Here is a 471,326-nt window from a genome sequence, read left to right on the forward strand (position 1 = left end):
TACAACTATACACAGCCGTAGCTAGTACGTTTCTCCCCATCCCGGCAGAACATCGCCTGTATTTATGCGAATCTCTCGAGAAAGACCCATTCATCGAACACGCTATAAGCGCAGTGAGCTGTGAGTTTTATCATAGATTCGGAATGTTCTTAGCTCCGTTCACCACAGCTTTAATAACGGCTAGGTATTGTCAATTTAAACATACGTGCCCACTTAATAATATAAATGGAGACACAACAGATTGCGGAAACACAATCACAACAGGTGACACCACAGATTGTGAACGAGGAACAACAGATTGTGAACACACAACAGATTGCGGAACAACAAGTGAATGAGGAACCACCACCAGTGAATGTGAATGCACCACATGTGAATGAGAAAACAAAAAAACAACCCAGAGTTACTAAGAATCCTTTAAAAATAGCCGCAGGAAGAAAGGGAGGGCTGGCGCGCAAAGCAAAATTAATAAATAATTCAAATATTAATCTGATTAAAACATGGGCACTAGTAGGAGCTGCTGGTATAGCGGCTGTATGGTTCTTTTATAAGACCCGAGAAGAAAAAACGTCACCCCCGCCGCAACAACAAGTTCAATTAGAGGTTAGTCCTCATATAATGCTATAAGAAGCATGACTACTCCAGCTACAGACGGTAAAATGTTGGTAAACGCGACGTATCATTCAGCGGTGGTCACTGGCTTGGCCATTGGCTATGCCCGTATGGCTAAAATGATTACTAAAGCCACACCTCCCAAGCTAGATTTTAATGGATATGACATACCAATGATGGTTCTGGATATTGGATTAGCTATGGCAACGAAGGATATGCTCATCAAACAAGGACTTATCCCGGAAGACATAATGAAGTAATTAAACATTTGAATATTTATATTCATATAAAGATTTGAATATGGCAACAATTGCGATGATGGTCGGTGGAGCTGTTGTTAATGCTCTAGCTTTTTCGGGGAGTAATTATTTATTTTCCAGTATGAGGGAATCAAACGCTAAAGAAGTTGAAGAGGAGAGTAAACGACATAACGAAGCTTTAGAACAATACCAAGCAGCCCAGTTACAATATACACAGCAGAGAATGAAGAGATTAGACTTTATTCATGAACAACTGATTAAGGAAGGACATTCAATTCAAACGTTTAAGGATGTCGAATCTGCCATGCACGAATACTTCCTCGTTTATGGGAAAAAACTAGACCCAATACCAAGACCAACAATGAGTCAGTTTTATACACCGTCAGAGGAACAAAAGAACCGAGAGGTCACATTTATTATTATTGGATTGACTTCTCTATTGATTTTCAGCTATACCATGCATAAGTCAGAGTGACAGCTGTGGCTATGCATAAACCATGACCTAGTTTAGAGCGATCTATAAATAGCATAATCAATATCTCACAGTGTAGCTGTGATTTGCATTTAGACAAATGATATGATAGATGTATATACCATGAATAACTGCAAGTTTACACTCATGGGAAAGACTACCCTTTGTAACCGACGCTGTGTTGATTTTTTTTACTGCGGCATACACAATTATTACATCAGGCGCGGAAACATTAACTATACGTGTTCTGTATGCGGGATAGGGGTCAAAGGTCGTTATTGTTTATGTAAGGAACACGGTGCTGATAGGGTCAGGAACCAGATTATTTATGCTAGGAAGAGAGATTACATCAATGAGAGGAATAGGTTGGGGAGAATATGTATTTAGATATATGAAAACAACCAATTAGACATTTGTCTCATTTTGCATATACCATTCAACCACAATGGTTTTTGTCAGAGAATTAAAAGCTATGGCAAAGCAAAGTGGACTGCGTGGATATTCTCGTATGAGAAAAGCTGAATTGATGGATTTACTCGGTTTGGAATACAACAGACCCCAGACTGTTAGAGAACTCAAAGTTCGAGCGAGAAACAGTGGGCTGAGAGGTTATTCTCGAATGAGAAGAGCTGAATTGATCGCTTTACTAGATAATAATCAACCTATTGATAATGATATTCAACCTAATAATGATGATAATCAACATAATAATGATAATGATAATCAACATCAAGAATTAATATTTGTACCCACATCCGCCGGCGTTGGTAAATATCTAAGAGGTTGGAAGATGGATATTAATTCCAACATGGATGTTAACGATATTAAACCCATCATATCGAGTAAAATTAACGAGGAATTAGATGATTTACATAGTATAAAATACCAGCTGACAATTAAAATGACATTGAGTAAAAGTAACACAGACGATAGCACCGAATATACCGAACCATATTTCCGTAGCAATCAAGAAGTTATAACCGAATCCGATACTATAAACTCATCATTAGATACATCAATTCAGAGGATACAGGAAACTTTAGAACGCTGGACTAATAGAGGTTCGGGTTGGGGTGTTGATAAAATCGATAGTTTATATTTAGATATAGCAAATTATATGCCTTTCAAAGGTGGATCTTATATAGATTTACCTCCGTATTATAAGAATAAAAAAGCCATAATTAACGTAAAAAATAAATCCGATGACTGTTTAAGAATGATGATAAGATCTGCATTGTTCCCCGTAGACAAAAATCCGGATAGACCTTCTAGCTATCCCCAAAACGATGGACTCAACTTCGATGGTATAGACGAACCTACACCAATATCTCAAATTGATAAGGTGGAAAAGCAAAATAATTTAGCTATAAATGTTTTCGGACATTCTAAAGGAATTGTTGTACACAGGATAAGCTCCGCTCTGGAAAATATCCCCAGAATCAATTCATTTCTGATCGAAAAAAATGGTAAATATCATTATACGTGGATAAAGAGTTTAAACAAGCTATTATACGATCAAACTAAATATAAGGGAAAGAAATATTTCTGCGAAAGATGCCTGCATGGGTACAGCAGACAAGATCTATTAGAAGCGCATAAAGAAGACTGTAGAGGTGTTGGACAGAATGCTATCAGGATCGATATGCCTAAAGAAGGAAAAAATATATTAAAATTTGAACATTATTGTAATCAAATGCCAGTACTGTACGTAATTTACGCCGACTTCGAAGCGCTTATCAAACCCATAGAAAATACCAACCATAGCAATACTGATAATAGTTTTACGTACAAAACTCAAGAACATATTCCTTGTGGGTTTGGATATATAGTTGTAAGGTATGATGGGAAAACAAACCCGCCCGTGATTTACAGAGGTCCCGATGCAGCGGGAAAGTTCCTAGAATATCTACAAAATGAAGAGAGAATAATCAGGGAAAAATTATCGTGTAAGAAACCCATGCGTATGACGAGGGATGATTGGAGGGTCCATAAGAAGTCAACGAGTTGTCACGTTTGTAATAAACCCCTGGATGGGGATTCCGTAAGAGATCATTGCCACGTCACGGGTAATTATCGGGGAGCCGCTCATAACGAGTGTAACTTGAAACTAAAAATGAACTCTCAAACAATACCCATCCCCGTTGTGTTTCATAGCCTTAGGGGATACGATTCACATCTCATTATGCAAGCTATCTCAAAGACCGACGGTGGTTTAACGTGCATTCCTAATAATATGGAAAAATACATATCGTTCTCGTTGACTAAACCTATACATTATAGGGACAAGGATGGGAAATCTAGAACAAAGCAAAGTAATGGGCTTAGATTCATAGACTCCGTACAGTTTCTGTTATCTTCCCTGGACAATTTAGCTAATGCGAACAATCCCGATGACTTCGCGATAACAAATAAATATACCGATAAGATAACTCGTCATTTGTTGCTGAGAAAAGGTGTATATGCTTACAAATATATGGATGATTGGTCTAGATTCGAAGAAACTGAATAACCACCCCTCGAATCATTCTATAGTAACTTAACAGAATCTAGAATAACAGATGCCGATTATGAACACGCTCTGACGGTCTGGGATAAATTAGGTTGTAAGAATTTAGGCGATTATCACGATCTGTACTTAAAAACCGATGTATTGTTACTCGCCGATATATTTGAGATATTTAGAAAGACATGTTTCAAACAATATGGCTTGGACCCGGCATGGTACTATTCCAGTCCCGGACTATCGTGGGATGCATTGTTGAAGAAGACCGGCGTAGAACTAAAACTACTCACAGATTACGATATGCACTTGTTTATTGAGAAAGGATTAAGAGGTGGTATATCGATGGCAGCTAAAAGGTATTCTAAGGCTAATAATAAATTAGTGGAAGGATACGATCCCAGTAAACCCGACACGCATATATTATATCTCGACGCTAACAATTTGTACGGATGGGCTATGAGTCAACCTTTACCCACGGGTGGTTTTGAATGGGTCAATGATATCGAAGTGAATGATATCAATAATATCGAAGTGAATAAAGGGTACATACTAGAAGTTGACTTGGAATATCCAAGTTCGTTACATAAAGACCATAACAGTTATCCGCTAGCTCCCGAAAGATTAATGGTTAATAAAGATTGGATGTCGGAATATCAACGCTCCTTGATGGGTAATAGTAGGTTAGCTAACGTAGAAAAACTCGTACCAAATTTGATGGATAAGACAAAATATATAGTTCACTACAGAAATCTCCAGTTGTATCTATCGTTAGGTATGAAACTTAAGAAAATACACAGAGTTCTAAAGTTTGATCAAAGCCCTTGGATGGAGCCCTATATAAGGTTGAACACAGATTTAAGAAAGATAGCTACCAGCGATTTCGAAAAGAATCTGTATAAGCTCATGAATAACTCGGTATTTGGTAAAACTATGGAGAATCTAAGGAAGCGTGTTGATGTTAAATTAGTCAGATCTGATGAGGAAGAAAGACTCAGGAAACTTATAGCCAGTCCGGCTTTTAACAGAAGCAAGATATTCGATAACGACTTAGCCGCGTTGCATATGCAGAAGAGTAATATAAAATTCAACAGACCGGTGTACGTCGGTATGAGTATTCTTGACTTGTCAAAACACTTAATGTATGACTTTTATTACAACGAACTTAAGAAGCAATACGGCGATAGATGCGAGGTGTTATATACCGACACAGATTCTTTGTTGATGGAAATACAAACCGAGGATGTGTATAAAGATATGGCAGAAAAAATAGATATGTACGACACGAGCGATTACCCAAAAGATAATCCACTGCACAGCGTTGTAAATAAAAAGGTGTTAGGTAAGATGAAGGATGAATGTGCTGGGACCCCTATAGCGGAGTATGTGGGATTAAGACCTAAGATGTATTCTATAAAGAAGTCCGATAATGGAGAGATAAGAAAAGCTAAGGGCGTTAAGAAGTATGTTGTAAAAAAGCATATCAAACACGAACAGTATAAAGAATCATTATTTAACGGTAGAACGTTCAAACACGAGATGAACTCTTTAAGAAGTTACAATCATAGGATAGATGGATTAAGAATGAACAAGACATCATTATCCCCCTTAGATACAAAGAGATGGATTGATAATGATGGTGTAAATACCTATGCTTATGGTTATGGTGGTAATACCGTACCGTCGGGAACTATGAACAACTCTTCTCGTACAAATGCCCTACCCGGTCCATCTTGAAGATAATAAAGAATAGGCTCTCCTTCTTTCGTAACCAATTGACTAATGTTATACGTCTTAAGGGACCATATGGGATCGGTTGCGCGACGTAGGCCTCCTTCGAGTTCACCTGCCTGGTATGAATATCTTACCCTTACTCTATCCGGAAGTTTTCGTTCTTTGCCTCTCCTCGGTGCTGAAGATTCGGAAGTCACGGATTTCATTTTAATAGCATCGGATGGTTTCTTCCCTATTAATCTCGTTACTTCATTATTCAGCGCTGATACAACGGCTGATAATCGTGTCACCCATTCGGTTGATCTCAATCGCTCGGATTTCATTTCGATCCCATACTGATAGCCAAACAAACGTTCCGCTAATGTCCTGTTAAATCTTTCGACGATAGCTTGACTGCGGTGGGCCTCTCTTTCACCACGGACGATTTTGACATCGTTCTTTGTTAACAGTTTAGTTACCGATCCCATAAACTCGCGACCGGGATCTACTTGAAATAGCTTAGGCCATTTTAGCGGTCCGCGTTTATATATGCGACTCAGTGCATTAGCTACTTCTGTTGAATCTTTCGATGTTAATGGCTCAGCCTCTTTGTATCGACTAGCCACATCCACAACGGTTAAAGCGTATTTATACGTTTTGCGTTTTACCTTATCGTGGGGAAGAAACAAGAGGTCAGCCTGATGAACTTCATTCGTTGTAAAAATATCAAACTTCTTCCTCGGTATATAACGCGGTGCTGGTAAATATATCTGCCACATCGCTTGTTTCTTTAACCAATCCTTGACCACATCTTTAGATACCTTAGCCGCGGTGGCTAATTTTTTTATTGCTCCTACACCTTTCCAATATCCTCGTGGGCTATAGTAAATTTTATCCATTATTAATTAATATTGATGTTTCGTTTAATACAACTGATGACTATCGTTAAATCGCATAATCATTTTGGCATAAAAAATCCCCCCTGTAGTAGCAGTATAGGTATATAAATCCGGCTCCAGTGGAAGTGAGCCAGAACCCCTATTACCTATACTACTCCTGTCAGGGGGCACGGGTGGCCCAGTCGTCTAAGGCGCCGCGATTCGCTGTGCAGAGTTGCGTCCCTTGGGCACGCCAGAAACCTATGATTGTGGGTTCGAATCCCGGTCCGCCCCAATTATGTTTCTAGGTTTGTCAGCACCATACCCGTGCTCGTGGGTTTCACCGAAGTGGTAAACGTCTGAGACCTGCATCACTTCGGGCTTTCCTCCCACATTAAGATGACACGCCGCGATATGACTGGAATAATGTTAAAAGCAGCGTTAAACCCAACTCACTCACTCACTCAATGACCTGTCATGTATAAAACAGTCCCCTTCAGGTCACCAGCATTCACTCACTCAGTGACCTGTCATGTATAAAACAGTCCCCTTCAGGTCACCAGCATTCATTCACTCTCAGTGACCTGTCATGTATAAAACACTCCCCTTCAGGTCACCAGGATTGATTCACTCACTCAGTGACCTGTCATGTATAAAACAGTCCCCTTGAGGTCACCAGCATTCACTCACTCAGTGACCTGTCATGTATAAAACAATCCCCTTAAGGTCACCAGCATTCACTCACTCATTCAGTGACCTGTCATGTATAAAACAGTCCTCTTCAGGTCACCAGCATTCACTCACTCACTCAGTGACCTGTCATGTATAAAACAGCCCCCTTCAGGTCACCAGCATTCACTCAGTGACCTGTCATGTATAAAACACTCCCCTTCAGGTCACCAGCATTCACTCATTGACCTGTCATGTATAAAACAATCCCCTTCAGGTAACCAGCATTGATTCACTCAGTGACCTGTCATGTGTAAAACAATCCTCTTCAGGTCACCAGCATTCACTCACTCATTCAGTGACCTGTCATGTATAAAACAATCCCCTTCAGGTCACCAGCATTGATTCACTCAGTGACCTGTCATGTGTAAAACAATCCTCTTCAGGTCACCAGCATTCACTCACTCACTCACTCACTCAGTGACCTGTCATATATAAAACACTCCCCTTCAGGTCACCAGCATTGATTCACTCACTCAGTGACCTGTCATGTATAAAACAGTCCCCTTCAGGTCACCAGCATTCATTCACTCTCTCAGTGACCTGTCATGTATAAAACACTCCCCTTCAGGTCACCAGCATTCATTCACTCAGTGACCTGTCATGTGTAAAACACTCCCCTTCAGGTCACCAGCATTCATTCACTCAGTGACCTGTCATGTATAAAACACTCCCCTTCAGGTCACCAGCATTCATTCACTCAGTGACCTGTCATGTGTAAAACAATCCTCTTCAGGTCACCAGCATTCACTCACTCACTCACTCAGTGACCTGTCATGTATAAAACATTCCCCTTCAGGTCACCAGCATTGATTCACTCACTCAGTGACCTGTCATGTATAAAACACTCCCCTTCAGGTCACCAGCATTCACTCACTCACTCAGTGACCTGTCATGTATAAAACAGTCCCCTTCAGGTCACCAGCATTCATTCACTCTCTCAGTGACCTGTCATGTATAAAACACTCCCCTTCAGGTCACCAGCATTCATTCACTCAGTGACCTGTCATGTATAAAACACTCCCCTTCAGGTCACCAGCATTCATTCACTCTCAGTGACCTGTCATGTATAAAACACTCCCCCTCAGGTCACCAGCATTCATTCACTCAGTGACCTGTCATGTGTAAAACAATCCTCTTCAGGTCACCAGCATTCACTCACTCACTCACTCAGTGACCTGTCATGTATAAAACACTCCCCTTCAGGTCACCAGCATTGATTCACTCACTCAGTGACCTGTCATGTATAAAACACTCCCCTTCAGGTCACCAGCATTGATTCACTCACTCAGTGACCTGTCATGTATAAAACAGTCCCCTTCAGGTCACCAGCATTCACTCAGTGACCTGTCATGTATAAAACACTCCCCTTCAGGTCAACAGCATTTATTCACTCAGTGACCTGTCATGTATAAAATAGTCCCCTTGAGGTCACCAGCATTCATTCACTCACTCAGTGACCTGTCATGTATAAAACAATCCCCTTAAGGTCACCAGCATTCACTCACTCATTCAGTGACCTGTCATATATAAAACAATCCCCTTCAGGTCACCAGCATTGATTCACTCACTCAGGGACCTGTCATGTATAAAACAGCCCCCTTCAGGTCACCAGCATTCACTCATTGACCTGTCATGTATAAAACAATCCCCTTCAGGTAACCAGGATTGATTCACTCAGTGACCTGTCATGTGTAAAACAATCCTCTTCAGGTCACCAGCATTCACTCACTCATTCAGTGACCTGTCATGTATAAAACACTCCCCTTCAGGTAACCAGCATTGATTCACTCAGTGACCTGTCATGTGTAAAACAATCCTCTTCAGGTCACCAGCATTCACTCACTCACTCACTCACTCAGTGACCTGTCATATATAAAACACTCCCCTTCCGGTCACCAGCATTGATTCACTCACTCAGTGACCTGTCATGTATAAAACATTCCCCTTCAGGTCACCAGCATTCATTCACTCTCTCAGTGACCTGTCATGTATAAAACACTCCCCTTCAGGTCACCAGCATTCATTCACTCAGTGACCTGTCATGTGTAAAACACTCCCCTTCAGGTCACCAGCATTCATTCACTCTCAGTGACCTGTCATGTATAAAACACTCCCCCTCAGGTCACCAGCATTCATTCACTCAGTGACCTGTCATGTATAAAATAGTCCCCTTCAGGTCACCAGCATTCATTCACTCAATGACCTGTCATGTGTAAAACAATCCTCTTCAGGTCACCAGCATTCACTCACTCACTCACTCAGTGACCTGTCATGTATAAAACACTCCCCTTCAGGTCACCAGCATTGATTCACTCACTCAGTGACCTGTCATGTATAAAACAGTCCCCTTCAGGTCACAAGCATTCACTCAGTGACCTGTCATGTATAAAACACTCCCCTTCAGGTCAACAGCATTTATTCACTCAGTGACCTGTCATGTATAAAATAGTCCCCTTGAGGTCACCAGCATTCATTCACTCACTCAGTGACCTGTCATGTATAAAACACTCCCCCTCAGGTCACCAGCATTCACTCACTCACTCAGTGGCCTGTCATGTATAAAAGAGTCCCCTTCAGGTCACCAGCATTCACTCACTCACTCAGTGGCCTGTCATGTATAAAACAGTCCCCTTCAGGTCACCAGCATTCACTCACTCACTCAGTGACCTGTCATGTATAAAACAGTCCCCTTGAGGTCACCAGCATTCACTCACTCACTCAGTGGCCTGTCATGTATAAAACACTCCCCTTGAGGTCACCAGCATTCACTCACTCACTCAGTGGCCTGTCATGTATAAAACACTCCCCTTCAGGTCACCAGCATTCACTCACTCAGTGACCTGTCATGTATAAAACAGTCCCCTTCAGGTCACCAGCACTCACTCACTCACTCAGTGACCTGTCATGTATAAAACAGTCCCCTTCAGGTCACCAGCATTCACTCTCACTCAGTGACCTGTCATGTATAAAACAGTCCCCTTCAGGTCACCAGCATTCACTCACTCACTCAGTGACCTGTCATGTATAAAACAGTCCCCTTCAGGTCACCAGCATTCACTCACTCAGTGACCTGTCATGTATAAAACAGTCCCCTTCAGGTCACCAGCATTCATTCACTCAGTGACCTGTCATGTATAAAACACTCCCCTTCAGGTCACCAGCATTCACTCACTCACTCAGTGACCTGTCATGTATAAAACACTCCCCTTCAGGTCACCAGCATTCACTCACTCACTCAGTGGCCTGTCATGTATAAAACAGTCCCCTTCAGGTCACCAGCATTCACTCACTTACTCAGTGACCTGTCATGTATAAAACAGTCCCTTTCAGGTCACCAGCATTGATTCACTCACTCAGTGACCTGTCATGTATAAAACACTCCCCTTGAGGTCACCAGCATTCACTCACTCACTCAGTGACCTGTCATGTATAAAACAGTCCCCTTCAGGTCACCAGCATTCACTCAGTGACCTGTCATGTATAAAACACTCCCCTTCAGGTCAACAGCATTTATTCACTCTCAGTGACCTGTCATGTATAAAATAGTCCCCTTCAGGTCACCAGCATTCACTCACTCACTCAGTGACCTGTCATGTATAAAACACTCCCCCTCAGGTCACCAGCATTCACTCACTCACTCAGTGGCCTGTCATGTATAAAACAGTCCCCTTCAGGTCACCAGCATTCACTCACTCACTCAGTGACCTGTCATGTATAAAACACTCCCCCTCAGGTCACCAGCATTCACTCACTCACTCAGTGGCCTGTCATGTATAAAACACTCCCCTTGAGGTCACCAGCATTCACTCACTCAGTGACCTGTCATGTATAAAACAGTCCCCTTCAGGTCACCAGCATTCACTCTCACTCAGTGACCTGTCATGTATAAAACAGTCCCCTTCAGGTCACCAGCATTCGCACACTCAGTGGCCTGTCATGTATAAAACAGTCCCCTTCAGGTCACCAGCACTCACACACTCACTCAGTGACCTGTCATGTATAAAACAGTCCCCTTGAGGTCACCAGCATTCACTCACTCAGTGGCCTGTCATGTATAAAACAGTCCCCTTCAGGTCACCAGCATTCACTCACTCACTCAGTGACCTGTCATGTATAAAACAGTCCCCTTCAGGTCACCAGCATTCACTCACTCAGTGACCTGTCATGTATAAAACACTCCCCTTCAGGTCACCAGCATTCATTCACTCAGTGACCTGTCATGTATAAAACACTCCCCTTGAGGTCACCAGCATTCACTCACTCACTCAGTGACCTGTCATGTATAAAACACTCCCCTTCAGGTCACCAGCATTCACTCACTCAGTGACCTGTCATGTATAAAACAGTCCCCTTCAGGTCACCAGCATTCACTCTCACTCAGTGACCTGTCATGTATAAAACAGTCCCCTTCAGGTCACCAGCATTCACTCACTCACTCAGTGACCTGTCATGTATAAAACAGTACCCTTCAGGTCACCAGCATTCACTCACTCACTCAGTGACCTGTTATGTATAAAACAGTCCCCTTCAGGTCACCAGCATTCATTCACCCCTTTAGTGAACTGTCATGTATAAAATAGTCCCCCTCAGGTCACCAGCATTGATTCACTCACTCAGTGACCTGTCATGTATAAAACACACCTCTTCAGGTCACCATCATTCACTCACTCACTCAGTGACCTGTCATGTATAAAACACTCCCCTTCAGGTCACCAGCATTGATTCACTCACTCAGTGACCTGTCATGTATAAAACACTCCCCTTCAGGTCACCAGCATTGATTCACTCACTCAGTGACCTGTCATGTATAAAACAATCCCCTTCAGGTCACCAGTATTCACTCATTCACTCAGTGACCTGTCATCTATAAAACAGTCCCCTTGAGGTCACCAGCATTCATTCACTCACTCAGTGACCTGTCATGTATAAAACAGTCCTCTTCAGGTCACCAGCATTCACTCACTCACTCAGTGACCTGTCATGTATAAAACAATCCCCTTCAGGTCACCAGCATTCACTCACTCACTCAGTGACCTGTCATGTATAAAACACTCCCCTTGAGGTCACCAGCATTCATTCACTCATTTAGTGACCTGTCATGTATAAAACAGTCCCCTTGAGGTCACCAGCATTCACTCACTCACTCAGTGACCTGTTATGTATAAAACACTATCCTTCAGGTCACCAGCATTGATTCACTCACTCAGTGACCTGTCATGTATAAAACAGTCCCCTTCAGGTCACCAGCATTCACTCAGTGACCTGTCATGTATAAAATAATCCCCTTCAGGTCACCAGCATTCACTCACTCACTCAGTGACCTGTCATGTATAAAACACTCCCCTTGAGGTCACCAGCATTGATTCACTCACTCAGTGACCTGTCATGTATAAAACACTCCCCTTCAGGTCACCAGCATTCACTCACTCACTCAGTGACCTGTCATGTATAAAACACTCCCCTTGAGGTCACCAGCATTCATTCACTCACTCAGTGACCTGTCATGTATAAAACAGTCCCCTTCAGGTCACCAGCATTCACTCACTCACTCAGTGACCTGTCATGTATAAAACAATCCCCTTCAGGTCACCAGCATTCACTCACTCACTCAGTGACCTGTCATGTATAAAACAACCCCCTTCAGGTCACCAGCATTCACTCACTCACTCAGTGACCTGTTATGTATAAAACAATCCCCTTCAGGTCACCAGCATTGATTCACTCACTCAGTGACCTGTTATGTATAAAACACTTCCCTTCAGGTCACCAGCATTGATTCACTCACTCAGTGACCTGTTATGTATAAAACACTCCCCTTCAGGTCACCAGCATTGATTCACTCACTCAGTGACCTGTCATGTATAAAACAGTCCCCTTCAGGTCACCAGCATTCACTCAGTCACTCAGTGACCTGTTATGTATAAAACAGTCCCCTTCAGGTCACCAGCATTCATTCACCCCTTTAGTGAACTGTCATGTATAAAATAGTCCCCCTCAGGTCACCAGCATTGATTCACTCACTCAGTGACCTGTTATGTATAAAACACACCTCTTCAGGTCACCAGCATTCACTCACTCACTCAGTGACCTGTCATGTATAAAACACTCCCCTTCAGGTCACCAGCATTGATTCACTCACTCAGTGACCTGTCATGTATAAAACACTCCCCTTCAGGTCACCAGCATTGATTCACTCACTCAGTGACCTGTCATGTATAAAACAATCCCCTTCAGGTCACCAGTATTCACTCATTCACTCAGTGACCTGTCATGTATAAAACACTCCCCTTGAGGTCACCAGCATTCATTCACTCACTCAGTGACCTGTCATGTATAAAACAATCCCCTTCAGGTCACCAGCATTCACTCACTCACTCAGTGACCTGTCATGTATAAAACAATCCCCTTCAGGTCACCAGCATTCACTCACTCATTTAGTGACCTGTCATGTATAAAACAATCCCCTTCAGGTCACCAGCATTCACTCACTCACTCAGTGACCTGTCATGTATAAAACAGTCCCCTTCAGGTCACCAGCATTCACTCACTCAGTGACCTGTCATGTATAAAACAGTCCCCTTCAGGTCACCAGCATTCACTCACTCACTCAGTGACCTGTCATGTATAAAACACTCCCCTTCAGGTCACCAGCACTCACTCACTCACTCAGTGACCTGTCATGTATAAAACACTCCCCTTCAGGTCACCAGCATTCACTCACTCACTCAGTGACCTGTCATGTATAAAACACTCCCCTTCAGGTCACCAGCATTCACTCACTCACTCAGTGACCTGTCATGTATAAAACAGTCCCCTTCAGGTCACCAGCATTCACTCACTCAGTGACCTGTCATGTATAAAACAGTCCCCTTCAGGTCACCAGCATTCACTCACTTACTCAGTGACCTGTCATGTATAAAACACTCCCCTTCAGGTCAGCAGCATTCACTCACTCAGTGACCTGTCATGTATAAAACACTCCCCTTCAGGTCACCAGCATTCACTCACTCAGTGACCTGTCATGTATAAAACAGTCCCCTTGAGGTCACCAGCATTCACTCACTCATTTAGTGACCTGTCATGTATAAAACAATCCCCTTCAGGTCACCAGCATTCACACACTCACTCAGTGACCTGTCATGTATAAAACAGTCCCCTTCAGGTCACCAGCATTCACTCACTCAGTGACCTGTCATGTATAAAACAGTCCCCTTCAGGTCACCAGCATTCACTCACTCACTCAGTGACCTGTCATGTATAAAACACTCCCCTTGAGGTCACCAGCATTCATTCACTCACTCAGTGACCTGTCATGTATAAAACAATCCCCTTCAGGTCACCAGCATTCACTCACTCACTCAGTGACCTGTCATGTATAAAACAATCCCCTTCAGGTCACCAGCATTCACTCACTCATTTAGTGACCTGTCATGTATAAAACAATCCCCTTCAGGTCACCAGCATTCACTCACTCACTCAGTGACCTGTCATGTATAAAACAGTCCCCTTCAGGTCACCAGCATTCACTCACTCAGTGACCTGTCATGTATAAAACAGTCCCCTTCAGGTCACCAGCATTCACTCACTCACTCAGTGACCTGTCATGTATAAAACACTCCCCTTCAGGTCACCAGCACTCACTCACTCACTCAGTGACCTGTCATGTATAAAACACTCCCCTTCAGGTCACCAGCATTCACTCACTCACTCAGTGACCTGTCATGTATAAAACACTCCCCTTCAGGTCACCAGCATTCACTCACTCACTCAGTGACCTGTCATGTATAAAACAGTCCCCTTCAGGTCACCAGCATTCACTCACTCAGTGACCTGTCATGTATAAAACAGTCCCCTTCAGGTCACCAGCATTCACTCACTTACTCAGTGACCTGTCATGTATAAAACACTCCCCTTCAGGTCAGCAGCATTCACTCACTCAGTGACCTGTCATGTATAAAACACTCCCCTTCAGGTCACCAGCATTCACTCACTCAGTGACCTGTCATGTATAAAACAGTCCCCTTGAGGTCACCAGCATTCACTCACTCATTTAGTGACCTGTCATGTATAAAACAATCCCCTTCAGGTCACCAGCATTCACACACTCACTCAGTGACCTGTCATGTATAAAACAGTCCCCTTCAGGTCACCAGCATTCACTCACTCAGTGACCTGTCATGTATAAAACAGTCCCCTTCAGGTCACCAGCATTCACTCACTCACTCAGTGACCTGTCATGTATAAAACAGTCCCCTTCAGGTCACCAGCACTCACTCACTCACTCAGTGACCTGTCATGTATAAAACAGTCCCCTTCAGGTCACCAGCATTCACTCACTAACTCAGTGACCTGTCATGTATAAAACACTCCCCTTCAGGTCACCAGCATTGATTCACTCACTCAGTGACCTGTCATGTATAAAACACTCCCCTTCAGGTCACCAGCATTGATTCACTCACTCAGTGACCTGTCATGTATAAAACAATCCCCTTCAGGTCACCAGTATTCACTCATTCACTCAGTGACCTGTCATGTATAAAACACTCCCCTTGAGGTCACCAGCATTCATTCACTCACTCAGTGACCTGTCATGTATAAAACAATCCCCTTCAGGTCACCAGCATTCACTCACTCACTCAGTGACCTGTCATGTATAAAACACTCCCCTTCAGGTCACCAGCATTCATTCACTCAGTGACCTGTCATGTATAAAACACTCCCCTTCAGGTCACCAGCATTCATTCACTCAGTGACCTGTCATGTGTAAAACAATCCTCTTCAGGTCACCAGCATTCACTCACTCACTCACTCAGTGACCTGTCATGTATAAAACATTCCCCTTCAGGTCACCAGCATTGATTCACTCACTCAGTGACCTGTCATGTATAAAACACTCCCCTTCAGGTCACCAGCATTCACTCACTCACTCAGTGACCTGTCATGTATAAAACAGTCCCCTTCAGGTCACCAGCATTCATTCACTCTCTCAGTGACCTGTCATGTATAAAACACTCCCCTTCAGGTCACCAGCATTCATTCACTCAGTGACCTGTCATGTATAAAACACTCCCCTTCAGGTCACCAGCATTCATTCACTCTCAGTGACCTGTCATGTATAAAACACCCCCCCTCAGGTCACCAGCATTCATTCTGTCACTCAGTGACCTGTCATGTGTAAAACAATCCTCTTCAGGTCACCAGCATTCACTCACTCACTCACTCAGTGACCTGTCATGTATAAAACACTCCCCTTCAGGTCACCAGCATTGATTCACTCACTCAGTGACCTGTCATGTATAAAACACTCCCCTTCAGGTCACCAGCATTGAATCACTCACTCAGTGACCTGTCATGTATAAAACAGTCCCCTTCAGGTCACCAGCATTCACTCAGTGACCTGTCATGTATAAAACACTCCCCTTCAGGTCAACAGCATTTATTCACTCAGTGACCTGTCATGTATAAAATAGTCCCCTTGAGGTCACCAGCATTCATTCACTCACTCAGTGACCTGTCATGTATAAAACAATCCCCTTAAGGTCACCAGCATTCACTCACTCATTCAGTGACCTGTCATATATAAAACAATCCCCTTCAGGTCACCAGCATTGATTCACTCACTCAGTGACCTGTCATGTATAAAACAGCCCCCTTCAGGTCACCAGCATTCACTCAGTGACCTGTCATGTATAAAACAGCCCCCTTCAGGTCACCAGCATTCACTCATTGACCTGTCATGTATAAAACAATCCCCTTCAGGTAACCAGCATTGATTCACTCAGTGACCTGTCATGTGTAAAACAATCCTCTTCAGGTCACCAGCATTCACTCACTCATTCAGTGACCTGTCATGTATAAAACACTCCCCTTCAGGTAACCAGCATTGATTCACTCAGTGACCTGTCATGTGTAAAACAATCCTCTTCAGGTCACCAGCATTCACTCACTCACTCACTCACTCAGTGACCTGTCATATATAAAACACTCCCCTTCAGGTCACCAGCATTGATTCACTCACTGAGTGACCTGTCATGTATAAAACAGTCCCCTTCAGGTCACCAGCATTCATTCACTCTCTCAGTGACCTGTCATGTATAAAACACTCCCCTTCAGGTCACCAGCATTCATTCACTCAGTGACCTGTCATGTGTAAAACACTCCCCTTCAGGTCACCAGCATTCATTCACTCTCAGTGACCTGTCATGTATAAAACACTCCCCGTCAGGTCACCAGCATTCATTCACTCAGTGACCTGTCATGTATAAAATTGTCCCACTTCAGGTCACCAGCATTCATTCACTCAATGACCTGTAATGTGTAAAACAATCCTCTTCAGGTCACCAGCATTCACTCACTCACTCACTCAGTGACCTGTCATGTATAAAACACTCCCCTTCAGGTCACCAGCATTCACTCACTCACTCAGTGACCTGTCATGTATAAAACACTCCCCTTCAGGTCACCCGCATTCACTCAGTGACCTGTCATGTATAAAACACTCCCCTTCAGGTCAACAGCATTTATTCACTCAGTGACCTGTCATGTATAAAATAGTCCCCTTCAGGTCACCAGCATTCATTCACTCACTCAGTGACCTGTCATGTATAAAACACTCCCCCTCAGGTCACCAGCATTCACTCACTCACTCAGTGACCTGTCATGTATAAAACAGTCCCCTTCAGGTCACCAGCATTCACTCACTCACTCAGTGGCCTGTCATGTATAAAACAGTCCCCTTCAGGTCACCAGCATTCACTCACTCACTCAGTGACCTGTCATGTATAAAACAGTCCCCTTGAGGTCACCAGCATTCACTCACTCACTCAGTGGCCTGTCATGTATAAAACACTCCCCTTGAGGTCACCAGCATTCACTCACTCACTCAGTGGCCTGTCATGTATAAAACACTCCCCTTCAGGTCACCAGCATTCACTCACTCAGTGACCTGTCATGTATAAAACAGTCCCCTTCAGGTCACCAGCACTCACTCACTCACTCAGTGACCTGTCATGTATAAAACAGTCCCCTTCAGGTCACCAGCATTCACTCTCACTCAGTGACCTGTCATGTATAAAACAGTCCCCTTCAGGTCACCAGCATTCACTCACTCAGTGACCTGTCATGTATAAAACAGTCCCCTTCAGGTCACCAGCATTCATTCACTCAGTGACCTGTCATGTATAAAACACTCCCCTTCAGGTCACCAGCATTCACTCACTCACTCAGTGACCTGTCATGTATAAAACACTCCCCTTCAGGTCACCAGCATTCACTCACTCACTCAGTGGCCTGTCATGTATAAAACAGTCCCCTTCAGGTCACCAGCATTCACTCACTTACTCAGTGACCTGTCATGTATAAAACAGTCCCTTTCAGGTCACCAGCATTGATTCACTCACTCAGTGACCTGTCATGTATAAAACACTCCCCTTCAGGTCACCAGCATTCACTCACTCACTCAGTGACCTGTCATGTATAAAACAGTCCCCTTCAGGTCACCAGCATTCACTCAGTGACCTGTCATGTATAAAACACTCCCCTTCAGGTCAACAGCATTTATTCACTCTCAGTGACCTGTCATGTATAAAATAGTCCCCTTCAGGTCACCAGCATTCACTCACTCACTCAGTGACCTGTCATGTATAAAACACTCCCCCTCAGGTCACCAGCATTCACTCACTCACTCAGTGGCCTGTCATGTATAAAACAGTCCCCTTCAGGTCACCAGCATTCACTCACTCACTCAGTGACCTGTCATGTATAAAACACTCCCCCTCAGGTCACCAGCATTCACTCACTCACTCAGTGGCCTGTCATGTATAAAACACTCCCCTTGAGGTCACCAGGATTCACTCACTCAGTGACCTGTCATGTATAAAACAGTCCCCTTCAGGTCACCAGCATTCACTCTCACTCAGTGACCTGTCATGTATAGAACAGTCCCCTTCAGGTCACCAGCACTCACACACTCACTCAGTGACCTGTCATGTATAAAACAGTCCCCTTGAGGTCACCAGCATTCACTCACTCAGTGGCCTGTCATGTATAAAACAGTCCCCTTCAGGTCACCAGCATTCACTCACTCACTCAGTGACCTGTCATGTATAAAACAGTCCCCTTCAGGTCACCAGCATTCACTCACTCAGTGACCTGTCATGTATAAAACACTCCCCTTCAGGTCACCAGCATTCATTCACTCAGTGACCTGTCATGTATAAAACACTCCCCTTGAGGTCACCAGCATTCACTCACTCACTCAGTGACCTGTCATGTATAAAACACTCCCCTTCAGGTCACCAGCATTCACTCACTCACTCAGTGGCCTGTCATGTATAAAACCGTCCCCTTCAGGTCACCAGCATTCACTCACTTACTCAGTGACCTGTCATGTATAAAACAGTCCCCTTCAGGTCACCAGCATTCATTCACTCACTCAGTGACCTGTCATGTATAAAACACTCCCCCTCAGGTCACCAGCATTCACTCACTCAGTGACCTGTCATGTATAAAACAGTCCCCTTCAGGTCACCAGCATTCACTCTCACTCAGTGACCTGTCATGTATAAAACAGTCCCCTTCAGGTCACCAGCATTCACTCACTCACTCAGTGACCTGTCATGTATAAAACAGTACCCTTCAGGTCACCAGCATTCACTCACTCACTCAGTGACCTGTTATGTATAAAACAGTCCCCTTCAGGTCACCAGCATTCATTCACCCCTTTAGTGAACTGTCATGTATAAAATAGTCCCCCTCAGGTCACCAGCATTGATTCACTCACTCAGTGACCTGTCATGTATAAAACACACCTCTTCAGGTCACCATCATTCACTCACTCACTCAGTGACCTGTCATGTATAAAACACTCCCCTTCAGGTCACCAGCATTGATTCACTCACTCAGTGACCTGTCATGTATAAAACACTCCCCTTCAGGTCACCAGCATTGATTCACTCACTCAGTGACCTGTCATGTATAAAACAATCCCCTTCAGGTCACCAGTTTTCACTCATTCACTCAGTGACCTGTCATCTATAAAACAGTCCCCTTGAGGTCACCAGCATTCATTCACTCACTCAGTGACCTGTCATGTATAAAACAGTCCTCTTCAGGTCACCAGCATTCACTCACTCACTCAGTGACCTGTCATGTATAAAACAATCCCCTTCAGGTCACCAGCATTCACTCACTCACTCAGTGACCTGTCATGTATAAAACACTCCCCTTGAGGTCACCAGCATTCATTCACTCATTTAGTGACCTGTCATGTATAAAACAGTCCCCTTGAGGTCACCAGCATTCACTCACTCACTCAGTGACCTGTTATGTATAAAACACTATCCTTCAGGTCACCAGCATTGATTCACTCACTCAGTGACCTGTCATGTATAAAACAGTCCCCTTCAGGTCACCAGCATTCACTCAGTGACCTGTCATGTATAAAATAATCCCCTTCAGGTCACCAGCATTCACTCACTCACTCAGTGACCTGTCATGTATAAAACACTCCCCTTCAGGTCACCAGCATTGATTCACTCACTCAGTGACCTGTCACGTATAAAACAGTCCCCTTGAGGTCACCAGCATTCACTCACTCACTCAGTGACCTGTCATGTATAAAACACTCCCCTTGAGGTCACCAGCATTCATTCACTCACTCAGTGACCTGTCATGTATAAAACACTCCCCTTCAGGTCACCAGCATTCACTCACTCACTCAGTGACCTGTCATGTATAAAACACTCCCCTTCAGGTCACCAGCATTCACTCACTCACTCAGTGGCCTGTCATGTATAAAACAGTCCCCTTCAGGTCACCAGCATTCACTCACTTACTCAGTGACCTGTCATGTATAAAACAGTCCCTTTCAGGTCACCAGCATTCACTCACTCACTCAGTGACCTGTCATGTATAAAACACTCCCCTTGAGGTCACCAGCATTCATTCACTCACTCAGTGACCTGTCATGTATAAAACAGTCCCCTTCAGGTCACCAGCATTCACTCACTCACTCAGTGACCTGTCATGTATAAAACAATCCCCTTCAGGTCACCAGCATTCACTCACTCACTCAGTGACCTGTCATGTATAAAACAATCCCCTTCAGGTCACCAGCATTCACTCACTCACTCAGTGACCTGTTATGTATAAAACAATCCCCTTCAGGTCACCAGCATTGATTCACTCACTCAGTGACCTGTTATGTATAAAACACTTCCCTTCAGGTCACCAGCATTGATTCACTCACTCAGTGACCTGTGATGTATAAAACACTTCCCTTCAGGTCACCAGCATTGATTCACTCACTCAGTGACCTGTTATGTATAAAACACTTCCCTTCAGGTCACCAGCATTGATTCACTCACTCAGTGACCTGTCATGTATAAAACACTCCCCTTCAGGTCACCAGCATTGATTCACTCACTCAGTGACCTGTCATGTATAAAACAGTCCCCTTCAGGTCACCAGCATTCACTCTCACTCAGTGACCTGTCATGTATAAAACAGTCCCCTTCAGGTCACCAGCATTCACTCACTCACTCAGTGACCTGTCATGTATAAAACAGTCCCCTTCAGGTCACCAGCATTCACTCACTCAGTGACCTGTCATGTATAAAACAGTCCCCTTCAGGTCACCAGCATTCATTCACTCAGTGACCTGTCATGTATAAAACACTCCCCTTCAGGTCACCAGCATTCACTCACTCACTCAGTGACCTGTCATGTATAAAACACTCCCCTTCAGGTCACCAGCATTCACTCACTCACTCAGTGGCCTGTCATGTATAAAACAGTCCCCTTCAGGTCACCAGCATTCACTCACTTACTCAGTGACCTGTCATGTATAAAACAGTCCCTTTCAGGTCACCAGCATTGATTCACTCACTCAGTGACCTGTCATGTATAAAACACTCCCCTTCAGGTCACCAGCATTCACTCACTCACTCAGTGACCTGTCATGTATAAAACAGTCCCCTTCAGGTCACCAGCATTCACTCAGTGACCTGTCATGTATAAAACACTCCCCTTCAGGTCAACAGCATTTATCCACTCTCAGTGACCTGTCATGTATAAAATAGTCCCCTTCAGGTCACCAGCATTCACTCACTCACTCAGTGACCTGTCATGTATAAAACACTCCCCCTCAGGTCACCAGCATTCACTCACTCACTCAGTGGCCTGTCATGTATAAAACAGTCCCCTTCAGGTCACCAGCATTCACTCACTCAATCAGTGACCTGTCATGTATAAAACACTCCCCCTCAGGTCACCAGCATTCACTCACTCACTCAGTGGCCTGTCATGTATAAAACACTCCCCTTGAGGTCACCAGCATTCACTCACTCAGTGACCTGTCATGTATAAAACAGTCCCCTTCAGGTCACCAGCATTCACTCTCACTCAGTGACCTGTCATGTATAAAACAGTCCCCTTCAGGTCACCAGCATTCGCACACTCAGTGGCCTGTCATGTATAAAACAGTCCCCTTCAGGTCACCAGCACTCACACACTCACTCAGTGACCTGTCATGTATAAAACAGTCCCCTTGAGGTCACCAGCATTCACTCACTCAGTGGCCTGTCATGTATAAAACAGTCCCCTTCAGGTCACCAGCATTCACTCACTCACTCAGTGACCTGTCATGTATAAAACAGTCCCCTTCAGGTCACCAGCATTCACTCACTCAGTGACCTGTCATGTATAAAACACTCCCCTTCAGGTCACCAGCATTCATTCACTCAGTGACCTGTCATGTATAAAACACTCCCCTTGAGGTCACCAGCATTCACTCACTCACTCAGTGACCTGTCATGTATAAAACACTCCCCTTCAGGTCACCAGCATTCACTCACTCACTCAGTGGCCTGTCATGTATAAAACCGTCCCCTTCAGGTCACCAGCATTCACTCACTTACTCAGTGACCTGTCATGTATAAAACAGTCCCCTTCAGGTCACCAGCATTCATTCACTCACTCAGTGACCTGTCATGTATAAAACACTCCCCCTCAGGTCACCAGCATTCACTCACTCAGTGACCTGTCATGTATAAAACAGTCCCCTTCAGGTCACCAGCATTCACTCTCACTCAGTGACCTGTCATGTATAAAACAGTCCCCTTCAGGTCACCAGCATTCACTCACTCACTCAGTGACCTGTCATGTATAAAACAGTACCCTTCAGGTCACCAGCATTCACTCACTCACTCAGTGACCTGTTATGTATAAAACAGTCCCCTTCAGGTCACCAGCATTCATTCACCCCTTTAGTGAACTGTCATGTATAAAATAGTCCCCCTCAGGTCACCAGCATTGATTCACTCACTCAGTGACCTGTCATGTATAAAACACACCTCTTCAGGTCACCATCATTCACTCACTCACTCAGTGACCTGTCATGTATAAAACACTCCCCTTCAGGTCACCAGCATTGATTCACTCACTCAGTGACCTGTCATGTATAAAACACTCCCCTTCAGGTCACCAGCATTGATTCACTCACTCAGTGACCTGTCATGTATAAAACAATCCCCTTCAGGTCACCAGTATTCACTCATTCACTCAGTGACCTGTCATCTATAAAACAGTCCCCTTGAGGTCACCAGCATTCATTCACTCACTCAGTGACCTGTCATGTATAAAACAGTCCTCTTCAGGTCACCAGCATTCACTCACTCACTCAGTGACCTGTCATGTATAAAACAATCCCCTTCAGGTCACCAGCATTCACTCACTCACTCAGTGACCTGTCATGTATAAAACACTCCCCTTGAGGTCACCAGCATTCATTCACTCATTTAGTGACCTGTCATGTATAAAACAGTCCCCTTGAGGTCACCAGCATTCACTCACTCACTCAGTGACCTGTTATGTATAAAACACTATCCTTCAGGTCACCAGCATTGATTCACTCACTCAGTGACCTGTCATGTATAAAACAGTCCCCTTCAGGTCACCAGCATTCACTCAGTGACCTGTCATGTATAAAATAATCCCCTTCAGGTCACCAGCATTCACTCACTCACTCAGTGACCTGTCATGTATAAAACACTCCCCTTGAGGTCACCAGCATTGATTCACTCACTCAGTGACCTGTCATGTATAAAACACTCCCCTTCAGGTCACCAGCATTCACTCACTCACTCAGTGACCTGTCATGTATAAAACACTCCCCTTGAGGTCACCAGCATTCATTCACTCACTCAGTGACCTGTCATGTATAAAACAGTCCCCTTCAGGTCACCAGCATTCACTCACTCACTCAGTGACCTGTCATGTATAAAACAATCCCCTTCAGGTCACCAGCATTCACTCACTCACTCAGTGACCTGTCATGTATAAAACAATCCCCTTCAGGTCACCAGCATTCACTCACTCACTCAGTGACCTGTTATGTATAAAACAATCCCCTTCAGGTCACCAGCATTGATTCACTCACTCAGTGACCTGTTATGTATAAAACACTTCCCTTCAGGTCACCAGCATTGATTCACTCACTCAGTGACCTGTTATGTATAAAACACTCCCCTTCAGGTCACCAGCATTGATTCACTCACTCAGTGACCTGTCATGTATAAAACAGTCCCCTTCAGGTCACCAGCATTCACTCAGTCACTCAGTGACCTGTTATGTATAAAACAGTCCCCTTCAGGTCACCAGCATTCATTCACCCCTTTAGTGAACTGTCATGTATAAAATAGTCCCCCTCAGGTCACCAGCATTGATTCACTCACTCAGTGACCTGTTATGTATAAAACACACCTCTTCAGGTCACCATCATTCACTCACTCACTCAGTGACCTGTCATGTATAAAACACTCCCCTTCAGGTCACCAGCATTGATTCACTCACTCAGTGACCTGTCATGTATAAAACACTCCCCTTCAGGTCACCAGCATTGATTCACTCACTCAGTGACCTGTCATGTATAAAACAATCCCCTTCAGGTCACCAGTATTCACTCATTCACTCAGTGACCTGTCATGTATAAAACACTCCCCTTGAGGTCACCAGCATTCATTCACTCACTCAGTGACCTGTCATGTATAAAACAATCCCCTTCAGGTCACCAGCATTCACTCACTCACTCAGTGACCTGTCATGTATAAAACAATCCCCTTCAGGTCACCAGCATTCACTCACTCATTTAGTGACCTGTCATGTATAAAACAATCCCCTTCAGGTCACCAGCATTCACTCACTCACTCAGTGACCTGTCATGTATAAAGCAGTCCCCTTCAGGTCACCAGCATTCACTCACTCAGTGACCTGTCATGTATAAAACAGTCCCCTTCAGGTCACCTGCATTCACTCACTCACTCAGTGACCTGTCATGTATAAAACAGTCCCCTTCAGGTCACCAGCACTCACTCACTCACTCAGTGACCTGTCATGTATAAAACACTCCCCTTCAGGTCACCAGCATTCACTCACTCACTCAGTGACCTGTCATGTATAAAACACTCCCCTTCAGGTCACCAGCATTCACTCACTCACTCAGTGACCTGTCATGTATAAAACACTCCCCTTCAGGTCACCAGCATTCACTCACTCAGTGACCTGTCATGTATAAAACAGTCTCCTTCAGGTCACCAGCATTCACTCACTTACTCAGTGACCTGTCATGTATAAAACACTCCCCTTCAGGTCACCAGCATTCACTCACTCAGTGACCTGTCATGTATAAAACAGTCCCCTTCAGGTCACCAGCATTCACTCACTCAGTGACCTGTCATGTATAAAACAGTCCCCTTGAGGTCACCAGCATTCACTCACTCATTTAGTGACCTGTCATGTATAAAACAATCCCCTTCAGGTCACCAGCATTCACTCACTCACTCAGTGACCTGTCATGTATAAAACAGTCCCCTTCAGGTCACCAGCATTCACTCACTCAGTGACCTGTCATGTATAAAACAGTCCCCTTCAGGTCACCAGCATTCACTCACTCACTCAGTGACCTGTCATGTATAAAACAGTCCCCTTCAGGTCACCAGCACTCACTCACTCACTCAGTGACCTGTCATGTATAAAACACTCCCCTTCAGGTCACCAGCATTCACTCACTCACTCAGTGACCTGTCATGTATAAAACACTCCCCTTCAGGTCACCAGCATTGATTCACTCACTCAGTGACCTGTCATGTATAAAACACTCCTCTTCAGGTCACCAGCATTGATTCACTCACTCAGTGACCTGTCATGTATAAAACAATCCCCTTCAGGTCACCAGTATTCACTCATTCACTCAGTGACCTGTCATGTATAAAACACTCCCCTTGAGGTCACCAGCATTCATTCACTCACTCAGTGACCTGTCATGTATAAAACAATCCCCTTCAGGTCACCAGCATTCACTCACTCACTCAGTGACCTGTCATGTATAAAACAATCCCCTTCAGGTCACCAGCATTCACTCACTCATTTAGTGACCTGTCATGTATAAAACAATCCCCTTCAGGTCACCAGCATTCACTCACTCACTCAGTGACCTGTCATGTATAAAACAGTCCCCTTCAGGTCACCAGCATTCACTCACTCAGTGACCTGTCATGTATAAAACAGTCCCCTTCAGGTCACCAGCATTCACTCACTCACTCAGTGACCTGTCATGTATAAAACAGTCCCCTTCAGGTCACCAGCACTCACTCACTCACTCAGTGACCTGTCATGTATAAAACAGTCCCCTTCAGGTCACCAGCATTCACTCACTCACTCAGTGACCTGTCATGTATAAAACACTCCCCTTCAGGTCACCAGCATTCACTCACTCACTCAGTGACCTGTCATGTATAAAAAACTCCCCTTCAGGTCACCAGCATTCACTCACTCAGTGACCTGTCATGTATAAAACAGTCCACTTCAGGTCACCAGCATTCACTCACTTACTCAGTGACCTGTCATGTATAAAACACTCCCCTTCAGGTCACCAGCATTCACTCACTCAGTGACCTGTCATGTATAAAACAGTCCCCTTCAGGTCACCAGCATTCACTCACTCAGTGACCTGTCATGTATAAAACAGTCCCCTTGAGGTCACCAGCATTCACTCACTCATTTAGTGACCTGTCATGTATAAAACAATCCCCTTCAGGTCACCAGCATTCACTCACTCACTCAGTGACCTGTCATGTATAAAACAGTCCCCTTCAGGTCACCAGCATTCACTCACTCAGTGACCTGTCATGTATAAAACAGTCCCCTTCAGGTCACCAGCATTCACTCACTCACTCAGTGACCTGTCATGTATAAAACAGTCCCCTTCAGGTCACCAGCACTCACTCACTCACTCAGTGACCTGTCATGTATAAAACACTCCCCTTCAGGTCACCAGCATTCACTCACTCACTCAGTGACCTGTCATGTATAAAACACTCCCCTTCAGGTCACCAGCATTCACTCACTCAGTGACCTGTCATGTATAAAACAGTCCCCTTGAGGTCACCAGCATTCACTCACTTACTCAGTGACCTGTCATGTATAAAACACTCCCCTTCAGGTCACCAGCATTCACTCACTCAGTGACCTGTCATGTATAAAACACTCCCCTTCAGGTCACCAGCATTCATTCACCCCTTTAGTGAACTGTCATGTATAAAATAGTCCCCCTCAGGTCACCAGCATTGATTCACTCACTCAGTGACCTGTTATGTATAAAACACACCTCTTCAGGTCACCATCATTCACTCACTCACTCAGTGACCTGTCATGTATAAAACACTCCCCTTCAGGTCACCAGCATTGATTCACTCACTCAGTGACCTGTCATGTATAAAACACTCCCCTTGAGGTCACCAGCATTGATTCACTCACTCAGTGACCTGTCATGTATAAAACAATCCCCTTCAGGTCACCAGTATTCACTCATTCACTCAGTGACCTGTCATGTATAAAACACTCCCCTTGAGGTCACCAGCATTCATTCACTCACTCAGTGACCTGTCATGTATAAAACAATCCCCTTCAGGTCACCAGCATTCACTCACTCACTCAGTGACCTGTCATGTATAAAACAATCCCCTTCAGGTCACCAGCATTCACTCACTCATTTAGTGACCTGTCATGTATAAAACAATCCCCTTCAGGTCACCAGCATTCACTCACTCACTCAGTGACCTGTCATGTATAAAACAGTCCCCTTCAGGTCACCAGCATTCACTCACTCAGTGACCTGTCATGTATAAAACAGTCCCCTTCAGGTCACCAGCATTCACTCACTCACTCAGTGACCTGTCATGTATAAAACAGTCCCCTTCAGGTCACCAGCACTCACTCACTCACTCAGTGACCTGTCATGTATAAAACACTCCCCTTCAGGTCACCAGCATTCACTCACTCACTCAGTGACCTGTCATGTATAAAACACTCCCCTTCAGGTCACCAGCATTCACTCACTCACTCAGTGACCTGTCATGTATAAAACACTCCCCTTCAGGTCACCAGCATTCACTCACTCAGTGACCTGTCATGTATAAAACAGTCTCCTTCAGGTCACCAGCATTCACTCACTTACTCAGTGACCTGTCATGTATAAAACACTCCCCTTCAGGTCACCAGCATTCACTCACTCAGTGACCTGTCATGTATAAAACACTCCCCTTCAGGTCACCAGCATTCACTCACTCAGTGACCTGTCATGTATAAAACAGTCCCCTTGAGGTCACCAGCATTCACTCACTCATTTAGTGACCTGTCATGTATAAAACAATCCCCTTCAGGTCACCAGCATTCACTCACTCACTCAGTGACCTGTCATGTATAAAACAGTCCCCTTCAGGTCACCAGCATTCACTCACTCAGTGACCTGTCATGTATAAAACAGTCCCCTTCAGGTCACCAGCATTCACTCACTCACTCAGTGACCTGTCATGTATAAAACAGTCCCCTTCAGGTCACCAGCACTCACTCACTCACTCAGTGACCTGTCATGTATAAAACACTCCCCTTCAGGTCACCAGCATTCACTCACTCACTCAGTGACCTGTCATGTATAAAACACTCCCCTTCAGGTCACCAGCATTGATTCACTCACTCAGTGACCTGTCATGTATAAAACACTCCCCTTCAGGTCACCAGCATTGATTCACTCACTCAGTGACCTGTCATGTATAAAACAATCCCCTTCAGGTCACCAGTATTCACTCATTCACTCAGTGACCTGTCATGTATAAAACACTCCCCTTGAGGTCACCAGCATTCATTCACTCACTCAGTGACCTGTCATGTATAAAACAATCCCCTTCAGGTCACCAGCATTCACTCACTCACTCAGTGACCTGTCATGTATAAAACAATCCCCTTCAGGTCACCAGCATTCACTCACTCATTTAGTGACCTGTCATGTATAAAACAATCCCCTTCAGGTCACCAGCATTCACTCACTCACTCAGTGACCTGTCATGTATAAAACACTCCCCTTCAGGTCACCAGCATTCACTCACTCACTCAGTGACCTGTCATGTATAAAACAGTCCCCTTCAGGTCACCAGCACTCACTCACTCACTCAGTGACCTGTCATGTATAAAACAGTCCCCTTCAGGTCACCAGCATTCACTCACTCACTCAGTGACCTGTCATGTATAAAACACTCCCCTTCAGGTCACCAGCATTCACTCACTCACTCAGTGACCTGTCATGTATAAAACACACCTCTTCAGGTCACCATCATTCACTCACTCACTCAGTGACCTGTCATGTATAAAACACTCCCCTTCAGGTCACCAGCATTGATTCACTCACTCAGTGACCTGTCATGTATAAAACACTCCCCTTCAGGTCACCAGCATTGATTCACTCACTCAGTGACCTGTCATGTATAAAACAATCCCCTTCAGGTCACCAGTATTCACTCATTCACTCAGTGACCTGTCATGTATAAAACACTCCCCTTGAGGTCACCAGCATTCATTCACTCACTCAGTGACCTGTCATGTATAAAACAATCCCCTTCAGGTCACCAGCATTCACTCACTCACTCAGTGACCTGTCATGTATAAAACAATCCCCTTCAGGTCACCAGCATTCACTCACTCATTTAGTGACCTGTCATGTATAAAACAATCCCCTTCAGGTCACCAGCATTCACTCACTCACTCAGTGACCTGTCATGTATAAAACAGTCCCCTTCAGGTCACCAGCATTCACTCACTCAGTGACCTGTCATGTATAAAACAGTCCCCTTCAGGTCACCAGCATTCACTCACTCACTCAGTGACCTGTCATGTATAAAACAGTCCCCTTCAGGTCACCAGCACTCACTCACTCACTCAGTGACCTGTCATGTATAAAACACTCCCCTTCAGGTCACCAGCATTCACTCACTCACTCAGTGACCTGTCATGTATAAAACACTCCCCTTCAGGTCACCAGCATTCACTCACTCACTCAGTGACCTGTCATGTATAAAACACTCCCCTTCAGGTCACCAGCATTCACTCACTCAGTGACCTGTCATGTATAAAACAGTCTCCTTCAGGTCACCAGCATTCACTCACTTACTCAGTGACCTGTCATGTATAAAACACTCCCCTTCAGGTCACCAGCATTCACTCACTCAGTGACCTGTCATGTATAAAACAGTCCCCTTCAGGTCACCAGCATTCACTCACTCAGTGACCTGTCATGTATAAAACAGTCCCCTTGAGGTCACCAGCATTCACTCACTCATTTAGTGACCTGTCATGTATAAAACAATCCCCTTCAGGTCACCAGCATTCACTCACTCACTCAGTGACCTGTCATGTATAAAACAGTCCCCTTCAGGTCACCAGCATTCACTCACTCAGTGACCTGTCATGTATAAAACAGTCCCCTTCAGGTCACCAGCATTCACTCACTCACTCAGTGACCTGTCATGTATAAAACAGTCCCCTTCAGGTCACCAGCACTCACTCACTCACTCAGTGACCTGTCATGTATAAAACACTCCCCTTCAGGTCACCAGCATTCACTCACTCACTCAGTGACCTGTCATGTATAAAACACTCCCCTTCAGGTCACCAGCATTGATTCACTCACTCAGTGACCTGTCATGTATAAAACACTCCCCTTCAGGTCACCAGCATTGATTCACTCACTCAGTGACCTGTCATGTATAAAACAATCCCCTTCAGGTCACCAGTATTCACTCATTCACTCAGTGACCTGTCATGTATAAAACACTCCCCTTGAGGTCACCAGCATTCATTCACTCACTCAGTGACCTGTCATGTATAAAACAATCCCCTTCAGGTCACCAGCATTCACTCACTCACTCAGTGACCTGTCATGTATAAAACAATCCCCTTCAGGTCACCAGCATTCACTCACTCATTTAGTGACCTGTCATGTATAAAACAATCCCCTTCAGGTCACCAGCATTCACTCACTCACTCAGTGACCTGTCATGTATAAAACAGTCCCCTTCAGGTCACCAGCATTCACTCACTCAGTGACCTGTCATGTATAAAACAGTCCCCTTCAGGTCACCAGCATTCACTCACTCACTCAGTGACCTGTCATGTATAAAACAGTCCCCTTCAGGTCACCAGCACTCACTCACTCACTCAGTGACCTGTCATGTATAAAACAGTCCCCTTCAGGTCACCAGCATTCACTCACTCACTCAGTGACCTGTCATGTATAAAACACTCCCCTTCAGGTCACCAGCATTCACTCACTCACTCACTCAGTGACCTGTCATGTATAAAAAACTCCCCTTCAGGTCACCAGCATTCACTCACTCAGTGACCTGTCATGTATAAAACAGTCCACTTCAGGTCACCAGCATTCACTCACTTACTCAGTGACCTGTCATGTATAAAACACTCCCCTTCAGGTCACCAGCATTCACTCACTCAGTGACCTGTCATGTATAAAACACTCCCCTTCAGGTCACCAGCATTCACTCACTCAGTGACCTGTCATGTATAAAACAGTCCCCTTGAGGTCACCAGCATTCACTCACTCATTTAGTGACCTGTCATGTATAAAACAATCCCCTTCAGGTCACCAGCATTCACTCACTCACTCAGTGACCTGTCATGTATAAAACAGTCCCCTTCAGGTCACCAGCATTCACTCACTCAGTGACCTGTCATGTATAAAACAGTCCCCTTCAGGTCACCAGCATTCACTCACTCACTCAGTGACCTGTCATGTATAAAACAGTCCCCTTCAGGTCACCAGCACTCACTCACTCACTCAGTGACCTGTCATGTATAAAACACTCCCCTTCAGGTCACCAGCATTCACTCACTCACTCAGTGACCTGTCATGTATAAAACACTCCCCTTCAGGTCACCAGCATTCACTCACTCACTCAGTGACCTGTCATGTATAAAACACTCCCCTTCAGGTCACCAGCATTCACTCACTCAGTGACCTGTCATGTATAAAACAGTCCCCTTGAGGTCACCAGCATTCACTCACTTACTCAGTGACCTGTCATGTATAAAACACTCCCCTTCAGGTCACCAGCATTCACTCACTCAGTGACCTGTCATGTATACAACAATCCCCTTCAGGTCACCAGCATTCACTCACTCAGTGACCTGTCATGTATAAAACAGTCCCCTTCAGGTCACCTGCATTCACTCACTCAGTGACCTGTCATGTATAAAACAGTCCCCTTCAGGTCACCAGCATTCACTCACTCAGTGACCTGTCATGTATAAAACACTCCCCTTCAGGTCACCAGCATTCATTCACTCACTCAGTGACCTGTCATGTATAAAACACTCCCCTTCAGGTCACCAGCATTCACTCACTCACTCAGTGGCCTGTCATGTATAAAACAGTCCCCTTGAGGTCACCAGCATTCACTCACTCACTCAGTGACCTGTCATGTATAAAACAATCCCCTTCAGGTCACAAGCACTCACTCACTCACTCAGTGACCTGTCCCTCCAAGTCGACCTGTGCACCACGTGCCACCACGGCTGTGTCCCTCCAAGTCGACCTGTGCACCACGTGCCACCACGGCTGTGTCACTCCAAGTCGACCTGTGCACCACGTGCCACCACGGTTGTGTCACTCCAAGTCGACCTGTGCACCACGTGCCACCACGGCTGTGTCACTCCAAGTCGACCTGTGCACCACGTGCCACCACGGCTGTGTCCTCCAAGTCGACCTGTGCACCACGTGCCACCACGGCTGTGTCACTCCAAGTCGACCTGTGCACCACGTGCCACCACGGCTGTGTCACTCCAAGTCGACCTGTGCACCACGTGCCACCACGGCTGTGTCACTCCAAGTCGACCTGTGCACCACGTGCCACCACGGCTGTGTCACTCCAAGTCGACCTGTGCACCACGTGCCACCACGGCTGTGTCACTCCAAGTCGACCTGTGCACCACGTGCCACCACGGCTGTGTCGCTCCAAGTCGACCTGGGTCGTGTTTGATCTGCCTCAACACAGTCTTGAAGGTCCACGAAACAAGTTTATATTTCTTTGTTCAAAACACTATCAGTAAAATAGCATCAGTTGAGCAACTCCAACATCCTTGAGTATCAAGTGCATAATATCTCTCAGTTCACACAGCTATGGTCTCTGCTAAAACTGTAACAAGATCATGATATTATAACAATAATAACGTTATATTAACAAAGTCTTGGAAGGAGAGACTTGTGTAACTATTTAAGAAAACATGACAATATTTTTTCTTGTTGTTTCACTAACTTGCAAGTATGGATGTATATAAATTTCTTTAAACTGCCCAAAGTATCGACACAAGTTATCCGGCGGACAAATTTGCCCCGTCTTTATTTCAGGGCGAATCTAAAAGCCTCGAGTGAAGCTCTGAGCAACGCGTTTCGTCTATCTCCCTACACAGGTATGCTATAAGTTCGATAACACTTGTGTCCCGTAATGTCACGTGACCAAGCTTTGTCGTTGTCAAGCTCCGCTGACTGTAAGTGCCTGGTGGATATCATATGTGGGCAACAACATATTTCAGTGTGGCCGTGTATCCGGGATATATACTGAACAACAAAAGTTGTTGAATAAGAGTTAATACAAAGTTATGCTTTTTAACAAATCTGAAACAATTTCGGTTTGCAACAGATAAAATACTCGTGTAAGTGTTCAAATGGTTTAATTTGCCATACTGACTTCAGAAAATGCGTGATTTCATAAAAAACATGAACATGCCAAAATGTCACTTTCCAACAATTAACACCTGTTGTGCGATAGATTACTTTACAGTTAACGTTAAATCCCTGTACTGTTAAGCAATGAACAGTTCAAAATCAACTTCGAACGTATCCCGGACTAACTGATAACCGTTTTGAACAGTCTAAGATGAGTGTGTATTGGTCTCCGTTACGGTAAGACGTTCAGTATACTGCTATTTTACCAATAATTACACCCCTCGAACGTATCCCGGACTAACTGATAACCGTTTTGAACAGTCTAAGATGAGTGTGTATTGGTCTCCGTTACGGGAAGACGTTCAGTATACTGCTACTTTACCAATAATTACACCCCTCGAACGTATCCCGGACTAACTGATAACCGTTTTGAACAGTCTAAGATGAGTGTGTATTGGTCTACGTTACGGGAAGACGTTCAGTATACTGCTACTTTACCAATAATTACACCCCTCGAACGTATCCCGGACTAACTGATAACCGTTTTGAACAGTCTAAGATGAGTGTGTATTGGTCTCCGTTACGGGAAGACGTTCAGTATACTGCTACTTTACCAATAATTACACCCCTCGAACGTATCCCGGACTAACTGATAACCGTTTTGAACAGTCTAAGATGAGTGTGTATTGGTCTCCGTTACGGGAAGACGTTCAGTATACTGCTACTTTACCAATAATTACACCCCTCGAACGTATCCCGGACTAACTGATAACCGTTTTGAACAGTCTAAGATGAGTGTGTATTGGTCTCCGTTACGGGAAGACGTTCAGTATACTGCTACTTTACCAATAATTACACCCCTCGAACGTATCCCGGACTAACTGATAACCGTTTTGAACAGTCTAAGATGAGTGTGTCTTGGTCTCCGTTACGGGAAGACGTTCAGTATACTGCTACTTTACCAATAATTACACCCCTCGAACGTATCCCGGACTAACTGATAACCGTTTTGAACAGTCTAAGATGAGTGTGTATTGGTCTCCGTTACGGTAAGACGTTCAGTATACTGCTATTTTACCAATAATTACACCCCTCGAACGTATCCCGGACTAACTGATAACCGTTTTGAACAGTCTAAGATGAGTGTGTATTGGTCTCCGTTACGGTAAGACGTTCAGTATACTGCTATTTTACCAATAATTACACCCCTCGAACGTACCTCGGACTAACTGATAACCGTTTTGAACAGTCTAAGATGAGTGTGTATTGGTCTCCGTTACGGTAAGACGTTCAGTATACTGCTATTTTACCAATAATTACACCCCTCGAACGTACCTCGGACTAACTGATAACCGTTTTGAACAGTCTAAGATGAGTGTGTATTGGTCTCCGTTACGGTAAGACGTTCAGTATACTGCTACTTTACCAATAATTACACCCCTCGAACGTATCCCGGACTAACTGATAACCGTTTTGAACAGTCTAAGATGAGTGTGTATTGGTCTCCGTTACGGTAAGACGTTCAGTATACTGCTACTTTACCAATAATTACACCCCTCGAACGTATCCCGGACTAACTGATAACCGTTTTGAACAGTCTAAGATGAGTGTGTATTGGTCTCCGTTACGGGAAGACGTTCAGTATACTGCTACTTTACCAATAATTACACCCCTCGAACGTATCCCGGACTAACTGATAACCGTTTTGAACAGTCTAAGATGAGTGTGTATTGGTCTCCGTTACGGTAAGACGTTCAGTATACTGCTACTTTACCAATAATTACACCCCTCGAACGTATCCCGGACTAACTGATAACCGTTTTGAACAGTCTAAGATGAGTGTGTATTGGTCTCCGTTACGGGAAGACGTTCAGTATACTGCTACTTTACCAATAATTACACCCCTCGAACGTATCCCGGACTAACTGATAACCGTTTTGAACAGTCTAAGATGAGTGTGTATTGGTCTCCGTTACGGGAAGACGTTCAGTATACTGCTACTTTACCAATAATTACACCCCTCGAACGTATCCCGGACTAACTGATAACCGTTTTGAACAGTCTAAGATGAGTGTGTATTGGTCTCCGTTACGGTAAGACGTTCAGTATACTGCTATTTTACCAATAATTACACCCCTCGAACGTATCCCGGACTAACTGATAACCGTTTTGAACAGTCTAAGATGAGTGTGTATTGGTCTCCGTTACGGTAAGACGTTCAGTATACTGCTATTTTACCAATAATTACACCCCTCGAACGTACCTCGGACTAACTGATAACCGTTTTGAACAGTCTAAGATGAGTGTGTATTGGTCTCCGTTACGGTAAGACGTTCAGTATACTGCTACTTTACCAATAATTACACCCCTCGAACGTATCCCGGACTAACTGATAACCGTTTTGAACAGTCTAAGATGAGTGTGTATTGGTCTCCGTTACGGGAAGACGTTCAGTTTACTGCTACTTTACCAATAATTACACCCCACTGTCTGTACCTTTTTCTGAACTAATGTGGATGCAAGAACACAAAACTAACACTCGCATCAACAGGGTTTATTGCGTGACGTTTGACTGTTTACAGTTTATACGCGGAGCCATGGCCTTGGAACGAATGGTGACGAGTCGGTGACGAGTCGATAACGAGTTGAAGCGTCGACCAGTTGATGGGGTTAACTACAATAAACAATAGCTTTCTGTAAATTCAGAAAATAATTACCAATTTTCCTAGTATTTAACACATTCAAAACTACATCCAAATGAAGCAATAAATACATTGACTACATTGAAATTATGCAAAATTACCAAGCACACATTTGCAAATATAATGTAATAGTTGTGTGAAATATCTAAACAATTTTGCACTAAATTAATATACTACTCAAAAGAAGTTAAGGGTCAAATAATTTATTGTCTGTAAAATTTCAGATTTCATATGCTTGTGTTAATAAAAGACACAGTAACAGTTGCCAATCACTGCTGCACAAGAGCGGCAAAATCATTCAACAGTGGCGACATCGGTACAAACGGCCGACCACTTGTGAATAACAGGGGGTCAAAAACACACGTCACACAGAGTAATGCCATGTCAATAGCGAGTAAAACCGCCCCTTGCGCCTAAGCATGCAACACATCGTTGTCGCATACTGTCAATTAAGCGTTGAAAGAACTGTTGGGGGATAGCCTGCCACTCTGCTTGAAGGAATTGTGTCAGTTCTTGCAGATTTACAGGTTGACGTTAATTGTTTGCCACACGTCTACCCAACTCGTCCCAGGCATGTTCAAGCGGTGCCAAATCTGGTGAGTACGCTGGCCAATCCATTCGTTGCACACCGTTTTGTGCCAAGAAATCAGCTACCACCCGAGCACGATGAGGTCTGGCATTGTCGTCCTGCAAAATGGCGCCACGTCAAATTTGACGAAGTGCAGGAAGAACAAGGGGTTGAATAATCTCGTCCCTTTACCGGATTCCTGTCACATTACCCTGAACGACGTAGAGAGGTGTCTGACGTTGACGTCGGCAAACCGTTCCCCAGGACGACGATAGACACGAATCCTGGCATCGTTGAACTGCAGCGCAAACCGGGATTCGTCTGTGAAGAGCACTCTCTGCCAGTCAGGACGTGTCCAGCGTCTGTGACGTCTACACCAGTCTGCACGTGCTCTACGATGATGTTGCAGAAGAGGTGGCCGAACTGCTTGGTGCCGTGGCCGTGACCGCATGTTGTTTGCCGGTTACGGATTGTCTGGTCAGACACTTGGGTTCCTGTTGCAAGGCGCAGTTCATCTCTAAGATGTCTTGCTGTGACATTTCGTTGACGCAATGCCAGGTTTGTGACATACCGGTCTTCACGTTGTGAAGTTGACCTGGGTCTTCCAGAACGAGGGCGATTCTGAATGGAATTGGCCACTTGAAATCTCTGCCACAGTCTACCAATCACAATTTGGCTACAACCGATTCTCTGGGCAACATTTCTCTGACTCAGACCGTCCTGAAGCCATGCAATGGCTCTTCCACGATCAACAAGGCTTAGCTGACGTCGATTCATGTTCAACATTCAAGTCGGATGAAACATGTGACTTGTACAGAATCGTTCGCGGAATTTAAGCAAAAAACGGCACATGATGCACGTGCATTTCATTAATGATGAGGCAAGGATGAGTAAATGTTGTGTTCGATCGCCGTGATCGACGTCACTGGATGTGAGTTTTTGTTAGATTTTGACATTTCTCAAAGCACCCGATGCACCCAGAAACTCGTTCAATCTCCATGATTTGCACACGATCCTTCAATTTGATTCGCGTGTCTTCAATTCTTTTCAAAACATTTCTCAAAATACAACCAACTGGGTGTACTCAATGATTTACATTTTCATACTTTCGAAATGGTGTGACCCCTAACTTCCTTTGAGTAGTATATTTTGTCATATGTACAATTTCAGGGTGTTCAGAAATAAACATAAAACCAAACAATGAAAGGGAAAGGTACTCACATGTGTCTCTACATAGTTCAAATATAGCAGGCAGTAAGGTGAGAACCTGGCAGCATGGAGGTCCAATACACACTGGTGAGCATGTGCTTCCAAATGCATGAGCTTTGAAGAGGTCGTGGCGTGACCTGTGAGCTTTGACATTGCACATGAAGGTTAAGGTCACGGGGCAGTGGAGCGTTACTGAGAACATGTAAACATTGTATACGCGTATCTTAGAACTGGTAATTATTACCTGGAAATTGAACTTTAGAACATTAGTGTAATAATAAAGTGTCTTAATCATTGGACCATCATCGATGAATAGTTAAATCAATTGTAATGATTTTAACTTGATTTCATGTCATTTTACAAGCACTTCATACTTTGAAACATTAGGAAATCTTGCATCTAAAATTACCACACACAGTGAAAACGTTAGACTTTACCGCATATGAAGTGAAAACGTTAAACGTTACCGCACAGAGTGAAAACGTTAAACATTGCCACACACACAGTGAAACCGTTAGACCTTACCGCACATGGAGTGAAAACATTAGACTTAAGCGCACATGGAGTGAAAACGTTAGACTTTAGCGCACATGGAGTGAAAACGTTAGACTTTAGCGCATATGGAGTGAAAACGTTAGACTTTAGCGCATATGGAGTGAAAACATTAGACTTTAGCGCACAGAGTGAAAACGTTAAACATTGCCACACACACAGTGAAACCGTTAGACCTTACCGCACATGGAGTGAAAACGTTAGACTTTAGCGCATATGGAGTGAAAACATTAACACGCTCAGAGTAAAAACTCGGAGACAAATTATATTATTTATAAACACAAACTGTATATGCTCTTAAGATAAATTCTTGCATCTTGGACCACAATTACGCAACCACGGGAATAACGTAGAGCTAATACACAGGAAACTATGGCTGTGTGCTTTTTTTTAATGATGCTGACCTCGTGATAAACAACATTCACGCGACTGTTTTCAGTATATCGGGCGAAACAGTGTGTTATATATGTCAGTTTATCGGGCGATACAGTGTGGTATATGTCAGTACATCTGGCGATACAGTGTGGTATATGTCAGTACATCGGGCGATACAGTGTGGTATATGTCAGTACATCTAGCGATACAGTGTGGTATATGTCAGTACATCTGGCGATACAGTGTGGTATATGTCAGTATATCGCGCGATACAGTGTGGTACATGTCGGTATATCGGCGATACAGTGTGGTACCTGTCGGCATATCGGGCGATACAGTGTGGTATATGTCGGTATATAGGGCGATACAGTGTGGTATCTGTCAGTATATCGGGCGATACAGTGTGGTACCTGTCGGTTTATCGGGCGATACAGTGTGGTATCTGTCGGTATATCGGGCGATACAGTGTGGTATCTGTCAGTATATCGGGCGATACAGTGTGGTACCTGTCGGTTTATCGGGCGATACAGTGTGGTATCTGTCAGTATATCGGGCGATACAGTGTGGTACCTGTCGGTTTATCGGGCGATACAGTGTGGTATCTGTCAGTATATCGGGCGATACAGTGTGGTATCTGTCAGTATATAGGGCGATACAGTGTGGTATCTGTCAGTATATCGCGCGATACAGTGTGGTATATGTCGGTTTATCGGGCGATACAGTGTGGTATCTGTCAGTATATCGGGCGATACAGTGTGGTATATGTCAGTATATCGGGCGATACAGTGTGGTATATGTCGGTATATAGGGCGATACAGTGTGGTATCTGTCAGTATATAGGGCGATACAGTGTGGTATATGTCGGTATATAGGGCGATACAGTGTGGTATCTGTCAGTATATCGGGCGATACAGTGTGGTACCTGTCGGTTTATCGGGCGATACAGTGTGGTATCTGTCGGTATATCGGGCGATAAGGTGTGGTATCTGTCAGTATATCGGGCGATACAGTGTGGTATCTGTCGGTATATCGGGCGATAAGGTGTGGTATCTGTCAGTATATCGGGCGATACAGTGTGGTGTATGTCGGTATATCGGGCGATACAGTGTGGTGTATGTCGGTATATCGGGCGATAAGGTGTGGTATCTGTCAGTATATCGGGCGATACAGTGTGGTGTATGTCGGTATATCGGGCGATACAGTGTGGTGTATGTCGGTATATCGGGCGATAAGGTGTGGTATCTGTCAGTATATCGGGCGATACAGTGTGGTATATGTCGGTATATCGGGCGATACAGTGTGGTATCTGTCAGTATATCGGGCGATACAGTGTGGTATCTGTCAGTATATCTGGCGATACAGTGTGGTATATGTCAGTATATCGGGCGATAAGGTGTGGTATCTGTCGGTATATCGGGCGATACAGTGTGGTATATGTCGGTATATCGGGCGATAAGGTGTGGTATACGAGATTCTACCCATTGTCAGTGTACTGTGACCTAATGTGACCTTCAACCTTCCAGCGCCGCAGAGGCTGCTTGTACGTGCTGTTTACTCCAAAGGGAGCTGAGAATGAAATTCGAGCGCACACTGATCCAGTGACCGGGGCAATGAAAAGATCTATCATGGTTTAAGCGCATTTGAGCGGTTTTAAATTGGAAAGTGCGCATTACAAATTCATGATATAATAATGAAACCGTCCTCCACGCAGAGTGGTCGCTTCTTGCTAACCCATAGTTCAATCACACAGTCCGTGGCAGCTACCTATGTACAAAGTCTACTGCACTTTGTTCTCGTGACCTAAGAAGTTAACAAAAGACCTTTTCTCCTTCTTTTGAACGTTTTGAAACGCTTTTGATTTATGGATTACTGGCCTTCCCCCTAATCCCGAACGATCGCTGTAATCCCCCGTCTATACCCGGCGCCCCATAACGGCACATAGTAACACTGATACGTCGTGCGGAAGGTAGTCTCGCCGCGAGGGCCAGCTGCAGCGAACTTTGTCGGACGGCAGAAAGTAAACAACTGTAAGTGTGGTGTGACAGTCGCTCTGTAAGTGATTGTGAACTGGAATCATCACAGAATGTGACGGCGATGTCCCAAGGAGTAGCCGGAGATAACGACAGAAGTGTTGAAGTGTGTGTTCGTTTCCATTGATGTTGCCGACAGGATGCCATGTTTCGGCTCAATGGACGGGGCACAGATCGATTAATCCAAGTGATCGACACAGATCGATCTGTACATGGTTTTTTTTTATCTGAGTGTTAAACGTGTGATGATATCATCAGAGTTGTGAGCGTCGTTTACTGAGCTGACAACGTGGTGGTCAATTAAAGCGTGGAGTGTGTGTTACCATAGTGATGCCGGTGGGAGTATGTACGCCGAGGGAAGGGCTGGATGCCCTGGAGAAAGGCCTGAAGACGCTTCGACGGTCGCGGGTACGTAGCTCAACTGGTTCAATGGTATATAGTGTGTGTATCTCACATACTTTCATACATAGTATACATGGTGTATGAACATAGTATATAGTGTATGTATCTCACATACTTTCATACATAGTATACATGGTGTATGAACATAGTATATAGTAATAATTAAATAAGTGGAGTAAGATTGAACACAGTTTTAGTGTTATTCAGTTAAATGGCCTGATGAGACTCGTACGTGGTGTGAGTTGAAAGCGCTAGTCAATTAAAACTGTGTTCAATCTTACTCCACTTATTTGATTATTACTATATTGTGCCTGAGAGTTAGAACTTTACTGTGCTTTAGGTATATATATATATATATATATATATATATATATATATATATATATATATATACTCTTAAAAAAAACAACTTGACACTGACTTTCAAAATGTAATATAATGCGATTGTTTCAAAATAGGACACAGAAACCATAATTGAAACACTGTTTGGAGATCAATGTACACAATGTTCAAAACATTAATCGTGTCACCTAGACAGACACACGTACACGATGCAGCTAATGTCACAGGGGTACATACATTGCTATTTGTATATATGTATCATGTTTGGGAGAGGCATTCAGATAAGCAAAATTTGCTTGTTTGCCAATCCCTCCACTTTATGGAAATAAATATGTTTATATCACAGGGGTACAGAAAATGTCAGTATCGGTTGTGCCCACCTCGTGCATCAATCACCGCTTGACACAGATGACCCATAGATGCAATCAAGTAGTCAATAACACGCTGTTGGATGTGCTGCCATTCATGCTGAAGTGCATCAAGAAGCGCCGGAAGTGTTTGGGACGTAAGGCTGTAGGATCAAGTCTCTGTAATGCACACCTGTCAATGCACCTGCCACATGCATGAGAGGCGTCCTACCACCGTGATGAATTCCGGCCCATACCATGACACTCCCGCCGCCAAATGGGACAACCTGCTGCACACAGTTGGGGGCGTAACGTCTGTAGACACGTGCGCACCCATCAGCACGTGTGAGTAGGAAACTGGACTCGTCAGTAAACAGTACATTTCTCCACCTTGCACGTGCCCATCTAACCCTCTGTTGGCACCAAAGCAGACGGTCCGCCAGATGACGTGGGGTCAATACATGACGTCGAACAGGTCTTCGTGCAAAAAGTCCAGCCTCCCTCAGTCTGTTGCGTACCGTTTGATCTGATATTCTGCGTACCCCAGGGATCTGTGCGGTTGTAGCCATGGCTGTGATAGTGCGGTCTCGGAGGTGTCGCAGCCGGATGTATCGATCTTGTGCTTGGGTTGTCACCCTTGGTCTTCCTGACCTTGGTTTGTCGTCAAATCTGTTGGTGTTGTTGTATCGGGTCCACAGTGCGGAGATTGTCTGTCTGGATATGCCAAAGTGCCTGGCCACTTCTTGCTGAGTTGCTCCAGCTTGTAATCTCCCAATGGCGTTGTTCCGTTGAGCTGCATTCAGTCTTGGCATTCTGTCACCGCCTCAACTGCCACATCATCTTTCTGTTTGACTTACATGTATTTGGTTCTCATTAAATGTAATTATTTTAGATATTTGGCAAAAAGTGGTTTTACATCTATGTCAAGTTTCTTTTTTTGAAGAGTATATATATATATATTTACATATGTATTTATGTAAATATATTTAGTTTAGGTATATATATAATACCTACATACGCTCTTTAATAAACATATTACTGATTGCCCTCGTCATGGTTGAGGTATAAATGTTTTAAATGATTAGAACATTATTTTTTATTTATATGTGTGCACATCTGATAATGTCATTGGCACAACTAGGTCGGAAAGTTGTTCATCAAGGAAATAAAATGCTGTGCTGCCCACAGAAAAAACATAGAAATAACATCAGTCAGGTCATCACTAGGTTGTCATCAGTCAGGTCATCACTAGGTGTCAACATCATCAGTCAGGTCATCACTGGGTGTCAACATCATCAGTCAGGTCATCACTAGGTTGTCATCAGTCAGGTCATCACTAGGTGTCAACATCATCAGTCAGGTCATCACTGGGTGTCAACATCATCAGTCAGGTCATCACTAGGTGTCAACATCATCAGTCAGGTCATCACTAGGCGTCAACATCAGTCAGGTCATCACTAGGTGTCAACATCATCAGTCAGGTCATCACTAGGTGTCAACATCATCAGTCAGGTCATCACTAGGTGTCAACATCATCAGTCAGGTCATCACTGGGTGTCAACATCATCAGTCAGGTCTTCACTGGGTGTCCACATCATCAGTCAGGCCAACACTAGGTGTCAACATCATCAGTCAGGTCATCACTAGGTGTCAACATCATCAGTCAGGTCATCACTAGGCGTCAACATCAGTCAGGTCATCACTAGGTGTCAACATCATCAGTCAGGTCATCACTAGGTGTCAACATCATCAGTCAGGTCATCACTAGGTGTCAACATCATCAGTCAGGTCATCACTGGGTGTCAACATCATCAGTCAGGTCTTCACTGGGTGTCCACATCATCAGTCAGGCCAACACTAGGTGTCAACATCATCAGTCAGGTCATCACTAGGTGTCAACATTATCAGTCAGGCCATCACTAGGTGTCAACATCATCAGTCAGGTCATCACTAGGTGTCAACATCATCAGTCAGGTCATCACTAGGTGTCGACATCATCAGTCGGGTCATCACTAGGTGTCAACATCATCAGTCAGGTCATCACTGGGTGTCAACATCATCAGTCAAGTCATCACTGGGTGTCAACATCACCAGTCAGGTCATCACTAGGTGTCAACATCATCAGTCAGGTCATCACTAGGTGTCAACATCATCAGTCAGGTCATCACTAGGTGTCAACATCATCAGTCGGGTCATCACTGGGTGTCAACATCACCAGTCAGGTCATCACTGGGTGTCAACATCATCAGTCAGGTTATCACTAGGCATCAACATCATCAGTCAGGTCATCACTAGGTGTCACAACATCAGTCAGGTCATCACTGGGTGTCAACATCACCAGCCAGGTCATCAATGGGTGTCAACATCATCAGTCAGGTCATCACTAGGTGTCAACATCATCAGTCAGGTCATCACTGGGTGTCAACATCATCAGTCGGGTCATCACTGGGTGTCACAACATCAGTCAGGTCATCACTAGGTGTCAACATCATCAGTCAGGTCATCACTAGGTGTCAACATCATCAGTCGGGTCATCACTAGGTGTCAACATCACCAGTCAGGTCATCACTGGTCGTCAACATCATCAGTCAGGTTATCACTAGGTGTCAACATCACCAGTCAGGTCATCACTAGGTGTCAACATCATAAGTCAGGTGATCACTGGGTGTCAACATCATCAGTCAGGCCATCACTAGGTGTCCACATCCCCTTTGGGATTCAAGGGTAGAACTGGTTATGGTTTTTGACTGAAGTTGTCAGGCTCAGATTTGGCTGGTATGCCACAGGGTCAAATATTGTTGCTGATGCTTTCAGTCAATGGTTTGATAAATCGTAAATTCTGGCTTGATTATATGAAGGCTGCCATGATACTACTGGAATATTGCTGATTCTGATGTTAGGCCACATTCACCTGACTCATGCCAATATGTTGAAGTGTGATGTATAAGGTGTACCTATTGTCAGGTGTACCTGATATCCCTTGTGTAGAACAATATTCCTGATATCCCTTGTGTAGTACAATATTCCTGATATCCCTTGTGTAGTACAATATTCCTGATATCCCTTGTGTAGAACAATATTCCTGATATCCCTTGTGTAGTACAATATTCCTGATATCCCTTGTGTAGTACAATATTCCTGATATCCCTTGTGTAGAACAATATTCCTGATATCCCTTGTGTGGTATAATATTCCTGATATCCCTTGTGTGGTAGAATATTCCTGATATCCCTTGTGTAGTACAATATTCCTGATATCCCTTGTGTAGTACAATATTCCTGATATCCCTTGTGTAGAACAATATTCCTGATATCCCTTGTGTAGAACAATATTCCTGATATCCCTTGTGTGGTATAATATTCCTGATATCCCTTGTGTGGTAGAATATTCCTGATATCCCTAGTGTAGTACAATATTCCTGATATCCCTTGTGTAGTACAATATTCCTGATATCCCTTGTGTAGTACAATATTCCTGATATCCCTTGTGTAGTACAATATTCCTGATATCCCTTGTGTAGTACAATATTCCTGATATCCCTTGTGTAGAACAATATTCCTGATATCCCTTGTGTAGTACAATATTCCTGATATCCCTTGTGTAGTACAATATTCCTGATATCCCTTGTGTAGTACAATATTCCTGATATCCCTTGTGTAGTACAATATTCCTGATATCCCTTGTGTAGTACAATATTCCTGATATCCCTTGTGTAGAACAATATTCCTGATATCCCTTGTGTAGTACAATATTCCTGATATCCCTTGTGTAGAACAATATTCCTGATATCCCTTGTGTAGAACAATATTCCTGATATCCCTTGTGTAGTACAATAATCCTGATATCTCTTGTGTGGTACAATATTCCTGATATCCCTTGTGTAGTTCAATATACCTGATATCCCTTGTGTAGAACAATATTCCTGATATCCCTTGTGTAGAACAATATTCCTGATATCTCTTGTGTGGTACAACATTCCTGATATCCCTAGTGTAGTACAATATTCCTGATATCCCTTGTGTAGTACAATATTCCTGATATCCCTTGTGTAGTACAATATTCCTGATATCCCTTGTGTAGAACAATATTCCTGATATCCCTTGTTTAGTACAATATTCCTGATATCCCTTGTGTAGAACAATATTCCTGATATCCCTTGCGTAGTACAATGTTCCTGATATCCCTAGTGTGGTATAATATTCCTGATATCCCTTGTGTGGTACAATATTCCTGATATCTCTTGTGTGGTACAATATTCCTGATATCTCTTTTGTAGAACAATATTCCTGATATCCCTTGTGTAGTACAATATTCCTGATATCCCTTGTGTGGTATAATAGTCCTGATATCCCTTGTGTGGTACAATATTCCTGATATCCCTTGTGTGGTACAATATTCCTGATATCTCTTGTGTAGAACAATATTCCTGATATCCCTTGTGTAGTACAATATTCCTGATATCCCTTGTGTGGTATAATATTCCTGATATCTCTTTTGTAGAACAATATTCCTGATATCCCTTGTGTAGTACAATATTCCTGATATCCCTTGTGTGGTATAATAGTCCTGATATCCCTTGTGTGGTACAATATTCCTCATATCCCTTGTGTGGTACAATATTCCTGATATCTCTAGTGTAGAACAATATTCCTCATATCCCTTGTGTAGTACAATATTCCTGATATCCCTTGTGTGGTATAATATTCCTGATATCCCTTGTGTGGTAGAATATTCCTGATATCCCTTGTGTGGTACAATATTCCTGATATCCCTTGTGTAGTACAATATTCCTGATATCACTTGTGTAGTACAATAGTCCTGATATCCTATGTGTAGTACAATATTCCTGATATTCCTAGTGTAGTACAATATTCCCGATATCCCTTGTCGAGTACAATAATCCTGATATCCCTTTACTGTAACAATATTCCTGATATTCCTAGTGTAGTACAATGTTCCTGATATCCCTTTACTATAACAATAATCCTGATATCCTTTGTGTAGTACAATATTCCTGATATCCCTTGTGTAGAACAATATTCCTGATATCCCTTGTGTAGTACAATATTACTATAGTAGAACAATATTTTTTTATGTCCCTACAGAACAACAATATTCCTGATATCCCTTGTGTAGTACAATATTCCTGATATCCCTTATGTAGTACAGTATTCCTACTTCTGTAGTACAATATTACTATAGTACAACAATATTTTTGATGTCCCTACAGAACAACAATATTCTTGATGTCCCTATAGTAGAACAATATTCTTGATATCCCTATAGTAGAACAATATTCTTCATGTCCCTTTTGTTGAACAATATTCTTGAAATATGTCCATTTAGTAGAACATTATTCTTTATGTCCCTTTTGTTGAACAATATTCTTTATGTCCCTTTAATAGAACAATATTCTTTATGTCCCTTTAGTAGAACAATATTCTTGATGTCCCTTTAGTAGAGCAATATTCTTGATGTCCCTATAGTAGAACAATTATCTTGATGTCCCTTTAGTAGAACAATATTCTTGATGTCCCTATAGTAGAACAATATTCTTGATGTCCCTATAGTAGAACAATATTCTTGATGTCCCTTTAGTAGAACAATATTCTTGAAATATGTCCCTTTAGTAGAACAATATTCTTGATGTCCCTTTAGTAGAACAATTTTCTTGATGTCAAGATAGACATAATTTTATGGATCACAACTTCTTTAATACTGTGAAGGGCGACGTTTCGGTATAGATCCTTATACCGTTGTCAAGCAAGACTGAATGAGGTAGATAGATATTTTGGAGATTTTACGAGCGCTTCAGCCTCTGGCTATTTCGCACTCGGGGCAGACGGTTCTTATAAAATATAGAATAGTGGGAATAAATATAAACGTCTAGCCCAAAAAACTGTAAGTGAAGGGGGATAAAGTAATGAGAAGAGGGGTTTAGGATTTAGTGGCCATAGAGAGCCGTAGAGAGATAGTAAAGTTCTACATTAGCCAGGTTTATTGGGTTATAGTTACTAGGATAGATAGAGTGACAGAAGTAATCAGTTAAGCTGATGTATAGCTACTATTAATAGATAGATTAAATTAAAACAAATCAAGGGGGGAAAAATAATGAATAAATATGAGTAACCTAAGTTAGAAAACGGGGGCCTAGCGCGGGGGTGGGTGGTGGGGGTAAGGCTTTGTGTCGGCGTGATTGGTAGTGGGCTTGTTTGTGTCGGCTGATGGTGGATGGCTGGTTAAGCGGCTATAGAGTTACTGAGTATGGGTATAGGAGTTTGTGGCGCGGACGTCGGAGTAGACAATCCGCGCTATAGGTTGAGTGCGCGGACGTCATTGTAGACTATCCGCTATAGAATTTTGAGGCGCGGACGTCGTAGAAGACAATCCGCGCTGAGAATTTCGATCCCGATCCGAATCTATAATTTTGCTGTTTATGTTAAAGTTACTTGCTGAGTTTGTTTGGGAGGGTCTAAATTTTTTCTATTAGGTTTGTGTCTTTAAGGAAAGTGGCTATTTGTAGGTAAATCGCTGGTGGGTTGTCGGGTTTGAATAGCAGTGTTATATTATTGTTGTATTTGGGTGGGAGTGAGTTGTAAAGTGTTTGTTGTTGTTGTTTATATTTACTGCAGGTGGTGAATATATGTTTTATGTCTTCTGTTGTATTGCAATGAATGCAGTTTGGGCTTGTATGTCTGTTTTGTTTGTGTAAGGTTGCGTTTAAGTTTGTTTGGTTACTTTGTATTCTGTTTATGGCTTTGTCTGCTAAAATGGAGTTTGTGTAATTTTTGCATTTTGTTGTTGGTTTGCTGAATAGTGTTTTGATCCATTGGGATTTACATTTTTGAATGTTATTGCTAAAGTTTTGTTGTATTATATTGTGTTTTATTAGAGTTTTTGTTTCGGCTTTGCTTGTGTGAAATTGTAAAGTGGGTGTTTGGTCATTAGTTGCTGTTTTTGCTGTTTGGTCTGCAATCTGGTTGCCTGGTATGCCTGTATGGCTGGGTATCCATACTAATGTTATTGATTTGTTGGATGTTTTGAGTTTTGTATGAGTGTTTATTATTTGTTTGATTAAATCGGGTCTGCATTTGGAAGATTTGTCTGATATTTGTTTAATTGAATTTAGTGAGTCAGAAATTATGATAATTTTGTTATAGTTTGATGTTTCTGCCTGTTTATAGGCTTGTAGAATGGCTAGTAGCTCTGCTGTGTTTGTATGTGAGTAGTTTGTATATTGGTATTTCTTTGTGCTTTGTATGGGCTGTGTTGTGTGGACACCCAGCCCTGTTTTTTGGTTTTTGCTGTTGTATGATGCATCTGTATAGATGTGTGTGTGTTCCGGCCAGTTGTCATGAATATAATTAAGTGATATTGTTCCCTTTTCTATATTTGTGGGTTTGATATGGTTGTTTAGTAGTTTGGCTAGGGATATGTCTATTTCGGGGGGGGGGGGAGGTCAAGAATATAAGTGTTGTCTGGGGGTGAGTGAGTTATGTGTCCTAGATTGTGTGTTTTAATGAGATTTTGCAGGTGTGTTATGAAGGGTGCTATATTTGTCTTGTTTTTGAACTTTTTGAGGGTTGCTGGTCTTGAGTTTTTGTATTTGTGTAGTATTTCGTTGTAAATAGGGTTTTGTTGTGCCCCAGCCCAGTAATTGAGTATAGATTGATGTCGTTTGAGTTGAATTGATGTAATGCCTGTGATGATTTGCAGTGTATTAAGGGAGGTGCCATTTCTAGTCCCCAGGGCTATCTTGAGGGCCTTATATTGTATTGAATTGAGCTTTTTTTCCAATTTATCTGTTAAAGAATGGAGGACCGGAGCGGCATAGTCTATTTTTGATTGAATAAGGGTTTTGTATATGTTTAATAATGTTTGTTTGTCAGCTCCCCAGTGAGAGCCGCTGATGGCTCTCATTAGATTAATATCTTTTTGGCAGGAGTTGACCACGTTATTGATGTGGGGAGCCCATGTGAGATGTTGGTCAAATGTGACTCCAAGGAATTTTGCTTCTTTTTGAAATTTAATATTTTCTTTAAGGAGTGTAAGTTTGGGTGTTAAATTTGTCATGAAAGTTTTTTTGAAGACAATGCCGATGGTTTTTTTGGTGTTAATTTTGAACCCCCATTGGGAAGCCCAGTTTTCTATTTTCGCAAGAGTTGGTTTAATTCTGTTTTCAATTTGTTTTATGGATGTTGATGACGACCAAAATGATATATCATCAGCGAATTTAGCTGTGGTGGTTTTTTTTGGGGCAGATGGGAATATGTCATCAATCATTAGATTAAATAGAGTGGGGGACAGGATGCTTCCCTGGGGGGTGCCATTTTCAAGAGTGTGGGGGTCTGATAGGGTGTTGCTTGATTTAACTGTTATGTTTCTGTTATTTAGGAAAGAGTGAATGAAATTTAGAATTCTCCCATCAATTGCTTTATTTATTAATTTTTGAATTAGGCCTTGTTGCCAAACCATATCAAATGCTTTAGAAAAGTCTATAAAAATGGCCACAGTGTATTGTTTTTGTGCTTGGGCTGTCCTAACATCATGTTCCAAATGTAAAATATGGTCTAGGGTCTGTCTGTTTGCTGTAAAGCCACTCTGGTCCTCTTTTATCAGGCTATTGTTTTGTATTTTATGCTTTAGTCTGTTGTTTATTACTGTTTCCATGATTTTACATAGGTGAGATGTGAGAGAGATAGGGCGGTAGGAGTCAGGGTCATTTGGGGATTTCCCTGGTTTTAGGATTGGCACCACTAGAGCATTTTTCCATGTTTTGGGGAGGTGGCCAGAAGTCCAAATCTGATTATAAAGTTGAAGTATTAATTTTTGAATTTTGATGGGGACATGATTTAGAATTTTGTAACTTATATTGTCTAATCCAGTGGCTGGGGCTGTGTTTTTGTTTTTTAGGGCGTATTGGAGTTCGTGGATGTTAATGAGTTTGTTTATTGCGAGATGTGAGAGTGGAGATCTGTTTTGAAATGCAGGTTGTGTGTTTATTGTGTCTTGTATGTGTTTGGAGTGGTTGGCGGAGCTACTTACGGTCGAAAGATGGGCGGCCATGGCATTGGCTTTTTCTTTATTTGTTTTAAGTAAGGGAAAATTGGGCGAGTTGGAGGATTTAGCGATGCCTTTTATTGCTTTAAGTTTATTCCACAGAATTTTTGAATTTTGTTTGCCCATCTTCAAGGTTGATGTAAAAGTTTGCCAATGATTTCTTTTTGTTGCCATTATTAGTTCTTTGGTAAGATTTCTTTGTTTATGGGCCAAATGGAGTTTAGTTCTATCATGTTTTGCCTTATTAAGAGCTTTTTTCCTGAGTTTTCTAGATTGAATAATTTCAGGGCTCCACCATGGTACTGTATTATGTGTGGGTTTTGTTTTGGTTGTGGGAATGCATTTAATGGATATATTGTATAGGGTATTGCTTAGATTTGAGTTGAAGGTGTCGATGTCAGTGCTATGTATATTGTGGGGGTCTATCTGGTTGCATAGTATATTGAACTCCTGCCAGTCAGCTTTGGTAAAATTGAATTTAGTTTGTGTGGGGTTGTCAGAAGTGGGGTTGGGGTCAGATATGGGTTTATTAGAAGGAATGTTTATAGAGATTTTTATGGGGAAATGATCACTACCCCAGGTGTCATTGTGGGGGTCCCATGTGAGTTTTTGAAAGAGTTGGGGGGTAGTGATAGATAAGTCTACTGCAGTGGGGGATTGTAGGTGGGTAATAGGAATTCTAGTGGCACTATTGTCGTTTAAGCTAATGAGATTTTTGGTGTCTAACCATTCAGTTATATATTTTCCAAATCTATCTTGGTAATTTTTAGTGCCCCACAGTGGGTGATGTGCATTAAAGTCTCCTAGAATGAGGGTATTTGGGCCTATAAATTTGGAGAGAACTTCTAAATCTTCAGGTTTCAACGGTTTGGTTTTAGTGTGGTAGCAGTTAATTACAGTTATTTTAGTGTCATTAATAGTGATGTTAGCTGCCAGGACTTCTAGGTTAGGAGTGGGGATGGGTAGTTCTGAAAACTGGATAGTATTTTTGATAAACAGCCCTAACCCTCCATGGGGGGGGCCTGGTTTATTGGGTGGTCTGACTCTATCTTGTCGAATGAAAGTGTAGCCCGGCAATTTGAAGGCTTTTTTGGGGGATAGTTTTGTTTCTTGTACTGCTATTACATATGGGGCAATTTTGTTTAGGGCAATGAGGGCCTTAAGTTCATGCCCATTAGTATTGAGACCATTACAATTCCACTGTAAAAACACCATGTTCTGATTTGTAGATTTTGTGGGGATGTTAAAGCCAAATGCATGGTGCTATGGGGCTAATTTGGAAGAGGGGTTTGGGACTAATTTAGCTTGTTATTTGAGAGCTCTTATTGCAGTTTGGAAGTGATGATATGGTTTTTGGTATAGGTTAGACACCAAAGCTATGTTGTGGATTTTTTTGGGGGAGGGGTTTTTAATAAGAAGAATTGCTGACAGGAATTCTATGATTTTGTTTGTGTTGGAGTGAAATTTTTGTGGGGTGATTGGTTTGGGTGTGGTGGACCTGAGTGATTGTATTTTCTGTGCGAGTAGTGGTTTTCTAGCTAGATGTGCTTTGGCTTTGTGTGTTTTAGACTGGATTTGTAGTTGGGTGGCTAGAATTGGTATAGCAGATCTGAAGAGTGTGTGAATGGGGGTTTGGATGGGTAGGGAGACAGGTTGGGTTGGAGGTGGGATGGACAGGGGGAGGGGAGTATGGCTGGGTTGTGGGGGGGGTAGGATGGAGGGGTGGGGGGTAGGGGTGGGTAGCAGGGGGGTGGTGGTCTTGGGGAGGGTGTTGTATGTTGTGGGTGGGGGTACTGGTTGAAGGGGCCGTGCCTGTGTTGGGTTGTCTGTGTGGGGTGGGGCAGTGTTTACTGCTTGGGTGGGTGGGATGGTGTTTATTGGGTGGGGGAGGGTCTGTTGGGTTGGGGCTGGAGTGGAGAAAAGTTGTTTACGTTTGGACTGGGTGGGTCGGGTCTGGGTGGGGGGAATAGGGGGAGGGAATGATGTGGAGGATGCTGTATCTGATATATCTTCATAATCTGGAAGGCTGTTATATGTTTGTAGTATTCTGGCCGGTTTAGGTAGATGTTCCTGTTTGATGTGTTTGTTGAGCCGAAGGATGTGTTGTTGTTTGAGTGGGCAAGTATTTTGTGTGGCTGTATGTCCCTCGGTTTCGCACTGTATACAGTAGGCCGCCCATGTGCACTCTGGGGTATCGTGTCTGAGGGACCCACATTTCTGGCACATGGACGGTTGTCGGCATGTAGCTGTGGTGTGATTATATGAGTGGCATATGTTGCATTGTGGAGGGTTTTTTCTTATTGGATTGATTTTGTACCTAAGTGCCCCGAAAATGATGTGTGTTGGTAATGTGGTGCTCTTAAATGTAAGGAAGATAGTTTGTGTAGTGGTTCTGCCTGGTATGGGTGTTCTGTTGTTAATGCTTTTGTAGTCTGTGATTTGGGGTTGTGTGTGTAGTTGATTTGCTGTTTTGATGTATTCTAGTATGTCATCTTGTGTATCCCTATGGTCTATGTATATTACCCCCTGTATAGATGTAAGCCATTTTGGTGTTTGCCATGTAATGTTTAGACCGTCGATGATTGTTTGTCTGCGTGCTTGATTTAGTGTGTCTTGTGTTGGGAAGGTGATTTTAAACCCCCTGCCGCATCTGTTAATGTATTTGTATGTTACGTGTACTTTTTTCAGGCAGAGGGCGAATTTATTGTTGGAGAAGGTGTCGTTGAGTGGTGTAGTGTTTGTTGAAAAAGCCAATAATATAAGTTTGTTTTGTTCTGCTGCTGGAGATTGTTCGGATGTTGATGTGGTTGGGGGTGTTTGCTTGGCACATGTTTTCTTTGTAGTGAGTGAGGATTCTGCTGGGGATTGGTGAGGTCGTTTTGTGGGTTTTGGAGATGGGGGTTTGGGGGCTGTTTTGGATTTGGTTTGCTGTGTTTGGGGATGATGGGGGGGAATTTGGGGTTGGCTGTTGGGGGATGTGATGCTGCTATGGGGTTGATTGAAAGAGAATTCTTGAAAATCAATACCAAAATCGAAGGGGACAGGATTTTGGTTGTGTGTGGGTGTAAGTCCCGGGAAGTGGGTGTCTGAGTGTATGGGTGTTGTGAATATGGAGTCTGTATGGGGGGATATAGGTGGGGGGGTGTTGGTTGACATGGTTGATATGAACAAGGTAATGGCAATATAACACAGGGTTGAGTTAGATACTATCAGTAGAATATAAAGAGAGAATATATAAATACAACAGTTACCAGAAAATCTAGAAAGAATAGAGGGGAGAGGGAGATGATAAAGGCACTTATCAAGTTTGTCCTTGGGGGTCGCCCTGGGGGGTCAGTCCCTGGCCAAGATGGCCGCCGACTGCCGGCTTGGTATAGTTTTGCTGACTGTTCCCACTTGGGGTGTTTGTTCGATATCCCAATTTAGGAGACTACGTTGCTCTGGGGCAGTAATCTGTGTGATCTTTGATTTGGTATCCGATATGGTGTTTACTCCATAATGGTTAGAACTAGAATGGTTGTGTGTGTATGTTGTGTGTCAAGCAAGACTGAATGAGGGACATAATACAGAATATATATAGTAGGTGGAGGATTAACAGTAGAGGATTAACAGTGACAACAATTGCATACATGAGTGAGATAACATTGGTAGGTGTGACAACAAAGGGATGATGCTGTCACAACACGATGGACAGAGAACACATAGGTGGAAGCCAATAGGGACATGAAGCCAATAAACAGGATTAGTGATTATTGTTTGATGAGTTCATAGTAGGCGGATGGGATGAAATAGCCTTGATCTCTGTTGATTGATGGCTTGTGGCGGCGACTGTGGACTGCTTCTGTTAGTTTTCTTTTAGTGAAATCATGGAGGTTGTAAAAAAACCCCTAACATTGACAACTCAACCAACCCCGCCCAAAAAGCAAATAATCTCGCCAACCACTTTTCGGCCGTTAGCAGTAACACCAACTTCAGTAAAAAATTCCAAGATAAACTTAAAACAGAAAACAAACCCACAAAAGAACCAAACAATAACAATCTAGAAATAAATCAACCCTACACAATGGAGGAGCTCCTCTACGTAATCCAAAACAGGAAAAAGGGCACAGCCCCAGGATTAGACCTAACTTCTTACCAAATAATTAAAAAACTCCCCCTAAAACTACTCCAGGCACTACTCAAACTATACAATCTCATCTACCTAAACGGACAGGTTCCTACTCCCTGGAAACAGGCCCTAGTCATACCAATCCCTAAACCTAATAAACCAGCTAATCAAGCTAACTCATATAGACCAATATCCCTAACTTCAAACTTATGTAAAGTAATGGAATCAATGGCTAAAAATAGATTACAACATTACTTAACCCAAAATAACATCATAAACCCAGATCAAAGCGGTTTCACTACTGGCCGCTCAACCCTAGATAACCTCACCCGACTAGAACAAGATATTAAGACAGGACAGCTAAATAAACAATATACCACAGGCATCTTCTTAGACTTCTCTAAAGCTTTCGACATGGTATGGCACGATGGGCTAATACAAAAACTTAAAAAAATAGGACTCAAAGGTCAGATAATAAACTACATCCAGGACTTCCTAAACAATCGTAAAATAACCGTGGGTATAGACCAAACTCTATCGGACCAATGTCCCCTAGAAAATGGTACTCCACAGGGCAGTATCCTCAGCCCCACCCTCTTCAATATAATGATAAACGATCTATTCGAGGGCCTATCCCCTAAAGTAAACACATCAAAATTCGCGGATGATGGAGCCATCTGGATCCGCACTAAAAGCATGAACATGGTCCAAAATTTACTCCAAAAATCTCTTAATAAAATACAACAGTGGGCTGACAAATGGGGCTTCTCCCTTAACTCAGAAAAAACAACAGGAATAGTATTCAAACATAAAAACATGAAACCCGCCTCCCCAATCCTCCAGCTAAACAATCAAACAATCAAATTTCAAAAACAAACCAAATTCTTAGGACTTATTTTCGATGAACATCTCACCTGGGATGCTCACATCCAAAACCTAACAACTAAATGCAGTAAAGACCTAAACACCCTAAGATGCCTAACTGGTTCTAACTGGGGAGCATCCAAAGATACCCTCCTCTCTCTCTACATATCACTAATTAGATCAAAACTAGACTACGGCTGCGCCATATACAACACCCTAAACAACTCTCTATCTAAAAAACTTGACTCAATACAATATCAGGCTCTCAAACTAATTACACGCACCCAACATGGCACCTCCTACACCTCACTTCAGGCCTTAACAGGAGAAATGCCACTAAGTCTACGCAGGGAACAGCTAAGCTTAAATTTCTGGGCCGCGTCCCAATCAAACCCTCTCATCCAAAACTTAATAAACCAAAACATCAGCCCCAAAAACCAAGCTCTAGCTCGTAAACACCCCTTACTTACCCCAATATCCCAAAGAATAACAAACTACCTAAATGAACACCAAATTAAAAATCTTAAACAAAACTGCAAACAATCAAATATCTTCACCCCTAAACTTAAAATACCCAAAATAGACACAACACTAGCTAGCCAAATAAATAAACTAACCGACCCAAACATAGCTAAAACTACCACACTAGCATACATACACGAAAATTGGCCAAATTGGTGTCACATTTACACGGACGGATCCTCAGATCCGACCTCCAAACACACAGGTTTCGGAGTCCATACCACACAACCAACTAAAACCACACAATCCTTCCGACTCCCAAACAACCAATCAATATTCACGGCAGAACTAATGGGCATGGCCTCACCCCTCCATAATCAAGAATCCAAAAACCACAAAAAAATCCTAATACTTACCGACTCCCTAAGTGGACTGCAAGCCCTCCAAAACAAAAATACCAAAAACCGACCTAAATTAATAAATCAAATACTTAAAAGCTCCAACGACCTAACTAAGGCAGGCAAACAAATAACCTTCTTGTGGATACCCGCCCACGTAGGAATATACGGTAATGAAAACGCCGATAAAGCAGCTAAACTATCCCTCAAAATCCCAGAAATAAGCTTAAACTTACCCATCTCAAAATCAGAAATTAAAATTGTAAACAAGCAAAAAATCACCAAAAAATGGCATAACCTATATCTAAACTCAAATAGCCAAATCAAAAAAGTGCTCAGCAAACCACTAACCAAACCAAAAATTCTCCATCCATCAAAAAAAATCGACAGAGTAATCACTAAACTCCAAACAGGACACACCAACCTAAATAACCACCTAAAATTTTTTAGAAAACACACTACAGGTAACTGCCCACACTGCAAACAACCAGAAACCCCAGAACACGCACTCATCCACTGCACACACTACCTAACACATCGAACCGCATTACAAACCACCCTCAATCTAAACAAGGCTCTAACTCTAGAAGCAATACTAAACCCACAAAATAAAGTAGAAAACTTCAAGGCCTTAGGCGTATTCTTAATCAAAACGGAACTAATAAAACGCATCTAAAAACACAATAACTCACCAAATCAAAATCACATAAACAAACAAACATCCACCATACCCAGCTCCCTTAGTTCTCCTCCCCAATCCCATCGGCATCTATTCCAAATCTCAAAATTCCCAAATTCTATATAAGCAACCCCTAAAACCCCCCTCTTGGGTTGCACAGACCACCTTCGCCCCTTTCGGAAACACATTAAATGGCCTGGCCGGGCCCGTGTGCGAAATACGCATCAGTCGGAAAGCGCACGTTAAATCTCCAAAGTAAGTAAGTAAGTATGGAGGTTGTTGGCGAGGATCTGGACGTTGTCCCAGTTGATGATGTGATTGGGACCGTTGATGATATGGTCCGAGATGGCTGATTTGCTGTCGGATTTAATGGTTGAGGTTTTAGCTATTTCATTCTGGTGTGGATTGGGCGGGATGTTTCACCTACGTAAGATTGTCCACAGTTGCAGTCAATTTTGTAAACTACACCTTTAGGCTCTTGGGGTTTGGTTGTGTTCCTGCCTTTGGCTCTTAGCAGGGTGTTGAGGGAGTTGGAGCTGGTGAAGTGGGTGTCGATGATGGCTTGCTGTTTGAGGAGGCGGCTGATGATGTGGGAGGCTTTTCCTATGAATGGGAGGGCGATGCGGAAGGGCGCTGGTTCGGGTTTAAGGGCCGCAGGTCTGGGTGTGGGATGGAGTACAGAGGCGATGACTTTGTTGACGAGATTTGGTGGATAATTGTTGAGGTGGGTGAAGACTCGGCGGAGGTGTTCGATCTCAGGTTTGGGGTCAGCAGAGGAAAGGTTGATGGCTTGTTTGGTGAGGGTGGGGATGATGCCAGTCTTGGTTCTAAGAGGGTGGTTAGAGTTGAAGTGGATATACTGGTTGGTGTGGGTGGGCTTCCGTTAGACACTGGTTTGGATTCTGTTTGAAGGGCTCGAACGTATATAAACAGAGCAGCCAAGGATAAAAATGAAATCATATCAATGTAAGAAAATAGAAATCATATCAATACAAAAACAGAAATTACGTGAACACCAAACGCACAAAAGATATGTGTACCCTACTCACACACAGGAGTCCCAAAGAGGGACAGGTCAGCCGAAATTGCTTAGGCAGATGGCGACCTCTTAAACACTTAATGCAACAACAACCTCATTCAGTCTTGCTTGTCAACGGTATAAGGATCTATACCGAAACGTCGCTCTTCACAGTATTAAAAAAGTTGTTATCCATAAAATTGTGTCTATCTTGTCATCCGTTAACTTCTAAGTAATGCCTATCAAACAATTTATTCTTGATGTCCCTTTGGTAGAACAATATTCTTTATATCCCTTCAGTAGAACAATATTCTGGATGCCCCTTTAGTAGAACAATATTCTTGATGTCCCTTAAGTAGAACAATATTCTTGATGTCCCTTTAGCAGAACAATATTCTTGATGTCCCTTAATAGCATTTAGTGATTAGAACTAAATGCCTTTATGTTAGGCTTGGCACAGTTGCTGATATTATTACAGCGAAATACCTTCATTCCGTGCGGCTACGTGCCGTTTTGCATGGTGCAATCGTCTCTGGCCTAGATCCGCTCTTGGCACGTCCGGTAAAGGAGCGTTTGTTTATATTTTCTATGACCTGTTGTAGCGTGACATCAGCTCACGCAGCACTTGCTCTCCAGCTTTCAGCCGTACAACACATAGTTATATTCGCGCATTCATCTATAGTTCGTTGCACCCACCCACCCACCCTGTTATCCTTAATTCCAAGTTATTCAAGCTTTGCAGTTGTCAATTGGTGGAATTTTACTGGAGCATAATGTTTGTATATAATGATGTTGTCATGAATAAAATGTTGCGGATGGGCGGGGTGCTGGTGGACTGCATTACAAGTTACATTTGGCGTCTTGGGATACATCCCAAATTATAAATTATTTAGGATAGGGTTACCCGCTTTACAGCAGGAACCAATTTATCCATTCTGCTTTACAGCAGATGGCTTAGAGTCCGCTTTACAGCGGATGGTCAGCTTGGCAACAATAGTTGCCCTCGCTCATGGTTTTTGCAATGGTACTTGCCTGGCAGCGATAGCTGTATAGCAACATGGGTTGCTTGGCAACGGTAGTTGCAGGGCAGCGGGCGCTGCATTGGTAAGCAACATGGGTTGCTTGGCAACGGTAGTTGCGGGGCAGCAGATGCTGCATCGGTAAGCAACATGGGTTGCTTGGCAGCGGTTGCTGCAGTTGGGGTTGCTTAACAGGGGTTAAGCTCATTGACGTAGTCTACCAGTACCTCCACATCTGCGACCATTTCATCCAATAATATCTCTTGTCTTAATTTGAAGCTCCGCTATCATGCATGATGGCGGAGCCTGTCATAATGGAGCCATGTCCTTATATAAATAGAACAATATTCTGGATGCCCCTGACTACACTACAGATAATCTTATTACCACCATCCATGTCTATTTGGTTTCTCTACTTCCAGCGTATACAGCACGATTGTCTTGAGTCTAATATGCAATTTTTCAACAATGTTAATATTGTGTGTTTCATATATTCTGCTGTGTCAACTGTAAATTCTATAACTGTCCGGTGAAATAGTGTACCCGTGTCACAGTTACAGCTGGTCTGCAGTGTTTGATTTGTCCATGTGTTGGGCAGTTCACTCACTGCTGCCTGTATTGTAGAGGCAAGTCCAACAACTGTCCGGTGAAATAGTGTACCCGTGTCACAGTTACAGCTGGTCTGCAGTGTTGGGCAGTTCACTCACTGCTGCCTGTATTGTAGAGGCAAGTCAACAAGCCAGCAGCAATGGAGTCCCATACTTCCCTTAGCAAAACCATTTTGTTTTGTTTGAGCTTAAGCTTAAGGAGGTCTTTATGGCTTTCACATAAAGCAAATGTTTACTGTGTGTTTACTTAACAGTGAACACACATGAGACCGGGGTAGAAGGGCAATGGCTGTTTGTCCTTGCTCAGGTTACCAGTTATCTGTGAAAGCAATGGTTTACGCCTATGTAAGGTGGGCACTGACAACGTCTATAATAGAAACCAATACCACACTTGTAGAAACCAAATATCTCTTGATGTTGACGAAACACTTGACTGAAAATGTTATTATGTGTAATACACACGTGGATAATTAAATGTCAGTAGATCTATTGGCAGACTTTTTATGGCCTCCAGTATTTTCTGGAGATATCTAAATGTCATCTAACATACCTAACCCGGTGACCTGCCCTGAAGGAAGTGCATATGGTGTGTCAGTTCATGACACAAGTGAGGAACCATGGTGTTCCACGTATCAGTGCATACATACATGCATAGTTTGGCTCCTGCATGGTGCAGGTGTCCCGTGTACTACCAGCAATCAGGTGTCCCATGCACTACCAACAATCAGGTGTCCCATGTACTACCAACAATCAGGTGTCCCATGTACTACCAACAATCAGGTGTCCCATGTACTACCAACAATCAGGTGTCCCATGTACTACCAACAATCAGGTGTCCCATGTACTACCAGCAATCAGGTGTCCCATGTACTACCAACAATCAGGTGTCCCATGTACTACCAACAATCAGGTGTCCCATGTACTACCAACAATCAGGTGTCCCATGCACTACCAACAATCAGGTGTCCCATGTACTACCAGCAATCAAGTGTCCCATGTACTACCAACAATCAGGTGTCCCATGTACTACCAACAATCAAGTGTCCCATGTACTACCAACAATCAGGTGTCCCATGTACTACCAACAATCAGGTGTCCCGTGTACTACCAACAATCAGGTGTCCCATGTACTACCAACAATCAGGTGTCCCATGTACTACCAACAATCAAGTGTCCCTTGTACTACCAACAATCAGGTGTCCCGTGTACTACCAACAATCAGGTGTCCCATGCACTACCAACAATCAGGTGTCCCATGTACTACCAACAATCAGGTGTCCCATGCACTACCAACAATCAGGTGTCCCATGTACTACCAACAATCAGGTGTCCCATGTACTACCAACAATCAGGTGTCCCATGCACTACCAACAATCAGGTGTCCCATGCACTACCAACAATGAGCTGTCCCATATACTACCAACTATCAGGTGTCCTATGTGCTACCAACAATCAGGTGTCCCATGTACTACCAACAATCAGGTGTCCCATGCACTACCAACAATCAGGTATCCCATGCACTACCAACAATCATGTGTCCCATGTACAACCAACAATCAAGTGTCCCTTGTACTACCAACAATCAGGTGTCCCATGCACTACCAACAATCAGGTGTCCCATGCACAACCAACAATCAGGTGTCCCATGTACTACCAGCAATCAGGTGTCCCATGTACTACCAACTATCAGGTGTCCCATGTACTACCAACAATCAGGTGTCCCATGCACCAACAATCAGGTGTCCCATGCACTACCAACAATCAGGTGTCCCATGTACTACCAACAATCATGTGTCCCATGTACTACCAACAATCAAGTGTCCCTTGTACTACCAACAATCAGGTGTCCCATGCACTACCAACAATCAGGTGTCCCGTGCACTACCAACAATCAGGAGTCCCGTGCACTACCAACAATCAGGTGTCCCATGTACTACCAACAATCAGGTGTCCCATGTACAACCAACAATCAAGTGTCCCTTGTACTACCAACAATCAGATGTCCCATGTACTACCAACAATCAAGTGTCCCATGTACTACCAACAATCAAGTGTCCCTTGTACTACCAACAATCAGGTGTCCCATGCACTACCAACAATCAGGTGTCCCATGCACTACCAACAATGAGCTGTCCCATATACTACCAACTATCAGGTGTCCTATGTGCTACCAACAATCAGGTGTCCCATGTACTACCAACAATCAGGTGTCCCATGCACTACCAACAATCAGGCATCCCATGCACTACCAACAATCAGGTGTCCCATGTACAACCAACAATCAAGTGTCCCTTGTACTACCAACAATCAGGTGTCCCATGCACTACCAACAATCAGGTGTCCCATGCACAACCAACAATCAGGTGTCCCATGTACTACCAGCAATCAGGTGTCCCATGTACTACCAACTATCAGGTGTCCCATGTACTACCAACAATCAGGTGTCCCATGTACTACCAACAATCAGGTGTCCCATGCACTACCAACAATCAGGTGTCCCATGTACTACCAACAATCATGTGTCCCATGTACTACCAACAATCATGTGTCCCATGTACTACCAACAATCAAGTGTCCCATGTACTACCAACAATCAGGTGTCCCATGCACTACCAACTATTAGGTGTCCCATGTACTACCAACTATCAGGTGTCCCGTGTACTACCAACAATCAGGTGTCCCATGCACTACCAACAATCAGGTGTCCCGTGTACTACCAACAATCAGGTGTCCCATGTACTACCAACAATCAGGTGTCCCATATACTACCAACTATCAGGTGTCCCATGTACTACCAACAATCAGGTGTCCCATATACTACCAACTATCAGGTGTCCCATGTACTACCAACAATCAGATGTCCCATATACTACCAACAATCAGGTGTCCCATATACTACAAAGCATTAGATATCCCATATACTACAAAGCATTAGATGTCCCATATACTACAAAGCATTAGATATCCCATATACTACAAAGCATTAGATGTCCCATACACTACAAAGCATTAGATATCCCATATACTACAAAGCATTAGATGTCCCATACACTACAAAGCATTAGATATCCCATATACTACAAAGCAGTACATGTCCCATGCACTACAAAGCACTAGATGTCCCATATACTACAAAGCATTACATGTCCCATATACTACAAAGCCTTAGATGTTCCATATACTACAAAGTATTAGATGTCCCATATACTACAAAGCATTACATGTCCCATGCACTACAAAGTATTACATGTCCCATGCACTACAAAGCATTACATGTCCCATGCACTACAAAGTATTACATGTCCCATATACTACAAAGCATTAGATGTCCCATGCACTACAAAGTATTAGATGTCCCATATACTACAAAGTATTAGATGTCCCATGCACTACAAAGCATTAGATGTCCCATATACTACAAAGTATTACATCTCCCATGCACTACAAAGTATTAGATGTCCCATGCACTACAAAGTATTACATGTCCCATATACTACAAAGTATTACATGTCCCATATACTACAAAGGATTACATGTCCCATATACTACAAAGTATTACATGTCCCATATACTACAAAGTATTACATGTCCCATATACTACAAAGTATTACATGTCCCATATACTACAAAGTATTAGATGTCCCATGCACTACAAAGTATTACATCTCCCATGCACTACAAAGTATTACATGTCCCATATACTACAAAGCATTACATGTCCCATGCACTACAAAGTATTAGATGTCCCATATACTACAAAGCATTACATGTCCCATGCACTACAAAGCATTAGATGTCCCATATACTACAAAGCATTACATGTCCCATGCACTACAAAGCATTACATGTCCCATGCACTACAAAGCATTAGATGTCCCATATACTACAAAGTATTAGATGTCCCATATACTACAAAGTATTAGATGTCCATGCACTACAAAGTATTAGATGTCCCATGCACTACAAAGTATTAGATGTCCCATGCACTACAAAGCATTAGATGTCCCATGCACTACAAAGCATTACATGTCCCATGCACTACAAAGTATTAGATGTCCATGCACTACAAAGTATTAGATGTCCATGCACTACAAAGTATTAGATGTCCCATATACTACAAAGTATTAGATGTCCATGCACTACAAAGTATTAGATGTCCATGCACTACAAAGTATTAGATGTCCATGCACTACAAAGTATTACATGTCCCATGCACTACAAAGTATTAGATGTCCATGCACTACAAAGTATTAGATGTCCATGCACTACAAAGTATTAGATGTCCCATATACTACAAAGTATTAGATGTCCCATATACTACAAAGCATTACATCTCCCATGCACTAGAAAGTATTAGATGTCCCATATACTACAAAGTATTAGATGTCCATGCACTACAAAGTATTAGATGTCCCATGCACTACAAAGTATTAGATGTCCATGCACTACAAAGTATTACATCTCCCATGCACTACAACGCATTAGATGTCCCATATACTACAAAGCATTAGATGTCCATGCACTACAAAGTATTAGATGTCCCATGCACTACAAAGCATTACATGTCCATGCACTACAAAGTATTACATGTCCCATGCACTACAAAGTATTAGATGTCCATGCACTACAAAGTATTACATCTCCCATGCACTACAAAGTATTAGATGTCCCATATACTACAAAGCATTACATGTCCCATGCACTACAAAGTATTAGATGTCCCATGCACTACAAAGCATTACATGTCCCATGCACTACAAAGTATTAGATGTCCCATGCACTACAAAGCATTAGATGTCCCATGCACTACAAAGTATTAGATGTCCCATATACTACAAAGCATTAGATGTCCCATATACTACAAAGCATTAGATGTCCATATACTACAAAGCATTAGATGTCCCATATACTACAAAGCATTAGATGTCCCATGCACTACAAAGTATTACATGTCCCATGCACTACAAAGCATTACATGTCCCATGCACTACAAAGTATTAGATGTCCATATACTACAAAGTATTACATGTCCCATATACTACAAAGCATTACATGTCCCATGCACTACAAAGTATTAGATGTCCATATACTACAAAGCATTACATGTCCCATGCACTACAAAGTATTAGATGTCCATATACTACAAAGTATTAGATGTCCATATACTACAAAGTATTAGATGTCCCATGCACTACAAAGCATTAGATGTCCCATACACTACAAAGCATTAGATGTCCCATATACTACAAAGCATTACATCTCCCATGCACTACTAAGTATTAGATGTCCCATATACTACAAAGTATTAGATGTCCCATATACTACAAAGCATTAGATGTCCCATATACTACAAAGTATTAGATGTCCCATATACTACAAAGTATTAGATGTCCCATATACTACAAAGCATTAGATGTCCCATATACTACAAAGTATTAGATGTCCCATATACTACAAAGTATTAGATGTCCATATACTACAAAGCATTACATGTCCCATATACTACAAAGTATTACATCTCCCATGCACTACAAAGTATTAGATGTCCCATATACTACAAAGTATTAGATGTCCATGCACTACAAAGTATTAGATGTCCATATACTACAAAGTATTAGATGTCCATGCACTACAAAGCATTAAATGTCCCATATACTACAAAGCATTACATCTCCCATGCACTACAAAGTATTAGATGTCCCATATACTACAAAGCATTACATCTCCCATGCACTACAAAGTATTAGATGTCCCATGCACTACAAAGTATTAGATGTCCATGCACTACAAAGTATTAGATGTCCATGCACTACAAAGCATTAAATGTCCCATATACTACAAAGCATTACATCTCCCATGCACTACAAAGTATTAGATGTCCCATATACTACAAAGCATTACATCTCCCATGCACTACAAAGTATTAGATGTCCCATGCACTACAAAGTATTAGATGTCCATGCACTACAAAGTATTAGATGTCCATGCACTACAAAGCATTAAATGTCCCATATACTACAAAGCATTACATCTCCCATGCACTACAAAGTATTAGATGTCCCATATACTACAAAGTATTAGATGTCCATGCACTACAAAGCATTAGATGTCCATGCACTACAAAGTATTACATCTCCCATGCACTACAACGCATTAGATGTCCCATATACTACAAAGTATTAGATGTCCCATATACTACAAAGCATTACATGTCCCATGCACTACAAAGTATTAGATGTCCCATGCACTACAAAGCATTACATGTCCCATGCACTACAAAGCATTACATCTCCCATGCACTACAAAGTATTAGATGTCCCATGCACTACAAAGCATTACATGTCCCATGCACTACAAAGTATTAGATGTCCATATACTACAAAGCATTACATGTCCCATATACTACAAAGCATTAGATGTCCATATACTACAAAGCATTAGATGTCCCATGCACTACAAAGCATTAGATGTCCCATATACTACAAAGCATTAGATGTACCATATACTACAAAGCATTAGATGTCCCATATACTACAAAGCATTAGAAGTCCCATATACTACAAAGCATTAGATGTCCCATGCACTACAAAGCATTAAATGTCCCATATACTACAAAGCATTAGATGTCCCATATACTACAAAGCATTAGATGTCCCATATACTACAAAGCATTAGATGTCCCATATACTACAAAGCATTACATGTCCCATGCACTACAAAGTATTAGATGTCCATATACTACAAAGCATTACATGTCCCATATACTACAAAGCATTAGATGTCCATATACTACAAAGCATTAGATGTCCCATGCACTACAAAGCATTAGATGTCCCATATACTACAAAGCATTAGATGTACCATATACTACAAAGCATTAGATGTCCCATATACTACAAAGCATTAGAAGTCCCATATACTACAAAGCATTAGATGTCCCATGCACTACAAAGCATTAAATGTCCCATATACTACAAAGCATTAGATGTCCCATATACTACAAAGCATTAGATGTCCCATATACTACAAAGCATTAGATGTCCCATATACTACAAAGCATTAGATGTCCATATACTACAAAGCATTAGATGTCCCATGCACTACAAAGCATTAGATGTCCCATATACTACAAAGCATTAGATGTCCCATGCACTACAAAGCATTAGATGTCCATATACTACAAAGCATTAGAAGTCCCATATACTACAAAGCATTAGATGTCCCATATACTACAAAGCATTAGATGTCCCATATACTACAAAGCATTAGATGTCCCATATACTACAAAGCATTAGATGTCCCATGCACTACAAAGCATTAGATGTCCCATATACTACAAAGCATTAGATGTCCCATGCACTACAAAGCATTAGAAGTCCCATATACTACAAAGCATTAGATGTCCCATATACTACAAAGCATTAGATGTCCCATGCATTACCCTGAATCAAGTCTACCCAGTCACTGTTGACCCGACAAGGGAATGCCTCGTAGATTATATTGTCCGAGTCACCTGTCAGTTTAGGGTTCCCCATTGATTTTATGTCATAACAAGTGTATTTCAGGGGGAAACTATTGAACACCACGCCTGTTTAACAAGCAAGAGATTAGTGGTGTAATATTAACATGGCTTTCTATTTACACTGATTGTTTTTTACAAATCTGGATGACGTCATGGTGCATCCTGTTATCTGTGTGTCATTGTGTTTGTGAGAAGATTCCTCCACACCTGTGGGTGAGAAGCCCAGTTTAGATAACTGGTATCAAACATATGTGTGCGATCGAATTCCAGGTCTGTGATTAGTTACCCCATGATTATGACCTAAGGTCAGATTATCACAGACGTCTTTCATGATTGTAAGTCATTGTGCTTTCTTGTGCTTCAGTCGATTTCACCAACATCTGTGGTGCAACTTTATGGTTTTAAAGTGTTTAATAAATGTTCTATGATCTTATCTAATTAGGAGATAACCATACTGTGTTTTCAATGTAGAACTAGGTTACCTGTATCTAATTAGGAGATAACCATACTATGTCTTCAATGTAGAACTAGGTTACCTGTATCTAATTAGGAGATAACCATACTGTGTCTTCAATGTAGAACTAGGTTACCTGTATCTAATTAGGAGATAACCATACTATGTCTTCAATGTAGAACTAGGTTACCTGTATCTAATTAGGAGATAACCATACTGTGTCTTCAATGTAGAACTAGGTTACCTGTATCTTAATAGGAGATAACCATACTGTGTTTTCAATGTAGAACTAGGTTACCTGTATCTAATTAGGAGATAACCATACTGTGTCTTCAATGTAGAACTAGGTTACCTGTATCTAATTAGGAGATAACCACACTGTGTTTTCAATGTAGAACTAGGTTACCTGTATCTAATTAGGAGATAACCATACTGTGTTTTCAATGTAGAACTAGGTTACCTGTATCTAATTAGGAGATAACCATACTATGTCTTCAATGTAGAACTAGGTTACCTGTATCTAATTAGGAGATAACCATACTGTGTTTTCAATGTAGAACTAGGTTACCTGTATCTAATTAGGAGATAACCATACTACGTCTTCAATGTAGAACTAGGTTACCTGTATCTTAATAGGAGATAACCATACTGTGTTTTCAATGTAGAACTAGGTTACCTGTATTTTATTAGGAGATAACCATACTGTGTTTTCAATGTAGAACTAGGTTACCTGTATCTAATTAGGAGATAACCACACTGTGTTTTCAATGTAGAACTAGGTTACCTGTATCTAATTAGGAGATAACCACACTGTGTTTTCAATGTAGAACTAGGTTACCTGTATCTAATTAGGAGATAACCATACTGTGTTTTCAATGTAGAACTAGGTTACCTGTATCTAATTAGGAGATATTCATACTGTGTTTTCAATGTAGAACTAGGTTACCTGTATCTAATTAGGAGATAACCATACTATGTCTTCAATGTAGAACTAGGTTACCTGTATCTAATTAGGAGATAACCATACTGTGTTTTCAATGTAGAACTAGGTTACCTGTATCTTATTAGGAGATAACCATACTGTGTTTTCAATGTAGAACTAGGTTACCTGTATCTAATTAGGAGATAACCACACTGTGTTTTCAATGTAGAACTAGGTTACCTGTATCTAATTAGGAGATAACCATACTATGTCTTCAATGTAGAACTAGGTTACCTGTATCTAATAAGGAGATAACCATACTGTGTTTTCAATGTAGAACTAGGTTACCTGTATCTAATTAGGAGATAACCACACTGTGTTTTCAATGTAGAACTAGGTTACCTGTATCTAATTAGGAGATAACCATACTGTGTTTTCAATGTAGAACTAGGTTACCTGTATCTAATTAGGAGATAACCACACTGTGTTTTCAATGTAGAACTAGGTTACCTGTATCTAATTAGGAGATAACCATACTGTGTTTTCAATGTAGAACTAGGTTACCTGTATCTAATTAGGAGATAACCATACTATGTCTTCAATGTAGAACTAGGTTACCTGTATCTAATTAGGAGATAACCATACTGTGTTTTCAATGTAGAACTAGGTTACCTGTATCTAATTAGGACATAACCATACTGTGTTTTCAATGTAGAACTAGGTTACCTGTATCTAATTAGGAGATAACCACACTGTGTTTTCAATGTAGAACTAGGTTACCTGTATCTAATTAGGAGATAACCATACTGTGTTTTCAATGTAGAACTAGGTTACCTGTATCTAATTAGGAGATAACCATACTGTGTTTTCAATGTAGAACTAGGTTACCTGTATCTAATTAGGAGATAACCATACTGTATTTTCAATGTAGAACTAGGTTACCTGTATCTAATTAGGAGATAACCACACTGTGTTTTCAATGTAGAACTAGGTTACCTGTATCTAATTAGGAGATAACCATACTGTGTTTTCAATGTAGAACTAGGTTACCTGTATCTAATAAGGAGATAACCATACTGTGTTTTCAATGTAGAACTAGGTTACCTGTATCTAATTAGGAGATAACCATACTGTGTTTTCAATGTAGAACTAGGTTACCTGTATCTAATTAGGAGATAACCATACTATGTCTTCAATGTAGAACTAGGTTACCTGTATCTAATTAGGAGATAACCATACTGTGTTTTCAATGTAGAACTAGGTTACCTGTATCTAATTAGGAGATAACCATACTGTGTTTTCAATGTAGAACTAGGTTACCTGTATCTAATTAGGAGATAACCATACTGTGTCTTCAATGTAGAACTAGGTTACCTGTATCTAATTAGGAGATAACCATACTGTGTTTTCAATGTAGAACTAGGTTACCTGTATCTAATTAGGAGATAACCATACTATGTCTTCAATGTAGAACTAGGTTACCTGTATCTAATTAGGAGATAACCATACTGTGTTTTCAATGTAGAACTAGGTTACCTGTATCTAATTAGGAGATAACCATACTACGTCTTCAATGTAGAACTAGGTTACCTGTATCTTAATAGGAGATAACCATACTGTGTTTTCAATGTAGAACTAGGTTACCTGTATTTTATTAGGAGATAACCATACTGTGTTTTCAATGTAGAACTAGGTTACCTGTATCTAATTAGGAGATAACCACACTGTGTTTTCAACGTAGAACTAGGTTACCTGTATCTACTTAGGAGATAACCATACTGTGTTTTCAATGTAGAACTAGGTTACCTGTATCTAATTAGGAGATAACCATACTATGTCTTCAATGTAGAACTAGGTTACCTGTATCTAATTAGGAGATAACCATACTGTGTTTTCAATGTAGAACTAGGTTACCTGTATCTAATTAGGAGATAACCATACTGTGTTTTCAATGTAGAACTAGGTTACCTGTATCTTAATAGGAGATAACCACACTGTGTTTTCAATGTAGAACTAGGTTACCTGTATCTAATTAGGAGATAACCATACTGTGTTTTCAATGTAGAACTAGGTTACCTGTAGATTTAACTGCACTTAATTGAATTTGGAACCGAACGCTCAGCATGAGGCATGGGTTGAGTCCAGTGCTTTGAGTGCGTTATCGATCTGAATTATGGAGTCACCAAACAACATATGGCGCTGTATATACTCAAGCGGTTTATTTACACCGTAATACTTCACTCAAACATTATGACGTCATATTATAGTAACTGCATGTGTGCATTTTGTAACCTGTAATTGTAGATATTATTATTCAAATATGCCTACAGACAATGACTGAAAAAAAGTAATATTCTATGAATATTAGCTTCTGCAGTGATGCGGCCATCAAACCAGCTGTTTCAATCAGAGGGGGTTATTGTGATTTAATAGCCTCTGAATGACCAATCAGAATCGAGTAAATTCCAAATTCATGGTAAAATGTGCATTATCACCATCACCTTTGATAATCAACAAATATGGCTCTTTCGTTACTCATGACTGTTATGTGCTAAGTATTAATGTGCCATTGCGATATTCAAAATATACTACTCAAAGTTTGCTAAGGATCACCACCTTAAAAGTTATATTTCAAATTTTGTGCATCTGTTGAAATAGCCAAAGACATTATTGCATGAAGACATGTTTAATGAATAAAAGCCTGTGAACACATATGTGAAACTCTCTGTAGCGGGTATTTGATCTACATGATGTGTTCACAGCCTGGCACCGTCGTAGTATGCTCCCAATAAATGTCTGGATGACAGTAAGAGCATTATGTGTCGTGAGAGGGTGATCTGCAGCTGGTTCCACATGTGTTCGATAGGGAATAGGTCTGATAACCGGGCTGGCCACTCCATGTGGACAATGGTCTCATACTCAAAATAGGCATGAACGACCCTGGCACAATGAGGTCGTGAGTAATTGTCCATGAAGATGAAGTCCTGTCCGATTGCTCCCCCATACGGTCTCATCCCTTCCAGGGTGCACCTGTCATCGTGCCCAGCTGTAGGACATGGAGATTGGTTCTCCCAGCTCTACTGATCCCACCCCAAATCATGATTGAGCCCATACCATATTGGGTATGTTTGGCTTCGTTGGAATCCTGAAATCTTTCTCCTCGTTTACATCTCATTCGGGCATGATGATCTGTGAAGTCCTGAAAGCATCTTAATTCATCAGTGAAAATAACTGGAACGCAGTCCTGGTCTGTGAAATTGACATGAATGCATGCCCTCTGTGACCGGAGATCAGCCTCACAGTGTGCTTGTGCCTATCATTTACCTTACAAAATTACTTTTGCATATATACACAGGCAATGTGAAAAGGCACCTGCATGCAAACTCTTAAGACCTGCACATTATGCTCAGTAACCACAGTAGTTGTGTGAGGGAGCCTTTCATTTTATATGTTTCTCTGTTAGATGATGACCCTGAATGAGTTCAAGGACATGTATGGTGCCATTGAGCGCCATCACCATGACCTCAAACTGGCCCATCTTACAGGGAAAACCCAGGACCTGATGTAAGTGTGCTTGAAGCCAGGACCTGATGTAAGGGTTTGAAGCCAGCGCCTGATGTAAGTGTGCTTGAAGCCAGGAACTGATGTAAGGGTTTGAAGCCAGGACCTGATGTGAGTGTTTGAAGCCAGGACCTGATGTAAGTGTTTGAAGCAGGGACCTGATGTAAGGGTTTGAAGCCAGGACCTGATGTAAGTGTTGGAAGCCAGGACCTGATGTAAGGGTTTGAAGGTAGGACCTGATGTAAGGGTTTGAAGCCAGGACCTGATGTAAGTGTTTGAAGCAGGGACCTGATGTAAGGGTTTGAAGCCAGGACCTGATGTAAGTGTTGGAAGCCAGGACCTGATGTTAGGGTTTGAAGCCAGGACCTGATGTAAGGGTTTGAAGCTAGGACCTGATGTAAGGGTTTGAAGCCAGGACCTGATGTAAGTGTTTGAAGCAGGGACCTGATGCAAGGGTTTGAAGCCAGGACCTGATGTAAGTGTTGGAAACCAGGACCTGATGTAAGGGTTTGAAGCTAGGACCTGATGTAAGGGTTGGAAACCAGGACCTGATGTAAGTGTTGGAAGCTAGGACCTGATGTAAGGGTTTGAAGCCAGGACCTGATGTAAGTGTTTGAAGCCAGGACCTGATGTAAGGGTTTGAAGCCAGGAGCTGATGTAAGTGTTTAAAGCAGGGACCTGATGTAAGGGTTTGAAGCCAGGACCTGATGTAAGTCTGTGTAAAGCCAGGACCTGATGTAAGTCTGCTTGAAGCCAGGACCTGATGTAAGTGTTTGAAGCTAGGACCTGATGTAACTGCTTGAAGCCAGAACCTGATGTGAGTGTTTGAAGCCACGACCTGATGTAAATGCTTGCAGCCAGGACCTGATGTCAGTGTTTGAAGCTAGGACCTGATGTAATGGCTTGAAGCCAGAACCTGATGTAAGTGTTTGAAGCCAAGACCTGATGTAAGTGTTTGAAGCCAAGACCTGATGTAAGTGTTTGAAGCCAGGACTTGATGTAAGTGCTTGAAGCCAGAACCTGATGTAAGTGTTTGAAGCCAGAACCTGATGTAAGTGTTTGAAGCTAGGACTTGATGTAAGTGCTTGAAGCCAGGACCTGATGTAAGTGCTTGAAGCCAGAACCTGATGTAAGTGTTTGAAGCCAGAACCTGATGTAAGTGTTTGAAGCTAGGACTTGATGTAAGTGCTTGAAGCTAGGACTTGATGTAAGTGCTTGAAGCCAGGACCTGATGTAAGTGCTTGAAGCCAGAACCTGATGTAAGTGTTTGAAGCCAGAACCTGATGTAAGTGTTTGAAGCTAGGACTTGATGTAAGTGCTTGAAGCTAGGACTTGATGTAAGTGCTTGAAGCTAGGACTTGATGTAAGTGCTGGAAGCCAGAACCTGATGTAAGTGCTTGAAGCCAGGACCTGATGTAAGTGTTTGAAGCTAGGACTTGATGTAAGTGCTTGAAGCTAGGACTTGATGTAAGTGCTTGAAGCCAGGACCTGATGTAAGTGCTTGAAGCTAGGACTTGATGTAAGTGCTTGAAGCTAGGACTTGATGTAAGTGCTGGAAGCCAGGACCTGATGTAAGTGCTTGAAGCCAGAACCTGATGTAAGTGCTTGAAGCTAGGACTTGATGTAAGTGCTTGAAGCCAGGACCTGATGTAAGTGCTGGAAGCCAGGACCTGATGTAAGTGCTTGAAGCTAGGACTTGATGTAAGTGCTTGAAGCTAGGACTTGATGTAAGTGCTTGAAGCTAGGACTTGATGTAAGTGCTTGAAGCCAGGACCTGATGTAAGTGCTTGAAGCTAGGACTTGATGTAAGTGCTTGAAGCTAGGACTTGATGTAAGTGCTGGAAGCCAGGACCTGATGTAAGTGCTTGAAGCCAGGACCTGATGTAAGTGTTTGAAGCTAGGACTTGATGTAAGTGCTTGAAGCCAGAACCTGATGTAAGTGTTTGAAGCTAGGACTTGATGTAAGTGCTGGAAGCTAGGACCTGATGTAAGTGCTTGAAGCCAGGACCTGATGTAAGTGCTTGAAGCCAGAACCTGATGTAAGTGCTTGAAGCCAGGACCTGATGTAAGTGCTTGAAGCCAGGACCTGATGTAAGTGCTTGAAGCCAGAACCTGATGTAAGTGCTTGAAGCCAGGACCTGATGTAAGTGTTTGAAGCCAGGACCTGATGTAAGTGCTGGAAGCCAGAACCTGATGTACAAGTGTGTCCCTCTGTTGCAGGGATCAGGCAGAGCGGGACACCAGGTTCTACCACATCCTTGTCCAGATGCTGAGTGAAGTTAAGGAGTAAGTGATCTCTGAGTAGTTGTGTTCAGTTTACATTGCTCAGTGACCTAGCCACTATCTATAGGATGTGGTGAACTAATGCTGTTTTGTGCTACCGTTGTGTGAATATGATGTGACCTGTTCCAGGGTGAAGTCTGGCAAGCAGCAGGAGAGTCTGAGGAAGGTGTACACATGGTATCTGGCCAACAAGCATGTGCTGTACTCCGGTCCGGTCAGTCACTAGTCCACCAGTCTGTCACTAGTCCATCAGTCAGTCACAAATCCATCAGTCAGTGACTAGTCAACCAGTCAGTGACTAGTCCACCAGTCAGTCACTAGTCCACCAGTCTGTCACTAGTCCACCAGACTGTCACTAGTCCACCAGTCTGTCACGTGTCCACCAGTCTGTCACTAGTCCACCAGTCTGTCACTAGTCCACCAGTCTGTCACTTGTCCACCAGTCTGTCACTTGTCCACCAGTCTGTCACTAGTCCATCAGTGTGTCACTAGTCCACCAGTCAGTCACTATTCCACCAGTCTGTCAGTTGTCCACCGGTCTGTCACTTGTCCACCAGTCTATCACTAGTCCACCAGTCAGTCAGTTGTCCACCAGTCTGTCACTAGTCCGTATGTCAGTCAGTTGTCCACCAGTCTGTCACTAGTCCATCAGTCAGTGACTAGTCCACCAGTCTGTCACTAGTCCACCAGTCTGTCACTAGTCCACCAGTCTGTCACTTGTCCACCAGTCTGTCACTTGTCCACCAGTCTGTCACTTGTCCACCAGTCTGTCACTAGTCCACCTGTCTGTCACTAGTCCACCAGTCTGTCACTAGTCCATCAGTGTGTCACTAGTCCACCAGTCAGTCACTAGTCCACCTGTCTGTCACTTGTCCACCAGTCTGTCACTTGTCCACCAGTCTGTCACTTGTCCACCAGTCTGTCACTTGTCCACCAGTCTGTCACTTGTCCATCAGTCTGTCACTTGTCCATCAGTCTGTCACTAGTCCATCAGTGTGTCACTAGTCCACCAGTCAGTCACTAGTCCACCTGTCTGTCACTTGTCCACCAGTCTGTCACTTGTCCACCAGTCTGTCACTTGTCCACCAGTCTGTCACTAGTCCATCAGTCAGTGACTAGTCCACCAGTCTGTCACTTGTCCATCAGTCTGTCACTTGTCCACCAGTCTGTCACTAGTCCACCAGTCAGTCACTAGTCCACCTGTCTGTCACTTGTCCACCAGTCTGTCACTTGTCCACCAGTCTGTCACTAGTCCACCTGTCTGTCACTAGTCCACCAGTCTGTCACTAGTCCATCAGTGTGTCACTAGTCCACCAGTCAGTCACTAGTCCACCTGTCTGTCACTTGTCCACCAGTCTGTCACTTGTCCACCAGTCTGTCACTTGTCCACCAGTCTGTCACTTGTCCACCAGTCTGTCACTTGTCCATCAGTCTGTCACTTGTCCATCAGTCTGTCACTAGTCCATCAGTGTGTCACTAGTCCACCAGTCAGTCACTAGTCCACCTGTCTGTCACTTGTCCACCAGTCTGTCACTTGTCCACCAGTCTGTCACTTGTCCACCAGTCTGTCACTAGTCCATCAGTCAGTGACTAGTCCACCAGTCTGTCACTAGTCCATCAGTGTGTCACTAGTCCACCAGTCAGTCACTAGTCCACCTGTCTGTCACTTGTCCACCAGTCTGTCACTTGTCCACCAGTCTGTCACTAGTCCATCAGTCAGTGACTAGTCCACCAGTCTGTCACTTGTCCATCAGTCTGTCACTTGTCCACCAGTCTGTCACTAGTCCACCAGTCAGTCACTAGTCCACCTGTCTGTCACGTGTCCACCTGTCCTTCACTAGTCCACCTATCTATCACTTGTAACAAGTTGGTGATGTAGTTGTGCTTTCTCCTTGCAGCACTTCGGTCGTATCTATCAGCGACAGGCAGCGCAGGAGGTGCTGAAGAAAGCCACTTCCCCTCGAAATCCCCCACCTAGTCGTGACAGCCACCGCGTTGGCAGTGAGAGGAGCAGGTCGTCCTCACAACGCTACGCCAATATGGCCAATGGGCGCTCCACTAATCACAGCTCACCAGAGAAGGTGCGTCCTACTAATTCTACAGTGTCAGCATGTGGGGGCTGCAATGTACTTGTCTGTGTGTTAGTCCTGATTTAATGTGTGTTAGTCCTGATTTAGTGTGTGTGAGTCCTGATTTAGTGTGTGTTAGTCATGATTTAGTGTGTGTGAGTCCTGATTTAGTGTGTGTGAGTCCTGATTTAGTGTGTGTTAGTCCTGATTTAGTGTATGTTAGTCCTGATTTAGTGTGTGTTAGTCCTGATTTAGGTTGTCTGAGTCCTGATTTAGTGTGTTTTAGTCCTGATTTAGTGTGTTTTCGTCATGATTTAGTGTGTGTGAATCCTGATTTAGTGTGTGTTAGTCCTGATTTAGTGTGTGTTAGTCCTGATTTAGTGTGTGTTAGTCCTGATTTAGTGTGTGTTAGTCCTGATTTAGTGTGTGTTAGTCCTGATTATGTCTCCCCCAGAATGGAGGGAGACATATTGTTTTTGGCACGGTTCCCGTCCCGTCGATTTAGTGTGTGTGAGTGTTGATTTTAGTGTGTGTTAGTCCTGATTTAGTGTGTGTGAGTCTTGATTTAGTGTATGTTAGTCCTGATTTAGGTGTGTGAGTCCTGATTTAGTGTGTGTTAGTCCTAATTTAGTGTGTGTGAGTCCTGATTTAGTGTGTGTTAGTCCTGATTTAGTGTGTGTTAGTCCTAATTTAGTGTGTGTTAGTCCTGATTTAGTGTATGTTAGTCCTGATTTAGTTTGTGTGTGAGTCCTGATTTAGTGTGTGTGAGTCCTGATTTAGTGTGTGAGTCCTGATTTAGTGTGTGTTAGTCCTGATTTAGTGTGTGTTAGTCCTGATTTAGTGTGTGTTAGTCCTGATTTAGTGTGTGTTAGTCATGATTTAGTGTGTGTGAGTCCTGATTTAGTGTGTGTTAGTCCTGATTTAGTGTGTGTGAGTCCTGATTTAGTGTGTGTTAGTCCTGATTATGTCTCCCCCAGAATGGAGGGAGACATATTGTTTTTGGCACGGTTCCCGTCGGCGTCGGCGTTGACGTTTCCACCGTTTCCGGACCATAACTCAGAAACTGTTTAATATTTTTTCGCGAAACTTTGTATACACATTAACCCAGCACTGAAGTGGTGCCTTTTGCTATTTAGAGATTTTTGACATTTTTATTTTCTCTCGTTTCCATGGAGATAAGTTGAACATAGGCTCTGAATGGGGGTAAGCTTGGTTTCCGGACCATAACTCGGAAACCGTTTAATATTTTTTCGCGAAACTTTGTATACACTTTAACCCAGCACTGAAGTGGTGCCTTTTGCTATTTAGAGATTTTTGACGTTTTTATTTTTTCTCGTTTCCATGGAGATAAGTTGAACATAGGCTCTGAATGGGGGTAAGCTTTGTTTCCTGACCATAACTCAGAAACCGTTTAATATTTTTTCGCGAAACTTTGTATGCACATTAACCCAGCACTGAAGTGGTGCCCATTAGTTGTTTGAAATTTCTAGGAGTTCTATTTTTGTCTCTGTTATTTAGTAATGGAGGGTGGGAATGAAGAGATGGGGTTTAACGTGAAGTAAACGAATGAATGCGGGTTAGGGGAGTGGGGGGAGACATATGTTTTTACGAGTAAAAACACTTTCTAGTTTAGTGTGTGTTAGTCCTGATTTAGTGTGTGTGAGTCCTGATTTAGTGTATGTTAGTCCTGATTTAGTGTGTTAGTCCTGATTTAGTGTGTGTTAGTCCTGATTTAGTGTGTGTGAGTCCTGATTTAGTGTATGTTAGCCCTGATTTAGTGTGTGTTAGTCCTGATTTAGTGTGTGTTAGTCCTGATTTAGTGTGTGTTTGTCCTGATTTAGTGTGTGTTAGTCCTGATTTAGTGTGTTAGTCCTGATTTAGTGTGTGTTATTCCTGATTTAGTGTGTGTGAGTCCTGATTTAGTGTGTGTTAGTCCTGATTTAGTGTGTGTTAGTCCTGATTTAGTGTGTGTTAGTCCTGATTTAGTGTGTTTTAGTCCTGATTTAGTGTGTGTGAGTCCTGATTTAGTGTGTGTTAGTCCTGATTATGTCTCCCCCAGAATGGAGGGAGACATATTGTTTTTGGCACGGTTCCCGTCGGCGTCGGCGTTGGCGTTTCCACCGTTTCCGGACCATAACTCAGAAACTGTTTAATATTTTTTCGCGAAACTTTGTATACACATTAACCCAGCACTGAAGTGGTGCCTTTTGCTATTTAGAGATTTTTGACATTTTTATTTTTTCTCGTTTCCATGGAGATAAGTTGAACATAGGCTCTGAATGGGGGTAAGCTTGGTTTCCGGACCATAACTCGGAAACCGTTTAATATTTTTTCGCGAAACTTTGTATACACTTTAACCCAGCACTGAAGTGGTGCCTTTTGCTATTTAGAGATTTTTGACATTTTTATTTTTTCTTGTTTCCATGGAGATAAGTTGAACATAGGCTCTGAATGGGGGTAAGCTTTGTTTCCTGACCATAACTCAGAAACCGTTTAATATTTTTTCGCGAAACTTTGTATACACATTAACCCAGCACTGAAGTGGTGCCCATTAGTTGTTTGAAATTTCTAGGAGTTCTATTTTTGTCTCTGTTATTTAGTAATGGAGGGTGGGAATGAAGAGATGGGGTTTAACGTGAAGTAAACGAATGAATGCGGGTTAGGGGAGTGGGGGGAGACATATGTTTTTACGAGTAAAAACACTTTCTAGTTTAGTGTGTGTTAGTCCTGATTTAGTGTGTGTGAGTCCTGATTTAGTGTATGTTAGTCCTGATTTAGTGTGTGTTAGTCCTGATTTAGTGTGTGTTAGTCCTGATTTAGTGTATGTTAGTCCTGATTTAGTGTGTGTTAGTCCTGATTTAGTGTGTGTTAGTCCTGATTTGGTGTGTATGAGTCCTGATTTAGTGTGTGTTAGTCCTGATTTAGTGTGTGTGAGTCCTGATTTAGTGTGTGTGAGTCCTGATTTAGTGTGTATGAGTCCTGATTTAGTGTGTGTTAGTCCTGATTTAGTGTGTATGAGTCATGATTTAGTGTGTGTGAGTCCTGATTTAGTGTGTGTGAGTCCTGATTTAGTGTGTGTGAGTCCTGATTTAGTGTGTATGAGTCATGATTTAGTTAGTATGAATCTGACCATGGTTTTATCTCCACTTTGTTGGGGAATGCAAAAGTATGCATGAAACTTATCATGTGCATGTTATGTGTGGCAGTGATTACAGTTTACAAGTCAGTGCAGTTCCTGCAGAGGGATTCCCTAATGGGTGGAGTCCAGTGGCAGATATCCTGTGTGATACCAGCTTGTTGGGAGGCATTCTTCGATTGTAGTCACTTTGTGGAGGGGTTATTGTGAGGCAGGGTTGGTCATGAATACTCAGATTTGCTGGCAGCACTTTCAACAATTGCACAAATCAGGGCATACAAATATGTTAATTGCAAGGTCTCGGGTGAACGCACTGGCTGTGTGTGAGACCGAGCCATTGTATGGTGTGGTTACTACTGGTTCTACACTACTGGTTCTACACTACTGGTTCTACACTACTGGTTCTACACGGCTATGTCAGCCACCAGTCCAGAATGTGGTGCCTCTTCACTTCACACATTCAGTGTATAAACTTGACGTGTGATACAACAAACTGTGAGGCTGTCACCCACTGATGGGTTCAGTTAGACATGATATATACTTGACGTGTGATACAACAAGCTGTGAGGCTGTCACCCACTGATTGGTTCAGTTAGACATGATATATACTTGACGTGTGATACAACAAGCTGTGAGGCTGTCACCCACTGATGGATTCAGTTAGACATGATATATACTTGACGTGTGATACAACAACTAACTGTGAGACTGTGACCCACTGTTGGGTTCAGTTAGACATGATATATACTTGACGTGTGATACAACAACTAACTGTGAGACTGTGACCCACTGATGGGTTCAGTTAGACATGATATATACTTGACGTGTGATACAACAACTAACTGTGAGACTGTGACCCACAGTTAGATATTATTCAGATGTCTTTCATCCCCCCCGTATGGAGATCCTGTCTGCTCCTCTCATCATCGACCCCTGTATATGTCTTTCTGTATGGAGATCCTGTCTGCTCCACTCATCACTGACCCCAGTAGATGTCTTTCTGTATGGAGACCCTGTCTGCTCCACTCATCACTGACCCCTGTAGATGTCTTTCTGTACGGACATCCTGTCTGCCTCACTCATCACTGACCCCTGTAGATGTCTTTCTGTACGGAGATCCTGTCTGCTCCACTCATCACTGACCCCTTTAGATGTCTTTCTGTATGGAGATCCTGTCTGCTCCACTCATCACCGATGTAGATGTCTTTCTGTATGGAGATCCTGTCTGCTCCACTCATCACCGATGTAGATGTCTTTCTGTATGGAGATCCTGTCTGCTCCTCTCATCACTGACCCCTGTAGATGTCTTTCTGTATGGAGACCCTGTCTGCTCCACTCATCACTGACCCCTGTAGATGTCTTTCTGTACGGACATCCTGTCTGCCTCACTCATCACTGACCCCTGTAGATGTCTTTCTGTACGGAGATCCTGTCTGCTCCACTCATCACTGACCCCTGTAGATGTCTTTCTGTATGGAGATCCTGTCTGCTCCACTCATCACCGATGTAGATGTCTTTCTGTATGGAGACCCTGTCTGCTCCACTCATCACTGACCCCTGTAGATGTCTTTCTGTATGGAGATCCTGTCTGCTCCTCTTGTCACTGACCCCTGTAGATGTCTTTCTGTATGGAGATCCTGTCTGCTCCACTCATCACCGATGTAGATGTCTTTCTGTATGGAGATCCTGTCTGCTCCACTCATCACCGATGTAGATGTCTTTCTGTATGGAGATCCTGTCTGCTCCTCTCATCACCGATGTAGATGTCTTTCTGTATGGAGACCCTGTCTGCTCCACTAATCACCGATGTAGATGTCTTTCTGTACGGAGATCCTGTCTGCTCCACTCATCACTGACCCCTGTAGATGTCTTTCTGTATGGAGACCCTGTCTGCTCCACTCATCACTGACCCCTGTAGATGTCTTTCTGTATGGAGATCCTGTCTGCTCCACTCATCACCGATGTAGATGTCTTTCTGTATGGAGATCCTGTCTGCTCCACTCATCACCGATGTAGATGTCTTTCTGTATGGAGATCCTGTCTGCTCCTCTCATCACTGACCCCTGTAGATGTCTTTCTGTATGGAGATCCTGTCTGCTCCACTCATCACCGATGTAGATGTCTTTCTGTATGGAGATCCTGTCTGCTCCACTCATCACCGATGTAGATGTCTTTCTGTATGGAGATCCTGTCTGCTCCACTCATCACTGACCCCTGTAGATGTCTTTCTGTATGGAGATCCTGTCTGCTCCACTCATCACCGATGTAGATGTCTTTCTGTATGGAGATCCTGTCTGCTCCACTCATCACCGATGTAGATGTCTTTCTGTATGGAGATCCTGTCTGCTCCTCTCATCACTGACCCCTGTAGATGTCTTTCTGTATGGAGATCCTGTCTGCCTCACTCATCACTGACCCCTGTAGATGTCTTTCTGTACGGAGATCCTGTCTGCTCCACTCATCACCGACCCCTGTAGATGTCTTTCTGTACGGAGATCCTGTCTGCTCCACTCATCACTGACCCCAGTAGATGTCTTTCTGTATGGAGATCCTGTCTGCTCCACTCATCACCGATGTAGATGTCTTTCTGTATGGAGATCCTGTCTGCTCCACTCATCACCGATGTAGATGTCTTTCTGTATGGAGATCCTGTCTGCTCCTCTCATCACTGACCCCTGTAGATGTCTTTCTGTATGGAGATCCTGTCTGCCTCACTCATCACTGACCCCTGTAGATGTCTTTCTGTACGGACATCCTGTCTGCCTCACTCATCACTGACCCCTGTAGATGTCTTTCTGTACGGAGATCCTGTCTGCTCCACTCATCACTGACCCCTTTAGATGTCTTTCTGTATGGAGATCCTGTCTGCTCCACTCATCACCGATGTAGATGTCTTTCTGTATGGAGATCCTGTCTGCTCCACTCATCACCGATGTAGATGTCTTTCTGTATGGAGATCCTGTCTGCTCCTCTCATCACTGACCCCTGTAGATGTCTTTCTGTATGGAGACCCTGTCTGCTCCACTCATCACTGACCCCTGTAGATGTCTTTCTGTACGGACATCCTGTCTGCCTCACTCATCACTGACCCCTGTAGATGTCTTTCTGTACGGAGATCCTGTCTGCTCCACTCATCACTGACCCCTGTAGATGTCTTTCTGTATGGAGATCCTGTCTGCTCCACTCATCACCGATGTAGATGTCTTTCTGTATGGAGACCCTGTCTGCTCCACTCATCACTGACCCCTGTAGATGTCTTTCTGTATGGAGATCCTGTCTGCTCCTCTTGTCACTGACCCCTGTAGATGTCTTTCTGTATGGAGATCCTGTCTGCTCCACTCATCACCGATGTAGATGTCTTTCTGTATGGAGATCCTGTCTGCTCCACTCATCACCGATGTAGATGTCTTTCTGTATGGAGATCCTGTCTGCTCCTCTCATCACCGATGTAGATGTCTTTCTGTATGGAGACCCTGTCTGCTCCACTCATCACCGATGTAGATGTCTTTCTGTACGGAGATCCTGTCTGCTCCACTCATCACTGACCCCTGTAGATGTCTTTCTGTATGGAGACCCTGTCTGCTCCACTCATCACTGACCCCTGTAGATGTCTTTCTGTATGGAGATCCTGTCTGCTCCACTCATCACCGATGTAGATGTCTTTCTGTATGGAGATCCTGTCTGCTCCACTCATCACCGATGTAGATGTCTTTCTGTATGGAGATCCTGTCTGCTCCTCTCATCACTGACCCCTGTAGATGTCTTTCTGTATGGAGATCCTGTCTGCTCCACTCATCACCGATGTAGATGTCTTTCTGTATGGAGATCCTGTCTGCTCCACTCATCACCGATGTAGATGTCTTTCTGTATGGAGATCCTGTCTGCTCCTCTCATCACTGACCCCTGTAGATGTCTTTCTGTATGGAGATCCTGTCTGCTCCACTCATCACCGATGTAGATGTCTTTCTGTATGGAGATCCTGTCTGCTCCACTCATCACCGATGTAGATGTCTTTCTGTATGGAGATCCTGTCTGCTCCTCTCATCACTGACCCCTGTAGATGTCTTTCTGTATGGAGATCCTGTCTGCCTCACTCATCACTGACCCCTGTAGATGTCTTTCTGTACGGAGATCCTGTCTGCTCCACTCATCACCGACCCCTGTAGATGTCTTTCTGTACGGAGATCCTGTCTGCTCCACTCATCACTGACCCCTGTAGATGTCTTTCTGTACGGACATCCTGTCTGCCTCACTCATCACTGACCCCTGTAGATGTCTTTCTGTATGGAGACCCTGTCTGCTCCACTCATCACTGACCCCTGTAGATGTCTTTCTGTATGGACATCCTGTCTGCTCCTCTCATCACTGACCCCTGTAGATATCTTTCTGTATGGAGATCCTGTCTGCCTCACTCATCACTGACCCCTGTAGATGTCTTTCTGTACGGACATCCTGTCTGCCTCACTCATCACTGACCCCTGTAGATGTCTTTCTGTATGGAGACCCTGTCTGTTCCACTCATCACTGACCCCTGTAGATGTCTTTCTGTACGGACATCCTGTCTGCCTCACTCATCACTGACCCCTGTAGATGTCTTTCTGTATGGACATCCTGTCTGCCTCACTCATCACTGACCCCTGTAGATGTCTTTCTGTATGGAGATCCTGTCTGCTCCTCTCACCACTGACCCCTGTAGATGTCTTTCTGTACGGACATCCTGTCTGCCTCACTCATCACTGACCCCTGTAGATGTCTTTCTGTACGGACATCCTGTCTGCTCCTCTCATCACCGACCCCTGTAGACGTCTTTCTGTATGGACATCCTGTCTGCTCCTCTCATCACCGATGTAGATGTCTTTCTGTATGGAGATCCTGTCTGCTCCACTCATCACCGATGTAGATGTCTTTCTGTATGGAGATCCTGTCTGCTCCACTCATCACTGACCCCTGTAGATGTCTTTCTGTACGGACATCCTGTCTGCCTCACTCATCACTGACCCCTGTAGATGTCTTTCTGTATGGAGACCCTGTCTGTTCCACTCATCACTGACCCCTGTAGATGTCTTTCTGTACGGAGATCCTGTCTGCTCCACTCATCACTGACCCCTGTAGATGTCTTTCTGTACGGACATCCTGTCTGCCTCACTCATCACTGACCCCTGTAGATGTCTTTCTGTATGGAGACCCTGTCTGCCTCACTCATCACTGACCCCTGTAGATGTCTTTCTGTATGGAGATCCTGTCTGCTCCTCTCATCACTGACCTCTGTAGATGTCTTTCTGTATGGAGACCCTGTCTGCTCCACTCATCACCGATGTAGATGTCTTTCTGTATGGAGATCCTGTCTGCTCCTCTCATCATCGACCCCTGTAGATGTCTTTCTGTATGGAGATCCTGTCTGCTCCACTCATCACTGACCCCTGTAGATGTCTTTCTGTATGGAGACCCTGTCTGTTCCACTCATCACTGACCCCTGTAGATGTCTTTCTGTACGGACATCCTGTCTGCCTCACTCATCACTGACCCCTGTAGATGTCTTTCTGTACGGACATCCTGTCTGCCTCACTCATCACTGACCCCTGTAGATGTCTTTCTGTATGGAGATCCTGTCTGCTCCTCTCATCACTGACCCCTGTAGATGTCTTTCTGTACGGACATCCTGTCTGCCTCACTCATCACTGACCCCTGTAGATGTCTTTCTGTACGGACATCCTGTCTGCCTCACTCATCACTGACCCCTGTAGATGTCTTTCTGAATGGAGACCCTGTCTGTTCCACTCATCACTGACCCCTGTAGATATCTTTCTGTATGGACATCCTGTCTGCTCCTCTCATCACCGACCCCTGTAGATGTCTTTCTGTATGGACATCCTGTCTGCTCCTCTCATCACCGATGTAGATGTCTTTCTGTATGGAGACCCTGTCTGCTCCACTCATCACCGATGTAGATGTCTTTCTGTACAGATATCCTGTCTGCTCCACTCATCACTGACCCCTGTAGATGTCTTTCTGTACGGACATCCTGTCCGCCTCATTTATCACTGACCCCTGTAGATGTCTTTCTGTATGGAGACCCTGTCTGTTCCACTCATCACTGACCCCTGTAGATGTCTTTCTGTACGGAGATCCTGTCTGCTCCACTCATCACTGACCCCTGTAGATGTCTTTCTGTACGGACATCCTGTCTGCCTCACTCATCACTGACCCCTGTAGATGTCTTTCTGTATGGAGACCCTGTCTGCCTCACTCATCACTGACCCCTGTAGATGTCTTTCTGTATGGAGATCCTGTCTGCTCCTCTCATCACTGACCTCTGTAGATGTCTTTCTGTATGGAGACCCTGTCTGCTCCACTCATCACCGATGTAGATGTCTTTCTGTATGGAGATCCTGTCTGCTCCTCTCATCATCGACCCCTGTAGATGTCTTTCTGTATGGAGATCCTGTCTGCTCCACTCATCACCGATGTAGATGTCTTTCTGTATGGAGATCCTGTCTGCTCCACTCATCACCGATGTAGATGTCTTTCTGTATGGAGATCCTGTCTGCTCCACTCATCACCGATGTAGATGTCTTTCTGTATGGAGATCCTGTCTGCTCCACTCATCACCGATGTATATGTCTTTCTGTATGGAGATCCTGTCTGCTCCACTCATCACCGATGTAGATGTCTTTCTGTATGGAGATCCTGTCTGCTCCACTCATCACCGATGTAGATGTCTTTCTGTATGGAGATCCTGTCTGCTCCTCTCATCATCGACCCCTGTATATGTCTTTCTGTATGGAGATCCTGTCTGCTCCACTCATCACCGATGTAGATGTCTTTCTGTATGGAGATCCTGTCTGCTCCACTCATCACCGATGTATATGTCTTTCTGTATGGAGATCCTGTCTGCTCCACTCATCACCGATGTAGATGTCTTTCTGTATGGAGATCCTGTCTGCTCCACTCATCACCGATGTAGATGTCTTTCTGTATGGAGATCCTGTCTGCTCCACTCATCACCGATGTATATGTCTTTCTGTATGGAGATCCTGTCTGCTCCACTCATCACCGATGTAGATGTCTTTCTGTATGGAGATCCTGTCTGCTCCACTCATCACCGATGTAGATGTCTTTCTGTATGGAGATCCTGTCTGCTCCTCTCATCATCGACCCCTGTATATGTCTTTCTGTATGGAGATCCTGTCTGCTCCACTCATCACCGATGTAGATGTGTTTCTGTATGGAGATCCTGTCTGCTCCACTCATCACCGATGTAAATGTCTTTCTGTATGGAGATCCTGTCTGCTCCTCTCATCATCGACCCCTGTATATGTCTTTCTGTATGGAGATCCCGTCTGCTCCACTCATCACCGACCCCTGTAGATGTCTTTCTGTGTGGAGATCCTGTCTGCTTCACTCATCACCGACCCCTGTAGATGTCTTTTTGTATGGAGATCCTGTCTGCTCCACTCATCACTGACCCCTGTAGATGTCTTTCTGTGTGGAGATCCTGTCTGCTCCACTCATCACTGACCCCTGTAGATGTCTTTCTGTGTGGAGATCCTGTCTGCTCCACTCATCACCGACCCCTGTAGATGTCTTTCTGTATGGAGATCCTGTCTGCTCCACTCATCACTGACCCCTGTAGATGTCTTTCTGTACGGAGATTCTGTTTGCTCCACTCATCACCGATGTAGTTGTCTTTCTGTGTGGAGATCCTGTCTGCTCCTCTCATCACAGACCCCTGTAGATGTGTTTCCGTATGGAGATCCTGTGAGCTCCTCTCATCACCGACCCCTGTAGATGTCTTTCTGTATGGAGATCCTGTCTGCTCCACTCATCACTGACCCCTGTAGATGTCTTTCTGTGTGGAGATCCTGTCTGCTCCTCTCATCACCGACCCCTGTAGATGTGTTTCCGTATGGAGATCCTGTGAGCTCCTCTCATCACCGACCCCTGTAGATGTCTTTCTGTATGGAGATCCTGTCTGCTCCACTCATCACAGACCCCTGTAGATTTCTTTCTGTATGGAGACCCTGTCAGCTCCTCTCATCACCGACCCCTGTAGTGGGCAAGGAGTGATTCAGGGTCCATTGTGTGCCTTCATTTCTTACTGAACTTCACTGACCCCTGTAGATGTCTTTCTGTACGGAGATTCTGTTTGCTCCACTCATCACCGATGTAGTTGTCTTTCTGTGTGGAGATCCTGTCTGCTCCTCTCATCACCGACCCCTGTAGATGTGTTTCCGTATGGAGATCCTGTGAGCTCCTCTCATCACCGACCCCTGTAGATGTCTTTCTGTATGGAGATCCTGTCTGCTCCACTCATCACTGACCCCTGTAGATGTCTTTCTGTGTGGAGATCCTGTCTGCTCCTCTCATCATCGACCCCTGTATATGTCTTTCTGTATGGAGATCCTGTCTGCTCCACTCATCACCGATGTAGATGTCTTTCTGTATGGAGATCCTGTCTGCTCCACTCATCACCGATGTAGATGTCTTTCTGTATGGAGATCCTGTCTGCTCCACTCATCACCGATGTAGATGTCTTTCTGTATGGAGATCCTGTCTGCTCCACTCATCACCGATGTAGATGTCTTTCTGTATGGAGATCCTGTCTGCTCCACTCATCACCGATGTAGATGTCTTTCTGTATGGAGATCCTGTCTGCTCCACTCATCACCGATGTAGATGTCTTTCTGTATGGAGATCCTGTCTGCTCCACTCATCACCGATGTAGATGTCTTTCTGTATGGAGATCCTGTCTGCTCCTCTCATCATCGACCCCTGTATATGTCTTTCTGTATGGAGATCCTGTCTGCTCCACTCATCACCGATGTAGATGTCTTTCTGTATGGAGATCCTGTCTGCTCCACTCATCACCGATGTAGATGTCTTTCTGTATGGAGATCCTGTCTGCTCCACTCATCACCGATGTAGATGTCTTTCTGTATGGAGATCCTGTCTGCTCCACTCATCACCGATGTAGATGTCTTTCTGTATGGAGATCCTGTCTGCTCCACTCATCACCGATGTATATGTCTTTCTGTATGGAGATCCTGTCTGCTCCACTCATCACCGATGTAGATGTCTTTCTGTATGGAGATCCTGTCTGCTCCACTCATCACCGATGTAGATGTCTTTCTGTATGGAGATCCTGTCTGCTCCTCTCATCATCGACCCCTGTATATGTCTTTCTGTATGGAGATCCTGTCTGCTCCACTCATCACCGATGTAGATGTCTTTCTGTATGGAGATCCTGTCTGCTCCACTCATCACCGATGTAGATGTCTTTCTGTATGGAGATCCTGTCTGCTCCTCTCATCATCGACCCCTGTATATGTCTTTCTGTATGGAGATCCTGTCTGCTTCACTCATCACCGACCCCTGTAGATGTCTTTTTGTATGGAGATCCTGTCTGCTCCACTCATCACTGACCCCTGTAGATGTCTTTCTGTGTGGAGATCCTGTCTGCTCCACTCATCACTGACCCCTGTAGATGTCTTTCTGTGTGGAGATCCTGTCTGCTCCACTCATCACCGACCCCTGTAGATGTCTTTCTGTATGGAGATCCTGTCAGCTCCACTCATCACTGACCCCTGTAGATGTCTTTGTGTACGGAGATTCTGTTTGCTCCACTCATCACCGATGTAGTTGTCTTTCTGTGTGGAGATCCTGTCTGCTCCTCTCATCACCGACCCCTGTAGATGTGTTTCCGTATGGAGATCCTGTGAGCTCCTCTCATCACCGACCCCTGTAGATGTCTTTCTGTATGGAGATCCTGTCTGCTCCACTCATCACAGACCCCTGTAGATTTCTTTCTGTATGGAGACCCTGTCAGCTCCTCTCATCACCGACCCCTGTAGTGGGCAAGGAGTGATTCAGGGTCCATTGTGTGCCTTCATTTCTTACTGAACTTCAGTGGGAGGTTAATTTAGTTGATATGACAATAAGCTTGAATTTTGGTTGGCTGGTTGGTTAGCTGTTTGGTTGGTTGGTTGGTTGGTTGGTTGGTCAAGTGACCATTTACAGATAGCGTACACATTAGTCTTCATCTGATTTTGTTACCATGGTAACATACAGTAATTCTATTTTGTTTCCAGCAACCTGCCACTTCCAGCTCGCCTCACTCTCCTGTTGCCTATAGCAACCAAGATGGTGACTTTTCAGACACAGAGATGGACTTGGAGTTGGCTGGGACTCCCATGAATGACAATGATGGTCTTACTGAGAACATCCAGGGTGTCCACACCCCGGGGGTCCATGACTTTCCCTGCGAGACCCCCTCCGTCCGCTTCACCCCTCTCAGGGAACAGGTACGTCCTGTCTCATCCTTATTACAGCTGGTTATACCTCATAGTTATCAACTGGCTATACCTCATAGTGATCAGCTGACTATACCTCGTAGTAAACATCTGGTTATACCTTGTAGTTAACATCTGGTTATACCTCGTAGTTAACAGCTGGTTATACTTCATAGTTAACAGCTGGTTATACCTCGTAGTTAACAGCTGGTTATACCTCATAGTTATCAACTGGCTATACCTCATAGTGATCAGCTGGCTATACCTCGTAGTTAACATCTGGTTATACCTCGTAGTTTACAACTGGTTATACCTCGTAGTTACCTCGTTATACTTAGTAGTTATCAGCTGGTTATACCTCTGCTATACCTCGTAGTTAACATCTGGTTATACCTCGTAGTTAACATCTGGTTATACCTCGTAGTTAACAGCTGGTTATACCTCATAGTTATCAACTGGCTATACCTCATAGTGATCAGCTGGCTATACCTCGTAGTTAACATCTGGTTATACGTCGTAGTTAACAGCTGGTTATACCTCATAGTTATCAACTGGCTATACCTCATAGTGATCAGCTGGCTATACCTCGTAGTTAACATCTGGTTATACCTCGTAGTTTACAACTGGTTATACCTCGTAGTTACCTCGTTATACTTAGTAGTTATCAGCTGGTTATACCTCTGCTATACCTCGTAGTTAACATCTGGTTATACCTCGTAGTTAACATCTGGTTATACCTCGTAGTTAACAGCTGGTTATACCTCATAGTTATCAACTGGCTATACCTCATAGTGATCAGCTGGCTATACCTCGTAGTTAACATCTGGTTATACGTCGTAGTTAACAGCTGGTTATACCTCAGAGTTATCAACTGGCTATACCTCATAGTGATCAGCTGGCTATACCTCGTAGTTATCAACTGGCTATACCTCGTAGTTAACATCTGATTATACCTCGTAGTTTACAACTGGTTATACCTCATAGTTATCAACTGGCTATACCTCATAGTGATCAGCTGGCTATACCTCATAGTGATCAACTGGCTATACCTCGTAGTTAACATCTGGTTATACATCGTAGTTAACAGCTGGTTATACCTCATAGTTATCAAGTGGCTATACCTCATAGTTAACATCTGGTTATACCTCGTAGTTAACAGCTGGTTATACCTTTTTGTAAAGAGCTGGTTATACTTAGTAGTTATCAGCTGGTTATACCTCAGCTATACCTTGTTGTAAACAGCTGGTTATACCTTATAGTTAACATCTGGTTATACCTCGTAGTTAACATCTGGTTATACCTCGTAGTTAACAGCTGGTTATACCTTTTTGTAAACAGTTGGTTATACTTAGTAGTTATCAGCTGGTTATACCTCTGCTATACCTTGTTGTAAACAGCTGGTTATACCTCGTTGTAAACAGCTGGTTATACCTCGTTGTAAACAGCTGGTTAAACCTTGTTGTAAACAGCTGGTTATACCTTTTTGTAAACAGCTGGTTATACCTCATAGTTATCAACTGGCTATACCTCGTAGTTAACATCTGGTTATACCTCGTAGTTAACAGCTGGTTATACCTTTTTGTAAACAGCTGGTTATACTTAGTAGTTATCATCTGGTTATACCTCTGCTATACCTTGTTGTAAACAGCTGGTTATACCTTGTTGTAAACAGCTGGTTAAACCTTGTTGTAAACAGCTGGTTATACCTCATAGTTATCAACTGGCTATACCTCGTAGTTAACATCTGGTTATACCTCGTAGTTAACAGCTGGTTATACCTTTTTGTAAACAGCTGGTTATACTTAGTAGTTATCATCTGGTTATACCTCTGCTATACTTTGTTGTAAACAGCTGGTTATACCTCGTTGTAAACAGCTGGTTATACCTCGATGTAAACAGCTGGTTATACCTTTTTGTAAACAGCTGGTTATACCTCGTAGTTAACAACTGGTTATATCTCATTGTTAACAGCTGGCTATACCTCGTAGTTAACAGCTGGTTATACCTCGTTGTAAACAGCTGGTTATACCTTGTTGTAAACAGCTGGTTATACCTCGTTGTAAACAGCTGGTTATACCTCGTTGTAAACAGCTGGTTATACCTTTTTGTAAACAGCTGGTTATACCTCGTAGTTATCAGCTGGTTATATCTCATTGTTAACAGCTGGTTATATTTAGTAGTTATCAGCTGGTTATACCTCGTTGTAAACAGCTGGTTATGCCTTGTTGTAAACAGCTGGTTATGCCTTGTTGTAAACAGCTGACTATACCTCATTGTAAACAGCTGGCTATACCTCGTAGTTAACAGCTGGCTAAACCTCGTAGTGAACAGCTGGTTATACCTCGTAGTTATCAGTTGGCTATACCTCGTAGTTAACAGCTGGTTATATCTCATTGTTAACAGCTGGTTATATCTCTTAGTTAACAGCTGGTTATACTTAGTAGTTAACAGCTGGTTATACCTTGTTGGAAATAGCTGGTTATACTTTTTTGTAAACAGCTGGTTATACCTCGTAGTTAACAGCTGGTTATATCTCATTGTTAACAGCTGGTTATACCTCTTAGTTAACAGCTGGTTATACCTTGTTGCAAACAGCTGGTTATACCTCGTAGTTAACAGCTGGTTATACCTCGTAGTTAACAGCTGGCTATACCTTGTTGTAACAGCTGGTTATACCTCACATTCAACAGCTGGTTATACCTCTTAGTTAACAGCTGGCTATACCTCTTAGTTAACAGCTGGTTATACCTTGTTGTAAACTCGGCATAGCTAGCAGTTTACAACAAGGTATAACCAGCTGTTAACTAAGAGATATAACCAGCTGATAACTATGAGTTATAACAGCTGGTTATACCTTGTTGTAAACGCCTGGCTATACCTCGTTGTAAACAGCTGGCTATACCTCTAAGTTAACAGCTGGTTATACCTTGTTGTAAACAGCTGGTTATACTTCTTAGTTAACAGCTGGCTTTACCTCGTTGTAGACAGCTGGTTATACTGTAAACAGTTATACCTCGCAATTAACACTTTGTGTTTCAGTCCACAAAAATCTCTCACACTCACGCTGGTCTACCCAAGCGGATGGTTCATTCGGTGGCGAGTATGGTAAACCCCCACGCCCACCACTCACTGACCCTCCCCCCTGAGGAGGATGGGGACAGACAGGGTGAGATGCATCTTTTCTTTCTCTGGTTGCTGTAGCTGGTACTCCTCTCACTATCTTGTTGGAACACAGACATTGGATAATCTTCTGTTTTGATGGCCGGGTGAACTTCATGTCTAGATTGTATAGAACTGATGGGATTCTGGGTTAGAATAGGTCCCCAGCAATCTATGCTGGTTGTAAGAGGTGACCAAATGGATCAGGGTGGTCAGACTTGGTTGATTGCATGTCATTGCAGCCCAATGCTGTGCATCGTATTAGCTGGAATATTGCTCATTGCTGTGGTAAAACAACAACGAACATGCAAACATGCAAACATGCAAACATGCAAACAAACATACAAACATGCAAAGAAACAAGCTCGTACAGAATATTCTATAAGTCATGTATTTTTTTTTGTTCTGCAGGAGTGAGTCGAATGTTTCAGCGGCCGCCAACGGCGCCAGTGCTGAGTGAGGACATCCTGCAGAGCTGGAAGAACTTCAACACGGAGGTGGCCTACACCCAGGACGTCGTCAGTCAGTGCTTTACCCCGCTTTCCTCTGTTTTACTCCACTTTCATCTGCTTTCTTCTGCTTTACTCCGCTTTCCTCTGCTTTCCCCCACTTAACTCAACTTTACTCTAATTTCCTCTGCTTAACTCCTCTTTACTCTGCTTTCCTCCGATTTCCTCTGCTTTCCTCCACTTAACTCAGCTTTACCCTACTTCCTTCTGCTTAACTCCCCTTTACTCTGCTTTACCCTGCTTTCCTCTGCTTTACTCCACTTTCATCTGCTTTCTTCTGCTTTCCTCTGCTTTCCTCTGCTTAACTCCTCTTTCCTCTACTCTACCCCTTTCTACACCACTTTACTCCTCATTATTCCGCTTTACTCAGCTTTCCTCTGCTTTACTCTGCTTTCCCCCACTTAACTCAGCTTTACTCTGCTTTCCTCTGCTTTAATCCGCTTTCCTCTGCTTGCCTTTGCTTTACTCAACTTTCCTCTGCTTTCCTCCACTTAACTCAGCTTTACCCTCCTTCCTTCTGCTTAACTCCCCTTTACTCTGCTTAACTCCTCTTTCCTCTACTCTACCCCTTTCTACTCCACTTTACTCCTCATTACTCCTCTTAACTCTGCTTTCCTCTGCTAAACTCCTCTCTCCTCTACTCGACCCCTTTCTACACCACTTTACACCTCATTACTCCTCTTAACTCAGCTTTACTCTGCTTTCTTCTGCTTTACTCCACTTTCCTCTGCTTTCTTCTGCTTTACTCCACTTTCCTCTGCTTTCTTCTGCTTTACTCCTCTTTCCTCTGCTTTCCCCCACTTAACTCAGCTTTGCTCTAATTTCCTCTGCTTAACTCCTCTTTACTCAGCTTTCCTCCAATTTCCTCTGCTTTCCTCCACTTAACTCAGTTTTACTTTGCTTCCTTCTGCTTAACTCCTCTTTCCTCTACTCTATCCCTTTCTACACCACTTAATCCTCTTTACTCCGCTTTCCTCTGCTTTACTCTGCTCTCCTCTGCTTTACTCCCCTTTACTCTGCTTTACCTTGCTTTCCTCTGCTTAACTCCTCTTTCCTCTACTCTATCCCTTTCTACACCACTTAATCCTCTTTACTCCGCTTTCCTCTGCTTTTCTCTGCTCTCCTCTGCTTTACTCCCCTTTACTCTGCTTTACCTTGCTTTCCTCTGCTTAACTCCTCTTTCCTCTACTCTACCCCTTTCTACACCACTTAATCCTCTTTACTCCTCTTCCTCTGCTTTACTCTGCTCTCCTCTGCTTTACTCCCCTTTACTCTGCTTTACCTTGCTTTCCTCTGCTTAACTCCTCTTTCCTCTACTCTACCCCTTTCTACACCACTTTACTCCTCTTCCTCTGCTTTCCTCTGATTTACTCCTGCCACACCCATGTCACACTGTGAGTAACCTCTTAGATTTGTGTTTCCCAGAGGCTCCAGAGAATGACCTACCTGAAAACTTAAACATTTGACAACATTATCTGTACTTGCAGTCTCAGCAGGCTTACATTGTTGTGTTAGGTGAGATGGGCTTTTTCTTCTACAGGTAAGCTGGAGTTTGTTGGACGGAGTGGGACGCTGTGTGATGTAAGATACACGGCGCATGAACACGGCGAGATGCCCGAACTGCACACCAAACAGTGTCTGCAGGGTGTCCAGCCAGACGGTGGGTCATAGGGGGATAGTGTCTGTAGAGCGGGGATAGTGTCTGTAGAGGGTGGACAGTGTGTACAGGGTGGATAGTGTCTGTAGAGGGTGGATAGTGTCTGTAGAGGGGGGATAGTGTCTGTAGAGGGTGGATAGTGTCTGTAGAGGGTGGATAGTGTCTGTAGAGGGGGGATAGTGTGTACAGGGTGGATAGTGTTTGTACAGGGGGATAGTGTCTGTAGAGGGTGGATAGTGTCTGTAGAGGGTGGATAGTGTCAGTAGAGGGTGGATAGTGTCTGGAGAGGGGGGATAGTGTGTACAGGGTGGATAGTGTCTGTACAGGGTGGATAGTGTGTACAGGGTGGATAGTGTCTGTACAGGGGGATAGTGTCTGTAGAGGGTGATAGTGTCTGTAGAGGGTGGATAGTGTGTACAGAGTGGATAGTGTCTGTAGAGGGTGGATAGTGTGTACAGGGTGGATAGTGTCTGTACCGGGAGATAGTGTGTGTACAGGGTGGATAGTGTCTGTAGAGGGTGGATAGTGTGTACAGGGTGGATAGTGTCTGTACCGGGAGATAGTGTGTGTACAGGGTGGATAGTGTCTGTAGAGGGTGGATAGTGTGTACAGGGTGGATAGTGTCTGTACAGGGGGATAGTGTCTGTAGAGGGTGATAGTGTCTGTAGAGGATGGATAGTGTGTACAGGGTGGATAGTGTCTGTAGAGGGTGGATAGTGTGTACAGGGTGGATAGTGTCTGTACAGGGTGGATAGTGTCTGTACAGGGGGATAGTGTCTGTAGAGGGTGATAGTGTCTGTAGAGGGTGGATAGTCTGTACAGGGTGGATAGTGTCTGTAGAGGGTGGATAGTGTGTACAGGGAGGATAGTGTCTGTACAGGGGGATAGTGTGTAGAGGGTGGATAGTGTCTGTAGTGGGGGGATTGTGTCTGTAGAGGGTGGATAGTCTGTACAGGGTGGATAGTGTCTGTAGAGGGTGGATAGTGTCTGTAGAGGGGGGATAGTGTCTGTAGAGGGTGGATAGTGTGGATAGTGTCTGTAGAGGGTGGATAGTGTCTGTAGAGGGGGATAGCGTATGTAGAGGGGGATAGTGTCTGTAAAGGGTGGATAGTGTCTGTACAGGGTGGATAGTGTCTGTACAGGGGGGATAGTGTCTGTACAGGGTGGATAGTGTCTGTACAGGGGGGATAGTGTCTGTACAGGGGGGATAGTGTCTGTAGAGGGTGATAGCGTATGTAGAGGGGGATAGTGTCTGTACAGGGGGGATAGTGTCTGTACAGGGTGGATAGTGTCTGTACAGGGGGGATAGTGTCTGTACAGGGGGGATAGTGTCTGTACAGGGTCGATAGTATCTGTAGAGGGGGGATACTGTCTGTACAAGGTGGATAGTGTCTACAGGGGGATAGTGTCTGTACGGGTTGGATAGTGTCTGTATGGGTTGGATAGTGTCTGTACGGGTTGGGTGGTGTCTCTACAGGGTAAGTGTCTGTACAGGGTGGATTGTGTCTGTACAGGGTGGATACTGTCTGAAAAGGGGGATAGTGTCTGTAGAGGGTGGATAGTGTGTACAGGGTGGACAGTTTCTGTACAGGTTGGATACTGTCTGTACAAGGTGGATAGTGTCTACAGGGGGATAGTGTCTGTACAGGGTGGATTGTGTCTGTACAGGGTGGATACTGTCTGTACAAGGTGGATAGTGTCTACAGGGGGATAGTGTCTGTACAGGGTCGATAGTGTCTGTACGGGTTGGATACTGTCTGTACAAGGTGGATAGTGTATGTACAAGGTGGATAGTGTCTACAGGGGGATAGTGTCTGTACAGGTTTGATAGTTTCTGTAGAGGGGGATAGTGTCTGTACAGGATGGATAGTGTCTCTACATCACCTTATGTTTGCAGATGCAGGAAGAGATGAGAACAAGCTGCTGCAACAGACACTGGAGGAGTTCTACCATACCACGGACGCCTACTACCCCACCAGCCTCCCCAAGTACCGCTCGACACGCCACAGACCCCCTCAGGGCATAATGCCCAAGTCAGCCCCCACCCCACACGACAGGAAGCCGGCTAGTGCCCCACAGCTGGGACGTCACTTCCTGCAGTACGAGAGGTGATTACAAGCCTGTAACAATGCCCTAGATCGTGACTGAACAGTAGTTCCTTATGCTGAATGCTAATGTCATTAAGATGTCTTGTATATATCAAAAGGTTTTGTAATAAAGAGTCTGTATAATATCTTCTTACAGAGGTCACAAGTGGCCAAGGCTGCAGTTCATGTGCAGAGTTACGTCCCTTGCCCTGATTTTGTTTTGTTAAGTAACTAAAGACACTTTATATTCATTATAAGGTCCACAGTTTTGGCGACCGTTCCCTCTGATTTGTTTTCTTACAGGCCGCCGGAAGTGGAGAGTGACACCAACGTTAAGTTTAACATGTTGGTCAATCTAGTGGATGCAGTCGGCGGCAACATGGCCGCCCACAAGGAGAGGGTAGGTGATCCTGATGATCTGGGCTACTAGGTCCAAAAACTGCTAGTTCTTGTGTGATGCTGGTTGTCCTACGTTCTCTTGTTTTTATGGAGGGCTATCCTGTGGGAAACCATGGCCAGGTTCTCTGTATTCCATGCTTGTTGTTTTAGCCCTGACCAATGACTGGTAGTTGGGTCACACTGTGTGACTTGGCTGACTCTCAATGGACGCTGATCATGCTGTCAACCACACTCTTGACTAAGGTGGCCATGACTGGAAAACTGTTTTACTGTGGCTTGAAACATGGGGCAGCTGGTGACAGCTTAGTTCCGTAATACTGTTAAAAAATGGTACTTGTTGTTACCATGCCTCTCCTTCTTGCCTGGGTATCCATGTTAAACTGTGACATCGTATCTCAGTCGACTGGCACTACAAAACCGCCTTAACCACACACACATGCATAATCACCTCCCCTCCCCTTACCACATCAGCACCACCTGAAAATCCTATGCTAGCTGTCCATAAAGAAACTGGAGTAAAACTCTCTCTCACTCACTGTCCTATGCTAGCTGTCCATAAAGAAACTGGAGTAAAACTCTCTCTCACTCACTGTCCTATGCTAGCTGTCCATAAAGAAACTGGAGTAAAACTCTCTCTCACTCACTGTCCTATGCTAGCTGTCCATAAAGAAACTGGAGTAAAACTCTCACTCACTCACTGTCCTATGCTAGCTGTCCATAAAGAAACTGGAGTAAAACTCTCTCTCACTCACTGTCCTATGCTAGCTGTCCATAAAGAAACTGGAGTAAAACTCTCACTCACTCACTGTCCCATGAATTTCTGCAGTCTGTGTCATGCTAGTATCATTCCTCCTCCAGGTGGCGCCCCGCCCACAGCCAGGGTTCCGACAGCCGTCAGCTACAGGTATCCCATCAACCCCTGCTGTGTCACGTCCAGCCACCTCACGACCGGGGAAGAGACCATCTCGGCAGTACAGTCCATCGGCTCGCACCAACACCCCAGTGTAAGCTGACTTCAGTGTTGATGACACCGTACACTACAGCAGGATGTGTAAGGTGTTTTGCTCATTTGGGCTGTGAACAGGTCACTTGAGTCACATCCTATTACGTATAATGTATGGCTCAAAATGCCTATTTACATAAGAAGCATTGTTCTCATTCGTGCTTTAACAGGTCAAGGTCACCTGAATCACAGAACCTGGAGGTAAAAGGTCTGCTGATGGATGAACCAAGGTCAGAGGAGCCGGTGGAGTCAGGACTGCCGTTGAGGTCGGTGTCCGCCATTGACTGGCGGGGGAAGATAACTCCGAACACTGTCAGATACAAGTTAGTATTCGCAAGTTACTATTAGTCTGTGTGGTGCTGTGGGAGTTATGGTCATTGGACTACTAAGATACCTGAGTCGGAAAGCTGGAATCATCTGTTTTTTTATTTAATTCCTTACAGTAATAGGCAGACTCTGCACCAAATCATGCTTCTCCTCATCTATGTTAGTTGATGCACTGTCCGTGTGTCTGTTGATGTAGATGGGGCAAGACCAGGTTCGGAGGTCACACATACATGAAAACGCTGCAACGACCAAGGTCCATGAGGTCAGCCGGCGCCTCGTCAGCAGGAAGTCGACCGAAGACGGCGCCGATGCCAGCCAGACAGAAGTGGAAGACTACAGATTGGGTGAGCAGATGGAAACAAAACACACTGGAACATTAGTACTGGACATTTTTTGGAGATTTTTATCCCTGCACCCGGCATATAATGTGGGGTATATAGTCGATGCCTCATCTGTCTGTCTGTCCGTCCTTCCATCTGTCCGTCCGTCTGTAATCATTTTGTTTCTGGAGCAAACTCAAAAACCGTTCAATATTTTTTAACAAAACTTGGCAGATATATCAAACAGATCCTGAAGTGGTGCATTTTGCTATTTAGGGATTTGGGGCATTTTTATTTTTTTCGAATTCATTGGAAACGTTTTTGAAAGGTGGAGGTAGGTCAGATGATTTGTTCTTTAGAATTTGTGGGTGCCGGGGGGATTTGTCACCTTCTGATGACTCTTGTTGATTTATTGTGTGGAGTAATAAATTCTATATTGCTTTCATTTTTGTTTGTGTTTGCAGTAAATATTTACCTTTAGTTAATCTGCTTGATGTGTTGATGTTCTGTCCAGTCAGCATGTGAAGCAAACAATGGTATCTTACAGACAAATACTGCCACGCTGCGTGACGCCAACACTCGTATTGCCCAGGCAGCCAGTCATACCACGGGCTCCGTCGACCAGCATGCCCTCAACTCCATGATGGTCATACAGCACCTGCTGGGGTCAAGTGACACGCCGTATGTATACTGTGATCTCATGACGTAACACACACCTGTGCTGTGTCAGGTGAACAAGGTACCTGATGACATAACACACCTGTACAGTGTCAGGTGAACCAGGTTCCTGATGACATGACACAACACACCTGTACTGTGGCAGGTGAACCAGGAACCTGATGACATGACACAACACACCTGTACAGTGTCAGGTGAACCAGGTACCTGGTGTCATGACACAACACACCTCTACTGTGTCAGGTGAACCAGGTACCTGGTGTCATGACACAACACACCTCTACTGTGTCAGGTGAACCAGCTACCTGGTGACATGACACAACACACCTGTACTGTGTCAGGTGAACCAGGTACCTGGTGTCATGACACAACACACCTGTACTGTGTCAGGTGAACCAGGTTCCTGATGACATGACACAACACACCTGCATTGTGTCAGGTGAACCAGGTACCTGGTGTCATGACACAACACACCTGTACTGTGTCAGGTGAACCAGGTTCCTGATGACATGACACAACACACCTGTACTGTGTCAGGTGAACCAGGTACCTGGTGTCATGACACAACACACCTGTACTGTGTCGGGTGAACCAGGTACCTGGTGTCATGACACAACACACCTGTACTGTGTCAGGTCAACCAGGTTCCTGATGACATGACATAACACACCTCTACTGTGTCAGGTGAACCAGGTACCTGGTGTCATGACACAACACACCTCTTCTGTGTCAGGTGAACCAGGTACCTGGTGTCATGACATAACACACCCGTACTGTGTCAGGTGAACCAGGTACCTGGTGTCATGACACAACACACCTCTACTGTGTCAGGTGAACCAGGTTCCTGATGACATGACACAACACACCTCTACTGTGTCAGGTGAACCAGGTACCTGGTGTCATGACACAACACACCTCTACTGTGTCAGGTCAACCAGGTACCTAGTGTCATGACACACCACACCTGTACTGTGTCAGGTGAACCAGGTACCTGATGACATGACACAACACACCTGTACTGTGTCAGGTGAACCAGGTACCTGATGACATGACACAACACACCTGTACTGTGTCAGGTGAACCAGGTACCTGATGACATGACACAACACACCTGTACTGTGTCAGGTGAACCAGGTACCTGGTGTCATGACACAACACACCTCTACTGTGTCAGGTGAACCAGGTACCTGGTGTCATGACATAACACACCCGTACTGTGTCGGGTCAACCAGGTACCTGGTGTCATGACACAACACACCTGTACTGTGTCAGGTGAACCAGGTACCTGATGACATGACATGACACAACACACCTGTACTGTGTCAGGTGAACCAGGTACCTGATGACATGACACAACACACCTGTACTGTGTCAGGTCAACCAGGTTCCTGATGACATGACACAACACACCTCTACTGTGTCAGGTGAACCAGGTACCTGGTGTCATGACACAACACACCCGTACTGTGTCAGGTGAACCAGGTACCTGATGACATGACACAACACACCTGTACTGTGTCAGGTGAACCAGGTACCTGATGACATGACACAACACACCTCTACTGTGTCAGGTGAACCAGGTACCTGGTGTCATGACACAACACACCTGTACTGTGTCAGGTGAACCAGGTACCTGGTGTCATGACACAACACACCTCTACTGTGTCAGGTGAACCAGGTACCTGGTGACATGACACAACACACCTCTACTGTGTCAGGTGAACCAGGTTCCTGATGACATGACACAACACACCTCTACTGTGTCAGGTGAACCAGGTACCTGGTGTCATGACACAACACACCTCTACTGTGTCAGGTGAACCAGGTACCTGGTGTCATGACACAACACACCTCTACTGTGTCAGGTGAACCAGGTACCTGGTGTCATGACACAACACACCTGTACTGTGTCAGGTGAACCAGGTTCCTGATGACATGACACAACACACCTCTACTGTGTCAGGTGAACCAGGTACCTGGTGTCATGACACAACACACCTGTACTGTGTCAGGTGAACCAGGTTCCTGATGACATGACACAACACACCTGTACTGTGTCAGGTGAACCAGGTACCTGGTGTCATGACACAACACACCTCTACTGTGTCAGGTGAACCAGGTTCCTGATGACATGACACAACACACCCGTACTGTGTCAGGTGAACCAGGTACCTGATGACATGACACAACACACCTCTACTGTGTCAGGTGAACCAGGTTCCTGATGACATGACATAACACACCCATACTGTGTCAGGTGAACCAGGTACCTGGTGTCATGACATAACACACCCGTACTGTGTCAGGTGAACCAGGTACCTGGTGTCATGACACAACACACCTGTACTGTGTCAGGTGAACCAGGTACCTTGTGTCATGACACAACACACCTGTACTGTGTCAGGTGAACCAGGTACCTGATGACATGACACAACACACCTGTACTGTATCAGGTGAACCAGGTACCTGGTGTCATGACACAACACACCTGTACTGTGTCAGGTGAACCAGGTACCTGGTGTCATGACACAACACACCTCTACTGTGTCAGGTGAACCAGGTTCCTGGTGTCATGACACAACACACCTCTACTGTGTCAGGTGAACCAGGTACCTGGTGTCATGACACAACACACCTCTACTGTGTCAGGTGAACCAGGTACCTGGTGTCATGACACAACACACCTGTACTGTGTCAGGTGAACCAGGTACCTGGTGTCATGACACAACACACCTGTACTGTGTCAGGTGAACCAGGTACCTGGTGTCATGACACAACACACCTCTACTGTGTCAGGTGAACCAGGTTCCTGATGACATGACATAACACACCTCTACTGTGTCAGTTTTTGAAGCTCCATGCAGGGTTTGTTGTTTGTGTCACTGACAATCTTCCCTCTTTTTCAGGCGAGGTTCACTGGGTTCATTGCTAGACTTTGATGATGTGAGTACTGTCTGATTCCGTAGAACTATTGTGAAGAGGGTAGCACTGATGTGGGAGTACTGTCTGATTCGGTAGAACTATTGTGAAGAGGGTACCGTTGATGTGAGAGTGCTGGGAGTGGGTGGTGGTTTGAGGGTACCATTGTTGGGAGAGTGGTAGGTTGAGGGTACCATTGATGGGAGAGTGTTGGGAGTGGGTGGTAGGTTGAGGGTACCGTTGATGGGAGTGCTGGTAGTGGGTGGTAGTTTGAGGGTGGAGGGATGATCAGGGTGGACGGGATGTGGTTGAGCGATGGAGGGATGATCAGGGTGGATAGGATGTGGGTGGATGGTGTAAGGTTAAGGGGTGGATGGATGATCAGGCTGGATGTGGGTGGATGGTGTAGGCGAGGGTATAGTGGTATGAGGAGGGTACATGGGTGGATGGTGTAGGCGAGGGTATAGTGGTATGAGGAGGGTACATGGGGTGTGTGGGTGGATGGTGTAGGCGAGGGTATAGTAGTATGAGGAGGGTACATGGGTGGATGGTGTAGGCGAGGGTATAGTGGTATGAGGAGGGTACATGGGTGGTGTGGGTGGATGGTGTAGGCGAGGGTATAGTGGTATGAGGAGGGTGAATGTGGGTGGATGGTGTAGGCGAGGGTATAGTGGTATGAGGAGGGTACATGGGTGATGTGGGTGGATGGTGTAGGCGAGGGTATAGTGGTATGAGGAGGGTGAATGTGGGTGGATGGTGTAGGCGAGGGTATAGTGGTATGAGGAGGGTACATGGGGGGTGTGGGTGGATGGTGTAGGCGAGGGTATATTGGTATGAGGAGGGTACATGGAGGGTGTGGGTGGATGGTGTAGGCGAGGGTATAGTGGTATGAGGAGGGTACATGGGGGGTGTGGGTGGATGGTGTAGGCGAGGGTATAGTGGTATGAGGAGGGTACATGGGGGGTGTGGGTGGATGGTGTAGGCGAGGGTATAGTGGTATGAGGAGGGTACATGGGGTGTGTGGGTGGATGGTGTAGGCGAGGGTATAGTGGTATGAGGAGGGTACATGGGTGGATGGTGTAGGCGAGGGTATAGTGGTATGAGGAGGGTACATGGGGTGTGTGGGTGGATGGTGTAGGCGAGGGTATAGTGGTATGAGGAGGGTACATGGGTGGATGTGTAGGCGAGGGTATAGTGGTATGAGGAGGGTACATGGGGGGTGTGGGTGGATGGTGTAGGCGAGGGTATAGTGGTATGAGGAGGGTACATGGGGGGTGTGGAGGTATACAGCAGGCCAGGATGTTTTCATGCAACAAGATAGAAATATCTTATGTTAGCACCATACACTGCTACATGGACTTTGAAGGTCAAGGATGTTCACAGCTTGTTTACCAGCTCTGGTTAATGCTGTTGCACTTCTCTTGTAGGAGTTTTTCAAGAACATCCGCAACTGTTCCCCTGGCTCCATTGGTAACGCTCCTGGCTCCATGGGGAACGCTCCTGCCCTGGAGTATCTCAGCTTCATCACTTCCCGACAGGAGCACCCCAACAGAGGTGAGTGAATCTTTGTTGTAGCTTGGCGAGTGTGTTTTAGCTTGGCGAGTTTGTTGTAGCTTGACGAGTGTGTTGTAGCTTGGCGAGTGTGTTGTAGCTTGACGAGTGTGTTGTAGCTTGGCGAGTGTGTTGTAGCTTGGCGAGTGTGTTGTAGCTTGGCGAGTGTGTTGTAGCTTGACGAGTGTGTTGTAGCTTGGCGAGTGTGTTGTAGCTTGGCGAGTCTTTGTTTTAGCTTAATCAGTCTGTCAATCTGTCAATATATAGTACTATATATATATATGTATGTACTTGTGATTACTTGTGTGTGTGTGTGTATATATATTGTACTATATGTATAGTAATGTACTAGGTAGTGATTACCGGAGTCTGTGTATATATATATTTTTACTATTTTTATTCTAATGTGCTTGTGATTACTGGTATGTGTGTATATATATATTGTACTATATATATACTAATGTACTAGGTAGTGATTACTGGTATGTGTGTATATATATATATATTGTACTATATATATACTAATATACTAGGTAGTGATTACTGGTATGTGTGTATATAGAGGTTATCATGCGAGTGTGTTTGGGAATGGTAAATATCCTGCATTAGGAATAAACATTGTATTTAGCGAACCTTGGCGAGCTAAATACATAGTGTTTATTCCTAATACAGGATATTTACCATCCCCAAACACACAAGCGTGATAACCTCTTTATCATATAATGTCACTCTTTAATTCTGTGCTTCTAAATCGCTTTCCCTCTCTCACAAACATTACCGCAACATTGTGAGTTTTCCTGGAATGCGCGCATTAATATTTATTTCCTCACAGGGTAAGTGATGTGTCAGTCGGACAGTGACAGTAGCCAATATAGTTCCAACTGAAATCTGTTTCTTATACAGTGGCGAAGCAACATATACGCAAAACAATTGTTTTTACTTGCATTTCGCAGCAATCCATCAGTCTGTCCGCTAGAGTAACTGCCCTTTGTCAAAGGGTAGCTACTCTAACCCTAGTCTATGAGACGTCACGGCCACGGTCAGACGTTGTTGACAGTCGGCTGTCCTGTCATAACGTTAAGAAGTGTAGTCAGATGTACACACAGCGACAAAACGAAACAAGGTAACAATTCAAACATATTTCAGCCAAATCCAACTATTTTAATTTGGGGAGAAGGTTTTAAGCCGCAGAGGTCTACAAGCACAGATATGGCTACTGATCCCGCTTGGCTAGTCCTCGTGCCCTCGCAAAATAGTTTCGAAATTTATATCTCCAAAGTTGCCAAAACGTATAAAATGCCTTAGCTACGTCACAGTTAGACACTGATTTTCAGTATATTAGACTGATGAGGGCGACGCCATGTTTGTTTATAAACAGTGAAAGTAGTCATACTTGACCTTTGATATTTGCATATGACCCCAACGGATATCGTTTTTATCCGTTGGCTTTATCCTGCCGGGAAACCTACCCATTATATGATAAATATATATATTGTACTATATATATATACTAATGTACTACGTAGTGATTACTGGTATGTGTGTGTATATATATATATATACTAATGTACTAGGTAGTGATTACTGGTATGTGTGTATATATATGTATTGTACTATATATATACTAATGTACTAGGTAGTGATTACTGGTATGTGTGTATATATATATATTGTATTATATGTATAGTAATGTACTAGGTACTGATTACTGGTGTGTGAGTGTGTGTATATATATTGTACTATATGTATAGTAATGTACTAAGTAGTGATTACTGGTGTGTGAGTGTGTGTGTATATATTGTACTATATATACTAATGTACTTGTGATTACTGGTGTGTGAGTGTGTGTATATATATTGTACTATATGTATAGTAATGTACTAAGTAGTGATTACTGGTGTGTGAGTGTATATATATTGTACTATATGTATAGTAATGTACTAGGTAGCGATTACTGGTGAGTGTGTGTATATATATTGTACTATATATATACTAATGTACTCAGTAGTGATTACTGGTTGACATATACATTGTACTACATGGTGATTACTGGTGTGTGTGTGTATATATATTGTACTATATATATACTAATGTACTCAGTAGTGATTACTGGTTGACATATACATTGTACTACATGGTGATTACTGGTGTGTGTGTATATATATATTGTACTATATATATACTAATGTACTCAGTAGTGATTACTGGTTGACATATACATTGTACTACATGGTGATTACTGGTTGACATATACATTGTACTACATGGTGATTACTGGTTGACATATACATTGTACTACATGGTGATTACTGGTGTGTGTTTGTATATATATATATTGTACTATATATATACTAATGTACTCAGTAGTGATTACTGGTTGACATATATTGTACTACATGGTGATTACTGGTAGATACAAGTTTACTTGTGGCAAGTGACGTTGTAGGGCAATTAGCCGTTTCTGAAAGGGCTGTGTGTGCATATGAGGTGATACAGTCATGCTGTAACATTGTAACATTGTCTGCTGTGTGGTCAGCCAGGCATGCAATAGGCTTGCTAGTAGATTAAGGTGATTAGGCCAAGAGATCATGTTTGGTGTGTGTGTGTTGGGGGGGGGGGGGGGGGGGGGGCTACTCAGCCTGACTACCAGGGTCATGGAGGGAATTACCTGGCTGAGATTGTCCACAGGTAATACAACAAACAGGTACAACAATTACTTAATACCGTGTTTATTAGAATTAAGGTATTAACACAGGTAGCTGGTCAGTGGGAGAGAATGTCTGCCCGTAGTGGTGTGTGTTGTGATGGAAGGCTTTTACTATATGTTCATGGAGACTTGGTGATATCAGTGAGGATCCATTGCTCCGAGGTAAAGATTGTGTGTCAGGATGACATGCTCTCATGTGGTGTTGGGGTCAGTGTCCAGGGTAGTGGTGTTGGGGTCGGTGTCTGGGGTAGTGGTGTTGGGGTCAGTGTCCAGGGTAGTGGTGTTGGGGTCGTTGTCCGGGGTAGTGGTGTTGGGGTCGGTGTCTGGGGTAGTGGTGTGGGGGTCGGTGTCCGGGGTAGTGGTGTTGGGGTCAGTGTCCAGGGTAGTGGTGTTGGGGTCAGTGTCCAGGGTAGTGGTGTTGGGGTCGTTGTCCGGGGCAGTGGTGTTGGGGTCGGTGTCTGGGGTAGTGGTGTGGGGGTTGGTGTCCAGGGTAGTGGTGTTGGAGTCGGTGTCCGGAATAGTGGTGTTGGGGTCGGTTTCCGGGGCAGTGGTGTTGGGGTCGGTGTCTGGGGTAGTGGTGTGGGGGTCGGTGTCCAGGGTAGGGGTGTTGGGTTCGGTGTCTGGGGTAGTGGTGTTTGGGTCGGTGTCCGGGGTAGTGGTGTTGGGGTCGGTGTCCGGGGTAGCGGTGTGGGGGTCGGTGTCCAGGGTAGTGGTGTTGGGGTCGGTGTCCGGGGTAGTGGTGTGGGGGTCGGTGTCCAGGGTAGTGGTGTGGGGGTCGGTGTCCAGGGTAGTGGTGTGGGGGTCGGTGTCCGGGGTAGTGGTGTGGGGAGGGCACTAACAATTGGCCAGGTTGATGTATCTTTTCTGTGGCTAGTTTTGTTACAGTAAATCAGTTTCATTGCTGAATGATTGGGTTCACATCCATCAAAGGAATTGATCTTGAAATCTGTGATGGATTATTTTTCAGTTATATTATTATCAGCTAATGTTTTTGGAGGTTTGTTTGTTGTTATTTACAGGGAGATTACTTACAGAGTTTGCTCTTAATGTGCTACTTTTCTATTCAGATAATTTCATATCATTTCAAATTTTAGACAGTTCTGTGCACTTACGACAACCCTCTTCTGTGCTTATCCTTGACCCTTGACCTGTGTACTATATGACCACCCAGCAAACAATTCTACGTTGTGACAACGTTGTGAGGTTACAATGACACAATACAAATCTGTAGACTCCCAGATTTGTTGCTACAACGTTGTGTGTAAACCAAAATACAACCAATTATGCAGAACATTTTTGCAACATCTATTTCTTATGTTGTAAAAACGTTTAATGAAGATGTTGCGATGATGTATGTTTCGCATATGTATGGCTGATAATACAACCAATGCAGGATGTCGTTACAATGTCCACGTCCTACATGATGACAAGGTATATCTCACGCTTTAAACATAGTTGCTCCCTTAAACAACCCTGGCATGTCCACGTCCTACATTGTGACAAGGTATATCTCACACTTTAAACATAGTTGCTCCCTTAAACAACCCTGGCATGTCCACGTCCTACATGATGACAAGGTATATCTCACACTTTAAACATAGTTGCTCCCTTAAACAACCCTGGCATGTCCACGTCCTACATGATGACAAGGTATATCTCACACTTTAAACATAGTTGCTCCCTTAAACAACCCTGGCATGTCCACGTCCTACATGATGACAAGGTATATCTCACACTTTAAACATAGTTGCTCCCTTAAACAACCCTGGCATGTCCACGTCCTACATGATGACAAGGTATATCTCACACTTTTAACATAGTTGCTCCCTTAAACAACCCTGGCATGTCCACGTCCTACATTGTGACAAGGTATATCTCACACTTTAAACATAGTTGCTCCCTTAAACAACCCTGGCATGTCCACGTCCTACATGATGACAAGGTATATCTCACACTTTAAACATAGTTGCTCCCTTAAACAACCCTGGCATGTCCACGTCCTACATGATGACAAGGTATATCTCACACTTTAAACATAGTTGCTCCCTTAAACAACCCTGGCATGTCCACGTCCTACATGATGACAAGGTATATCTCACACTTTAAACATAGTTGCTCCCTTAAACAACCCTGGCATGTCCACGTCCTACATGATGACAAGGTATATCTCACACTTTAAACATAGTTGCTCCCTTAAACAACCCTGGCATGTCCACGTCCTACATTGTGACAAGGTATATCTCACACTTTAAACATAGTTGCTCCCTTAAACAACCCTGGCATGTCCACGTCCTACATTGTGACAAGGTATATCTCACACTTTAAACATAGTTGCTCCCTTAAACAACCCTGGCATGTCCACGTCCTACATGATGACAAGGTATATCTCACACTTTAAACATAGTTGCTCCCTTAAACAACCCTGGCATGTCCACGTCCTACATGATGACAAGGTATATCTCACACTTTAAACATAGTTGCTCCCTTAAACAACCCTGGCATGTCCACGTCCTACATGATGACAAGGTATATCTCACACTTTAAACATAGTTGCTCCCTTAAACAACCCTGGCATGTCCACGTCCTACATGATGACAAGGTATATCTCACACTTTAAACATAGTTGCTCCCTTAAACAACCCTGGCATGTCCACGTCCTACATGATGACAAGGTATATCTCACACTTTAAACATAGTTGCTCCCTTAAACAACCCTGGCATGTCCACGTCCTACATGATGACAAGGTATATCTCACACTTTAAACATAGTTGCTCCCTTAAACAACCCTGGCATGTCCACGTCCTACATGATGACAAGGTATATCTCACACTTTAAACATAGTTGCTCCCTTAAACAACCCTGGCATGTCCACGTCCTACATTGTGACAAGGTATATCTCACACTTTAAACATAGTTGCTCCCTTAAACAACCCTGGCATGTCCACGTCCTACATTGTGACAAGGTATATCTCACACTTTAAACATAGTTGCTCCCTTAAACAACCCTGGCATGTCCACGTCCTACATTGTGACAAGGTATATCTCACACTTTAAACATAGTTGCTCCCTTAAACAACCCTGGCATGTCCACGTCCTACATTGTGACAAGGTATATCTCACACTTTAAACATAGTTGCTCCCTTAAACAACCCTGGCATGTCCACGTCCTACATGATGACAAGGTATATCTCACACTTTAAACATAGTTGCTCCCTTAAACAACCCTGGCATGTCCACGTCCTACATTGTGACAAGGTATATCTCACACTTTAAACATAGTTGCTCCCTTAAACAACCCTGGCATGTCCACGTCCTACATGATGACAAGGTATATCTCACACTTTAAACATAGTTGCTCCCTTAAACAACCCTGGCATGTCCACACATATATTATTCGACCCCTATAACAGATTTTCTTGGTGTGACATAAATTTAATTCGTTCTGTTGTATGTGGAGTCCTAGATTTAGTCTTCATTTGTTCCTGTAGATGATCTCTGCAATATAAAACAACACAGAATCAGTCTACTTGTTCCTGTAGATGATCTCTGCAATATAAAACAACACAGAATCAGTCTACTTGTTCCCGTAGATGATCTCTGCAATATAAAACACAGAATCAGTCAACTTGTTCCTGTAGATGATCTCTGCAATATAAAACAACACAGAATCAGTCTACTTGTTCCTGTAGATGATCTCTGCAATATAAAACACAGAATTAGTCTACTTGTTCCTGTAGATGATCTCTGCAATATAAAACAACACAGAATCAGTCTACTTGTTCCTGTAGATGATCTCTGCAATATAAAACACAGAATCAGTCTACTTGTTCCTTTAGATGATCTCTGCAATATAAAACACAGAATCAGTCAACTTGTTCCTGTAGATGATCTCTGCAATATAAAACAACACAGAATCAGTCTACTTGTTCCCGTAGATGATCTCTGCAATATAAAACAACACAGAATCAGTCTACTTGTTCCTGTAGATGATCTCTGCAATATAAAACACAGAATCAGTCTACTTGTTCCTGTAGATGATCTCTGCAATATAAAACAACACAGAATCAGTCTACTTGTTCCTGTAGATGATCTCTGCAATATAAAGCACAGAATCAGTCTACTTGTTCCTGTAGATGATCTCTGCAATATAAAACACAGAATCAGTCAACTTGTTCCTGTAGATGATCTCTGCAATATAAAACAACACAGAATCAGTCTACTTGCTCTGTAGATGATCTCTGCAATATAAAACACAGAATTAGTCTACTTGTTCCTGTAGATGATCTCTGCAATATAAAACAACACAGAATCAGTCTACTTGTTCCTGTAGATGATCTCTGCAATATAAAACACAGAATCAGTCTACTTGTTCCTTTAGATGATCTCTGCAATATAAAACACAGAATCAGTCAACTTGTTCCTGTAGATGATCTCTGCAATATAAAACAACACAGAATCAGTCTACTTGTTCCTGTAGATGATCTCTGCAATATAAAACACAGAATTAGTCTACTTGTTCCTGTAGATGATCTCTGCAATATAAAACAACACAGAATCAGTCTACTTGTTCCTGTAGATGATCTCTGCAATATAAAACACAGAATCAGTCTACTTGTTCCTTTAGATGATCTCTGCAATATAAAACACAGAATCAGTCAACTTGTTCCTGTAGATGATCTCTGCAATATAAAACAACACAGAATCAGTCTACTTGTTCCCGTAGATGATCTCTGCAATATAAAACAACACAGAATCAGTCTACTTGTTCCTGTAGATGATCTCTGCAATATAAAACACAGAATCAGTCTACTTGTTCCTGTAGATGATCTCTGCAATATAAAACAACACAGAATCAGTCTACTTGTTCCTGTAGATGATCTCTGCAATATAAAGCACAGAATCAGTCTACTTGTTCCTGTAGATGATCTCTGCAATATAAAACACAGAATCAGTCAACTTGTTCCTGTAGATGATCTCTGCAATATAAAACAACACAGAATCAGTCTACTTGCTCTGTAGATGATCTCTGCAATATAAAACACAGAATTAGTCTACTTGTTCCTGTAGATGATCTCTGCAATATAAAACAACACAGAATCAGTCTACTTGTTCCTGTAGATGATCTCTGCAATATAAAACACAGAATCAGTCTACTTGTTCCTTTAGATGATCTCTGCAATATAAAACACAGAATCAGTCAACTTGTTCCTGTAGATGATCTCTGCAATATAAAACAACACAGAATCAGTCTACTTGTTCCTGTAGATGATCTCTGCAATATAAAACACAGAATCAGTCTACTTGTTCCTTTAGATGATCTCTGCAATATAAAACACAGAATCAGTCAACTTGTTCCTGTAGATGATCTCTGCAATATAAAACAACACAGAATCAGTCTACTTGTTCCCGTAGATGATCTCTGCAATATAAAACAACACAGAATCAGTCTACTTGTTCCTGTAGATGATCTCTGCAATATAAAGCACAGAATCAGTCTACTTGTTCCTGTAGATGATCTCTGCAATATAAAACAACACAGAATCAGTCTACTTGTTCCTGTAGATGATCTCTGCAATATAAAGCACAGAATCAGTCTACTTGTTCCTGTAGATGATCTCTGCAATATAAAACACAGAATCAGTCAACTTGTTCCTGTAGATGATCTCTGCAATATAAAACAACACAGAATCAGTCTACTTGCTCTGTAGATGATCTCTGCAATATAAAACACAGAATTAGTCTACTTGTTCCTGTAGATGATCTCTGCAATATAAAACAACACAGAATCAGTCTACTTGTTCCTGTAGATGATCTCTGCAATATAAAACACAGAATCAGTCTACTTGTTCCTTTAGATGATCTCTGCAATATAAAACACAGAATCAGTCAACTTGTTCCTGTAGATGATCTCTGCAATATAAAACAACACAGAATCAGTCTACTTGTTCCCGTAGATGATCTCTGCAATATAAAACAACACAGAATCAGTCTACTTGTTCCCGTAGATGATTTCTGCAATATAAAACAACACAGAATCAGTCTACTTGTTCCTGTAGATGATCTCTGCAATATAAAACGCAGAATCAGTCTACTTGTTCCTGTAGATGATCTCTGCAATATAAAACAACACAGAATCAGTCTACTTGTTCCTGTAGATGATCTCTGCAATATAAAGCACAGAATCAGTCTACTTGTTCCTGTAGATGATCTCTGCAATATAAAACAACACATAATCGGTCTACTTGTACTACAAGTACAACATTTTCCCTTACGCATACAAATAATGTATTCATTCATAGAAAGTTCCAAAACTTCTATTTCAGTATTAGTATTGATATTAATTTATATGAATATTTAAGAATTGACTTCAAAATGCTTTTGCGTAAATTGAAGAAACACATATACAGGTAGACACACAGTTTAAATTCACTCAAAAGATTCTTAAACCACCAAGCTAAATAAATTCAAACAGATTCTTAAACCACCTTTTTAATTAATATATGTAATTATATTATCCAATAATGTAATTATGTTACTGAAAACAAGAAAGGGCTGATACAACTCTCTGACATTTAATATGCCATTTTGTTTCATGACATATTGCATGAGAATAGAAACAATTTATTGATCAAGAACAATTACATAAAGTAATCCAGATCCAGAGATGCACAGCAGTCTTCATGCAGTCCTTTTTGCAAGATGGTGTCAATGGCATGAGGAAATTTTAAAGTAGTTTTACTCACCACAAAATCAATGCTCTGTCGATTGTGAGTACTCTCCTGAGATGTTCCCTTTCGACGTGAAACAGTTGATCTCACGCCCACACAAAATATGGGCAGCCAAATGTTTGAATGTAACTGCATGCAATCTGTAAACAGCTACTAACAAATGATATGAAGTTTGTGTTACTCACATAGGGCTCTTAGTAGACATATATATATGTAGGAAATTAAACTTATGGGATATTATAAGTTGTTTCTTGTGCGTTATTACAACGTTGTGTGGTGTCTGATGCACAACGTTCTCACATCGTATTTGTGCAACGTTGTAGTTATGTGGTGAAATAACATTATACTAATGTTATCATGTTTAAAGTAGTTTTAAAGAATGAAAATCCAAATGCTGAATAAAAAATGAAAGTAATGCATTACCTCCTTGGTTTTCTGACGAAATCAAGCTGGTTTTGATGAAACATTTCCATTCCAATGACTATCGTTTAGCAAACAGTAGTTACAAAAACATTGTAGGATGTCAAAGGCACAACGTTCTCACAACATATTTTTGCAATGTTGTAATTACGTTGTGAAATAACGTTCCACTGCGACGTAATTAATACGTTGTGGAAACGTTACATCACAACGTTACCAATCTACAACCTTACCACAACATTGTAAAAACGTTACCAATCTACAACCTTACCACAACATTGTAAAAACGTTTCCAATCTGCAACCTTACCACAACAGTATAAAAACGTTACATCACAATGTTACCAATCTGTAACCTTACCACAACATTGTAAAAACGTTACATCACAACGTTACCAATCTGCAACCTTACCACAACATTGTAAAAACGTTACCAATCTACAACCTTACCACAACGTTGTAAAAACGTTTCCAATCTGCAAACTTACCACAACATTGTAAAAACGTTACATCACAATGTTACCAATCTACAACCTTACCACAACGTTGTAAAAACATTACATCACAACGTTACCAATCTGCAAACTTACCACAACATTGTAAAAACGTTACCAATCTACAACCTTACCACAACGTTGTAAAAACGTTACCAATCTGCAACCTTACCACAACGTTGTAAAAACGTTACCAATCTACAACCTTACCACAACAGTGTAAAAACGTTACATCACAACGTTACCAATCTGCAACCTTACCACAACGTTGTAAAAACGTTACCAATCTACAACCTTACCACAACAGTGTAAAAACGTTACATCACAACGTTACCAATCTGCAACCTTACCACAACGTTGTAAAAACGTTACCAATCTACAACCTTACCACAACATTGTCAAAACGTTACATCACAATGTTACCAATCTACAACCTTACCACAACATTGTCAAAACGTTACATCACAATGTTACCAATCTACAACCTTACCACAACGTTGTGAAAACGTAACATCACAATATTACCAATCGCCAACCTTACCACAACGTTGTTAAAACATTACCAATCTACAATCTTACCACAACATTGTCAAAACGTTACATCACAACGTTACCAATCTACAACCTTACCACAACGTTGTGAAAACGTAACATCACAATGTTACCAATGTGCAACCTTACCACAACGTTGTTCAAAGGTTACCAATCTACAACCTTACCACAACGTTGTAAAAACGTTACATCACAATGTTAACAATCTGCAACCTTACCACAACATTGTAAAAACGTTACATCACAATGTTACCAATCTAAAATCTTACCAGAACATTGTCAAAACATTACATCACAACGTTACCAATCTACAACCTTACCACAACATTGTAAAAACGTTACATCACAACGTTACCAATCTACAACCTTACCACAACGTTGTGAAAACGTTACATCACAACGTTACCAATCTACAACCTTACCACAACATTGTCAAAACGTTACATCACAACGTTACCAATCTGCAACCTTACCACAACATTGTGAAAACGTTACATCACAATGTTACCAATCTACAACCTTACCACAATATTGTAAAAACGTTACCAATCTGCAACCTTACCACATCATTGTAAAAACGTTACCAATCTGCAACCTTACCACAACGTTGTAAAAACGTTACCAATCTACAACTATACCGAAACGTTGTAAAAACGTTACAATCTACAACCTTACCACAACATTGTAAAAACGTTACCCATCTGCAACTTTACCACAACATTGTAAAAACGTTACATCACAACATTACTAATCTGCAACCTTACCACAACGTTGTAAAAACGTTACATCACAACGTTACCAATCTGCAACCTTACCACAACATTGTAAAAACGTTACATCACAACGTTACCAATCTGCAACCTTACCACAACCTTACCACAACATTGAAAAAACGTTACATCACAATGTTACCAATCTGCAACCTTACCACAACGTTGTTCAAAAACATTACCAATCTACAACCTTACCACAACATTGTAAAAACGTTACATCACAACGTTACCAATCTGCAACCTTACCACAACGTTGTAAAAACGTTACATCACAATGTTACCAATCAACAAACTTACCACAACGTTGTTAAAACGTTTCCAATCTGCAACCTTACCACAACAGTATAAAAACGTTACATCACAATGTTACCAATCTGTAACCTTACCACAACATTGTAAAAACCTTACATCACAACGTTACCAATCTGCAACCTTACCACAACATTGTAAAAACGTTACCAATCTACAACCTTACCACAACGTTGTAAAAACGTTTCCAATCTGCAAACTTACCACAACATTGTAAAAACGTTACATCACAATGTTACCAATCTACAACCTTACCACAACGTTGTAAAAACATTACATCACAACGTTACCAATCTGCAAACTTACCACAACATTGTAAAAACGTTACCAATCTACAACCTTACCACAACGTTGTAAAAACGTTACCAATCTGCAACCTTACCACAACGTTGTAAAAACGTTACCAATCTACAACCTTACCACAACAGTGTAAAAACGTTACATCACAACGTTACCAATCTGCAACCTGACCACAACGTTGTAAAAACGTTACCAATCTACAACCTTACCACAACAGTGTAAAAACGTTACATCACAATGTTACCAATCTGCAACCTTACCACAACGTTGTAAAAACGTTACCAATCTACAACCTTACCACAACATTGTCAAAACGTTACATCACAATGTTACCAATCTACAACCTTACCACAACATTGTCAAAACGTTACATCACAATGTTACCAATCTACAACCTTACCACAACGTTGTGAAAACGTAACATCACAATGTTACCAATCGCCAACCTTACCACAACGTTGTTAAAACATTACCAATCTACAATCTTACCACAACATTGTCAAAACGTTACATCACAACGTTACCAATCTACAACCTTACCACAACGTTGTGAAAACGTAACATCACAATGTTACCAATGTGCAACCTTACCACAACGTTGTTCAAAGGTTACCAATCTACAACCTTACCACAACGTTGTAAAAACGTTACATCACAATGTTAACAATCTGCAACCTTACCACAACATTGTAAAAACGTTACATCACAATGTTACCAATCTAAAATCTTACCAGAACATTGTCAAAACATTACATCACAACGTTACCAATCTACAACCTTACCACAACATTGTAAAAACGTTACATCACAACGTTACCAATCTACAACCTTACCACAACGTTGTGAAAACGTTACATCACAACGTTACCAATCTACAACCTTACCACAACATTGTCAAAACGTTACATCACAACGTTACCAATCTGCAACCTTACCACAACATTGTGAAAACGTTACATCACAACGTTACCAATCTACAACCTTACCACAATATTGTAAAAACGTTACCAATCTGCAACCTTACCACATCATTGTAAAAACGTTACCAATCTGCAACCTTACCACAACGTTGTAAAAACGTTACCAATCTACAACTATACCGAAACGTTGTAAAAACGTTACAATCTACAACCTTACCACAACATTGTAAAAACGTTACCCATCTGCAACTTTACCACAACATTGTAAAAACGTTACATCACATCATTACTAATCTGCAACCTTACCACAACGTTGTAAAAACGTTACATCACAACGTTACCAATCTGCAACCTTACCACAACATTGTAAAAACGTTACATCACAACGTTACCAATCTGCAACCTTACCACAACCTTACCACAACATTGAAAAAACGTTACATCACAATGTTACCAATCTGCAACCTTACCACAACGTTGTTCAAAAACATTACCAATCTACAACCTTACCACAACATTGTAAAAACATTACATCACAACGTTACCAATCTGCAACCTTACCACAACGTTGTAAAAACGTGACATCACAATGTTACCAATCAACAAACTTACCACAACGTTGTTAAAACGTTACATCACAACGTTACCAATCTACAACTATACCGAAACGTTGTAAAAACGTTACCAATCTACAACCTTACCACAACAGTGTAAAAACGTTACATCACAATGTTACCAATCTACAACCTTACCACAATGTTGTTAAAACGTTACATCACAACGTTACCAATCTACAACTATACCGAAACGTTGTAAAAACGTTTCCAATCTACAACCTTACCACAACATTGGTAACGTTGTGATGTAACGTTTTTACAATCTACAACCTTACCACAACGTTGTAAAAACGTTACTTCACAATGTTACCAATCTACAACCTTACCACAACGTTGTTAAAACGTTACCAATCTACAACCTTACCACAACATTGTAAAATGATTACATCACAACGTTACCAATCTGCAACCTTACCACAACATTGTAAAAACGTTACATCACAACATTACCAATCTACAACCTTACCACAACATTGTAAAAACGTTACCAATCTACAACCTTACCACAATGTTGTAAAAACGTTACCAATCTACAACCTTACCACAACATTGTAAAAACGTTACCAATCTACAACCTTACCACAACATTGTAAAAACGTGACATCACAATGTTACCAATCTGCAACCTTACCACAATGTTGCTAAAACGTTACCAATCTACAACCTTACCACAACATTGTAAAAACGTTACATCACAACGTTACCAATCTGCAACCTTACCACAACATTGTAAAAACGTTACATCACAACATTACCAATCTGCAACCTTACCACAACGTTGTGAAAACGTTACCAATCTACAACCTTACCACAACATTGTCAAAACGTTACATCACAACGTTACCAATCTGCAACCTTACCACAACATTGTCAAATCTTTACATCACAACGTTACAAATCTTCAACCTTACCACAACATCGTCAAAACGTTACATCACAACGTTACCAATCTGCAACCTTACCACAACCTTACCGAAACATTGAAAAAACGTTACATCACAATGTTACCAATCTACAACCTTACCACAACATTGTAAAAACGTTACATCACAACGTTACCAATCTCTGCAACCTTACCACAACGTTGTAAAAACGTTACATCACAATGTTACCAATCTACAACCTTACCACAACGTTGTTAAAACGTTACATCACAACGTTACCAATCTACAACTATACCGAAACGTTGTAAAAACGTTACATCACAACGTTACCAATCTACAACCTTACCACAACGTTGTAAAAACGTTACTTCACAATGTTACCCATCTACAACCTTACCACAACGTTGTTCAAACGTTACCAATCTACAACCTTACCACAACATTGTAAAAACATTACATCACAACGTTACCAATCTGCAACCTTACCACAACATTGTAAAAACGTTACCAATCTACAACCTTACCACAACGTTGTAAAAACGTTACCAATCTACAACTATACCGAAACGTTGTAAAAACGTTACCAATCTACAACCTTACCACAACATTGTAAAAACGTGACATCACAATGTTACCAATCTACAACCTTACCACAACATTGTAAAAACGTTACATCACAATGTTACCAATCTACAACCTTACCACAACGTTGTTAAAACGTTACATCACAACGTTACCAATCTACAACTATACCGAAACGTTGTAAAAATGTTACCAATCTACAACCTTACCACAACGTTGTAAAAACGTTACATCACAATGTTACCAATCTACAACCTTACCACAACATTGTAAAAACGTTACATCACAATGTTACCAATCTACAACCTTACCACAACGTTGTTAAATTGTTACCAATCTACAACCTTACCACAAAATTGTAAAATCATTACATCACAACGTTACCAATCTGCAACCTTACCACAACATTGTAAAAACGTTACCAATCTACAACCTTACCACAATGTTGTAAAAACGTTACCAATCTACAACCTTACCACAACATTGTAAAAACGTTACCAATCTACAACGTTACCACAACATTGTAAAAACGTGACATCACAATGTTACCAATCTGCAACCTCACCACAATGTTGCTAATACGTTACCAATCTACAACCTTACCACAACATAGTAAAAACGTTACATCACAACATTACCAATCTGCAACCTTACCACAACGTTGTAAAAACGTTACCAATCTACAACCTTACCACAACATTGTCAAACGTTACATCACAACGTTACCAATCTACAACCTTACCACAACATTGTCAAATCGTTACATCACAACGTTACCAATCTACAACCTTACCACAACATCGTCAAAACGTTACATCACAACGTTACCAATCTGCAACCTTACCACAACATTGAAAAAACGTTACATCACAATGTTACCAATCTGCAACCTTACCACAACGTTGTTCAAAAACTTTACCAATCTACAACCTTACCACAACATTGGTAACGTTGTGATGTAACGTTTTTCCAATCTGGAACCTTACCACAACGTTGTAAAAACGTTACATCACAATGTTACCAATCTACAAGCTTACCACAACGTTGTTAAAACGTTACATCACAACGTTACCAATCTACAACTATACCGAAACGTTGTAAAAACGTTACCAATCTACAACCTTACCACAACGTTGTAAAAACGTTACATCACAATGTTACCAATCTACAACCTTACCACAACGTTGTTAAAACGTTACATCACAACGTTACCAATCTACAACTATACCGAAACGTTGTAAAAATGTTACCAATCTACAACCTTACCACAACATTGTAAAAACATTACATCACAACGTTACCAATCTGCAACCTTACCACAACATTGTAAAAACGTTACATCACAACATAACCAATCTATAACCTTACCACAACATTGTAAAAACGTTACCAATCTACAACCTTACCACAACGTTGTAAAAACGTTACCAATCTACAACTATTCCGAAACGTTGTAAAAACGTTACCAATCTACAACCTTACCACAACATTGTAAAAACGTGACATCACAATGTTACCAATCTGCAACCTTACCACAACGTTGTTAAAACGTTACCAATCTACAACCTTACCACAACATTGTAAAAACGTTACATCACAACGTTACCAATCTGCAACCTTACCACAACATTGTAAAAACGTTACATCACAACATTACCAATCTGCAACCTTACCACAACGTTGTAAAAACGTTACCAATCTACAACCTTACCGCAACATTGTCAAAACGTTACATCACAACCTTACCAATCTACAACCTTACCACAACATTGTCAAATCGTTACATCACAACTTTACCAATATACAACCTTACCACAACATCGTCAAAACGTTACATCACAACGTTACCAATCTGCAACCTTACAACAACGTTGTGAAAACCTTATATCACAACGTTACCAATCTACAACCTTACCACAACGTTGTAAAAACGTTACATCACAATGTTACCAATCTACAACCTTACCACAACGTTGTTAAAACGTTACATCACAACGTTACCAATCTACAACTATACCGAAACGTTGTAAAAACGTTACCAATCTACAACCTTACCACAACATTGGTAACGTTGTGATGTAACGTTTTTACAATCTACAACCTTACCACAACGTTGTAAAAACGTTACTTCACAATGTTACCCATCTACAACCTTACCACAACGTTGTTCAAACGTTACCAATCTTCAACCTTACCACAACATTGTAAAAACATTACATCACAACGTTACCAATCTGCAACCTTACCACAACATTGTAAAAACGTTACCAATCTACAACCTTACCAGAACATTGTAAAAACGTTACCAATCTACAACTATACCGAAACGTTGTAAAAACGTTACCAATCTACAACCTTACCACAACATTGTAAAAACGTGACATCACAATGTTACCAATCTGCAACCTTACCACAACGTTGTTAAAACGTTACGAATCTGCAACCTTACCACAACATTGTAAAAACGTTACATCACAACGTTACCAATCTACAACCTTACCACAACATTGTCAAATCGTTACATCACAACATTACCAATCTACAACTATACCGAAACGTTGTAAAAACGTTACCAATCTACAACCTTGCCACAATATTGTAAAAACGTTACATCACAACGTTACCAATCTGCAACCTTACCACAACATTGTAAAAACGTTACATCACAACATTACCAATCTGCAACCTTACCACAACGTTGTGAAAACGTTACCAATCTACAACCTTACCACAACATTGTCAAAACGTTACATCACAACGTTACCAATCTACAACCTTACCACAACATTGTCAAATCGTTACATCATAACATTACCAATCTGCAACCTTACCACAACGTTGTGAAAACGTTACCAATCTACAACCTTACCACAACATTGTCAAAACGTTACATCACAACGTTACCAATCTACAACCTTACCACAACATCGTCAAAACGTTACATCACAACGTTACCAATCTGCAACCTTACCACAACCTTACCACAACGTTGTAAAAACGTTACATCACAATGTTACCAATCTACAACCTTACCACAACGTTGTTAAAACGTTACATCACAACGTTACCAATCTACAACTATACCGAAACGTTGTAAAAATGTTACCAATCTACAACCTTACCACAACGTTGTAAAAACGTTACATCACAATGTTACCAATCTACAACCTTACCACAATGTTGTTAAAACGTTACATCACAACGTTACCAATCTACAACTATACCGAAACGTTGTAAAATTGTTACCAATCTACAACCTTACCACAACATTGGTAACGTTGTGATGTAACGTTTTTACAATCTACAACCTTACCACAACGTTGTAAAAACGTTACATCACAATGTTACCAATCTACAACCTTACCACAACGTTGTTAAAACGTTACCAATCTACAACCTTACCACAACATTGTAAAAACGTTACATCACAACATTACCAATCTACAACCTTACCACAACATTGTAAAAACGTTACCAATCTACAACCTTACCACAATGTTGTAAAAACGTTACATCACAACGTTACCAATCTGCAACCTTACCACAACATTGTAAAATCAATACATCACAACTTTACCAATCTACAACCTTACCACAACGTTGTTAAAACGTTACATCACAATGTTACCAATCTACAACCTTACCACAACGTTGTTAAAACGTTACCAATCTACAACCTTACCACAACATTGTTAAATCATTACATCACAACGTTTCCAATCTGCAACCTTACCACAACATTGTAAAAACGTTACATCACAACATTACCAATCTACAACCTTACCAGAACATTGTAAAAATGTTACCAATGTACAACCTTACCACAACGTTGTAAAAACTTTACCAATCTACAACCTTACCACAACATTGTAAAAACGTTACCAATCTGCAACCTTACCACAACGTTGTAAAAACGTTACCAATCTACAACCTTACCACAACATTGTCAAAACGTTACATCACAACGTTACCAATCTGCAACCTTACCACAACATTGTGAAAACGTTACATCACAACGTTACCAATCTACAACCTTACCACAATATTGTAAAAACGTTACCAATCTGCAACCTTACCACATCATTGTAAAAACGTTACCAATCTGCAACCTTACCACAACGTTGTAAAAACGTTACCAATCTACAACTATACCGAAACGTTGTAAAAACGTTACAATCTACAACCTTACCACAACATTGTAAAAACGTTACCCATCTGCAACTTTACCACAACATTGTAAAAACGTTACATCACATCATTACTAATCTGCAACCTTACCACAACGTTGTAAAAACGTTACATCACAACGTTACCAATCTGCAACCTTACCACAACATTGTAAAAACGTTACATCACAACGTTACCAATCTGCAACCTTACCACAACCTTACCACAACATTGAAAAAACGTTACATCACAATGTTACCAATCTGCAACCTTACCACAACGTTGTTCAAAAACATTACCAATCTACAACCTTACCACAACATTGTAAAAACATTACATCACAACGTTACCAATCTGCAACCTTACCACAACGTTGTAAAAACGTGACATCACAATGTTACCAATCAACAAACTTACCACAACGTTGTTAAAACGTTACATCACAACGTTACCAATCTACAACTATACCGAAACGTTGTAAAAACGTTACCAATCTACAACCTTACCACAACAGTGTAAAAACGTTACATCACAATGTTACCAATCTACAACCTTACCACAATGTTGTTAAAACGTTACATCACAACGTTACCAATCTACAACTATACCGAAACGTTGTAAAAACGTTTCCAATCTACAACCTTACCACAACATTGGTAACGTTGTGATGTAACGTTTTTACAATCTACAACCTTACCACAACGTTGTAAAAACGTTACTTCACAATGTTACCAATCTACAACCTTACCACAACGTTGTTAAAACGTTACCAATCTACAACCTTACCACAACATTGTAAAATGATTACATCACAACGTTACCAATCTGCAACCTTACCACAACATTGTAAAAACGTTACATCACAACATTACCAATCTACAACCTTACCACAACATTGTAAAAACGTTACCAATCTACAACCTTACCACAATGTTGTAAAAACGTTACCAATCTACAACCTTACCACAACATTGTAAAAACGTTACCAATCTACAACCTTACCACAACATTGTAAAAACGTGACATCACAATGTTACCAATCTGCAACCTTACCACAATGTTGCTAAAACGTTACCAATCTACAACCTTACCACAACATTGTAAAAACGTTACATCACAACGTTACCAATCTGCAACCTTACCACAACATTGTAAAAACGTTACATCACAACATTACCAATCTGCAACCTTACCACAACGTTGTGAAAACGTTACCAATCTACAACCTTACCACAACATTGTCAAAACGTTACATCACAACGTTACCAATCTGCAACCTTACCACAACATTGTCAAATCTTTACATCACAACGTTACAAATCTACAACCTTACCACAACATCGTCAAAACGTTACATCACAACGTTACCAATCTGCAACCTTACCACAACCTTACCGAAACATTGAAAAAACGTTACATCACAATGTTACCAATCTACAACCTTACCACAACATTGTAAAAACGTTACATCACAACGTTACCAATCTCTGCAACCTTACCACAACGTTGTAAAAACGTTACATCACAATGTTACCAATCTACAACCTTACCACAACGTTGTTAAAACGTTACATCACAATGTTACCAATCTACAACTATACCGAAAGGTTGTAAAAACGTTACCAATCTACAACCTTACCACAACGTTGTAAAAACGTTACATCACAATGTTACCAATCTACAACCTTACCACAACGTTGTTAAAACGTTACATCACAACGTTACCAATCTACAACTATACCGAAACGTTGTAAAAACGTTACATCACAACGTTACCAATCTACAACCTTACCACAACGTTGTAAAAACGTTACTTCACAATGTTACCCATCTACAACCTTACCACAACGTTGTTCAAACGTTACCAATCTACAACCTTACCACAACATTGTAAAAACATTACATCACAACGTTACCAATCTGCAACCTTACCACAACATTGTAAAAACGTTACCAATCTACAACCTTACCACAACGTTGTAAAAACGTTACCAATCTACAACTATACCGAAACGTTGTAAAAACGTTACCAATCTACAACCTTACCACAACATTGTAAAAACGTGACATCACAATGTTACCAATCTACAACCTTACCACAACATTGTAAAAACGTTACATCACAATGTTACCAATCTACAACCTTACCACAACGTTGTTAAAACGTTACATCACAACGTTACCAATCTACAACTATACCGAAACGTTGTAAAAATGTTACCAATCTACAACCTTACCACAACGTTGTAAAAACGTTACATCACAATGTTACCAATCTACAACCTTACCACAACATTGTAAAAACGTTACATCACAATGTTACCAATCTACAACCTTACCACAACGTTGTTAAATTGTTACCAATCTACAACCTTACCACAAAATTGTAAAATCATTACATCACAACGTTACCAATCTGCAACCTTACCACAACATTGTAAAAACGTTACCAATCTACAACCTTACCACAATGTTGTAAAAACGTTACCAATCTACAACCTTACCACAACATTGTAAAAACGTTACCAATCTACAACGTTACCACAACATTGTAAAAACGTGACATCACAATGTTACCAATCTGCAACCTCACCACAATGTTGCTAATACGTTACCAATCTACAACCTTACCACAACATAGTAAAAACGTTACATCACAACATTACCAATCTGCAACCTTACCACAACGTTGTAAAAACGTTACCAATCTACAACCTTACCACAACATTGTCAAACGTTACATCACAACGTTACCAATCTACAACCTTACCACAACATTGTCAAATCGTTACATCACAACGTTACCAATCTACAACCTTACCACAACATCGTCAAAACGTTACATCACAACGTTACCAATCTGCAACCTTACCACAACATTGAAAAAACGTTACATCACAATGTTACCAATCTGCAACCTTACCACAACGTTGTTCAAAAACTTTACCAATCTACAACCTTACCACAACATTGGTAACGTTGTGATGTAACGTTTTTCCAATCTGGAACCTTACCACAACGTTGTAAAAACGTTACATCACAATGTTACCAATCTACAAGCTTACCACAACGTTGTTAAAACGTTACATCACAACGTTACCAATCTACAACTATACCGAAACGTTGTAAAAACGTTACCAATCTACAACCTTACCACAACGTTGTAAAAACGTTACATCACAATGTTACCAATCTACAACCTTACCACAACGTTGTTAAAACGTTACATCACAACGTTACCAATCTACAACTATACCGAAACGTTGTAAAAATGTTACCAATCTACAACCTTACCACAACATTGTAAAAACATTACATCACAACGTTACCAATCTGCAACCTTACCACAACATTGTAAAAACGTTACATCACAACATAACCAATCTATAACCTTACCACAACATTGTAAAAACGTTACCAATCTACAACCTTACCACAACGTTGTAAAAACGTTACCAATCTACAACTATTCCGAAACGTTGTAAAAACGTTACCAATCTACAACCTTACCACAACATTGTAAAAACGTGACATCACAATGTTACCAATCTGCAACCTTACCACAACGTTGTTAAAACGTTACCAATCTACAACCTTACCACAACATTGTAAAAACGTTACATCACAACGTTACCAATCTGCAACCTTACCACAACATTGTAAAAACGTTACATCACAACATTACCAATCTGCAACCTTACCACAACGTTGTAAAAACGTTACCAATCTACAACCTTACCGCAACATTGTCAAAACGTTACATCACAACCTTACCAATCTACAACCTTACCACAACATTGTCAAATCGTTACATCACAACTTTACCAATATACAACCTTACCACAACATCGTCAAAACGTTACATCACAACGTTACCCATCTGCAACCTTACAACAACGTTGTGAAAACGTTATATCACAACGTTACCAATCTACAACCTTACCACAACGTTGTAAAAACGTTACATCACAATGTTACCAATCTACAACCTTACCACAACGTTGTTAAAACGTTACATCACAACGTTACCAATCTACAACTATACCGAAACGTTGTAAAAACGTTACCAATCTACAACCTTACCACAACATTGGTAACGTTGTGATGTAACGTTTTTACAATCTACAACCTTACCACAACGTTGTAAAAACGTTACTTCACAATGTTACCCATCTACAACCTTACCACAACGTTGTTCAAACGTTACCAATCTTCAACCTTACCACAACATTGTAAAAACATTACATCACAACGTTACCAATCTGCAACCTTACCACAACATTGTAAAAACGTTACCAATCTACAACCTTACCAGAACATTGTAAAAACGTTACCAATCTACAACTATACCGAAACGTTGTAAAAACGTTACCAATCTACAACCTTACCACAACATTGTAAAAACGTGACATCACAATGTTACCAATCTGCAACCTTACCACAACGTTGTTAAAACGTTACGAATCTGCAACCTTACCACAACATTGTAAAAACGTTACATCACAACGTTACCAATCTACAACCTTACCACAACATTGTCAAATCGTTACATCACAACATTACCAATCTACAACTATACCGAAACGTTGTAAAAACGTTACCAATCTACAACCTTGCCACAATATTGTAAAAACGTTACATCACAACGTTACCAATCTGCAACCTTACCACAACATTGTAAAAACGTTACATCACAACATTACCAATCTGCAACCTTACCACAACGTTGTGAAAACGTTACCAATCTACAACCTTACCACAACATTGTCAAAACGTTACATCACAACGTTACCAATCTACAACCTTACCACAACATTGTCAAATCGTTACATCATAACATTACCAATCTGCAACCTTACCACAACGTTGTGAAAACGTTACCAATCTACAACCTTACCACAACATTGTCAAAACGTTACATCACAACGTTACCAATCTACAACCTTACCACAACATCGTCAAAACGTTACATCACAACGTTACCAATCTGCAACCTTACCACAACCTTACCACAACGTTGTAAAAACGTTACATCACAATGTTACCAATCTACAACCTTACCACAACGTTGTTAAAACGTTACATCACAACGTTACCAATCTACAACTATACCGAAACGTTGTAAAAATGTTACCAATCTACAACCTTACCACAACGTTGTAAAAACGTTACATCACAATGTTACCAATCTACAACCTTACCACAATGTTGTTAAAACGTTACATCACAACGTTACCAATCTACAACTATACCGAAACGTTGTAAAATTGTTACCAATCTACAACCTTACCACAACATTGGTAACGTTGTGATGTAACGTTTTTACAATCTACAACCTTACCACAACGTTGTAAAAACGTTACATCACAATGTTACCAATCTACAACCTTACCACAACGTTGTTAAAACGTTACCAATCTACAACCTTACCACAACGTTGTAAAAACGTTACATCACAACATTACCAATCTACAACCTTACCACAACATTGTAAAAACGTTACCAATCTACAACCTTACCACAATGTTGTAAAAACGTTACCAATCTACAACCTTACCACAACTTTGTAAAAACGTTACCAATCTACAACCTTACCACAACATTGTAAAAATGTGACATCACAATGTTACCAATCTGCAACCTCACCACAATGTTGCTAAAACGTTACCAATCTACAACCTTACCACAACATAGTAAAAACGTTACATCACAACGTTACCAATCTGCAACCTTACCACAACATTGTAAAAACGTTACATCACAACATTACCAATCTGCAACCTTACCACAACGTTGTGAAAACGTTACCAATCTACAACCTTACCACAACATTGTCAAAACGTTACATCACAACGTTACCAATCTGCAACCTTACCACAAAATTGTAAAAACATTACCAATCTACAACCTTACGGCAACATTGTGAAAATGTTACATCACAACGTTACCAATCTGCAACCTTACCACAACGTTGTGAAAACGTTACATCACAAAGTTACCAATCTACAACTATACCGAAACGTAGTGAAAATTTGTGTTAGCTGGGCAGGCTCTTGCATCAGCCTGCAAGTCTTGGAGATCATTGATTTTGTATCTTAAACTGATTGTTGATAAATGATGTTGTCATACAGTGGTAGTATACAGTTATATTCAGGTGTGTTGACCCACTGGTTTTTACTGTCATAGTGTACTTCAGAACATGTCCTTTAAGCTTGGTAAGAGAATGGGTTGAATTGGTTGAGAGAATTGGTTGAGAGAATAGGTTCAATTGGTTTTGAGAGTGGGTTGAATCGGTTGAGAGAATAGGTTGAATCGGTTGAGAGAATGGGTTGAATCGGTTGAGATATTGGTTGAATTGGTTGAGAGAATGGGTTGAATTGGTTGAGAGAATGAGTTGAATCAGTTGAGAGATTTGGTTGAATCAGTTGAGAGAATAGGTTGAATTGGTTGAGAGAATGGGTTCAATTGGTTGAGAGAATGGGTTGAATCGGTTGAGAGAATGGGTTGAATTGGTTGAGAGAATGGGTTCAATTGGTTTAGAGAATGAGTAGAATCGGTTGAGAGAATGGGTTGAATTGGTTGAGATAATGGGTTGAATTGGTTGAGAGAATGGGTTGAATTGGTTGAGAGAATGGGTTGAATTGGTTGAGAGAATTGGTTGAATTGGTTGAGAGAATTGGTTGAATCGGTTGAGAGAATTGGTTGAATCGATTGAAAGAATGGGTTGAATTGGTTGAGAGAATGGGTTGAATCGGTTGAGAGAATGGTTTGGAATTGGTTGAGAAAATGGGTTGAATTGGTTTAGAGAATGAGTTCAATTGGTTGAGAGAATGGTTTGAATTGGTTGAGAGAATGGGTTCTATTGGTTGAGAATGGGTTGAATTGGTTGAGAGAATTGGTTGAATCAGTTGAGAGAATTGGTTGAATCAGTTGAGAGAATAGGTTGAATCGGTTGAGAGATTTGGTTGAATCAGTTGAGATAATAGGTTGAATTGGTTGAGAGAATGGGTTCAATTGGTTTAGAGAATGAGTAGAATCGGTTGAGAGAATGGGTTGAATTGGTTGAGATAATGGGTTGAATTGGTTGAGAGAATGGGTTGAATTGGTTGAGAGAATGAGTTCAATTTGTTTAGAGAATGAGTAGAATCGGTTGAGAGAATTGGTTGAATCAGTTGAGAGAATGGGTTGAATCGGTTGAGAGATTTGGTTGAATCAGTTGAGTGAATAGGTTGAATTGGTTGAGAGAATGAGTTCAATTGGTTTAGAGAATGAGTAGAATCGGTTGAGAGAATTGGTTGAATCGGTTGAGAGAATGGGCTGAATTGGTTGAGAGAATTGGTTGAGAGAATTGGTTGAATCGGTTGAGAGAATTGGTTGAATCAATTGAAAGAATGGGTTGAATTGGTTGAGAGAATGGGTTCAATTGGTTTAGAGAATGGGTTGAATTGGTTGAGAGAATGGGTTGAGAGAATGGGTTGAGAGAATGGTTTGAATTGGTTGAGAAAATCGGTTCAATTGATTTAGAGAATGGGTTGAATTGGTTGAGAGAATGGGTTGAATTGGTTGAGAGAATGGGTTCTATTGGTTGAGAATGGGTTGAATTGGTTGAGAGAATTAGTTGAATCAGTTGAGAGAATTGGTTGAATCAGTTGAGAGAATGGGTTGAATCGGTTGAGAGATTTGGTTGAATCAGTTGAGATAATAGGTTGAATTGGTTGAGAGAATGGGTTCAATTGGTTTAGAGAATGAGTAGAATCGGTTGAGAGAATGGGTTGAATTGGTTGAGAGAATGGGTTGAATCGGTTGAGAGAATTGGTTGAATCGATTGAAAGAATGGGTTGAATTGGTTGAGAGAATGGGTTGAATTGGTTGAGATAATGGGTTGAATTGGTTGAGAGAATGGGTTGAGAGAATGGGTTGAGAGAATGGTTTGAATTGGTTGAGAAAATGGGTTGAATTGGTTTAGAGAATGGGTTGAATTGGTTGAGAGAATGGGTTCTATTGGTTGAGAATGGGTTGAATTGGTTGAGAGAATCAGTTGAGAGAATGGGTTGAATCAGTTGAGAGAATGGGTTGAATCGGTTGAGAGATTTGGTTGAATCAGTTGAGAGAATGGGTTCTATTGATTTAGACAATTGGTTGAATTGGTTGAGTGAATTGGTTGAATCGGTTGAGAGAATTGGTTGAATCGGTTGAGAGAATGGGCTGAATTGGTTGAGAGAATGGGTTGAATTGGTTGAGAGAATAGGTTGAATCGGTTGAGAGAATCGATTGAAAGAATGGGTTGAATCGGTTGAGAGAATGAGTTGAATTGGTTGAGATAATGGGTTGAATTGGTTGAGAGAATGGGTTGAATTGGTTGAGAGAATTAGTTGAATTGGTTGAGAGAATTGTTTGAATCGATTGAAAGAATGGGTTGAGAGAATGGGTTGAATTGGTTGAGAGAATTGGTTGAATCAGTTGAGTGAATTGGTTGAATTAGTTGAGAGAATGGGTTGAATCGGTTGAGAGATTTGGTTGAATCAGTTGAGAGAATAGGTTGAATTGGTTGAGAGAATGAGTTCAATTGGTTAAGAGAATGAGTAGAATCGGTTGAGAGAATTGGTTAAATCGGTTGAGAGAATGGGCTGAATTGGTTGAGAGAATGGGTTGAATTGGTTGATAGAATTGGTTGAATCGGTTGAGAGAATTGGTTGAATCAATTGAAAGAATGGGTTGAATTGGTTGAGAGAATGGGTTGAATTGGTTGAGAGAATGGGTTGAATTGTTTGAGAGAATGGGTTGAATCGGTTGAGAGAATTGTTTGAATCGATTGATAGAATGGGTTGAGAAAATGGTTTGAATTGGTTTAGAGAATGAGTTGAATCGGTTGACAGAATGGGTTGAATTGGTTGAGAGAATGGGTTCAATTGGTTGAGAGAATGGGTTCTTTTGGTTGAGAATGGGTTGAATCAGTTGAGAGAATTGGTTGAATCAGTTGAGAGAATGGGTTGAATGGGTTGATAGAATTGGTTGAATTGGTTGAGAGAATGGGTTCAATTGGTTTAGAGAATGTTGTGAATCGGTTGAGAGAATTGGTTGAATCGGTTGAGAGAATGGGCTGAATTGGTTGAGAGAATTGGTTGAATCGGTTTAGAGAATTGGTTGAATCGATTGAAAGAATGGGTTGAATTGGTTGAGAGAATGGGTTGAATTGGTTGAGACAATGGGTTGAGAGAATGGGTTGAATTGGTTGAGAAAATGGGTTGAATTGGTTTAGAGAATGAGTTGAATCGGTTGAGAGAATGGGTTCAATTGGTTTAGAGAATGGGTTGAATTGGTTGAGAGAATGGGTTGATTGGTTGAGAAAATGGGTTCAATGGGTTTAGAAAATGGGTTGAATCGATTGAAAGAATGGGTTGAATCGGTTGAGAGAATGGGTTGAATCGGTTGAGAGAATGGGTTGAATTGGTTGAGAATGGGTTGAATCAGTTTCTAGAATGGGTTGAATCAGTTTCTAGAATGGGTTGAATTGGTTTTGAGAATGGGTTGAATTGGTTGAGAGAATGGGTTTAGAGAATGAGTTGAATCGGTTGAGAGAAAAAGTTAAATTGGTTGAGAAAATAAGTTGAATCAGTCGAGAGAATAAGTTGAATTGGTCCTATCGAATATCTTAACAATTAAGATTTGACTTAAAGATTCCCTCCATGGTGTCCCTGAGAATGGGTTGGTCGTGTAGCCTAACACTGTCCAGTTGTCCAGGAGAATAGGTGGCATCTCATGGAAGTTATTTGTGTTGTTGGGGTTGTGTGGGTTGTGGGGGTTGTGCTCTCCAGAGAGTAAACATGACGTCCATTCATTGTGTGGCAGTGTGGATATGTCTGGGATGTCGTTACATCATGGATTCTTGGACAAACCAGAACCAGTCCACACAGCTGGTGTACTGAAGACCTACAGGAGGGCTGGCCGGGGCACAAACACTGACTGTGTTGAAGATGGATCATGGGTGGTGGCATGAAGGGCTTGTTGACAGCTGGAAGTGGTCCTTCGGTGTTTACTCAGGTCAAACATGGCTGTGTCCCACGTATGTGTGGGGGTATGTCTGAGGCGGTCAGTGATGGGAAGTTCACTGCAACAATGCCTAGACTAGCTACAAGCTCTGTTGAGGAGGCAGCGCTCTGTGGAGTCACACATGAACCAGAATAGTCACTTGTGTCACATGTTGTTAAGCTGTTTGACCGACAAGTCGTGACCTTTAAACTGGACCCAGGAGAAGTAACTCGTCTGTCTGAATCTGTATGTCTGGATGTCTGGATGGATGTCTGGATGGATGTCTGGATGGATGGACGTCTGGATGTCTGGATGGACGTCTGGATGTCTGTATGGATGTCTGGATGTCTGGATGGATGTCTGGATGGATGGACGTCTGGATGTCTGGATGTCTGGATGGACGTCTGGATGGATGTCTGGATGTCTGGATGGATGGACGTCTGGATGTCTGGATGGATGTCTGGATGGACGTCTGGATGTATGGATGGATGTCTGGATGTCTGGATTGATGTCTGGATTGATGTCTGGATGGATGTCTGGATGGATGGATGGATGGACGTCTGGACGTCTGGATGGATGTCTGGATGGATGGACATCTGGATGTCTGGATGGATGTCTGGATGTCTGGATGGATGTCTGGATGTCTGGATGGATGGACGTCTGGATGTCTGGATGGATGGACGTCTGGATGTCTGGATGGATGTCTGGATGGATGTTTGGATGGATGGACGTCTGGATGGATGGATGGATGTCTGGATGGATATCTGGATGGATGTCTGGATGGATATCTGGATGGATGGACATCTGGATGGATGGACATCTGGATGGATGGATGTCTGGATGGATGTCTGGATGTCTGGATGGATGTCTGGATGGATGTCTGGATGGATGGACGTCTGGATGTCTGGATGGATGGATGTCTGGATGGATGGACGTATGGATGTCTGGATGGATGGACGTCTGGATGTCTGGATGGATGGATGGACGTCTGGATGTCTGGATTGATGGTTGTCTGGATGGATGGATGTCTGGATGGATGTCTGGATGGATGTCTGGATGGATGGATGGATGTCTGGATGGATGATGGATGGATGTCTGGATGGACGTCTGGATGGATGGATGGATGGATGTCTGGATGGATGTCTGGATGGATGGATGTCTGGATGGATGGATGTCTGGATGGATGATGGATGGATGTCTGGATGGACGTCTGGATGGATGGACGTCTGGATGGATGGATGGATGGACGTCTGGATGGATGGACGTCCACAGATCATGTGATGCCAGTTTGTTCGATGGCTGCCTGATCCGGCTGTGTGTATAATCTAGACACATTGTGACACCTACAGGATCAATGCGGTCCGGGTAGCTAATACTCATGCATTGATTTTCGGGCTCTAAATGTGTGGCCATCGACTTTGGCAGATTAATGTTGTGTCATTTACAAAACACTGCAGCTTCTAAAGGTTTATGCATAATGGTGATTTTGTACCACTGTTTGTGATTCTAGTTGCTTAGGTTGGCTGCTGGTTGCTGTTGCTGACAGAGTGATGTGGAAAGGCTCTGTGTGTTCAGTTTATTTTAGGGACAGGTTACATTATGCTGGATGCTAACACTGTCTTGCATAATGGGAATACTTTGAATATGGTGAATATTGGGATGATTGTAAATACTGTGAATATGGTGAAAACTGTTATTTCCAGAACACCATCAAATGATGTTACATGTATGCTAATTGTGTCATTTTGACAATTTTCATTGTTTAATAAAATCCCCAAGTATTTATTATCAGCTGTCGTGACAAGACAAAATGACTGCTTTATATAGCACTGCCTAACGATGATAAACGAGCTGGAATTATATATGGTGTTTTCTGTCTCCAGATCGAGACCTGAACAACAGCAGTCAGCCCCGGCAGACAGATCACCACAGTCTCGAAAACAGCCTTGCCACGGAGTGAGTGTATATTGTGTTGTGTCCTGTAGTAGCGGGCAAGGCTCTGGTCGGGGCAGCAAACACAGAACAGGCTACTGGGGTGTGAGTTGACAGCCTTGCCACGGAGTGAGTGTATATTGTGTTGTGTCCTGTAGTAGCGGGCAAGGCTCCGGTCGGGGCAGCAAACACAGAACAGGCTACTGGGGTGTGAGTTGACAGCCTTGCCACGGAGTGAGTGTATATTGTGTTGTGTCCTGTAGTAGCGGGCAAGGCTCCGGTCGGGGCAGCAAACACAGAACAGGCTACTGGGGTGTGAGTTGACAGCCTTGCCACGGAGTGAGTGTATATTGTGTTGTGTCCTGTAGTAGCGGGCAAGGCTCCGGTCGGGGCAGCAAACACAGAACAGGCTACTGGGGTGTGAGTTGACAGCCTTGCCACGGAGTGAGTGTATATTGTGTTGTGTCCTGTAGTAGCGGGCAAGGCTCCGGTCGGGGCAGTAAACACAGAACAGGCTACTGGGGTGTGAGTTGACAGCTGACTTTATTTGCAAATACACTAGTTGTTTCTGAACTCGCGAAAAGAAATGCGAACCACAGAAACATATAGAAAAGTATGTACGTTAAGAACTCCAATGCATAAACAGTTCATCCAACTTAATATGCTATGCATACTATAAACATTATTTATACTTGATATTTTACATTAATGTAACAAACATGCTGAGCAGTAGTAACACTTACCCTTGTGGTTTTAAGCCAAATTACATCTAAAAATACTTAAGACGGTTACATAAATACCGCCTCTACAAATTGCCATGATATCAACATAATATGAACACAATATACACAAAATATACACATACCTTACCACTGTGTGGCAATGAGCTGGCAACTATGTTAGCGTTGGCAGATCACAGGCATCGTAACATCGATTTCCATATTCTAGAAAAATTGAAACAATAAGGCCGCATAAGAAAAAGGAAATGGCCAATAAAATTAAGAACATGTAAAAAACATACATACTGCATTCACACATGTAGTTAGATGGTATTTAAGTAATGATTGATAGTTAAATTTGATTATGGATTTAGTTTAGATTTAACTAAAGTGTTCAACAAATTAAGAGGGAAGGTATAGAATATCTGAAGATATCGAGATAACATGTATACTTATTATGAAGTACTAGTTTATGTTTAAAACTATTTTCAGTTAGACATATATAGATATATATATAAAAGATGTATAATTACCAATCAATGCATTACCTTAATGCATCTAATTCATAAAACTAAATACACAGACATATCTACAAGATACATAAATATGAACCAAACACAAACTAACCTTATAGAGATCCTGAACACAACAAATATATCAGCCACTGATTTGAATGCAATCCACAGAACCACTGATTTCCTTCAAGTGTAAGTGACCAACTAATTTAGCAAAGTCAGCTAAAAACAGAAGAAACCTTTTACTTACATAATACAGAAGCTGGAAGGAAAACAAAGCAAGACGCTTATGCTGTTGGTGACTGTACAGGTGAAAGTGGCTATTGTTATGTTAGTAGTTATGTAAGTACTGGAGCTAGTCTAATTGTTGTTGTTTTTATACTGCTCAATTAATCTAGCTTGAGAAAGAAACAGGCTAAGCAGAAACAAGACAATTAAAAGACTTTATTAAAATATTTACAAAATCAACTCGGCCACATGTCCTAACCCACACCAAACATTAACTCAAACAGCAGTCCACTCTATGCCACACTTTACCACAACACAACACAACACAAGACACCCGAACCACACAAAACAATGCATCTGAACAACAGAACACATTTGAACAACACAGCACAACACTTCTGAACCACACAACACGTTACAACACATCTGAACCACACAGCACAACATGGCATATCTGAACAACAGAACACATCTGAACCACACAGCACAACATGGCATATCTGAACAACAGAACACATCTGAACCACACAGCACAACATGGCATATCTGAACAACAGAACACATCTGAACAACAGAACACATCTGTACAACAGCACACATCTGAACCACACAGCACAACATGGCATATCTGAACAACAGAACACATCTGAACCACACATCACAACATGGCATATCTGAACGACAGAACACATCTGAACAACAGAACACATCTGAACCACACAGCACAACATGGCATATCTGAACAACAGAACACATCTGAACCACACAGCACAACATGGCATATCTGAACAACAGAACACATCTGAACCACACAGCACAACATGGCATATCTGAACAACAGAACACATCTGAACAACAGAACACATCTGAACCACACAGCACAACATGGCATATCTGAACAACAGAACACATCTGAACAACAGAACACATCTGTACAACAGCACACATCTGAACCACACAGCACAACATGGCATATCTGAACAACAGAACACATCTGAACCACACATCACAACATGGCATATCTGAACGACAGAACACATCTGAACAACAGAACACATCTGAACCACACAGCACAACATGGCATATCTGAACAACAGAACACATCTGAACCACACAGCACAACATGGCATATCTGAACAACAGAACACATCTGAACCACACAGCACAACATGGCATATCTGAACAACAGAACACATCTGAACCACACAGCACAACATGGCATATCTGAACAACAGAACACATCTGAACAACAGAACACATCTGTACAACAGCACACATCTGAACCACACAGCACAACATGGCATATCTGAACAACAGAACACATCTGAACCACACATCACAACATGGCATATCTGAACGACAGAACACATCTGAACAACAGAACACATCTGAACCACACAGCACAACATGGCATATCTGAACAACAGAACACATCTGAACAACAAACACACCTGAACCACACAGCACAACATGGCATATCTGAACAACAGAACACATCTGAACAACAGAACACATCTGAACAAGAGCACACATCTGAACAAGAGCACACATCTGAACCACACAGCACAACATGGCATATCTGAACAACAGAACACATCTGAACCACACAGCACAACATGGCATATCTGAACAACAGAACAGATCTGAACCACACAGCACAACATGGCATATCTGAACAACAGAACACATCTGAACCACACAGCACAACATGGCATATCTGAACAACAGAACACATCTGAACAACAGAACACATCTGAACCACACAGCACAACATGGCATATCTGAACAACAGAACACATCTGAACAACAAACACACCTGAACCACACAGCACAACATGGCATATCTGAACAACAGAACACATCTGAACAACAAACACACCTGAACCACACAGCACAACACATCTGAACAACACAACACAACATGGCATATCTGAACAACACAACACATCTGAACCAAACAACACATCTGAACCAAACAACACAACATGGCATATCTGAACCACACAACATATAACAACACATCTGAACCACACAACACAACACTTCTGAACCACACAACACAACACTTCTGAACCACACAACACACCTGAACCACACAGCACAACATGGCATATCTGAACCACACAACACATCTGACCACACAACACAACACATCTGAACCAAACAACACAACATGGCATATCTGAACCACACAACACATCTGAACCACACAACACAACACATCTGAACCACACAGCACAACACTTCTGAACCACACAACACAACACATCTGAACCACACAACACAACACTTTTGAACCACACAACACACCTGAACCACACAGCACAACATGGCATATCTGAACCACACAACACATCTGAACCACACAACACCCAATCTGAACCAAACAACACAACATGTCATATCTGAACCACACAACACATCTGAACCACACAACACAACACATCTGAACCACACAGCACAACACTTCTGAACCACACAACACTTCTGAACCACACAACACAACTCATATGAACCACACAACACAACACATCTGAACCACACAACACAACACTTCTGAACCACACAACACAACACTTTTGAACCACACAACACACCTGAACCACACAGCACAACATGGCATATCTGAACCACACAACACAACACATCTGAACAACACAGCACAACATGGCATATCTGAACCAAACAACACATCTGAACCACACAACACATCTGAACCACACAGCACAACACATCTGAACAACAGAACACATCTGAACAACACAACACACCTGAACCACACAGCACAACATGGCATATCTGAACAACACAACACACCTGAACCACACAGCACAACATGGCATATCTGAACAACAAACACATCTGAACCAAACAACACAACATGGCATATCTGAACCTCATAACACATCTGAACCAAACAACACATCTGAACCAAACAACACAACATGGCATATCTGAACAACACAACACATCTGAACCAAACAACACAACACATCTGAACCAAACAACACAACACATCTGAACCAAACAACACAACATGGCATATCTGAACCACACAACACATCTTAACCAAACAACACAACACATCTGAACCAAACAACACAACATGGCATATCTGAACCACACAACACATCTTAACCAAACAACACAACACATCTGAACCAAACAACACAACATGGCATATCTGAACCACACAACACATCTTAACCAAACAACACAACATGGCATATCTGAACCACACAACACAACACATCTGAACCACACAACACAACACTTCTGAACCACACAACACAACACATCTAAACCAAACAACACATCTGAACCACACAACACATTTGAACCACACAACACAACACATCTGAACCACACACCACAACACATCTGAACCACACAACACAACACATCTTAACCACACAACACATCTGAACCACACAACACAACACATCTGAACCACACACCACAACACATCTGAACCACACAACACAACACATCTTAACCACACAACACATCTGAACCACACACCACAACACATCTGAACCACACAACACAACACATCTTAACCACACAACACATCTGAACCACACAACACAACACATCTGAACCACACACCACAACACATCTGAACCACACAACACAACACATCTTAACCACACAACACATCTGAACCACACAACACAACACATCTGAACCACACAACACAACACATCTGAACCACACAACACAACACATCTGAACCACACACCACAACACATCTGAACCACACAACACAACACATCTTAACCACACAACACAACATGGCATATCTGAACCACACAACACATCTGACCACACAACACAACACATCTGAACCAAACAACACAACATGGCATATCTGAACCACACAACACATCTGAACCACACAACACAACACATCTGAACCACACAGCACAACACTTCTGAACCACACAACACAACACATCTGAACCACACAACACAACACTTTTGAACCACACAACACACCTGAACCACACAGCACAACATGGCATATCTGAACCACACAACACATCTGAACCACACAACACCACATCTGAACCAAACAACACAACATGTCATATCTGAACCACACAACACATCTGAACCACACAACACAACACATCTGAACCACACAGCACAACACTTCTGAACCACACAACACTTCTGAACCACACAACACAACTCATCTGAACCACACAACACAACACATCTGAACCACACAACACAACACTTCTGAACCACACAACACAACACTTTTGAACCACACAACACACCTGAACCACACAGCACAACATGGCATATCTGAACCACACAACACAACACATCTGAACAACACAGCACAACATGGCATATCTGAACCAAACAACACATCTGAACCACACAACACATCTGAACCACACAGCACAACACACCTGAAATACACAGCACATCTGAACCACACAACACAACACATCTGAACAACACAGCACAACATGGCATATCTGAACCAAACAACACATCTGAACCACACAACACATCTGAACCACACAGCACAACACATCTGAACAACAGAACACATCTGAACAACACAACACACCTGAACCACACAGCACAACATGGCATATCTGAACAACACAACACACCTGAACCACACAGCACAACATGGCATATCTGAACAACAAACACATCTGAACCAAACAACACAACATGGCATATCTGAACCTCATAACACATCTGAACCAAACAACACATCTGAACCAAACAACACAACATGGCATATCTGAACAACACAACACATCTGAACCAAACCACACAACACATCTGAACCAAACAACACAACACATCTGAACCAAACAACACAACATGGCATATCTGAACCACAGAACACATCTTAACCAAACAACACAACACATCTGAACCAAACAACACAACATGGCATATCTGAACCACACAACACATCTTAACCAAACAACACAACACATCTGAACCAAACAACACAACATGGCATATCTGAACCACACAACACATCTTAACCAAACAACACAACATGGCATATCTGAACCACACAACACAACACATCTGAACCACACAACACAACACTTCTGAACCACACAACACAACACATCTAAACCAAACAACACATCTGAACCACACAACACATTTGAACCACACAACACAACACTTCTGAACCACACAACACAACACATCTGAACCACACAACACAACACATCTGAACCACACACCACAACACATCTGAACCACACAACACAACACATCTTAACCACACAACACATCTGAACCACACAACACAACACATCTGAACCACACAACACAACACATCTGAACCACACACCACAACACATCTGAACCACACAACACAACACATCTTAACCACACAACACATCTGAACCACACAACACAACACATCTGAACCACACAACACAACACATCTGAACCACACACCACAACACATCTGAACCACACAACACAACACATCTTAACCACACAACACATCTGAACCACACAACACAACACATCTGAACCACACAACACAACACAACACATCTGAACCACACACCACAACACATCTGAACCACACAACACAACACATCTTAACCACACAACACATCTGAACCACACAACACAACACATCTGAACCACACAACACAACACATCTGAACCACACAACACAACACTTCTGAACCACACAACACAACACATCTGAACCACACAACACATTACAACACATCTGAACCACACAACATGTAGCAGGGGGCGTGGAGTTATCCCACAGATGACATCCTTACCTTGTCAGCTTGCTGACGGGGTTAACCTCTTTGGTCATGTGGACAAGGCGTCCGACCTCGGATAAGAAGGTCCATGGTTTGAATCCCATCACGGGACTCAGTAATTGTATGGCCGCAACATTGGCACCCAACGTGGGGTTGAGCACGTTCATATTAAGTTTGAGCAAAATAAGCCTCAGTACCCTACCATGCGGACCGGGACGTGCCTTCTGTTGACGGGGGAGTATGTAGCAGGGGGCGTGGAGTCATCCCACAGATGACATCCTTACCTTGTCAGCTTACTGACAGGGTTAACCTCTTTGGTCATGTGGACAAAGCGTCCGACCTTGGATCAGAAGGTCCGTGGTTCGAATCCCATCACGGGACTCGGAAATTGTATGGCCGCAACAAACACAACACTGTAACAACACATCTGAACCACACAACACAACACATCTGAATCACAAACTAGGTAATGTTTTGAGAAATAGGTAATATGTAACAATCCCTATCATGAATCAGTGCACTCACGAATATCCAGCACTTTGTTCTTGTTGACTTTCCAAATGATTGCCAGAATAGTGTTGGAAGTTGGCCAGATTTAGCCATCGAATCCACATCTGGCAAATAGATACAATGCAAATCAGGTTGTAAACAGCCTCAAATCACCTTCCTGTTGCTCTAATATAGGTATAGTGAGGCTTCTAGAGTAATGGATACTGGTATGTTTGTTTGCAAGGGAGGTAACTCTAAATCACACTTTGGGTTATGATCTGTGGCCACAACAGCATTAGACATTGTACGTGTGTAATGATAAGTGTTAATGTCAACAGAAGTCCATTAATCTATATTAAGTAGTCATACCCAAGCAGTTTCTAGCAGCTAAGCCAACGAGAGTGCTCTCCCTTGAGTTCTTTTGAATGGGCTGAAGAGGAAGATGAACAGAAAGTTGAAAAAAAACTTAGAAAAATTTGAGCAGTACTGTGTTCCCAGAAAAATGTGACATTTGAGAGATACAAATTTTTTACATGTTCACAAAAGGCAGACCAGACAATAGATCAGTATGTTAGTGAATTGCAACAAAAAGCTAAATCTTGTGAACTTGGACAACTCAAAGACAGTTTGGTTAGAGACAGAATAGTGTGTGGCATGTACAACAGTGCTTATCGAGAGAAATTACTGCGTGATGATAGATTAACTCTTTCAAAAGCAATAGACACATGTCATGCTGCAGAAATGGCAAGTTGTCAAGCTAAAGAAGTATGTGAAGATTGTGCAGTTCATTACATAAAATCCAAACCAAAGTCAAAACCAAAACAGAAAATGAACTACAAGCAAACAAGTAAACAAGAAACAGTAAAACAAGAGCTTTGTGGACGGTGTGGAAGAAATCATACCCCAAAACAGAAATGTCCAGCATCTGGTCAAAAGTGTTTGAAATGTGGTCTTCTCGGACATTTTGCTACACAATGTAGATCTCATTCAGGTCGATCCCGACGTGTCTATGATGTTGATGCAGAAGCATGTGATTATCCACCAGAAGATAATTCTTTGTTGATGTTGTGGATACAGACAGTCAGAGGGTCTCTTACTCAAAGGCTTGGATGATGTCACTTGACATAAATGAAACACAGGTACCCCTCAAACTTGACAGCGGCTCAGACATGAACCTCATCAGCTTGTCACAGTGGAATAAACTAAAATACCAGCCACCATTAGAACCTCCTAAGATGAGCCTAAAAGCTTATGGTGGACTTGACATACCTGTTGAAGGACAGGCAGAGCTCACAGTCACCTACAAAGGTAAACCATACAAGACTGTATTCATGGTAAAGCCAGACAACAATAGATGTATCCTTGGTGTGGAGGATTGTGAGAGACTGAACTTGGTTCGTAGAGTTTACGAAATCAATGTTGATGAGAAAAATTTGAACAGCCAGAATTCTAAAAAGCCAGAAGATATTCTAAGTGAATATCAAGATGTATTCACAGGGCTTGGATGCTTGCCTGGTGAACATACCATAACAGTTGACAAAGAAGTCACACCAGTCATAGAAGCTTGTAGAAAAGTGCCGTTTGCTCTCCATGATCAACTTAAAGAAGAGTTGAACAGAATGAAATCACTTGGAGTGATCACAGAGGTTACAGAACCTACTGAATGGGTTAGTTCGATGGTGATTGTACACAAGAAACAAGGGAAATTGAGAATATGCCTAGATCCTCGCAATTTGAATCTAGCAGTTCAGAGAGAACACTTTAAACTCCCAACTCATGAAGAAGTGATGTTGCAGTTTGCTGGTGCTAAAGTGTTTAGCAAGCTGGACGCCTCCTCAGGCTTTTGGCAAATGAAGCTAGATCATGCCAGCTCAATGCTGACAGCATTCAACACACCATTTGGGAGATACCGTTATCTCAGACTCCCATTTGGTATTTCAAGTGCGCCAGAAGTGTATCATCGACCATACATCAACTCTTCGAGCACATTAGAGGTGTAGACACCAGTATGGATGACATGATCATCTTTGGTAAAGACACCAGAGAGCACAACGAGCGACTGAAAGCAGTACTTCAGAAGTGTAGAGACAGTGGTCTGAAATTGAATAGAGAGAAATGTTAAGTGGGTGTCACAGAGCTTACCTTCCTGGGAGATAGAATTTCTGCTGATGGACTCAAACCAGACCCTAACAAGGTGAAAGCCATCATGATTCTTCAGAAACCCACAGAAAAGAAGGAACTGCAACGGTTCCTTGGGATGGTTAATTACCTAGGAAGGTACATTCAAGACCTCTCAACAAAATCAGCACCACTTAGGCAGCTGTTGGAAAAAGACAGTCATTGGTCTTGGTCTCATGAACAGGACAAATCATGGGAAGAACTTCGAAACCTCATCTCACAAAGACCGGTTCTTCAATTCTATGATACCAAGAAACCCATCAAAGTGTCTACAGATGCATCAAAACATGGACTTGGTGCCATACTGCTGCAACAACATGAAGATGCATGGATGCCAGTAGCATATGCGTCAAGGGCGATGACCACTGCAGAGACTAACTACGCACAGATCGAGAAGGAAGCACTAGCAATGTGTTTTGGAGCTGAACGGTTCACTCAATATGTGTATGGGAGAAAGTTTCTCGCAGAAACTGACCATAAACCACTGATTCCCATCTTCAAGAAAGCTCTGAATGACTGTCCTCCACGCATTCAACGTTTCCGTCTTCGCATGCAGAAATATGACATGGAGGTAATGTACACTCCTGGTCGAGAGATGTATGCAGCAGATACCCTGTCAAGGAACTTTTCTAGTGATCAATCACCCACCAGTACAACTGAAGCAGATGTACAAATGTATGTTGACAGTATCTTGTCAACAGTGCAGGTGTCAACCGACAGATTTGCACAGATCAGAGCAGAAAGCAACATAGATCCAGAAATGACAGCTCTAAAAGCAATCATCTTGTCAGGTTGGCCTAATGAACATTCACAGTGCCCAAGAAACCTGGATGATTTCTGGAATTATCGAGATGAACTTTCATGTATTGACGGAGTAGTCTTCAAAGGCAACCGCATCATCGTGCCCAAAGGTATGCGGAAACTGATGTTGCAGAAAGTACATGCAGGACATCTGGGTCAAGAAAAATAAGAGAGCTAGAGAAGTTCTATTCTGGCCTCGAATGAATCATGACGTAGATGTCATGGTAAGTGGATGTGAGACGTGCTTGAACTATCGTCATCGTCATCAACCTGAACCACTATCACCTCACCCAGTAGCTGCTCAGCCATGGCAGTATGTCTCCACTGATCTTTTTGAACTCTACTCAAAAGACTATCTATTAGTTGTGGATGCATACTCTAACTTCCAAGAAGTCATTGCTTTGCCAAATCAGTCCAGCCAAGCCGTTATCAAAGCACTACGATCCATATTTGCCAGTCATGGTTCACCAGTTGAACTGTTCAGTGATAATGGACCATGTTATGCGAGTGCAGAATTTGCAGATTTTGCTGTTGAATGGGACTTTAAACACTCTACATCTAGTCCTAAATACCCCCAGTCAAACGGTCTTGCAGAACGCACAGTCCAGACTGTCAAAAACATCATGAAAAAGTGCATTGACAGTGGTGAAGATCCTCATCTAGGACTGCTCGCCTATCGTACCATACCTCTAGCTGGTAGTTTCTCTCCGTCACAGCTGTTAATGAATCGGACAATCAGGTCCAATCTCCCACTGAAGAAAGATCTCCTTCAGTCAAGTACACCTGATCCAGATCAAGTCATCAAACACAAGCTGGTTTCGAAAGAGGAACAAAAGTACCACTTCGACCAGAAAGAATCTCCTCTACCTCTACCCCAGTTAGAACCAGGTAGCAGTGTGAGAGTGTATCAAGACACAAGTAATGACTGGAAAACAAAAGGTGCAATAGTGCAAAAGGTAGCACCAAGATCTTACGTTGTGCAAACAGAGGGAGGTGGAAGACTGAGACGACATCGCTGTGATCTCCTCCTGACTCCTCATGACAACACACCTCGCATTACAACTAACCAGCCTGCAATAACAACAACAACTACAACTTGCTTGACAACTCCCGAAGCACATCAGAGTGGTACTACAACACGATCTGGCCGAGTCATCAACAAGCCATCTCGTCTGATCGAAACCGAGTGATGTGTGAATTCTGAACTGTTAAAGTTTCATGTTTCGGAAGTTGATTTTCAGTAGACTAGGTTTTTGTCAGAGACTTTAATTGAGTTTAGTTTAAGTTCTAAAGTTAAGAGAATGGCAAGCCATCATAAATATGCAAACTGAATGACAAGAAGAGACACTCATCAGGAAGGAACTGAACATGATCAATTTGACATGATGTGTCATTTTAAGCACTCATTGATAAAAAAAGAAAAGAAGTTAAACTTATCTATTGTTGATGTGCTTAGCCAGGCTTTTAAGTGTTTACATTGTTACCAGTTTAATTCAGAGTTTATATAATGGTAATTTCAACTTAGAAAGGGAGATGTAATGATAAGTGTTAATGTCAACAGAAGTCCATTAATCTATATTAAGTAGTCATACCCAAGCAGTTTCTAGCAGCTAAGCCAACGAGAGAGCTCTCCCTTGAGCTTTAACAAGATGGCCACCATGCTGACCACATGGTCTGAATAAAAGGGCTTTTTAACAAGAAGTACCTTTCTTCAGTTATTGTTACAAACCACTACAACGTGCACTTTCCACAACTAACTACTGATCTCCACAGCCACATGACATCAACCTAACAACCACACTCACCAAGGGAAGTTCTGACCTGCCCCCTTACCTTCCACCTCAACACGGCTGCCTCAAGAGCTGCCCTGGTACTGGCATCTCGTGGCCTCAGGGCTTCCAGGGGCTGACTAATGAGGCCTGGGTCCCGTTTCACAAAGCGATCTTAGCGCTAAGACGATCATAACTTCCACGACAATCATGGCTTATGACAATGGTAGCACTAAGATCGCTTTGTGGAACAGGGCCCTGGGTGATGTGTGGCCAGTGTGCCTCATACCCGAAGGTGCAGGTCTTGCTCTCAGACATGGGTTTGCCTGTCCAACACTATAATATGTTTGGGCCGTTGTGGTTTAGTTTGACTATTGCAGACATTGAGCAACATTCAGTCTCTCATTTACAATATGTGAAGTGGTTATCGACCATCAATGTTTTTGCAGCTGTGTGAAGACTATAATAGAGTTGTTTCCCCCTGTAGCACAGACTTGGGTTTGCTGAGCGACCAGCTGTTTTCCACTGACCACAGCACACAGCATAGTGGTCAGCATCGTCCCCCAGGCCTGCCTGGACAGATACGCCTCCCCCAGGCGTCAGAGAGCTTCTCTTCCGGAGCTGACGTGGACCAGGCAGATATTAGTGAACTGGAGGATGAGTTACGTGACCTTTGTGAACAGGAGAGTTTCACAGGGGAGATTATCCAAGAAGGGGAGACAACTCATGTAGAGGATCACAAGGTTAGTTTTGGTGTGAGAATAAGAATGTGTTTATAAATCACTATGAAACAGTGATAATAACAGGTGTTCATGAAAACATGAGCGTGTCATGCCCCACCGGTGGCACCTGTCACAAACACATGCAAAGGCAAGTCAGTTGTTCACCTGAACAAACACAGGAACATAGGATTCCAGTCAAAATCACAAATTCTTGTCATTGTTGCAACAACATGTCCCCCACATATCTACCATAAACAGTTTGAAAGCTTTGCTGAGACCTTGAACCTTGATTGAACCATTTCTTCACAAGAGTTTAAAATCTTGGCATGCTTGATTGTACCTCAAACGTTGAGAAATGTTGACCTCAGTGGCTGGACCCGGAGTATTGCTGGACATAAAGGCAAAGTGGAAGTCATTCCTCCTCTCATACAGTCTTGTGGACAGTTTTTGTCACTCTAAATCTATGTTTTTAGACCTAAATATGAAACACATGAAGGGGTTTGGCTGGCCTATTTTACTTCTTGTTCAGGTGGGTAAATCAGTGGAAGGGAATTGACCATTTGATCAGATCATGGATAATACATGTACCTCCATTCTTAGCCATATTCCCTTGTTTCCCAATCCATGCCATCTTCCTGAGGCAAGGGAGTTAACTGACTATAAAAGTCCAGTTTCCACCCTAGCCGAAGTTACAGTTTGGCTGGACTAACGAGTCTGTGCATAGTCCAATCAAAAGAGTGCAACAAAATCAAAATTCTGTTTCGTAAAATGAGATGCAGATTTTGGTCGATTGCAGGATTTGCAAAGCATGTGCACTGCCAACTTGTTGGCAACACATATTTTTCAAATCTTTTCATGTTTTAAATCAAGGTGCTCATGTGATTTGATGCACTTGGCGATGTAAGACCTGTTTTATCACAACATAGATCTTGATTATCGATCAGACTGTCTTGACTGGGTGCCACCATTTTGTTTGAAGTTGGTGTGTATTTACATATTGAAGTGTCTCTCATGAACTGCAGTGGGTGTGTATTAACATATTGATGTGTCTCTCAGACTACTGCTGCAGTGGATGTGTATTTACATGTTGATGTGTCTCTCATGAACTGCAGTGGGTGTGTATTTACATATTGATGTGTCTCTCAGACTACTGCTGCAGTGGATGTGTATTTACATGTTGATGTGTCTCTCATGAACTGCAGTGGGTGTGTATTTACATATTGATGTGTCTCTCAGACTACTGCTGCAGTGGATGTGTATTCACATGTTGATGTGTCTCTCAGACTACTGCTGCAGTGGATGTGTATTTACATGTTGATGTGTCTCTCATGAACTGCAGTGGGTGTGTATTTACATATTGATGTGTCTCTCAGACTACTGCTGCAGTGGATGTGTATTCACATGTTGATGTGTCTCTCAGACTACTGCTGCAGTGGATGTGTATTCACATGTTCATGTGTCTCTCAGACAACTGCTGCAGTGGATGTGTATTCACATGTTGATGTGTCTCTCAGACTACTGCTGCAGTGGATGTGTATTCACATGTTGATGTGTCTCTCAGACTACTGCTGCAGTGGATGTGTATTCACATGTTGATGTGTCTCTCAGACTACTGCTGCAGTGGATGTATATTCACATGTTGATGTGTCTCTCAGACTACTGCTGCAGTGGATGTGTATTCACATGTTGATGTGTCTCTCAGACTGCTGCTGCAGTGGATGTGTATTCACATGTTGATGTGTCTCGCATGAACTGTAGTGGGTGTGTATTCACATGTTGATGTGTCTCACAGACTGCTGCTGCAGTGGATGTGTATTCACATGTTGATGTGTCTCTCAGACTACTGCTGCAGTGGGTGTGTATTCACATGTTGATGTGTCTCTCAGACTACTGCTGCAGTGGATGTGTATTCACATGTTGATGTGTCTCTCAGACTACTGCTGCAGTGGGTGTGTATTCACATGTTGATGTGTCTCTCAGACTACTGCTGCAGTGGATGTGTATTTACATATTGATGTGTCTCTCAGACTACTGCTGCAGTGGATGTGTATTCACATGTTCATGTGTCTCTCATGTACTGCAGTGGATGTGTATTCACATGTTGATGTGTCTCACAGACTACTGCTGCAGTGGATGTGTATTCACATGTTGATGTGTCTCTCAGACTACTGCTGCAGTGGGTGTGTATTCACATGTTGATGTGTCTCTCAGACTACTGCTGCAGTGGATGTGTATTCACATGTTCATGTGTCTCTCAGACTACTGCTGCAGTGGATGTGTATTTACATGTTGATGTGTCACTCAGACTACTGCTGCAGTGGATGTGTATTCACATGTTGATGTGTCTCTCAGACTACTGCTGCAGTGGATGTGTATTCACATGTTGATGTGTCTCTCAGACTACTGCTGCAGTGGATGTGTATTCACATGTTGATGTGTCTCACAGACTACTGCTGCAGTGGATGTGTATTCACATGTTCATGTGTCTCTCAGACTACTGCTGCAGTGGATGTGTATTCACATGTTGATGTGTCTCACAGACTGCTGCTGCAGTGGATGTGTATTCACATGTTGATGTGTCTCTCAGACTACTGCTGCAGTGGGTGTGTATTCACATGTTGATGTGTCTCTCAGACTACTGCTGCAGTGGATGTGTATTCACATGTTGATGTGTCTCTCAGACTTCTGCTGCAGTGGGTGTGTATTCACATGTTGATGTGTCTCTCAGACTACTGCTGCAGTGGATGTGTATTTACATATTGATGTGTCTCTCAGACTACTGCTGCAGTGGATGTGTATTCACATGTTCATGTGTCTCTCATGTACTGCAGTGGATGTGTATTCACATGTTGATGTGTCTCACAGACTACTGCTGCAGTGGATGTGTATTCACATGTTGATGTGTCTCTCAGACTACTGCTGCAGTGGGTGTGTATTCACATGTTGATGTGTCTCTCAGACTACTGCTGCAGTGGATGTGTATTCACATGTTCATGTGTCTCTCAGACTACTGCTGCAGTGGATGTGTATTTACATGTTGATGTGTCACTCAGACTACTGCTGCAGTGGATGTGTATTCACATGTTGATGTGTCTCTCAGACTACTGCTGCAGTGGATGTGTATTCACATGTTGATGTGTCTCTCAGACTACTGCTGCAGTGGATGTGTATTCACATGTTGATGTGTCTCACAGACTACTGCTGCAGTGGATGTGTATTCACATGTTCATGTGTCTCTCAGACTACTGCTGCAGTGGATGTGTATTCACATGTTGATGTGTCTCTCAGACTACTGCTGCAGTGGGTGTGTATTCACATGTTGATGTGTCTCTCAGACTACTGCTGCAGTGGATGTGTATTCACATGTTCATGTGTCTCTCAGACTACTGCTGCAGTGGATGTGTATTTACATGTTGATGTGTCACTCAGACTACTGCTGCAGTGGATGTGTATTCACATGTTGATGTGTCTCTCAGACTACTGCTGCAGTGGATGTGTATTCACATGTTGATGTGTCTCTCAGACTACTGCTGCAGTGGATGTGTATTCACATGTTGATGTGTCTCACAGACTACTGCTGCAGTGGATGTGTATTCACATGTTGATGTGTCTCTCAGACTACTGCTGCAGTGGATGTGTATTAACATGTTGATGTGTCTCTCAGACTACTGCTGCAGTGGATGTGTATTCACATGTTGATGTGTCTCTCATGTACTGCAGTGGATGTGTATTTACATGTTGATGTGTCTCTCAGACTACTGCTGCAGTGGATGTGTATTCACATGTTGATGTGTCTCTCAGACTACTGCTGCAGTGGATGTGTATTTACATGTTGATGTGTCTCTCAGACTACTGCTGCAGTGGATGTGTATTAACATGTTGATGTGTCTCTCAGACTACTGCTGCAGTGGATGTGTATTTACATATTGATGTGTCTCTCAGACTACTGCTGCAGTGGGTGTGTATTTACATGTTGATGTGTCTCTCAGACTACTGCTGCAGTGGATGTGTATTCACATGTTGATGTGTCTCTCAGACTACTGCTGCAGTGGATGTGTATTCACATGTTGATGTGTCTCTCATGAACTGTAGTGGGTGTGTATTCACATGTTGATGTGTCTCTCAGACTACTGCTGCAGTGGATGTGTATTCACATGTTGATGTGTCTCTCAGACTGCTGCTGCAGTGGATGTGTATTCACATGTTGATGTGTCTCTCATGTACTGCAGTGGATGTGTATTTACATGTTATGTCTCTCAGACTACTGCTGCAGTGGATGTGTATTCACATGTTGATGTGTCTCTCAGACTACTGCTGCAGTGGATCTATATTAATATGTTGATGTGTCTCTCAGACTACTGCTGCAGTGGATGTGTATTCACATGTTGATGTGTCTCTCAGACTGCTGCTGCAGTGGATGTGTATTCACATATTGATGTGTCTCTCAGACTACTGCTGCAGTGGATGTGTATTCACATGTTGATGTGTCTCTCAGACTACTGCTGCAGTGGATGTGTATTTACATGTTGATGTGTCTCTCAGACTACTGCTGCAGTGGATGTGTATTTACATGTTGATGTGTCTCTCAGACTACTGCTGCAGTGGATGTGTATTCACATGTTGATGTGTCTCTCAGACTACTGCTGCAGTGGGTGTGTATTCACATGTTGATGTGTCTCTCAGACTACTGCTGCAGTGGATGTGTATTCACATGTTGATGTGTCTCTCAGACTACTGCTGCAGTGGATGTATATTCACATGTTGATGTGTCTCGCATGAACTGTAGTGGGTGTGTATTCACATGTTGATGTGTCTCACAGACTGCTGCTGCAGTGGATGTGTATTCACATGTTGATGTGTCTCTCAGACTACTGCTGCAGTGGATGTGTATTTACATATTGATGTGTCTCTCAGACTACTGCTGCAGTGGATGTGTATTCACATGTTGATGTGTCTCTCAGACTGCTGCTGCAGTGGATGTGTATTCACATGTTGATGTGTCTCGCATGAACTGTAGTGGGTGTGTATTCACATGTTGATGTGTCTCTCAGACTACTGCTGCAGTGGGTGTGTATTCACATGTTGATGTGTCTCTCAGACTGCTGCTGCAGTGGATGTGTATTCACATGTTGATGTGTCTCTCAGACTACTGCTGCAGTGGATGTGTATTCACATGTTCATGTGTCTCTCATGTACTGCAGTGGATGTGTATTCACATGTTGATGTGTCTCACAGACTACTGCTGCAGTGGATGTGTATTCACATGTTGATGTGTCTCTCAGACTACTGCTACAGTGGATGTGTATTCACATGTTGATGTGTCTCTCAGACTACTGCTGCAGTGGATGTGTATTCACATGTTGATGTGTCTCTCAGACTACTGCTGCAGTGGATGTGTATTCACATGTTGATGTGTCTCTCAGACTACTGCTGCAGTGGATGTGTATTCACATGTTCATGTGTCTCTCAGACTACTGCTGCAGTGGATGTGTATTCACATGTTGATGTGTCTCTCAGACTACTGCTGCAGTGGATGTGTATTCACATGTTGATGTGTCTCTCATGTACTGCAGTGGATGTGTATTCACATGTTGATGTGTCTCTCAGACTACTGCTGCAGTGGGTGTGTATTCACATGTTGATGTGTCTCTCAGACTACTGCTGCAGTGGGTGTGTATTCACATGTTGATGTGTCTCTCAGACTACTGCTGCAGTGGATGTGTATTCACATGTTCATGTGTCTCTCAGACTACTGCTGCAGTGGATGTGTATTTACATGTTGATGTGTCACTCAGACTACTGCTGCAGTGGATGTGTATTCACATGTTGATGTGTCTCTCAGACTACTGCTGCAGTGGATGTGTATTCACATGTTGATGTGTCTCTCAGACTACTGCTGCAGTGGATGTGTATTCACATGTTGATGTGTCTCTCAGACTACTGCTGCAGTGGATGTGTATTTACATGTTGATGTGTCTCTCAGACTACTGCTGCAGTGGATGTGTATTCACATGTTGATGTGTCTCTCAGACTACTGCTGCAGTGGATGTGTATTTACATATTGATGTGTCTCTCAGACTACTGCTGCAGTGGATGTGTATTCACATGTTGATGTGTCTCACAGACTACTGCTGCAGTGGATGTGTATTCACATGTTGATGTGTCTCTCATGTACTGCAGTGGATGTGTATTTACATGTTGATGTGTCTCTCAGACTACTGCTGCAGTGGATGTGTATTCACCTATTGATGTGTCTCTCAGACTACTGCTGCAGTGGATGTGTATTAACATGTTGATGTGTCTCTCAGACTACTGCTGCAGTGGATGTGTATTCACATGTTGATGTGTCTCTCAGACTACTGCTGCAGTGGATGTGTATTCACATGTTGATGTGTCTCTCAGACTACTGCTGCAGTGGATGTGTATTTACATGTTGATGTGTCTCTCAGACTACTGCTGCAGTGGATGTGTATTCACATGTTCATGTGTCTCTCAGACTACTGCTGCAGTGGATGTGTATTTACATATTGATGTGTCTCTCAGACTACTGCTGCAGTGGATGTGTATTCACATGTTGATGTGTCTCACAGACTACTGCTGCAGTGGATGTGTATTCACATGTTGATGTGTCTCTCATGTACTGCAGTGGATGTGTATTTACATGTTGATGTGTCTCTCAGACTACTGCTGCAGTGGATGTGTATTCACCTATTGATGTGTCTCTCAGACTACTGCTGCAGTGGATGTGTATTAACATGTTGATGTGTCTCTCAGACTACTGCTGCAGTGGATGTGTATTTACATATTGATGTGTCTCTCAGACTACTGCTGCAGTGGGTGTGTATTTACATGTTGATGTGTCTCTCAGACTACTGCTGCAGTGGATGTGTATTCACATGTTGATGTGTCTCTCAGACTACTGCTGCAGTGGATGTGTATTCACATGTTGATGTGTCTCGCATGAACTGTAGTGGGTGTGTATTCACATGTTGATGTGTCTCTCAGACTGCTGCTGCAGTGGATGTGTATTCACATGTTGATGTGTCTCTCAGACTACTGCTGCAGTGGATGTGTATTCACATGTTCATGTGTCTCTCATGTACTGCAGTGGATGTGTATTCACATGTTGATGTGTCTCACAGACTATTGCTGCAGTGGATGTGTATTCACATGTTGATGTGTCTCTCAGACTACTGCTACAGTGGATGTGTATTCACATGTTCATGTGTCTCTCAGACTACTGCTGCAGTGGATGTGTATTCACATGTTGATGTGTCTCTCAGACTACTGCTGCAGTGGATGTGTATTCACATGTTGATGTGTCTCTCAGACTACTGCTGCAGTGGATGTGTATTCACATGTTCATGTGTCTCTCAGACTACTGCTGCAGTGGATGTGTATTCACATGTTGATGTGTCTCTCAGACTACTGCTGCAGTGGATGTGTATTCACATGTTGATGTGTCTCTCATGTACTGCAGTGGATGTGTATTCACATGTTGATGTGTCTCTCAGACTACTGCTGCAGTGGGTGTGTATTCACATGTTGATGTGTCTCTCAGACTACTGCTGCAGTGGGTGTGTATTCACATGTTGATGTGTCTCTCAGACTACTGCTGCAGTGGGTGTGTATTCACATGTTGATGTGTCTCTCAGACTACTGCTGCAGTGGATGTGTATTCACATGTTCATGTGTCTCTCAGACTACTGCTGCAGTGGATGTTTATTTACATGTTGATGTGTCACTCAGACTACTGCTGCAGTGGATGTGTATTCACATGTTGATGTGTCTCTCAGACTACTGCTGCAGTGGATGTGTATTCACATGTTGATGTGTCTCTCAGACTACTGCTGCAGTGGATGTGTATTCACATGTTGATGTGTCTCTCAGACTACTGCTGCAGTGGATGTGTATTTACATGTTGATGTGTCTCTCAGACTACTGCTGCAGTGGATGTGTATTCACATGTTGATGTGTCTCTCAGACTACTGCTGCAGTGGATGTGTATTCACATGTTGATGTGTCTCTCAGACTACTGCTGCAGTGGATGTGTATTCACATGTTGATGTGTCTCTCAGACTACTGCTGCAGTGGATGTGTATTCACATGTTAATGTGTCTCTCATGTACTGCAGTGGATGTGTATTTACATGTTGATGTGTCTCTCAGACTACTGCTGCAGTGGGTGTGTATTCACATGTTGATGTGTCTCTCAGACTACTGCTGCAGTGGATGTGTATTCACATGTTGATGTGTCTCTCAGACTACTGCTGCAGTGGATGTGTATTCACATGTTGATGTGTCTCTCAGACTGCTGCTGCAGTGGATGTGTATTCACATGTTGATGTGTCTCGCATGAACTGTATAGGGTGTGTATTCACATGTTGATGTGTCTCACAGACTGCTCCTGCAGTGGATGTGTATTCACATGTTGATGTGTCTCTCAGACTACTGCTGCAGTGGGTGTATATTCACATGTTGATGTGTCTCTCAGACTGCTGCTGCAGTGAATGTGTATTCACATGTTGATGTGTCTCTCAGACTACTGCTGCAGTGGATGTGTATTCACATGTTGATGTGTCTCTCATGTACTGCAGTGGATGTGTATTCACATGTTGATGTGTCTCACAGACTACTGCTGTAGTGGATGTGTATTCACATGTTGATGTGTCTCTCAGACTACTGCTGCAGTGGATGTGTATTCACATGTTGATGTGTCTCTCAGACTACTGCTGCAGTGGATGTGTATTCACATGTTGATGTGTCTCTCAGACTACTGCTGCAGTGGATGTGTATTCACATGTTCATGTGTCTCTCAGACTACTGCTGCAGTGGATGTGTATTCACATGTTGATGTGTCTCTCAGACTACTGCTGCAGTGGATGTGTATTCACATGTTGATGTGTCTCTCAGACTACTGCTGCAGTGGATGTGTATTCACATGTTGATGTGTCTCTCATGTACTGCAGTTGATGTGTATTCACATGTTGATGTGTCTCTCAGACTACTGCTGCAGTGGGTGTGTATTCACATGTTGATGTGTCTCTCAGACTACTGCTGCAGTGGATGTGTATTCACATGTTGATGTGTCTCTCAGGCTACTGCTGCAGTGGATGTGTATTCACATGTTCATGTGTCTATCAGACTACTGCTGCAGTGGATGTGTATTTACATGTTGATGTGTCTCTCAGACTACTGCTGCAGTGGATGTGTATTCACATGTTGATGTGTCTCTCAGACTACTGCTGCAGTGGATGTGTATTCACATGTTGATGTGTCTCTCAGACTACTGCTGCAGTGGATGTGTATTCACATGTTGATGTGTCTCTCAGACTACTGCTGCAGTGGATGTGTATTTACATGTTGATGTGTCTCTCAGACTACTGCTGCAGTGGATGTGTATTCACATGTTCATGTGTCTCTCAGACTACTGCTGCAGTGGATGTGTATTCACATGTTGATGTGTCTCTCAGACTACTGCTGCAGAGGATGTGTATTCACATGTTGATGTGTCTCACAGACTACTGCTGCAGTGGATGTGTATTCACATGTTGATGTGTCTCTCATGTACTGCAGTGGATGTGTATTTACATGTTGATGTGTCTCTCAGACTACTGCTGCAGTGGATGTGTATTCACCTGTTGATGTGTCTCTCAGACTACTGCTGCAGTGGATGTGTATTCACATGTTGATGTGTCTCTCAGACTACTGCTGCAGTGGATGTGTATTCACATGTTGATGTGTCTCTCAGACTACTGCTGCAGTGGATGTGTATTCACATGTTCATTTGTCTCTCAGACTACTGCTGCAGTGGATGTGTATTCACATGTTCATGTGTCTCTCAGACTACTGCTGCAGTGGATGTGTATTCACATGTTCATGTGTCTCTCAGACTACTGCTGCAGTGGATGTGTATTCACATGTTGATGTGTCTCTCATGTACTGCAGTGGATGTGTATTCACATGTTGATGTGTCTCTCAGACTACTGCTGCAGTGGGTGTGTATTCACATGTTGATGTGTCTCTCAGACTACTGCTGCAGTGGATGTGTATTCACATGTTGATGTGTCTCTCAGGCTACTGCTGCAGTGGATGTGTATTCACATGTTCATGTGTCTATCAGACTACTGCTGCAGTGGATGTGTATTTACATGTTGATGTGTCTCTCAGACTACTGCTGCAGTGGATGTGTATTCACATGTTGATGTGTCTCTCAGACTACTGCTGCAGTGGATGTGTATTCACATGTTGATGTGTCTCTCAGACTACTGCTGCAGTGGATGTGTATTCACATGTTGATGTGTCTCTCAGACTACTGCTGCAGTGGATGTGTATTTACATGTTGATGTGTCTCTCAGACTACTGCTGCAGTGGATGTGTATTCACATGTTGATGTGTCTCTCAGACTACTGCTGCAGTGGATGTGTATTCACATGTTGATGTGTCTCTCAGACTACTGCTGCAGTGGATGTGTATTCACATGTTGATGTGTCTCACAGACTACTGCTGCAGTGGATGTGTATTCACATGTTGATGTGTCTCTCATGTACTGCAGTGGATGTGTATTTACATGTTGATGTGTCTCTCAGACTACTGCTGCAGTGGGTGTGTATTCACCTGTTGATGTGTCTCTCAGACTACTGCTGCAGTGGATGTGTATTAACATGTTGATGTGTCTCTCAGACTACTGCTGCAGTGGATGTGTATTTACATATTGATGTGTCTCTCAGACTACTGCTGCAGTGGATGTGTATTCACATGTTGATGTGTCTCTCAGACTACTGCTGCAGTGGATGTGTATTCACATGTTGATGTGTCTCTCATGTACTGCAGTGGATGTGTATTCACATGTTGATGTGTCTCTCAGACTACTGCTGCAGTGGGTGTGTATTCACATGTTGATGTGTCTCTCAGACTACTGCTGCAGTGGGTGTGTATTCACATGTTGATGTGTCTCTCAGGCTACTGCTGCAGTGGATGTGTATTCACATGTTCATGTGTCTCTCAGACTACTGCTGCAGTGGATGTGTATTTACATGTTGATGTGTCTCTCAGACTACTGCTGCAGTGGATGTGTATTCACATGTTGATGTGTCTCTCAGACTACTGCTGCAGTGGATGTGTATTCACATGTTGATGTGTCTCTCAGACTACTGCTGCAGTGGATGTGTATTCACATGTTGATGTGTCTCTCAGACTACTGCTGCAGTGGATGTGTATTTACATGTTGATGTGTCTCTCAGACTACTGCTGCAGTGGATGTGTATTCACATGTTCATGTGTCTCTCAGACTACTGCTGCAGTGGATGTGTATTCACATGTTGATGTGTCTCTCAGACTACTGCTGCAGTGGATGTGTATTCACATGTTGATGTGTCTCTCAGACTACTGCTGCAGTGGATGTGTATTCACATGTTGATGTGTCTCTCATGTACTGCAGTGGATGTGTATTTACATGTTGATGTGTCTCTGAGACTACTGCTGCAGTGGATGTGTATTCACCTGTTGATGTGTCTCTCAGACTACTGCTGCAGTGGATGTGTATTAACATGTTGATGTGTCTCTCAGACTACTGCTGCAGTGGATGTGTATTTACATATTGATGTGTCTCTCAGACTACTGCTGCAGTGGGTGTGTATTTACATGTTGATGTGTCTCTCAGACTACTGTTGCAGTGGATGTGTATTCACATGTTGATGTGTCTCTCAGACTACTGCTGCAGTGGATGTGTATTCACATGTTGATGTGTCTCGCATGAACTGTAGTGGGTGTGTATTCACATGTTGATGTGTCTCTCAGACTACTGCTGCAGTGGATGCGTATTTACATATTGATGTGTCTCTCAGACTACTGCTGCAGTGGGTGTGTATTTACATGTTGATGTGTCTCTCAGACTACTGCTGCAGTGGATGTGTATTCACATGTTGATGTGTCTCTCAGACTACTGCTGCAGTGGATGTGTATTCACATGTTGATGTGTCTCTCAGACTGCTGCTGCAGTGGATGTGTATTCACATGTTGATGTGTCTCTCATGTACTGCAGTGGATGTGTATTTACATGTTGTGTCTCTCAGACTACTGCTGCAGTGGATGTGTATTCACATGTTGATGTGTCTCTCAGACTACTGCTGCAGTGGATCTATATTAATATGTTGATGTGTCTCTCAGACTACTGCTGCAGTGGATGTGTATTCACATGTTGATGTGTCTCTCAGACTGCTGCTGCAGTGGATGTGTATTCACATGTTGATGTGTCTCTCAGACTGCTGCTGCAGTGGATGTGTATTCACATATTGATGTGTCTCTCAGACTACTGCTGCAGTGGATGTGTATTTACATGTTGAAGTGTCTCTCAGACTACTGCTGCAGTGGATGTGTATTCACATGTTGATGTGTCTCTCAGACTGCTGCTGCAGTGGATGTGTATTCACATGTTGATGTGTCTCTCATGTACTGCAGTGGATGTGTATTTACATGTTGATGTGTCTCTCAGACTACTGCTGCAGTGGATGTGTATTTACATGTTGTGTCTCTCAGACTACTGCTGCAGTGGATGTGTATTCACATGTTGATGTGTCTCTCAGACTACTGCTGCAGTGGATCTATATTAATATGTTGATGTGTCTCTCAGACTACTGCTGCAGTGGATGTGTATTCACATGTTGATGTGTCTCTCAGACTGCTGCTGCAGTGGATGTGTATTCACATGTTGATGTGTCTCTCAGACTGCTGCTGCAGTGGATGTGTATTCACATATTGATGTGTCTCTCAGACTACTGCTGCAGTGGATGTGTATTTACATGTTGAAGTGTCTCTCAGACTACTGCTGCAGTGGATGTGTATTCACATGTTGATGTGTCTCTCAGACTGCTGCTGCAGTGGATGTGTATTCACATGTTGATGTGTCTCTCATGTACTGCAGTGGATGTGTATTTACATGTTGATGTGTCTCTCAGACTACTGCTGCAGTGGATGTGTATTCACATGTTGATGTGTCTCTCAGACTACTGCTGCAGTGGATGTGTATTTACATATTGATGTGTCTCTCAGACTACTGCTGCAGTGGATGTGTATATACATATTGATGTGTCTCTCAGACTACTGCTGCAGTGGATGTGTATTTACATGTTGATGTGTCTCTCAGACTACTGCTGCAGTGGATGTGTATTTACATGTTGATGTGTCTCTCAGACTACTGCTGCAGTGGATGTATATTCACATGTTGATGTGTCTCTCAGACTACTGCTGCAGTCGGTGTGTATTCACATGTTGATGTGTCTCTCAGACTACTGCTGCAGTGGATGTGTATTTACATGTTGATGTGTCTCTCATGTACTGCAGTGGATGTGTATTCACATGTTGATGTGTCTCTCAGACTACTGCTGCAGTGGATTTTGTTAACATGTTGATGTGTCTCTCAGACTACTGCTGCAGTGGGTGTGTATTTACATGTTGATGTGTCTCTCAGACTACTGCTGCAGTGGATGTGTATTTACATGTTGATGTGTCTCTCATGTACTGCAGTGGATGTGTATTCACATGTTGATGTGTCTCTCAGACTACTGCTGCAGTGGATTTTGTTAACATGTTGATGTGTCTCTCAGACTACTGCTGCAGTGGATTTTGTTAACATATTCATATGTCTCTCAGACTACTGCTGCAGTGGGTGTGTATTTACATATTGATGTGTCTCTCAGACTACTGCTGCAGTGGATGTGTATTTACATGTTGATGTGTCTCTCATGTACTGCAGTGGATGTGTATTCACATGTTGATGTGTCTCTCAGACTACTGCTGCAGTGGATTTTGTTAACATATTGATGTGTCTCTCAGACTACTGCTGCAGTGGATGTGTATTCACATGTTGATGTGTCTCTCATGTACTGCAGTGGATGTGTATTCACATGTTGATGTGTCTCTCAGACTGCTGCTGCAGTGGATGTGTATTCACATGTTGATGTGTCTCTCAGACTACTGCTGCAGTGAATGTGTATTTACATGTTGATGTGTCTCTCAGACTACTGCTGCAGTGGGTGTGTATTCACATGTTGATGTGTCTCTCATGTACTGCAGTGGATGTGTATTCACATGTTGATGTGTCTCTCAGACTACTGCTGCAGTGGATGTGTATTTACATGTTGATGTGTCTCTCAGACTACTGCTGCAGTGGATGTGTATTTACATGTTGATGTGTCTCTCATGTACTGCAGTGGATGTGTATTCACATGTTGATGTGTCTCTCAGACTACTGCTGCAGTGGATTTTGTTAACATGTTGATGTGTCTCTCAGACTTCTGCTGCAGTGGGTGTGTATTTACATGTTGATGTGTCTCTCAGACTACTGCTGCAGTGGATGTGTATTTACATGTTGATGTGTCTCTCATGTACTGCAGTGGATGTGTATTCACATGTTGATGTGTCTCTCAGACTACTGCTGCAGTGGATTTTGTTAACATGTTGATGTGTCTCTCAGACTACTGCTGCAGTGGATTTTGTTAACATATTCATGTGTCTCTCAGACTACTGCTGCAGTGGATGTGTATTCACATGTTGATGTGTCTCTCATGTACTGCAGTGGATGTGTATTCACATGTTGATGTGTCTCTCAGACTGCTGCTGCAGTGGATGTGTATTCACATGTTGATGTGTCTCTCAGACTACTGCTGCAGTGAATGTGTATTCACATGTTGATGTGTCTCTCAGACTACTGCTGCAGTGGGTGTGTATTCACATGTTGATGTGTCTCTCATGTACTGCAGTGGATGTGTATTCACATGTTGATGTGTCTCTCAGACTACTGCTGCAGTGGATGTGTATTCACATGTTGATGTGTCTCTCATGTACTGCAGTGGATGTGTATTCACATGTTGATGTGTCTCTCAGACTGCTGCTGCAGTGGATGTGTATTCACATGTTGAGGTGTCTCTCAGACTACTGCTGCAGTGGATGTGTATTCACATGTTGATGTGTCTCTCAGACTGCTGCTGCAGTGGATGTGTATTTACATGTTGAAGTGTCTCTCAGACTACTGCTGCAGTGGATGTGTATTCACATGTTGATGTGTCTCTCAGACTGCTGCTGCAGTGGATGTGTATTCACATGTTGATGTGTCTCTCATGTACTGCAGTGGATGTGTATTTACATGTTGATGTGTCTCTCAGACTACTGCTGCAGTGGATGTGTATTTACATGTTGTGTCTCTCAGACTACTGCTGCAGTGGATGTGTATTCACATGTTGATGTGTCTCTCAGACTACTGCTGCAGTGGATCTATATTAATATGTTGATGTGTCTCTCAGACTACTGCTGCAGTGGATGTGTATTCACATGTTGATGTGTCTCTCAGACTGCTGCTGCAGTGGATGTGTATTCACATGTTGATGTGTCTCTCAGACTGCTGCTGCAGTGGATGTGTATTCACATATTGATGTGTCTCTCAGACTACTGCTGCAGTGGATGTGTATTTACATGTTGAAGTGTCTCTCAGACTACTGCTGCAGTGGATGTGTATTCACATGTTGATGTGTCTCTCAGACTGCTGCTGCAGTGGATGTGTATTCACATGTTGATGTGTCTCTCATGTACTGCAGTGGATGTGTATTTACATGTTGATGTGTCTCTCAGACTACTGCTGCAGTGGATGTGTATTCACATGTTGATGTGTCTCTCAGACTACTGCTGCAGTGGATGTGTATTTACATATTGATGTGTCTCTCAGACTACTGCTGCAGTGGATGTGTATATACATATTGATGTGTCTCTCAGACTACTGCTGCAGTGGATGTGTATTTACATGTTGATGTGTCTCTCAGACTACTGCTGCAGTGGATGTGTATTTACATGTTGATGTGTCTCTCAGACTACTGCTGCAGTGGATGTATATTCACATGTTGATGTGTCTCTCAGACTACTGCTGCAGTCGGTGTGTATTCACATGTTGATGTGTCTCTCAGACTACTGCTGCAGTGGATGTGTATTTACATGTTGATGTGTCTCTCATGTACTGCAGTGGATGTGTATTCACATGTTGATGTGTCTCTCAGACTACTGCTGCAGTGGATTTTGTTAACATGTTGATGTGTCTCTCAGACTACTGCTGCAGTGGGTGTGTATTTACATGTTGATGTGTCTCTCAGACTACTGCTGCAGTGGATGTGTATTTACATGTTGATGTGTCTCTCATGTACTGCAGTGGATGTGTATTCACATGTTGATGTGTCTCTCAGACTACTGCTGCAGTGGATTTTGTTAACATGTTGATGTGTCTCTCAGACTACTGCTGCAGTGGATTTTGTTAACATATTCATATGTCTCTCAGACTACTGCTGCAGTGGGTGTGTATTTACATATTGATGTGTCTCTCAGACTACTGCTGCAGTGGATGTGTATTTACATGTTGATGTGTCTCTCATGTACTGCAGTGGATGTGTATTCACATGTTGATGTGTCTCTCAGACTACTGCTGCAGTGGATTTTGTTAACATATTGATGTGTCTCTCAGACTACTGCTGCAGTGGATGTGTATTCACATGTTGATGTGTCTCTCATGTACTGCAGTGGATGTGTATTCACATGTTGATGTGTCTCTCAGACTGCTGCTGCAGTGGATGTGTATTCACATGTTGATGTGTCTCTCAGACTACTGCTGCAGTGAATGTGTATTTACATGTTGATGTGTCTCTCAGACTACTGCTGCAGTGGGTGTGTATTCACATGTTGATGTGTCTCTCATGTACTGCAGTGGATGTGTATTCACATGTTGATGTGTCTCTCAGACTACTGCTGCAGTGGATGTGTATTTACATGTTGATGTGTCTCTCAGACTACTGCTGCAGTGGATGTGTATTTACATGTTGATGTGTCTCTCATGTACTGCAGTGGATGTGTATTCACATGTTGATGTGTCTCTCAGACTACTGCTGCAGTGGATTTTGTTAACATGTTGATGTGTCTCTCAGACTACTGCTGCAGTGGGTGTGTATTTACATGTTGATGTGTCTCTCAGACTACTGCTGCAGTGGATGTGTATTTACATGTTGATGTGTCTCTCATGTACTGCAGTGGATGTGTATTCACATGTTGATGTGTCTCTCAGACTACTGCTGCAGTGGATTTTGTTAACATGTTGATGTGTCTCTCAGACTACTGCTGCAGTGGATTTTGTTAACATATTCATGTGTCTCTCAGACTACTGCTGCAGTGGATGTGTATTCACATGTTGATGTGTCTCTCATGTACTGCAGTGGATGTGTATTCACATGTTGATGTGTCTCTCAGACTGCTGCTGCAGTGGATGTGTATTCACATGTTGATGTGTCTCTCAGACTACTGCTGCAGTGAATGTGTATTCACATGTTGATGTGTCTCTCAGACTACTGCTGCAGTGGGTGTGTATTCACATGTTGATGTGTCTCTCATGTACTGCAGTGGATGTGTATTCACATGTTGATGTGTCTCTCAGACTACTGCTGCAGTGGATGTGTATTCACATGTTGATGTGTCTCTCATGTACTGCAGTGGATGTGTATTCACATGTTGATGTGTCTCTCAGACTGCTGCTGCAGTGGATGTGTATTCACATGTTGAGGTGTCTCTCAGACTACTGCTGCAGTGGATGTGTATTCACATGTTGATGTGTCTCTCAGACTGCTGCTGCAGTGGATGTGTATTCACATGTTGATGTGACTCTCAGACTACTGCTGCAGTGGATGTGTATTAACATGTTGATGTGTCTCTCAGACTACTGCTGCAGTGACAGAGGCGGTGCCAGAAGACAACAACCAGCTTCCTACTGAAACCTCTCCCATCCCAGAGCCCCTGGAGACTGTTGCTAAGGGCGGGGAGGACAAGGATGTGCAAGTAGAAGTGACATCAATCCCTGCTGCTGGAAGTGGCCCTGTGCCCCCTCAAAATAGACAGGCCCCGTTACAGGTGGGTGGTCCAGTGCCCCCTCAACATAGACAGGCTCCTTTACAGGTGGGTGGTCCAGTGCCCCCTCAACATAGACAGGCTCCTTTACAGGTGGGCGGTCCAGTGCCCCCTCCACATAGACTGGCCCCGTTACAGGTGGGTGGTCCAGTGCCCCCTCAACATAGACTGGCCCCGTTACAGGTGGGTGGTCCAGTGCCCCCTCCACATAGACTGGCCCCGTTACAGGTGGGTGGTCCAGTGCCCCCTCAACATAGACAAGCCCCGTTACAGGTGGGTGGTCCAGTGCCCCCTCCACATAGACAAGCCCCGTTACAGGTGGGTGGTCCAGTGCCCCCTCCACATAGACTCGCCCCGTTACAGGTGGGTGGTCCAGTGCCCCCTCAACATAGACAAGCACCGTTACAGGTGGGTGGTCCAGTGCCCCCTCCACATAGACTGGCCCTGTTACAGGTGGGTGGTCCAGTGCCCCCTCAACATAGACAGGCCCCGTTACAGGTGGGTGGTCCAGTGCCCCCTCCACATAGACTGGCCCCGTTACAGGTGGGTGGTCCAGTGCCCCCTCAACATAGACAAGCCCCGTTACAGGTGGGTGGTCCAGTGCCCCCTCCACATAGACAGGCCCCGTTACAGGTGGGTGGTCCAGTGCCCCCTCAACATAGACAGGCCCCGTTACAGGTGGATGGTCCAGTGCCCCCTTCACATAGACAAGCCCTGTTACAGGTGGGTGGTCCAGTGCCCCCTCAACATAGACTGGCCCTGTTACAGGTGGGTGGTCCAGTGCCCCCTCCACATAGACTGGCCCCGTTACAGGTCGGTGGTCCAGTGCCCCCTCAACATAGACAAGCCCTGTTACAGGTGGGTGGTCCAGTGCCCCCTCAACATAGACAGGCCCCGTTACAGGTGGGTGGTCCAGTGCCCCCTTCACATAGACAAGCCCTGTTACAGGTGGGTGGTCCAGTGCCCCCTTCACATAGACAAGCCCCGTTACAGGTGGGTGGTCCAGTGCCCCCTTCACATAGACAAGCCCTGTTACAGGTGGATGGTCCAGTGCCCCATCAACATAGACATGCCAAATTACAGGTGTCCAATTACGTGGTGGGTGGTCCAGTGCCCCCTCAACATAGACAAGCCCTGTTACAGGTGGGTGGTCCAGTGCCCCCTCCACATAGACAGGCCCCGTTACAGGTGGGTGGTCCAGTGCCCCCTCCACATAGACTGGCCCCGTTACAGGTGGGTGGTCCAGTGCCCCATCAACATAGACATGCCAAATTACAGGTGTCCAATTACGTGGTGGGTGGTCCAGTGCCCCCTCAACATAGACAGGCCCCGTTACAGGTGGGTGGTCCAGTGCCCCCTCCCCATAGACTGGCCCCATTACAGGTGGATGGTCCAGTGCCCCCTCAACATAGACAAGCCCTGTTACAGGTGGGTGGTCCAGTGCCCCCTCCACATAGACTGGCCCCGTTACAGGTGGGTGGTCCAGTGCCCCCTCCACATAGACTGGCCCCGTTACAGGTGGCTGGTCCAGTGCCCCCTCCACATAGACAGGCTCCTTTACAGGTGGGTGGTCCAGTGCCCCCTCCACATAGACTGGCCCCGTTACAGGTGGGTGGTCCAGTGCCCCCTTCACATAGACAAGCCCTGTTACAGGTGGGTGGTCCAGTGCCCCCTCCACATAGACATGCCCCGTTACAGGTGGGTGGTCCAGTGCCCCCTCCACATAGACAGGCTCCTTTACAGGTGGGTGGTCCAGTGCCCCCTCCACATAGACTGGCCCCGTTACAGGTGGGTGGTCCAGTGCCCCCTCCACATAGACAGGCTCCTTTACAGGTGGGTGGTCCAGTGCCCCCTCCACATAGACTGGCCCCGTTACAGGTGGGTGGTCCAGTGCCCCCTCCACATAGACTGGCCCTGTTACAGGTGGCTGGTCCAGTGCCCCCTCAACATAGACAGGCCCCGTTACAGGTGGGTGGTCCAGTGCCCCCTACCCATAGACAGGCCCTGTTACAGGTGGGTGGTCCAGTGCCCCCTCCAGGTAGACTGGCCCCATTACAGATGGATGGTCCAGTGCCCCCTCAACATAGACAAGCCCTGTTACAGGTGGCTGGTCCAGTGCCCCCTCCACATAGACATGCCAAATTACAGGTGTCCAATTACGTGGTGGGTGGTCCAGTGCCCCCTCCACATAGACAGGCTCCTTTACAGGTGGATGGTCCAGTGCCCCCTCCACATAGACTGGCCCCGTTACAGGTGGGTGGTCCAGTGCCCCCTCCACATAGACTGGCCCTGTTACAGGTGGCTGGTCCAGTGCCCCCTCAACATAGACAGGCCCCGTTACAGGTGGGTGGTCCAGTGCCCCCTCCCCATAGACAGGCCCTGTTACAGGTGGGTGGTCCAGTGCCCCCTCCAGGTAGACTGGCCCCATTACAGATGGATGGTCCAGTGCCCCCTCAACATAGACAAGCCCTGTTACAGGTGGCTGGTCCAGTGCCCCCTCCACATAGACATGCCAAATTACAGGTGTCCAATTACGTGGTGGGTGGTCCAGTGCCCCCTCCACATAGACAGGCTCCTTTACAGGTGGATGGTCCAGTGCCCCCTCCACATAGACTGGCCCCGTTACAGGTGGGTGGTCCAGTGCCCCCTCCACATAGACTGGCCCTGTTACAGGTGGCTGGTCCAGTGCCCCCTCAACATAGACAGGCCCCGTTACAGGTGGGTGGTCCAGTGCCCCCTCCCCATAGACAGGCCCTGTTACAGGTGGGTGGTCCAGTGCCCCATCAACATAGACATGCCAAATTACAGATGGATGGTCCAGTGCCCCCTCAACATAGACAAGCCCTGTTACAGGTGGCTGGTCCAGTGCCCCCTCCACATAGACATGCCAAATTACAGGTGTCCAATTACGTGGTGGGTGGTCCAGTGCCCCCTCCACATAGACCGGCCCTGTTACAGGTGGATGGTCCAGTGCCCCCTCCTCATAGACCGGCCCTGTTACAGGTGGGTGGTCCAGTGCCCCCTCAACATTGACATGCACCTTTACAGGTGGGTGGTCCAGTGCTCCCTCCACATAAACAGGCCCCATTACCGGTGGGTGGTCCAGTGCCCCCTCCCCATAGACAAGCACCGTTTCAGGTGAATGGTCCAGTGACCCCTCAACACAGACCGGCCCCGTTACAGGTGGGTGGTCCAGTGCCCCCTCCCCATAGACAGGCCCTGTTACAGGTGGGTGGTCCAGTGCCCCCTCCAGGTAGACTGGCCCCATTACAGATGGATGGTCCAGTGCCCCCTCAACATAGACAAGCCCTGTTACAGGTGGCTGGTCCAGTGCCCCCTCCACATAGACATGCCAAATTACAGGTGTCCAATTACGTGGTGGGTGGTCCAGTGCCCCCTCCACATAGACAGGCTCCTTTACAGGTGGATGGTCCAGTGCCCCCTCCACATAGACTGGCCCCGTTACAGGTGGGTGGTCCAGTGCCCCCTCCACATAGACTGGCCCTGTTACAGGTGGCTGGTCCAGTGCCCCCTCAACATAGACAGGCCCCGTTACAGGTGGGTGGTCCAGTGCCCCCTCCCCATAGACAGGCCCTGTTACAGGTGGGTGGTCCAGTGCCCCATCAACATAGACATGCCAAATTACAGATGGATGGTCCAGTGCCCCCTCAACATAGACAAGCCCTGTTACAGGTGGCTGGTCCAGTGCCCCCTCCACATAGACATGCCAAATTACAGGTGTCCAATTACGTGGTGGGTGGTCCAGTGCCCCCTCCACATAGACCGGCCCTGTTACAGGTGGATGGTCCAGTGCCCCCTCCTCATAGACCGGCCCTGTTACAGGTGGGTGGTCCAGTGCCCCCTCAACATTGACATGCACCTTTACAGGTGGGTGGTCCAGTGCTCCCTCCACATAAACAGGCCCCATTACCGGTGGGTGGTCCAGTGCCCCCTCCCCATAGACAAGCACCGTTTCAGGTGAATGGTCCAGTGACCCCTCAACACAGACCGGCCCTGTTACAGGTGGGTGGTCCAGTGCCCCCTCCACATAGACTGGCCCTGTTACAGGTGGGTGGTCCAGTGCCCCCTCCCCATAGACAGGCCCCGTTACAGGTGGGTGGTCCAGTGCCCCCTCCACATAGACTGGCCCTGTTACAGGTGGGTGGTCCAGTGCCCCCTCAACATAGACAGGCCCCGTTACAGGTGGGTGGTCCAGTGCCCCCTCCACATAGACTGGCCCCGTTACAGGTGGGTGGTCCAGTGCCCCCTCAACATAGACAAGCCCCGTTACAGGTGGGTGGTCCAGTGCCCCCTCCACATAGACTGGCCCCGTTACAGGTGGGTGGTCCAGTGCCCCCTCAACATAGACAGGCCCCGTTACAGGTGGATGGTCCAGTGCCCCCTTCACATAGACAAGCCCTGTTACAGGTGGGTGGTCCAGTGCCCCCTCAACATAGACTGGCCCTGTTACAGGTGGGTGGTCCAGTGCCCCCTCAACATAGACAAGCCCCGTTACAGGTGGGTGGTCCAGTGCCCCCTCCACATAGACTGGCCCCGTTACAGGTCGGTGGTCCAGTGCCCCCTCAACATAGACAAGCCCTGTTACAGGTGGGTGGTCCAGTGCCCCCTCAACATAGACAGGCCCCGTTACAGGTGGGTGGTCCAGTGCCCCCTTCACATAGACAAGCCCCGTTACAGGTGGGTGGTCCAGTGCCCCCTTCACATAGACAAGCCCTGTTACAGGTGGATGGTCCAGTGCCCCATCAACATAGACATGCCAAATTACAGGTGTCCAATTACGTGGTGGGTGGTCCAGTGCCCCCTCAACATAGACAAGCCCTGTTACAGGTGGGTGGTCCAGTGCCCCCTCCACATAGACAGGCCCCGTTACAGGTGGGTGGTCCAGTGCCCCCTCCACATAGACTGGCCCCGTTACAGGTGGGTGGTCCAGTGCCCCATCAACATAGACATGCCAAATTACAGGTGTCCAATTACGTGGTGGGTGGTCCAGTGCCCCCTCAACATAGACAGGCCCCGTTACAGGTGGGTGGTCCAGTGCCCCCTCCCCATAGACTGGCCCCATTACAGGTGGATGGTCCAGTGCCCCCTCAACATAGACAAGCCCTGTTACAGGTGGGTGGTCCAGTGCCCCCTCCACATAGACTGGCCCCGTTACAGGTGGGTGGTCCAGTGCCCCCTCCACATAGACTGGCCCCGTTACAGGTGGCTGGTCCAGTGCCCCCTCCACATAGACAGGCTCCTTTACAGGTGGGTGGTCCAGTGCCCCCTCCACATAGACTGGCCCCGTTACAGGTGGGTGGTCCAGTGCCCCCTTCACATAGACAAGCCCTGTTACAGGTGGGTGGTCCAGTGCCCCCTCCACATAGACATGCCCCGTTACAGGTGGGTGGTCCAGTGCCCCCTCCACATAGACAGGCCCCGTTACAGGTGGGTGGTCCAGTGCCCCCTCCACATAGACATGCCAAATTACAGGTGTCCAATTACGTGGTGGGTGGTCCAGTGCCCCCTCCACATAGACAGGCTCCTTTACAGGTGGATGGTCCAGTGCCCCCTCCACATAGACTGGCCCCGTTACAGGTGGGTGGTCCAGTGCCCCCTCCACATAGACTGGCCCTGTTACAGGTGGCTGGTCCAGTGCCCCCTCAACATAGACAGGCCCCGTTACAGGTGGGTGGTCCAGTGCCCCCTCCCCATAGACAGGCCCTGTTACAGGTGGGTGGTCCAGTGCCCCCTCCAGGTAGACTGGCCCCATTACAGATGGATGGTCCAGTGCCCCCTCAACATAGACAAGCCCTGTTACAGGTGGCTGGTCCAGTGCCCCCTCCACATAGACATGCCAAATTACAGGTGTCCAATTACGTGGTGGGTGGTCCAGTGCCCCCTCCACATAGACAGGCTCCTTTACAGGTGGATGGTCCAGTGCCCCCTCCACATAGACTGGCCCCGTTACAGGTGGGTGGTCCAGTGCCCCCTCCACATAGACTGGCCCTGTTACAGGTGGCTGGTCCAGTGCCCCCTCAACATAGACAGGCCCCGTTACAGGTGGGTGGTCCAGTGCCCCCTCCCCATAGACAGGCCCTGTTACAGGTGGGTGGTCCAGTGCCCCCTCCAGGTAGACTGGCCCCATTACAGATGGATGGTCCAGTGCCCCCTCAACATAGACAAGCCCTGTTACAGGTGGCTGGTCCAGTGCCCCCTCCACATAGACATGCCAAATTACAGGTGTCCAATTACGTGGTGGGTGGTCCAGTGCCCCCTCCACATAGACCGGCCCTGTTACAGGTGGATGGTCCAGTGCCCCCTCCTCATAGACCGGCCCTGTTACAGGTGGGTGGTCCAGTGCCCCCTCAACATTGACATGCACCTTTACAGGTGGGTGGTCCAGTGCTCCCTCCACATAAACAGGCCCCATTACCGGTGGGTGGTCCAGTGCCCCCTCCCCATAGACAAGCACCGTTTCAGGTGAATGGTCCAGTGACCCCTCAACACAGACCGGCCTTGTTACAGGTGGGTGGTCCAGTGCCCCCTCCACATAGACTGGCCCTGTTACAGGTGGGTGGTCCAGTGCCCCCTCCCCATAGACAGGCCCCGTTACAGGTGGGTGGTCCAGTGCCCCCTCAACATAGACAGGCCCCGTTACAGGTGGATGGTCCAGTGCCCCCTCCACATAGACTGGCCCTGTTACAGGTGGGTGGTCCAGTGCCCCCTCCACATAGACAGGCCCCGTTACAGGTGGGTGGTCCAGTGCCCCCTCAACATAGACAAGCACCGTTTCAGGTGGATGGTCCAGTGCCCCCTCCACATAGACTGGCCCTGTTACAGGTTGGTGGTCCAGTGCCCCCTTCACATAGACCGGCCCTGTTACAGGTGGGTGGTCCAGTGCCCCCTCCACAAAGACTGGCCCTGTTACAGGTGGGTGGTCCAGTGCCCCCTCAATATAGACAAGCACCGTTTCAGGTGGATGGTCCAGTGCCCCCTTCACATAGACAGGCCCCGTTACAGGTGGGTGGTCCAGTGCCCCCTCAACATGGACTCGCCCCGTTACGGGTGGGTGGTCCAGTGCCCGCCCCACATGGACTCGCCCTATTACAGGTGGGTGGTCCAGTGCCCCCTCAACATGGACTCGCCCTATTACAGGTGAAATGTTTATTGTATTAGAAATGGCAACCAGTAAGAGTGCAGTTCATATAACCAGAGGTTTGCTTGTGGCAGGTTTTAAGCAAGTCCAACACATGGAGTTACATCCCTTTAGAGGAGGCCAACCATGGGGCTGAAGTCAAACAGGACCTTCGACTGAGAACTGCAGCTGCCCACTATAGAGTCACCTCAGAGCACTTTACAGGAGCGACCTTCACCCCAGAGGCTGACCCTGACCTTACTTCCAACAGGATGACAACCAAGGTCGAGAGGTCGGCTGGCAGGATGCCAAGGCAGAGTGGGGCAATGACTGGCCAGGTTGTGCATACGACTCGACGTCACACTGAATTATTTAAGAGAGCTCCACCAATGAGGACTCCTCCCTCCATTCCAACACCCTTCAACCCCTATGGTGGCCGATCCCCGCGGGGACAACAACTGTTCAACAAGGAGCTGGAGAATCATGCTCGCAAAGCCAGAAGTCCCCGGCACTACATGGAGCATGGTGAGACTGAAGCTTAGTGAATACAGTGTCATACTTAACTCTGTGTTGTGAATACAGACCTTCACTTAACTCTGTGTAGTGAATACAGACCTATACTTAACTCTGTGTTGTGAATACAGACCTCCACTTAACTCTTTGTAGTGAATACAGACCTATGCTTAACTCTGTGTTGTGAATACAGACCTCCACTTAACACTTTGTAGTGAATACAGACCTATGCTTTACTCTGTGTTGCAAATACAGACCTCCACTTAACTGTTTGTAGTGAATACAGACCTATACTTAACTCTGTGTTGTGAATACAGACCTCCACTTAACTCTTTGTTGGGAATACAGGTTTATGCTTAACTCTGTGTCATGAATACAGACCACCACTTAACTCTGTGTCATGAATAGAGACCTTCACTTAACTTTGTGTCGTGAATACAGAACTATACGTAACTCTGTGTCATGAATACAGACCTATGCTTAACTCTATGTTGTGAATACAGACCTCCACTTAACTCTTTGTAGTGAATACAGACCTATGCTTTACTCTGTGTTGCAAATACAGACCTCCACTTAACTGTTTGTAGTGAATACAGACCTATACTTAACTCTGTGTTGTGAATACAGACCTCCACTTAACTCTTTGTTGGGAATACAGGTTTATGCTTAACTCTGTGTCATGAATACAGACCACCACTTAACTCTGTGTCATGAATAGAGACCTTCACTTAACTTTGTGTCGTGAATACAGAACTATACGTAACTCTGTGTCATGAATACAGACCTATGCTTAACTCTATGTTGTGAATACAGACCTCCACTTAACTCTTTGTAGTGAATACAGACCTCCACTTAACTCTGTTATGAATACAGACCAATACTTAACTCTTTGTAGTGAATACAGACCTAAACTTAACTCTTTGAAGTGAATACAGACCTATACTTAACTCTTTGTAGTGAATACAGACTTATACGTAACTCTGTGTCATGAATACAGACCTATGCTTAACTTTGTGTCGTGAATAAAGACCTTCACTTAACTCTTTGTAGTGAATACAGACCTATACTTAACTCTTTGTTATGAATACAGTGTTATACTTAACTCTGTCTTGTGAATACAGACCTTTACTTAACTCTTTGTAGTGAACACAGACCTCCACTTAACTCTGTGTTGTGAATACAGACCTTCACTTAACTCTGTGTCGTAAACACAGACCTATGCTTAACTCTTTGTAGTGAATACAGACCTATACTTAACTCTTTGTAGTGAATACAGACCTATACTTGACTCTGTGTAGTGAATACAGACCTATACTTGACTGTGTAGTCAGTACAGACCTATACTTAACTCTGTGTAGTGAATACATACCTATACTTGACTCTGTGTAGTGAATACAGACCTATACTTAACTCTGTGTAGTGAATACAGACCTATACTTGACTCTGTGTAGTGAATACAGACCTATACTTGACTCTGTGTAGTGAATACAGACCTATACTTGACTGTGTAGTCAGTACAGACCTATACTTGACTCTGTGTAGTGAATACAGACCTATACTTGACTCTGTGTAGTGAATACAGACCTATACTTGACTGTGTAGTCAGTACAGACCTATACTTGACTCTGGGTAGTCAGTACAGACCTATACTTGACTGTGTAGTGAATACAGACCTATACTTGACTCTGGGTAGTCAGTACAGACCTATACTTGACTGTGTAGTCAGTACAGACCTATACTTGACTCTGTGTAGTGAATACAGACCTATACTTGACTCTGTGTAGTGAATACAGACCTATACTTGACTCTGTGTAGTGAATACAGACCTATACTTGACTCTGGGTAGTCAGTACAGACCTATACTTGACTCTGGGTAGTCAGTACAGACCTATACTTGACTGTGTAGTCAGTACAGACCTATACTTGACTCTGTGTAGTGAATACAGACCTATACTTGACTCTGTGTAGTGAATACAGACCTATACTTGACTCTGTGTAGTGAATACAGACCTATACTTGACTCTGGGTAGTCAGTACAGACCTATACTTGACTCTGGGTAGTCAGTACAGACCTATACTTGACTCTGGGTAGTGAGTACAGACCTATACTTGACTGTGTAGTCAGTACAGACCTATACTTGACTCTGTGTAGTCAGTACAGACCTATACTTGACTCTGGGTAGTCAGTACAGACCTATACTTGACTGTGTAGTGAATACAGACCTATACTTGACTCTGTGTAGTCAGTACAGACCTATACTTGACTGTGTAGTCAGTACAGACCTATACTTGACTCTGTGTAGTGAATACAGACCTATACTTGACTCTGTGTAGTGAATACAGACCTATACTTGACTCTGTGTAGTCAGTACAGACCTATACTTGACTCTGTGTAGTGAATACAGACCTATACTTGACTCTGTGTAGTGAATACAGACCTATACTTGACTCTGTGTAGTGAATACAGACCGATACTTGACTGTGTAGTCAGTACAGACCTATACTTGACTCTGGGTAGTCAGTACAGACCTATACTTGACTGTGTAGTCAGTACAGACCTATACTTGACTCTGGGTAGTCAGTACAGACCTATACTTGACTGTGTAGTCAGTACACACCTATACTTGACTCTGTGTAGTGAATACAGACCTATACTTGACTCTGTGTAGTGAATACAGACCTATACTTGACTCTGTGTAGTGAATACAGACCTATACTTGACTGTGTAGTCAGTACAGACCTATACTTGACTCTGTGTAGTGAATACAGACCTATACTTGACTCTGTGTAGTGAATACAGACCTATACTTGACTCTGTGTAGTGAATACAGACCTATACTTGACTCTGTGTAGTGAATACAGACCTATACTTGACTCTGGGTAGTCAGTACAGACCTATACTTGACTGTGTAGTCAGTACAGACCTATACTTGACTCTGGGTAGTCAGTACAGACCTATACTTGACTGTGTAGTCAGTACACACCTATACTTGACTCTGTGTAGTGAATACAGACCTATACTTGACTCTGTGTAGTGAATACAGACCTATACTTGACTCTGTGTAGTGAATACAGACCTATACTTGACTGTGTAGTCAGTACAGACCTATACTTGACTCTGGGTAGTCAGTACAGACCTATACTTGACTCTGTGTAGTGAATACAGACCTATACTTGACTCTGTGTAGTGAATACAGACCTATACTTGACTCTGTGTAGTGAATACAGACCTATACTTGAATCTGGGTAGTGAATACAGACCTATACTTGACTCTGTGTAGTGAATACAGACCTATACTTGACTCTGTGTAGTGAATACAGACCTATACTTGACTCTGTGTAGTCAGTACAGACCTATACTTGACTCTGTGTAGTGAATACAGACCTATACTTGACTCTGGGTAGTCAGTACAGACCTATACTTGACTCTGTGTAGTCAGTACAGACCTATACTTGACTGTGTAGTCAGTACATACCTATACTTGACTCTGTGTAGTGAATACAGACCTATACTTGACTCTGTGTAGTGAATACAGACCTATACTTGACTGTGTAGTCAGTCAGTACAGACCTCTACTTAACTCTGTGCAGTGAATGTTGCTGTAACAATTAATGTATATTCCAAAACTTCTGACTGTTTGCAGTTTGAAGCTTGTGTTCTTTGATATTCTTGCTGTCCTAAACTAATGGAAACCTAAAAAGGATCACTTCAAAAAATGGCAAACTATTTTAACAAATGAATATCACCATATTTACTGCGTCGTACACACACAAAACATCCTGCCAAACACACAACTCAACATTTACTGCCTGTTCCTTTATTTCTTATCTTGGTGTATTCTTTGCATTGGTGGTCTCCCCTTAAATGGGTGGTCTCCCCTTGTATAGGTGGTCTCTGCTTGTATGGGTCGTCTCCCCTTGTATAGGTGGTCTCCACTTGTATAGGTTGTCTCCCCTTGTATGGGTGGTCTCCGCTTGTATGGGTGGTCTCCGCTTGTATGGGTGGTCTCCCCTTGTATAGGTGGTCTCGGCTTGTGTAGGTGGTCTCCCCTTGTATAGGTGGTCTCCCCTTATATAGGTGGTCTCCCCTTGTATGGGTCGTCTCCCCTTGTATAGGTGGTCTCCCCTTGTATAGGTGGTCTCCACTTGTATAGGTTGTCTCCCCTTGTATAGGTGGTCTCCGCTTGTATGGGTGGTCTTCCCTTGTATGGGTGGTCTCCCCTTGTATGGGTGGTCTCCGCTTGAATGGGTGGTCTCCCCTTGTATAGGTGGTCTCCCCTTGTATGGGTGGTCTCCCCTTGTATAGGTGGTCTCCTCTTGTATGGGTGGTCTCCCCTTGTATGGGTCGTCTTCCCTTGTATAGGTGGTCTCCCCTTGTATGGGTGGTCTCCCCTTGTATGGGTGGTCTCCCCTTGTGTAGGTGGTCTCCCCTTGTGTGGGTCGTCTAGCCTTGTATAGGTGGTATCCCCTTGTATAGGTCGTCTCCCCTTGTATGGGTGGTCTCCGGTTGTATGGGTCGTCTCCGCTTGTATGGGTGGTCTCCCCTTGTATAGGTGGTCTACGCTTGTATGGGTGGTCTCCCCTTGTATAGGTGGTCTCCCCTTGTATGGGTTGTCTCCCCTTGTATAGGTGGTCTCGGCTTGTATGAGTGGTCTCCCCTTGTATAGGTGGTCTCCCCTTGTATCGGTCGTCTTCCCTTGTATGGGTCGTCTCCCCTTGTATAGGTAGTCTCCGCTTGTATGGGTGTTCTCCCCTTGAATTGGTGGTCTCCCCTTATATGGGTCGTCTCCCCTTGTATGGGTTGTCTTCCCTTGTATAGGTCGTCTCCCCTTGTATAGGTGGTCTCCCCTTGTATGGGCGGTCTCCCCTTGTATGGGTGGTCTCCCATTTATTGGTGGTCTCCCCTTGTATAGGTGGTCTCCCCTTGTATGGGTTGTCTTTCCTTGTATAGGTGGTCTCCCCTTGTATGGGTGGTCTCCCCTTGTATAGGTGGTCTCCCCTTCTATGGGTGGTCTCCCCTTGTATGGGTGGTCTCCGCTTGTATGGGTGGTCTCCCCTTGAATGGGTGTTTTCCCCTTGTATGGGTCGTCTTCCCTTGTATAGGTGGTCTCCGCTTGTATGGGTGGTCTCCCCTTGTATAGTTGGTCTCCCCTTGTGTAGGTGGTCTCCCTTCTATTGGTGGTCTCCCTTGTATGGGTGGTCTCCCCTTCTCTCCCTGTGAGAGTGTTGTCTCTATCTCACTAACCTCAGCTGCTTATCTCTCCTTGCTTTGTTTCCCTCTCAGACTTTCAGGACTATCACAGACCGAAGGCTGAGCAAGGTAAGTGGCGCTTGTAGACTCAGACAGTGTTTCCATGTTGTTGGAGAGAAGAAAAAGTGATACGCAACTGACTTAGAGTAGATTAACATTTATGTACATTCCACAATACATTTATAGAAAAGTTATGCGCTTATGCGTCTGTGAGTATGCAGTGTGAGTGTCTGTGAGTATGCAGTGTGAGTGTCTGTGAGTATGCAGTGTGCATGTCTATGAGTATGCAGTGTGAGTGTCTATGAGTATGCAGTGTGAGTGTATGCGAGTATGCAGTTAGCATGTCTATGAGTATGCAGTGTGAATGTCTCTGAGTATGCAGTGTGCATGTCTATGAGTATGCAGTGTGAGTGTCTATGAGTATGCAGTGTGCGTGTCTCTGAGTATGCAGTGTGCGTGTCTATGAGTATGCAGTGTGCATGTCTATGAGTATGCAGTGTGCGTGTCTATGAGTATGCAGTGTGCATATCTATGAGTATGCAGTGTGAGTGTCTGTGAGTATGCAGTGAGCGTGTCTGTGAGTATGCAGTGTGCGTGTCTATGAGTATGCAGTGAGCGTGTCTGTGAGTATGCAGTGTGAGTGTCTGTGAGTATGCAGTGTGAGTGTCTGTGAGTATGCAGTGTGAGTGTCTATGAGTATGCAGTGTGAGTGTCTATGAGTATGCAGTGTGCATGTCTTTGAGTATGCAGTGTGCATGTCTTTGAGTATGCAGTGTGAGTGTCTATGAGTATGCAGTGTGCATGTCTATGAGTATGCAGTGTGAGTGTCTATGAGTATGCAGTGTGCATGTCTGTGAGTATGCAGTGTGCATATCTATGAGTATGCAGTGTGAGTGTCTGTGAGTATGCAGTGTGCATGTCTATGAGTATGCAGTGTGCATGTCTGTGAGTATGCAGTGTGAGTGTCTGTGAGTATGCAGTGTGCATGTCTGTGAGTATGCAGTGTGCATGTATTGGTATATATTGTATATGTAGGAATACATTATTTGTTTCAGTGCATGACCTTCGTTCTGCACCGCCAAGGTCCGCGCCACCAGTTCTGTCCACGGCTCCGGAGAGTCGGCTCGGAGAAACACTGCATGTGTGCCGCCTCCCTTCACGGGAAAAGACTCTTCCCTTCAAAACTGAGGATGAAGTTGGTGAGTTAGATGAGTTATGTCAGCTGTATCCAAGTTTTGGATGATCAATATGTACAATGAGAACAGGCTGCATAGTAAATAATAATGACACAGGGCTGTATAGGAACTAAGGAGATGACACAAGGCTGTATAGGAACTATAGAGATGACACAGGGCTGTATGGGAACTAAGGAGATGACACAGGGCTGTATAGGAACTAAGGAGATGACACAGGGCTTTATGGGAACTAAGGAGATGACACAGGGCTGTATAGGAACTGAGATGACACAGGTCTGTATAGGAACTAAGGAGATGACACAGGTCTGTATAGGAACTAATGAGATGACACAGGGCTGTACAGGAACTATAGAGATGACACAGGGCTGTATAGGAACTATAGAGATGACACAGGGCTTTATGGGAACTAAGGAGATGACACAGGGCTGTATAGGAACTGAGATGACACAGGGCTGTATAGGAACTAAGGAGATGACACAGGTCTGTATAGGAACGAAGGAGATGACACAGGGCTGTACAGGAACTAAGGAGATGACACAGGGCTGTATGGGAACTAAGGAGATGACACAGAGCTGTATAGAAACTAAGGAGATGACACAGGGCTGTATAGAAACTAATGAGATGACACAGGGCCGTATAGGAACTAATGAGATGACACAGGGCCGTATAGGAACTAATGAGATGACGCAGGGCTGTATGGGAACTAAGGAGATGACACAGGGCTATCTGGGAACTAATGAGATGACACAGGGCTGTATAGGAACTAATGCAATGACACAGGGCTGCATAGCAATGAATAAGATGACACAGGGCTGTATAGAAACTAATGAGATGACACAGGGCTGTATAGAAACTAATGAGATGACACAGGGCTGTATAGAAACTATTGAGATGACACAGGGCTGTATAGGAACTAATGAGATGACACAGGGCTGTATAGAAACTAAGGAGATGACACAGGGCTGTATAGGAACTAAGGAGATGACACAGGTCTGTATGGGAACTAAGGAGATGACACAGGGCTGTATAGGAACTAAGGAGATGACACAGGGCTGTATAGGAACTATAGAGATGACACAGGGCTGTATGGGAACTAAGGAGATGACACAGGGCTGTATAGGAACTAAGGAGATGACACAGGGCTTTATGGGAACTAAGGAGATGACACAGGGCTGTATAGGAACTGAGATGACACAGGTCTGTATAGGAACTAAGGAGATGACACAGGTCTGTATAGGAACGAAGGAGATGACACAGGGCTGTATAGGAACTAAGGAGATGACACAGAGCTGTATAGAAACTAAGGAGATGACACAGGGCTGTATAGAAACTAATGAGATGACACAGGGCCGTATAGGAACTAAGGAGATGACACAGGGCTTTATGGGAACTAAGGAGATGACACAGGGCTGTATAGAAACTAATGAGATGACACAGGGCTGTATAGAAACTAATGAGATGACACAGGGCTGTATAGGAACTAAGGAGATGACACAGGGCTTTATGGGAACTAAGGAGATGACACAGGGCTGTATAGGAACTGAGATGACACAGGTCTGTATAGGAACTAAGGAGATGACACAGGTCTGTATAGGAACGAAGGAGATGACACAGGGCTGTATAGGAACTAAGGAGATGACACAGGGCTGTATAGAAACTAATGAGATGACACAGGGCCGTATAGGAACTAATGAGATGACACAGGTCTGAATAGGAACTAAGGAGATGACACAGGGCTGTATGGGAACTAAGGAGATGACACAGGGCTGTCTGGGAACTAATGAGATGACACAGGGCTGTATAGGAACTAATGCAATGACACAGGGCTGCATAGCAATGAATAAGATGACACAGGTCTGTATAGGAACTAATGAGATGACACAGGGCTGTATAGAAACTAAGGAGATGACACAGGGCTGTATGGGAACTAATGAGATGACACAGGGCTGTATAGAAACTATTGAGATGACACAGGGCTGTATAGGAACTAATGAGATGACACAGGGCTGTATAGAAACTAAGGAGATGACACAGGGCTGTATAGGAACTAAGGAGATGACACAGGTCTGTATGGGAACTAAGGAGATGACACAGGGCTGTATAGGAACTAAGGAGATGGCACAGGGCTGTATAGGAACTAAGGATATGACACAAGGCTGTATAGGAACTAAGGAGATGACACAGGGCTGTATAGGAACTAAGGAGATGACACAGGGCTGTATGGGAACCAAGGAGATGACACAGGGCTGTATAGGAACTAAGGAGATGACACAGGGCTTTATGGGAACTAAGGAGATGACACAGGACTGTATAGGAACTGAGATGACACAGGTCTGTATAGGAACTAATGAGATGACACAGGGCTTTATGGGAACTAAGGAGATGACACAGGGCTGTATAGGAACTGAGATGACACAGGTCTGTATAGGAACTAAGGAGATGACACAGATCTGTATAGGAACTAAGGAGATGACACAGGGCTGTACAGGAACTAAAGAGATGACACAGGTCTGTATAGGAACTAAGGAGATGACACAGGGCTGTATAGAAACTATGGAGATGACACAGGGCTGTATAGAAACTAAGGAGATGACACAGGTCTGTATAGGAACTAATGAGATGACACAGGGCTGTATGGGAACTAAGGAGATGACACAGGTCTGTATAGGAACTAAGGAGATGACACAGGTCTGTATAGGAACTAAGGAGATGACACAGGGCTGTATAGGAACTAATGCAATGACACAGGGCTGTATGGGAACTAAGGAGATGACGCAGGGCTGTATAGGAACTAAGGAGATGTCACAGGGCTGTCTGGGAACTAATGAGATGACACAGGGCTGTATAGGAACTAATGCAATGACACAGGGCTGCATAGCAATGAATAAGATGACACAGGGCTGTATAGAAACTAATGAGATGACACAGGGCTGTATAGAAACTAAGGAGATGACACAGGGCTGTATGGGAACTAATGAGATGACACAGGGCTGTATAGAAACTAATGTGATGACACAGGGCCGTATAGGAACTAATGAGATGACACAGGGCTGTATAGAAACTAAGGAGATGACACAGGGCTGTATAGGAACTTAGGAGATGGCACAGGTCTGTATGGGAACTAAGGAGATGACACAGGGCTGTCTGGGAACTAAGGAGATGACACAGGGCTGTATAGTAACTAATGAGATGACACAGGGCTGCATAGCAATGAATAAGATGACACATGGCTGTATAGGAACTAAGGAGATGACACAGGGCTGTATGGGAACTAATGAGATGACACAGGGCTGTATAGAAACTAAGGAGATGACACAGGGCTGTATAGAAACTATTGAGATGACACAGGTCTGTATAGGAACTAATGAGATGACACAGGGCTGTATAGAAACTAAGGAGATGACACAGGGCTGTATAGGAACTAAGGAGATGACACAGGTCTGTATGGGAACTAAGGAGATGACACAGGGCTGTATAGGAACTAAGGAGATGACACAGGGCTGTATAGGAACTAAGGATATGACACAAGGCTGTATAGGAACTATGGAGATGACACAGGGCTGTATAGAAACTATGGAGATGACACAGGGCTGTATAGGAACTAAGGATATGACACAAGGCTGTATGGGAACTAAGGAGATGACACAGGGCTGTATAGAAACTAAGGAGATGACACAGGGCTGTATAGGAACTAAGGAGATGACACAGGGCTGTATAGGAACTAAGGAGATGACACAGGGCTTTATGGGAACTAAGGAGATGACACAGGGCTGTATAGGAACTAAGGAGATGACACAGGGCTGTACAGGAACTATAGAGATGACACAGGGCTGTATGGGAACTAAGGAGATGACACAGGGCTGTATAGAAACTAAGGAGATGACACAGGGCTTTATGGGAACTAAGGAGATGACACAGGGCTGTACAGGAACTATAGAGATGACACAGGGCTGTACAGGAACTAATGAGATGACACAGGGCTGTATGGGAACTATAGAGATGACACAGGGCTGTATAGGAACTAAGGAGATGACACAGGGCTTTATGGGAACTAAGGAGATGACACAGGGCTGTATAGGAACTGAGATGACACAGGTCTGTATAGGAACTAAGGAGATGACACAGGGCTTTATGGGAACTAAGGAGATGACACAGGGCTGTATAGGAACTGAGATGACACAGGTCTGTATAGGAACTAAGGAGATGACACAGATCTGTATAGGAACTAAGGATATGACACAGGGCTGTACAGGAACTAAGGATATGACACAGGGCTGTATAGGAACTAAGGAGATGACACAGGGCTGTATGGGAACTAAGGAGATGACACAAGGCTGTATAGGAACTATAGAGATGACACAGGGCTGTATGGGAACTAAAGAGATGACACAGGGCTGTATAGAAACTAAGGAGATGACACAGATCTGTATAGGAACTAAGGAGATGACACAGATCTGTATAGGAACTAAGGATATGACACAGGGCTGTACAGGAACTAAGGATATGACACAGGGCTGTATAGGAACTAAGGAGATGACACAGGGCTGTATAGGAACTAATGAGATGACACAAGGCTGTATAGGAACTAAGGAGATGACACAGGGCTGTATAGGAACTAATGAGATGACACAGGGCTGTATAGGAACTAATGAGATGACACAGGTCTGTATAGGAACTAATAAGATGACACAGGGCTGTATAGGAACTAATGAGATGACACAGGTCTGTATAGGAACTAAGGAGATGACACAGGGCTGTATGGGAACTAAGGAGATGACACAGGGCTGTATAGAAACTATGGAGATGACACAGGGCTGTATAGAAACTAAGGAGATGACAAGGCTGTATAGGAACTAAGGAGATGACACAGGGCTGTATGGGAACTAATGAGATGACACAGGGCTGTATAGGAACTAAGGAGATGACACAGGGCTGTATAGGAACTAAGGAGATGACACAGGGCTGTATAGGAACTAATGAGATGACACAGGGCTGTATAGGAACTAAGGAGATGACACAGGGCTGTATAGAAACTAATGAGATGACACAGGGCTGTATAGGAACTAATGAGATGACACAGGGCTGTATGGGAACTAAGGAGATGACACAGGGCTGTATAGAAACTAATGAGATGACACAGGGCTGTATAGGAACTAAGGAGATGACACAGGTCTGTATAGGAACTAAGGAGATGACACAGGGCTGTATGGGAACTAATGCAATGACACAGGTCTGTATAGGAACTAAGGAGATGACACAGGTCTGTATAGGAACTAAAGAGATGACACAGGGCTGTATAGGAACTAAGGAGATGACACAGGGCTGTATAGGAACTAAGGAGATGACACAGGGCTGTACAGGAACTAAAGAGATGACACAGGGCTGTATAGGAACTAAGGAGATGACACAGGTCTGTATAGGAACTAAGGAGATGACACAGGGCTGTACAGGAACTAAAGAGATGACACAGGGCTGTATAGGAACTAAAGAGATGACACAGGGCTGTATAGGAACTAAGGAGATGACACAGGGCTGTACAGGAACTAAAGAGATGACACAGGGCTGTATAGGAACTAAGGAGATGACACAGGTCTGTATAGGAACTAAGGAGATGACACAGGGCTGTATGGGAACTAATGCAATGACACAGGTCTGTATAGGAACTAAGGAGATGACACAGGTCTGTATAGGAACTAAGGAGATGACACAGGGCTGTATGGGAACTAATGAGATGACACAGGGCTGTATAGGAACTAAGGAGATGACACAGGGCTGTATAGGAACTAATGAGATGACACAGGGCTGTATAGAAACTAAGGAGATGACACAGGGCTGTATAGGAACTAAGGAGATGACACAGGGCTGTATGGGAACTAATGCAATGACACAGGGCTGTATAGGAACTAAGGAGATGACACAGGGCTGTATAGGAACTAAGGAGATGACACAGGGCTGTATGGGAACTAAGGAGATGACACAGGGCTGTATAGGAACTAAGGAGATGACACAGGGCTGTATAGGAACTAAGGAGATGACACAGGGCTGTATGGGAACTAAGGAGATGACACAGGGCTGTATAGGAACTAAGGAGATGACACAGGGCTGTATAGGAACTAAGGATATGACACAGGGCTGTATGGGAACTAATGCAATGACACAGGTCTGTATAGGAACTAAGGAGATGACACAGGTCTGTATAGGAACTAAGGAGATGACACAGGGCTGTATGGGAACTAATGAGATGACACAAGGCTGTATAGGAACTAAGGAGATGACACAGGTCTGTATAGGAACTAAGGAGATGACACAGGTCTGTATAGGAACTAAGGAGATGACACAGGGCTGTATAGGAACTAAGGAGATGACACAAGGCTGTATAGGAACTAAGGAGATGACACAGGGCTGTATAGGAACTAAGGAGATGACACAGGTCTGTATAGGAACTAAGGAGATGACACAGGGCTGTATGGGAACTAATGCAATGACACAGGGCTGTATAGGAACTAAGGAGATGACACAGGGCTGTATAGGAACTAAGGAGATGACACAGGGCTGTATGGGAACTAAGGAGATGACACAGGGCTGTATAGAAACTATGGAGATGACACAGGGCTGTATAGAAACTAAGGAGATGACACAGGTCTGTATAGGAACTAAGGAGATGACACAGGGCTGTATGGGAACTAATGCAATGACACAGGGCTGTATAGGAACTAAGGAGATGACACAGGTCTGTATAGGAACTAAGGAGATGACACAGGGCTGTATGGGAACTAAGGAGATGACACAGGGCTTTATGGGAACTAAGGAGATGACACAGGGCTGTATAGGAACTAAGGAGATGACACAGGGCTGTATAGGAACTAAGGAGATGACACAGGGCTTTATGGGAACTAAGGATATGACACAGGGCTGTATAGGAACTAAGGAGATGACACAGGGCTGTATGGGAACTAAGGAGATGACACAGGGCTGTATAGGAACTAAGGAGATGACACAGGGCTGTATAGGAACTAAGGAGATGACACAGGGCTGTATGGGAACTAAGGAGATGACACAGGGCTGTATAGGAACTAAGGAGATGACACAGGGCTGTATAGGAACTAAGGATATGACACAGGGCTGTATGGGAACTAATGCAATGACACAGGTCTGTATAGGAACTAAGGAGATGACACAGGTCTGTATAGGAACTAAGGAGATGACACAGGGCTGTATGGGAACTAATGAGATGACACAGGGCTGTATAGGAACTAAGGAGATGACACAGGTCTGTATAGGAACTAAGGAGATGACACAGGGCTGTATGGGAACTAATGCAATGACACAGGGCTGTATAGGAACTAAGGAGATGACACAGGGCTGTATAGGAACTAAGGAGATGACACAGGGCTGTATGGGAACTAAGGAGATGACACAGGGCTGTATAGAAACTATGGAGATGACACAGGGCTGTATAGAAACTAAGGAGATGACACAGGTCTGTATAGGAACTAAGGAGATGACACAGGGCTGTATGGGAACTAATGCAATGACACAGGGCTGTATAGGAACTAAGGAGATGACACAGGTCTGTATACGAACTAAGGAGATGACACAGGGCTGTATGGGAACTAATGAGATGACACAGGGCTTTATGGGAACTAAGGAGATGACACAGGGCTGTATAGGAACTAAGGAGATGACACAGGGCTGTATAGGAACTAAGGAGATGACACAGGGCTTTATGGGAACTAAGGATATGACACAGGGCTGTATAGGAACTAAGGAGATGACACAGGGCTGTATGGGAACTAAGGAGATGACACAGGGCTTTATGGGAACTAAGGAGATGACACAGGGCTGTATAGGAACTAAGGAGATGACACAGGGCTGTATGGGAACTAAGGAGATGACACAGGGCTGTATAGGAACTAAGGAGATGACACAGGGCTGTATAGAAACTAATGAGATGACACAGGGTTGTATAGGAACTAAGGAGATGACGCAGGGCTGTATGGGAACTAACGAGATGACACAGGGCTGTACAGGAACTAATGCAATGACACAGGGCTGCAGAGCAATGAATAAGATGACACAGGGCTGTATAGAAACTAATGAGATGACACAGGGCTGTATAGAAACTAATGAGATGACACAGGGCTGTATAGGAACTAATGAGATGACACAGGGCTGTATGGGAACTAAGGAGATGACACAGGGCTGTATGGGAACTAAGGAGATGACACAGGGCTGTATAGGAACTAATGCAATGACACAGGGCTGTATAGGAACTAAGGAGATGACACAGGGCTATATAGGAACTAAGGAGATGACACAGGGCTGTATAGGAACTAATGAGATGACACAGGGCTGTATAGAAACTAAGGAGATGACACAGGGCTGTATAGGAACTAATGAGATGACACAGGGCTGTATAGGAACTAAGGAGATGACACAGGGCTGTATAGAAACTAAGGAGATGACACAGGGCTGTATAGAAACTAAGGAGATGACACAGGGCTGTATAGAAACTAATGAGATGACACAGGGCTGTATAGGAACTAAGGAGATGACACAGGGCTGTATGGGAACTAAGGAGATGACACAGGGCTGTATGGGAACTAAGGAGATGACACAGGGCTGTATAGGAACTAATGCAATGACACAGGGCTGTATAGGAACTAAGGAGATGACACAGGGCTATATAGGAACTAAGGAGATGACACAGGGCTGTATAGGAACTAATGAGATGACACAGGTCTGTATGGGAACTAAGGAGATGACACAGGGCTGTATAGGAACTAATGAGATGACACAGGTCTGTATAGGAACTAAGGAGATGACACAGGGCTGTATGGGAACTAAGGAGATGACACAGGGCTGTATAGGAACTAAGGAGATGACACAGGGCTGTATGGGAACTAAGGAGATGACACAGGGCTGTATAGGAACTAAGGAGATGACACAGGGCTGTATAGGAACTAAGGAGATGACACAGGGCTGTATAGAAACTAAGGAGATGACACAGGGCTGTATGGGAACTAAGGAGATGACACAGGGCTGTATAGGAACTAAGGAGATGACACAGGGCTGTATAGAAACTAAGGAGATGACACAGGGCTGTATGGGAACTAAGGAGATGACACAGGGCTGTATAGGAACTAAGGAGATGACACAGGGCTGTATAGAAACTAAGGAGATGACACAGGGCTGTATAGAAACTAATGAGATGACACAGGTCTGTATAGGAACTAAGGAGATGACACAGGGCTGTATGGGAACTAAGGAGATGACACAGGGCTGTATAGAAACTAATGAGATGACACAAGGCTGTATAGGAACTAAGGAGATGACACAGGGCTGTATAGAAACTAAGGAGATGACACAGGGCTGTATGGGAACTAAGGAGATGACACAGGGCTGTATAGGAACTAAGGAGATGACACAGGGCTGTATAGAAACTAAGGAGATGACACAGGGCTGTATGGGAACTAAGGAGATGACACAAGGCTGTATAGGAACTAAGGAGATGACACAGGGCTGTATAGAAACTAAGGAGATGACACAGGGCTGTATGGGAACTAAGGAGATGACACAGGGCTGTATAGGAACTAAGGAGATGACACAGGGCTGTATAGGAACTAATGTGATGACACAGGGCTGTATAGGAACTAATGAGATGACACAGGGCTGTATAGGAACTAAGGATATGACACAGGGCTGTATAGGAACTAAGGAGATGACACAGGGCTGTATGGGAACTAAGGAGATGACACAGGGCTGTATGGGAACTAAGGAGATGACACAGGGCTGTATAGGAACTAATGGAATGACACAGGGCTGTATAGGAACTAAGGAGATGACACAGGGCTATATAGGAACTAAGGAGATGACACAGGGCTGTATAGGAACTAATGAGATGACACAGGTCTGTATGGGAACTAAGGAGATGACACAGGGCTGTATAGGAACTAATGAGATGACACAGGTCTGTATAGGAACTAAGGAGATGACACAGGGCTGTATGGGAACTAAGGAGATGACACAGGGCTGTATAGAAACTAATGAGATGACACAAGGCTGTATAGGAACTAAGGAGATGACACAGGGCTGTATAGAAACTAAGGAGATGACACAGGGCTGTATGGGAACTAAGGAGATGACACAGGGCTGTATAGGAACTAAGGAGATGACACAGGGCTGTATAGAAACTAAGGAGATGACACAGGGCTGTATGGGAACTAAGGAGATGACACAGGGCTGTATAGGAACTAAGGAGATGACACAGGGCTGTATAGAAACTAAGGAGATGACACAGGGCTGTATAGAAACTAATGAGATGACACAGGTCTGTATAGGAACTAAGGAGATGACACAGGGCTGTATAGGAACTAAGGAGATGACACAAGGCTGTATAGGAACTAAGGAGATGACACAGGGCTGTATAGAAACTAAGGAGATGACACAGGGCTGTATGGGAACTAAGGAGATGACACAGGGCTGTATAGGAACTAAGGAGATGACACAGGGCTGTATAGAAACTAAGGAGATGACACAGGGCTGTATGGGAACTAAGGAGATGACACAAGGCTGTATAGGAACTAAGGAGATGACACAGGGCTGTATAGAAACTAAGGAGATGACACAGGGCTGTATGGGAACTAAGGAGATGACACAGGGCTGTATAGGAACTAAGGAGATGACACAGGGCTGTATAGGAACTAAGGAGATGACACAGGGCTGTATGGGAACTAAGGAGATGACACAGGGCTGTATAGGAACTAAGGAGATGACACAGGGCTGTATGGGAACTAAGGAGATGACACAGGGCTGTATAGGAACTAATGCAATGACACAGGGCTGTATAGGAACTAAGGAGATGACACAGGGCTATATAGGAACTAATGCAATGACACAGGGCTGTATAGAAACTAAGGAGATGACACAGGTCTGTATGGGAACTAATGAGATGACACAGGGCTGTATGGGAACTAATGAGATGACACAGGGCTGTATAGGAACTAATGCAATGACACAGGGCTGCAGAGCAATGAATAAGATGACACAGGGCTGTATAGGAACTAAGGAGATGACACAGGGCTGTATAGGAACTAATGTGATGACACAGGGCTGTATAGGAACTAATGAGATGACACAGGGCTGTATAGGAACTAAGGATATGACACAGGGCTGTATAGGAACTAAGGAGATGACACAGGGCTGTATGGGAACTAAGGAGATGACACAGGGCTGTATAGGAACTAATGAGATGACACAGGGCTGTATAGGAACTAAGGAGATGACACAGGGCTGTATAGGAACTAATGGAATGACACAGGGCTGTATAGGAACTAAGGAGATGACACAGGGCTATATAGGAACTAAGGAGATGACACAGGGCTGTATAGGAACTAATGAGATGACACAGGTCTGTATGGGAACTAAGGAGATGACACAGGGCTGTATAGGAACTAATGAGATGACACAGGTCTGTATAGGAACTAAGGAGATGACACAGGGCTGTATGGGAACTAAGGAGATGACACAGGGCTGTATAGAAACTAATGAGATGACACAAGGCTGTATAGGAACTAAGGAGATGACACAGGGCTGTATAGAAACTAAGGAGATGACACAGGGCTGTATGGGAACTAAGGAGATGACACAGGGCTGTATAGGAACTAAGGAGATGACACAGGGCTGTATAGAAACTAAGGAGATGACACAGGGCTGTATGGGAACTAAGGAGATGACACAGGGCTGTATAGGAACTAAGGAGATGACACAGGGCTGTATAGAAACTAAGGAGATGACACAGGGCTGTATAGAAACTAATGAGATGACACAGGTCTGTATAGGAACTAAGGAGATGACACAGGGCTGTATAGGAACTAAGGAGATGACACAGGGCTGTATAGAAACTAATGAGATGACACAAGGCTGTATAGGAACTAAGGAGATGACACAGGGCTGTATAGAAACTAAGGAGATGACACAGGGCTGTATGGGAACTAAGGAGATGACACAGGGCTGTATAGGAACTAAGGAGATGACACAGGGCTGTATAGAAACTAAGGAGATGACACAGGGCTGTATGGGAACTAAGGAGATGACACAAGGCTGTATAGGAACTAAGGAGATGACACAGGGCTGTATAGAAACTAAGGAGATGACACAGGGCTGTATGGGAACTAAGGAGATGACACAGGGCTGTATAGGAACTAAGGAGATGACACAGGGCTGTATAGGAACTAAGGAGATGACACAGGGCTGTATGGGAACTAAGGAGATGACACAGGGCTGTATAGGAACTAAGGAGATGACACAGGGCTGTATGGGAACTAAGGAGATGACACAGGGCTGTATAGGAACTAATGCAATGACACAGGGCTGTATAGGAACTAAGGAGATGACACAGGGCTATATAGGAACTAATGCAATGACACAGGGCTGTATAGAAACTAAGGAGATGACACAGGTCTGTATGGGAACTAATGAGATGACACAGGGCTGTATGGGAACTAATGAGATGACACAGGGCTGTATAGGAACTAATGCAATGACACAGGGCTGCAGAGCAATGAATAAGATGACACAGGGCTGTATAGAAACTAATGAGATGACACAGGGCTGTATAGAAACTAATGAGATGACACAGGGCTGTATAGGAACTAATGAGATGACACAGGGCTGTATAGGAACTAATGTGATGACACAGGGCTGTATAGGAACTAATGTGATGACACAGGGCTGTATAGGAACTAATGAGATGACACAGGGCTGTATAGAAACTAATGAGATGACACAGGGCTGTATAGGAACTAATGAGATGACACAGGGCTGTATAGAAACTAATGAGATGACACAGGGCTGTATAGGAACTAATGAGATGACACAGGGCTGTATGGGAACTAATGAGATGACACAGGGCTGTATAGGAACTAAGGAGATGACACAGGGCTGTATAGGAACTAATGTGATGACACAGGGCTGTATAGGAACTAATGAGATGACACAGGGCTGTATAGAAACTAATGAGATGACACAGGGCTGTATGGGAACTAATGAGATGACACAGGTCTGTATGGGAACTAATGAGATGACACAGGGCTGTCTGGGAACTAAGGAGATGACACAGGTCTGTATGGGAACTAAGGAGATGACACAGGTCTTTATGGGAACTAATGAGATGACACAGGGCTGTCTGGGAACTAAGGAGATGACACAGGGCTGTATAGTAACTAATGAGATGACACAGGGCTGCTTAGCAATGAATAAGATGACACATGGTTGTATAGGAACTAAGGAGATGACACAGGGCTGTATGGGAACTAATGAGATGACACAGGGCTGTATAGAAACTATTGAGATGACACAGGGCTGTATAGGAACTAATGAGATGACACAGGGCTGTATAGAAACTAAGGAGATGACACAGGGCTGTATAGGAACTAAGGAGATGACACAGGTCTGTATGGGAACTAAGGAGATGACACAGGGCTGTATAGGAACTAAGGAGATGACACAGGGCTGTATAGGAACTAAGGATATGACACAAGGCTGTATAGGAACTAATGAGATGACACAGGGCTGTATAGGAACTAATGAGATGACACAGGGCTGTATAGAAACTAAGGAGATGACACAGGGCTGTACAGGAACTATAGAGATGACACAGGGCTGTATAGGAACTAAGGAGATGACACAGGGCTTTATGGGAACTAATGAGATGACACAGGGCTGTATAGGAACTAAGGAGATGACACAGGGCTGTACAGGAACTATAGAGATGACACAGGGCTGTATGGGAACTAAGGAGATGACACAGGGCTGTATAGGAACTAAGGAGATGACACAGGGCTTTATGGGAACTAAGGAGATGACACAGGGCTGTATAGGAACTGAGATGACACAGGTCTGTATAGGAACTAAGGAGATGACACAGGGCTTTATGGGAACTAAGGAGATGACACAGGGCTGTATAGGAACTGAGATGACACAGGTCTGTATAGGAACTAAGGAGATGACACAGATCTGTATAGGAACTAAGGATATGACACAGGGCTGTACAGGAACTAAAGAGATGACACAGGGCTGTATAGAAACTATGGAGATGACACAGGTCTGTATAGGAACTAAGGAGATGACACAGGGCTGTATGGGAACTAATGAGATGACACAGGGCTGTATAGGAACTATGGAGATGACACAGGGCTGTATAGAAACTAAGGAGATGACACAGGTCTGTATAGGAACTAAGGAGATGACACAGGGCTGTATGGGAACTAATGAGATGACACAGGGCTGTATAGGAACTAATGCAATGACACAGGGCTGTATAGGAACTAAGGAGATGACACAGGGCTGTATAGGAACTAATGCAATGACACAGGGCTGTATGGGAACTAAGGAGATGACGCAGGGCTGTATAGGAACTAAGGAGATGTCACAGGGCTGTCTGGGAACTAATGAGATGACACAGGGCTGTATAGGAACTAATGCAATGACACAGGGCTGCATAGCAATGAATAAGATGACACAGGGCTGTATAGAAACTAAGGAGATGACACAGGGCTGTATAGGAACTTAGGAGATGACACAGGTCTGTATGGGAACTAATGAGATGACACAGGGCTGTCTGGGAACTAAGGAGATGACACAGGGCTGTATAGTAACTAATGCGATGACACAGGGCTGCATAGCAATGAATAAGATGACACATGGCTGTATAGGAACTAAGGAGATGACACAGGGCTGTATGGGAACTAATGAGATGACACAGGGCCGTATAGGAACTAATGCAATGACACAGGGCTGTATAGGAACTAATGCAATGACACAGGGCTGTATAGGAACTAAGGAGATGACACAGGGCTGTATAGGAACTAATGCAATGACACAGGGCTGTATAGAAACTAAGGGGATGACACAGGGCTTTATGGGAACTAAGGAGATGACACAGGGCTGTATAGAAACTAAGGAGATGACACAGGGTTGTATAGAAACTAAGGGGATGACACAGGGCTGTATAGGAACTAAGGAGATGACACAGAGCTGTAAAGAAACTAAGGGGATGACACAGGGCTGTGTAGGAACTAAGTAGTGATGACACAGGGCTGTATAGGAACTATAGAGATGACACAGGGCTTTATGGGAACTAAGGAGATGACACAGGGCTGTATAGGAACTGAGATGACACAGGGCTGTATAGGAACTAAGGAGATGACACAGGTCTGTATAGGAACGAAGGAGATGACACAGGGCTGTATAGGAACTAAGCAGATGACACAGGGCTGTATAGAAACTAAGGAGATGACACAGGGCTGTATAGAAACTAAGGGGATGACACAGGGCTGTATAGGAACTAAGGAGATGACACAGAGCTGTAAAGAAACTAAGGGGATGACACAGGGCTGTGTAGGAACTAAGTAGTGATGACACAGGGCTGTATAGGAACTAAGGAGATGACACAGGGCTGTATAGAAACTAAGGAGATGACACAGGGCTATGTAGGAACTAATGAGATGACACAGGGCTGTATAGGAACTAATGAGATGACACAGGGCTGTATAGGAACTAATGAGATGACACAGGGCTGTATAGGAACTAATGAGATGACACAGGGCTGTATAGAAACTAAGGAGATGACACAGGGCTGTATAGAAACTAATGAGATGACACAGGGCTGTATAGGAACTAAGGAGATGACACAGGGCTGTATAGAAACTAAGAGGATGACACAGGGCTGTATAGAAACTAAGGGGATGACACAGGGCTGTATAGGAACTAAGGAGATGACACAGGGCTGTATGGGAACTAATGCAATGACACAGGGCTGTATAGGAACTAATGCAATGACACAGGGCTGTATAGGAACTAAGGAGATGACACAGGGCTGTATAGGAACTAAGAAGATGACACAGGGCTGTATAGGAACTAAGGAGATGACACAGGGCTGTATAGGAACTAAGGAGATGACACAGGGCTGTATAGGAACTAAGGAGATGACACAGGGCTGTATAGGAACTAATGCAATGACACAGGGCTGTATAGTAACTAAGGAGATGACACAGGGCTGTACAGGAACTAATGCAATGACACAGGGCTGTATAGGAACTAAGGAGATGACACAGGGCTGTATAGGAACTAAGGAGATGACACAGGGCTGTATAGGAACTAATGCAATGACACAGGGCTGTGTAGGAACTAAGGATATGACACAGGGCTGTATAGGAACTAATGAGATGACACAGGGCTGTATAGGAACTAATGCAATGACACAGGGCTGTGTAGGAACTAAGGATATGACACAGGGCTGTATAGGAACTAAGGAGATGACACAGGGCTGTATAGGAACTAATACAATGACACAGGGCTGTGTAGGAACTAAGGAGATGACACAGGGCTGTATAGGAACTAATGCAATGACACAGGGCTGTGTAGGAACTAAGGATATGACACAGGGCTGTATAGAAACTAAGGAGATGACACAGGGCTGTATAGAAACTAAGGGGATGACACAGGCGGTATAGGAACTAAGGAGATGACACAGAGCTGTATAGAAACTAAGGGGATGACACAGGGCTGTGTAGGAACTAAGGAGATGACACAGGGCTGTATAGAAAGTAAGGGGATGACACAGAGCTGTATAGAAACTAAGGGGATGACACAGGGCTGTATAGGAACTAAGGAGATGACGCAGGGCTGTATAGGAACTAAGGAGATGTCACAGGGCTGTCTGGGAACTAATGAGATGACACAGGGCTGTATAGGAACTAATGCAATGACACAGGGCTGCATAGCAATGAATAAGATGACACAGGGCTGTATAGGAACTAATGAGATGACACGGGGCTGTATAGAAACTAATGAGATGACACAGGGCTGTATAGGAACTAATGAGATGACACAGGGCTGCATAGCAATGAATAAGATGACACATGGCTGTATAGGAACTAAGGAGATGACACAGGGCTGTATGGGAACTAATGAGATGACACAGGGCCGTATAGGAACTAATGCAATGACACAGGGCTGTATAGGAACTAATGCAATGACACAGGGCTGTATAGGAACTAAGGAGATGACACAGGGCTGTATAGGAACTAATGCAATGACACAGGGCTGTATAGAAACTAAGGGGATGACACAGGGCTGTATAGGAACTAAGCAGATGACACAGGGCTGTATAGAAACTAAGGAGATGACACAGGGCTGTATAGAAACTAAGGGGATGACACAGGGCTGTATAGGAACTAAGGAGATGACACAGAGCTGTTAAGAAACTAAGGGGATGACACAGGGCTGTGTAGGAACTAAGTAGTGATGACACAGGGCTGTATAGGAACTAAGGAGATGACACAGGGCTGTATAGAAACTAAGGAGATGACACAGGGCTATGTAGGAACTAATGAGATGACACAGGGCTGTATAGGAACTAATGAGATGACACAGGGCTGTATAGGAACTAATGAGATGACACAGGGCTGTATAGGAACTAATGAGATGACACAGGGCTGTATAGAAACTAATGAGATGACACAGGGCTGTATAGAAACTAATGAGATGACACAGGGCTGTATAGGAACTAAGGAGATGACACAGGGCTGTATAGAAACTAAGAGGATGACACAGGGCTGTATAGAAACTAAGGGGATGACACAGGGCTGTATAGGAACTAAGGAGATGACACAGGGCTGTATGGGAACTAATGCAATGACACAGGGCTGTATAGGAACTAATGCAATGACACAGGGCTGTATAGGAACTAAGGAGATGACACAGGGCTGTATAGGAACTAAGGAGATGACACAGGGCTGTATAGGAACTAAGGAGATGACACAGGGCTGTATAGGAACTAAGGAGATGACACAGGGCTGTATAGGAACTAAGGAGATGACACAGGGCTGTATAGGAACTAATGCAATGACACAGGGCTGTATAGTAACTAAGGAGATGACACAGGGCTGTACAGGAACTAATGCAATGACACAGGGCTGTATAGGAACTAAGGAGATGACACAGGGCTGTATAGGAACTAAGGAGATGACACAGGGCTGTATAGGAACTAATGCAATGACACAGGGCTGTGTAGGAACTAAGGAGATGACACAGGGCTGTATAGGAACTAATGAGATGACACAGGGCTGTATAGGAACTAATGCAATGACACAGGGCTGTGTAGGAACTAAGGATATGACACAGGGCTGTATAGGAACTAAGGAGATGACACAGGGCTGTATAGGAACTAATACAATGACACAGGGCTGTGTAGGAACTAAGGAGATGACACAGGGCTGTATAGGAACTAATGCAATGACACAGGGCTGTGTAGGAACTAAGGATATGACACAGGGCTGTATAGAAACTAAGGAGATGACACAGGGCTGTATAGAAACTAAGGGGATGACACAGGGCTGTATAGGAACTAATGAGATGACACAGAGCTGTATAGAAACTAAGGGGATGACACAGGGCTGTGTAGGAACTAAGGAGATGACACAGGGCTGTATAGAAAGTAAGGGGATGACACAGAGCTGTATAGAAACTAAGGGGATGACACAGGGCTGTATAGGAACTAAGGAGATGACGCAGGGCTGGATAGGAACTAAGGAGATGTCACAGGGCTGTCTGGGAACTAATGAGATGACACAGGGCTGTATAGGAACTAATGCAATGACACAGGGCTGTGTAGGAACTAAGGATATGACACAGGGCTGTATAGGAACTAAGGAGATGACACAGGGCTGTATAGGAACTAATACAATGACACAGGGCTGTGTAGGAACTAAGGAGATGACACAGGGCTGTATAGGAACTAAGGAGATGACACAGGGCTGTGTAGGAACTAAGGATATGACACAGGGCTGTATAGAAACTAAGGAGATGACACAGGGCTGTATAGAAACTAAGGGGATGACACAGGCTGTATAGGAACTAAGGAGATGACACAGAGCTGTATAGAAACTAAGGGGATGACACAGGGCTGTGTAGGAACTAAGGAGATGACACAGGGCTGTATAGAAAGTAAGGGGATGACACAGAGCTGTATAGAAACTAAGGGGATGACACAGGGCTGTATAGGAACTAAGGAGATGACGCAGGGCTGGATAGGAACTAAGGAGATGTCACAGGGCTGTCTGGGAACTAATGAGATGACACAGGGCTGTATAGGAACTAATGCAATGACACAGGGCTGTGTAGGAACTAAGGATATGACACAGGGCTGTATAGGAACTAAGGAGATGACACAGGGCTGTATAGGAACTAATACAATGACACAGGGCTGTGTAGGAACTAAGGAGATGACACAGGGCTGTATAGGAACTAATGCAATGACACAGGGCTGTGTAGGAACTAAGGATATGACACAGGGCTGTATAGAAACTAAGGAGATGACACAGGGCTGTATAGAAACTAAGGGGATGACACAGGCTGTATAGGAACTAAGGAGATGACACAGAGCTGTATAGAAACTAAGGGGATGACACAGGGCTGTGTAGGAACTAAGGAGATGACACAGGGCTGTATAGAAAGTAAGGGGATGACACAGAGCTGTATAGAAACTAAGGGGATGACACAGGGCTGTATAGGAACTAAGGAGATGACGCAGGGCTGGATAGGAACTAAGGAGATGTCACAGGGCTGTCTGGGAACTAATGAGATGACACAGGGCTGTATAGGAACTAATGCAATGACACAGGGCTGCATAGCAATGAATAAGATGACACAGGGCTGTATAGGAACTAATGAGATGACACGGGGCTGTATAGAAACTAATGAGATGACACAGGGCTGTATAGGAACTAATGAGATGACACAGGGCTGTATAGGAACTAATGAGATGACACAGGGCTGTATAGAAACTAATGAGATGACACAGGGCTGTATAGAAACTAATGAGATGACACAGGGCTGTATAGGAACTAAGGAGATGACACAGGGCTGTATAGAAACTAAGGGGATGACACAGAGCTGTATAGAAACTAAGGGGATGACACAGGGCTGTATAGGAACTAAAGAGATGACACAGGGCTGTATAGGAACTAAGGAGATGAGACAGGGCTGTATAGGAACTAATGCAATGACACAGGGCTGTATAGGAACCAATGAGATGACACAGGGCTGTATAGGAACTAATGAGATGACATAAGGGCTGTATAGGAACTAATAAGATGACACAGGGCTGTATGGGAACTAATGAGATGACACAGGGCTATGTAGGAACTAATGAGATGACACAGGGTTGTATGGGAACTAAGGAGATGACACAGGGCTGTATAGAAACTAAGGAGATGACACAGGGCTGTATGGGAACTAATGCAATGACACAGGGCTGTATAGGAACTAATGCAATGACACAGGGCTGTATAGGAACTAAGGAGATGACACAGGGCTGTATAGGAACTAATGCAATGACACAGGGCTGTATAGGAACTAAGGAGATGACACAGGGCTGTATAGGAACTAAGAAGATGACACAGGGCTGTATAGGAACTAAGGAGATGACACAGGGCTGTATAGGAACTAAGGAGATGACACAGGGCTGTATAGGAACTAAGGAGATGACACAGGGCTGTATAGGAACTAATGCAATGACACAGGGCTGTATAGTAACTAAGGAGATGACACAGGGCTGTACAGGAACTAATGCAATGACACAGGGCTGTATAGGAACTAAGGAGATGACACAGGGCTGTATAGGAACTAAGGAGATGACACAGGGCTGTATAGGAACTAATGCAATGACACAGGGCTGTGTAGGAACTAAGGATATGACACAGGGCTGTATAGGAACTAATGAGATGACACAGGGCTGTATAGGAACTAATGCAATGACACAGGGCTGTGTAGGAACTAAGGATATGACACAGGGCTGTATAGGAACTAAGGAGATGACACAGGGCTGTATAGGAACTAATACAATGACACAGGGCTGTGTAGGAACTAAGGAGATGACACAGGGCTGTATAGGAACTAATGCAATGACACAGGGCTGTGTAGGAACTAAGGATATGACACAGGGCTGTATAGAAACTAAGGAGATGACACAGGGCTGTATAGAAACTAAGGGGATGACACAGGCGGTATAGGAACTAAGGAGATGACACAGAGCTGTATAGAAACTAAGGGGATGACACAGGGCTGTGTAGGAACTAAGGAGATGACACAGGGCTGTATAGAAAGTAAGGGGATGACACAGAGCTGTATAGAAACTAAGGGGATGACACAGGGCTGTATAGGAACTAAGGAGATGACGCAGGGCTGTATAGGAACTAAGGAGATGTCACAGGGCTGTCTGGGAACTAATGAGATGACACAGGGCTGTATAGGAACTAATGCAATGACACAGGGCTGCATAGCAATGAATAAGATGACACAGGGCTGTATAGGAACTAATGAGATGACACGGGGCTGTATAGAAACTAATGAGATGACACAGGGCTGTATAGGAACTAATGAGATGACACAGGGCTGCATAGCAATGAATAAGATGACACATGGCTGTATAGGAACTAAGGAGATGACACAGGGCTGTATGGGAACTAATGAGATGACACAGGGCCGTATAGGAACTAATGCAATGACACAGGGCTGTATAGGAACTAATGCAATGACACAGGGCTGTATAGGAACTAAGGAGATGACACAGGGCTGTATAGGAACTAATGCAATGACACAGGGCTGTATAGAAACTAAGGGGATGACACAGGGCTGTATAGGAACTAAGCAGATGACACAGGGCTGTATAGAAACTAAGGAGATGACACAGGGCTGTATAGAAACTAAGGGGATGACACAGGGCTGTATAGGAACTAAGGAGATGACACAGAGCTGTTAAGAAACTAAGGGGATGACACAGGGCTGTGTAGGAACTAAGTAGTGATGACACAGGGCTGTATAGGAACTAAGGAGATGACACAGGGCTGTATAGAAACTAAGGAGATGACACAGGGCTATGTAGGAACTAATGAGATGACACAGGGCTGTATAGGAACTAATGAGATGACACAGGGCTGTATAGGAACTAATGAGATGACACAGGGCTGTATAGGAACTAATGAGATGACACAGGGCTGTATAGAAACTAATGAGATGACACAGGGCTGTATAGAAACTAATGAGATGACACAGGGCTGTATAGGAACTAAGGAGATGACACAGGGCTGTATAGAAACTAAGAGGATGACACAGGGCTGTATAGAAACTAAGGGGATGACACAGGGCTGTATAGGAACTAAGGAGATGACACAGGGCTGTATGGGAACTAATGCAATGACACAGGGCTGTATAGGAACTAATGCAATGACACAGGGCTGTATAGGAACTAAGGAGATGACACAGGGCTGTATAGGAACTAAGGAGATGACACAGGGCTGTATAGGAACTAAGGAGATGACACAGGGCTGTATAGGAACTAAGGAGATGACACAGGGCTGTATAGGAACTAAGGAGATGACACAGGGCTGTATAGGAACTAATGCAATGACACAGGGCTGTATAGTAACTAAGGAGATGACACAGGGCTGTACAGGAACTAATGCAATGACACAGGGCTGTATAGGAACTAAGGAGATGACACAGGGCTGTATAGGAACTAAGGAGATGACACAGGGCTGTATAGGAACTAATGCAATGACACAGGGCTGTGTAGGAACTAAGGAGATGACACAGGGCTGTATAGGAACTAATGAGATGACACAGGGCTGTATAGGAACTAATGCAATGACACAGGGCTGTGTAGGAACTAAGGATATGACACAGGGCTGTATAGGAACTAAGGAGATGACACAGGGCTGTATAGGAACTAATACAATGACACAGGGCTGTGTAGGAACTAAGGAGATGACACAGGGCTGTATAGGAACTAATGCAATGACACAGGGCTGTGTAGGAACTAAGGATATGACACAGGGCTGTATAGAAACTAAGGAGATGACACAGGGCTGTATAGAAACTAAGGGGATGACACAGGGCTGTATAGGAACTAATGAGATGACACAGAGCTGTATAGAAACTAAGGGGATGACACAGGGCTGTGTAGGAACTAAGGAGATGACACAGGGCTGTATAGAAAGTAAGGGGATGACACAGAGCTGTATAGAAACTAAGGGGATGACACAGGGCTGTATAGGAACTAAGGAGATGACGCAGGGCTGGATAGGAACTAAGGAGATGTCACAGGGCTGTCTGGGAACTAATGAGATGACACAGGGCTGTATAGGAACTAATGCAATGACACAGGGCTGTGTAGGAACTAAGGATATGACACAGGGCTGTATAGGAACTAAGGAGATGACACAGGGCTGTATAGGAACTAATACAATGACACAGGGCTGTGTAGGAACTAAGGAGATGACACAGGGCTGTATAGGAACTAAGGAGATGACACAGGGCTGTGTAGGAACTAAGGATATGACACAGGGCTGTATAGAAACTAAGGAGATGACACAGGGCTGTATAGAAACTAAGGGGATGACACAGGCTGTATAGGAACTAAGGAGATGACACAGAGCTGTATAGAAACTAAGGGGATGACACAGGGCTGTGTAGGAACTAAGGAGATGACACAGGGCTGTATAGAAAGTAAGGGGATGACACAGAGCTGTATAGAAACTAAGGGGATGACACAGGGCTGTATAGGAACTAAGGAGATGACGCAGGGCTGGATAGGAACTAAGGAGATGTCACAGGGCTGTCTGGGAACTAATGAGATGACACAGGGCTGTATAGGAACTAATGCAATGACACAGGGCTGTGTAGGAACTAAGGATATGACACAGGGCTGTATAGGAACTAAGGAGATGACACAGGGCTGTATAGGAACTAATACAATGACACAGGGCTGTGTAGGAACTAAGGAGATGACACAGGGCTGTATAGGAACTAATGCAATGACACAGGGCTGTGTAGGAACTAAGGATATGACACAGGGCTGTATAGAAACTAAGGAGATGACACAGGGCTGTATAGAAACTAAGGGGATGACACAGGCTGTATAGGAACTAAGGAGATGACACAGAGCTGTATAGAAACTAAGGGGATGACACAGGGCTGTGTAGGAACTAAGGAGATGACACAGGGCTGTATAGAAAGTAAGGGGATGACACAGAGCTGTATAGAAACTAAGGGGATGACACAGGGCTGTATAGGAACTAAGGAGATGACGCAGGGCTGGATAGGAACTAAGGAGATGTCACAGGGCTGTCTGGGAACTAATGAGATGACACAGGGCTGTATAGGAACTAATGCAATGACACAGGGCTGCATAGCAATGAATAAGATGACACAGGGCTGTATAGGAACTAATGAGATGACACGGGGCTGTATAGAAACTAATGAGATGACACAGGGCTGTATAGGAACTAATGAGATGACACAGGGCTGTATAGGAACTAATGAGATGACACAGGGCTGTATAGAAACTAATGAGATGACACAGGGCTGTATAGAAACTAATGAGATGACACAGGGCTGTATAGGAACTAAGGAGATGACACAGGGCTGTATAGAAACTAAGGGGATGACACAGAGCTGTATAGAAACTAAGGGGATGACACAGGGCTGTATAGGAACTAAAGAGATGACACAGGGCTGTATAGGAACTAAGGAGATGAGACAGGGCTGTATAGGAACTAATGCAATGACACAGGGCTGTATAGGAACCAATGAGATGACACAGGGCTGTATAGGAACTAATGAGATGACATAAGGGCTGTATAGGAACTAATAAGATGACACAGGGCTGTATGGGAACTAATGAGATGACACAGGGCTATGTAGGAACTAATGAGATGACACAGGGTTGTATGGGAACTAAGGAGATGACACAGGGCTGTATAGAAACTAAGGAGATGACACAGGGCTGTATAGGAACCAATGAGATGACACAGGGCTATGTAGGAACTAAGGAGATGACACAGGGCTGTTTAGGAACTAAGGAGATGAGACAGGGCTGTTTAGGAACTTAAGAGATGACACAGGGTTGTATAGGAACTAATGAGATGACACAGGGCTATGTAGGAACTAAGGAGATGACACAGGGCTGTATAGAAACTAAGGAGATGACACAGGGCTGTATAGAAACTAATGAGATGACACAGGGCTGTATAGGACCTGAGATGACACAGGGCTGTATAGAAACTAAGGAGATGACACAGGGCTGTATAGGAACTAAGGAGATGACACAGGGCTGTATAGAAACTAAGGAGATGACACAGGGCTGTATAGGAACTAAGGAGATGACACAGGGCTGTGTAGGAACTATTAGGATGACACAGGGCTCTATATGGACTATTGACGGACTGTGATATGATTGATGTGCTTGCGCTTGATGTTTGTTTGATCTTGTTACAGCTGGGTATCCCACCATCCTGAAGGCGTCATATGCTGGCTTGTCCCGAGAGATGTCAGATGTCGAGAAGCAGGTCACGTCCACGTCCATCGGGGAGGAAGATGGAGGGGCAACTGGGGATGGGGAGGGTCCACGGGGGATACAGCTGCCGGCAGCCACAGACTCGGGGCCATCTACACCGTTACCAAGGCAACCATCCCTTGCCCACATCGGCCGACCAATCGCTCATTACCAGCATGTGCCCGACCCAGTGAGTGTGTTGTCACAACTAGTGTCTATTCAGTTGCCTTCATACGTGATGTGAATCTAGAAACTTTTATTTAGTGAACCGGAATGTGAACAATAGTTTCATGAGCAATATCTCCACCGAATAGCAGTCAAGTCTCAAATCATTAGGTGGGTACTCCGAGAATGGTTTATTACCACCCCATGTGGATCAGGTCATGTTGGCTGTGACAAGACTGATCTCATGATTCCAAAACTGTTGCTCTTGTTTCAAACCCTGGCTGTCTAGTCTAGATGTAATCATCAGCTGCAATGTTGCTGACTGCAGCTTTAAACAACATTCCTGTAATCACTAAGTATGTGAGTGTATGGGGAAGCCTAGTCTTGTTTGTTTGTTTGTTGTTTAACGCCGCACTCAGCAATATTCCAGCTATGTGAAGGCGATTTGTAAATAATCAAGTCTAGACCAGACAATCCAGTGATTGACATCATGAGCATTCATCCAATCAATTGGAATACGATGAAGTGCATCAACAAAGTCAGCAAGCCTGACCACCCGATCTCATTAGTCGCCTCTAATGACAAGCATAGTCGCATTTTACGGCAAGCATGGGTTGCTGAAGACCTATTCTAACTCGCATCTTCACGGGTACATGGGTTGCTGAAGACCTATTCTAACTTGCATCTTCACGGGTACATGGGTTGAAGGGGAAGATCTGGTGTGAGATTCCCAGAGACTGAAAATAAGGGTGTTGAGTTGTTTAAAGAGTTATTGACTGATATTCAACTGTAGACAAGACAAACATTGACCATTAAGATGATTATGATGATGGTGTATGAATAATGATATAACTAGGAAGAATATGATAAAGGTACCTTGCTACAGTTGCTTTATGTGGAGTACTGAATTCTCCCTGGTGTTCGTGTTGTTCTTGTAGAGTACTGAATTCTCCCTGGTGTTCGTGTTGTTTCATGTGGAGTACTGAATTCTCCCTTGTTTTCATATTGTATTATTTGGATTACTAAATTCTCCCTTGCTTTAGTGTTGTTTCAAGTGGATTACTGAATTCTCCCTTGTTTTCGTGTTTTGTCACGTGGAGTACTGAATTCTCCCTTGATTTAGTGTTGTGTTATTCTGATTACTAAAATCTCCCTTGTTTTCGTGTTGTGTTATTTGGAGTACTAAATTGTCCCCCGCTGCGCGAAAGCGCGAAGCGGGGGATATAGTATTCACGACCGTCCGTCCGTACGTCCGTACGTCCCACCAGTTTGTTGCCGCGATATCTCAAGAACTAAACACTGGATTGTCTTCATATTTGGAAATATTGTGTATATACAGACTCCGCAGACACCAGTCGGTTTTGGTGACCTTGACCCCATTTTCAAGGTCACAGCAGGCAAATCTGCTTTTGGAGTTGGAAAACGGTGTTGCCGCGATATCTCAAGAACTAATCGCAGGATTGTCTTCATATTTGAAACTATGGTGTATATACAGACACTGCAGACACCAGTCGGTTTTGGTGACCTTGATCCCATTTTCAAGGTCACAGCCGGCAAATCTGCTTTTGGAGTTGGAAAACGGTGTTGCCGCGATATCTCAAGAACTAATCGCTGGATTGTCTTCATATTTGGTACTATGGTGTATATACAGACTCCGCAGACATCAGTTGGTTTTGGTGACCTCGACCCCATTTTCAAGGTCACAGCCGGCAAATCTGCTTTTGGAGTCGGAAAACGGTGTTGCCGCAATATCTCATGAACTAATCACAGGATTGTCTTCATATTTAGAACTATGGTGTATATACAGACACCGCAGACACCAGTCGGTTTTGGTGACCTTGACACCATTTTCAAGGTCACAGCCGGCAAATCTGCTTTTGGAGTTGGAAAACAGTGTTGCCGCGATATCTCAAGAACTAATCGCTGGATTGTCTTCATATTTGGTACTATTGTGTATATACTGGCGGGGGACATTTCGTCACTTTGTGACAAATACTTGTTTTCCCTTGTTTTCGTGTTGTGTTATTTTGAGTACTAAATTCTCCCTTGTTTTAGTGTTGTGTTATTTGGATTACTGAATTCTCCCTTGTTTAAGTGTTGTTTCAAGTGGATTACTTAATTCTCCCTTGTTTTCGTGTTTTGTCATATGGAGTACTGAATTCTCCCTTGTTTTAGTGTTGTGTTATTCTGATTACTGAAATCTCCCTTGTTTTAGTGTTGTGTTATTTGGATTACCGAATTCTCCCTTGTTTTAGTGTTGTTTCAAGTGGATTACTGAATTCTCCCTTGTTTTTGTGTTGTTTTAAGTGGATTACTGAATTCTCCCTTATTTTTGTGTTGTGTCATGTGGATTACTGAATTCTCCCTTGTTTTCGTGTTGTTTCAAGTGGATTACTGAATTCTTCCTTGTTTTAGTGTTGTTTCAAGTGGATTATTGAATTCTCCCTTGTTTTTGTGTTGTTTTAAGTGGATTACTGAATTCTCCCTTGTTTTTGTGTTGTGTCATGTGGATTACTGAATTCTCCCTTGTTTTTGTGTTGTTTCAAGTGGATTACTGAATTCTCCCTTATTTTCGTGTTGTGTTATTTGGAGTACTAAATTCTCCCTAGTTTTTGTGTTGTGTTTTTTGGAGTACTGAATTCTCCCTTGTTTTCATGTTGTATCATACGAAGTACTGAAGTCTCCCTTGTTTTAGTGTTGTGTCATGTGAAGTACTGAAGTCTCTTGTTTTAGTGTTGTGCTATGTGGAGTAATGAATTTTCCCTTGTTTTCGTGTTGTGTCATATGGATAATTGAATACTCCCTTGTTTTCATGTTGTGTCATTTGGAGTAATGAATTCTCCCTTGTTTTAGTGTTGTGTCATGTGGATTATTGAATTCTCCCTTGTTTTTGTGTTGTTATGTGGAGTAATGAATTTTCCCTTGTTTTCGTGTTGTGTTATGTGGAGTACTGAATACTCCCTTGTTTTCATGTTGTGTCATTTGGAGTAATGAATTCTCCCTTGTTTTAGTGTTGTGTCATGTGGATTATTGAATTCTCCCTTGTTTTCGTGTTGTGTTATGTGGAGTACTTAATTTTCCCTTGTTTTCGTGTTGTGTTATGTGGAGTACTGAATACTCCCTTGTTTTCATGTTGTGTCAAGTGGAGTATTGAATTCTCCCTTGTTTTTGTGTTGCATCACGTTGAGTAATGAATTCTCCCTTGTTTTGCAGATAGAGCTGGCTGCTGCTGTTCAGGTTCAGAAAGAGGCCAAGGCAGCTGTGGATATACAACGGTATGGATGTCGTAGAGTCAAATAATAGATCCTACAGTTGGACATTAGATCCCACAGTTGAACATTAGATCCTACAGTCAAACATTTGATCCTACAGTCAAACGTTAGATCCTACAATTGAACATTAGATCCTACAGTCTAACATTAGATCCTACAGTTGAACATTAGATCCTACAGTTGAACATTAGATCCTTCAGTCGAACATTAGATCCTACAGTTGAACATTAGATCCTACAGTTGAACATTGGATCCTACAATCTAACATTAGATCCCACAGTTGAACATTAGATCCTACATTTAAACATTAGATCCTACAGTTGAACATTAGATCCCACAGTTGAACATTAGATCCTACAGTTGAACATTAGATCCTACAGTCTAACATTAGATCCCACAGTTGAACATTAGATCCTACAGTTGAACATTAGATCCTACATTTAAACATTAGATTCCACAGTAGTACATTAGATCCTACATTTAAACATTAGATCCCACAGTAGTACATTATATCCTACAGTTGAACATTAGATCCTACAGTCTAACATTAGATCCTTCAGTTGAACATTAGATCCTTCAGTTGAACATAGATCCTGTAATTAAACATTTGATCCTACAGTTGAACATTAGATCCTACAGTCTAATATTGGATCCTACAGTCTAACATTAGATCTTACAGTTGAATGTTAGATCCTACAGTCTAACATTACATCTTACAGTTGAATGTTAGATCCTTCGGTTGACCATTAGATCCTACAATTGAACATTAGATCCTACATTTAAACATTAGATCCTACAGTTGAACATTAGATCCTACAGTTGAACAATAGATCCTACATTTAAACATTAGATCCTACAGTTGAACATAAGATCCTACAGTTGACATTAGATGCTACAGTTGAACATTAGATCCTACAGTTGAACATTAGATCCTACAGTCGAACTTTAGATCCTACATTTAAACATTAGATCCTACAGTTGAACATTAGATCCTACAGTTGAACAATAGATCCTACATTTAAACATTAGATCCTACAGTTGAACATAAGATCCTACAGTTGAACATAAGATCCTACAGTTGAACATTAGATCCGACAGTTAAACATTAGATCCTACATTTAAACATTAGATCCTACAGTTGAACATTAGATCCTACATTTAAACATTGGATCCTACAGTTGAACATTAGATCCTACATTTCAACATTAGATCCTACAGTTGAACATTAGATCCTACAGTTGAACATTGGATCCTACAGTTGAACATTAGATCCTACAGTTGAACATTAGATCCTACAGTTAAACATTAGATCCTACATTTAAACATTAGATCCTACATTTAAATAATAGATCCTACAGTTGACATTAGATCCTACAGTTGAACATTCGATCCTACAGTTGAACATTAGATCCTACAGTTGAACATTAGATCCTACAGTCGAACATTAGATCCTACATTTAAACATTAGATCCTACATTTAAACATTAGATCCTACAGTTGAACATTAGATCCTACAGTTGAACATTAGATCCTACATTTAAACATTAGATCCTACAGTTGAACATTAGATCCTACAGTTGAACAATAGATCCTACATTTAAACATTAGATCCTACAGTTGAACATAAGATCCTACAGTTGAACATAAGATCCTACAGTTGAACATAAGATCCTACAGTTGAACATTAGATCCGACAGTTAAACATTAGATCCTACATTTAAACATTAGATCCTACAGTTGAACATAAGATCCTACTGTTGAACATAAGATCCTACAGTTGAACATTAGATCCGACAGTTAAACATTAGATCCTACATTTAAACATTAGATCCTACAGTTGAACATTAGATCCTACATTTAAACATTGGATCCTACAGTTGAACATTAGATCCTACATTTCAACATTAGATCCTACAGTTGAACATTAGATCCTACAGTTGAACATTGGATCCTACAGTTGAACATTAGATCCTACATTTAAACATTAGATCCTACATTTAAACATAAGATCCTACATTTAAACATTAGATCCTACAGTCTAACATTAGATCCTACCGTTGAACATTAGATCCTACAGTTGAACATTAGACCCTACATTTAAACATTAGATCCTACAGTTGAAAATTAGATCCTACAGTTGAACATTAGATCGTACAGTTGAACATTAGATCCTACATTTAAACATAAGATCCTACAGTTGAACATTAGATCCTACAGTTGAACATTAGATCCTAAATTTAAACATTGGATCCTACAGTTGAACATTAGATCCTACATTTAAACATTAGATCCTACAGTTGAACATTGGATCCTACAGTTGAACATTAGAGGTCCAGTTAAATGTTGGAGTCTGCGTACTGAACCTTGTGGTGTGATGTTTCAGGCTATTCAGGGGCTATGTGGCACGGGGGGCCTACAAGAAGCTCTTGTCTGAGGAATGGCGCCGCAGGGAGGATGAGCAGCGGGCTAAACTCAGCAGTCGCAGGTGAGTACAGGGATTTAGGACCTGAGAGGGAATGCATGTTGGGGTAATTTTGAAAGTGATTTTGTGACTTGGGTTGATATAATGTATTCATGATGTCATTGAGAATGACGACTCAGCCAAGGCGTAAGAAAAGTTGTGTTGTTCACCTAATTTCACCCAAAAAATATATAAAAACAGATGTTTTACTCCAAAACGATACATCTCTGCATAAAAATCTTGAGGATGTAACCATCTATGGAGATGTTTTCAGATCTTGATGCAGACAGGTATCGTATCAGAGTAGAATATCTGATTTTAAAGAAAATGGGGTTCGCCTTAAACGTTATTTCTGCAATTTGCTCTTATGTTGATAATAATCCCTGTATCAGTACCAAAAGAATATGGATGAGATGTTAGCTATGATACAATAGGGCAGGTAAATAATCGGAGAATAATGATGTACATTTCCCAGAATGCATCGTGAGCATGTTGAGCGGACTCAGGCCATCTACAGCCGAGGTCGTGACCCCGAGGACGTGGCCTGGCAGAAGGAGTACAAGGCCATTCGAGACCAGCAAGGGCGAGTCCGACAGAGCAAGCTGGACAGTGTGTCCAGAGAGTGAGTTACCTCCCTTGCCTCGGCAAGATGGTCAATGAGTGTTGTCAGCATACTTCCTTAGTTTTGGCAGCTGAAAGTGTCGCCCTATAAAGCATTTATATACCATTAGGTCAGTCTACACAACCTTCAACCTGATGTCACCCAGAGGATGTTAAATTGGATTTGGGATTCAGCATGAGAAATGGATGCATTTGGACTAAACTTGAATTTGGAAGAGTTTAGTGTGAAGATTGGTAGCTTGGTCAACAGTACAAAATGATAAAGGGTCTGGTTATAATAATAGCTGCACTGCTTGCTGCTCAGTAGACCCAGCGTGTAACAAATATGTCGCTGTGCTCATCAAGGACCCATTTATATATAGTTTTGCTTAGGTTTTGGCTTTTCATATTGATGTTTGGGGGCGGCAGCTTTCATATGTTCATATGTGCTCACACTATGTAGAGGAACCCTAACTCTTCTTATATTGGACATATCATAAACCACATTTTGGACATCACATCTGTAATTAGTCAGAGTGAGTTGTGGAGAACAAGATGGACCCTGAACATACTGGTTATGATGGTAGTGCTCTTTTAGCATTCACTTGGGGAAACTGCCGCATTACGAATCAACTATCTATTATTATTATTATTATTATTATTATTATTATTATTATTATTATTATTATTATTATTATCATTGCACACTCAGGCTGGTTAGGCACATCATCATCACTCAGGGCCCTTGCCCCCTCTACACGCAGCCCAGAAAGTGAATGGGACTTCTCCCAGGAAGTGCTGCCTAGTCAAACCCAGCCAGAGATTTTCGGAGAATGTGAAGACTCCCCAACACTGCAGCCTTCTGCATTACCCAAATTGTCAGAAGAGCTGTATTCCTGGTAGCAAACCCGGGTACTCTCCCAATGTCAGTCAACAGATTGGGAGGTACCAAACCTAAGGCACCGAGAACAATGGGGAGTCGGACAACTTGGTACTTGGGATGCAAGTGTGACGAGACATTTCGAAAGCAAGGTCTGCATATTTGTCATGTATTTCCTCAATCTTGTCAATCACATTACTGTCAAAAGGAACAGAAAATTCAATGATATAAATGATTTCATTGGATTTATCAAAAAGGACAAGATCCGGTGTGTTTGCATGGATATGCCTGAGGCTGTAAATGGGCCTATATTCCAAAGAATTTTGTATTTATCATTTTCCATAATGCCCTCTACTTATTCAGAGTTGTACCATGGATTATTATTATTATTATTATTATTATTATTATTATTAATTATTTATTTTTATGACAATATAGATACTTAAAGGTTTTGATTTCCAACATCCAAATAATGAGTGCTAAATTCCCTTCTAGTTTTGAATACAACAGTAAGCCATGGATACTTTACATGGCTGCTTCTTACAACGTTGCAATGTTAACATATCTGACTGCCAAAGTATGTGACTCTGGATGAACTTTGACATGACCATGACCAGGGTTCAACTCCTTACTTCTGTAAGGCTAAAAACATTAAAAGTCTTGGTTCTCAGGCACTGCCCGCATCATCATAAAAAACATTTCGTTTTTATTTCTATTTTTAAAAAAATGAAAAATCCTAATACAGTACTTAAAAACAATGCGATCCAATATAGTACACAGTTACTTCCCTTTACATGCACACTGCTTTACTGTGCATCTCGTGTTATGGTCATGGTGGCAATCGGAGTTTGTATGCTTGTTTTTGTAGGGAGGCCCTTCCCCAGGTTGATGGTACACAGCTGTTTATTTGGTTACATAGTAGTTTGAACAAGCCCCCCCCCCCAAAAGACATTGCCTGAGAACCAATTCTTTTATTTCTTAAAGCCTAAAGTAAGCAAAACAATCCCTTGAATTAGGAACTTCCTGAGTTATGGAAACATGTCTGTTTGAAGCGTTCTTGTAATGATGACATGTCGAGGTATAGCAATGTGTTCACTGATCCATTATTCAGAAAATTAACATGCGGACATATTGTGTGCACATTATGTTTTTTGAAGAGAAATATTTAAGGTTATCTATTTTATTATTTTATTTACTACATTCTTTTCAAAATTGATTCGTCAACAAGTGTGAGCTTGGAGCTGGCATACAAATAGCTTACTCCCAGCACAGTAATCTCTGCCGACATCAGCTCCCAGTCACAGCGCGGAGAGAAATACACACATTCTTTCTTATTTTGTGAAATCTTTATGTGATGTCAAGTGTTGTATGTTTGCTACTGATGACCTAGATAGATGTGATGCTTGTATAGGGTGCTTGTCTGGCACCGTCAGTAGATGTATTGTCTGCTTTGTTTCAGGAATGCTTATAACCATCACGTGTCCTCTTCCTCCATCTCCGTCATCGGACCCCATGTGGACATCTACCAGTGAGTCACATGAACATGTCACATGATCTTGTCACATGACCCTCAGTCAGGTCATTGACAGTAATATAAACACAGAAAGAAGGGCGTAGATGGATGGAGATGCCCTAATGATGAACATCTTGCAGGCAGAGCTAGTTAGGCAGATACAACTAGTGAGGCAGGCAGAGCTATTTAGGCAGATAGAGCTAGTTAGGCAGATAGAGCTAGTTAGGCAGATAGAGCTGGTTAGGCAGGCAGAGCTAGTTAGGCAGGCAGAGTTAGTTAGGCAGATAGAGCTAGTTAGGCAGATATAGCTAGTTAGGCAGGCAGAGCTAGTTCGGCAGGCAGAGCTAGTTAGGCAGGCAGAGCTAGTTAGGCAGGCAGAGCTAGTTAGGCAGGCAGAGCTAGTTAGGCTTGTAGTCTGTGGATGGAGATGCACTGATCGTGAACATCTTGCAGGCAGAGCTAGTTAGGCAGGCAGAGCTAATTAGGCAGATAGAGCTAGTGAGGCAGATAGAGCTAGTTAGGCAGGCAGAGCTTGTTACGCAGGCAGAGCTAGTTAGGCTTGCACTCTGTAGTTGGAGCCCAGATCTAGTCAAGTTTCTAAGAGTAAACATAGCCAATATTTATTTTAGCAAGTTCAGGCTAGGAGACCCAACAGAGTTCGGCACAGACTAGACTCTTAATACATTTATAGAATTGATTAATAACAAGTTGAGCCAGTAACATGCTTTATCATTTGTAATTTGCATTATTGCATCTTTCACCCAAACAAAGGGTGATTTCTTGTTTTGACCAAGAAGCGGTATTGCGCGATATTTTCACAATATCGATATGTAGAAGAGTGATGTCACTTCAATTAAATAAACAATTTATACAATTGACTTTATGTTTGCCTTGTACATTTTGCCAACATAGACACTAACACAATGTTATGTGGCCCTGCAATTCTCTTTTGCATCATGTACTCCACCAGAATCAGACAATCGTGTGTTTGGCTCCCAGATTTGGGTTCTTAGTGTCCTATTGATCTGTGTCCAGAGTTTACCACCCCAAGAAGACTGGGCCCACTCAGAAAGAACTCAACCAGTTTGCTCTGACCATCCAGAAGACTGTGAGAGGTTGGATCGTCCGGCGCCGCCTGGAGAAACTCCGCCGCAAGGTGAGAAAACACTTGTTGTCTCAACACTTAGACATTCATGGTTCACGGATGAATAGATCACAAATATGGAAGAAAAGAAACTCTGTAATCTCATTTCGGTAATGAAGATACATTCAGACCCCCAGGGGCAGGAAAGTGACCCTTCGAAAGAAGTCATTCTTCCTCTCTTTGTGTTTCATCAAGTCATCACTTGAAATATAAGATACCGGGTATTTCCAGATTTTTTTTCATATTTTATTCCATCATTACAGATTTAGGTCTTGTTTCACATTGCAGGTTTATAGGAATGTGTTTCACATTGCAGGTTTATGGGAATGTGTTTCACATTGCAGGTTTATAGGAACGTGTTTCACATTGCAGATTTATAGGAACGTGTTTTACATTGCAGATTTATAGGAACGTGTTTCACATTGCAGGTTTATAGGAATGTGTTTCACATTGCAGGTTTATAGGAATGTGTTTCACATTGCAGGTTTATGGGAATGTGTTTCACATTGCAGGTTTATAGGAATGTGTTTCACATTGCAGATTTATAGAAATGTGTTTCACATTGCAGGTTTATAGGAATGTGTTTCACATTGCAGGTTTATAGGAACGTGTTTCACATTGCAGATTTATAGGAATGTGTTTCACATTGCAGGTTTATAGGAATGTGTTTCACGTTGCAGATTTATAGGAACGTGTTTCACATTGCAGGTTTATAGGAATGTGTTTCACATTGCAGATTTATAGGAACGTGTTTTACATTGCAGATTTATAGGAACGTGTTTCACATTGCAGGTTTATAGGAATGTGTTTCACATTGCAGGTTTATAGGAACGTGTTTCACATTGCAGGTTTATAGGAATGTGTTTCACATTGCAGGTTTATTGGAATGTGTTTCACATTGCAGATTTATAGGAACGTGTTTCACATTGCAGGTTTATAGGAATGTGTTTCACATTGCAGATTTATAGGAACGTCTTTCACATTGCAGGTTTCAGCGGGGTCACCCAGAGCTTAGGGTGTTGGGTTCATTCTTTGGGTACAAATCAATTCTGAAAATGCCGAATTTCTTGTGTTTTGTCCTGTTTATTTATCAAATCCAATCTGTCATCGTATATTACGCACTGCACTACATGGTCTATTACCAGCGATGATAGAGTTCTACCTTGTGGAAAGACTGGATGTATGTAATGACAGCTACTAACGGCATAGGAATAAAAATAGGAGGAGATTTGTTCATTTACTATATAAAACATTGAGTAATCAGGTAAGTTGAATTTGTCGGATAGAAAACTTGCCCCCCACCCCACCCCCCATATGTTGCTGATATTGGTGACACTTGCTCAGATATTGCTGATATCGGTGACACTTGCTCAGATGTTGCTGATATTGGTGACACTTGCTCAGATATTGCTGATATCGGTGACACTTGCTCAGATGTTGCTGATATTGGTGACACTTGCTCAGATGTTGCTGATATCGGTGACACTTGTTCAGATGTTGCTGATATTGGTGACACTTGCTCAGATGTTGCTGATATCGGTGACACTTGCTCAGATGTTGTTGATATCGGTGACACTTGTTCAGATGTTGCTGATATCGGTGACACTTGCTCAGATGTTGCTGATATCGGTGACACTTGCTCAGATGTTGCTGATATTGGTGACACTTGCTCAGATGTTGCTGATATCGGTGACACTTGCTCAGATGTTGTTGATATCGGTGACACTTGTTCAGATGTTGCTGATATCAGTGACACTTGCTCAGATGTTGCTGATATCGGTGACACTTGCTCAGATGTTGCTGATATCGGTGACACTTGCTCAAATGTTGCTGATATCGGTGACACTTGCTCAGATGTTGCTGATATCGGTGACACTTAATAATAATAATAATAATCTATTGAGTGAGTGAGTTTATTTCAGTAAAGAGGCCACCGGCCCATTATACCCTATGGATGCAGTGGATTACAACAATAGCAGGTGCCAGATGATATAAGGGGTACACATAGTGAAACAATTGAATTATTGAAAAACTGTTGTCGTTTCTTGAAAGCAAGAAAAATATATTTAGCTAATTTATTAATAACATGTTCATTTTGGCAAGACATAAGAGTGCAATATTTATCAAATGAAGGTTGTGAATGGTAATACTTAGGTATAAGACCATTTCTCAGATCTGAGTAAAATTGACATTCAATGCAGAACAGATACTCAGTTTCAATTACACGGACTACACTAAATGGACATAAGCGTTCATCTCTAGAAAGACCAATTTTTCTACCTTCTTCAAGCATTAGGTTATGGCGAGAACAACGGAAAGAACTAAAAGCAAATTGATATACTCTAACAGGTATTGATGTTAAATATCTTTCTAATACAAAGCATGGTTTTATCATGATATAACATTTATACTAAGTTTTCCTATAATAATTAGATCCACATCAAGTGCTTTTATGAGTTATCACGGTGTAATATTTATACATCATTTCATATAATTATAGTTTAGCAAGTAATACTTATCATCGGGTAAAATGCACATATAAAATATCAGTAGTTTCAGTTATACCTTTTTAGATAGATACTAGCCTAAGGTAACGGGAGCGCATCTCCTAGACATACTATTCAATAAGACGAGTTATGTCTACATAGTTTAATAGATTTGAAGCTTTTAGATAAATGCTAGCCTAAGGTATCAAGATCGCATCTCCCAGACAAAAGATATGTCTACATAGTCTTATAGATTACCTTGAACTATTTTATTTAAGTAAATCTGTCATCACCTATATTAGAATAACATTCAGCAATTACTTCAATTTAGACTCATTAAGGATTAGCCCCCATACAAGCTCGTCTATAGTGCATTAAGGCTTAGCCCCAATACAAGCTCGTCTATGGTGATACCATAATCTCCTTCAAAGCACCCAGTAAATCTGTCAACAAGATTAGTGCCAGTCCAACTGGATTAACAGGATTAAGTATGCCCCTCTGTCTAGCCATTCATTAACCATAAGGCACAGACCAGTGTGTATCAACCAGTCATATTCCTTTTTATTGTCCTAATTCTTGTTAAACACATACAGAAGCAAAATGTTAAGCAGAAGCGGTTTGACGCTCATACCAAGCAGGCCTCTCTCCCACAGCCCAGGGGGTTGTACCGACTCTTTGTGGCACCCTCAGCTATATTCTAAGATATTGTAAATTGTTCATTGTTAATTGTTCTTGTAAATAAAATTGTGATTGGTCTCCTGTGACTCCGGCCCTTTGCTGACTAATTCCCCCAAGAAAACCAGCATGCCATTTGGAAGGTTTTGTTCATCCGAACAGAACCATAATAATTCCATAATAGTTTAATTGATTAATTTTTATGCAAAGGAAGAATGATACCTAAAGCCCACTCCTCTGGATAAGTACCAGCCAATAAGATTTTATTAAACAAGGATAACAGCATTTCAAAACACATGGGAGGGGCATATTTAAAAATTCAATGGGTACACCACTAAACCCTGGGGCTTTTCTATTTGGCATATCATTACCAGCCTTAAATATTTCATCTAATGTTATTCTACTATCTACCCCATTGTCATCTACAGTAGAGTTCACCAACTCTTCACTAATAGATTAACAGCCTTAAATATTTCATCTGATGTTATTCTACTATCTACCCCATTGTCATCTACAGTAGAGTTCACCAACTCTTCACTAATAGATTCAAAAAATGTTGAACATCTGTATAAAACTGTTTCTCACATTCAGCAAATTAGTGCCTTGGAACAAATGATTGAAATGCAATGACCAAGAATCTGGTGAAATTGAATTACTTTTAAATGACCTTTCTTTAAAACATTACCAGAACTGTCTACTATTATTCGTTGATAAAGCATTGTTAATGTCTGTGATATAACACTGAAACACAAATGTCGATTTCTGTTTGCATGGGCTTCTGTACGATTTCCACGAGTCAATGTACCGTTGTCGGTTGTTGTCACTGCTAGAATCATGATATGCATGGAGAAGACAGCGAGCGGTTGCACGTGTGTCCCAACATTCTTGATCAAACCAGTTATGCCCCTTCCTTATGCGTTTTCAAATTTCTCTGGGTTTTTTTTTACAAATGTCTGCACAACATTCAATCAAATTTTGAAATGTTGCAAAGGCGTTTTGTTTGTCATCGTTGGATATACACGAATTGAAAGTACTTACAAGGTTTCCTTTGTAAACAATCCCAGTTTTGACGGTAACGGTTTGTTAGTTTACACCTATCAATAAGGGAACGTTCACGCTTATTGCTGCTCTTGTCTTGAGAAACTCGTGGAAGATTGATAGCCTCAATATATCCCAAACCTTCATCAGTTGGTAAATATGTTGTATCGTCATCAACAACGTAGTCACAAAAGGAGCCCTCACCTGTCCATGCATGTAAATCGCTCTGAACAATGATGTCACAATCCTGATTTGCCGTTTTAAACTTGGCAACGTCAGCTATTAGTATTTCAAATAATGATTCGTCTGCATGCTTACTCGAACCTGTATAGTCCTGAATGTCCACAAGGTCATAATCACACCATGTTTCCACAAATGAAATTAGATTATATTTGTTGATATAGTTAATAAAGTCGGATTTCTGTAAATGTCTTCTGAAACCTTCAATGTTCCATGAAATACATTTGACGAAAGGGATAATATTTACGTTGTTAGGACCTTGGCCACACCTTTATTCTTTAGCTTTGTGTGTTTTTGAGACTGTTTTTACAAGCTTAGTTGTGTTGGATTCATCGTCCCATCTATACATTTTGTTGTCAATAATCAGTCTATCAGATCTCAACACAGTGAAACTTCAATTTGGCCCTAGATTCTCTCACTTTCTTCGTGAAATCCTCTGCAACCCCAATCTTAGTTCCCTTAAGTTTTCCTGTTGATTTCAGCACTGTAGACTTGGACTTAAAGTCTTTGAACTTCACAAGAATGGGTCTTGCGCCTAGGGATTTACTCGGTAGTCTCTTCACACTGTCAATCCCGACGTCACTGTCTATTTTCATCGTCCTTTCAATGATGTTAGTAATCTTATCTTCAATATCAGACGGCTTTTCTTCAGAAGTCTCACTTACGTTGAAAAACAGCAGGTTGTTCCTCCGACTGCTTGCTTCGAGAAAATCAATGCTTTCTGTCAGTTCTGTAACAGTTTTCTGTATCTGTTCACTGTCGTCTGCTAGTGAAGATAATTTACGTTCCATTTTTCCTATTCTCGTAGACAGCTTACTGAAATTCTCATTCATTTCACTTCTCATTTCACGCATTTCTTTCAAAAGTTCATTAGGACTCACCTCGCCATCAAGAGTCACTTGTCTTTTAGGAGGTCCTGGGTTTTTCTCGACATCGTTGCTTATCAGAATGACAAGCAACGAAAAAATCAACACACCTCGTAGCCCGGTCCCCGAGTCGGCCGGAACGTGCAGCACGTGCTTGAACATGGCGGCCTTCCTCGCTCTGTTCAGCATGAACGAAACAAAGGTTGACTTGAAACAGCCGATTCTGGATCTATAAAGTTCATTATCACATCCCATCCTGTTGACTGGCTTGAAATATGATAAGGGCTAGAACATTTATGTTGATACTTGCGATTTAAACTTTGTATTTTACCAGTTTCAACGGAGCTCATGTGTTGCACGTCTGACCCGGCACTCGCTAGGTGGCGCCCCCCTAATATCTATATAATATCTATTTAATATAATAATATATTTATGTGGCGCTTTTTCCATGCTGGATATCATACACAAAGCTCAACAAGCTTTCGCCAAATGTTGCTGGCAATGTGATAAAGCACAGCACAGATCAGTGGAGGTGAAATCCAAGACAGTAATGTGTTGCTGTGTTTCAGGCGGGTTGGTCTGGCTTCAGCTTCGAGAGGATGGTGAGGGACTACAAGACCATGCTGTCCCGCGTTCAGCGCCAACACGGGCGCGACCGCCCCAAGACACCTTTCACATTCAAGGAGATGAATGAGTACATGGACCTCCGAAGACGTGAGTCACACATTTATAAGACTGTTTATTCTACAATCAGTTTTTTATTTAATGTTAAATGTTATTTACGTGTTCCTATGCTCTGTATAAAATTCTGGATTAAGGAAATCTGATCCACCTTGCTCTCTGTGCAGGGTACGAGAGTGTGTTCGAGAAGAAAGCGTTCGGCGGAGAGCTGGAACTGTGTGAACTGGACCAGTTCTTTAAGGAGTGTGATCTGTATCCCTCGCAGGCGGAACTAGATGAGGCTGTGGATGTGTTGTTTAAAGGTGAGAGTTTACCCTGAATCCCCCTCTTAATTGAGTGACTGAATGTATGGTCATGTTGGTATGTGTTGGCCACATTCTGACTATTTCCATGTGATGGACCCACCTGGACAGAGAGTGGTGGCATGTGGTCCTGTGCACAGGTCACCAGTCAGGTCAAGTCAGCCAAGTCCTTGGATTGGTGACTGTGTTCGTCAGCTTGACCTCAAGGGCAACTTGACAACTTGGGTTGTATACTCTCCAGGGAGATCCATTGATCAGGGTAATTGTAATGGAGAGCCATGACCAGTCACTTGGTGAATGACGTCTTGTGCATTCTAAATGCACTTATAATTATTTTGTCACACTATAACCATCACATACAAATTTCTCAGAAGATGAGTCATAATATTTCTGCTTTTCACTTGAAATGTCTCAACATATTTTGATTTGTTTTCAGGCAAGGGTTTGAAGGGTCGCGGGCTGAGGAAGCAGGAGGTGCTGGACGTTGTGTTCTACGTGTATGTCCCCCTGGCAGCGGGGCTGGACGGGACGCGCATGTCCACGTGGATGAGCCCCATCATAGATGGTGTAGAGGCCAGGAGGCTGATTGGTAGGTGGTGCTAGGAGGCTGATTGGTAGGTGGAGCTATGAGGCCGATTGGTAGATGGGGCCAGGAGGCTGATTGGTAGGTGGAGCTATGAGGCCGATTGGTAGGTGGAGCTATGAGGCTATTTGGTAGGTAGAGCTATGATGCTGATTGGTAGGTGGAGCTATGAGGCTGATTGGTGGATGGGGCCTGTAGGCTGATTGGTAGGTAGAGCTATGAGGCTGATTGGTAGGTGGAGCTATGAGGCTATTTGGTAGGTGGAACTAGGAGGCTGATTGGTAGGCGGGGTCATGAGGCTGATTGGTAGGTGGAGCTATGAGGCTGACTGGTAGGTGGACCTATGAGGCTGATTGGTAGGTGGCGCTAGGAGGCTGATAAGTAGGTGGAGCTATGAGGCCGATTGGTAGGTGGAGCTATGAGGCTATTTGGAAGGTGGCGCTAGGAGGCTGATTGGTAAGTGGAGCTATGAGGCTGATTGGTAGGTGGCGCTAGGAGGCTGATTGGTAGGTGGAGCTATGAGGCTGATTGGTAGGTGGCGCTATGAGGCTGATTGGTAGGTGGGGCCAGGAGGCTGATTGGTAGGTGGAGCTATGAGGCTGATTGGTAGGTGGGGCCTGGGGGCTGATTGGTAGGTGGGGCAAGGAGGCTTATGAGTAGGTGGCACTAGGAGGGTGATTGGTAGGTGGCGCTATGAGGCTGATTGGTAGGTGGGGCCAGGAGGCTGATTGGTAGGTGGAGCTATGAGGCTGATTGGTAGGTGGGGCCTGGGGGCTGATTGGTAGGTGGGGCAAGGAGGCTTATGAGTAGGTGGCACTAGGAGGGTGATTGGTAGGTGGAGCTATGAGGCTGACTGGTAGGTGGAGCTATGAGGCTGATTGGTAGGCGGGTCAGGAGGCTGATTGGTAGGTGGAGCTATGAGGCTGATTGGTAGGTGGCGCGAGGAGGCTGATTGGTAGGTGGCGCTAGGAGGCTGATTGGTAGGTGGAGCTATGAGGCTGATTGGTAGGTGGGGCAAGGAGGCTCATGAGTAGGTGGCACTAGGAGGGTGATTGGTAGGTGGAGCTATGAGGCTGACTGGTAGGTGGAGCTATGAGGCTATTTGGTAGGTGGAGCTAGGAGGCTGATTGGTAGGTGGAGCTATGAGGCTGATTGGTAGGTGGCGCTAGGAGGGTGATTGGTAGGTGGAGCTATGAGGCTGATTGGTAGGTGGAGCTATGAGGCTATTTGGTAGGTGGAGCTAGGAGGCTGATTGGTAGGTGGAGCTATGAGGCTGATTGGTAGGTGGGGCAAGGAGGCTTATGAGTAGGTGGCACTAGGAGGGTGATTGGTAGGCGGGGTCATGAGGCTGATTGGTAGGTGGAGCTATGAGGCTGACTGGTAGGTGGAGCTATGAGGCTGATTGGTAGGTGGAGCTATGAGGCTGATTGGTAGGTGGTGCTAGGAGGCTGATTGGTAGGTGGAGCTATGAGGCTGATTGGTAGGTGGGGCCAGGAGGCTGATTGGTAGGTGGAGCTATGAGGCTGATTGGTAGGTGGCGCTAGGAGGCTGATTGGTAGGTGGCACTAGGAGGGTGATTGGTAGGTGGGGCAAGGAGGCTTATGAGTAGGTGGCACTAGGAGGCTGATTGGTAGGTGGGGCCAGGAGGCTGATTGGTAGGTGGAGCTATGAGGCTATTTGGTAGGTGGCGCTATGAGGCTGATTGGTAGGTGGAGCTATGAGGCTGATTGGTAGGTGGGGCCAGGAGGCTGATTGGTAGGTGGAGCTATGAGGCTGATTGGTAGGGGGGGTCATGAGGCTGATTGGTAGGTGGAGCCATGAGGCTGACTGGTAGGTGGAGCTAGGAGGCTGATTGGTAGGTGAGGCAAGGAGGCTTATGAGTAGGTGGCACTAGGAGGGTGATTGGTAGATGGAGCTATGAGGCCGATTGGTAGATGGGGCAAGGAGGCTGATTGGTAGACGGGACAAGGAGGCTGATTGGTAGGTTGGGCCAGGAGGCTGACTGGTAGGTGGGGCAAGGAGTCTGATTGGTAAGTGGGGCTGTGAGGGTGATTGGTAGGTGGAGCTATGAGGCTGATTGGTAGATGGGGCCAAGAGGCTGATTGGTAGGTAGAGCTATGAGGCTGATTGGTAGGTGGGGGCCAAGAGGCTGATTGGTGGGTGGCGCTAGGAGGCTGATTGGTAGGTGGGGCAAAGAGGCTTATTGGTAGGTGGAGCTATGAGGCTGATTGGTAGGTGGTGCTAGGAGGCTGATTGGTAGGTGGGGCAAGGAGGCTGATTGGTAGGTAGGGCTATGAGGCTGATTGGTAGGTGGAGCTAGGAGGCTGATTGGTAGGTGGGGCCAGGAGGCTGACTGGTAGGTGGGGCCAGGAGGCTGATTGGAGGGTGGGGCTAGGAGGCTGACTGGTAGGTGGGGCCAAGAGGCTGATTGGTAGGTGGAGCTAGGAGGCTGATTGGTAGGTGGGGGCCAAGAGGCTGATTAGTAGGTGGAGCTATGAGGCTGATAGGTGGGTGGGGCCAGGAGGCTGATTGGTATGTGGTATCAAGAGGCTGATTGGTAGGTGGAGCTATAAATCTGTAACAGGTTAACAAAAGTAATAAATAATATTTAACAAAATACACACAGCAATGATCACTCCAACAACAGAAATAAACAGGTGAGACCAGGAGGCTGATTGGTAGGTGGGATCAGGAGGCTTATTGATACCCATGTGCACGGGTATGGTGCTGAGAAACCTAGAAACATAATCAATGCCAACTTGGATTAAAATCCACAATCATAGATTTCTGGCATTCCTAAGGAACACAGCTGTGCACAGTGAATTGCACCCATCGATGCCACTAGTCAGTCCACTAGTCAGTTCACTGGGTAGTAAGCAATCTATTCTTATGTTCAAGTATATATAAACGGCAATTGCACTTGTATTTAGCATGACAGGCATATTTTCATGAAAAGACTGACAGTCATTTGTCCTGTATTATCAGGGACAGAGTTTGTGGAGCCGGCACCCCTGGAAGTGTGTGCCAAGCTGGTGATCAACTCGAAGCGTGAGCGTCGCGAGAGGGAGAACCGGGACCTCCAGGAGCAGCGGGGGGAGGGGCGAGGGGCCGAGGGGGAGAGCAGTGATGATTCGGAGGAGGGCGAGAGGAGGAGGCAGATGAAGGCCAAACTAAAAACTGTGACTATTGTGGACAGGAAGGGAAAGGGTGTTTAACAGTGGAGACAGAGCTACTGTCATGCACCAGAAATGTGATGTACTTGTAGAGGCAGATGAAGCCTGAAGTCCCTGTGAGACTGGAGAAGAAAACATGTTAAATATGTGATAGACAAGTGTCTATGATTATGGATAAGTTCCTGTGGTGATAGACAAGTTCCTGTGGTGATAGACAAGTTCCTGTGGTGATAGACGAGTTCCTGTGGTGATAGACAAGTTCCTGTGGTGATAGACAAGTTCCTGCATCAATGTGTCTGTATGCACATAGTTAACATCTACACTTCTGAAGATCTGTGTATACCTGATTATATCCTGTATATCTGTGTATTGTGTGTTGTGTTGTGTTGTGTAGGTAGACAGTAAGAGCCTGTGTCAGGGACTATTTCATCCTGATGCAGTCTGGAGGTGTTGGCTATCAGTTCCACCAATGTTACTGTCCAACTTTTGTGGAATGTTTTCAAAGTGTTGCATGTCAAATCCAGTGGTGTATGCTGTGTAGATATACATGTGCTATATATTATGTAGGTATGTGTGATATATACTGTGTTCAAGATAGCAGATCTTGTTTGTCTCTGTAACATTACCAGTCATCTGTCTTGGCTTGCCTGCTCTCTGTCCATGTACATAAGCCCCATCCTATTGTAAGCCGCTTTGTTTGTTTATTCCTGTTGTTGGAGTGATCATTGCTGTGTGTATTTTGGTAAATATTATTTATTACATGCATCATTAATGCGGATGCGTCATCTATCGGAGACTGCTGTGTGATGTGTCGGCCAAACCTCCTCCAGATGAAGCCCTTGGGAAACAATGTCCTAGGTGCCTGTTGATAGAGCCCAGCTGTCAGAGGAGTGTATTATTTTGAATTGGTTGTGTAGAAGTCCCAGTCTATCTTGGAATGTTGAGAATATGTTACAGCACAGTATTATATCCAGAGTTGATCTCAGATTTGTTGATACTGTACCTACACATGTCAATAGAGTAGGAATTGTCCTGTGATAGCTGTTTCTGTACCCACAACTGACAGTACAGGATCCTTGTCTATACACAGGTCAAGGTTATGGACTGCAACATGGATTGAGTGATGACACAGTCTGTACTGAGCTGGATGCTACACAGACCATCAAAGGTTTTATCTACATTGAATTATCTATAGTGTTAATACAACGGTTATTAGTCTTGTAACCATGGTTACAGTCATCACTTCAGCATGGTACTGGTTACTGAAGTCATTTCTTTTGTGTGGTCATGAAATGCAACCAAACCTGTGAACAATAAAATCTATTTCCAATCTTTAACATTCCTCGACATTGTATGTGTTAGTCAGCCCGTTCTGGCTGGAGAATGTGTGAAATCATGTGAGGTAAGGTGGGGTTCAAGATTATTGCACTTATATAGCACAGTGCATGCATGTGTGTGTGTGTGTGTGTGTGTGTGTGTGTGTGGTTGCTTGTAATATTCAGGACTAATGCCAGTTTTGAAGTGCTAGCCCACTGAGATACTCCTATCAGACACAGTATACTGACTCCTAGCTGACAAGTCCTTGTTTTAATGCTGAGCGCCGGGCAGGGAAACAACAAATACCATGTTTTAACACTTTTTGGTATGATGCGGCTGGGGATCAACCTCCTGACTAAACTAGAGTTGTAACAATATCTATGGTCTCCACGTTCCGTGGCAAATGCCCCATGGATCAAGGAATTAAGGTTTTCCTGAAGTTTGTTATGTGGGATAGTGAGGTACAAAGTTGAAAAAAAACAGCAATATACGGAATCCAGAACAAAAGAGGAATGAACATGCCTGCAGGCTTTTGAGAGTTGCTAGTACTGATCCGTGATGTTCAGGCACGGTAACACCATGAACCATCTTGTGGAATGATGCGGCCAGGGGATTGGAGCACCGACCACCTTGTGCTCTCTGTGCTCTACTACGGAGGTGGTCAAACATCATGTCAGAAGGTGTTAACATTTAAAGTGTTGGGTGACACATTTTGATTAACAAACACAAGAGTAAGTTGAAATAATAATTTAATTTTCTATAATACAATACATACACAGTATTAAGTACAAAAATGTCATTGTTTTACCTGTATACAGAAAGAAACTCTACCTGTCTATGTATAAATACATCCTACATGTACAAAAGTAAGTACATCTATAGCAGGACTGTGACCTACTGTGACAGGTGGACCACATGTATAGAATACATCTATAGCAACTCCAGGACTGTGACCTAGTCTGACAGTCCAGAGCAAGACACTGATGACAGCAGCAGTTCTATATGGCGGCGGCATCTTCGGGTCAGAATGTTCAGTCAGGGGTTTTGGTTCACTGATGTGTCAATAAGGGCTTGATCATTGATCTTGAACCCTTTGGAACTTCATAAAAAGGTTGACCACAGGCCATGTGCCCACTTGGAACACAGTCAAAGGTTCAACAATGACCAGCAGGTGCCCTTGAGAACTGGATCTGAATGGTTCAACACTGACCAGCAGGTACCCTTGAGAACTGGATCTACAGGTTCAGCATTGACCAGCAGGTCCCCTTGAGAACTGGATCTACAGGTTCAGCATTCACCAGCAGGTCCCCTTGAGAACTGGATCTAGAGGTTCAACATTCACCAGCGTACCCTTGAGAACTGGATCTACAGGTTCAGCATTCACCAGCAGGTACCCTTGAGAACTGGATCTACAGGTTCAACATTGACCTTCAGAACTTCATTAAGAGGTTGACCATGGTACTTTGAATGAATTATTCTGAAGGTTCAAAATGGACCAATAGTGGATGCTACATGCAGCTGTTATAAACTATGTTTATAATTTGTCATGGTTGTGCTAATGGCTGTATCTGGACAAACTGCTGTCTGATTCTGAAAGCCATTCTACAATACTCCTGCTGTCAACTGGTGTCAAAATATTAGTATATTTATTAATGGAAGACACTTTGGCACCAAGTGTTATAAGGCAAAACATAAAACATACGTCAGATATGTCAGGTGCATGTATATGTATCAGGTACATGTCTAGAGAACATGGAGTATAACAAAGTTCATGAGTAGTGATAACAACTGAGTCAATAGCCAAGTTTCTGACACACAAGTCTACCAGTCCTTCCAGATTAATGTATGGATAGTGAACGTGTATGTGTGAATAGCGTACCCCACACTCGGAACATCACATCAATGCAGAAGTAGTACAAATCATGATCTTCAGATGGGTAATATGGATCACATACCACAGGCATGAGCTGTACAGACAATATACCACAGGCATGGACTGTACAGACAATATACCACAGGCATGGGCTGTACAGACCATATACCACAGGCATGGGCTGTACAGACAATATACCACAGGCATGAGCTGTACAGACTATATACCACAGGCATAGGCTGTACAGACAATATACCACAGGCATGGGCTGTACAGACTATATACCACAGGCATAGGCTGTACAGACAAAAGAACCACAGGCATGAGCTGTACAGACAATATACCACAGGCATGGGCTGTACAGACAATATACCACAGGCATGGGCTGTACAGGCAGTATACCACAGGCATGAGCTGTACAGACAAAAGAACCACAGGCATGGACTGTACAAACAATATACCACAGGCATGAGCTGTACAGACAATATACCACAGGCATGGGCTGTACAGACAATATACCACAGGCATGGGCTGTACAGACAATATACCACAGGCATGGGCTGTACAGACTATATACCACAGGCATAGGCTGTACAGACAAAAGAACCACAGGCATGAGCTGTACAGACAATATACCACAGGCATGGGCTGTACAGACAATATACCACAGGCATGGGCTGTACAGGCAGTATACCACAGGCATGGGCTGTACAGACCATATACCACAGGCATGGGCTGTACAGACAATATACCACAGGCATGAGCTGTACAGACTATATACCACAGGCATAGGCTGTACAGACAATATACCACAGGCATGGGCTGTACAGACTATATACCACAGGCATAGGCTGTACAGACAAAAGAACCACAGGCATGAGCTGTACAGACAATATACCACAGGCATGGGCTGTACAGACAATATACCACAGGCATGGGCTGTACAGGCAGTATACCACAGGCATGGGCTGTACAGACAAAAGAACCACAGGCATGAGCTGTACAGACTATATACCACAGGCATGGGCTGTACAGACTATATACCACAGGCATGAGCTGTACAGACAATATACAACAGGCATGGGCTGTACAAACAATATACCACAGGCATGAGCTGTACAGACAATATACCACAGGCATGGGCTGTACAGACAATATACCACAGGCATGAGCTGTACAGATTGTACCCACAGGTAAGGGATGTCTCTCCTACTACAAGAGGTGTAGAGGCTAGAAGGTCTCCCCACTAAGGACAGATTGACACAACACACGTACACATCAGAATACAAGTACATATACCATGTAGGGGTTGGCACTAGAGGCACTTTAGGACGTTCAGGTAGTTTCTCCACAATACTAAGTATAAACATAGTATTGCAAGAACACTGGAGCATTTTGTTCAAAGAACATTTAATACAAATGAGGGACACTGTTATTGATCGTTGTATGAAACATATAAACACAGAACAATGCCATGTTTTGCTCCAAAAAAGGGGTCAACAATCTTTGGTGACTTCAGAGGGCTTTTTTGATGAGAGGCACTTTGAGCATGAGAACTGATGGTAACATGAATACCCAATGATGGTAACACTTGTTACTTGAAACACCAGTACATGAACAGCCAGTGTGATGTTCTTCCCCTTCATGTGACCACATGCACAACAGGCTGCACATTAATGACCCAACATCATCAACAAACATGCAACAGGTAAGTCCTTGCTATGATGCTACTGGCCGAGACAGAGGTGCCGTGTATGGACGGAATCAGTCATGTGACTAGAGATGATACACAACTACAACTGTGTGCGTCCGTCCACCTGGGTAACGCGCCACTACATACTACACGCTTCACAATCTCTACAGTATAAAAGTGAGAAAAACTATTTCATGGTTCATTACATTTACAAATCATTGTGTTAATGTTGCATGGCACTTCTTTCAACATGTGAAAATAAACAAGCACAACATATACATTAAAAAATAATTAAACTGATTTCACTACCTTTATGATAAACACATTAACAATTTATTCCCGGTATGCAGTCCTCAATGATTTGTAACTAAATTTCTAGTGATACATGAAATGAGATACTTTGCTAATGAAGTACAACAGCTGATTACATGCCCCCTCTCTGGGCATACAGGGTATCTACAACACAGCATGGATGCTGAGTGGGTCTGTCCCTCGTCTTGTGTCCCACAAGTGGTACACACTACAATAACTACAATAACCATAGCACTGCGGGATGGGTGGAGTGGAGTGGAGTGGAGTGGAGTGGAGAGGAGATGAGTGGAGTGGAGTGGAGCTGGGACAGGAACTACACTGAGCCTACTGTTGGCGGCTACCACTTCATCCAAAATACATTTGGTAGGGATGAAACAATATATCTGTGCACTGGTGCATCGATACACAATACGTTTTTTTTCTGTATTGATACAAGACGGTACACCTACTGAAATAGATGAATGCTCGTTTAATGCCCCCTGGCATTTTTGTCAGTCAGATATCGCAAAATGTCTTGTAATTAGAGTTTCATGTTCACTACTAAAAACAGCCACTACCAACATGTGTCTACAGCTAGCCTACCCTTTTGAACCTGCTCTGAAATATTTATTGTCAAGAATACGCATCGTATCGTGACCTAGCTGTACCGTTTCACCCCTAACTATTAGTATATGGAGGACATGCACAGATCTGTACAAATACGACTCTACAGTGGTGAAGCCTGGTAGACTGGAAGTGCACCGGCTGCGTCTGTCTGGGGACTACTGAAGCTGTGATGGCAGGACTCCTTCTTGTGTCTTCATGCTTCATGATATTGAACAATCCAAGTTAACAGCACAAGCTACATTCTTTCTTTGTCAAGTTGTGTGCGAGGCTAGCTATGAGTGTGTGAGTGAGTTTTATGCCGCTTTTACCAATATTCCAGCAATATCACAGCGGGTGACACCAGAAATGGGCTTCACACATTGTACCCATGTGGGGAGTCCAACCCAGGTCTTCGGCGTGACATGCGATTGCTTTAACCACCAGACTACCCCAAGGCTAGTTACTATGACATATGTACATTATCAATATACACAATCTCCTATGTACAGATTAACCATAAGTAGATGGGCAGATCCTACCTCTAAACATACAACTATATTGAACAGTCATGTTATCATGACAGGAAATAGGCCAACTAGTGTGAAAGACTATGGTGATGAGAGACGGTATCACAGACAAGAAGATTATATACACTGGAGTGTCCTCTCATCAGTGCTATGTACAGATCTACACCAGTTGGAATAATGTAGCAAAGTCATTACACAGCACAGCAACAATGTTACATGATGCAATGACAATGTGACATGACAGCAACAATGTAACAGTAAATCAGCAATGCTACATTGTAGAGGAATACTATTACATGATGCAGCTACACAGTTAGATGACAGAGTTACACGTTACATACTACAGATAACAGTTCCCTAGTGGTGGATACAAACCTACACACAACAGTTTATACACACACCCTGAGACAAACCTACACACAACAGTTTATACACACACCCTGAGGCAACAGAAGTGAAATATCAAAGTGAGGAAGTATAAGTTGCTGGGTCTACATCAGGATTGTGTTACATCATGAACACATAGTAACACCCCCCACCCACCTCCATGCTGTAGAAAATATAGATGTAGTAATTAAGTGGAAATCAGGCTACATTGCTGTGGACTACATTGCAGAAATTGTTCCTCAATTGCACAGCTTACCACGCATATAGTTCCTACAAGTACAGGTGGAGAGTGATCAAACACAGTTCTTCATAAAACAAAAGTCCTATCTATTTCATTCTGGAAGAAAATATCTTTGCTATTCGTTTTGCTTCATTTGCCGTTGGATGCTGTCTCCCTTTAGTTGAAACAGGTGCAAACTTGATCTTTGACCCTGCAGCTAGCTTGTGGGCCAACTGTGAGGTGGCTTGAACCCTCTCTGCTGCCTGACCTGGGTCCTGGAACAAGCAATGAAAGAGCTACTCAGGTGTGTCCGGGAAACACTGCAGCACTCAAGATAACCATTCATGTAAAACTGGGCTGTAGTCAATCCTAGCACGCATGATAAAGATGTAGAAAAAGAATTTGTTACCAGTACAATGAAATCACTATTGAGGGTGGCACCGTTTCAGTGATTAGTGAGTCAGAGAATAAACTTAGTTCAAAATGTCAATGAAACACAATTTTTGTGATAATTGTTACCAGTCAACTAACAACTTTATCTGTATTTCCTTTTAAGTATTTAAATAACATTTTTTTAAATCAATATTGTCATGTGTGATTTTCTCACGATAACCCAGAAATAGCAAACACACTGTCATATTTTCTTTGCTCCTTGAACTACTGGTGATTCAGTAAACAATGTACAGAGAACATTAACTGTTCTCCAGTAGGATGTATGGGGAAGCCTGTCACCTGTGTCATCTGTGTCGCTGCTGCTGTGGCCGCCTGCAGAGCCCTCATGGACGCCTGGAGGTTCTCGGGTGGCAAAAAGAAGTTGGGCATGGGGTCGGTTCTGTGAGTGATATCAAACATGGAGAATGCTTCTTTCTCGTCTTGGGATGACTTGGTTCCGCTCTCCAGCCCACTGTCCTCCGTGGTGCGGTCACTGTGCAGGTCGGTGTTGGTGTCGTAGCCCTGCTGGACGTGCCGTATTGTGTGATGTAGGTTCTGCCCGCTGCTGTGGGTGGACAGGTCACCTGACAGGGACAAGTGCTTCAGCGCTGGAAAGCTCGAATCCTCCAGAGTTCCATCAGTCTCCTTCTGTCTGGAGAAGAAGTCATCCAGTTCCTGTCTCACTGCGTCAAAACGTTCTCGACGTTCGTCCCCCGTCCATTCCAGGTCCCCCTCTGCCGTGTCCTCCACAATGTCCTCATCCTTCCTGTTGCTGCTGAGATGAGAAGATCGACCTGAGATCTTACTGCTGCCCGAGTCTGGTCGGTGGCTGGTGTTGTACGATGTCACAGACTCAAGGTCTACATTAGACAGGAGACGTTGTGAGTGGGGCCTGCGTGGCTGCTCCAATTCCTCTCCTGACTGTTCCCTCGTCTCCAAGGTGGATGTCAGAGTGTCAAGAAGCTCCACATTAGACAACAGGGTTGAGGTGTTGTGACCAGCTCGTGCTGGGGGCATCTTTCTAGGAGTGGCTTCATCTATGTCCTCCATGTCACTGACTTCTTGAGGAGTTTCTCCTCCTTCACCACCAACATCGTCAGTCTCAGATAGCCAACAATCTACAAGAGTCCGTTTTCTTTGCTTTGTCTCACTGTTCTCTGTGTCATGTCTCTCACAATGTTGCGTGAAAGTTTGCTGTACTTGCCTGGATCCAGGCTGACCTAGGTGTGTTTTGTGAACCGTTTCATCATCCGTTGCCACAGTCTGGGCTGCTTCATATCGTGGCTTATCAAAACCCTGACTTTGTCCATTACTGACAAGTCTCCCATCGGTATCACCTGTCTGTCCTGAGTAGAAGCCTGCTAGGATGCCAGACACATCATTGATCCTTCGAGGATGAACAATCTCCACACCTTCACCCTCATCATCAGCTTCCAACTCCTCACTGTCCAGCATCTCTCGGTAGCAGTGGTAGTTCCCAAACTGCTCTCCCTCATCCTGGTCAGAGTCCAACTCCTGGATGCTCTCCTGGATGTCCTGCTCCACACGGCTCCTGGTGTGAGATCTGGGCTCTGTGGAACCTTGGCTGGGAGACGGCAGCATCTGACCTGGCACAAAGCCCTGGCTGGTCTCATAGTTAGTCAGCACATCCCGAGGAGTGTCCACTGTCATCAGGAACTCACCCATAGCATCGCCTCCTTCTGTGAAAACTAACCTATCGCTATTATTTGTTAAGTCCTTAGCAGAGGTTCCCAGCACTTGTGGCCTGTCAACACCATTGGAGTCCAGCCACTCTCGGGGTGTTCTCAGTGTCAAGCTTGTGTCTTTGTTGACACCCGAATCTGAGCCATTGTTACTAGATCCCGGATTAGGTGGTGTCGTGAACACGCTGGCTCGCTCGCTTCTCTGGCTATCTGCACCTGTGTTCTCGGAGGAGTTCTCTACGGAGTAGGCTCCAGAATCAGCAGCGATGTTGGAGGAACGAGACGCAGCAACGTTCTCCTCTATGTTAGAGGAATGAGACACAGCAATGTCCTTCTCAATATTTTCCATGGCATCTCCCTGTGAAGACACGGAATGTATTGTACTCAGCCCAGCGAATGTACCAGTCAGGACCATCCCTGAGGCTCTCACTGGCTGTCTCTCTCCGTTGGCGGCACTGTCAGGTCCAAGCTTCTCCTTCAACCGGGCGGTGATGCTGTCCAAGTCCTCCAGCTGCTTCCTGCAACAGGTAACACATCATCATCACTACACTGTGCATAGAGACAGTTCTGCAACACTCAACATCTCAACCTTGTCAGGTCACTACACTGTATATATAGACAGTTCTGCAAGAGTTACCACCTATATTGCATCATTTGGGAAATATATAGTAGCACTGTTATGAAAAAAGATGATGACATAGTTACCGTATTTTCTTGAGTATAGTGCGCACCCATGTATAATGCGCACCCCCCTCTAGCGGGTTCAATATTTTGGAAAAAAAGAAATTTGAATATTATGCGCAGAAAAAAATTACACCGTACCCTTTCAGCGAAGTCCGGCAAACGAACGGGTGCTGAGAAACTACGTCAGTACAAATTCGAAATTTGAGATAAAAAATCACCAGACATGTTTATTTACCGTTTAAATAGTATTTATTGTTCTGCTAGGCATTGTTTTATATCTAGGGATTAAGATTACCTTGTGTATTTTCTCGTAAACTAAGCCGGAAACAGCAATCAGCTGTACACACGTTTTCTTGGAATCGACTGGTGATTCGGTCAAGACACACCCAATGATATAACTTTATAGGATTTTTAATGCAAGGATTGGCAACAATTGTATCTGAAACTATTTTTTTTATCAGGAATAATATATTCCATTATTTTCTTAACATGCAGCCTTTACTAAACATATTTAAAATAATAATAACCCTAAGCGAAGCAGCTGATCGCTATTGCCGGGTATTATTTTTTACATGGAACCAGTCTGACCAGTCACCGTCAAGGCTCACGTGCACGTGATCGCGTGATCGCGTGATCGCGAGAATTTCATGTTGACATAGAATCGTCAAACAAAAACAAATATGACTTTTAACGAGTCAAAGTATGTCATTTATGATATATGTATCCATTCTCTGTCAACTAAAGTTCGTTTCAAGGCGTCAATAGCGGTATTCTGACCGTGGTTGCTGTTAATAACGGTGAGTTGTGCGATCTTCCGATCGCTTCACACACGATTTCGCCGAAATTAATAAAAACAATATTATAAGGAATTTTGAATAAAATTAATAAAATAAGTTACAAACATAAGTCCAGATATACAAATAACACTTTTTATAGCCAGACAGTGTAATTACATGATTATTTTGCGTACTTTAGTATGGATTTGTTGACATGGTATTTCCGGTGTTTCGTGCTCACGGTAATGTCTTCCTTCCCATTGGGGAAAAAAACATCCAAACTCATAATTCGTGTATAATGCGCACCCCTTTCTACACAGCTGTGTTTTTTCGAAAATAAGTGCGCACTATACTCAAGAAAATACAGTAGTAGACCTTGCTCAAATGTAAGCAATATTCCAGCAGGGGGCTGCAAGCATTATGTCACACATTGTACCCATGTTGTACATCTCAGTACTTATCTCTAGGAGATAAAGAACATGTATAGAGATCATGACCATGTTTACACCCTGACTATGTCCTGACCTGAGTGACGTAAAGAGGTAGGACTTGGATGTATCCTGTGCTGGGTCTGGGAGGTCCGGGAAGCGGGGTTGCCAGTGTTGGGCGTTGGCCACTGGGGGGGTGTCAGCCTGTCTCTGCTGCAGCTGCTGCCTGATGCTGGCCATGTGCTCTTGGAGGCGTGGCAGTGATGCAGGGAGCGATGTTGGTTGCAGGTGGAGGGAAGGGACACGGTGGAAGCTGCTGGACACATGGGAGGGGAGGCTGGTCTGTGCAGGGGAGAGAGAAATGGTTACATGGTATATCGTTTGACTGCTATATGTCTATATACACAGAAGCTAGGCATAGTGCCATCATCATATACAATTGGTATTGAAATGTAGAGAGTTAAAGAGTGGCCAGTGAAAATATCTGATTCCATGACACTGAAACAATCACATCTCAAGGTCATTCAATGTTGACTTTACCGTGTACTATGTACCCACCTGTGAGGGAACTCCATCTGGCTGCAGAGACTGGCCCAGTGGTTCATCCGGCACAATGCTCACCTTCATGGAAAACCAGGGTTGATTTAATATGAGGTGTACAGAGGAACACGATCACTCTTCACATGAGATGTACAGAGGAACACGATCACTCTTCACATGAGATGTACAGAGGAACACGATCACACGTCACATGAGATGTACAGAGGAACACGATCCCTTTTCACATGAGATGTACAGAGGAACATGATCACACTTCACATGAGATGTACAGAGGAACACGATCACTCTTCACATGAGATGTACGGAGGAACATGATCACTCTTCACATGAGATGTACAGAGGAACACGATCACACTTCACATGAGATGTACAGAGGAACATGATCACTCTTCACATGAGATGTACAGAGGAACATGATCACTCTTCACATGAGATGTACAGAGGAACACGATCACACTTCACATGAGACGTACAGAGGAACACAATCACTCTTCACATGAGATGTACAGAGGAACACGATCACTCTTCATATGAGACGTACAGAGGAACACGATCACTCTTCACATGAGACATACAGAGGAACACGATCACACTTCACATGAGACGTACAGAGGAACACAATTACTCTTCACATGAGATGCACAGAGGAACACGATCACTCTTCACATGAGACATACAGAGGAACACGATCACACTTCACATGAGACGTACAGAGGAACACGATCACACTTCACATGAGATGCACAGAGGAACACGATTACTCTTCACATGAGATGTACAGAGGAACACGATCACTCTTCACATGAGACGTACAGAGGAACACGATCACACTTCACATGAGATGCACAGAGGAACACGATTACTCTTCACATGAGATGTACAGAGGAACACGATCACTCTTCACATGAGATATACAGAGGAACATGATCACTCTTCACATGAGATGTACAGAGGAACACAATCACACTTCACATGAGATGTACAGAGGAACACGATCACTCTTCACATGAGATGCACAGAGGAACATGATCACTCTTCACATGAGATGTACAGAGGAACATGATCACTCTTCACATGAGATGCACAGAGGAACACGATCACTCTTCACATGAGATGTACAGAGGAACACGATCACTCTTCACATGAGATGTAGGGAAACATGATCACCCTTCACATGAGATGCACAGAGGAACATGATCACTCTTCACATGAGATGTACAGTGGAACACAATCACTCTTCACATGAGATGCACAGAGGAACATGATCACTCTTCACATGAGATGCAAAGAAGAACACGATCACTCTTCACATGAGATGCACAGAGGAACATGATCACTCTTCACATGAGATGCACAGTGGAACACGATCACTCTTCACATGAGATGTACAGAGAAACATGATCACTCTTCACGTGAGATGTACAGAGGAACACGATCCCTTTTCACATGAGATGTACAGAGGAACACGATCTCTTTTCACATGAGATGTACAGAAGAACACGATCACACTTCACATGAGATGTACAGAGGAACACGATCACTCTTCAGATGAGACGTACAGTTGAACACGATCACTCTTCACATGAGATGTACAGAGGAACACAATTACTCTTCACATGAGACGCACAGAGGAACACGATCACTCTTCACATGAGACGTACAGAGGAACACGATCACACTTCACATGAGATGTACAGAGGAACACGATCACTCTTCACATGAGACGTACAGAGGAACACGATCACACTTCACATGAGATGTACGGAGGAACATGATCACTCTTCACATGAGATGTACAGAGGAACATGATCACACTTCACATGAGATGTACAGAGGAACATGATCACTCTTCACATGAGATGTACAGAGGAACATGATCACTCTTCACATGAGATGTACAGAGGAACAGGATCACACTTCACATGAGACGTACAGAGGAACACAATCACTCTTCACATGAGATGTACAGAGGAACACGATCACTCTTCATATGAGACGTACAGAGGAACACGATCACTCTTCACATGAGATGCACAGAGGAACACGATCACTCTTCACATGAGATGCACAGAGGAACACGATCACTCTTCACATGAGATGCACAGTGGAACACAATCACTCTTCACATGAGATGTACAGAGGAACATGATCACTCTTCACATGAGATGTACAGAGGAACACGATCTCTTTTCACATGAGATGTACAGAAGAACACGATCACACTTCACATGAGATGTACAGAGGAACACGATCACTCTTCAGATGAGACGTACAGTGGAACACGATCACACTTCACATGAGACGTACAGAGGAACACAATTACTCTTCACATGAGATGCACAGAGGAACACGATCACTCTTCACATGAGACGTACAGAGGAAACCGATCACACTTCACATGAGATGTACAGAGGAACACGATCACTCTTCACATGAGACGTACAGAGGAACACGATCACACTTCACATGATATGCACAGAGGAACACGATCACTCTTCACATGAGATGTACAGAGGAACACGATCACTCTTCACATGAGATGTACGGAGGAACATGATCACTCTTCACATGAGATGTACAGAGGAACATGATCACACTTCACATGAGATTTACAGAGGAACATGATCACTCTTCACATGAGATGTACAGAGGAACATGATCACTCTTCACATGAGATGTACAGAGGAACACGATCACACTTCACATGAGACGTACAGAGGAACACAATCACTCTTCACATGAGATGTACAGAGGAACACGATCACTCTTCATATGAGACGTACAGAGGAACACGATCACTCTTCACATGAGATGCACAGAGGAACACGATCACTCTTCACATGAGATGCACAGAGGAACACGATCACTCTTCACATGAGATGCACAGTGGAACACAATCACTCTTCACATGAGATGTACAGAGGAACATGATCACTCTTCACATGAGATGCACAGAGGAACACGATCACTCTTCACATGATATGTACAGAGGAACACGATCACTCTTCACATGAGATGTAGAGAAACATGATCACCCTTCACATGAGATGCACAGAGGAACATGATCACTCTTCACATGAGATGCACAGTGGAACACAATCACTCTTCACATGAGATGCACAGAGGAACATGATCACTCTTCACATGAGATGCACAGAGGAACACGATCACTCTTCACATGAGATGCACAGAGGAACACGATCACTCTTCACATGAGATGCACAGTGGAACACGATCACTCTTCACATGAGATGTACAGAGGAACACGATCACTCTTCACATGAGACGTACAGAGGAACACGATCACTCTTCACATGAGATGCACAGAGGAACACGATCACTCTTCACATGAGATGTACAGAGGAACATGATCACTCTTCACATGAGATGTACAGAGGAACACGATCACTCTTCAGATGAGACGTACAGTGGAACACGATCACACTTCACATGAGACGTACAGAGGAACACAATTACTCTTCACATGAGATGCACAGAGGAACACGATCACTCTTCACATGAGACGTACAGAGGAACACGATCACACTTCACATGAGATGTACAGAGGAACACGATCACTCTTCACATGAGACGTACAGAGGAACACGATCACACTTCACATGATATGCACAGAGGAACACGATCACTCTTCACATGAGATGTACAGAGGAACACGATCACTCTTCACATGAGATGTACGGAGGAACATGATCACTCTTCACATGAGATGTACAGAGGAACATGATCACACTTCACATGAGATTTACAGAGGAACACGATCACTCTTCACATGAGATGTACAGAGGAACATGATCACTCTTCACATGAGATGTACAGAGGAACACGATCACACTTCACATGAGACGTACAGAGGAACACAATCACTCTTCACATGAGATGTACAGAGGAACACGATCACTCTTCATATGAGACGTACAGAGGAACACGATCACTCTTCACATGAGATGCACAGAGGAACACGATTACTCTTCACATGAGATGCACAGAGGAACACGATCACTCTTCACATGAGATGCACAGTGGAACACAATCACTCTTCACATGAGATGTACAGAGGAACATGATCACTCTTCACATGAGATGCACAGAGGAACACGATCACTCTTCACATGATATGTACAGAGGAACACGATCACTCTTCACATGAGATGTAGAGAAACATGATCACCCTTCACATGAGATGCACAGAGGAACATGATCACTCTTCACATGAGATGCACAGTGGAACACAATCACTCTTCACATGAGATGCACAGAGGAACATGATCACTCTTCACATGAGATGCACAGAGGAACAAGATCACTCTTCACATGAGATGCACAGAGGAACATGATCACTCTTCACATGAGATGCACAGTGGAACACGATCACTCTTCACATGAGATGTACAGAGGAACACGATCACTCTTCACATGAGATGTACAGAGGAACACGATCACTCTTCACATGAGATGCACAGAGGAACACGATCACTCTTCACATGAGATGTACAGAGGAACACGATCACACTTCACATGAGATGTACAGAGGAACACGATCACTCTTCACATGAGACGTACAGAGGAACACGATCACTCTTCACATGAGATGTACAGAGGAACACGATCACACTTCACATGAGATGTACAGAGGAACACGATCACTCTTCACATGAGACGTACAGAGGAACACGATCACTCTTCACATGAGATGTACAGAGGAACACGATCACTCTTCACATGAGATGCACAGAGGAACACGATCACTCTTCACATGAGATGTACAGAGGAACACGATCACTCTTCACATGAGATGTACAGAGGAACACGATCACTCTTCACATGAGATGTACAGAGGAACATGATCACTCTTCACATGAGATGTACAGAGGAACATGATCACCCTTCACAAGAGATGAACAGAGGAACACAAGACGTACAAAACCTGCTGGTTGAACAGACGCATGTCACTGGAGAAACCATATATGTTATAACCAGCAAGAACTTCTCCAGTAAATGAAAGTCTGTGACTTTCGCCATTAGTTCAAAGCCAAAGCGTAGTAAAATTTATTTCTAATCTAGTTAACTCAGGAACAGTCGATACGCTGATTTTACTGGTAAGTCTCCGAAAGACAATGGCTAGTACACACAGCTGTTATTGACAAAAGACTGCAATTTGGACCTGGGTAGTCTGTAACACAATCAAACATGGGGCATCATGAAACAAAAGGGAATTTCAAAGTCTGCACACCAGATAGGGAGGACAAATAAACTAGGTTGACAAATGTTTTATGGATTGTCTGAAGGATTGTCTTGTATCTAACTGTGACCTAGATTACTGTCTGACCTTGATTTGCCCTTTGCACTGCCCGGTGAAGTCCAGTATGTTGTACCAGCCACAGATCTGCAGCAGCCCTGATGACAGCGGTGCCAGGTCCACTGACACAAACCCAAGCACGCGGTCACTCGACTTGTCCGGCTGCTTGGCTGCCTCTGCTGGTTTGTGCCACACCTTCAGTACGAGGTTCTAGAGGAGACATAACACTTGGGTCAACACTAGGTTCTAGAGGAGACAGAATATTTGGGTTAACACTAGGTTCTAGAGGAGACAGAATATTTGGGTTTACACTAGGTTCAAGAGAAGACAGAATACTTGGGTTTACACTAGGTTCAAGAGAAGACAGAATACTTGGGTTTACACTAGGTTCTAGAGGAGACAGAATATTTGGGTTTACACTAGGTTCAAGCGAAAAGACAGAATACTTGGGTTTACACTAGGTTCTAGAGGAGACAGAATACTTGGGTTTACACTAGGTTCTAGAGGAGACAGAATACTGGGGTTTACACTAGGTTCTAGAGGAGACAGAATACTTGGGTTAACACTAGGTTCTAGAGGAGACAGAATACTTGGGTTAACACTAGGTTCTAGAGGAGACAGAATACTTGGGTTTACACTAGGTTCTAGAGGAGACAGAATACTTGGGTTTACACTAGGTTCTAGAGGAGACAGAATACTGGGGTTTACACTAGGTTCTAGAGGAGACAGAATATTTGGGTTAACACTAGGTTCTAGAGGAGACAGAATATTTGGGTTTACACTAGGTTCAAGAGAAGACAAAATACTTGGGTTTACACTAGGTTCAAGAGAAGACAGAATACTTGGGTTTACACTAGGTTCTAGAGGAGACAGAATATTTGGGTTTACACTAGGTTCAAGTGAAAAGACAGAATACTTGGGTTTACACTAGGTTCTAGAGGAGACAGAATACTTGGGTTTACACTAGGTTCTAGAGGAGACATAATACTGGGGTCTACACTAGGTTCAAGAGAAGACAAAATACTTGGGTTTACACTAGGTTCAAGAGAAGACAGAATACTTGGGTTTACACTAGGTTCTAGAGGAGACAGAATATTTGGGTTTACACTAGGTTCAAGTGAAAAGACAGAATACTTGGGTTTACACTAGGTTCTAGAGGAGACAGAATACTTGGGTTTACACTAGGTTCTAGAGGAGACATAATACTGGGGTCTACACTAGGTTCTAGAGGAGACAGAATACTTGGGTTAACACTAGGTTCTAGAGGAGACAGAATACTTGGGTTAACACTAGGTTCTAGAGGAGACAGAATATTTTGGTTTACACTAGGTTCTAGAGGAGACAGAGTACTGGGGTTAACACTGGGTTCTAGAAGAGACAGAATACTTGGGTTTACACTAGGTTCTAGAGGAGACAGAGTACTGGGGTTTACACTAGGTTCTAGAGGAGACAGAATACTTGGGTTAACACTAGGTTCTAGAAGAGAGTGAATACTTGGGTTTACACTAGGTTCTAGAGGAGACAGACAACTTGGGTTTACACTAGGTTCTAGAGGAGACAGAATACTTGGGTTAACACTAGGTTCTAGAGGAGACAGAATACTTGGGTTTACACTAGGTTCTAGAGGAGACAGAATACTGGGGTTTACACTAGGTTCTAGAGGAGACAGAATACTGGGGTTTACATTAGGTTCTAGAGGAGACAGAATACTTCGGTTTACACTAGGTTCTAGAGGAGACAAAATACTGGGGTTTACATTAGGTTCTAGAGGAGACAGAATATTTGGGTTTATATTAGGTTCTAGAGGAGATAGAATATTTGGGTCTACACTAGGTTCAAGAGAAGACAGAATACTTGGGTTTACATTAGGTTCTAGAGGAGACAGAATAATTGGGTTTACACTAGGTTCTAGAGGAGACAGAATACTGGGGTTTACATTAGGTTCTAGAGGAGACAGAATATTTGGGTTTACACAAGGTTCTAGAGGAGACAGAATACTTGGATTTACACTAGGTTCTAGAGGAGACAAAATACTGGGGTTTACATTAGGTTCTAGAGGAGACAGAATATTTGGGTTTATATTAGGTTCTAGAGGAGATAGACTATTTGGGTCTACACTAGGTTCTAGAGGAGACAGAATACTGGGGTTTACACTAGGATCAAGAGAAGACAGAATACTTGGGTTTATATTAGGTTCTAGAGGAGATAGAATATTTGGGTCTACACTAGGTTCAAGAGAAGACAGAATACTTGGGTTTACATTAGGTTCTAGAGGAGACAGAATAATTGGGTTTACACTAGGTTCTAGAGGAGACAGAATACTTGTTGAATTTTTCTATTCAGAATATTCTATAGTAATACGTTACCACTTGTTATACCAAGGCTGTTGTCTCCCACAAATCCTCTTATAGCGAAATCTACCACAGAGATCTGAATTACCTCATGCAGCACGTGCGTAGCCACCTCAGCTGCCATGTGACACCCTTCACTCTTGTCTCTAGCGAGAGCAAGTGCTCAGGGGACGGTCGGGGGGGCAGCAGCCCAAGTGGTAACGTATTACTATAGAATATTCCGAATAAGAAAATTCGACAAATTACATTAAGTAATACGTTACCACTTGTTATACCAAGGCTGATTACCACAGTAGGCGGTGGGGAGCACCTACAACCCGAACCTGACTGCTCGTGTTCCTTCCGACCAGCGGAAGTAAACAACAAGGCGGAAGCACTCAATGTGCATGCTCCCAGCTTGGCGTTACCCTATAGGAATACCAAAGCACTGTCAAGCGCATACCGTATGGCTCAATCATCTTTGCCAAACGATTGGTGACTCCAAATGGCCTCACTGGATAGGTATTTCATCGCCGCAGCGGATGAGAACACGGTATCCGTGTGAGCTAAATCTTAGATCAGGTTAAACAGTCGGAAAGAGGGAAATTAATTTCATTCGGACCATATATCCCACAGCAAGCCTACTTCAAGTATGCATCAGGCGCATGACCTAATTCCAGTATTTGTAAGCATGCATTACAAGGTTGGAATACACGACAGACAATTAAATACCCAAAGTACCTGACACCCCTCTTGTGGAGGAACCCCACTATGGGGGTGGTTAACCGGGTGAACAGCCAGGGAGCGGACCATAGGCCGAATGGGAGTGCTACCCACTCAATATGCCTGCCTTGAAAGACAAACCTGAGATACTTGTGATGGTCCGGATGGATCGGAACATGCAGATAAGCATCCTTCAGGTCGATCAAAGCGAGCCAGTCTGCGGACATGATCGGAGCTTTCAGGTCCGCCAAGGTCAACATTCTGAACTTGGGCGGCTTGTGCAGGTAAAACTCGTTGAATGACTTCAGATTGTGAATCCTTCTGAGTTCGGCACTGTCCTTCTTGGGAACGAGAAATATCCTGGAGTAAAACCCCGTGTTATTTCTGGTAGGGCTATCTCCCGTACCGCCCTCTTCTCCACCAATCTGCCGATTGTCAGCTAGGATGGGAAAATCGGTTTCCGAATAGAAACCTTCCAACCAGGCAACGGTGAGCGGCGGATCCGCTTTGAGATCTAGCCGATAGCCGTATGGGTTATCGAACACTTGTTCCCAATTCTCCCAGTAAGTCTGGAGTCTGGCTCCCACAGGGAAGGAAAGGGGGGCCTGACAGGCTGCGGCAGGCGCAACTGTCCAGGGCCGAGTGACTCGGGTTCGCCTACTGGCCAACCGATGTTGGCGCTGTCGGCATACGAACCCCTCCAGTGAGAGTCACCTGGAGGAGCCCTTGCCGTCCCTAGACGGCTTGGACTTCCCCCAGTTCCCCTTCTTCCCGCGAAAGGGCTGCTGACTGCCCTTAGCGGAGCCCTCAGGGCGGGGCTTCTTCACGGAAGAAGAAGGACCCGACCCCTTAGACTTACCGGCCGCAGCATCCTGGGGGGCACTCCGCTTAGGGGCACCACCCAGGCGTCTATGCAGGGACCCAACAAGATCGAGTGTGTGCCGAGAGGCCTCGGCAAAAGAAGAAGCCTGTTGTTCTTTCAGAACCCCAGGGATCTTGTTATTAAAAGGGTCCACGCAGACCAAGGCTGCAAAAGGAGCACTTCCTGGTTGGCAGCGTCCAACCCCGAGGCGGAAAGATACGCATGGCACGTGCTGGAAATAATGGCCAAAGTCCCGGCAACGTACTCAAGGGAAGCATTTAAACCGAGCAAGCAGTTGTAAATGCGCTGGTCTCGGTCTGTCGGAGAACCTTCGACCAAACTGGCCGCTGCAGCCACGTACGTGTCTCTGTGAGACATGGCAAGCATGGAGTGCCAAGCTAGGTTGTCCAGCTGCTGCAAGGTAGGACCAGCCTCGGGAAAGGCAAGGTCATGAACCGGGAATGAACCCTTTCTCCAAGACGGGGAAGGCAACGGGAGATCCTGACCGGAGGCCGCCGCAAAGGCTTTCTCCAAGGAAGGCTTGATCCCGCGCAACAAGGTTGATGCGGGGAAAGCCTTGTCAGAAGATTCCTCGAATACCTCGGCGGAACCCACGGAGCCGTGGATTCCCCACGGTACCGGCAGGGGCTTAGGCATGTCCTCAAAGAGGTCATAAACCATAGACACGCGGTCCTTAACCGATAGCGGGAGCAACGGTTCGGGGGAAGGACCGGTGACCACGGGAGCCGCCGCCGTACCCGTGGACCCCGCGGCCACCGAAGAGGCCAGGGACGGAACAGCCAGTGGCCTATCCTGAGATAAGGCCGCCAGCTTGGAGTCCACAAGTTTAGAAAGTAACGCTGTGACGGAATCCCCGGACAGCCCAAGGGCCGCCAAGGGATCCGCCGCAGCCGTGAAGGTGGTACCCGCAAGGGGACCCCGACCGGACGAGCCGGCCACCACAGGGGTGGAAACAGACTTCACATACAGCCTGTAACCTCGAACGCCCCAAACCCTTGCACAGGGCGCACCGGGTGTCCCTGCAAGGAACCCTGCACCGCGGGCAACAATCGTGGTGATACCGAGAAGAAAGGAATTTACGGCACACCCTGCAACTCCTGGTAGCGGGGATAGAGTAGGTGGAGGACGGCGAGACTTACATGTCTGACATTGTTTAGTATGAACAAAGAGTAAAACATGGTTACAACACACGCACCACAAATATTCACAAACGAACATTTTCACAAGAAAATAAACGAGCACTGCGAATATAGAACATACACATATAGCATATAGAGAAATAGCTGATGTAAACCCCCAAGACATACTATAACAGGGGATCGTAAGACGCAACATGCATACGAGACACAAGTATAGAGAAAAAAGGGCGGGGAAAAAATTGCCCCGAAATGCACAGTTTATATGAGTCAATAAACAGTAATAAATATCACCAAATAGCAAGCGAAGAGACAAGAGTGAAGGGTGTCACATGGCAGCTGAGGTGGCTACGCACGTGCTGCATGAGGTAATTCAGATCTCTGTGGTAGACTTCGCTATAAGAGCAGGTTTACACTAGGTGCTAGAAAAGATAAAAGGTTCCAGAGAAGAAAGAACACATTCAAAGACATTTCAGCTGGTTTTTAAATACAGTACGTTCGGCTGACCCTACAGATAAATCTGAAAACAAGTACCGTATTCGACGTAATAAGCGCCCCGCTCTAATAAGCGCCCACGGCGATATTTGCTGATATATTGGCTAGTGATTAATCCCAATTAGCACCCCAGTGATTTTGACACAAAAAGATGTATACAGGTCAATGACTTGGACCCAAGAAATGTAATAAGTCAGTGGCAAAAGTCAATAAGTCACTTAAGCAAAGATGCCGGATGCAGTAAAATTTCAAAGTTAAATCAGTACTTTTAAAAAATCGGGCATAGCTTCCGCACACCCGGCTACCTGCCGGATCTGGGAGCAATACTGCCATCAATTTCACCCCCCATCCCCCAGGACAACTGAGTCTCGATTGGCACTATACTTTATGAGAGCATTAAAATCGATGGCTCCAAATTGATACCCTAAGTGGAATAATCCTTACTATTTTACTATTATGACATGCGTGATGCCTTGCTTAGCATTTCTATCGGTCAAAAGTCCGACAACTTAAACAAACCATCGGTCAAAGAGAAAGTTTATCGGTCTATGACCGGTGACCCAGGGCTATCTGAAACCCTGGCACCCCTTCCGATTGATCAATGTACACAAGACTGATTTATTCGTGTATATGCACACTCGTGTGTTATATGCACCCTTAATAATGGGCAATTAAATTCTGGTAAAATATATCTGTCGTACATAACTTTTTTTTCACCAAAATAATATTCTAATAAGAGCCCCCTCTTTCTAATTTTGAGAGCGCCCGGGGCGCTTATTACGTCGAATACGGTAATAGGTTTTCATCATGTACTAGTTGTGAATAATTCAAGTTTCGTAACATATGAAGATAGTACCTTGCTTTCCTGGTACAGCAGCTCGGTGGAGAGATGGGTGTGATCCTCGTGCTCCCAGACTGGGTTGGAGGACTTGGGAAAGATGGCCGTGCAGGATGGGGCTGACTTCTCCGCAGTCTGATATGACACATAGGTGCTGGGCTCACTGTCTCCACACCTGAACATGCAATGATAACATCTTATAACATGATAACACCATATAACATGACAACACCATACCGTATATGACCGCGGATAAGCCGACCCCGTAGATAAGCCGAGGTGTCAACTTGACCATTGAAATACGAAAGAAAATGATATGACCCGCAGATAAGCCGAACCAGGAAGTGAAAGGCAAAAAACACTGCTTAGTTGGACTGCAAGACATGTGCTGATTCTCGCAGATATTCAAAAATATAAGATGAAAAACGTTGTAATTATGTTGAAAAAGTCATTATTATTTCTAATAAAGATTTAACAAACCAGTCATCCACTTTCATAATGTGGGAAGCTGTTTCTCTTGTTTTTTTTTTATTCTCATAATGATCGTTATATGTTGCCATCAACAACGAAGCGCCATTTTGAGAATCAGTGTATATAGAATTATGAACCCGTGAGAAAATATATCAGCTAGAGCGAAGACTCGCAGTTTGAATTCAGCATCGTAAGCATGGCGTTTTCGTTTCAAACTCATGATGAGAATGTCAGTCAGTAAAATTATACCAACTTTTATACCCCCCTTTATACCACTATTGTATGTTAATTACATGACAACACCTTATAACATGACAACACCTCAATACATGTCAACACCTTAAAGCATGACAACACCTTGTAACATTACAACACCTTATAACATGACAACACCTTATAACATGACAACACCTCATAACATGACAACACTTTATTATATGACAACACCTTATAACATGACAACACCTTATAACATGATAACATCTCATAACATCACTAACATCCATAATTTGTGTCTATGTTATCACTAACGTCTAACAAGATCATGTAATATTAGTTGTACCACGGGAATGAACCCTTATTTGAAACTAGGTTGCACTCAACATCCTAGCATATATAGTGACTGAGATACCATTCTATGGTTTAACATGGATACCCCACTCAGACACAGTATTCTGATAGGTCCTTGTTTCAGCTCCTTAATTCTGAGCACCAGGCAGGGTAAGAACAAGAACCATCTTTTAAAGTCTTTTGCCATCTGACAGGATCAAACCACCAACCTTCCGTTCTCCGGGTAGACAATCTATCCACTAGACCAAGGATTGTATAAAAACTCATGATAAGAAAGCTGAGAAACTCATCGCCACCTACTTGTTTTTCTCAGTCACACGGGGCAGATGCATAGCTCTCTCGATGAAGACGTGCACGGCAAACCTTGGAGAGCTGTTGTCAGGGGAGTAGAGGAACTTGTCCTTCACCTTATGAGAACTTCCTGTGGTGAGGTGATGGAAGCTGTCCTCCGTGTCACAGTCATCCTCTGACAGCCCATTCTCCACCATGTCCTCATCGTCCTGCAAGGCCTGGAGAGGAGGACAAGAGAGATAGATCACTGTTACTACAGTCCAAGTACAGGTCCTACCCATTAGATAGTCACAAGTGCAACTGCATAAATCTTCAAAGTAATTTCCATGAAGTCTTACATCTAATCACCGCGTCAGTGGACACTCAGCATTGCTTATCAACATACTGGACATTTGATCAAAATCCCTGACCTTTACAAAAACAAACAATCTTTTCCAGCACCATTAGGAGCGATTATGGGTCGTAATATTCTCATGCATCAAGCCTGTTCCCATCACAGGCCCAAACTCCTGGCCACTGCCTACCTCTGTGATGCCCCTGGACAAGAGTTTGCTGGTCAGTTGAGTGTGGACACAGGCACCTCCAAGGCTGGCAGCTCCAGGCTTCAACACTGCATATACACCACTGCAACATTCAGACAACAGGAGTCAGTAGAATACAATCAACCATCTTAAGATCCTATTTTAAAAATAATTTTCACGATTCAAATTTTGGGCAATAGACATAATACATTACTCAAAGGGGTTTAATAGTAAAATTGATATAAACAATATTTCCATGGCCACATAACCTGAGATTCAAAGGCAATATCAGGTTGATAATGTATAAATGCAGCCTACCTGAGGCGGTGTTGTTTCCTGGAAGTGTCTGCAAGGCTGCCCAGCTCTATGTAGGCTGATCCCACTAGTTTGTCCCGGTGATGGGGACGACTCTGTCTGTCTCTGCTGGACCCGTAGCTCACCCACACCTGCACCTCCAGCCTCTCCTCCCGTAAATACCTGCAGGCAGAACAGGTAGGGTTTAACAGGCAGGGTATAACAGAGTATAACAGGCAGGGTATAACCAGGGTATAACAGACAGAGTATAACAGACAGGGTATAACAGACAGGGTATAACAGACAGAGTATAACAGACAGAGTATAACAGGCAGGGTATAACAGACAGGGTATAACAGGCAGGGTATAACAGACAGGGTATAACAGGCAGAGTATAACAGACAGGGTATAACAGGCAGGGTATAACAGGCAGGGTATAACAGGCAGAGTATAACAGACAGGGTATAACAGGCAGGGTAAAACAGGCAGGGTATAACAGAGTATAACCAACAGGGTATAACAGACAGAGTATAACCAACAGGGTATAACAGACAGGGTATAACAGGCAGGGTATAACAGACAGAGTATAACAGACAAAGTATAACAGACAGGGTATAACAGACAGGGTATAACAGGCAGGGTATAACAGACAGGGTATAACAGGCAGGGTATAACAGACAGGGTATAACAGGCAGAGTATAACAGACAGGGTATAACAGGCAGGGTAAAACAGGCAGGGTATAACAGAGTATAACCAACAGGGTATAACAGACAGAGTATAACCAACAGGGTATAACAGACAGAGTATAACAGACAGAGTATAACAGGCAGGGTATAACAGACAGGGTATAACAGGCAGGGTATAACAGACAGGGTATAACAGGCAGAGTATAACAGACAGGGTATAACAGGCAGGGTATAACAGGCAGGGTATAACAGGCAGAGTATAACAGACAGGGTATAACAGACAGGGTATAACAGGCAGGGTATAACAGACAAAGTATAACAGACAGGGTATAACAGGCAGGGTATAACAGACAGGGTATAACAGGCAGGGTATAACAGACAGGGTATAACAGGCAGGGTATAACAGACAGGGTATAACAGACGGTATAACAGGCAGGGTATAACAGGCAGGGTATAACAGAGTATAACCAACAGGTTATAACAGGGTATAACAGACAGAGTATAACCAACAGGGTATAACAGACAGGGTATAACAGGCAGGGTATAACCAACAGGGTATAACAGAGTATAACAGACAGGGTATAACAGGCAGGGCATAACAGGTAGGGCATAACAGGTAGGGTATAACAGACAGAGTATATAACAGGCAGGGTATAACAGAGTATAGCAGACAGGGTATAACAGACAGAGTATAAGAGACAGGGTATAACCAACAGGGTATAACAGACAGGGTATAACAGACAGAGTATAACCAACAGGGTATAACAGACAGGGTATAACAGGTAGGGTATAACAGGCAGGGTATAACAGACAGAGTATAACAGGCAGGGTATAACCAACAGGGTATAACAGACAGGGTATAACAGACAGAGTATAACCAACAGGGTATAACAGACAGAGTATAACAGGTAGGGTATAACATACAGAGTATTACCAACAGGGTATAACAGACAGGGTATAACAGACAGAGTATAACAGACAGAGTATAACAGACAGGGTATAACCAACAGGGTATAACAGGCAGGGTATAACAGACAGAGTATAACAGACAGGGTATAACCAACAGGGTATAACAGACAGGGTATAACAGGTAGGGTATAACAGGCAGGGTATAACAGGCAGGGTATAACAGACAGAGTATAACCAACAGGGTATAGCAGACAGGGTATAACAGACAGAGTATAACAGACAGGGTATAACAGACAGAGTATAACCAACAGGGTATAACAGGCAGGGTATAACAGGCAGGGTATAACAGACAGGGTATAACAGGCAGGGTATAACAGACAGGGTATAACAGGCAGGGTATAACAGGCAGGGTATAACAGACAGAGTATAACAGACAGAGCATAACAGACAGGGTATAACAGACAGAGTATAACAGGCAGAGTATAACAGACAGAGTATAACAGACAGGGTATAACAGGTAGGGTATAACAGGCAGGGTATAACAGACAGAGTATAACAGACAGGGTATAACAGGCAGGGTATAACAGACAGAGTATAACAGACAGGGTATAACAGACAGGGTATAACCAACAGGGTATAATGAGGTACTTACCAGTGGAATGGACTGGACCTGGGCACTACAAAGCAGTGTTTATGACGAAAGGTAGCGGAGGCATAGCCATCCTCGTTCTGTTGCAACACCGATAGCTTGGTGGATACAGCAACTGCACAGTGAAATGTAATAGTAGTCACGGACTTCACATACACACACATTTACATAAACACTGTTATAATTGATTAGATCAATGTTGATCACTGTGAATAGGTTACCTTTATCATAGAACTTGTATCTGACATAGCACTTGGCGGATGGCTCAAGTTGGGTGTGGCCAGTGAGAAGAGCGTTGTGTACCGGGAAGCAAACGTCCTGCACGCTCATCATCATCTGGTAACATCTAGCCGGGGAAACCTCATCTACAAACATAGAGTACTGTCAGATGGTCACACTGGAACGTCCATCTACAAACATAGAGTACTGTCAGATGGTCACACTGGAACGTCCATCTACAAACATAGAGTACTGTCAGATGGTAACACTGGAACGTCCATCTATAAACATAGAGTACTGTCAGATGGTCACACTGGAACGTCCATCTACAAACATAGAGTACTGTCAGATGGTCACACTGGAACGTCCATCTACAAACATAGAGTACTGTTAGATGGTAACACTGGAACGTCCATCTACAAACATAGAGTACTGTCAGATGGTCACACTGGAACGTCCATCTACAAACATAGAGTACTGTTAGATGGTAACACTGGAACGTCCATCTACAAACATAGAGTACTGTTAGATGGTAACACTGGAACGTCCATCTATAAACATAGAGTACTGTCAGATGGTAACACTGGAACGTCCATCTACAAACATAGAGTACTGTTAGATGGTAACACTGGAACGTCCATCTATAAACATAGAGTACTGTCAGATGGTAACACTGGAACGCTCATCTACAAACATACAGTACTGTCAGATGGTCACACTGGAACGTCCATCTACAAACAGAGTACTGTCAGATGGTAACACTGGAACCCTCATCTACAAACATAGAGTACTGTCAGATGGTAACACTGGAACGTCCATCTATAAACATAGAGTACTGTCAGATGGTAAACTGGAACGCTCATCTACAAACATAGAGTACTGTCAGATGGTAACACTGGAACGTCCATCTACAAACATAGAGTACTGTTAGATGGTAACACTGGAACGTCCATCTATAAACGTAGAATACTGTCAGATGGTAACACTGGAACGCTCATCTACAAACATACAGTACTGTCAGATGGTCACACTGGAACCCTCATCTACAAACATAGAGTACTGTTAGATGGTAACACTGGAACGTCCATCTATAAACATAGAGTCCTGTCAGATGGTAAACTGGAACGCTCATCTACAAACATAGAGTACTGTCAGATGGTAACACTGGAACGTCCATCTACAAACATAGAGTACTGTCAGATGGTAACACTGGAACGTCCATCTACAAACATAGAGTACTGTCAGATGGTAACACTGGAACGTCCATCTACAAACATAGAGTACTGTCAGATGGTAAACTGGAACGTCCATCTACAAACATAGAGTACTGTCAGATGGTAACACTGGAACGTCCATCTACAAACATAGAGTACTGTCAGATGGTAATACTGGAACGTCCATCTACAAACGTAGAATACTGTCGGATGGTAACACTGGAACGTCCATCTATAAACATAGAGTACTGTCAGATGGTCACACTGGAACGTCCATCTACAAACATAGAGTACTGTCAGATGGTAACACTGGAACGTCCATCTACAAACATAGAGTACTGTCAGATGGTAACACTGGAACGTCCATCTACAAACATAGAGTACTGTCAGATGGTAAACTGGAACGCTCATCTACAAACATAGAGTACTGTCAGATGGTAACACTGGAACGTCCATCTACAAACATAGAGTACTGTCAGATGGTAATACTGGAACGTCCATCTACAAACGTAGAATACTGTCGGATGGTAACACTGGAACGTCCATCTATAAACATAGAGTACTGTCAGATGGTCACACTGGAACATCCATCTACAAACATAGAGTACTGTCAGATGGTCACACTGGAACGTCCATCTATAAACATAGAGTACTGTCAGATGGTAAACTGGAACGCTCATCTACAAACATACAGTACTGTCAGATGGTAACACTGGAACGTCCATCTACAAACAGAGTACTGTCAGATGGTAACACTGGAAACCTCATCTACAAACATAGAGTACTGTCAGATGGTAAACTGGAACGCTCATCTACAAACATACAGTACTGTCAGATGGTAACACTGGAACGTCCATCTACAAACAGAGTACTGTCAGATGGTAAACTGGAACCCTCATCTACAAACATAGAGTACTGTCAGATGGTAACACTGGAACGTCCATCTACAAACATAGAGTACTGTCAGATGGTAACACTGGAACGTCCATCTACAAACATAGAGTACTGTCAGATGGTAACACTGGAACCCTCATCTACAAACGTAGACCACTGTCAGATGGTAACACTGGAACCCTCATCTACAAACATAGAGTACTGTCAGATGGTAACACTGGAACCCTCATCTACAAACGTAGAGTACTGTCAGATGGTAACATTGGAAAGTCCATCTACAAACAGAGTACTGTCAGTTCATGCAATTATTCCTCCACCTACCCTCCGTCCCCCAGTCTTCCTCTTCCTCCATGCCCACCAGAGCAGGGGACCACCCCACACTCTGCCCAGCATGGATCACCTTCTCCCTGTCTTCCTGGTGGGCAAACCTAATGGAGATCTCCAGGCCCCCGCCCACCTGCTGCAGGCCCTGCTGGACACACCCCTCCCCGTCCTCGGACTTCCTCCATCCTGACGGCGGGGTCGTCACCAGGTGCCAGCCCAGCAGACCTGCCAATGTAGTCAAACATACAGATATATACAAAAATATAAAAAAATATTTCCTTTTGGCGGGAAAAATATTTCCAAGCGTAGTTACAGTAAACGCCCCGTAAAAGCACAGTTTATTAGAGAGAATAAACAGTAATAAATATCACCGAATGGTCGGAGAAACAGGAACGCTTGAGCAGTTTATTGTACGTCTTGCTAGAGCAAGCGAAGAGACAAGAGTGAAGGGTGTCACATGGCAGCTAGGTGGCTACGCACGTGCTGCATGAGGTAATTGAGATCTCTGTGGTAGATTTCGCTATAGCAGCAGTTGTGGGAGACAACAGCCTCGGTATAACAGTGGTAACGTATTACTTAATGTAATTGGTAGTGGAAACGTCCTGTTCTGTGTTTCTGGAGAACAGAGAAAACATCTTACCCCATCGCACCCTGTGTCCCACGTGAATGAGATCATAACTCGTCACTCTCTCTTTTACCCTACTTTATGGTCTGAAAACATATCAGTGGCCTGGTGGATGCTCATGCGTATGAGTCAGGATAAGTATAAATAATATTTTTACTAAAAAAAATATACATATTTTAACTTAACCTGACTCATACTTATTGCTTGAATCTCACTGAGGTGGTGGGATCCACCTGTATGTGTGATTACCGTTGATCTGTTCTATCAACCCCATGGGAACTTTGGTTGAATTTCTGTGATGTTTTCTTCTTAATCATTCTGTTCGGGTACCACCTTCCTCTACTGTGAGCAGAAATAATGGAAGTAAATCTTTTTAATTTTGTGGATTTTGTGAGGTTTGCGAAGATTAGTAAGATCTTGCTTGCCTTAAACGCAATCATTATCACTCATGTGCTGATTTACATAGCAAAACAGGTGAACATGGACTCTCAGTCATTGGTTAAGGAACAGCAACCGGACTTCCACGAGTCTACGTGATTTTGTGGGTGAGTGTAATCTTGATTATCTTCTGGTAGGCTTCATGAGTTGCTGTGCAATGACAAGTGGTCCGTATTGATGAATACCTGCTACATGTTCTGTACAGAACCTTTTATGAGGTACTGATTGGCGAAGACTATCTGATTCCAATAAGTGGCCTTCCATGATTGATGGTATTGATGGCAGTTGCCATGAAGTGCTATTGTAGATGCTCTTACTTCATAAGGGCTGGAGGCTGATGGGGGATCCGAACCGGCTGCTCAGTATGCTCTGAGAATGACAGCTCTCATCCAGAATGAAATAGTTGTTCAGGAGACTTCTTCTTCTAGGTTTGGACTTTTGTAAGTACATGCCTAAGGCTCTGACTGGACATAGTGATAAATCCTCTGAATCCAGGATGGAGGAAAGACCTGGGACAAATAATTGTCTGTCTGGTTGGCCTGGTAACTGTTTTGTTTGTTTACACAAACAATGTCCACTTGTGGCAGGTGTGACACTAGTCATAACATCAGGTTGACACGGGTCATAACAAGTTCCAGACACAACAATAAGTTAGATGTGATGGCTTCATTCACCTAAGGGTGGTCACAATCATGGATTCTCTCAAACATGAACAACGCAGTGTAATAAAGTTCCTTACAAAGGAGGGATGCAAAGCAAAAGAAATCCATGATCGCATGTGTAAAGTGATGGGTAAGGATGCTCCCGACTATTCCACAGTTTGCCGTTGGTCTCTACAGTTTAAAAGGGGTAGGGAGTCCATAGACGATGACCCAAGGTCAGGCAGGCCTTCAGATGCCACACAACCGGAAACCATTGCTGCTATAGAAAAAAGAATTTTGTCTGACTGACGAGTGAAAGTATCTGAACTTTCTAGGGAATTCCAAATATCAGTTGGAACTGTTGGAACTGTTGGAACTATTATTCATGAGCATCTTGGTATGCCCAAGGTATCTGCAAGGTGGGTACCTAGAAACCTCAGAGCTCAAGATCGCCATCAGAGAACTGAAAGTTGTCAAGACCTCCTGGATCTCTATACTGCTGATGAAGCCAGATTTCTTTCTTGTCTTGTTATAGGAGATGAAACATGGATCCACCACTGGGTCCCAGAAACTAAATTGGAATCCATGCAATGGATGCATCCCAATTCTCCGCCTCCGAGGAAGTTTCGCACTCAACCATTGGCTGGCAAGGTAATGGCCACCATATTTTGGGATGCAAGAGGCATATTACTGATTGATTTCATGCCACCAAAAACTACAACCAATGGACAGTATTATGCTAATGTAATGAAAGAATTGCGAAAATTTATTCACCAGAAACGCTGTGGGATGTTAACATGTGGTATTCTACTTTTGCATGACAACGCTCCTTTTCACAAGTCGAGAATTGCACAGGCCGCCATATGTGAATGTGGATTCAAACAGTTAAATGACCCACCCTACAGCCCAGACTTAGCCCCCAGTGACTATTTCCTGTTCCGGCAAATGAAATCTGCCCTACGTGGAAGACCCTTCCGGGATGACGAGGACATAAAGGCTGTTACAGAGGCGTGGTTAGAGGGCCAATCTGCAGATAAAAGTGGTATTAAAAGCTTGAAGGACAAATGGAAAAAGTGTATTGAGGTGAATGGAGATTATATTGAAAAATAAAAGTGCAAAAGATATTCTGCGACTTGGTCTTATATGCAAAACTTATTGAACGCCCCTCATAAGTTTAATTCCATTAGACATAGTCATAACGGAACTGATAGCAGCCAAATAACTGCCTTGTTAGGTCTATAAGAGTCCTTGTGCTTCCTAAATGACACAGGTAGTCTGCTACTTGAGAGACAAGTAGCTTTGGCTGCTGAAAACCCCTTAGATCTTGCGAACTGGTCAAATTTCTTCCATTTATCATCCAAAAGAGCCCAGTTGACCTGTGAAGTGCTAAGGAGACTGCCTTAGCTGCTCTGATGGAATAACCTTGTTTAATGAGGCTGCTTCACATAAATTCCATATGTGGAGCTAAGAAAATCCTGGTCTTGGATGAAATTGGTTCATCCAAGTTCTCGCCGGCAAGGCGCTACCAAAACCAGTTGTAGATTGCTTGTGTGTAGAATATTTTGTAATACCCGTGGTATCAAAGCTGATGGGGGAAACACATATGCGTTTAGGCCCTCCCATGATACTGCCAGAGCATCGACCTGACCAGGCTAGTGGGTCTGGCACTGGTCACACAAAAGTTGTTATCTGATTGTTGAATCTGTTTGCAAACAGGTCTATTAATGGGCAACGTTTTTCCTTCATCACTCACTGGAATGCTTCTGGGTGAAGCTTTCATTCTGTTGGTGATGGTTTGGCTGGTCTGGGTAGGGCATCTGCTAAGACATTTTAATCTAATTGTTAGATTTAGGCTGTTTACCAGTTCGTTAAGTTGAAAGGTCAACTTTAGAAGGGTTTTTGACTTTGTTGTGCCTTGAAGATAAAGTTGAAGGCCACAGTTGAATTGTCTCTTCTGATCATCAGAAATTGGTTTCTTAACTGTGGAGCCCAGTGGGATATTGCTCGGATACTGCCTCATATTCCAGATAATTGATATGGAAGGATTTTTCTGTCTCTGATGATAGGCCTGACGTTACTTCCAAGTTGAGGTGTGCTCCCCGGAAGTGAGGCCTTCACGTAAAGGTGATTGTTGTAATCCAGCTCATTTAAATAGGTTCCTGCGCAGACATTTGATTTTACTGTCCACCATAAGAGGTGTTTCCTCTAAGAGGTGTACTCTAGGTAATCCTGGTACTCAAGGTAATCCTGGTACTCTAGGTAATCCTGGTAAGGTAATCCTGGTACTCTAGGTAATCCTGGTACTCAAGGTAATCCTGGTACTCTAGGTAATCCTGGTACTCTAGGTAATCCTGTTACTCAAGGTAATCCTGTTACTCTAGGTAATCCTGGTACTCTAGGTAATCCTGGTACTCAAGGTAATCCTGGTACTCTAGGTAATCCTGGTACTCTAGGTAATCCTGGTACTCAAGGTAATCCTGGTACTCAAGGTAATCCTGTTACTCTAGGTAATCCTGGTACTTAAGGTAATCCTGGTACTCTAGGTAATCCTGGTATTCAAGGTAATCCTGGTACTCTAGGTAATCCTGGTACTCAAGGTTATCCTGGTACTCTAGGTAATCCTGGTACTCAAGGTAATCCTGTTACTCAAGGTAATCCTGGTACTCTAGGTAATCCTGGTACTCTAGGTAATCCTGGTACTCTAGGTAATCCTGGTACTCTAGGTAATCCTGTTACTCAAGGTAATCCTGGTACTCTAGGTAATCCTGGTACTCAAGGTACGGATATAGAAACCTCTGTAATGGACGTAAGTATAGTCTCCCTCACACAGTCAGCGCTAGACCTGAAATGTGCAGAAATGCCACAATTGGTTTGGTTGCACATATAAATAACCACGGGCTGAAGAAAATCCAAAAGGGCAGTACCACCAAATGGTAATGCTGGCCCTTGTTGAAGACCGATAACGAGCTAAAGCGATAAGCGATAGTCGGTTTTGTTTACAGGCAGTGAAATCTTGACACATGATATGCAAATCACCCTGCGCAGACATATAGAATACTGCATTCTGGTCAGGGACTAGGTACAATACTCCATACATTGATCATCCAGTGTGAATTGTATGATAGATAGACAAAGTCATGTGAAGAGTTTTGAAGCATAACGGTGTATATGCAGTCAGTTTCCTGTAGAATCTGACGTCCAGTAGTAATTGGATTTTCTTGATATTTGACACTGCGAATTGTTGATATTCGACTAAACTTTGCCGATTGTACAGGTGAAATTTTGATGAATTTTCCAGTGGATGTCTGTCTGTTTTGATCATACATAACTGACTGATCATAGTACAGGAAAGCCAAAGCGGTAATGTACTGCAATCACAATAGCAGGGTTTGGTTTCCCTAGGTGAGAACCATGATTCCAGGATTTGGGAACCCGACAGCACATGGCTACTGTGTCCACTGGACTATTGCTGAGTGCGGCATTAAAACAACAATTTTAAAAACTGTTGTTGGTATTGTGATGATCTTTTCTGTTTCGACGTGTATATCACCATCTTGAGATTGGTGATTATTACTCCAAATTTGTCTGATTTGTGTCAAACCTCATGGTGAGATGGAATATTGATGAGTGTTCGTTAAACAACAAACAAACAATCTTCCTTATACATAAGGTAGACGGCGTTAGGGTTTGGAGCCCTTGATGAAGGCTGAGAATTCTGGGTACTATTGTCTTGTCTTGTGTGAAGTCAGCATAGGCTGCGTGCAAGGGTTGTTAAACCTTTGTTATTGCACTGGCCATAATACTTGTGTAACCTTAGCTACTAATTCTGTATTAGTAGCCGTGTTGGTACAGGATCTTGCGTAAAGAAGGGAGGTTGTTGTGAAAGTAGCAGGGTGCGTGAACACTGTAAGCTGCACGAAGACGGGAGACAGCGCCACCATCTGAGCGAAGGTATGCGGTTGCATAACACTTGTGTCTTTACAGCCTGATTGGATGACAAGGTGAATGTGAAGGTCTGAAACTGCACAGATGTGGGCAGCTGTATGTCTTTCTTCTTTGATAAGTATAAGAAATAGTAGTAGTTCTCGTAGACCCCTCATGGACGATGATGTTAGTAGTAGTTTTGAGGAGGTAATAACCTCTGCATAAACATGCTCTTTTACTGGGGAGGATGGCTGAGATGTAGAGGAAGATGTGCTCTTCTTCTTAGCTAAATCTTGAATTAATCACCCGACTGAAGGTTTCAGTTACTTTATTTTTAAAACCCTCTGGACTTCTGTTGGTAGACGAGAAAGTGACTAGTGGGGGGTGACTGTTAAGTCATCTCAATGGGAGTAAGTTTGATATTATCCAAATCAAATCTTTCTCTTCCTCCGAAAAAGGAGAGGGTGTAGATTCTCGTCATTTCTTCGTTTTAGCTGCCTCCACTGATGATAAGGACGTGATGACTCACGCCTTCTCGATCCAACTTCTTCCTCTGCACTGCAAAGATATATTTGTCAAAAGTCTTCCTCCCCAACGGGGTGCAGAAAGTGCATCTACTCCACACAGTGCAGATCTGTGAGATGTAGCTGGCACAGATCGGGTGAGGGTCCAAATCTGAAACACGAAATTTACATGTTTTCATCACTCACATAGGAATAATTAAAGTCCAAATTGTGACAAAACCTTTTGCCAAAGGTAAAATATAATCATTAGACATGATATGTAGAATAGTGAAGAAAATAATCCAAGCAAAATCTTTTTTCAAAAAGGTTAATTTTGAATGGATGGCTTGGATTAATGAGAACAAATTGTTTTCCCAACTACAGGGTTGGTGCTAAAAAGAGAGAGTGACGAGTTACTGGTCTGTCACATGGTTCCAGTGCGCCTGTGCAGACACAGGGTGCATTGGGTTGAGATGTTTTCGCTCTTCTCCGGGAACACAGAACAGGACGTTTCTACTACTATTCGGAAGAGCGTGAGGGATAAGCAATATTTTGTAGAATTTTCCTATTCGGAATATTCTATAAGTAATACGTTACCACTGTTATACCGAGGCTGTTGTCTCCCACAACTGCTGCTATAGCGAAATCTACCACAGAGATCTCAATTACCTCATGCAGCACGCGCGTAGCCACCTAGCTGCCATGTGACACCCTTCACTCTTGTCTCCTGCGAGAGCAAGTGCTCGGGGGACGGACGGGCGGGCAGCAGCCCAAGTGGTAACGTATTACTTATAGAATATTCCGAATAGGAAAATTCTACAAATTACATTAAGTAATACGTTACCACTGTTATACCGAGGCTGACTACCACAGTAGGCGGTGGGGAGCACCTACAACCCGAATCCTGACTGCTAGCGTTCCTTCCGACCAGCGGAAGTAAACACCAAGGCGGAAGTACTCGATGCGCATGCACCTAGCTAGGCGTTACCCTATAGGAATACCAAAGCACTGTCAAGCGCATACCGTAAGGCTCAATCGTCATTGCCAAAACGATTGGTGACTCCAAACGGCCCCACTGGATAGGTATTTCATCGCCGCAGCGGATGAGAACACTGTATCCGCGTGAGCTTAATCGTAGATCAGGTTAAACAGTCGAAAAGAGGGAAATTAATTTCATTCAGACCGTATATCCCAGAGCAAGCCTACTTAAAGTATGCATTAGGCGCGTGACCTAATTCCAGTATTTGTAAGCATGCATCACAAGGTTGGGATACACGACAGACAATTAAAGACATAATTGTCAAAATACAAATAAGGACAAAGCACACAAAAAGCCGCCCTCACCTGTGGTGTGAGTGCGCTGGTTTGCGGGACCCCAACTCCTGTACCCATTGGAGTAGACCCAGATTGACCACCGTGCAAGGTCAGACGCCTGAGGAGTTCGGAATTGCGCTGGGCACACCCCTTAGGTGCCCGCTTGCGCCGCGATCCGCGGGCCAAGACGGTGCACACTCTCCACGACGGCATCAGCGACCTGTTTGAGGTAATGATTGGCAAAAAACCGAGTCAGAACGCCAGTAACAACCTCGTAATATTCTGCGAACAGAGATATTCGAGTGTAGGGCAAATGTTGCCGCTAGCGCCCTGATCTCGTGCGGGTTTGACCCCGCTACCGGTAACCCCCGAGACCGGTACGCCAGATTGATGACAGAACGAAGCCACAACGCAATCGAGTTGCGAGGTATGTCAACCGTGCGATTAGGGTTACACGATATGAACAGACGGTCACGCCCTTGTCTACGTTCATTCGAAGCCTTAAGATAATACTTAAGGGCCCTAACCGGACACAGCGCTCTGTCCTCAGTATCAGCAGGATGTAAGATTTCTTTGAGTGATCTTACAGTGAATTCTCTCTCCGTTTGCCCGACTCTCTGATTCTTGGCGACGAAGCCCATGAGCAGGCCCAGGCGGACCGCTCCTTCGTCACCCCTATCGAATCGTACCTTGGCGACATCGAGTGCATGAATTTCGGATACACGTGCCGCCGTGGCAAAGGAGAGGAGAAATGCTGTTTTCCAAGTCACATGCCGGAACGAAGCACTATGCAAGGGTTCATACGGAGCTTCCGTAAGTGATTGCAACACTAGGGAAAGATCCCAGGCCGGTGCCCGAAGGCGGCCCTTCTTAAGATCGTGCTGTTTGAAACCCTTGATAATACCCCGTATCACCGGCTCTTTGGAGAGACTGGTACCCATAGCAACGTCCCGTACCGTAGCAACGGACGAGACATAGTTGGCAATGGAACCCCCGGAGAGTTTCCGGGTCTCTCGCAAGTGAGACATGAAACGAGCAATATCCTGCACAGATACCTTATCTGGCGAATGAATGTGATGTTTACAACACCACTTCGTGAAAATAACCCAACGTGCATTATACACCTTCTGGGTAGAATCACGATGCATACTAACGTATGCCCGAGACGCCCGGCGAGAAAAAACTTTACTCCTCAGACGCTCGGTGACAACATCCACGCGTGCAGATTGAACTGCCCTGCGTTTGGATGAAGCTGACGGGTGTGAGGGTGGATCAAGAGATCCGGTCTCACAGGCAGTGGAAGTGGCGACTGCGTGACCTGGGTCAGCAAGTCGGGGTACCACGATCTGTTCGGCCACATGGGCGCGATCAGTAACATTCGACAGCGAACTCCTCGGAGCCGGCTTAGAATGTGTGGTATCAACGCTGTCGGCGGGTAAGCATAAGCGACCAAGCCCGTCCAGTCTAACGCGAGAGCATCGTGATCGATGGCCCTCGGGACCGGGACTGGTGATACAAACAACGGGAGTTGATTGTTGAACCGCGTTGCGAACAGGTCGACCATCGGACGACCCAAACGTTCGCACAGCCACTGAAACACTACTGGGTTCAGCATCCACTCTGTGGGGCTCGGATCCTGAGGCCTCGATAGAGCATCGGCCAGTACGTTCCGCACACCTGGGATGTGACGGGCGCGTATCTGGCACGGGACACTGTCCACCAGAGCGTAAAACTCGAACGTGAGATCGAGTAGCGAGTGACTGTGGGTTCCCCCCAGTTTGTTCACATAGGACACTACCGTCGTGTTGTCGGTCGCCAGCATGAGCCGGGCATCGACGAGACGATGCTTCCAGTGATTGACTGCGTTGATCACTGCCTTGAACTCGAGACAAGTGATGTGAAGACCTAGTTTGTCTAAGCACCACAGCCCCGAGCTCACCTCCCCCTTTAGATGGGCGCCCCAGCCCACTAGAGAGGCGTCTGTATACAGGGTCAACGTGGCCCGGTAGGGCCGCATAGAGACTCCTGATAAGACAATGTAAGGGACCGTCCACCACTCCAGATGCGGTCGGAGCCGATCCGGGAGGGCGACGGTCGCACTGTTCACCTCCGTTGCTAACAACTGGATTAAAAACCGTTGCAGCGGGCGGAGTTGGAGACGACCCCGTGCGGTGCAGTCCTTGGCTGATACAAGTAGCCCTAACAGCTGTTCCCAAAAGTGAACAGTCTGTTGCACCGCTAAGACTTTGGCAATCATCGCCTGAATTTTGTGCCACCGGTCTGGGGGGACAAAGAGGCGATGGGACACCGTGTTGAACCGACCTCCGATGAACAGCAAGTTCTGAGAAGGGGTTAACTCGCTCTTGGGGAGATTGATAATCCACCCAAATTGCTCCAAGAGCCGACGTGCGAAATTGAGATGGCGTGACAGGGTGTCCGTCATTCGATTTGCTACTAGTGAGTCGTCCAGGTACGCGAAGTACCGGACACCCCTCCTGTGGAGGAACCCCACTATGGGGGTGGTTAACCGGGTGAACAGCCAGGGAGCGGACGTGTGAATCATTCTGAGTTCGGCACTGTCCTACTTGGGAACGAGAAATATCCTGGAGTAAAACCCCGGTGTTATTTCTGGTAGAGCCAACTCCCGTACTGCCCCTTCTCCACCAACCTGCCGATGGCATCGGCGAGGATGGGAAGATCGGTTTCCGAATCGAAACCTGCCAACGGGGCAACGGTGAGCGGCGGATTCGCTTTGAGATCAAGCCGATAGCCGTACCGAATCGTGTTGACCACCCACGGGTCGTCGAACACTTGTTCCCAATTCTCCCAGTAAGTCTGGAGTCTGGCTCCCACTGGGGAAGGAGAGGGGGCCCTGACAGGTTGCGACAGGCGCAACTGTCCAGGGCCAAGTGACTCGGGTTCGCCTAAGGGCCAACCGAAGTTGGCGCTGTCGGCATACGAACCCCTCCAATGAGAGTCACCTGGAGGGGCCCTTGCCGTCCGTCGACGACTTGGGCTTCCCCCAGTTCCCCGTCTTCCCGCGAAAGGGCAGCTGATTGCCCATACCGGAGCCCTCAGGGCGGGGCTACTTCCCAGAGGAAGAAGAACCCGACCCCTTAGACCTACCGGCCGCAGCAGCCTGGGGCGCGCTCCGGTTAGGAGCGGCACCCAGGCGCCTATGCAGGGACCCAACAAGAGCAAGTGTGTGCCGAGAGTCCTCGGCAACGTACTCCAGGGAAGCATTTAAACTGAGCAGGCAGTTGTAAATGCGCTGGTCACGGTCCGTGGGAGAACCTTCGACCAGACGGGCCGCTGCAGCCAAGTAAGTGTCTCCGTGAGACATGGAGTGCCGAGCGAGGGCGTCCAGCTGGTGCAAGGTAGCTTGCGTTACCGTAGCAGCCGGTGGGGCACGGACACCCAACCGCTCAACATGGGCCTCCGCGGTAGGACCAGCCTCGGGAAAGGCAAGGTCATGTACCGGGAATAAACCCTTTCTCCACGACGTCGGAGGCAACGGGAGACCCCGACCGGAGGCCGCCGCGAAGGCGTTCTCCAAGGAAGGCTTGAAACCGCGCAGCAAGGTTGATGCGGGGAAAGCCGTGTCGGAAGACTCATCGTATACCTCGGAGGAACCCACGGAGCCGTGGATTCCCCGCGGTACCGGCCGGGGCATGTCCTCAAAGAGGTCATAAACCATGGCCACGCGGTCCTAAACCGATAGCGGGAGCAACGGTTCGGGGGAAGGACCGGTGACCACGGGAGCCGCCGCCGTACCGGTGGACCCCGCGTCCGACCCCGCGGCCACCGAAGTGGCCGGGGACGGAACAGCCAGCGGCCTATCCTGAGATAAGGCCGCCAGCTTGGAGTCCACAAGTTATGCAAGTAATGCAGCGACGGAATCCCCGGACAGCACACGGGCCGCCAAGAGATCCGCCGCTTTACCGGTGGACCCCGCGGCCACCGAAGAGGCCGGGGACGGAACAGCCAGCGGCCTATCTTGCGATAAGGCCGCCAGCTTGGAATCCACAAGTTTCGACAACAATGCGGCGACGGAATCCCCAGACAGCCCGAGGGCCGCAAGGGGATCCGCCGCAGCCGAGGAGGTGGTACCCGCACGGGGACCCCGACCGGACGAACCGGCCACCACAGGGGTGGAGACGGACTGTACGAACAGCTGGTACCGCTCAAAATCCGCAGGCCCCAGACCTTCGCACAGGATGCACCGGGTGTCCCCGCAAGGAACCCTGCACCGCGGGCAACGATCGTGGGGATCCCGGGACGACAAAAACTTTCTGCACACCCCATAACTCCGAGGAGCAGGGGTAGAGGGGGTGGATACTGGGGACATATCCATGTCAGACATTGATTGTTTGCTATAAACAAAGAACAAAACATGGTTACAACGCACGCACCACAATGATTCACAAACGAACATTTTCACAAGAAAATAAACGAGCAATGTGAACATATAACATACACATATAACTTTTATTAAAGAAATAAGTTATGTTAACCCCCAAAACATACAAGAACAGGGGAAACGTAAAACACAACGTGCATACGCGAACCCCGCAAGTATATAGAAAAAAGGGCGGGAAAAATTTTCCGTTTGGCGGGAAAATTATAACCAATCGTAGCTACCGCAACGCCCCATAAAAGCACAGTTTATTAGAGAATAAACTATAATAAATATCACCAAATCTTCAAGGAACGCTTCAGCAGGAGAAAACACGTCTTGCTAAGCAGACGAAGGAGACAAGAGTGAAGGGTGTCACATGGCAGCTAGGTGGCTACGCATGTGCTGCATGAGGTAATTGAGATCTCTGTGGTAGATTTCGTTATAGCAGCAGTTGTGGGAGACAACAGCCTCGGTATAACAGTGGTAACGTATTACTTAATGTAATAAGTCAGGATAAGATAAAATTACAACGTTCCCAGTCACTGAAGATCTATTTCTGTCATTCTTACTGACATAACTCTTTAATGAAACAAATTGCATCTGATCATCAAGGCCAGTTCTTCAGTCCTTTGTTTGCTACCACAGCTAGACAGTGTTAGTGTACCTGTCCTGTGAGTGAGGAGAGAGGCCAGCTTCAGTGTTGTCGTCCCCAGCAGCACATCTCCTGTCTTCTGTACCACACACCTGCCAATCACTGCCTCGGTGCCGGTCGGTACATACTGGCCGACAGTACCTGTAACATACATCACACATACAGCCTTGTCGTTAGTTAGTGCAAATAACAGATGACTGGTCGTATATAATCACAACACTGTTACTATATAACACACCTCCATGTAGTCCGGGAACCTGGTGCCACACTTCAAAAGTTGCCTCCCCTGTTTCCAGGAGTTCTGCCAGACTGGTTCCGTCGTTCTTCGAGTCCGTCCACAATAAGGGACAAGGGAAGTCCAGGTAGTGCGAGAACTCGGGGGAAAATGTCCGGGCAACTGTCTTCGTTATTCTCTCCCCCTTAAAGAGGAATCAGATTCCCAAAGTAAGTCTTCATCAACCACATGAACATAATCTCTGATTATCAACCATATCTACATGGAATAATCTCAAGTACTCCTTCAAGAATCAACAGTGTGGAGTTTTTTTTATCTTTATGTGTTGCATCACATGTTACTGTGACAAGCAGTTCCTCGTCACTTACCTCATTGGTGAGAAAAGACAACTTGATCCGGACATAGGCATTGACACCCACTTCTGAAGCATACTGCATCCCAGGGTCAAGGTCACATACCTTCTCTGCTGCACACTACAAGACAGGTGAATACTCATAGGTCAAGGTCAGATACCTTCTCTGCTGCACACTACAAGACAGGTCAATACTCATAGGTCAAGGTCATATACCTTCTCTGCTGCTCACTACAAAACAGGTCAATAGTCATAGGTCAAGGTCACAAGGGAACAACTAGTGTGTCATGAGTAACATCAGCAACTGACCAACCATAGGCACATGAAAGATGAATCTTACAGACTATGGGATAAGTTGCTGGCAGATATTAATTACACATACTGCTGTTGACATAACCCACCTTCAGCCCTGTGGCTCGTATCACCCCCACTGACACACACACTTGGCTGCCTGTCAGGATTGCTTGCTGCCCTACTGAGGCTGCTTCCGTCTAGAGGAAACAGAAACAGACCTAGGTCAGACATTCACCTTCAGTAGCCCAATTAACATATTCTAAACTTACTGGTAAACATCAGGATTACTGAACCGCACCAAATCTCAACTGAAGAGACATCAATGGTGCGTATATGTCTGCAGTAAAACCTTCATAGCTGCACTCATTTCAGAAAAATCAAATATGGTTTCCAGAAGTTGAAAATGCATTTATGCTAACAATGTCTCACAATGACATAAAGACATCAGTTTTAAAGCCAGTTTGTCTAAACAATACATTGCTAATGATTACACATCATTGTACCACACTATCTTTTAAATTATATTCATCATCAGTGTAAACATGTTTAACTATATAACACCATTAAAGAGAATGACAGATATATTTATTTTCATTTCAAAAGCTTTGCAACCAATGTGAAGCAAAAACAACTTGACACTAATGTTGAGCAAATATCTGGCAGCCAGTAAAGCACCAGACAGGCCAGGAAATCCTCCAACAGTGTAGTTAGCTTGTTGCTTGGCATGGCTTCCTGTCAGTCTCACCTTGAGAGTCTTGGCCTTGTAATTAACAGTGACATCCATCAGCCCCGAGTCCTTCACCTGCAACACACGACAGTTTGTGATCATTCAAGTATAAAAGACACATCACCTCAAACCTCAAACAATAGTTATCATTGTGCATAATTCTAAGAATACTACCTCTATTACATCATAGCCATAAATCTTTAGAATTTTCAACAGACGTCCTCTTCACTGCCAATTATCCCAATAGTTTTGAGGTAAACCCTATCTCTTGTCAAACAGCATCTACGCATGCAAACATCACTTCTTTCCAATAACCTTCATCAACTAGATGTAAGATATATTGGGGAGGTGGGAGGGACTATTTCCTAATGTAATAGAGGTAGTATTCTTAGAATTATACACAATGATAACTACCTCCATTACATCATAGCCAGTATTTACCAGAGGGACAGGTGGGATCTGTCATCTAGTACTCCCGGATAATTGGCAGCAGTGAAGTAAGGGAATATATAGTCAGAACGGGGTATGAACCAATGCCAGACTTCCTGATTTCACTCTTGGCAAACCTGCAGAAGACTTGGCACTTGTGGCGTCTTTCCCGTTTCATGACCTCCTAATTGTTACCTGTTTTTGGTGATATATGACCTTATTTATGATGTTTCTCTCCGGTTCTGATGACCTTCTGAGGTCATCTATGACGTCACTTCCGGTTAATGCTTCATTGTGATGTAGATATATACTTGTTGCTCTATAGCCAACAGCATATATACTTATCTCACCTCAGGTATGATAATGACATACTTTTACACTGATGACATGTTTCCCTTTATATATTGGTGATAAAACGTACTCTTTATGTTAATTCCGGTTCTGAAGTCGTACACAACTACACCTCCGGTAGTTATACATGTTACGCCGAGCAACTCACAATGTAATAACCCTATCACCTTAGGCTAACTTACATTATGTTGAGGTACTTCTGAAGTCTTACACAACTACACCTCCGGTAGTTATACATGTTACGCCGAGCAACTCACAATGTAATAACCCTATCACCTTATGATCTATGATCTCAGGTGTTAGACTATGATCCGTCCAACCCAGTTGACATAGTGTAAAGGCTAACTTACCATATGTTGTGGTACTTTCTGGGATCTTCACCCCCCCTAAACTTCCACAGAACAGGGGGTGGATAGGTTACTGAGTGACTATAGCCTGGGCCGCCACCAAGGCCCCCAGGGAGTATAGTCCCTCTAGATCGGGTTGTACGTCTCGTAGGTAGAAATGAGTAGACGTATTGTGGGATCTCCATTGACAGCTTGATACCACATGTTTAATGGAAACTGACTTCCATGAGGCCAGACTTGTTGCTAGTGCACGAATTTCATGAGCCATGCAACTTCCCCATTTTGGTGTAGAGAGCTGGGCTTGACGATAATAATCAGATATGGTGTTCTTAAGCCATCCGGCCACAGTAGCCTTAGTAATTTCCTTTTCTGACGAAGGCTTGCAAGAGATAAAGAGCCATTTTCTTTTCTTCCTGTGGTTCTGTGTAGCTGAAATATAGTATCTCAGAGCTCTGATGGGGCATAATAGTCTATCTGGATGATCCACTGTTTTACTCAAGGATGGGATAGAGTATTGTCTATGTCCTAGTGGCCCAAATGCTGATGCCTGGTTTTTGGCGATAAATTCTGGTAGCAATCTGAAGGATATTGTGCTCCAGTCTTGTGAATGCGTAATAGGTGCGATATCAATTGCGTGAAGCTCAGACACTCCAGCAGCTGTAGCTAACGCTAAGAGGAAGGCTGTCTTTTTAGAAACTGTTAAAAGTGTAGCCTCTGCCATTGGTTCAGATCGAGCTTCCATCAGTGCAGACAGTACGATGGATAAATTCCATTATGGGAAAATGCGTGGGATTTTTATGTCTTCCAGTGAAAACGATTTCATGAGTGGATTTAAGACTGGGTGAGATCCTATGGACAGTCCATCATGTTGTAGAACTGAGGCTCGAGCTGATCTACAGCCTTCAATTGTACCAGGTCTGAACCCTTTCTCATTTCTCAGGTGAAGTAGAAAATCAGCCACAAGAGGTATTGTCATATTTTCGTCATACAAACCACCTTCTATTCGCCACTGGCAGAACTTTCTCCATCTGATGTTATAGATAGCTGAGGAAGCTGGTCTCCATGAGCTAGCAACCGCTTCCGAAGCTGATTTAGAGAAACCGGAAACTTGCGTCTTTGACGTGATAGTTTCCAGGCACGAAGGTGGAGATTTGTCAGGTTGCCGTAAAATATGTCCGATTTTGGTTGGCGGAGGAGATCATGATGTTCTGGTAGTTTGAGAGGCTCTTCTATGAGAAGTGAAATCAGTCTTGGAAACCACTCTTTGTTGGGCCACGCTGGAGCTATCAGATTTATGATGCAATCTGTGTCCTCGATCTTCCTTATTACTCTGTCCAGGAGAGACCAAGGAGGGAAAGCATAGGCGAACATCCCTTGCCAACTCATGGATAGACCTGAAGGGCTGATGCATCTGGGACTGGGCTGACGTAAACGGGAAGTTTAGGCATGTGGCAAACAAGTCCAGGTGAGGGGTATCCCACGTCAAGGTTATCCACTTGAATACCTCGGGGTGAAGAGTCCATTCCATGGGTCCAATCTTGTTTTTCCCGAGCGAGGCAGTCTGCAAGTATGTTCACTTTGCCTGGTATGTGCAATGCTTCTATCCTGCAACTCACTGAGTCTGCCAAGGCAAACAAAAGCATAACCACTCTCAACAAAAGTGCCCCCTTGATGTTGTATGTATGCTACCCCCGTGGTGTTGTCTGTAGCTGTCAGTACCGACGAGTGGTGTAGTCGATGGGCCCATACCTTGATTGCTTGGACAATAGCTCTCATTTCCACTTCCAGACGATTTATGTGTAAGTTTTTGTCTTGATTTGACCACGTTCCTTGGATTGGGACCTTCGCCGGATGCGTCTATATATAGATGGTGTAACGGTGGGGGAAACATGAGAGGGATGCCTGGCATGACGTTTTGACGCCGAAGCCACCATCGTAGTTACGATAGTTGGCTGTGAGGACGTTGTATTGCGTCTTCCAGATCCATATTTCTGGTGGTGTTCATCCAAGCTTGTAGTGCATGTAACTGAAGTCGCCCTCTGTAAGTAAGATCTTGGAGTGATATCAGGGTGCCTAGGCAAGACATCAAGGATGACGTGCCCTGCTGGGTTGGTCGAGGGCACTCTGAATCCTCTCTATAGCTCTTAGATATCTGTCCTCTGGGGGTTGTAAGATGCCTTTTGACAGTTGAAACCTTGCCCCTATGTACACGATGTCTTGAGTTGGTATTAATTTTGACTTGACGGGATGTACCCGGAAATCCAAATGAGATAGAAGTTGAATCAGAAATATTGCGTTCGGCTTTATCTGCAATAATTCTTTATTGGCTGAAAGGAAATCGTCTATATAGCTGTGGAGTCTTACAAGATTTAGATAAGCGAAGCCGATGATGGGGGCGATAATCTGTGTAAAAAGCCATGGTGCTATTGATATTCCGAATAGAAGCACGTTGAATTCGAACCTTAGACCATTTACTGCAAAGCATAGATAGGGTCGACAACTCAGGTGAATAGGTATATGCAGGTAGGCATCCTGTAGGTCCAGACTAACTAGCCAATCTCCTAGTTTGAGGGAATTGTGTAACTTTGTTACTGATTCCTGTTGAAACTTTGGGGGACGTACTAGGTAGTCTCTGTTGTAGAGTTCTATTTGGGGACCAGAAAAACTGTAGTGTCTGACTTTTGTAAGATGCTGATAGTAGTAGTTCTTGTATAGCCAAAGTTGCAGCCAATAACTTGGCTCCTACTAGATGAAAACGTTGTCCTTTGGGGTGGACTACAAGCTCCGGAAACAGGGTTTGTACCCTATTTTTACCACTTCCATTAGCCAAGGGTCGTCCATAATTCGCGGCATGCGTTAAGCTGAACTTTGGTAAACGGTAATCGAGGTCCATTAACATAGCAAGATTGACAGGGTTTGGCTGAGAGATTCTTGGGTGTAGAGAGTCATGAATGGCGGCTACCTCTACCTCTGGTAAAGGATTAACCCTGACCTCTGATTCTTTGGGACTCATGTCTCCCTCGGCTTGGTCTAGAATAGGATGAGTTTTTCCAAGTGGAGGCACGAAAAGACTCACGTCCTGACATAAGATTTCTGCGCTTAGGTGGATCCATGTGACTCTGGGTATCGGCCGACCTCAAGTATACATGACACATCACCTCAAACATGACTGTCATGCAAGAATAAATGAAACATAACCTCAAACACGACTGTCATGCAAGTAGACATGACACATCACCTCAAACACGATTGTCGTGCAAGTATACATGACATATAACCTCAAACACGATTGTCGTGCAAGTAGACATGACACATCGCCTCAAACACGATTGTCGTGCAAGTATACATGACATATAACCTCAAACACGATTGTGGTGCAAGTATACATGACACATCACCTCAAACACGATTGTTGTGCAAGTATACATGACACATCACCTTAAACACAATTGTCGTGGAAGTATACATGACACATCACCTCAAACACGATTGTCGTGGAAGTATACATGACACATCACTTCAAACATGATTGTTGTGCAAGTATACATGACACATCACCTCAAACACGATTGTGGTGCAAGTATACATGACACATCACCTTAAACACAACTGTGGTGCAAGTATACATGACACATCACTTCAAACACGATTGTTGTGCAAGTATACATGACACATCACCTCAAACGCGATTGTCGTGCAAGTATACGACACATCACCTCAAACACGATTGTCAATCAAGTATACATGACACATCACCTCGAACACGATTGTCTTGCAAGAATACATGAAACATAACCTCAAACACGACTGTCATGCAAGTAGACATGACACATCACCTCAAACATGATTGTCGTGCAAGTATACATGACACATCACCTCAGACATGATTGTCGTGCAAGTATACATGACACATCACCTCAAACACGATTGTCGTGCAAGTATTCATGACACGTAACTTCAAACATGATTGTCGTGCAAGTATACATGACACATCACCTCAAACACGATTGTTGTGCAAGTATACATGACACATCACCTCAAACACAATTGTTGTGCAAGTATACATCACACATCACCTTAAACACTAAACACAACTGTTGTGCAAGTATACATGACACATCAACTCAAACACGATTGTCGTGGAAGTATACATGACACATCACCTCAAACACGATTGTCGTGCAAGTATACATGACATATAACCTCAAACACGATTGTCAATCAAGTATACATGACACATCACCTCAAACACGATTGTTGTGCAAGTATACATGACACATCACCTTAAACACAATTGTCGTGGAAGTATACATGACACATCACCTCAAACACGATTGTCGTGGAAGTATACATGACACATCACTTCAAACATGATTGTTGTGCAAGTATACATGACACATCACCTCAAACACGATTGTGGTGCAAGTATACATGACACATCACCTCAAACACGATTGTGGTGCAAGTATACATGACACATCACCTTAAACACAACTGTTGTGCAAGTATACATGACACATCACTTCAAACACGATTGTTGTGCAAGTATACATGACACATCACCTCAAACGCGATTGTCGTGCAAGTATACATGACACATAACCTCAAACACAATTGTGGTGCAAGTATACATGACACATCACCTTAAACACGATTGTCGTGCAAGTATACATGACACATCACCTTAACACGATTGTCGTGCAAGTATACATGACACATCACCTCGAACACGATTGTTGTGCAAGTATACATGACACATCACCTCAAACACGATTGTTGTGCAAGTATACATGACACATCACCTTAAACACAACTGTTGTGCAAGAATACATGAAACATAACCTCAAACACGACTGTCATGCAAGTATACATGACACATCACCTCAGACATGATTGTCGTGCAAGTATACATGACACATCACCTCAAACACGATTGTCGTGCAAGTATTCATGACACATAACCTCAAACATGATTGTCGTGCAAGTATACATGACACATCACCTCAAACACGATTGTTGTGCAAGTATACATGACACATCACCTCAAACACAATTGTTGTGCAAGTATACATCACACATCACCTTAAACACTAAACACAACTGTTGTGCAAGTATACATGACACATCAACTCAAACACGATTGTCGTGGAAGTATACATGACACATCACCTCAAACACGATTGTGGTGCAAGTATACATGACACATCACCTCAAACACGACTGTCATGCAAGTATACATGACACATCACCTCAAACACGATTGTCAATCAAGTATACATGACACATCACCTCAAACATGATTGTCATGCAAGTATACATGACACATAACCTTAAACATGGTTGTCGTGCAAGTATACATGACACATCACCTCAAACATGATTTTCATTCAAGTATACATGACATCACCTCAAAGGTGATTGTCAATCAAGTATACATGACACATCACCTCAAACACGATTGTCAATCAAGTATACATGACATCACCTGAAACATGGTTGTCGTGCAAGTACACATGACACATTACCTCAAACATGACTGTCACTTGTACACAGAGACCCTATTCTACAGTACAGTAAATGTAAGCAACATGACTTGAATCTACTGACATCTGTGGCTCTACTCACCTTGGCTTTAGACTCTGGGTCTTCCAGCTGGGACTCGGTGGCGACTTGAGACAGCGGCAGAGAGAAACTCTGGATGGCTGGCTCCCCCCGCTTCTGCATCGTCACCATGGCACACAGCTTGGCAAGTGGTAGTGTGGCCTGGAGAGTCACCCCATGTATGTTAGACAGTTGACACATGATTAGTGGTAGTGTGGCCTGGAGAATCACACCATGTATGTTAGACAGTTGACACATGATTAGTGGTAGTGTGGCCTGGAGAGTCACCCCATGTATGTTAGACAGTTGACACATGATTAGTGGTAGTGTGGCCTGGTGTGTCACTCCATGTATGTTAGACAGTTGACACATGATTAGTGGTAGTGTGGCCTGGAGAATCACACCATGTATGTTAGACAGTTGACACATGATTAGTGATAGTGTGGACTGGAGAGTCACCCCATGTATGTTAGACAGTTGACACATGATTAGTGGTAGTGTGGCCTGGAGAGTCACCCCATGTATGTTAGACAGTTGACACATGATTAGTGGTAGTGTGGCCTGGAGAATCACACCATGTATGTTAGACAGTTGACACATGATTAGTGATAGTGTGGACTGGAGAGTCACCCCATGTATGTTAGACAGTTGACACATGATTAGTGGTAGTGTGGCCTGGAGTGTCACACCATGTATGTTAGACAGTTGACACATGATTAGTGGTAGTGTGGCCTGGAGTGTCACACCATGTATGTTAGACAGTTGACACATGATTAGTGATAGTGTGGCCTGGAGAGTCACACCATGTATGTTAGACAGTTGACACATGATTAGTGGTAGTGTGGCCTGGAGAGTCACCCCATGTATGTTAGACAGTTGACACATGATTAGTGGTAGTGTGGCCTGGAGTGTCACACCATGTATGTTAGACAGTTGACACATGATTAGCGGTAGTGTGGCCTGGAGTGTCACACCATGTATGTTAGACAGTTGACACATGATTAGCGGTAGTGTGGCCTGGAGAGTCACCCCATGTATGTTAGACAGTTGACACATGATTAGTGGTAGTGTGGCCTGGAGTGTCACACCATGTATGTTAGACAGTTGACACATGATTAGCGGTAGTGTGGCCTGGAGAGTCACACCATGTATGTTAGACAGTTGACACATGATTAGTGGTAGTGTGGCCTGGAGTGTCACACCATGTATGTTAGACAGTTGACACATGATTAGTGGTAGTGTGGCCTGGAGAGTCACCCCATGTATGTTAGACAGTTGACACATGATTAGCGGTAGTGTGGCCTGGAGTGTCACACCATGTATGTTAGACAGTTGACACATGATTAGTGGTAGTGTGGCCTGGAGAGTCACACCATGTATGTTAGACAGTTGACACATGATTAGTGGTAGTGTGGCCTGGAGAGTCACATCATGTATGTTAGACAGTTGACACATGATTAGTGGTAGTGTGGCCTGGAGAGTCACATCATGTATGTTAGACAGTTGACACATGATTAGCGGTAGTGTGGCCTGGAGAGTCACACCATGTATGTTAGACAGTTGACACATGATTAGCGGTAGTGTGGCCTGGTGTGTCACACCATGTATGTTAGACAGTTGACACATGATTAGTGGTAGTGTGGCCTGGAGAGTCACATCATGTATGTTAGACAGTTGACACATGATTAGTGATAGTGTGGCCTGGAGAGTCACCCCATGTATGTTAGACAGTTGACACATGATTAGTGGTAGTGTGGCCTGGAGAGTCACACCATGTATGTTAGACAGTTGACACATGATTAGCGGTAGTGTGGCCTGGTGTGTCACACCATGTATGTTAGACAGTTGACACATGATTAGTGGTAGTGTGGCCTGGAGTGTCACATCATGTATGTTAGACAGTTGACACATGATTAGCGGTAGTGTGGCCTGGAGAGTCACCCCATGTATGTTAGACAGTTGACACATGATTAGTGGTAGTGTGGCCTGGAGTGTCACACCATGTATGTTAGACAGTTGACACATGATTAGCGGTAGTGTGGCCTGGAGAGTCACCCCATGTATGTTAGACAGTTGACACATGATTAGTGGTAGTGTGGCCTGGAGTGTCACACCATGTATGTTAGACAGTTGACACATGATTAGTGGTAGTGTGGCCTGGAGAGTCACCCCATGTATGTTAGACAGTTGACACATGATTAGCGGTAGTGTGGCCTGGAGTGTCACACCATGTATGTTAGACAGTTGACACATGATTAGTGGTAGTGTGGCCTGGAGAGTCACACCATGTATGTTAGACAGTTGACACATGATTAGTGGTAGTGTGGCCTGGAGAGTCACATCATGTATGTTAGACAGTTGACACATGATTAGTGGTAGTGTGGCCTGGAGAGTCACATCATGTATGTTAGACAGTTGACACATGATTAGCGGTAGTGTGGCCTGGAGAGTCACACCATGTATGTTAGACAGTTGACACATGATTAGCGGTAGTGTGGCCTGGTGTGTCACACCATGTATGTTAGACAGTTGACACATGATTAGTGGTAGTGTGGCCTGGAGAGTCACATCATGTATGTTAGACAGTTGACACATGATTAGTGATAGTGTGGCCTGGAGAGTCACCCCATGTATGTTAGACAGTTGACACATGATTAGTGGTAGTGTGGCCTGGAGAGTCACACCATGTATGTTAGACAGTTGACACATGATTAGCGGTAGTGTGGCCTGGTGTGTCACACCATGTATGTTAGACAGTTGACACATGATTAGTGGTAGTGTGGCCTGGAGAGTCACATCATGTATGTTAGACAGTTGACACATTATTAGTGGTAGTGTGGCCTGGAGAGTCACACCATGTATGTTAGACAGTTGACACATGATTAGTGGTAGTGTGGCCTGGAGTGTCACACCATGTATGTTAGACAGTTGACACATGATTAGCGGTAGTGTGGCCTGGAGTGTCACACCATGTATGTTAGACAGTTGACACATGATTAGTGGTAGTGTGGCCTGGAGTGTCACATCATGTATGTTAGACAGTTGACACATGATTAGCGGTAGTGTGGCCTGGAGAGTCACCCCATGTATGTTAGACAGTTGACACATGATTAGTGGTAGTGTGGCCTGGAGTGTCACACCATGTATGTTAGACAGTTGACACATGATTAGCGGTAGTGTGGCCTGGAGAGTCACCCCATGTATGTTAGACAGTTGACACATGATTAGTGGTAGTGTGGCCTGGAGTGTCACACCATGTATGTTAGACAGTTGACACATGATTAGTGGTAGTGTGGCCTGGAGAGTCACCCCATGTATGTTAGACAGTTGACACATGATTAGCGGTAGTGTGGCCTGGTGTGTCACACCATGTATGTTAGACAGTTGACACATTATTAGTGGTAGTGTGGCCTGGAGTGTCACACCATGTATGTTAGACAGTTGACACATGATTAGCGGTAGTGTGGCCTGGAGAGTCACCCCATGTATGTTAGACAGTTGACACATGATTAGTGGTAGTGTGGCCTGGAGAGTCACACCATGTATGTTAGACAGTTGACACATGATTAGTGGTAGTGTGGCCTGGAGAGTCACCCCATGTATGTTAGACAGTTGACACATGATTAGCGGTAGTGTGGCCTGGAGAGTCACACCATGTATGTTAGACAGTTGACACATGATTAGCGGTAGTGTGGCCTGGTGTGTCACACCATGTATGTTAGACAGTTGACACATGATTAGTGGTAGTGTGGCCTGGAGAGTCACATCATGTATGTTAGACAGTTGACACATGATTAGTGATAGTGTGGCCTGGAGAGTCACCCCATGTATGTTAGACAGTTGACACATGATTAGTGGTAATGTGGCCTGGAGAGTCACACCATGTATGTTAGACAGTTGACACATGATTAGCGGTAGTGTGGCCTGGTGTGTCACACCATGTATGTTAGACAGTTGACACATGATTAGTGGTAGTGTGGCCTGGAGAGTCACATCATGTATGTTAGACAGTTGACACATTATTAGTGATAGTGTGGCCTGGAGAGTCACACCATGTATGTTAGACAGTTGACACATGACTGTTCACATCACCACTTTCATAATAAGATCTCCTCACTATAAATGATATATCAATGTTCCCTGATGTTGTGGTGGTAGAATCTACTCACTTTAGCAATGACCTGTTCCCTGATGTTGGGGTGGTAGAATCTACTCACTTTAGCAATGACCTGTTCCCTGATGTTGTGGTGGTAAAATCTACTCACTTTAGCAATGACCTGTTCCCTGATGTTGGGGTGGTAATATCTGCACCAGACTTCGAACGGAAGTCCTCCTGCTCCTCCTCCTGAGTTAGCACATGCTGCCCAAAGAAAGAAGTTCTTCATTATACATCTACTATCTTCATTTCTTAGGAAGAGCTTGTGTCGGGTACAGTCGTGGAATATGGGTCAAGTGTACACAGAGGTCAAGGTATGCCATGGTATGCAGGGGTCAAGGTATGCAGGGGTCAAGGTATGCAGGGGTCAAGGTATGCCATGGTATGCAGGGGTCAAGGTATGCAGGGGTCAAGGTATGCAGGGGTCAAGGTATGCCATGGTATGCAGGGGTCAAGGTATGCCATGGTATGCAGGGGTCAAGGTATGCAGGGGTCAAGGTACGCAGCGGTAAAGTGTATGCACGGGTCAAGGGTACACAGGGGTCAAGATTACACAGGTTTGACTTACCTGTAAGTAGTTCCCGCTGGACTGGGGTCCCCTGAGGTAGATGTAGTTTGTGTCTGGTACAATCGTGGAACGTAGGGTCGGGTGTACACAGTGTGGTCGCTGTGCGGTAACACTTCATGGTAGGAGCAACTAAAAGTTTACAAAATGAAGGTAAAATCTTTAATAAGATCCTGCAACATTGTTAAAAAATATTACGTGTTGCAAATCCATTTCTTGAGAGGTCGAAAATAATAATAGTAATATTACAGAAATATAGTGGCTGCCTGCAAAGTACAATCAACTGACAAAGTATTGAATTAGTAAAATCTAAATATTTTTTACATTTGTATACTTATGCTGCATTACTCCTTAATGCATTCACTGCTTACTTACGACAACTAGAAGGACAGCGCTCCGAAGGTCCTGGGTGAAGAAATAAAGTTGTTGTTCTCAAGTCCCAATCAGTGGCCTTCCGTCGCTGTCCTGTGACCTTGATGACACCTAAGGTCATCTTCACATCACTGCCTGTCACCCAAGCTCTTAGAAAAACATACTTTTGAGGTTTCTGAAGCCAAAGTGGGGAGGCAAGTCTTATGACGGGTGGGCCTTAAGCGTAGTAATGCAGGATAAGTATACAAATGTAAAAAATATTTAGATTTTACTAAATTTTTTACTTATCCTGCATTACTCCTTAATGCATCTGTATCGGACAGTTTGGAGGTGGGTAAACCTTCAGAATACAGAAACCTCAATAATTCACACCCTGCAATACGACACCAGTTAGTCGATAAACCGTGAAGCGGAAAAGTTCAGAAAAGAAACAAAACGCCATTACGGTAGGGTTGTTCAAAAATCAAAAAGATTGAACATAGGAATTAAAGAGAAATTCCCTATATACACGCTTAGTAATAAAGAAAATAATAGCTATTCAGCTAATTCTTTACTTACTACGTCATCGAGCCGTCGCTGACAAACAAGATTGTCTAATATTCTTCCACTGGCGGAGACTGAGTGACTTCACATGGAAGTTGACTGGCTCTGTATAGGGCGAGTTCTTTACTTGCGTCAGGGGTTTGCAACCTGCAGGATAACAACCAGAGGGCCAAACTTCGAACGTCTTCAACATCCTCGAGAGCCCCAACGCAAAGGTTATGACTAACGAAAATATGTGTCAAATCTCCAGAAATATCCTTCCGTGATTGTTACAAAACCACAATTGCCGTGTTGAGCCCTGGTAAGGCTGACACCTTGAGATCTTGAGGGTAATTCGCTCTCGGCGAGTTCCGTTTGGCGATCTCGTAGGCCTGAAGGATTACTGTGCGTAACCATAGAGATATGGTGTTTGCGATTATGCGACTGACTTCGGTCGTTGACGAAGTAAATACGGGTATCAATGACCGCTTCCTCGAACCACGCCTAGTCTTGGAGCGTCGAATGAAAACTCGAACTGCTCGCACCGAGCCCAGGAGAACTTCACCATGTACGATTCCCACAACAGTCGATATCGGTGGGATGGTGAAGGAACGGTCGGGTTGGCCTGGTAGTAGATTTTAGCAATAAAATCCCAGCATAACCCTAGATGTCCCGTTCCGTGCGTCCCATGCTCAAAACGGATCCGGGTTGAGTCGATCACATGTAGTTCGCTCACCCGTACCGCCATTGCTAATGCCAAGAGAAACCATTGTTTCCTTGGTGAGGTCATGAAATGAGGCAAGCTCCTCACAGCGATAGCCCGTTTGCGGAGCTCTCTATACTATACCGAGAGTGTAACGAAGGTGTCACGCGCTGGGAAGGAGCTTGAAAATGAGGATGCAATGAGGGGCTCGAAGTGGGCCCTCGCAAACCTCGAAGTACCACGTTCAAGTCCCAATCAGGTGGGTGGAACTTGGCCTTCTGATCCTCAAGCCTGAATGAGCATAATATGGCCTGTAGTTCCTTGACCTTAATCACATTGTGATTTTCCGGAAACGGCCAACACTAAGATAATTGCAGCCAATTACGTAGTAATGGTGCTACCTTCCAAGTGTTTTTGGGTACGCAATGTAGGAGGTATTCCTCTAGGAATTGTGACGCAATCGTAGGGTCTTGATTCTTTTCTTCCCTGTAAAAAGTCTCAAGTGATCCCCACTTGTCATCGTCGTCTCTGGGAGAGTAACGATGAACTAAAGCTATAGCTTTGCTGCCCGTGTCGAAATAACCCTTCGCACTTAAACGCCTTTTAAAGACGAACCATGCGTGAAGACGTTGGGTGAGGCAATTTTCTGTTGAGGGTGGATGTGTAGGTTGGACCACTGTGAGAGGGGTAGTGAATCGTTTTAGATTTTTCTGAGCTTGACGAACTACCCTCTCGCCGGTTACCAGGGTGCGACCAAAGGAGAGATGGAGATACCTTGTCTCCTTGATCCCCTGTATCACCTTGGGAAATAAAAGTGGTGGCAGAAAAGTGTAAGTTTTTTGTTTTTGTTTTCTGCCCTTCCTAAGTGATACTGAACTCGTCCACCGCCCAAGTCTGCGGATCCGGCAACGGGGAGATATATGTCATGAGTTGGTGGCCTAGGCAAGTTATAAACAAGTCAATGTTTGGTTGCCTGAATTCCTGAAGCAGTAACTGGAATGCTTCTGTGAGAAATTTCCACTCGGTGGGAGCCATCCTGTCTGGACGTGATAAAGTATCGGCCAGTATGTTTCTACATCCGGGGATGTGCTGAACTATGAACTTTAGTCACAGCCGATCCACTAGATGGAACAAATCTGAATGTCCTTAGAAGTAGAGAGTGGGAGTGTGTTGTTCCCCGATTGCACAGGCACCACACCGCAGTGCTGTTGTCTGTGGATATTGCGAGTCGGGCTAACTGTAGTTGATTCTGCCAATGTGATATAGCCAGAATTAAAGCTTCCAACTCCAAGTTGTTTATGTGCCACTTCCATTGAGTGCCGGGCCATAGCCCTGAGCTTATCTGGTCTTGTAAGTGAAGACCCCACCCCTGAAAGGGGACGTCCACAAACATGTGTGTATTCGGGGAAAACCCGAATAAAGAGACTCCGCAGACATTCAACGCCACAAATTGAGGCAAGGCTCTAGCTTAGTTGGTAGAGTGATGGCCTTGAGTGGCCTATGAACTGAAGTCAATAGGAAGGAGAATACTCCCGACTTCACCTCGTTGATTGTCTATCCCAGTTATTGACATGTGTTGAAGATACAGTAGATCGCCCTCCATCTACGACTCAAACCAAGGGTTCGTCAAGTGTAGATAGTTATTGGCTTCATTACTCCTGTAAATAGCCATAAGTGTCACTGACATGTCAAATGGGAAATACTACCATTGGTAGTGAACCCCAATGAACTGGACCTGAAAAGTCTACGGTTGGGATGGATAGTCGAGACTGATCAAGAATCAAACGTTCGTTGAACACAGAGAGATTGTGGATCATTTTCATCTTGTCTGGGTCCTTCATGAGTACCAGGTAGGTGTGAGGATAAAACCCCGGTGTAAAGACTGGGTTGGGAACCCACTCTACCATGTCTACAGCTCTTCTTACCAACAGTATGTCTATGTTGGATTTTCCCAATCAAACTGTGGTCAACGGTGGGGTTATCTCTACCCGTATACGGACACCATGATATAGTGCGATAAGTACGAAATCGTCCTTGAGACTTGTCTCTGCCAATCCCTTTCCCAGTAAGGGAATGCTGGTCTTCCCTGAGAAACGCGCGTCTAGGCTTATAATTCCCTGACTTGCCAGCCCGCTTAGACTTTCCAAGCTTTTGGGGAACTTGACGTGCGTGTCTGCGATCTGTTCGTTGAACAGGGGAGTAGATGACCAAGATTGACGTAATAGACTCTTGGGTGTAACGGTAATCTCCGTCAGAACGGTCTCAAGATGAATTTTCCTGTGGTCAAACTGACGCTGTAGGAAAAACACCATAGTTTGGAAGTGATCTAATCAGATAGGGTTATCCTCTAATAGATTCTGATCAACTGCAAACATTGACGATATTGGTCGTCTAAATGACGGAGCAAATGTGAGTTTTGGAGAAGTCTTCCTCCAATGACCTCGTGGTGTCCCTCTTATTTACCCCGTTATCAGGGGAGGGCGTTACTGACACGGGATGGTCTGCTACCCAATCGGGTACATGTGCTGAGCTGATCATGTGCCGGTTACTTAACCGAGTACACTGTAAGCCTTTGTGCTAACGTCATTTTAGAGACCTTGATTGGTACGCAGACGCTGCGCTCAGCGCAGGTCTGGAATGTTGGAACAGCGCTAAGCTGATCGTGCGACGCTTGCGTAATAGGAGCGCTTTGGGTAGCAGTCAGACGCTGCGCTCGGCGCAGGTCTATGCTGGATATGTTGGAACAGCGCTAAGCTGATCGTGCGTTGCTTGCGTAATAGGAGCACTTGCATGGGTAGCAGTCAGACGCTGCGCTCGTAATAGAAGTGCTTGGGTTGTAGTCAAGTGCTGCGCTCGGCGCAGATAAATCAGACACAAAGCTCAAAGGTATTGACTGGATCAAGGCTTGCGTCTAATCTACCCCCATTATAGCATCTTGATACGCTGGTGCTGTCGCCGACGTCACAGATTAACATATCTGGAAGTGTCTGGCGGCTGAAAAAATAGGAGCAGTTACGATACTCACAAAATCCTCCGGTATTGTTGATTTCGGTGGATGGTGTACTTCTGCAGTCACAGGCGTCATAATACCTGCAGATAATAACGGTTGGGTGGTAATGACCGAACCATGTCATTCGCTATTCTGCGATAGTGACATTCCTCTAGTCTCACGACGGAATAACTGCAAAATATGATTGTGAGTAATCTGCTTTTATATAGTAAACTCGTTGGATTAGAGATTTACACAAAAATTACATTTTGAATTTTGGCGAGCACACCTACGTGCACGCCTAGGACCGTGGATAAAGATCTTTGGGCGATTATTCCACGACAATATGTACACCACGCAAACATAAGTTACGCAATTAAACCATTGAAGAAATGGTACTGGAAGAATGCCGTAGAAAACAGTAATCTATCGGCAAAAATACGAATTGCAAGGGTATACAATATTTTTATATACGCAATTCAATGTAAACCAAGGGTATTTATATTTTCATTTAGGGTTTAGAGAGCACATCTGTGCGCAAACCAACCAACGTGGATGATAATCTTTGTAAGGTTTTTTCCACGACAATTAGTACAATGCTCAAAGGTATGTTACGCAATTAAACCCTTGTTGATGAGACAATACTGGAAGAGTGCCGAAGAATTTGAACACTAATCTATCAGCAAAATTATGAGTTGCAAGGGTATACAATATTTTTGTATGCGCAGCTCAATGTAAATGTATTTATATTTTCATTTAGGGTTTGGAGAGCACATCTGCGTACAGACCAAACAACGTGGATGATAATCTTTGTAAGATTTTTCCCATGACAATTAGTACCTCGCTCAATCATAAGTTGATGAGGCGGTACTGGAAGAATGCCATAGAATTGAACAATAATCTATCGGCAAAACTACGAGTTGCAAGAGTATACAATAGTTCATATACGCAACTCAATGTAAACCAAAAAGACCAACAAAAACCTATTTAATCGCATAAACATAGGTACGCAATAAAAGAATTGTTGATGAAGCGGGACTGGAAGAAAGCCGTATCGTATTTGACCAAATTTTTAACGAGTTGAAAAAGTATACAATAATTTGAGTATACGCAACTGACTGTTACGCCAAAGCTAGTAGTATTTAAGAACATAAGAATATGTTATACATACGTAGCTGAGAATTGTAAACAATATGACTACCTTGGCAGGCAAACGATTGTAACACAATTCAAAATGGCGGCGAACAACAATATTTTGGCGGGAAAAAAGACGAGTCTTATCACGCCTAATTAATTCACATAAAACTACACAACATGGTGAAAGTAATATGAAAAGAATACATCATCCATCGCAGATCAATTTTTAAGATTGTAGACAAACTGAAGGTCTAAAATTTATCCAAAAGCAGAGCTCTGCTGGGACACGTCCTAGCTGTGCTGTGACAAGCAGTGATGTGAAGATGACCTTAGGTGTCATCAAGGTCACAGGACAGCGACGGAAGGCCACTGATTGGGACTTGAGAACAACAACTTTATTTCTTCACCCAGGACCTTCGCAGCGCTGTCCTTCTAGTTGTCGTAAGTAAGCAGTGAATGCATTAAGGAGTAATGCAGGATAAGTAAAAAAATTAATCCACACAACCAGCACATGACCAGGCAGATTTCAGAAGCCACTTTCATCACTGCTAGGTTTTTTCCTATACAACAAGCCAGGGGGGGAGGGATGAAGCTCATGGTCATGTCATGTTTGTACGACAACACACAATCAATCAAAAAGTTGCCTCATACAAAAACAATTAACAATTTCAGTACCCTGTAGGTGCAGATGGCTCCCTAGGGGTGGGTGTTACTGTAAATATACTCACTGATTTTGAAATTAGACAGAGGAGTGGTCGAGGACGGGAAGTAGTACTCAGGGCCTATTCTGCTCCCTTGGGATTGGTGTTACTATAAATGTTACTCACTGCTCCTGACATCAGACAGGGGTTTTGTCTGGGCCTGGGCTGGGAAGTAGTACTCAGGGCCTATTCTGCTCCCTTGGGATTGGTGTTACTATAAATGTTACTCACTGCTCCTGACATCAGACAGGGGTTTTGTCTGGGCCTGGGCTGGGAAGTAGTACTCAGGGCCTATTCTGCTCCCTTGGGACTGGTGTTACTATAAATGTTACTTACTGCTCCTGACATCAGACAGGGGTTTTGTCTGGGCCTGGGCTGGGAAGTAGTACTCAGGGCCTATTCTGCTCCCTTGGGATTGGTGTTACTATAAATGTTACTCACTGCTCCTGACATCAGACAGGGGTTTTGTCTGGGCCTGGGCTGGGAAGTAGTACTCAGGGCCTATTCTGCTCCCTTGGGATTGGTGTTACTATAAATGTTACTTACTGCTCCTGACATCAGACAGGGGTTTTGTCTGAGCCTGGGCTGGGAAGTAGTACTCAGGGCCTATTCTGCTCCCTTGGGATTGGTGTTACTATAAATGTTACTCACTGCTCCTGACATCAGACAGGGGTTTTGTCTGGGCCTGGGCTGGGAAGTGGTACTGGATAAAGCAGTCCGTCTCTCCCCACATCATGTTGTCAAACAGCTTGAGATCCCGAATAGCCTCAATCACAACCTCAAACACATGCTCCACTGTAACAGAAATATATACGAAATGATATGCAATAGAGAATCAATACTCATGTCTGGTAGACAACATGATACAGTAAATGAATGTTTAGAGTCACAGTCAGCAGTACCCAACTGTATCACAGCCACCTGGAAATAATCAAGTCCTGACCATGCAAACCAGCTTCTGAAAACATCAGCATCCACACCATCGGGGGTCATGCAGTGAGTGCAAACACCAACACTCTAACCACAAGCATGGGATATTGCTGACCAATTCTAAACCCCAAATCCCCACAGATGTGAGAACAAAAGTATATATACCTGCTGAATCTGTGGCTGGATGGTGGCCATTCACATCATCACGAGCAGCCAGGTCATGTCTGAAGGTAGAAGCAAAGAACCTATTATTTGAACATCAGTACAGGACACAGGTAGGACACAGGCGGGACACGGATAGGGACACAGGCGAGACATAGGCAGGGCACAAATGGGGCACAGGTGAGACAGGTAGGACACAGGTGAGACACAGGCGGGATAGGTAGGACACAAATGGGACACAGGTGAGATAGGTGAGACACAGGTAGGACACAGGCAGGACAGGTATGATACAGGTGAGACACAGGTAGGACAGGTGAGACACAGGTGAGACAGATGGGACACAGGCGGGACAGGTAGGACACAAACGTGATACAGGTGAGACACAGGTGAGACAGGTAAAACACAGGCTGGACACAGGTGAGACAAGTGGTACAGGTAGGACACAGGTGAGGGGTAGGACACAGGCGGGACAGGTAGGACACAAATGGGACACAGTTGAGACAGTTAAAACACAGGTGAGAGGCAGGATACAGGCAGGATACAGGCAGGACACAGGTGAGATAGGTGGGACACAGGTGAAAACAGGTAGGACACAGGTGAGACAAGTTGTACAGGTATGACACAGGCGGGGCAGGTAGGACACAAATGGGACACAGGTGAGAAAGGTATGAGACAGGTGGGACACAGGTGAGACAGGTAGGTTACAGGTAGGACACAGGTGAGACAGGTGGGACACAGGTGAGACAGGTGGGTCACAGGAAGGACACAAATGGGACACAGGTGAGACAAAGGTGAGATACAGGAAGGACACAGGTGAGACACAGGTGATACAGGTGGGACACAGTTAGGACACAGATGAGACAAAGGTAGGACAGGTTGGACACAGGGGAGACACAGGTGTGACAAAGGTAGGACAGAGGTGGGACACAGGTGAGACAGGTAGGATACAGGTAGGATGCAGGTGAGACAAGTGGTACAGGCAGGACACAGGCGGGGCAGGTAGGACACAAATGGGACACAGGTGAGACAAAGGTGAAATATAGGAAGGACACAGGTGAGACAGAGGTGAGACACAGTTAGGACACAGGTGAGACAAAGGTAGGACAGGTTGGACACAGGTGAGACACAGGTGTGACAAAGGTCGGACAGAGGTAGGACACATGTGAGACAGGTGGGACACAGGTAGGACACAGGTGAGAAAAAGGTAGGACAGGGTGGACACAGGTGAGACACACGTGTGACAAAGGTAAGACTGAGGTAGGACACAAGTGAGACAGGTGGGATACAGGTAGGACACAGGTGTCTGAGTTACCTCTCCAGACTGTGAAGTGGCCTCTCTGGGATCATCACCGACCCATCTCCATCCTGCTTGACCCGCTGTAGACTTGCAATCTGTACACAACAGCTAGCAGTGAGTAACTGAGACAATAGGGTCTCCCTATTAACAAGTTGGCCAGTATGCAGTAGTTGATAGCTTGAGCAACAATGCATCATTGTATAATGACCTAACCAGCTTACATGTGCAGGTTGGTCTTTCCTGGATGTCATCATTCTATGTATATTATATGCTCAACAGAGATTTTGACCTACGAATTTTAGGTGATAAGTTTGTCAGATCATTCAAAGGACAAGAAAATGGAGAATAGTTCAGAAAAGTTAGAGTTAAAAGAATCTGACAAATTAAACCCTGGGAAACCACTAAAAATTTGCACAGATCTTTCATATGACTTCAAACAACTAATGACCAGCACAGCCATTTTAAGAAACACCCTCACACACCTGTTCCGCCGACCCCATCGCGAGCACCAGCCGGAGCTGCCCAAAGTTGAAGCTGGTGAAGGGATCGGTGATGCCGAAGTAGTTGTCTGCCGCAATCACTGGATACTGTCAAGGAAATTGAAGCTGTCAGTACAAAGAATTATGGTTCCCTCATGCGTGAAAAGTTCCTGTGTGGATGCATCATGTTTAAATAGTTCCTGTGTGGATGCATCATGTTTGAATAGGTCCTGTGTGGATGCATCATGTATGAATAGTTCCTGTGTGGATGCATCATGTTTGAATAGTTCCTGTGTGGATGCATCATGTTTGAATAGTTCCTGTGTGGATGCATCATGTGTGAATAGTTCCTGTGTGGATGCATCATGTTTGAATAGTTCCTGTGTGAATAGTTCCTGTGTGGATGCATCATGTTTGAATAGTTCCTGTGTGGATGCATCATGTGTGAATAGTTCCTGTGTGGATGCATTATGTTTGAATAGTTCCTGTGTGGATGCATCATGTTTGAATAGGTCCTGTGTGAATGGTTCCTGTGTGGATGCATCATGTTTGAATAGGTCCTGTGTGGATGCATTATGTTTGAATAGTTCCTGTGTGGATGCATCATGTGTGAATAGTTCCTGTGTGGATGCATTATGTTTGAATAGTTCCTGTGTGGATGCATCATGTTTGAATAGGTCCTGTGTGAATGGTTCCTGTGTGGATGCATCATGTTTGAATAGTTCCTGTGTGGATGCATCATGTTTGAATAGTTCCTGTGTGAATAGTTCATGAGTGGATACTTCAAGTGTGAATGAATAGTTTATGTGTGAATAGGTCACCTACTGTGATGCAAGTACAAACCTGAGACTTGAGAAGGGCGTTAGCCACTCTTCGATCCCGGAAGGACATGTAGAACTGATGGAGGCTCAGCTTCACCATACCTATCAGCTGGAGACAAAACATGGGACATATTAACAACATACACCTTACAAAATCCAAAACAACAATTTACACTACCAGATGTCTAGTTGTCCAGGGCATCAACATTCCCTGTGCAGAGCTGCATTCCCTAATCATCCCCTTATCCCCCGGCTATGATCCTTGGCTTGTCGGCACCACACCGGTACTTCTGGCTTTCACTGAAGTTTGTCAGCACCATACCGGTACTTCTGGCTTTCACTGAAGTTTGTCAGCACCATACGGGTACTTCTGGCTTTTATTGAAGTTTGTCAGCACCATACCGGTACTTCTGGCTTTCATTGAAGTTTGTCAGCACCATACCGGTACTTCTGGCTTTCATTGAAGTTTGTCAGCACCACATTGGTACTTCTGGCTTTCATTGAAGTTTGTCAGCACCATACGGGTACTTCTGGCTTTCATTGAAGTTTGTCAGCACCATACCGGTACTTCTGGCTTTCATTGAAGTTTGTCAGCACCACATTGGTGCTTCTGGCTTTCATTGAAGTTTATCAGCACCATACCGGTACTTCTGGCTTCATTGAAGTTTGTCAGCACCATACCGGTACTTCTGGCTTTCATTGAAGTTTGTCAGCACCATACCGGTACTTCTGGCTTTCACTGAAGTTTGTCAGCACCATACCGGTACTTCTGGCTTTCATTGAAGTTTATCAGCACCATACCGGTACTTCTGGCTTCATTGAAGTTTGTCAGCACCATACCGGTACTTCTGGCTTTCACTGAAGTTTGTCAGCACCATACCGGTACTTCTGGCTTTCACCCAAGTTTGTCAGCACCTTACTGGGACTTCTGGGTTTCACCAAAATGGAAAACATGATGTCAAGTGTTCACATCGTTATATAATTGAAACAATATCAATGTGCTTTAGAAAGTCCCTCCCTCCCATTGTGAATGATTGTGAAGGTAACAATGTCATACCTTGTCATCACCAGCTGCTGTCGTCTTGTCCCACACTTCGATGACCAGGAAGTTGTTCCTCATGCGCTCCAACAACGCCGGGCTCAGCAGAACAGGGGCAACCTTCATACAGGAACAGATATATCACACTGTGTCACAGAGCGACCTTCACACAGGAACAGATATATCACACTGTCTCACAGAGCGACCTTCACACAGAAACAGATATATCACACTGTGTCACAGAGCGACCTTCACACAGGAACAGATATATCACACTGTGTCACAGAGCGACCTTCACACAGGAACAGATATATCACTTTGTGTCACAGAGCGACCTTCACACAGGAACAGATATATCACACTGTGTCACAGAGCGACCTTCACACAGGAACAGATATATCACACTGTGTCACAGAGCGACCTTCACACAGGAACAGATATATCACACTGTGTCACAGAGCGACCTTCACACTGGAACAGATATATCACACTGTGTCACAGAGCGACCATCACACAGGAACAGATATATCACACTGTGTCACAGAGCGACCTTCACACTGGAACAGATATATCACACTGTGTCACAGAGCGACCTTCACACAGGAACAGATATATCACACTGTGTCACAGAGCGACCTTCACACAGGAACAGATATATCACTCTGTGTCACAGAGCGACCTTCACACAGGAACAGATATATCACACTGTCACAGAACGACCTTCACACAGGAACAGATATATCACACTGTGTCTACTGTAGTAATGGTCCACTCTACTGTAGGAATGGTCTACTCTACTGTAGTAATGGTCGACTCTACTGTAGCAATGATCTACTTTACTGTAGCAACAGTCCACTCTACTGTAGCAATGATATACTCTACTGTAGTAATGATCGACTCTACAGTAGGAATGGTCTACTCTACTGTAGGAATGGTCTACTCTACTGTAGGCATAGCCTCAGACTACAGATGTAGAGAGATTGTCACTGTACCTGCAGCAATGGTCTACTCTACTGTTGGAATAGCGTCAGACTACAGATGTAGAGAGATTGTCACTGTACCTGCAGCAATGGTCTACTCTACTGTAGCAATGATCTACTCTAGTGTGGGAATGCTCTACTTTACTGTAGCAACGGTCCACTCTACTGTAGGAATGGTCCACTCTACTGTAGCAATGATCTACTCTACTGTAGTAATGGTCGACTCTACTGTTGCAATGGTATGCTCTAGTCTACTGTAGGAATGCTCTACTCTACAGTAGGAATGCTCTACTCTACTGCAGGAATGCTCTACTCTACTGTAGCAATTGTCTACTCTACTGTAGAAATGGTCCACTCTAGAGTAGGAATGGTCCACTCTACAGTAGGAATGGTCTACTCTACAGTAGGAATGGCCTACTATACTGTAGGAATGGTCCACTATACAGTAGGAATGGTCTACTCTACTGTAGGAATGGTCTACTCTACAGTAGGAATGGTCTACTCTACTGTAGTAATAGTCGACTACTGTTGCAATGGTATGCTCTAGTCTACTGTAGGAATGCTCTACTCTACTGTAGGAATGCTCTACTCTACTGCAGGAATGCTCTACTCTACTGTAGCAATTGTCTACTCTACTGTAGGAATGGTCCACTCTACTGTAGCAATGGTCTACTCTACTTCAGGAATGGCCTCAGACTACAGATGTAGAGAGATTGTCACTGTACCTGCAGCAATGGTCTACTCTACTGTAGGAATGGCCTCAGACTACAGATGTAGAGAGATTGTCACTGTACCTGCAGCAATGGTCTACTGTACTGTAGGTGAGGTGAGGTGAAATGGGGTTTAACGTCGCGTCCAAGATTATTGCACTTATATAGCGACTCTACTGTAGGAATAGCCTCAGATTACAGATGTAGAGAGATAGTCACTGTACCTACAGCAATGGTCTACTCTACTGTAGGAATGGCCTCAGACTACAGCTGTAGAGAGATTGTCACTGTACCTGCAGCAATGGTGTACTCTACTGTAGGAATAGCCTCAGATTACAGATGTAGAGAGATAGTCACTGTACCTGCAGCAATGGTCTACTCTACTGAAGGAATGGCCTCAGACTACAGCTGTAGAGAGATAGTCACTGTACCTGCAGCAATGGTCTACTCTACTGAAGGGATGGCCTCAGACTACAGCTGTAGAGAGATAGTCACTGTACCTGCAGCAATGGTCTACTCTACTGAAGGGATGGCCTCAGACTACAGCTGTAGAGAGATAGTCACTGTACCTGCAGCAATGGTCTACTCTACTGAAGGGATGGCCTCAGACTACAGCTGTAGAGAGATGGTCACTGTACCTGCAGCAATGGTCTACTCTACTGAAGGGATGGCCTCAGACTACAGCTGTAGAGAGATAGTCACTGTACCTGCAGCAATGGTCTACTCTACTGAAGGGATGGCCTCAGACTACAGCTGTAGAGAGATGGTCACTGTACCTGCAGGAAGTTGAACTGTGGCTGAAGTGTGCCCCAGCAGACTGTGGAATGAACAGCATCGTTACACCAGAACATCCGACACACAAGATAGGAGTTCCGTGTTGAGAGGTCGCGGGCACCAGGACCTGCAGAGATTAACAACATGACAACAAACATAGCACTCAAACAGACTTTAAAAACAAAACTGCATCAAGGGCAAAAATTGTCAACACATGTCTGGAAGGGGGTTGTTATAACCGCCTGATCACTCTCTGCTATGTTCAGCTTAAGGACCTCAGTCATCACTGTTTATTTTCATGCATGTGACTATTACACTAACCCAACATGGGAGAGGGGAGGGGGCTTTGTTGTAATAGCCTGATCACTCTCTGCTATGTTCAGCTTAAGGACCTCAGTCATCACTGTTTATTTTCATGCATGTGACTATTACACTAACCCAACATGGGAGAGGGGTGGGGGGTTGTTGTAACAGCCTGATCACTCTCTGCTATGTTCAGCTTAAGGACCTCAGTCATCACTGTTTATTTTCATGCATGTGACTATTACACTAACCCAACATGGGAGAGGGGTGGGGGGTTGTTGTAACAGCCTGATCACTCTCTGCTATGTTCAGCTCAAGGACCTCAGTCATCACTGTTTATTTTCATGCATGTGACTTTTACACTAACCCAACATGGGAGAGGGGTGGGGGGTTGTTGTAACAGCCTGATCACTCTCTGCTATGTTCAGCTTAAGGACCTCAGTCATCACTGTTTATTTTCATGCATGTGACTATTACACTAACCCAACATGGGAGAGGGGTGGGGGGTTGTTGTAACAGCCTGATCACTCTCTGCTATGTTCAGCTCAAGGACCTCAGTCATCACTGTTTATTTTCATGCATGTGACTTTTACACTAACCCAACATGGGAGAGGGGTGGGGGGTTGTTGTAACAGCCTGATCACTCTCTGCTATGTTCAGCTCAAGGACCTCAGTCATCACTGTTTATTTTCATGCATGTGACTTTTACACTAACCCAACATGGGAGAGGGGTGGGGGGTTGTTGTAACAGCCTGATCACTCTCTGCTATGTTCAGCTCAAGGACCTCAGTCATCACTGTTTATTTTCATGCATGTGACTATTACACTAACCCAACATGGGAGAGGGGTGGGTTTTTTTTGTAACAGCCTGATCACTCTCTGCTATGTTCAGCTCAAGGACCTCAGTCATCACTGTTGTTTTCATGCATGTGACTTTTACACTGTCTATTTTCATGCATGTGACTATTACACTCACCAAACATGGGACAGGGGAGGGGAATTGTTGTAACAGCCAGATCACTCTCTGCTATGTTCAGCTCAAGGACCTCAGTCATCACTGTCTATTTTCATGCATGTGACTATTACACTCTTCCCAACATGGGAGTGGGGAGGGGGGGTTGTTGTAACAGCGAGTTCACTCACCTGATGTAGGGGGAGGTTGTTGTAACAGCATGGGGCGCCGGTTGACCAGGTGTAATGGGGGCACTCCCTGTAGGCTGAGGTTCTGACCGTTGGGCACCATCAACATCATGTGCAGGGTCAGTGGCTGGACAAGAAGACATTGCAACAGTCAGGAATATAACATGACACTCAGAGATCAACACCATGAAAACATGTATGCTACGGCTGCAGGTAATTGTGTTTCACAGTGTTGTGAAATCATAATGATCTCAGTTTGCATGGTGCTAACATTTGTCTGTGATGCAGGTAGACCCTAGGTGGCTTTCCCTGCTGATATCAGTGAGTGAGTGAGTGATTATGGTTTAACGCCGCTTTTAGCAATATTCCTGCAATATCACAGCGGGGGACACCAGAAATGAGCTTCACACATTGTACCCATTTCGGGATTCGAACCCGGGTCTTCGGCGTGACGATCGAAAGCTTTAACCACTAGGCTACCCGACTGCCCCCTGCTGATATCAAGGCATTAAGCAGTCTTCAGCCATCTGCAGCCTGCTTCACAGCCATCCTGACACCCATCTCAGGCCACATAGTTGCGACTAAAACGATCACTAAAACGATCGCTAATTCGACCTAAATTTCAATTTGTCTACTGTCTAAAATTCAGAGGTAGCCAAATGACTACTTGAAAATATCTTGTGGCACCTAAATTCTATTGCTTCACATTTGAAGACACAAAAATAAATAACAGCTAAATGTGGAAAACATGTCTCCTAATAATTGTACTTGTGTATAAGTCTTGCTCAAGTCGACAATGAACAGAAATACATAAATATTAATGTAATTAGTATCTTATTTCAGACGACAATGCTCATTGAATAAGCAAGGATATAACTAAATAATCTAGTAACATAAATTGCATCATTGTTTGAGTCACAAATAACGAAAATCAAGTACAATTTCCATTAATATACAATTCCAAGACTGGCTAGCTGGAAAAAAATTCCTGTAGACAGATGGCTACTTGGTAAAAGTTTAAACTTTGAGGCTTGCATCTCTTCAGGCTCACTACTCCTACTTTCACCTATGTCTACTCCATCCATGATTCTTTTCTCTTTAGGAGCATACACCCATGGGTGGAAGTGGCACACCACTAAAGTCCATTATTATTATTATTATTATTATTATTATTATTATTATTATTATCACTTTCTAAAATGTAATTCAGATGGAACTGGTGCTGGTGGAAGAAAGAGGACTCACTTCTGGTTGGTTGTTGGTGTTGGGCTGACTGACAGCTTGAGACGGGACGGAGTGGAGTTGCTGTAGGTGGTTGACTGATGATGTTTGAGCAATGCTGGAGGTATTGTCGTTGAAGTGTTGTGAAACATGATTGGATGACTGAGCTTGTAATGAAGGCATTGGTTGGCTATCTTGAGAAGACAATGAATGAGCAGGAAAATCTGAAAAAAACCAAATGTCCCTTTTGTGATTACTTCAATAAAATCAACATATACATTAAAAGCTAAATATGTCACTAAGTGTAAATATAAAGTATACGGGGAATATTTATCTGTATATGTGTGACCTTGACATTTGACACTAAGCCCACACAAAACATTACGCCTTTGAAATGATGAATTAATCCCTTAGAAAACGCAAATTAGCAAGGTCACCAGACAGAGACCACACAGCATGTTATCAGATAGACCACACAGAAAGTTATCAGACAGAGACTACACAGCATGTCATCAGATAGAGACAACACACATGTTATCATTTAGAGACCTCACAGCATGTTATCAGATAGAGACCACACAGCATATCAGCTAGAGCATATTATCATATAGACCAAAAAGCATGTTATCAGATAGAGACCACACAGTATGTTATCAGAAAGACCACAAAGTATGTTATCAGATAGATACCACAACATGTCATCATATAGAGACCTCGCAGCATGTTATCAGATAGAGACCACACAGCATATCAGCTAGAGCATATTATCATATAGAACAAAAATCATGTTATCACATAGAGACCACACAGTATGTTATCAGAAAGACCACACAGCATGTTATCAGATAGAGACCACAACATGTCATCATATAGAGACCTCACAACATGTTATCAGATAGAGAACACACAGCATATCAGCTAGAGCATGTTATCAAATACAGACCACACAGCATGTTATCAGCTAGAGACCACACAGTATGTTATCAGATAGACCACACAGCATGTTATCAAATAGACCACACAGCATGTCATCATATAGAGACCTCACAGCATGTTATCAGATAGAGACCTTACAGCATGTTATCAGATAGAGACCACACAGTATGTTATCACTTAGAAAACACACAGCATGTCATCAGATAGAGACCTTACAGCATGTTATCAGATAGACCACACAGCATGTTATCAGATAGAGACCACACAGCATGTTATCAGATAGAGACCACACAGCATGATATCAGATAGAGACCACAGCATGCTATTAGATAGAGACCACACATTATGTTATCAGATAGAGACCACACAGCATGTTATCAGATAGAGACCACAGTATGTTATCAGATAGAGACCACAACATGTTTTCATATAGAGAACTTATAGCAGGTTATGAGATAGACCACACAGCATATCAGCTAGAGCATGTTATTAGATAGAGACCACACAGCATGTTATCAGATAGAGAACACACAGTATGTTATCAGCTAGAGACCTCACAGCATGTTATTAGATAGAGACCACACAACATGTTATCAGATAGAAAACACACAGCATGTTATCAGATAGACCACACAGCATGTTATCAGATAGAGACCACACAGCATGTTATCAGATAGAGACCACACAGCATGTTATCAGATAGAGACCACAGCATGCTATTAGATAGAGACCACACAGCATGTTATCAGATAGACCACACAGCATGTGATCAGATAGAGACCACAACATGTTTTCATATAGAGACCTTATAGCAGGTTATGAGATAGACCACACAGCATATCAGCTAGAGCATGTTATTAGATAGAGACCACACAGCATGTTATCAGATAGAGAACACACAGTATGTTATCAGCTAGAAACCACACAGCATGTTATCAGCTAGAGACCACACAGCATGTTATCAGATAGAGACCACAGAGTTTGTTATCAGATAGACCACACAGCATGTGATCAGATAGAGACCACAACATGTTTTCATATAGAGACCTCACAGCAGGTTATCAGATAGAGACCACACAGTATGTTATCAGATAGAGACCACACAGTATGTTATTAGATAGAGACCACACAGCATGTTATGAGATAGACCACACAGTATGTTATCAGATAGAGACCACACAGCATGTTATGAGATAGACCACACAGCATGTTATCAGATAGAGACCTCACAGTATGTTATCAGATAGAGACTGTACCAAACATAATTCACACTTGCTATGATAGGCAAGACCTGAGAAGTTACTGTGGTCACAAGCTGTTTGTGTTACAGACAAGCAGTCAAGTCTTCTTGTCCCCATGACACCTCACCTGCATGTCTGGTCTGCACCACAAATGGTGGAGGAGGCAGAGAGTTGAGGCTGCCAGCTGTCTGAGAAGAGGGAGGAGCAGGTTCGGGAATGGGGACAATCTTGGCCCTGCCACTCATCTCCACAAGCTTGGTCTTAGCCAGAGCTGTGGCAAACTCGCGGTGGTCCGATGCTAACTCAACCACCGTCTGGAATTGAAGTGATACAGAGTCTTTGAAGACATTTAGAAGGTTTATTATACATACACAACGCTTCATCAGGGGACGGATCATAGGATAAGTATAACGATGATATGTTCAGCAACATAAATATACGAGTCTAAGTTTCAAAGTCTCTGCTCCAAAATGTATCTTTCTATCAAGATTAATGGTCAATATTTCAAGACACATCTTGTTTCTCCTGTACTGTCAGAAAAAAGGAATTGCTCATGTACAAATATTCTGCGTGAACTAAATGCAGTGAAAGCCTGTTGTCAAGACCTTGACTATCTCTAGAAGATGATGTAACTCTATGGCCTCGTTTAATCCTTATCGACATAATGGTCTGACTCTGCTTGAATTGGTATATTCACTGTATATTGATATTTCACCTTGAGATGTCCGAACACTCCACACAGACTGTTGTGGCGGAGTGAGGAGTTGAGGGACGTGTTTCTGCTGGACTCCCTGACCTCAAGCTGCCGGTCACTGCACAGACTATCCGACTTGAGGATGGACTTGAGGGACACTCCACACGACCCCACAGGTGCCGGCTAGCCGGACAGTCGGACAGTCAGACATGTCAATCAATTGTCAAACAAAATAGTGAGTGAACTTATGAGTATATGTGGTTCCACACGACCCAAAGGGCGTTGGGTAGCAGGAGGACAGTCAGCATGATCAACCAGATCACATCTATCCACACCATGGGGTACAGTCACACACCATCAACCAGGTCACATCTATCCACACCATGGGGTACAGTCACACACCATCAACCAGATCACATCTATCCACACCATGGTGTAGTCACACACCATCAACCAGATCACATCTATCCACACCATGGTGTAGTCACACACCATCAACCAGGTCACATCTATCCACACCATGGGGTACAGTCACACACCATCAACCAGGTCACATCTATCCACACCATGGGGTACAGTCACACACCACCAACCAGGTCAAATCTATCCACACCATGGGGTACAGTCACACACCACCAACCAGGTCACATCTATCCACACCATGGGGTACAGTCACACACCATCAATAAGGTCACATCTATCCACAACATGGGGTACAGTCACACACCATCAATAAGGTCACATCTTTCCACACCATGGGGTACAGTCACACACCATCAATAAGGTCACACAGGCTGATCAATCAATATAATCTTTAATCTACTTATTGACTTATCAATATTATTCACTTATTGAGGAGATAAAAAGGTTTAAGTGTGAAACTTACAATCTTCTGTCCTGCCTCTCTGGAGAAGACTTTAAACACAAGGGCAGATTTCCACCATTTCTCAATGGAGCTGCCATCAAACATGATGGGAAAAACTGACCGGTGACTGAATGTCACCACTGAAACATAGAGCACAGAACTGTTGACTTCCACGTCATGATGTACATGACATGAGCTTGTCTGGACCAGGCCACCAAGTCACTAGGACCAAATCAACGAGCCTGATCAACCGAGCCAATTTACCAACAAGTGTTGGGCATCTAACCCACTCTATCTCGGTATCCCTACAGGGACCACATGCATGGAATTTCAGTTTCGTAAATCAACTTTTTGAGTCCCATTGCTGTAAATGAAAATGATAGTTTTAATCGGATAACCATAAAGGTCATAGTATTAAACATGCCATTTAAAGTGTCCTCATCTTCATAAATTACTGATCTTATCATACAGATTAATGGGGACAAGACAGATCACAGGTAGTTAAAGTCACAAAGTGAGAAGAGTCAGAAGAATACCCCAAGGTCAAGGTGAGAAACAATGAGATGTGGAGTTCGGGATAAAGGGTTAATTGGAAAGGCAGTGTCACACACTAGATGCCGGTCTAAAACAATTGGACAAAAGTGCCTGTACCGTTATTTTTTATGTTCTTTGAAGCCACTCTCATGACCTCTGTTGCCATCGTATTGGGTGAGTATTTGTCTCTGGAGGTCGCCACGACTGGAAACTGATATTCTATGAAGTAGGTGCTGGAACATGAGAAGAAACCTATGTCATCCATCTAACACCATGTAGACAGCAAACATGGTTCTACACTGGTGTGACAGATAATCCATACACATATCACTGGGGAAAACAAGGTGTGTGTGTGTGTGTGTGTGTGTGTGTGCGTGTGCGCGCGCGCGCGTGCGCGTGTGTGCTTGTGTGTGTGTGTGTGTCTGTTTGTGTGCCTGTCCATGTGTGTGTCTGTGCACCTGTGAGTGTCCGTCTGTGTGTCTGTGTCTGTATGTGTGTCTCTGTTTGTGTATATGTGTTGGGAGGAAGGTGGCAAAAGTAATATAATATTCAGAAAATATCCAAATACAAGCATGTCCAACCAACTGGGATTGAAATAAGACCTGCTTGTGATATTGAAAATTTCCTTTTTTCCTTATTCTTTGATCCTGGTGTGGAAACGTCCAAGAAAAAGATTTCCAGCTAAAAAAAACCCAACTCACCGCAACACACACCATACATCACAATAGTTACCACAGTAATCATGGGTCACACACACCATACATCACTATAGTTACCACAGTAATCATGGGTCACACACACCATACATCACTATAGTTACCACAGTAATCATGGGTCACACACACCATACATCACTATAGTTACCACAGTAATCATGGGTCACACACCACTGCAATCTCATGTGATGCCATCCCTTTCTAGAGCATACTGGCTGTGGGGCATGTGATGCCACCCGGTGTGATGATGCCCCTTGCGATCCATCACCTGACATTCCCTGAACCCTCATTCCCTTTCTAGAGCATACAGGCTGTGGGGCACGTGATGCGGGGATGTCTGGGTAGACGTATATACCATATTTTCTTGAGCATAGTGCACACTTTTTTCTCCAAAACATACAGCTGTGTAGAAGGGGGTGTGCATTATACACTCATTAATCAGTTTTGATTTTTTTTTTTTCCCCAACGGAAAGACATTACCATGAGTACGTAACACCGGAAATACCATGTCAACAAATCCATACTGAAGTACGCAAATAAATCATGAAATGACACACTCTGGCTATAAAAAGTGTTCTTTGTATATCTGGACTTATGTTTGTAACTTATTTCATAAATTTTATTAAAAATTCCTTAATATTGTTTTAATTAATTTCAGTGAAATCATGTGTGAAGCGATCGGAAGATCGGACAACTCAGTTATTAACAGCAACCACGAACAGATTACCGCTACTGACGCCTCATATTTGTTATAGTTTGACGATTCTATGTCAACATGTAGTTCTCGTGATCACGTGCGCGGGAGCCTTGACGGTGACTGGTCAAACTGGTTCCAAATAATAATCAGCAATAGTGATCAGCTGCTTCGCTTAGGGTTATAATTTTGTAGAATTTTCCTATTCGGAATATTCTATAAGTAATACGTTACCACTGTTATACCGAGGCTGTTGTCCCCCACAACTGCTGCTATAGCGAAATCTACCACAGAGATCTCAATTACCTCGTGCGTAGCCACCTAGCTGCCATGTGACACCCTTCACTCTTGTCTCCTGCGAGAGCAAGTGCTCGGGGGACGGACGGGCGGGCAGCAGCCCAGTGGTAACGTATTACTTATAGAATATTCCGAATAGGAAAATTCTACAAATTACATTAAGTAATACGTTACCACTGTTATACCGAGGCTGACTACCACAGTAGGCGGTGGGGAGCACCTACAACCCGAATCCTGACTGCTAGCGTTCCTTCCGACCAGCGGAAGTAAACACCAAGGCAGAAGCACTCGATGCGCATGCACCTAGCTAGGCGTTACCCTATAGGAATACCAAAGCACTGTCAAGCGCATACCGTATGGCTCAATCGTCATTGCCAAAACGATTGGTGACTCCAAACGGCCCCACTGGATAGGTATTTCATCGCCGCAGCGGATGAGAACACTGTATCCGCGTGAGCTTAATCTTAGATCAGGTTAAACAGTCGAAAAGAGGGAAATTAATTTGATTCAGACCGTATATCCCAGAGCAAGCCTACTTAAAGTATGCATTAGGCGCGTGACCTAATTCCAGTATTTGTAAGCATGCATCACAAGGTTGGGATACACGACAGACAATTAAAGACATAATTGTCAAAATACAAATAAGGACAAAGCACACAAAAAGCCGCCCTCACCTGTGGTGTGAGTGCGCTGGTTTGCGGGACCCCAACTCCTGTACCCACGGCAGTGGGAACATTGGAGTCGACCCAGATTGACCACCGTGCAAGGTCAGACGCCTGAGGAGTTCGGAATTGTGCTGGGCACACCCCTTAGGTGCCCGCTTGCGCCGCGATCCGCGGGCCAAGACGGTGCACACTCTCCACGACGGCATCAGCGACCTGTTTGAGGTAATGATTGGCAAAAACCGAGTCAGAACGCCAGTAACAACCTCGTAATATTCTGCGAACAGAGATATTCGAGTGTAGGGCAAATGTTGCCGCTAGCGCCCTGATCTCGTGCGGGTTTGACCCCGCTACCGGTAACCCCCGAGACCGGTACGCCAGATTGATGACAGAACGAAGCCACAACGCAATCGAGTTGCGAGTTATGTCAACCGTGCGATTAGGGTTACACGATATGAACAGACGGTCACGCCCTTGTCTACGTTCATTCGAAGCCTTTAGATAATACTTAAGGGCCCTAACCGGACACAGCGCTCTGTCCTCAGTATCAGCAGGATGTAAGATTTCTTTGAGTGATCTTACAGTGAATTCTCTCTCCGTTTGCCCGACTCTCTGATTCTTGGCGACGAAGCCCATGAGCACGCCCAGGCGGACCGCTCCTTCGTCACCCCTATCGAATCGTACCTTCGGGACATCGAGTGCATGAATTTCGGATACACGTGCCGCCGTGGCAAAGGAGAGGAGAAATGCTGTTTTCCAAGTCACATGCCGGAACGAAGCACTATGCAAGGGTTCATACGTAGCTTCCGTAAGTGATTGCAACACTAGGGAAAGATCCCAGGCCGGTGCCCAATGGCGGCCCTTCTTAAGATCGTGCTGTTTGAAACCCTTGATAATACCCCGTATCACCGGCTCTTTGGAGAGACTGGTACCCATAGCAACGTCCCGTACCGTAGCAACGGACGAGACATAGTTGGCAATGGAACCCCCGGAGAGTTTCCGGGTCTCTCGCAAGTGAGACATGAAACGAGCAATATCCTGCACAGATACCTTATCTGGCGAATGAATGTGATGTTTACAACACCACTTCGTGAAAATAACCCAACGTGCATTATACACCTTCTGGGTAGAATCACGATGCATACTAAAATATGCCCGAGACGCCCGGCGAGAAAAAACTTTACTCCTCAGACGCTCGGTGACAACATCCACGCGTGCAGATTGAACTGCCCTGCGTTTGGATGAAGCTGACGGGTGTGAGGGTGGATCAAGAGATCCGGTCTCACAGGCAGTGGAAGTGGCGACTGCGTGACCTGGGTCAGCAAGTCGGGGTACCACGATCTGTTCGGCCACATGGGCGCGATCAGTAACATTCGACAGCGAACTCCTCGGAGCCGGCTTAGAATGTGTGGTATCAACGCTGTCGGCGGGTAAGCATAAGCGACCAAGCCCGTCCAGTCTAACGTGAGAGCATCGTGATCGATGGCCCTCGGGTCTGGGACTGGTGATACAAAAAGAACAGGAGTTGATTGTTGAACCGCGTTGCGAACAGGTCGACCATCGGACGACCCAAACGTTCGCACAGCCACTGAAACACTACTGGGTTCAGCATCCACTCTGTGGGGCTCGGATCCTGAGGCCTCGATAGAGCATCGGCCAGTACGTTCCGCACACCTGGGATGTGACGGGCGCGTATCTGGCACGGGACACTGTCCACCAGAGCGTAAAACTCGAACGTGAGATCGAGTAGCGAGTGACTGTGGGTTCCCCCCAGTTTGTTCACATAGGACACTACCGTCGTGTTGTCGGTCGCCAGCATGAGCCGGGCGTCGACGAGACGATGCTTCCAGTGATTGACTGCGTTGATCACTGCCTTGAACTCGAGACAAGTGATGTGAAGACCTAGTTCGTCTACGCACCACAGCCCCGAGCTCACCTCCCCCTTTAGATGGGCGCCCCAGCCCACTAGAGAGGCGTCTGTATACAGGGTCAACGTGGCCCGGTAGGGCCGCATAGAGACTCCTGATAAGACAATGTAAGGGACCATCCACCACTCCAGATGCGGTCGGAGCCGATCCGGGAGGGCGACGGTCGCACTGTTCACCTCCGTTGCTAACAACTGGATTAAAAACCGTTGCAGCGGGCGGAGTTGGAGACGACCCCGTGCGGTGCAGTCCTTGGCTGATACAAGTAGCCCTAACAGCTGTTCCCAAAAGTGAACAGTCTGTTGCACCGCTAAGACTTTGGCAATCATCGCCTGAATTTTGTGCCACCGGTCTGGGGGGACAAAGAGGCGATGGGACACCGTGTTGAACCGACCTCCAATGAACAGCAAGTTCTGAGAAGGGGTTAACCCGCTCTTGGGGAGATTGATAATCCACCCAAATTGCTCCAAGAGCCGACGTGCGAAATCAAGATGGCGTGACAGGGTGTCCGTCATTCGATTTGCTACTAGTGAGTCGTCCAGGTACGCGAAGTACCGGACACCCCTCCTGTGGAGGAACCCCACTATGGGGGTGGTTAACCGGGTGAACAGCCAGGGAGCGGACGTGTGAATCATTCTGAGTTCGGCACTGTCCTACTTGGGAACGAGAAATATCCTGGAGTAAAACCCCGGTGTTATTTCTGGTAGAGCTAACTCCCGTACTGCCCCTTCTCCACCAACCTGCCGATGGCATCGGCGAGGATGGGAAGATCGGTTTCCGAATCGAAACCTGCCAACGGGGCAACGGTGAGCGGCGGATTCGCTTTGAGATCAAGCCGATAGCCGTACCGAATCGTGTTGACCACCCACGGGTCGTCGAACACTTGTTCCCAATTCTCACAGTAAGTCTGGAGTCTGGCTCCCACTGGGGAAGGAGAGGGGGCCCTGACAGGTTGCGGCAGGCGCAACTGTCCAGGGCCAAGTGACTCGGGTTCGCCTAAGGGCCAACCGAAGATGGCGCTGTCGGCATACGAACCCCTCCAATGAGAGTCACCTGGAGGGGCCCTTGCAGTCCGTCGACGACTTGGGCTTCCCCCAGTTCCCCGTCTTCCCGCGAAAGGGCAGCTGATTGCCCATACCGGAGCCCTCAGGGCGGGGCTACTTCCCAGAGTAAGAAGAACCCGACCCCTTAGACCTACAGGCCGCAACAGCCTGGGGCGCGCTCCGGTTAGGAGCGGCACCCAGGCGCCTATGCGGGGACCCAACAAGAGCAAGTGTGTGCCGAGAGTCCTCGGCAACGTACTCCAGGGAAGCATTTAAACTGAGCAGGCAGTTGTAAATGCGCTGGTCACGGTCCGTGGGAGAACCTTCGACCAGACGGGCCGCTGCAGCCAAGTAAGTGTCTCCGTGAGACATGGAGTGCCGAGCGAGGGCGTCCAGCTGGTGCAAGGTAGCTTGCGTTACCGTAGCAGCCGGTGGGGCATGGACACCCAACCGCTCAACATGGGCCTCCGCGGTAGGACCAGCCTCGGGAAAGGCAAGGTCATGTACCGGGAATAAACCCTTTCTCCACGACGTCGGAGGCAACGGAAGACCCCGACCGGAGGCCGCCGCGAAGGCGTTCTCCAAGGAAGGCTTGAAACCGCGCAGCAAGGTCGATGCGGGGAAAGCCGTGTCGGAAGACTCATCGTATACCTCGGAGGAACCCAGTCGTGGATTCCCCGCGGTACCGGCTGGGGCATGTCCTCAAAGAGGTCATAAACCATGGCCACGCGGTCCTAAACCGATAGCGGGAGCAACGGTTCGGGGGAAGGACCGGTGACCACGGGAGCCGCCGCCGTACCGGTGGACCCCGCGGCCACCGAAGTGGCCGGGGACGGAACAGCCAGCGGCCTATCCTGAGATAAGGCCGCCAGCTTGGAGTCCACAAGTTATGCAAGTAATGCAGCGACGGAATCCCCGGACAGCACACGGGCCGCCAAGAGATCCGCCGCTTTACCGGTGGACCCCGCGGCCACCGAAGAGGCCGGGGACGGAACAGCCAGCGGCCTATCTTGCGATAAGGCCGCCAGCTTGGAATCCACAAGTTTCGACAACAATGCGGCGACGGAATCCCCAGACAGCCCGAGGGCCGCAAGGGGATCTGCCGCAGCCGAGGAGGTGGTACCCGCACGGGGACCCCGACCGGACGAACCGGCCACCACAGGGGTGGAGACGGACTGTACGTACAGCCGGTACCGCTCAAACTCCGCAGGCCCCAGACCTTCGCACAGGATGCACCGGGTGTCCCCGCAAGGAACCCTGCACCGCGGGCAACGATCGTGGGGATCCCGGGACGACAAAAACTTTCTGCACACCCCACAACTCCGAGGAGCAGGGGTAGAGGGGGTGGATACTGGGGACATATCCATGTCAGACATTGATTGTTTGCTATAAACAAAGAACAAAACATGGTTACAACGCACGCACCACAATGACTCACAAACGAACATTTTCACAAGAAAATAAACGAGCAATGTGAACATATAACATACACATATAACTTTTATTAAAGAAATAAGTTATGTTAACCCCCAAAACATACAAGAACAGGGGAAACGTAAAACACAACGTGCATACGCGAACCCCGCAAGTATATAGAAAAAAGGGCGGGAAAATTATAACCAAGCGTAGCTACCGCAACGACCCATAAAAACACAGTTTATTAGAGAATAAACTATAATAAATATCACCAAATCTTCAAGGAACGCTTCAGCAGGAGAAAACACGTCTTGCTAAGCAGACGAAGGAGACAAGAGTGAAGGGTGTCACATGGCAGCTAGGTGGCTACGCACGTGCTGCATGAGGTAATTGAGATCTCTCTGGTAGATTTCGCTATAGCAGCAGTTGTGGGAGACAACAGCCTCGGTATAACAGTGGTAACGTATTACTTAATGTAATATTTTAAATATATTTAGTAAAAACTGCAACTAAACTAACAAGATATTAGAATATATTATTCCTGATAAAAATAATAATTTCAGATACAATTTTTGCATTAAAACCCTGTAAAGTTATATCATTGGGTGTGTCTTGACCAAATCACCGGTAGATTCCAAGAAAATGTGTGTACAGCTGATTGCTGTTTTCGGCTTAGTTACTGAGAAAATACGCAAGGTAATCTTAATCCCTCGATGTAAAACAATGCCTAGCAGAAAAAAAAAATACAATTTAAACAGTAAATCAACATGTCTAGTGATTTTTTTATCTCTAATTTCAAATTTGTACTGACCAAGTTTCTCATCACCCGTTCGTTTACCGGAATTTCCTGAAGGGGTACTGTGTAAAAAATTTTCTGCGCATAGTATTCGAATTATTTGTTTACAAAATACTGAATCCGCTAGAGGGGGGTGCGCATTATACTCGTGTGCACACTATACTCAAGAAAATATGGTAGCGTGTGAGATACCCTAGCCTGTGTTGGACCTCAACCGTGAGAGGTACACGAGGAAGCTGGATCTAAACCATGATTAAATTCAAGGATTGTCACAAAGCTTAGTTGTAGAATTAGAAATTGTGTAAGGCTTGCTTCTGAAAACCTCTTTGTGCTACTAAGACAGATACGGCATGACTTCGGGTAATCAAGCAGGATGCCGATCCAAGGACAGCCTACTCAGCACCAACTTTAACCTCACCCCATATAAGAGGAAGTGTTCTGTTACAAACACCTCTTCCTCGGGCAGTAGGTTCTACAAGATAGACCTCACACATCCATTAGACGTAAGGTGGACCAGCTTGGCATCTCCTTTTACACTGCGTCAAAGCTAGCAATCACAACCACAGAGATTGAGTATGCTGAGAACGAGAGGAGGAAACGATTGACAATATTTGATCAACTATTGAGACACCACATGCCCAAGACATGCCCACCACATGCAGGCAGAAGATCAGGACACCATTTAAACAAATGGCCACACCGGATGGTGACTTCTATGACGTCGACTGATGTCTCACCAGACAAGTATATATACCCTACCCCTCGGAACTTGTCTGGGAACCTGATGAATGAATAAGAAACAATAAAACATCTTCAAGTATTTATTGCTATATATATATAGGAAAGTGCACATGGGACTTGCACGCTTGGTATCCTCATCTATGCTGACGGGCTGTTGTAGGTTGTTGGGCCAAGACAAGAGAACCAAAGTGATGAAGACCTACGACATTGGCAGCTGAGACGTCATAAAGATAGTGGGAACCAAACCCTGTGTCCAACCTCCAGAAACATCCCTCCATGATGGCTGATAGAGTGCAGTTGCTGTGCAACGCCAAGGTGGAAGCCACTGCCCGTGTCTCATGAGGGTTGGAATCTCCTGGAGGTGGTAATCCCACAAAGGGGTAGGCTCTGAAGATGATAGAAAGCAGCCAAAAGGATGGTGGTCCAAGATACCTCTGAATGTGCAGCCATTGATAATGGGATTAATAAAGGCTTGTGTGAATGATGTAAGGCCTGAGAGGCCTGAGAGGCCTTGAGGTAGATCCTCAAGGCCCAAACTGCACAGAGCAAGAGGTCTTAAACATCATTGGTCTCAACTGCAAGGACAGCAGTGGGAGTGTAAAGAGTTGATCTTGTTGCCCAGGGAGCTGGTTCTTAGCTATAAAGTCCCAGCGTAGGAAGACTTGACCATGGTGCTGTGGTTGGAACCAAACTTTATTGACATCTAAGGCATGGATTTCACTGATGCGGGCTGCTGTAGCCAGGACAAGGAGGAAATCCGTCTTGAACAGAACGTGTTCAAAGTCCTCGTCGGAAGATAAGTGATGGAGGATCATGAGGAGATCAAACTGTCAACCACATGTACTGTCTGTCCTATCCATCAGGCAATAAGACAGAGAATGAGGGTGCAGGAATGACAGAGGAATGCATTGGTGCATGACTCATGATTACAGTGGAGAATATAGTGACAAATAGGATGTCTTTGGGCGAGTTGTTTCTTTGAAGCTAGAAACTAGGATGTTTCCACAACCGGATCGGAGAAATGCATATTTTGAGATAGAATAAGTTTAAAACTAGGTGTATTTACCCTAGGACCATGTATATAAGTCAATGATATACCTGTACACTGTACACAATCTAGCAGTGGTTACATCTCCCCACCAAAACCTGAAACACTTACAACTGATGTCTGTTTGGTTTAAGTAAGCTCCAATAAACATATAGTTCAATAAGTTTTACCAAGGTTTTTTTGACTTGCTGGTTGGTCTTGGCGGTTTTCCTTTTCGTTTGCCTTTGTTTGTCTTGGTGCTGTGGTTGCTGACCAGTGACGTGTCCTGATCTGTGTGCAAGGTTAGCGAGTACACACTAACCCGTGCCACATGGACTCGGCCAAGCAGCGTTAGCCTCTCCACACTCAGACCATCCACTGTCTTGGACCTGGGATTGTCTGCAAGGAGAAGAAATGCTCCAGTCTTATAATAACATGGCATCAGAATACTTAGATGAAATTCAACATACTTTATCAAATATTGACACTCTTCTTCCATCATGTCTATTGTCTCATACAACTCGCATCACAGTTGCCAGATGCTTGCTTAGCTTACCTTGAACAGGCTCATCGACATCCGATGGTGTCATGTCAAAGGACACACGCGATACCTCCGACCTCGGAGTACTTGGAACATCATTGTCACTTGCATCACTAGCACTACTGGCTCTCTGTCTCAACTTAGCACAGGTTCTTGTTCTTGATCTGGAACGTGACGATGACCTTGACCTCTGAACCTTACAACCTTTGTTTTTTTCCCTTGTTCTTAGTTTCTTTCTTGTTTTGGAGGTGGACCGCTTTGGTTTCTTCTTCTCTTCTTCTGGAAACTGAAGTGAGAGGCTGGACAGGGATGATCTTCTCGATGGAGGCCTCTGTAATTACAAAGCAACAATGAACACCAGGCTACATGTTTGTTTATTGTGTCACGCTGCACTCAGCAATATCCCAGCTATACGATGGTATGTAGGTAATAAAGTCTGGACCAGACAATCCAGTTCCCACGTTCTCAAGTGGCCACACAACCTTGAAAACCTCTTGATGACTTATTTTATTACATGCATTTGGTATAGGCCAACCCCTCACAAAACATTCTGTAATTGTAATGAATCGATGCTGCAAAGTCCTTTATTCACTTGTCAGTACTTACTACTATTTATTCATTTCCCCAGGTTCTCAATGTATTTGTGATATTTACAACTTCCAAGTATTCATCTCCGGAACATGTGATTGGTTTGCCAATGCTATTTTTAATCTGTCGGAAGTACGCATGTGCGGTCTGTGTTTTCCATGTATATTAAAGTCCCGTCACATGACCACTTCCTTCCTGTTTATCTTACGACTGGATTTTAACTACCAAACTCCCTTCCCTTGCATTAGGGATGAGTTTGTTGCAAAGGGGGGATTTATAGTCCTTTCCATATCAGCATAACGTGGAATGGACTATAGGTCCCCCCAAGTAGTGGTAGGACCCAACAGCTGGGATGGTTAGGGTCCACGACCTCAGGACTTACACATCCCAGGGATCAGCATACTCCGTGGTCAGCTTATAAGTGTAGTAGATTATTATTTAATCTGCTTCGGTTTTGATGTACTAGATATAATTGTATGTTTATTATTGTATTCATTGTTCCAGGGTGTCGGTTTATCACGACAGAAAATAAATAATCAGACCTCACACCCTAGCCTGTGTCATTATGTTATCTGGGACATATATGCACATATAATGGTTACAACATGCCCGCGAGTACACAGCCAGTGTTTTGATGGCGAGGCGAGTTGGCTGGTAGCTGAATATTACAAAGCTGCAGAGATAAACTTTGCTTAACAATAAACAATTAATGCTCAGGGATGTGAGCAGGTTTTCCTGAAAAAAGAGGAAAAGTCTAGGGGGCCTGGGGGCATGCCCCCCCCCCCCCCCCTCGAATTTTTTTTTAAACATTTGATTGCATTTTAAGCAATTTCGTGCAGTTTGGACAACATTCACACCAAGAAATGTAATAAGTCAATGGCAAAAGTCAAAAAGCCATATAAACAAGATGGCAGATGCAGTAAAATTTCGAAGTTAAATCAGTACCTTTAAAAAATCGGGCATAGCTTACGCACACCTGGCTACCTGCCAGGTCTGGGAGCAATACTGCCATAAACTTCAACCCCCATCACCCAGACACAAGCACAACTGTCACAAGTGTGCAATGTCTGACCCTTTCCCCATGTTGAAGCATATTGAAAACAACTTACCTTGTACTTACTTACCTTTTGTTGAAAAAAACAAAACTACATTGCACACATAAGACATTAATACAACATATATCCCCATGTTATGGGTTTTTGGACGCTGAAGAAACATTCATAGTTTTCTCGCTAATCACATGAACATCTGTAAAACATCTCATTCACTTACAGGCTAAAAGACAACTTTATCTTAAAAACAAGCCATCATCTCACTCTGAGTATTTACAATTTATGTGTGATGCCACACCCCACGTTATAGTGCAAGTATTCGTGATAGAAAACGTATGATGTCCGAAAACCTATGCTGCTGAAAGCTCTCATCGAAAACAGGACAATTCGCGACGGTTGTCCTATTTTTCAGAGTGTTTTTTTAAATCTTTGATTATATTTTTACGCGGAAGATGATTTTTTCCGAGGACAACTGTTTTAAAAAACGCGATTTTCCGCGTTTCTGCAGAGATTTCACATCCCTGAATGCTTTAAATAAAGAAAACAGGATTAATCACATGCTTAGATTACCTCAATCTCATTAAAATCAGATACAAGTTCTTGCTATCGTCGAGGACATCCCATTACAGGTCACGTAAGAAGAACCTATCGCGAACTATGACCGACGAACATTGGTACTACTTACTTTCGTTTATCTGACATAATCATTTATCCGACATAATCATATGCAACCAGCCATGTCGGATTAACGGGACTTGACTGTATATGTATTATTGTGATATGTTGTTGGGGCACAAAATCATGAATTATATTATATAGAAGTGGAACAAAGTCAAACAAGTGGTTACTGAAATCAAAGTAACTTTCAAGACAAAAATTCAAAATAGTGTCACAGCACAGTAGCTCACCTGGACACCGCCAAAAGTATTAACAAGTACAAAACAAATATCTAAATTTCAACAATGTTTTCAAATCTGCAAGAAGGAATTCTGAATATTGCTGCAATGCACAAGTTACATGTACAAGTTACATGCACAAGTTACATGTACAAGTTACATGCACAAGTTACATGCACAAGTTACATGTACAAGTTACATGCATAAGTTACATTTAAAGTTACATGTACAAGTTACATGCACAAGTTACATGCATAAGTTACATTTAAAGTTACATGTACAAGTTACATGCACAAGTTACATGTACAAGTTACATGCACAAGTTACATGTACAAGTTACATGCACAAGTTCCATGTACAAGTTACATGTACAAGTTACATGCACAAGTTACATGTACAAGTTACATGTACAAGTTACATGCACAAGTTACATGTACAAGTTACATGCATAAGTTACATTTAAAGTTACATGTACAAGTTACATGCACAAGTTACATGCACAAGTTACATGTACAAGTTACATGCACAAGTTACATGCACAAGTTACATGTACAAGTTACATGCACAAGTTACATGTAAAGTTACATGTACAAGTTACATGTACAAGTTACATGCACAAGTTACATGTACAAGTTACATGCACAAGTTACATGCACAAGTTACATGTACAAGTTACATGCATAAGTTACATTTAAAGTTACATGTACAAGTTACATGCACAAGTTACATGCACAAGTTACATGTACAAGTTACATGCACAAGTTACATTTAAAGTTACATGTACAAGTTACATGCACAAGTTACATGTACAAGTTACATGCACAAGTTACATGTACAAGTTACATGCACAAATTACATGCACAAGTTACATGCACAAGTTACATGTAAAGTTACATGTAAAGTTACATGTACAAGTTACATGCACAAGTTACATGCACAAGTTACATGTACAAGTTACATGCACAAGTTACATGCACAAGTTACATTTAAAGTTACATGCATAAGTTACATGTAAAGTTACATGTACAAGTTACATGCACAAGTTACATGCACAAGTTACATTTAAAGTTACATGTACAAGTTACATGTACAAGTTACATGCACAAGTTACATGCACAAGTTACATTTAAAGTTACATGTACAAGTTACATGTACAAGTTACATGTACAAGTTACATGCACAAGTTACATGCACAAGTTACATGTACAAGTTACATGCACAAGTTACATGTACAAGTTACATGTACAAGTTACATGTACAAGTTACATGCACAAGTTACATGTACAAGTTACATGCACAAGTTACATGTACAAGTTACATGTACAAGTTACATGCACAAGTTACATGCACAAGTTACATGCACAAGTTACATGCACAAGTTCCATGTACAAGTTACATGTACAAGTTACATGCATAAGTTACATGTAAAGTTACATGTACAAGTTACATGCACAAGTTACATGCACAAGTTACATGTACAAGTTACATGTACAAGTTACATGCACAAATTACATGCACAAGTTACATTTAAAGTTACATGTACAAGTTACATGCACAAGTTACATGTACAAGTTACATGTACAAGTTACATGCACAAGTTACATTTAAAGTTACATGTACAAGTTACATGCACAAGTTCCATGCACAAGTTCCATGTACAAGTTACATGTACAAGTTACATGTAAAGTTACATGTACAAGTTACATGCACAAGTTACATGCACAAGTTACATGTACAAGTTACATGTACAAGTTACATGCACAAATTACATGGACAAGTTACATGCACAAGTTACATGTACAAGTAACATGTACTTTACATCACAGCTACCATGATGGCCATTTTCAAAATCAGATTCAAAGCTCTTGAACAAACAAGCAGGTGGGAGGTCCAGCTTAACTGGTCCCGAGGTCTGTAGGGACAAACTCAGATGTGATCATTGGTGGGGACAAGCAGGGGGAGGTCCAGCTTAACTGGTCCTGAGGTCTGTAGGGACAAACTCAGGTGTGATCATTGGTGGGGACAAGCAGGGGGAGGTCCAGCTTAACTGGTCCCGAGGTCTGTAGGGACAAACTCAGGTGTGATCATTGGTGGGAACAAGCAGGTGGGAGGTCCAGCTTAACTGGTCCCGAGGTCTGTAGGGACAAACTCAGGTGTGATCATTGGTGGGAACAAGCAGGGGGAGGTCCAGCTTAACTGGTCCCGAGGTCTGTAGGGACAAACTCAGGTGTGATCATTGGTGGGAACACGCAGGGGGAGGTCCAGCTTAACTGGTCCCGAGGTCTGTAGGGACAAACTCAGGTGTGATCATTGGTGGGGACAAGAAGGGGGAGGTCCAGCTTAACTGGTCCCGAGGTCTGTAGGGACAAACTCAGGTGTGATCATTGGTGGGGACAAGAAGGGGGAGGTCCAGCTTAACTGGTCCTGAGGTCTGTAGGGACAAACTCAGGTGTGATCATTGGTGGGAACAAGCAGGGGGAGGTCCAGCTTAACTGGTCCCGAGGTCTGTAGGGACAAACTCAGGTGTGATCATTTGTGGGAACAAGCAGGGGGAGGTCCAGCTTAACTGGTCCCGAGGTCTGTAGGGACAAACTCAGGTGTGATCATTGGTGGGAACAAGCAGGGGGAGGTCCAGCTTAACTGGTCCCGAGGTCTGTAGGGACAAACTCAGGTGTGATCATTGGTGGGGACAAGCAGGTGGGAGGTCCAGCTTAACTGGTCCCGAGGTCTGTAGGGACAAACTCAGGTGTGATCATTGGTGGGAACAAGCAGGGGGAGGTCCAGCTTAACTGGTCCTGAGGTCTGTAGGGACAAACTCAGGTGTGATCATTGGTGGGAACAAGCAGGGGGAGGTCCAGCTTAACTGGTCCCGAGGTCTGTTGGGACAAACTCAGGTGTGATCATTGGTGGGAACAAGCAGGGGGAGGTCCAGCTTAACTGGTCCCGAGGTCTGTAGGGACAAACTCAGGTGTGATCATTGGTGGGAACAAGCAGGGGGAGGTCCAGCTTAACTGGTCCCGAGGTCTGTAGGGACAAACTCAGGTGTGATCATTGGTGGGAACAAGCAGGGGGAGGTCCAGCTTAACTGGTCCCGAGGTCTGTAGGGACAAACTCAGGTGTGATCATTGGTGGGGACAAGCAGGGGGAGGTCCAGCTTAACTGGTCCCGAGGTCTGTAGGGACAAACTCAGGTGTGATCATTGGTGGGAACAAGCAGGGGGAGGTCCAGCTTAACTGGTCCCGAGGTCTGTAGGGACAAACTCAGGTGTGATCATTGGTGGGAACACGCAGGGGGAGGTCCAGCTTAACTGGTCCCGAGGTCTGTAGGGACAAACTCAGGTGTGATCATTGGTGGGAACAAGCAGGGGGAGGTCCAGCTTAACTGGTCCCGAGGTCTGTAGGGACAAACTCAGGTGTGATCATTGGTGGGGACAAGCAGGGGGAGGTCCAGCTTAACTGGTCCCGAGGTCTGTAGGGACAAACTCAGGTGTGATCATTGGTGGGAACAAGCAGGGGGAGGTCCAGCTTAACTGGTCCCGAGGTCTGTAGGGACAAACTCAGGTGTGATCATTGGTGGGAACACGCAGGGGGAGGTCCAGCTTAACTGGTCCCGAGGTCTGTAGGGACAAACTCAGGTGTGATCATTGGTGGGAACAAGCAGGGGGAGGTCCAGCTTAACTGGTCCCGAGGTCTGTAGGGACAAACTCAGGTGTGATCATTGGTGGGAACAAGCAGGGGGAGGTCCAGCTTAACTGGTCCCGAGGTCTGTAGGGACAAACTCAGGTGTGATCATTGGTGGGGACAAGAAGGGGGAGGTCCAGCTTAACTGGCCCCGAGGTCTGTAGGGACAAACTCAGGTGTGATCATTGGTGGGGACAAGAAAGGGGGAGGTCCAGCTTAACTGGTCCCGAGGTCTGTAGGGACAAACTCAGGTGTGATCATTGGTGGGGACAAGAAGGGGGAGGTCCAGCTTAACTGGTCCCGAGGTCTGTAGGGACAAACTCAGGTGTGATCATTGGTGGGGACAAGCAGGGGGAGGTCCAGCTTAACTGGTCCCGAGGTCTGTAGGGACAAACTCAGGTGTGATCATTGGTGGGAACAAGCAGGGGGAGGTCCAGCTTAACTGGTCCCGAGGTCTGTAGGGACAAACTCAGGTGTGATCATTGGTGGGAACAAGCAGGGGGAGGTCCAGCTTAACTGGTCCCGAGGTCTGTAGGGACAAACTCAGGTGTGATCATTGGTGGGAACAAGCAGGGGGAGGTCCAGCTTAACTGGTCCCGAGGTCTGTAGGGACAAACTCAGGTGTGATCATTGGTGGGAACAAGCAGGGGGAGGTCCAGCTTAACTGGTCCCGAGGTTTGTAGGGAGACAATGTTTATGACAGATGCCAGACAAACAGGTCATTGTATGACGCAGTGTATTGGATGGATAGGACTGAAGGCTGGAGCAATGTACACACCACATTGGCAGGGTCCTCCATTGAGACAGTACTGGTGTTGACAGACTTGTCTCTCTCATCCCCACTCATCTCGCTCAGAACGCTGCCGTCACTCTCCTGCAAACATGAAGTTAGTGTCAAATTCTAAACTTCTGCTTGCAATTAGAAAACAGATGACAATCTAATGATGTTGTTTGTTTGATATTTAATGCCGCACTCTGCAATATTTCAGCTATGACAGCGGACTGTAAATAATCAAATCTACCATCAAACCAGACAATCCAGTGATAGATATCGTGAGCATGATTCATGCCATCAGGGTGAGATGACACACCAGCCAGCCAGCAAGTCAAAGCATGACCACCCGATCCATTTGGTCAACCATTACACAACAAGATCAGGACTGGAACAGAACTCCATAGCTGAGCTTGTTTTATTACAGTTTCTAAATGTATGTAAGTGTCGTGGGCAGCAGTGTCTCGTGGGCAGCAGTGTTGTGGGCAGCAGTGTTGAGGTGCTCACTGAGTGTCTGTAGAACAGTTCCTGCAGGATGTTGTCCTCCTGAACTGGGTCTCCGGTCTCGCTCAGGTCAGCGGGGTCACTCGACACACTCGTCCCTGGGCTGCCTCCGTTCAGAAGTTGAAACATCTACAACACAAATAACACCAGTCTCCACATCAGCCAACATGTGAGAATTCAGAAAGGGTGATAATGAACATAATCAAATGATACCATTATCAAGTTTTAAGATCTTAACCTTATAGATTAAATATTCATAAAATGTGTTTCTTCTCAACCTTCAACACTTCATCTTAGTCAATGATATCTGTTTAGCAATAAATATACTATGCATAAAAAGTAGTTTGTATTATGTGTTGAATTGGCCTCACAAGGTGTGACACTGAGTGGATGTGTCACTGGTTGGGTGTGTCACTGGTTGGGTGTGTCACTGGGTGGGGGTATCAAAACACTCACCTTGAAATCATTTTTATGCAATGGAGAGCCAACGACCATGTCAACAGTTTTAGAATTAATGTCACTGGCCATCATGTCATCAGTCGCCATGGCAACACCAGCTGCATCTTTCTCAGCACGGAGAATTTCCTTAAGCAAACTTCCAGTAGAGCTGCTCCTGTAAATCAAGCATTGGACACATCAAATATCCATTACACTTGCCATTAAGCTTAGCCCACTTCAATAATCAATCATACCTGCCATCAAGCACTCCACACTTCAAAAACCCATCATACCTGCCATCAAGCATTAGGCATTTTAGTAATTAATCATACTTGTCATCAAGCATTCCACACTTCAATAATCCATTATGCTTGACATCAAGCATTGGGCACTTCAATAATTCATCAAACCTGCCATCAAGCATTCCACACTTTAATAAAACATTATACTTGACATCAAGCATTGGACAGTTCAATAATCCATCAAACCTGCCATCAACTTTTGCATGGAATGCATGCTTTTCTGCAGCAGTTGAGTTTTTGTGACTTGATTCCATATATGTACTACAATATTGAAAACCAAACTTTACTTGTTTGAAAAATACACATAAATATTGGTGTCACAGGAACTTTTGTAGTTGAGTATACTTGCCATCAAGCATTGGGCGCTTCAATAATCCATCAAACATGCCATCAAGCATTCCACACTTCAATAATCCATCATACCTGCCATCAAGCATTCACACTTCAATAATCCATCTGCCTGCCATCAAGCATTCACACTTCAATAATCCATCAAACCTGCCATCAAGCATTCCACACTTCAATAATCCATCAAACCTGCCATCAAGCATTGTACATTTCAATAATCCATTATACTTGCCATCAAGCATTCACACTTCAACAATACATTATACCTGCCATCAAGCATTCACACTTCAATAATCCATCATACCTGCCATCAAGCATTCATACTTCAATAATCCATCATACCTGCCATCAAGCATTCACACTTCAATAATACATCAAACCTGCCATCAAGCATTCACACTTCAATAATACATTATACCTGCCATCAAGCATCCACACTTCAATAATACATCATACCTGCCATCAAGCATTCATACTTCAATATTCCATTACACTTGCAATCAAGCATTCCACACTTCAATAATCCATCATACCTACCATCAAGCATTCATACTTCAATAATCCATTACACTTACCATGAAGCATTCCACACTTCAATAATCCATCATACTTGCCATCAAGCATTCCACACTTCAATAATCGATCATACTTGCCATCAAGTATTGTACATTTCAATAATCCATCATACTTGATTCCAAGCATTGTACAATTCAATAATCCACTTTTTTAAGCATTGCTCACTTCAATTATACTTGCCATCAAGCATTGGACACTTCAATTATAACTGATGATGTCCTGTTTTCACCGTGACATAACTGAGACACTGACCTGTTTATTGACTTGGCCTCTGGGACTACTATGTCCTGCGGCCTGATTCCGGCTGCATCCATCTTGTGGTGGTCCTGGCAGTCAACAGACGACACCGCCATCGCATCCCGTAGCTTCTTGCCCCGCTCCAGCAGCACAGACAGCACATTGCTGGAAGGGGCACCTGCCGAGGTAACAGCAGCGCCTGCATTGCATCAAGGTATCAAGAAAAAAGATTTGACAAAAAATTATTTTTTAGAGTAAAATATCATTTATACTTATCCTGACTCGTACTAATTGCTTATCTCATCTCATTTCTGAAAGGTAGTGGAAATTGGGGTTAATGGTCTACACCCATCCCTGACCCTTGAAAAAAGGCCGACTCCTCACAATAAACATATAAGTGTGCAACCGATATAACAACATTGCATGTCAGTCAACAATGCTAAACAAGCAAAGCCACTAATCTTGTCCCAGAAGACAATGAACTGCTAGTCCACGCTTACCTGGCCTGCTTGTGACACGGCTGTGTGTTGGAGACAGAGACTTCAGCTGGGTCCCCTGACTCTCGCTGGTGGTGACCACTTGACCGCCTGCAGTGATGGACACTGTGCTGCCTTCCTGCACAGGCTGGGTGTCCACTGCGTCGTATCGCAGTCTCTGCTTCACATCAGCAGCGTACGGAAGAGACAAGCCATTCTCCTTCTTCTGACCATCAGCATCTAGGTGGGAGGCAGGGGAGACAAACGGGTCCTCCTGAGGCATGACAGGCTGACTGAAGTGTGGGCGTGGCTGGTAGCGGTGGGGGTAGGTGGACTCCTGCGTTGTATGGGTTTCCAGACTGATGTCTGAGGTGGGGATGGAGCCCATGCTGTCATATGACACTGAAACAGTGGAGAACACTTCATAGTAAATCACGGCACTTCTGCATAGATGGGAGCTTTTCTTGGTCTAAATTAAACTTACTGAGTGAGTGAACATCAGACATAGAAACGTGCATGCTACAATGGCCATCATGAAATTGTCTTTAATAATATCTATTTTGCATCCAATGGGAAGTACAAATTATTTGTGTGATTCACATTTTTAGGACATAATTTTATGTGTCAGGCTAAACCCTGATCCCTACCTAACATCAGTCATCCCCACAGTAAACATGTCCCTGATAGTAGCACCTGTCCATAGTAGCACCTGCCCATAGTTGCACCTGTCCATAGCAGCACCTCCCCATAGTTGCACCTGTCCATAGTAGCACCTGTCCACAGTAGCATCTTCCCATAGTAGCACTTTCCCATTGTAGCACCTTCCCATAGTAGCACCTTCCCACAGTAGCACCTTCCCATAGTAGCACTTACCCATAGTAGCACCTCACCATAGTAGCACTTCCCCATAGTAGCACCTGCCCATTGTTGCTCCTGTCCATAGTAGCACCTGCCTATAGTAGAACCTTCCCATATAGCACCTGTCCACAGTAGTACCTCCCCATAGTAGCACCTTCCCATTGTAGCACCTGTCCATAGTTGCACATGCCCATAGTAGCACCTTCCCGTAGTAACACCTGCCCATAGTAGCACTTACCCATAGTAGCACCTCACCATAGTAGCACTTCCCCATAGTAGCACCTGCCCATAGTTGCTCCTGTCCATAGTAGCACCTGCCTATAGTAGAACCTTCCCATATAGCACCTGTCCACAGTAGTACCTCCCCATAGTAGCACCTTCCCATTGTAGCACCTGTCCATAGTTGCACATGCCCATAGTAGCACCTTCCCGTAGTAACACCTGCCCATAGTAGCACTTACCCATAGTAGCACCTCACCATAGTAGCACTTCCCCATAGTAGCACCTGCCCATAGTTGCTCCTGTCCATAGTAGCACCTGCCTATAGTAGAACCTTCCCATATAGCACCTGTCCACAGTAGTACCTCCCCATAGTAGCACCTTCCCATTGTAACACCTGTCCATAGTTGCACATGCCCATAGTAGCACCTTCCCGTAGTAACACCTGCCCATAGTAGCACCTTCACATAGTAGCACCTGTCCATAGTAGCACCTGCCCATAGTAACACCTACCCATTAAAGGCTCCAGCACAACAGAAACCTGAATCTCGGCCAGTTTCTCCTCGTTTGGTGAAAACACAGGGAAAAATCTAAAAACAAAAGACTTGAGTCAGCATTTTCTACCATTATAACTACAGCATGGCCAGCTGTAACTAATTTACCAGTGGTTGATAACATGAACAACAATCCATGCTATTGGATATGTCACACTACATCCAGGGCTCACAACAAATAACATGCCAATTCCCTATCCCTGATGACACAGTACATCTATATACTGGAATATATATATATATATCATACCTCCATGTCAGAATGATGATATCTGATTGGTCCATGTGATCTTGATAAAATACTATGTATCCCGCCTTGGAGAGAAAATACATTTCTCAGCGGGTGAATAAATCATTTATACCCCGCCATGAGCAAGACAGGTTGCATGAGGATTTCTGAGAGACAGTATACGTCCCTTATACCCCACTTCCAAGCAAAAAGCATCAAGCTTTTACCGGGTCAATGAATGTCACATGACATAGCACAAGCTAACCTCTGCTCAATTGAACAGCTGTTTTCTATCAATTTTGAATTTGTTTTAATTCTTTCACAATGTAATATCAAAACATGTCGGTAAGATAAAATTGTTGAAGCAGGATCAAGACAGCTACATGGGGTTTCATGCGCCTCCGGCTCGTGATATAAAACCTAACGCCTTGTAACCCTCGTGATCCTGCTACAACTTATAATATATAGTTACTAACCCATTGATAGGTCTGTTGACAGACAGCAGCCCTATCTGAGGAACCTCTGCCTGACCAATAGGTGCCGCTAGCTGACCACTCATGACCTCCAGTGTCAGGGCCCCCATGTCCGACAGATAGGCTGCAAACTGACGAGGTCCGGACCTCACTGGGTAGCGAGCAGTTGTCTGACATCCAGACTTATCTCCCTTCTTCACATTCAGAGGTCTGAAACACGAGCAGGGACATTCAGCCATCTACATGACCATACTGTACAACAAAACATAATGTCACAATTTCATTACAAAAACTGCATCTGTTTCAATACACTGATAACAAGAGTACAATGTCAGAATCTTCCAATGAAACACTGTCCAGTGTTATAACAAGATGTTATACATGTGTAATAACAAGAAACAAATCTCATCTGAAGATAGATCCATCTCATAATGACACTCTGGCCAGTGTTATACATGTGTAATAACAAGAAACAAATCTCATCTGAAGATAGATCCATCTCATAATGACACTCTGGCCAGTGTTATACATGTGTAATAACAAGAAACAAATCTCACTTGAAGATAGATCCATCTCATAATGACACTCTGGCCAGTGTTATACATGTGTAATAACAAGAAACAAATCTCACTTGAAGATAGATCCATCTCATAATGACACTCTGGCCAGTGTTATACATGTGTAATAACAAGAAACAAATCTCATTTGAAGATAGATCCATCTCATAATGACACTCTGATCAATGTTACACATGTGTAATAATAAGAAACAAATCTCATCTGAAGATAGATCCATCTCATAATGACACTCTGGCCAGTGTTATACATGTGTAATAACCATAACAAGAAACAAATCTCACTTGAAGATAGATCCATCTCATAATGACACTCTGGCCAGTGTTATACATGTGTAATAACAAGAAACAAATCTCACTTGAAGATAGATCCATCTCATAATGACACTCTGATCAATGTTACACATATGTAATAATAAGAAACAAATCTCATCTGAAGATAGATCCATCTCATAATGACACTCTGGCCAGTGTTATACATGTATGTGTAATAACCATAACAAGAAACAAATCTCACTTGAAGATAGATCCATCTCAAAATGACACTCTGGTCCATGTTACACATGTTTAATAACAAGAAACAAATCTCACTTGAAGATAGATCCATCTCATAATGACACTCTGGCCAGTGTTATACATTTGTAATAACAAGAAACAAATCTCACTTGAAGATAGATCCATCTCATAATGACACTCTGGCCAGTGTTATACATGTGTAATAACAAGAAACAAATCTCACTTGAAGATAGATCCATCTCATAATGACACACTGGCCAGTGTTATACATGTGTAATACAGTGATCGCTCGCTATTGCGCTACCAATGGGGTCCAAATAATTGGTGGGCGTTATAGACGATGAGCCGTTTAACCGAGGCCGAGGCGGGGGAGCGCGCTCGGCAAATCTCAAATCATCAATAGGCCTATGTGTTTATCTCACGTCACGTCAAAATAGTATATATTTTTATGGACCTAGATCTACCTGTAATATCATTCATTTATTAAATCTGTCATATTTCACAATGTCTGAAATACGTATTCCATTCTAATTTATCATTTTTTATCAATAAATTAAAAAATTATTCACTATTTCCCGCGATGTTATTGAAAATAAAATTCTCGGACACACATTTCGACAACGGGTCCGCATTGAACATGTCAAAGAGCAAAATAAAGACTATTTTAAGCAAATCTTTAAATATATTATACAAAGTGATAAATAAAATCAACAAAAATATATCTAAAAGTAATCAAACTTACATCTAAGTTATTATTTCCATCGTTTCGTGCGATCGCGTGTAATGTAAGTCAAATGACATCTCGGCTTTCGTCGCCTTGAATTCTCGGCTCGGACACAACGTTTAATGCAAAAATATATGCATGAAAAATCTTTGTCACAGCTCGTAACCTAGCACAATACATTCGCAAAGTTCCATATTTTTAATATATATCGTGATTTCCTGCTTAAAACGTTCAGAATAACACGATTTAACAAAAAATCTTTCGCTAACTTCTGAAATTTATCAAACACGAGCTTTGTATCACAGCTTGATTGGCTGCCTGAGGTCACGTGCTCAAAATTGACCAATCACGAAACTTGTAGCAGATTTCGGCAAGAAAGCGTCATTAGAAACAAATTTTAATCCAATGAAATCGCTTGTTATAACTACGGGAAAAAAACAGGCGATGTTACGAAAGCGCGATTACAAAATGAATGACCGCCGTGTTGTGACAGCAACTACATGTGTGTGACAGTTTAGCCTTAAATTGGATTGCCCACTAATTAAGAATATAAACTTCACTTGTGGTTCTCTTTTATTGCATGCATGCGCTTCTAAGATCAAAGGATGTATAGTGTGAAAAGTTAACTGGTAGAACAATCGTATTTCCGGGACCTGCCGCGGATGTTTTCAAACAGATTATTAGAACTCCATTCAGCGATAAACCGTTGATTATGCAATGAGAAGCGTTATGTGCAAATAAACAACGAACAACAATACAATCATGTCTGTGTAAAACTCTCAGTATTAAAAGTGTACATAAATTTTGGGAGCCATGCGTTACCGCGCGTAATAACCGAAGTAGCGCTTTATCGAAGAGCGCAATAGCGAGCGATCACTGTAACAAGAAACAAATCTCACTTAAAGATTGATCCATCTCATAATGACACTCTGGCCAGTGTTATACATGTTTAATAACAAGAAACAAATCTCACTTGAAGATCGATCCATCTCATAATGACACTCTGATCAATGTTACACGTGTAATAATAAGAAACAAATCTCACTTGAAGATAGATCCCAATCATAATGACACACTGGCCAGTGTTATACATGTGTAATAACAAGAAACAAATCTCACTTAAAGATTGATCCATCTCATAATAACACTCTGGCCAGTGTTATAAATGTTTAATAAGTTAAGAAACAAATCTCACTTGAAGATCGATCCATCTCCCGGTTCTCCCCACCACTTGATCCGCACTAGTGTGAGGTCAGGGGTCACTGCAGTGACCCATATTATTTGGCTGATGGACAGTCTGCAGAAACACCTGAGCTGACCTTCGACCTGGGGTGGCAGGGCAGTATGGACCCGAACATCTTCCACCAACCAAGGTTCTGCTGAAACAGTTGTCATAATACCATGTTATCTCATTAAACTGACAAAAGATTTCAAAATGATATCTGACTGAAATACAAACAATATATTTTGAATCAAATTGAGTGAGTTAGGGTTTAAAGTAATGAAGGATTTCTGTTATATAACGTAACGTTAACTTTATCTGTGAATGTAGGGGGAAAGAGGGAAAGATGAAAGGGAAACAGGTGAAACATACAGGTACGAGTGTCATGCTGACAAACCAAGCATCTTATTCAGGGGAAGTCTGGGATTGGCAAATCATGCTTAAGTATCCTGTTTTCATCTATTCCAAGTAATCGTGAAGATTTTATCAGGCTTCAACACAGATAAGTAAGTGGAGATGTTTAGGAAGACAGAGTTTTCAATCTTAAGACTAATAAGAGTATTGAAACAACACAACTGGACACTTCAACAATGAGCAGTTTTCCCATCACTATGAGTATGATAGGTCAGTGAGTCTGACAGTGACTAATACATTTCATACTTGTTACATTGTTAGTTCAAAATTCTCAACCTTAACCTCAAAGTAATTAGCATAATTAGCATGATTAGTGCTGAAACAATAAGGCCAGTCTTTTTATATTTTTAGGATTACGGATTTTTCAGCCCAAAGTCAAGGGTTGGAGGAGGGGGAAAAAAAGCCAGATGCATTTTTTTTAATGCAGAATGCCTCTGGCATAATCTGTGCTCAAAAGACCGCCATTTGTGATGATAAACAATAAAAATTCGACCACTTACAACACGGACAATTGTCAAGGGAGGCTATTCATGTTCGGCTTCGAGATCAACAAAGATCGATTATGTATCTCTTTACTAGTTTACAACAGTAAATTCATATGTTTTTTATTAAAAGGTGATTCTGACAAATAAAACAAGCGTATAGTCGGCGAAGTCATCTATATCCCCCACCATTTTAACACGTTATGGTCCCAAACCAGGTAACTGACCCGACATTTCTCTTAGGCCAAATATTGTCAAAATAGCTGCAATGGAAATTCTAAAATAAACATTCACAAAACTCTCTAAATAGCAAAAGGCACCAGTTCAGTTTGTGTCTGGTAAACATGCAAAGTTTTGTAAGAAATTATTTAATGTTTTTTTAGTTACGCTCCGGAAACGAACAGCACTCTTATAGAACCCAAGTCCAACTTGTTGCCATGGAAACGTAAAAAATAAACATTTATAAAACTCCTAAATAGCAAAAGGCACCAGTTCAGTATGAATCTGATAGACATGCAAAGTTTCGTAGAGAAATATTTAACGGTTTCTGAGTTATGCTCCGGAAACAATTTCTGGACGCACACACACACACACACACGCACGCACACACTGACGAAATCCATTTCTATATCATGTATATCCCCCGCCAACTTTGTTGGGGCGGGGGATAATAACCGACTACGTTGCTATTGGGGGGGGGGGGGGGGGGATAGCACCAACAGTCACTGTTGAAACAAAACTCCTGAAGTTACTGAGCACTTCAAAGGTCAGTTTTCTATTATAATCAGTCTTGGTGAAAAGATTCCTCTGTTTTTTCTGTCTCAACTGGACAAGAGCGTCTACAAAGTCAAACTCGTCATAGACTGGCCCCTCAACGGACACTGTGATATGATCATCTAGTCTGTCACCTGACAAACCACTCCTGAGCAAAGACTTCACAAGATTCTGAGAACTAAATCTTCGCTCGCAGTCAGCTGTATGGATTGGGGCTGTAAGCATGGTAAGGGTAATTCGGTAATTTAGAAAATCCTCTTTGTGGTACCTGTGAATCAAAGTCCACAGCTGCTGCATCTTGTCCCTGGGGTACTCAGGATTTTCAACCAAAGGCTTTATTCTAGCCCATTCCTCTCTGGTAGCCACCGGATCAATGACTGCTTCTTGAGAAGATATTTCTCCCTTCTAGGTGTGTGTCTGAACCTCTCCATAGTGCTCGAGAAGCATTTCCAACTTACTGTTGCCCCACTGCTGCAGATCCTGCCCTGATAAGAATGAACCAGGCCTCATGCTCAACACACCTAACACATACACATATATCATACTGCACTCTGATGGAACATGCACTGGAGGACTCCCTAATGGAAGGAAGGTTAGATCTCTCTTGAAGGATGTGGTTTCCCTTGAACATGTTGAATAGAGACTCCTTTTAAGATGCCATACAGTTCTCAACTGACACTTGCACGTGTGCTATGTCCAGACTTTTTTCAGGAAAATAAGGCACAACTGAGACAGCACTGAAAGCACATCCATAAGCATGATAAGGAGGTAGGTACAGGATGCAAAAATACCCCTGGCCCTAGGCGTCCTTCTGACTGTGAAAGAATGTAATGAGATCGTCCAAACATCGGTCTCTACAGCCTTATACACTGCCAACCACCGCACCTCATGGACTTCATGGATTTTCAGTTCTGGTTCGTTTAATAGATTCTGCCTTCTTTTGAGAGTTTGGCACCTGTACAATGTTAGTGGAAACCCCAACAAGGGTTTCACTGTACATGCTGTAAGGTTTCAGTGCTGGCACAGTAGTTGCTGCCTGTGAGCTCACTGAGCAATGCAGTGATAGTTAACAAGCATAGGATTGCTTCTTAATATACACATGATATATGCCCTGCAACACCTTGTCCTCGACCGGTCATAACTGAAGCACCATCACTTCCAAGGACAATGCATTTAGATACAGGAATTCTTGTACTTGAAATTTCTTAATGTAATGCTTCAGAAATTGCTTTACCAGTAGCATTTTCAATCCTTCTATTTGTCAAAAAATGTTACTTGAAAGTTACTGGATCAATTACACTTACAAGCACTTACAGGCTTTTTGTGCACAGAAATGTCAGTACTTTCATCTGTAAGCATGGTAAGGAGGCCTACAAATGGTGATGACAACAATTTTTTCTAATCAGATGCCAAAGTTTGCATTATGTAATTAGCTGTGGTTTCACTTGTAAAGCTTGCAGTACCTTTCTGTAATTCATGGATTACAAATAAAGTTCATAAGACTGGTATATTTATGCATGGATAGATTTTCCTTGCCTAACCAGCATACAACCTTCATACCTACAATGACTGCTTCTTCTTTTTTCAGATATAACCTTGTTTACTGCTGATTCATAACAGTCTTTCAAAATTTCTGCTGTGATTGACAATTTGTGATCCATTGATATTGCATGTCTTTAGAGCGTACTGGTCGGATAATGCTCTGTGCCATTCCCTGTAAACACATTATTTCTGTGGTGGGTAGTGCACAATCTGTACATTGCATAGGATTTGCCAGTTGGTCCAATGATAACTATGGATAAAGTTGCAATTTTGAAAAACATGTGGACGTGATACATCGCCCTTGCATTTCCTCTCAGTTTTGTTACGTCATTATGGTTGACAGTCTTGTGTGGAACACAGTCCTGTGTATCTTCAACGTTTATATTATGAGAAGAAGTTGTTTGCTTCTTTGCAAAAAACAAAAAGATTCTGGACTGACATCAGCGTTTGACAGCCAGTGTGTCTGCCATAGCAACAAAAGTGTAAAACTGCAACATGCAACGTGATTGGTTTACTAAAAGAAATAGACCAATCGCAATCAGCTTTACAAAGCACTTCAGGTTTTTGTCATTACACCGATTTGTAGGCATCGCACTGTCATAAGTAAGATAGTTTGAAGTTATGTGCCTGAGTTCGGAGTACTCAAATCGATACCAGCCCCCAAGGTAGCGCTAATTTTCTTACAACGAAGGTTACCTAGTTTGGAGTTTTGAAACAGTAGGTAAATAAAAACAAATAGTGGGGTGCCCAGACACTGAGTCATTTCAAATTAATGCAAAAGTTTTGATTTCGGTAATGGTATGAAGGGTATGACCTCATAGAACAATTTTGTTCCGAGTGTCGAGCTCTCACATAAAAAATGACTCTACTGGCAGGCATTTTTAAAGATGTCTGCCAAAAGAATATTAAAAATCCATAACTTTGCTGATATCGCTAGTAGAAAGTCATATGATACATCAAAATAGGGGTTTTCAGGGACAAGGAATTCAATTATGACATTTCCAAATTCAAAATGGCCACCATTTTCATGATGGCGGCCATTGTAGTGAAAAAGGTAAATAATTGAGTAGACGAACGTCCTGTTCACAAATCAACCTATTGGAAATTGTCCAGCTACTTCTCGCATTTGCACTTGCACAAACATGTACACTTCAACTTTGATCTCATGCACTTGCACCGAGAACAGCTGCTTGTGCAATTACACTTTACAACCAGATGGAAAACATCCTTCGCGAGGGGCACTGTGGCCCTAATGGGAATCAGCTTGCTATCCTCTTCCTTCCACCCATCATCAGTGGGGTTCTTGAAAGGCATCATTAACATGTCAGCTGTCGTCCAGATGCTTACACTTCTCTTGAGATGTTGATCCAAAGCATCACTTGTTGGTGGGATTCTCTCCGCATCCCTAGTCTTCTGAGAGAACAGCCTCATCCAAACAAAATCAACATCTATGTCCTTGATTGACTCACTGGAGTTCAACTAAAAGATATAGTTCCTTGTCACTTCTCTAAGTCTTGGTGAAGTGTAGAATGGAGTGTCGACAATAGTTGCAAATTCCTCCATGAGAGATGGCACTTCATGCATCAGCTTGCAACAGTATCGCTTACCCTTGTACTTGAAGGATGATGTGCTGTCTGATCCAGTTAAATGCGTGGAAGAGGGCAATGGATTTGAACGTTGTCATGCCCAGATTCGTAGCAATAGTGTTCAGGGACATCATTCTGGTTGTCTTTCCAGCTTTGAAGGATATCAAGATTTCTGCAGCTGGATTCAGAGCTTTGATGTGATGGCAGTTACTTAGGAGTATTGTGACAAAATCTGTGTCTCCAGTGTGAACCATTCCAAGGGCAAGGAGGAGATGTATTAGGACACGTGTGTCTGCTTCCTCATGGTTGCATTTGCCCATTGGTGGACTGTTTCCAACATGGTGTATTTGATCACCTGTAGTTATATAAACATACTTCTCATCTGGGAAGTGCTCTTCTGTTATCTTTTTTGATAGGAATTTGAACAGCTCCTTCTTGTTGTCAACATTTGCCAGAAACATCTGCAAATTTCCTGGCATTTTGGCAGTGCCATTTACACGCCACGTACCTGTTCCTCTTTTTTCCCTTGTGCCTCCTTTGATTGTCAGTGTAAAATTCTCGTCCCAGACAATGTCTACTCTAGTTGATCTTTTCAAGTCATGGTGAACTCTTGGGCAGAACACCTTGTCGAAATATGAATCAAAGTTCTTGGCTTGGACACTTGTACCAGGAAGTGATTGTATGAGAACTCTATCATCAACAATGAAATCATACAAATCAGGTGCAGTTATGTCTTCATCAACTGAAATGGCACTAATCGTACTGGTTTCCAAGACAAATACTAATAAATTCGACTTGGTACAAGAGGTGAGTGATCCTTCAGATGACTGTCTAGCTTAAGAAATGTTTGACCATAAAGTTCAGCATGATGTTTGAAGTGGTGCATTTTCAGCTTAACTGCTGTCTTCTTCTGTCGTTTCTTCTCGTGGAACAACAGTAAGTTGTTTCACTTGATAGGCGCTGTCAGAAGTGTTCACTTGAGTCAAGCACGCTCTTCCTGAACTTGTTGTACTGCTCTTGTCCAACAGACTCAATTTTATAGACAGATTCGGCAGCCATAGACTCTCACACCTTGTTGCCTAATGTAACCAGGTCGTCACTGTCCTCCTCAAAAGGATTTCCTTTCCTCAGCAACACATCGGTCAGGTCTCTGATATCGGAGATGCATATCCTTCCACATGATGAGGGAGTTCTTCATCATCAGCATTGTCATATGCCCAGGTAAACTCCTCTACAACACGGTTTATTTCTCGGCCACTTATAATCCAGCGTTCCAGTATGGCAAAGTTTTCGGTCAGACCAATGATGCCACCTTCTCCTTTCACCCTTTTATTGGCTTGCTCATGAGCCTGATCAATTGGTAATGATGAGATACGCCGATTGCTTCGAGTTATCGTCCAGTGTCCCTTCTCAAACTCGACTTGGATGCTATCCGGGAGAGCTTCCAGGTCTCGGATAAAGATTGGAATCCACCTGGCATAATTCTGGTGATCCAGAGCAAAGATCAGAGGCACAAGCTTCTGCAGAGTAGTGACCACGAGTTTGAACTTCTGTTCCCGATGTGCCCGGATGAACATGAACATGATCTGTTGAGACTTGTGTATGAGTACCCAGAATTTAAATGTTGGGCTCTTTTGAGAAGCTGCCATGACCCAGTCCTCAAGGGTCATCTAGGCTCCACTGTTCTCATAAGCTAGCTTCAATAATGTGTCGAGTACCACAACAGTGACTTGATGTGCTTGCCTTGCTCTCATTACATTTGATGCTTTCAAGAAAGCTGTGGCTGTTGCTTCTGTCTTCACTAGTCCAGCATCTTTCAGGGCTTCAGGACATCCGGATCCTTTCATGTCTCCCATGGTGCTCCACAACCCCCTGGAGGTTGGTGACAATATTTCTTCCCACAGGTGGTATAAACGTATATAAATGAGGCAAGATGGGTCCACTGATTACTCTTCCTGTTTTCCGGGAACTGATTTGTAGACGTTCCTGGTCCAATCCAGGCTTTTGTGAGGAAGGAAACTGAAAAATTTATATCCCAGTTCCATGGAACTATGAGCTTGCAGTGCATGATGTTGGATTATGATTGGATTAACGATGCACTCAGCAATATTACAGCTATATGATGGCGGTCTGTAAATAATCGAGTCTGGACCAGACAATCCAGTGATTAATATTATGAACATCGATCCACGCAATTGGGATCGATGACATGCATCAACCAAGTAAGCGAGCCAGACCACCCGAACCATTAGTCGCCTTTTACGACAAGCATAGTCACCTTTTACAGCAAGCATGGGTTGCTGAAGACCTATTCTACCCCAGAATCTTCACGGGTCTAGAGCTGCAAATGTGAAAATATGTAAGCAGATTTGTAGGACAGACCATTTCAGCATTGTTCTTTGTTTGATCTGCAATAGCTTCAGCAAAGTTACGGTTGATGGTAAGGATTTTCGTATATATGACACACTCAGATCATATGTGTGTAGCAGTTCTGCCAACTTTGATACGCTGCCTAGAATGAACACTGTTGAAATATCATCACATCAAATCTAACAGGTAAAAACAACACATTACAAATGATTAATAATATAAATTGGCATGGGAACAACTTTGGTCCTCAAAGTCAAACACATGATTAACATGGACACTACTGAAAAGGAAAATAAACTTGATGACACCTCCACTGTTAGGGGCATGGTAAACTCTGCCCCGGGTGTTAGCTAAATTGCATAAGAGGGTGACTGAAAGTTGTTTTACATGAAGCCAGTACTATTCTAGCTATATCCATGAAATAGCTTGATATAATCAAGTCTGGGTCAAGCAAACAAGTGGTTGACAGTCCACACAAATGTTCCATCACACATCTGTTCGTCATATGGGATGTTGCGGGACTTTTCAGCCCTGGTAGACCCATGAGGTGAATGCTCAGCCCTAGGGAGCAAATTTATCTATTTTGTTCCATTTATTTTGAAGTGATGTGGCTGTAATGCAAATTTTATCCATTATGCAGCACTCCCGTCTGAATATTTTTGACTACCGCCATGCTTGATTTTGCCATTGAACATAAAACATATGTACAATGTACTCTAAAATAACGATACCAGTTTTATCAGCCGTTCCTGGTGAATACATAAGACAGTAACTACATGTCATTGCACAGGTTATCAAAATGCAAAATAATGCCGGTTTGAAATCGCATGGCTAATGTTTACAATTTCACAGACAAGCACAAACATGGTTTTTGACAGGTGCACGCTGTTGATGCTTGCTTACCTCTCTTCTTGGTTTGCTTGGAAGGTTTCCCCTTTTTCTTCACCATCCTTATTACATTTTCAGGGAGAAGCGGTATCCATTATTGATAAAACGGTTCAATGACTATTGAAACGATAAAATACGCTCTGTTACCATACAAACATTTCGTCCGAACTTGTCCGCCATTTCTAAACAACCCGTTAGTGCGAGATATTGCGAGAATTGATAACTGAACATAAAATCGGATTATTCCATTTCTGTCATATAGTTGTTGAATCTAAACCCCATTGTTTCTCAAAACAATAACAATAGATTCGTTTTTAAATAAACACATTTTCGGGGAAATTAGTGTGAACTATCTGTCTACAACTACTATCTGTAATATGTTATAACTAATTATATAATGTAATTGAACGAGAAATATTATTAAGCTTAATTAAAGAATACACCTTAGTATTCTTAATTTCGTGTATTATTAGTAATATTTATATTTTTCACCCAGAGAGACTGCTTCCGTAGCATGTGGAGGACATAAATGTTATTAGTTGTAACAGAAGTACTATGGTGTTGAAAAGATGTCTGCTCTAGGGAAAGAAGTCATGAAGAAACGAGTTGGACTACCCCCGATGCCTACAGCAGGACCAAGGTAATGATATCATGCTTCGTTCTATCCTTTCCCTGATTTTATCCATTTTAAGTGGGTAATGAAAAAATCAAATTAACTGATGCAGATGTATAGCGTTTATAGACACGACTTCATTGACATGAACTTCTGATAAAATCAACATCATACTAACACTGGACCTAGTAGCGGTTCGTAGAGTTAACCTTTTAAATGGTCTTAGGTTTAACGCGTTAAGTGTAATGTTTCAATATGTAATGCTGTATCAAACACGTTTGTGTTGTCGAGAAGTGAAGGGAAGAACGGTTGTCTTTGTACTTTACTGCAAGTGACAGTTCAAAACAAGATAATATAACGATGTCTAATACACAGAATCAGAACCTGAAATCATAGACGCACACTTCTCACTACTACTATGCTCTATGATGAACACGTGACCATACAGTTGTATCATTATCAATTGTTTTAATGAGGTTAGCGAGTTAATGAGGTGTTACTGTGTATGATTCCCATGACATGTCTCATGACGTGTATCATAGACGCGGTCTATCCTTGCAGCAGCAGCTCTGGGAGTAGTGGGAGACGTGCCCTGATGAGGAAGCGTGACTACACTCCTGTTTACTGGGACAAATACTTCGAGAAGATGCATGATGTGGAAACTGACATTGGAAATGTATCCTTTCTCTTTACATATTGTCACCAATTGTGGTAAAATCAGTTTTAGCTTGCAATTGGTAGATGTATATTATCAGGTACTGCTGAATGAAACATCAGCTGTCAAAGAGACCATTCCTTAAAGGGAAACATCATTCCAACTTTGAAATTATTGAAATATGGATACATTTTTGTTGCGGATTCAAACTTTGCTTATTATTGTAGCAGGTGTATATATTTGTATTTTAGTCTTTTTGTAAATAAATCTATTTCAAGTTTTGTTTCTGTGGAACTTTATTCAACAGAGGTGTGTGTTTGTTTTTATCCCATCATTCTAAGTCCAGGCCTCAGTGATCAATCACAACCCAAGCTCTACTACATTCTTTGTCCAGCCCTCTACTGTTCAATCACATCCCAAGCGATCCTGTGATTGACCAAATTCAAACTTTACCTTCTTTCTCTGACTAACTCCATATTGCCACCTACACTATGCACTGCACTGGGAGTATTCATAGATCACCACTAAAGCTTAGTTAATAATTAATCATTACTTCTAAATGGGATTAAATAGTAATCAAAGATTATGCATTATAAATAAGCATCTGAGAAGTAATTATATTTACATTGAATCATATATTTCTATTAATGTTGATGTTTTGAATGAATGTGGTTTAGAGGCTGAACTTTAACCTAAGCAATAGTGTATTTTAATATTATCTTGTATACATGCTAAGTTGTAGCTACATTAATGGAATTGCACAAACTATGCATTTTGTTATTCATTTCATTGTATTTAGTCACTCTAAGTATTTATTCCTGCTCTTTCTTCTGCAGGACATATCATGAATGGTGACATTTCAAGGGTTTTACACCCTTGTGCCACACATAGGGTATGTGTAACCATTTTACTTAATATGTACTGTAAGCCATTTCTATCATATCATCTAATAATACTTAGTTGTAAGTAATGTAACAGAAATGATTGTATTGCTTTGATGATGATATGATATATATTATGTTTTAACTCTTTCAACACCGTAGGCCGGTTATCCGGCAAAGAAGCATCGAGTCCCGACACCGTTGGCCGGTTAACCACCAAGCCGTAGTCACGTCAAAATAATACATATTTTTATGGACCTACCTGTGATATCATTCATTTATTAAATCTATCACATTTCACAATGTCTGAAATAAGTATTCCATTTCAATGTATCATTTTTTATCGTATTCTTTCATTCAACTATTTATACGCCTTAAATAACATTTTAAAGCATATGCGTTATGTTAATAATGCTGAACAGTATTAAACTTATGTATAAACGCCATTGCACAAAATATACACAACTACACGATTATACATTTTAGCAAACATTATGATGCACTAGAATAATCAATTTACACCAATACCATTACTACTCAGTACATAACTTATATACAATCCTTAAAACATTATACTCACCTTTATATTTGTTGTTTAGTCCTAAGTGCTCTGAGATGCGATCGTTGACGTGCTCTGATTGTTGTGAAGTGCAATGGTTGACGTGCAAGTAGCTTTTAGTATTTTAAAAACAAGCCAATCAACACAAGGGGCCACGCAAGACAAAGAACATAAGACAGGCAATGACACAACACAACCTGTCACCCCTTATACCCGTAATAGACGTGACAAGATCTAAAAATAACTATAGGCTAACGCTTAAAGATGATACTATTAGAGGTAAAACTATAAACAATCATAATTCTAACAACCTGAAATGACAACCTATACATGGAAATTCATATCTGCCACACATACAGCATATATACAGCAAATGGTCGGGACTAAAAAATAAGTTCGTTTTTTCGGTCAGTTTGTTATAAACATAGTTTACTGTATTTCAATATCAAGTTATTTTAATTGTAGTTTTACTGTATACATTTGAAATAATAATAACCATAAGCGTAGCACTATGGAACAACTGATTGCTGTAGACGGATATGTTTTACACATGGAACAATTTGATCAGTCACCGTTGAGGACTATCATGTTCTTGCTACAGCAAATGAATGAAAACATTATGCAAATGTCTTAATTACAACCGACAAATATATAGTGTATAATATCAGGCAGTTAACCTTGTTCGAGGAATGTATCTGTCAATATCCACTTAAACATGTTAAAGGAACAATATCCTATACATCTGAAGCTGTACAAAGAAACTTGTTCAATGACACATGTCTTTGTAACCATCTAATATTATCAAATATATATATCTTTTCCAGATATTATGACCCATGTTCATCTCTCAAATGATCACAGAAGTTTGTTTCGAGTGTTTCACATAGGTGTCATGTCTCATTGGTCAGCTGAAATAGCACACATAACAACTATATTCAGGATGTCTGTTGTGTATGAGAGTACTCCAATAAACCACAGAAGATAGGTTAGTTAATGATGATGTTTACTAGTTGAAAGGTAGAGCGCGAATCCCCAGGCCAAGGCAACAAGGTGATTGCCTGTCTCGTGCGCGATCGATCTGACGTCATACTAAACTTTGCCAGAAATGGCAGGAATTCTTAATACATTACAATGTCCATGGTTCTTGGATCCAAAGAGTTAGATAACAGTGAGCAATCAATCAACATATTATTAGCTATTCCTTTGAAAAAAGGATGTTGTTTCTACCGCCTGCTTTAGTAACCCTACATATATAAACACTTACATTTGACAAATCAGGGGCCTCACATTTTTCTGACATCCAGTTGTGGAATATTTTTAACTGCCACACACCCCTTTACTCATAATGATCTCTTTGAAGTTTTAAACGGTTTGGTTAAACTGTAATTTGTTTGTTTTCACTGAAGTTTGTGAGATGGTGCTTACTGCTTGTTTGGTTAAACTGTAAGTATGTTTGTTTTCACTGAAAGCTGAAGTTCAACAAAGACTACATCGACCCTTGACTCCTCAAAAGATCCAGAGAGACTTTGAACTTGCTGCCATTCGAGCAGAACTCCCTCAGGCTGAGGTAAACGGATGCTTCTTCCATTTCACACAAGCTATTGGGAGGAAGACCTAATATCTAGGATTGGCTGTTCTATACCGAGAAGACCCCCATGTGAAGAAGTGGTTTCAGAGAGCAGCTTGTTTGGCCCTTCTCTCCCACCAGGCGTGGTTCAAGACTTGTGGCTGGAAGCCATGAACTCCACCCCAGACATGTCTTGAGCTGTGCAGTTCAACGACTACATAGTAGTCAACTGGGTCAACGATGATGCCAGATTCCGGATACCAATGTGGAACCGTCATGATACTCAAGGCCTTGGAACACACACTCTGGACAAGAGAACCGGCATCGAAAGAAAGCGGCACCTCCTTCGCCTGAAGGAACAATTGCGTCAGTCAGGGAGTGAAGACCCCAATGCAATTCCTGGATGCAGCAGGTTACATGCTAACTCTGGCTTGAATGACTGACAGTACATTGACATTGATGTGAAGTATTATTACTTCATGTATATAATGTAAAACTCCTTTAACTGTGCACCACTCTCTTTCAGTGCTGGTTCTCTTGATTATTGGAGGCGCTGTATCAAAGTCAATCTGGATAAGTATGAAGCAATAATGAATCAAGAATAAACACTGATTTTTATAAATTTTGTTTTCTTTTGTACCAGTTGTCAGACGGTTGTTGACGACAGGACTAGTTTATTTGGATTTAAGGGAATATATCAAACACCTGATGTGCCCTCAACTATAAAAGTTGCTGTTTTAAGCTGTCTGATAAATGGTGTGTCTGACAAATGGGAGATGGCCGGGAGATGAAAGCACATGGTGGAGAATAGCAAACTGTGATGTTTCGATGTAAATGAAGAGGAACCATGGTGTTCACGGAGTCTACGATGTGTGTTTGAGTACCTATTTTTGTTGTGCGATGGCTCCTGTATTTGACATGCATCAGAATGAAACCTCAGACTTTAAATTTTGTGTTTATTGCGAGTTGCACTTTAGAATGCGACCCTAGTGGGGTACGGCTATATCTGGTGATAATGCAGTATTATTAATACGGCACCAGCTAGACAACTGAGAGTTGGAGTGTTGTTTCCCTTTAAATCAAAATATTTTCTTTGAATTGAGATATGCATGTTAATTATGCAAAGTATATTATACATATCAATGTTGGTATTGATTTAGGGGTCTCTGGATTCAAATACTACGATGACAAACCTTAGGGACCAAAGAACTGGTTAAGTTCTGACTCTATGTATCCAAGCATCTACATGATATGCTATCTTCCCTAAATCTGCATCAGAGTAGAGCTCTATGTACACACATGATGCATGTACTCGCATGATGCATGTACACACATGGTGGTTGTACTCACATAAAGTATTACTCACATAATGCATGTACTCACATGATGCATTTACACGCATGATGCATGTACTCACATGATGGTTGTACTCGCATAATGCATGTACTCACATGATGGTTGTACTCACATGATGGTTGTACTCGCATGATGCATGTACTCACATGATGCATGTACTCACATGATGGTTGTACTCGCATAATGCATGTACTCACATGATGCTTGTACTCACATGATGGTTGTACTCGCATGATGCATGTACTCACATGATGCTTGTACTCGCATGATGTATGTACTCACATGATGCATGTACTCACATGATGGTTGTACTCACATGATGGTTGTACTCGCATGATGCATGTACTCACATAATGCATGTACTCACATGATGGTTGTACTCACAAAATGCATGCACTCACATGATTGTTGTACTTACATGATGGTTGTACTCACATGATGCATGTACTCACATAATGCATGTACACACATGATGGTTGTACTTACATGATGGTTGTACTCACATGATGCATGTACTCACATAATGCATGTACTCACATGATGCATGTACTCACATGATGGTTGTTCTCACATGATGGTTGTACTCACATAATGCATGTACTCACATAATGCATGTACTCACATGATGGTTGTACTCACAAAATGCATGCACTCACATGATTGTTGTACTCACATGATGGTTGTACTCACATGATGCATGTACTCACATAATGCATGTACACACATGATGGTTGTACTCACATGATGGTTGTACTCACATGATGGTTGTTCTCACATGATGGTTGTACTCACAAAATGCATGCACTCACATGATTGTTGTACTTACATGATGGTTGTACTCACATGATGCATGTACTCACATAATGCATGTACACACATGATGGTTGTACTCACATGATGGTTGTACTCACATGATGGTTGTACTCACATGATGGTTGTACTCACAAAATGCATGCACTCACATGATTGTTGTACTTACATGATGGTTGTACTCACATGATGCATGTACTCACATAATGCATGTACACACATGATGGTTGTACTCACATGATGGTTGTACTCACATGATGGTTGTACTCACATGATGGTTGTACTCGCATAATGCATGTACTCACATGATGGTTGTACTCACATGATGGTTGTACTCGCATGATGCATGTACTCACATAATGCATGTACACACATGATGGTTGTACTCACATGATGGTTGTACTCACATGATGCATGTACTCACATAATGCATGTACACACATGATGGTTGTACTCACATGATGGTTGTACTCACATGATGGTTGTACTCACAAAATGCATGCACTCACATGATTGTTGTACTTACATGATGGTTGTACTCACATGATGCATGTACTCACATAATGCATGTACACACATGATGGTTGTACTCACATGATGGTTGTACTCACATGATGGTTGTACTCACATGATGGTTGTACTCGCATAATGCATGTACTCACATGATTGTTGTACTTACATGATGGTTGTACTCACATGATGCATGTACTCACATAGTGCATGTACACACATGATGGTTGTACTCACATGATGGTTGTACTCACATGATGGTTGTACTCACATGATGGTTGTACTCGCATAATGCATGTACTCACATGATGGTTGTACTCACATGATGGTTGTACTCACATGATGCATGTACTCACATAATGCATGTACACACATGATGGTTGTACTCACATGATGGTTGTACTCACATGATGGTTGTTCTCACATGATGGTTGTACTCACAAAATGCATGCACTCACATGATTGTTGTACTTACATGATGGTTGTACTCACATGATGCATGTACTCACATAATGCATGTACACACATGATGGTTGTACTCACATGATGGTTGTACTCACATGATGGTTGTACTCACATGATGGTTGTACTCGCATACTGCATGTACTCACATGATGGTTGTACTCACATGATGGTTGTACTCGCATGATGCATGTACTCACATGATGGTTGTACACACATGATGGTTGTACTTACATGATGGATGTACTCACATGATGTATGTACTTGCATGATGCATGTACTCACTTGATGGTTGTACTCACATGATGCATGTACTCACATAATGCATGTACTCACATGATGGTTGTACTCACATGATGGTTGTACTCACATGATGCATGTATTCACATAATGCATGTACTCATATGATGCATGTACTCACATAATGCATGTACACACATGATGGTTGTACTTACATGATGGTTGTACTCGCATGATGGTTGTACTCACATAATGCATGTACACACATGATGGTTGTACTTACATGATGCATGTACTCACATGATGCATGTACTCACATAATGTATGTACTCACATGATGCATGTACTCACATGATGCATGTACTCACATAATGCATGTACTCACATAATGTATGTACTCACATGATGCATGTACTCACATAATATATGTACACACATGATGGTTGTACTTACATGATGGTTGTACTCACATGATGCATGTACTCACATAATGCATGTACACACATGATGGTTGTACTTACATGATGCATGTACTCACATGATGGATGTACTCACATAATGTATGTACTCACATGATGCATGTACTCACATAATGCATGTACTCACATGATGGTTGTACTTACATGATGCATGTACTCACATGATGGATGTACTCACATGATGCATGTACTCACATAATATATGTACACACATGATGTATGTACTCATAATGCATGTACTCACATGATGGTTGTACTTACATGATGCATGTACTCACATGATGCATGTACTCACATGATGCATGTAGTCACATAATGTATGTACTCACATGATGCATGTACTCACATGATATATGTACACACATGATGTATGTACTCATAATGCATGTACTCACATGATTCATGTACTCACATAATGCATGTACTCACATATTCTATATTACAATTAGCTTAGTAAACATAGTAAACGTGGTTAATCCACTGTTAATACTTCTAATATGAATTAAAAGATTAAATTCATTGTATCCTGGCATGACTTTTACGTTTGAATCCCCCTTTGAACATCCAGCTTAGAACTGGTCTTCAGTGACCCATGCTTGTCGTAAGAGGCGACTAATGTGATCGGCTGGTCAGACTCACTGACTTGCTTGATGCATGTCATCATATCTCAATTGTGTAGATTCATGCTCATGATGTCAATCACTGGTTGGTTCAAACTCAATTATTTACAGACCGCCTTCATATAGCTGGAATGTTTGTGAGTGCGGCATTAAACGACAAATAAGCACAGAACTGCCTCCATTTTTCCTTAATGTTTGAAGAGTTTCCGGGTGTACGAGTGCGGGTCCGAGGGGCCAGTGCTGCTTCTCCTCCATGGAGGGGGCTTCTCTGCCTTGTCCTGGGCCGTGCTGTCTGTGAGTGACCTTCTATAAGCAGTGTCAGTATATTAGCAGTGTCATACCCCTCATGTTACAGGTTGCAGGGATCACATGGTTCCAATACTATAGCAGTAAACCCTGAAGATCCCACAGTGGTGAGGACTGTGTGTAGCAAGGACATAGTCTCATGTGTAGAGTACACATTGTTAAACCAAAAACTACAGCGGTGTAGACATGGTAGTGGTTATGAGATACCCATTATGAATGTTATACACACAGACAGTGAATTTTGTATATTGTCTCCCAAAAGCAAAATCATCATCTTCAGCAGTAGCATGTAACACAGAAGCCCCCAAATCGGCCCGCAGTATGCCAGGTCCTGGCCTGTGTATATGTTACTAGTCCTGTCTTTGCACAATCTGGTTAGAACTGATATATGAGGCGGCCATGAGATAGGGCTTCTCTACCCTCTGATGTGTGTTGTAGGTTAAGTAGGAAGAGAAGTGTTACAAATCACTGAAGCCATGCTTCATGTTCACATTCTTGGCATCAGAGGATCAGCAATGTGTGCCAATAACGTCAGTGTTAGCTTGTACACAGGAATATCCAGGGTAGAATTGGTCTTCAGCAACCAATGCATGTCATAAGAGGCGACTAACGGGATTGGGTGGTAAGCCTCGCTGACTTTGGTTGATGCATGTCATCGTATCCCAATTGCACATTTTGATGCTCATGTTGTCAATCACTGGGCTGTCTGGCCAGATTCAATTATTTACAGGCCGCTGTCATATAGCGGGAATATTGCTGAGTGGGCATTAGCCAACAAAAAAGCAAACAGCAGTTTCAACTAGATAATGTATATTTGAAATTTTGGTTACCATGAAGAACTGTTTGTAAATTATATCCACATAATAAAAATACAAAATAAAAATAAATATACATATTGTGCCTAATATTTGGCTACTTTTTTCCTGTGAACAGATAGTGAGTAGCATCACCGATATGGTGACCATTTTGGTGAACAGCCTGATCTATCTGATATATGTCTATTAACCTATATTGAGGATTTAATTCAATGTCATGAAGACGTGTTGACTTAGGTGCCACTGTTTAGGATCTTTAAATGCACAGCTTTGGTTATATCCTTACGATAACAAATATGGGGATAGAGTATGCATCATCTAGCATGTTTGGGTATTCTCGATCAAGGCAAAATATGTGTCAGAAGATTTCATAATCTTTAATTCATATCAAGATATATAGGGATGTGACGATACAGGTGTCACATGATACCATACATATCTCGATACAGAAGTCATGATATATAGAGAATCTCACCCGAGTGTCTTTTGATATCAAATATATCAATACGAGTTGATATGTTTGATATCAAAAGACACTCGGGTGAGATTCTCTATAGTAGTGTCTTAAAGGGGAAGTGTACACGCAAAAATTACTTTCTTTCTTTTTCTAAACAAAACGCAATTTTAGAATTAGTTAGTACATGTATCTGTGTTTGAAAATATACACTCATTTTTTTTCACAGTGAAAGTAGGAAGCTCACAATAGTGTGAAAATGATATGCCGTTATGAGGCCTTCGTTTTTCGAGCTAAACAGGCCTGAGTTATCTCCCTTAGATTATGACGTAATTGGTGCCAATTCAACTGGGTCCCTGTCTATTCTGAACGCAAAAGATATCAAGTACAAGTTTTCGGTAAAACAACATGGCCTACGACACACTCCGGCGCAGTGGTGACTCAGCATAACACTATGCTGGCTGGCATCTGAGACGCTAGAATCTCACACCTGTACCTACACCGCGTGAAGCGGCTCTAACAAAGCATGATGACGTCATAATGTTTATCAATTGGCACCAATGACATCATATTGCAAGGGGCATAAGCCATGGTGTTTTTGTTATGGAAATAGAACACTTGGTAAATGTGAAAAATATAAATCGTTTTAATGCAAAACATATGTTGATTAATTGTGATATTTTTATATTTTTGTCTATGACACTTCTAGGTTAACACTTTTATTGTGGAAAAAGTACAAGAAAATTAGGTTCATTTCCGTGTGAACTTGCCCTTTAAGTGTAAAAAGTATTGCTAACAGCTTCAGTAGCAGAGCCATTAGTGATGTCATTTGATTGTGACATCATGGTAACCAATGACGTCACAATGGTCTGCAAAGCATTGTGATGCAATTTCATTGCAGCGATATCTACACTGTAGATATCGCTCGATCTCACCCAAGGGATATCTCCTTGCTGTATCACATATATATATTACATCACGGCAATGGGCTGTGTATTTGTTTGTCTCTTGCAGTGGAAGGATTTTAGAACCAATATGTCCATTAATATTGTACTAAGAACATGAAGAAGTGCTGAATGAAAGTCTTCAAATAGTATTGTTCTGATTTTCAGTGTGATGTGTCTCGTCTTGTCAAGTGTAGATGTGCAGCCCTGGACCTCAGAGGTCACGGTATGTCTACACAAATAACAAACTGTTGATCTGTGATAGTGAGATTGATGATGTCCGAGGTCGCGGTATGTCTACACAAATAACACACTGTTGATCTGTGATAGTGAGATTGATGATGTCCGAGGTCGCGGTATGTCTACACAAATAACACACTGTTGATCGCGGTATGTCTACACAAATAACACACTGTTGATCTGTGATAGTGAGATTGATGATGTCCGAGGTCGCGGTATGTCTACACAAATAACACACTGTTGATCTGTGATAGTGAGATTGATCATGTCCTATGTCCATTGACAACATCATCTACAGAGATAAGTTTCACAAGACTACCATCATTAATTCAATATTTTGTGTTTTGTATTTATTTCTTCATAATATTTTGTCTTTTAGGTGATTCCATGACTTCAGATGACACCGATCTGTCTGCAGACACCATGGCAAAGTAAGTTTCAGAAAGCTCCAATGTCACATGTTCACCTCCATGGGGAGTTGGGCTTAGAATTGTCCTCAGCTGGTTGTAAAACATTGAGGGGTCAGGTTCTGTGACTTGGTTGATTCTGTGTTGCTCACAATATCAATCACTGGATTGTCTGGCCTAAAACAGAACCCTGTTATACATCACCCTCTACATTTGTGTATCTAAGAGACTTGGACGTTCTTTTACTATATGATTCCTTGACACACTGAAGGTAGGGTGTTTGTGTGTACAGGGTATACCATCATGGTGTTTGTGTGTACAGGGTATACGATCATGGTGTTTGTGTGTACAGAGTATACCATCATGGTGTTTGTGTGTACAGAGTATACCATCATGTTGTTTGTGTGTACAGAGTATACCATCATGTTGTTTGTGTGTACAGGGTATACCATCATGTTGTTTGTGTGTACAGAGTATACCATCATGGTGTTTGTGTGTACAGGGTATACCATCATGTTGTTTGTGTGTACAGGGTATATTATTTGGTACTTTGATATTTTAGTATAGTTTATGGCATCCTCTGGTCGGACAAGGTCTCTTCATGTACATAGCACACTATGCTTATGTCTCCTACTTGTATTTCTAACCTGGGTTTAATAGCCTTACATCGCATCACAACGGTATTATCACTTTCCGTTTCATATATTCCTACTTTTGTTAAAACTATTGGAATGCACAGCGGCCTTGCAAATCACTGTTTATTAATTTGTCCTTTATGATATTACAGAACGTAATTACCTTAATGTCCCATTATAATCATCTTCCGTTTGTCAGTCCGTATTTGGAAATTTTTAACTATGTAAATATGTGTATGCGTTTGTGTGAGTGCGACATACAGTTAGTCGTGCATTCAGGAGCAAACTCGCATTTTTTAACAGTTACGTGGCTCAGTATGGCGAGCCAAGTCAGTCGACAGTGATCCACCAGATCAAGATCGCAGACTATCGGTCCAGATCCAAATAGTTGCAAAGACGATGGTGACTTTCCCAATAGAAATTGGACTGCAAGGCATAGATATGCGGGAGTCATCTCGACAAGTGCGGCAGATGCAAATCCTCTCAATTGGATGATAGCGACACTGCGAAAGCTAATAAAACAGGATCTTGGCATTTCAAAAATGCCAGGGAATTTCAGACTACAGCAACTAATTTGATTCTATATGGAGAACATGGAGGCCAAGCAGGCGACCTCCCCAGTGACAAGGGACGTAGACAATTCCGTTGTCGATTACCAAAGTGACAACAGTTGACCCACTTTAGAAGCCAACTCCCTTATCAACACAGGGGGACAGTCATCCGTCTCAAATATAGCTGCCGCTATGCCAGAATCTGAACCTGACAGGGACCACAATTCACTGGTACAGACTGTCCAGAAACTGCAGGATTCCGTGAACCTCATCACAAACTCTGGCCTACCCGTGCTTAATCAGCCCAGTTCATGTACTAGCATACCACTTGGGCCATCTGCTACATCCCTCAGTACACTCCAACAGTTACAGGCCACTGTACCACAACCATTTACAAAGGGATGAGGAAGTCGACCAGCCGCTGGCAATTTCACATTGTATACAGCCATGCCAGCATGGGAACACGTTTCCCAATACAAAGGTAACTCAGCTAATACCAGTTTGTATTGGTCTTGGATGGACATCAAGGTTGTGTCAGCTTCCCTTTGGAAGCAAATAACTTCGCTGTATCTAATCGCTTTGTCACCCACACGCCCAGCTTGCCACTCCTTTTCTTTCCTTTTCAGCCGGTATGTGTCCTCTTCACCTGGAATTCTAATCACTTTAGCATCTATAGCATCTATTACAGGTACCAGCAGAGCAGATTGTATACATGTATATGTAAATAAACCTGTACATATGTAAAATAGATTTTCAGGGCGCTTGTATATATGTAAATGACTACCTTTTAAACGATTCTGATATATTTAAAGAAACATGCCTTCTAAATAGCTGTTTGATATGTGTGATTATGTTAATAAACATGCCTTCTAAAAAGCTGTATATATGTATATGTGTGAATACCTGTCTCAACAATAAACTAGGTCAAGGTGTGCGGGGCTCTTGTGGGCTACACTGCTAGTAACAAATTAACTTGCTTCCAAATTAATACTTGTGCTTAAGGCTACCTGCTTCTCAGCAGTAACCTTTCTGGGGTTACCTGCTTCTCAGTGGGAACCTTGTCTTTCCCGACTTTTCAGCCGCGGAATCTCAAAAATAACTTACGTTGGGGCAAACAATTGCCACGTATATGGGCCCAGCGGCGGAAGTCGTCTTGTCAAGCGGTAGCTGACAGTTGACAGTAGTCACGACAATGGTTTTACTAATTGGGCCAGGCAGTGGTATCTGCTTTGGCCGGCTACCTTGGGCCGGGCAGCGGTAGTCTGACCTAGGCCAGCAGTGGTAGCTGCTTTTGGCAGCGTGGTAGTTGCCAAGCAGCGGTAGCGTTTAAATATGCTACCGTGGGGGCCGGACAGCAGTAGCGGTCTCAGGCCAGCAGTGCTACCTGCGAATCGCCGTTGGCCACGGTAGCATTTTGGTATACCCAACTAGCAGTTTTATAGCCCTCTAGTACCTGCACACCCTCAGCCATTTAATCCAATCTCATCTTGTGTTTATATTATAGGCACAGGCATCCACAGCTTGGTGGCCTGTGCCTCACCTTGGCATATCGCGGGATAATTTGTTAATCAACTGATATCAGGCCTTGAATCAGGTTTCCACACAGGTATTCAGTATTGCCCTTCAAATTCTATAAAATGCAAGAATCTGCGCGCAGCTTTACAGGACACTGAAACAACGACTAATCTCATTCTCAGTGAAGTACAGAAAAGCTACGTCATAGGACCCTTCGACTTCCCCCGCCTTTCCAAGCTACAGAATGAACCCAATTGGTGTGCAACATCCTCAAAGTCCTTGGCAAGGGCACTTACATGTGTAAAACTGATATTACGGATGCATTCAAGTTAATCCCTATACATCCAAATCTATGGCATCTCCATGGCATTCACTTTCAGGACAAGTACTACTTTCACACCAGGTTAGTTTTTGGCTCTCGATCTAGCCCCAAGATATTCGACCTCCTATCACAGGCTATTTGCTGGTTAGCAACCCATCACAATGGCATTCAAAACATTCTACGTCCCCTGGATGATTTTATATGCTTCGAGAACTGCCTACACAAAGGTGTAAAGACTGTGGCAGCTTTGATGCAACTCTTCAAAGACCTAAACATTCCACTGTTGGCAAAGAAAACTGTAGGCCCTTCTCAGTGTGTGGATTATCTAGGCATTACTCAGGACACAATCAGAATGGAATCATGTCTTCCCTGCAAAAAAGTTGATAGACTGATACAAGTGATGGATTCCATTGAAGGGAAGCGAAAGTGTGCAAGAGACAACTCCTGGTACTCATTAGACACATGAACTATGCTATGCAGGGTATTCGCCTGGGCATGAGTTACCTGTTGCGAAAAGCGCATTCAGTCAAAGAACTGCATCATCTGGTCTCTCTTAACAAGCAGTGTTCACAGGATTTTAACATGTGGAGGCTCTTTCTACAAAATTGGAATGGACCATCTTATCAGTGCCCCAGACTTTAGCCTATTCACGGCTGCCTCCAGCACTGTAGGCTATGGAGGTTATTTTCAAGGCTGGTGGTTTGCTGCAGCTTGGTCAGCGGAATTATCTACATTGTTACAGAAGGACAAATCTATGGCCTTGCTTGAACTATTTCCTATCATCAATGCAGCAGTGCTCTGGGGTCACCTGGAGGGAAAGAAATCTAGCAGATTTTGTTGTGACAATACAGCAACTGTTGAAATCATTAATAGGGGAAGATCCAAATATGCCACCATTATGCAATTTATGCGTAGACTCACCTTCAGAGCCATCAATTGTAACTTTGTGTTCTCTGCCCTTCATGTACCTGGTGCAGATAACACAATAGCTGATGCCTTGTCTTGGTTGCAGATGGAGAGATTCAGGGATCTAGTCCCTTTCGCCGAGAAGACCCTTACGCAGTTCCCTTCTTTGTCACAGCTACCCCTAAAAAGGAATCTGGAGGAACTCTGGAACAGTGCCTTAGCTTCATTGACCCACACTGTCAACCGGGCTGGATGCAACGCATTCCTTTCCTAGTGTTCTTGATGACCTGTGGTATAGTGTGTTCGTTGACTAATCTACCCTATCTAACAGAAGATGTCTTACTGCATCTTGATGACCTGTGGTATAGTGTGTTCGTTGACTAATCTACCCTATCTAACAGAAGATGTCTTACTGCATAACACAGCCACCATCAAGACGTATTTGTGTGGGATTAGGTTCATGTACCTCAAGTACGACATGACCAACCCCTGTATCAATGGCTCAAGAACTCACCTCGACACAATTATCAAGGCTATCAAAAAGCTGCAGGGCAGTTCCTCAAGTACCAGACTGCCAATCTCAATTACTGTACTCACAGACATGTGCATCAAGCTATACCAAGGTGTGTTTAACCCCTATATTGATCTACTTATGAGGACGGCCTGTTGTATGGCTTTCTTCGCCTGCTTGAGATGTGGCAAATTTACCTGCAATGCTTATAACCCAACAATACACTTGTCAATCAATTCCGTTTCATTTAACAACGAGCTTTCTACAGCGTTTGTGCGTCTTAAGGCTTCGAAGACAGATCCATTCCGGAAAGGTGTCGTCATCACGTTACACAGGCTGTACGAGACCCTGATGTGCTGCCCAGTTAGGACACTTCTGCAATACCTTGTTCTTCGCAATCAGAGGCCGTCAAATCCTTTAGATTCTCTGTTCCTCATGCCTAATACTGCAGCATGGACAGAAAAAATTTCATTGACCATTTAAAACTTGTGTTGCAAGTGACCGGGTATGACTGCACAAATTATAATGGACATTCATTTAGAATTGGTGCGGCCACCACTGCAGCAACAGCATGCATCCCAGATCATATCATCAAAACCTTAGGACGTTGGTCATCGGACTGCTACAACTGCCACATATGCACAGAACAACGGAGCATCCATCAAGCCCAAGTGGCCATGGCACGGTTGTAACCTGGCACAGAGTAATGGTGATTAGACCCCTGAGGCACAGTGTGCCAGAGACAGGTTTTATGTTAATTGAACAGTGACTGCAGAGACTTTCACGGATATACTCACACATCATCCCCCATTTGGGCAAGTCCATTATTCGTCAGGTATGACGTGCAGGCCATACACCCCCCATGTGTCATAATTCTCTTTCAGTCAACCATGTTAATATGTTATGACCCCCTTTTTTGCTATATATATATGTCTCATCATTTTGGGGACTTCGTTTTGGGCATGTATTACCCCAAAATAATCTGTCAATAATTCATAGTTGCTTTCTTTTGTAGCTAGTTTATACCCATCGTGGTATCATTTGTCAGCTACACTGTTATCTTTAGCTAGTTTATACCCATCGGGGTATCGTTTGTAAGCGAATGTTCTGGTGAACTTTGGCCAGGAACTTGAAATGTTCGCACTTGATTGGAGTTTGTGAAAACTGGGAGCATTCGTACAAACGCTGAGTGCTTTGCGGATTTTGTAGCTTGTGGGAATCGTGGGGCACGTGAAAATGACTATGTATACCGAAAGCTTTGTGAAAATAAAGTCAGTTTGAACAAAACTGCGTAACAACACTGTTATCTGTAGCTTGTCTGGCGTCAGACTAATGCCGACTAAAGGCGTAACTCAAATGTCATCACGTAGCTTGTCTGGCGCCAGACTAATGCCGACTGAAGGCGTAACTCAAATGTCATCAAGTAGCTTGTCTGGCGTCACACTAATGCCGACTGAAGGCGTAACTCAAATGTCATCACGTAGCTTGTCTGGCGTCAGACTAATGCCGACTGAAGGCGTAACTCAAATGTCATCACGTAGCTTGTCTGGCGTCAGACTAATGCCGACTGAAGGCGTAACTCAAATGTCATCACGTAGCTTGTCTGGCGTCACACTAATGCCGACTGAAGGCGTAACTCAAATGTCATCACGTAGCTTGTCTGGCGTCAGACTAATGCCGACTGAAGGCGTAACTCAAATGTCATCACGTAGCTTGTCTGGCGTCAGACTAATGCCGACTGAAGGCGTAACTCAAATGTCATCACGTAGCTTGTCTGGCGTCAGACTAATGCCGACTGAAGGCGTAACTCAAATGTCATCACTTAGCTTGTCTGGCGTCAGACTAATGCCGACTGAAGGCGTAACTCAAATGTCATCACGTAGCAGACCCATAGTTAGCTTACCCATTGGGGTAAATTAGTTGTGTTTTATTTCATCAATAAACAGTGTGCTACAGGCTGAACATTTGCCTTTAATAACCCTAACCCTGTCCGAATCCTAAGAAATAAACTTGTTGTTTGTGTGTACAGGGTATACAATCATGTTGTTTGTTGGACAGAGATGTTGGTGATGTGGTGACCTCGCTGTATGGAGAAGATCCCCCTCCCATCATCCTTGTTGGCCACAGGTAAGGACGCTCATAGTAGAGACACTAGAGGACATACTGCACTCCATGTGTTACTGTGAGACACTAGAGGACATACTGCACTCCATGTGTCACTGGGGGACACTAGTGGACATACTGCACTCCATGTGTTACTGGGGGACACCAGTGGACATACTGCACTCCATGTGTTACTGGGAGACACTAGAGGACATACTGCACTCCATGTGTTACTCGGGGACACTAGTGGACATACTGCACTCCATGTGTGACTGGGGGACACTAGTGGACATACTGCACTCCATGTGTGACTGGGGGACACTAGAGGACATACTGCACTCCATGTGTTACTGCGGGACACTAGTGGACATACTGCACTCCATGTGTTACTGGGAGACACCAGTGGACATACTGCACACCACGTGTTACTATGGGACACTAGTGGACATACTGCACTCCATGTGTTACTGGGGGACACTAGTAGACATACTGCACTCCATGTGTTACTGGGGGACACTAGTGGACATACTGCACTCCACATGTTTAACCATGGGCTCTGTTGATACACTGTGTTTAACCATGGGCTCTGTTGATGCACTGTGTTTACCCATGGGCTCTGTTGGTGCACTGTGTTTAACCATGGGCTCTGTTGATACACTGTGTTTAACCATGGGCTCTGTTGATACACTGTGTTTAACCATGGGCTCTGTTGATGCACTGTGTTTAACCATGGGCTCTGTTGATGCACTGTGTTTAACCTAGGGCTCTGTTGATACACGGTGTTTAACCATGGGCTCTGTTGGTGCACTTTGTTTAACCATGGGCTCTGTTGGTGCACTGTGTTTAACCATGGGCTCTGTTGATGCACTGTGTTTAACCATGGGCTCTGTTGATACACTGTGTTTAACCATGGGCTCTGTTGATGCACTGTGTTTACCCATGGGCTCTGTTGATGCACTGTGTTTAACCATGGGCTCTGTTGATGCACTGTGTTTACCCATGGGCTCTGTTGGTGCACTGTGTTTACCCATGGGCTCTGTTGTTACAGTGTGTTTAACCATGGGCTCTGTTGATGCACTGTGTTTAACCGTGGGCTCTGTTGGTGCACTGTGTTTAACCATGGGCTCTGTTGATACACTGTGTTTTACCATGGGCTCTGTTGATACACTGTGTTTTACCATGGGCTCTGTTGATGCACTGTGTTTAACCATGGGCTCTGTTGATACACTGTGTTTACCCATGGGCTCTGTTGGTGCACTGTGTTTAACCATGGGCTCTGTTGATACACTGTGTTTAACCATGGGCTCTGTTGATACACTGTGTTTAACCATGCGCTCTGTTGATTCACTGTGTTTAACCATGGGCTCTGTTGATGCACTGTGTTTAACCATGGGCTCTGTTGATACACTGTGTTTAACCATGGGCTCTGTTGATGCACTGTGTTTACCCATGGGCTCTGTTGATGCACTGTGTTTAACCATGGGCTCTGTTGATGCACTGTGTTTAACCATGGGCTCTGTTGATGCACTGTGTTTAACCATGGGCTCTGTTGATACACTGTGTTTAACCATGCGCTCTGTTGATACACTGTGTTTAACCATGGGCTCTGTTGATGCACTGTGTTTAACCATGGGCTCTGTTGATACACTGTGTTTAACCATGGGCTCTGTTGATGCACTGTGTTTACCCATGGGCTCTGTTGATGCACTGTGTTTAACCATGGGCTCTGTTGATGCACTGTGTTTAACCATGGGCTCTGTTGATGCACTGTGTTTAACCGTGGGCTCTGTTGATACACTGTGTTTAACCATGGGCTCTGTTGATACACTGTGTTTAACCATGGGCTCTGTTGGTGCACTGTGTTTAACCATGGGCTCTGTTGATACACTGTGTTTAACCATGAGCTCTGTTGGTGCACTGTGTTTAACCATGGGCTCTGTTGATGCACTGTGTTTAACCATGGGCTCTGTTGATGCACTGTGTTTAACCATGGGCTCTGTTGATACACTGTGTTTAACCATGGGCTCTGTTGATACACTGTGTTTAACCATGGGCTCTGTTGGTGCACTGTGTTTAACCATGGGCTCTGTTGATACACTGTGTTTAACCATGGGCTCTGTTGATACACTGTGTTTAACCATGGGCTCTGTTGATGCACTGTGTTTACCCATGGGCTCTGTTGATGCACTGTGTTTAACCATGGGCTCTGTTGACACACTGTGTTTAACCATGAGCTCTGTTGGTGCACTGTGTTTACCCATGGGCTCTGTTGGTGCACTGTGTTTAACCTTGGGCTCTGTTGATACACTGTGTTTAACCATGGGCTCTGTTGATGCACTGTTTTTAACCATGGGCTCTGTTGATGCACTGTGTTTAACCTAGGGCTCTGTTGATACACTGTGTTTAACCATGGGCTCTGTTGATGCACTGTGTTTAACCATGGGCTCTGTTGATGCACTGTGTTTACCCATGGGCTCTGTTGATGCACTGTGTTTAACCTAGGGCTCTGTTGATACACTGTGTTTAACCATGGGCTCTGTTGATGCACTGTGTTTAACCATGGGCTCTGTTGGTGCACTGTGTTTACCCATGGGCTCTGTTGATGCACTGTGTTTAACCATGGGCTCTGTTGATGCACTGTGTTTACCCATGGGCTCTGTTGGTACACTGTGTTTAACCATGGGCTCTGTTGGTGCACTGTGTTTAACCATCGCTTCTTCTATATTCCAGCATGGGAGGAGCTATAGCTGTGCACTCTGCAGTGAGGGATTTGATACCATCACTCATTGGACTGTGTGTCATTGATGTTGTCGAGGGTAAGCAAAACTCCACATCGGTCCTACCTTGGGACCAACGACTTGATAATTGTTTGGGATGTACTGGGAACACAATAACTTGGTCAAAGGTTGTACATGATATATTTCCTGAAATGGTCCTATGTTAAACAGGTACACTTCTAGGTGTGTCATGGTCCTATGTTGAACAGGTACACTTCTAGATGTGTCATGGTCCTATGTTAAACAGGTACAGCTCTAGATGTGTCATGGTCCTATGTTAAACAGGTACAGCTCTAGATGTGTCATGGTCCTATGTTAAACAGGTACAGCTCTAGATGTGTCATGGTCCTATGTTAAACAGGTACACTTCTAAATGTGTCATGGTCCTATGTTAAACAGGTACAGCTGTAGATGTGTCATGGTCCTATGTTAAACAGGTACACTTCTAAATGTGTCATGGTCCTATGTTACACAGGTACAGCTGTAGATGTGTCATGGTCCTATGTTAAACAGGTACACTTCTAAATGTGTCATGGTCCTATGTTAAACAGGTACAGCTCTAGATGTGTCATGGTCCTATGTTAAACAGGTACACTTCTAAATGTGTCATGGTCCTATGTTACACAGGTACAGCTCTAGATGTGTCATGGTCCTATGTTAAACAGGTACAGCTCTAGATGTGTCATGGTCCTATGTTAAACAGGTACACTTCTAGATGTGTCATGGTCCTATGTTACACAGGTACAGCTCTAGATGTGTCATGGTCCTATGTTAAACAGGTACAGCTGTAGATGTGTCATGGTCCTATGTTAAACAGGTACACTTCTAAATGTGTCATGGTCCTATGTTAAACAGGTACAGCTCTAGATGTGTCATGGTCCTATGTTGAACAGGTACACCTCTAGATGTGTCATGGTCCTATGTTAAACAGGTACAGCTCTAGATGTGTCATGGTCCTATGTTGAACAGGTACAGCTCTAGATGTTTCATAGTTCTATGTTGAACAGGTACACTTCTAGATGTCTCATAGTTCTATGTTGAACAGGTACAGCTCTAGATGTGTCATGGTCCTATGTTGAACAGGTACAGCTCTAGATGTTTCATAGTTCTATGTTGAACAGGTACAGCTCTAGATGGTTCATAGTTCTATGTTAAACAGGTACACTTCTAGATGTCTCATAGTTCTATGTTGAACAGGTACACTTCTAGATGTGTCATGGTCCTATGTTGAACAGGTACACCTCTAGATGTGTCGTGGTCCTATGTTAAACAGGTACACTTCTAGATGTGTCATGGTCCTATGTTAAACAGGTACACTTCTAGATGTGTCATGGTCCTATGTTGAACAGGTACAGCTCTAGATGTTTCATAGTTCTATGTTAAACAAGTACACTTCTAGATGTCTCATAGTTCTATGTTGAACAGGTACAGCTCTAGATGCCCTCAACAGCATGCAGAGTTTCCTCCGAGGTCGGCCCAAGTCCTTCAGGTCTCTGGAACAGGCCATTGAGTGGGTGTAAGTGGAATACACTCAACAACATTATGATATTGCACTGTCAATACATCACAGGTTGTATGCCCGACATTCCTTCATCACACGCGGGGACATGTAGCTGCTGTGGGGTGGAGACTCGCCATCAAGGCAGGCAAAGATTTGGTTCCAGTGAGAGGGAGACCAGCAAGTGCTCAGACCAGGGATCACTCAGCTTATAGCACAATGGACCAATGTTTCTCCCTTAACAATGTGTACAACATGTGTCAATTGCTTATGGCTTCCTGATCTATAAATTGCTTTAACATCAGGCAATGGTAACGTTTGCACAAAGGTCATGCACAGAGTAGGTTTCAGTTGACATCCATGAGATCTCCCCGGCCTCAATTCATGAGCTTGCTGAAAATGACACACATTGCTCCTACACCCTTCTGTGTACATGGGTGATAGAAGAACATAGTGCATACCAATCAGGACATTGATGTTTTCTCCTACTGTAAGCTGACACAGCATGATAAAAATAATGAAAAAAAATTGATTCAAATAAGACATAAGATCATTAAACTGGACATAATTTATGTGTTTTCGGCTTGTCAAGGGATCAAGTGTATAATATTTGTTTCTGAAAGTGTTGAAGAACTACGATGTGCTTGTGTTGTAACCCCTGAAGATGTGTGTTGTTTCAGTGTGAGGACAGGTCAGATCAGGAACGTGGACTCTGCGAGAGTGTCGATGGTCGGGCAGGTGAAGAGGTAACAAGCAGGATTAGTGTCGCCCCTGGGATGTCACATCTAGTGTTGCACTGGGACATCATGTCTAGCGTTGCACTGGGACGTCATGCCTAGTGTCACACTGGGATGTAATGTCTTGTGTTACACTTGGACATCATGTCTAGTGTCGCTCAGGATGTTATATCTAGTGTCGCACTGGGACATCATGTTTCGTGACACACTGGGACATCACGTCTTGTGTCCTACTAGGATGTCATCTCTAGTGTCATGTCAAGTGTCACACTGGGACATCATATCTAGTGTCGCACTGGAACTTCATGTCTAGTGTTGCACTGGAACTTCATGCCTTGTGTCACTGGGACATAATGTCTAGTGTCATACTAGGACATCATATCTAGTGTCGCACTGGAATTTCATGTCTAGTGTCGCACTGGAACTTCATGTCTTGTGTCACTGGGACATCATGTCTAGTGTCACACTGGGACATCATATCTAGTGTCGCACTGGAACTTCATGCCTTATGTCAATGGGACATAATGTCTAGTGTCATACTAGGACATCATATCTAGTGTCGCACTGGGACGTCACGTCTATTGTCACACTGGGACATCATGTCTAGTGTTGCACTGGAACTTCATGCCTTGTGTCACTGGGACATAATGTCTAGTGTCATACTAGGACATCATATCTAGTGTCGCACTGGAATTTCATGTCTAGTGTCGCACTGGAACTTCATGTCTTGTGTCACTGGGACATCATGTCTAGTGTCACACTGGGACATCATATCTAGTGTCGCACTGGAACTTCATGCCTTATGTCAATGGGACATAATGTCTAGTGTAATACTAGGACATCATGTCTAGTGTCACACTGGGACGTCACGTCTATTGTCACACTGAGACATCATGTCTAGTGTCACACTGGGACATCATATCTAGTGTCGCACTGGAACTTCATGCCTTATGTCAATGGGACATAATGTCTAGTGTAATACTAGGACATCATGTCTAGTGTCACACTGGGACGTCACGTCTATTGTCACACTGGGACATCATGTCTAGTGTCGCACTGGGACATCATGTCTAGTGTCGCACTGGGACATCATGCCTAGTGTCGCACTTGAACTTCATGTCTTGTGTCACTAGAACATCATGTCTAGTGTCACACTGGGACGTCACGTCTATTGTCACACTGGGACGTCACGTCTATTGTCACACTGAGACATCATGCCTAGTGTCACACTGAGGCATCATGCCTAGTGTCACACTGGGACTCCATGTCTAGTGTCACACTGAGACATCATGCCTAGTGTCACACTGAGACATCATGCCTAGTGTCACACTGAGACATCAAGCCTAGTGTCACACTGGGACCCCATGTCTAGTGTCACACTGAGACATCATGCCTAGTGTCACACTGAGACATCATGCCTAGTGTCACACTGGGACTCAATGTCTAGTGTCACACTGGGACATCATGTTTAGTTTCACACTGGGACGTCACGTCTAGTGGTGCACTGGGACGCCACATTCAGTTTCGCACTGGGATGTCACTTCTGGTTTCGCACTGGGACATCATGTGTAGTGTCGCATTGGGACATCATGTCTAGTGTCACACTCAGATGTCATGTTTAGTGTCACACTGGAATGTTATGTCTAGTGGCATGTCTAGTGTTGCACTGGGGTATCATGTCTAGTGTCACACTGGGATGTCACCTCAAGTGTCACACTGGGATGTTATGTCTAGTGTCATGTCTAGTGTCGCACTAGGATGTCACCTCAAGTGTCACACTGGGATGTTATGTCTAGTGTCATGTCTAGTGTCACACTGGGATGTCACCTCAAGTGTCACACTGGGATGTTATGTCTAGTGTCATGTCTAGTGTTGCACTGGGGCATCATGTCTAGTGTCATGTCTAGTGTCACACTGGGATGTTATGTCTAGTGTCATGTCTAGTATTGCACTGGGGCATCATGTCTAGTGTCCCACATGGATGTCAAGTCTTGTGTCACACTGGAATGTAATCTCTCGTGTCCCACTTGGACATCATGTCTAGTGTCACACTGGGATGTCATGTCTTGTGTCACACTGGGACATCTAGCTAGTTTCATACTGGGACATCACATATAGCGTCACACTGGGATGTTATGTCTAGTGTCGCACGGTGACATCATGTCTTGTGTCACACCGGGATGTCATCTCTAATGTCATGTCTAGTGTCACACGTGGACATCATGTCTAGTGTCACACTGGAACTTCATGTCTAGTGTCACTGGGATATAATGTATAGTGTAGCACTGTAAGTCATGTCTGGTGTTTCATTGGGACATCATGTCTAGTGTCACTGGGATATAATGTTTTGTGAAGCACTGAAAGTCATGTCTAGTGTTGCACTGGGACATCATGTGTAGTGTCGCAATGGGACATCATGTCTTGTGTCTCACTGGAACATCATGACTAGTGTCACACTCAGATGTCATGTTTAGTGTCACACTGGAATGTTATCTCTCGTGTCCCACTTGGACGTCATGTCTAGTGTCACACATGGATGTAAAGTCTTGTGTCACACTGGGACGTCTAGCTAGTGTCACACTGGGATGTCACGTCTAGTGTCACACTGGGATGTCATGTCTTGTGTCACACTGGGATGTCAAGTCTTGTGTCACACTGGGACATCTAGCTAGTTTCACACTGGGATGTCATGTCTAGTGTCACACTGGGATGTCACGTCTAGTGTCACACTGGGACGTCATGTCTAGTGTCACACTGAGATGTCAAGTCTTGTGTCACACTGGGACATCTAGCTAGTTTCACACTGGGATGTCATGTCTAGTGTCACACTGGAATGTAATCTCTCGTGTCCCACTTGGACATCATGTCTTGTGTCACACTGGGATGTCATGTCTAGTGTCACACTGGGACATCTAGCTAGTGTCACACTGGGATGTCATGTCTAGTGTCACACTGGGATGTCATGTCTAGTGTCACTGGGACATCTAGCTAGTGTCACACTGGGACACCACCTCTAGTGTCACACTGGGATGTCATGTCTAGTGTCACACTGGAATGTAATCTCTTGTGTCCCACTTGAATGTCATGTCTTGTGTCACACTGGGACATCTAGCTAGTTTCATACTGGGACATAACATATAGCGTCACACTGGGATGTTATGTCTAGTGTCGCACGGGGACATCATGTCTTGTGTCACACCGGGATGTCATCTCTAATGTCATGTCTAGTGTCACACGTGGACATCATGTCTAGTGTCGCACTGGAACTTCATGTCTAGTGTCACACTCAGATGTCATGTTTAGTATAGCACTGTAAGTCATGTCTGGTGTTGCATTTGGACATCATGTCTAGTGTCACTGGGATATAATGTTTTGTGACGCACTGAAAGTCATGTCTAGTGTTGCACTGGGACATCATATCTAGTGTCACACTCAGATGTCATGTTTAGTGTAGCACTGAAAGTCATGTCTGGTGTTGCATTGGGACATCATGTCTAGTGTCACTGGGATATAATGTTTTGTGAAGCACTGTAAGTCATGTCTGGTGTGCATTGGGACATCATGTCTAGTGTCACTGGGATATAATGTTTTGTGACGCACTGAAAGTCATGTCTAGAGTTGCACTGGGACATTATGTCTAGTGTCATTCCTAGTGTCACACTGGGATGTAACCTCAAGTGTCACACTGTGATGTTATGTCTAGTGTCATGTCTAGTGTCGCACTGGGTCATCATGTCTAGTGTCATGTCTAGTGTCACACTGGGATGTCACCTCTAGTGTCACACTGGGATATTATGTCTAGTGTCATGTCTAGTGTTGCACTGGGGCATCATGTCTAGTGTCATGTCTAGTGTCACACTAGGATGTCACCTCTAGTGTCACACTGGGATGTTATGTCTAGTGTCATGTCTAGTGTTGCACTGGGGCATCATGTCTAGTGTCATTCCTAGTGTCACACTGGGATGTCACCTCTAGTGTCACACTGGGATGTTATGTCTAGTGGCATGTCTAGTGTCACACTGGGATGTCATCTCTAGTGTCACACTGGGATGTTATGTCTAGTGTCATGTCTAGTATTGCACTGGGGCATCATGTCTAGTGTCATTCCTAGTGTCACACTGGGATGTCACCTCAAGTGTCACACTGGGATGTTATGTCTAGTGTCATGTCTAGTGTCGCACTAGGATGTCACCTCAAGTGTCACACTGGGATGTTATGTCTAGTGTCATGTCTAGTGTCACACTGGGATGTCACCTCAAGTGTCACACTGGGATGTTATGTCTAGTGTCATGTCTAGTGTTGCACTGGGGCATCATGTCTAGTGTCATTCCTAGTGTCACACTGGGATGTCACCTCTAGTGTCACACTGGGATGTTATGTCTAGTGTCATGTCTAGTGTCCCACTGGGTCATCAAACCATTGTAACTGTTCCAGGTCTGATACTAATGAGACAGCATCATCTGAGCTGGAGCACATGCATGAAGAGTCTCCATCTTCTATTGGTTCCATACAGGAGGAAGATGAGGAAGAGAGTGGTGGACCCCCACTCCATCCACCCCAGGCTTCCTTTACACAACCACAGGTATGGCTGGGTGGGTGTACAGGTATGGCTGGGTGGGTGTACAGGTATGGCTGGGTGGGTGTACAGGCATGGTTGGGTGGGTCAACAGGGAGGGCTTGGTGGGTGTACAGGGAGGGCTGGGTGGGTGTACAGGGAGGGCTGGGTGGGTGTACAGGTATGGCAGGGTGGGTGTAGGTATGTCAGGGTGGGTGTAGGTATGGCAGGGTGGATGTAGGTATCGCTGGATGGGTGTACAGGGAGGGCTGGGTGGGTGTACAGATATGGCAGAGTGGGTGTAGGTATGGCAGGGTGGGTGTACAGGTATGGCAGGGTGGGTGCACCGGGAGGCCTGGGTGGGTGTACAGAGTCAGCAGGGTGGGTGTACAGGTGTGGCTGGGCTGGTGTACAGGTGTGGCTGGTTGGGTGTACAGATATGGCAGGGTGGGTGTACAGGTGTGGCTGGTTGGGTGTACAGGTGTGGCTGGTTGGGTGTACAGAGAGAGCAGGCTGGGTGTACAGAGAGGGCAGAGTGGGTGTACAGGGAAGGCTGGGTGGGTGTACAGAGAGGGCAGGGTTGGTGTACAGAGAGAGCAGGGTGGGTGTACAGGGAGGGCAGGGTGGGTGTACAGGGAGAGCAGGGTGGGTGTTCAGGGAGAGCAGGGTGGGTGTACATGGAGGGCAGGGTGGGTGTACAGGGAGGGCAGGGAAGGGTGGGTGTACAGGGAGGGCAGGGAAGGGTGGGTGTACAGGGAGGGCAGGGTGGGTGTACAGGGAGGGTGTACAGGGAGGGCAGGGTGGGTGTACAGGGAGGGCAGGGAAGGGTGGGTGTACAGGGAGGGCAGGGTGGGTGTACAGGGAGGGTGTACAGGGAGGGCAGGGTGGGTGTACAGGGAGGGCAGGGAAGGGTGGGTGTACAGGGAGGGCAGGGAAGGGTGGGTGTACAGGGAGGGCAGGGTGGGTGTACAGGGAGGGTGTACAGGGAGGGCAGGGTGGGTGTACAGGGAGGGCAGGGAAGGGTGGGTGTACAGGGAGGGCAGGGAAGGGTGGGTGTACAGGGAGGGCAGGGTGGGTGTACAGGGAGAGCAGGGTGGGTGTACAGGGAGGGTGTACAGGGAGGGCAGGGTGGGTGTACAGGAGAGTAGGGTGGGTGTACAGAGAGGGCAGGGTGGGTGTACAGGTGTGGCACTGTTGGTGTACAGGGAGAGAAGGGTGGGTTTACAGATGTGGCCAGATGGGTGCACAGGGAGGGCCAAGTTGGCAGGGTGGGTGTACAGGTGTGGCTGGTTGGGTGTACAGAGAGAGCAGGGTGGGTGTACAGGTGTGGCAGGGTGGGGGTACAGGCAGAGCAGGGTTGGTGGAAAGAGAGGGCTGGTTGGGTGTACAGGGAGAGCTGGGTGGGTGTACAGGTGTGGCAGGACGGGTGTACAGGTGTGGCAGGGTGGGGGTACATGGCGGGCCAAGTGGATGCACAGGGAGGGCAGGGTTGGTGTACAGAGAGGGTGGGTGTACAGGGAGAGCAAGATTGGTGTACAGGGAGATCAGGGTGGGTGTACAGGTGTGGCTCGTTGGGTTTAATTGAGAGCAGGGTGGGTGTACAGATATGGCAGGATGGGTGTACAGGTGTTCCAGAGTGGGTGTACAGATATGGCAGGATGGGTGTACAGATGTGGCAGGGTGGTTGCACAGGGAGGACAGGGTGGGTGTACAGATATGGCACAATGGGTGTACAGGTGTGGCAGGATGGGTGTACAGGGAGGGCAGGTTGGGTGTACAGAGAGGGCTGGGTGGGTGTACAGGGAGAGCAGGGTGGGTGTACAGAGAGGGCTGGGTGGGTGTACAGGTGTGGCAGGGTGGGTGTACAGGTATGGCTTGGTGGGTGTACAGGTGTGTCTGGGTGGGGGTATAGGGAGGGCTGGGTGGGTGTACAGGTGTGGCAGGGTGGGGGTATAGGGAGGGCTGGTTGGGTGTACAGGGAGAGCAGGGTGGGTGTACAGGGAGAGCAGGGTGGGTGTACAGGTGTGGCAGGGTGGGGGTATAGGGAGGGCTGGGTTGGTGGAAAGAGAGGGCTGGTTGGGTGTACAGGTGTGGCAGGGTGGGTGTTCAGGGAGAGCTGGGTTGGTGGAAAGAGAGCGCTGGTTGGGTGTACAGGGAGAGCAGGGTGGGTGTACAGGGAGGGCTGGCTGGGTGTACAGGGAGAGCAGGGTGGGTGTATAGAGAGGGCAAGGTGGGGTGAACCGGGAGGGCAGGGTGGTTGTACAGGTGTGGCAGGACGGGTGTACAGGTGTTGCAGGGTTGGTGTACAAGGAGGGTTTGTTCGGTGTACAGGGAGGGCAGGGTGACAGTACAGGGAGGGCAGGTAAGAGGGGGTAGACTGTAAGGTTGATGAAGGTGGTTGTGTGTTTTAGAGTGTAAGGCTGATGTAGGGGGGGGGGGGGGGGGGGGAGTGCTGTACAGGGAGGGCAGGTGAGAGGGGGTAGACTAAGGTTGATGAAGGTGGTTGTGTGTTTTAGAGTGTAAGGCTGATGTAGGGGTGGGGGGGGGTGGGGGGAGTGCTGTGCAGGGAGGGCAGGTGTGAGGGGGTAGACTGTAAGGTTGATGAAGGTGGTTGTGTGTTTTAGAGTGTAAGGCTGATGTAGGGGTGGGGGGAGTGCTGTGCAGGGAGGGCAGGTGTGAGGGGGTAGACTGTAAGGTTGATGAAGGTGGTTGTGTGTTTTAGAGTGTAAGGCTGATGTAGGGGTGGGGGGAGTGCTGTACAGGGAGGGCAGGTGAGAGGTGGTAGACTGTAAGGCTGACACCGAAACGTCGCTCCTAATTGTATTAAAGAAGTTCTTCTTCCCTATATCTTTTCCTTACTTAGTACTCAAACTTCTAAATGCCTCTCAAAGAAAGGATATAGGCCTTTGTAGGAGTCTAGCAGACAGTCTACAAAGCATTACATAGCATTTATTTCAACAGTAATTATAGAGTGTAGTTTTAATTTACTTGTCTTTCAGAGCAGTAGCAGCTACACGTGGAGAATAGATTTATCAAAGACAGAACAGTTTTGGAAAGGTAAGCTCCCTCTCACATTCTTGTTAAAGACAGATTTCAAATAGGCCTTGCTTGTAGACTATGTTATACTGATAGTTCTTGAAGTGTACACCATGTGTAGCAACTCTACTAGACAAGTTACATATATAGATCTGTAGAGATCTGCAGCCCACTTTACAGAGGCTTCAGCAGTGTGCTCTAATAGCTGCTACTACATGGCATCTAGCATCTTCTGTAACTATAAATGACAACAGTCAACTTGTGTAGCCTGAATAATAGTCTATAGAGTGCTTTCCCTCACTGGTGGAGATTGTAGCATGTGTCTGTTTACAGACTGGTGGAGATTGTAACATGTGTCGGTCTACAGGCTGGTGGATATTGTAGCATGTGTCTGTTTACATGCTGGTGGAGATTGTAGCATGTGTCTGTTTACAGACTGGTGGAGATTGTAACATGTGTCGGTCTACAGGCTGGTGGAGATTGTAACATGTGTCTGTTTACAGACTGGTGGAGATTGTAACATGTGTCTGTTTACATGCTGGTGGAGATTGTAGCATGTGTCTGTTTACAGGTTGTGGAGATTGTAGAATGTGTCTGTTTACAGACTGGTGGAGATTGTAACATGTGTCGGTCTACAGGCTGGTGGATATTGTAACATGTGTCTGTTTACATGCTGGTGGAGATTGTAGCATGTGTCTGTTTACAGGTTGTGGAGATTGTAGAATGTGTCTGTTTACAGGCTGGTGGAGATTGTAGCATGTGTCTGTTTACAGGTTGTGGAGATTGTAGAATGTGTCTGTTTACAGGCTCATGGAGATTGTAGTATGTGTCTGTTTACAGGTTGTGGAGATTGTAACATGTGTCTGATTACAGGCTCATGGAGATTGTACCATGTGTCTGTTTACAGGCTAGTGGAGATTGTAGCATGTGTCTGTTTACAGGCTAGTGGAGATTGTAGCATGTGTCTGTTTACAGGCTGGTGGAGATAGTAGCATGTGTCTGTTTACAGGCTGGTGGAGATTGTAGTATGTGTCTGTTTACAGGTTGTGGAGATTGTAGAATGTGTCTGTTTACAGGCTCATGGAGATTGTAGCATGTGTCTGTTTACAGGTTGTGGAGATTGTAGCATGTTTCTGTTTACAGGCTGGTGGAGATTGTAGCATGTGTCTGTTTAGAGGCTAGTGGAGATTGTACCATGTGTCTGTTTACAGGTTGTGGAGATTGTAGCATCTGTCTGTTTAAAGGCTGTAGGAGTTTGTAGCATGTGTCTGTTTACAGGCTGGTGGAGATTGTAACGTGTCTGTTTACAGACTGGTGGAGATTGTAGTATGTGTCTGTTTACAGGCTCATGGAGATTGTAGCATGTGTCTGTTTACAGGCTGGTGGAGATTGTAGCATGTGTCTGTTTACAGGCTCATGGAGATTGTAGCATGTGTCTGTTTACAGGCTGGTGGAGATTGTAGCATGTGTCTGTTTACAGGCTGGTGGAGATTGTAGCATGTGTCTGTTTACAGGCTGTGGAGATTGTAGCATGTGTCTGTTTACAGGCTAGTGGAGATTGTAGCATGTGTCTGTTTACAGGCTAGTGGAGATTGTAGCATGTGTCTGTTTACAGGTTGTGGAGATTGTAGCATGTGTCTGTTTACAGGCTGGTGGAGATAGTAGCATGTGTCTGTTTACAGGCTGGTGGAGATTGTAGCATGTGTCTGTTAACAGGCTGTAGGAGTTTGTAGCATGTGTCTGTTTACAGGCTGGTGGAGATTGTAGCATGTGTCTGTTTACAGGCTGTAGGAGATTGTAGCATGTGTCTGTTTACAGGCTCATGGAGATTGTAGCATGTGTCTGTTTACAGGCTAGTGGAGATTGTAGCATGTGTCTGTTTACAGGTTATTGAGATTGTAGCATGTGTCTGTTTACAGGCTGGTGGAGATAGTAGCATGTGTCTGTTTACAGGCTGGTGGAGATTGTAGCATGTGTCTGTTTACAGGCTGTAGGAGTTTGTAGCATGTGTCTGTTTAGAGGCTGGTGGAGATTGTACCATGTGTATGTTTACAGGCTGGTGGAGATTGTAACATGTGTCTGTTTACAGGCCGGTGGAGATTGTAACATGTGTCTGATTACAGGCTCATGGAGATTGTAGTATGTGTCTGTTTATAGCCTGGTGGAGATTGTACCATGTGTCTGTTTACAGGCGAATGGAGATTGTAGTATGTGTCTGTTTACAGGCTGGTGGAGATTGTACCATGTGTCTGTTTACAGGCTGGTGGAGATTGTAGTATGTGTCTGTTTACAGGCTGGTGGAGATTGTAGTATGTGTCTGTTTACAGGCTGGTGGAGATTGTAGCATGTGTCTGTTTACAGGCTGGTGGAGATTGAACCATGTGTCTGTTTACAGGCTGGTGGAGATTGTAGTATGTGTCTGTTTACAGGCTGGTGGAGATTGTAGTATGTGTCTGTTTACAGGCTGGTGGTGATTGTAGCATGTGTTTGTTTACAGGCTGATGGAGATTGTAATTTGTGTCTGTTTACAGGCTAGTGGAGATTGTACCATGTGTCTGTTTACAGGCTGTAGGAGATTGTACCATGTGTCTGTTTACAGGCTGTGGAGATTGTAGCATGTGGCTGTTTGCAGGCTGGTGGAGATTGTAGTATGTCTCTGTTTACAGGCTGGTGGAGATTGTAGCATGTGTCTGTTTACAGGTTGTAGGAGATTGTAGCATGTGTCTGTTTACAGGCTGTAGGAGATTGAAGCATGTGTCGGTCTACAGGCTGTAGGAGATTGTAGCATGCGTCGGTCTACAGGCTAGTGGAGATTGTAGCATGTGTCTGTTTACAGACTGGTGGAGATTGTAGCATGTGTCTGTTTACAGGCTGGTGGAGATTGTACCATGTGTCTGTTTACAGGTTCATGGAGATTGTACCATGTGTCTGTTTACAGGCTGGTGGAGATTGTAGCATGTGTCTGTTTACAGGCTGGTGGAGATTGTACCATGTGTCTGTTTACAGGTTGTGGAGATTGTAGCATGTGTCTGTTTACAGGCTGGTGGAGATTGTAGCATGTGTCTGTTTACAGGCTGGTGGAGATTGTACCATGTGTCTGTTTACAGGCTGGTGGAGATTGTAGCATGTGTCTGTTTACAGGCTAGTGGAGATTGTACCATGTGTCTGTTTGCAGGATGGTTTGAGGGACTGTCACAGAAGTTTCTGTCTTGCCCTGTTCCCAAGATGCTTCTACTTGCAGGTCAGCATTAGTAGATATACAGTCCATTCAGTAGATATACAGTCAAATCAGTAGATATAAAGTCTATTCAGTAGATATACAGTTTATTCAGTAGATATACAGTCAACTCATTAGATAGAGTCAACTCACTAGATAAACAGTCTATTCAGTAGATATAGACAACTCAGTAGATACAGTCAACTCAGTAGATAGTCAACTCATTAGATATACAGTCTATTCAGTAGATATACAGTCAACTCATTAGATACAGTCAATTCAGTAGATATAGTCAACTCAGTAGATACAGTCAACTCAGTAGATAGTCAACTCATTAGATATACAGTCTATTCAGTAGATATACAGTCAACTCATTAGATACAGTCAATTCAGTAGATATAGTCAACTCAGTAGATATACAGTCAACACAGTAGATATTCAGTGAACTCAGTAGATATACAGCCAACACAGTAGAAATACAGTCAACTCAGTAGATAGTCAACTCATTAGATATACAGTCTATTCAGTAGATATACAGTCAACTCATTAGATACAGTCAACTCAGTAGATAGTCAACTCAGTAGATAAACAGTCAATTCAGTAGATATACAGTCAACTCAGTAGATATACAGTCAACACAGTAGATATACAGTCAACTCAGTAGATATACAGTCCACTCAGTAGATATACAGTCTATTCAGTAGATATACAGTTTATTCAGTAGATATACAGTCAACTCAGTAGATATACAGTGTATTCAGTAGATATACAGTTTATTCAGTAGATATACAGTCAACTCATTAGATAGAGTCAACTCACTAGATATACAGTCTATTCAGTAGATATAGTCAACTCAGTAGATACAGTCAAATCAGTAGATAGTCAACTCATTAGATATACAGTCTATTCAGTAGATATACAGTCTATTCAGTAGATATACAGTCAACACATTAGATACAGTCAACTCATTAGATAGTCAACTCAGTAGATATACAGTCAATTCAGTAGATGTAGTCAACTCAGTAGATATACAGTCAACATAGTAGATATACAGTGAACTCAGTAGATAAACAGCCAACACAGTAGAAATACAGTGAACTCAGTAGATGTAGTCTATTCAGTAGATATACAGTCAACTCAGTAGATATACAGTCAACTCAGTAGATATACAATCAACTCAGTAGATATACAGTCTATTCAGTAGATATACAGTCTATTCAGTAGATATACAGTCTACTCAGTAGATATACAGCCAACATAGTAGAAATACAGTGAACTCAGTAGATGTAGTCTATTCAGTAGATATACAGTCAACTCAGTAGATATACAGTCAACTCAGTAGATATACAATTAACTCAGTAGATATACAGTCAACTCATTAGATATACAGTCTATTCAGTAGATATACAGTCTACTCAGTAGATATACAGTCAACTCAGTAGATATACAGTCAACTCAGTAGATATACAGTCTATTCAGTAGATATACAGTCTACTCAGTAGATAGTCAACTCAGTAGATATACAGTCAACTCAGTAGATATACAGTCAACACAGTAGATATACAGTCAATTCAGTAGATATACAGTCAACTCAGTAGATATACAGTCAATTCAGTAGATATACAGTCAACTCAGTAGATATAAAGTCTATTCAGTAGATATACAGTCTACTCAGTAGATAGTCAACTCAGTAGATATTCAGTGAACTCAGTAGATATACAGTCAACTCAGTAGATATACAGTCAACTAGGTAGATATACAGTCAACACAGTAGATATAGAGTCAACTAAGTAGATATACAGTCAACTCAGTAGATATACAGTCTATTCAGTAGATATACAGTCTATTCAGTAGATATACAGTCAACTCAGTAGATAGCAGATATTCAGTGAACTCAGTAGATATACAGTCACAGGGTTTGCCCTAGACATTAAAAATTGGGAGTCATTATGACCCCCAACTTTTCAGATTAGGAGTCATTCATCAATTTTGGGGAGTCATATTAACTAATCTCAGAATCTCGCTATCAGGATGAAAAATTAAGTAAACATAAACAAGGTAAGATTTTAACTTTTTATATTCTTCATTATTTTAACTGTAACATAAATATCTTTGATTCACAAAGTCAAGTATATTGGGCCTAATACTCGATAAATCTTTTTTTACACTATGAATCATAAATAACTTCTATTCTAATCTTTTTGGAAACTGTGAAAAGTGCAACGTAGATCGTGATAGGTACTAGGCAGAGCATGTATACTGTTGTGTTGGTCGTCTACCACCTGCGACTCGACCTTCGTTAACTCTTTCAACACCAGTCAAACAGAAGTGTTTACTGCTGGGACACCGAGTTCCCAGAGACTCTTGTGTGATAGATGAAGCCAACATTTATCAAAGAAAATACCTGCTTGTAAAATATATTTGCCACTACATGTTATACACCATTTGAAAGGTCTGATCCTATGGTTTATAAATATGAAAGTTATGTTTTTCACATTATATAAAATAATGCATTTACAACTTAATTAAGTTCGTTGTAAATAAAAAATGTAAGCTAATACGTTGTTAACATCCAGATTAAGGACCAAGGAAGCGAAAACTTGACGATTTTCTGCAAATATAAGATTTCATAAAATCCACTTACCTATTTCTGTTTTATTTTCATTGTTTACGTAATTGGAAAATCATTTTAAAAAGAATTATACCCATTTCCCGATGTCCGCTCAGTAACATGAAGAAATACCCCCGTTTTCGAGGCTTCTTATGAATAACACGTTCGTCGAAGAATGGCAAATGACACATCGCTAGTAAGCTTATTTCTTTATCTACACGCTCGTAACATCGGCTGTTTTTTTCCGTTTTTATAACAAGCGATTTCATTGGAATAAAATTGATTTCCAATGACGCTTTCTTGCCGAAATCTGCTACAAGTTTCGCGATTGGTCAATTTTGAGCACCTGACCTAAGGCAGCCAATCAAATTACAGCTGTGATACCAAGCTCGTGTTTGATAAATTCCAGAAGTTGGCGAAAGGTTTTTGTTAAATCGTTATTCTGAACGTTTTAAGCAGGAAATCACGATACATATTAAAAATATGGAACTTCGTGAATGTATCGTGCTAGGTTACGAGCTGTGACAAAGATTTTTCACGCATATATTTTTGCATTAAACATCGTGTCCGAGCCGAGAATTCAAGGCGACGAAAGGCGAGATGTCTTATATTACACCCGATCGCACAAAAAGATGGAAATAATAACTTAGGTGTAAGCTTGATTACTTTGAGATATATTTTTGTTGATTTTATTTATTACTTTGTATAATATATTTAAAGATTTGTTTAGAACCTCTTTATTTTGCTCTTTGACATGTTCGATGCGGACCTGTTGTCGAAATGTGTGTCCGAGAATGTTATTTTCAATAACATCGCGGGGAAATAGTGAATAATTTTTTAATTTATCGATAAAAAATTATAAATTGAAATGGAATACGTATTTCAGACATTGTGAAATGTGATAGATTTAATAAATGAATGATATTACAGGTAGGTCCATAAAAATATATACTATTTTGACGTGACTACGGCTTGGCCAGTTAACCCGCTTACGGTGTCTGGGGACTCGATGCTTCTTGGCCGAAAACCGGCCTACAGTGTTGAAAGAGTTAACCGCTGATCATCTATAAGGCTCATCAATTATTTGGACCCCGAAGGTAGCGTTGTAACGAGGGATCTGTATTTTCTTTCTGACAAACGGAAAGGTCTCAGTTTACTAATTGTAATGGCTGTTTCATTGCGTCAACACTGATGCAGTAGAAAATATTTTTAGCGTATTTTCAATTATTTATGCGTCAAATACGCAGGTTTTCTGCGTCAGGGCGAACCCTGCAGTCAACTCAGTAGATAGTCAACTCAGTAGATATACAAACTATTCAGTGGAATACAGTCAACTCAGTAGATAAACAGTCAACTCCGTAGATAGTCAACTCAGTTGATATACAGACTATTCAGTAGATATACAGTCAACTCAGTAGATATTCAGTCTATTCAGTGGAATACAGTCAACTCAGTAGATAAACAGTCAACTCCGTAGATAGTCAACTCAGTTGATATACAGACTATTCAGTAGATATACAGTCAACTCAGTAGATATACAGTCTATTCAGTGGAATACAGTCAACTCAGTAGATAAACAGTCAACTCCGTAGATAGTCAACTAAGTTGATATACAGACTATTCAGTAGATATACAGTGAACTCAGTAGATATACAGTCTATTTAGTAGATAGTCAACTCAGTAAATAAACAGTCAACTCCGTAGATAGTCAACTCAGTTGATATACAGACTATTCAGTAGATATACAGTCAACTCAGTAGATATACAGTCTATTCAGTGGAATACAGTCAACTCAGTAGATAAACAGTCAACTCTGTAGATAGTCAACTCAGTTGATATACAGACTATTCAGTAGATATACAGTGAACTCAGTAGATATACAGTCTATTCAGTAGAAAGTCAACTCAGTAGATATACAGTTTATTCAGTAGATATACAGTGAACTCAGTAGATATACAGTCAACTCAGTAGATATACAGTCTATTCAGTGGAATACAGTCAACTCAGTAGATATACAGTCTATTCAGTAGATAGTCAACTCAGTAGATATACAGTCTATTCAGTAAATATACAGTGAACTCAGTAGATATACAGTGAACTCAGTAGATATACAGTCTACTCAGTAGATATTCAGTGAAATCAGTAGATATACAGTGAACTCAGTAGATATACAGTCAACTCAGTAGATATACAGTCAACTCAGTAGATATACGGTCAACTCAGTAGATATTCAGTGAACTCAGTAGATATACAGTCTATTCAGTAGATAGTCAACTCAGTAGATATACAGTCTATTCAGTAGATATACAGTGAACTCAGTAGATATACAGTGAACTCAGTAGATATACAGTCTATTCAGTAGATATACAGTGAACTCAGTAGATATTCAGTGAACTCAGTAGATATACAGTGAGGTGAGGTGAAATTTGGTTTAACGTCGCGTCCAAGATTATTGCACTTATATAGCGACGTGCATGTACGTGTGTGTTTGTGTGGCTGCTGGTACTAGTCCGGACTGATGCCGATTTATAGTGCTAGCCCACTGAGATACCATGCCGCAGTTTAGCATGAATACCTTACTCAGATACAGTATACTGACTCCAACCGACCAGTCCTTGTTTTAGCCCCTTAAAGCCGAGCGCCAGACATGGTAACAACAAGTACCATCTTTTAACGTCTTTTGGTATGACGCAGCCGGGGATCGAACCCCGGACCTTCCACTCTCCGGGCGGACGCTCTACCACTAGACCACTGAGGCGGTCAGATATACAGTGAACTCAGTAGATATACAGTCAGCTCAGTAGATAGTCAACTCAGTAGATACACTGTCACATTAACAAAAACACTGAATGTCAGCTCATGTGTCTATAGATGATCTACTATAGAAGTTTCAATGTCAAGACTTTGTTGACTGTGTAGTACTGGGTCTATAGATGGTCTACTACAGAAGTTTAATGACAAGACTCTGTTGACTGTGTAGTACATGTGTCTATAGATGGTCTATTACAGTAGTTTCAATGACAAGACTTTGTTGACTGTGTAGTACATGTGTCTATAGATGTCTACTATAGAAGTTTCAATGTCAAGACTTTGTTGACTGTGTAGTACATGTGTCTATAGATGGTCTACTACAGAAGTTTCAATGACAAGACTTAGTTGACTGTGTAGTACATGTGTCTATAGATGATCTACTACAGAAGTTTCAATGTCAAGACTTTGTAGTACATGTGTCTATAGATGGTCTACTACAGAAGTTTCAGTGACAAGACTTAGTTGACTGTGTAGTACATGTGTCTATAGATGGTCCATTACAGTAGTTTCAATAACAAGACTTTGTTGACTGTGTAGTACATGTGTCTATAGATGGTGTATTACAGAAGTTTCAATGACAAGACTTTGTTGACTGTGTAGTACATGTGTCTATAGATGGTCTACTACAGAAGTTTCAATGACAAGACTCTGTTGACTGTGTAGTACATGTGTCTATAGATGGTCTACTACAGAAGTTTAATCACAAGACTTTGTTGACTGTGTAGTACATGTGTCTATAGATGGTCTACTACAGAAGTTTCAATGACAAGACTTAGTTGACTGTGTAGTTCATGTGTCTTTAGATGTCTACTACAGAAGTTTCAATGACAAGACTTTGTTGACTGTGTAGTACATGTGTCTATATATTGTGTATTACAGAAGTTTCAATGACAAGACTCTGTTGACTGTGTAGTACATGTGTCTATAGATGGTGTTTTACAGAAGTTTCAATGACAAGACTTAGTTGACTGTGTAGTTCATGTGTCTTTAGATGTCTACTACAGAAGTTTCAATGACAAGACTTTGTTGACTGTGTAGTTCATGTGTCTATAGATAGTCTACTACAGAAGTTTCAATGACAAGACTCTGTTGACTGTGCAGTACATGTGTCTATAGATGTCTGCTACAGAAGTTTCAATGACAAGACTGTGTTGACTGTGTAGTACATGTGTCTATAGATGGTGTATTACAGAAGTTTCAATGACAAGACTTTGTTGACTGTGTAGTACATGTGTCTATAGATGGTCTACTACAGAAGTTTAATGACAAGACTTTCTTGACTGTGTAGTACATGTGTCTATAGATGGTCTACTACAGAAGTTTAATGACAAGACTCTGTTGACTGTGTAGTACATGTGTCTATAGATGATCTACTACAGATGTTTCAATGACAGGACTCTGTTGACTGTGTAGTACATGTGTCTATAGATGGTGTTTTACAGAAGTTTCAATGCCAAGACTTTGTTGACTGTGTAGTACATGTGTCTATAGATGGTGTATTACAGAAGTTTCAATGACAAGACTTTGTTGACTGTGTAGTACATGTGTCTAAAGATGGTCTACTACAGAAGTTTCAATGACAAGACTCTGTTGACTGTGTAGTACATGTGTCTGTAGATGGTCTACTACAGAAGTTTCAATGACAAGACTCTGTTGACTGTGTAGTACATGTGTCTATAGATGGTCTACTACAGAAGTTTAATGACAAGACTGTTGACTGTGTAGTACATGTGTCTATAGATGATCTACTACAGAAGTTTCAATGACAGGACTCTGTTGACTGTGTAGTACATGTGTCTATAGATGGTGTTTTACAGAAGTTTCAATGACAAGACTTAGTTGACTGTGTAGTTCATGTGTCTTTAGATGTCTACTACAGAAGTTTCAATGACAAGACTTTGTTGACTGTGTAGTTCATGTGTCTATAGATGGTCTACTACAGAAGTTTCAATGACAAGACTCTGTTGACTGTGTAGTACATGTGTCTATAGATGTCTACTACAGAAGTTTCAATGACATGACTTTGTTGACTGTGTAGTACATGTGTCTATAGATGGTCTACTACAGAAGTTTCAATGACAAGACTCTGTTGACTGTGTAGTACATGTGTCTATAGATGGTCTGCTACAGAAGTTTCAATGATAAGATTTTGTTGACTGTTTAGTACATGTGTCTATAGATGTCTACTACAGAAGTTTAATGACAAGACTCTGTTGACTGTGTAGTACATGTGTCTATAGATGTCTACTACAGAAGTTTCAATGACAAGACTTTGTTGACTGTGTAGTGCATGTGTCTATGGATGGTCTACTACAGAAGTTTCAATGACAAGACTCTGTTGACTGTGTAGTACATGAGTCTATAGATGTCTGCTACAGAAGTTTCAATGACAAGACTTTGTTGACTGTGTAGTACATGTGTCTATAGATGGTGTATTACAGAAGTTTCAATGACAAGACTGTGTTGACTGTGTAGTACATGTGTCTATAGATGGTCTACTACAGAAGTTTCAATGACAAGACTTTGTTGACTGTGTAGTACATGTGTCTATAGATGGTGTTTTACAGAAGTTTCAATGACAAGACTTAGTTGACTGTGTAGTTCATGTGTCTATAGATGGTCTACTACAGAAGTTTAATGACAAGACTTTGTTGACTGTGTAGTACATGTGTCTATAGATGATCTACTACAGAAGTTTCAATGACAAGACTTAGTTGACTGTGTAGTACATGTGTCTATAGATGGTGTATTACAGAAGTTTCAATGACAAGACTCTGTTGACTGTGTAGTACATGTGTCTATAGATGGTGTATTACAGAAGTTTCAATGACAGGACTCTGTTGACTGTGTAGTACATGTGTCTATAGATGGTGTATTACAGAAGTTTCAATGACAGGACTCTGTTGACTGTGTAGTACATGTGTCTATAGATGGTCTACTACAGAAGTTTCAATGACAAGACTTTGTTGACTGTGTAGTACATGTGTCTTTAGATGTCTACTACAGAAGTTTCAAGACAAGACTTTCTTGACTGTGTAGTACATGTGTCTATAGATGGTGTAGTACAGAAGTTTCAATGACAAGACTTTGTTGACTGTGTAGTACATGTGTCTATAGATGGTCTACTACAGAAGTTTCAATGTCAAGACTCTGTTGACTGTGTAGTACATGTGTCTATAGATGTCTACTACAGAAGTTTCAATGCCAAGACTTTGTTGACTGTGTAGTACATGTGTCTATAGATGGTGTATTACAGAAGTTTCAATGACAAGACTCTGTTGACTGTGTAGAACATGTGTCTATAGATGGTCTACTACAGAAGTTTCAATGACAAGACTTAGTTGACTGTGTAGTACATGTGTCTATAGATGGTGTTTTACAGAAGTTTCAATGACAAGACTTAGTTGACTGTGTAGTACATGTGTCTATAGATGGTCTACTACAGAAGTTTCAATGACAAGACTTAGTTGACTGTGTAGTACATGTGTCTATAGATGGTGTATTACAGAAGTTTCAATGACAAGACTTTGTTGACTGTGTAGTACATGTGTCTATAGATGGTCTATTACAGAAGTTTCAATGACAAGACTTTGTTGACTGTGTAGTACATGTGTCTATAGATGGTCTACTACAGAAGTTTCAATGACAAGACTTACTTGACTGTGTAGTACATGTGTCTATAGATGGTGTATTACAGAAGTTTCAATGACAAGACTTTGTTGACTGTGTAGTACATGTGTCTATAGATGGTGTATTACAGAAGTTTCAATGACAAGACTTTGTTGACCGTGTAGTACATGTGTCTATAGATGGTCTACTACAGAAGTTTCAATGACAAGACTTTGGTATATTACATTGGTCATGTTTCAGGTGATTAAGTGATGTATGATGTTTCCTTGTATATTAAGTTGATATGATATAAAAAACGTAAGTCAGCTTGAACGTTGTTTGTATTCCTTTAACACAGGTGTGGACCGTCTAGACAAGGATCTCACTATTGGGCAGATGCAGGGTATGTTTTAACGTCACCTTATATCCTTCATTATGTAGTTTCATGTTACTGAAGCATACGGCTCTGTCAGATAACTTTGACGTGTTTGTGTCAGTGTTCATATTCAACTAAGCATGTTCTGACATGTTCTGGGGTTTCTCTTGTTCTCTTGTTCCAGGCAAGTTTCAGATGCAGGTGCTGCCCCAGAGCGGTCATGCTGTACACGAAGACTGCCCAGATAGAGTGAGTAACATCCTTTACTGCCCTGCCCAGATAGAGTGAGTAACATCCTATACTGCCCTGCCCAGATAGAGTGAGTAACATCCTATGCTGCCCTGCCCAGATAGAGTGAGTAACATCCTATGCTGCCCTGCCCAGATAGGTAACATCCGATATTGCCCTGCCCAGATAGAGTGAGTAACATCCTATACTGCCCTGTCCAGATGGTGTAACATCCTATACTGCCCTGTCCAGATGGTGTAACATTCTATACTGACCTGCCCAGATAGAGTGAGTAACATCCTATACTGACCTGCCCAGATAGAGTGAGTAACATCCTATACTGCCCTGCCCAGATAGGTAACATCCGATATTGCCCTGCCCTGCCCAGATAGAGTGAGTAACATCCTATACTGCCCTGTCCAGATGGTGTAACTTCCTATACTGCCCTGTCAAGATGGTGTACCATCCTATACCGCCCTGTCCAGATGGTGTAACATCATATACTGCCCTGCCCAGATAGAGTGAGTAACATCCTATACTGCCCTGCCCAGATAGAGTGAGTAACATCCTATACTGTCCTGCCCAGATAGAGTGAGTAACATCCTATACTGTCCTGCCCAGATAGTGAATAACATCCTATACTGCCCTGTCCAGATGGTGTAACATCCTATACTGCCCTGCCCAGATAGAGTGAATAACATCCTATACTGCCCTGCCCAGATAGGTAACATCCTATATTGCCCTGCCCAGATAGAGTGAGTAACATCCTATACTGCCCTACCCAGATAGAGTGAATAACATCCTATACTGCCCTGCCCTGCCCAGATAGGTAACATCCTATATTGCCCTGCCCAGATAGAGTGAGTAACATCCTATACTGACCTGCCCAGATAGTGAATTACATCCTATACTGCCCAGATAGAGTGAGTAACATCCTATACTGCCCTGTCCAGCGGGTGTAACATCCTATACTGACCTCCCCAGATAGGTAACATCCTATATTGCCCTGCCTAGATGGTGTAACATCCTATACCGCCCTGCCAAGATGGTGTAACATCCTATACTGACCCGCCCGGATAGGTAACATCCTATACTGCCCTACCAGGAAAGAGTGTGTAACATCCTATACTGCCCTGCCCATATAGGTAACATCCTATATTGCCCTGTCCAGATGGTGTAATATCCTATACTGACCTGCCCAGATAGTGTGAGTAACATCCTATACTGCCCTTCCCAGAAAGGTAACATACTATACTGCCCTGCCCAGATAGGTAACATCCTATATTGCCCTGCCCAGATGGTGAGAGTAACATCCTATACTGCCCTGCCCAGATAGAGTGAGTACCATCCTATACTGCCCTGCCCAGATAGAGTGAGTAACATCCTAAACTGCCCTGCCCAGATAGAGTGAGTAACATCCTATGCTGCCCTGCCCTGCCCAGATTGGTAACATCCGATATTGCCCTGCCCAGATAAAGTGAGTAACATCCTATACTGCCCTGTCCAGATGGTGTAACATCCTATACTGACCTTCCCAGATAGAGTGAGTAACATCCTATACTGCCCTGCCCAGATAGAGTGAGTAACATCCTATACTGCCCTGCCCAGATAGTGAATAACATCCTATACTGCGCTGTCCAGATGGTGTAACATCCTATACTGACCTGCCCAGATGGAGTGAGTAACATCCTATACTGACCTGCCTAGATAGGTAACACCCTATACTGACCTACCCAGATAGAGTGAGTAACATCCTATACTGACCTGCCCAGATAGGTAACATCCTATACTGCCCTGCCCAGATAGAGTGAGTAACATCCTATACTGCCCTGTCCAGATGGTGTAACATCCTATACTGACCTGCCCAGATAGGTAACATCCTATACTGACCTTCCCAGATAGGTAACATCCTAAACTGCCCTGCCAAGATAGAGTGTGTAACATCCTATACTGACCTGCCCAGATAGGTAACATCCTATACTGACCTTCCCAGATAGGTAACATCCTATATTGCCCTGCCCAGATGGTGTAACATTCTATATTGCCCTGCCCAGATGGTGTAACATCCTATACTGACCTGCCCAGATAGGTAACATCCTATACTGCCCTGCCTAGATAGGTAACATCCTATACTGCCCTACCCAGATAGAGTGTGTAACATCCTATATTGCCCTGCCCAGATAGTGTGAGTAACATCCTACATTGCCCTGCCCAGATAGTGTGAGTAACATCCTATACTGCCCTGCCCAGATAGGTAACATCCTATATTGCCCTGCCCAGATGGTGTAAACATCCTATACTGACCTGCCCAGATAGAGTGAGTAACATCCTATACTGCCCTGCCCAGATAGGTAACATCCTATATTGCCCTGCCCAGCCAGATGGTGTAACATCCTATATTGCCCTGCCCAGATGGTGTAACATCCTTTACTGACCTGCCCAGATAGGTAACATCCTATACTGCCCTGCCCAGATAGAGTGAGTACCATCCTATACTGCCCTGCCCAGATAGGTAATATCCTATATTGCCCTGCCTAGATAGAGTGAGTAACATCCTATACTGCCCTGCCCAGATAGTGAATACCATCCTATACTGCCCTGTTCAGATGGTGTAACATCCTATACTGCCCTGCCCAGATAGAGTGAGTAACATCCTATACTGCCCTGCCCAGATAGGTAACATCCTATATTGCCCTGCCCAGCCAGATGGTGTAACATCCTATATTGCCCTGCCCAGATGGTGTAACATCCTATACTGACCTGCCCAGATAGGTAACATCCTATACTGCCCTGCCCAGATAGAGTGAGTACCATCCTATACTGCCCTGCCCAGATAGGTAATATCCTATATTGCCCTGCCTAGATAGAGTGAGTAACATCCTATACTGCCCTGCCCAGATAGTGAATACCATCCTATACTGCCCTGTTCAGATGGTGTAACATCCTATACTGCCCTGCCCAGATAGAGTGAGTAACATCCTATACTGACCTGCCCAGATAGAGTAACATCCTATATTGCCCTGCCCAGATGGTGTGAGTAACATCCTATACTGCCCTGTCCAGATGGTGTAACATCCTATACTGACCTGCCCAGATAGTGTAAGATCCTATATTGTCCAGATAGTGTAACATCCTATATTGCCCTGCCCAGATAGAGTGAGTAACATCCTATACTGCCCTGTCCAGATGGTGTAACATCCTATACTGACCTGCCCAGATAGTGAATAACATCCTATACTGCCCTGTCCAGATGGTGTAACATCCTATACTGACCTGCCCAGATAGAGTGAGTAACATCCTATACTGACCTGCCCAAACAAACAAATAGTAAATATTCACTCAAAACTAAATATGGCAAACAAAACAATAGCACTAGTATGGATACCCAGCCATACAGGCATACCAGGCAATGAAATTGCAGACCAAATAGCAAAAACAGCAACAATCGACCAATCACCCACAATACAATTCCATACAAGCAAAGCCGAAACAAAAACATTAATAAAACACACTATAAGACAACAAAGGTTCCATAACAACATACAAAAATGCAAATCACAATGGATTAAAACACTGTTTACCACCCCAATTACTAAGTGCAAGAAATATACAAACTCCATATTAGCAGATAAAATTATAAACAGAATACAAAGCAATCAAACAAATTTAAACGAAACACTCCATAAACAAAACAGACATCCAAACCCTAACTGCATCCACTGTAACACCACTGAAGACATAAACCACATATTCAACACATGTAGAAAATATAAACAACAACAACAAGCACTATACAACTCTCTTCTGCCCAACTACAAAAACAACGTCACCATGTTATTCAAACCAAACAACCCCCCAGCCACCTACCTGCAAATAGCCACTTTCCTTAAAAAAGACAAATTTATCAGCAAAAATTTAGGCCATCCCAATCAAATTCTCTATGTATATCTCCCTCTACTCAGCAATACTTCAGATTCGGATGGGGATCCAAAATCTCAGTGCGGATTGTCTACTATGACGTCCGCGCTCCAAATTCCCAGCGCGGATTGTCCCCTACGACGTCCGCACCCCAAACACTGCCATATCCATACTCACTAATAATATAGCAGTTTCACCAGCCACCCGCCCAATGTCAAGGACATCACTCTCACTGCCACACTCACCGGCACACAACCTTTACCCACCCACCCCCCGCGTAAGGCCCCTGTTTATTAGCATAGGTTACCCACTTCTATCCACCTTTTCTTTTTCTTTTCCCCACCTAATATTTTATTTATCTTATTATATACTTAAACATCAGCCTAACTGATCTCTTTATATATTTTTTTTCTTCTTTTTTTTTTCTTTTTTTCTTTCTATCTCTCTTACTTTATGTATACTCTCCTAGACCCTGGTTAACGTAGGACTTCTACAATCTCATTATGGCACCTCTCTGCCTCTTCAACCCAATCCTGTCCTCTCTCCTACTTTATCCCCTTTCACTTACAGTTTTTTGGGCTAGACGTTTATCATTATTCCCACAATTTATGGTTTCATAAGACCCGTCTGCCCCGAGTGCGAAATAGCCAGAGGTTGAAGCGCTCGTAAAATCTCCCAACTATTGATTGATTGATTGATTGATTGCTAGGGACCAGCGGTCACATTCTTTTGGAGACACCTTAATTTCACGATTCACAGTAGATGGGGAATATTTTCAATATCCAGCTCTGTCCAGATAGAAGGGCAATGTTTTCGGTATCCAACACTGTCCTGATAGATGGGGAAAATTTTCCATATTCACCACTGATCAAATAGAAGGGGAATATTTTCCGTATCCAACACTGTCCTGATAGATGGGGAATATTTTCCATATCCAGCACTGATCAAATAGATGGGGAATATTTTCCATATCAAACACTGTCCAGATAGATGGGGAATATTTTCCATATCCAGCCCTGTTCTCTGTTAACAGGTTGCTGAAGTACTTGCAACATTCATGGTGCGACACAAAGTAGCTGATCCAACAACAAACTTTGAAAGGTGAGTTGATACACTACGTAATGGTTATTATATTAGTGTGAGTTCATACACTACTTGGAGCCATGTTCTTCTGTTTCAATTAGTTGTTGATTCATTGAAATTACTGGAGTGTAATGTTGTTTACAACACTGTATGAAAACCCATAATGTTTGTAATACTTTTAGGAATGGTTTATTTTGGTTTTAGTATATTCAGAGTGAGTATGTTGGGTTTAACACTGCTTTCAACAGTATTCCAGTTATATCAATGTGTGTCAGCTTAATGTGGGAGGAAAGCCTGAAATGATGCAGGTTAGGTTACCAGTTTGGTTAAACCCACGAGCACAAGTATGGTGCTCACAAACTCTGTAGGGTTATGATGAGGATATCTTTATGCATGATGGCAAGGATGTGCAGGACATGTCCCGCTTTTTTTAGGTGGGTATCTTTATGTATGATGGCAAGGATGTGCAGGACATGTCTCACGTCTTGGAGGTTGGTATCTTTATGTATGATGGCAAGGATGTGCAGGACATGTCTCATGTCTTGGAGGTGGGTATCTTTATGTATGATGGCAAGGATGTGCAGGACATGTCTCACGTCTTGGAGGTGGGTATCTTTATGTATGATGGCAAGGATGTGCAGGACATGTCTCATGTCTTGGAGGTGGGTATCTTTATGTATGATGGCAAGGATGTGCAGGACATGTCTCATGTCTTGGAGGTGGGTATCTTTATGTATGATGGCAAGGATGTGCAGGACATGTCCATGTCTTTGAGGTGGGTATCTTTATGTATGATGGCAAGGATGTGCAGGACATGTCTCATGTCTTGGAGGTGGGTATCTTTATGTATGATGTCAAGGATGTGCAGGACATGTCTCACGTCTTGGAGGTGGGTATCTTTATGTATGATGGCAAGGATGTGCAGGACATGTGTCATGTCTTGGAGGTGGGTATCTTTATGTATGATGGCAAGGATGTGCAGGACATGTCGCGCGTCTTGGAGGTGGGTATCTTTATGCATGATGGCAAGGATGTGCAGGACATGTCTCGCGTCTTGGAGGTGGGTATCTTTATGCATGATGTCAAGGATGTGCAGGACATGTCTCATGTCTTGGAGGTGGGTATCTTTATGTATGATGGCAAGGACGTGCAGGACATGTGTCGCGTCTTGGAGGTGGGTATCTTCATGCTTGATGGCAAGGATGTGCAGGACATGTCTCATGTCTTGGAGGTTGTGATGATGATATCTTTATGCATGATGTCAAGGATGTGCAGGACATGTTGCGTGTGTTGGAGGTGGGTATCTTTATGTATGATGGCAAGGATGTGCAGGACATGTCCCGCTTTTTTTAGGTGGGTATCTTTATGTATGATGGCAAGGATGTGCAGGACATGTCTCATGTCTTGGAGGTGGGTATCTTTATGTATGATGGCAAGGATGTGCAGGACATGTCTAGCGTCTTGGAGGTGGGTATCTTTATGTATGATGTCAAGGATGTGCAGGACATGTCTCGCATCTTGGAGGTGGGTATCTTTATGTATGATGGCAAGGATGTGCAGGACATGTCTCATGTCTTGGAGGTGGGTATCTTTATGTATGATGTCAAGGATGTGCAGGACATGTTTCGCATCTTGGAGGTGGGTATCTTTATGTATGATGGCAAGGATGTGCAGGACATGTCTCGCGTCTTGGAGGTGGGTATCTTTATGTATGATGTCAAGGATGTGCAGGACATGTCTCATGTCTTGGAGGTGGGTATCTTTATGTATGATGGCAAGGATGTGCAGGACATGTCTCACGTCTTGGAGGTGGATTTCTTTATGTATGATGGCAAGGATGTGCAGGACATGTCTCATGTCTTGGAGGTGGGTATCTTTATGTATGATGGCAAGGATGTGCAGGACATGTCGCGCGTCTTGGAGGTGGGTATCTTTATACATGATAGCAAGGATGTGCAGGACATGTCTCGCGTCTTGGAGGTGGGTATCTTTATGTATGATGGCAAGGATGTGCAGGACATGTCTCGCGTCTTGGAGGTTGTGATGATGATATCTTTATGCATGATGTCAAGGATGTGCAGGACATGTCTCATGTCTTGGAGGTGGGTATCTTTATGTATGATGGCAAGGATGTGCAGGACATGTCTAGCGTCTTGGAGGTGGGTATCTTTATGTATGATTGCAAGGATGTGCAGGACATGTCGCGAATGTTGGAGGTGGGTATCTTTATGCATGATGTCAAGGATGTGCAGGACATGTCTCACGTCTTGGAGGTGGGTATCTTTATGTATGATGGCAAGGATGTGCAGGACATGTCTCATGTCTTGGAGGTGGGTATCTTTATGTATGATGGCAAGGATGTGCAGGACATGTCTCGCGTCTTGGAGGTGGGTATCTTTATGCATGATGTCAAGGATGTGCAGGACATGTCTCATGTTTTGGAGGTGGGTATCTTTATGTATGATGGCAAGGACGTGCAGGACATGTGTCGCGTCTTGGAGGTGGGTATCTTCATGCTTGATGGCAAGGATGTGCAGGACATGTCTCGCGTCTTGGAGGTTGTGATGATGATATCTTTATGCATGATGTCAAGGATGTGCAGGACATGTTGCGTGTGTTGGAGGTGGGTATCTTTATGTATGATGGCAAGGATGTGCAGGACATGTCTCACGTCTTGGAGGTGGGTATCTTTATGTATGATGGCAAGGATGTGCAGGACATGTCTCATGTCTTGGAGGTTGGTATCTTTATGTATGATGGCAAGGATGTGCAGGACATGTCTAGCGTCTTGGAGGTGGGTATCTTTATGTATGATGTCAAGGATGTGCAGGACATGTCTCATGTCTTGGAGGTGGGTATCTTTATGTATGATGTCAAGGATGTGCAGGACATGTTTCGCATCTTGGAGGTTGGTATCTTTATGTATGATGGCAAGGATGTGCAGGACATGTCTCGCGTCTTGGAGGTGGGTATCTTTATGTATGATGGCAAGGATGTGCAGGACATGTCTCATGTCTTGGAGGTGGGTATCTTTATGTATGATGGCAAGGATGTGCAGGACATGTCTCACGTCTTGGAGGTGGATTTCTTTATGTATGATGGCAAGGATGTGCAGGACATGTCTCATGTCTTGGAGGTGGGTATCTTTATGTATGATGGCAAGGATGTGCAGGACATGTCGCGCGTCTTGGAGGTGGGTATCTTTATGCATGATAGCAAGGATGTGCAGGACATGTCTCGCGTCTTGGAGGTGGGTATCTTTATGCATGATGTCAAGGATGTGCAGGATATGTCTCATGTTTTGGAGGTGGGTATCTTTATGTATGATGGCAAGGACGTGCAGGACATGTGTCGCGTCTTGGAGGTGGGTATCTTCATGCTTGATGGCAAGGATGTGCAGGACATGTCTCGCGTCTTGGAGGTTGTGATGATGATATCTTTATGCATGATGTCAAGGATGTGCAGGACATGTTGCGTGTGTTGGAGGTGGGTATCTTTATGTATGATGGCAAGGATGTGCAGGACATGTCTCACGTCTTGGAGGTGGGTATCTTTATGTATGATGGCAAGGATGTGCAGGACATGTCTCATGTCTTGGAGGTTGGTATCTTTATGTATGATGGCAAGGATGTGCAGGACATGTCTAGCGTCTTCGAGGTGGGTATCTTTATGTATGATGTCAAGGATATGCAGGACATGTCTCATGTCTTGGAGGTGGGTATCTTTATGTATGATGTCAAGGATGTGCAGGACATGTTTCGCATCTTGGAGGTTGGTATCTTTATGTATGATGGCAAGGATGTGCAGGACATGTCTCGCGTCTTGGAGGTGGGTATCTTTATGTATGATGTCAAGGATGTGCAGGACATGTCTCATGTCTTGGAGGTGGGTATCTTTATGTATGATGGCAAGGATGTGCAGGACATGTCTCACGTCTTGGAGGTGGATTTCTTTATGTATGATGGCAAGGATGTGCAGGACATGTCTCATGTCTTGGAGGTGGGTATCTTTATGTATGATGGCAAGGATGTGCAGGACATGTCGCGCGTCTTGGAGGTGGGTATCTTTATGCATGATAGCAAGGATGTGCAGGACATGTCTCGCGTCTTGGAGGTGGGTATATTTATGCATGATGGCAAGGATGTGCAGGACATGTCTCGCGTCTTGGAGGTTGTGATGATGATATCTTTATGCATGATGTCAAGGATGTGCAGGACATGTCTCATGTCTTGGAGGTGGGTATCTTTATGTATGATGGCAAGGATGTGCAGGACATGTCCATGTCTTGGAGGTGGGTATCTTTATGTATGATGGCAAGGATGTGCAGGACATGTCTAGCGTCTTGGAGGTGGGTATCTTTATGTATGATGTCAAGGATGTGCAGGACATGTCTCGCATCTTGGAGGTGGGTATCTTTATGTATGATGGCAAGGATGTGCAGGACATGTCTCATGTCTTGGAGGTGGGTATCTTTATGTATGATGTCAAGGATGTGCAGGACATGTTTCGCATCTTGGAGGTGGGTATCTTTATGTATGATGTCAAGGATGTGCAGGATATGCCTCATGTTTTGGAGGTTGGTATCTTTATGTATGATGGCAAGGATGTGCAGGACATGTCTCATGTCTTGGAGGTTGGTATCTTTATGTATGATGGCAAGGATGTGCAGGACATGTCTCACGTCTTGGAGGTTGGTATCTTTATGTATGATGGCAAGGATGTGCAGGACATGTTTCGCATCTTGGAGGTGGGTATCTTTATGTATGATGGCAAGGATGTGCAGGACATGTCTCATATCTTGGAGGTGGGTATCTTTATGCATGATGGCAAGGATGTGCAGGACATGTCTCGCGTCTTGGAGGTTGTGATGATGATATCTTTATGCATGATGTCAAGGATGTGCAGGACATGTCTCGCGTCTTGGAGGTGGGTATCTTTATGTATGATGTCAAGGATGTGCAGGACATGTTTCGCATCTTGGAGGTGGGTATCTTTATGTATGATGGCAAGGATGTGCAGGACATGTCTCACGTCTTGGAGGTGGGTATCTTTATGTATGATGGCAAGGATGTGCAGGACATGTCTCATGTCTTGGAGGTTGGTATCTTTATGTATGATGGCAACGATGTGCAGGACATGTCTCGCGTCTTGGAGGTGGGTATCTTTATGCATGATGTCAAGGATGTGCAGGACATGTCTCATGTCTTGGAGGTGGGTATCTTTATGTATGATGGCAAGGACGTGTAGGACATGTCTCGCGTCTTGGAGGTGGGTATCTTCATGCTTGATGGCAAGGATGTGCAGGACATGTCTCGCGTCTTGGAGGTTGTGATGATGATATCTTTATGCATGATGTCAAGGATGTGCAGGACATGTTGCGTGTGTTGGAGGTGGTTATCTTTATGTATGATGGCAAGGATGTGCAGGACATGTCCATGTCTTGGAGGTGGGTATCTTTATGTATGATGGCAAGGATGTGCAGGACATGTCTAGCGTCTTGGAGGTGGGTATCTTTATGTATGATGTCAAGGATGTGCAGGACATGTCTCGCATCTTGGAGGTGGGTATCTTTATGTATGATGGCAAGGATGTGCAGGACATGTCTCATGTCTTGGAGGTGGGTATCTTTATGTATGATGTCAAGGATGTGCAGGACATGTTTCGCATCTTGGAGGTGGGTATCTTTATGTATGATGCCAAGGATGTGCAGGATATGCCTCATGTTTTGGAGGTTGGTATCTTTATGTATGATGGCAAGGATGTGCAGGACATGTCTCACGTCTTGGAGGTTGGTATCTTTATGTATGATGGCAAGGATGTGCAGGACATGTCTCACGTCTTGGAGGTTGGTATCTTTATGTATGATGGCAAGGATGTGCAGGACATGTTTCGCATCTTGGAGGTGGGTATCTTTATGTATGATGGCAAGGATGTGCAGGATATGCCTCATGTTTTGGAGGTTGGTATCTTTATGTATGATGGCAAGGATGTGCAGGACATGTCTCACGTCTTGGAGGTGGGTATCTTTATGTATGATGTCAAGGATGTGCAGGATATGCCTCATGTTTTGGAGGTGGGTATCTTTATGTATGATGGCAAGGATGTGCAGGACATGTTGCGTGTGTTGGAGGTGGGTATCTTTATGTATGATGGCAAGGATGTGCAGGACATGTCTCACGTCTTTGAGGTGGGTATCTTTATGTATGATGGCAAGGATGTGCAGGACATGTCTCATGTCTTGGAGGTGGGTATCTTTATGTATGATGGCAAGGATGTGCAGGACATGTCTAGCGTCTTGGAGGTTGGTATCTTTATGTATGATGTCAAGGATGTGCAGGACATGTCTCGCATCTTGGAGGTGGGTATCTTTATGCATGATGTCAAGGATGTGCAGGACATGTCTCGCGTCTTGGAGGTTGTGATGATGATATCTTTATGCATGATGTCAAGGATGTGCAGGACATTCCTCATGTCTTGGAGGTGGGTATCTTTATGTATGATGGCAAGGATGTGCAGGACATGTCTAGCGTCTTGAAGGTGGGTATCTTTATGTATGATGGCAAGGATGTGCAGGATATGTCTCATGTTTAGGAGGTGGGTATCTTTCTGTATGATGGCAAGGATGTGCAGGACATGTCTCATGTCTTGAAGGTGGGTATCTTTATGTATGATGGCAAGGATGTGCAGGACATGTCTCATGTCTTGGAGGTGGGTATCTTTATGTATGATGTCAAGGATGTGCAGGACATGTCTCGCATCTTGGAGGTGGGTATCTTTATGTATGATGGCAAGGATGTGCAGGACATGTCTCATGTCTTGGAGGTGGGTATCTTTATGTATGATGTCAAGGATGTGCAGGACATGTTTCGCATCTTGGAGGTGGGTATCTTTATGTATGATGTCAAGGATGTGCAGGATATGCCTCATGTTTTGGAGGTTGGTATCTTTATGTATGATGGCAAGGATGTGCAGGACATGTCTCATGTCTTGGAGGTTGGTATCTTTATGTATGATGGCAAGGATGTGCAGGACATGTCTCACGTCTTGGAGGTTGGTATCTTTATGTATGATGGCAAGGATGTGCAGGACATGTTTCGCATCTTGGAGGTGGGTATCTTTATGTATGATGGCAAGGATGTGCAGGACATGTCTCATATCTTGGAGGTGGGTATCTTTATGCATGATGGCAAGGATGTGCAGGACATGTCTCGCGTCTTGGAGGTTGTGATGATGATATCTTTATGCATGATGTCAAGGATGTGCAGGACATGTCTCATGTCTTGGAGGTGGGTATCTTTATGTATGATGTCAAGGATGTGCAGGACATGTTTCGCATCTTGGAGGTGGGTATCTTTATGTATGATGGCAAGGATGTGCAGGACATGTCTCACGTCTTGGAGGTGGGTATCTTTATGTATGATGGCAAGGATGTGCAGGACATGTCTCATGTCTTGGAGGTTGGTATCTTTATGTATGATGGCAAGGATGTGCAGGACATGTCTCGCGTCTTGGAGGTGGGTATCTTTATGCATGATGTCAAGGATGTGCAGGACATGTCTCATGTCTTGGAGGTGGGTATCTTTATGTATGATGGCAAGGACGTGTAGGACATGTCTCGCGTCTTGGAGGTGGGTATCTTCATGCTTGATGGCAAGGATGTGCAGGACATGTCTCGCGTCTTGGAGGTTGTGATGATGATATCTTTATGCATGATGTCAAGGATGTGCAGGACATGTTGCGTGTGTTGGAGGTGGTTATCTTTATGTATGATGGCAAGGATGTGCAGGACATGTCCATGTCTTGGAGGTGGGTATCTTTATGTATGATGGCAAGGATGTGCAGGACATGTCTAGCGTCTTGGAGGTGGGTATCTTTATGTATGATGTCAAGGATGTGCAGGACATGTCTCGCATCTTGGAGGTGGGTATCTTTATGTATGATGGCAAGGATGTGCAGGACATGTCTCATGTCTTGGAGGTGGGTATCTTTATGTATGATGTCAAGGATGTGCAGGACATGTTTCGCATCTTGGAGGTGGGTATCTTTATGTATGATGCCAAGGATGTGCAGGATATGCCTCATGTTTTGGAGGTTGGTATCTTTATGTATGATGGCAAGGATGTGCAGGACATGTCTCACGTCTTGGAGGTTGGTATCTTTATGTATGATGGCAAGGATGTGCAGGACATGTCTCACGTCTTGGAGGTTGGTATCTTTATGTATGATGGCAAGGATGTGCAGGACATGTTTCGCATCTTGGAGGTGGGTATCTTTATGTATGATGGCAAGGATGTGCAGGATATGCCTCATGTTTTGGAGGTTGGTATCTTTATGTATGATGGCAAGGATGTGCAGGACATGTCTCACGTCTTGGAGGTGGGTATCTTTATGTATGATGGCAAGGATGTGCAGGATATGCCTCATGTTTTGGAGGTGGGTATCTTTATGTATGATGGCAAGGATGTGCAGGACATGTTGCGTGTGTTGGAGGTGGGTATCTTTATGTATGATGGCAAGGATGTGCAGGACATGTCTCACGTCTTTGAGGTGGGTATCTTTATGTATGATGGCAAGGATGTGCAGGACATGTCTCATGTCTTGGAGGTGGGTATCTTTATGTATGATGGCAAGGATGTGCAGGACATGTCTAGCGTCTTGGAGGTTGGTATCTTTATGTATGATGTCAAGGATGTGCAGGACATGTCTCGCATCTTGGAGGTGGGTATCTTTATGCATGATGTCAAGGATGTGCAGGACATGTCTCGCGTCTTGGAGGTTGTGATGATGATATCTTTATGCATGATGTCAAGGATGTGCAGGACATTCCTCATGTCTTGGAGGTGGGTATCTTTATGTATGATGGCAAGGATGTGCAGGACATGTCTAGCGTCTTGAAGGTGGGTATCTTTATGTATGATGGCAAGGATGTGCAGGATATGTCTCATGTTTAGGAGGTGGGTATCTTTCTGTATGATGGCAAGGATGTGCAGGACATGTCTCATGTCTTGAAGGTGGGTATCTTTATGTATGATGGCAAGGATGTGCAGGACATGTCTCATGTCTTGGAGGTGGGTATCTTTATGTATGAAGGCAAGGATGTGCAGGACATGTCTCATGTCTTGGAGGTGGGTATCTTTATGTATGATGGCAAGGACGTGTAGGACATGTCTCGCGTCTTGGAGGTGGGTATCTTCATGCTTGATGGCAAGGATGTGCAGGACATGTCTCGCGTCTTGGAGGTTGTGATGATGATATCTTTATGCATGATGTCAAGGATGTGCAGGACATGTTGCGTGTGTTGGAGGTGGTTATCTTTATGTATGATGGCAAGGATGTGCAGGACATGTCCATGTCTTGGAGGTGGGTATCTTTATGTATGATGGCAAGGATGTGCAGGACATGTCTAGCGTCTTGGAGGTGGGTATCTTTATGTATGATGTCAAGGATGTGCAGGACATGTCTCGCATCTTGGAGGTGGGTATCTTTATGTATGATGGCAAGGATGTGCAGGACATGTCTCATGTCTTGGAGGTGGGTATCTTTATGTATGATGTCAAGGATGTGCAGGACATGTTTCGCATCTTGGAGGTGGGTATCTTTATGTATGATGTCAAGGATGTGCAGGATATGCCTCATGTTTTGGAGGTTGGTATCTTTATGTATGATGGCAAGGATGTGCAGGACATGTCTCACGTCTTGGAGGTTGGTATCTTTATGTATGATGGCAAGGATGTGCAGGACATGTCTCACGTCTTGGAGGTTGGTATCTTTATGTATGATGGCAAGGATGTGCAGGACATGTTTCGCATCTTGGAGGTGGGTATCTTTATGTATGATGGCAAGGATGTGCAGGATATGCCTCATGTTTTGGAGGTTGGTATCTTTATGTATGATGGCAAGGATGTGCAGGACATGTCTCACGTCTTGGAGGTGGGTATCTTTATGTATGATGTCAAGGATGTGCAGGATATGCCTCATGTTTTGGAGGTGGGTATCTTTATGTATGATGGCAAGGATGTGCAGGACATGTCTCACGTCTTTGAGGTGGGTATCTTTATGTATGATGGCAAGGATGTGCAGGACATGTCTCATGTCTTGGAGGTGGGTATCTTTATGTATGATGGCAAGGATGTGCAGGACATGTCTAGCGTCTTGGAGTTGGGTATCTTTATGTATGATGTCAAGGATGTGCAGGACATGTCTCGCATCTTGGAGGTGGGTATCTTTATGCATGATGTCAAGGATGTGCAGGACATGTCTCGCGTCTTGGAGGTTGTGATGATGATATCTTTATGCATGATGTCAAGGATGTGCAGGACATTCCTCATGTCTTGGAGGTGGGTATCTTTATGTATGATGGCAAGGATGTGCAGGACATGTCTAGCGTCTTGAAGGTGGGTATCTTTATGTATGATGGCAAGGATGTGCAGGATATGTCTCATGTTTAGGAGGTGGGTATCTTTATGTATGATGGCAAGGATGTGCAGGACATGTCTCATGTCTTGAAGGTGGGTATCTTTATGTATGATGGCAAGGATGTGCAGGACATGTCTCATGTCTTGGAGGTGGGTATCTTTATGTATGAAGACAAGGATGTGCAGGACATGTCTCATGTTTTGGAGGTGGGTATCTTTATGTATGATGGCAAGGATGTGCAGGACATGTCTCGCGTCTTGGAGGTGGGTATCTTTATGTATGATGTCAAGGATGTGCAGGACATGTCTCGCGTCTTGGAGGTTGGTATCTTTATGTATGATGGCAAGGATGTGCAGGACATGTCTCACGTCTTTGAGGTGGGTATCTTTATGTATGATGGCAAGGATCTGCAGGACATGTCACGCGTCTTGGAGGTGGGTATCTTTATGCATGATAGCAAGGATGTGCAGGACATGTCTCACGTCTTGGAGGTGGGTATATTTATGCATGATGGCAAGGATGTGCAGGACATGTCTCGCGTCTTGGAGGTTGTGATGATGATATCTTTATGTATGATGTCAAGGATGTGCAGGACATGTCTCATGTCTTGGAGGTGGGTATCTTTATGTATGATGGCAAGGACGTGAAGGACATGTCTCGCGTCTTGGAGGTGGGTATCTTCATGCTTGATGGCAAGGATGTGCAGGACATGTCTCATGTCTTGGAGGTTGTGATGATGATATCTTTATGCATGATGTCAAGGATGTGCAGGACATGTTGCGTGTGTTGGAGGTGGGTATCTTTATGTATGATGGCAAGGATGTGCAGGACATGTCTCACGTCTTTGAGGTGGGTATCTTTATGTATGATGGCAAGGATGTGCAGGACATGTCTCATGTCTTGGAGGTGGGTATCTTTATGTAAGATGGCAAGGATGTGCAGGACATGTCTAGCGTCTTGGAGGTGGGTATCTTCATGTATGATGTCAAGGATGTGCAGGACATGTCTCGCATCTTGGAGGTGGGTATCTTTATGCATGATGTCAAGGATGTGCAGGACATGTCTCGCGTCTTGGAGGTTGTGATGATGATATCTTTATGCATGATGTCAAGGATGTGCAGGACATTCCTCATGTCTTGGAGGTGGGTATCTTTATGTATGATGGCAAGGATGTGCAGGACATGTCTAGCGTCTTGAAAGGTGGGTATCTTTATGTATGATGGCAAGGATGTGCAAGATATGGCTCATGTTTTGGAGGTGGGTATCTTTATGTATGATGGCAAGGATGTGCAGGACATGTCTCATGTCTTGAAGGTGGGTATCTTTATGTATGATGGCAAGGATGTGCAGGATATGTCTCACCTCTTGGAGGTGGGTATCTTTATGCATGATGTCAAGGATGTGCAGGACATGTCTCGCGTCTTGGAGGTTGTGATGATGATATCTTTATGCATGATGTCAAGGATGTGCAGGACATTCCTCATGTCTTGGACGTGGGTATCTTTATGTATGATGGCAAGGATGTGCAGGACTTGTCTAGCGTCTTGAAGGTGGGTATCTTTATGTATGATGGCAAGGATGTGCAGGATATGTCTCATGTTTAGGAGGTGGGTATCTTTCTGTATGATGGCAAGGATGTGCAGGACATGTCTCATGTCTTGAAGGTGGGTATCTTTATGTATGATGGCAAGGATGTGCAGGACATGTCTCATGTCTTGGAGGTGGGTATCTTTATGTATGATGGCAAGGATGTGCAGGACATGTCTCATGTTTTGGAGGTGGGTATCTTTATGTATGATGGCAAGGATGTGCAGGACATGTCTCGCGTCTTGGAGGTGGGTATCTTTATGTATGATGTCAAGGATGTGCAGGACATGTCTCGCGTCTTGGAGGTTGGTATCTTTATGTATGATGGCAAGGATGTGCAGGACATGTCTCACGTCTTGGAGGTGGGTATCTTTATGTATGATGGCAAGGATCTGCAGGACATGTCACGCGTCTTGGAGGTGGGTATCTTTATGCATGATAGCAAGGATGTGCAGGACATGTCTCACGTCTTGGAGGTGGGTATATTTATGCATGATGGCAAGGATGTGCAGGACATGTCTCGCGTCTTGGAGGTTGTGATGATGATATCTTTATGTATGATGTCAAGGATGTGCAGGACATGTCTCATGTCTTGGAGGTGGGTATCTTTATGTATGATGGCAAGGACGTGAAGGACATGTCTCGCGTCTTGGAGGTGGGTATCTTCATGCTTGATGGCAAGGATGTGCAGGACATGCCTCATGTCTTGGAGGTTGTGATGATGATATCTTTATGCATGATGTCAAGGATGTGCAGGACATGTTGCGTGTGTTGGAGGTGGGTATCTTTATGTATGATGGCAAGGATGTGCAGGACATGTCTCACGTCTTTGAGGTGGGTATCTTTATGTATGATGGCAAGGATGTGCAGGACATGTCTCATGTCTTGGAGGTGGGTATCTTTATGTAAGATGGCAAGGATGTGCAGGACATGTCTAGCGTCTTGGAGGTGGGTATCTTCATGTATGATGTCAAGGATGTGCAGGACATGTCTCGCATCTTGGAGGTGGGTATCTTTATGCATGATGTCAAGGATGTGCAGGACATGTCTCGCGTCTTGGAGGTTGTGATGATGATATCTTTATGCATGATGTCAAGGATGTGCAGGACATTCCTCATGTCTTGGAGGTGGGTATCTTTATGTATGATGGCAAGGATGTGCAGGACATGTCTAGCGTCTTGAAAGGTGGGTATCTTTATGTATGATGGCAAGGATGTGCAAGATATGGCTCATGTTTTGGAGGTGGGTATCTTTATGTATGATGGCAAGGATGTGCAGGACATGTCTCATGTCTTGAAGGTGGGTATCTTTATGTATGATGGCAAGGATGTGCAGGATATGTCTCACCTCTTGGAGGTGGGTATCTTTATGTATGATGGCAAGGATGTGCAGGACATGTCACACGGCTTGGAGGTTGGTATCTTTATGTATGATGGCAAGGATGTGCAGGACATGTCACGCGTCTTGGAGGTTGGTATCTTTATGTATGATGGCAAGGATGTGCAGGACATGTCTCACGTCTTTGAGGTGGGTATCTTTATGTATGATGGCAAGGATCTGCAGGACATGTCTCATGTCTTGGAGGTGGGTATCTTAATGTATGATGGCAAGGATGTGCAGGACATGTCTCATGTCTTGGAGGTGGGTATCTTTATGTATGATGGCAAGGATGTGCAGGACATGTGTCGCGTCTTGGAGGTTGTGATGATGATATCTTTATGCATGATGTCAAGGATGTGCAGGACATGTTGCGTGTGTTGGAGGTGGTTATCTTTATGTATGATGGCAAGGATGTGCAGGACATGTCCATGTCTTGGAGGTGGGTATCTTTATGTATGATGGCAAGGATGTGCAGGACATGTCTCGCGTCTTGGAGGTGGGTATCTTTATGTATGATGTCAAGGATGTGCAGGACATGTCTCGCATCTTGGAGGTGGGTATCTTTATGTATGATGGCAAGGATGTGCAGGACATGTCTCATGTCTTGGAGGTGGGTATCTTTATGTATGATGTCAAGGATGTGCAGGACATGTTTCACATCTTGGAGGTGGGTATCTTTATGTATGATGGCAAGGATGTGCAGGATATGCCTCATGTTTTGGAGGTTGGTATCTTTATGTATGATGGCAAGGATGTGCAGGACATGTCTCACGTCTTGGAGGTTGGTATCTTTATGTATGATGGCAAGGATGTGCAGGACATGTCTCACGTCTTGGAGGTTGGTATCTTTATGTATGATGGCAAGGATGTGCAGGACATGTTTCGCATCTTGGAGGTGGGTATCTTTATGTATGATGGCAAGGATGTGCAGGACATATCTCGCGTCTTCGAGGTTGGTATCTTTATGTATGATGGCAAGGATGTGGAGGACATGTCTCATGTCTTGGAGGTTGGTATCTTTATGTATGATGTCAAGGATGTGCAGGATATGCCTCATGTCTTGGAGGTGGGTATCTTTATGTATGATGTCAAGGATGTGCAGGACATATCTCGCGTCTTGGAGGTTGGTATCTTTATGTATGATGGCAAGGATGTGCAGGACATGTTTCGCATCTTGGAGGTGGGTATCTTTATGCATGATGTCAAGGATGTGCAAGATATGCCTCATGTTTTGGAGGTTGGTATCTTTATGTATGATGGCAAGGATGTGCAGGACATGTCTCACGTCTTGGAGGTGGGTATCTTTATGTATGATGTCAAGGATGTGCAGGATATGCCTCATGTTTTGGAGGTGGGTATCTCTATGTATGATGGCAAGGATGTGCAGGACATGTTGCGAGTGTTGGAGGTGGGTATCTTTATGTATGATGGCAAGGATGTGCAGGACATGTCTCACGTCTTTGAGGTGGGTATCTTTATGTATGATGGCAAGGATGTGCAGGACATGTCTCATGTCTTGGAGGTGGGTATCTTTATGTATGATGGCAAGGATGTGCAGGACATGTCTAGCGTCTTGGAGGTGGGTATCTTTATGTATGATGTCAAGGATGTGCAGGACATGTCTCGCGTCTTGGAGGTTGTGATGATGATATCTTTATGCATGATGTCAAGGATGTGCAGGACATTCCTCATGTCTTGGACGTGGGTATCTTTATGTATGATGGCAAGGATGTGCAGGACATGTCTAGCGTCTTGAAGGTGGGTATCTTTATGTATGATGGCAAGGATGTGCAGGATATGTCTCATGTTTAGGAGGTGGGTATCTTTATGTATGATGGCAAGGATGTGCAGGACATGTCTCATGTCTTGAAGGTGGGTATCTTTATGTATGATGGCAAGGATGTGCAGGACATGTCTCATGTCTTGGAGGTGGGTATCTTTATGTATGATGGCAAGGATGTGCAGGACATGTCTCATGTTTTGGAGGTGGGTATCTTTATGTATGATGGCAAGGATGTGCAGGACATGTCTCGCGTCTTGGAGGTGGGTATCTTTATGTATGATGTCAAGGATGTGCAGGACATGTCTCGCGTCTTGGAGGTTGGTATCTTTATGTATGATGGCAAGGATGTGCAGGACATGTCTCACGTCTTGGAGGTGGGTATCTTTATGTATGATGGCAAGGATCTGCAGGACATGTCACGCGTCTTGGAGGTGGGTATCTTTATGCATGATAGCAAGGATGTGCAGGACATGTCTCACGTCTTGGAGGTTGGTATATTTATGCATGATGGCAAGGATGTGCAGGACATGTCTCGCGTCTTGGAGGTTGTGATGATGATATCTTTATGTATGATGTCAAGGATGTGCAGGACATGTCTCATGTCTTGGAGGTGGGTATCTTTATGTATGATGGCAAGGACGTGAAGGACATGTCTCGCGTCTTGGAGGTGGGTATCTTCATGCTTGATGGCAAGGATGTGCAGGACATGTCTCATGTCTTGGAGGTTGTGATGATGATATCTTTATGCATGATGTCAAGGATGTGCAGGACATGTTGCGTGTGTTGGAGGTGGGTATCTTTATGTATGATGGCAAGGATGTGCAGGACATGTCTCACGTCTTTGAGGTGGGTATCTTTATGTATGATGGCAAGGATGTGCAGGACATGTCTCATGTCTTGGAGGTGGGTATCTTTATGTATGATGGCAAGGATGTGCAGGACATGTCTAGCGTCTTGGAGGTGGGTATCTTTATGTATGATGTCAAGGATGTGCAGGACATGTCTCGCATCTTGGAGGTGGGTATCTTTATGCATGATGTCAAGGATGTGCAGGACATGTCTCGCGTCTTGGAGGTTGTGATGATGATATCTTTATGCATGATGTCAAGGATGTGCAGGACATTCCTCATGTCTTGGAGGTGGGTATCTTTATGTATGATGGCAAGGATGTGCAGGACATGTCTAGCGTCTTGAAAGGTGGGTATCTTTATGTATGATGGCAAGGATGTGCAAGATATGGCTCATGTTTTGGAGGTGGGTATCTTTATGTATGATGGCAAGGATGTGCAGGACATGTCTCATGTCTTGAAGGTGGGTATCTTTATGTATGATGGCAAGGATGTGCAGGATATGTCTCACCTCTTGGAGGTGGGTATCTTTATGTATGATGGCAAGGATGTGCAGGACATGTCACGCGTCTTGGAGGTGGGTATCTTTATGTATGATGGCAAGGATGTGCAGGACATGTCTCACGTCTTTGAGGTGGGTATCTTTATGTATGATGGCAAGGATCTGCAGGACATGTCTCATGTCTTGAAGGTGGGTATCTTTATGTATGATGGCAAGGATGTGCAAGATATGGCTCATGTTTTGGAGGTGGGTATCTTTATGTATGATGGCAAGGATGTGCAGGACATGTCATGCGTCCTGGAGGTGGGTATCTTTATGTATGATGGCAAGGATGTGCAGGACATGTCTCACGTCTTGGAGGTGGGTATCTTTATGTATGATGGCAAGGGTGTGCAGGACATGTCTCGCGTCTTGGAGGTTGTGATGATGATATCTTTATGCATGATGTCAAGGATGTGCAGGACATGTCTCATGTCTTGGAGGTGGGTATCTTTATGCATGATAGCAAGGATGTGCAGGACATGTCTCACGTCTTGGAGGTGGGTATCTTTATGTATGATGGCAAGGATGTGCAGGACATGTCTAGCGTCTTGGAGGTTGGTATCTTTATGTATGATGGCAAGGATGTGCAGGACATGTCTCACGTCTTTGAGGTGGGTATCTTTATGTATGATGGCAAGGATCTGCAGGACATGTCGCGCGTCTTGGAGGTGGGTATCTTTATGCATGATGGCAAGGGTGTGCAGGACATGTCTCGCGTCTTGGAGGTTGTGATGATGATATCTTTATGCATGATGTCAAGGATGTGCAGGACATGTCTCATGTCTTTGAGGTGGGTATCTTTATGCATGATAGCAAGGATGTGCAGGACATGTCTCACGTCTTGGAGGTGGGTATATTTATGCATGATGGCAAGGATGTGCAGGACATGTCTCGCGTCTTGGAGGTTGTGATGATGATATCTTTATGTATGATGTCAAGGATGTGCAGGACATGTCTCATGTCTTGGAGGTGGGTATCTTTATGTATGATGGCAAGGACGTGAAGGACATGTCTCGCGTCTTGGAGGTGGGTATCTTCATGCTTGATGGCAAGGATGTGCAGGACATGTCTCATGTCTTGGAGGTTGTGATGATGATATCTTTATGCATGATGTCAAGGATGTGCAGGAGATGTTGCGTGTGTTGGAGTTGGGTATCTTTATGTATGATGGCAAGGATGTGCAGGACATGTCTCACGTCTTTGAGGTGGGTATCTTTATGTATGATGGCAAGGATGTGCAGGACATGTCTCATGTCTTGGAGGTGGGTATCTTTATGTATGATGGCAAGGATGTGCAGGACATGTCTAGCGTCTTGGAGGTGGGTATCTTTATGTATGATGTCAAGGATGTGCAGGACATGTCTCGCATCTTGGAGGTGGGTATCTTTATGCATGATGTCAAGGATGTGCAGGACATGTCTTGCGTCTTGGAGGTTGTGATGATGATATCTTTATGCATGATGTCAAGGATGTGCAGGACATGTCTCATGTCTTGGAGGTGGGTATCTTTATGTATGATGGCAAGGACGTGAAGGACATGTCTCGCGTCTTGGAGGTGGGTATCTTCATGCTTGATGGCAAGGATGTGCAGGACATGTCTCATGTCTTGGAGGTTGTGATGATGATATCTTTATGCATGATGTCAAGGATGTGCAGGACATGTTGCGTGTGTTGGAGGTGGGTGTCTTTATGTATGATGGCAAGGATGTGCAGGACATGTCTCACGTCTTTGAGGTGGGTATCTTTATGTATGATGGCAAGGATGTGCAGGACATGTCTCATGTCTTGGAGGTGGGTATCTTTATGTATGATGGCAAGGATGTGCAGGACATGTCTAGCGTCTTGGAGGTGGGTATCTTTATGTATGATGTCAAGGATGTGCAGGACATGTCTCGCATCTTGGAGGTGGGTATCTTTATGCATGATGTCAAGGATGTGCAGGACATGTCTTGCGTCTTGGAGGTTGTGATGATGATATCTTTATGCATGATGTCAAGGATGTGCAGGACATTCCTCATGTCTTGGAGGTGGGTATCTTTATGTATGATGGCAAGGATGTGCAGGACATGTCTAGCGTCTTGAAAGGTGGGTATCTTTATGTATGATGGCAAGGATGTGCAAGATATGGCTCATGTTTTGGAGGTGAGTATCTTTATGTATGATGGCAAGGATGTGCAGGACATGTCTCACGTCTTGGAGGTGGGTATCTTTATGTATGATGGCAAGGATGTGCAGGACATGTCTCATGTTTTGGAGGTGGGTATCTTTATGTATGATGGCAAGGATGTGCAGGACATGTCACGCGTCTTGGAGGTTGGTATCTTTATGTATGATGGCAAGGATGTGCAGGACATGTCTCACGTCTTTGAGGTGGGTATCTTTATGTATGATGGCAAGGATCTGCAGGACATGTCGCGCGTCTTGGAGGTGGGTATCTTTATGCATGATGGCAAGGGTGTCCAGGACATGTCTCGCGTCTTGGAGGTTGTGATGATGATATCTTTATGCATGATGTCAAGGATGTGCAGGACATGTCTCATGTCTTGGAGGTGGGTATCTTTATGTATGATGGCAAGGATGTGCAGGACATGTCTCATGTCTTGGAGGTTGGTATCTTTATGTATGATGGCAAGGATGTGCAGGACATGTCGCGCGTGTTGGAGGTGGGTATCTTTATGTATGATGGCAAGGATGTGCAGGACATGTCTCGCGTCTTGGAGGTGGGTATCTTTATGCATGATGGCAAGGATGTGCAGGACATGTCTCATGTCTTGGAGGTGGGTATCTTTATGCATGATGGCAAGGATGTGCAGGACATGTCTCATGTCTTGGAGGTGGGTATCTTTATGCATGATGGCAAGGATGTGCAGGATATGCCTCATGTTTTGGAGGTTGGTTTCTTTATGTATGATGGCAAGGATGTGCAGGATATGCCTCATGTTTTGGATGTGGGGACAAATGTCAGGGGTGTAGACACCTCACATTGGACATGCAGCTGACATGCTTGAAATCTTCCACAGGTCATTCCCAGCTTGTTGACTTTGGTCTTCTGACGTGAGAGAGGCTGCCAGTCACCCCATACAGAGGACTCTACACAGTGCTAAACGGCCACGACATCAAGTGATGTTCATGATTCATACACAGTACAATAGGCTGATTTGAAAGAAAAACAACAAGATTGTGTTTGTGTGTGCGCATGCGTGTGTGTGCGTGTGTGTGCAAGTAACTTCAGTCAATCTGTCTGCCACAACTCATTTGTCCCCTTCTCTGTAGAAAAGTCATCATGTAGATCTACATTTACATCGGACAGAGGACACAGTGTTGTCCCGTCAGTCAGATCTCCCCGACGTGTTGATCTGCATTTACATCGGACAGACGACACACTTTTGTCCCATCAGTCAGATATCCCCGACGTGTAGATCTACAGTTACATCAGATAGAGGACACAGTATTGTCCCGTCAGTCAGACCTCCCCAACGTGTAGTGGACCTGTTGTAGTACTCAGTGTCTGCTTCACTGTACACTTCTTAAAAAGAACAATGTTATGCTCAGGGCCCTGTACACAAAGCGATCTGAGATGTTCGTAACTCCCATACTTTAACATTAGGCTTACGATAGTCATAGTGCTGAAGTTGCTTTGCTGAACAGGCCCAGAATTTCATTCAACTAGTCACACTGGCTTGTTATAGTACAGTTATAATTGTACAGTGATAGAAAAAGATGTACAGCCTAGAACTCTGAAACATTCAACAGTCCTGAAAAGGCTTAAAAAATTAAAAGAACTGGTTCTCAGGCAATGGGTTTTCAAAATATAGTGCGGGCGGGCGGTGTCTTTTATTTTATTTTTGTTGTTGTTCAAACTAGTTTGTAACCAAATAAACAGTTGTGTACAATCAGCCTGGGAAAGGGCCTCCCTACATAAATGTATTCCTTGATGAGTAAAATACTGGAATACGTTGGATTTGGAATGTTTAGGGATTTTATTTTTTTAAATTTTTGTTTAAATGGAAATAAAAACAAAGGTTTGGCAAACTTTATTATGATACAGGCGGTGCCTGAGAACCAAGACTATATCTTTTTTAGCCTAAACATGAACTTTTAGTCGAAACTAGTAAAGTAATGTGAGATTTCTGTTTAGGATTTTGACAAATACAAGTAAACCCTGACTTCAGCTGGAATCAGAAACAAATGCATTTCCTCAATAAATAAGCCCAGAAAGTATTTAAAGAAGATAACATGTAGAGGTAGCATTTCTCATGCAACTAGCCTTCGGAATTGTACACCCAACGTTGTAGTGTACAGTCCATGTTGTGTTGATGCTGTTGTTGTTTCTGTATGCAGATGTGTTCACTCACTTCAATGTGACGAACACAACGTTGACAGTGAATCACCAACAATGCACTGGGACATATACACAAGTTTATTGTACAGCAGCATGTTTGTTTTGGTTAACACATCCTGTTGAGTGGACACAGATGTGTCACGTGGGCAACAATCACCTCTAAAACATTGGATCTGTTCTCAGTGTGATGTGGGAATATATGCACACGTGTTGTGAACATCTAAAGCAAAACAAGGAAACATTTTGTGAAATGAAATTATCAAACAATGTTTTCAACTAAACATTTTCATATTAGAGACTCATTTGTATATTTTGTACATATGCTATTAAACTATACTTTTTCATTTTTTAGATCTGTTCATTTTCATTCTAAACCAATAAAAATATGTAGTGTCGTCTGACAGGGATCAATCTGCAGTTTACTGAGATGGCCTATCTTAGACCTGTGAATACCATTACTCTATGTATGGGATTTAAAACAGGCAAAACCCAGGTGCTTCATCAACAAAGCATTTCCAGCTCTGTGTCTGTCCAAACTTCAGAACATGAGGGCTTCATCACATGCATTAAGTAGATCTCCATCTGGCAGTCCACTTCTACACCCAGGAACTGCCTACACAAGTAGGGTTAGGTGTGAGTGACTAAGGGAAGCAACTCTGCACAGTAAAATGCAGCACATTGAACACTGGATCCCCTGAAGTCTTTAGTGTGCTCACTGTTCAGCCAGCAGTCCCCTCAACTAGTACACTCTACCTGCCTATGTTCCATATACACAACTGTCACATGACTTGTCCCTAATTACAGACAGAGTACATGGAAATCACACTAGGAATCTCTCACACATTACCCCACTATGTTTCAGTCAAGCTCCTTCCCAACATGTGACACCTTCCTTACACTCCCGGTGACATCGCTGCCACCAGTGTGGGCAGGGCAGGGCAGGGCAGGGCAGGACCATTACAACTCTAACTCCACAACGTAGTAACGTTTATACTCTTCTTTATGTCTTTGGGAATGCCATGATAGTGAATGTTGAAAAGGTTTATGACTGACAGTATTTCCCAGATGAATTTACCTTTTTTGTGTGTTTGTTTGATCAGATTGGTTCGAGATTGCAGACAAACAGACAAACAGACAAATCAACCAACTTCCCCCTAACATTCTTACTAAGAGTATTCCACGTTACAGCAGTCATCACTTGTTTGTAAACACTTGTTTGTAAACATAAGGGTCAGTCGGTTGCGAGTTCAACTCCGAGCATGGTTGTAGCCACCTAGCATAGAGAGTTCTGCGAAAGGGATATCGCTGTGAGGAGCTTGCGTTACAGTGTCACATGGCAGTGTGTTGATCTTTGGTTGTTATTGGGTGGTAACACGTGGCAGTACGTCGATGGTGACAGGTCAACTACAGCTTGCAGGTCCCTGGTGAGCGTGGGAAGGGAATGACATCACGGATGTTGCCTGTCCCTAACAGATGCTGCAGGTATCTCTCAAACCCGAGGCCAAAGCCGCCATGAGGAGCCGAGCCGTACTTCCTCAAGTCCAGGTACCTGAAAAAAGAGGATCTCTAGGATTGTGCTGAGCTTTCACAAACTGTTATCATTTCTGAAAGAAAGTGGACTGCTATAGTAGTTATTTTTCTTGACTCTGGATGTGATGGATTACGTGTACAATGCTTGTCGTAAGAGGCGGCGAACGGGAATGGTAGCCAGGCTCGCTGACTTGTTTGATGCATGTCATTGTATTCCAATCGCGTGGCTCGTTGCTCATGACGTCAATCGATGGATTGTCTGGTCCAGACCTACTTACAGACCGCCGTCATATAGCTGGAATATTGCTCAGTGTGGCGTTAAACAACAAACAAAAATAACAACAACAAAAATGTGTCCTTAGAGATACATGCTTGTACATCAAGCTAGTTTCTGGTCTAGTTCAATGCTGCAACCGTTGGGTTGCAAACAGTAAACAAGGGGTACAATACTTGCCAGTCATACATGTCTTGTTCTCCTGCGGCTTCAAGTCGTGAGTGCAGAGTATCATAATTGTCCTCCCTCAGACTGCCACCTATGAGCTCACCCACTCCAGGAACCAACAGGTCGACCGCACCCACCTACAAAACACATCACAGTTTAATTTAATCTGTTGAAGCTTGGAGGGTGTCTGGGCTACTACATCTGAATAAGATCGTACAAAGCAAGAAGTTTAACCTACAGTTTTGTTGTCTGGGTTGAGTTTGGTGTAGAACGGTTTGAGCTGCGCAGGGAAGTCTGTCACAAACACAGGAACATCACCCAGGTGCTGAGTCAGCCATCGCTCGTGCTCCTTCTGCAGATCAGCGCCCCACTTGGAAGAAAAAAAAACACATGTCAGAGATACAATGGATGATACTTCTACGTAGGAGACTCACTGACAGCAGAGATACAATGGATGATACTTCTACGTGGGAGACTCACAGACAGCAGAGATACGATGAATGCTACTTGTATGTGTGAGTGTCACTGACAGCAGAGACATGATGGATGATACTTCTATGTGTGAGACTGACAGCCAGCAGTGATACGATGGATGATACTTCTAAGTAGGAGACTCGCAGACAGCAGAGATACGACAGATGCTACTCCTATGTAGGAAACTGACAGACAGCAGAGATACAATGAATGATACTTCTACGTAGAAGACTCACAGACTGCAGAGATGTGAAGGATGCTACTTCTACATAGGAGACTCACAGACAGCAGCGATGCGATGGATGATATGAGGGGTGTTCATTAAAGATTTCCCCTGACCCTCTTCCGATGGACCTAGTGGAATGAAACTTAGCATAGGTATTAGTCTTTCTCCACATAGGAACCACCAAGAGTTACACACTTCTCCCATCGTTTTATGCAACTATGGAGACCTCGCTTGTAAAAGCCCTCATTTTGTGTCTTAAACCAGGACTTGACTTCGGAAATCAGTGTTTCATCATCTGTGAAACGTTTTCCCTTCAAAAATGACTTCATGTTTGGAAAGAGGTGGAAGTCAGATGGTGCAAGGTCAGGAGAGTAAGGAGGATGTGGAAGGATTTCATAGCCACAGGACTGCACTTCTGTCTGGGCAACATGAGAGTTGTGTACTGGAACATTGTCTTGCAGGAGACGGACACCCTTGGTCAGCATGCCACGCCTCTTAAGCTTGATAGCGTCCCGCAATTTCCGCAGCAGTGAAGCATAATAAGCTCCTGTAATTGTGGTACCCTTTGCCAAGAAATCCATCATCACTACTCCGTGCTGGTCCCAAAACAGCACCTGCCTGCAGAGGGTTGGACACGTGCCTTCTTTGGGGGTGGTGACTCCACATGCTTCCATTGCATCGACTGAACTTTAGTCTCAGGATCATAGTGATGGACCCATGTTTCATCCTGTGTGATAAGTCTGTCAAAAAAGTTTGCCTGTTTTTTTTGGCACATGTCCAAAAGATCCTTTGAGCAATTGACTAGTTCCTGCTTTTGGAAAGGGGTGAGCAGCCTGGGAATCCATCGTGCAGACACCTTATGCATGTTCAAATTGTCATGGATGATTTTTTCGACAGACCCTACACTGATCTTGACATCTTGTGCTAACTGGCGAACAGTTATACGTCGGTCTGCCAAAATGGCGGTCTCTACTTGATGGATAGTGTCCTCATCTATGGCTGAATGGGGGCTACCAGGTACGGCAGCTGTTTCCGCAGATGTCCGACCACACTTGAACTGGCGATGCCAGTGTTTAACAACGTCATATGATGGGGCATCTTCCCAGTAAGTTACTTTCATTTCATCGAAAGTTTCTTTTGGTGTGCGACCTTTCAAATATAAAAACCTAATCACTGCTCGGTATTCTACTGGCTCCATTGTCACACCCTACTCGATCATAACACCTGTAAAAGTGGTAAGATTAATAGTTCGGTGCTGCAAATTCAGACATAACCCATAGATACATGTATCATTACACGTGAAATTTCAACCAAATATGATAACCCTAAGTGGTTTAGGGGCAATCTTTAATGAACACCCCTCGTACTTCTACTTAGGGGACTGACAGACAGCAGAGATAAGATGGATGCTACTTCTACGTGGGAGACTCACAGGCAGCAGAGATACGATTGATGATACATCTACGTGGGAGACTCACTGACAGCCGAGATGCGATGGATGATACTTCTACTTAAAAGACTGACAGCCAGCAGTGATACGATGGATGATACATCTACGTGGGAGACTGACTGACAGCAGTGATACGATGGATGATACATCTACGTGGGAGACTGACAGACAGCAGTGATACGATGGATGATACATCTACGTGGGAGACTGACTGACAGCAGTGATACGATGGATGATACATCTACGTGGGAGACTGACAGACAGCAGTGATACGATGGATGCTACTTCTACATGGGAGACTCACTGACAGCAGAGATGCGATGGATGCTACTTCTATGTGGGAGACTCACTGACAACAGTGATACGATGGATGATACATCTACGTGGGAGACTGACAGATAGCAGAGATGCGATGGATGCTACTTCTATGTGGGAGACCCACAGACAGCCGAGATGCGATGGATGCTACTTCTACTTAAAAGACTGACAGACAGCAGTGATACGATGGATGATACATCTACGTGGGAGACTGACTGACAGCAGTGATACGATGGATGATACATCTACGTGGGAGACTGACAGGCAGCAGTGATACGATGGATGCTACTTCTATGTGGGAGACTCACTGACAGCAGTGATACGATGGATGATACATCTACGTGGGAGACTGACTGACAGCAGTGATACGACGGATGATACATCTACGTGGGAGACTGACAGACAGCAGTGATACGATGGATGCTACTTCTATGTGGGAGACTCACTGACAACAGTGATACGATGGATGATACATCTACGTGGGAGACTGACAGATAGCAGTGATACGATGGATGCTACTTCTACATGGGAGACTCACTGACAGCAGAGATGCGATGGATGATACATCTACGTGGGAGACTGACAGACAGCAGAGATACGATAGATGCTACTTCTACATGGGAGACTTACTGACAGCAGAGATGCGATGGATGATACATCTACGTGGGAGACTGACAGATAGCAGTGATACGATGGATGCTACTTCTACATGGGAGACTCACTGACAGCAGAGATGGGATGGATGATACATCTACGTGGGAGACTGACAGACAGCCGAGATACGATGGATGCTACTTCTATGTGGGAGACTCACTGACAGCAGTGATACGATGGATGATACTTCTACATGGGAGACTGACAGACAGCAGTGATACGATGGATGCTGCTTCTATGTGGGAGACTCACAGACAGCAGAGATACGATGGATGCTACTTCTACATGGGAGACTCACTGACAGCAGAGATGCGATGGATGCTACTTCTACATGGGAGACTGACTGACAGCAGTGATACGATGGATGATACATCTACGTGGGAGACTGACAGACAGTAGAGATGCGATGGATGCTACTTCTATGTGGGAGACTCACTGACAGCCGAGATGTGATGGATGATACTTCTACTTAAAAGACTGACAGCCAGCAGTGATACGATGGATGATACATCTACGTGGGAGACTGACAGACAGCAGAGATACGATGGATGCTACTTCTACTTAAAAGAATGACAGACAGCAGTGATACGATGGATGCTACTTCTATGTGGGAGACTCACAGACAGCAGAGATACGATGGATGCTACTTCTATGTGGGAGACCCACAGACAGCCGAGATGCGATGGATGCTACTTCTACTTAAAAGACTGACAGACAGCAGTGATACGATGGATGATACATCTACGTGGGAGACTGACAGACAGCAGTGATACGATGGATGCTACTTCTATGTGGGAGACTCACTGACAACAGTGATACGATGGATGATACATCTACGTGGGAGACTCACAGACAGCAGAGATACGATGGATGCTACTTCTATGTGGGAGTCTCACAGACAGCAGAGATACGATGGATGCTACTTCTATGTGGGAGTCTCACAGACAGCAGAGATACGATGGATGCTACTTCTATGTGGGAGACTCACTGACAGCAGTGATACGATGGATGATACATCTACGTGGGAGACTGACTGACAGCAGTGATACGACGGATGATACATCTACGTGGGAGACTGACAGACAGCAGTGATACGATGGATGCTACTTCTATGTGGGAGACTCACTGACAACAGTGATACGATGGATGATACATCTACGTGGGAGACTGACAGATAGCAGTGATACGATGGATGCTACTTCTACATGGGAGACTCACTGACAGCAGAGATGCGATGGATGATACATCTACGTGGGAGACTGACAGACAGCAGAGATACGATAGATGCTACTTCTACATGGGAGACTTACTGACAGCAGAGATGCGATGGATGATACATCTACGTGGGAGACTGACAGATAGCAGTGATACGATGGATGCTACTTCTACATGGGAGACTCACTGACAGCAGAGATGGGATGGATGATACATCTACGTGGGAGACTGACAGACAGCCGAGATACGATGGATGCTACTTCTATGTGGGAGACTCACTGACAGCAGTGATACGATGGATGATACTTCTACATGGGAGACTGACAGACAGCAGTGATACGATGGATGCTACTTCTATGTGGGAGACTCACTGACAGCAGTGATACGATGGATGATACTTCTACATGGGAGACTGACAGACAGCAGTGATACGATGGATGCTGCTTCTATGTGGGAGACTCACAGACAGCAGAGATACGATGGATGCTACTTCTACATGGGAGACTCACTGACAGCAGAGATGCGATGGATGCTACTTCTACATGGGAGACTGACTGACAGCAGTGATACGATGGATGATACATCTACGTGGGAGACTGACAGACAGTAGAGATGCGATGGATGCTACTTCTATGTGGGAGACTCACTGACAGCCGAGATGTGATGGATGATACTTCTACTTAAAAGACTGACAGCCAGCAGTGATACGATGGATGATACATCTACGTGGGAGACTGACAGACAGCAGAGATACGATGGATGCTACTTCTACTTATAAGAATGACAGACAGCAGTGATACGATGGATGCTACTTCTATGTGGGAGACTCACAGACAGCAGAGATACGATGGATGCTACTTCTATGTGGGAGACCCACAGACAGCCGAGATGCGATGGATGCTACTTCTACTTAAAAGACTGACAGACAGCAGTGATACGATGGATGATACATCTACGTGGGAGACTGACAGACAGCAGTGATACGATGGATGCTACTTCTATGTGGGAGACTCACTGACAACAGTGATACGATGGATGATACATCTACGTGGGAGACTCACAGACAGCAGAGATACGATGGATGCTACTTCTATGTGGGAGTCTCACAGACAGCAGAGATACGATGGATGCTACTTCTATGTGGGAGTCTCACAGACAGCAGAGATGCGATGGATGCTACTTCTATGTGGGAGACTCACAGACAGCCGAGATACGATGGATGCTACTTCTACATGGGAGACTCACTGACAGACAGCAGAGATGTGATGGATGCTACTTCTACATGGGAGACTGACAGATAGCAGTGATACGATGGATGCTACTTCTACATGGGAGACTGACAGATAGCAGAGATGCGATGGATGCTACTTCTACATGGGAGACTCACTGACAGCCGAGATACGATGGATGCTACTTCTATGTGGGAGACTCACAGACAGCAGTGATACGATGGATGATACTTCTACATGGGAGACTGACAGACAGCAGTGATACGATGGATGCTACTTCTACATGGGAGACTCACTGACAGACAGCAGTGATACGATGGATGCTACTTCTACATGGGAGACTCACTGACAGCAGTGATACGATGGATGATACATCTACGTGGGAGACTGACAGACAGCAGAGATACGATGGATGCTACTTCTACATGGGAGACTCACTGACAGCAGAGATGCGATGGATGCTACTTCTACATGGGAGACTGACTGACAGCAGTGATACGATGGATGATACATCTACATGGGAGACTGACAGACAGTAGAGATGCGATGGATGCTAATTCTATGTGGGAGACTCACCGACAGCCGAGATGTGATGGATGATACTTCTACTTAAAAGACTGACAGCCAGCAGTGATATGATGGATGATACATCTACGTGGGAGACTGACAGACAGCAGAGAAACAATGGATGCTACTTCTATGTGGGAGACTCACTGACAGCCAAGATGCGATGGATGCTACTTCTACAAGGGAGACTGACAGACAGCAGAGATACGATGGATGATACTTCTACTTAAAAGACTGACAGATAGCAGTGATACGATGGATGCTGCTTCTACTTAAAAGAATGACAGACAGCAGTGATACGATGGATGCTACTTCTATGTGGGAGACTCACAGACAGCAGAGATACGATGGATGCTGCTTCTATGTGGGAGACTCACAGACAGCAGAGATACGATGGATGCTACTTCTATGTGGGAGACTCATAGACAGCAGAGATACGATGGATGATACTTCTACTTAAAAGACTGACAGATAGCAGTGATACGATGGATGCTGCTTCTACTTAAAAGAATGACAGACAGCAGTGATACGATGGATGCTACTTCTATGTGGGAGACTCACAGACAGCAGAGATACGATGGATGCTGCTTCTATGTGGGAGACTCACAGACAGCAGAGATACGATGGATGCTACTTCTATGTGGGAGACTCACAGACAGCAGTGATACGATGGATGCTACTTCTACATGGGAGACTGACTGACAGCAGTGATACGATGGATGATACATCTACATGGGAGACTGACAGACAGCCGAGATGCGATGGATGCTACTTCTATGTGGGAGACCCACAGACAGCCGAGATGCGATGGATGCTACTTCTACTTAAAAGACTGACAGGCAGCAGTGATACGATGGATGATACATCTACGTGGGAGACTCACAGGCAGCAGAGATGTGATGGATGATACTTCTACGTGGGAGACTCACAGGCAGCAGAGATGCGATGGATGCTACTTCTACATGGGAGACTGACAGACAGCAGAGATGCGATGGATGATACTTCTATGTGGGAGACTCACAGACAGCAGAGATACGATGGATGCTACTTCTACATGGGAGACTGACAGACAGCAGAGATGCGATGGATGATACTTCTACTTAAAAGACTGACAGACAGCAGAGATACAACGGATGATACTTCTACATGGGAGACTCACAGACAGCAGAGATACGATGGATGCTACTTCTATGTGGGAGACTGACTGACAGCAGTGATACGATGGATGATACATCTACATGGGAGACTGACAGACAGCCGAGATGCAATGGATGCTACTTCTATGTGGGAGACCCACAGACAGCCGAGATGCGATGGATGCTACTTCTACTTAAAAGACTGACAGACAGCAGTGATAAGATGGATGCTACTTCTATGTGGGAGACTCACAGACAGCAGAGATACGATGGATGCTGCTTCTATGTGGGAGACTCACAGACAGCAGAGATACGATGGATGCTACTTCTATGTGGGAGACTCACAGACAGCAGTGATACGATGGATGCTACTTCTACATGGGAGACTGACTGACAGCAGTGATACGATGGATGATACATCTACATGGGAGACTGACAGACAGCCGAGATGCGATGGATGCTACTTCTATGTGGGAGACCCACAGACAGCCGAGATGCGATGGATGCTACTTCTACTTAAAAGACTGACAGGCAGCAGTGATACGATGGATGATACATCTACGTGGGAGACTCACAGGCAGCAGAGATGTGATGGATGCTACTTCTACATGGGAGACTGACAGACAGCAGAGATGCGATGGATGATACTTCTATGTGGGAGACTCACAGACAGCAGAGATACGATGGATGCTACTTCTACATGGGAGACTGACAGACAGCAGAGATGCGATGGATGATACTTCTACTTAAAAGACTGACAGACAGCAGAGATACAATGGATGCTACTTCTATGTGGGAGACTCACAGGCAGCAGAGATACGATGGATGCTACTTCTACAAGGGAGACTGACAGACAGCAGAGATGCGATGGATGATACTTCTACTTAAAAGACTGACAGGAAGCAGAGATACGATGGATGCTACTTCTATGTGGGAGACTCACAGACAGCAGAGATACGATGGATGATACTTCTACATGGGAGACTCACAGGCAGCAGAGATGCAATGGATGCTACTTCTACATGGGAGACTGACAGACAGCAGAGATGCGATGGATGATACTTCTATGTGGGAGACTCACAGACAGCAGAGATACGATGGATGCTACTTCTACATGGGAGACTGACAGACAGACGAGATGCGATGGATGATACTTCTACTTAAAAGACTGACAGACAGCAGAGATACAATGGATGCTACTTCTATGTGGGAGACTCACAGGCAGCAGAGATACGATGGATGCTACTTCTACAAGGGAGACTGACAGACAGCAGAGATGCGATGGATGATAATTCTACTTAAAAGACTGACAGACAGCAGAGATACGATGGATGCTACTTCTATGTGGGAGACCCACAGACAGCAGAGATGTGATGGATGATACTTCTACTTAAAAGACTGACAGATAGCAGTGATACGATGGATGCTGCTTCTATGTGGGAGACTGACAGACAGCAGAGATGTGATGGATGCTACTTCTATGTGGGAGACCCACAGACAGCAGAGATACGATGGATGATACTTCTACTTAAAAGACTGACAGACAGCAGAGATACGATGGATGCTACTTCTACATGGGAGACTCACCTGCACCTTAAACTGGAAGTTGTTATTGGCATGTAGGAGAGAAATGGCTTCAGTGTAGGTGATCCTGGAACAGTTTGATGTGATACAATTGTAGGGCAAGAAGGATAATAGTAGACAAGTTCCATCAGAAAACTATACACAAGAAAAGAGGGAATGAACTGTGGAGTTGATGTTGTGGGTCTCTATTTACGAAGAGTTGATGTTCTGAAGGTTGTGGGTGTCTATTTATGTGGAGTTGATGTTGTTCTGAAGGTTGTGGGTCTCTATTTAAGTGGAGTTGATGTTGTTCTGGAGGTTGCGGATGTCTATTTATGTGGAGTTGATGTTGTTCTGAAGGTTGTGGGTCTCTATTTATGTGGAGTTGATGTCCTGAAGGTTGCGGGTGTCTATTTATGTGGAGTTGATGTTGTTCTGAAGGTTGCGGGTGTCTATTTATGTGGAGTTGATGTTGTTCTGAAGGTTGCGGGTGTCTATTTATGTAGAGTTGATGTTGTTCTGAAGGTTGTGGGTCTCTATTTATGTGGAGTTGATGTTCTGAAGGTTGCGGGTGTCTATTTATGTAGAGTTGATGTTGTTCTGAAGGTTTGCGGGTGTCTATTTATGTAGAGTTGATGTTGTTCTGAAGGTTGCGGGTCTCTATTTATGTGGAGTTGATGTTGTTCTGAAGGTTGCGGGTGTCTATTTATGTAGAGTTGATGTTGTTCTGAAGGTTGTGGGTCTTTATTTATGTAGAGTTGATGTTGTTCTGAAGGTTGTGGGTCTTTATTTATGTAGAGTTGATGTTGTTCTGAAGGTTGTGGGTCTTTATTTATGTAGAGTTGATGTTGGTCTGAAAGTTGCAGTGCTCTCACCGCTTGAACTGCTGTGTTGCCATTGCCTCCACAGTCTCCTACAACAAGACAGGAACCCAGTGTTACTTCCACTTCGCAATACTAAGATTATCCCATGAATTATATCTCCATTCTATTAGGATAAATACCCTGGACCAACTGGCCACCAAAGATTGTTTGGGAATTGACGTCAAGATCTCCATCTCTCCTTTCACAGAAGTACAGTATGTCACTTGCTTGTGGGCCAGAAATCATCAACACCCCAAAATGCCTTTACTGAACTTTAGTTAAGAATGGATCTACATTCAATATTGTAGCCTCATCAGAGCAAGCCCTCAATGTATTTAATCCAATCATAAGTTAGGCATGAAAAGATGATAGGGGGAGTCCTTATGTTAAAACATGTTACAATAGGTGTATTAGAGACGCCACACAAAAGTGCGATGGTGACATTCAGCTTGGTATAACAGGACAGTGTGACCTAAACATACATGCTATTCAGCTTAGTATGCCAGGACAGTGTGACCTAAACATACATGCAATTCAGCTTAGTATGACAGGACAGTGTGACCTAAACATACATGCTATTCAGCTTGGTATAACAGGACAGTGTGACCTAAACATACATGCTATTCAGCTTGGTATAACAGGTCGGCATGACCTAAACATACATGCTATGCCGGTGTGACCTAAACTTTCCACATACTGCTACTTGCCCTTTGCTTCTCGGCGCCTGTATTCTGCAGGTAGTAATGAACATCTTCCTGAGCTGACTCCATCACTGTCTGCGTCGTCGTCCTCACCATCTCCTCCATCACCTGAAATATGTTTTGTTTTGTTTGTTGTTTAACGCCAAACTCAGCAATATTCCAACCATATGACGGCGGTCTGTAAATAATTGAGTCTGGACCAGACAATCCAGTGATTGACATCATGAGCATCGATCCACGCAATTGGGATACAATTACATGCATCAACAAGTCAGCGAGCCTAACCACCTGATCCCTTTAGTCCCCTCTTATGACAAGCATAGTTGCGAGTTACGGCAAAAATGGGTTGCTGAAGACTTATTCTACCCCAGATCTTCAAGGGTCCTGAAATATGTACACCTTATCAGTAGACATACACACTATCAGACAGCGTTGTAGCTCACCTGCTCCATGTCCTTCATGAGTAGGTATACATGTACACTATATATACACCTATTTACAGTGTTGTAGCTTACCTGCTCCTTGTCCGTCATCTGTAGGTATGTACACTATATATACACCTAGTTACAGTGTTGTAGCTTACCTGCTCCATGTCCTTCATCTATAGGTATGTACACTATATATATACACCTAGTTACAGTGTTGTAGCTCACCTGCTCCATGTCCTTCATCTGTAGATATGTACACCAAATATCCACCTAGTTACAGCTTTGTAGCTTTCCATGCTGCATGCCCTTTATCTGTAGGTATGTACACTATATATACACCTAGTTACAGTGTTGTAGCTCACCTGCTCCATGTCCTTCATCTATAGGTATGTACACTATATATACACCTAGTTACAGTGTTGTAGCTCACCTGCTCCATGTCCTTCATCTGTAGGTATGTACACTAAATATCCACCTAGTTACAGCATTGTAGCTTACCTGCTGCATGCCCTTTATCTATAGGTATGTACACTATATATACACCTAGTTACAGCATTGTAGCTCACCTGCTCCATGTCCTTCATGTGCAGGTATACATGTAAACTATATATACACCTATTTACAGTGTTGTAGCTCACCTGCTCCATGTCCTTCATCTGTAGGTATGTACACTTTATATACACCTAGTTACAGTGTTGTAGCTCACCTGCTCCATGTCCTTCATGTGCAGGTATACATGTACACTATATATACACCTATTTACAGTGTTGTAGCTCACCTGCTCCATGTCCTTCATCTATAGGTATGTACACTACATATACACCTAGTTACAGTGTTGTAGCTCACCTCCTCCTTGTCCGTCATCCGTAGGTATGTACACTATATATACACCTATTTACAGTGTTGTAGCTTACCTGATCCGTGTCCTTCATCTGTAGGTATATACACTATATATACCTAGTTACAGTGTTGTAGCTCACCTGCTCCTTGTCCGTCATCTGTAGGTATGTACACTATATATATACACCTATTTACAGTGTTGTAGCTTACCTGCTCCGTGTCCTTCATCTGTAGGTATATACACTATATATCCACCTAGTTACAGCATTGTAGCTTACCTGCTGCATGCCCTTTATCTGTAGGTATGTACACTAAATATCCACCTAGTTACAGCATTGTAGCTTACCTGCTGCATGCCCTTTATCTATAGGTATGTACACTATATATACACCTAGTTACAGCATTGTAGCTCACCTGCTCCATGTCCTTCATGTGCAGGTATACATGTACACTATATATACACCTATTTACAGTGTTGTAGCTCACCTGCTCCATGTCCTTCATCTATAGGTATGTACACTACATATACACCTAGTTAGTGTTGTAGCTCACCTGCTCCTTGTCCGTCATCCGTAGGTATGTACACTATATATACACCTATTTACAGTGTTGTAGCTTACCTGATCCGTGTCCTTCATCTGTAGGTATATACACTATATATACCTAGTTACAGTGTTGTAGCTCACCTGCTCCTTGTCCGTCATCTGTAGGTATGTACACTATATATATACACCTATTTACAGTGTTGTAGCTTACCTGCTCCGTGTCCTTCATCTGTAGGTATATACACTATATATACCTAGTTACAGTGTTGTAGCTCACCTGCTCCTGGTCCATCATGTGTAGGTATGTACACTATATATACACCTACAGTGTTGTAGCTCACCTGCTCCTTGTCCGTCATCTGTAGATATGTACACTATATATACACCTAGTTACAGTGTTGTAGCTCACCTGCTCCTTGTCCGTCATCTGTAGGTATGTACACTATATATACACCTATTTACAGTGTTGTAGCTTACCTGATCCGTGTCCTTCATCTGTAGGTATATACACTATATATACCTAGTTACAGTGTTGTAGCTCACCTGCTCCTGGTCCATCATCTGTAGGTATGTACACTAAATATACACCTTGTTACAGTGTTGTAGCTTACCTGCTTCATGTCCTTCATCTATAGGTATGTACACTACATATACACCTAGAACAGTGTTGTAGCTCACCTGCTCCATGTCCTTCATTTATAGGTATGTACACTATATATATACACCTAGTTACAGTGTAGTAGCTCACCTGCTCCATGTCCTTCATCTGTAGATATGTACACTAAATATCCACCTAGTTACAGCATTGTAGCTTACCTGCTGCATGCCCTTTATCTGTAGGTATGTACACTATATATACACCTAGTTACAGCATTGTAGCTCACCTGCTCCATGTCCTTCATCTATAGGTATGTACACTATAAATACACCTAGTTACAGTCTTGTAGCTCACCTGCTCCATGTCCTTCATCTGCTGCATGCCCTCTATCTGTAGGCATGTACACTATTTTATACACCTAGTTACAGTGTTGTAGCTTACCTGCTCCTTGTCCGTCATCTGTAGGTATGTACACTATATATATACACCTATTTACAGTGTTGTAGCTTACCTGCTCCGTGTCCTTCATCTGTAGGTATATACACTATATATACCTAGTTACAGTGTTGTAGCTCACCTGGTCCTGGTCCATCATGTGTAGGTATGTACACTATATATACACCTACAGTGTTGTAGCTCACCTGCTCCTTGTCCGTCATCTGTAGGTATGTACACTATATATACACCTAGTTACAGTGTTGTAGCTCACCTGCTCCTTGTCCTTCATCTGTAGGTATGTGAGTGAGTGAGTGAGTTTGGTTTTACGCCGCTTTTAGCAATATTCCAGCAATATCACGGCGGGGGACACCAGAAATGGGCTTCACACATTGTACCCATGTCGGGAATCGAACCCGGGTCTTCGGCGTGAAGAGCGAACGCTTTAACCACTAGGCTACCCGACCGCCCCTCTGTAGGTATGTACACAATATATACACCTATTTACAGTGTTGTAGCTTACCTGATCCGTGTCCTTCATCTGTAGGTATATACACTATATATACCTAGTTACAGTGTTGTAGCTCACCTGCTCCATCATCTGTAGGTATGTACACTAAATATACACCTTGTTACAGTGTTGTAACTTACCTGCATGATATCCTCCAAGGTGTCTGTGAACACCAACTCAGCTTCGATCATGTAGAATTCACACAAATGGTGGCGTCCACGTGAGTTTTCTGCTCTGAACGTTGGACCAAACGTGTAAACTCTGGAAAAGCCCCTGTGATGAACACAAGGAAACACAAAGTTCAAACATTCTATATTCCTGTATGAATACACATCAGCACTCAGCTAGTAAGTACATAGACAATATTTGTTTGTTTCCTTGTTTTTGTAATGCCGCACTCAGCAATATTCCCTAATGTAAATAATCAAGTCTGGACCAGACAATCCAGTGATGGACATCATGAGCATCAATCCAAGTCAGCTAGCCTGAACACCCGATCCAAACAGTCGCCTCTTACAACAAGCAAATTTTGTAGAATTTTCCTATTCGGAATATTCTATAAGTAATACGTTACCACTGTTATACCGAGGCTGTTGTCTCCCACAACTGCTGCTATAGCGAAATCTACCACAGAGATCTCAATTACCTCATGCAGCACGTGCGTAGCCACCTAGCTGCCATGTGACACCCTTCACTCTTGTCTCCTGCGAGAGCAAGTGCTCGGGGGACGGACGGGCGGGCAGCAGCCCAGTGGTAACGTATTACTTATAGAATATTCCGAATAGGAAAATTCTACAAATTACATTAAGTAATACGTTACCACTGTTATACCGAGGCTGACTACCACAGTAGGCGGTGGGGAGCACCTACAACCCGAATCCTGACTGCTAGCGTTCCTTCCGACCAGCGGAAGTAAACACCAAGGCGGAAGCACTCGATGCGCATGCACCTAGCTAGGCGTTACCCTATAGGAATACCAAAGCACTGTCAAGCGCATACCGTAAGGCTCAATCGTCAATGCCAAAACGATTGGTGACTCCAAACGGCCCCACTGGATAGGTATTTCATCGCCGCAGCGGATGAGAACACTGTATCCGCGTGAGCTAAATCTTAGATCAGGTTAAACAGTCGAAAAGAGGGAAATTAATTTCCTTCAGACCGTATATCCCAGAGCAAGCCTACTTTAAGTATGCATTAGGCGCGTGACCTAATTCCAGTATTCGTAAGCATGTATCGCAAGGTTGGAATACACGACAGACAATTAAATGCATAATTGTCAAAATACAAATAAGGACAAAACACACAAAAAGCCGCCTCACCTGTGGTGTGAGTGCGCTGGTTTGCAGGACCCCCACTCCTGTACCCACGGCGTGGGAACATTGGAGACGACCCAGATTGACCACCGTGCAAGGACTGACGACTGCGGAGTTTGGAATTGCGCTGGACACACCCCCTAGATGACCGCTTGTGCCGCGATCAGCGGCCCAAGACGGTGCACCCCCTCCACGTCTTCATCAGAAACCTTTCTGAGGTAATGATTGGCAAAAACCGAGTCAGAACGCCAGTAACAACCTCGTAATATTCTGTGAACAGAGATATTCATGTGTAGGGCAAATGTTGCCGCTAGCGCCCTGATCTCGTGCGGGTTTGACCCCGCTACCGGTAACCCCCGAGACCGGTTCGCCAGATTGATGACAGAACAAGGCCACAACGCAATCGAGTTGCGAGTTATGTCAACCGTGCGATTAGGGTTACACGATATGAACAGACGGTCACGCCCTTGTCTACGTTCATTCGAAGCCTTAAGATAATACTTAAGGACCCTAACCGGACACAGCGCTCTGTCCTCAGTATCAGCAGGATGTAAGATTTCTTTGAGGGATCTTACAGTGAATTCTCTCTCCGTTTGCCCGACTCTCTGATTCTTGGCGACGAAGCCCATGAGCAGGCCCAGGCGGACCGCTCCTTCATCACCCCTATCGAATCGTACCTTGGCGACATCGAGTGCATGAATTTCGGATACACGTGCCGCTGTGGCAAAGGAGAGGAGAAATGCTGTTTTCCAAGTCACATGCCGGAACGAAGCACTATGCAAGGGTTCATACGGAGCTTCTGTAAGTGATTGCAACACTAGGGAAAGATCCCAGGCCGGTGCCCGAAGGCGGCCCTTCTTAAGATCGTGCTGTTTGAAACCCTTGATAATACCCCGTATCACCGGCTCTTTGGAGAGACTGGTACCCATAGCAACGTCCCGTACCGTAGCAACGGACGAGACATAGTTGGCAATGGAACCCCCGGAGAGTTTCCGGGTCTCTCGCAAGTGAGACATGAAACGAGCAATATCCTGCACAGATACCTTATCTGGCGAATGAATGTGATGTTTACAACACCACTTCGTGAAAATAACCCAACGTGCATTATACACCTTCTGGGTAGAATCACGATGCATACTAACGTATGCCTGAGACGCCCGGCGAGAAAAACCTTTACTCCTCAGACGCTCGGTGACAACACCCACGCGTGCAGATTGAACTGCCCTGCGTTTGGATGAAGCTGACGGGTGTGAGGGTGGATCAAGAGATCCGGTCTCACAGGCAGTGGGAGTGGCGACTGCGTGACCTGGGTCAGCAAGTCGGGGTACCACGATCTGTTTGGCCACATGGGCGCGATCAGTAACATTCGACAGCGAACTCCTCGAAGCCGGCTTAGAATGTGTGGTATCAACGCTGTCCGCGGGTAAGCATAAGCGTCCAAGCCCGTCCAGTCTAACGCGAGAGCATCGTGATCGATGGCCCTCGGGTCCGGGACTGGTGATACAAACAACGGGAGTTGATTGTTGAACCGTGTTGCGAACAGGTCAACCATCGGACGACCCAAACGTTCGCACAGCCACTGAAACACTACTGGGTTCAGCATCCACTTTGTGGGGCTCGGATCCTGAGGCCTTGATAGAGCATCGGCCAGTACGTTCCGCACACCTGGGATGTGACGGGCGCCTATCTGGCACGGGACACTGTCCACCAGAGCGTAAAACTCGAACGTGAGATCGAGTAGAGAGTGACTGTGGGTTCCCCCCAGTTTGTTCACATAGGACACTACCGTCGTGTTGTCGGTCGCCAGCATGAGCCGGGCGTCGACGAGACGATGCTTCCAGTGATTGACTGCGTTGATCACTGCCTTGAACTCGAGACAATTGATGTGAAGACCTAGTTCGTCTACGCACCACAGCCCCGAGCTCACCTCCCCCTCTAGATGGGCGCCCCAGCCCACTAGAGAGGCGTCTGTATACAGGTTCAACGTGGCCCGGTAGGGCCGCAAAGAGACTCCTGATAAGACATTGTAAGGGAGCGTCCACCACTCCAGATGCGGTCGGAGCCGATCCGGGAGGGCGACGGTCGCACTGTTCACCTCCGTTGCTAACAACTGGATTAAAAACCGTTGCAGCGGGCGGAGTTGGAGACGACCCCGTACGGTGCAGTCCTGGGGTGATACAAGTAGCCCTAACAGCTGTTCCCAAAAGTGAACAGTCTGTTGCACCGCTAAGACTTTGGCAATCATCGCCTGAATTTTGTGCCACCGGTCTGGGGGGACAAAGAGGCGATGGGACACCGTGTTGAACCGACCTCCGATGAACTGCAAGTTCTGAGAAGGGGTTAACTCGCTCTTGGGGAGATTGACAATCCACCCCAATTGCTCCAAGAGCCGACGTGCGAAAACGAGATGGCGTGACAGGGTGTCCGTCATTCGATTTGCTACTAGCGAGTCGTCCAGGTACGCGAAGTACCGGACACCCCTCCTGTGGAGGAACCCCACTATGGGGGTGGTTAACCGGGTGAACAGCCAGGGAGCGGATGAAAGACCGAATGGGAGTACAACCCACTCGTAGTGCCTGCCTTGAAAGACAAACCTGAGATACTTGTGATGATCCGAGTGAATCGGAACATGCAGATAAGCATCCTTCAGGTCGATCGAAGCTAGCCAGTCGGCCGGCATGATCAGTGCTTTCAGGTCCGTCAAGCTCAACATTCTGAACTTGGGCGGTTTCGGCACTGTCCTTCTTGGGAACGAGAAATATCCTGGAGTAAAACCCCGGTGTTATTTCTGGTAGAGCTAACTCCCGAACTGCCCTCTTCTCCACCAACCTGCCGATGGCATCGGCGAGGAAGGGAAGATCGGTTTCCGAATAGAAACCTGCCGACGGGGCAACGGTGAGCGGCGGATTCGCTTTGAGATCGAGCCGATAGCCGTACCGAATCGTGTTGACCACCCACGGGTCGTCCAACACTTGTTCCCAATTCTCCCAGTAAGTCTGGAGTCTGGCTTCCACTGGGGAAAGAGAGGGGGGCCGGACGGGCTGCGGCAGGCGCAACTGTCCAGGGCCAAGTGACTCGGGTTCGCCTACGGGCCAACCGAAGTTGGCGCTGTCGGCATACGAACCCCTCCAATGAGAGTCACCTGGAGGGGCCCTTGCCGTCCTTAGACGACTTGGGCTTCCCCCAGTTCCCCTTCTTCCCGCGAAAGGGCTGCTGAGAACCCTTACCGGAGCCCTCAGAGCGGGGCTTCTTCCCGGAGGAAGAAGGACCCGACCCCTTAGGCCTGCCGGACGCAGCATCCTGGGGCGCGCTCCGCTTCGGAGCGGCACCCAGGCGCCTATGCAAGGACCCCACAAGATCCAGTGTGTGCCGAGAGGCCTCGGCAGACACAGCGGCCTGTTGTTCCTTCAGAACCCCAGGGATCTTGTTATTAAACAGGGTCCGAGCAGACCAAGGCTGCGAAAGGAGCACCTCCTGATTAGCAGCGTCCAACCCTGAAGCAACCAGATACGACTGGCGCCGAAGAAAATGGCACGTGCCGGAAACAAAGGCCGAAGCCCCGGCAACGTACTCCAGGGAAGCATTCAAACCGAGCAAGCAGTTGTAAATGCGCTGGTCTCGGTCCGTGGGAGAAACTTCGACCAGACTGGCCGCTGCAGCCAGGTATGTGTCTCCGTGAGACATTGCCAGCATGGAGTGTCGAGCGAGGGTGTCCAGCTGTTGCAAGGTACCTTGTGGTACCGTGGCAACCGGTGGGGCACGGACCCCCAAACGCTCAACATGGGCTTCCGCAGAAGGACCAGCCTCGGGAAAGGCAAGGTCATGTACTGGGAAAGACCCTTTTCTCCACGACGGGGGAGGTAACGGGAGACCCCGACCGGAGGCAGCCGTGAAGGCCTTCTCCAAAGAAGGCTTAATCCCGCGCAGCAAGGTTGATGCCGGGAAAGCCTTGTCGGACTTCTCGTCGTATACCTCGGAGGAACCCACGGAACCGTGGATTCCCCGCGGTATCGGCAGGGGCTTTGGCATGTCCTCGAAGAGGTCATACACCATGGCAACGCGGTCCTTAACCGATAGCGGAAGCAACGGTTCGGGGGAAGGACCGGTAACCACGGCAGCCGCCGCCGTACCGGTGGACCCCGCGTCCGAACCCGCGGCCACCGAAGAGGCCGGGGACGGAACAGCCAGCGGCCTATCTTGCGATAAGGCCGCCAGCTTGGAGTCCACAAGTTTCGACAATAATGCGGCGACGGAATCCCCAGACAGCCCGAGGGCCGCAAGGGGATCCGCCGCAGCCGAGGAGGTGGTACCCGCACGGGGACCCCGACCAGACGAACCGGCCACCACAGGGGTGGAGACGGACTGTACGTACAGCCGGTACCGCTCAAACTCCGCAGGCCCCAGACCTTCGCACAGGGTACACCGGGTGTCCCCGCAAGGAACCCTGCACCGCGGGAAAATGATCGTGGGGATCCCGGGATGACAAAAACTTTCTGCACACCCCACAACTCCGAGGAGCAGGGGTAGAGGGGGTGGATACTGGGGACATATCCATGTCAGACATTGTTTGCTATAAACAAAGAACAAAACATGGTTACAACGCACGCACCACAACGATTCACAAACGAGCATTTTCACAAGAAAATAAACGAGCAATGTGAACATATAACATACACATATAACTTTTATTAAAGAAATAAGTTATGTTAACCCCCAAAACATACAAGAACAGGGGAAACATAAAACACAACGTGCATACGCGAACCCCGCAAGTATATAGAAAAAAGGGCGGGAAAAATTTTCCGTTTGGCGGGAAAATTATAACCAAGCGTAGCTACCGCAACGCCCCATAAAAGCACAGTTTATTAGAGAATAAACTATAATAAATATCACCAAATCTTCAAGGAACGCTTCAGCAGGAGAAAACACGTCTTGCTAAGCAGACGAAGGAGACAAGAGTGAAGGGTGTCACATGGCAGCTAGGTGGCTACGCACGTGCTGCATGAGGTAATTGAGATCTCTGTGGTAGATTTCGCTATAGCAGCAGTTGTGGGAGACAACAGCCTCGGTATAACAGTGGTAACGTATTACTTAATGTAATTTGGAAACATAGACAATTCAAAGGCCGGATACATTCAATGTGACTCACCCTGACATCACCTCCAGGTGCAGCTGGCCAGATACGTTCAAGTATGTTGGACATTTAAAGAAGTGATTGGCCTCACGGTCTCCTTCCACTGGTTGTGTCAGCTGAGAGTTGGCAGGCTGTGAACAAGGGAAGAACAACCCCACTCACAGGCTGCTCGACACATTTCAATCACTGTCATCAGCTGCTTACAGGCATTACATTACAATCAGTATCGTATAGTATATCACATTTACATATATAGGATATAACATGACCTTCAATTTCATATCAGATTTATGTGCCAAGTGATATAATTTTCAGTATTTCTTTCAAACTTAACACTTACTTCCACGTAGAATACCTCCCTTGACTGATGTCTTGACTGATGTAGGGTTAATACTTACTTCCACATGGAAGACCTCCCTTGTCTGATGTAGGGTTAACACTTCCATGTGGAAGACTTCCATTGTCTGCTGTAGGGTTAACACTTACTTCCACTTGGAAGACCGCCCTTGTCTGCTGTAGGGTTAACACTTCCATGTGGAAGACCTCCCTTGTCTGCTGTCTGGTTAACACTTACTTCCACGTGGAATACCTCCCTTGACTGATATAGGGTTAACGCTTACTTCTACATTGAAGACCTCACTTGGCTGCTGTAGGGTTAACACTTACTTTCACGTGGAAGACCTCCCATGTCTGATGTATGGTTAACACTTCCACGTGGAAGACTGCCCTTGTCTGCTGTAGGGTTAACACTTACTTCCATGGGGAAGACCTCCATTGTCTGCTGTAGGGTTAACACTTGCTTCCATGGGGAATACCTCCCTTGTCTGATGTAGGGTTAACACTTACTTCCATGGGGAAGACCTCCATTGTCTGCTATAGGGTTAACACTTACTTCCACGTGGAATACCTCCCTTGACTGATGTAGGGTTAACACTTGCTTCCGCGTGGACGACTGCCCTTGTCTGCTGTAGGGTTAACACTTACTTCCACGTGGAAGACCTCCCTTGTCTTATGTAGGGTTAACACTTACTTCCACGTGGAAGACCTTCCTTGACTGATGAAGGGTTAACACTTACTTCCATGGGGAAGACCTCCATTGTCTGCTGTAGGGTTAACACTTACTTCCACATGGAAGACCTCCCTAGTCTGATGTAGGGTTAACACTTGCTTCCACGTGGAAGACCTCCCTTGTCTTATGTAGGGTTAACACTTACTTCCACGTGGAAGACCTCCCTTGTCTGATGTAGGGTTAACACTTACTTCCACGTGGAAGACCTCCCTTGTCTTATGTAGGGTTAACACTTCCACGTGGAAGACCTCCCTTGTCTGATGTAGGGTTAACACCTCCATGTGGAAGACCTCCCTTGTCTGCTGTAGGGTTAACACTTACTTCCATGTGGAAGACCTCCCTTGTCTGCTGTAGGGTTAACACTTGCTTCCACGTGGAAGACTGCCCTTGTCTGCTGTAGGGTTAACACTTACTTCCACGTGGAAGACCTCCCTTGTCTTATGTAGGGTTAACCCTTCCATGTGGAAGACCTCCATTGTCTGCTGTAGGTTCAACACTTACTTCCACATAAAAGACCTCCCTAGTCTGATGTAGGGTTAACACTTGCTTCCACGTGGAAGACCTCCCTTGTCTGCTGTAGGGTTAACACTTCCACGTGGAAGACCTCCCTTGACTGATGTAGGATTAACGCTTACTTCTTCATGGAAGACCTCCCTTGACTGATGTATGGTTGACACTTCCACGTGGAAGACTGCCCTTGTCTGCTGTAGGGTTAACATTTACTTACTTCCATGTGGAAGACTGCCCTTGTCAGCTGTAGGGTTAACACTTACTTTCCATGTGGAAGACCTCCCTTGACTGATGTAGGGTTAACACTTACTTCCACGTGGAAGACCTTCATTGTCTGCTGTAGGGTTAACACTTACTTCCACGTGGAAGACCTCCCTTGTCTTATGTAGGGTTAACACTTACTTCCAACTGGAATACATCCCTTGTCTGATGTAGGGTTAACACTTACTTCCACGTGGAAGACCTCCATTGTCTGCTGTAGGGTTAACACTTACTTCCACGTGGAAGACCTCCCTAGTCTGATGTAGGGGTTAACACTTGCTTCCATGTGGAAGACTGCCCTTGTCTGCTGTAGGGTTAACACTTACTTCCCTGTGGAAGACTGCCCTTGGCTGCTGTAGGGTTAACACTTACTTCCACGCAGAAGACCTCGCCTGCTCCCTCACAGTCACTGGATGTCAAGATGGGCGTGTGGATCTGACAGAAGCCATTTTCCTGAAACAGTACGATAGAGTAACTGGTTTAGGGTGGACTATGAGAGTGTAGGGTCCAAAGAACTTACTGGAATAGGGCCCAAAAGATAAGGGCAGGATCCATGAGACTCTGATGGTGTAGGGTCCAAAAGACTGGCCTAGGTTATGATCCAAGGGACTGCGCAACAGTTGGGTCCAAGAGAGTCAAGGTTAGGGTCCAAAAGACTGGCCTAGGTTATGATCCAAGGGACTGCGCAACAGTTGGGTCCAAGAGAGTCAAGGTTAGGGTCCAAAAGACTGGCCTAGGTTAGGATCAAAGGGACTGGGCTACAGTCGGGTACAAGAGAGTCAAGGTTAGGGTCCAAAAGACTGGCCTAGGTTAGGATCAAAGGGACTGGGCTACAGTCGGGTCCAAGAGAGTCAAGGTTAGGGTCCAAAAGACTGGCCTAGGTTAGGATCAAAGGGACTGGGCTACAGTCGGGTCCAAGAGAGTCATGGTTAGGGTCCAAAAGACTGGCCTAGGTTAGGATCAAAGGGACTGGGCTACAGTCGGGTCCAAGAGAGTCATGGTTAGGGTCCAAAAGACTGGCCTAGGTTAGGATCAAAGGGACTGGGCTACAGTCGGGTACAAGAGAGTCAAGGTTAGGGTCCAAAAGACTGGCCTAGGTTAGGATCCAAGGGACTGCGCAACAGTCGGGTCCAAGAGAGTCAAGGTTAGGGTCCAAAAGACTGGCCTAGGTTAGGATCCAAGGGACTGGGCTACAGTCAGTTCGAAGAGAGTCGTTCAAATGAGCTTGTGGACAAAGCATAGGGCAAGAATTTGAACCTAGAGACATAGAATATGATGTTTACCTGGAAGTATTTGTGGAAGGCCATGGTGGCTTGACTCCTGATCCTCAACAATGAACTGAAGGTGTTTGTGCGTGGTCGGAGATGGGGATATGTGCGGATGTAATCTGCAGAGTGCTTCTTCCTCGCTTTGAAGGGAAATTCCTACAACATTCAAAACAAAGGTAACTAAAGGACAACAGAGACATGTGCCTGTCAACACAACACCCTATAAATTAAAGGAGGACGTTAGGGAGTCACACAACTGATGAAGCTACGACCATCGTAAGTCTGTGTCAGTATACCTAGGTCTGGTCAGATACCAGTGATGTGGGTCACCAGGTCAAGTCCTTGGTTTCAGAAAACTTGCAAAGAAGAAACACAAGTGTCAGATATGTAGTCAAAGTGGGAGAAGATTCTTACCACAGGATCACAAGGTCCCAAAACTTGCAGTCTGTGTGCTGCCACCTCCACCATCTGCCCTGGATGTGAGCTCTCAACCAGTCTGCCCTCCACGGACACACAGCACCCATAGGTCACATCACTGCAACGACACACGTGACATCACTGCAACAACACACATAACAACACACACACACCATGCACCTGACACACCCACTGACACACCCACATCATATACCATGTATCTCCACCATCTGCCCTCCACGGACACACAGCACCCATAGGTCACATCACTGCAACAACACATGAAACACCACTGCAACAACACATGTAACATCACTGCAACAACACATGTAACATCACTGCAACAACACATGTTAAACCACTGCAACAACACATGTAACATCACTGCAACAACACATGTTAAACCACTGCAACAACACATGTAACACCACTGCAACAACACATGTTAAACCACTGCAACAACACATGTAACATCACTGCAACAACACATGTAACACCACTGCAACAACACATGTAACATCACTGCAACAACACATGTAACACCACTGCAACAACACATGTAACATTGCTGCAACAACACATGTAACACCACTGCAACAACACATGTAACATTGCTGCAACAACACATGTAACACCGCTGCAACAACACATGTAACATTGCTGCAACAGCACATGTGACATCACTGCAACAACACATGTAACATTGCTGCAACAACACATGTAACATTGCTGCAACAGCACATGTGACATCACTGTGACATCACTGCAACAACACACATAACAACACACACACACCATGTACCATGCATCTCCACCATCTGCCCTGTGTGTGAGCTCTCAACCAGTCTGCCCTCCACGGACACACAGCACCCATAGGTCACATCACTGCAACAACACATGTAACACCACTGCAACAACACACATAACACACACACACCATGCACCTGACACACCCACTGACACACCCACATCATGTACCATGTATCTCCACCATCTGCCCTCCACGGACACACAGCACCCATAGGTCACATCACTGCAACAACACATGTAACACCACTGCAACAACACATGTAACACCACTGCAACAACACATGTAACATCACTGCAACAACACATGAAACACCACTGCAACAACACATGTAACATCACTGCAACAACACATGAAACACCACTGCAACAACACATGTAACACCACTGCAACAACACATGTAACATCACTGCAACAACACATGTAACACCACTGCAACAACACATGTAACACCACTGCAACAACACATGTAACATCGCTGCAACAACACATGTAACACCACTGCAACAACACATGTAACATTGCTGCAACAACACATGTAACACCACTGCAACAACACATGTAACATTGCTGCAACAGCACATGTGACATCACTGCAACAACACACATAACAACACACACACACCATGTACCATGCATCTCCACCATCTGCCCTGTGTGTGAGCTCTCAACCAGTCTGCCCTCCACGGACACACAGCACCCATAGGTCACATCACTGCAACAACACATGTAACATCACTGCAACAACACATGTAACACCACTACAACAACACATGTAACACCACTGCAACACCACACGTGACATCACTGCAACAACACATGTAACACCACTGCAACACCACACATAACAACACACACACACACCATGTACCTGACACACCCACTTCATGCACCTGACACACCCACTGACACACCCACATCATGTACCATGTATCTCCACCATCTGCCCTGTCTGTTAGCTCTCAACCAGACTGCCCTCCATGGACACATGTAACAATGCTGCAACAACACATGGAACACCACTGTAACAACACATTAACATCGGTGCTACAACACAGGTAACACCACTGCAACAACACATTACCATTGCTGCAACAACACATATAACAACAGACGTAACACCACATGTAACATTGCTGCAACAAAACATGTGACAACACATGTGACATCACTGCAACAACACATGTAACATCACTGCAACAACACATGTATAATCGTTGCAACAACACATGAAACACCACTGCAACAACACATGTAACATCGCTGCAACAACACACAAAACACCACTGTAACAACACATGTAACATCGCTACAACAACACACAAACACCATGTACCTGACACACCCACTTAATGCACCTAACACAGCCACTTCATATATCTGCCACACCCACTTCATGTACCCGACACCAACTTCATGTACCAGACACACCCACTCCATGTACCATACACACCCACTCCATGTACCAGACACACCCACTCACACACCCACTTCATGTACCCGACACCAACTTCATGCACTTAACACACCCACTTCATGCACCTGACACATCCCACTGACACACCCACTTCATGTACCCGACACCAACTTCATGCACTTGACACACCCACTTGATGCACCTGACACACCCACTTCATGTACCTGACAACCCCACTTCATGCACCAGACACATCAACTGACACACCCACTGCATTCACCTGACACACTCACTGCATTTACCTGACACACCCACTTTATGGACCTGACACACCCACTTCATGCACCTGACACACCCACTGACACACCCACTTCATTCACCTGACACACTCACTGCATTTACCTGACACACCCACTGATACACTCACTTCATGCACCTGACACACCCACTGACACACCCACTTCATTCACCTGACACACTCACTGCATGTACCTGACACACCCACTGATACACTCACTTCATGCACCTGACACACCCACTGACACACTGACCCACTGACACATCAACTGACACCCGCACTTCATGCACATGACTCCCCCACTTCATGCACCTGACACACCCACTGGTACACCCACTTCATTCACCTGACACATCAACTGGCACCCCAATTTCATGTACCTGACACACCAACTGATACACTCACTTCATGCACCAGACACATCAACTGACACACCCACTTCATTCACCTGACACCCCCACTTCATGCACCTGACACATCAACTGACAACCCCATTTCATGCACCTGACGTCCCCACTTCATGCACCAGACACATCAACTGACACACCCACTTCATTCACCTGACACACCCACTGACACACCAACTTCATTCACCTGACACACTCACTGCATGTACCTGACACGCCCACTTCATTCACCTGACACACTCACTTCATGCACCTGACACACCCACTGACCCACCAACTTCATTCACCTGACACACTCACTTCATGCACCGGACACACCCACTGACACACCCACTTCATTCACCTGACACACTAACTTCATGTACCTGACTCACCCACTGACCCACCCACTTCATGCACCTGACACACTGACTTCATGTACCTGACATACCCACTTCATTCACCTGACACACCCACTGACCCACCCACTTCATGTACCTGACACACCCACTGACCAACCCACTTCATGCACCTGACTCACCCACTGACCCACCCACTTCATGTACCTGACTCACCCACTGACCCACCCACTTCATGCACCTGACACACTGACTTCATGTACCTGACACACCCACTGACCCACCCACTTCATTCACCTGACACACTCACTTCATGCACCTGACACACCCACTGACCCACCAACTTCATTCACCTGACACACTCACTTCATGCACCGGACACACCCACTGACACACCCACTTCATTCACCTGACACACTAACTTCATGTACCTGACTCACCCACTGACCCACCCACTTCATTCACCTGACACACTCACTTCATGCACCTGACACACCCACTGACCCACCAACTTCATTCACCTGACACACTCACTTCATGCACCGGACACACCCACTGACACACCCACTTCATTCACCTGACACACTCACTTCATGTACCTGACTCACCCACTGACCCACCCACTTCATTCACCTGACACACTCACTTCATGTACCTGACACACCCACTGATACACTCACTTCATGCACCTGACACACCCACTGACACACCCACTGACACACCCACTTCATTCACCTGACACACCCACTTCATTCACCTGACACACTCACATCATTCACCTGACACACTCACTTCATGCACCTGACACATCAACTGGCACCCCCATTTCATGCACCTGACACACCCACTTCATGCACCTGACACCCCCACTTCATGCATCTGACACATCAACTAAAAACCCCATTTCATGCACCTGACGTCCCCACTTCATGCACCTGACACACACACTGACACACCCACTTCATGCACCTGACACACTCACTGCATGTACCTGACACTCCCGCTTCATTCACCTGACACACTCACTGCATGCACCTGACACACCCACTTCATGCACCTGACACACCCACTGACACACAAACTTCATTCACCTGACACACTCACTGCATGTACCTGACACCCCCACTTCATTCACCTGACACACTCACTTCATGCACCTGACACACCCACTGACCCACCAACTTCATTCACCTGACACACTCACTTCATGCACCGGACACACCCACTGACCCACCCACTTCATTCACCTGACACACTCACTTCATGCACCTGACACACCCACTGATACACCCACTTCATTCACCAGACCCACTCACTTCATGTACCTGACACACCCACTGATACACTAACTTCATGCACCTGACACACTCACTTCATGCACCTGACACACCCACTGATACACTCACTTTATGTACCTGACCCACTCACTTCATGCACCTTACACACCTACTTCATGCACTTGACACACCCACTGATCAGGGTTTCAGATGGCCCTCGGTCACCAGTCATAGACCGATAAACTTTCTATTTGACCGATGGTTTGTTTAAGTTGTCAGACTTTTGACCGATAGAAATGCTAAGCAAGGCATCACACGTGTCATAATTTCATGATTAAATAGTAAATAGTAAGGATTATTTTGGAGCCATCGATTTTGCCAATCGAGACTCAGTTTTCCTTGTGTCTGGGGGATGGGGGGGTGAAGTTGATGGCAGTATTGCTCCCAGACCCGGTGGGTAGCTGGGTGTGCGGAAGCTATGCCCGACTTTTTAAAAGTACTGATTTAACTTCGAAATTTTACTGCATCCGGCATCTTTGTTTAAGTGACCTATTGACTTTTGCCACTGACTTATTAATTTCTTCGGTCCAAGTCATTGACCTGTATACAGCTTTTTGTGTCAAAATCACTGCTGATACACTAACTTCATGTACCTGACCCACCCACTTCATGCACCTGACACACCCACTGATACACTCACTTCATGTACCTGACACACCCACTGACCCACCCACTTCATTTACCTGACCCACTCACTTCATTCACCTGACCCACTCACTTCATGTACCTGACACACCCACTGACCCACCCACTTCATTCACCTGACACACCCACTTCATGCACCTGACACACCCACTGATACACTCACTTCATGTACCTGACACACTCACTTCATGCACCTGACACACCCACTGATACACTCACTTCATGTACCTGACACACTCACTTCATGCACCTGACACACCCACTGATACACTCACTTCATGTACCTGACACACCCACTGACCCACCCACTTCATTCACCTGACACACTCACTTCATTCACCTGACCCACTCACTTCATGTACCTGACACACCCACTGACCCACCCACTTCATTCACCTGACACACCCACTTCATGCACCTGACACACCCACTGATACACTCACTTCATGTACCTGACACACTCACTTCATGCACCTGACACACCCACTGATACACTCACTTCATGTACCTGACACACCCACTGATACACTCACTTCATGTACCTGACACACTCACTTCATGCACCTGACACACCCACTGATACACTCACTTCATGCACCTGACACACCCACTGATACACTCACTTCATTTACCTGACACACCCACTTCATGCACCTTACACACCCACTTCATGCACTTGACACACCCATATATTACAAACATATATCAAAGGGACCTTTATAACAGCACAAACCTGCCACAAAGACTTGGATCTGCCACAACCTGGAGTGGTTTGACACAGGAGCCATCTGAGACATGCAAGAAGATGACATCACGATGTCCACGTAGTGCTCGGACCCATCCCTGAAACATATCTCACAGGGTAAGTGTTCAACTTCACCTTTTCAGACTTATCATTTCTTTCTGGAAATACTTAGCATGACACACGGTTGCATCTAACTTACCACACCTTATTTAGGTAAATCAAAAATGATTCTTTAACATTAAGATAACATCTACTAGTCCTGTGAACATATGTCATAAGCGAACGTTTTTTCATGACAGGCAGCAGTCTTACAGCTGTCATCATGGCATCAATCTGGCCCAATTTAAACCAGTGGAGTACGTTGGTTCAACATCACTTTGAACAGTATTCCTGTTATATTATGGCGTGTCATCTTAATATCATGATATAACATTTATACTAAGTTAAGCAGAAGCGGTTTGACCCTCATACCAAGCAGGCCTCTCTCCCACAGCCCAGAGGGTTGTACCGACTCTTTGTGGCACCCTCAGCTATATTCTAAGATATTGTAAATTGTTCATTGTTAATTGTTCTTGTAAATAAAATTGTGATTGGTCTCCTGTGATTCCGGCTCTTTGCTGACTAATTCCCCCAAGAAAACCAGCACGCCATTTGCATGATTTGGAAGGTTTTGTTCATCCGAACAGAACCATAATATTGATGTGAGAGGAAAGACCATAGTGATGCAGGTCTTAGAAGTTTACCACTTTGGTAAAACCCATGAGCACAGGTTTGGTGTTGACAAACCAAGACACAAAACTGGGGCTAAAGCACGATCATGTTTCTGGCATGCCCCAGGGATGCAACTCTGCACAGCAAATTGCAGCGCCTTAGATGACCGGGCACCCTCCCACCCCACGTGCCCCAAAGCCACTGGATGACAGCTAGCATGATCAGCCATCCAGACCATCACATTGTAACCACCTGATCCTCAGCAGTCTTACAAACCCTGGAACCTTGTTTCAGTGTTCAGAATCTCAGCAAAGGAATGCTTCATTATTACAGATTTACAGATTCAGGTGAGGTGGAAAATAAATAAAAGAGAAATAAAGAACAAACTTCAAAAGTGTTATATTGTCTCAAAATATATTTTGACCAAGTATAGTTAAGGAGGTACCTACCTATGACTGTTTTTCGCACAACTCATTACTCATTACTTACTTACAATGCTTGAAAGCGTGTTGTTTGTTTCCTTATTACCACCCTCCCAGTGGTAATATTGAATAGTGGGGCAGTGGTTTATTTACTCTGCTGTTTGGCGTTTTACAAGTTAAATATCACAAAATATGGACCACTACTAACTAAATATGTAAAAACTTTCATTACATTTGGAATAAAGGTGAGTAAATGCCATCATGGCCATAAACAGCTTTTTCAATATGGCTGCCACTGTGGCCTAACTGAAAATGAGATTCGAACCTCTTGAAGAAATTGGGGTGTTATCATTGGCGGGAGCATGCATGTGGAGTTTCAGCTTCATGGATCCTATGCTTCCTGAACAGAAGATGTTTAAGAAGATTGAGGCATGATTCTCTATTGTTTCCAACATGGCAGTTAGCCTCTGTCCCTTTCCATTTGAGTGCAGATTTTTTTACTATTCTAAAAATCAAAGATGGCTACCTGGCAATCATATTAAAATTCTGACTTTAATACTTTGAATAAACTTGTCCAGTAGGAGATCTCTACTGACAAACATCAACATAATATTTCACCTCAACCCCTCTTGCCATTTCTGAGGAGAAATTGAAAGTGTCAAACATTTAGGGAGGAAAATGTACAATTTGCGATGACAAGCTCACATGGTGTTTCAGGCTAAAAACATAAAATATGCTCTAAAATATAACAATGTACAATGAATGCTCCCCTAATCGATTTGGGGTCAGTTAAAGGGGTACTAATCTCGGCTTCTTCTCGGCTGTCTAACATTGCCTGCTAGGGCTCACTAGCTGTCGTGAGTGTGTTAGAGACTGGACTACCGTCTGTAAGGACAGCGTAAATAAACTTTGAGGCAATATCTGTTTTTTGCATTTTTGAACACTGAGTGGTTACATGTGATCTATGAAGATTTCGAAAAAGGGCACATGTTAATTAATTTTAACCTAAACAAACAGACAAAAAGAATGGTGGAAGTTCATTGGATGTCGTTATTTGGAAATACCCCTGATGGTTATAGTTTAATCATTTTATAAAAAAGAATCCCTGCAGTGAAAGCATATTCAAATTTTGGATTGTGGGGATAATATGATTGCAACCTCTTGTCGTCATCCATGTTTCCGGGTATAGCCCTACACCTGTGTATTTGTTGATATTTGCTTGAACCTCCGCTAATGAATTTATTACAGATATAATTAGTGGTAGCACATTTGGCATTTCTTGTGTCTTGGGTAATTATATAATCTAAATCCATGTTTGATTTGAGGTGAAATGTTCGTTATGTAATATGCACGAGGCTGCGCAGCAAGAGGAATGATCAGTTGATTTATTTTTGGGTCGCAAACTAGTTTAGATTTCTGCTATATCATCCGGGTATTCTGGGGGAAAAAACAATAACAAAGGCAACAACCAGTCCCGGGGAATTGCTGTAGATCAATGCCCCTTTACAGCGTTCGCTCGTTACACCGAAGGCCCGGGTTCAATTCCCGCCATGGGTAAAATGTGTGACGCCCATATCGGGTGTCCCAAGCCATGATATTGCTGGAACATTGCTAAAAGCGGTGTAAAAACAAACTCACTCACACACCTAAGCGATTTTCTCTTCAGGTGCATTAAAGTTTCTCTAGGTAGTCACAATTTTATGAATAACAACTTCTTTAATATGATTTAGCGTTGTTTAGCTAAATCGGTTTATGGTCAGCTCCGCATAACAAATACTAGTAACTATTCCCATTTACCATTTTCCACCATTTGTTTAAAAACATACTCCTCTCACAAGACCCGCCAAAATACTCCCCATGGCAACCATACGTCATTTCTCCCATGACATCACTACCCTTGGTCTCATGACGTCACTACTTTTACTCCCCAACCATTAAGTCATTCTAACAACACAACGTGTCCGGCGGTTAGCATTTCACCTCTTCCCCCACCCCCCAAAGCACCCCAATTGTCAGGTTGCACCTTTTTTCCACAGTGAACGACATTGTACAAAGTCTTATCAAGTTTATAAATGTATCGTTCTTATTGCTGTTAATCTATTTCAATAAATTTGGTACAGTGGGCATGGTGCAGTTGGGGTGTTTGGTTTAACACCATGCTGGTGTGTGTACGATACTCTGGCTGCCTGCTAACTACAGCGAGAGCCCAAATTCTTCTGCCCGCTGTTTCCGCAGGGGGAGTGACAGTATCTTTGCTGTGGGTCCTGTCTGCCAAGCACGGTGGAGGGACAACTTGACCCGCGATAGGGTCTGTATGCGATTTCTAGTCCGCGGTAGGACCTTGCTTATCGCCCCCGACTGCATCATCCACACTCTGCCCATTATATCTCACAAAACATCATTGTTTGTGAATCTTTCCATCTAAGGTAGTCTGAACATAATAGTGTAAAAAGCGACGTTTCGGTATAGATCGTTATATAGTTGTCAAGCACGACTTTTACAATATTAAAGAAGTGGTTATTCATGAAATTGTGTCTACCTTGTCATCCGTCAACTTCTAAGTAATGCCTATCAAACAATTTAAATTTTCTCCTTCGTACCTTAACTTTGACATTGTCTTGAATCAGTGACTTTTCGAGCATACGTGCTATTGATTGCTTTGCAAAACTATAGCACCTATAGCTGTATCCCATTCCCTTGCATATGCGTAGAAGTGGATTTATGGTTGCAAATCTTGATTTCCATAAGTTTGTCAATGGCGCGGCCATCTTGAAACAACATAACAGTGCAGCAGCGAATCGGATTTACTCGTCGAAACTTTCACGTTCTTTCAAGGTCATGTAAATTGATATTGTTGGCGGTTTATTGAAATATGATGTTCCTAATAGGAAATGTGTTTTAAAGTCTATTGGTAAAAATGTTTGGATTTATTTCGACATATTTCAGCCAATGAAATAAGCTTAGTTCACATAAGTCAGTGCGGAGCGCATGTCATGTGAGGAAGTGAAGTTCGATGAATAGTTTACTTATATGCACCTAAAAAATGGGATGTTGCTACAGTAGTGACGACGATAAAGATGACGGGGTAATTATGCCGACGACCCTGATAACTTTTAACCACCACAAAAGATCTGTCTGGCGGTCATGTTAACGTTCTATGGGAATGGGATGCTGTGTTCTCATACCTGTTATTTGTCCCGACTTCCCTGTTTACATTACACACGCCTCCCAGATGTATTTAAAGCTGACATTGGCATTATTGTTTTACAGTGTCGGAAAAGATGTGGTTGATTGATTAACGGATTTTTTTTATACATGGGCGATTAGCCCTCCCAGCGCCTCCTCTTACTGGTGCAGCTATCATAAGGTTATGGCTGAACCTGATCAGGCGGCACTGGCGGTCTCATGCACCAACTGTTTGTCCAGAAATGGGTCCTCATGTTCATCATGTTCATATTAGAATGGATAAAGAAAGCAGTAAATCATCATCAGCACAAAGTTGCAGTTTTGATATTAGTTGTGAATAAGAAAAGCAAATCTTACATGAGCATGTTTAAATCTGAATCTAAACCCTTCTTGACAATTGCATGAAGATTCATGTCAATAATCTGAGCTGTCACTGAGAATAGAGAAAGAGGCCAGTTTACTTAGATGATATATGTGCTTTAAATAATACCAACATTCGCTTCCTAATGAAAGCAAGTATATTAATTACGACTGTTGCAATCATCTTGTTGGTAATTATTTAAACATTACGTTATAAAAGAATGTATAAACACATGATAAATGTAGAATTTGTTTCATTTTCCTAAGCACTTTGTTTAAATATCAATTAGACTTTATACTATGATAGTAGGTTGATCATCATTTAGTTATTGAACAATTATTCCATCATCCACTCCAGCTCTACATAACCGTAGATTATGATGTACATGCAGCTATGGGTTTGTTCCATGTTTGTCAGTTGTTCTATTTGCTAGTATGCACATTCGAATTTATCATGTTGTCTTCCTAAATCTGTTGGTTTGAATCTTTGTTTAGGAATCCATACACAATTTACTCTCATGGAATGAAGTACCGTATTTTCTTGAGTATAGTGCGCACCCATGTATAATGCGCACCCATGTATAATGCGCACCCCCCTCTAGCGAGTTCAGTATTTTGGAGAAAAAAAATTCGAAAAAAAATTACACCGTACCCCTTCAGCGAAGTCCGGCAAAGGAACGGGTGAATTTGAGATAAAAAAATCACCAGACATGTTGATTTACCGTTTAAATAGTATTTATTGTTCTGCTAGGATTGTTTTATATCCAGGGATTAAGATTACCTTGTGTATTTTCTCGTAAACTAAGCAGGGAACAGCAATCAGCTGTACACACGTTTTCTTGGAATGGACCGGTGATTCGGTCAAGACACACCAAATGATATAACTTTACAGAATTTTTATGCAAGGATCGGCAAAAATTGTATCTGAAACTATTTTTTTTATCAGGAATAATATATTCCAATATATTGTTAATTTAGATGCAGCTTTTACCATGTTTACTAAACATATTTAAAATAATAATAACCCTAAGCGAAGCAGCTCATCGCTATTCCTTGGTATTTTTTTTTAAACATGGAACCAGTCTGACCAGTCACCGTCAAGGCTCACGCGCATGTGATCGCGAGAATTACATGTTGACATAGAATCGTCAAACAAAAACAAATATGACTTTTAACGAGTCAAAGTATGGCATTTATGATATATGTATCCATTCTCTGTCAACTAAAGTTCGTTTCAAGGCGTCAATAGCGGTAATCTGACAGTGGTTGCTGTTGATAACAATAAGTTGTGCGATCTTCCGATCGCTTCACACACGATTTCGCCGAAACTAATAAAAACAATATTTTGAATAAAATTAATGAAATAAGTTACAAACATAAGTCCAGATATACAAAGAACACTTTTTCTAGCCAGACAGTGTAATTACATGATTAATTTGCGTACTTCAGTATGGATTTGTTGACATGGTATTTCCGGTGTTTCGTGCTCACGGTAATGTCTTTCCATGGGGGGAAAAAACATCCAAACTCATAATTCGTGTATAATGCGCACCCCCTTCTACACAGCTGTGTTTTTTGGAAAAAAAGTGCGCACTATACTCAAGAAAATACGGTATTTAAGAGGTTGAGGTTGAGAAAGGTGCACCAATTTTATGAATTTGTATTGATTTTGTAGCCATCCTGAGAAGTTCCCATTTGTCACACTGTACTGTTGGCTGCCATAGCGCAGGTAGTAGTGACAGTATAGGACAGCTGATAATGGGGGGACACAGTAACCATGGTAACTGCACCTAGACTGTTATGTGAGGTAGTGTGGTGAAGTGGGATAGTAGGATCACTACAATGTCAAAAACAAATTCTTCATTAGACTGTCCTCATTCTAGAATCCAAGTATTTCGGAAGTCTGTAGGTTAATGCCTCCTGACAACTGTTGATAACCCGTACACAAATCTGGATGTAAATTGTGATACACTAATCAATGTTAAAAATTCAGTGAAACAATCTGTGATCATTTAACAATCTTTGTGTTCATTTGTTAATGTATATGTAGAGTGTTAGTATTTTTGTATTTGGTGAGTCTTGTATTCATACAGAATGAGAATTGTCACAAATAGTATTCACTATGAATCCCATGGGATGCCAAGAAGGATGGCTGTAGGAATTGCGATTAATTAACAATGGCTTACTAAAACATATAACTGATATTTTGATGACATTTTATGAAAAGGGATAGAAAGGTCGGCTTGTTTATAATTTCCTGCAAGGCTTTACTGTAACTTTGTGTGGCCGGGAAATCAGAACTGCATACCGTTTTTTAGCCTTAAAGAAAATTATTGTAATTTTGAGTGTTTCTTTTCCCAGCTCATCAGTCCTACGGAGAGAACTCGTCTCCTCAACCCGTCCCCTCCTGACCACAATCAGCCAATACCTGGGTAAGTCAACTCACCTGATCACAATCAACCAATACCTGGGTAAATCAACTCACCTGATCACAATCAACCAATACCTGGGTAAGTCAACTCACCTGATCACAATCCACCAATACCTGGGTAAATCAACTCACCTGATCACAATCAACCAATACCTGGGTAAGTCAACTCACCTGATCACAATCAACCAATACCTGGGTACGTCAACTCACCTGATCACAATCAACCAATACCTGGGTAAGTCAACTCTCCTGGTCACAATCAGCCAATACCTGGGTAAGTCAACTCACCTGATCACAATCAACCAATACCTGGGTAAGTCAACTCTCCTGGTCACAATCAACCAATACCTGGGTAAGTCAACTCACCTGATCACAACCTAGGTAAGTCAACTCACCTGATCACAATCAACCAATACCTGGGTAAGTCAACTCACCTGATCACAATCAGCCAATACCTGGGTAAGTCAACTCACCTGATCACAATCAACCAATATGTGGGTAAGTCAACTCACCTGATCACAACCTGGGTAAGTCAACTCACCTGATCACAATCAGCCAGTACCTGGTTTCTAGAGGAAACCTAGTGTTGTCTGTGGTATAAAGTTGCCACCCTGTGAGTGGCTAGGGAGAACAAATGCATCATTCCAGTATTTGCTGAGATGCAATTGATCAGTGAGGTGTATGCACTCATTGTATGGTAGAAACAAAAGTCAGTTTATTGAGGGGAGTTTTCTAATCAACTGTGACAATGCCCCAGTGAGCTGTTTGATGCGGGACACAGCCAGTTCCAGCATGTCAGCAGCCATGGCATAGTCTGGAGGCAGTGTCTGTGTTACCTGTACTAGTTCTCCCAATACAGTGATAGTTAACAGAATTAATACCTGGTGGTCATGGTTACAGAGAGCGGAGTGGGTCCCAGTACACCCAGGCATCACAGAAGGGCGACGAGCAGTCGGCACTGAGCCGCATCCTCAACAAGACTGCCCGGTGAGTCCCTGCATGCACGAGTAACTAGACAGCCGGAGATGTTGGACGTATGTGTGACAGAATGAGATATTTGACAATGTGACGTATGTGTGAAAGGCTGAGATGTTTGACAATGTGACGTATGTGTGAAAGGCTGGGATGTTTGACAATGTGACGTATGTGTGAAAGGCTGGGATATTTGACAGTGTGACAAATGTGTGATAGGGTGAGATGTTTGACAGTGGGATGGGTGTGTGAAAGGCAGAGATATTTGACAGTGACATTGTGACGTATGTGTGACAGTATGAGATATTTGACAGTGGGATATATGTGACGCATGTGTGACAGTGGGACGTATGTGTGACATCATGAGATATTTGACTGTGTGACGTATGTGTTACAGCATGAGATATTTGACAGTGGGACGTATGTATTACAGCATGAGATATTTGACAGTGTGACATATGTGTGAAAGCGAAGATATTTGACTGTGTGACGTATGTGTGACAGGATGAGATATTTGACAGTACTACCGTATATGACCGCGTATAAGCCGAATTTTGAGGACCAGAAAAAAGATTCTGTAGAAAGGGGTCGGCTTATCCACGGGATACACTTTCATGATAGTATTCTGTCAGAAACATCGCCTGAATGACGGTCCGATAGACGGTCCGAAAGTCTGGAAGTTGCCGCTACCAGAGCCAATATTGTTATAAATTATCAATAAAGTTATTATTATACACCAATGTTGTCTTTTTTTAAAAATGTTATGCATGTTACTACTTCCGATAATAAGTTTTCAATTGAATTTTTCTTTCTTCATAAACTCCACAATCTTTACATGTAACAATATATGTAATCCACAGCTATAATATATAATCCACAGGTGAAATCACCAGTAGCTATTATGTACGTTTTGCAAAGTTCATAAATTGATACTGAACAAGTATCTACCTTTATTGAAAGAGGCAAATAAACAACTGTAACGGCGAGTTATTCCATTCGCCATTTGCAAAAACATGTGATCAGCTGTTTCCTGTGACGTCACAAACGGTGACCACTGTGATTGCTTCCTGTTGTTTAAAAAGCAACACGGTACACAAGCAAATGAGGACTGGTAATAACAGGCCGATTGGTATTGTCATGTTGTTTACACAAACATTTTCAAGTTGTGGGTACTTAGCAATCGTGTTGGGAGTAGAGGCTTAATTCCTTTGTTTTCGAGAGATTAGTTTAATAAACTGGAGAAGCCTGTGAGTAAGTGATGGTCATTCAATGTGTTCATAGTTTATTTAATTCAATTGGATTAACATACAATAGGCGCGGCAATGTTTGAAGTTGAATTGAAGCAAATTGGTGAGTTACTGCATAGGTGTATAAACGTTGGAATATTTTTATTGAGGTATTCTCATCATGAGTTCAAATGAGAGGAAAGTTAGAAATTGGAGGAAAGAAAAGACGGCACTAACATTTGTTGGTACATTTTCTCACGGGTTCATAATTCTATATACGCCGATTCACAAAATGGCGCTTCGTTGTTGATGGCAACAAAAAACGATCATAATGAGATTAAAAAAAAAAAGAGTAACAGCTTCCCACATTATGAAAGTAGATGACTGGTTTGTTAAATCTTCATTAGAAAAAATAATGACTTTCAATATAATTACAACGTTTTTCATCTTATATTATTGAATATCTGCTAGTACCAGCACATGTCTTGCAATCCGACTTCGCAGTGTCTTTTGCCTTTTACTTCCTGGTTAGGCTTATCTGCCGGTCATATCATTTTCTTTCGTATTTCAATGGTCAAGTTAACACCTCGGCTTATGTATGGGGTTGCCTTATCTGCGGTCATATACGGTATGTATTTGTGACAGGCAAAGATATTGACCGTGTGACGTATGTGTGAAAGCATGAGATATTTGACAGTGTGACGTATGTGTGACAGGATGAGATATTTGACAGTACTATGTATGTGACAGGCAAAGATATTTAACCGTGTGATGTATGTGTTAGAGCATGAGATATTTGACCGTGTGATGTATGTATCACAGCATGAGATATTTGACTGTGTGATGTTTGTGAGACAGGCCGAGATATTTGACAGTGTGACGTATGTGTGACAGGGTGAGACATTTAACAGTGAGGTGTGCGGATGAGAGTATAATGTGTGACAGGCTGAGATATAAATGTGATAATCTACAATGTATATGGCATATATGTAACTGTCTGAGTCTGTATGTTGCAGAGATGTGATAGATGTAACATCCACAGACTCACAGACGATGGAGCAGCATGAGTACCATGACAGAGCAAGGCAATACAGGTAGTCACAATCCCCCCTTTGTATACAGGTAGATCCCCTCTTTGTATACAGGTAGATCTCCCTTTTGTATACAGGTAGACACACACACACACACGCATACACGCCTTTGCATACAGACAGACAACCCCATTTGTATACAGGTTGACACAATCCCCCTTTTCATACAGGTAGACACAATCCCCCTTTGTATACAGGTAGATCTCCTCTTTGTATACAGGTAGATGTATACAGGTAGACACAATCCCCTTTTGTATACAGGTAGATCCCCTCTTTGTATACAGGTAGATCCCCCCCTTTGTATACAGGTAGACACAATCCCCTTTTGTATACAGGTAGATCCCCTCTTTGTATACAGGTAGACACACACACACACACACACCTTTGTATACAGACAGACAACCCCATTTGTATACAGGTTGACACAATCCCCCCTTTTATACAGGTAGACACAATCCCCCTTTGTATACAGATAGACACAATCCCCCTTTGTATACAGGTAGATCCCCCCTTTGTATACAGGTAGATGTATACAGGTAGACACAATCCCCCTTTGTATACACGTAGGTCCCCTCTTTGTTTACAGGTAGATCCCCCCTTTGTATACAGGTAGATGTATACAGGTAGACACAATCCCCCTTTGTATACACATAGGTCCCCTCTTTGTTTACAGGTAGATCCCCTCTTTGTATACAGGTAGATCCCCCCTTTGTATACAGGTAGATGTATACAGGTAGACACAATCCCCTTTTGCATACAGGTAGATCTCCCTTTTGTATACAGGTAGACACACACACACACACACCTTTGTATACAGACAGACAACCCCATTTGTATACAGGTTGACACAATCCCCCCTTTTATACAGGTAGACACAATCCCCCTTTTTATACAGGTAGATCCCCTTTGTATACAGGTAGACACAATCCCCCTTTTCAACAGGTAGACACAACCCCCCTTTGTATACAGGTAGACATAATCCCCCTTTGTATACAGGTTGCCACAATCCCCCTTTGTATACAGGCAGACACAATCCCCCTTTGTATACAGGCAGACACAATCCCCCTTTGTATACAGGCAGACACAATCCCCCTTTGTATACAGGAAGACACAATCCCCCTTTGTAAACAGGTAGACATTATCCCCCTTTGTATAAAGATAGACACAATCCCCCCTTTTTATACAGGTTGACACAATCCCCCTTTTTATACAGGCAGACACAATCCCCCTTTCTATACAGGTAGACACAACCCCCCTTTGTATACAGGTAGACATTATCACCCTTTGTTTAAAGGTAGACACAATCCCTCTTTGTATACAGGTAGACACAATCCCCCTTTTTATACAGGCAGATACTCCCTTTGTATACAGGTAGACATTATCACCCTTTGTTTAAAGGTAGACACAATCCCTCTTTGTATACAGGCAGACACAATCCCCCTTTGTATACAGGTAGACACAAACCCCCTTTGTATACAGGTAGACATTATCCCCCTTTGTATAAAGGTAGACACAATCCCCCCTTTTTATACAGGTTGACACAATCCCCCTTTTTATACAGGCAGACACAATCCCCCTTTCTATACAGGTAGACACAACCCCCCTTTGTATACAGGTAGACATTATCACCCTTTGTTTAAAGGTAGACACAATCCCTCTTTGTATACAGGTAGACACAATCCCCCTTTTTATACAGGCAGATACTCCCTTTGTATACAGGTAGAGACACACACACACACCCTTTGTATACAGACAGCCAACCCCATTTGTATACAGGAAGACACAATCCCCCTTTGTATACAGGTAGACATTATCCCCCTTTGTATACAGGTAGACATAATCCCCCATTGTATACAGGAAGACACAATCCCCCTTTGTATACAGGTAGACATTATCCCCCTTTGTATACAGGTAGACACAATCCCCCTTTGTATACAGGTAGACACAATCCCCCTTTGTATACAGGTAGATACTCCCTTTGTATACAGGTAGACATTATCCCCCTTTGTTTAAAGGTAGACACAATCCCTCATTGTATACAGGTAGACACAATCCCCCTTTTTATACAGGCAGATACTCCCTTTGTATCCAGGTAGACACACACACACACACCCTTTGTATACAGACAGCCAACCCCATTTGTATACAGGAAGACACAATCCCCCTTTGTATACAGGTAGACATTATCCCCCTTTGTATACAGGTAGACATAATCCCCCTTTGTATACAGGTAGACACAATCCCCCTTTGTATACAGGTAGACATTATCCCCCTTTGTATACAGGAAGACACAATCCCCCTTTGTATACAGGTAGACATAATCCCCCTTTGTATACAGGAAGACACAATCCCCCTTTGTATACAGGTAGACATTATCCCCCTTTGTATACAGGTAGACACAATCCCCCTTTGTATACAGGTAGACACAATCCCCCTTTGTATACAGGTAGACACAATCCCCCTTTGTATACAGGTAGACACAATCCCCCTTTGTATACAGGTAGACACAATCCCCCTTTGTATACAGGTAGACACAATCCCCCTTTGTATACAGGTAGACACAATCCCCCTTTGTATACAGGTAGACACAATCCCCCTTTGTATACAGGAAGACACAATCACCCTTTGTATACAGGAAGACACAATCACCCTTTGTATACAGGTAGACATTATCCCCCTTTGTATACAGGTAGACATAATCCCCCTTTGTATACAGGTAGACATAAACCCCCTTTGTATACAGGTAGACATTATCCCCCTTTGTATACAGGTAGATACAATCCCCCTTTGTATACAGGAAGACACAATCCCCCTTTGTATACAGGTAGACATTATCCCCCTTTGTATACAGGTAGACATAATCCCCCTTTGTATACAGGAAGACACAATCACCCTTTGTATACAGGTAGACATTATCCCCCTTTGTATACAGGTAGACATAATCCCCCTTTGTATACAGGTAGACACAATCCCCCTTTGTATACAGGTAGACATTATCCCCCTTTGTATACAGGTAGACACAGTCCTCCTTTGTATACAGGTAGATACGAACCCCATGTGACAGTCTACAGGTAGACAGGTAGATATAAACCAGTTGTAGACAGGTAGATTTGAACCAGTTGTAGACAGGTAGATATGAACCCATTGTTGACAGGTAGATATGAACCCATTGTTGACAGGTAGATTTGAACCTCTCGTTGACAGGTAGATAAGAACCCGTTGTAGACAGGTAGATATGAACCCGTTGTTGACAGGTAGATATGAACCAATTGTTGACAGGTAGATATGAACCTGTTGTTGACAGGTAGATATGAACCCGTTGTTGACAGGTAGATATGAACCCATTGTTGACAGGTAGATATGAACCCGTTGTTGACAGGTAGATATGAACCCATTGTTGACAGGTAGATATGAACCTGTTGTTGACAGGTAGATATGAACCCGTTGTTGACAGGTAGATATGAACCCGTTGTTGACAGGTAGATATGAACCCATTGTTGACAGGTAGATATGAACCCGTTGTTGACAGGTACATATCAACCCGTTGTTGACAGGTAGATATGAATCTGTTGTAGACAGGTAGATATGAACCCATTGTTGACAGGTAGATATGAACCTGTTGTTGACAGGTAGATATGAACCCGTTGTTGACAGGTAGATATGAACCCATTATTGACAGGTAGATATAAACAAGTTGTTGACAGGTAGATATGAGCCTGTTGTAGACAGGTAGATATGAACCCGTTGTAGACAGGTAGATATAAACCAGTTGTTGACAGGTAGATATAAACCAGTTGTTGACAGGTAGATATGAACCAGTTGTAGACAGGTAGATATGAATCTGTTGTAGACAGGTAGATATGAACCAGTTGTTGACAGGTAGATATGAGCCTGTTGTAGACAGGTAGATATGAACCCGTTGTAGACAGGTAGATATAAACCAGTTGTTGACAGGTAGATATAAACCAGTTGTTGACAGGTAGATATAAACCAGTTGTTGACAGGTAGATATGAACCAGTTGTAGACAGGTAGATATGAATCTGTTGTAGACAGGTAGATATGAACCCATTGTAGACAGGTAGATATGAACCCGTTGTTGACAGGTAGATATGAACCCATTGTAGACAGGTGGATATGAACCTATTGTAGACAGGTAGATATGAACCCATTGTAGACAGGTAGATATGAACCTGTTGTAGACAGGTAGATATGAATGCATTGTAGACAGGTGGATATGAACCAGTTGTAGACAGGTAGATATGAACCAATTGTAGACAGGTAGATATGAACCCGTTGTTGACAGGTAGATATGAACCCATTGTTGACAGGTAGATATGAACCAGTTGTAGACAGGTAGATATGAACCTGTTGTAGACAGGTAGATATGAACCTGTTGTAGACAGGTAGATATGAACCCATTGTTGACAGGTAGATATGAACCTGTTGTTGACAGGTAGATATAAACCAGTTGTTGACAGGTAGATATAAACCAGTTGTTGACAGGTAAATATGAACCAGTTGTAGACAGGTAGATATGAATCTGTTGTAGACAGGTAGATATGAACCCATTGTAGACAGGTAGATATGAACCCGTTGTTGACAGGTAGATATGAACCCATTGTTGACAGGTAGATATGAACCAGTTGTAGACAGGTAGATATGAACCTGTTGTAGACAGGTAGATATGAACCCATTGTTGACAGGTAGATATGAACCTGTTGTAGACAGGTAGATATGAACCAATTGTAGACAGGTAGATATGAACCCGTTGTTGACAGGTAGATATGAATCTGTTGTAGACAGGTAGATATGAACCAATTGTAGACAGGTAGATATGAACCCGTTGTTGACAGGTAGATATGAACCCATTGTTGACAGGTAGATATGAACCAGTTGTAGACAGGTAGATATGAACCTGTTGTAGACAGGTAGATATGAACCCATTGTTGACAGGTAGATATGAACCTGTTGTAGACAGGTAGATATGAAGCTCTTGTGACAGTTTACGTACAGGTTGATACGTAACTCAATGCAAGGCAAGGCAATGCATTACATACGAACACTGTTAAAGGCAGTAAACCTAAGGGATTCCAGGTTTAGATGGTAACCTGTACTGAAATTGATTGTGTGGTGTGTAATTGTGACTTTGTTGATTACATTACTGTGATATCCAGGACTGGTTGGTCTGATCCACATACAGTTAGTTACAGTCGTGATATCAGCTAATCTGCCCCAGAATCTCCAACATGGACATTGTGTGATGGGAAGTGTCCAACACAAATATGGACAGATATTGTGTGCTTAGGACAGACGATGTGTGGCTAGTAGTACTGGAAGGTTCTTTGTGTTCGAGCTGATCAGTCCTTGTGTTTTCTCTTTGTCTGCAGCAATCGCCTGAATATGGTGATGAGTGGCCATGGACGATCTAAGTTATACCGTCCATCACTGCCCAACGGGATTTCAGCCCCACAGATGGTGCTGGCTGCCCCTCCAGTTACCCTAGCAGACATACAGATGGTAAGTGTAGGATGGTGTCACATGGTGCTGACTGTCCCTCCAGTTACACTAGCAGACATACAGATGGTGACTGTAGGATGGTGTCACATGGTGCTGGCTGCCCCTCCAGTTACACTAGCAGACATACAGATGGTAAGTGTAGGATGGTGTCACATGGTGCTGACTGTCCCTCCAGTTACACTAGCAGACATACAGATGGTGACTGTAGGATGGTGTCACATGGTGCTGGCTGCCCCTCCAGTTACACTAGGAGACAGACAGATGGTGAGTGGATGGTGTCACATGGTGCTGGATGCCCCTCCAGTTACCCTAGCAGACATACAGATGGTGAGTGGATGGTGGTGTCACATGGTGCTGGCTGCCCCTCCAGTTACACTAGCAGACAGACAGATGGTGAGTGGATGATGGTGTCACATGGTGCTGGCTGCCCCTCCAGTTACACTAGCAGACATACAGATGGTGAGTGGATGATGGTGTCACATGGTGCTGGATGCCCCTCCAGTTACCCTAGCAGACATACAGATGGTGAGTGGATGGTGGTGTCACATGGTGCTGGCTGCCCCTCCAGTTACCCTAGCAGACATACAGATGGTGAGTGGATGATGGTGTCACATGGTGCTGGATGCCCCTCCAGTTACACTAGCAGACATACAGATGGTAAGTGTAGGATGGTGTCACATGGTGCTGACTGTCCCTCCAGTTACACTAGCAGACATACAGATGGTGACTGTAGGATGGTGTCACATGGTGCTGGCTGCCCCTCCAGTTACACTAGCAGACATACAGATGGTAAGTGTAGGATGGTGTCACATGGTGCTGACTGTCCCTCCAGTTACACTAGCAGACATACAGATGGTAAGTGTAGGATGGTGTCACATGGTGCTGACTGCCCATCCAGTAACCCTAGCAGACATACAGATGGTAAGTGGATGGTGTCACATGGTGCTGACTGCCCCTCCAGTTACACTAGCAGACAGACAGATGGTGAGTGGATGATGGTGTCACATGGTGCTGGCCGCCCCTCCAGTTACCATAGCAGACATACAGATGGTAAGTGGATGATGGCGTCACATGGTGCTGACTGCCCCTCCAGTTACCCTAGCAGACATACAGATGGTAAGTGTAGGATGGTGTCACATGGTGCTGGATGCCCCTCCAGTTACCCTAGCAGACATACAGATGGTAAGTGGATGATGGCGTCACATGGTGCTGACTGCCCCTCCAGTTACACTAGCAGACATACAGATGGTGAGTGGATGATGGTGTCACATGGTGCTGGATGCCCCTCCAGTTACACTAGCAGACATACAGATGGTGACTGTAGGATGGTGTCACATGGTGCTGGCTGCCCCTCCAGTTACCCTAGCAGACATACAGATGGTGAGTGGATGGTGGTGTCACATGTTGCTGGCTTTAAGTTGGAGCTTGTTCTGCCGAATGTAATTGTAAGCAGGTACTATAGTGTTGAGGTTGTGTTTCAGATAACGAGTGTGGCAGCCAAGGCCGCCAAGGCGCTGAAAGACGTGAAGATCCAACACAGAGAGGACCTGGTGGTGGCATTCGGCGTTCCATGATTCTGTTGCCGACCAACTTCATCGCGACACAGTTGCCCATTTAATTTGTAATCATTCTCTGGCTTTGTGTCAAGCCAGTGTGTATACAGCAGCATCTGCAGCTTCCACATCATCATCATCATCCACAGCAACATCATGATCCTAATCATTCCACACCAGTACTCTCCTGTCACCTTGTTCCAGGTCTGGAGTAGTGTTATCTATACAGGCACAAGCTTCTCTGTGCTAGCATGTTTGCTTTGATGACTAAAGTGACATGCTTGCTGTGGTTGTTACTTGCAGTGCTACGTGATGTTTAGGAGGATGTTCTGTGTGAGCTGCTGGTTGACAACCTTGTGTAATGAATTACATCTGAATCTTGTTGATTGATGAAATACTCAGTTCCTACATGGCACAACTTGGTACGGTGAGGTGGGTGGTATGGTGAGGCAGGTGGTATGGTGAGGCGGGTGGTGTAAGTGTGGAGATATGTGAGAGCTTGATAGGGTGGGTTGAGTGGGTGGTACAGCTTGGTAGGGTGATGTAAGTGTGGGATGGGTGGGGTGGGTGGGTGTCAGAGCTTGATAGGGTGGGTTGAGTGGGTGGTACAGCTTGGTAGGGTGATGTAAGTGTGGGGATGGGTGGGGTGGGTGGCTGTCAGAGCTTGATAGGGTGGGTTGAGTGGGTGGTACAGCTTGGTAGGGTGATGTAAGTGTGGGGGTGGGTGGGGTGGGTGGCTGTCAGAGCTTGATAGGGTGGGTTGAGTGGGTGGTACAGCTTGGTAGGGTGATGTAAGTGTGGGGGTGGGTGGGGTGAGTGGCTGTCAGAGCTTGATAGGGTGGGTTGAGTGGGTGGTACAGCTTGGTAGGGTGATGTAAGTGTGGGGGTGGGTGGCTGTCAGAGCTTGATAGGGTGGGTTGAGTGGGTGGTACAGCTTGGTAGGGTGATGTAAGTGTGGGGGTGGGTGGGGTGAGTGGCTGTCAGAGCTTGATAGGGTGGGTTGAGTGGGTGGTACAGCTTGGTAGGGTGATGTAAGTGTGGGGGTGGGTGGGGTGAGTGGCTGTCAGAGCTTGATAGGGTGGGTTGAGTGGGTGGTACAGCTTGGTAGGGTGATGTAAGTGTGGGGGTGGGTGGCTGTCAGAGCTTGATAGGGTGGGTTGAGTGGGTGGTACAGCTTGGTAGGGTGATGTAAGTGTGGGATGGGTGGGGTGGGTGGGTGTCAGAGCTTGATAGGGTGGGTTGAGTGGGTGGTACAGCTTGGTAGGGTGATGTAAGTGTGGGGATGGGTGGGGTGGGTGGCTGTCAGAGCTTGATAGGGTGGGTTGAGTGGGTGGTACAGCTTGGTAGGGTGATGTAAGTGTGGGGGTGGGTGGGGTGGGTGGCTGTCAGAGCTTGATAGGGTGGGTTGAGTGGGTGGTACAGCTTGGTAGGGTGATGTAAGTGTGGGGGTGGGTGGGGTGAGTGGCTGTCAGAGCTTGATAGGGTGGGTTGAGTGGGTGGTACAGCTTGGTAGGGTGATGTAAGTGTGGGGGTGGGTGGCTGTCAGAGCTTGATAGGGTGGGTTGAGTGGGTGGTACAGCTTGGTAGGGTGATGTAAGTGTGGGGGTGGGTGGGGTGAGTGGCTGTCAGAGCTTGATAGGGTGGGTTGAGTGGGTGGTACAGCTTGGTAGGGTGATGTAAGTGTGGGGGTGGGTGGGGTGAGTGGCTGTCAGAGCTTGATAGGGTGGGTTGAGTGGGTGGTACAGCTTGGTAGGGTGATGTAAGTGTGGGGATGGGTGGCTGTCAGAGCTTGATAGGGTGGGTTGAGTGGGTGGTACAGCTTGGTAGGGTGATGTAAGTGTGGGGGTGGGTGGGGTGAGTGGCTGTCAGAGCTTAATAGGGTGGGTTGAATGGGTGGTACAGCTTGGTAGGGTGATGTAAGTGTGGGGGTGAGTATCTTGAAGACTGGTTGAGTTGTTGATGTAACAAGATATTTAATTGATGCATGATATGTGTAAATAATGGGATGTAGATTGTACATACAATAACTAAGTGCTACTGAGGAACTAGCTTCTGTTGTTTTGAAGACAGACCTGATCCATGATGAGTTGAAACAGTGGGAAGTGTTTGTATTTTGTTCCATTTTCTCTAGTACAGAAAAAATGTGATGTGATTTCGTTAAGCCTTTAAGTGTATCTATCACACTGAGAGTGCTATTCATCAATGTAACCATGGTAACTGAATCTCAGTTTGGGGACTTTTTGCCTGTGATTTCTTAACAGCTTCATCAGTGCATGAATAGCATTCTCTGGAAAGTGCCGACTTGCCATTCCTCTACCCTTTGGTATTTTTTGATAGTTCAGTACTGAATCATAATTAGGATTGGTGGACCCTTGATAAGAATAAAACCAAGAAAGTGTAGTCTGAGGTGTTCCTTAATCCAGTGTCTGGTTCTGAGGTGTGGGTTAGGGGCTGAGAAAACACAGGTAGGGGCAGGTGTTTATATGCTTAGGTGCATCCAGAAGTGGGGTCCAGAAGGGGATTGTGGTCCAGCGGGTCTGGATCATTCCACCCCCTCCCCCCTTTGAAAACCGATAACTTAACATAGACTTACAACAGTCATAGCGCTAAGGTTGTTTTGTACAGCGACACCCTGGTCTGTGTCCTCCTTGTCTGCAAGACTCTATCTAGTGTGAAGCTGTGAAGCTTAAATGGAGCTGTGTCCCATAGCCGCCATTATCATGTCAGCAGGGTATGTAGTGCAGAAACACAGGACTGATGAAGTTGATACGTGTCCCAACTCTGCTGCGTTATTCACAAGTCAGCTTCGGGCTCCCAACCCCTGCTACAAATACTCATGTATCCTTGACCTTTGTGCATGCTAATGGTCGTGTGGTGTATAAGGATGATTTCTATATGTTCATCCATCATTGCAGGTGTTCCCTCTGCTCCTCCTTGATGTAAGCTGTGATTAAACCCATGTACAGAATTATAAACCATGTGTTTGTGCTGTTTCCTGATAAATAACCAACAGTTGCCCACGTGAAGTGTACAGATATATTGATATACTGTTCAAAAGGGTGTTAAACACAACACTTATATTATTTGTTTTCCTTGTAGTTTGTGTACTGCCAGACTGAGAATGATATGAGTGGATAGAGCCACCCCTGTTGACAGTTGCATGACTTTCAACCTTGATATCATATAGTATTGTGTCCTTGCAGCTGCATCTCAACAGTATCACACCGAGAGTTAACCACTTGGGTCTTGACACACCAACCCTGATGCCGAGAGTTAACCACTTAGGTCTTGACACACTAACCCTGATGCTGAGAGTTAACCACTTAGGTCTTCATGCAGAGAGTTAACCACTTAGGTCTTGACACACCAACCCTGATGCTGAGAGTTAACCACTTAGGTCTTGACACACCAACCCTGATGCCGAGAGTTAACCACTTAGGTCTTGACACACTAACCCTGATGCTGAGAGTTAACCACTTAGGTCTTGACACACTAACCCTCATGCTGAGAGTTAACCACTTAGGTCTTGACACACCAACCCTGATGCCGAGAGTTAACCACTTAGGTCTTGACACACCAACCCTGATGCCGAGAGTTAACCACTTAGGTCTTGACACACTAACCCTGATGATTCACTATCCCACAATGCCACTCACAAATCACTAACCACTGACAAATCACATGCACGTGGGTTTCAAGCACCTGTTTTCACCTGTCGTCAAGGTGTCATAGGTCATTCACCTTGATCTACTTACACCTGGTTATGCTCAGTTTCGCAATAGTCTGTTTTGTTCATATTTTTACACACTTTTACATGTAAAAAGACATAAAAACCTTTGATACGCTGTATTTGTGCCAAAGTCCAATTAGTACTAATTGAGTTGTTTGAATATTTATATATTTTGTATATTAACTGCATTTATTTAAAATCTGAGATCGAAAAAACAATTTTTTCATTTCCGTGAGTACTTTAGGTCTTGATGCTAAGTTAACCACTTAGGTCTTGACAAGCTAACCCTGATGCAGAGAGTTAACCACTTCGGTCTTGACATGCTAACCCTGATGCCGAGAGTTAACCACTTCGGTCTTGATGCAGAGAGTTAACCACTTCGGTCTTGACATGGTAACCCTGATGCCGAGAGTTAACCACTTCGGTCTTGATGCAGAGAGTTAACCACTTCGGTCTTGATGCAGAGAGTTAACCACTTCGGTCTTGACATGCTAACCCTGATGCCGAGAGTTAACCACTTCGGTCTTGATGCAGAGAGTTAACCACTTCGGTCTTGATGCAGAGAGTTAACCACTTCGGTCTTGATGCAGAGAGTTAACCACTTAGGTCTTGATGCAGAGAGTTAACCACTTAGGTCTTGACACACCAACCCTGATGCCGAGAGTAAACTACTTCTGTCTTGATGCAGAGAGTTAACCACTTCGGTCTTGACATGCTAACCCTGATGCCGAGAGTTAACCACTTCGGTCTTCTTGCAGAGAGTTAACCACTTCGGTCTTGATGCAGAGAGTTAACCACTTAGGTCTTGATGCAGAGAGTTAACCACTTAGGTCTTGACACACCAACCCTGATGCCGAGAGTAAACTACCTTGGTCTTGATGCAGAGAGTTAACCACTTCGGTCTTGATGCAGAGAGTTAACCACTTTGGTCTTGATGCAGAGAGTTAACCACTTAGGTCTTGATGCAGAGAGTTAACCACTTAGGTCTTGATGCAGAGAGTTAACCACTTAGGTCTTGATGCAGAGAGTTAACCACTTAGGTCTTGACACACCAACCCTGATGCCGAGAGTTAACTACTAAGGTCTTGACACACTAACTGTTGCGCAGTGGAATTTTAACTATTAACCAAAGTGACAGATGTACGTCCTATCGCGACGACATCTCAAACCAAAGTGACGAACATGCGTCACATCGAGCCGAATTATCAAAACAAAATTACAGATGTACGTCCTATCACGACGACATCTCAAGCCAAAAGTGACGTTAACTCAAGCAAATCCGATCTCCTCGCTCCGCACGTGCTCGGACAGCCCGTGCGCTGCAATACTTTTTTCCGCGAATCAAAATGCATTTCCGCTATCTGTTCCCTCTTTGGCATGTCTTCAAACCATACCCCCTTCCATGATTGACTTCTGTCAATCATAGATTGAAAACTATTATCCTGAAAGCTAATCAAGACCATTTGTTTCACTCGAAGAAGCCCATTCAAGTGGACATACTTTGTTTGCTGGTCTTTTCACTACTGACTGTCTTGTCTTAATATCAACGACACGAACATGGCCATCTTTTCCTGGATAGACCTTCAATATTCTGCCAAGTTGCCAATTTCCACGAGGCGTGTCGGGAGATATTACTAAGACAACATCTCCAACTTGTAAATCCCTCTGAGGAGTGTGCCATTTTCTGCTGGTGTTGAGGCTTGGTAGCCATTCTCTCATCCACCGGTGCCAAAAGTGACGAACCAATTCTTGAATTCTTCTCCACCGTTTGCGTGGATTGAATTCTATTGTGTCAACTGTGTCAGGTGCGAACACGCCACCAATCTGGCGATGTAAGAAGTGATTTCGCGTGAGAGGTGTACTGTCTTGTGAATGAGCAGATTGGTACGTCAACGGACGAGAGTTGATAAGAGCCTCTGCTACAGTGAAAGCTGTCATCAACTCTTCATCTGTGACATCACCGGCACTAAGGATTGAAAAAATGGCACGCTTAGCAGCTTTTATCATGGTTTCAAACACCCCTCCAAAATGTGATGCATGAGGAGGATTGAAACGCCATTTGATCCCTTTGTTTGCAAATGAACGTCTCACTGCATCCTCATCAAGGAGCAGGAACAGCTCCTTCAATTCCTTGACCGAACCAACAAAGTTGGTACCATTATCAGTATCAGATACTACCAACTCAGGAAGACCTCTTCTGTTAATCATCCGATAAAAGGGATTTAGAAAAGAGTCCGTGTCAAATCCATAGGCCATTTCCAAATGAACGGCTCTGGTCGACAAGCATGTAAACAGACAGAGGTAACGCTTCTGTCGATGTTTACCTCGACCCTGAACGGTCATGAATGGCCCAGCATAATCTACCCCAGTTTGTGGAAAGGCTCGAAGTGAAACTCCCATTCTCATTTTCGGCAAAGGAGCCATAATTGGTTGAACTGGCCTTGCCTTATTCAATAGGCACAGTGAACATTTCCTTTCCCATGACCGAATCGCTTCTCTAGCAGAGATAATCCAGTACCTTGTTGAAAGTGAAGCTAATGTTTGGTTCATTCAAACAACATGCTTACCTTCGTCATGATAATGCTTGACAATAAGCGTTGTCACCCAGCTGTATTTGGGCAGAATGATTGGGAATTTTGTATCTAGAGGTAAGTATTCAGTATACTCCAAACGTCCCTTCAACCTCATGATCCCATTGTCATCCAGCTGAGGATGAAGGTTCAGGATTTTCGACCCTGATGGTAATGGCTTTCTGGACAGTAATGATGAATATTCTTTTGGATAAGATTCCCTCTGCACATCCATGATGATTCTGTTTTCAGCGTCACTTATCTCATCTGGTGATAATTCTCCTTCAACTTTATCATCTTTTGATGCTATACAATTGTGAAGGAACCTGTAAACCCATGCATTCACTCGTGTGGGTCTTCTCCACGAGGAGAATCTGGAGGGTTCAAGTTGCCATGACTCACAGGGCACCGAAAGAAAACTTGCAGATTGAATTCTGTTTCTGTTCACCTCTCTTTGCTCATCTACGTTGATAGATTTCAGCTTAGTTTCTGGCCATTCAGTTTCATCTCTAACTAAATAAGAGGGACCTGACCACCACAATGAACTAGCAACCAACTGTTGAACTGTTGCTCCTCGACTAATCAAGTCGGCAGGATTTGCTTCTGTAGGAGTATGTCTCCACTGTGAAGGACTTGTGACATCCTGGATTTCACCTACCCTGTTGGCCACGAAACGTTTGAAAATTCTGCTGTTATTTCTAATCCAGCATAACACGTTCATGTTGTCTGACCAGAATATCACCTGTTTTAAGTCAACATCAAGTGCTTCCTTGATATTCAGTGCCAATCGTAGCCCTAGAATTAACTCTAATCTGGGTATACTGACAGCTTTCAGTGGCGCAACTCTGCTTTTTGAAGCTACTATTCTGCTCAATGGTCACCATTTGGATAAGCAGTTACTGCATACACAACCGCTCCATATGCAATCTGTGAGGCATCAACATAGGTATGCAAAGTCAGAGAACTGATGTACTTATCACTGCAAAGACACCGGGGAACCTGTACTGTCTCTAGACCATTTATATCTCCTAGCCATTGTTCTATTCTGTTTCTCCATGCCTCATCTACTTCATCATCCCAGTCGAATCCCGCCATCCACATCTCTTGTAGGATTACTATAGCAGTGACAATGAATGGTGCAATGAAACCCAACGGATCAAAAATCTTGGCAACATATCTGAGGAAACCTCTTTTGGAGATTTTGTCATGTGTTATAGGTAAGTTTACCCTAAACGTAAACCAATCATTTGCGGCTATCCATAACAAACCAAGAGTTTTCACTGATGGCAAATGCCCTCTGTTGAGATCAACCTCATTTACTCTATCTCCCTCAGATATGCCATCTAATACCTCAAGGTGATTAGACATCCACTTTCTGGCTTGCATACCCGCCTTAGACCATAGGTTTTTTAACTGTTCATAGAGTTCTAGACCCTTTTCCTCATCTTCAAGAGAATTCATACTATCATCCATATTTGTTGATTTGATGACAGTTTCTGCAGCCAGTGGAAATTCTTTGATATGAACTCGTGCATTTTCCTGTGCCCCGAACTGGGCCAAGAATGGAGAGGATGTAACTCCAAATACAACCCTACTGAATTTATACACGTCAGGACTTCTAGTCATATCCATTGACCTCCACAAGAATCTATGATAAGGTCGATCACTTGGTGATATACTGATCTGAAGAAACATTTCAGCTATGTCACAGATAAGTGCCCCTGGATGTCTTCTGAAGCAGAGTAAGACATCAAACAACTCACTTTGCAACTTTGGTCCTGCATGTATTGCATCATTTAAAGATAGGTCATCATGTTTAGCTGATGCATCGAACATAATACGAACCTTTGTGGTACTCCTATCAGGACGCAAAATTGGAAAGTGAGGAAGATACCATCTTGTTTCACTTAATGACTCATCTTGTGGAACTTTGCTAATGTATCCTTTCGACAAGTACTCAGAGATAATATCATCATAAGCCTTGGCTATTTCTGGATGTTCACTCAACTTCTTTTCCGTACTGTTAAGACGTTTAACAGCCATGGGATAGTTGTCAGTCAGTGAATGAGCATTTTCACTCAAGGAATACCTATTTCATATCGTTACTTTGTTCAAACTTACCTTGATCAGATAAGCGACCTATGCATGTCCATCCAAGTGGGGTAAGTCTTGCAACTGGATCACCAGGATGCCCAGTCACCTCTCTAAACGACTGGTGCAAATCCAAATGATCGACACCGATAAGCAATTCAACCCTGCAAGGCTTTGATACTTTTGGGAATGGTATACTTTGTAAATGTGTCCATTTGTTTCTGTGCTTTTGCCAGTCAATCGCTTGCAAATTCCCAGTCACAGCATTAGTTGTCATTGCAGACATCTGAATACTAAGATCACAACTGATACTTTCAAGCTTAAATTCTACTGGTTTTGTCTCAAATGATTCTGTGTGACCATTTAAAACATTTACAAAGATCTTCTCTGGCTCACCCTGTAAACCCAACTCAGCTGCAATGTCGGCATTAATGTAAGACTTTGTGCTTGCATCATCCAACAAAGCGTTTACTGTAATGGTCCTAGTCCCATTTTTCAATACCACTGGAACAGTGCGAAGAGTCATCAAAGTGTTTGACGTCAGTGGCATTGTTGCATGAGACGTTTCAGTTTGATCACGTTTTTGAGATTTTCATTTTTCTGCATCGTGACCCAAATTTACCACTGACTCATCAACTTGTGGTTTAGCTTTATCTCTGGTTTGATAGGTACGCGAAGTCTTGTCAATGAACTCATTCTTTCCAGAGTTTCCATTATGCAATAGTCTGTTGTGGGTCCTTGAACAACCTGATATACCACACAGCCTATTTTGACGACAGCTGTTACCCAGATGATTGCCCCTAAGACAACAAAAACAAAGCTTCAATCTTTTGGCTTGGTTCCATCTATCAGAAACAAGCATACCTTTGAAAAGTTTGCAGTTCCAAATGTCATGCTCTTCAGCACATACACCACAGATACTAACATCACTAACAAATGTGCTAGACATTTTCTGTTTTGCCTGTGATCTCTTACCTGGTTTAGTCAATCCATGTACTGATTCCTTTGCAACAATCTGAAATTCTGATTCTAACATTATCCATTCTCTGAGAGTCTCTACTGACTCCTGTCTGTCCCTTTCATACACCCACCTTTGATATTGAGCGACCATAAGTTCAGTCATCTTTTTCAACAAAGTGGCATAAAGCAGGCCATTACCTAACTCCTCTACCCTTTCAGATTCTCTGATGTTTGCGACTGCAACATCCAAAATATCCGCGAATTTCTCTAGATCCTGAACATGGCCTTCAAGAATTGGTTTTAAATTACTAATTTCCTCAATTTGGATCGCAATCTGCCGCCTCTTCCCACCAAACTTTCTTTCAAGACGTTCTAGTGCAACATCATAAGCTACTGAGCTGTGGCCTAAAGACTGAATTGATTTCAACGCTTCGCCCGAGAGATATTGGCGTAATTGCAACAACTTTTACTCAGGTGTGGCTGGGGACTGATCAATGCAAGTCAGAAAAGGCGCCTTCCAACTTTGATATGTTTTTATATCACCTGAGAAAACAGGTATCGACACACGTTTCAACTGTTTCCACATGTCGTTCCCTATGGCCTTATTATCAGACTTACCTGGGCATTTTGTCCTACCAACATGCAATGCTAGCTCATCCTTCTGACCATGATTGTGTCCTTCAGAGAGCAAATGTTCACGGTCGGCTACTTCAGATTGCCGCGGAGATACAACACTTTGTTGTTTAATCTGGGATCTTTTTGGTATGCTATATAGCCTGCCTAACCTTCTACTGGACACAGAGCTATTTCCTGATCTGTTAGACCCTGATCTGCTTTGCAGATATTCCTTTACAGATTCAAGAGCTAAGTTATTTTCTTCCTCCAAACTATCTATTTCTTGATCCAACTTTTTAACATTACCATGTTCTTCCAGTTTAACATAAACCCTTGAAAGCTCTATCATAACATCCATTGCTTTCACAAAATGATCATTCATTTGATCGACACCATCCCTTACCTCTTTCCGTGATGGTTGATCCTGACTTTCTATCAAAGTAGTAAGCTTATTCCTAGCTTTTGTACAACTAGATTTGGCTGCTGTCTTTTGTTGTTTCAACACACGAACTCGTTCCGCCGTCTCCGAGAGAGATCCAGTTTCCGACATAGCTGCTCTACACTGGCTATCTATTCCAGTTTCAGACAAAGTTGGTCAAAGCTGTCTATCTAATATCTAAATACAATTCTAATAAAGCTTTTAGTTCAAATGGAAATGTAACAGAAAACCACGCTCTGCAAACATTGTTGCGCAGTGGAATTTTAACTATTAACCAAAGTGACAGATGTACGTCCTATCGCGACGACATCTCAAACCAAAGTGATGAACATGCGTCACATCGAGCCGAATTATCAAAACAAAATTACAGATGTACATCCTATCACGACAACATCTCAAGCCAAAAGTGACGTTAACTCAAGCAATTCCGATCTCTACGCTCCGCACGTGCTCGGACAGCCCGTGCCATGCAATACTTATTTCCGCTATCTGTTCCCTCTTTGGCATGTCTTCAAACCACTAACCCTGATGCCAAAAGATAACCACTTCGGTCTTGATGCTGAGAGTTAACCACTTAGGTCTTGACACACCAACCCTGCTGCCGAGAGTTAACCACTTCGGTCTTGACACATAAACCCTGATGCCGAGAGTTAACCACTTAGGTCTTGATGCTGAATTAACCACTTAGGTCTTGACATGCTAACCCTGATGCTGAGAGTTAACCACTTCGGTCTTGACACACCAACTCTGATGCCGAGAGTTAACCACTTAGGTCTTGATGCTGAGTTAACCACTAAGGTCTTGACATGCTAACCCTGATGCCGAGAGTTAACCGCTTAGGACTTGACATGCTAACCCTGATGCCCAGAGTTAACCACTTAGGTCTTGGCACTGAGAGTTAACCGCTTAGGTCTTGACACACCAACCCTGATGCCGAGAGTTAACCACTTCGGTCTTGACACATAAACCCTGATGCAGAGAGTTAACCACTTAGGTCTTGATGCTGAGTTTACCACTTACGTCTTGACATGCTAACCCTGATGCTGAGAGTTAACCACTTAGGTCTTGACATGCTAACCCTGATGCTGAGAGTTAACCACTTAGGTCTTGATACATCAACCCTGATGCCGAGAGTTAACAACTTCGGTCTTGACACACATTCCCTGATGCCGAGAGTTAACCACTTTGGCCCTGATGCAGAGAGTTAACCACTTAGGTCTTGACACTGAGAGTTAACCGCTTTCGGTCTTGACACACCAACCCTGATGCCGAGAGTTAACGACTTAGATCATGACACACTAACCCTGATGCCCAGAGTTAACCACTTCGGTCTTGACACACTAACCCTCATGCCGAGAGTTAACGACTTCGGTCTTGACGCCGAGAGTTAACCGATTCGGTCTTGACACACCAACCCTGATGCCAAAGTTAACCACTTAGGTCCTGATGGCCAGAGTTAACCACTTCGGTCTTGACACACGAACCCTGATGACGAGAGTTAACCACTTAGGTCCAAGGTTATTACGATGTAGCATTATTTAGCTAAAGCGTTATGGTCAGCTCCGCATAATAAATACTAGTAACTATACCCATTTACCATATGTTTACAAACATTTTCCTCCCACTATACCCCACTAAAACAGGGCTATAAATACTTCCTATAGCAACCATACGTCATTTCTCCAATGACGTCACTACTTTTACGCGTCCGGCGGTTAGCGATTTCACCTCACCTTATTCGTTTGTGGAGGCGCCAACGGGCACAGGATCTATCAACGGAGACAGAGTACCCCAAAACACAGCCTAGCGATTTAGTTTGTATTAATTCGCGCAATATTATGCATATTACAAACTCGGCTACGACAGTTCTTCCTACCAGAACACACACACAAATACGGCAATGCTTGCTAACAGCACGTTCACAAACGGGGATACGCATATGCATGAACGCATTCAGATGCCGACTCGGGAAAGGTCTTGAATCAATCAAGGGTACATAAACATTAACACATTTACACGCAAACACTCGCAAACAAACAGAGAAGGATCCGAAAGCACCCTAAACATGCATAACCCACATCCGTCCCAACAACAAGCACAAACACTCAATCCTTTCGCAACTATGAATTTAAACGATTCAACCCTGTTTGGCAAGAAGTACACCCTGTCTACAGTTAAACGAGCAGAACACATCGGATCACATGTTTCCCAGCAATTACGGGAACCAATACACAACGGCTCAAACAACTACTATCGGAAGAAAATGATTTAGGTTAGGGTTAGGGTTAGGGTTAGGTCAGGGTTAGGGTTAGGGTTAGGGTTAGGGTTAGGGTTAGGGTTAGGGTTAGGGTTAGGTTAGGGTTAGGGTTAGGGTTAGGTTAGGGTTAGGTTAGGGTTAGGTTAGGGTTAGGTTAGGGTTAGGTTAGGTTAGGTTAGGGTTAGGTTAGATGCTGAGAGTTAACCACTTCGGTCTTGACACACCAACTCTGATGCCGAGAGTTAACCACTTAGGTCTTGATGCTGAGTTAACCACTAAGGTCTTGACATGCTAACCCTGATGCCGAGAGTTAACCGCTTAGGACTTGACATGCTAACCCTGATGCCCAGAGTTAACCACTTAGGTCTTGGCACTGAGAGTTAACCGCTTAGGTCTTGACACACCAACCCTGATGCCGAGAGTTAACCACTTCGGTCTTGACACATAAACCCTGATGCAGAGAGTTAACCACTTAGGTCTTGATGCTGAGTTTACCACTTACGTCTTGACATGCTAACCCTGATGCTGAGAGTTAACCACTTAGGTCTTGACATGCTAACCCTGATGCTGAGAGTTAACCACTGAGGTCTTGATACATCAACCCTGATGCCGAGAGTTAACAACTTCGGTCTTGACACACATTCCCTGATGCCGAGAGTTAACCACTTTGGCCCTGATGCAGAGAGTTAACCACTTAGGTCTTGACACTGAGAGTTAACCGCTTTCGGTCTTGACACACCAACCCTGATGCCGAGAGTTAACGACTTAGATCATGACACACTAACCCTGATGCCCAGAGTTAACCACTTCGGTCTTGACACACTAACCCTCATGCCGAGAGTTAACGACTTCGGTCTTGACGCCGAGAGTTAACCGATTCGGTCTTGACACCCTAACCACTTAGGTCCTGATGGCCAGAGTTAACCACTTCGGTCTTGACACACGAACCCTGATGACGAGAGTTAACCACTTAGGTCCAAGGTTATTACGATGTAGCATTATTTAGCTAAAGCGTTATGGTCAGCTCCGCATAATAAATACTAGTAACTATACCCGTTTACCATATGTTTACAAACATTTTCCTCCCACTATACCCCACTAAAACAGGGCTATAAATACTTCCTATAGCAACCATACGTCATTTCTCCAATGACGTCACTACTTTTACGCGTCCGGCGGTTAGCGATTTCACCTCACCTTATTCGTTTGTGGAGGCGCCAACGGGCACAGGATCTATCAATGGAGACAGAGTACCCCAAAACACAGCCTAGCGATTTAGTTTGTATTAATTCGCGCAATATTATGCATATTACAAACTCGGCTACGACAGTTCTTCCTACCAGAACACACACACAAATACGGCAATGCTTGCTAACAGCACGTTCACAAACGGGGATACGCATATGCATGAACGCATTCAGATGCCGACTCGGGAAAGGTCTTGAATCAATCAAGGGTACATAAACATTAACACATTTACACGCAAACACTCGCAAACAAACAGAGAAGGATCCGAAAGCACCCTAAACATGCATAACCCACATCCGTCCCAACAACAAGCACAAACACTCAATCCTTTCGCAACTATGAATTTAAACGATTCAACCCTGTTTGGCAAGAAGTACACCCTGTCTACAGTTAAACGAGCAGAACACATCGGATCACATGTTTCCCAGCAATTACGGGAACCAATACACAACGGCTCAAACAACTACTATCGGAAGAAAATGATTTAGGTTAGGGTTAGGGTTAGGGTTAGGTCAGGGTTAGGGTTAGGGTTAGGGTTAGGGTTAGGGTTAGGGTTAGGGTTAGGGTTAGGTTAGGGTTAGGGTTAGGGTTAGGTTAGGGTTAGGTTAGGGTTAGGTTAGGGTTAGGTTAGGGTTAGGTTAGGTTAGGTTAGGGTTAGGTTAGATGCTGAGAGTTAACCACTTCGGTCTTGACACACCAACTCTGATGCCGAGAGTTAACCACTTAGGTCTTGATGCTGAGTTAACCACTAAGGTCTTGACATGCTAACCCTGATGCCGAGAGTTAACCGCTTAGGACTTGACATGCTAACCCTGATGCCCAGAGTTAACCACTTAGGTCTTGGCACTGAGAGTTAACCGCTTAGGTCTTGACACACCAACCCTGATGCCGAGAGTTAACCACTTCGGTCTTGACACATAAACCCTGATGCAGAGAGTTAACCACTTAGGTCTTGATGCTGAGTTTACCACTTACGTCT

The 471,326-nt window shown here is 43.9% G+C and overlaps 5 protein-coding genes across 11 annotated transcripts; 3 read left to right on the forward strand and 2 right to left on the reverse strand.

The window, feature by feature from the left end:
* The first annotated feature begins 41,452 nt into the window (after positions 1-41,452).
* On the forward strand, positions 41,453-229,277 carry LOC124127673. 5 transcript variants are annotated; one of them, XM_048381019.1, is made up of 33 exons: positions 41,455-42,078; positions 73,339-73,439; positions 75,657-75,722; positions 75,849-75,933; positions 77,618-77,800; positions 91,013-91,225; positions 94,253-94,379; positions 94,784-94,894; positions 96,422-96,541; positions 98,436-98,646; positions 98,929-99,025; positions 99,883-100,028; positions 100,198-100,350; positions 100,551-100,695; positions 101,219-101,355; positions 104,259-104,295; positions 105,699-105,825; positions 137,188-137,260; positions 150,206-150,461; positions 168,179-168,370; positions 175,601-176,030; positions 181,303-181,338; positions 182,325-182,468; positions 207,804-208,051; positions 211,240-211,301; positions 213,682-213,783; positions 214,235-214,381; positions 216,699-216,767; positions 217,788-217,908; positions 223,771-223,915; positions 224,050-224,184; positions 224,621-224,773; positions 227,753-229,277. In XM_048381019.1, exons 1-33 carry the CDS (start codon positions 42,001-42,003, stop codon positions 227,980-227,982), a joined length of 4,680 nt encoding a protein of 1,559 aa, XP_048236976.1. In that variant the 5' UTR covers positions 41,455-42,000; the 3' UTR covers positions 227,983-229,277. The 5 variants fall into 5 exon arrangements, with proteins under 5 accessions (XP_048236978.1, XP_048236976.1, XP_048236977.1 ...); XM_048381021.1 differs by lacking the exon at positions 216,699-216,767 and having other exon boundaries at positions 41,453-42,078; XM_048381020.1 differs by lacking the exon at positions 181,303-181,338 and having other exon boundaries at positions 41,458-42,078.
* A 712-nt stretch (positions 229,278-229,989) lies between these two features.
* On the reverse strand, positions 229,990-337,638 carry LOC124124999 (C2 domain-containing protein 3-like). 2 transcript variants are annotated; one of them, XM_048381117.1, is made up of 44 exons: positions 337,474-337,638; positions 329,376-329,556; positions 326,370-326,576; positions 325,624-325,700; positions 324,058-324,435; positions 323,573-323,756; positions 322,113-322,269; positions 321,660-321,785; positions 321,159-321,254; positions 314,180-314,495; positions 313,815-314,022; positions 304,424-304,539; positions 303,794-303,912; positions 302,929-303,090; positions 302,341-302,527; positions 300,061-300,260; positions 298,819-298,942; positions 297,375-297,499; positions 294,927-295,028; positions 293,892-293,978; positions 293,052-293,156; positions 292,585-292,664; positions 291,276-291,334; positions 290,832-290,975; positions 283,760-283,888; positions 283,301-283,395; positions 279,060-279,197; positions 272,326-272,382; positions 271,688-271,777; positions 271,303-271,407; positions 270,938-271,118; positions 270,712-270,840; positions 258,201-258,428; positions 255,774-255,917; positions 255,556-255,667; positions 253,332-253,490; positions 253,017-253,116; positions 252,502-252,710; positions 251,179-251,335; positions 244,786-244,965; positions 239,436-239,498; positions 238,975-239,219; positions 235,587-237,507; positions 229,990-235,129 (listed from the first exon to the last, which is right to left on the reverse strand). In XM_048381117.1, the coding sequence occupies exons 1-44, from the start codon at positions 337,517-337,519 to the stop codon at positions 234,962-234,964; spliced, it is 8,196 nt and encodes a 2,731-aa protein (XP_048237074.1). In that variant the 5' UTR covers positions 337,520-337,638; the 3' UTR covers positions 229,990-234,961. The 2 variants fall into 2 exon arrangements, with proteins under 2 accessions (XP_048237074.1, XP_048237073.1); XM_048381116.1 differs by having other exon boundaries at positions 329,376-329,559.
* Positions 337,639-338,016: 378 nt separating this feature from the next.
* LOC124124995 (protein phosphatase methylesterase 1-like) lies at positions 338,017-407,626 on the forward strand. 2 transcript variants are annotated; one of them, XM_048381062.1, is made up of 16 exons: positions 338,017-338,098; positions 338,633-338,747; positions 346,412-346,504; positions 348,898-348,955; positions 349,349-349,400; positions 355,875-355,943; positions 358,650-358,735; positions 360,122-360,212; positions 360,875-360,940; positions 365,366-365,513; positions 368,486-368,543; positions 371,698-371,763; positions 381,129-381,173; positions 381,331-381,395; positions 386,326-386,393; positions 405,954-407,626. In XM_048381062.1, exons 1-16 carry the CDS (start codon positions 338,028-338,030, stop codon positions 405,970-405,972), a joined length of 1,170 nt encoding a protein of 389 aa, XP_048237019.1. In that variant the 5' UTR covers positions 338,017-338,027; the 3' UTR covers positions 405,973-407,626. The 2 variants fall into 2 exon arrangements, with proteins under 2 accessions (XP_048237019.1, XP_048237020.1); XM_048381063.1 differs by having other exon boundaries at positions 338,018-338,098; positions 338,636-338,747.
* LOC124128223 (probable asparagine--tRNA ligase, mitochondrial) lies at positions 407,339-442,897 on the reverse strand. The gene is made up of 13 exons (XM_046491597.2): positions 442,701-442,897; positions 438,956-439,065; positions 432,970-433,090; positions 432,571-432,711; positions 431,660-431,740; positions 429,463-429,578; positions 423,141-423,273; positions 419,650-419,751; positions 418,955-418,992; positions 418,104-418,167; positions 409,486-409,617; positions 409,260-409,384; positions 407,339-408,824 (listed from the first exon to the last, which is right to left on the reverse strand). Exons 1-13 carry the CDS (start codon positions 442,866-442,868, stop codon positions 408,680-408,682), a joined length of 1,476 nt encoding a protein of 491 aa, XP_046347553.1. The 5' UTR covers positions 442,869-442,897; the 3' UTR covers positions 407,339-408,679.
* A 152-nt stretch (positions 442,898-443,049) lies between these two features.
* LOC124128224 (ragulator complex protein LAMTOR1-like) lies at positions 443,050-456,994 on the forward strand. The gene is made up of 6 exons (XM_048381064.1): positions 443,050-443,185; positions 446,008-446,078; positions 446,978-447,064; positions 449,292-449,369; positions 454,755-454,884; positions 456,366-456,994. Exons 1-6 carry the CDS (start codon positions 443,144-443,146, stop codon positions 456,456-456,458), a joined length of 501 nt encoding a protein of 166 aa, XP_048237021.1. The 5' UTR covers positions 443,050-443,143; the 3' UTR covers positions 456,459-456,994.
* The last annotated feature ends 14,332 nt before the right edge of the window (positions 456,995-471,326 follow it).

This window comes from Haliotis rufescens, unplaced genomic scaffold (genome assembly GCF_023055435.1).
Source record: "Haliotis rufescens isolate VD_foot unplaced genomic scaffold, xgHalRufe1.0.p SCAF_35, whole genome shotgun sequence".
NCBI lineage: Eukaryota > Metazoa > Mollusca > Gastropoda > Lepetellida > Haliotidae > Haliotis > Haliotis rufescens.

What these genes read in the sequence shown, in the direction of transcription:
- LOC124127673 (XM_048381019.1), top strand. Translation starts at nt 42,001, where the DNA reads ATGCCGGTGGGAGTATGTACGCCGAGGGAAGGGCTGGATGCCCTGGAG. An exon ending in CTGGGGTCAAGTGACACGCC is followed by an intron (nt 101,356 to 104,258) that starts GTATGTATACTG and finishes CCTCTTTTTCAG; the next exon opens with GCGAGGTTCACTGGGTTCAT. An exon ending in CCCCATGTGGACATCTACCA is followed by an intron (nt 216,768 to 217,787) that starts GTGAGTCACATG and finishes ATCTGTGTCCAG; the next exon opens with AGTTTACCACCCCAAGAAGA.
- LOC124124999 (XM_048381116.1), bottom strand. Translation starts at nt 337,519, where the DNA reads ATGGTGAAGAAAAAGGGGAAACCTTCCAAGCAAACCAAGAAGAGAG. An exon ending in TGTGCTGGAGCCTTTAATGG is followed by an intron (nt 324,436 to 325,623) that starts GTAGGTGTTACT and finishes CCACTGTTTCAG; the next exon opens with TGTCATATGACAGCATGGGC. An exon ending in ATACAAGTTCTATGATAAAG is followed by an intron (nt 255,668 to 255,773) that starts GTAACCTATTCA and finishes TTCACTGTGCAG; the next exon opens with TTGCTGTATCCACCAAGCTA.
- LOC124124995 (XM_048381062.1), top strand. Translation starts at nt 338,028, where the DNA reads ATGTCTGCTCTAGGGAAAGAAGTCATGAAGAAACGAGTTGGACTACCC. An exon ending in TGGAAACTGACATTGGAAAT is followed by an intron (nt 338,748 to 346,411) that starts GTATCCTTTCTC and finishes TAATGTTTGAAG; the next exon opens with AGTTTCCGGGTGTACGAGTG. An exon ending in TGTCATTGATGTTGTCGAGG is followed by an intron (nt 358,736 to 360,121) that starts GTAAGCAAAACT and finishes TATGTTGAACAG; the next exon opens with GTACAGCTCTAGATGCCCTC.
- LOC124128223 (XM_046491597.2), bottom strand. Translation starts at nt 442,868, where the DNA reads ATGGCCGCGCCATTGACAAACTTATGGAAATCAAGATTTGCAACCATA. An exon ending in GCAACACAGCAGTTCAAGCG is followed by an intron (nt 418,168 to 418,954) that starts GTGAGAGCACTG and finishes AAACTGTTCCAG; the next exon opens with GATCACCTACACTGAAGCCA. An exon ending in GAACAAGACATGTATGACTG is followed by an intron (nt 408,825 to 409,259) that starts GCAAGTATTGTA and finishes CTCTTTTTTCAG; the next exon opens with GTACCTGGACTTGAGGAAGT.
- LOC124128224 (XM_048381064.1), top strand. Translation starts at nt 443,144, where the DNA reads ATGGGATGTTGCTACAGTAGTGACGACGATAAAGATGACGGG. An exon ending in CACAATCAGCCAATACCTGG is followed by an intron (nt 446,079 to 446,977) that starts GTAAGTCAACTC and finishes TCATGGTTACAG; the next exon opens with AGAGCGGAGTGGGTCCCAGT. An exon ending in GACAGAGCAAGGCAATACAG is followed by an intron (nt 449,370 to 454,754) that starts GTAGTCACAATC and finishes CTTTGTCTGCAG; the next exon opens with CAATCGCCTGAATATGGTGA.